Source organism: Oryctolagus cuniculus, chromosome 6 (genome assembly GCF_051225735.1).
Source record: "Oryctolagus cuniculus isolate XC-2025 breed Fujian yellow rabbit chromosome 6, ASM5122573v1, whole genome shotgun sequence".
NCBI lineage: Eukaryota > Metazoa > Chordata > Mammalia > Lagomorpha > Leporidae > Oryctolagus > Oryctolagus cuniculus.
The window spans coordinates 13,220,250-13,715,139 of record NC_142872.1 but is presented as its reverse complement, the minus strand read 5'-3'; the positions used below and the strand labels follow the sequence as shown (position 1 = coordinate 13,715,139).

The 494,890-nt window shown below is 46.4% G+C and overlaps 3 protein-coding genes and 4 long non-coding RNA genes across 27 annotated transcripts; 3 read left to right on the top strand and 4 right to left on the bottom strand.

The window, feature by feature from the left end:
- Window positions 1–28,867: 28,867 nt before the first annotated feature.
- LOC149126022 (uncharacterized) lies at window positions 28,868–34,593 on the top strand. 3 transcript variants are annotated; one of them, XR_016235226.1, is made up of 4 exons: window positions 28,868–28,990; window positions 30,540–30,658; window positions 31,341–31,580; window positions 34,234–34,593. It is a non-coding gene; the product is annotated as an uncharacterized LOC149126022 (long non-coding RNA). The 3 variants fall into 3 exon arrangements; XR_016235228.1 differs by having other exon boundaries at window positions 28,879–28,977; XR_016235227.1 differs by lacking the exon at window positions 34,234–34,593 and having other exon boundaries at window positions 31,341–34,198.
- A 43,328-nt stretch (window positions 34,594–77,921) lies between these two features.
- Window positions 77,922–215,900, bottom strand: LOC127490640 (uncharacterized). 10 transcript variants are annotated; one of them, XR_016235222.1, is made up of 4 exons: window positions 214,215–214,482; window positions 193,718–193,948; window positions 173,113–173,231; window positions 77,922–78,393 (listed from the first exon to the last, which is right to left on the bottom strand). XR_016235222.1 is itself a non-coding variant. In XM_089334864.1 (4 exons), exons 2-4 carry the CDS (start codon window positions 193,846–193,848, stop codon window positions 113,249–113,251), a joined length of 258 nt encoding a protein of 85 aa, XP_089190990.1. In that variant the 5' UTR covers window positions 193,849–193,948; window positions 214,215–214,482; the 3' UTR covers window positions 113,063–113,248. The 10 variants fall into 10 exon arrangements, 7 of the variants coding, with proteins under 7 accessions (XP_089190990.1, XP_089190986.1, XP_089190991.1 ...); XR_016235221.1 differs by lacking the exon at window positions 77,922–78,393 and adding an exon at window positions 109,806–110,000; XM_089334864.1 differs by lacking the exon at window positions 77,922–78,393 and adding an exon at window positions 113,063–113,256.
- LOC149126021 (uncharacterized) lies at window positions 210,689–243,232 on the top strand. Its single transcript, XR_016235225.1, has 4 exons — window positions 210,689–210,842; window positions 216,343–216,950; window positions 236,508–236,636; window positions 242,264–243,232. It is a non-coding gene; the product is annotated as an uncharacterized LOC149126021 (long non-coding RNA).
- On the bottom strand, window positions 237,170–404,963 carry SNCAIP (synuclein alpha interacting protein). Of its 9 annotated transcripts, none has more exons than XM_051844129.3 (12): window positions 404,322–404,963; window positions 310,243–310,345; window positions 298,080–298,152; window positions 277,832–278,703; window positions 275,845–276,024; window positions 268,763–268,876; window positions 260,621–260,746; window positions 257,127–257,296; window positions 250,348–250,440; window positions 248,720–249,785; window positions 247,396–247,466; window positions 237,170–237,692 (listed from the first exon to the last, which is right to left on the bottom strand). In XM_051844129.3, the coding sequence occupies exons 2-12, from the start codon at window positions 310,297–310,299 to the stop codon at window positions 237,608–237,610; spliced, it is 2,907 nt and encodes a 968-aa protein (XP_051700089.3). In that variant the 5' UTR covers window positions 310,300–310,345; window positions 404,322–404,963; the 3' UTR covers window positions 237,170–237,607. The 9 variants fall into 9 exon arrangements, with proteins under 9 accessions (XP_051700089.3, XP_051700090.3, XP_051700087.3 ...); XM_051844130.3 differs by lacking the exon at window positions 404,322–404,963 and adding an exon at window positions 404,147–404,274; XM_051844127.3 differs by lacking the exon at window positions 404,322–404,963 and adding an exon at window positions 403,782–404,098.
- On the top strand, window positions 296,830–301,077 carry LOC149126020 (uncharacterized). Its single transcript, XR_016235224.1, has 3 exons — window positions 296,830–297,377; window positions 297,836–297,938; window positions 298,120–301,077. It is a non-coding gene; the product is annotated as an uncharacterized LOC149126020 (long non-coding RNA).
- LOC127490656 (uncharacterized) lies at window positions 319,436–322,117 on the bottom strand. Its single transcript, XM_051844151.3, has one exon. It carries the CDS (start codon window positions 321,997–321,999, stop codon window positions 321,028–321,030), a length of 972 nt encoding a protein of 323 aa, XP_051700111.3. The 5' UTR covers window positions 322,000–322,117; the 3' UTR covers window positions 319,436–321,027.
- Window positions 404,964–476,764: 71,801 nt separating the features above from the next.
- On the bottom strand, window positions 476,765–490,480 carry LOC149126019 (uncharacterized). Of its 2 annotated transcripts, none has more exons than XR_016235212.1 (3): window positions 489,414–490,477; window positions 480,736–480,888; window positions 476,765–480,124 (listed from the first exon to the last, which is right to left on the bottom strand). It is a non-coding gene; the product is annotated as an uncharacterized LOC149126019 (long non-coding RNA). The 2 variants fall into 2 exon arrangements; XR_016235213.1 differs by lacking the exons at window positions 476,765–480,124; window positions 480,736–480,888 and adding exons at window positions 485,494–485,527; window positions 487,376–487,459 and having other exon boundaries at window positions 489,414–490,480.
- Window positions 490,481–494,890: the final 4,410 nt, after the last annotated feature.

Here is a 494,890-nt window from a genome sequence, read left to right as displayed (position 1 = left end):
TGCAACAGCTAGAGATGTGCCGTGTCGAAGCCAGAAGCTTCCTCTGGGTCTTCCAAATGGGTGCAGAGGCCCCAGCGCTTGTGCCATCTTTCACCACTTTCTCAGGTGCATCAGCGGAGAGCTGCATTGGAAGCACAGCGGCCAGGACTTGAACCAGTGCCCTTGTGGGATGCTGGCACTGCAGGCAGCAGCTTAATTTGCTGTACCACAAAACCAGTCCCAACTTTACATATAATACACACATACACACACATACACATGCACACACGCAAATATTTACTTATTTTGAAAGAGCTACTAGGGGAAGGGGAAGAGAGAGAGAGAGAGAGAGAGAGAGAGAGAGAGAGAGAGATGTCTTCCATATGCTGGTTCACTCCCCGGATGACTACATGGCCAGTCAGTGCTGGGCCAGGCTGAAGCCAGGAGCTAGGAGCTTCATTGGGTCTTCCATGTGGGTGGCAGGAGTCCAAACACTTGGGCCATTTTCCGCTGATTTTCATAGGCCACTAGCAGGGAGCTGAATTGGAAGTGGAGTGGAGCAGCCAAGTCATGAACTGGCATCCATAAGGGATGCTGGTGGCCAGGTGGCTGTGCTACCTGCAATGCTGCAACACAAGCCCCAATTTTATATTTTAAAGGAGTAAGTTGTAAACACTTCAATTTGTATTTTAAATGAGTGAATTTTATGGCATGTGAGTCGTATCTATAAGGACGTTAAACAAAAGAATTGCTTGTGTATTTGAGAAAGTTTGTGAGTCAATTATAATATGGTGAAATAAGATATAGTGCCCTTATAAATTCAGGTTAAAAATACGGGGCTGGTGTTGTGGCACAGCAGATTAAGTCCCTGCTGCAATGCTAGTAGCTCATATCAGAGCATCAGTTCAGGTTTGGGTCCTAGGTGCTCTGCTTCCAATCCAGCTTCCTGCTTATGCACCTGGGAGGTAGGATATGGTTTCCAAGCTTGGCCTCTGCCACCCATGTGGGAGACCCAGATTGAGTTCTGGGCTCTTGGCTTTGCCCTGGCCCCATCCTGGCTGTTGTGGCATTTGGTGAGTGAATTACTAGATGGAAAAAGTCTCTCTTGTTTTCAAATAAATAAACAAATAGATAAATAAATAAAAATTTTCAAAAAATTAACTTTTAAAATATTCCTTAAAAGTATTAAAATTTGCTAAATCAAAAATAGGTATGGGGCACATGTTTGGCACAATGATGAAGACACCACTTAGGACACCTGTGTTTATGAGATAATATTTGTAAATTATAATCAAAAGCTTAAGCCAAAAAGTAGGGTTTAAAAATTCAATGTTACTAAACTGAATAATAATAAAAAATAAAAATAAATCCTGCATATGTAGAATTGTTCTGTGGAATAAGCAGATCAATTTATGCCACACATTTTGTCATTGCAATATATAGGAGCAGTACTAGAATCTCTGTACTATGGATTAACAACAATGCTAGCCAAACTGGTGTTGAAAATCTAGTAGTTCTGAAACTAGACTCAGTACTTTTAGCCAATTGTATTTTACAAACTGGAAGTCAGCAAGTCACCAACTTTACCTATTTTCTTTACTGTAAAACAGAATGAAAAGTGCCTGCTTTGTATGACTGTTGTAAGGTTGTAACTAAAGTTAGATGTATAAACAGCTGGATTATTGGCACAGAGGAGCTGAATAAACATTATCTATAATTATCAACTGGTCCACAGCAGAGAAACCCCTGGGAAATGCACTGGTGGACATTGGATGTTCTTGTTATTTTTGGCCACTTAGCCTCCATCCCCACTTCCCAAGGCTAGTTTTCCCAATGTGCAGTCCCTCATATAGAAAGTGCTTATCCTCATGAATAGGCAAATAATCCAAGGTAGAATGACTGAATGCCCAGCCCCTATCTCTGGGGAATTTGGTTCTTGGGTGACAGAGTGTGGGAAAGGAAAATATTTTCTCATCTGAGACATGGGCTGTGTTAGTCCACAGCCACGCAGTGTATGCTGAGTCTGGGGCCATGGTTGATCAGCAGTGCCAGCAGTCGGGCAGCTGAGCCAGACACACATGGAGGACTCCACATCTGGGGGCCACTGGGTCTGCAACCCCCAGGAGCCCTCTGCAGGCTTGGCCTTCCCACCACATGCAAGTTCTTCTTTGCCCAACTCTAAGCGAGAGCCACACGGAGAGGGGATTCTGAGAACGAGAGCTCCGAGATGAATCAAGTTGACAAGCACACATTCCAGCACAGTTTTTAAGAAAATAAATGGAGATGATATACATGAACACATCAGCACAGGGTCTGGCCTGTACTTAGTGTTTACTAAAAGCTCATTTATTTATCATGGCATCCGTAAATCAAGTGACCTGGGCTAATAGTATTTAGAGTTGAAGTCATTGTTTACGACCATTTGAAACATGTGAACTGCTGACACACATTTTGTTAGAGTGAATGATGTTGCCAGTCCACTGTATCCCTTCCTAAGAACGTGTCTAGAAACTGTTTATATGCCTAAGATAACTTAATTTGGTTAAACATCAAACAATAGACATGACTTGTGCATTTCTTGTATTCATATCTCTTTTTACTAGCCTTGACCCTGCATATTTAGCTTTCAAAATAAGAAGCAGAGAGATCCTTATTTTCTTATCAAACTTTTGACTTGCATTCGTTAGCTCAGGGGCTTTTTCTTCTGGCATGCTCTCTTTGGCCCCATTCCTTTCTACTTTCTGGCATTTCATCACGTATTAAACTCTGCCAGTTTATTACCTACACTCTCCTTACAAAGAGGCAGCTTCTTAGCTCTTGCAAGATCTCAGTAAATGCAATTTCATTAGCAGGGTTCTGGCAGGAAACAAAAGGCATGCTCAGCTGGGATTCTGAAGGGAATTTTCTGAAGAGGCTATCGGCAGAGCTGGAGGCAGGCTACAGAAGCCAAGCAGGCATGTTCTGCTACCCAGGGACTGGCAACGATGGAAAGCTATTACTGCCCCTCGGCCTGAAGGGACCAGGGCAGCAAATGGCCTGGTAGGGCTACAGCAAAGCCACAGGGGCTGTCCAGCAGGAGCTGTCGTTGTCAAGGGACAGAGTCTATGCCAGAACCTTCTGCTGAGGCAGGGCACGAATGAAGGAAGAAGTCACTCATCTTTTTTCTCCTGCCCACTGATCTCCTGCCAGGGCTTCTCATGGAGCAAACTCAATTAGCAGGCAGAGGGTGGGGGAGAGTGGGCGATGCAGGCACAGCAGGAGCTCCTGTGGGAATAGAGTATGCACGCATCGTGGCTGTGTACTGTGCGTGAGAAACAGGCTCTGTGGGTGACCCCTGTGATCACGTAGGAGGGATAGCGAATGAGAGGCACTTAAAACAGGTTCAGGCAAGGTGCTATTTCCAACAGACTGAGCAGGAACCTGGTGAAAAGAGTCACTGTCACCGAACCATGGCAGGATAAAGAGGCGAAGTCAAGAGACAACAGAAGCAGTGGCCAGAAGTGGCTGCTATGTTCAGTAACAGCACTGAAGCCGAACTAAGCTCTCTCTTTCCAATTAGACTAAGGTAGATTGTGTGAGGGCACAGATCATGTTTATTAGTCAATATCCCATTTGTTACAAATCTAAAAAAACTGCCATTTTTCAATGAGACTAGTCTTAACCTATGCTTCATAAAACCATTCTTAGCATGATAGCAGTCAATCAGCAGGAAGCACACACTTACTGCGCTTTCTCTTCAGAAATTAGTTCAACTCAGTAGCAGACAGAAAGGAAAAGAAAGCAAAAAGCAGCAGCAATAGGGAACAAGCCAACACATATCTGAAAGTGAAAACCTGAAAACGGGAGGGGAAAGGCCTCACTCCAATCATACCACTCGGAGAAAATCTCTGGTTAGAGTGATGTCTAACCAGGGAGTTAGAGTTTCCAAACTGCTTTATGGCCACCCTTTCATTCACAGTTACATCATGAATGCCTTGACAAATAAATATTATTCCACACAGTTATGCTCAATGGCTAGAACATTTTCTAAGTAACAACTAAGCAGCAGCATAATTATTTTTAATGATTACCTGTATGGACACATGATCATTTCCTCCTACTTGGCCTCTGATATGGGACATTTGGATTGTATCCAATTTCACCCTCTTACAGACCCTAATGAACATGTTTGCACCCAGTTTTGGGGGATTAAATTCAAGCAACTTGGTTTGTTCTTTCAGACTATCAGAAATTAATGTTATGTTGAGAAGTATTACTTTGTATCCAACCACCTTCCTGTTAGATACACCTTTATTATGCAAAAAATCAGCAAGCAGAGGGATTTGATTCTCTTGTTTATGATCAGATCCTAAGAATGTAGAGAGGTGTCAATGAAAAACACACTTTTTAGTGAAACAAACAAAATATTGTGAATGCCTTTTATCGTGAACTAAGTTTGTGGGATGATTTTGAAGACCTTTATCAATAATACAGAAATCTGAGAAAAAAAACAAAAGTGTTTTTTTTTTTCAACTATTGTGTTTAAGGTGATGGCAACTTGTTTCAGAAATGTCTCCTTACATCTAATAGGGCAATCAACAATATTGCTAAAAATTTAATTGTGACCATCAAACTCCTTATAATTCAGGAGAGAGGAAAGCTATGGTTTACTTGCGTGACAGACACTGCGACTGCCTGTCCAGCAGCCATTCCTCAGTGTTTATAAAACCCTCCTTGTACTCAGAGAGAACTAAGGACATTTGTGAAAAGTTCAAGGACAGATTTATGGAAACTGCTACACATAATACTCCCCTCCCCTACTAGGAGGGTACTTCAAAATTTCATGGAACAATGGGATTAAAATATGCATATATTTTGATACAAAACATTTTGAAATCTATGTATAGTTTTATCATAAAATGCATTTGCCATGAACTTTTTGAAGGTGCTGTGTGTGTGTGTGTGTGCACATGCACACACATGTATTTTATGCAGATCTGTGCTAGAATGTTACTTTTAAAAACACCAAAGGAAGCATAATGTTCTGGATTCATAGCTTGTCCTACTAGAGAGGTAAACCTGTATATTAATGTCCTAATAAATTTTTAGCACATATTTTATGAGAAAGATGAAATATTATATTATTTTTGATGGCTAATCAATGAGGTAGGCATTTAGTTTTACTACTTTCCGGGTTATTAGGCTGTTAAGTGAAAGCAATATAGCTAGTTAAAGGAGGTATCCATTTAATAAAAGGCATGTAGAATGCTAATTGGTCTTTAAGATATATGCCATGTTCTAGTTGCCCTGATTTCCTTAGCCTGACACTTAAAAAATTAAGTTCCAAAGTTCTCAGGCATCTCTCTCCTTTCTTTATTGATCTTCCTTTAAATCTGTCACTGACCAGCATTTAAACAGCACACATAAATCATGCACATAAAGTTATAAAGCTAAAAGTAACAGAGCAAGTACGATAAACCTGGGAGACCTTGGCCAAAGCCCTCTTTGCTTGAGAGAGCGGCTTGCCTGTGACCAGCGCTGTGCTGTGAGGCCCAGCCTAGGAGTTCACACCCCATTGCATTTGACTGAAGGCTTAGCTGTGGGAACTGAGTGTTCTATGGCTCTGAGCTTTCAACAGCCCATTCCCACGTCTCCCATCCAGGCCTCCCACATGGGGAGAAAGCTGTGCCGGGGTCTTTCAAGGTTTTCCCCTTTCATCCTACTCCTGATCGTGCCATATATGACTCTATGGAGGATTCTTGCCCTCCAGGAGGGTGCCTGGCCCTTCAGAGGCAGGTGTTATGACACTGTGACAGCGTCTGCAGATCTACCTTGGGTTCTGCCCAACCGCTTGGAGACAGGTGAGTAGAGTCTGTGGGGACGCTTTGTCTATCTGCAATGTACACACCAAGTAATTGCAAAAGGTGCCCTGGGGGATGAAACTGGAAGGCCGAGTTCTTGCCTTCAGTGGGTGTGCTGGGTCACTTCCATATCCTGTTCTGAGCTTACCCTGTGCTCTGCCAATTTGCTGTCTACTCTAGGAACATATTCCTGTGGCTCCTGGCTTCTAGTTGGAGTCAGCCAGTGGGTTATTCTGGCCAGAAGTTGGAGGGAGAAAGGAGAATGAGGTCAGGATATTTATGACCCCAGTGATCACCCTGAAAAATCACTGTTTTCTGGCTGCGAGAGAAGCTCACTGCTCCCCTCTCCCAAGCACATGATTCACAGGCTGCCAGCACCTTCCTCTTTCTATGCCTAATATGGTGATGGCACCTTTCGGCCAGCCCCTGATGCCTGGACTGCCTCTTGTGGTTTTGCTACACCCTGCCCAGATCTGAGAGACAGGCTCACTGTAAATTATCCTATCTGTGTGCTGTCTGATGTTGGAACTCTTGACTATTACTGTGACAAACAGACAACCAGAGACGTCAATTGTGTTGCAGATAAACCCACATAACAGGATTCTGTAAGAGAGAGCAATTTATGCCTCCACTGGACATGGAGGAGCTTTCTTTGGGGAGTGGGGCTCGAACTGGCACAGGGGCAAATGCAGCAGTGGTCTCTATTTATCATGTTCCTGTTTGAACACAGGTCTCTACCCACCGTGCACATTTTGCAACAAGAGTGGGAGGTGAGACAAAAATGATAAAGGTAAACTTTAGCAGCAGCCAAATATATTAAGCAAAGGCCTAACTTAATGTGAGAAGTCGGGTGATAAGCTTTCCTTTACCTATTAACTGTTACTTTCACTATTCCACATATTATCTTGAAAGATGCTGTATCTTTTTACTCTTCTGTTACTTTTGATTAACTTGTTTCATGTCCCTGAGGGCTAGGGGCTGGGAGTAAGTCATAGACCATTAGTTCTTTAGCTGTTTCTGTTTCACAGGCTGAGAATTCATCACCTACCCCTCAGATTCTCACTTGCTTCAGTTAGAAAATACGTGTGCAACTGTACTATAGACAATCTTAATTACAAACCTATTAAAAATGTTCATCCTAGGGCAGGCATGTGGCCTAGTAGTTAAGACACTGCTGTCTCATAGGGGAGTAACTGGAATGAAGTTCTCGCTCTGGTTTCCAATTCCAGCTTCCTGCTAATGCAGACCTTGGGAGGCAGGCGTGATGGCTTCGTGGGTGAGTCCCTGATGCCCATGTGGGAAACCCAGATAGCATTCCCAAGCCCAGGCTTTGGCTGGGCCAGCCCTGCTGTTGTGGGCATCTGGTGGCAACTTCCTCTCTTTTTATCTCTGTGCCTCTCAGATGAAAAAAATTATTTTAAAAAATTCTTTTAATTATAATTCATTGATGCCATGACTTGCTAAATTTTTGTTTTCCTGGGCAACAGGCCCAGAGCTTTTGAACAGACATGAAAAAAAGTTGGTGGCCTTATGATGCTCACAATGAGTGGGGCAAGCAGACAGCAGTATGGGAGAGACGTCAGGCTGGGAGCACTGTGAGTGTTGCTTTGGGCTCAGCGGTAGTGGAAGGGCTATGCCCTCCAGGTGTGTAACTCTACAAGGCTGTTACACTTTGGAGAGAAGAAGTGCAGCAGCTCCTGTTTGGTTGTTGTTTGAGAGGTCAGGGCCAGTGGGGTTTATCTGCTGGCCCCTGTTCAGCCTGAGGCCTGCCTGTAACTTCTCCAGCCTCCCATGCACTCTCCTTTTGTTCTTTGGGCTCCTGGACCAGGTGTATGTGCAGCAGTCTCTCAGCTTCAGGCTGGAGGCCATGAGACCTGATTCAGGTGCCAGGGTCCCTGTGGAATGCTACTTGTCCTTGCTTTCCTCAACCTGGCGTCCATCTGTCTTCCCCACTCCCTGATCTGTGAACTCCAAGCTCCAGGATCTGAAGCAACACTGTTCATCCTGCCATCTGCCTGGCCCTGCATAAGACAGAACAAAGCCCATGGACCTTACAGAGCTGTGGGGTCAAATCTCTCACTGCCTCCAGCCAATTTCAACAGATTTTACTTCTTTGCTAGAACTGTATGAAACAGAAGACCCTACTTGGAAAGCTGAAGGAAGACAAGGGAGCAAGCTGTGCAAACAGACCTGGAGGGAGAGCGTATCTGGCAGAGAACAGCAGAAGCCCTGGGCTACGAGCGTGCCTGGTGCCTGGTGTGGCTGAGGGCAGGGAGGTCACCAGGACGGAGTGCTCACGATGAGGGTGGCGGAGAGGAATTGGAGATGAGTTCAGCGAGGCTGGTGGGATGCCAGCCATGCACGAGTCTGCATGGGTCCTGCCGGGCACCCAGCGCACTGACACTGACACTGAGATGGGGAACGACTTGAGGACTGGGGAGCGGAGGAGCGAATGATGTGGCTGGTGTTGAATCAGGATCCCTCCACGCTGGCAGCTGTGGAGCATGGGCTGCGAGGGAGCAGGAGTGGAGGCTGCTGCAGGACTCAGGCGTGAGCCCGGGAGGGCCGGGGGCAGTAGGGCCATGAGTGAGCAGTTGGGATCTATCTGATGGTGGAATCAGCAGAATTTGCAGGTGAACGTTGGAGAATGTCAGAGAAGACTTAGGGAGGGTTCTGTGACTTTTGGCATGAGCAGTTAGATGCATGGTGAGAAGGGGGAATGCACAAGGGGAGTTTAGGGGAGAAACCTGAAGATTCAACAACCAATACAAAGTTGAAACATCTATTTTACATTTCTTTTTAAAATTTTTTTATTTTTATTTTTTTGACAGAGTGGACAGTGAGAGAGAGAGAAAGGTCTTCCTTTTCTGTTGGTTCACCCTCCAATGGCTGCTACGGCCGGCGTGCTGTGGCCGGCACACTGCGCTGATCCGAAGGCAGGAGCCAGGTGCTTCTCCTGTCTCCCATGGGGTGCAGGGCCCAAGCACTTGGGCCATCCTCCACTGCACTCCCGGGCCACAGCAGAGAGCTGGACAGGAAGAGGAGCGACCTGGACAGAATCCAGTGTCCCAGGACTAGAACCCAGTGTGCCAGCACCACAGGTGGAGGATTAGCCTATTGAGTGGCTGCACCGGCCTATTTTACATTTCAATGCATGGCCTGGAATTCCAATGGGAAGGTCCAAGCTGCAGACAGACATCTGAGAGAAGTTAGAACCAAATGTCAGGCTGGTGCCACAGCTCACTAGGCTAATCCTCCACCTGCAGCGCCGGCACTCCCGGGTTCTAGTTCCTGTCAGGGCACCAGATTCTGTCCCAGTTGCCCCTCTTCCAGGCCAGCTCTCTGCTGTGGCCCGGGAGTGCAGTGGAGGATGGCCCAAGTGCTTGGGCCCTGCACCCCATGGGAGACAGGAGAAGCACCTGGCTCCTGCCTTCGGATCAGCATGGTGTGCCGGCCACAGCACGCCGGCCGTAGCAGCCATTGGAGGGTGAACCAACAGAAAAGGAAGACCTTTCTCTCTCTCTCACTGTCCACTCTGCCTGTCAAAAAACAAAACAAAACAAAACAAATGTCAGCCGCGGGATGCTGGGGAGCTGGTGACCCTGACAACAGCTGCTCTTATAGCTTCAGGAGGACCAGAGCCTACTTGGCACACGTTCAAGAGAAAATGAGAGAAGAGGAATTGAACACAGCAAATCCAGACAACGCTCTCAAGGAGTTTTTCTGCCATCTGTATCGATTTATAACCACAAAGTACACTTGGAACACCACCAATCATTTGTATCTTACAGTTGCTTTCGTTAGAGAATCAATGACATTTTATTTAATTTTTGTTCATACGTTTATCATTTCTACTAGCCATCCAACTCCCAGAGTGAAGAATTGGTGTTTTTCCCATCTTTCTATTCTTGCCAAGTACAAAATAGATGTTTCTTGAATAATTGCCACCTTCTATTTACTGCTACTCTGAGTTTAATGTCTTGCCTTTCTCTATAAAGTCCTCGGAAATATTTAAGAGTTCAACTGTGCAAGATTCTGAGATGATAACAGCAGTCTAAAAACACACCAGATGCAACAAGTGATTTGCACAGAAGCTAATGCACTATTTGGAAGATTCATATCCCATTTGGGAGTGTCTGGGTTCAAATCCCAGATCCACATCCAATTTTGCCTAGCCACAGCCAATGCTGCTAGCATTTGGAGGAGTGAACCAGTGGACGGATGAAAGATCTTTCTCTGTCTCTGTCTCTCTTAAAGAAAATGAAAATAAATAATAAGTTAACCAAACACACACCTGGGGCAGGCAAGTAGCAGTATTGTGGCAAAGTAATTTGACCTGCCACCCGTGACACCAGCATCCCACGCGGGTGCTTGTTGGAGTCCTGGATGCTCCACTTCTGCTCCAGCTCCTTGCTAATGTGGAAGATGGCCTGAGTACTCGGGGCCCTGCACCCACGTGGGAGACCTGGATGAAGCTCCTCATTCCTGGCTTCCGCCTGGCCTAGCTCTGGCCATTGCGAACATTTGGGGAGTGAACCAGTGAGTAAAGATCTCTCTCTCTCTAATTCTGCCTTTCAAATAAATAAATCTTAAAAAAACAGTTGCCATCTGGGACTCCTGCATCCCACATTGGATTGCCTAGTTTGAGTCCCAGCTGCTCTGCTTGTGATCCAGCTTCCTGTTAACGCACCTAGGAGGTAGCACATGACGGCCCGAGTATTTGGGTCCTTGACAGCCACGTGAGAGACCCGAGTTGAGTTCTGGGCTCCTGCCTTTGGCCTGGCCTAGTTCTGACTGCTGTGGGCACTTCAAGAATGAACTAGCAGATGGAAGATCTCTCTTTGGTATTTCAAAGCGAAAATAAATAAATAAATAAATAAAATTTTAAGTGGTAGAAATAGTAGCGGTGAAAACCTCAGCAAATAGAGATTGTGTGAAAAGCTTGTACATTTCCTTTAGAAATGTTACTGATCTCAGATGGGAATAGGAAATCAGTCTTCTTAAAGTCTTTTGAAATCACTTCAACAGAAGAATAAGGGAGGAGAAGCCTGGTTGGACATGAATTCAGGAAGTGAAAGGAGATGCTTCACTGCGTAGTCCTTTTGAAAGCAAGTTAAGAATTTCTGTAGGGCCAGAGCTGTGGTGTAGCATATTAACCCACTGTCTGCAGTGCCGGCACCCCACGCAGGCACTGGTTCGAGTCCTGGCTGTTTCTCTTCCAATCCAGCTCTCTGCTATGTCCTAGGAAAGCAGTAGAAGATGGCCCAAGTCCTTGGGCCCCTGCACCCCTGTGGGAGACTTGGAAGAAGCCCCTGGCTTTGGACCAGCCCATCTCTGGCCTTGCGGCCATTTGGGGAGTGAACCAGTAGATGGAATACCTCTCTCTCTGTTTCTCCTCTCTGTAACACTGCTTTTCCAAATAAATAAATAAATCCTTTTTTAAAAATTAAAAAAAAAAATCTTGGGCTCCTGCCACCCATGTGGGAGACCAGACTGCTGCCATTTAAAAGAAAAAAAAAAAAAGAATTTCTGTAACTAAACATTTAACCTATTTTACCTTGGTGCAGTGTAAGAAGATGCTTTGTAAGTATGGATTGCATTTTTTATACAAAGATATTTATTTGAAAGGTAGAGAGAGAGAGAGAGAGATCAATTTTCCATCTGCTGGTTTACTCTCCAAATAGCTGCAACAGCTGGGGATGGGCCAGACCGAACCCAGGAGCCAGGATCTCCATGCAGGTACCCCCTGCAGGTGACATGGGCCCCAGCACCTGGGCCATCTTCCACTGCTCTCCCAAGCATATTAGCAGGGAGCTGGATTGGAAGTGGAGCAGCCAGGACTCCCACAGCACTTTGCTACTTGATGCTGGTGTTGCAGGTGGTGGCTTAACCTGCTGTGCCACAACTATGGCCCCTCTCCTGTATTTCTCATTTATTCAACCAAAGGGTTAAATTTTAAAGAAGCATAAAAATAGCTGAACTGTAAGACTGGGACTCTGTGGAACCTAGGAAAAAAAAATGGTAGTAATTATTAGAAGAGAGACAAACTGCAGCTCTGTATTAATAGGGGTGGAAAACACTAGGAAACACAGGATCTAGAATAATGGGAGCTGAAGAAGCAATATTGTATGTGTACGTGTGTCTAACAGGGAAGTTTTGCAACAACCATGAATACTGCAATGTTATATATCAGAGGTGCTATGGACTGAATTGTGTCTCCCAAAAGTGTATGTGTTGAAACCGCAGCCCCCTGTGAGACTGTGTTTGGATATATGGCCTTTAGGAGGTAGTGAAGGTTAAATAAGGTCATGGGATGGAGCCCTAATCGCACTGTGTTGGTGACTTGATAAGAAGAAAGGAAGAGGGAGGGGAGAGAAGCTCTCTGCTTCCCTCTGCCATGGAGGGAGAATGCTGACAGCAAACCAGGCAGAGGGCCCTCACCAGAAACCAAATTTTGTCAGAACCTTGAGCATGGACCCTCCAGCCTCTAGAATTTTTAGAAAATAGAGTTCTGTTGAAGCCACTCAGGCTGTAGCATTTTGTTATCGCAGCCTAAGTAGACTAAAACAGGAGATAAGTGGAAAAATGCAGTGCTCTTGTTACAAATACGTGCAGAAAGCCCAGAGCCCTTAGGATGGATGGAGTTGTGTACATTATACCAGGTACAATGCAACTGATGAAATCATCCCAAGAATTCATGGAGATGGGATTACAATTCTCCTTTCAATGAGGTTCAGAGAAATTATGTATTCAAGACCACGTGATTAGTAAGAGGAGTGAGGCTTCATTTATACTCATCCTGAGCTGACATCAAATGCTGCTTTCTTAACCGTCTATTGCATTTGTTCTTCAAAAAATGTACTTGAATTTCTGTTACGTGGCAGGTACTGACATGGATCTAGACATGATTGCTCCTTGCACCCACGGAGCTTATTTATTGGGAAGGCAGAGAGTGAGCGAGCAAGCGAGTGAGCGAGAGAAACAGACAGAGATAGAGATAGATAGAGATAGAGCTAGGAGTTTATTCCAGGTCTCCCATGTGGATGCAGGGTCCCAGGCACTGGGGCTATCTTCTGCGACTTTTCCTAAGCCATTAGCAGCGATCTATATCAGAAGTGGAGCAGCAGGGACTCGAACTGGTACCTAGTGGGATGGCAGCATCACAGGCAGCGGGCTTACCTGCTATGCCACAATGCTGGCCCCCGAGCCCGTTTTTCACACTCCCAGGTGAAGTGGGAAGAGATTAGAGAGGAGCTGATGCCTCTAGTGGCAGCCCAGAGTGAACAGAGCTGCTGGCCCCGCGTGGACACTCACAGTCTCACTCACTATGGGTAAGGCATCCGGCCCCTTTGGTAAGGAAACAAGTGTTCTTTTATGTAACTGTTCCTTACTGGGCGCCATAGTTTAATTACACTGGGCCTCACAGTTTTGTGTAACCCCAGGTGATCAGTTCAGAGGAATTTTAAATGTTACAAGTGCCTTTATTTTCACAGAGCTCCAGATTTTAGCTCATTTACTTGACATCATTGTGACATCCCTATTATAGAAGGCATGGGGAAAAATTTAGAAATTCTCCAAAGGCAGTATACACATAATGAAGTGTTTTTATATGTTCTGAACGCCGAGTCATAAAACTAGCTTTATTTTAGTTGCGGGAACTGGAGCTTGCTTTCTCTTCTCTTCCCGGAAACCCTGCGTTCAATGCAAATCGTATCTGAAGCTGTGACCACCAGGATGGGGCTTTTTTCCTGACCTTCATCTTATTTTGGAATAAAATTCAACCTGTCTGTCACAGGCAGAGAACAGCTTGAGAAAACAGTGTAGGCGATGATCTCTTCTGAGCATTTCACTCTTGAAAACAATGCTCCTGTCTTGTTCATGTACAACTGAGAGTTTTCTAACTGATAATGCTTCCGTTCAGGAATTCCTGAGCAGATCTAAGCATTTTTAACAAACTTCTAAGGCGGCTCTGAGTCTGTTCATTCAAGTCAAATACAAATAATTTTTAAATATGAGGATTAAAAATAACAAGAAATCAAAGTTTTTCTTCATTTTCTTTTGTGACCCCTGATTTAACCTCACCATCATCACTTGATATTTACACTATAGCTTTCTCCAAGTTTATCAACACATGTCCCAACCTTAAAAATATTGTTAAAATATCCTTATAAGGAATATAGATGGAAAGGAAAAGGAAAAGTAACTGCTACCTTCTTTCCCTGCCTTTGCCAGCACCCTGAAAAATTCATCTCAGACTCTAAATGGAACAAAAACTTAAATGAAGGTGAGGGAGCTTAGAGATGAAACAATTAAAAAATTTACTCCAAAGTGGGAATGAGGTGTTGCTATGGGGAGGGAAGTCCCACAGGAAATAGTGGTGATCGGACAGGAAGTGGCTGCGGGCCCTGGGAGGATGTGGCTTCCCGTCCACTCAGGGTTTTCCCTTCTTTACTCCTTTTCCTGCGCTGTCCCAGAGAAGGGCGTGCCCACCGCTGCAGGCAGCTCTCACAGGAGGGCTTATTTATTGGCAAGGCAGAGAGAGAGTGAGAGCGAGCGAGAGAAATAGACAGAGATAGAGAGAGATTGAGAGCAGGTAGTTTAGGTGGAATGGCTGTCCATGTCAGAAGCAGAGAGAGAAAGCGAGCGAGCTCACACACAGGCAAGCACAGGTACATTCGCCTCCACTGGTTTACTCTCCAAACTCAGATGTTAACTGAGGCTGGGCCAGGCCAAAGCCAGGAACCAGGAACTTAATCCAAGTCTAACGTAGGGGTGGCTGGGGACCCAACTACTCGGCCACCACCACTGCTTCCCAGGGTGTGCGTTAACAAGAAGACAGAACCGGGAGCATAGCCGGGGCCCTGAACTTGGACATGGGATGCGGCTGTTGCAAGCTGGGTCTTAACCAACGTGCCACATGCCTGCGCTTGGCATTTTCTCAGTAAGGCTGAGGGTCTTCAGTGTGTCCAGGTGTCAGCAACCTGAGCCGTCTCCCGTGAAGTTCCCCACGATCATTCCACTGCTGGTGTGAGGAGTATCGGCGTTTGTTGACTGGATTCATTTTCTCATCCGGGTTGCACATCCTTCCTTCTGTGTTCCTCTTCTGTCAAGAACAGAGTTCCCTCACCACTGAAATGTCATTTGTACAGAAAAACACGAGTGCCCTGTGCAGAAGTTGCTTCATGGTGAGTGTAGACAAGTATTTGCTATTGAAAACGGCATAGAACTTGGGGTGATGTCTGGCACAGAGGTCAAGGCACCGCTTGGCATGCCGCATTCCATGTCTGGTTTCTCTCCTGGCTACGCTGCTTCCAATCCAACTTCCTGTTGATGTACGTCATAGGATACCCTAGATGATGGCTCAAGTACCTGGTTCTGTGCCACCCCCCTGGGAGACCTGCACTGAGCTCCAGGATTCGGACTTTGGCCTGGCCCATGTGGAGGCTGAACCAGTGGATGGAAAAATCTCCATTTCTCTTTCCTTTTCAAGTAAAATGAAAAAGAAATACAATTAATAAAAAACTTGAGAGTTTGTACTCTAAAAGAATTAAAAATTTATAGTGTCATGGCCAGCAGGTTAAAGCCCCGGCCTGCAGTGCCAACATCCCATATGGCACTGCTTCCTGTGCAGCTCCTGTTCTGCTTCCGGTTCAGCTCCCGGCTAACACACCTGGGAAAGCAGTAGAAGATGGCCCAAGTCCTTGAGCCCCTGCACCCATGTGGGAGACCTGGAAGAACCTCCTGGCCCCTGGTTTTAGCCTGGCCCTGTACCGGTTATTGCTGCCATCTGGGGAGTAAACCAGTGGAGAAGACAGCTCTCTCTCTCTCTCTCTATCTCTCACCTTCAAATAGATAAATCTTTAAAAACATTATAGTGTCTTACACAACAATAAATGAACATTTAATGAACTCTTTAAATTAAAGTGACGAGGGGTGGGGTGAAGAGTTATTTATGCTGTGATGCTAAATGGCTGTGTCCTGCTTCTCAAGGAAGTAACTGGCTTCTTTGATGTCCAGTGGAGAATGAGCTGTGAGATTCAGAGACAATGTTCTTTAATGTTCTTCTTTAAAAAAGATTTATTAATTTATTTGAAAACCAAAGCCACACACACACACACACACACAGAGAGAGAGAGAGAGAGATTCCATCCACTAATTTACTCTCCAAGTGGTTGCAGTGGCTGGAGCTGGGCCAGGCTGATTCCAAGTGCCAGGAGCTTCATCTGGGTCTTCCATGTAGATACAGGGTCTCAAGTACTTGGCCAGCCATCTGCCACTGCTTTCCCAGGAGCATTAGCAGGGAAACTGATTGTAAGTGGAGCAGCCAGGTCTTGAACCCGGGCCCAAATGGGATGCTGGCACTGCAGGCGGTGGCTTTACTTGCTAAGCCACAGCACTGGCCCTGAGACGATGTTCCTGAGTCAAAGTAGCCACTGAGGGCTGGCTTAGACCAGAGGGACAGGTCTACTATGACTGCCAGCATTTTCTGTTCATCTAGTTTTAGAGTCTCCTGGGCTAAGCGTTCTATAGAGCAGCCAACATTACTGTCTCCATAGTTCGGATTATAATCACTTTAACAAGATTTTAAGTATTCACTTCTGGGCTATAAAATGGCGCAATTCCCAATACTATAAGGTCATCTAAAATCATAGCTTCAAAAATAGGCACAATAACTCCACAATCCTAGAAAGTATGCCCTAACAAGATCTGCCTATGATGATAGATTTTTTCCCCCTTTCCTGAAATATATCACTTACCATAGTTTGTATTTCCTAAATAAGTGAATCTGTAAACATGTTTTATTTCTTGAGATCAGGAATAGCTAAGTACCAATATTTTGCTTTAAATAGTTCCCAACCATTTCCTCAGGGAAAGCTTTTATGTACATTAAGATTTCATTTCACATTTTGCGAAAACACGCTGCTTGGGGAAAGGAAACCAAGTCCTCACATTTTAACCGCTCCTCAAGGAAAGGCACATCCTTAACTCATAACGAGCTGTGTGCCAGCACCACTCTCATTCACTTACCGGTGGGGGTTTTTCTCCATTCAATTAAGTTCCATTCCCCAATCATTCCTTAAACATTTTCTAGGCGTGAAGCTTCATGCTTGTAAGATATAAACTATTAGGGCTGCATACATAAAGAAGAGTGAGAAGAAAATGCTAAGTTTTCACCCACAGTGGCCAATAAGTTTCATTTTCCGAGAGAACTGGATTCATAGGGACTTGCGTGTGTGCTGTGTGGAGTAGAACTCTAAGGCCCTGTTCAGTGTCAGCAGACGTGAGTGCCACTGACAAGGTGATGTCTTCCATGATGTTGAGAATGAGAAGTACTGGTAAGACTGCAAAATTCACCCAACAGTTATGGAACAAATTTACGACAAAGGAATATTATTTCGAATTGCTAATTGAGTAGGTAGCTATGAATTTGTCCTTGGAGGAGGAGAGCTTAGATGTCAGAGAATGAAGAGCAGGGACATTCTAGGCAAGAGGAATGGGGAGATCAAGGTGAACATGTGAGCAATCGAGAAAGCCAACAGATGGTGCTGGAGCAAAGTCTGCATGGCGATGTCATAGGAGACAAGGCTGGAAAAGACACACAGTGACTGCGCGAGGAACAAAATCATTACCTCACCAGCTGTCCAAGTGGCCTGCTTTGTTACTCTTCTATTGTGTTAGACCACAGGTGATTGTACATCCGAATGACTCTACTTCTCAATTGAAAATATGCAACAGTACTCAAAATACCTTTCCATAACAAAACATTGTGTCCTAGCGGGCTCTTACTGCTGCCCAATGTAAGCTCATACTCTTCCCAGCATCTTAAACCTCCTTTGGGGAGCCTTGCTGACATATCTGTGATGGAGGGATTGTTTCTTCTGAACCACTGAAACCAGTTGGCATAGCCCAATCCCATCACCAGGTAACAGTGTCATTTTTGGACATCTAACTCAGCTGGAGTCAAGGAGACATGTGGAGATGTTGGTGGAACCTTTGAGAAAGAAAGTCACGCACATTTCCCAAGAATTGGGTGATTTACAGATGTGAGATCTGAAGTTGATGCAGCCATCTTGGTATTGGAGTGGGAGATGCATCAGGATGAAGCAAAACACAGAGATCAACAGTGAGATGACCAGTGAGCTCATGTAACGTTGCCCAAGCCCCTGTATCACACTGTGCCTGAAGCCTATCCCATGGCCTTCAGAGATATGCAGCAATACATTACTTTTATTAATCAGACAAGTTTGAGTTCGATTTTCCGTCACATGCAACAGAAGGAGTGCGCACTGACAGGACAATTATAATCTTCACAGTTTTCACGTTTTTGGAACCTAACGCAAGTCCTCTCTGTGGCTGGATGGTGTCCGTATTACCTTACGGCTGAAACTACTTTTGATGTGCAGGCTCAAGGAACCAGACCGCTACTCCACCACCTAAGGGCTTGCCCATCTCTGTTTACTGATAGCCTTCTCTAAGGGCTCTTGGAATGCTGGCTTTACCCTTGCATATTTTCTGATGAAGCCTAGTCTCGAATCCTCTTGTTTGATTTTGATGGGCTCTGTCAATTCTCTTCAATTAGTAAAATTGCGATCCCAACACAGCAATTTTTCCCTGAGTCTTAGATTACAGAGGGATATGCTCATGTTTGCTCTATATTGGAGCAGTATTTTTAAACATTCAAAAATCATGTTTATTTTTTTCTACAAATGGCACCGTGTGACACTGTATTTCACCTGTTGTCACAAAAATGTTGGACAACCTGCTCAAGAGCTGTTAATTATTCTCTTATCTTCTGTTAGCTTTTTAGGCAGCTGTCCTTCTTGAGAACAATGTGTTTGGGCTGAAACGTGTTGACTTTGAAGTCATGGTGTCAGGCTGTCTTCTTGGAGAATGACAGAGGAGTGATGACCAAAACCCCACTGACAACAAGGACAGAGCAGAGGCCACACTGGGGTTGCACAAACAGGCTCCTTGAGATCCTGGGAGAGCAGAGTCAGAGAGCGGCTGGAGGAGGAACTGGCTGGTGAAGTTCTGGCAGTGGAGGCTTCGAGTTTTCACATGAAAAGCAGTAACTGCAGGGGCCTGCGCTGTGGCATAGCTGGTAAAGCTACTGTCTGCAGCGCCAGCATCCCATAGGGGTGCCGGTTCAAGTCCTAGTTGCTCTACTTCCTATCCAGCTCTCTGCTAATGTGTCTGGGAAAGCAGCAGAAGATGGCCCAAGTCCTTGGGGCCCTGCACCAACATGGGAAACCAGAAAGCAGCTCCTGACTCCTGGCTTCGGCCTGGCTCAGCCCGGGTTGTTGAAGCCATCTGGGGAATGAATCAGCAGATGAAAGATCTCTCCCTCTCTCTGTCTCTCTCTGTAACTCTGCCTTTCAAATAAATAAATCAATCTTTGAAAAAAAAAAAAAAAAGTAATAGCAGGGCTAGGCAACTGAACTTTTTGGGTCACATGGAAATATTAATCCCCCTGAGCCTTAATGTTCTTGTACCAGTTACTTACTGCAAGGAGCAATCCGGACCAAAACATAGTGGCTTGAAACAACAGTAGTTGGCTCAGCTCACACATCAGCGATTTGGAAAGGTTTTGTATTAGGCCTCTATTGCTGCTGTAACAGATCACCACAGATTTAGTCTTAACACAAATGTACTCTTTCACAACTGTGTGTGTGGTTGGAGATCCAACACAGCTCTAACTTAGCTACAGTCAAGATACCAGGGAAGAGCGTTTGGCTTAGCAGTTAAGACATTAGATTGGGATGTCCAATTCCCAGGTTGGAGTCCCAGCTCCCTGGTCAGTACCAGCTTCCTGCTAAAGCAGATCCTGGGGGCCAGTGGTTGTGGCTTAAATGGTTGGGTCCCTGCCACCTACATGGGAGACTAAGATGGGGTTCCAAGCTCCTGGCTTTGGCCTAGCCCAGCCCTGGCCACCGCAGGCATTTGGGGAGTGAAGCAGTGAATGGAGGATCTCTCTCTGGAAATTGACTTTCAAATAAACAACTTAAATATTTTCAAAAATTTTAAATAATAATTTAAAAAATTATGCTTTGTGAATTTGGAGAAGATTATGGCTCTTGCTGTTGCACACTTGTCCACACTCCCTTATGAACACAGTGGCAGGCTTCAGGGGACCCAGGTGACGTTATGCTCCCTGGAGTCAGGACTCCAGGTAACAGTGCACGAAACTGTGCAGGCTGTGGTGCGTGTGCTCCATGCATAATTTAGATTTATTTCCTTTTTATTTATTTTCATTTTACTTGAAAGGGGAGAGAGAGAGAGAGAGAGAGAGAGAGAGAGAGAGAGAGAGAGAGAGAGAGAATATCTTTTATCTACTGGTTCACTCTCCAAATGTCTGTACCAACTAGAGCTGGCCCAGGACAAAATCTGGGGCATGCAACTCAACCTGGATCTCTCAAGTGAGTGACAGGGACCCAGCCACATACGGGAACCCATCACCTGCTGCCTCTGCAAGCTGCATCGGGAGTAGAGCAGCTGGCACTTGAACCAGGCACTCCCTTATGGGATGCGGGCGTCCCAAGTGGAGACTTAACTGCTGTGGCAAACCCTCATTCCTATTTTATTTTGAAATGTAGGGTCCAGGAGACTTTCCTATCTGCTGACAACACAGACAGTTTTGTTTTCTTTGTTAAGTCAGAAATGTGGGGAAAAGGCCGGCGCCGCGGCTCAATAGGCTAATCCTCCGCCTAGCGGCGCCGGCACACCAGGTTCTAGTCCCGGTCGGGGCGCCGGATTCTGTCCCGGTTGCCCCTCTTCCAGGCCAGCCCTCTGCTGTGGCCAGGGAGTGCAGTGGAGGATGGCCCAGGTGCTTGGGCCCTGCACCCCATGGGAGACCAGGAAAAGCACCTGGCTCCTGGCTCCTGCCATCGGATCAGCGCGGTGCGCCGGCCGCAGCGCGCCGGCCGCGGCGGCCATTGGAGGGTGAACCAACGGCAAAGGAAGACCTTTCTCTCTGTCTCTCTCTCTCTCACTGTCCACTCTGCCTGTCAAAAAAAAAAAAAAAAAAAAAAAAAAGAAATGTGGGGAAAATATGTTCCATCAAAAGTGCCTCCCTCTGTTGTTTTATTTTTTCCTGTTTATAATATGGAAATGCTATCATCTTTAAAGAAGGAAGTGAATATTTTCATCAGCCATGTCAAGACTTTTAATCATATGTAATGCTTTACTCTTTTCATTTTGCTTCTGGCTTCATGCATATCTGAATAATTTTACTTTGATGCCATTAATTTTTTATTATTTCAATAGTTTAATATTTTATTTATGTATTAATTTGAGAGACACAGAGGCAGAGAGACAGAAAGGGAACTCCCCTCCACTGATCTGCTACTCAAAGGCCTGCAATGACCAGGCCCCAAGGCCAGGGTCCAGGAACTAAACCCAGTCTCCTACATGAGTGGCTGACACTCAGGTACTGGAGCCACTCAGCCACTGGTTCCCACAGTGTGCATTAGCAGGAAGCTGGGGCTGGAAACCTGGGCTGGGGACTGAACCCAGGCAACCTGTGATACGTGAGTGTCCTGACCAGTGGAGCAGAACTGCCCCTTAGCAGCTGTTTTGCTTAAACTAAGCTTTATTGTTCCCTGATGATCAAAATCACAGATACACCTAAGAATATAAACAATAGAAAACTCTGATAGAGGAGAAAAGTCTTTATAATGTGGAAGGAGCGCCCTGCTGATGGTGTGCAAGGTGCTGTTTCAGGCTTGCTGCCCTGTTTCTATACACGCAGAGCAACATGGAACCATACTGCAGATACGCGGGGCAGCTGCCTCGCATTCCCAAATACATGGAGTCTGTCCTTCATGCAGATGCTTGTGGCTCCACCCCACTCCTTCTGAGGCTAGTATCTTCCATTTGTGACATACCAGAATATATTTTAGCAAATCATAAAATCTTAATTAGAAGGTTTGGGTGAGAGAGGGGCTATACATAGTGCAATGAACATGTGGGATAGGACCTCAGTTCCTCTCTCCTGCCCTGGTCTCTCCCATACCCTGGCTTCATGGAAAGACCCCACTGGGAAACAGGGCTTCATGACTTCCGCTTTGATCTCTTACCTGTGAAAAGAGCCCCAAATGTGCAGAGACCGGGAGCGAATGCAAGTCTGCTTTGCATGCAGCCAACACTTCCAGTGCTTTCTGGACTCCAGGCTCCTCATCTGCAAAGGAGAGACGTGGAGGAGTCAACCTCTGCTTGCTTTTGCCTGTTGCTTCTTGTGCTCCTGGAGTGGACAGTGTGCTAAGCATTGCATCAGGGGCTTCCCAGGTTGTCCCTACAACAACTGCAATAGGCAGAGAATATAATTCCCCCTTTTCACCAAGTGTCAAGGCACTGAGAGTGTAAGAACTCACAGAGCAAGAACGGAGACTGGGATTGCCAGCATGGGGCTGAGCAAGGCAGAGTTGGAGAGGCTGAGCTCTGGCAGCAACTTTGCCTAAATGCAGTCTGGTTGCCACGGCACTTGACAGTTTATTACTGCTTTGTTTGTACTCTTTCTGTTGTCTTTCTCATGCAGATAAAGAGAGATTTTTATTCTCATTTTAGATGTGATAAAACAAGAAAGGTTAACTGGCTTGTGCAAGGTCATACAGATAGGAAGTGATATTCAACAGAATTAATTTCTTGGTTAGCAGATACCAGGATTGACTTTATGACTTAATTCTGGTGAACATTTTGGAGAATTCCTTTGGTATTATGCTTCAATTGCTAGTTTCCCACTTACTGCAGATACAGAAAAGGACTCTGAAACCCCTACAGTGGGAAGCAAATGTTTTTAGAAATCAATATACAATATATAGACTCTTTCATTTTCCATTAAAATTAATTCAATTAAAATGTATTTTATAACCATATTTTAACATTTTACTCCCTCTTTTAATCATTTTATAATAGTATACATAGGAAATCAGCAATAAGGATATTCCTTTTTTTTTAAGATTTATTTATTTGAAAGGTAGAGTTACAGAGGGGCAGAGGGATTGAGAGAGAGAGAGAGAGAGAAAGAGAGAGAGAGACTTCTTTCATCTTTGGTTCACTCCCCAAGTGATTGCAATGGCCAGAGCTGGGCTGATCTGAAGTCAGGAGCCAGGAGCTTCTTCTGGGTCTCCCACGCAGGTGCAGGGGCCCAAGGACTTGGGCCATCTTCTACTGCTTTCCCAGGCCATAGCAGAGAGCTGGATGGGAAGTGGAGCAGCTGGGACTTAAACTGGCACTCATATGGGATGCTGGCACTGCAGGTGGTAGCTTTACCTATTTTGCCACATGCTGGCCATAGTAAGGATAATTTTTTTTTATTTGACAGAGTTAGACAGTGAGAGAGAGAGAGAGACAGAGAGAAAGGTCTTCTGTTGGTTCACCCCCCAAATGGCCGCCACAGCCGGAGCTATGCCGATTCGAAGCCAGGAGCCAGGCGCTTCTTTCTGGTCTCCCATGCAGGTGCAGGGGCCCAAGCACTTGAGCCATCCTTCACTACCCTCTTGGGCCACAGCAGAGAGCTGGACTGGAAGAGGAGCAACTGGGACTAGAACTGGCACCCATATGGGATGCTGGCACCGCAGATGGAGGATTAACCAAGTGAGCCATGGCGCTGGCCCCTAGGATATTTTTAAAAGGAGTAATGGATGGGCATATGTTTGCTGTAACAGTTAGGCTGCCACTTGGCAAGCCCTCATCCCATATTTGAGACCTGTACTTGAATTCTGGATCTTTCTTCCATTCCGGCTTCCTGCTCACGTGCACTCTGGGAGGCAGCTGGTGAGGTCCCTGACATCCACGTGGGACACCCGGATTGAATTCCTGGACACTGGCTGCATCTTGACCTAGTTGTGGATGTCGTTACAGGAATTTGGGACGTGAGCCAGAGGGTGGAAGTGCTCTCTCTCCTTCTGCCATTTAAATAAGTAAATAATTAATTAAAACTAAAGTGAGGAATGGACTCTGTCAAGCAGGGAAAGATCGTCAAGGGAGCAGGAAGGTGGGGATACTGACCGGCACCGTGAACATCTGGTGCTGGTTCTCTTTGTGAACCTCTGACAGTCCACAAGGGGGTCAGCTTGCCTGGTGGGTATTTATGGTAAACAGAAATCGCAGTATTGAAGCAGACTGCCTGGTTAAGTAGAACTTGATGTTTGTATTCCTCGACTTTCATAGTTGCTACTCACCTTACTTTCACTTCCTTAGCTGTGTTTCGAAAGCAGGTTTCAACACGCGTCAAGCACAGAGTGATCTTCCGTGCGCTGAGCCCATCACAGGGGGCTGTGCTCACTGGTTGCCCTCCACTGTCCCTTCTGGGCAGTCGAGCTTGGTCGTGCTTAGCAAACAGGCAGGAGACACTGAGACCAAGTCCAGCTCTGCACACGCACGATGCCCACTTGGAATGGGTTTTGTGAGCTCACTTTTTAAGTTGTGCTTTCATCCTGACCAGCTCTGGTTTCCGTCATGTATTTGGCTCAGCTGCAAGTCTGCCTCTGCAAGGCTGTCTCACTGGGTGACAGTCATTCTCTCCCTGTCCCTGTCCCTGTCTCCTGGCCCCTTAGAGACCACTCCCTCACCCCCGAGCTTCACGCTCTATCCCCCTTTGCACAGAGCACTTTTATTCATTACCAAGTACTTTTTTTTTTACCGTTGATGGACTTCTTATGTCTGAAAGAAAAAAAAAAAGATTATACTCTTTGGTCCCCCAAACACAAGGGGGAGAATTTTCTGTTTGTCCAAGTAATTTCTTTTAAAAAAATTTATTTGAAAGACAGAATTACAGAGAGAAGAGAAAGAGAGAGAGCACCGTCCCCTGGTTCACTCCCCAAATGGCTGCAATGGCCAGGGCCGGGTTGGTCAGCATCCAGGACCCAGGAGCTTACTCTGGGTCTCCCACCTGAGTGCAGGGGCCCAAGCACTTGTGCCATCCTCTACTGCTTTCCCAGGTCATGAGCAGAGAACTGAATCAGAAGTGGAGCAACCAGGACTCAAATTGGTGCCCATATGGGATACTCGCATCACAGGAGGTAGCTTAACCGGTTACGCCACAGAACAAGCCCCCACATAATTCCTGATTTTAGGGCCACGCAGGATGCCTTTGTTCATACAGCCGCCTCAGTCTGGGAGCCAAGGAGAGAATGCTAAGCCTCTGAATGCTGTACCAGAGAAGTCTTTTGTTGTACACGATGCCAACCAGGAAATCCCAGGATTCTCGTGTCAAGGTGCTAACAGTCTCCCAAAGGGTCCTGAACTCAGAGAAGGCTCTGGTGTGAGTGCGACAGGAGGCACAGTGATCTGTCTCTAAACGTAGCAAGGGCTGCTGCTGTGGCAGTGCCGGCATCCCATATGGGCGCAGGTTTGAGTCCCAGCTGCTCCTCTTCCAGTCCAGCTCTCTGCTATGGCCTGGGAAAACAGTAGAAGATGGCCCAAGTCCTTGGGCCCCTGCACCTATGTGGGAAACCTGGAAGAAGCTCCTGGCTCCTGGCTTCAGATAGGCGCAGCTCCGGCCATTGCAGCCAGCTGAGGAGTGAACCAGTGGATGGAAGGTCCCCCACCCCCTCTGCCTTATCCTTTCTCTCTGTGTAACTCTGGTTTTCAAATAAATAAAGAAATCTTTCGATAAAAAAATAAACCTAGCAGTGGGTCCTTCTCTCCAGGGTCACTACATTTCCTAGTCTCATCGGTTACACTCTTGTTTAAGTCTTAGTTAAGGCAGAGGTTTGGATTATAATTTGGGGCTTCTATTTTTGTTACTATTTTTTTAAATTTGAGAGAGAGACAGACAGACAGAGACAGAGAGAGAGACAGAGATAGTAACAGACAAAGAAAGAGGGATCCTATGTGCTGACGCACTTTCCAAATGCCCATATCAGCCAGGCCAAAGCTGGGAGATGGAAACTCAATCCAGATTTCCCACTTCAGTGGCAGGGATCAAACTACATGAGTTATTCCCACTGCCCCCAGGCGTGCAGAACTGGGAACTGGAGCTGATAAAATACCCAGGTACCCAGAGTGGGATGTGAGTGTCCTCCCCAATGTCTTAACTGGCAGGACAAATGCCCACCCCAGGGGAATATAATTTTATTTTTTAAGATTTATTTTATTTATTTTTTATTTGGAAGGCATAGTGACAGAGAGATGGGGGGGGGGAAGAGGGAGGGAAAAGTATACGAGAGAACATCTTCCATTTGCTGCTTTACTCCCTAGGTGGCTGCAACAGCTGAGGCTGGGCCAGGCTGAAGCCAGGAGCCTGAACCACATCCAGGACTCCCACAAGGATGACAGGGACCCAAGTAGTTGGACCATGACCCACTGCATTCCCAGGTCCATTAGCAGGGAGTTGGATCAGATGCAGAGTAGTGGGACTTGGAAGTCCTTCTGATACAAGATATGGGCTCTGCGAGTGGAGGTTTAACCTGCTGTGCTGTGATGTCTACCTCATAGAGTCCATTTTTTTTTTTGACAGGCAGAGTTAGACAGTGGGAGTGAGAGTGAGAGAGAGAGAGAGAGAGAGAGAGAGAGGTCTTCCTTCCGTTGGTTCACCCCCCAATGGCCTCTGCAGCTGGCGCACCGCATTGATCCAAAGCCAGGAGCCAGGTGCTTCTCCTGGTCTCCCATGGGGTACAGGGCCCAAGCACTTGGGCCATCCTCCACTGCACTCCTGGGTCACAGCAGAGAACTGGCCTGGAAGAGGGGCAACCAGGACAGAATCCAGCGCCCCAACCAGGACTAGAACCCGGTGTGCCAGCGCCTCAGGTGGAGGAGTAGGCTAGTGAGCCCGGCACTGGTCATTGACTCCATTTTTAAAGGAAAGTGGGGAAAACAGATTTTGGAGGACAATTAACTGTCTGCCACAGTCCGTTCCTTTAACCAGTGAAATATCTATGTACTTGCTTTCTCTCGCCAATGAAGCATATTAATTTCTCTTCCTATCAAAGGTGAGGCAACTGCCAGGTCCCGTCTAACTCCCACTGTCGTGAGCAGAGTGTGGGATTCCGCGGGGGTGCATACCTCCAACGTCTGGATATGGTTCCTCGTGGCCCAGCCCCTTAGGAACTGAAGGCTGAGTGCCTTCTCTCCCCAGCAGCACAACCACCAGAGCTGAAACCCCTATTTACAGCAGCAGGCTGTCGGCTGTCCTGATGGGCAGGAAGTGCGGGCACCTCTTCCCTGGGGATGGCTTCTGTCCCTCCCCAGGCCTGCATGACAATGTCTCGTTCTGTGTTCTGGAAGCATCTCAGTCCACTGCCCACTGTGGTCTCATCAGGGTGGACGCTGGGTTTTATTAAGCTTTCTTGGAGACTGCATAGCTTTTCTGCTGGTGTAGGTTTGGGGGTGTGTGTATGTGCGGGGAATGTGGTTTATTTACTCCTCCACATCACCGACATTTCTTTTTCTATCCTGGTTTTCTCTGCCATACTAGATTCCATCAGGAGCTTCCTCGTTCTGGTTCCCAGCTGGGTTCAGCCCCTGGAGTGCTCCAGAGGAAAGTTAGAGGAAGGCACACACAGAGAGCCTGCAAGATTTATTCCAGGAGCTCTTGCCCAAGGCTGCCGTGTCCCTCAGTGACGGTCACATCTCGTTTTATGCTGGGCAACGCCAATCACCAGAACTGGAGCTGCAGGCGTCACAGGCTCGGCCAGATGTCGATGCAGGGCGAGCGTGAGTGCAGGACACAGAGTCCTGACCTGGGTGCGAGGGTGCAGGTCAGGGGAAGAGAAGTGGGCTGCAGATCCAAGCGTGGAATAACGATGATTCCGTGCCAGAGAAGATGGGGTGGTCTGAAGGAAAGGGTTTAGGGGCTCAGGAGCAAGGAGCCACTGATCATGTTCAAGTTCAAAATAATCACCTGGGACCTGGAGCTACGGTGACTAGTGAAGACAAGTGGATTGCTCGTCAAGATGATTTTGGGGGCCGGCGCCGCAGCTCAATAGGCTAATCCTCCGCCTTGCAGTACCAGCACACTGGGTTCTAGTCCCAGAGGGGGTGCCGGATTCTGTCCCGGTTGCCCCTCTTCCAGGCCAGCTCTCTGCTGTGGCCAGGGAGTGCAGTGGAGGATGGCCCAAGTGCTTGGGCCCTGCACCCCATGGGAGACCAGGATAAGTACCTGGCTCATGCCATCGGATCAGCGCGGTGCGCCGGCCACAGTGTGCCGGCCGCGGCGGCCATTGGAGGGTGAACCAACGGCAAAGGAAGACCTTTCTCTCTGTCTCTCTCTCTCACTGTCCACTCTGCCTGCCAAAAAAATTAAAAAAAAATTAAAAAAAAGATGATTTTGGTACGTGTGCAGTGAAGGGAGCCTCTGGCTAAACTGGAGATTTGCCATGGGCAGGAAACAGCGGAATCCTCTGACAACCAAGAAAACTTTCAGCCTCCAGGAGAAGCCCAAAACCTCCCATAACCCAGGCTCATTGCATGACATTCACAAAAGGGAAAAATCAGTCATCTCAGAGCAAAACGGACCTTGACTGCATTTTTGGAAAGAGAGTAGGGAGACTCTTGAGCTCCCCTGCTGGTGCGCCTGGGAGGGCAGCGGAGGATGGCCCAAGTCCTTGGACTCCCGTGCCCACGTGTGGGACCCGGAGGAGGTTCCTGGCTCCTGGCTCCTGGCTTCTGCCTGGCCAGCCCGCTGTTGCAGCCATTAGGCAAGTGGATGGAGGATCTCATTCTTTCTCTCTCTCTCTCTCTCTGGAGCTCTGCCTTTCAAATAAATTAAAAGTAAATAAATTTTAAAACAATAGAAATGAAAGAGTTGTTAGAAAATTCTTACAAAAATCGTATCTCTGGTCAGGCAGCTTTGAAGTCTCCTGTTCACAGTGACTATCACAGGTGACAACCCCGCAGTGTGCCTAGGTAAGGGGGTGCCTCCCTCTCCCTCCCAGGCTCCTACTTCTCCCCACAATTCGCAAACAATTCCCTTATTAAATTCTCAAACTGTTCCACCCACAATCTGAGTCTCTGCTGGCGGGACCCCGCCTTGCAAAGGGGCAGAAATCAGACAACAGCCTCATTGTGTCTCTGGGAATAAAAGATCCCTCCCCTCCCCTGCCCTACCCGGCAGTTTTGTGGTTTCTTTGCTTCTGTTGGTTTTAGGTGGAAAGTCCCCACCCTGATACAGTTTCTGGAACTGGGAAACTGGACCTGCTGGTGACCACTTTGGTGCACTGTATCGTTGCACTGTATCCTTTTCTGGCAGCTTCTACAGGGTCATTTGAAGCACGGATGGTGTGGGCTGGTGCAGCCAGAGTCTGATGTCTGGACGGAGTTGGTGCCCCTGTGTTGACCTGGGACGTCCTTATGAGAGGCACTAAGGCAGGCTTGGGGGCCGCCTTGTCTCGTCTTCCCTTGAGAGCTGCCTCCTGTCGCTGCTCCAGTGTTTGGCAAGGAAGAACTGGCTCTTTAACTCTCCCAGCACCCAAATCACTGCACCCGCACTCGGTGGAGATCCCCAGAGAGAGAGGTCCGCCTTTAACAAAAATGCATTCTCATCTCAGGGAAAAAGATCTCTCCTCCATCTCTTTTGTAAAATGTGGCTTCCAGTGGCAAAAGTTTCCATCCAGTTCCCCTGAAGTTACAGGCTCTGATAGTTCATGGTCGATTTCCCAGTATACAGTAGGTAACAGTTGAACCAAATTTTTGCTAGGCCACAACAAAAATTACCAGTTTTCCACCCTGGATTTCCTCAGTGTTTGTTTCCTGACCTATCATTATATGAATTTCATATTGATCTTTTGTTACAAAACTCGCTCTTTAGATACTAGGTTTACATTGTTAGACATAGGATTGAGATCAGGCTGCTTACTAATAATTTTCAATATTCATAAGCTTGCGGGTATTCAGAGGAGAATTCTGAATACTGGCTCTCATAGACCAGACGGCACGCTAAGTTTTTAAGGATTTTATTCCGTGAGAGAAATGCACAGGAGAGTGAGGGCTCTATTTAGGGGAGGAGGAGTCTAGAAGCTAAGTCAGATCCACGCCAGGCAGAGAGCAGGCTAGGAGTAAGCCATGTGGAGCAAGCATATGGTTAGAGAAGCCACAGGTAGCTTAACATGGCAGCAAAGGGAAGGCAGAGAAGGCCACAGGGAGGGCCCACTGTGTTCCAGGCCTTTTATTCACTCCCAAACAGGGAGTGGTTGCATTGTCTGATTGGCAGGTGGGTGTACAGGTTGGGTCAGGTAGGGGCATGAGCTCACACGGGGGCGTGGTCTTCCAGCTCACACACCTAATCAATTTTATCCTACTTGCCTGCCTACATCAGGACTAACTGTTCTAACAAAACCCCCCAAACAGCAGTGTTTAAAGGACCACACGGCCTGGGGTGGGCGTGGGCGCAGCAGTTAAGACGCTGCTAGGATGCCCGTGGCCCACATCACAGTGCATGCGTTTTGAGTGCTGGCTTTGCTTCTGAGCCCAGCTTCCTGCTAATGCGTACCCAGGAGGCAGCAGGGATGGCTGCAGCATTTGGTTACCCGACACTCACACTCAGTGGGAGATCTGGATTGAGTTCTGGGCTTCCGGTTCAGCCTGTCCCTGCCCCAGCTGCTGTGAGCATTTGGGGAGTGAACCGGAGGACAGAAGATCTCTCTCTCTCTCTGCCTTTCAAAGACATAAAAAAAAAATTCCCCAGAGGTCAGTTTCTCATGCTTCAACCTCCGTATAAGCTGACTTCGTGGTGTCAGACTTGGTCTTTTCTATTTTGTCGCCTTTAACCTGCGTCTTCTTTAGCATGTGACCTCTGTGTTTTGCCCAAGATGGCGTCTCTAGCCTTGCCAGACTATCTGTGTCTCAGCCAAGAGAAATACGAAAAAGGGGAGGCAGTGAACACGACCTGTGTCCTCAAGGATGTAAGTGGGGAGCTACAAATGTCACTTCTACTCAGAACCGGGACACATGGTCACACCCCGTGTTAAAGGTGCTTGGAGAGCCTGGCTTGGCTTGGGACTGTTAGGTGCCCGGCTGAAAGTTAAGCTTCCACTAGTTAAGAAAGAGGAGCTGGATGCTGGAAAGAGCTGGCGCTCTCTGCCATGTCCAGCTGAGCTGCAGTCTTGTGTGATGTCTGTAGCCGTCTGCTAGGGACTTACGTGGAGGCTTCAGTTTTCTGCAGTGCATCTGAAAGATTTTATTCCCTACAAAGTCTCCGTCTCGCTAGCCCTTTCGAACTTTCTGAATGTTGAAACCGATCCCTTAAAAAGAGGACTTTTGTTGTTCCCTACCAAGAAACACATAATTCAATATTTTGTTGAAATGGTAGATGGAGGCCTTGGGTCTCTGAGGGAACTTTAATGCTTGATGTATGTGGAACTATAATGACAAGGAGGCCAGAAGCTGGCTGGGAAAACCACAATCCAGTTTGTCTCAGCCAAAGTTTAAAAATGGTCCTGTAACATTTTAGAATCTTTTCTCAAATAACCGACTTTCTGGGGAGTCCCTCCAGGTATTGGTATCAGAGAGGGACTCAGTGCATGGGAAGCCAGGACTGAGTCTAGAGCTAGAGGTTCCTGTTTAACTCCCTCCCTCCCTGTGCAGATAGAAAATGGTTATTTGGAGAAGCCGCTGACTGCAGGGCTGGAGCGAGGCCAGCACCAGTCGGAGCTGAATTGGAAACATCTCGTGCTGGGGAGTGAGAAAGGGTTCAGCGTGCAGTCAAGACAAACGGACGCCGGAGACGCCGGAGCCGCTGGAGCGAGTTCTCACAGGCCAAATCAAGGATGATCGAGAAACAAGTGCAAGTAATCGACTATCTCCATAAGATGAAACATTCGTGGGGTGAGTGGCGCAGCAGCCTGCATCCCCTACAGAGTGCATGGTGTGAGTCCTGGTTCCCTGGCTTGCAGCCCTGTTCCTGTGCGCCCTGAGAGTGTGGTGATGGCTCAACCTGTCCTGTTCTGGCCTCCCACATGGGGGACCTGGCGAGCGTTCCCTGCTCCTGGCTTTGGCCTGGACCAGCCCTGGCTGTTGTAGGATCTGGGGAGTAAAGCAGCAGATGAAAGATCTCTCCATGTCTCTCTGCCTTTCATATTAGAAAATCAATAAAAACTTTTAAAGGGTAAATTTTTAAAACATCCACGCATTCATGTTGATATGAATGAATAATCAGATATCAGATGGGGATAATATACAGTTCTTCCTTTAATGAATTATGAACAAAATATCAAACTGCCATTTGACAAACACCTTAGTAATAGCTATTAAAGGCAAGAATCTTTAATGGATATTTTAAACTAGTGGGTGAAAGCTTGATAAGAAACAGTATTTGTAGTGGCTCATAGTGTCTTCCTGTGAAATGCTTGAGTTACGGTGGGAAACGTGGTGCACCTGTCCTTATCCAAGAGATCGATGTTATTGTCAGAAAGGAGAATATTGACTTCATGATCCTTCAGAAAAGTGGCATTGAAAAGGGCTCCATGGAAATTCTGTGATATTCCTGCCAAAAATGTAGCACCTGAACTAAATCTTGCGGAAAATATCAGACAAAACAAAAGTACGAAACCTGTTCCAAATTACTAGGCTATATCCTACAAAAAATGTCATGATCAGGAAAAAAGAGGAGCTACAGAACCATCCAGGTTGGAGTAGACAGCAGGTGTGAAGACTAAGTAAAACATGAGGTCCTGGACCAGAAGAAGTGTTGGTGGGACAACTGGTGAAATGTCAAGTGGCACTGTTGATTAGGTAATAGTATAAAATCAATGTTAAATTCCCTGGCTTTGATAATTTTACTATAGTTACATAAGATAGGGACATTTGGGGAAGCTGAGTGGAGGGTACTGTGAAGTTCTTGTACCATTTGGAAACTTTGTTCCTAAGTATTAAGTTATTTTGAAATAAAAATTTTCAGAGAGGAGAAGATGGGGATACAGCTTGGGAGGTGAGCATAGCATCGTGCAGGATCCTTCCTGTAGGTGCTGACTTGGTTTGGAAAGCATTCTGGTTGTGCTGATTTGTACCTTATTAACAAAGCTTCTATACCAACTTCTTTGTTTTAGTTAAAATTCAGAAATTGTATTTGAAAGAGAGTTAGAGATCTGCTATCCCTTGGTTCACTCCCCAAATGCCCACAACAAACAGGGCTGGGTCAAGTTGAAGCCAGGAGCCTGGAACTCAATCCAGGTCTCCTATGTGGGTGGCAGGGACCCAAGTACTTGAGCCATCACCTGCCACCTCCCAGGGCGATGCTCAGCTGGAAGGTGGAATTGGGAGTGGAGCCGGGGCTCAGACCTAAGCATTCTAATCTGGGATGCAGGTATTCCACACAACATCTTGGCCACTAAGCCAAACACTCCCCCATCTCTGGGCCTCTGCTGTAGTTCAGTAACCAGGATTGTGTGCAGTGTCCCCTATGTGGCAATAGTGGTGTGAGATACTCTTTGTATCCAACACCTCACCTGATAAAGCAGGCAATTTATTTACCATTTGGCTGCAGCACTGTACTGGGTCTATTTTTAAAGGGCTGTCGGTGGTAAATGTTAATATCCAGCTTCACAGGTTAACTAAAATATTTCCTCTGTGAAAGGAATGGGCAAGTTGTCAGAATCAAAATGGAGTTGCCCTTGTCAGCCGTCACAAGCATAAAGCTGAGAGGCTATAAACAAAGGATCCTTATGCGTAATTGCCTGGCAGGAACAATCACAAAGGACTCTGGGAGCAACCATAACCTTACACAGAAAACATTTCCACAAGGACATCGGCCCAGCAACTGGTCAACCTCAGACTCGCACCCTGGCTGCTAGTCAATGTGGCCTGTGATCAACTGATTAACATTTCAAATACCTGTTGTAACCCTCCTCCTTTCTCCTTAAAAACATTTCTTTGCCTCCACTTCCCTGACTACATGAGGTTTCCTCCGGCATGTGTGTTCCCATTGCAGCACTCTGCTCTTCCCACATCAGCGTCCGGCTTCCTTGGAAAGCCCCTCTCTCTGTTGTTTTGTTACTCAGGTTGATGTTTTTACCTTCAGCACACTCAGAGGTGGCTCCCAGTTAAATCAACGTGGACTTTCTTCAGTCCAGTGTACACTCAGTGAGCCTACTAGACTGTTCCATTTGAGATGTCACATTTCAGGGTTGGTGTTGTCAGGGTAGTGTGTTAAGCTGCCTCCTGCAATGCCAGCATCCCATAGTTCAAGTCTGGTGGCTCCACTTCTGATCCAAATTCCTGCTAATGCACCTGGGAAAGCAGCAGAAGGTGACCCAAGTGTTTGGGCCCCTGCCACCCCTGCAGGAGACCCGGATGGAGTTCATGGCTCCTGGCTTCAGTGTGGTCCGACCTGGGCCATTATAGCCATTTAGGGAGTGAACCAGTAGATGGAAGTTCCCTCTCTCTCTCTCTCTCTCTCTCTGTTTCTCCCTCTTTGTCACATTTTAAAATAAATAAATTTTTTAAAATATGTGATATTTCCTAATGTGTGTCTTTTCTGCAGTCCTATGAGAAGTTCAAAAATGAACCAGTGTGATGGGGCTGACACTGTGGTGTAGCGGGTAAAGCCGCCGCCTGCAGTGCTGGCATCCCGTATCGGAGCTGGTTCGAGTCCCGGCTGCTCCACTTCTGATCCAGCTCTCTGCTATGGCCTAGGAAAGCAGTAGAAGATGATCCAAGTCCTTCGGCCCCTGCACCTGTGTGGGAGACCTGGCGGGAGCTACTGGCTCCTGGCTTTGGATCAGATCAGCTCCGGCCATTGAGGCCATTTGGGGAGTGAACCAGTGGATGGAAGACCTCTCTGTCTGCTTCTGTGTAACTCTGCCTTCCAAATATATAAATAAATCTTTTAAAAAAAGAACCAGTTAGACTTCCATTTTGTCATTTATTACCTTTCTTTACTATTCCTTGGTTGTAATAATTATTTCTGCCATCAACAAGCATTTTCCTTGGAGGTTTTCAAAACCTGTGAGTGCACGCTATCCTCAAGACACGTTGATAGAGATGGAACGAGGGCCTCATGTTGACCTTTCACCACTTGAGCCCATATTTCTGACTTCAAAACACTGTGGATTAAATTGTTCTTAGACTGGCGTTGTGTTCTGGGTAAAGCTGATGCCTGTGACATTGGCATCCCAAATGGGAGCTGGTTCAAGTCTTGGCTGCTCCACTTCCAATCCAGCTCCCTGCTAATGTGCCAAGGAAAGCAGCCAAGGATGGCCCAAGTGTTTGGGTCCCTGCGTCCACGTGGGGGATCTGGAAGAAGCTCCTGGCTCCTGGCTTCGATCTGGCCAAGCCCTCGCCTTTTCTGTCATCCGAAGAGTCGATCTCTCTCACATGAGCACCAGTTCAAGTCCCGGATGCTCCACTTCTGCTCCAGCTTCCTGTAATGTGTCTAGGAAGGCAGCAGAAGATGGTCAGAGTGCTTGGGTCCCTGCACCCATGTGTGAGACCCAGATGGAGTCCCTGGCACCTGACTTTGGCCTTGCCCAGCGCCAACTATTGTGGCCATTTGGGGAGTGAACCAGTGGCTGGAAGATACTTCCTTCTCTCTCACTTTCAAATAATTAACTAAATAAATCCTTTTTTTTTTTTTTAAAGTCAGTGTGGAATAAAACAGCCGAGATAAGCTGTGAAGTCAAGTTCCTCAATCTAGAACACCTGTGCTGTCTGCTGTAGGAATGTTTTTCCTTCAAATGAAATTAAATGAGAGTCAGAAATGATTCGATCTGGAGTTCAGATTCTCCATTTCACGGTGGGAGCTGCTGTAGTTTGCATATTTGTCAACGTTCTCCAGGTGTTCATGGACTACGGGGGCCTTAGTGTCTCACAATTGGCCCACAGTGTGCAGGCTTCAGGGGCAAATGGAACAATTTGAATGTTACACTGCTTAGTATTTTCACAGGAGTCCTTTATATTTAAGTAACTATAATATTCTTACAGGTGTCCGTGGATGGCCAGGACTAGGCTGGTGAGCTTGTCAAGTGTGGCATTCACCGCAATTTGCTCGCTATTTTCTGTGTTAGATCCGCCTTTTTGTTGTTATTATTATATAGTGTTAGATGCTCAATTTGCAAAAGTGAGTCTAAGGATCTAGTGACAGGCACAGCCACACAAAGCCTCTGTCTCTGTGTCTCTCATGGTCCCGCACAAATGAACTGGAAACTCTGAGGATTTCACCTAGGCAAAGAGGGAATCAGTTTAAAAATGTAAATATTTGGACAGAGCTTTAATGCGACTGCCAGTCTGTTTGCCTCTGATTTCTGGTGTGTGGGCTGTGGAACGTTGGTGCATGACATGAAACCATTAAGGCTTTTGTGGAATTTTCAACAAAATAGTAATCTAGTTGGTAAGCCAATAGAATTTTTTAAGAATCATGATAAAATGATGCTTTCCAGGACAAAATGGCTAGAGTGTAAGAACAGGAAAGATATAAAAGGGCTTTACTCAAAGCCTCAACCCTTACAGAAAAGTGGGGATACATTTCACTCGTGTTAATAAAGGGCAGGGGAGTGTTGTGTTGCGGTACAGCAGCTTAAGCTGCCACTTGTGATGCTGGCCTCCCCTATCAGGGAGGGACTTTGAGTCTCTGCTTCTCTCCTTCTAGTCTGGCTCGCTGCTGGTGTGCCTGGGAAAGCAGTGGGAGACAGCCCAAGTGCTTGGGCCCCTTCCACTCACGTGGGAGATCTGGAAGGAGTCCCAGGCTCAAGGTTCCAGTCTGACCCAGCCATGTCCATTGTGGCCATCTGTGGGAGCGAACCAATGGATGGAAGATCTCTCTCTGTCTCTTTCCATCCCTCTGCCTTTCAAGTAAAGAGAACAAATATTTTCTTAAAAAACAAGAAAGGACAGAGGCAGCTGGGAGAGGAAAGGTGGTTGTGATCAGGAGGCAGAAGGGACTGGCCAAATTTCTGTGTTGGTGACAAGGTGGGCTGGTGTGTCAGCCCCAGCGTGCACCAGGCAACAACAGCAGGTAGCAGATCCTTCACAGCTTGGAGGAATCCCTCCGAGTACAGGCTGGGCACGTCCATGAAGAGAGAGGTGACTGATACCTGCTTGTTGTGTTTATGCTCCAATATCCAACTTCAGAGAAAATTTTTGCACTCCCAGGCCAGTGCCTGTCGTGTTAGCACAGAGAATGGTAAGGGTGCATCGGTCTATTTCTGATCAAACTCCACGTTGGGCAGGAAAGGTGAGCAGAAATCACCCTTGTCACAGAAATAGCAGGTGGGTGATTTCATACTGAGGAAAACTGTCAAAGCTTGCGGACATAACAAAATCGTGGCCTCTGAGATTATAGCTTCAGAAATGCACACAGAAATGGACAGCAAGTAAAAAACCAGATTGCTTTTCTGGAAAGCTGCTCATGCACATTTTAAAGAGGAGGGATCATACGCGACATTTTATTTTGATGCAGGTGAAGTAAAAACCATGCCTATGGTTTCACGTGGGCTGCTTAAAGGTGCTCAATCCCAGCTGCATTTCAGAACATTGCCCGGCTTGAACTGATTACTTCAGGCCTGAAACACCATCTGTTTCTTCTTTTTTTAAAAAATATTTTATTTATTTATTTGAGAGGTAGAGTTACAGACAGTGAGAGGGAAAGACACAGAGAGAAGTCTTCCGTCTGCTGGTTCACTCCCCAAATGGCCACAACAGCCGGAGCTGAGTCAATACAAAGCCAGGAGCCAAGAGCTTCTTCTGGGTCTCCCATGTGGGTGCAGGGCCCACACACTTGGGCCATCTTCTACTGCTTTCCCAGGCCATAGCAGAGAGCTGGACTGGAAGAGGAGCAGCTGGGACTAGAACCGGTGCCCAAATGGGATGCTGGCACCGCAGACATAGGATTAACTTACTGCACCATGGCGCTGGTCCCATACCATCAGCTTAATACTGAAGATGACATCAAGATTTCCTCAGATTAAGTCAAACTGCAAATGTCTTGATTGCTAAGAAGGGAACTCTTTGCTAGGGACTGATGATTTTCTTCACTCATCAGAGACAGACAGGCGATGTGTTAGCAGGAAGATGGAAAAGCCACACCTGATGGCTGTGGCTGATAAGGAAAGACAGGGTTACTGGGGGTCAACTGTGGGAGCCGCTGGTGACTGCCTGCCCGACAGCTCCTCTTTCCTGTCCCTTCCTGTGGGAGCATCATTCTGTTCAGAGCCAACCCAAGGGGTGAATAGCAAGGGTTCTAGGTGCAGGAATGCTTTCACGGCTGTGCACTGCACAACCCTGGGACTCAGGCGATAGCAATTCTACTCCCCTCTGCTTGCAGATAAGGACAACTGTGTGGCCTTGTTCCAGCAATGAGACGGTTTGTGGGCCTTTGGGAAGCCTAAGGAGGAACAGCCAACAAGTGGGACGTCAGAAGGACGCTGCAGTCTGCAATCCTGCTGACATCAGTGAGTCCCTGAACCAAGCCCAGAACAACCTACGCGAGGACCTCCCACCTAAAGAGAAAAATCTATCTCTGTGTAGGCTAATGCTGTCAAACATTCAGTACTTGTAGCCAAAAGCCCCTCTAACAGATGTAAATGCATCAGTTCTTGAGGAGAGAAATATATATCCGAGTATCTAAAGATAGCAGCTATTGACTCAATAATTTGATATTAGAAGTTGTGGTGTACACACACACACACACACGCATACACACAGTATGGAACACTAGTCATCTGTAAAAAAAATGAAATCCTGAATTTTTAAGCAAAATGGATGCAACTGGAAACCATTATAATTAGTGAAATAAGCCAGTCCCCAAAATACCATATTTCCCCCTTATAAGTGGTAACTAATAGAGTACAAAAAAATGTAATCTATATGAGTGAAGCTGACATTTTGAGATTCAACAATTGTTTGTAGCCCCTGTCTCCCTGTTGAGGACCAGAGGTTTTTTTTTTTTTTTTTTTTTTTTCCTTTTACCATTTGTTGAATTTTGTACTTAGTGTAGGGTTAATCTCATGAGCATAAAATAAACTGAAGGAGATCTTTCTTATGAGTATAAAATAAACTGAAAAAATAAGGGAGGAAGAAGGAAGAAGGGTAGGAGCCGGGCAGGAGGGAGGGTGGGGTGGAAAGCACCACTCTGCTCCTAAACCTGTATACAGGACATCTGTTCACCTTCAAAAATAAAAAATAAAAAAAACCAAAAGAAGAAGAAACACATGTGATACTTCTTTGATTTCTGCGTAAACCCCTTCTAATATAAAATGCATACGGTAAAGGAAGGAGCTCATCAGACTCTTTAATCACTTGACAACTGTTACTTTTGCATTTTATGTCTAGGAAAGCTAACATTATTTTTTTCTTTGGGACAGCTGTCTCTTATGCTATAAGCCATAATGAAGATTGTGATTTGAATATTGGTGAAGTGAACAAAATGTAATTTCTAACATCAAAAAAATTTTATATTTTTATTCCCAGATTTTTCTGTACAGATCACAGTGCCTAAAATTAGGTTCATGTCACCTGCTGTCTGGAGAGCTAAAACTTAGTATGTCTGGAGTTGCTAGGTTTTAGTGGAGAAAGGAAGCCAATACAGAGCGATCTTTCCTATAGGGTAGGAATAATTGGAGTCATCTTCCTCACTTATTAAAATGTAATGCAAGACCTTTGCATCACTCTACCAAAAGTCTTTAACAAAGCACACCTATGTCTCTTAGCCAGTCACTCCCTCCTGGTAACTCCCAAGTGCAGAACACGGGCAGGGAGTGTGCAGCCTTGCTGAGGGAGTCCAGAGAATTTCTGAGAAGGTGGGGGGGGGGGTCAAGACACCAACATTTTCCACCTGACTCTCCAGTTAGGGACACCGATGGATAGACTGAGCTGGTTTTGAACAAAGGCCCAGTTGTTATGAAAGGTAGCAAAGCCACTAGAATAAAATGACCAGGTGTTTAAAGTGGACAGAACCAACAGGAGGGTCCAGAACCAAGCTGACGGGCAAGTAGGGGGGATGGTCAGGACCCTAGAGCCGGTCCTTTCCAGCACTTCGCTGGAGCTGACTCAGCCCGGGGTGGTAGCTGTGTAACTGAATCACAGCTTCTGTAACTTTGCAAACACTGCCCAGGTTAATGTGGAGCTATTTTGCTACAGCCAAACAAAGCGTGGACTTTCTTCTCAAGAACAATCATGGCAAAGCAGGATCCACCGGGGTAGAGGGTAACCGTAGGGGCAACGCCGTATACAAGCGGACAATCCTTATGCAAGATTTTTGGCTACCAAGAAGGATTCTCCTACAATGGACAAACGCATCTGCTGTAGGCCAGGGCTTTCCCACAGGCCTAGGAAGGTCAGGCAGGTAGCACAAATGAACCGCTGGGTGTAATCACTGACTGACTGAGCCGTCATCTCTTAGGGTTGTTCTGAGCACATGGAATACCTCGGTGAGAAAACCCAACCCAACCCATCCTAAGGGAAAAAAGCAATCCATGTCCTGGTGGAGCTCACATTCTAGGAAGGAGCTAGAACAGAGTGGTGTCCTGTGCCCAAGAGGATTCCCAGCCTTGCAGAAAGTCAGCAACCACTGCCAGCCCAGGCCATCACTGTGGTCAGGCAGGTGGCCCAAGTGTCGCCAGAGCTGCTGATTTTTAGAGAGAAGTTGAAGTCCACACATTTGCATTCGGTTTCTGATTTTCAAATATAGGCATGCATTCTCATTCAAAATCTTCTGAGGTCTACATCTACGTAAGATGTTGCTGGAGGAAGCCAGGAGAAACTTAGTGAAAAGTATATGGAAATTCACTGAGCTTTTATCACAACTTCTGATGTTAAATTTGAAAAAGGCTGGCATAGTAGCAAAGTGGGTTAAGCTACTGTTGGCAGCAGCGGCATCACACACTGGAGGGCCACGTTGAGCTCTGGCTGCTCTGCTTCCTATCCAGCTTCCTGCTAATGGGATGGGAAAGCAGTGGAGCCTGGCCCACGTGCTTAGCTCCCCGCCACCCACATGGGAGCCCCTGGCGGAGTTCCTGGTTCTTAGCTTCAGCTTGGCCCAGACCTGTATACAGCGGCCACTTGGGGAGTGAACCAGTGGATGGAAGATCTCTCTCTCGTTTCTTCTCCCTCTCTCTCTGTTGCTCTGCTTTCAAATAAACACGTCTTTTAAAAAAATATCGTTGGACAAAAATAATTGGTCTAGGTGTGGCTCATATGTTGTCAATTATAATTATTCCTCTGTGAAGTAATTTCATGGTGTGGGAAATTTTAAAGAGCTGTAATCCCCACTCAACTCTGTCTCATCTTCTATCTGTCCATTCAAAATAACTTTCTGAAAAATCAGTTACATGTTGTTCTAGGTTCTGGGGCTATATCAGTGATTAAATATAAATCTTTGTGTGAATGTAAATTTTTTTTAAAATTTTTTGACAGGCAGAGTGGACAGTGAGAGAGAGAGAGAGAGACAGAGAGAAAGGTCTTCCTTTGCCGTTGGTTCACCCTCCAATGGCCGCCGCGGCCGGCGCACCGCGCTGATCCAAAGCCAGGAGCCAGGTGCTTCTCCTGGTCTCCCATGGGGTGCAGGGCCCAAGCACTTGGGCCATCCTCCACTGCACTCCCTGGCCACAGCAGAGAGCTGGCCTGGAAGAGGGGCAATCGGGACTAGAACCCGGTGTGCCAGCGCCGCAAGGCGGAGGATAAGCCTAGTGAGCCACGGCACCGGCTTGAATGTAAATATTTTTAAACATTTAATTCTTCTTGCTAAATTTTATTCCAAAAATACTGCACCAGTTTCTGTGTCTACCAGAATGAGAAAGGCCATTTCTCTTACCCTGTGACAATACTATACATTATCATTTAAATAATTCCAGACTTTTTGACTTGAGTAACACAAATAGAACCATTATTTTGTTTTGCATCTATTTGGATACACTGAATCCTAAGAAAACATTGATACTTGGAATTTTTCATAAGGACTCTGCTGGTGACCCCCTTTCAGATTGTTCAAATGGTTTTCTTGTTATTCAGACCCAAAGTTTTTGGTCCAGGCCCATCTGCTATATGGATATGAGACTGTGGGCACTTGGATGAACTTCTCTGTTTTTTTCTTCAACTATAAAATGATGATCACTAAACTTTCTTCTGAGATCTTGAAATTTAATGTAAGATTTTTGATTGAAAGGTTCTAAAACATAGCATCAGGATGGATTGATGCCTTGAGTTAATGCACATTAAGTTACTATTTTAGGCTAAATAGCACAGAATTGCTGCAAATTCCTAGAATTAACACTTAAGAAAGTTCACAGGGCCTGCATAAACTGGAATTTGAATTTGGCTTCAGAGTTACAAAAAATAACTTGATTGTCCATATTCTGTATAGCCTCTATCTTTTTAAAGTATTTTTTTTACATAGTGGGAATGTCAAATTATATCTCATTATCATAACATTTATGGATGCCAATTAAATATAATGTAATTTTCAGCCTTTTTCATTTTTACCTGAACATACTCCCTCTAGTGGTTCAAACTATTTAAAATATTTATTGAATATTCCAAACCAACTTAGTTGCTAACTGCCGTGTGTTTATTTTGAAGACTGATTTATTTGGGGCCAGTGCTGCGGCTCAGTGGGTTCAGCTGCCTTCTGCAGTGCCCGCATCCCACATGGGTGCTGGTTGAATCCACTTCTGGTCCAGCTCCCTGCTAATGTGCTTGGGAAAGCAGCAGAGGATGGTCCAAGTGCTTGGGCCCCTGCACCCACGTGGGAGACCCAGATGGAGCTCCTGGTTCCTGGCTTCAGCCTGGCCCAGCCCTGGCTGTTGTGGCTATTTGTGGAGTGAACTAACAGATGGAAGATCTCTCTCTCTCTGTCTCTCCTTCTCTGTCACTCTTCCAGATAAATAAATATATATATATTTTTAATTAGACAGGCAGAGTTAGAGAGAGACAGAGAGAAAGGTCTTCCTTCCACTGGTTCACTCCCCAAATGGCTGCCACAACCGGTGCTGCACCAATCCAAAGCCAGGAGCCAGGTGCTTCCTCCTGGTCTCCTATGCGGGTGCAGGGCCCAAGCACTTGGGCCATCCTCCACTGCCTTCCCAGGCCACAGCAGAGATCTGGACTGGAAGAGGAGCAACCGAACTAGAACCTGGTGCCCATATGGGATGCTGGTGCTGCAGGCGGAGGATTAACCAAGTGAACCATGGCACCAGCCCCGTAAATATTTAACAAAAAAGAAAACAGCCAAGTCTGGGCCAGGCTGAAGCCAGGAGCCTGGCAGGAACCCAGTGGGCCATGATCCACTGCCTCCTAGGCACATTAGCAGGAAGCTAATCCTAAGAGAAGAGCAGCCAGAACTCACGAAGCAGCACTCTGATACGGGATGTGGGAGCCCCAAGTGGTGGCTCAACTGTTGCACCAAAATGCCCAGCGCTAGGTTTGTTCTCTTAGCCTTCCTTGTCCATCCAGAACTATTAATGCCTTTAATACATTACAGAAGGTGAGAGTAAAAAAAAAAAAAAAATGGAGAGACGATTTTTATGTCATTTCAATTAGACACAAAAGGAAACAAAGTAACGGGTGAACTCAATTCCACAGGACTTTCTGGAGGGCATCTGGACAGCACCAGGTCCTCGGGAGCTGACCGTCTCCATGGAGCTGTGTCACTGCCCCCTTTCCCTCCTGGGAGAGGTATCCACTGGCCTGGTAGGACTTCGTGATGGCACTGTGGTCACGGCTGTGGCTTCCATCCTCACTAGCATCCTCAGATGTTGGTGATCCCACCGGGTGTCCAGTCCCACGTCTATGCTGCCCTCCGTAGCTGAGTCCTTTGAACACACCCCGAGACCTCTCTCAGTGCCTCCTTATCCGTCTGGGGAGCGGGGAGAGAGAGCAGGGGGAACCTCCCACTACTTTACTGTGCTACTCGGGGACTCACAGGAAGCTTGCTGGGGGCTGTCAGTCAACCATGGTTTCATTTCCACTCTCCTGCTGTCTGTGGCTTCCACCAGGATGGGTGTGGGGGGTGGGGAACATGTTCCTCAGCTTCACAATGTCTTCCCCTAACCAACTCTGAGCACACAGTGCAGCCAAGGGCTAGGCAGTCACCCAGGCTTTCTGCCAAACTTGACTAAAGAACTTGGAACTGGAGCATCTGTCCCTGGTTCCTCCCAGTACTACAGCCCTGTCTCCCTGACACTGGTAGTCTCAAGTCTCATGGGCTGGATAGGAAAGTATCCTAGAACTACAGATCAGTTCATTTCTCCCTTGTTCCAAGACAGGGCTGTCTCAGTTGGAGGGAAGCTGGCTCTGACAAAGGGGCACAAATTTGAAGGAGAATGAGGGGAAAACGGGAAATGGTTTTCATTTGGAGAGGAGGAGCCCATCATCATCTTTAAGAAACTAATTTCAGGCCAGTGCCGCGGCTCACTAGGCTAATCTTCCGCCTGCGGCACCGGCACCCCGGGTTCTAGTCCTGGTTAGGGCGCCGGATTCTGTCCCGGTTGCTCCTCTTCCAGTCCAGGAAGGCAGTGGAGGATGGCCCAAGTGCTTGGGCCTTGCACCAGCATGGGAAACCAGGAAGAAGCACCTGGCTCCTGGCGGCCATTTGCGGGGTGAACCAACGGAAGGAAGACCTTTCTCTCTGTCTCTCTCTCTCACTAACTCTGCCTGTCAAAAAAAAAAAAAAAAAAAAAAAAAAAAAAAAAAAAAAAAGAAAAGAAAGAAAGAAACTAATTTCAAATCGCTGATAGTCTGGGGATGGAAGACTCGGGCCAGGTGGGCCATGGGTGTCAGCAGTGGGAAGGGACGTGGAACACTTTCCACACATCGAGCTGTTCCCTGTACACCACGCCGTTCCAAGAGCTTAGATGAATGAACCCAAGTAGTCCTCAAACTCCGTGTTCCCCTTACACAAACTGAGGAGACAGAGAGGGTGAGCCATTTGTCCAAGGACACACAGCGAGTCAGGGAAGAGGCAGCCTGGCTCCTCATTCTTATGCGGCGGCTGAAAGGTCAGAAAGCCCAGCACAGGAGGAGGGCGAGCACAGAGACCTGCTGACGTACATCCAGTGACAACACGTGGGGGAAAGGGAGGAGGGGCGACAGGAAAAGCAGGCAGGAGGCAAGACCCCGCAGGCAGGCCTGGGCAAGACCCAAAAGTGTCTCTGGACAGCTGGAAGGACAGACAGGTCTGCGCTCTGGGCAGGGGCTGGGATGGTGGGGTAGCTGGTCTCAGGGCGTCCTGCTCAGAGCGGCTGGGACTGAGAGGGGAGGCTGGGAGTGGCAGGGCTGAGAGAGCAGCTTCCGTGAGAAACGCAGGCAGGAGTGCCGAGCAGGGAAGATGCCGGCCCCCACCTTGGAGCGTCTGGCTTTGTCTGGCTTTGTCTGGCTTTGTCTGGCTTTGTCTGGCTCTGAGTCCCGACTCCAGCTTCCAGCTAAGGGAGCCCCTGGGAAGCACCCGCTCAACTACACGGGTCCCTGCCACCCGCGTAAGAGATGTGGATGGAGTTCTTGGTTCCTGGCTTTGGCCTGGCCCAGCCTGGGGATTGCGGGCATTTAGGGGAGTGAGCCATTGGATGGGAGATCTCTGCCCATGTACTTCTGCCCCATTATATATTATACATAATACATATATGCTATTATTATTACTTTTAAAGGAGTCCAAGGGCCAGTGCTGTAGCTCAGCAGGTTAAAGCCCCATCTCGCAGTACTGGTATCCCATATAGGCACCAGTTCAAGTCCCAGCTGCTCCAGTTCCAAGACAGCTTCCTGTTAATGCACCTGGGAAAGCAGCAGAAGATGGCCCAAGTGTGTGGGCCCCTGCACCCACGTGGGAGACCTGGAAGAAGCCCCTGGCTCCTGGCTTCGGATTGGCACAGCTCTGGCTGTTGTGGCCATCTGGGGAGTGAACCAGCAGATGGAAGACCTCTCTTTCTCTCTCCATCTCTCTCTGCCTCTCCTCTCTCTGTGTAACTCTGACTTTCAAATAAATAAATAAATCTTGGAAGAAACTTCTGGCTCCTGGCTTCAACCTGACCCAACCCAGGCCATTGTGGCTATCTAAGATATGAACCAGTGAATAGAAGATCTCTGTGTCTCTCCCACTTTAACTCTGCCTTTCAAATAAATAAATAAATCTTAAAAAACAAAAACAGAGTCTAATAGAAAGAAACACTGCTGAGTCCAGTTGAACTTATTATTATTATCATCCCCTTGGTATCTACCAGCCACTCCATATATTCACATTACTTTTGCATGGCACAGATTATTAGCCTAATTCGACAGAGGAAGAAAGCGACATGCAGAGAGCATGAGTAATTTGCTCTTTGTTTGCTCAACTCCTAAGTGGCAGAACTTAGACTCACATTCGGGTGTTAGGAAATGTAGGGGGTTTCCAGCAGGGCAGAGGTAGCCATGACCAGGGCACCGAGGGATTACGCTTGAAGCTGTGAGCAGGATGGGGACAAGGCCTGTCTGTCCCCCGAGCCCGGCTGAGTCTGTTACCCAAGGGTGGCCCCCAGGAGCACACCTGGGGCTTTGTCATGAGTCTTGGCAGCTTGGGAGTAACAGAACTAGATGGTGAGAGGTCCCGGGGCAGTGTCTGGTGCCGAGCTACCGGGCAGGAAGGGAGGCCTCTAGGAGGAGGGTCGTGGTCCCACCAGGGCTGCCTGCAGTCCGTAACGCGTTCTAGCACCTTGGGGCTGCAAACGTTTGGTCTACCTTGCTACATTTTATAGGAGCATCTTGGCCCTTTAGGGTCCTTCCTCGGAATCCCCCTCTCTTTCTCTGAGGCCCCAAAGGGCGGGGGGAGAGCCCAGGGTTAGCAGCCTTGAACATTCTTGGAGTCAAGTCTGCATCTTTAGAATCGACTGGGAATATTGTTTTCGAAAGACTCTGCTGTTGGCATCTGTGTTCTTCTCGCAGTCAGACAGATGAATAAATCTGCACCCTTTATTTTACCTTTCTAAACAAATAAAGATACGATATCTGTTCAAAACCATTTAGCAAGCAAAAAGGAAAAGCCAGTCTGAAAAAATTAGTCAGCAAGACAGGAGAAACTGCAAGTTCAGAGCAGGCAGGGCCGAGTGTATCGGCCAACAGAAATAAGACGCAGAGAAGACAAAACTCATCTCCCCGAGTTGTGGAGAAGCGAGTTTCCGAGCCCGGAACGGCTGCAGGCCAAATGCGGTCTAATTGTGTCTTATTTAACTTGGCCTCTTCAATGGGGAGTCCTTGGCCCGCTTTGCAAATATCACACTTTCGGCGAACCGACCTTACTCGAAGGTTTTCCCTTACGAAAATGCGAAGTATTTTTGGTCCTCCAGTGATAACTCAGCTAATGAAGTTTTCAACTCTGCGTGTAGCCTGTGTGCTAATGGAAACCATACTGATGGTGCGGGGAGCCCATCCCTTCTTCCCATGTGGGAACTCAGAGTTCCCACAGCTGGGTCTCTGGAGGGGCCCGGGCCCCCTGAAAAACAGCTCAGGAAACAGACTTGTTGCAAAGACTCACAAGCTAAGTTTTAAATACATATACTACACAAAAAAGAGGCCAGGTCACCCTGTAAGGAAAGTCTGTTATGAAGAAAGGAACTTGGAAATACTGTCAATTCTAACCTGTCTTCCACTAAAGTGACATGTGAGTTGCACAAAGAGGTGCACTAAAGACAAATCTAACACAGACATAGTTAGCAAGCGACTGTCTTAGTGTTTATAGGGAAATACACAATAATTTTGGAGGGAGATTCAACTTATTAGTGTTATTATTTTAATTTTTCATTTGTTTATTTTAAAGGCAGAGATAGTAAAAAGGACAGAAACAGCAGAGAGAGAGAGAGAGAGAGAGAGATAGAGAGAGCAAGAGAAATCTTCCATCTCCTGACTCACTCTCCAAATGCCAGGCTGAAGCCCAGAGCCTGGAACTGAAGTACACGGGAGGCAGGGACCCAAGGACTTGAAGCATCAGTACTGCCTTGTTGGGTGTGCATTACGAGGAAGGAACTGGGAACCAGGCACTGTGATATGGGATGAGGGCGTCCCAAGTGGCCCGTTAACAACATGCCAAATGCTCACCTCGAATTTTCTTTATTTCTTTTAAGTGGGTGTCCATGAACTGCTTGAGGTCTTGGCTCAGACTGGCCGAGGTTCTGCCACAAACGGAGTCACGACCTCACAATGCACATCCTTCCTTTGGGTCTGCTGCCCACTTCTGACCCTGAGTGTCTGATTGACAGGTTTCCCAGGTTCCCTTCCAGCCCCGGCTACGGCTATAACTCTACTGGGTTTGAGTCTTTGCAAATAATCCCAAGTTGAGTTAAAGCTGGAAGAGAAGGTGGTTTCTTGATGTTTTTAGTTTTCTTTTCTTGCTTTAAGGAGACTTAAAGAACGAAACCAGGGTACCACGTCCTGGGAAAGCTGGAGTCTGACCCAGCTCCTGCCGTACTGTCCATCAGTGCCGGGGGAAGCGAGAAGCAGAATGTGGGCAGGAGAGACAGAGAGGACTGGGAGCTTTGGTCCTGAGTGTTTGTAAGGATCCCTAACTCTCAGGGAGCGGTTCTCCACCATCTGCCTGCGGGGGCTGGTGCCAGATCTTCCCGCAGGGACACGGCGAGCACGCAGGTGACCTTCGTTGCTGAATGATCCATTCATTGTTAGAAGTGTTTTACCTGGGACAACAATGAGTGTGTACGCCTGGACTTCAACCCCCTGACCTGGGACGAGGCCCCCCAGAAAGTGTGCTAAGTGGCAAGGGATGCCTGGCTCGAGTTTATATTTATCTAAGCAGATAATTGAGTGAACTAAAAGGCCTTTTATTATCCTGGTGTGGATTACGTACTTTGCAGGGTATCCACAGTCGTTATTAAAACCATGTGTAGCCCTGTCCCGCCTTCGAGCACCTTCTCTGAAAGTCAACCCATCCGTGCTCAGGAATGCAAAGCAGACTCATTTTAGGGTCAGTGTAAACAAACACAATTAAGGAGGCAAATTTGCCTCATAAATTATCTAACGCCGGCTGCATTAGACTAGAAATGACTTTTGGCTGCTCCCATCCTGGGCATCGTTGCTAAGCTCAGAGCTGACTTTCCTGGAAGAACGTGTTTGAGCCTCTGCAGGCATGATTCTGCCTCTGCCTCAGCCGCAGGTAATCCAGGTAATTCACGGGGCTTACTGATTCAGAAGTTGAATGCAGCAGCCCAGACCAGGGAGAGAGGGTCTCCTGCAGATACCATTAGAGGTAAAACTCAGATCTCCAGAAGTGGCGCTGACGCCAGCAGAAACTCTCCCAGAAGCAAGAAAAAGGGACTTGCAGCTGCAATCTATTTTAAATTTTCATTTTATTTGAAGGTCAGAAAGACACAGAGAGAGAGATCTTCTGTCTATTGGTTCATTTCCCCAAATGCCCACAACATTCAGGACAGGGCCAGGCTGAAGCCAGGAGCCCAGAACTCAGTTTGGGTCTCCCATACGGGTAGCAGGGACCCTGGTTCTGTCTCCCAGTTTGTGCATTACAGGAAGCTGGGGTTGGGAGCAGAGCCAGGACTGGAAGTCAGGCACTCTGGTAAGAGATGCAGGGATCCCAAGTAGAGGCTTTACTGCTCCGCCAATTGCCTGCCCTGTGGTTTGCCTCCTTCAGTTAATCAATAGCATGTCCACCCCTTAGTGCATATAGTTAATTTAACCACACTAAACTGCTGCATAGTACTTTCTGGCATAGTCATTACAAAACCTATTTTCTGGTCTAATTTTGATAGATGCTCATTTTGGGGCAGTGACAAAGAATTCTGCAGTGAGTTGTCATGTGCCTTCTTCCCGCTATTTGAAAGCTTGGGCACCAGCCAATTCTAAGTCTCTTTAATTGTCACTTTTTACACTAAGCTTTTATCAAAGCACTTCCCCAAACAAACACCAAATAAGCATTTCTTCCTCAAGACAATTTTTGAGATCAGTTGCTAAAATAACATAAAAATGTCCCAATTCATTTTGTTTTCATTGTCAGTGTCTGGCTCTCAGAAGAGGGACTAGCTGGTATCTGATAAACAGTTTTGTTAAAGGAAAAGTGACACATTGAGGGGAGAAAGAGCATTGGACTGGGAAAGAGATGAGCCAGGCTTTTGTGCTTTCATTTTGTGATCCCAGATTTGGGAAAAACTGTCTCTAGGGAGTTTTTATGTTTCTTTATTATAAAAAAATTGTGATTAAATTCCTGTTTTTTAAAAGAGAAAAGCGTATTCATATTGGACCCGAGACAGTCTGTTGCTCCCTTTATTCTAGTAGACTCCTGCATGTCGGCTTCTCTAGGAAGGTAGGTTTTTACAACACCTTCCTTCTCAAATACTCCTAATTGCTCCACATCGAGAGAACCCAGGACACTCTGAGTTTCAAGTAACTAAGAGTTCTTTTACGATTATTCTAAATGCTCCCCAGAGGTAGACTGGCAGGGGAGAATACATTTAGAATTATAAATCAGGAGGCAAAAGGGGACACGCACGCCTACTCAAATGACTTGCTTTCTCCAAGGCTCATTCCTACCCTTTTTGAGAGCACAGAGTTCCAAACACGGAAGCCACACCTTTCCCAAATTCTTTCACTGAAAGAAAAGGCTTCAGAAATCTATGAAAACAACAAGTAAGGGATGTGCAAAACTCCAAATTCTCAGATCACTGTGTGTCTGCATAATTCACTTTTATGATTTAAAGTATTTGAAGCTTGAGCATGTTAAATATTTTTACTTGCTGGAGCTCAGCTCGGCTTACTAAAATTACTATTTTCTTAACATCCGTATGGCTGTGATTAAATCACTAGAATTTTATTTAAAACTATCTGACTGGAGCTCCCCTAAAGGTTTTATGGCTGCATTTTTCCTTCGATTCGTGTATTCCTATTACTTCTCAATGACAACAGCCTCGGGCTTAGGAATTCTTATGTACGCAGCCTCTGTCCTGTCCAGAACGATCGAGCAAGTGTTTATGCAGCAGAGAGACCAACAAAACCCAGCACTGAGAGACCTCAGCCACCACCGCTGGGAGCTGGGAGGAGGAAGCAACTACAGGCAGTGTGGATGCACAGCGCTGACACCAGAACCACAGGAAGAGCTGAGCACACCCTGATGCTGCGTCTACCCTTCAGGTACGGCGGAAGAACGTCCCTGAGATGGACAAGCCAGAACCACGCCTAACCCTGACCTTAACCCGCACTCAGCCTAGACCTGAGACCCAAACCCATGCTTTCCTGCTCATATTTAATGTAATTTTCTATCCACTCTTTTTGTAGCCTTTCTTTGTTTTCCAGGACTGTCTTGCCCACGCAAATGGTTTGACTGCCATTACAATAACTTTCCCAGGAGACAAGGTTAATATTCAGAAGTCAATTGCTTTCCCATATGCCAGCAATGAACAAATGAAATTTGAGACTAAAAACATAATCCTTTAATCTAGTGTAACACATTAGTGTCCTCAAAAACTTTGGTATAAATCTAACAAAATACACTGAAATCTATATAAGGAATATGGCAAAACTCCAATGAAACAAATCAAAGGAGAACCAAATACATGGAGAGAGATTCCATGTTCATGGATAGAAAGACGCAATATTATCAGGATGTCATTCTTTCCAACTTGATCTGCAAATATAATTCAATCCCAACCAAGATCCCAGAAAGTTATTTTGTGGATATCAACAAATTGATGTTTATATGGAGAAAGTTTATATGGAGAAACAAAATACATAAAGTTATCACAGTATTGAAGGAGAACACAGTCAGTGGACGGACACCATCTGATGTCTGGACTGAACTATAAGGTCATGGCAATCGTGACAGTGAGGGGCGGGTGAGAGAACAGAGAGATCAATGGAACAGAACAGAGGGCCTATAAATAGAACCACATCAACTGACCTTTGACAGAGGCACAAAGGCAGTACAGTGCGGGAAAGGTAGTCTTTTCAACAAATGATGCAAAACTGGGAATCCACGTGCAAAAAACAAACAAACAAACAAACAAACAAAAACAACAACCTGGGCACAGACCTCCTCATCCCCTCTCAGAGCACAGTGAAGGACCCACCACTGCTTCAATGGGAAGCATGAACAATAGTGCATTAAGAGTCTGTGAGGGACCATAGTGGGTAAAGCCGCCACCTGCAGTACCAGCATCTCATGTGGGCGCCAGTTCAAATCCTGGCTGCTCTACTTCTGATCCAGCTCTCTGCTCTGGCCTGGGAAAGCAGTAGAAGATGGCTCAAGTCTTTGGGCCCCTGCACCCGTGTGGCAACACGGGGAGGAATCTCCTGGCTTTGGATATACACAGCTCCGGCCATTGTGGCCAATTGAGGAGTGAACCAGCGGATGGAAGACCTCTCTCTCTCTAACCCTGCCTCTGCCTCTCTGTAACTCTGCTTTTCAAATAAATAAATAAATCTTTTTTTTTTTTTTTTCAGGCAGAGTGGACAGTGAAAGAGAGAGACAGAGAGAAAGGTCTTCCTTTGCCATTGGTTCACCCTCCAATGGCCGCCGCGGCTGGCACGCTGCAGCTGGCGCACCGCATTGATCCGAAGGCAGGAGCCAGGTGCTTCTCCTGGTCTCCCATGGGGTGCAGGGCCCAAGGACTTGGGCCATCCTCCACTGCCTTGCCGGGCCATAGCAGAGAGCTGGCCTGGAAGAGGGGCAACTGGGACAGAATCCAGCGCACCGACTGGGACTAGAACCCGGTGTGCCGGTGCCGCTAGGCGGAGGATTAGCCTAGTGAGCCACGGCGCTGGCCAATAAATCTTTAAAAAAAGAGTATGTGACTTTGTCACCTCAAAATCCTTATCTTGCAGCTCCCACCTTTCCCTATCCTAACCAAGACTTCACAATGAAATACCCATTTTATAACAAATTCTTAGTAACATATTCCATCCTTGCCCCTTCCCTCTGAAACACTGCCAAAACTTTGTGGAATCCATTTCTCCCTTGATGCGTTAAGTAATAAACTCAAGCTTTGTTTTATTGTAAATAAAACAAAGGAGTAACACGGTAACTATGTGCATACTCATTTATATAGTACTACCCTTGCTGAGCTATTAGACATCAGTTTGGACTTTCAAGGCTCTTTGAAAATGTTCATTTAATAAACATCTCATGATCACTATAAAATGATGATAGAATTTAGGTGGCAAACAGAAGAATTCAGGAGCTTATATGTGTCAACATCATGATTTTATTGCAAAGGGAAAGTAATACAATGATGCTTTTTTCTTCTCATGTGAACAGTGGCTGGAATTTATTGAGGGCTTACTATGTGTCAGGACCAAGGATAAGCAAGGTAGGTTACGCTACTGTCACAGGAGACTGAGCAGTAATTGGTTGCTTCAGGAATGTGGAAATGTATTTGTCCCTCACTAAGATCTTGGGTTAGATGCTCCAGCATCCACAGACTCAGGCTCCAGGTGGTCTCTGGGGACAGCTGAGGCTGCTCTGCTCGCTTTGTCTCCCTCCCTCCCTCCCTCCCTCCCTCCTTCCCTCTTTCCCTCCCTCCCTTCTTTCCTCTCTCCCTCCTTCCCTCCCTCCTTCCCTCTCTTCTTCCCTCCCTCTTTCCTTCCTCCCCATGTCCCTTTTAAATTTTTCTCTTTTTTAAAAGATTTTTTCCTTATTTATTTGAAAATCAGATTTATATATATAGCGAGAGGAGATACCCCCCCATACACACACCCACACACTCACACACCCACACCCACACACACACACACAGATCTTCCACCTGCTGGTTCACTCTCCGGATGGCTGCAATGGCCAGCCAGAAGCCAGGAGCCAGGAGCTTCTTCCCAGTCTCCACAGGAGCGCAGGGGCCCAAGTACTTGGACCATCTGCTGCTGCTTTCCCAGGTGCATTAGCAGTCCCTCTTAATCTTACAATGTCAACCTGAGATCAGCCCAGGATAGGTGTTTGGATTTGCCTCTGTGCTTCCAGTGTGTCAGGTGTTCAGTGGGCAGGAACCCAAGGGTGCTAGCGTAGTGGGGGTGCAGACAACTCCTGTTCTCCCCTTCTTCCCTGCAGTCCGTGAGATGTTGACTCCTATCTATGCAGCCATCTCCACATCTTCATTTTCGGAGGGCACTGGCTTGCCTTCAGCTCACTACTGCTTACTTGCAGGTAACGCACCTGTCCCTGCTCCCTGGAACTTTGTGAATAGCTGTTCGATGACCTCGCGACAAACACAGGAGAATAAACCCACCTTCCGAAAGGGTGTCTGTCAGATGAAGTTCCAGCGCCCTCAAGTTTCTAGGTGGAAAGGAAGGGGCATTTGAACCTGTAACCATCACTTCATTCCTTTTGTTTGTTTGTTTGTTTCTCACTTGACTGGGACACTGCTCTTCCAAGACATGTGAGGATGCAGAGGTGAGAGCAGGTGCAGCCTCGACTCATGGGGTAGAATCTATTGCTCTGTGCTCCCAAGACAGTGGTCCTGGCACACGTCCGACAAGGGAAAAAGTGCTGAGAGGAAGGGTGCGAGGCTTGGTTTCGCAGGCTGTGGTCTGTGATGCGGTTTGGGCATGGTTTCTAGAGGGCGAAGTGGACATCCTTTGGGGCAGTCTGTCTGCGCCTTGCCCAACACTGTGCGTTTCTTTCTGGCTATCAGAACCCACTGTTCAGGCTGGCCGGAGTGCGTGCTCTTTATCTCAAGACGTGGTCCTAGACCGGATACACACACTCAGCTACTTGTGTGAAAACACATCCATTCTCCTGGTGAATAGGGCTTTTCCTTGTGCTCGTCTTGGTTATAAGGAAAATGTCTAACAGTACAGGGAACATCTAGGTTCTCTCTACATGCATAAAAAGTGTATTCCTTATTTTGCACTTTGGAAAACCCATATCCATGGTTCTCTGCATAACTTTTGGATATTGGAATAAAAAAGAATGAGAAAAAATGTGCTTACCCATAGTCTAAGGATCACCACGGCCAAGAGTCAGAGTTGCCATTGGACTTGTACACTGTACCCTGCACAACTCTTCGGTGTGTCCTTGACATAGACTTGGCCATGACTGGTGCTCCTGAGAGTTAGGCAACATGACAACACCGCAAACACTTCCGGTGCCCTTACTGCATCTCATCTACTTTGTTGTTGTTGTTTTTGCTAAAACTGGATTTTATTTTTATTTTAAAGTTTTTATTTAATTTTCATAGGTACAACTTGAGGAATATAGTGTTTTTCCCTGCATATCTGCCCTCCCACCTCCAGTCCTGTCCCACTTCCTACTCCCTCTCATCCCATTCTTCTGTAAGATTCATTTTTAATTAACTTTATATACATAAGACCAACTCCATACCAAGTAAAGATTTCAACAGTTTGCACACATACACACACACATGCACACACACAAAGCTGTTTGAGAACCAGTTTTGCAGTTAATTCTCATAGTACAACTCATTAAGGACAGAGGTCCTACATGGGGAGTAAGTGCATAGTGACTCCTGTTGTTGATTTAACAGTTAACACTCTTATTTATGACCTCAGTGATCACCTGAGGCTCTTGCCATGAGCTGCCAAGGCTATAGAAGCCTTTTGTGACTGCAAACTCCGTCAGTATTTAGACAAGGCCATGGCAAAGTGGAAGTTCTCTCCTCCCTTCAGAGAAAAGTACACCCTTCTTTTCATCTACTGTCCTAAGAATAGTCTGGTCAGTTCATCTTTGCCATAATCATATAAAGTCCATCCTGATGTCCTCATTTGACAAAGAAGGAAATTGAGGTGCCAGGCATTTCAGGTTAAAGAAGTGGCAGAACTGAGATTTGAGACCAAATGTGGCCTCAGAGCTCAGGCTCATATCACCATACCATACTGTAAGATACTGTACAACACAATCCCATACCGCACCACGCCACGCCACACCACGCCACATGGCGCTATACGGTACAATGCCATACCACTCCTTACCAGGCCACACCGTACCATACCATACTGTCCCTGAGTCAGACAGGACAGTTCCCAGGGAAACAGTCTGCATTACTCCTCCATCATCCCAGAAGGGCTTTTTGAGTGTTCTGGGCTTCGTGCTAAGGGCTCCTCCCCCCCTCCTTTCCAGCAGCTCCTCCCCCTCCTCCCCCTCCCCCTCCTCCCCCTCCCCCTCCTCCCCCCTCCCCCTCCCCCTTCCTCCCCTTCCTCCTCCCCCCCCTCCTCCTCCCCCAGCTCCCTCTGCTCATGAATTTTCATCTTGTGCCTGGCTGGGGACTCAGAATGATCCCAACCTCCCCTTGTTAGGGAGAAAAGTGCTAATTCAATAATCTCACTGAAGGTATAAAGACAATGTTCCATGAACTATGTAAACACTTCACTTCTGAAGATAGACTCAACTTGGATTTTATGCAATGAATCGAGTGACCTAACCTTACTCTTTTTACGGTCAAAGGAATCAAGTATGAGCCAAATGAGCTCACAGAGGAGGCAGTGTAGGGAAAGGACGGAAACATTTAAAGAGGCAAAAATCCATCTGTAATCACCATGTTCCTTGTGCGCTACAGGCCTGGGCCAAAGAACTTCTCAGTGAACACATTTTCCCTCTTAGGCTGATCTATAATGACAACCACCCATGGACACTCATTTTTTTTTTTTTTTCAAGGGTAGACGGCGGCTTGAAGGAGGCAGACGCAACCCTGTGCTGTATTTCATGGAAGTACATTTGCTATGAAAATAATCGTTATTGCTGTCGCTACTCAATGGTCAATGCCTTTCAGTATGAATACAGGGAGTTACATAAATTATGTTTATACCACGTCCTTTAAACCTGTCAGGAGGTGGAGGTGCCAGGGTGGGGAAGCCCCGGTTGAATTATCCCCATATTTGGCAGATGCTGTTGGGGGTAAAAGCTGGAATGGTGGGGCACACCAGGGGGCAAAGGTAAACACTATTTAGCTCAGCTGGTTAATAAAGAGCAAGGTTTGCTCGCCGGTGCCCCAGTTGGCCATGCCTCCTAAGGATTGTGGTTTTCAGAATTATTCCAAGTTAGGCACTGCTACAAGTAAAATATGCTCCTGGCTGTGAAATAATGGGAGGGATAATAAATATATAAAACTTGGAATCTCCTGATGAAAAATGAAAGAGATTTTGTAAACCCAACCGGCCAACTCAGCTGAACCCCCTGTGTGCACTCCAGGATGAATGCCCGGCTTTGCCTGTGAGACCCTCACACTCAATTTCCTGTTCTGCTGCCCTGTTCTGGTGGCAGTGGGTGGGTTCATCTGGGGTTGGTAAACCTGTGGCTGTCAGGCGCTGGTGGCAGACATGGAAGGGGCGCTGGGGCATGGGTATGTACTGGGAACAGAGGTCACGTGCTTCTTTCTCCAGAACTGGGTGCTGATACTAGAGGGAAGCGAGTGGAAGGAGCACTGACCGTTGATGCATCGACCCAGAGGAGTCTGCTGATCCTAGGAGGTAGCTGAACGGGTCTTAAATGACCATGCAAAACCAAGGCTGAGGGAGCGTTGCCCAGGTCACATGACAGCCAAGCGGTGGCACCCAGAGGTAAAGCTGGATCCTACTGCCGCAGCCTCCTGTGTTACTGTGCCCTTAACCTGCTGCTCCGTGCACATGAACACATGCACTCTGGGCCCTAGCACACTCTGTGGGGTACGAACACACCGCGGATCCTGTCTAAATTAATTTATTTCATGAGGTCATTTCTCCACACTCCATTTCACACTGCCTGTGGAGACATAAACCCAGTCTTGAGTGAAAGAACTAAAAGGACTTTGGTTCTTCATTTGGCCCTAAATGTCATGCAGAAAATGTTTTCTTAACTCCATGTGAGCCCTGGAAGGCTTGTTTGCTTGACTTTCAAACCCTGCCAGCCCCAAGACACATCAAACTGAAAGGTTTTACAGAGCAGCCTGGGTCCCCATGGAAAATGGAAACCCGGGAGGATGCTACCCTAGAAGATATTTGAGGGGGTGCGCAAGGCTCGGCAAAATCCTTCCTCTGCTGCCCGTGGTTCCGAAGCCGGCTTTCATTTGTCCACATCAGCTTCTGTAAATTACCGTAAGGGGTGCCGCTACCTCGTCTGAAATTTCTGGAGCTAAAGAATGTGTCTTAATTAATCACAAAGGAAGAAAAATAGCAGAATGTAGCAAGAGGAAAATTACACGTTTGTCTCATCCTAGATAACGTTTCAAGCTCTTTGACCCTGCGGAGTCCACAGAAACCTGCGCGTGACACCAAGAAGTAAAATAAATTGCCAGGCCGTCACACCTTGCCCAGACCAGCCCTCCTTTCACGTTCAATAAATGATGTGTGATTAGAGGCAGGCCACGGACATCCGAGGGAGAGTGTGGGGGAGACGCTTCTCTCTCCCTTCTCCACACTGGGGCTCGGGCCGGGTGCCGCGGCCGTCTGGTCTGCCTGTCATCCTGTGTCATGTGGGGCGCTCTGATGGCTTCTGGCTGTGCCATCAGAGGTCCTTGTCAGAGACCAGCCTCTGTCATGAGTGTCGTCCCAGGGCTGCGGGAGCCCGGAGCCCCTGTGCAGTGTGCTCCCTGGTCCGCAAAGGGACACCCTCTTTCCACCATGCAAAACGTCGCCATGTTCTCCAAGAAAGACCTCAAAGACACCACCGAAAAGCTGACGTGGGACACCTGGAGGGGACAGGGGTCCATTACTTCTCATCTAAACCTGACAACAGCCTTCCCAAGCCTCTGTGTATGGAGAATTGTCTTTAGAGCCTGTAAAAGCTGAGACTCACATCCCATCCTCACCGCACCCCCCCCCCCAATGCAAATCTGGCCACGACTTATTAGGCTGGAGATGGCAGAGAATTAGTAATTTTTTAAAATTTCTTTTTTATTTATGTGAAAGATAAAGCTATAGAGATATACACGGGGTTATCTTCCATCAGTTGGTTCGCTTCTCAAATGCCTGCGACAGCTGGGGCTGGACCAGGCTAAAGCCAGGAGCCCAGAACTCAATCCAGGTCTACCACATGGGTAGCAGGGACCATGTGAGCCATGTGACCATCAGCTGCCGCCTCCTAGGGTACACATTCGCAGGAAGCTGAAACTGGATGTGGAGCCAGGACCAGAACCAGGCACCATGACATGGGATGCAGGTGTCCCAAGTGGTGTCTTAGCTGCTGTTCCAAACACCTGCCCCAAGAATGTGTATTTTTATAAATTCCCGTGTTTTCCTGATGCTGCCAGTAGGAGGCCACATGTTGAGCAACACTGTTCTAGAATTCAAATTTCAGATTAACTAGTCGCTTCATGTGGATCTCAGGGAATGGGGAGCAGGTAGATTGTGATCCAGGATAGCAGAATGAGAGGGGTTTCTGAGCGTGGCTAAGTTGCACAGAGGACAAACGCCAGTGTGCGTTCTCCAAAGGGGAGCTCTGGAGGCTCCATGGGAGATGTGTGAGGGATGACAGAGGGGCAGACGGAAGAGGACAACATGGAAAACATCCTCTCTTCATAAGACCAACCCTGGGACTCAGAGTTGCTGTCCGCAGCCTTCCTGAGCTCCCCCTTATGAACAAAGCTGTTCAGAATCTCAGGGACCAAGTCCTTTGTCCATGAAGATAAATCGTAAGCTGTGCAAACCAATCAGGGAGCACTGAACCCAATGACGCATTGTTCTAGAATGACTAGGACATTCCACATGCCCTGAAGCTTGAATCTACTGAAATGAATGATGGAAGAAATCAGTAGGGGAAGGAGCGGGGAGTGAGTGAGGGAGAGAGAGAGAGGCTGGTAAGGGGGGGTGGTGGCGGTGAGACACCGTGGACCATTCTTCCGATTAATGGAGGAATCTCAGCTATGGATGTGCACACTGGGGGTCCTTGGTAAACTTGGACTGACCACGCTGCCCAGACTGACACGAAGTTCAGAGCTGCTCTTTGTGGCTTCAGAGATGGAAAAATGGAGACCAACTGCCAAGTCTTTGAAGTGCATGCCTGTGGGACTGGGCCTCCGAGCTGCTCAAACCTGAAAATAATTAAGTATTTCACCGCTGCAATGAGTCAGCTGGGGTCAGAGCCTCTTCAGATCGGGCCTTGACTATTTGTAATGCATAAATTTAAAAAATAGTTGAGAGGTGTGGCTCGCGGCCTCATGCAGTTCCTGGCAACCCAAGCCTTCCGTGGCAGCACTCATGCCCTGGAGCCTTGCTTCCCAGGCAGCTGAATCCTATTTACATCTTCCTAATTTCTCCCTGCTCCTTCCTGGTCAAAAACTGCCCCCAGTGGGGCCAGTAATTGAAGCCACTGCCTGAAATGCCAGCATTTTACTGAGTGTGGTTTGAGTCCCAGCTTCTCCACTTCTGATCCAGCTCCCTGCTAATGTGCCTGAGAAAGCAACAGAAGATGGCCCACTTGCTTGGGCCCTGCCACCCATATGGAAGACCCAGATGGAGTTTCAGGCTCTTGGCTTTGGCCTGGCCCAGGCTTGGTCATTGCAGGCATCGGGGAGTAAACCAGCAAATGGAAGATCCCCTTCCCTCTCTCCCTCTCCCTCTGTAATTCTGCCTTTCAAATAAAAATACATCTTTTTTTAAAAAATTGCCTCCTAGCTCCTACCAGCAGCTGAAATATGAAGTGACTGTGGCCAGGTGATGTGCTAAACACCCTAGCCCACTGATTAACTAGTCCTTGGCCCACCTTCAGGGTAAGCTGCTTGTGAGCTGAGGTCCTGTGTCGGCTGCACTCTTGGGGAGGTATTTTCATGGAGAAACAAATGTCTTTGAGAACTATCCCTCACTATCCCTGGTGCCCAGGCCTGTGCTGAACACACAACAGGTACAAAAATAAACTGGTGTACTATATGAATGTGCATCAGCTAGTGTGGGCCCTGGTCACGTCTTGCGGGCCAGCCCCACAGGATAAAACCCATTTTAACATGACCCTTAATTCTTCAACTCAAAAGAATGGAAAATGTGGGGATTTCAGGCTCTATGGGAGAGCCCTGGGTATCTGCTTAGTACCATGCACTGCTGGCGCAAGCCCTGTTACATCACTGAAAAGGTGTTCTGGCCAAAAGGACTAACGGGGTCTCATGAGAGTGGTTGAGAGAGCCTGTTGGTCTAAATTCCTTCCCCTCCCTCTTACCCTGCTCAGGCCTTCCTAGGGGAAATGTGTCTGGAAATGGTTCCTTAGCAGTGGGTTACAGGGTAGAGAGGAAGGTGGCATCAAGCTAAGGCTCCAAAGTACTAAGGTCAAACGAGGTGGACTGCTGGTACTAGAACCCGTATGTCTGCCATGAGTCCTTACCCATGTGTTGCAACTTAAAGACCTGTGTTATCTTTTTCCCTTTCCTATCTTTCCTGTTCCCAAAAAGACCAAAGGAGGATGGTGCTAGCGACCTCCAGAATTCGTGGACATAATCAAGTTTTTGAGAAAAGAGAATCTGAGTTCTCAAAGACATTTGTTTCTCCACGAGAATACCTCCCCAAGAGTGCGGCCGACACAGTGACGTACAAGGTGCGCCCCTGGGACAGGCAGCTTTGGTAGCACCTGTGAACTTGTCAGAAATGCATCTTCTCCTGTAGCAACCCGGACTCCCCATGGGAGGAGACCTGTGCTCCCCTGGGAGGGTCCAGGGGAGAATCTGTTTCCTGGCCGCTCCAGAGGCCGAGGGCAGCCCCTGTTTTTCAACCTGAGGCTCTGTAAGTCCCATCTCTCGGGGGTCACATGAATCAGAAACTTGTCAGGGTGGGGGTGGAGGGCAGCAAGCTTTGTTTCAGCCAACCCCCACCACCCCAGCTGCAGTTTGAGTGCCAGTGTCTAGAACCTCAGTGCTCAGTATGCAATCTGAAGTCTCCCAGCACCAACACCGCCCGAGAGCTTGTTAGACCTGCAGAACCACGGCCACGCCCCCAGCTTACTGAATTAGAATCAACATTTTAACAAGATCCCATGGGATCGTTATGAAATCAAAGTCTGAAAAACACTCGATCTAGCATCTTCGTAGACTGTCATGTCCTGGTAATAAGTTATATGAGAAAATGGAGGTTATTAAGATATTGGATCTTGCTTTTATACTTCATCTTTAGGAGTCTAGGGTTTGCTTTTCTTAACATTGTAAGAACAGGAGTCATCTAAATTTCTTTCATGACAGTTTTTCTTACAGTGTGCTCTGTGGATGACACCTCCGGAGTTTTAGCTTTCATTTTCCTCAATTATACCTCAGTTCTACAAAATACAAGACGTGCCCTGGAATCTGAATTTTAATCAACATCTTAGACTTTAGCCTACATACTTCAGTCTAAAGATGGAGCACTTTAATCTTGGAAATGTTTTTTATTTTAAACCTTCAGATTTGCCTGTGAACACTAACTTTTTTTTTTTTTTTTTACAGGCAGAGTGGACAGTGAGAGAGAGAGAGAGAGAAAGGTCTTCCTTTGCCGTTGGTTCACCCCCCAATAGCCGCCGCGGCCGGCACGCTGCGGCCGGCGCACCGCGCTGATCCGATGGCAGGAGCCAGGTGCTTCCTCCTGGTCTCCCATGGGGTGCAGGGCCCAAGCACCTGGGCCATCCTCCACTGCACTCCCAGGCCACAGCAGAGAGCTGGCCTGGAAGAGGGGCAACCGGGACAGAATCCGGCGCCCCGACCTGGACTAGAACCCGGTGTCCTGGCGCCGCAAGGTGGAGGATTAGCCTAGTGAGCCGCGGCGCCGGCCACTAACATTTGTTAATGTTCTAATGAAAAGCTGGATATGAACACCCAGGCTATTAGAAGAAAAACACTGAATAAATTTTATTATAAGCACAAAGTGTCTTTAAGTTTCATAACTGGAGGGAGTTACCTGGAACTGTAATACTTCTGACATCAGATCTAAAGTCAGAAAAACAACTAAAATCAAAAAAGTGACCTGGCTACCCATAAAGGCCTTGGAGAAAGGGTCCCTCGTTTATGTTGGATAAGATTCTCTTTTATTCAGGTTATTATTTTCCCATTATTTTTCCATTAAGAATATAAAATATCATGAAAAGTTAATTGTGGGACTCAGGAGAACGCCACTCTTCATTTTGTTGAGGTTGTGTGTGAGCTTCCAAGAAAGCCACACTGCTTAACAAATGGCTAATTGACAGTCACCCATCTGTTGATGCGATTTTGGCTGTTTTCAGATAGAGCCAATGATCATTAAGTTTTGTTTCCCCTCAAGGGGGAAAGCTGTGACATACTGATTACCTGACAGGGTTTGAAAGATTTCTGACTTGTTATTTATGCACACTAAACAAATCTCTGCTGCGTTAGCGGGCCTGTCCCACATACAGTTTCTATTTAAATCCATAAAATGTCATTATTTGTATTTTGGCAAATAGGTATTATAACGTTTAATGGTAGTGGCTTACAAATTATAGCTCATACTTTGAAATATTGCAGAAATCAGTAACTGGTAAATAACTTTGCCCCTCTAAGCTTAAGCTCCTCCCCGCCTCCCTCCATGCCCCTATATTGTATGCTATCTTACACTTCAATGCCTGTGGTCTCCCTGGCATATAAGCTGTAATACCAGCATGTTGGCAGCAGGAGAGGAAAGAGACAAGCGTGAAGCTCCAATCTTGTCGCTGCTGGGAGGCTTGACTAGACACAGCCTGAGGGACTGGCTTGCACAGGGCCCATGGCCGGCGGCAGTCACACCCTGATGCAGAGTGGAGCAGCTTTTCTCTTTGCACAGCATCTCTCGCTTGCTGTAGGGTGCCTGAGGGCCCTGTGGCTTGGTTCTTGTTTTTCCCTCTACCCTCACGTACTTAACTGAGGACCATGCCTTCTCCTTGTGAGAATGATCTCTTCTGAATGCTGTGATCCATACACACAAATCAGTAGTTCTTTGAACAACCTCTATCATGTGTTCCGTAATGGCTGTGCTAATGTACATTCTTACCAACAGTATACAAAGTTCTCCTTTCTCTACACCCTCATTGGCATTATCTTTTTTCTTTTTTGATAACAGGAATTCTAACAGGTATGTGGTGATAGCTCATTGTGGTTTAAATTCTCATTTTCTTAATAATTGGTGATGTTGAACATTTTTTTTCATATACTTTTGGCCATTTGTGTGTGTTCTTTTGCTACATTATCTATTTAGGTCTTTGGCCCATTTTAAAATTCAGTTATTTGATTTTTTGCTATTGGGTTGTAGGAGTTCTTCACATATTTTTTATATGAACTCCTTAACATATATAGGTCTACAAATATTGTCGCCCATTCTATATGTTGTATCTTTGTTGACTGTTTTCTCTGCTGTGCAAAAGCCTTTTAGTTTGATGTAATAGCTTTTGTTTATTTTTGCTGTTGTTGCCTGTACTTTTGGGATCATATTCAAAAGTCATTCCCCAGAGCGATGTCCACAAGATTCCCCTGTTTGTGTTTTTCAGGAGTTCCACAGTTCTACAGTTAAGCTTTGAAACCATTTTGAGTTGGATTTTGTCTATGGTGTGAGGAAAGGATCCAATTTATAGCTTCTGTATGTGGATTTCCAGCTGTTCCACAGCATTCATTGAAGAGACTATTTTCACTGTTGTGTGTTCTTGGCATCTGTGGAAGATCAATTGACTCTAAATGTGTGGATTTATATCCAGGCTTTCTTATGTCCCACAGGTTCATGTATTTGTCATTGTGCCAGTGCCTTGTTGTTTTGATTATGTTTTATATTACATTTTGAAATCAGGGAATGTAATGCTTCCAGCTTTGTTCTTTTAGTGCGAGATTTTATATTTTTAGCCCAAGAGTGCTTTTGTTATTTTGTAATTCCATATAACTTTCAGGATTTCATCTATTTCTGCAAAAAATGCAAAAAATCATTGGAATTTTGATGCGTATTGCACTGAATTTTGTAGATTGCTTTGCGTGGTATTGACATTTTAACAATATTCTCTCTTCCAACCCACAAACATAGGACATTTTCCATTTCTTTGTGCCTACTTCAATTTCTTCTATCAAAATTTTCTAGTTTTCAGTGTGTGGATCTTTTACTTCCTTGGTTAACTTAATTTCTATGTAATATTTTGACACTACTATAAATGGGATTCTTTCATTTTTCAAAAAATTCATTGCATATAGGAAGCTACTGGTTTTTGTATGTTGAAATTCTACTGAATTTGTTAGTTCTGATAATTGTTAGTGCAGCCTTCAGGGTTTTCTCTGCATAAGACCGTATCGCATGGAAGTAGAGACAGGTCAACTTCTTTTCGCATTTGGATGCCTTCTATTTCTTTTTATTACCTAATTTCTCTGACTGTGCAGAACAGAAGTGGCAAGTGGGGGCCACCTGGGCTTGTTCTGGATTGAGCAAGTTGAATAAATCCTTTTTAACAAGCTTTGTTAAATTAACACATTAGTTGTATATGTTATGGGTTACAGTGTGATATTTTGATTTATGTATACTACAAGGAATGATCAAATCTTGGTAATTTCGTATATCTATCACCTCAAACGTTCATTGTTTCTTTGTGGTGAGAACATTTAAAATCCTCTATGATAGCTATTCTGAGATTATACAATGAATTATCTGTTAATTAACTGTTGTCATCCTACTCTGCTTTACAAGACCAGAACTTACTCCTCTTTACTATAATTTTGTACCTGTTAACTGACTTCTCCCCATCCCTCCCCTCCCTCTGGTAACAATTCTCTCTACTTCTATGAGATCAAATTTTTTAGCTTCCACACTTGAATGAGAAATGCAGTATTTTGGTGCCTGATTTATTTTTCATGACTTAGGTTCATCCATGTTGTTGAAAATGACAAAATCTCATTGTTTTCTTCAGATCAATACTGTTCCATTGTGAACCTACATCATACTTTTTGGCCCACTGAATTGAGTCTTGAACCTGACAACTGAAGTCACCAGGGTGAGAAGCGAGCAAGGTGGTGAACCAGAGCCAAGGCTTTGGTGGTTAAGGGACAATGACAATGAACTTGATGAGAATGGCAAAGACGCAAGTAGAACATGGAAGACCCAGACATTACCAACTTGAGGATTTAAGAAGATTAAAAAACATCTTTTTTTGAGAGGAAGAAAGACACGGAGAGACAAAGAGAGGAGAGAGTGAGACGTGTGGATTTTAGGAACCCAATTACTTGGGTCATTACAATTGCCTCCTACTTTCTGTATTGGTGGGAAGCTGGAATCAGGGGCCAGGGCTGGGGATTGAACCCAGGCACTTGGATGTGGGACACAGACACCTTAACCTCCAGGCCAAATATCTACACCTTCTTCTTCTTTTTTGAAGTGTGAGATTTGAGGAGCACTAGTCTGAGATAAAAATATTCTCATTTGAAATCCAGGCTTGTTTTAGGGCCAACGGTAAGGCAGTACTGGGAAGAGACTCAGGATTTGGGACCATTTGCTGGGTGTGGAGGAAATTCACAGAGGGAGAGCAGGGCAGGAACTTTGGTCTGTCTTTTCTTTCTAGCAAATAAAGAAATAGCAGCGTGTGGGGCTGGGGCTGTGGCGTAGCGGGTTAAGCCAATGTCTGCAGTACTGGCATCCCTTATGGGCATGGGTTCATGTCCCTGCTGCTCCACTTTTGATCCAGCTCCCTGCTAACACACCTGGGAAAGCAGTGGAAGAAGGCCCAAGTGCTTGGGCCTCTGAACCCATGCTGGAGACCCTAAAGAAGCTCCTGGCTCCTGGCTCCCACTTGGTCCAGCCCTGGCTGTCGCAGCCATCTGGGAGGTGAACAAGCAGATGGAAGATCTCACTGTCTCTCCCTCTCTCTTTGTAACTCTGACTTTCAAATAAATAAATCTTTAAAAAAAATAGCAGCTTATACAGCTTAAATGACATTCTCAAGTCTACTGAACACAGAGGTGAAGCCAGGACAAGAATCGAGATCTTCTGAGTGCCAGCCCCCTTCTCTTCCCACTCCCTCAGGAGGCATCTGAGCAAAGCCAAGGTTCCTACGTCTGTGTGTCTTCCAGTCTCTCCAAGGTACGTGTTATTTCATTTGTTCTGGTTAAAGTTTCTGATGACAGAGTTTGTTTTCTTAACTGTAAATCTCTTTTATAAATGTTTTGAGTGACCCTAAATGATTCTCTGAATTCTGGCCACATTTATTTCAACTGAGCAAACTGGAAGCCAAGAACTGTAATACTGAGGCATGCCTTGGATCCGAAAGGGAAAAGAGCAACAAGAGGGTATTTCCATGGAAGGGGCCTTAGACCCTCCTTGTTCCAGGAGCCCAGGCAGACGTGTGCTTATGCTTTTGATGAAGCTCACTTCCTGCCCACTTCAGATGGAAAGAAAACCAAATTAAAGAGAAAACATGGATAGCATAAATATTTCCTTGAATAATTTATATCTTATTTTTCCTATTTTCAAGGACTAGATTTAAAATCTTTCTTTTTATTAGCATTCATTTTATTTTACTAAAATGTATTTGGGATAGATAGATCAATGTAAATTCGACAAGAGACTTTTATTTACATGCCTAAATAACTGGATATTAATTAAGCTAGGATATTTTAGAATGTGTATATCCCTGACTCAAATCCTAGGGCACATGTTTAGTGTGTGTGTGTGCATGTGTGCATGCATGTGTTTGTGTGTGTATGTGTCTGGTGCTTTTGTGCATGTGTGCACATGTGTGTGTACATGTCCCACAGTGAAAACCATCTGTGAAAATGTCTTCTGCCTACTGAACTACCCAATGGGTCAACGGCCTCTACAGAAAATACACCACTGTGTTAGGATTGTTATAAGCTTCTGACATTCATCAAGCAATTCAGCACATCACACTTTGCGGCAGAATGCTCTGGAAATAATTCAAACAGAATTCTCCAACAGGATTGGGAATAAGAATGAGATCTGACATAAAGGAAGTACTCAGTTGGAAGGAATTCTGAAAAGTCCTTTTTCCAGCTTGCTGGGCAAACTGGTAGTCTAACCTTCTGGAAAAAGAATTAGGTACTAATTAGAGGGTCAGTTCTGTACTTGGAACTAGAAAAATTAGAATCCATGCTGTGTCCAGACTTCACACAACAGAACCAAGTTTTTAATTTAAAAAACCCACTACAGACATTAAAATATTGATTTAGAAGCAATAAATATTTTAATAAGATAATTTATAGAAGTATAGTTACTCTCCTATTTTTTAAAGGCTGAATCAAGTGGATAACTAAGAAAACATTAAGTTTGTAATCAGCAAGGTGATGAGACATGCAATAAGAAGAACAAAAGCAGGGAACATATACTGTGGCTCAGTGAGGTGGAGTGCTAGTTCATCTCCTAGCTATTCCATTTTTTTAAAAAAAGATTTATTTATTCATTTGAAAGGCATAGTTAGAGAGAGAGAGAGAGAGAAAGGACACACACACACACACACACACACACACGTTCCATCTGCTGGTTCACTCCCCAGAAAGCCACGAGGGATGGCTGGAGCTGTGCCCATATGAAGCCAGGAGCCAGAGGCTTCTTCTGGCTCTCCCATGTGGGTACAGGTGACCAAGCACTTGGGCCATCCTTTGCTGCTTCCCAGGCACATTAGCAGGGAGCTGGATAGGAAGTGGAATGGCCGGGACTACAGCCAGTGCCCAAATGCTGTGCTGGTGCTGCAGGCACTGGCTGACCCCACTATGCCAGAGCTCCGGCTATTCCACTTCTGATCTGGCTTCCTGCCAATGTGCCTGGGAGGCAGCAGACAAAAGCCCTCCTGCCACCCATATAGGAGACCTCAGTGGAGTCCTGGCTCCTGGCTTCAACTTGGCCCAGTCTCAACTGTTGTAGGTATTCGGGGAGTGAGCCAGCAGATGGAAGATCTTTCTGTCTGTCCTCTCCATGTGTCACTGTGCCTCTCAAATAAATAAACTTAAAAAAAGAGACAAAAATAGGATGAAAAAAGATGTAAGAGGAAAATATGCAGAAGTTAGTGTGATGTGAGTGACACCCGAGTATATTTCTAGAACTTGATTTTGACTGACTTTAGGATTTCTACAACATTCCATTTTAGCTGCTGAGAACTATAAAAAATGTTGTGTATATTACATGTTTACCACATAATGTCTGTTTTCAATTTCTTTATGAAGATTTCTATATGAATACCATTATATCACAAAAACCTAGAGTGTCTGTTAAATGACCTCATTAAACATGGTTATAGGAATGTGTTTATTATTCATTTATTTATTTTTAACCTATACCTATAGATGCAAAAATATTAGATAAATTATTTTTTATTTTAGTGACTTCTTTTGTTCTTTTATTAACACTCTTGGATTTTAAGGGATTTTTTTACTATTTTTTCTAATAAATATTTGGGCTTTTTCCTTTAAAAACAGCAATGTGCTATTCTATTTTTATGTTGGCTATAATTTAACCAGTTGCTCACCCCTATGGCTCTAGTTTCGTAACAAAATTTAGCAGAAGCCATAATTGATGAGATTTACTCTGCTAAGCACCCTTCAGAAAACAAGATACGTAACTTCTGTATTAGCTTATTTTTCATTGCCATAATAAAATACTGGAGGCTGAGTAATATATAAAGAAAAGAGGCTTATAAGGCTTACAGTTTTGGAGGTTGAAAATCCCAACGGCATGGGGCTGGCTTTGGTGAGGGCCGCATTATCAATGGTAAGAGAGCACATGGCCAGAGAGGAAGCCAGAAAGTGGGAGGGGTGAACCTTGCTCTTTTGAAACAACTCGCTCTCACAGGAACTGCCTCATCCCTTCCAAGGACGGGGCCCCAGTGACCTAACCATCTCCCGCTATGCTCTATCTCTTAAAGGTTCAACTTCCAGGTGGGGACCACACCTCTAACTCAGGGACCCTCGGGTAGCAAATCACAGCAAAGCTGCAACAATTCCCTTCACTAATTCACATCTTTGTTTCACAATTCTTACTGGCAGCAAATTCTTCTTCATTCCTTAACTATATCCCAAATGGAACCAACCCTTGTCCATAAATCATCTTCTCCGATTCTATTGGTGTCTTTTCTTTTGTGGATGCTGTCCAAGGTAGTCTTTTAATGAAGTATGAATATAAATAGCACAGATGCATGTAAATGCTTCACCTGCACTTCTTCAGTGTGCCTTTTGTCCTTGGTGTCTGGGGTCAAAGCAACTGTTTCCAATCCCTACCTAGTCTCTTACCAGGTAGGTGACTGATTTTTCTTACTGTCATTTTTCTCATGTGAAAAATGGCAGCAATAGTTATTACTCTTTTAGAAGATTTATTTATTTGAAAGGCAGAGTTAGAGACAGAGGGACAGACAGAGAGACAGATCTTTCTTTTTTTTTTTTTTTTTTTAACAGGCAGAGTGGACAGTGAGAGAGAGAGACAGAGAGAAAGGTCTTCCTTTGCCGTTGGTTCACCCTCCAATGGCCACCGCGGCCGGCACGCTGCGGCCGGCGCACCGCGCTGATCCGATGGCAGGAGCCAGGAGCCAGGTGCTTTTCCTGGTCTCCCATGGGGTGCAGGGCCCAAGCACCTGGGCCATCCTCCACTGCACTCCCTGGCCACAGCAGAGGGCTGGCCTGGAAGAGGGGCAACCGGGACAGAATCCGGCGCCCCAACCGGGACTAGAACCCGGTGTGCCGGCGCCGCAAGGCGGAGGATTAGCCTAGTGAGCCACGGCGCCGGCTAGATCTTTCATCTACTGGTTCACTCCCCAAGTGGCTGCAACAGAGGCAGATCTGGGCCAGGCTGAAGCCAGGAGTTGGGAACTCCATCCTAGTCTTCCATATGGGTGGCAGGGTCCTAAGCACTTGGGCATCTTCCCCTGCCTTCCTAGGAGCATTAGCAGGAAGCTGGATCACAAGAGGAGCAGCTGGAACTTAAGCCAATGCCCCAACATGGAATGATGGTGTTACAAGTGGCGGCTTCACACTGTATCACAATGTTGGCGCTGTAACCAATACTCTTTCATTTTTTATGGTAAGGATTCTGTAACACAAAGCTTAACATACAACTTGGTACTGTGTATGTGCTCAAAATTAATCAGATGTCAATTCTAGTGCAGGTATTGAAATACTTGGTTTATAAAATTGAACATTCATTTTAACTTGAGGCTAAAATATCTGAGTGAAGAATGAGGAAGTTCTTATTTAATATGTTTTCATGTAGATGAGTGGAATGAAGGAGAATTTAACTTGTTAGCTTATTTTAAAATATAGCTTTTGCAAATAATTAGGACTTACAGCATAAAACAATACCCTCAACAAAAACTACACTCCATGTATAAGCTATATATTCCAGAAATTTCCCAGGAGTGATAAATAAAGGTATCTAATATTCTTGTGCTTATTCAACTACTCTGTGATGCTACACAGAAGTTAAGTTCTCACTCCTGGGTAATAACACTTTCATTTATACAGCATTTTACAAAGCCCTTTTACATATCTTAGCACATTTCATCTTTATAAAAATCTTGCAAGACATGTAGAGCATATATTATTAGCTTTGTTTTGCAGGTGAAGAAAATCGAACGCACACAAGATGAGTAACTTGCCTCTGGCCGTGGTGTGTGTGTGTTGGAGGGTAGGACTCACTTTCTCTCACTAGTTCTGTGGTCATTCTTTCCCCTATAGCCTGGATCCCCAGCCTTAGGAAGGACAAGGTTCAGATGGAGTACAGGAGTTAGGAGATGGGACAGTGTTTGTCCTTACTCTGGCCATCTTCATGGTCCCGTGCCTGGAAGATGTCCAGAGACAGGCAACTGCTGTGCGTTGCTGCCTACTCTCTCTAGTCTCCTGCCCTTCTGGACTCCACCCTGGGCAGAAATTCTCACAATGGCACTGTGGGGCTGAAATGAGAGACCTTAGAAGTAGAGGAGGGCCAGCCCCGCGGCTCACTAGGCTAGTCCTCCGACTGTGGCACCGGCACTCCGGGTTCTAGTCCCGGTCGGTCGTCGGTTCTATCCCGGTTGCTCTTCTTCCAGTCCAGCTCTCTGCTGTGGCCCAGGAAGGCAGTGGAGGATGGCCCAAGTGCTTGGGCCCTGCACCCGCATTGGAGTCCGGGAGGAGGCACCTGGCTCCTGGCTTCAGATCGGCACAGTACACTGGCTGTAGTGGCCATTTGGGGGGTGAACCAGTGGAAAAGGAAGACCTTTCTCTCTTTCTCTCTGTCTCTCTCTCTCACTGTCTAACTCTGCCTGTCAAAAAAAAAAAAAAAAAAGAAAAAAGAAAAAAGAAGTAGAGGAGAGCAGCTAGATGGTTTCACCATGGGGAAGGAGCAGGGGCAGAGTTTGGAGCAGGGCACATGAGCAAGGGGAGAGCGTGTCCGCCCTGCCTTTCCCAGCTATGTCCCCTGTGCCTGCCAGTTGTCCTTTCCTATGGCAGACAGAAAGACTTGTCTGCTCCCTTCTTGGAGATCGGATGGTTTTTAGGATCAGCGAGAGTGAATAAAATGTTTTTGTAAGATCTTTATCCAACTTAGCAATAAAAGGACAAAAAAAACCCTAATTAAATAATGGGCAAAGATGTGAATAGATGTTTCTGTTAAGAAGATACTGACATGGACAGTAAGTGTGTGAAAAGGATTGTCAGTATCATTAGTCATTAGGGAAATGCAAATGAAAACCATAGCAGTGGGACGCCACTTCACACTCACCAGGATGGCCAACAGAGAGCAGACAGACATTAAAAACTGTTGATGAGGACATGGAGGAACTGGAACCTTCATGCTTTGCTGCTGGGTTGTAAACAACTCGACAGCTTTGGGAATCAGTTCTGAGAGTCCCCGCAGATTTAAACGCTGAACGTCATGTGATACAACCATTCTCTTAGGTATATATCCAGGAGCACAGGGCCACACAAAAACCAAATTACACTCACGTTCATAGCAGCATGATTCATAACAGCAGAATGTAAACAACCCAAATGTCCACCCACTGATGAAAGGATAGACACAGAGTGTGTGTTCTATCCAAACCACAGACCATTCTTGAGGCCTGAAGAGTGCTGGAGTATGCTGCAACAAGGGTGAACCATGAACGCATTATCCATAAAGACACAAACGGTCACCTGTTATGTGATTCCACTTGCACGGAATGTCCAGACAAACCCAGAGAGCCCAAAGTAGACTGGTGGTTGCCAGAAGCTGCGGAGAAAGGGAATGGGAGTGACTGCTAATGGATTGGGGGTGTCTTCTTTTTGAGGAGGTGAAAATGTCCTGGCACTAGAAAGTGGTGATGCTGTAAACTATGGGGAAATACTAAAAACACCGAATTGCACAAAAATGATTTATTTATTTGAAAGGAGGAGTTAGGACTGGGGGAGAGAGAGATAGAGAGATCTTCCATTTGTTGGTTCACTCCTTAAGTGAATGCAATAGCCAGGGCTGGGCCAAGCCAAAGCCACAAGGCAGGTACTTCATTCACGTCTCCCTTGTGGGTGCAGGAGTTCAAGCACTTGGGCCATCCTCTGCCACCTTCCCAGGCACATTAACAGGGAGCTGGATTGGAAGTGGAGCAACCAGGGCTCGAATTGGTGCCCATATGGGATTCTGGAACTGCACGTGGTGTCTTTACTTGTTATACCACAGCGCCATCCCTGAACTGCACACTTCAATTATATTTCAATAAAAATCCCTACCCAAGTTGATGAAAATAGCTAATGTTGGTTAAGGGATAGTGCCAGAAACTGTGCTATAGCCAGTGCTGTGGCTCACTAGGCTAATCCTCCGCCTGCGGTGCTGGCACCCCGGTTCTAGTCCTGGTTGGGGCGCTGGTTCTGTCCCGGTGGCTCCTCTTCCAGTCCAGCTCTCTGCTGTGGCCCGGGAAGGCAGTGGAGGATGGCCCAAGTGCTTGGGCACCTGCACTCGCATGGGAGACCAGGAGGAAGCACCTGGCTCCTGGCTTTGGATCAGCACTGCACTGGCCGCAGTGGCTATTTGTGGGGTGAACCAATGGCAGGAAGACCTATCTGTCTCTCTCTCTCACTAACTCTGCCTGTCCAAAAAAACAAAAAACAAAAAACAACAACAAAAAAAAACCAAAAAAACAAAAAACAAACTGTGCTATGAGTTTTAGGGCTCATCTTACTTACTCTCACAATAATCACAGGTTTATGTGTTGTTTATCCCCACTGTACAAAGGAGGAAACGAAGGTTTATGGGGTCTAAATAACGTGCCCCAAGTCACATGGGCTTCAAGCCAGACTTTGATTTCTCCCCACTCTGCAACAGCGCTTCCACGAGCAGCATAGCTAGATGTTGCATCGTGTCCTGTTCTCTCTGTATTGCAGTCACTGGGTTCAACTTTGGTGTTTTGGGACCTTTTAATATTTTGGTTTTTTTTCAGGATTCTATAATGGGATGCCTGAGTGACCAGGATTGGACGTAGATCTGTAAGCCAGTCCCAAAAAGACAAATATTATATGTTTTCCCTGAACGGTGGTAACTAATAGATGTAAACTGTATAGATGTAAGCTATAGAGAACCACAGATGCAAACTAACTAAAAATATGTACTGTATATAAGTGAAATGGACATTTTGAGATTCAATAATTGTTTACCTTTCTTTTTTCTACTGTTGAGAAACTGGGATATTTTTTCTTCTTACTATTTGTTGAATTCTTTGTATAGTGGAGGGTTAAGCTTAATATTATAAAATAAACTGAAAGTAGGCCATTGTAAGAATTAAAAGAAAGAACAAGAAAGGAAGGAGGAGGAGGGGTGGAGTTGCAGGTGGGAAGGAGGAAGGACGGGAAGAATCACTGTGCTCCTAAGTCTGTATCTGTGAAATACACGGAATCTGTTCACCTTATATAAATAAAAAATATTTAAAAAACCAAGTAGGTCTGAGTAGTAGTCCAGCCCTACATCCCACCCCAATAAAGGATTCTGATGGTCTGTTCGGTGCCGTGTTGGCTCACGTGTCCTGTTGCAGTCGACCTCTTGCTACCCAAACTCAAGGAAAGGCCTCCTGCCAGACGCTCTCGCTGATGGGCACGCCTCTTTTTCACGGCACCTGTCACATCCGGGGATTTGATCCCTGTCTTCCTCCCTAGGCTATCAGCTTCCTGGTGTCAGGGGCACTGCTGTAGTGTCAGGAAACAGCGCTGAGCATGGCAGGCACTCAGGAAAGACCAGTCGAATGACTCAGCACGCGCACAGTCAGAAGATGCCTACAGTCCTCACACCTCTCCTCTGCCCCTTATGAGAAGGCTCCCTTTTCAGAAATGTGTCTCCTATTCCTTTGGCTCCTGAATCCAGGGCTGAGACAGCGTGGGCGAGCTCCAGGCCACCGCTGGCTTGCAAGACGGAAAGTGACGCACTAGAGGAAGGTGTTGGCTTTGGTTCCAACCTCAGAGGCTCCTCTCCACGTTGGCCGTGTGTTGTGCTTCCCTGCCTGCCTGGGGATTTTAGTAGCCACCTCATGTCTTGTCCCCCCCCCGCCCCCCCGCCAGGCCCGATGACTGCTCACAGTGACAGTTCTCATGAATTCCCCATGATCCTAAGATATTTCACACCTGCTAAATCTAACACCATCCCTGAAGGAGTGAACATGTACTTCGTGGTATTTCTAGGCCAGAAATAAGCTGAAAACATCTCTAAATGTTGTTGCTTCCTCTAGCTTGTGCAGCAAATAAGTGACAGAACAGAACCAGAAGCTATTCAATCCTAAATCTCTTAAGGTCTGTTTTACACATGTGCGTTTTTCCCTTACTGTGGCCAGCCACGTGCCTAGCACAAGTCAGGATCTCAGCACATATTTTTGGAATGAGAACCGAAATTAATTTTTCAGGGTACTCACTCTTTATTCTTGATCTGCTAATTGTTGGACACGTCACTGTCTATGCCTAACTAAGCTTCCCCAGCTTTATGAAGTATTGGATGTGGAGTGGAGGGATCAAATTCCAAGGAAACCTAGCCAAAGTCATAAAAATATCCCTACTTTCTCATCTTTCAAGTCGTTGATGTCAGCACCACCCCTTTTTCATCCAGTCATGGTTGAAATACACCTTTGTGATTCTTCAGTCTCATTGTGACAGCAATTTCTGACTTTCCCTACCTCTGGGCTCTCCCAATTGTAATGGTGTCTGGATTAATTTGTCTGATTCTGATATGTTTTCCAAAATTTTTTTAATAATTCTTTTCTTTTTTTTAAATAAAATATTTATTTATTTATTTGAAAGGTGGAGTTGGGGTCAGCACCATGGCGTAGTAGGTTAATCCTCCACCTGTGGGCCAGCATCCCATATGTGTGCCGGTTCTAATACTGGCTGCTTCATTTCCTGTCCAACTCTCTGCTATGGCCTGGGAAAGCAGTAGAAGATGGCCCAGGTCCTTGGACTCCTGCACCCATGTGGGAGACCCGGAAGAAGCTCCTGGCTCCTGGCTCTGGTTCAGCACAGCTCTGGCCGTTGTGGCCATTGGGGAGTCAACCAACAGAAGGAAGACCCTATTCTTTCTTTCTTTCTTTCTTTCTTTGTTTCTTTCTTTTTTTGACAGTGAGAGAGACAGAGAGAAAGGTCTTCCTTTGCCGTTGGTTCACCCTCCAATGGCCGCCGCGGCCGGCGTGCTGCAGCCAGCGCACCACGCTGATCCAATGGCAGGAGCCAGGTGCTTCCTCCTGGTCTCCCATGGGGTGCAGGGCCCAAGGACTTGGGCCATCCTCCACTGCACTCCCTGGCCACAGCAGAGAGCTGGCCTGGAAGAGGGGCAACCGAGACAGAATCTGGCGCCCCGACCGGGACTAGAACCCAGTGTACTGGCGCCGCAAGGCAGAGGATTAGCCTAGTGAGCTGTGGCGCTGGCCAGGAAGACCCTTTTCTCTGTCTCTCCCTCTCACTGTCTGTAACTCTGGCTGTCAAATAAATAAATAAAAAATCTTAAACTAAAAAAAAGAAGAAAGGCAGAGTTACAGAGATAGTGGGAGAGACACAGAGAGACATCTTCCATCTTCTGGTTCACTCTCCAAATGGCCACAACAGCCAGGGTTGGGCCAGGCCAAAGCCAGGAGCCAGGAGGTTCTTCCGTGTCTCCCACGTTGGTGTAGAGGCCCAGACACTCGGGTCATCGTCCTCAGCTTTTCTAGGCACGTTAGCAGGGCGCTGGGTCAGAAGTGGAGCGGCTGGGAAAGGAACCGGTGCTCATGTGGGGTGCTGGTGTTGCAGTGGCGGCATTTCCTGCTACGCCACAATGCCGGCCCCTCAACAACTTCTGTCTACTTTGTCACATATGAATCCAACGGAATCCAAAATCTTTCAGAAATGATCCCAATGTATTTTTCTATCTTAATCTCTCCCTTCCAAGAGCCCAATTCTCTGGATAGTTCCTGCTACCCATGACTTATTCCACATGCTCTCATTTCTACAGCTTGGCCTAAACATCTCAAGGGAAAACTGTTTGGTTATTGTATCTTGACTTCCACCCTCCAGATGAAATCTCGCCATTTTTGTGTCCTTTAGAGACCTCTGTGTGCCTCCTCTGTGGTGTGTCTGCCTGTGTGATAACCCCTGGGGTCTGTGTCATTGTCCTTAGGAGACCGTGAGGTCAGGCCCAGGAGTGATGCAACTTTGCGTCCTGTAGCACTAAGCCAGTGCCTCAGTGCTATGTACTGAGCAATTGTGAAATTCCACTTTCCTTTGTTATTGCCATTTCTTCTATTTATATACCAATTTTTTTCTTCTATTCAATATCTTTTTAAGTTAATAAACTCAACTCACATATCTAAAAGTCACAGCTCAGTTCATTCATATGAGCAAGGGGACTTCCAAAAATTCAGGGGAAAATTGCATTAAAAGACTACAGGCATTTGGCCCGGGGGCTCAGGGGCTCCCTGAAATGCCCACATCCCGCATCAGAGGGCCTGGGTTTTCATCCTGGCCCCTCAGCTTCCACTCTTGCTTCTTTTCAGTGTACGCCCTGGGAGTCAGTATTGATGGCTCCAGTAGTTGGATCCCTGCTACCTATGGGAGAGAATTTCACTGATTTCCCAGGTTTTGGTTTTGTCCTGGCCCAGCCTGGCTGTTCTGGGCATTTGGGAAGTGAACTAAGCGATGAAAGATCTCTGTCTGTCTCTCTCTGGTTCTTTCAAATAAATAAAAATAACAAATTTTAAAAAGTTTAAAAAATATAATGTAGTTGTGTAGTTAAAAATATAACGTAGTTGTGTAGTTAGATACCAGGTAAGATGCCTGGATCTCATCTGGGTTTGACACTGAGCTGTGGCTCCTGACTTTGGCAGTCGGCTTTGCAGACCCTGGGAGGCAAGCAACTGGCTTCCAGCTTCCCATGTGGGAAACCTGCACTGAATTCTAGGCACCCAGCTTTGGTGCTGGCTGGAGTCATTGTGGGTATTTCAGGAGTAAGCCACAGAATAGGCGCTCTCTTTGTTTCTCAAAAAAAAAAAAAATTTTTTAAATAGATAATGTTCATTTTCTATGACTTTTTTTGAAACCTCATCACATCCTCCATGCATATTAAATTTTTTACTAGCTTCATGCAATTGAATAACATTTATGATGAGAAAGAAAGTATCAACTGTACAGAAGGCATGGCATGTGGTAACAAAAACTTGAGATAATTCTTCCTAGTTAGAATTCTTACTAGGAAAAGGTGAGAAAAATTCAACATACATTTTAGGGCATGTGTTATAAGCACCCGGGGAGTGAACCAGTGGATGGGAGTTATCTCTTTCTTTCTGCCTTTCAAATACATAAATGAATAAATAAAAAAATATAAAAAAGTAAGAGCACAGGGAACGAATCAAAGACAAGTGTCCATTCCCCGTGGAATCCAAGATTCCGGCTCCCAGAAATACTGGCGGTTGTTTCTTGGCTGCCTCGGCAGCGGCAGTGATGGGCATTAGCGGGATTATCGTCTCCTGGGAATGAAAAATGAAGTTTGAAAGAATGTTCATTACCACCAGGGTATGTGTTGACCAAACTGATTTTTCACCTGCCAACGCATGTACACTGGCTTCTGTCTCATGGAGAGACCTCTGGAACCAAACGTGATCGATCAAATTAGCCCGACTGCAATCCCCTCACCGCCCAGTTCTGTTGGGATTGGAGCTTGTTAACCTTCGCACCCTGTTTATTTAACCCGTGTGGGTGACATCATGAAAACCACCCCCATTTCATCAAAGCATTGGGAACAAACAGTTTGGTTTCCAACCACTTTGAGATACGATCTCCCCCCCCCCTTTTCTTTCCTATATTAAAAAATAAAAGTAAAATTCCCCTTCTCAGCCATTTCGTTTTCATTCCAGCTGGCCCTGCCCCAGTGAAGTGGAATCATTTCATGCTGTTTAGAATCAGGCAAACTAAAAATATTGAACAATTCGCTACAGTCCTGCAAAACAAGCTCTGAGGACAGAAACTGTTCTTTTGATTTTACTCTGACCCTTCCTCAGCCAAGTTCACCCCCCTGCCGGGTAAGGACTTCCTGCACCATGGCCTGGCAGGTACCACCCCACAAGGTCCTTACGCAAGAATTAGCCACAAGACTAGGAAATTATTTTCTACTGTGATCAGTACAACCGGTGCAAGTGTACAGCATTCTAAACCCCTGAGGCACACCAAGCTCCTTGGATCCTATGGTTTTCCTGCTGTCCCTGCTCCAACATCATTCCACAGCCCCAGATTTCTTCTTAGAATGAGTATGAGCACTGAGCCTAATTTCTGAGAATTAGGAGGAGACAAATCACAGAGGAGCCATTGCTTTTTCCAGTGGCACCGACACGAGCCAACACTTCAACAAACAAATGAAACACAAAAAAGCCATGGAATAAACGAGTCTGTGGTTCCTCGTAACCTGTAGCTGTTTTTAGCCTGTGTGCTTCCCTGACCTCCTGGATGACAATGCAGATTGTGAGAATGTATTCAGCTCATCAGCTTCACATGTAGTACTGAGCCTTGTTCTGGGTGCTAGGAGGGTTGAACATGCGTAGTCATGGTCATCGCGCTTGAGAACTGGATCATGTCGTGCAGCATTGCCAAAGCTGTATGTTCTGAAACACTGGTTCCAAGACATGTTCTGTGAAAAAACAACTCCACGTTCCAAGAAGTCTGACTTTCCTCTTGGAAAGCCACGATGTATTAAAGGCCCTGAGAAATTCTGAAGTGAAAAAAACGTGTTAAAGTTTTTAAACCTAGAGCTTACCAAGTTTATTTGATCATGATCCCCCCCCCCCAACCTTTTTTTCATGTAATGCCTACATATGTCTCATGGAATAAATTTTGGGGGATTCTGACTTAGTGAGCTTGTTTGCAGGGATTATTTAGTTCCATTGTGTCACCCAAATAAATTTCTACAGTAAGTCTTTAGAAATACTTGATTAGATAGTCTCCTCTCTGCACTATTATTTTTGGGGGAAGAAGTAACAGTTATAAATATAGATTCCTGGGCTGTATCCAGAGTTTCAGATTCCATAGAGTTGAGGTTTAGCCTGAGATCTGCAAAAAATTTCCCAGGTGATTCTCAGACATAGCTAGCTTGGCTTTGTATGTAGAAAAACACACAAGACCAAAAATGAGTATAAGGCATTCATAATTAAGAGTCTCTACTTGGTAACAGACTAAATTCTACTTTGAAAACACATGTCCATTGTAACCCATCAAGAATGTGATTGAGCCTGCAAGAACCCAAAGAACTGGGCCTGCAAGTAGGGCCATAAAGTTATTGTCGTATAGAGTAACAAGAACAGTATCCTTTGATTTCTGAAATTTAGCACAAACCCCTGATTTTGAGCCACATAGGCTGAGCAGAGAGAAAATGGAGAATTGGTAACCAACTGATTTACTTGAAGTCAAGAGAAAAATAAGCCTGAACTATTTCAGGAACTCAGGGAGTTTTCTGGTCTGGTCTTTAAGGTCATTGCAATGATATCAACTCATGGCCATACAAATTCTCCTGAGAATTCCAAGAGGTGGCTTTAAAACTTGGAAGGTTGGTCTAGAAGTCTGATGTGATCATGACCTCAAACACTGGGAGATTAGACAGCAGAAGATTATTCTTTTCTACATCAGCATTGTAAACACCACATGAGAGCCATAAAAATTCCTATTAGATCATCACAATTTTATGGTTTCCCATGACATAAAGGTTCTGTATAGAAATACGTGATAAAATCATCGCTATATTTTAGAACAGAAATACCTGAGTTTAATACTAGTTCAGTTTTCATCTTATAAAAATGTGATTTATAAATAGCTTCTGTTTTCTGGATATTTTTCATATATTTTTGATTATCAGGGTTAATCAGTTCATAGCTTACCCCGGGGACAATCTAAAGAAAGATCTTATAGGGAGCCAAATCAGCTCAAAAAAGTGGCACTAATTTCACTTCGTGATGATGAACAGTCATGAGCAGTACAAAAATTATGTATCAACTTTTTTTGTTTAGAAACAGTGTTTTTGGATCACGGTGTAGCTCCACCTCTCCTTCCTCCTTCCTGCCTCTCCTCCTGCTCCTCTTCCTTTGCTATGGGAATCTATGAAGCCAGTGGAAGACATGCAGGACTCAGCAGGCTGTACTTACATGTTCGCGGCTCCCTGACTGGACCTTAACGATGAAGTTACATTACAGAAAGAGCATTTAGGATTGCTTTCTCTGATGGCCAAATAATTCAGTACATTCATACAACGGAGCGCCTTGTACCCATTAAAAGTGTTTCTATAACTCTACATTCATTTGCATCAGATATGCATTAAATAAAAGGAAAATATGCTCAGGAAACACTGTTAGGTAAAAATCAGGTTGCCAAACAGTTCGATTCCATATGTTTAGATTCCATGTATTTACTTATAAAAATAATAAATTTATTTATTGGAGAAGCAGAGAGAGAAAAAGAGAGTTAGGGGGCTCCCCATCTGCTGGTTCACTCCCCAAATCTCTGCAGTAGCCATGGCTGGGCCAGCCTGAAGCTACGAGCCTGGAACTCAGTGCAGGCCTCCCAGGTGGGTGGCACAGACTCAATTATAGGAGCCCTACCTGATGCCCCCCAAAGTGCACATTAGCAGAAAACTGAAGTCCAGCGCAGGGCTGGACATCAAACATGCACACTCCAATAGCCATGCATCTTAACTGTATGCCATGGGCCCACCCCTAGATTCCAAACACAACAGGTCAAGTTTACTAACAGGAGACCATAACCATATGCCAGGCACGGTTTTAGGTACTTCACGCGTGTTAGCCTGCTGAATTCTCATTATCGGTCATCAAGGATCCTCTGTGGTCATGCTCTCCCCACTTCCTTGAGAAACTTAGACACAAAGATGCTGTTCAGTTGTTCAAGGCCACTAGCAACTGGCAGATCTGGGATTCGAACCCAGGCACCCTGGATCTGGAGCCTGTACTCCCAGCCATGCCGCTATAGGGGAAGTATTGAAACACCAGTGCTGTTTGAGGGTAGTATAGTAAGAGTTACTTTCACTTGTTTATGGGTTGTCACAATTTCTTCTTCAATCAGCATGTATTCCTTCCAAATTAGAAAAGCCAAATTTTCAGTGACAACGCTGAACTCTTCTCCCACCTAATGGACACAGTAATGAAGGCAACGGAGCCTCAGAGTTCAACACACTATTTAGGATTCAGTATGGCCAGCTCAGCTACACTGACAGGCTCCCATATTATCTTAGCATTATTGATAAGGGCATAGAAGTTGCGGTATAATGAGTTCTCTGGTCAAAGATGAGTCAGTGGCAAAGAACTGGTAACACTTACCTAATGACTTGTAGAGCCTATACACCACTATGGTTCATTTTTTGGTATTTACTGTGCCGAAATGCCCCAGGGAGAGAGTCTACCAGAAGCATATATATATGCTCTGCTCCTCTCCCGCTCCTCAAAGCACTGTCTGGGCTCTTGCCTGCCTGGTGAGCGCCTGGTGAGCTCCTAGTGATCTGACAGCTTCTCTGTAGGTGGGGAAGGCTGGGTCTCCAAGGGTGTTGTGGGCACAAACCTGGAAGTCACTAATCAACTTCAGAACTTTTTTTTAAAAAATAAAACATTCCCAAATTCACATAAAACATTCCCCAATTTTCATGATTGCCCAGTAAGGTAGTAAAGCACCCACCTGAGCTGTCTGCTGGCTGGGCTGTTAGACATTGCCATCTGCAAACCCAGAAACACCTCCCTCTGCGTCTGACAGTTCAGCTTGATGTTGTGCTCATCGATTAGCTCCAGAAGAAACTCAGGGAAGTGGACTTTGTTTCGTTCTTTTAGGTAATCAGCAGCTTGGACCCTTCACTGATGTCGCATGACCATGTCTAGAACTGGAAGGTTCTGGGATCCTTGTGTATTGGGAGCAGTGTTGTGTAAGTCCTGCCACTGTTGCCCGCAGAGCTTTGCTCCAAGTGTCAGGAAACGAAAAGCAACCTCAATATCCAGCACTATTCTACACCCACATGGATTTCTTGTGTTTCTCAGATCATGGGAAAGGTAGAATTGATCATTTAGAAACTGAGTAATCCCAATAGAGAGAATGAATGTGGGCAAGAAGAGATACATTGGAGAGTCAGTCTTAGATAGTTTGACCTGTTGGCCGTGTTTGCTATTCCAAAACTGGAGAAGAGAGGTAATGTTGAGATATTTTCTTAATTAGACATAATACATGCACTGCCAAAAGATAAACTATACAGAGTTGTAGAAGAAAAAAAATACAAAATCTCACTGTGCAGAGATACCTAATGTTTTTATTTTCACATAACAATGGGTTTTAGTTACATACATTATTGTAGGAAAAGGAGCAAAGACGGAGAAGGGGCTAAAACTGTTATAACATTTGGTTTTTTAATAATATAGCTTAGAACTTTCCCATTAATGAATACAATTCTACACTGTCAGTTTTTTAAAAGCTTCTTAATGTATTTGAAAGGCAGAATGACAGAGAGGGAGAGGGAGAAGGAGAGAGAGAAAGAGAGTGAGCAAGAGAGTGCTAGTTTTTATCTGCTGGTTCACTCCCCAAATGGCCACAGGGGCAGGACTGGGCCAAGCCAAAGCCAGGAGCCAGGACTCCATCCTTGTCTCTCACATGGGTGGAGGGCACACAAGTACTGGGCCATGACCTGCTGCCTCCAGGCCCCATTAGCAGGAAACTGTATCACAAGTGTGGAATAGTAAGGACTTGAACCAAAGACTCAAACCAGGCACTGTGATGTAGGAAGTAGGCATCCCAACAGGTGGTTTAACCCACAACCTGTGCCTACAGTATCACTATCAAATAATTGCTTGTTGCATTGTATGGGAGTACCATTAGAAATAGGTTGATTAATCGTGTCTGAGGATTTAGGTTATTTTGATTTTTCTGGGACCTTCCATACAATGCTACCCTTCCCCCCAATATATGCCTATGTTTATATTTATCTAAAATGCATATGGGAGCGATGTCATGGATCAAAGTGGAAGGTGTGGATGCATACCATGAACATGGATGCAAAGCATGATCCCAGCAGCTTAGAGCTGGGGAAAGTGCAGGCTTTGGAGAGTGAGATCAGAATGCAGCAGCTTGTGCCACTGGTGATAAAGCTGGAGGGAGAGTTTGGCATGAGTCTAAGAATGAAGGTGAAGTAAAAACTTACCATAACATACGGAAATTGAAATAATTTGTTACCACTTGTCCAGCTTTGCAAAAGATGCATAAGGATGTGCTACACACAGAAATGCAGAATAGAGTCATCATTATGAAAGAATATGTAAGGCAGAAAATCTTCATTAAAAGCACAAAGGAAACCCAAAGTAAACAATAGGAATATTTATGGAAAAATGGCAGGGCCAAGTTATTACGTATCAATAGTCACCTTGAATATAAATGGCCTCAACTCTCCAGTTAAAAGACACAGACTGGCTGAATGGACTAAAAACAAGACCCCTGTATTTGCTGCCTGCAAGAAATACATCTCACCAACAGGAGTACATGTGACTGAAAGTGAAAGGATGAAAAAGGATATTCCATGCTAATCAAAAGCAAAAAAGACCTGGTGTAGCCATCCTAGTATTAGATAAAATAGACTTTAACACAAAAACTGTTAAAAGAGACAAAGAAGGACACTATGTAATGATTAAAGGATCAATTCAATAGGAAGATGTGACTATAATAAATGTATACACACCCAATGCCAGGTCACCTCATTATTTAAAACAAATGTTAATGAACCTAAAGAGAGACACAGACTCCAATACATAGTAATGGGGGATTTCAACACCCTACTTTCATTGATGGACAGATCAAAAAGACAGAAAATCGGCCGGCGCCGTGGCTCAATAGGCTAATCCTCTGCCTAGTGACGCCGGCAACCCGGATTCTAGTCCCAGTCGGGGCACCAGATTCTGTCCCGGTTGCCCTTCTTCCAGGCCAGCTCTCTGCTGTGGCCAGAGAGTGCAGTGGAGGATGGCCCAGGTGCTTGGGCCCTGCACCCCATGGGAGACCAGGAGAAGCACCTGGCTCCTGCCTTCGGATCAGTGCGGTGTGCCACTGCGGTGGCCATTGGAGAGTGAACCAATGGCAAAAGGAAGACTTTTCTCTCTGTCTCTCTCTTTCCCACTGTCTACTCTGCCTGTCAAAAAAAAAAAAAAAAGACAGAAAATCAACAAAGAAACAACAGAGGTAATCTAAGTTATGAACCAAATGGAGCTACCTGACATCTACAGAGTCTTTCATCCAACAGTTGCAGAATATACATCCTTTTCATCAGGGCATGGAACTTTCTCTAGGATAGACTATATGTTAGGCCATAAATCAAGTCTCAGCAAATTCAAAAAAATTGAAATCATACCACTCATTTTTTTTTTTTTTTTGGACAGGCAGAGTGGACAGTGAGAGAGAGAGACAGAGAGAAAGGTCTTCCTTTGCCGTTGGTTCACCCTCCAATGGCCGCCGCGGCCAGTGCGCAGCGGCCGGTGCACCGCGCTGATCCGATGGCAGGAGCCAGGAGCCAGGTGCTTTTCCTGGTCTCCCATGGGGTGCAGGGCCCAAGCACCTGGGCCATCCTCCACTGCACTCCCTGGCCACAGCAGAGAGCTGGCCTGGAAGAGGGGCAACCGGGACAGAATCCTGCGCCCCGACTGGGACTAGAACCCGGTGTGCCAGCGCTGCTAGGCAGAGGATTAGCCTAGTGAGCCGCGGTGCCGGCCATACCACTCATTTTCTTAAACCACAATGGCATGAAGCTATAAATTAACAACTCAAGAATCTGGAAGACATATGTGAACACATGGAGACTGAACAATATGCTCCTAAATGAACAATGGTTCATAAAAGAAATCAAAAGAGAAAAAAAATTCTGGAAACAAATGAAGGTGATAATACAACATACCAAAACTTAAGGGATACAGCAAAAGCAATCTTAAGAGTGAAGTTTATAGCAATTGGTGCCTACATCAGGAAATTGGAGAGACATCAAATAAATGATCTCTCAATGCATCTCAAGGATCTAGAAAAACAACAACAAACCAAACCCCAAATTATTAGGTAGAAATAATTAGAGAAGAAATAAACAAAATTGAAATAAAAAATACAAAAGATCAGTAAAATGAAGGGCTTGTTGTTTGAAAAAATAAACAAAATTGATACAACATTGGCCCAATTAACAAAAAAAGAGGTAGAGATAAAAGGAAATATAACAAAGATAGCACAGAAATAAATAGAATCATAAGGAATTACTACAAAGAGTTATATATCAACAAATCAGAAAATCTAGAAGAAATGGATAGACTCCTGGACACATTAAATCTACTAACATTGAGTCAAGAAGACATAGAACACCTAAACAGATCAATAACCAAGAAGGAGATTGAATCAGTAATAAAAACCCTCCAACAAAGCAAAGTCCAGGATCATACAGCTTCACTGCTCTATTAGACATTTAAAGAAGAACTAAATCCAATTGTCATGCTATTCAAAACAATTGAAAGAGAGTGAATCCTCCCAGACTCCTATGAAGCATGCATTACCCTAATTCCTAAACCAGAAAAAGAAACAACAGAAAGAAAGCTAAAGACCAATATTCCTGATGAACATAGATGCAAAAATCCTCAACAAAATACTAGCTAATTGAATCCAACAACACATCAGAAAGATCATTCACATGAACCAAGTGGGATTTATGCCTGGAATGTAGGGATGGTTCAACATTTGCAAATCAATCAATGTGATACATCGCATTAACAAACTGCTGAACAAAAACCATATCATTATCTCAATTGATGCAGAGAAAGCTTTTGATAAAACACAACATCCTTTCATGATGAAAACCTTAACCCAATTTGGTTTAGAAGGAAAATTCCTCAAGATAATCAAGGCAATTTATAACAAACCCACAGCCAACATCTTATTGAATGAGGATAAGTTGGAAGCATTTCCACTAAGATCTGGAACCAGACAAGGATGTTCACTCTCACTGCTGCTATTCAATATAGTCCTGGAAGTTTTAGCCAGAGCCATTAGTCAATAAAAAGAAATTAAAGGGATACAAATTGGAAAGAAGGAAGTCAGACTATTCCTATTTGCAGATGACATGATAAATGTAGGGGAACCCAGAGATTCCACTAAGAGACTACTGGAACTCATAAAAGAGTTTGGTAAAGTGGCAGGATATTAAATTAACACACAAAAATCAATAGCTTTTGTATACACAGACAATGTCATGGCTGGGAAAGAACATCAAAGATCAATCCCACTCATAGTTGCTACACAAAAATTTAAATACATTGTAATAAATTTAACCAAGAGGTCAAATACCTCTACAATAATATTTACAAAATATTCAAGAAAGAAATAGAAGACATCAAAAAAATGGAAAAAACTTCCATGTTCACAGATTAGAAGAATCAATATAATCAAAATGTCCATATTATCAGAAGTAATTTACAGATTCAGTGGGATCCCAATCAAAATACCAATGACATTGTTCTCAGATCTAGAAAAAATTATGACAAAATTCATACAGAAATACAAGAGACTATGAGGACCTAAAACAATGTTACACAACAACAACAACAAAGCCAGAAACATCCCAATACCAGATTTCAAGACATACTACAAAGTAGTTGTAATCAAAACAGCCTGGTACTGGTGTGACAAAAAACAAACAAACAACAACAAAAAACGACCAAAGGAACAGAACAGAATCTCCAGAAAGCAATCCATTAATCTACAACCAACTTATCTTTGACAAAGGAGCTAAAATCAATTCCTGGAACAAGGATAGTTTCTTCAACAAACAGTGCTGTGAAAACTGCATCTCTACATGCAGAAGTATGAAGCAAGACCCCCTACCTTACACCTTACACAAAAATCCACTCAAAATGGATCAAGAACCTAAACATAAGACCCGATACCATACAACTACTAGAGAATATTGGGGAAATTCTGCAAGGTTTTCATAGGTAAATGCTTCTTGAAAAGATCCCTGAAGCACAGGCAATCAAAGCCAAAACTGGCCAAGGGGGTTACATTAAGCTGAGAAGCTTCTCCATTGGAAAAACAAAAAACCAACAACACACACACTCAGCAAAGTGAAGAGTGACTGACAGAAGGGAAGGAAATATTTGCAAACTATGACACTGATAAAGGATTAATAGGGCCGGCGCCGCAGCTCACTAGGCTAATCCTCTGCCTAGCCGCGCCGGCACACCGGGTTCTAGTCCCTGTCGGGGCGCCGGATTCTGTCCCAGTTGCCCCTCTTCCAGGCCAGCTCTCTGCTGTGGCCAGGGAGTGCAGTGGAGGATGGCCCAAGTGCTTGGGCCCTGCACCCCATGGGAGACCAGGAAAAGCACCTGGCTCCTGGCTCCTGCCATCGGATCAGTGCAGTGCGCTGGCCGCAGCGCACTGGCCGCAGCGGCCATTGGAGGGTGAACCAACGGCAAAGGAAGACCTTTCTCTCTGTCTCTCTCTCTCACTGTCCACTCTGCCTGTCAAAAAATAAAAATAAAAAAAAAAAGGATTAATATCCAGAATCTATAAAGAGCTCAAGAAACTCAACAACAACAGAACAAACAATCCAGTTAAGAAGTGGACAAAGGACTTGAACAGGCATTTTTCAAAAGAGGAAATTCAAATGGCTAACAGATACACATAAAAATGCTCAGGATCACTAGCCTTTAGAGAAATGCAAATCAAAATGACAGTGAGGTTTCATCTCACCCCAGTTAGAATTGCTCTCATATAGAAATCAAGAAACAACAAATGCTGGTGAGGATGTGGGGAAAAGGGTATCCTACCCACTGTTGGTGGGATTGTAATCTGCTGTAGCCATTGCTGAATACATTGTGCAGAAACCTCATAAAGGTGAAAATAGATATATCATACGACCCAGAAATTCCACTCCTGGGAATTTAGCCAGACAAAATGAAATCAGCCGATGAAAGAGTCATCTGTCTCCTCATGTTCACAGCAGCTCAGTTTATAATAGCTAAGGTAAGGAATCAACCCAGATGTCCACCAGCTGATGCCTGGATAAAGCAATCACAGTATATGTATACTGTGGAATACTATTAAGTGGTAAAAAAATCAATCCTGTCTTCTGCAACCAAATGGGTGTAACTGGAAACCATTATACTTAGGGAAATAAGTCATCCCCCAAAATCAGATGCCATATGTTTTCCTTCATCTGTGGTACCTAGCCGAGTAATTAACATGTAAAGTATTGAAGTGAAATGGACATTTAGAGATTTGTTTACAGCCCTTGTCTCTATTATTGGGGAACGGTGTTTTTTTTTTTTTTTCATACTATTTATTGAACTCTTTACTTAGTGTAGGGTTAATCTTGTGAGTATAAAGTAAACTGAAAACGTGTCTTTGTAAAAATTAAGAGAGGGGATAGAAGAGGAAGGAAGGAGATGGGTGGGAGTGTGGGTGGGAGGGAGGATAGGTGGGAGTTATCACTATGTTCCTACATCTGTATATACGAAATACATGAAATTTGTTTACCCTAGATAAAATTGTAAAAAATTCATACGTAGACTTCTTTTGCTCACTAATTTATTTCCTGGAGTTGGAACTGTTTCATCCAAAGGGTAGGCATATTTTATTTTGACACAGTGTCGCTGAATAATTGCCTTACCAGAAAGGTTTAGTCAACTTATGCCCTGACTCACTCCACGTGAGTGCTTGAATTGAGACAAATCACGAAGGCTAGTCTGGCTAGTTCCTAAACACTGGGTATAAATTCACTTTCCTCTTTTAAGAAAGTTTTCTGTCACTTACAAGTAAGTGTGGGTATTCTGTCCGCGTTTGGTGGACGTTTTGACTCTTTTTTGTGCATCTTACCTTCTGGTGACCTTTGCCTCCATTTCTGCTGAGAGACTCATCTTTTTCTTCTATAATTCAGATGATTCTCTATTCATATTAGCTTTTAATTTGTCATGTGTGTCTCAGAATTTGTTGTTATTTTACATCTTCACTTACATTTTTCTTTCTAAGAATTTAAGCCTCTAATTTTTATTTTCTAAATTAAAAGTTATCATTGTATTTATAGAATGTTCTCTTTTTTTATTTTTATTTTTTTATCTTTTACAGGCAGAGTGGACAGTGAGAGAGAGAGAGACAGAGAGAAAGGTCTTCCTTTGCCGTTGGTTCACCCTCCAATGGCCACCGTGGCCAGTGCACTGTGGCCTGTGCATTGCGTTGATCCGAAGCCAGGAACCAGGTGCTTCTCCTGGTCTCCCATGCAGGTGCAGGGCCCAAAGACTTGGGCCATCCTCCACTGCACTCCCGGGCCATAGCAGAGAGCAGGACAGAAAGAGGAGTGAGTGGGACAGAATCCGGTGCCCTGACCGGGACTAGAATCCCGTGTGCTGGCGCCACAAGGCAGAGGATTAGCCTATTGAGGCATGGCGCCAGCCTAGAATGTTCTCTATGAACTATATTGAATTTGTTAAAAACTCAAACCTGGGGCTGGTGTCGTGGCACAGTGGGTAAAGCTGCTGCCCAAGTTGTTGGCGTCCCATAGTGGTGCAGATTTGTATCCTGGCTGCTCCACTTAGGATCCAGCTCCCTGCTAGTGGTCTGGGAAAAGCAACAGAAGATGGCCAAAGTGTTTGGGGCCCTGATACTCCTGTGGAGACTCAGGTAAAACTCCTGGCTCCTGGCTTTGGTCTGGCCCACCCCCTGCCCATTGCAGCCATCTGGAGAGTGAATCAGCAGATGGAAGGTCTCTCTCCTTAACTCTGCCTTTCAAATAAATAAATAAATCTTCTTTAAAACCCTAAAAATAAACGTAAAAAAAAAAAAGACATTTGTCTGTAGAATTACAGGCCCCATGTTTTCTCTGTATTTTCTCTTCATAGCAAATAAATTCTGTTGATTTAATATAAAAAATTCATTTATCTTAGAGGTAGAAAAATATGGAAAGAGAAAGAAAGAGATCTCCCGTCTAGTAGCTCATTCCCTAACTGCCCATGTTGGCTAGGGCTGGTCTGGCGCTAAAGATTGGGGCCAGAAACCCAATCCAGATCTCCCATGTGTGTGAGTAGGAACCCCGTTACTTGAGCTGTCACCACTGTGTTCGAGGGTCTGCATTAGTGGGAAGGTGGAATCAGGAGCCCACGTGGGAATTAAACTCAGATGGTATTATGGAATGTAGATGTTTTCATCACTAGTCTAAATACCCACTCCCTAAATCTCTGATTTTTAAAAAATTTAAGAGAGAAGTTTTCCCGGGAAGCCCCAGTATGCTGTTATTTTCCTTTGTGAATTCAATTTATAGAGAACAAATCTAAGACTATCAATGAAATATAGAAGTACTGATAAGGGATGAATAATAAATATACGCAGTATTTTGCAACTGAAAGCAGACGAGATAAGTTATTAAAGTTTCAAACAGAATTTTTCCAAGTAATGTGAATGCTATTAGACATGCACTTTTATATTTTTCTAATTTGTTTATCATTTAATGTATTTGTATTTCACTAAGTCTATCTTTACAACCTAGGTGTTTGTGAAGGGAACGCGATGGTGGAAACACACGGACTTGTAATAACTTGGCAGTTGCGTATGTTTGCACCTACTCACACACTTACATATGTTGTGAGTCTATGTTGTCTGAGAGTGAATGAACGAAGAGATTAGCCTAATGTGGTGAAGAGAAATGGAAGTTTGTTACAATTAGTGCTAGGAGAACTCATTAGCACTTTTTGGAAAAGCTGCCATGAATCTGACCTTTTGATTTTGGGAACAGAAAGGGAGCAGGCGGGACAGTAATTCAGCTATGGGTGAGTATGAGGGGTTTTGGTGAATGCCTGCCAAACACAGTTTTACACGCATCAACTTGAGAAGCCAATAGTGAGCCTGCCACATAGCCCGGTTCCATTCGTTCAGCCAAGTTTCCTCTGAAGAAGCCAGGAAGTGAGCTGTCATCCATAATTCAAGTTGGTTAAAAGTCACCGCTGGCTTTTAATGAAAATGTAATACTCGGGGCTCTGTCCTCCCTACTTGGTTCTGGAGGTGTAGAGGTTGAGCTGTACAGAAGTATTTGAGGACACACTGGGAGCTTTTGAAAAAAATTAAAGCAAGGATTCACTTAGACACACTGAGTGTTGTTCAAGTTCTTTCCTGACCTTGCCTTAGGAGCAACCGGCATTGCTTCACACAGCTGATGGCTGACACAGCGGCTCCCTAGGAAGCGGGTTCTACTCATTCAATCAAACGCCAGACTGGGAGATAGGGTAATAGTAGGCTTAATATATGAATTATTGCAGAAGGACATGTTATATAGACCCTTTAAAAGAAAAAGTATTTTCACACTCACATTTCTGATCCTGTTGGGGGCCATTCTTTTATTACCATATGGACTTCCAGAGACTCCGAGCTCATTTCGATTGCTGGTGCAAGGGTACAATATATTTTTGTAATTTGACATTTGTTTATTATTATTGTCACTGAATCTTCACATTTGAAATTTATTTTTAGTTAACGAATACTGTTGTACATGAGAGGGTCTCCCAGACGCCAGTAAGACACACCAAGACCCCAGTGTCAATTAACAGTTGAGTAATGGCTTCTGTACTTTATTTATCTTTTCTTTGGAGGGCAAATTTTATGAATTTTGGGGCAAATTCTTTAAGTAGTTTAAGATGTAATCCTTTTGAGGGTGCATGTAAGATTTTAGCAACTGGGAAAATGTAAGATATAAATAATTTCTTGTATGGCTTTAATAGAGCTAGAATAATATCATCTTTTTACTTTATCATAAATTGATGCTTTAAGGTTTTAAAAACAAAGTGGGAGTGGGTTCTATTGGACAATAGCACCTAAACACAAGGAACTCGAAGAAGACAATGACTATGCATCAGTAACTGCTTTCTGAGTGTGACATTCTAAGACATTAGGTTTTCAACAGAACCAAGTAGAACGATACACCATTAGAGCTATACCCTTGTTTTCCCCCAACTTATTTATTGACACATAGTAAACTGTACATATTTATGGGGGATGGGGTGACGTTTCAATAGATGAACATAATGCATAATGATCAGATTGGGGTAACTGGCATATCTGTCCCCACAGACTTATATTATTCCTGTGTGTGGGAAATACTCAAAATTCACTCTACCACTGTTTTGCAACAGTCAATTTCTACTTGGTTTTTGTGCTTAAATCAGACTATGAGGTTTTTTCTTTTGAAATATGTATTTATTTATTTATTTATTTGAAATGCAGAAGAACAGAGAGAAAGGGAGAGACAGACAGAAAACTTCCATCTCCAAACGGCTGCCATGGCTGGGCCAGGCTGAAGCCAGCAGCTAGGAGTTCTAACCGGGTCTCCCACATCGGGGGTAGGAGCCCAAGCACTTGGACCGTCTTCTCCTGCCCCCCGGGGGCATCAGCAGGAAGCTGCATCAGAAGTAGAGCAATGAGAACTTGAACAAGAACTCTGACATGGGATGCCAGCATAGCAAGTGGCGTCTTAGCCTGCTGCAGCACAATGCTGGCCCCATGGTGAGGTTTTTATACTTAATGAAATTACATGTGATGTTTCTAGCACATTGCCTAGTCAGCAATGCATTTCAGTGGTTGCTGTGTGACTCACGATGCTGCTCACCGATTACTGCAGTCTCATTCCAGGACATTTGCATCACTCAGAAAGAAACCCCCTGCACACGGAGCTATCACTTCCTCCTCTGAGAACCACTAATGCCTTTCTGTCCCTATGGACTTGCTAACTCCGAATAGTTCTCATAAACAAAATCGCATACTACACTATGTGTTCTTCCATGCCAGGCTCCTTTCACTGAGCGTAATGTCTGTAAGTCTCATGCATTTTTTGTCATGGGTCAGTATTTCCCTCCTTTGGATGGCTGAATAATCCAACGTGTGGAGGCACCATATTTTGTTTGTCCACTCAGCAGTCGGTGGCACTGGGCTGGTTACGCTGTGGGTTACCATGAATCATGCCTCTGGGAGCACCCATGTATGATGCTGTTGGAATTCCTACCTTCCAGGCGACCTGGTAATGGCACTGCCAGGTCCTCAGTAACTCCATGCAGAACTTCTGAGCAATCACCCAGCTGTTCTCAGGGCACCTACACCATTTTACCTTCCCATTAGCAGTGTCTGAGGGTTCCAGTTTTTCTATATCCTCACTTAACACCTGCTATTCTCTACTTAACAGTTATAGCCCTCCTGGTGGGTGTACACTGATGTTTGTATATTATAATGTATATGTGAAAACGTAATTAAAAATGAAATTCACAGTATCATTTATCTTCCACTGATGGCAGTGATGAGATTTTTTTAAATCCACCTGTATTTAAGGAGAAAAAAAAAGCAGATCGCTTGAAGACAACCAGTAGATAAATGGTAAGAGGCTGAGATGTGGATACTAGATTTCTTTGAGCCTCAGATTTGTCACCTGTCATAAAAGAAGACAAATGCCTGCAACAGCTGGGGCTGGGCCTTTCCAATGCTGGGAGGCTGGAACTCAATCCAGGTAACCCATGTGAGTGGCAGGCACCCAACCACTTGAGCCATCACCTGTTGCCTCTTCAGGATCGACATCAGCGGGAAGCTGGAGCAGGAACTGAACCCAGGTACTTTGTTAGAGGACACAGGTAACTTATCTGCTAGGCTAAGTGTCTGCCCTATTTCTTTTTTTTTCTTCCTTTTTAAATTATAATTTATTTTTAAAAGATTTATTTATTTTATTCGAAAGGCAGAGTTAGAGAGGCAGAGGCAGAGAGAGGGAGAGAGAGAGAGAGAGAGCAAGAGAGAGAGAGGTGTCTTCCAACCACTGGTTCACTCCCCAAATGGCCACAGTGGCTGGAGTTGGGCCAATCTGAAGCCAGGAGCCAGGAGCTTCTTCTAGGTCTCCCACATGGGTGCAGGGACCCAAGGACTTAGGCCACCTTCTACTGCTTTCCCAGGCGCATTAGCAGGGAGCTGGACCGAAAGTGGAGCAGCCAGGACTCGAACTGGCTCCCATATGGGATGCTGGCACAGCAGGCGGCAGCTTTACCGCTATGCTACAGCATCGGCCTCCCCTATTACTTTTTAAAAATAAATTTAAAGTGAAAGGGGCTGGACTTCAATTCTCCTTCCCTTTGACCATAATAGAGAGGTGAGCACGCTATGAAAAAAATGATATTTCATGGAGTCTTCATGATAGCATAGGTAACAGCAGCCACTGGACCTTTCGAGAAGTGAAACGTTATAAACAACCCCCTTATCAAATCCATTCTCTCATGCTTGGGTGTTAGCGTTTAAACTTTCATAAATTAAACAGTCAAATAAAAGCAATTGTTTTACACTAAATCAAACATAAAGAACTTCCTTGAGTAAAGCAAGAAATTTAACGAAGAAAAATATTTCATTGCAGTGAAAAAAAAAAACACTTTAATTTTCATTTACAGAATTATGGGCAGTGTAGTGTTCTCTGCTCAGCAGTGCCACTGTTTTATGCGTCCTTACAGTTAATAACTTATTCTAGGTATTAAATCTGTCACATTCCTTTTACTTGGGCTTGCGATGACGAATTTACGGCAGGAGACCCAGCACTGACCCAGCAATTTGAAAACATAACACAGATATGAATCCAATTATTCTCCATCTAAATGCTGACACTTACGCCCTGCATCGATAGGTGACACATGAACCAGTCATATTTAATATCTGACTCATCAAAGCCAATCCAGCAACAAAAGCAAAGGGATTATTTCATACCCACTTTAGAACAGAGTTCATGAACGAAAGAGAAAGAGAGTGTGTCAGCCTGCTTGCTGTAATTTAGATACTGACATAAAACATATTTTTAAAAGGTGGTTAAAGAACAGAATATGCGCTGCCCCCTGCTATGTGGGTCTTTTTCCCTCTTTGCAATGACATATGCACCGAACAAGAAAGAATTGCTTGTGTAAGTTCTCAAAAACCAAACAAATCGCTTCTGCAGCAGGAATCTCTCCGTGGCCTGCTGCTCAGGTCTACGGGTTCCTGCCAAATCCTCCCATCAGTTCTGTTTTCATTCTTCATAAAATCAGCAACTGGAGCTGTTTAAAATGTTTTCCCTAGAAAAATGTAGTTGGATCAAAGGGAGGCCTTGCGAAGGCAGGGGATGGGTTAGGAAAAGAAAATTGACTGCAAGTTCACAGATCGTAGTCTAAATAAAAAGTATAGTTCCTGTATGTACAATGGAGCAGTTTATCTGTCTGCAATGGAGACGAAGGGAGATATACTCTAGAACCAGGTGAAAAGTGGAAAATAAAAAGATTGTGCATCCTTCAACCATTGAGGGAAGACGCCTTCTTCTTGCCCTCAGTACTGAGGGAAGCACAAGGAATCGGAAGATGAAGAAGAGGAGAGACGAAAGCTCCCTCGCTCATCAGGAGACGGGAGCAGGTGCACATGCTCCAGACCCTGCTCCCTACTTCAGCACAAACCGAAGCCTCAGTCAGGCCCTGAAGCCAGGAAGTCATGACACCCACTTCCTTAGATTTGGTCCACACGGGGTTCTCTATGGGTTACGTGCTTACGAAGGAACAGACTCTCTAACAATCCCCAAGCAAAAACATTCTTAGCCACCTTTGTAGACTGTCTGATTTTGGCTTATAATTGGTATTGTTTGCTATGCGAGACCAGTTTTCATTCTATCACGGTCACAAAAGGGCGCAGCATAACACAATTCAGTACCTCGAAGTCAAAACAAAGGAGAGAGCGTCACTATCCACTCTCACTATGATAACAAGGAAAATCCTCTCCTGCCAAGCACATACACTCTATGTCTGTGTGTGTGTGCAAGATCCATGGAAAATATGGCCAGGGAAAATGTGAACCAAACTCTTAGCAGTGGTTCCATTTTAGGAGAGCAGTGGGATTGAGGGTAGTGGAAGGAGACTTTCAGGTGTTGCTTTCTGTGTCTTCTTGCCAACATGCTATGACAAACACTCGAACTGCTTCTCAGATTTAACCATGGTCAGCATTTTGCAGCCCTTGCTTTAGCCACTCCCTCTTTTTTAAACAAGTAGACCATTGCAGATACCATGCACAATGATCTAAAACTGACCTAGGAACTAACCTGGAGCTACTTAGGCACCTGTCTGTCAGAGATCAAGGACGCCCTTTCACCTTGCTGGAGGGGCTGCACCAGAGCTCTGCTTCCTTTGACGCTGGCAGAGGGAAGGCAAATCCCCCACAAGCCCCCAGATCCTCAGGGAAGTCGGGGGCAGCTTATTTCTCCAGGCATCTCTGGAGACAGCTGATGGCCCCAAGCCTGACTCTCTGGTACTGGGCTATCGGACCGTGAGCTCCTTCCTTGATTTTATTCAGCAGGAGTTCATTGTTCCCAATTTGGTGCCTTGGGAAGCCTCTGCCAATGAGATTCACTCTGCCCCTGCCTGTAGCCAGCGGCTTGGACTTCATCACCCATCCTCAATGGTTGTAGGTTAGTGGGGGAATCCCTAGGGTCCTGTCCTCACCTCAGTGCTAGACAAGGATCATACTTGCAAGACTCATGGTTTGAAAGGCACCAAGGCCATTATACTTGCTAGTAAGCCTACTCAGTTCTCCCCACTAACTTTTGCTTTGGCTCCAAACTTGCACCTAATTCATTTAAATTCTCACCTCGGAAAGCAACGGGTCTTGTATTCAGTGGTGTCTGACCCCAGGGATTAGTGGTTCTGCAGCTGAAGGGTCTCCCAAAGCCTCTAGATTGTTCTTACATGGTAAGTGGAACCCTCCACACCCTGTTAATGCCCTTGTGTTCTGTCCAGCTGCCCAATGATGAAGGGACACAATCAACGATTTTTTAGTAGTGATCTCAAAATGGTTTCACATTCACATGGTTCCATAAACACTCTTGGAATTGTATAAAAATATAATCCTTGTAATCACAGAGGAATTCCCTCCCGGTATAGTTCCTCCTGATGCAGAACGCTAAGAAAAAATTTTCTACTGAATCTCTGTAACTAGAAATTTGCTTCCAAGAATATCCCTATTTAATCTGGCTGCTGGATAGCTTAACAAAATAAACTAGACAGTTAGTGACAAATAGGACATGAAAAGAATTGCATTTTTATACAGGGGGATCGTGGGCATTCATCTTTCAACTCTGATGCCCTTTTTCCAACATTAGTTCTTTATGTAATTTCAAACCATTAATAGGCAGTCCGCTCTTTATCTTTCCAAGGACTTTCATCACCTTTTATTAACACTATAATCAAACATTTTATTTGATTAGAGCTGCCAGCTTCAAGGATTTATGAAGAGTGGTTATAGAAAATGAAGAAGACAAATGGAGATGTCTTTCCTTAGCATTCATTCATTATTTATTGAGCACCCACATCCTACAGGAATAGTACTTGAAGCTACCACGGTAGGGAGGAAGGTGGTGCCTATGTCCTTAGAGCTTGTGGGTCATTGTGTGTGTTGAAGGGGAGCTGATGAGACATTGAGCAAATGAGCACACAAATAAGCGAACAATTTTAACCATGTTAACTGTAGTGAGGAAGAGACACGCGACCCTGAGAAAGTGACAGCTGAGTGGGCAGCTAGGAGTTTAGCCAATGAAGCAAAAAGAGCAGTGAACACTGGGCCCAGAAGTATCTGGAGCCAAGAGGGCCACCATGTGTGAGTGGGGACTTGGTCAAGACCAGCCCTCGGGAAGGAGTCTTGCAATAGGAAATCTTACAGATGTTTGAGCACTTTGATGTCTGCGCACTCGCACTGAGAAAGCATGGAGTTCAGCCTGTAGGAGGCAGAAGTGGATGTAGGCAGAAGAATTAGGAGGCTCCTGAAGTCCTGGCTTCCAGGCCTATTGTCCTGTAATAATCAACTTGGCTTAAAACCAATCCATGCCCCCCAGATCAGGTTTGTAGGCTCTTTGAGCTGTTCAAGTATTTCAAAGTGTGCAAACTCACAGGCACAAGTCTCACTGAAGTGAAATGTTTAAGAGAAGTTTCGCTGGCTCTGCCCATTGGGTCCTGCACATCGTTTGCATCCTCTTCTTGGTCTATAAAGAGCCCATCTCTGCTGGCTGTGTTTGCCTTCAGTGTTTCTGAGTGTGGTTGTCCTTTGTAGACATCTCCTGTGTCCGGTTTTACCTTCACCTTTCATCTGTCAAAGGGAATCCTTCACTACCCGGTCCACTTGTCAGCCATTCTAAAGGACTGGGGGAGTTTTATCTTCGGTGAACGCGTGGATTAAGTGTGTAAGACATTCCTCGGACTCAAGGACACAACTTGTATGTACTGACTGTCGGATTCAGTATTATTTTATCCATCACTAAGAAGAAATGCGGTTAAACTATTTTGCTACTTTCCAGTCACCTAGAACGCGTGGGTCCTGCACATACAGACATGGGTCTGCTCCTGGGTCTCTGTAGCACCTTTGCGTTTCCTGTTCCGCTGGACTTGGTTTTGTATTCACATCATTTGAGTCACACGACACTGCCACGACCAGCTTTTCCCACTGCACATAGGTTCTGTGATCTACTCTCAGGAGGTTGTAAATTGTTTTACATACATTACTTGCCATGTGGTAGTTCTTTTTTTTTTTTTTTTTTTAAGATTTATTTATTTAGATGAAAGGGGGCAAGAGAGAGATAGATCTTCCCTTCTCTGGTTCAATCCTCAAATGCCCATAGCATTTCAAGGCTGGGCCAGGCCAAAATCAGGAGTTGGAAACTCCATCCAGGTCTCCCGTGTAGGTAGCAGGGGTCCAAGCGCTTGGGCCATCATAAGCTACCTTCCAGGGCACACATAAGCAGGAAGCTATATCTGGCAGAGTAGCCAGAACTAGAACCAGGCACTCTGATAGGGGGTGTGAGGGTCCCATGTGGCGGCTTAACCCTCTGTGCCAAGAGTGCTCCCCGTGACAGTCCTTTTGTGCTAATCTTAGGAATAAAATGCGGCACAACTTCATGAAATTGTGACCATTCTTTCCTAGGTTCTGTATTCTCAAAAAGATAAGATTCACGGTTATTACTCCAATGGCAATTATTTGGTGCACTAACAGCAAATGTACACTTCACTGCTGATTGCTTGCTGAGCCACAGCTACAATCTTTTGTTTCACTTTGGATCTCGGTGCAGTCTTTCTGAAGACCAAGTTGAGATGCGAAGTCTCTACTGCATGTGTAACTCACTTGAAGTGCGGATTGCGTGAGCAGCAATGACGTTTGTGCGACACCATGCCTGCCACCTGGCCTCCGAGGCTTTTCAGACCCCACTGACTTCTGAAAAACACACTTTGGGCTGGAGATCTGGCACGGTGGTAAGATACCACTTGGGACACCTGTATCCCCTATCAGAGTGCCCGGGTTTGAGTCCTAGTTCTGTTGTGGATTCCAACTTCCTGGTAATATGCATCCCGGGGGCCAGACGGCAGGTGATAGCTCAGGTGGTTGGGTCCCTGCTACCCATGTGGGAGACCTGGATTGAATTCCTGGCTCCTAGGTTTGATCTGGCCTAGCTCCAGCTTTTGTGGCCATTTGGGGAGTGAATCAGCCAACAGGAGATTGCTGTCTGTCTCTGTCTCTTATCCTGCCTCTGCCATCAAAATAAATCCAATAAATAAATACAAACAACGCACTGTTGTTAGAGCAGTTTGAGGCTCAGTAACATGAATTAGGTAGAGTTCCCCCCACCCCTAGGTAGCATCATCACAAATTGCCCACTCTGCACAGGGAAGGGCGTATGTTACAAATGATGAACCCAGAGTGACACAGCATTCCCATTCGCTCCTGGTGCTGTCTGTTCTGTGGTGTGGACACATGTGTAATGCGTATCTATCATTACAGCATCGCACAGAAAAGTTTGACTGCCCTAAAACACCTCTGTGCTCTGCCTTTTCATCCTTCCCTGCCACCTGTCCCTGGAAAGCACTCGTCCCTGTGCGGTCCTCACAGTTTTGCCTTCCTTAGAACATTCTATCATTGGAATTATAAACAGGCATTTAATCTTGAAGATTCATTTATTTGTTTGAATGATAGAGTTACACAGAGACAGAGGGAGAGACAGAGAGATTTTCCATCTGCTGGTGCACTCCCCGGAAGGCCGAAATTGCTAGGGCTGTTCCAGGCCAAGGCTGGAAACTCAGATCTCCACCTGGGTCTCCCACATGGAAAACAGAGGCCCAACCAGTTAAGTCACATTTTGCTGCTTTCCCAGGTACACTAGCAGGCAGCTGGATTGGAAGTGGAGCAGCCAGAACTTGAACCGGTACTCATACGGCATGCTGGCATTGCACGCAGCGCTTAACCCACTGTGCCACAATGCCAGCTTCATTCATTCTTTTAGTCACATGAATTTTAAGTTTCTTCCATGTATTATCATGGCTTGATATCTCTTACTTTTTAATGCTGAATAATATTCTATAGCCAGGGTATATCACAATTCGTTTACCTTCAGACAGACACCTTGGGTGTTTCCAAGTTTTGGGAATTATGACTAAAGTTGCAGTAAATACCCATGTGCAGGTTTTTGTGTGGATATAACTTTCATTTCCTTTGGGTAAATATGAATGAGTACAACTGACGGCCCACATAGTAGCAGGATGTTTAGTTTTATGAGAAACTACCAGACTCTTCCAAAGTAGTCACACAGCTTTCCATCCCACCAGCAATGAATCAGAGTTCCTTTTGTTCCAAATCCTTGCCAGCAGCATCTGGTGCTGTCAGGGCTTTAGATTTAGGCCGTTCAAGTTGGTTTATAGCTGTGCATTGTTATTGCTATTATTTAAATTTTTTAACTTACTTATTTTTATTTATTTGAAAGTCAGAGAAGGAGAAAGAGAGCTTATCATGGAAACTAGATGACATAAGTTGAGTATGGTGGCAATTTGACCTCCCAAATCAGATATAATAGGAATAAATAAATGTAATAGGAATAAATATAAAATTGTATTCTTAGGCTCACACAGAAATTAAAACCAACTTCAAGAACATAAGCTGGAGCAGAACTGATTTAACATGCATTTTAACGGGGCCAGCGCTGTGGCGTAGCGGGTGAAGCTGCTGCCTGCAGTGCCAGTTCGAGTCCCGGCTACTCCACTCCTGATCTATCTCTTTGCTATGGCCTGGGAGAGCAGTGGAGGATGGACCAAGTTCTTGGACCCCTGCTCCCATGTGGGAGACCTGGAAGACGCTCCTGGCTACTGATCAGTAAGCTCTGGGTGTTGCAGCCAATTGGGGAGTGAACTAGCGAATAGAAGACTTCTCTCTCTCTCTCTCTCTCTCCCTCTGACACTCCCTTTACCTCTCCCTCTCTCTATGTGTAACTGACTTGCAAATAAATAAAAAAAATTTTAAAAAACATGCATTTTAATAAATAAATGTTATTAAAAACTGGCTATAAATTCAACAATGCAAGGCCCCTGTCGAAAAAAGTATAAAAGTCACATCTCATGTGGTTATCAAAAGTCACAAAAATACCACATTCTCATCAAGTCAAAGCTGTCTTGAAAATCTAAAATTTCACATAAATTTAGTATTCAGAGATGAGCTGAACCAAACAAGGTACGTATTAACACTTCGAGTCACACTTGGCACTCACTCTAAGCAGTGCTGAATTCATGACCCACGAAGGCCCCGATTAGCATTTCTCATTTCATGCTCATTTCATGTTTATTCTGGGGCATGTGTTTGCCAAGTGAGCTGTGTATGTTATAATCTGTTTTTGCTGAAATGTCCAGGAGAATTAGAGCGAGGTACGTGCCCTCAGGACGCAGCTCCCCCGTGATGTTAGACTGACTCCCGTAAGAGTAATCTACACAAGGCAGGTGGGGATCCTACACTCTTCTCTGCCAGTCATTCTGCGTCTGGAACATGCTGTCCAATCCTGTGTGACACTGTCATCCAGAGCTGATGACAAATGTAGAGAGGGCAATGTCATTTACAAGGAATCGTCCTGGTGACATAGAAGGATGCTCAGCTTGGAAAAGGCAGCTTGGAAGCTGTCTTCAAATATTTGAAAGATTGTCATGTTGGAGAAGGACTGGATTTGAGACAGGTGCCCCTGAAGTCAACACACTGCTCCATGGTCCTCTAGGACGCGGCTTAGTGGAAAGATAATTTCACTTTCTTCTGGGGACTGGAAATGGAACCAAAGATTGCAGGTGCTCTTTGGCAGTGACATCACCCGACTGGCTCCTGTTACACTTTGAGCAGTGGAAGGTCCAGTTCTTTCCCCAAGATGTGTTTTCAGGACAGATCTGTCCCATGCTGTGCATGGAAAGTTAAATTTTGCACCTTACGGAAGAGCTTATATTTATTCTTATTAAGTGCAGTTTCTTAGCTTTGCCCTTCAGGTTTACTGAGGGGTTTTCTTGTTGCTATTGTTGTTAATATTGGTCATCCATATTTGCTCTCCTGTCTACCTTTTGATGATCAACAAGCAAGATGTAATTATTCTGTAGATTTCACCAAAGATGTAACCAACAAACGTTGGACACCATGGGACTAAGCACAGGTAGTGAAGGCCTATTCGAGAGGCTCCCTTAGATTTTATGCTGTTCATAAATTAAAGTGATTCTCCAGTTTTTCTATTAGAATATTACAAAATGAAGACCCTTGAATTCTTTGGCTTTTTATTAAAAACAATTGAATTAAATTAGTCCTCTTTCTTATAAAATTTTTCTTAGTATGACCATGAAATGAGGAATTATTTCCTCAATGTTTCCAAATTATTTAAATATCCTTAAATTGTTGTTGCTAGATAGTAGTATCAGATTAACTTTATGGATCTCAGTTTCTGGAATATATTCTGGTCTTTTGAGAATTGCTGCATCTTCCTGTTTCCCACTCACTGGCTTCTCCCCATTTCCAATGATTCTTTAAGAATCTCCAACAGACTCTGCATTTCTGTACCTACATGGCTTTCAGTCGTTGCACACACTGTTTCGTCTGAGTTTGGGCGTCTAAACTTAATCACACAACTTAATTATTAGAGTAATCAAAACTGGAGGTTAATTTGCACAGGCAGGGTACAGAGGGAAATTGAATAAAGCCTAAAGTACTCTGAAATCCTCTAAATCATGCTTACAAAATGTGATTTTGGGCACAAAATTCTCCATGTACACAACATGAATAGATTTGTGGTGTACATAGTCAGATCCAGTGTTCACTGAGAAATTTCTGGAGAGGGCATGTAGCTTGGTGGCCAAGATGGCTGTGCTGCACGTTGGAGCACATGTTGGAGGGATTCCATCTCTGGCTCTGGTTCCGGACTCCAGCTCCTGCAATGCAGACCCTGGGAGGCAGCGGTGGTGCCTCATGTACTAGGATTCCTGCCACCATGTGGGAGATCAGGATTGAGTTCCAGCCTCTGACATCTACTCTGATCCTGGCTCGGGCCTGATGTTGTGGGTACCTGGGAGTGAACCAGATGATAGGAGCTCTCATGTTTTCTCTCTCTTTCCCTGCTGCTCCACTTCTGATTCAGCTCTTCTGTGGCCTGGGATAGCAGTAGAAGATGGCCCAAGTCCTTGTGCTCCTGTACTCGCATGGGAAACCTGGAAGAATGTCCTGGCTCCTGGCTTTGGATCAGCGCAGCTCTGGCCATGTGGCCAACTGGGGAGTGAACCAGTGGATGGGAGACCTCTCTCTCTCTTTCTCTCTCTCTCTGTGTAACTCCGACTTTCAAATAAATATTTTTTAAAATGTTACTGGAAAATGGAATTAAAACAGAAGTTTATTTTTGGTGAGAAATCTTTGAAACTCATGCATATAAGTGTTCTCCAAAAAGTTCATGGAAATATGTATTATGAAAAATTATATGTAGATTTCAAATTTTTTGCACCAAAATATAATGTTTTTGAAGACCAGTACATACTTTTCAAAATCATATTTATTTTAAAGGCAGACAGAGAGAAAGAGAGATCTTCCACCTGCTGGTTTTCTTTCCAAATGCCTGCGACAGCTGGGGCTGAACTAGGAACCAAGAGCTAAGTCAGTGGAACCTAGTACTTGAGGGACCCACTTACTTGACCATCACCTGTTGCTCCCACGGTGTATACTGGCAGGAAGTTGGAATCAGAAGCAGAGATAGGAATTGCACAAGGCAATCCCATATGGGCTGTGAACATCTCAAGTGACACCTTAACAGCTCTGCCAAATGCCTGCCCCTAAATAGATATTTTAATTCCGTTGTTTCTCATTAGTTTTTGATATTCCATCATATTTTTCATGCAAAAATTAATTTGTGTTAGTAAAATGGTATGAGTTTTGTGTCAATCGAAACTACAGGTTATTGTTAGAATTCTTGATCTGGAATTGGAATTTGAGAAGAGAGAGCCCTCAATTTTCACGACCCTTGAGTTGCCTGGAGTTAGGAAGCATGGGCATGTGGAGTCCTGAGACTGGACGAAGTACAAGCTTTTTGAATGTGAATCCAGCACATCGGCTGTTCCCCCCTTGGGCCTGGGAACAGTGGACCTGGGACGAGGTGAGGCGAGGGAAGCATTAGGGCTCTCATCTGAGTGCACTCAGTCGGAGGCTGACTAAGTACATCCAAAGGTGTCTGCATGATGCTGAGGGTGTCTGTCCAGTACGTGCTACTCTGCAGGCATCCCATCGCTTGCCTCCCTCAGTCCCAACCTGGGGAGTAAGATCTCTCCAGCAGTTAAATGTCCGTGTGTGGTGAAGGCTCATCGTGTAACAGAGCTCTGAATACCAAAACACAGCACGATTTGGAAAGTGTAATGAATTATTTTACACCATCCTGCACTTATGGCATGCTTCCTCTGACTTGTGGAGATCAATATATATAGAGAGAGGGGCCGGCGCTGTGGTGCAGTAGGTTAACACCCTGGCCTGAAGCGCTGGCATCTCATATGGGCGCCAGTTCAAATCCTGGCTGCTCCACTTCTGATCTAGCTCTCTGCTATGGCCTGGGAAAGCAGCAGAAGATGGCCCAAGTCCTTGGGCCCCTGCACCTGCGTGGGAGACCTGGAAGAAGCTCTTGGCTCCTGGATTCTGGCTTCGCATCAGCGCAGCTCCGGCCATTGTGGCCAATTGGGGAGTGAACCAACGGATGGAAGACCTCTCTCTCTCTTTCCCTCTCCCCCCCCCTTTCTCTCTCCCTTTCTCTCTCCCTCTCTCTCTCTCTGCCTCTCCTCTCTCTGTGTAACTCTTTCAAATAAATAATAAAATCTTTAAAATATATATATAGTACAAAAATCATGTGCATGTCATATCATGGGATATTTAGTTATAAATATTACTTCACTGACTCACACCATGTAAGCCGACAATACAGTCTTCTTTCCCCAAGTTATGATCACTGTCATGGATCCCTCACTCTGTGTATCAACAGCTGTGTGTTCAAGAAAAAGTAGTAGGCCGGCGCCGCGGCTCACTAGGCTAATCCTCCGCCTAGCGGCGCCGGCACACCGGGTTCTAGTCCCGGTCGGGGCGCCGGATTCTGTCCCGGTTGCCCCTCTTCCAGGCCAGCCCTCTGCTGTGGCCAGGGAGTGCAGTGGAGGATGGCCCAGGTGCTTGGGCCCTGCACCCCATGGGAGACCAGGAGAAGCACCTGGCTCCTGGCTCCTGCCATCGGATCAGCGCGGTGCGCCGGCCGCAGCGCGCCGGCCGCGGCGGCCATTGGAGGGTGAACCAACGGCAAAGGAAGACCTTTCTCTCTGTCTCTCTCTCTCACTGTCCACTCTGCCTGTCAAAAAAAAAAAAAAAAAAAAAAAAGAAAAAGTAGTAAATGTGTATATGTACGAAATGTCGACATTTGCCATGACTGTGACAAAATGTTTAAGACATTATAAAATAAAAAAATAAACTTACAAATATTAAAAAAAATTCTTCTTTACCATGTAGAAAAGGGTCTCTGGTTAAATAAACTGTAAATTATTTTTTAAAAAAGATTCAGTAATACTCTTCTTGGAGAGCTGATGCTGACCAAGGGGTGGAGAGAGGACTTTAGGACATGGTGGCAGAATCATTCTCCCACAGAGCTGCCTTTGCACGCTTTTCTCCAATGGCCACGTGTCGTGAGTGGAGAGAAGCTGATCGCCAAGCCACACTTCTGCAGGTAGAAATCTGTTTCATTCGCTTTCTAAGTCCTTACTCGTATAGCAGAAACCAGGTGGTGCATCAGAAATCATTTCTAAAGTGAATGAAAATGTCTTCCTCAACATCACACAATGTTTTGATGTACACCGGCCAAGGATCTCTCTGATGTCTTCCTCATGGTCTAGAAGGGAAAAACTCAGCTTCCCATTGCTTAATCATAAAGCCTTCCGAGCAGCTTTCGAAGGTGAAAATGGTTTCTTGCAAATGGCAAACTGTGCAGCCACCAACCGCACCCGCCGCTGCCGGCCAGAGCTGTCCTGGCGCTGGTGACTTGGGTCCCTAAAAGTTCTTTCATCAGCACAGTTGCAGTGACCACGCCGGAGCACAAGAATGCAGGCCCAGGTTTCCAGCTACTTTCCACGATCCCCCTCCCTTTCCCAGTCTTCTTTCTTGGCAGCCCTGCTTAGCCTTGAACCACAGATGGTCAACTTGCCTGCCGAGCAGCAAAGACCCTGGCCGCACCGTTCACTTTCTGTAGGTTTTAGGCTCAGGCCAATGAGAATAACTGATGGTGCTCTCCAAGATTAAATAATAACTCAGGAATTGCACAAGTTATAAAACAACCTACTGGTTGAGTATTACTTTACTAATTTCCTTTTCGAAGTCCACAAAGATTTTTCTCCTTCCGACAAAGCTACAAACAATTAACTAGGAATCTCTCTATTTCTGCAACCCAAGGCAAATCACAAATATTGTAACTACAGCTGAGCACACTGCCTCAATGTCAAAGGTTCAGGACGAGGCGGAGAGCTGTGTGCTGATGGCGGCACTAATTCAGATTTCCTGGTGCGCCTGCCATCTCCGCTCTGCAGACAGATTTCTTGCGCGTCCCCTGCGGGAGCGTCCCAGGGACATGCGGCTGTATTCCCGCACGGCAGACAGGAGGCAGATGCGGGGAGGAAGGCGCTGCCACCTGGCACCGACTGCGGAGCGGCTCACGCCGGAGCCCAGACGGCAGCTGGGCCAGCGGTAGGTTTCACACAAGCGGTCTGCAAAGCAAGCCCAAGGCTTCCAAGGTTTTCCTAGCCTTTTAATGAAGAGAGAGCGCCTCTTCTTTGAAAATCAGAGTATCGTTTGCCTATTTTATGGATCTGAAGGTGGATGGGCACCAGGTTTTTAGAACTGGCTATTGATTTGGCTGTTTTCCAATACACTGCGGTTCATAATTAGCTATGTCTGAAAAAGCAACCCCAACCCAAGCCGAAGCCGAGGAAACAACCAGGCTACCCTGCACCTCACCGCTGAAGGAGAGAAAGTTACACACTCCCCCTCCGAGTCAGTTCTTTAAAATCACGCAGTCTCGGCAGCCGGTCTAGGAATCATCTTGTGTGTGATGCTAGCAAATTAGAAGATAGTGAGAATCTAACAGCGTCTGGTGGCTCCTTAAGCTGTAGAATCCTAGATGGGGGAGGCATGCTGAGAAAAGCCCAGAGTTCCTTTCGGCCTCCACCTAAGTAACTGTGTAAGGTGAGCGTAGATCCCAGGCTCTGAGAGCAGCTGGGAGTATCCACCTCTTATCCTAAGACGGCTCCTGCCACGGTTCTGCGGAAGATGAAGTTCACTCGCTTATGAGAGCCTTCTTTAAGCAAAATCTTTCAGCTTACAAGGAAAATCTCAAGCGACCTTGAGGTGCAAAAGCTTGAACTTCATTTAGCTTCAAGGTAAATACACGTCAGGCGTTACCCGAGTGGACGAGCCCATGTCTCCAGGCAGGACGGGGCAGCAGGCTAATCTCACTGGAGAATGCAGACAGGGTCGCATGTGCATGACAGCCCTACAGGGGTCAGGAAGACAACCTGGCTCCTTCACTAAACAAAAAGTCTAAAGCCAATTGGGGAAATGCAGAATAGCTGATCAAATATGAAAAGATAACTGGGCTGTTATTTCTTTTCTACACCATCTCTACAAAACAGAGTTTCAAAAATGCAAAATCAGGGAAACAGATGGTCCTGAAGGGGCGTTTGGGCTGCACTGAATGCACTTGCTATTCATATGGTCCTGATCCTTTTTTTGAATCTGGCCAACTGGTATTGGTCATCTGTACGCTAGAGTGCTAAAACACGGTACTCCCTGAGGAACACTGAGAAATGATGCCATTTGTATCGGCTAAATATCCATGTGTTTTATCTTTTCTAGGGTATTACCCAGTCGCTCTGCCCTGAAGAGGCGATTCTTGGTGTTAGACTTTCGTCTGTGAATTGAGTTTGAAGGAGATGCTTGAACTTGATCACTGCAGGTGGGCGATGCGTTCACGGACTACAGCAGGGGCCACTGCCAAAGGAACCATCCCCAGGCACAGGTTGTAGGAGCCCAGCACCAGGCTGTGTGTCTCACAGGAGAGACACAAGTCTTCCCAAGGCATAGTCAGATGCTGTCCTAATCAACTAAAACACCGTATTGAAAGTCTTCAGCTGGCAGGGACTCATAGTTCAAAAGTGGTGGAAGTGCTCCCAGAGCTGGTAGCTACAGAATACAGGAAACTTCAGTCAGGATGGGGTCAGCCCCAGGGCTCCGCGGTATAAAGAAAGAAAGAGTCTCTTCGCCACCATTTATCTGGCTCTGCGGGTGGCTCAGTGGAACTTACAGGGCTATTTTTTTTCTTTTTTTTTCAACTTTTATTTAATAAATATAAATTTCCAAAGCACAACTTTTGGATTATAGTGGCTTTTCCCCCCCTTAACCTCCACCCACAACCATCCCATCTCCCACTCCCTCTGCCATCCCATTCTTTATCAAGATTCATTTTCAATTATCTTTTTTTAAAATTAATTTTATTTATTTATTTATTTTACAGAGTGGACAGTGAGAGAGAGAGAGAGAGAGACAGAAAGGTCTTCCTTTGCCATTGATTCATCCTCCAATGGCCGCCACAGCTGGCGTGCTGCAGCCGGTGCACTGCGCTGATCCGACAGCAGGAGCCAGGTGCTTCTCTTGGTCTCCCATGGGGTGCAGGGCCCTAGCACCTGGGCCATAGCAGAGAGCTGGCCTGGAAGAGGGGCAACCGGGACAGAATACAGCGCCCCGACTGGGACTAGAACCTGGTGTGCTGGCACCGCAAGGCGAAGGATTAGTCTATTGAGCCGCGGCACCGGCCGTCAATTATCTTTATATACAGAATATCAACTTAGTATATACTAAGTAAAGATTTCAACAGACTGCACCCACACAGACACACAAAGTATAAAGTACTGTTTGAGTAGTAGTTTTACTGTTAATTCACATAGTACAGCCCATGAAGGACAGAGATCCTACATGGGGAGTAAGTGCACAGTGACTCCTGTTGTTGATTTAACAATTGGCACTCTTATTTATGACGTCAGTAATCATCCAAGGCTCTTGTCATGAGCTGCCAAGGCTATGGAAGCAGTTTGGAGATTTCTCAGAAACCTGAATATAGGTTCACATGACCCAGCCATCCCACTCCTTGGAATTTGCCCAAAGGAAATTAAATTGGCAAACAAAAGAGCTGTCTGCACCTCAGTGTTTATTGCAGCTCAATCCACAATAGCTAAGACATGGAATCAACCTAAATGCCCATCAACAGAAGACTGGATAAAGAAATTATGGGATATGTACTCTACAGAATACCATACAGCAGTAAAAAATGAAATCTGGTCATTTGCAGCAAAATGGAGGAATCAGGGCTATATTTTCAATTCCTTGTTCCTGCATCCTGACCCTTTGCTTCGTCTTAGGGGGATCCTTCACACAAAACTCTTTTAATCTCATGCTCCTGCTTGTGAAACAGGTATTCAATAAAAGAGATGTAAATATTCCCACTCTTTCTTATTTTTCACCTAGAAGAATGAAGACCCCTCAGGACTTGTACTATGGCTGTGAACGCTGTTACTGTGTGTGCGATTTTAGCACTTCAGAGCAGGATGGCCAGAACCAACTGGCCAGGTTCAAAAACGAGATCAGAGTCAGACAGGTGCTAAGGGGAGATAAAACACTTGTGTCCTCTGCAAATGCCCTCAGTAGTAAATCCTTGCATTGCCAGAAGCTGGCCAACACTGAGACTCTCCAGCAATCCGATACCAGTCAGGTCTGCGGCAGCACAGGGAGCCAAGCTGCACTGCATCTGAGCGGATGGTTCCAATCAAAGCCCGGAGACCAGAAGGAGGACCAGGTTGCCCTGAGGAGGCTGGACCCCTCCTCCCTCAGGAAACTGCTCCAAGGATTAATTGAGATTATCCACCTGACTCCCTTTTTAAACTACAAATCCTTATCTAAAATGTAGATACTGTAATCGTCTGAGGCTGGAACATGTTCAAAAGCTTGATGGAGAAAGTGAGGGGAAGACCTGTCCTTAAACTTGGAGACCATCATAATACTGATTTAACAAAATTGACTTTCGTGGATCAGTGGCAAAACTTCTATGGAGGATTGGGGTACTGAGCAAGGCCCAGGGTGAATGAAGCATGCATTCTACAGTCTGCTTTGTCGTGGGTCTCACTTGACTACTAAGTCTTTGATTCATTTCAAGGAGACAGGAAGAGCTCACCACTGGTATATTTTAGCACAGGGCTACAGATACAGTAGGGGCACAGGTGTATTGTTAACCAATGAGTGTATGTCGGTGGCCCTGCCTGTTCTACTCTTTAGGTAGGGAGCCGTCACAAAGAGTCCAAGCAATTAGGGCTAGACAAAATAATTTCCCTCAAATGCAGGCTTCTTCCCCATGTGAGGCTGCCATTTCTTTGCTTGGTTGAGATAAAGAACATTAAGAGGGCTTTTGATGTGTTCGCTCTGTCCACTCATTACTCAGTCAATAGTTCTTGAGCTATAGCTACACCCAGAGTCTAAGCTGTGTTCAAGAAATATAGTGAAGAACAAGGCATTTCCCCCACCTTCTGTTGCACAGAGGAAGTGAACCTCACACAGTTCCAGACCTGATCATGGCTGATAGCTGAAGCCAGACAGCATGGGCACACTTGACAGGGTGGTCAATGACAGCTGTCAGGTATGATGGAGAGTTTAACTTCAGATATGCATGTTGCAAAGAGAAGATATTAGTAAGTGACACACATGTTCGTATGCACATATACATTCTACGTGAGAAAGAGAGGGACAGAAGCAGAGAGCAAGAAGTCAGCCACGCCAGATTCCTTTCTCTGCTTTTCAGTCCACGAGTGGACGCTACAGAGCGCTGGAGTATGATGGGCTACATCTCCCACTGGGAGGACCTGCAGTTCTAATGAGCACCCTGGTCTCCTCTACACTGGCATATGAAGTCCAGGAAGTGCATGTATTTCATTGTCTATGCCACTCTGCGTCACTCTATTTCATGGACTTTGTATGCTGCCAGCAATGTTGAACCTGTAGTGAGCTAGCTTGTAGATGTGTATGTGTGTGTGTGTGTGTTTAGGGAAGGAGTAGATACATCAGGGTTATGTTTTAAATCACAGGTAGCAGATCACTGAGTCTTCCAATCAACTTACTGGGTTAGAACCCAGACATTTAGTAACGAAAATGAAGAACACTGGGGTACAGGTGCACATCGTCAATATATTTTTGATGAAATTTTTGTTGGGATTTATGGGGAGGACCAAACACGTCCACAGCTGAGACAGGGCCCAGCAGCAAAAGGCAGATTAACTAGAGAAAAACGGGCTAGCTCGTGATTGCGTGCAGGTCTGTTACCCAGGAGGGTCAGCAGGGAGAGGCTACTCAGGCACTGGCCGTGACCTCGCGCAGCAGCAGCCTCTTCAGCAGAGAACACTACGTGTTTCAGGAAGTGACAAGACAAAGGAAAAGGACTTAGAGTCTCTACTGGGGCCGGGAAAGGAGAACCAATGGTGCATAAGGCTTAGTGAGTGATGTTCGTCCACAGAAATTCTGGTATCATCCCACGGCTGATGAGGCTGTAAAGCTGTCTTTGGTGATCAACTTCGGTTCTCCTGGTGGAGGGTGGGTGGCAAGATACTTTTTGTCTTTGTAAAACCATGGCCTCTTAGGTAAACCCATAAACCCAGGGAGAGGAGAGCTTTGTCGCCTTTTTTTTTCTTTTTGATAATTAAAAAAATTATTTGGAAATGCAGAGAGACAAATAGACACACATGTCACGGGGCGGGGGAGATACGGGGCATCTCTGGTTCACTTTCCAAATGCCTGCACATAGCCAGGCTGGATTAAGTCGAAGCCAGGAGCCTGGAACTCCATCTGGGTTCTCCACATGGTGTCAGGGACCCAAGTGCTTGAGCTATCATCTGCTGCCTCTCAGGGTACAAATTATCAGGAAGCTGGAATTGGAACAGAGGCAAATTTTAACCCAGACACTCCCTTTCGGGCTGGAGGCATCCTAGACCATTTGTTAGCCATTCTGCTAAATGCTTATCCACTCTGCTGCTGCTTACATGACTCCAGCTGAACAATCCCTCATCCTCCGACACTTTGGTCAACACTGCACATTTTTAAGATTTTTGTTGCTGTTGTTACCAGAACTGCAATCCATGATTTTACCCTAGCAGACACGATGGAACGGAGTAAAGCAATGAGGATAACACAGCCCACCACCTCCACTGTCAACAATTCTTGCTCTTACAGATCGGCCCCTTGAGCCCAGGCACACGTAGCATATTCTGTTAGTAATGGAAAACTCTGCAGACATCAAGACACCTGAGTCTCTCCCTTTATTATGCTTGCTTGCTTGTGCTATGCCATGTAAACACCTGCAACCTGCTTTAGAAAAGATTTGATCAACGTAAGCCAAACTTCTTACTTCCTGCTCCTCCCAAGCACCCTGACACTGCACTGAATTATTATATAACTCAAGAGGGTTGAGTGTCACCCAGGGGACTCAGACACGCGGTCCCTGGAAAATCACAGGAATACGAGACCTACTAGAACACTCTGTGAGCCTTGCTGTAGGAGTTTCCCTTCGGAGTCACAAATGCAAGTCAGGTACTGGGCCGGCTTGGTCCGGCCTGTGTCTGCCTTCCTCCAGGCTTGTCTGTCTTAGACTTTATAATCCCAGCATGCTAAAATAAGTGTTGGACGAAGGCATGCTTCCTAAACCCTAAGAAGAAGAAAACAATATTTTCATCGAATAATGTAAAGTAAAATTACAACCTAAAGGACTCTATGTAATTAAGAGATTAATCAACTCTATCATCACTGGAATATCCTCACTGGATGCCTCAACCCAAGAGTGAGTGCACACTGCTGCCAAATGACTTATCCTTCGGCCCCGCATTTAGAAAAGAGTAGAGCTTTTCATGTTGTGAAAATGATATGGCGAAAAGAAATGACCTATCCAAGAAATGAAGCTTTAACTGTAATTGTGTGTAGGGGTGCCCAGGTGTGTGTGTGTGTGTGTGTGTGTGTGTGTGCATGGGAAAGGGTGAGAAGAAGAATCCAACAATCCGCAGAAAGCAGAGACAAGCAAGGAGACGGACAACATCTCATTACACCCAGCTGTGAGGGCAGCTATTTGTTACTGAATCCTTGGAATGAGAGCAGAGCTCTTGTTTATTTACATTTGTTCCCGGTTTGAAAGACAGCCCAAGAGGTAAAATAAAATGAGAATGCCTCAGATGCCTTCTAAATTTCCCCTTAAATTGAATTTCTTGTTTTATCAGGGAACAATACTTGCACTGATGTTAGGCAGACAGCTAAAAGGTCAACAAGTTCCCTTGGTTGCCTTTTGTCAAGGGTTTTTGACTTGTCTGTGAATAAAGATCCCCCAGGAGGAAGGCAGGCCTGAATTTCCTGTCATGCAGCAGACAGCAGTGCATTTGAAAATGTTACAAAAAGCATCAGGGACTTGAGCGCACCTCCGAGCCCCCGCAGACGCCAATCGCCGCCCGTGTAAACACGCACACACACATGTTTGGGATTTGTCCTGTCAGCTTTGGGTTGTGAAACAAATGGTTCCCGGCAGCCCACCTTGAATACACAATGAACCGGACGGGTTTCTTTTCTTTTTTTTCTTTTTTTTGCGGTGGTTGGTGGTGTGCGGTTGTTGCCGCCTCACGCCTCATCAGCCCGGAGGTCTCGCCCTCCTGCTGTCAGGACGCGCTCCGTGAGGCGCGCTGAGGGTGAGGGCCGCGGCCTGGCAAGGCGCCCTAGGCCTGCCCGCGCGTCCGCGGCCTCAGCCTCTGCCGTTTCCTTGTGCTCATTTACCGCTGTCTGAGCTCCCTGTGTGTATGTAACTAGGGTTGAGTCGTAACTGCTATCACCTGGACGAAAACGAATGGGTCTTTCTGGAAGTTGGTCATTTTATTGAAACGAGTGAATTGTGTTTCTCCAGAAGAACCCCAGCAATTATAATTAGTGTGTGTGTGTGTGTGTGAGAGAGAGAAGTTTAACTATTTCTCTCATTTTTTCTTGACAGTCTGTTTTTAGAGAAGGTGAGAGGCCTCTCGTCACGCCTGTTGTCTGCGCGAAGCCCATTTAGGCACAGTTGGAAAAAGGCTGGCAAAGATTACAGAACAGTGAATTTCCTTGTAGGCTGTCAGGAAAGCACAGGCGCACTTCCGGCACTGTTCCCAGTATGATCACCAGTGGAGTAAACACATTTTAATTCCTTTTTTCAAACGTCGTTGATTAAAGCATATATATATATATATACACACACACACACACATGCATATATATATACACACACACATATATATATACACATATATACATACATTCATTTGACAAGTATTTTTCCAAATGGGACAGATACTACAGAGAATAACAGCAACAACAAAACTGGCCACTGGCATACTTCAGGTGTGAACCACGTGCTGGGCACGTGATATAGGGTCTCAATTCTCAAAAAACACCCTATACAAAGAATTTTTGATGAGGAAATTGAGGCTTCCACTAATTATATATTCCATAGCCACATGGTAATAATGCAGTGGAGCTATGATTTAAACCTACGGCTTTCTAAATCAAAATCCTGCATGAATCCATCAATATTCATGTTACAAAGAAAGACTGAACAATTGCCAGTTCATGCTTAACACGGCCCACATTGAGCGGCCAACAATAGAGTGTTGTGCTCTATGTTACCGAGTGGGAAGAGTCAACCTCACAGACCAGCCCCCAGTCATCCTCTCTTCAAGTTAATAGGCTTTTTTTTAAATCCTAATTCCAGAAAAGTCTGTGGGTCCTTTGAGTGAGAATCAACAAGTGAATTGCAGAGCTCCTCTTAAATAAGAGTAAGCGCACAGAAGTGGCCAAGGAGGCAAAAAATTCACCAGGGATGAGATTGTCTTACTGCATCATGAAATGTAGAACAAACCTATGTTAAATAAAATTATTGGCAGGATTCTGTTATGGACTGAACTCCTGCACTTCACCCCAACAAACCAAAACAAAATGGAGTCACTGATGTTAAATGCCGAGTAATCAAACGGAAACTTTAAGAAGCAGAAAAATCCACAAACAGGACAGTTTTTATCAAAGCAAAGCAACAAACAATCCAGAAGTTCAAGGCAACCGATAGGAGAGGTCTCAGTGAACCCAAGCCCATGTGATAAGGTATCTCCTTATGAGAAAAGTACATGACTTTCACCCAGCATGCTTGATCAGGCTGTTTTCCTCATTCTCCTGCCAGCTGCCTTAAGAAGACCAATGCCCTGCCTTGCCCCAGTGGAGCTCCCTCTATATTTGTCCACAGGATGCTGCCTAATTCATGAATCAGTGATGAAGCCAATTCGAAAATTGAATTGATCAAACTTTTATTTTTTTAATAGCTCCAACAATTAACTAGTCTTGTATTGACCTAAGGTTAGACTCACCAGTGGAACAAGCCCAGAAATAGCTCTAAGAATAAACACAACTTTGGTGTATGGAAAATGTGACACTTCAGATTACCAAAGGAATACTCAGTTTGTGCCCAAACAGCTGTATCATTAACCAGAAAAATAATTAAGTTAAATCTTTACCTCACATCATATACCAAAATTGGTTGTAGATGGATTCAAGAAGTTTCTTTCAACTTCTTTCAATAATATCTCCTGCCTTCTGTGTATAAGGCTTTTCACTTTTTCACTATATCCATTTCCAGTTATTTGGGAGTTTTGTTAATATCATATGTGGTATCAGTAAATTTTTAAACTTTCTAACTGCTTTTCTTCATCCACAAAAATATAATTGCATTTAATATATTAATTTTCCATCTTGACCTTGAAAATGTACCTATTGATTCTGATATTTTAGATTATTTTATTCTAACATCTGTAAATTTTATTCTTTATGTATATAATTTATGCTATCACATTAAGGAAGTTCCATTTTATTTCTAGATTTTTAATAATTTTTGTCATAAATAGGAGATTTTTGGGTCTACCAACAAGCTTACTTTTTTACTTTATTATGTTAATTAGTTACCCAGATTTATTTTCAAATTTTAAACCAAGATTTCATTCTTGAAATAAAACTCAGCTTGGTTATGCCATATTGTATTAAACTTTTTCTATCACTGGATTCAGTTTGCTAATAATGATGATTTTTCTATGTTATTACTGAAGTGGGCCCACAGTTTTCCTTTCTGTAATGTTTTTCTCAAGTTTTATAAAATGCAAATGAGTTAAAAATTGTTCCCTTAATTCTCTGGAACGTTCATGCAAGACTGATAAGCATTCTTTACTCTTTGCTACAATTCACCAGTGAAGTTTTCTAGAACCAAGATTTTATGGGGAGGTTTTAAATTACATATTTAATTTTTAAGATAGCTGTGTTATAATACTACTCATCTATCCTGTTTTTCCGTATGTCAGTTTGTCACAGGAAAAATAACTTTGTAAGATGTACTTTTCTTTGTCCATATCATTAAACTTGACATTTACTGCTGTCCTATTAAATCATATAAACAATATTAATAGTACCCATTTATATTTTTCTTAAAGCTTTTACTTTTGAATACTTTTAGACTGACAGAAAAGTTGAAAAGGTAGTATAGAAAGTTCCCATCACACCCCCATCCCATTCTCCTCCCTGGTCACAACTTAGGTTGTTATGGCAGATTTGTGCATTAATATTAACTAAATTCCATACTCCACTTGGTTTTCATTAGTTTACCCCTAAAGCCATTTAAAAATTGGGGTGTGATGGACATCAAACAGGTGCTCATAATGGATGTGTAGATCTTGTTGAGTTTGAAAATAAGAGCACACTTTTGAGACCACAGCCATCCTCAATACCGAAAACACAGCCAGCCATCATCTCTGAAAGTACCCACCCTTTTGTGGTGACAACGGAGTGCTGCCCTCCCTCGGAACTGTTCAGCACAGGACACGGTCCTGTTAACTCATACTGCATTTCTTCTGGTCTGGGCGCTTGTCCTGGAGGAGCGGATTACTGAGTTGTCAGGTCTCCACTCCCTATTCTTCCCTTGTTTTTAACGACCTTGACAGTTCTGTGGTGTATTGGTCAGGCATCTTGCAGCAAGCGCCTTGGTTTGGGTTTTCTGCTGTGTTTCTCCTGGTTAGATGAGGGCTGGGTTTGGGAGGAAGAGGGAGAGGCCAACTGTCACTCCTGTCACTCACTCCCAGGGGCTTGCTGTCCGTGGAGAATATTTTAAATACCTGCAGGATCGATAGAGGAAGAAGAATACAGATCCCCATCATTGCCAACCTGTCAATCTTCAAGTTTTATCTTGATAATTTTGACAGGGATTTTTCAATTTCATTTATTTGTCTTTTCAAGGAAGGGTTTTGGCTTTGCTGAACTTTTCTATTATGCATTTGTTTTATGTTCTATTTCTTTAACTTGTCTTTATTATTTCCTTCCTTTTATTGTCTTTGGATTTAACTTCCTGCTCTTCTAACTTCTTGAGAGGAATCCTTAGCAAACTGATTTCGGGTTTTTCTTCTTTCCTCTCGTTTTTAATATTCTAAACTTAAGACTACAAATCTCTCAGCAATGTTTTAGCTGCAGCTACAAGTTTTGACATGTAGTATTTTATAAGCATTCATTAAAAAATATTGTCCAATTTCTCCTGTGATTTCATTGTTGACTCACTGATAATTCAGAAGTTTTTCTTATTATTGAAAAATATGAAGATTCCATTGTTGTGTGTGTGATAGATTTCTAGCTTCATTCTGCTGTATTCAGAGGACATGTTCCGTAAGATTTAAATACTCTGAAGTTCAGTGGAGTGCTGCTTTATGACCCAGCATTCAGTCAATATCAGTTAATGTTCCATGTACACTGAATGCAAACCAGAGGGGTCTGGAGAGCAGCTCTCCACCTCGTGTGGACTGTGCACCACGCCTGCTGCCTTCGCGGTTGTTTAAACCCAACCTCCCCCTGGAGCCTGCGTGCCACAGGTCTACCAGGTGCTTTCCCAGGCTGATGCCCTCCGTGGAGTCAGTTAAAATCATGTTCCCTAAGGTTGGTGTTGTGGCACGATGGGTTAAAAGACGCTGTCTGCGATGCCAGCATCCCATATGGGCACCGGTGGTTCGAGTCCCAGCTGCTCCACTTCCGATCCAGCTCCCAGCTAATGCATCTGGGAAAAGCCATGGAGGTTGGCTCAAGTGCTTGGGCCCCTGCCACCCATGTGAGAGACCTAGATGAAGGATGAAGCTCCTGGCTCCTGGCTTTTTTTTTTTTTTTTTTTTAACAGGCAGAGTGGACAGTGAAAGAGAGAGACAGAGAGAAAGGTCTTCCTTTGCCGTTGGTTCACCCTCCAATGGCCACCATGGCTGGTGCGCTGCGGCCGGCGCACCACGCTGATCTGAAGCCAGGAGCCAGGTGCTTCTCCTGGTCTCCCATGGGGTGCAGGGCCCAAGCACTTGGGCCATCCTCCACTGCACTCCCTGGCCACAGCAGAGAGCTGGCCTGGAAGAGGGGTAACCGGGACAGAATCCGGCGCCCCGACCGGGACTAGAACCTGGTGTGCCGGCGCCGCTAGGCGGAGGATTAGCCTAGTGAGCCGCAGCACCGGCCGGCTCCTGTCTTTGACCTGGCCTGGTCCTGGCTGTTATAGCCATCTGGGGAGTGAACCAGCAGATGAAAGATCTCTCTGTCTCTCCTCTCTGTATCTCAGGCTTACTTAAATAAATATTTTTTAAATCATATTCCTGTTTGATTTCTATTACACAATGACTTCTCTTTCATTCACCCTCAGCTATTTATGGAAACTGTGTTCTGTCCGCCGCTATGTAAGACTTCTATGTTTTTCGGTGGGAAAGCTTCTTGCTACATAGCCATGAACTCCACCCTCCCACCCCGCTAAAACGTTTTATGTTGTAGGCAAATATTGATTTAAGCTGAATTCTGAAGGCTTGTGGTCAGGCTGAAAGAAGTTTCACTATGTTTATAAGTGAAACATGTGCTACCTCCTCTGAAATGCCCGGTGCCAGCGAAAGGAGCCTGAATGTCGACACTTTCCTAAACTGACAGCTACAAGCTTGAAATGAAACTCCGTCCCCTTTCCATTCACAGATGCTCTTCCGGGTAGACCAGACAAGCAGACTTCCCTAAAGGAAATGAAGGTCCGTAACCAAAAAAGCGAAGAAGAAGGCAGATGCCCAAACATGTCCATTCATCAAGACATAGAAATGCTCTTTTTAAAAGGTTGTCTCAAAAGCTAAAAAAAAAAGAAAGGGAGAAGAAAGAAGAGTGGGAGGGAGACAGGCGATGAGAGGGAGAGAGGGAGAACTGGAATAGCATTATGTTCTTAGAATTGTACCTACAGGGGCCAGTGCTGTGGCGTAGCGGGTAAAGCTGCTGCCTGCAGTGCCAGCATCCCCTGTAGGTGCCAGTTTGAGTCCTGGCTGCTCCACCTCCGATCCAGCTCTCTGTTATGGCCTGGGAAAGTAGGTCCTTGGGCCCCTGCACCCACGTGGGAGACCTGGAAGAAGCTCCTAGTTCCTTGCTTCAGATCTGTGCAGCTCCGTCCATTGCAGCCATCTGGGGAGTGAATCAGCAGATGGAACACCTTTCTCTCTCTCTGCCTCTCTGTAATTCTGCCCTTCAAATAAATAAATAAATCTTAAAAAAAAAAAAAAAGATTTGTACCTACAGACCATATTGAATCTGTTAAAAACTAATTAAACACTTAAAAAAGAAAAAAAATTTAAATTTACTTAAAAGTCAGAGCTACAGAGAGAGGGAAACATACACACACACACACACACACAGAGAGAGAGAGACAGAGAGACAGAGAGAGAGAGGGAGGGAAGGAGAGAATCTTCCATCTGCTGGTTCACTCCCCCGATGGCCACAACAGCCAGGCTAAAACCAGGAACTTCTTCTGGGTCTCCCACATGGTACAGGGACCCAGGCACTTGGAGCATCTTCCACTGTTTTCCCAGGCACAGTAGCAGGGAGCTGGATTGGAAGTGGAGGAGCCAGGTCCTGAATCTGCGCCCATAGGGGTGCTGCTATTGCTGGCGGCAGCTCTACCACCTCTGTCACAGCGCTGGCCCCAGGGATGCTCTCTCGATGCACAGGGCTGGTGCTGTCCTCTTGGGAGGCTCCTTGAGGACGGAGCTGAGAGCCGTTCTGGCTGGAATTCCTCCCCTCTCCCAGCAACCCTAAGGCACTTAGACCATAATAGCATGTTTGCTTGGAGGCCATAACTGAAAGAGCCAGGTGCAGCAGGTGCTGCCTTCCACAGTACTGTAGAGCGAGGACAGCACAGAGACTTGGGGAAACTTTTGAGACCACAGAGCGCTGTCTGTGGAGGGAGCCATTCTGTGAAGTGGAAGTTGGGGGTGGTCCGCCCCCCACTTTAGTCTGGTGAGAGGGGCTGGAGGAAGCCCCTCGAGAGCTTGTTTGTGCCCCTGGCAGTGGGAAGGACACAGCGAGGTGCTGCCGGACACTGCACGAGGAATCTCAGGGCAAAACCTGTGACTGGTGCTGTACCCCCTCACCCAGGCCTGAGATTTCCACGCACAGATGTGGGCCGGGGGTGGCGGGAGAGCCAGGCTGAAGCCCTTTTGCACCTTGTTATAGAATTCCACCTGGGAGCAGAGAAGGGTGGGCACCAGGGGCTAGGCAGGGGTCAAGGGTTGGGGGCGGGGCCCGGGGCCAGGGAGAAGTTGGGTAGTGGTAGGAAATCTGATAGAGAAGTGTTTCTGAGCCCGACCACGCAGCATGGTGACTGCGATAGTTAGCAGCACACTCGTGGACGAAAACTGTGGATAACAGATTGTGAATGTCCTCACCACACACCAAAATGAAAAGGTGTGAGTGAGGCGACAGACCGCGAATTCGCTTGACCGAGCCGTTCCATCCTACACAATTACAGCAAAGCATCGTGTAGTGCACCAGAGATGCACACAATTTTTGATCGCCAACTACAGAAATAAAATAAGCAAAAAACGGTTCTGCCTGGAAAAGCAACACAATCCTAGTGGTGTGTGTGTGTGTGTGTGTGTGTGCACGCGCACATGTGGAGGGCAATGCTGTCAGATCACAGGTACAGAAAGAGCAGGGGCCGGCGCGTTGCCTCCCCTACAGCACGTGTCTGGCTCCTAGAGGGGATGCCCGAAGGAAACACAGGTCGTCTTCAGAGGGTGCCGGGCAGAGATAGATGCAAAGCTCGCATCCCCTGTGACTGCTGGTTCAAGTCCTGGCTGCTCCACTTCTGGCCCAGCTCCCTGCTAGTGTGCCGGGCAAGCAGCAGAAGCTGGCCCAAGAGTGTGTGCCCTCGCCATGACCCGGATGGAGTTCCTGACTCCTGGCTTTGTCGTGGCCATTTGAGGAGTGAACCGGTAGATGAAAGGCCTCTGTCTCCCTCTTTCTCTGTAAATCTGCCTCTCAAAGAAATAAATGTGTCTTGTTTTCTTTTAAAGAAGAGGACCATGTCTTTAACAAGTACACTAAAGGAAGTTTCTGCAGCTGCAGGTCACCCGGGAGATGCGGTTTTTCTCGCAGGTGGCAATGCCCACCCAGGTGCCTGCTCACGCTGCATCTTGTGCTCAGCATCTCATGTCAGGAGATGAGATCATGAAGGAGGATCATAAACGTGTTCCATTCCAGAATCAGAGGTTAGAATCCTGCTCTGTGGCTCTCGATCATTTTTTGGCTCTGAGCTATTCAGCCCTTTGGCCTCCATCCCTTATTTGCCCAGACCCATGGAGCCTTCAATTCATCAAATACGTATTGGACTTCTACCATCTACCAGACCCTGAGGTTCAACAATTGAGTATCACACAGTTTCTGAATCCCAGGAGCTCACACTTTCAGAGGTGCAGATGTGTGCACAATGCCTCGTGAAGGGAGCTGAGGGGGCAGCTAAAAGCCTGAGCATGTCGGAAAGTTCAAGGAAAACCGCTCACGCTGTGTCTTTAACGATGAGTTAAAGTGTGAGAGGTGAAAGGCCTTTCAGGTAGGCAGGGCTCTGTCCACAGTCGCAGGGCGCGGCACCATCATGGCATCAGAGAATCTGGTCTGGCAGGAGCACTGGGTACCAGACTGGAGGCAGCAGGAGATGAAGCTGAAGACAGTGCAGAAATGGATCATGGAGTGCCTGGAGCCGGAGCTGGATGTCTCTTTGCGGATGTTCAGGAGCCATGATCGCAGAGCTCCGATGAGGTGCACTATTTTTATCAGATATCTGTTCTAGGAGATGTTTCGGAGGCTTTGTAAAAGATGGCTTGGGAGGTGTCCACTCCTCATGTTTGCCTTACCCAAGGTAGGTAGGTGGAAGCCAGATGAGACATTCTGGAGGTTTGTATTGTAAGTCCTCCCCTGCACCTAAAATCAGTGCCGTGTCTATCAGCCCAGCAAGTGCTGAGAGGCTGCAGGGACAGAGCTCAGTGCTGGCTCTGAACTTGACCCCGCTTGTTACCTTAACTTCTGAGAATTACCTGGAAGCAATTAACTCCCCATGCACAGTGTGCTAGATGATCGTCCAAGGACACTGCAGGGTTATTGAACAGAAGTCTAGACACACAAAGAGTGTTACAGTTTTTGGAATGTTGATGCCCAGAATTTGAGACTTCCCAGGAAACTGCACATGCACGGATACACACTCATACAATTTGGCTTCTGCTTTCAGGAGTTCACAGACACACTTGGGGCCATCTTAATCAACCGGAGACTATGGATCTAGGTAGAGAGCACCATGTTTTACAACCAGTGAGCGAACTGGAGGCTGAAATCTGTGGTGGTGATGAAGCCTGTAAGAGCCAGATTTCTCAGCTTCTCTACAAACGATCAGTTCACCAGGAGGGTCCTTGTATTCCAGATCTGCGCCAGGGTTTTGTCTGGGAGAATTTTGTCAGCTGGCATCACTCCTATCTAGAAGCTGGCTGCTACTTCCTGCATAGCTGTCGTTCTGTGACTGTGGGTGCACAGCAGCAGGGGTGAAAGGCCATGAACTCGGGGTGCAGGGGAATGTGTGAAGGCTGGGCTTGTGTCACGCTGGGCAGCTACGGTGGCCACAGCACTTACAACAGCTCACTCTTGAGTAGCTGCTAAGGGCTGCTTTATCTGTCTTCCTCCAGTGCCAGCTTTGTAGGCCACCTGTGTATAAGAAAAGTCAATGTAGTTCGCACACAATCTATTTTCTCATTTCATTATCACCAAGCTTTTACACTTGATCTTAGCCAAAGGGCCGAGAAGTGGTATCACCAAGCTTTTTAGAGTATCCAGTGCATAATGCCATGCTCATCAAAGAGCATGATTGAGCAAAAAACTAGAAAAGAAAATAGGTCTGGTGCCTGCCTGTTATCTGAGAACCACAAGCAGCTGGAAACTCCAAGTGTCTTGCTGAGTTACTTGGTAAAAGAAATTTAATTTGTGAGTATTTTTGACATGCTGTTGGTTTTAGCAAGTATTTCTGGCACCCTGTTTCGATGCTTGGAGATACAACTCAACAGACCTTCACAATGCTTCAAAGTTCACTTCCCCACAGACCAGCTCTAAGTGGCTGTCCAGAAATCCAGAGCCAATGGCTCCCCTGAAGCAACACAAAGCCCGGGCACATGCTGTAGGAAGCAGCTAACATCAATATGGTACACATTTCTTGTTGTCTATATTTTCCTTCAGTATATAAGTACCTATCTATTAAGTCTTCAAACATCTATACAAGGAGAAACTTATAAAAAGAATACTGCCATTTTTTTTAATTTAAAAAATTTTTTTTTTATTTTTTGACAGGCAGAGTGGACAGTGACAGAGAGAGACAGAGAGAAAGGTCTTCCTTTGCCCTTGGTTCACCCTCCAATGGCTGCCACGGCCTGCGCGCTGCGGCCGGCGCACCACGCTGATCCGATGGCAGGAGCCAGGTGCTTCTCCTGGTCTCCCATGGGGTGCAGGGCCCAAGCACTTGGGCCATCCTCCACTGCACTTCCTGGCCACAGCAGAGAGCTGGCCTGGAAGAGGGGCAACTGGGACAGAATCCGGCACCCCGACCGGGACTAGAACCCGGTATGCCAGCGCCGCAAGGCGGAGGATTAGTCTAGTGAGCCGCGATACCGGCCCCTAAATCTCTCTTAAGATTCTACCCAGGCATATGCCTCTGGCTGTCTTGGGACAAGGATTCTTAGTGTGGCACACACACTGTTCAAATAGACTTAAGTAGCATAACAGTCGGGAAGGTAGACCCAGAGTTGAATAAGGTGAGGTTTACACTGTGTCCTTTTCACACTTTCTCTAGGTTTCCATTTTTACAATGCATTTAAGGTAATTTTGTAATGGCAGTGTCATCAGTTGTGCACAGGGCTCCATCATTTTAAAAGGAACTGGAATGGGAGAGAAGGAAGCTATTGAAGGCAGACGACAGGGACTGAGCCTTGAGTCTTCATCTTGGAATCTACGTGACCTTGGGCATCTTGAAATCTCCAAGCCTTCATTTCTTTGTTAATAAAATAGGAAAAACTGTACCTAAGTCACAGACTCACTCCGAGTATTCAAGACAGTCAGATACATACAGTCAGGTGCTGAGTAGCAATGTCCTGACCAATGAGGGGCTGCGGATGTGACTGGGGTCTCACCAGATTGTCCTGGAGCTGCAGCCATCGTAAAGCAATGACACGATGTGTGACATGTTTGTTGTGCTGCCGATGTAAACAGACCGGCACTGCTAGTCATGTACAAGTGCAGGACACACAGGAGCAGGTGTTCAGCCTGGTGGTTAAGACACCCACAACCCACACTGGGGTACCCAGGTTCGATTCCTGGCTCCGCCCTCTTGACTCTACCTTTCTGCTTATGCAGCACCTGGGAGGCGGTGATGGTGGCTTGAGTACTTCCATTCCTGCCCCTCATGCGTGGGATCTGAATTGCATTCCAGGTCCCAGCTTAGGCCCAGGCCAGTCTTAGCTGCTGCAGGCATTTGGAGAGTGAATCAATGGATGGGAATTCTTGCTCTTTTTGTCTCCAAAAAATATTTAAAAAAAAATTGTTTAAATTCATTTAAAAGGTGAGGTGACATGCACAGAGAGGAAGAGACAGAGAAGAGAGATTCTTCAACTGCTGGTTCACTCCTGCAAAATGTTATAATGCCCAGAGCTGGGCCAGGAGAAAGCCAGGATATTGGAACGCCGTCCTGGCCTCCCACGTAATTGGGCCATCTTCTGCTGCTTTCCCAGGAGAATTAGCAGGAGGCAGAACAGAAGTAGGGCATTTGGGATTGAAACAGGTGCTCAGACATGGAATGCCAGCTTCGCAGGTGTGAGGTTAACTCACTACACCACAATGCTGACCCCAAAATAAATTTTATGGCAGCACATATAATTTTGGAAAATACACAGTACATGCTAATGATAATAGATGGCCATAGATGGTTTATGTATTTGCTATACTTTGGAAGGATAGTTCTACTTACAAAAAAAAGCTGACTATAAAACAATATTAAATCCTAATAGAGTGCTACACCAGCATCGTGGCACCCTGGGAGCAGCCTCACGGGTCTTCTGCTCACCGTGTTTCAGGCCAAGTTGAGGTCCAGGTGTGTGGGAGTGTCACGTACGTAACTGTGACATCCTCGCGATGGTGCAGTCACCTCACGAGGCGTTTCTTAGAGTGTGTGCCCTCCGTGGAGTGACGCAAGGCTGTGCACACTGTGCCGGCATCCACCGAGACACCTTGGGTCACTGCTGTCATCTCCATGCCCGCCCTGGGCTGCTGTGGCCAGTGCTGCCCCTTCCTCCTCTCACTGCGCTCTGTGTTTTCCCCTGAAGTTCGAAGGAAAAGGATCATATCATCTCTTTGTCCAGAAAAAAAAAATCTATTTTGTAAGGCATAATTGTGTTAGTGCTCACAAAATCCGCACTGCTAAATGCCACGGAATAAATGTCAGAGCCGGGAGTTCTGATTGGCTGTCTCCCACGCCTTGGTTTGAAGGCTCCAACTGCAGCGTGGTCTTCTCCCTCTCTGTGATGGGTCGCAGAAGCGAGGCTATCCCACTGCGGCTGGAGAGGGGAGGGCAGCGCCGTGACTGCCCTGCACCTTCTCATGGGGAGTGGGGGTGGGGGTGGGGTGGAGACTCCCCCTCCCAGGATCCTGCAGCAACCAGGCAAACAAAGAAGGAAAGAGTTCAGACTGGGTCCGGGTAGAAGGGATTAGCCTTCGCCCTGGTGGTCTACCACCTGGGGGCTGCAGTTGAGGAAGAGAAGGTTCCAGAGTCTAGGCCAGGGACCCTAGCAGCCCCTGGAAAGGGCATGAAGGAGCCAGACTTGGGAGGCGCCTCCTCTTCCCTCTCCATGAAGCAGATCTGAAGCCAGGGAGGAAAACCTCATTCAAGGAACCCAGAAGAAGTGAGTTCCCCTCATTTCCAGGTAGGGCTGTCAGGAGCAAGACGTTTGCTGCAATGCTTTGCTGCCAAGTTTGCACACGTGCCGTTCCAAAGAGGTGGGACGAAGACACACATGCAAGGGCCAGGGAGAGTGATGCTTGCACTGGCGCTCACCCAAACTCAGATCAGTGGCTTCCTCATTCTTCACGGAGCAGCAAGAGCAAGATTTTAAAAACGCAACACACGCTGCTGCCCTGCCCCACAGAAAGCCCTCCAATGGCTTCTTACTGCATTTGGCTACAGCTCAGGACCCAGAACCCTGGACTGTGCAGGCCAGAGAGCAACACCTTCACCTCTGCATCCAGCCTCGCTTCCCTTCTCGCCACGGCTGTGTTTCTGGTCCCTAGAAGCATCGGCTACTTCCTGCCCCTGAGCCCTGGCACTTGATCGTTCCTGAGGTTGTGTCTTGCCTCGGACTTGAGTTTAAACATTGATTAACCGGACAGAAGCAAGGATCCCAGTGTACCCTGCCTTCCCTTACTCTGTGTCCTGTCGTTTCCGTCCTGCGACTCGTCACCGTCTGTGCCTATCTTGTTTATTTAGTTACATATCTCCCCACCCAACTCCACACTTACATAAGTTCCAGGAAAGCAAGGACTTTATTATCTTTGTCATCCTTGTCTCTTGGAATCTGAAGAAGCTTGGCACACAAACTCAATTAAATATTGGTTGCCCAGAACAATGAACATGTGCACTATAAGGTTCCAGAAAATACTGGTCTTTTAAAATAAGTCCAGGGCACAGGAAAAGCAGAGGAGCAGAAGGTTATACAATGGCAAACACCAAAAACCGGCTTCATTTTGTGTTTTTCTTAATTACGGACCCTGCGTGTCAGACCACGGTGAGTGGAAGCTTTGGGTATAGATATTGCTACAGTTGCTGCTTTGCACAGATCGCATGCTCTGAAAACAACCATGTCTGGAAACAGGGATAAGAGCAGACATGGAGGCTGCACTGACTGCCTGCCCTGTGCCGATCTAATGGCTCAGAGTAGACTGAATTCCGTATCTTCTCAATAAACCCAGAAGGTAAGGAACACGATTTCCACCAGCTTGCAGATGGGGGCACCCAAAGATGACCCTGTTTCCCGGGTCACACGGGTCAGCAGCAGCAGAGCCTGGTCGCATGGTCCGTGCTCCTTCCCCTGAGCTCTTCTACTCGTGGGACTTTCCTACGACTTATGCTCAAAGAACACAGAGAAACGGCCCATGCAACCCTGCAGACACACGGTGTCTTCGTTCTAGCTCACTTCTGCAGGTCTGATCGGCCATTTCTTTATTCTGCTGCCCTGAGAGTCCATTCTCAAGGCTGAGGATCACCTTGAGATGTGTTCTTTGATGGCAACAATTAGCACACTGTGGTGTCACATCTGAGCCTCCGTGGTTCCAAGTCGCTGGCGATGACTCACACGTGAAGACAGCAGCTCACGTTGGCTCGGGTTAGTGCCTTACGGTTAAATAGTTCAACAGTGTGTTCTTCCTGGAGCTGCTGGCTGCACCTCCATCCTCCTCCCTTATTGATCCGACTATGGAGCTGGGTTGAGGGAAATCATTGAGAAGCCGAGCGAGTGCTAGCATCAGGAAATGCTTCCTATCCTGGGAGAACACAAACTCCCGACATCAGGAGACAGGGAGCCAGATCTTGCTCAAAATGCTCAGCTCAAGCAGAAAAAAGCTGACAGAGAAACCCGAGTCGTCCCTTTTCTTTTCACCCTTGCGAATGGCTTAATGGACACACTGATTCTTCTTTTAAATTCTCACTCCCCCATATGCCTGCAACAAACAGGCTGGACCAGGCTGACGTGGGGAGCTGGGAACCCGTCCAGGTCTCTCCTGTGAGTACCAGGAACCCAGCAGGTGAGCTACTGCTACCTCTCAGGGTGTGCATTAGCAGGAAGCGAAAATGAGGAGTCGAGTCAGGTATCAAACTCAGACACTCTGATACGGGCGAGGCGGTCTTAAAACGTCTGCCCCTAGAGACTTATAGAGCTATCCAGACAGTAGTTCTTCCTGTTAGGTGAGCTTCAACTTTGAACTTTGTCTACTATAAGCAGCAGGCACTCTGATCACCAACCTGTAACTCTCCTTGCTGGAAACCCTGCTTTTGGCATAAGCAGGCACAGAATCAGACTCTGCCACAGCTGGCTGTGTGACTTGAGATTAGTGACTTAAATGGTCTGCACCTTGGACTTTTCAGCTGTGGGGCGCTGGAGCTATGGTAGATGCACGCTCAGAGCACGGCGGCCAGCCCAGAGGAGGTGGCAGGAGCAGCTAGCTCTTCCTACCCACGTGCCCCGCCACAGGGAAGCGCACCTGGGGGCCCTCGCTCCAATCAGGAACACAGCATTTCACATCTGGCCTCAAGAATTTTACCAAAGCCCCGATTTTGTAGAAAAGTCTAAAAACGCCCATTTCCCCACGGGTTACAAAATAAAGAAGGTTTTCCCCCTTTGTTATCTTTCCAGTTAGTTATTTCAGCGATCACAGCATTAAAACCCTTTCACAGAAAAGGTCACTCTTTCTCCGATCAAAACACGTCTCTGCTGTTGTGCTCGCAGAGGCGCACCCGGGAACAACAATCAATAGCAGGAGCTGGCAAAGACCCCCGTTGCCTCGCGGCACAGCTCCGGGGGCAGCCGGCTCGGTGCTGGGTGTCACCGCCCACAGTTCTGCTCCTAATAGAGTTTTCTAATCACTGCGTGAAAATAACTTCGGTAGCGTTAAGGGCGCTCCATCAGTGGCTGTCAGATCCTTTTCAAAACTTTGACCTTAACCTTTTCTTTCCATTTGGGCATTTCTGGATTATGCAATGAAAACAATTTCAGATGTTTCAGGCTCAAAAGGTAAAATACTTTCCACGATGATATCAGCTGCTAAATAATTGTTTCCAATGTGCTTTCCTGTATTTTGTGCTTTGTATGTTTTTAAAAGACTCATTCGTGTGAAAGGCAAAGGAGAGAGACAAAGAGAGAGAGAGAGAGAGAGAGACTTCTATGCACTGATGTTCTCTCCAAATGGCCACAGGCATGAGCCAGCAGCTAGGAACTCCATCTGGGTCTTCCACGTGGGTGGCAGGAACTCAAGGACTTGAACTTTCAGCCAATGCTTCACTGGCACATTAGCAGGAAGCTGGACCGGAAGAGGAACAGCTGGGACTCAAATGAGTACTCAGATGTGGGGTTGCCAGCTTGGCATGTGGCAGCCTCACCTGCTGTGCCACAGCACCAGCCTTTGCTTACTTCTTAATGCTTCTATATTTTCAACTACAAATAGGAGGAGTGGAGGCACACTCATGGACACACTCGCTCTCAACTTGGGATTCTGAATTCTCCAGGGTTCTAAACTCTGAACACAGAGACATAAAGACAGGGTAGGCAACTGTGTAAAAGTAGAAGAACATAGCAAAGAGTTTCCAAACTAGCACCAAGGTGGACACTGAGCAGTGCGCAGACTGCAGGGTCGCCATTCTGAATGCTTCCTCAGCCCACGAGTCTGTGCCGAAGCTCTGTGGCAGCCCCTGGGAAGATGCAGCCTATGCGCTCAAGATTCCAAATGGGGACATGAGCCATACCACTTGACGCTTTAAGAAGGACAATTTTAAAAAGATCCCAGAAGCTCTGTCAAGCAAATGTGATCCGCAGAAGCTCATTCGTGAGCTGCGATAGACGTGGCAAAGGCCTAGGAATGACTGGTAATTTTAAAGCAAGGCTTGCAGGTGAAGTCCGCAGCACCGCTGGATGCTGTATCCACATAGCATCTGCTCCGGCCGCCGCTCAGGAACTGCCTGTCAGGATGAGGCCCGTGCGTCGATACTGCTTTGCTCCGAAGCTCCCTTTTTGTTCTAGGTAAGCGCTGTTTTGGAATTGAATCTTATTTTTTATCATGTGATATTTCACACACATGTAAACCACGAGGCAGAGTAGCAAAATAAACACTAGCACATCTACTGTACTGTTCAGTCCAACAGCAGGGAAATGACCAGTACAGTTGTTCCTATTTAGATGTCACTCAGATGTACATCAATTCCTGTAGGCCAATGATGAATTGTAGTCTGGCATGATCTAGAGCTGTATGGGAACAGTATCGTTATATGAGGGGAGTCTTCAAAAGTGCTCACAGAGAATACATAGGATGAAAAAAATATGCATAGATTTCAAAAATTTTTTTGTATCAGAATAAACTTGTCTTGAATTCATACGTCTGTATGAGGGCATTTTCAACACATACTAGAAAAATCTAAAGATAATGTGCATTTGTGAACTTTTTGAAGATCACGTGTGTGTGCACATTTTCTCCATGATTTCCTCACGTCTCAATATGATTTTGAATTGTTATTTTAGGTCGACTTGATTCATTCATTTTCACTGCTCTGTAACAATCCACTGTGTAGAAACACGATTTACTTGTTCATTCTCCTATCGGGCACTTGGAGCATTTTCAGCTGTTGCTGTTACAAGCAGAGCTGTGAGGATGATTCTAGCATAGTTGCCTGGTGCGTACCAGCAACAGTAGTTCTGTAGGGTGTGTGGCTCGGTTCTGAGTCACGTACATGTGAATGATATGGAAATCACACCTGTGTTTTGTAGAAAGTTCTAGAAAGATCCCCTGGTCAGCCAGAGACCCCCTTCACCCCCTGGAATGTGGTTACCTGTCTGGCACTTGGGAGCAGCCTTACCTCCCCACTGTGCTCATACCCAGTGTCTTTTTTTCCCCCAAGGGTTTGGAGTTTTAATTAATTTCCATACTGATAAAAATAATCCCATGAATTCTGTAAACTATCACATAAATGCTATAGTATAAAAAATTTAAACAACTGTTAACAGCTTTAAACAATTCATCACAAGGAAATGATTATGTATTACTAACACTACTTTCTGCCTTACGAAAATTCCACTCAAATAACTCTGTCATCTAAAGACACAAAACAAACACACCGTTGGGGACTTCCATAAATTAATCCACAGGAATCATCTGCATTGAATGGTCTCCTGCCAACTAGTTACAAAACATGGTGACACTAGGCACTGTTAACATTTAACATGAGAGGGAAAAACAGCAGGTGATAAAGACTTAAGCTCCCTGGTTCTGCACCTCTGACACATCTTGGACTTCGAGCCCTGAAACACTCAAACAGTAACAGGGGGAGCTTCCGGCACCTTCCGTACAAACACTGTCATGCTCCTTAATCATGCAAGATGGACCTCAGAAGATGGGAGCAAGATCAAGTCCAGTGTCTTAACAAAGAAATACAATTTCTGTATCATGCTGCTCCTTGCAATGAATGAGTAGGGGGAAGAAGCCTTTTAGAGCAAGGATACATTGCTGGCCATTTATAACCCACGCTGAGGACAAAGAAGGCCAGGCCTCTGGATGAATGACTGGACCCTGGAGTGCACCCTGCCACCTTATCCCACTGCAGGTGGGCCAGAGAAACCAGACACAATTCTTGGAGAAACAGTTGGGTGCTTAGTAGAGTGGCGGGAGGAGTGCAATTTTCCTAAGACGAGGTGTTTAAAGAGGGGCATCTTAAAGTCACCTGTCTGGACCATAATTGTCTCCCACATACGTCTTCTGCTTAAATCAACATACCCAGAAGCAGATCACCCATGCATCCAGGTGTCTAAGTCTTCCTATAAAATCCTTGCCCCTCCAGTGTGTCTGTGCAGCTGATACCTCTCAGTGCACAAGTCCAGATGTCTGTGTTTAGTGCAGGCCAAACCTATTAGGACAGAGTTGATTGAAATTGAATTCATTTATGCCCATGTGAAACATGGCAAGGAGCAGCCCATCATAAATTTCTCTGTTCTCCACTGAGTGAAAATAGGTTTTTATAATTGAATTTCTCTGATGTTTCTCACATTTGCATCCTGGGTAAATGGAAAGATTTATGATAGGTAGGGCATGAATTGCTCATCTGTAAAAAATACTTTCATAACAGAGGTTTTCACAACGACTAGGAAGGCTAGGCAGATGGGCCCACCAACCTTCCTTTATGGGGAACTGAATGAAGAAAAGATAGAGCATTCGTTTTATGGAGAACGATGATGTTGGTGGAAATTCAAAGTCTATAGGACTGCAGTGAGGGTTTGTACTCCAAAGGCTGAAATGGTGGAGAACTGGATTCCTGTGAGTGTACATTCTAGATGGCTGGAATCCACAGTGTCACATCCACTCTGCCCACCCACCAGGAGGCTCTGTTGGGACTCAAGGAGGGATATTCCAGTTGTCACTCTGACATCATGACATTTTAGTTGAGTATTGCTACCTCTCTCACATTGCGTTTCATAAAGCTTATGCATGGTAGAAATAAATAAATACTTAAGGAAAGGAAAAAAAAGTGAATGTAGCCAATTGCCCTCGCCTTATCCTGCCACTGCCATGATCTATGATGGATAGCTAATTGAAAAGATAGCCTGTCGGTTTTTATTTTCAGTCTTTCCTATGGATACACAAATCAAATTTACATGTACCTGATAATAATGAAGAGTGGGGCAGGTGTTTGGCCCAGAGGTTAAGTTGCCAACTGGGACACCTGCATCTCATAGGAGTGCTTGCTTTGAGTCTAGCTATTTGGCTTCCAATCCAGCTTCCTGCTAACATACACTCTGGAAGCAGCAGGTGGTGGAGGATCAAGGCTTTAGGTCCTTGCCAACCAAATGGAAATCCAGATTGAGAGGGAGGTTCCTCCCCTCAGTCTGGCCCCACCCTGTCTGCTGTGCATTTGGGGAATAAACCAGCAGGTGGAAGATCTCTTCCCCTTTGTCTCTGTCTCTCTACCTTTTAAACACAGTGAAAATAAAAAATGTAAAAGATAATGAAAACAGAAATAATAATCATAGGCATTTATTTAGTGCCTCTGAATGTTCCAGGTGCTGGATTAGATATTTCCTATTCAGTCTTTGTAGCAGGCTACAAGGTGTGTATCACTACTTCCATTTTATAGACCAGTAAACTGAGACAGAGAGAAGAATGATCTACACAACCGAAAATCCTAATCTAGTGACTGTGCTGCACTATTCTCACCATGTGAAAACATTAAAAAATTCTTTACAATGTTTGTGATTAACTTCTCAAAGTAACTTAAAAATTATATGCTTCTGATCCAAAACAAAGACTCATCCATTTTGTTTATTACTCACAGATTCTGAAGTTTAAGCAGTCACCCTGAAACAGACATTGAAAATAAATATTAAGGGGCCGGCCCTGTGGTGTAGCAGGTAATGTCACTGCCTGCAGTGCTGGCAGTGGGCACCAGTTCGAGTCCCGGCTGCTCCACTTCCAATATAGCTTTCTGCTATGGCCTGGGAAAGCAGTGGAAGAAGGCCCAAGTTCTTGAGCCTCTGTACCCATATGGAAGACCAGGAGGAAGCTCCTGGCTCCTGGCTTCAGATCAGCGTAGCCTGGTCATTGTGGCCATCTGGAGAGCGAACCGGCAGATGGAAGACCTCTCTCTCTCTCTCTCTCTTTCTCTCTCTCTCTCTCTTTCTCTCTCTCTCTCTCTCCCCCTATGCTTCTCTGTAACTCTGCCTTTCAAATAAATAAATAAATCTTTAAAAAATATTAAGCCACATGTATTGCTATAAATAAAAAATAGTTTAAAAATACACAAAAAATGGAATTTGAAGATGTTAATTTCAGAACAATTTTTTAAATGCATGCATATAGGGGGTCTTCAAAAATATGAAAAATATGGGCAGAAACTTGAAATTTTTTTGAAACAGTTTTCAATTCCATTTTTCCATGAACCATTTGATGCGCCCTTAGAGAAACTTTAAACACGTGAAGGAAACTCTTAGACCATGGCCATGTGCTGGTGAGAGCCATACTGTGTGCAGAAGACATCCCTGCAGTGCACTTAGATGACCGAGTCTACATATTAGCTAGAAGGGGCTCACATTGTCTGGCTGACCACTCGCCGCACGGCATGGAGCCGAGGACTTTGCGTGCTGCAGGTTGGGCAAACCTGGGAGCGTCGTCTCACGTGGGGACACACTGCCCATTCATCTACTGTGTGGAGTTTACCCTGTTGAGAAGCACATTACAAACACAACTTCCAACATCTCTTTCATCACCTGCCTATAAGATTCATGTATTTCCCCTTATTTAAATGTACTTAATCTCTTCTTGCCTTAGACTAACCCTTGTACTCCTTTTTATACATGTTTCCTTATTTATTTTCATTCTATTTGAAAGGCTGAAAGGCAGAGAAAGAGACAGAGGTAGACTGTTTATATACTGATTCACTCCCCAGATGCTCACAGCAGCTGGAGATGAGCCATGCCAAAGCCAGGAGCCCAGAACTCAATCTAAGTTTCCCACGTGGGTGGCAGGGACCTAAGTACTTGAGCCACTGTCTACTGTCTCCCAGGGTGTGCATTAGCAGGAAGCGGGATAGGAAGTATTACTGGGACCTGAACTAGGCACTCTGATATGGGATGTGGGCATCCCAAGGAGTTGTCCAATAACTGAGCCAAAAGCCCACCCCTATACTTTCTCAGCTCTGGTTCAGGTGTGTGTCTCGTCCAGACTCGGCTAATTTCTAATGGAATTAAGCGGCTAGAGGTCCTGTCACCGTTCAGCTTGTCCGAGGCAGCATTCTCACAACATCCTTGCCTAATGCTACGGTTGTTTATGAGGCTTCGCAGACACCAGCCCTGATCTTTGCCCCACGGGGCTGCACCCCCGGGAGGACACAGATTTACTCTCCCAGCCTGCTGGTTCTACCTTCGTATCTGGGCCCAATAAATGGCAAAGCAGAGGACAGATTCAGGGTAATTCTAGACCACCACAAAATTTAGCTTGCTATCTTGAAAATAGTCAAACTATTTGGGGATTTTACAGTAAACAAAATCCAGACAGCAGACCAGAGGGGCCACTACAAGTTACAAAATTGCCTGGGTAAGATAAGGCAACTCATAAATGATTCAGCGAAGCTGGTGGGATAGATCCTGTGACTCACACACGCGAACCCGAGGAGGAGTCTGCGCTGTTCTTTGCTCCTGATAACGTGCGAGAGGAACACACGTCACATTAAGACCCTGACTTGGCATTAGAGAGCTATAAAATGTTCAATTAAACATGGCAACGGCGGGACAAATGGGACCCAGGATACAGTTCTTTGTTTGCCTCTAAGAAGTTTAATGTGTCTTATTTATTGAGGGTAAAGAACATAAGCAGAGTCAAGTGACAGCCTCCAAGCCATCTGAAAATATTTGTGTGAGTGTCACGGCGGATAACGAATGGGGCTGCGCAGGCTCTCTGCCTTTTCAAAAGATGAACAGAGTTGCCCTGGGTGGATTGCACCTTATGGAATTAGCGCCGGCTTAAGGAAAACTGCGCCAGCATCTGTCTTCTTTCAAGCCCACTGTCAAGAGGAAAACAGACTGGGGGAGGGGGCGGGGGGGGGAGGGGAGGAGGAGAGGGAAGCAAGGAGGGCCAGCTTGCATGTTTTAAACCCTCAAGATAAGCTGTCGCTTAGAACCTTGACGGCTCCAGAACTTGACACATGGGCTTGCTCCCTGGGGCACTCGGCTGGCTGCTCTGCGGGCCGATCCCGGCCACTGAGCTGTGACGCCCGCACTTGCCTGACCCTACATAATGGGCAGCTATTTACTGCAAACAAGGTAGATGAAGGAACATAGGCTTAAATGATGCTCTAGTGTAGGCAGGAATCCACTGGGATCCCTGGCAAACCAGTCAATCTTCCGGCTTCTTTTTTTTCCTTTCTTTTCTTTTAACTCCCCTCTGCCCCCACCTCCCCGAATCCCCCTGCCGCCCCTCCGCCCCCACTTCTACCAGGTCGGGACTATTTATTTCTTTCCCTCCGGACCAAGCCACAGATGCCCGCCTCAGAGCACCGCCCCACTCAAGATCAATAGGGTGGGTTCAAGAAGCAATTGCACGGCAATAAATAAAATAAGAAAAGTAAGTTTGGATTCTACCACTTCCCAGCCGACTGTTTCCTGGGCTTGTTTTTATCCATTACTAAGGAAGGAAAAAAAAAAAAAAAGAAGATAGAAAAAGGCACAGCCCCAGGAGGCGGCCTGGGGAGGCTGTCAGGTGGCTTCAGTGAGAAGCCCAATCAGACCTGATTGGTGAGGAGTGTCAGAATGCGGACACACCAGGCTCGCTTACTAAGGGAGGCCCGGGCTCCACCAACGGCAGGTCCCAGGCTGGCGCCTGTTTTATTTTCCCTTCATCTAGGAACACACATTTGCTTGTTGTGCGAGCTGTCCAAAGGGGAAGCCCCTGGGGGCGGCAGGGTGGGAACACACAAGAGACCCCTGGGGTTTGCCTCTGGCCACTGGGCATGGACCCAAGGCACCAAGCGTCTTTCTTCTGAGACCTCTCGTTTTTCTAGGTGGAGGAGGGGTGCTGTCGTTGCCTTCTTTCTGGCCAGGGAAGGTGAGACAGGCAGGTGCAGGAAAGGTGGTGTGTGGGGCTCCCTTTCAAGGTCAAAACAAGAGGCTCCGTTCCTTGGAGGGTCTACCCAGAAGGGAAGCCAAGTTCCTCCTGGAAACCAACGCTGGCCTTTCCTTGGGAGAGGAGCCTTGGTTAGCTGGAGAGAGATGTGCGTCAGGTCATCCCACCACGCAAGTACATACACCCAGTGATTCGTCGCCTGCCTCTGCCAACTCTGCTTCTTTATTCTTTGAGACACTCCATCAAACCTTCCTGCCGCTCAGTAATTACCTGCGTTAAGTGGGACAAGATGTTTGAAATTCACAGGCGACCTCTACCAAGGCTACGAATTCTGGGCATGGCTTCTCACTCATCTTTTCCCGGAACCATGACTTGGGGGAGTCTCCCACTCCTTGTCCTACAACTGTCAGCGCAGTTAGAGGCAGGGGGATCAAGCAGATTTTTCTTTTTCCCTTTCTTCTTTTTTTTTTTTCTTTAAAAAATTCCTCTGTGTCTGATTTTTCTTGCAAACTTCAGTGGCGCCGTTGGGAGGGTGACCACGGTTTTGCACGTGGGGAGCACAAGAGCCAACTCTGTTTCGTTTTTTGGGCTGCCAAGAGTGATCTCATACTCTGGGCTACATTCATATTTTCAAATAAATTATTTCCAAGACTCTGATTCTCCTGTCTACCCTGAGAAGCCCCACTCTCGGCCGTGAGAGAGAGCTGTCAGCTCCGTTGGCAGAGTCCATTTTCACAGCCCTAGTTGCTCCCTCAAGAAATGGGATGAAGAAGACAGGGTTTGGGTGCCATGGTGGGAAAGGAAAATGGATTTTCCACTAAAACTCAACTTGTTATGCAGCTGTGCTTTAAACTAGATGGTAATGCTGTGAAGAACGGGATGTGTGTCGCACAGAAAGAGAGTTTTAGGGCATCTTCTTCCCTCTGACCAAAAAAAAAAAAAAAAAAAAGAGTTCTCAATTCTGCCATTAATGAGAACAAAGTGAGGCACGCTCCTACCAACAGCTGGCAGGTGAGCAGACACACAAGTGCGGTTGGCCTCTGCCTTCACACTGTTCTTGATGTGTGTATTTCTTTTTCTTTTTTTTTGTTTAGTTTTTATTTATTTATTTATTTATTTGAGAGAAAGGTCTTCCTTCCTTTAGTTCACCCCCCCAAGTGGCTGCTATGGCCAGCGTGCTGCACTGATCCGAAGCCAGGAGCCAGGCGCTTCCTCCTGATCTCCCATGGGGTGCGGGGCCCAAGCACTTGGGCCATCCTCCACTGCACTCCCGGGCCACAGCAGAGAGCTGGCCTGGAAGAGGGCAAACGGGACAGAATCCGACACCCTGACCGGGACTAGAACCCGGGGTGTTGGCGCTGCAGGCAGAAGATTAGCCTAGTGAGCTGCGGCGCTCACCATCGATGTGTGTATTTCATGGACTGGACACACTGGGGTGTGAATGGACTGAGTTAGAAGGTGGAATGTGGGGCCTGCAGGGCTGTCCCGATGCACCTTGGTGAACCACAGGCACCATCGAGCTCCTCCAGCTCCCCTCCCCTCCCCATCTGGGAGATTTATTTTGTTAATTTTTAAAACACTTTAAGGAATCTGATTGAGAGACAGAGATAGGGACAGAGAGAGAGAGAGAGTGCTACTACCCACAGATTTACTTCCCAAATACCTGCAATGGCCAGGGACCAGGTCAAAGCCAGGAACCAGCAACTCCATCCGGGTCTCTCTCCCATGTGGGTGGCAGGGTTGGCTGCCCCAACCAGGGATCTGCATTAGCAGGAAGCTGGGGTCCAGAGCTGGAACTGGGAATCAAACCCAGGCACTCTAATGTGGGCCGTGGGTGTCTAAACAGCATCTGCACTGCTAGGTGAGACGCCTGTGCCTACCTTACGTCCTTTGATATTGCGAGGGCTGCATTCGCACTTACTTGATGTGCTCTTGGTTCGATACAAAGCGAGTGGGGCTGACACATGAAGCAGACAATTCTTTGGTTCTTGGTAGCTGAGGCTGGTGCTGTCCCTGGCAGGGTACTTAGCAGCAGCGCTGGCCTCTATTTGTTAGGTCCTGGTCACACACCTCCCACCAAACTCCTCCTACCCTTGCTAGATGTCCTAATCAAAAACCTCTCCAGACACTGCCAGAGACTGAGAACCACCCAGAGCGAGAGCCACCGTGGTAAAGCACCACACGAACCCCCTCCAGGGTTCCCGCCCCACAGCAGACCGGCATTCGGGGTGACTTTTTCAAAGAAGCCCTGAGCCCCTCTGACATCCAGGAAGGTGCTTGCCCGGATCTCCCTGCACACAGAACCTGCTGGGAGGAGGCTCCAGCTGGCCTGCCCGCAGTCCTGCTGAGGCCACGCCTTCCCTGGCTGCTCTGGACATGGCAGGGGCCAAGAGCTTGCCCACCACTGCCCTGAACGGCGATGCCCTACGGTGTCACTGAAGCTTTGTGGGAGTTTCGGTAGCACCCAATGCCCTCCCCTCCCCTCCCCTTCCCTCCCCTCTCCTTTCTTCTACCCTCCTCTCCTCTCCTCTCCCAGGTGTCACATCCGCATCACAGTCTGAGAATTTCACAGCCTCAACTGCACCCTCGCTGACTCTGTTCCCCAGACATTTCCCCTAATAAATCTTTCGCATTGCTAATTTTGTCTTGGGTCTGCGTCCAAGATTACTCAATACACTGCAGCTGCCATTGCACATGTGCCGTTCTCTCCTTTTGCTCCCATGTCTCTAGTGGTAATACATGGTTCAATAAAAACAAAGAGACGAAGCTGGGCAGGGGGTGAGAGTTAAGGGCAGCTAATAGTCCCTGGCTCCATGTTCAAGGCCTTTGCTTAGCTTCAGGCAGTAAGGGAGCACTCCCCAGACTCACAGGTGCCACGTTCTTTGCCGTCATCAAGGAAGGAGGGGAACGACCCCATGGGAGCATTTGCAAGGCTCTCCTTGGGTTACTTTCAGAGTCTACTTCCATCAAGTTTTACATTAAGAAGCAACCTTAGCTTTCAAAGAGGATTCTCCAAGCTAAGTGCTTTTTTTCTTTTTCCCTTTGAAAGACCCAGGCAGGCTGACACGTATGGCAACAAGTGTTAGTTTCCTGTGCCAGCAATGGGAGGACAGTGGGGCGAAGGAGTTGATGCTGTGGTCAAGAGGTGTTTGAGACGATAGTCTAGGCGCTTGAAGGTAAAAGCTGGGTTTCGGCAGGCTGCAGGTCTCCGGGAATGGTGGAGTGGGTGTTGTGGGAGCAACTGATGAGGTATCTGGGAGGAAAGGACATGGCACCATAAAGGAAGGTGTGTGTGTTTGATTCCACAGGTGCACAAGTTCTGGATGCTGACAGCTTCCAGGCTGTGGAAGAAAACGGTCGAGTGGACTGAACCGTTGGATGGGAGATGATGGGCGCAGGAGCTATGTGGCCAGGAGTAGGGTGGTCTGTTGTCCTGCACACATTATCCAGAGTGATGATTAGCAAATCTGGACACCCGAACTGGCTGTGAATAATGCAAGGAATTCAAGAGTCAGTGCAAAGCAGCAGTGAAAGGAGCTTGGGGTGGTTTAGCGACACTGCTGGGTCAGAAACACTGAGGCTTCCCCAGGAGGAGGGAAGAATCCTGAGCAGCAAGAAGGATGCTTTCCCAGCTCCTGCACCTGTGGTACAGGTGCAAGGAATACACGGATTTGCTTTGGAGCCGTGACCCTGGGAGGCAGTCGAGTTCCTGCTCAGGCTGGCCGGGAACAGGACATGTAAAGAAGCGACTGAAGAGACAGGAGCTCTTTGTTAACCACATAACAGAGGTTCCCAAGTCTTAGGAAGACTGAAGTGGTGCACATAAGGAAGACCAAAGGAAGGGAGCTCACAGGAGCCATGGGAGGAGGGCACAGAACAGTGAGCGAGCGGAGGAAGCTGTGTTTGGTGGTAACAGGAAGGTGAGGCACGGTGTCTGTCTGGGGAAATAGATATGGACGCTTCTACTGGATGCCTAGACACTGGATGCAATCTGGGGGCACTGCCTTACTGTAGGATATTGGTCCTTTTTATATTTTTAGTTTTTTTGCTCAGGAGAGCTCCTACGTCCTTGGAAAAAGCTTATTTTGTCTGCAGCAATGGTATGGGCTCCAGATCCTTGGAGTCAGGTTCCTCTGGGGGCTGGAGGCTTGGGTCCCAGGCTGGCCTCTCCAGGAGCTCAGGGTAGGACAAGCTAAACCTCGTGATCTCCTCCTGCGGTGAGACTGCTGGTGTCATCCTGGGGAGTGATGTGCTGCCCTGGCCACCAGGTGACGTGAGACAGTTCCTGGAAGGACTAGCCCCTTCTACAACAGGACATGTTCACTTCCAACTGGTGAGCTCTCCCTGGTTGGGAGGAGATTCTTTAACAAAGACTTCTATTTGATTGTGCATCAGTCACATCCTTATTGAGAATTTAAACAGCATTGAACAAAGGGACAAATAAAACAAAGTTCTTGCCAGAACATACACAGGAATGGAGGACTTACGGACCAAAACTGCAGTGAGACAGGAGAGGAAACAGGAGGATCGGAAGGTCAAGTTTGCATCAAGTAAAGAATGGATCACCGATAGACACTGGGAAGCTCCCAGGCCAGAAATATTTTTCTTCGTTAAAAGCTAGGATAACCTCCAAGACTTTGCTTCCAGCCGGCGAGGCAATCCATTAAATGGATGATTGTTGGCATGTTTAGGGGCCTGAGGCAGGTGTATCTACAGAATATGAGAGATGCCACACTTCCTAATTCTTTTTCTGAGAGTGGGACATCAGCACAGGTTTTTATAGGAGTAGTGAGAACCTGTCGTAACTAACTAGATGAAGACCTCTTAGCAGAAAATGAACTTTAGGTAGCCAGGGATAAAGTTCTTAGGGTGAGGAATCTGGTCCATTGGTTACAGCCTGGGTTGGATGCACGCAGCCCATGTCAGAGTGACTGGGTTTGAGTCTTTGCTGATCCCAGCTTTCAGGCAGTGCACACCCTGGGAGGGAGCAGGTGATGGGTCAAGTAGTTGGGTCCCTGTCACCCATGTGGAAGACCTGGATTGAATTTCTAGCTCCTGCGTTCTACCTGACCCAGCTGCGGCTACTGGGGGCATTTGTGGGGAGTGAATCAGTGAATAGGAGCTCTCTTTCAAATTTAAAAGCAAATTATATATTTTAGGGGGGGATGCATCTGTACTACAAACATGTACAGATTTTAAAAAGACTAACCATGAGTTTTGGAGGGAACATTCACGCCTCGATAGCACAGATCCTAATGGCGAAACTAGGCTAGAGGATATGTGAGTGGGCGTAAGTCATAACCCTGTAAATGCAGAAAGAGGGGAGAGACCACATGGTGTGGGGAGTGGCCAGTGACAAGACAGGCTTCTCTGGAATGACTGACCTCAGGGAATTCTCAGCTTTCACGGGAACAGTGTGAGTCGTGTGTGTGAACGACTGGACTTTGATTAATCATATACAAACCACGTGCTTGTTGTCAAAAGAGTACTCCAGAGGTGATCTCCTTTGACAGGGTTTCCTGAGAATTTAGTATCCTGAATGCTTATCAAAAGTGCAATTCTGTTCTCTCTAGGGGCATATTTGCCAGGGGTGTGCAGGAGCATAGGCCCCGTGCCACCTGCTCTCTCCCCGGGGTGGCCATGGCTCGTGGTGTCAGCAACATCTCCACCAAGAGGATTCCATTTGTGTTCATTCTTTTTAGACTGTGTTGTTAAGTCATCGACAACATCCAGGCCTTTACCTTGATTTTCTGTAGGATTTCAGAGATAGCAGAGGGCGAAAGCTGGTGCTAACCCACTTCTCGGCAAGGTGCTGGGCCTGCCTGGGGCTCTGTCCTGCTTCTCCATCACCGCTGCTGTCTGGGCCAACATGCCAGCGCTCAGGGATGCCTCGGCTTGCTCCTCTGCCAGTGGTCTCTCTGGCAGTGTCTAGGTAGCAAGGATTCCACAAAAAGCCCAATGTTTATAGTTTTTCAAAAGCAAGGAGTGTCTGATTCTCTAATGGCACCAAGAACACCTTTCAAGACGACTCTGTCATTTTGGTTGAATCCCATCACTGACAGACTTCTTCATTGTCTAATCTGAGCCTCCCCCAAATGACATTAAGGCAGAGGGCCAACATTTTCCCATAGTAAAGATCCATCTTGCTTCTAACTTGAGAGAGAGCTGATAGAGTGGCAACCTGGAATTCTCCGAGCCACAAATGGCCTACTTTCACCCTTTGTTCTTGGTTCTGCAACTTGCTATACCAAGTGTTTTCTGGAATCTGGGGGAAAGGCACTTCCAGACTTTGGTTGGTAGTTTGATAACCTATTACCACAGCTCTCAAAAACAGAACTAATGAAAGGTTAATGAGGAGGCGAGTTTGGCGGAGAAGCATAACAAGTCTCTTTGGGGTCTGCGTTTTAAAGCCATTTGCCCCTGTCTTCCTCACCACAGGGCAGCACCTACCACACTCCCAAGTCACTCTCTGGGTTTAAGCCTCTCTGCTAGGCTGCACTGGTCCTGCCTGCCATGGGGGGACTGAGACACTCTCTCTTCCTTCCCTGGTCTCCTTATGCTTCATGTGTAATTCATTATTTTCTTCGGATCTCTAGCTGAGTCATTACTTCCTTAGGGAGGTGTACTTTGAACCCTCAGTTAGGATAAATCTCCCCAATTATGAGCTCTCAGAGAGCTGTTTAACTCTCAAAAGACCACTTCCTGCACTGTCAATTTTAAGCTTACTTGGGTTTATCATCTGATTAATGTCTTTATCTCTCTGTCTTTTTAAAGATTTATTTATTTTATGGAAGACAGTATGGACATACCTCAGAAAGCTGAAAATACATCTACCACATGACCCATCCATCCCATTCCTGGGAATGCACCCAAGAGAAATGAAATCAGCATATGAAAGAGTTATCTGCACCCCCATGTTTACTGCAGCCCAATTCACAATAGCTAAGACAGGGAACCAACCCAGACATCCATTAACTGATGACTGGATGAAGAAATCATGGTGCACGTACACTGTGGAATATTACTCAGTTGTAAAAATAAAGAATGAAATCCTGTGTTTTGCCGTAAAAGGAATACAACTAGAAACCGTTATACTCAGTGAAATAAGCCAGTCCCGAAAATACAAATATCACATGTTTTCCCTGATCTGTAGTAACTAAGAGAACACCAATCATGTAATGTACTGGAGGGAAACTGACATTTTGAGCTCCAGCGACTGTTTACAGCCTTGTCTCTACTGTTGAGGAACGGTGCTTTTTTCTTCTTACTATTTGTTGAACTCCTATACTTACTGTAGGGCTAATCTTATGAGTATAAAGTAAACGGAAAGTAGACCACTGTAAAAATTAGGAGAGGGAGGAGGGGGAAGGGTGAGAGCTTAGGCAGGATGCAGGGTGGGGAGGGAAATACACTATGTTCCTGTATCTGTATACATGAAATGTGAAATTTGTATATCTTAAATAATTGTTTTAAGTCATCATCTGCTTTCTCAGGCACATGAGCAGGGAGCTGAATCAGAAGCACAATGGCCAAGGCTCCACTATGGGATGCAGGAGTCCCAAGTGCCAGCTTAGCCCACTGCACCACAATGCCCATCCTGTGAAAGTCTCTTTTTTAAAAAATGTTTATGTAGTTGTGTTTCTTAATCTTTACTTTTATTGAACCTGGATTTTAAGTAATGATTAAAGAGCCTTCCCCTATTCAAGGTTTAAAAAAATTTTATTTTGAAAATCAGAGTTACAGAGATAGAGGGAGAGAGAGAAAAGAGAAGAGAAGAGAGAGAGAGAGAGAGAGAGGGAGGGAGGGAGGGAGGGAGGGAGGAATCTTTGATGTGCTGGTTCATTCTCCAGGTGGCTGCAAAGGCCAGCACTGGGCCAGGCCAAAGTCAGGAGCTTTTTCCAGGTCTCCCAGGTGGGTATCAGGGGCCCAAGCACTTGGGACATATTCCAGCGCTTCCCAGGAGCATTAGCAGGGAGCTGGATTTGAAGTGGAGGAGGAAGCTGAAGATGCTACGCCACAACGCCAACCCCTTCATGTGTCTCTCTTAGACTGTATGATCCTTAAGGTCAGAGGTGTGATCTCTAGGGCCTGGCATGGAGCAGGTGTTAATAAACATGTATTGAATGAATTAATTCCTAGATTTTCTGTAAGAAAGGGCATGCGGTACCCACTGTGACTAGATCTTCTCCACACTTACCACGGCTGCCTAATGATGCCTGAAAAATGGTGCATATCTGGATTTATGGAAAACTGGGTTTCATTTTTTCGCTCATGTTGTATTGTGAGAATTTTTGTGATGAAATTTATCAAATGTTTTCTTGAACTATTTATGGGACCAAAGAGAAGTCTGGCCATCCACCTTGATTTAGCTACTGAATTTTCCTTGGAGGATCTGGACAATGCAATGTTTCCTTTAAGCCTTGTCCCAGCCCTGCCTCCAAACTTTGTAACATTGATGGATGCAATTTAAAAGTTCAACGCCAAGCATCAGAAATCATAAACAGGGGCGTGCATTTAAACTAGCAGTTAAGATGCCTGCGTCTCACATCAGAGTTACCTGGGTTGGGGGATGCCTGACTCTGGCTCCTGACTCCAGTTTCCTGCTAATATGGACCCTGGGAGAAGGCAGCGGTGGCCCAAGTTGTTAGGGCCCTGCCTCCAGGTGGGAGAGCTGGGATTAGTTCCTGGTTCTCAGCTCTGCCCCCCAAATCCCAGCCATCAAGGGCATCTGAGGAATGAGCCATTAGCTGGGAGTGCCCGTTCTCTGCCTCTTGAATAAAACAAACAAACAAACAAACAAACAAAAAAAGAGGAAAAAAGGTAGACGGCCATTATGCTAGAGAGAGAGAGAGAGAGAGAGAGAGAGAGAAATGAATTCAAATGTTTGAATTAAAGTACTTTTTTTTAGTGCGATTGTCAACACATGTGCACCTATAGAGGAAGCTAGATTCAGACAGCTCAAGGAGATTTTGCACCAGAGATGATCCAAGCAGACCGCAGCTGACTGCGTGGCTATGGCTAACTCAAACCTATAACCACAGAAGGGGCTGCACATCGTGCGCCCTCGCCTTTTCAGTACCCAAGGTCTTCCTCGAGTAGAGCCACCGTGAGCAGTCGGCTGAGCCCTGGCACGGCCGCGCGGAGCCATGTGGCTACTCTAACGCATCCCTGCCACTGTCACCGGGTCTGAGGAACGAGTATCCTGCAGCTGGAGCTCCCTGACCTGAGCCATCTGGCTGTTCCAGCCCTGGGCACTCTGGCACCAGTAGGCTTCCCTCAGTCTCCTCTGCTGGCGCTGTGGCACTCAGGACTCGGGGAAAACCCTTACAGTCGTTTGCTGCGCTGAGCAGGTGAGTACAGAGCGGGGGCAGAACCTCCTCCGAGCTGTAGGAAACGCAAAGTCAAAATTAAGTTCAAACGCACGCCATCTCCAGCATGGCCTTGGCCTGTTCCCACAGTGGATCCCTGGTCTTCCTCTCTCAGCTAAGCTGCTTCCTTACTTCTCCTTTTGTTCTATGTGGCTGCTGCGTGCTCCTTGCACAAACAAGTGCTTATGCTAATAGCAAGATGCAACCCAACCTTAAAAAGGCTGCAGTGATCAGTATCCATCATCTCTCCGAGCGCCTTGTCACTACATCAATTAATACAATTGAGCAAAAAATGTCATGGGCCCTGCGGAAAAACCTTTTCACAGCCTTTCAGGGGAAGTTTACTTCCAGCTTTTTTCCCTTGCATTAGCTCCTGTCATCTACAAAGCAACAGAACCCAGTGGTGTCAATTATATTTGATTGACTGAGTAAAGTACACACACAAATAAGCGAAAACAATGGACACAAAAATCTATATATGACTCCCCTTGTCAGAGAGCGCGCCTGTCTTCCCCATTTTCATGCGGCGGGGTGTCCTGCTGCTCCTGGCTTAAATGTTTCCTTCAGCCCCCAAACTATCACCAATTAAGTTAGCAGGGTCTTCAAAGGTGTCAAACGACTCCCTAGGCAATCGGCTCTAACTGCTGTTCAATAAATGAGGTCTAATTTATCAGTTTAACTTCACTTCTAAAAACCTAATGCTTCACAGAGCCGAGCTCCATTTACCTACGGCGCGAGGCACCCCCGCAGACAGCACAGGGGGCGAAAGTTATGGTGCATTTGGTTGGGTGCATTCTTCTCCCTGTTGGCAATTTCAGCGTGCACCTTCCACCTGTGACCTTATCTGCGCCCACCTTGCACACACGTGTAATCCCCATGTGCCAACAGCAAGCTGAGCCCGGAATATCTTCCGCGCTGTCCATTAGGGTTGTGGGCTGGGAGATGAGGAACCCTTTCTTCCTGACCTTGTTGTATACATGTGTATGTCGCAATGGGGAAAGTCACATTTCAAAAAGCACTGGGAGCTGGATTTTGGCAGCATGAATGAATGTGATGTGATTTGTGACACAGAAATGAATGCAGAGGGTTTTTTTTGTTCCTAAATAAACAGGTGCAGATTCCTCACAAGGACTCCATTAAGCAGAAAGTCTTAGGATAAATGGACCCGAAGTGTCAATGAATCGGCATGGAAACCATTCAGATTCATAGAGGAGACAAAATAGCACATGGAAAGCTCGGACACACAAACCGCAACAGATTCGCTCGTTGCTGGAATATCTGAATATGAAGTGAAAACGATGGCCAAGGTAAAACGTACTTCTCGAAAGGTTTCACCAGAATTAGATTTCATGGGACAAAACAAGATAACAACAAACAAAGCTGAAGTAAACAAACACACACCAAAAAAAAAACCTTGAAAAAAGTGGTTTACTCGCAGGCCCAGGCTTTAGGGAGGCTGTGGCTAGGGGGCCAGGGGTGCACGGGCAGCGCTGTGTTGTAAGCAGGGTGCCTGTTCATGCCTTGGTACAAGGCTTTTCTTACAAATGGGAGGAGATGACATTTGCAAATACTCCTGAATCTGCCTATCTCAGCCAGGAGACAGCTACAATGTGGATAAAAGGGATATTTCTAAGGAAATTTCTATTATTCCGGAGTCTCAACCTTTTCCCATGACCCAGAATTATTTTTTAGAGACACTCACACATGAAAAGTGCCAGGATCAATATTTTACTATTCATTTGCTTTCTTTGTTGCCTCTGCGATTTCCATCTGAGGAATCCCTCTGCGTGGAGGATAATTAGGATTTGGTTACGGAAACAAAGCAGAAGGAACGTCTTCCGCTGCCGACAAGCACAACAGAGTTTACAACGGGAGAATAATCATAGAAGACGGGCTTGGGCTGGTTTTTCGCTGCTTCTGTTGCTTTGCTGATAACAGAAACCGGGAGCATCCAGCTCACAAAGTTCTCCCATGATATGAACCCAATTCCCATCTCCCACAAGAGCTAGAAATGTTCTCATCTACAGTATAAATAGGAAAAGACAAGGAAACACTCATCTCTCTCTCTTCCTCTCCCTCCCTCATCAGAGAGAGAGAGAGGATTTGAAAGGAGAGGAGCTGCATTTCCCTCTGCATTTGGCCAGGAGAGCAGGAGGGACATGAGAAAAGAGAATACAAGGGGGAAGGAAGAGGGGACCCGACGCTCAGACCAGGCAGGTGGGAGATGGCCGGCGGAGGACCGTGGCTGTCCTACATGAAGTTTTCTCAAGCGGTGCTCACGTTCCCATCTCAGCCCCTCACCGGCCATTCAGTCCTCTGGATGCTTCACACTGTAGCTTCCTACCACCACCTACTGCCCCCAGCCCCTCTGGCTCTCTTTTTAAAGGATTTACTTATTTATATGAAAGGCAGAGTTGGGGTGGGGGATCGGGGGGAGGATGTCTTCCACCTGCTGCTCACTTCCCTTAAGACGGCAACACTGCGACTTGGCCAGGCTGGGGCCAGGAGCTTCTTCTTGGCCTCCCACATGGGTGGCAGGGGCACAGGTACTTGGGCCATCTTCTGCTGCTTTCCCCAGGCCATTAGCTGGACCAGAAGAGCAGCTGGGACTTAAGCCAGTGCCCATATGGGACACTGGCACTGCAGATGGTGTCCACCAGCTATGCCTCAATGCCGGCCCCACCCCTCATCCTCCTTCCATCAATATGGACTGTGGGGCTTGGCTATTTTCCATTTATTTTACCCATGGTGTTCCCGAGTCTCCAAACAGCTTGCTCATCTACTGCTATCTTATTTATTCTTCTATGCAAGAGCACAGACTACGTCATCCAGCAGAAATCTAGTGTTTGCTGCTTGTTAGCTGTGAAATATGAAGTCACTTTCTTATTGGAAGATGGGGATGGATAATAAATTTCCCATGGCATCATTCTGACAATCAAATGAGTTGATTTATGTAATGGGTTTAATCCAGCAGCTGATGCATTTCCCTGTTCAGAAACTACCGATGGCTCCCGTCCACGCACAGAGAGGAAGCACAGAAACGTCAGTGTGGAGGATCTAGCCCCTGCCTGCCTCTCCAGGCCTTTCTGCCTTTCTCTGCAAAAGGAAACCATCAGCAGAGGTGACTCCTACAGGTCGGCCAAGGTGACACGCTCTTTCATGACTCCATTCTTTTTTAAAAAATTATTTTTTCATTTTTACTTGAAAGGCAGAGGTGATGGCGGTGAGGGCAAGGAGAGATAAGAGACAGAGAGGTGGAGAGGGAACTCTGATCCACTGCTTCACTCCCCAGATGCCTACAACACACAGGGCCGGGCCAGGCCAGGGCCAGGAACTCCATCTAGAAGATCTCCCACATGGATGGCAGGGACTCAACTACTTAGCTGCCACCTGCAGCCTCCCAGGGTGCACATCGGCAGGAAACTGGTTTGGAAGCAGAGAACTCATGACTCAAGCCAGGTATTCGATCTGGGATGTGGGTATCCCAAGTGGCAACTTCACTGCTGAGCCAAACGCCAGCCCCCACGCCTCCATACTTACACATTCATGCTCCCTTCACCTGAAAAACCTTTGGAGTATTGTGGCTATGACACTGCAGCCTCCCCATAAGAGAACAGATCTTCCCCCTTGTAGCCCACAAATCCTCAGGAGAATGCTATCATGTACCTTTCACTGACTTGTCTAATTCCTACAGGCTACCTTTGAATTGTGAGTATCCAGTATTTAGCAAATAGGATTTTAGGAGATGTTGAGTGAGAATGAGCTGGAGCACCAAGAACTCAGTAAGTTCTAGACTAATACCATCTTGCTGATAGGTAGATAACCCTTTTTATTAAACTTAGAGTTAATGATATAATCACAGAGAGAGAATCTGATAACTTTTAACATGTCAAATTTCAATTTCTTAAATTTTACCCTCTACCGGGATTTCAAGGACTTGTGTTCTACTCTTCCATAAATTATATGCTATTATTCATTTAAATTCTTCTAGGAATCTGCTTGTTCATCAAACATGGTACACATTTGGAATTTTGGTTTAGTGTCAATATTCCTAAGTTTCAGTACTATAATGCTATGTATCTCCTCTCTATGGAGAGACGACTGGCTAGCATTGCACTCTGACCAGCAAAGCACAATGACAAAGCTGTTAGCAATTTTCACGCCTTTCTTGAATGATTTGAGATCATGTCTTCAATTTCACAATACAGAGAGAAGCTAACAGAATTTTCAACAAACGGCTGTCCTCAGAAATCTGTAAATTTAATAGCACGTTCCTGGTGCAATATGAGTAGAACTCAATTGTAAATGATTCCTTTGGAGACAGTTTGGAGGTGATCTGTGCTGCCATTAGGGTTTTTGGCAGGCAGGCATCCAGTACCAATAGGTCTTTAAGGTCCACTCTTCCAATTCTGTCCCTGGCAGAAGAGTTGGGCAGAACCTCACCCAGGAGGGATTCAACAACCTGATGGCTTTTCGGGCACAGACTCTGTCCGCATAGGGTGGGTCTGAAAAATCAACTTGGAGGTTGCCAAAGATGGTGAGATAGAGCAGAGCCCACCCCCTCCACCCTAACGTGCACACAAACACTGCAGGGTTCTTGTCAAAATGCAAAGCTGGATCCAGTAGAGTGTGCGGCCCAGGATTCTAGCAAACTACCACTACTCACTGAGGAGTGAGAAGATGGAATGCTTGCTACTTAGCCCAAACTGCTTTCGTTCACAATGCAGACTGAGTACTGGAAGGTGGGGTTCTAGCCTTGCTTGGGGGTCCTGGGGTCTTTCTGTGGGAGTCAATGGAAGAGGGAGCTTGCAGCAGGTTGTTTGTGCATTTTACTGGCAAGGCATTGACAGGTGGAGATTCTCATAAGTACAGATTCTCCTAGACAAGAATCAGAATTGGTGGGAGTGGATATTCTATTTATATAGCTCCACTCAGAACTCAGAGGATCAGCCAGGCTGCATGAGCTAAGCCCCTTCTGAGTGGAGACAGCTGGAGCAGACGTCTTGGTCATTGGTTTTCGTGCTTGAAAGAAGGATGATGGTGAGGGAGGGAGGGAGGGTGGGAGGACCTGGGTGTGTTCATGCTTATTCTGTAGTGTTAAGTTATGCATTCTACTTTTAATGTCTGCAATGGACATTAGCGGGTTTTAAGACACAGGATGTCAGTTGTGGCTTCCTTTAGCCCTAGGGGTGTGTGTGTGTGTGTGTGTGTGTGTGTGCATGCGTGCATGTGCCATAATCTCATGTCCAATTTTTGGTCCTAGCAAAAGGCACTGGAAGCTTCTGACTTACAGCTTAAGTGAACATTCCAGAAACTTACACCCTGACTCACCCAAACTCTTCAAAGAAGAAACAACTGCTTCCAAGGAGCCCAGGACAGAAGCGTGATGTGTGTTGTTTGTTTCTTTCTTGCTTCTTGCTCCCATTTAGTTCTCACACTGATTTCCTGGGATGTAACTGAGGCCTAATTGAATAAAAATAATCCCTTTCCTCCGTGGGTGGAGATTGGATGAATTGAGGATAAGTTGGGATCTAAGGGGGTATTTTCTTAGGACTTCTTACGAAGCTATGACTCAATTTTTCACATTAAAAGACATCCCCTAGATGGAATCAGCAGCGACAGGATAAGACAAAGAAAAATGACACCAGCATTCTGGAAGAAAAGTAAACCCAATTCCAAATGTAGCCCATCAGCTGAAGCCATTCATCTTCTCTGCACTGCCATGTCATCTTCTTTTATTTCAATAGAAAGCCCAACAGGCAGGGGTAGGCCTTCTGAGTGGTCTCGGTGGCACCGTGAGTCCACTGCTGTTCAGAGATTCTAAATACCGAGACACTCAATAGAACCAGAGGAAGAAGAAAGTCCAGGGGCTGGCGCTGTGGCACAGTGGGTTAACACCCTAGCCTGAACTGCCAGCATCCCATATGGGTGCCGGTTCAAGGCCAGGCCACTCCACTTCTGATCCAGCATTCTGATACGGCCTGGGAAAGTAGTGGAAAATGGCCCAAATCCTTGGGCCCCTGCACCTGTGTGGGAGACCTGGAAGAAACTCCTGGCTCCTGGCTTCAGATCAGTGCAGCTCCAGCCATCGCAGCCAACTAGGGAGTGAACCAGTGGATTGAAGACCTCTACCTCTACCTCTACCTCTACCTCTACCTCTACCTCTACCTCTACCTCTACCTCTACCTCCACCTCCACCTCCACCTCCACCTCCACCTCCACCTCCACCTCCACCTCCACCTCCACCTCCACCTCCACCTCCACCTCCACCTCCACCTCCACCTCCACTTACACCTCTACCTCTCCTTCTCTCTCTGTGTAACTCTGACATTCGAATAAATAAATTATTAAAAAAGAAGAAGAAGAAGAAGAAGGTCAAAGGGAGAAATGGAACTAGGAAACACGCCACCACCTGGCTACAGGAACCAGGAGAGATGGGAGTCAGGCCAACAAAAACAGGCAGACCAAAGCCCCTTCACTTTGAATGACTAGAAAATCAAGGTGTGCTCTTTTAAGCCAAAAATGTGGCAGGTTTGGGATATTGCATTTATTGTTACAGTTGGAATTCAGGTACAAAGTATTTAAAATGCATTGGATATGTAAAATCTCCAATCATCCATCAAATGAATATTTGGAAGCTACCTTTTCTCCTCTCTAAAACACTAACTCTATGGGTAGTATTAAGGACTCAACTAGGCACACATAGGGCTCAGCAAAGGGCTGGGGTCAGCAGCAGGTGCTTCATAATTGCCGGCCATTAACAAAGCTATTTAGAAAGACTGCTTCAATGCCCAACACAGCTAGCAAAATATTAATTTGTGAATGTTTTCAGTATGCTAACATTACTACTATATAAACATTTACTCTCCAATTTTTAGGAGCTATGGATCTGTTATAAATTTATCAATTATTCATTCTTTGTTCAGCTCATATATTCTGAGCTTATGTGATTTCATGTAGTTTTGAGTAAAAAGCATTGTGTCCATCTCACGCAAAGCCCTAAGACGAATGATGGAATGGAACAAAGGAAAGCAGAAAGATGGGTCTAAGGGTGCAGCACCACTGAGAAGGGCGTCTTACTCAACTCTCTCTTCGGGGAGATACAGTATTGGCAGCAAGCAAACGTACAGGCTGAAGAATCAGCATGTGGAACACCCAGAAGCAGAATGCATGATGCATGCCGGGAAGCCAAGTTATTGTGCACAGCAAACGGAAGGTGGCCCATAGGGGCAGGGGCAGCGTCAAAAGGAATCAGGCATGGGGTACCCTGAAACAGTAGGACTCCTGATGCCAGCTGAAGTGCTCCGCCTTGTTGAATGACAGAGATGACGTGGTCAGATTTGCACGTAGCAAGACCATCCTGGTGGAGGATGGTGGCCATGTCAACCCCTGGTCCAGGAACAAACCACTGTCTACCTGTGCGTCGACATCCATTTGGCTAGTGGCTCCATATGCTGCAACCGGAAGAATGGTTTGCAAGTTGACTCCCCAGCACTCGCCATGAAGACATCCGGACAACATGTCTGCATCCAGCTGTAGCTGCTTGGGTGAAAGCTCTGGGCAAGGTTTTTCTGACAGCATTCTTTCCCTCAGGCACAGCTGGCAAAACCAGTTATCAAGAGTGAGTCAGAGCTGGTGCTGCGGCTCACTAGGCTAATCCTCTGCTTTGTGGTGCCGACACACCGGGTTCTAGTCCCGGTCAGGGCGCCGGATTCTGTCCCGGTTGCCCCTCTTTCAGGCCAGCTCTCTGCTGTGGCCAGGGAGTGCAGTGGAGGATGGCCCAAGTGCTTGGGCCCTGCACCCCATGGGAGACTGGGAGAAGCACCTGGCTCCTGCCATCGGATCAGCGCAGTGCGCGGCCGCAGCAGCCATTGGAGGGTGAACCAACGGCAAAGGAAGACCTTTCTCTCTGTCTCTCTCACTGTCCACTCTGCCTGTCAAAAAATAAATAAATAAATAAATAATATTAAAAAAAAAAGAGTGAGTCAGGCGAAGTTTGGGTTGTTTAGGATTTAGAAATTTGGCCACAAGCAGGCATTCTGTGTGCTGAGTGAGATACCTTCCTCCCATATTAGAGTTCCTTGCTGTGCACCATGCACACCTGGGGAGGCAGTGCTGATGGCCCAAGTAGTTGGGTTCCAGTCTCCCACATGGAAGACCTGGGTTGATTCCTGGCTTGTAGCTTTGGCCTCAGTCCAGCTACGGCTGTTGCCAGCATGGAGGAGTGAACCACAGGAAACGGGAATGCTATGTTACTGCCTATAGAAAAAAATTTTAAAAATCTGGTGAGCTCACTGAATTAATTACATCAGGAAGCATTCTGCCATCCACCCACGGGAACATGGGATTCCTGACAGTGTCAGCATTTCCTGCCCCCCCAAGGCTGTTAGCGGTCAGTTTCCCAACCAAGAAGTATTTACTGAGAGGCAACGAAAGTGCAGAGTGCCCAAGGAACCTCTTCTTCACCTCAGTATTAAACCGAGTCACATACACTTGCCAAGTTGGGGCAGATTTTTAATATCAAAACTGGCAATTTTATATGGTTCAACCTAATAATGTTCTGCCCGTATGAGGTTGCCTCAAATTTTTTGAACATCTGGAGGCAAGCTGACACAGAGAGCCAGCTGCAGACTGGGACGCTGGGCTGGTTTCTGTCCGGGCTGGGTCTGCTTACCACCAAGAAACACAGCCCAGCCCACACAGAAGCTGCCTTCAATGCCATGGTCCCTGGCAGAAATCGCGGCGATGCTGATTTGCTCCCTGTGGTCAACCATTTCGCTCCTTGCTGGGACACAGCAAAGGGCCTGATGCTGCTCCTGCTTGCCTTCCGTGGAACCTCCACAGGCAACCACTCTCTGCCCCTTCCCCAGGACCACCTACTTTCTGCCCGTGATCTGTGTTCCCATTGTGAACCACAGTTTTGGGGTCACCTGTCGTTGCCCAACCTCACAGCCCCTCACATCTCCGCCCTGCTCTCCATCAACCCTTGCCCCAGCCACTTCCAAACTCTCCCAGGGCTGCTGGGAATTCCCTGGGGAATCAGCCACCTTCAGGTAAGTGGGAAAGTTGGTCCGAGTCAGCGTGTATAGCAAGCTCACCATGGCCACAGGCCCTGAGCTGCGTTTCCCAGCCCAATTTTATCAGAAATTATTCTGATGATCTAAGATTTTTGGGTCTGGTTCCCCAAGTAGGGGAAGGGACTGTCACAAACACAGCCAACCCCCTCGCAGGCAGCCCTGCTGCCTCCGGACAGGTTCTCTCTGTCCTAATCCCCTGGCGTGCTCCTCTCTCGTTCTGCGTCAAGTCCATGGTATATCATTATATCCCTTGGAGATAAATACCCTTGAACATATCCCTGTCTCCTGCATTAAACCTGTAATTGTATCAAAATGATAAATCTGTAATTTTCAGCTAAGGAGGGATTAAATCTAGAAATCCAGTTTCTCATTTTGGGAGACAACCAGAGGCACGAATGCTAGGGTGTCAAGTACCTTTGTCTGCCAGAGTCTCGAACTGTTAGCTAATACTCTCCGCCTTCACACATCCAGTTAATGACGGGCGGTTTCACAATTTCCTGTGGTATCGCCTTTCAGTTAAACGCTGAGCCCTGCGGCCAAGCCTCTCTTTCTTCTCTCCCAATGGCTTCTCGGCTTTCATGGTAGTTTGTGGCTAGAACAGGGATCACTTTCCAGAGCGATGAGAAAAGTGGGAACACCACTGAAGCTGGTTCTGGGGCCGGGGCCTTCCATGTCTACGGTGCCTCTGACTCTGTGGCTGGCGATTTTGCTCGTGCAAACCACTGCCAAGGTGTGTAAGGCTCTTCAAATGGAAAGTCCCAGGAAACCTACGGCCTCCAAGGTACTGAATGGCTTAGAGGGAATGGGTCTGTCATATTCCAGCTGAAGCCTTTTCTCAATGCTAACACAATACCAGTGCACCTCCAACTGTCCCCTTTCCCCCCACTGGTCAAGCATTACCCACACAGGGTTGGTCACAGGAGAACAACTCTGCTTCTTGCTCATGCCTTGTCAGCCTTGAAATAACTGGGGACACTTGGGGTGCAGTGGGGGAAGAGAAAGCTGTCAGGGGAAGGTGCCCCTTCTCCCTTCTTGCTTCTACACGATGGCCAGTGTTGGCACACAATTTAGGTAACTAAAATCTTCCCTGTGCATACGTATATGTTTATCAGAATTTGTGTTTTGCCTTTCTTCCCAGCTAAAACCTTTTCCAAACTTGTTTGAGTTGGGTGTGGCCATGACCTTGGCTTCCAGCTCAGAAGATCTGGGGACACGCTCTGTGCTTTTAGGGTCATGGCTTTTGTAAGAAGGACCTGTGGTTTCTCCTTTGAGGCTCACTTGCTGGGAGTGAGGGTGAGGCCACTGGGGAAGGCAGGGCACAGAAGTGAGTTCCTGAGACGCTGTGTCCAGCAGAACTCTGAGCAGCCAGGAGAACATGCTAGGATTCCTTCATGAGCAGGAAATAAACTCTTATCACGCTTGCTCATTTCTGCCCTATCTCATTCAGTACGTGCACAGATTTATTTCTTCTAAAGGTTTTTTTTTCTTTCTTTCTTTTTTCTTTTACTAGATCTCTTGCCGTTTACTCAAGAATATTTTGTCTAGTTGAATAAAGCAATGGTGCATCTATGCAGGACAACATGTTACGACTCTGGTTCTTTGATTTGGAGCTGCCATTCAAAGTACTCGGGCCAGACTGCACTTTTGCTTTTGCACTTATTTTAAAAGCTCAGGTATCACTCTCAGCCTTAACATTCCTCGTGTCTAATTTGTGTAGGTGTTTCAGTAGCTGAAGCTAACGCAATCCTAAAAGGAAAGATACTAATGTGACTCAGATACTTGTTATTGGTTCCAGATATGGCCTCTTCTCCAAGGCTGGATTGTCTATACAGTCCGAATTCTTGTCAACTGACTAATTAGCGCCTTTGGCTTGTGTTTGATATGGTGAATTCTGAGCAGTTGGGGAAATAAGAAATAGGAGAGCAGAAAAAAGCCAAATCAAATCCCCTTTACTCAGCTGCCGCGGGTTTGCAAACTTCATGGTAGCCTCAGACTTTTGCTTACAACCTGGGCTATGCGCATGTACACGTTACTGACAACCACTAAATTTGCAAAGCCCTGTATAGAACACATGACTTTGTTAAATCTTGACAAAAGCCTTGGGAAATAGTAGGGAGGGTATTTTGATACTGGAATTACATTTGAAGAAACCAAGATACAAACAAAGTAAAGAATCTGTTTAAGAAGCAGGGCCTACCAATACAGATGGCCAGAGTCCTGTGTCTTTTGCGTTATGCAATATGATGATTCTCTGTCCCCAGGTGTTTTGGCACCGTCTTCTCTGAAATAGGGGGTGTGTATGAACTGCACCCCAAAACCCCTTCAGTTTATAAGTTTTCTGACTACACTCTGCTGTCAGCTTTCATATTAAAAACTTCCTAGGCATCCAGTACATTGAAGGCCTAGGGTTTTTTTTTTTTTTCAGTCTTCCGCTAATTCTGTCTTCACAATAAAGAAAATGATTCCAGTTTTGTTTCCTGAGTTCCTTTCTTCTCATTTCTTCACTCCATGCCCTTAAACTCCATGCCCTTAAATACATTATGTTGGAAACTGTGATGTTCTCCCCTGGGAGGAAGCCAGGAATGGAGTTAATCTCAGCCCATTACCTTACTAATGCTCATCTTCACCTCGGGATGTTTTCCAAAGTGCGAGAAGTCATTAGCCCTCCTAGGACCTAGCACTTTCCTGAGTCTCACTTTGTTTAGAATTAGCACAACTGCAGAATCCATTACTTTAATCAGGATAGACTAGAGGGAAAGAAGCTCTGTTAATAATTACGTTGGGACAACTGGCATGAACCGGGACTCTCCCAGTACAACAGGCACACACGGTGACTGAGCTGATAGGCACCTCTTGCGGGGACATGGGGTGTGCTCTGATCTTACATTCTAACACCGATGCTGCCCCTTGTTATCTTCTGCTTTAAAATCCGATCGTTGGTTTCCATGTCTCTTACCCCAGTAACACAGTTTTTTATGTGTTTTAAAGCTATCTTTCTCCCTCAGCACACTCTTTGTTCCATAAAGCAGGTGGTAACTCCTAGCACAGTATCTTAACACAAAGCAGGCATTCAGTTGACGCTTGTTAGATAAAGGGATAAAGAAACAGATCAGCCGATAAATACATATAAACCATCCGATTACTCAAGAGCATCCTGAAGAAATTTTTTGCAAAGCAAAGACATTGCTCGGGACTGTGTTACTCTGGTGGATTTCAGACCTCAACACAACATGTGGTATTTCTGGTCTCTGGACTAAATCCCACAATGTTCCTCCCCAAATGGCATAGCTGTAGATTTCGTGCTGAGAAATGTTATAACGGTGTGACAAGACGTACTAATCGTGAGCGCAAGATGTGTCACCAAATGGTTTTTCTCTTCATGGGGGGAGAAGCTCTGGCTTTGTGCGGAGTCCCCCCTGGATCATGGGTCTGGGTGCAGTGTGAAATGCAGGCTCTGTTCAGCACTGACAGACGGTCTACCAAATTGCTAACCTGACCAGGGATTCCCATCAGGTGAGACGAATTAGTTGTGTGCCAGAATCTGTAAAGAAGATCAGGCCGAGCACGCCAGGATGCTCAGTTCTGCTGGTCAGCACAGTCTCTCCCCCTGGAGAATGGAATTACTGCTAAGAGGCTGGCTGACCACAGACAGGCGCCTGTGGTCCTACTGCGGCTGGAATCCAGCTTTGGGAGTACGGTGTGCTCAGGCCCTGCAGGGATGCAAATAAAGTCAGGTACCGAGAGAGCCACCTGCCTGCAGCCCTCCAGTTTGCTCTTTGCAAAGTGTTCTCTCCTGGACACTGCTGGGGAAGCACTGAGGTTTATAATCCTAATAAGTAAACTAAAATTATTTGCAATAATACAAGAAACCAGGACAATATTTTTAAACACTGAAGTGAGAAAACCTGGTGTAAGAGCGATAAGGGGAGAAAACCAGTTGGCGTTTGCATGGAAAACACAGGTCTGTGGGGTCCTGTCTGCTGGACAGAGGTGGGTTATAAATTTGAGCCTGAGCCTTCCAGGAGGCAAGATGGAGAGAGCAACTGATCAATTTTTCCTCTCCAGTTCCCATTTATCATCTCCTCATGCCTGACATGTTACCAAATAACGGGGTAATTAAGTTATATCCTGGTTTCAGAGATTGTATTGTATTGGAAGACAACCTAATTTTTCCAGGCACAGATCTGCGTATGATCTCCCAGAGATGCCACTTGTACATACGGATGAGCTAATCTCTTCTTCAAATCACAAAGTGTTTGTTTCTTAGGCTAACTTGTGAATTCTGTGAGATGGCCCTGTGTGGAAACTGTACAGCCCTGTGTACCAACTCACAAACTCTCTCTCATCATTCCAAAGACATGGTGTACTCTTAGGTTATTTGTGGCCAACGAGGCTTTCTAATAAGTCAATCACAGATCACTTGAAAAACCAGAATCCTTTTTCACTTTCTATCACTTGTATTATCTTCTACGATAATTCAACAAATACCCTAATTCACTTTCCTTCGTTTTGGGAGGGGACCTGCTTCTAGAGTGAACTTCCTTCCATGACTAGCTAATTCCTTCTTAAAACTCAATGGGACCAAAGAAAAATGCCATTGTGTTACGGAGTAGCAGCTCTCACCTACAACTCCCCCTCAGTTCTCCGTTACCCACCAGGTGGGACAGAGTCACTGCTGTGTCACCCACCGGGCACGTGGCAGGCTCCTTGGTGTGTCGGGGCGCCACCGTCAGGCTGACGACTGAGATTTCTAATAATGACATCCTTCACTGGGTGGAACATGCACATGCTTATTCTACTGAGATTTAGAACTATGTTTACAAATAATTACCAAAAATTTACATTTGTCCATATCTTAAGATACTAAATTTTATAGCTGCATATTACATACAACTATGCATGGAATTTAAAGATATTCTGCATCAAGATAAGTTTATCTTTTCACTGCATTTTCTATGTACTTTTTGAAGCACCCCAAAACAGAGGAGAAAAAAAAAAGCCCAGGAGCAAGTAAAAGAACGCCCTATGGCAAAAACATTTAAAAGCATAATTATGTCAGCCCAAGGATGGATGAGAGTCTCCATAATGTTCAGGGAATGCATTCAATTAAGCATCCGATAATTCCTTCCCTCATTAGAGATCATCAGTGTCTAGAAAGTAGATGGATAGACATTTCTAAAATGTTGGCTAGAATTACATGGAGGAAATTCTACTGGCATTAGAGAAGTCATGAAGAAATTGTTTCGTAAACCATTCAGTGAGTTTACAGACACCTCTCCCTTTTCCTTCACTTTAAGATGTTATTTATGAGAATTTTAAAAATTGTTTCAATTTATCCATTTCATGGAAAAGCAGACACACACACACAGACAGAGAGAAGGGTTGGGGGAGAGGTACACAGATACAGAGATTGACAGAGAGGGATCCCGTCTGCTGACACTCCCCAAACACCCATGGTGGTTAGGCTGGGTCACAAAGCAGCCAGGAGCCAGGTACTCAACTGGGTCTCCCACTTGGAGTGGCAGGAACCCAACCACTGGAGCCACCACAGGTTGTCTCCCGGCTACACATTAGCGGGAACCTGGAACTCAACCCCAGGCGCTCTGACGTGGGATGTAGTCACCTCTCATTGTGTTGTAACGGATCTAGAAGAAGGTTTTGGCTCTACACCACATTCTTACTAGGTACAAAATGTAAAAAATCTCATTTATTAAAAAGACACAACCAACTCACGTGCCCTAAAAAGGTTTTTACAAGTTCAATGCCCTGATTTAGCGAGCCATGACTTAAAAGTTTGTAAGGTCTGGAGCTTGAGATGCAAACCTGTGAAAGGTAAGTTCTGACCTATTCTCTTTTAGACAACTGGGCCAAGTACAAAGGTGCTTGTGTGTATTTGTATGTGTACCTGTCTGTATTCCTTGGACTAGAGTTCCTGGTTACCATCAGATTATCATCAACTTGAGACACTGTATTATTGGCCAACTTAGAAATCTGTATATAGCCCAGGGTTATAAGGTGTAATAAGAATGAAACAAATATCATTGAAATTCAGAGGTTTAGCTTCCAAGTAATTAAAGGAGATGTTTATTGCATAAAGAAGCAAGTACAACACAAACTTGGAAAATAAAACTTAACAGAGGGGCCGGCACTGTTGTGTAGGGGGTAAAGCTGCCGCCTGCAGTGCCAGCAACCCATATGGGTGCCGGTTCGAGACCCGGCTGCTCCACTTCTGATCCAGCTCCCTGCTACAGCTTAGGAAAGCAGAAGATGGCCCAAGAACTTGGGCCCCTGCACCCATGTGGGAGACCCGGAAGAAGTTCCTGGATCCTGATTTTGGATTGGCACAGCTCTGGCCACTGTGGCCAATTGGGGAGTGAACCAGTGGAATGAAGACCTCTCTCTCCCTTTCTCTCTCTCTCTGTTTAACTCTGACTTTCAGAGTAAATAATCTTTAAAAAAACTTAACAGAAGTCCTTGGTAACAATTCTATTACACCAAAATAATAAACAATAATAAATGAAAATAAATTAATGAAGATTAGTTGTATAACTTTTAAGATTCAGAGTTACAAATTATGGGATCAGTTACCTCATATGGGCTACATACCAGGGTTTCTGGAAGCTTGTCAAGTTTCAGTTGAGGACAACATTTAGTGTTACTCTTGTTTGGACTGAGAAAGGCATGCACTCTTATAGCATCTGGGTAGACACTAGGAAATCAAGAGTCAGTTGCTAGAAAATTACTGCTTCAGTGTCTCATTTGAAAATTAAACATCTAAAAGTAGACAAAGAATCTTCAAAAATTTTATCAAAAATGCTTAGCATGAAAAATCTGTGCATGGATTTCAAATGTTTTTTGTACCAGAATAAATGTATCTTTTAATACCATTTTTTCAGATGCCTTGTATATTGATCTGTAATAAAAGTAACAGAGGCTAATCCTCCACCTTCGGTGCCGGCACACCGGGTTCTAGTCCAAGTTGGGGCGCTGGATTTTGTCCTGGTTGCCCCTCTTCCAGTCCAGCTCTCTGCTGTGGCCCAGGAGAGCAGTGGAGGATGGTCAAGTGCTTGGGCCCCTGCACCCACATGGGAGACCAGGAGGAAGCACCTGGCTCCTGGCTTCAGGTCGGCACAGCGCGCTGACTGTGACAGCCATTTGGGGGGTGAACCAACGGAAGGAAGAAAGACTTTTCTCTCTAACTCTGCCTGTCCAAAAAAAAAAAAAAAAAAAAAAAAAGCAACAGAGGCTAGGACTAATGCTTCCAGAACCATTGTTCTAAATGAAGAGCCACTGTGCTCTATTGCTCTGCACCTGCACTTTCTGGCTTTGCTGATGAAATACCTGGCTTTGGTGCGGTGGAGATTCAGGTACAATGGCTTAAGCTGCTCCTTGGGATGCCCACATCACCTACCAGAGTGCTGGGATTGAAGCCTACCTGTGCTTCCATCCAGCATCCTGTTAACGCACACCCTGGGAGGCAGGAGAGGATGGTCCAAGTACCTGGGTTCCTGTCACCCATGTGGGAGACTAGATAGAGTTCTGGGCTCCTGGCTTCAGGCTGGCTGAACCCCAGCTGTTGTACACATTTATGGAATTAACCAGTGGATGGAAGATCTTCCTCTGCCTTTCAAATAAATAAACTTTAAAAAATAGAAAGCTTAGTAATAGCATTAACTATGTCTCTGATCAACACTCACTCCCCCACAACCTGTGTTAATCTTGCATACAAGTGGGATTAATCAGACAGAAGCAAGGTGTGACTTGAGCCTTAAATTTGTAAATTTTCCTCAGATTGCCGTAGTAGCTGCATCCCATAGGTCTTGGGATACAGTAGTAATTATTACCAAATGTCACAGTCTCCTTTTTTTATTGTAGAAACAACATGAGGTCTACTCTCTTGACAAACTTCTAAGTGTGCATACAACATTAGTCACTGCAAAGGCAACACTGTGGCCTGGATGTTTGGAACAGATTCACCTTGCGTAACTGACTGGACTTGTTGAATCCCATCTCCCATTTCCCCTCACCCCTGTCCCTGGAAACCATCATTCTATCTTCTGCTTCTGAGTTTGACTATACTATCAGTTTCATGTAAGTGGAATCATGCAGTATGTAGACTTCTGTGAGTGACTTATTTCATCTAGCATCATGGTCTCAGGTTCATTCATGCTGTCTCACGTGGCATGTTTTCTCGCTATGACTGAATAATCTTCCACTGTACATATATACCACATTCTTTTTCTACTCATCTGTTGACATTTAGGTGGCCTCTGTATCTTGGCTATTATGAATGACATTGCAATGAACAGGAACATGCACACATGTACCTTTCCAAGACCCTGATTTCCATTGTTTTGAATAACTATCCAGAAGTAGGATTGCTACATCATATGGTAATTATGTTTTTAATTTTCTGAGGAATCTCCATACTCCATTCCATAGTAACTACAATTTTGCATTCCCACCAACAATGTACAACTTCTCCACACTCTTGCAAACATTTACTATTGTTTGGATAATGGCTAACCTAATGGGTATGAGAGATTTTATTGTGGTTCAACTTGCATTTCACTGATTGATTATCTTCAATTGTTTCCTATCATCTCCTGAATTTGAGGGTAGGCCAAAAAGTTTGTGAAAAACGGAATTACACAAATCTGACTCAAAAAAATGAAATGCATATGCAGTTTTTCATAATCCACGTTTTCCATGACTTTTTTGAAGACCCATCACAAAATTCAGAACTCCTTTTAACGTGGGAATTTGAGGCTGTTTGTGAGTGAAACCTCGCCTTGTTTTCAGAGGTACCATTCTCTAAGGCTTCACTCGGTGGTTAGAATATGTGTGCATGATGTCTCTGCCTCATTTTATAGAGAACACTCCTTCTCCCAATGGATGAGAGCACAAAACGTCCATCGGAGTTGCTTTAACGAGGTGAGCACTCCACATACGATCCCCACCAGCCCACCCTCCTGCTCATGAAGCTCCTCTGAGCTCGGCCGGCGCACCGTGCTCCCTTTCAGTCCCGGGAGCCTCTCAACACTGGCGTCCCCCGTGCCCTTACTCCTACTGTTGCTTGTAGGAGTCAAAGAGCTGCTGGCACTGGCTGGGATGGCACCATCCTTTGATACCCACCTTAGCTGCAGCCTCGTTGGAAACAGGCAAGTGTCCCTGCCTGCAGCTGCTACTACTACCTAGGCCAAGGACATCTTCAGTTACGCCTCATCACAGACTGCTATAGGGAGTGAGGTTTATTTTTACCTCTTATTTTCTATTCTGGATTGTAATTTATCATAGGCTAAGGTATTTTAAAATTTCAACCCTATTTAGCTCTTCCCCTTACACAGGGTTTCAAGATGAGTGTACCCAAAAAATATTTTGTGTAGCAGGTTTGTGTATGTTTTTTTTTTTTTTTTTTTTTTTGACAGGCAGAGTGGACAGAGAGAGACAGAGAAAGGTCTTCCTTTGCCATTGGTTCACCCTCCAATGGCTGCCGCGGCCTGTGCACCGCACTGATCCGAAGCCAGGAGCCAGGTGCTTCTCCTGGTCTCCCATGTGGGATGCAGGGCCCAAGCACTTGGGCCATCCTCCACTGCACTCCCGGGCCATTGTGTATGTTTCTTATACACATAGCTATGAAATGGCTCAAACCTTGAACAAAGTTTTGGTGATAATGCTGTTTTTTTTTTTTTTTTTTTTTTTTTTTTTTTTTTAAGATTGTATTTATTTGAGAGGTAGAGTTACAGGCAGTGAAAGAGAAAGGTCTTCTATCCACTGGTTCACTCCCCAAATGGCTGCAACGGCTGCAGCTGAGCCAATCTGAACCCAGGAGCCAGGAGCTTCCTCTGGGTCTCCCAAGCAGATACAGGGGCCCAAGCACTTGGGCCATCTTCCTCTGCTTTCTCAGGCCATAGCAGAGAGCTGGATCGGAAGTGGAGCAGTCGGGACTCGAACTGGTGCCTATATGGGATGCCGGCACCACAGGCAGAGGATTAATCTGCGCCAGAGCACCAGCCCCAATAATGCTGCTTAATTTTATATTACTATCATTGGAAATATACATGTGTGTATAAGGAGTCTTCAGAAACTTCATGGAAATGCATACTATGAAAAAACTACACCTGGATGTCAAAAATTCTTCACACCCAAATAAATACATGTTTTAATTCCATTTTCTGGGATCTTGTTGAAGTGTGTGTGTGTGTGTGTGTGTGCAGTGGGCAGTAGGTCTCCACAACCTTCCTTAGCTGTTGGTGCCACTTCTGTTCTGGTTCGTCAGCAATGGAAGGTTCTATGTCCACAGGGCGTGGGTGGGGTCCTCATTTTCACCCGTGTTGATGTTCCAGGAAGAACTCAGTAATTTATGGCATTCTGACTCTCCCTGGTCACAGAGCTCTGTTCAGAGGAGCAGCTAAAGGCTTATTAACTACCACGTGAAAAATCACTTTAGGCGGTGTGTTTGATTACATTGCTACCTTAGGAATTAAGTTTTTTTAAAAAATACAATCAATGTTGAGTTGCTTTTAATGCACACCCCATAGTTATTTTAGTATAGTGTAATAAAAATAACTTGTCTTGCCACCAAAAAATATTGTTTTTGAGGAACCCGTGATACTCGTCTTTGATTTTCTCATTTTCCCCCAATATATAAATGAAAAGAAGTTCAAAGTGGCTGCCTGAATCCCCAAAGTCTCTGAGAAAAGAATGAAATCTTCTTTTCCCAGACCACAGTGCAGTGAAATAAATTAGTATAATGATTTATGTTTACTGTTTTAGTCAATTCTGATAGAGATTATAGAGACAAAATGACAAACTGCCTTAGTGGTAAACTTAAATCATGTCAGCCAATCTTTAGTTTTCCTTACCCTAATTGCTCCTCCTGTTCATTTATCTTCCAGGCAATCTTGGGAAGAAATACTAGTTCAATCAGTGCATGTGCAAACCGCCCGAGATAAAAAAGTTTAGTCTAATTTGTCTCACTAAATTGTAATGCCTCCAGTAAACAAATCTTGGTTTGAAAAGAGACTAAAGAAATCTGAATAATTACAGGTACAAAATGCTCCCTTTCTGCAATTCTAAAGATAGCCTTGATATGCAGGTTTCCCCTCTCTGCCCTCCCACATCTCTGCTTCTTTTCCTTATTATATGTGAAGTTTCACGATTAGACGCCAGAATTGCATGCAATATTTTTATGCACACATAAAAGTGAAAAATACGGATGTTTCAAAAGGAAAAGACCCAGCATACCCCAGGGAAGGGTAGGGTGAGACGTGGCTTTTATGGGAATAAGAAGAAACGGTAGCTTAACATGGAGGTAAAACCTCTGGTCACAGGCATAAGCTCGTAGGCAATGAGAACACGGTTTAGTGCAGTCTTTGTTTCAACAGCAAAGCCGAATAATGGGTCCACTATTTTCCAAAATTGTGCAGGGTCCTGGCTCTGAGGGGGCTAGGGCATCCTAGGAAATTAGCTTTAATACGTTTCTTTGTGTTTTTACAGAATCCCATTTTCTTGTTAGAAAACACTGAATCAGGCTGATGATGATTAAAGGGGTCTTTTCTGCTGAACACAGACGCAGCCTGCTTCTCGGTGGGCCTCGCTGAGAGGACTCCGCAGCTGAGCTGTGAAGCTGTGCCCACAACAGGCTGGGTGGCCCTGCCCGCAACAGGGGGGCAAAATGAGTAGATGCAGCCACCTCCAGGCTTTGCGAAGGAGAAACTCTCTCAAGCCCTTGGTGGCCTGTGCCCCCTGCCCACTGGAAGGGTGCCTGGCTGTGTTTCCAAGGAGTTTTGGGTACTGCCTCCTGCTAGGCCAAGGTTGGCAGCAGCACTCACCCGACAAGATGGGCTTTCATGCTTTCGCAGACGGGCAGAGCTGAGGGCTGCTGTGAGGACCTCTAAAACAACAGGCTTGGAAACTCAAGAGACACCGTGATCTCGAAGGGAGAGGGCGCTGTCCTAGGCTCACATGGGAAGCAAGGTAAAGGGTGGGGAGTATGACTTGGGTCCTAACAAATCTGGACTCCGACGCTTCTTTGAGATGGGATAAAAATGTCACGAACCAGAGAAACACATTAAACAGAGGAAAACATTGAAAGGATAAAGCAAACTTTTCTTGGTCAGAAGACACACTTTCTAGGCCAGCAAGATTGGACTTCTGCAACTAACACCCTGGGTCTTTGGTTTGCTCTTTTAGACTTAGCAGAGTGACTAATTAATCACCATGCACAAATCACTATGCGAAGAATGTTGGAGAAGACAACAAAGCCCGTGGCAGGCCCTGTAGGAGAGGACAGTCACTTGAGGGGATGCAGGTCACTGGCCTCCTGCAAAGAGGAATGAGACAAGGGGACAGCCACGAAGGGGCTATTTACAGCGAAGCAAATACTTGGGAGGAACAACTTATCTGGAGGTAACATTTACCTTCATTACTGCATCTCAACTGTGCGAAGTTAAAATGTAACAGACTGTATGTCCATGGGTAACATACCCAGGCTGTGATGATGCAATTCAAGGGCCACAGTCATTGAGTTACACAAGTGTTTGCCTTTCTCTATGTTTCTAACTCAAAGGGATAACAAATGTGCAAACTATGCAGACAAGAAACCGACCCATTATTTTCTTATACTTTACAATGTAAGTGGCCAATTTAACACCCAGGCCACGGTTTTATCATAGTCCTCCTTTGTGGGAATTTGTTGCAGGTATTTGTCCAGCTCATTCAATGTTAGTGTGTGTCAAGCAGAGAATCTAACATTGATCAAACACCATCAAGTGTCAGGCACATCAAGAGCTGGTGTACAAGCGGGATTCAAAATGTTCACAGAGAAATGCAATTAAAAGACAATGTACATTTTTTTTTATCAACTTGCTGAAGCTGCTCTTGGTTTATCTCATGGACCCCATCACAACAGTTCCTGAAAGAACTGTTACTGCCTCCATTTTACAGATGAAAAAAATTGGATTGTAGAGAGATTATGGGCCCAAGATCACATCACTAAGATGTGGTAAGGCCAGAATTTAACTAGATATGAACACCCCAGTGTCCATGCTGTCCCTGCCCCACAGCTAAAGCAAGATACTACAGAAAACAGAGAAGAAAATGGTTGATTTTAACCAAGAGGAAGCAAACTCCTTCAGCAGCAAGGCAGCATGGAGTCAGGGGACAGAAGCAAGGAAGGAGGCAGGAGGGTAAGCATGGCCTGAGGGGGCACAGACCAACCACTGACAGCTCTTCCGTCTTCCGTCGTTCTCCACATGGCCCCTGTGCCGAGAACTATTTGCTGCCCGAGAATGACAACAAGACCAAGTGGATTTAGGGGCCAGGTATCCGGCCTAGCCCTTAGGCGGCTGGTTGGGATGCCTGCACTCCAAATTGAATTGCCTGAGTTAAAGTCTCAGCTCTGTTCGCAATTCCAGCTTTGAACTAATGTACACCGTGGGAGGCACCAGGGGATAGCTAACAACTGGGTCCCTACCACCCCATGGGAGATCTAGATTTGGTTCCAGATTCCTGGTTTTTGGCTTCAGCTCAGCCCCACTCTAGCCCTTGTGGGCACCAGAGGAGTGAACCAATGGATGGGAGCTCTGTCTGTCTCCTCTACCTCCGTCTTCTGTCTCTCAACAATATAAACAAATCATACCTTAATAAAGTACCATGAGGGCTGGTGGTGTAGTGCAGTGGGTCCAATCCACTGCCCGGGGTTCTGCCATCCCACTAGCCGAAGGCCAGTTTGAGTTCCGGCTGCTCCACTTCTGATCCAGCTCCCAGCTAACGTGTCTGGGAAAGCTGCGGATGATGGCCCGAGTCCTTGGGCTCCTGCCACCCATGAGGAAGGCGTCGTTGGAGTTCCAGGCTCCCAGCTTTGGCCTGGCCCAGCCCTGGCTCTTGGGGCCATTTGGGGAGTGAGCCAGCACATGCATGATCTGTTTCTCTTTCTCTTCCTCCCTTTCTGTCACCTGCTCTCTTTTTTATTTAATGATTTATTTATTTATTTGAAAGTCAGAGTTAGAGTTAGAGTTGGGGGGGGGGGGTTGTCTTCCATCTTATGGGTCACTCCCCAATTGGCTGCAATGGCCGGAGCTTTGCCGATCTGAAGCCAGGAGCCAGGAGCTTCCTCCCATTCTCCCCTGTGAGTGCAGGGACCCAAAGACTCGGGCCATCTTCTACTACTTTCCCAGGCCACAGCAGAGAGCTGGATTGGAAGTGGAGCTGCCGAGTCTTGAACCAGTGCCCACATGGGATGCCGGTGCTTCAGGCCAGGGCATTAACTCGCTGTGCCACAGCGCCAGCAAACCCTGCCTTTCAAATAAAATAAATCTTTTTGAAAAGTTAATTTGGACCCTTTCCATCTGCAAGCTGGGCAGGAGAAGGGGCGTACTGGGATAGGCTTGAGTTAGAACCCCATTTGCACACCAGCAGGGGGCTTGGGCAGTCAGACCTCAGGCAGAGGTAGGGCTGGCTTGCAGGGAGAAGAGAAGTGGAGCCTGCCATTTCCACATGCAGGTGTCTCACTGATGCCCATGCAGGATGACCATTTTATCCTGTCTGCTATTTCGGTAACAAAGTGTTTCTATTCAAGGAAAACAACTTCAATATTTAATAGGGAATGCTATCTTTTATTAAAAACCCTATCAACTACACCACAATGAACAGAGCAACAACCAAACCAAACATTTCAACAAGAAAAAGATCTTACAGCAAGGCACAGTGGGCTTAGACAGCAGCCACTAAGTGTTTTGTGAACTCCATTAAGATAAGATTTTTTTTAGTAATTAAAAAGTTGAAGAGTAGAGAATCTTTACTTCTGTGTGAGTGAGGACACAGCTCATGCTAAATCCCTGAATTCTTGTCATTTTCCCATTATAGTCATTTGTCATGATCATCTAACTGCTGTTCAGGCCAACAGGAGGTAACACACTGAAGAGAACAAGCGAACAGGAGCTTCTGAACACATCACGACTTTGACCACGAACCCGCAGGAAGAGATTCCCATCTGAGGCTTGGTCAACTCTGCCACCGGCAAGAGGTGACAAGCCTCAGTGAGACCAGGAAAACGGAAAAAGCCACATCTTTCTGAGTCCTTTTCATGATTGCTCTCTGAATCCATTTCATTCAGAATTGACTGGCAGCAGTTTTCTGAACTATTGAAAAATGTTTTTTGGGAAAAAAATGCATTGTTGAAAACCTAAAGGATTGTTTAGTTATGTTTCTCTACCCAGGATCTCATAGGCCGCACGTAGGAGCGCTAAAATAGCATAACCCTAGCACAGGAAGGGGCCTGGGGATTGGTCAGCAGGAAAGTGTAGACATGGGATTGAACACTGTGTAGACATGGGGTTGAACTGACATGGCTGGACACACCAGAGTCAAATTTCAAAGCCTCAGATGAGTCCCAGCGTGAGCAGGCTTGAAAGAAGCCAGGGAATGTTCGCAGTTACTCTGTTTCTGCTGCAGGGGTAGTTACCTAAGGTTGTCTTTGCACACCCAGACAGACAGAGTGGAGAATATTTCAATAATCACATGTGCACCTGTGCTGCCAAGAGCGTGTTGTGCAAAGGTATCCCACACGCCTGTCCCTAGCTTCTGCCCCACGGACAGGTGATCCCCTCACCCCTACAGAGCCACGAAGTCTTCCCTCTGCCACCAGCAGAGGAGGTAGCGCAGCCTGGCACCGGGAATTGGGCAGCCTCACTGGACAGCCAATGTTTTCAGTGAGCATTGGAAGGAAGTTACCTTCTCTGCACAGCCCCCGGCAGAGCTCGGACCATGTTTCAACGAGGCACTCAACAGAATGAAGAGTGAGCAGTAGAAGGTAGGGAGACCAAACACTGGAAGACCCAGACAGAACCAGAGCAGCCCAGAACCATCCACTCAGCCAAGGAAACGCTCAGCCCTGGAGGTCTTCAGCAGGTGGGGAAGTGAAGCTGGCCGTGCACTTCTGCGTGTGCTGGAGCAAGGGGTCCACACCCGAGACCAATGACCGCTGCACTATCTCAACTGGCCTCAGGGGGACCAGGAAACTTCCGAAACTGAAAAACTGGGGATGCTGTGTGAATGAATGTTATTTTTTTTTTCTGGGGAAAATGTTCTCAAATACGTCCAGAGGCCCCCCCCCCCAGAAGCTGACCACTGTTTTAATATGTACTGTATATATAGGTAACTATGGTGCGCTCCTACAGGATAGGTTAGTCATACAAGCTGAGTTCAAACTTTCTAAGCCATTCTCAGCACGTGTTTTATCACCCTAAGTTTCATGAAGTCTTGAGTTCAGAGATTGTCCCACGTTGTCCCCCATTGCTTTATGGAATTGGGCAAACGTGCCTTCTGGTGGGGATGCCAATTGTGTTGTTCCGAGTGTGGACGCAGCCCGTTAAGCAGTTCCTTTAACCGAACCAACTAAGTGAGCTTGGTCTTATCCAGACACACAGTGGATTAGAGTCCGAGTAGGCAGACTCAGATGTCAGTGGGGCCAGGCAGCCCTCGGAAGCAAGTGGAGAGCTCAGTGCATCAATGATAAAGGTCAACAAACACTCACCTTTCTCTCTGGAGACCATGCAGATGGACGGCACAGGCCAGGAGCAGTCGACCGCTGCCACCACAGACTCCATGTCCAGTGTCGCCAGATACTGCAGATTTCCAAGAAGATCCAGAGGTCTGAATTGAGACAAAAACTTCTATTAAATCAAGAATATTCAGAAAAAGGACTGTAAAACCTATGGATTCTTATCTACTGGATGTGTGACCCAGCCAATTATCTTACTTACAATAACGTGGAATACATGTTTTAAAAGGTCTAAAAGTTAAGATGTATAAAACTGTCAAATGATTTTAACTTCCAATAACATCTAAGAGTAGGTAGGTAGGCACTGGGATACTCATTCGTCTTTGAAGAGAGAGTTGGTCCTGTGACCCCTGTCACGTGGAACATCACTAGGGAGAAGCCCCACAAGGGCATTCCTGCAGGTGTTTCAGGGAGATGTGAACTTGACCCACATTGTTTGCTGGGAACTTAAGAGGGTATTTTAGGAAGTCTGGGGAAAATGGAACAAAGGGGGTGGTAAAGCTGCCACCTGGGGCACTGGTATCCCATGCTGGCGTCCCATAGGGGCGCTGTTTTGAGTCCCTGCTACCCTACTTTGATCCAGCTCCCTGCTAATGCACCTGGGAAAGCAGTAGAAGATGACCCAAGTGTTTGGGCCCCTGCATCCACGTAGGAGACCTGGAAGAAGCTCCTGGCTCCTGGCTTGGGATGGGCCCAGCTCTGGCCATTGCAGCCATTTGGGGAGTGAACCGCAGATGGAAGACTGATCTCTCTGTCCCAGCCCTCCCCCCCCCCCCAATAACTCAGCTTTCAAATAAATAAACACACCTTAAAAGAAAAGAAAATTGAATTAAAGGGTAAGTTAATTTGGATGCAAAAAACCAATCAAAATCTATGAGTTATTTTTCTATCATATACATTTTTCATGAACTTCTTGAAGATGTCTCAGATGCTTGGATTCCAAATCTTTTTGTATCCAAATAAACTTTAATTGCATTTTCCATGAACCTTTTGAAGTACCCCATATAACCTATGGTGTTGCTGAATCTCAAGAGTAGGAGACATTTTTTGGAGGACATTTTGCTAGTTAAGACTAGAGACGGGAGGCAGCAAAGGAGAGACAGAAGCAGAGATGGAATGTATGAAGCCCCGGACTTTCCAGAGAGGAGCAGTGTGTGAGCTGGTGGGGAGGAGAGTAGGAAGTGTGCATTTTGGCAACAGAGACACCGTTGTAGGCACAACTGCTGAGTTTCTAGCTTGTCCTGCGACACACACCGGGCCTGGAAACTCACACAAACCACGCCTGAATCGGACACGCATGGCAGTTACTCATTCTCCCAAGACCAGTGGCAGATGAGCAAGACAGAGCACAGCCCCAGGGGGTCATGGGAGGTTTGCATTCACTTCTTACAGGAACTCAACACTATAATCCTTTTTTTTTTTTTTTTTTTTTTTAGTTTTTACTTGAAGAGTCAACTTTTGCTTAGTCTGTACCAAAAAAAAAGTGTATCTCTGTCAAAATAAAAGTGGCATTCATCACGCTATATATTCATTAGGCCCTGCCTCCTAAGGTGGACGATGCCACCATGGAGTCCTTCGCAACAGCTACCTCCAACAAAATGACACTCTTTTGATTGCCACGGACCATGGTGAAATATTGAAAGCCATTGAAAAGCTCAGCATCATCAATTTTATCAGCCTCACGAGCAAACCTAAGCCAATACAACGAGACAGTTGCTTAGTTTACTCCATATGAAAGCTACGAGTTGAATGTCAAGCTCCCATGTTGGCTTCAAGTTCTCACACATTTCTTTCTGCCTTATCAGGCAGCATCCACAAAGCTCATCTAATTCTCTCCCCATGAGTAGTCTGCCTAATATTTTACCCTCTTGGTAGAACAAAAAGATGTTTTGCTTTGAGTCCATTTGACAGGGCAGCAGTTCGGAATGCTTCTCTCTTGTCAAACTAAAATTGAGAGAACGCTTCTTTTTCCTGAGTTGCCTTGTATTTGCTTTTTATCCCTCTTTTTCTGAATTTTGATAGATTACTAAAATTTTCAAAATGTTTTCCACTGCTTTTGTCTGCCAATTTGAAACCTCTAAAATGCATCCGTGTTCTTTTGGAGGTTACTACTTCTCAGTTTCTATGTAAATGTTTTAACAATAATATTCCTAGCCTCTTATGAAACATGTCGTGGAACTTACAGGGCTTAAATAACATCAAACACCTCCAAACATCATGTTGACTTCTTCTAGAGTTCAGTTTTGCTCTTTTTTATATACACTAGAATTGTCTTGACTCTTTAAAAAAGATTTATTTATTTTGAAAGTCAAAGCTACAGAGAGAGGGGAAAAGAGAGAGAGAGAGAGAATTTTCTATCCACTGGTTCACTCTCCGGATGGGCCATCTTCTGCTGTTTTTCTAAGGCATATTCGCAGGAAACTGGATCAGAAGTGGAGCAGCTGGGACATGAACCTTTGCCCAGATGGAATGCTGGTGTCACGGGCAGTGGCTTTATACTTGCTATGCCACAACACTGGTCCTTTGATTCATTTTTACAATGAACAGTTAATCATTTTCTCTATCAGTTCTTTTCTTTTTTATCACATTGAATTACAACAGTACTTCATTTTGATAGTCATAAGATTTGACATTTCAAAAAAATTTTTTAAAAAGATACTCAAGCCAAGGGACTGTGTCAACCTAACAAAATATTATGACTTCAATTTAACTTTTTATTACAAATTTTTCAACATTTGACATGATCTCACCTAATTATGATTCTCTAGCTATGTCTCAAAAGCTTTAATCTAGAAGTAGTCTAAGTCCAGAAAACATAATCAAAAGGTAAGTATTGTGGGGAGCAACTCAGACTAGACTAAGTTACTGGAATTAAGACTTATTCTATGCATCTGCTCTCCCACAATATGGCGCTGGGAGAGGAGTAAACAGCTTCTACGCAGCTGCCTCCAGTTCGACCAATAAACTGCAGGAGCTGCTCCTGATTGGAGGAGAGCAGCGTGCTCGGCATGTGGGTAGCAGAGTCGGGATTGGTGGAAGAGGACTATAAAGGAGGAGAGAGACAACATGCACCGGGAACATCTGAAGGAACACCTGAGGAACATCTGAGCAGCCCCTGAGAGAGCCGGCCGGTGGTGTGCCGCTCCCCCGCGGAAGTGGGGAAAGTGGCAGGGGGAGCCGCCCTTCCACGGAGGTGGAAGGATCAGCAGCCAACCTGGGAACGACCAGCAGCAAACCCGGGAAGGGCCGAGCAGACAAAAGAACAACGCAGGGTTTAATGTCGTTCCTCCGTGAAGAGGGGGAGCGACAAAGTATGAAACTGGAACTTTTTAAAAAAGATTTATTTATTTATTTGAAAGTACACAGAGAGAAGGAGAGGCAGAAAGAGAGAGAGAGGTCTTCCATCCACTGGTTCACTCCCCAATTGGCCACAATGACAGGAGCTGCGCCGATCCAAAGCCAGGACCCAGGAGCTTCCTCTGGGTTTCCCACAGGGGTGCAGGGGCCCAAGGACTTGGACCAGCTATCCCAGGCCACATCAGAGAGCTGGATGGGGAAGTGCAGCAGCCGGGACTAGAACAAGCGCCCACATGGGATGCCGGCACTGCAGGCCAGGGCTTTAACCCGCTGCACCACAGCATGGCCCCTGAAACTGGAATTTTTTGAGTATTTTCCATCCACTGGTTCAGTCCTCAAAAGCCTGCAATAGCCAAACCTGAGACCAGGCCAATACTGGAAGCCAGGACTCCATCCAGGTGGCTGGCAGGGGCCCAAGCACTTGAGCCCTCATCTATCGCCTTCCCAGGCACATCAGCAGGAAGCAGCATCAGAAGCAGAGGAGTTGGTACTCAGCCTGCAGTCTGTATGGGTTGTGCAGGTGTACCAGGCGGTAGATTAACTCACCACACCACAATGCCTACCCCAGAAACTAGGATTTTACAGTTAATGCACTATAGTTCCCAAGGGCACCTAATGACTTTTTGTGAATTCCTAGAAGCTTATAACCACAGAATCTTTGAAGAACAATCAGGCATCCACAAATGTCTTCCAACTCTCTGGGGAAAAAAAGATTACTCTTCAGTGATGTTACATAAAAATATAATGTACATTAGACATAGCACTGCAGCCTAGGCAGTGGTAACATCCTCTAAAAGGCAAAACAGGAGTTTCTTTTCTTAAACTCTTCCAAAGATAGTAATTTGCCCCTTAATTAAGAGCCAAATTTTTAAACCACTACTAATTAAGCCAACGTGGTTATGGAGAAAGAGTGCGGATTCGGATGCATCGACTCACACAACGTAATAGCCATTATTGCACTGAACGCACACCTTCTGGGAGAGAAGAACACAAACTCTGAACTTAAATAAGATTCAGAGTTGTTCTAAAAATGGTGTAAGTCAATATTTAATCAATCAGAACAAGTCTGTTTTTGTATAAAAATTTAAACACACAAAATGAACACCTTGAGACACTTTCGGAATATATAAAGCAAAGAATTTCCAAATAAACGCGGTCTTGGCTTGTGAGTAAAGCCCTCCGCTGTTGTGGGCGGCAGGGTAGCAGCGCAGTATAGACAAAGCATGATAGGGCCATAGATCACAGTAATAACATTTGCAATAAACAATAACAGAACAAAGCAGACACCTATAAGAATCCCACGAGGAATTTACGTTATCCATAATTTTTCTTTACATTTGAGAAACTATGGCAGGAAGGGCCATTACATTCAATGCACCAATTAATTTCTGCAACTTTTAATGACATCTTTCTGAGTAAAAACCTCACATAATGCCCCGAGCACAAGATTGATAACAGCTAATGTTTGATTTGTACTGGATTCCTGATTTTTTTTAGTATTTTTAAGGAGTCCCTCTGCAGCCAATCAAGCAATCAACATGAAATACTCAGATTCTCTCTTGAAAAGTACAAGACAACAAAAAAGACAACGTGGCTGCCTTCCCTGGCCAACAGACGACTGGAGGTGTTATTTAAGTAGTTTTCTGGTTGATGGATTACAGAGCTTTTTATTCCAAGAGAAAACGAAAGTCAAAGAAAACCATTTAATTCTTGTTCTGTTTAGGATACCAAGTATAACCCTACACTTGAACATGGGTTTGTGATACACCGTTTTCTTTTATTGGCTTTCCTGGACTTTAGCTAAGAAGTGTTTCTCCATCTCCTGGAAAACATCTCAAATTTATCTCAATGAAAGGTTTTCAACGACCAAGTAGGACCACACAAGAACTCACATATGTTTTTGGTGGCCGTGATCACGGGAGATAAATCCTTGATTAACATGGAGTTTGGGTGGGGTGTCTCTTTAACTATAAAACTTCCAGTGAAAATTTGGCAGAGCACTTTAAAAAATAAATCTGTGTCCTAAAATACTAAGGATATGAAGGTTCTTCAAAAAGTTCACGGAAAATGTGCTGTATGTTTTAATTCCACTTCTCCACCGACTTTTAACAATAGGCTCACATTTAGTTGTGTGCTGGAAAGTGTAAGGTTGCTATGCCCAGTGCATTTGCTATTTAGCAGGATCTCCTACGTGGAAAACAGCAGCCCGGAGAAATGCTATGCAGCACCTGCACAGGTGACATCCTGCAAAGCAAAAACGGCCCTGTGGAGGCGAAATACTGCCAGAACCATCTATCAGAGACAATCGCGAAGACAATATGGCATGTAGGGGGCGCAAAGCATTCACTCACTCCATAAATATTTATTATCTGTTACAGTCCAGGGATTGTGCTAAATCCTCGTCCTTGTGGAATTATAAATAGACAGGGACAAGCTTAGAAAGGCTAAGAAGTGGTTTGCCCAAGGCACAAACTAGTGTGCAGAGTTGGGGTGATCCAATTCACTCCAAAACCCTTGTTTGTAAACAATGTTTAGTCCATATGAAAATAACACAAATCAAAGGACACTGGGTTTTATGCCTTTATGCACATTACTAAAAATTCTGGTTTTGTTTTAGATATTTCTGAACTACTTTCTAAAGTGCTATGTACTTTTCTTTATTTGAGAGGCAGAGGTAGAGTGACAGCAACAGTCAGAGTGAGAGAGCAAGAGAGAGAGCGAGAGAGAGCGAGAGAGAGAGAGAGAGAGATCTTCCAACCCCTGGTTTGCTTGCCAAATATCCACAACAGCTGGGGCTGGGTAAACCCAAAGCCAGGAACCCAGAACTCCATATGGCTGCCTTTAAAAAAAAAAAAAAATTTTTTTTGACAGGCAGAGTGGACAGTGAGAGAGAGAGACAGAGAGAAAGGTCTTCCTTTGCCGTTGGTTCACCCTCCAATGGCCGCCGCGGCCGGCGCGCTGCAGCCAGCGCACCGCGCTGATCTGATGGCAGGAGCCAGGTGCTTCTCCTGGTCTCCCATGGGCTGCAGGGCCCAAGCACCTGGGCCATCCTCCACTGCACTCCCTGGCCACAGCAGAGAGCTGGCCTGGAAGAGGGGCAACCGGGACAGAATCCGGCGCCCCGACCGGGACTAGAACCCGGTGTGCCAGCACCGCAAGGCAGAGGATTAGCCTAGTGAGCCGCGGCGCCGGCCCCATATGGCTGCCTTTAGGTGGATGGACCTAAGCACGTAAGTCATCACTTGCCGCCTCCCAGGTTCTATCAGGAGAGAGGTGGACTTGATCCCAGACACTCCAATAGGAGGTACCTGTGGCCCAAGTAATGTTTTAACAGCTCCACTACAATATCTGCCTGTTTCTGTTCAACCATAGAGTCTAATCCTATCAGAAGATCGTAGTTGCTGCCCAAAGCGACTCTGTTTAACTCACAGCAGTCACACATTCAGTTAAAGAATCAAGGCTTTATACATGAGAAATGAATGCACCCCTCGACGTTTCTACCACCACAGCCTTCTTAGAAGTATCCAGTACTCCTGATATATTAACCAGGAATTCATATCACCAATTACTCAAACTTCACCGGCTCTGTTGACAAAGCTTTGCATGATAGAGAGCTAGGTTAGAGATGATAAAACGTAGATTTTTGCATGATTGTCACTGTTGCCACAAAATTCCTGTGGTTTCCTGATCATAGGCTATGATCGGATCTGTGTTTTAGATAATCTTTAGGTTCTATTTCAATCCACAGAAAGCTGCATGAAATGGAGCACTGCTTTGGGAGGACTCATTTATTTTCCTATACTCCTTTTACTTACAAGATTGCTACCTAACTCTTGTTTTCCTTGTTATTCTTGTAGGTAACTACAGAGCATCATTGCATATTAAAGAAGACCAGAGACTCGAAGTCCTCAGGGATAATAAACCCTCATCTCCTCATTGTACAAACCCAGAAACTGAAGCTTTGAAAGGCATACTCATTTAAGGCCACTGCGTGTGTGGCAGGGGGCCAGCACTGTGGCACAGCAGGTTAACATCCATACTAGAGCACTGGTTCAAATCCCAGCTGCTCCGTTTCCTATCCAGCTTCCTGCTACTGTGCCTGGGAAGGTAGTGGATAATGGCCCAAGTGTTGGGGCCTGCATGGAGTCCCTAGCTCCTGGCTTCAGCATGGACCAGCCTTGGCTGCTGCAGCCATTTGGGGAGTGAACCAGCCGGTGGAAGATTGATCTCTCTCTCTCTTTATTTCTCTGACACTCTGCCTTTCAAACAATTCCTTTAAAAAAAAAAGATAGTGTATGGTGACTAGGATGTGCCCCCAGTGGCCAGACCTGGTTGAAGTGTTTCCTCGTCACTGTCTATAACATTCAAAGGAGAGGAGAAACAGGACCTTGTACTGCCTTAAAAACTCCTGTGAACTCTGTTAGAGACTGGGGTATTCCGCATTTTTCCCTTAAGGAGTGCAAACTAAACCTTACATGAAAAGATTAAGCCCAAACTTCCATTATTAAGCCCCAAGTGTTATTCTGGACAGCGTGGGTCATCGTCACTGCCCTCAGAGCCAAGGCTGACAGACTTATTGTCAGCCATCTTTCTTCTGTAAAACCAAATGTACCCATTACATGTGACAGCTAATTTCCTCATTCAACTAAATCAAGTGTTAGCAATGGGCAGAGGACTGTTGAGAAGACCGAAAGAGAAACAACACTGGTAAAATGAGAAATAAGAAAGGAGAGAAATAGACGAAGGGTTAACTACAGTGTGCTAAGGAGCCATGCTATGTTCATAAGAAAATAAAAATCATGGGGAAGATGGAGAACTTACATCACTCGTGTGCTACTGCCAGGAATTTTAAATGGACAAGTCACCATGGAGATGGTAGGGTGATTCTTCAGAAATCACACATTCAATCACAACAAGGCCTAGCAATTTCACTCTGAGTACAAAACATATTTCAACAATTAAAATAAAACAAAATGAAATAATCTAAACATATATTCTACTGCACAAGGGAAAAATGTTTTTGACTCCAGAGAATGCAGAATTCTGAAATCCTTGATATGTTTTTCTGAGCCACAAAGACTGCACTGTTTACTAGATACTTATTACACTTGTGTTTCACAATAACTGGGAAATGCAGGCAGCCCGGGTGCTTGTTGGGAGTATGGATACAAGCCACGTGGTATACAGCAGAATATTTAATCATAGAGAGGAAGGAAGTGCTGACAAATGCTATAGTGTAACTAACCTTGACGAAACTGCGCTAAGTGCAATATACTACAGGACTCCTCGTACATGGGCTACTTAATCAAATTCAAGCCACAAAGTGGAACGGTGGCTGTTAGGGACGTTGGGGAAGAAAACAGGAGTGACCCTCACTGGAGGTGCTCCGAGCTTCAGCTGTGGAAGCCGGGAACTTTGTGGGGATGGGCGGTGGTGATGGCTGCACAGCAGTGTGAGAGCACTGAGCGCCCCAAGAACCGTACGCTTACACACAGTTCAGACGGTAAATTCTGTTAGGTGGATTTAATCCCAATTAAACTGAGCATTAGGTGAAATCTGTAAAATGCAAAAAATTAATTAAGCCTCATATTTCAATATCCATTAAAATAAACTGGCTCTGAAGTACTACTATTTTCAATTTTTTTTGTTTGTTTCCAAAACAAGTTGTTATTTTTCGGACAGGTGATTTGGGGCCACTTTCTTTCGCCAGTGGCAGTATTTAGTAGCAGGTACACCAGTTTGCTTTTTCTAGCTTAGAAAAAAAATCAAATGAGGGGGCTGGCACTGTGGCACAATGGGTTAAGCTGCCTCCTGCGACGTCAGCATCCTATAGACAGCCGATTTGAGTCCCGGCTGCTCCACTTCCAACGCAGCTCTCGGCTAGTGCACCTGATAGATCAGAAGATGGCCCAAGCACTTGAGTCCCTGCCACCCATGTGGGATCCAAGATCAAACTCCAGGCTCCTGGCTTCAGCCTGGACCAGTGTTGGCTGTTGCAGCCATTTGGGGAGTGAACAAATAGATAGATGATCAATATCCTCTCTCCCTCTCTCCTTCTCTCTGTAACTCTTTTAAATGGATAAATGTTTAAAGAAGGCATCAAAGATTCCAAAATTATGCATTCAATAAAAAAATGTTTTTGCCTTGTGTAGAATGTTTGCTTTATTTTTCTTTGTAAAGGAATGACCTATTCTTTATATTTGCAATATTCTTTCGGATCGATCTAAAGGCAGCAGGAATGAAATATTTATTCTTTCTATTCCTTTACAGTTAGTTTTCCTTTAATTACAGCAAACTCTTATTATCAACACACTCTGTGTTATCAGGCAGCACTGGCTATTGGATATTCAGCCTGGATGCTAAGTTTCTTTTAGTCTTCAGAGCTTCTACCTTGCAAGGGTATTCTCATTTCTCCCATCTCCTTTTACAGATTGGTTAATGGCCAAGCTGCACGGGATCATTATTTATTAAATGATAGAATATCTTCTCATGAGCACAGATGATATGAGCAATTAATTTATTTAAAGTAGTGCTCATTTTTATTGGCAAAATATACAGTGGGCTGAGATAAATGTTTGCTTAGTCACCACTGTGAGAATATTGTAGAATTATCATTCAGCGATTTTAAGAGGCTGCTACCATTTGTTAGGTCATAAGCTACACTGTGTGATACAGAAAGCCAAAGATACAATCCTTGCTCCAAAAGATTCCCCTCCCAATAGACTTCTCTATATGGACAGATCCTGGTTGACTTGTTTTATAGAATGTGGAGACCGTAATATGCCAAGAGCAGATGATCCCCAAATTTTGCCTGAAAACGTGCTCTTTTTATCAATCTCATCTTTTACGGTATGAGAACCAAAGCCAACCCCAGCCCCCAACACACACATAGCTTGTTGTCTATGTTAACATGACTTCACTGTTCTATTATGCTTTTGAAGACAACTTAACTCTTGTGAGAGTTTCTTTCAGTTTAATAACTTGTTAGTTTATGGTAGAAATTTCTCAAAAGATCAGTTACCTCTTCAAGAGAAAGCATCAAAACGCTTGCTGTTTCTCCCAATCCTGAACTATTATATCGTGACCCTTAACCAATCTTACTCTAGTCTGTGATTTCAAAGACCCACCGTAAACCCAGATTTCAAAATTGCAGTAAATCAGACCCCGCCCTTCCATCAACTCTGTAACATTTTTAAGAGCTCAAAGGTAAAGCAAACAAACCCAAAGCACCAAATGTCCATCAACTGAAGAATGGATCAACAAACTGTGATGTTTCCATATAATAAAATACTATTCAGCCATAAAAAATGAAGTACTAATATACACCACAACATGGGTGAATCTAAAACATGATTCTCAGTGAAAGAATCCAGACACAGAAGATCATATAGGCCGGTGCCGTGGCTCACTAGGCTAATCCTCTGCCTTGCGGCGCTGGCACTAGGGGTTCTAGTCCCGGTCGGGGTACCGGATTCTGTCCCGGTTGCCCCTCTTCCAGGCCAGCTCTCTGCTATGGCCAGGGAGTGCAGTGGAGGATGGCCCGAGTATTTGGGCCCTGCACCCCATGGGAGACCAGGAGAAGTACCTGGCTCCTGCCATCGGATCAGCGCCGTGCGCCGGCTGCAGCGCGCCGGCCGCAGCGGCCATTGGAGGGTGAACCAACGGCAAAAGGAAGACCTTTCTCTCTGTCTCTCTCTCTGTCCACTCCACCTGTCAAAAAAAAAAAAAAAAAAAAAGAAGAAGAAGAAGAAGAAAAGAAAAAAAAAAAGCAGATCATATACTGCCTGGTTCTATTTACATGAAATTTCCAGGGTAGATAAATCCCTGTAGAGATATAGAAATAACCTTAGTGGCCGTCAGGGGTTTGTGATGGTGGTGGTATGGAAATGGGGAAGCTTAATGGTTGTGGGATTTCCTTTGGAGATGAAGAAAAATGCTTTGGAACTAGCCAGAGTGACGGCTGTTCAACATTATGAATGTACTCAAAGCTACTGATTGGCATGCTTTTAAAGAGCTGGCTTCTTGTTACATGAACTTCACCTTAAAAAAATTTTAAACTCTGCTGTTGATGCTCTTTCTGACCTTAATAAGTAACAAATCCAGTTTTGTCTAATTGATTGTTCTAGGGGTTTCTGGGTAGCCAGCATTCAACAGCTGTAATTTAAGCTAGAGACCAGAGTCCTGGTTTGGGCTTTGAAGACAGTACGCAATACCTGAGAGAGTGGCTCTTGATGACTCGGCGAAGTTAGAGTTCATTTCCCGTTTTCTCCCCCTACCAGCAAGGGGTCCCTCTCTGCGAGCCTGTAGTGCCCACGGTTGCTCTGTCTTCTCACACTGCAGTGCCCTTTAGCTGCCGTTGGTTCCGACGTACTCTTTTCTTGGAAATCCTCACCTGCTTGGCCAGCTCTACATTCCTGTCTCACAGCCGGCCTTTTCACTACAATGCATCGGAGCTAAAATACAACTGCAGTACTTCTTCATACCCAGCTTTTGGTTTTGTTTTGCTTATTTTGTAGCTTAAAAAAAAAAAAAGTTCTGTGTGAGAGGGCCGGAGACTCAGGTAGGACACTAGAAGCAGCAGCCCTCCTGTAAGGCCTCTGTCCGCATTTGCAGGTGGTCCGGAGCAGGGCTGCTCTCCCCCACCCCGGCCATTTCCCTAAGCACGGGTAGGCAAGGGGCGAGGGTGACAAGAAGTGACTCCTCATTTCTTCCCTCTTTGCCCAGGCTTTTGTTTCTACTCAGTTGTCTTTTCCTGACTCTTATTTCAATTTTTTCCTGATGGCTTCTCCATTTGATCAAAGCTTCAGGGCCAGAAACAAGTTGGTTATCAGAACAAATGTAGTGTGAAGATGCCTCTTGTACTGCCGTTCTCTCCCTCATCCCTCCCCCCAGGGCAGAGGGACTCCAATCTGATCCTGTTCTAACTCATGGGCAACTGGTGTAGTGCATGTCTGCTTTGTTCAAAGACAACTGTTTCATCCTCAACCCAATGCAGTAGATTTATCTTCAACAATTACAGAGCTTTGATCACCGTAGACCAGGCGCTGTCGTGTGGTGTGTAGCTGTCCTTTCCCAGTGCACTTCGCTTATCAGGATACATGTCTGTTGATTTGTGGGAAGCTGGCTGTTTTTCGTTCCTGACAAACTCCAGTGATTAAAATGTAGTGGCTTGCTCTTGCTCCCCTGATAAAGGTGACAGCTGCAGAGTTTCCACTGGTGGATATGGTCCATGCAGATTGCTTTTTAATGAAAGCAATATATTATCTTACCTAGAGTCCCCACAGCCTTACCTTGTTAATGTATTTCAGCTTGGCACCACATTTATCTATAAATTAGTTGCATTAAACACACTCCTTACTATTTATCCAGCCTTTAAAGAGTTTTTCTAGGGAGAGGATTTTGCCTTCTTTCCTCACTTTAATTATTATTAGGCTCAATGACAACTTCACTGATATTTTTACGTGCAGGTTTGTATAAAACATCCCTAGCTGGAAGGAGGTTACTAAAGCTACCTCTCTTCTCAGTAACTTGGCAACCCTTCACCAGAGTCAGCCCTTAAAATAAGATCCAAAAGGTGGAAGTGATGAGAGCATTCACCTTTTGGTGTAACCCCCTGGAAGCTTGCAGGAATTCTGAAGACAAAGCCCACCAAACAAGCATGGTTAAATATGTACAACACAAAATGTCAATTTAAAACTTAGAGCATAAAGGCTTACCACTCTGTAGTACAGGAAACTTCCCACGATATGCAGAAAAATAAAAAGAAACCTGGGTCACAGTTCAAAACCCAAACAGGCCAATAACATGCGACTTCCTGCGATCTTCCCACCCCTCGGAGGGGATGGGGCATCACTGGGTCTTGCAAGAGTGGCCAGGAGCTCCTGGAAGCCCCTGACAGCCATCGCCTGCTTGAGGAAGACTCCGCAGTAAGGCACTAAATCTCATGCCAAGGCCTTATAACGACCCATGAACCCAAACTGGAAACAAACAACTATTTTGTCCAATGTGTCCTCTATGACCTAAACCCAATATTAAACTTTTCACAGAACTATAAATCAAATCCATTAAAAACAAAAACCCAGTGAACCGGTCTGAACTAAATCCAAACCTACATATTTTCTAAAACAACTGAACCATAACAAAACTAAAACATCAAAATATTCTCCAACCTGAATCGATATTTCATTTGGTTCAAGTCTCTGAACCATATTTTCTGTTTTGAGACAGGATTACAGTTAAGTGTGAACCATCACTACACAGGAAACAGAAGGAAAACTCGTGCCGTGTTTAGAACTGAGACAACTAAGAAAAGCAGGCAGTAAGCCATGTGAAGATGTAAATTTTATAAATCACTTAAGTAAACAAAGAAATGCCATAAAATATTGTCCACAAAAGGCAAACGCACCAATTCCATTTAAACTTTCAGAAGGGATGGGTTCCGCCAGAGAGCAAACAGACAAGAGTGTATTTACGAAGCACTGAGACCAGATGCTTGAGAATTATATCCAGCCTTATTAGAATTTCACCTGAATGCTTTTTTTTTTCTTTTGCTGATTACAAATGGTCAAGAGTAAGTACTGAAGAAAAAATATTTTGGGGTCACTTTTGATCTGGATGAATAAGAAACTACAATTGCAGAGTGCGTGTGTGTGTGTAGATATATATGTATATAGTTTGGATTTTTTTAAAAAAAGATTTTACTTATTTGACAGGCAGAGTTACAGAGAGAGGCAGAGACAGAGAGAGAGAGGTCTTCCATCTGCTGGTTCACTCCCCAGATGGCCACAACAGCCGGAGCTGAGCTGATCCGAAGCCAGGACCCAGGAGATTCCTCTAGGTCTCCCACGTGGGTGCAGGGGCCCAAGGACTTGGGCCATCTTCCACTGCTTTCCCAGGCCACAGCAGAGAGCTGGATCGGAAGAGGAGCAGCTGGGACCAGAACTGGTGCCCATATGGGATGCCGGCGCCCCAGGCCAGGGCATTAACCCGCTGAGCCACAGCACCAGCCTCTATAGTTTGGATTTTTAAATTATCCAAGGCAGATGAAAAATATTGATGAGGTAGTCAGAGTTGTGGGGCAGCAGCTGAGCCACTGCGTACAACGCTGGCCTTTCACGTGTGTGCAGAATGAACTCCTCGCTGTTCCACGTCAGACATAGCTCCCTGCTAACATGCCTAGGAAAGCAGCAGCAGGTGGCCTAACCACTTAGACCTCGCCATGCACGTGGGATCCCAAGATGGAACTCCAGGCCTCTAGCTTCAGCCTGGCCCAGCATTGGCCGTTGTGGCCATTTAGCGAATGCATCAGCTGATGGAAGATTTCTCTCTGCCTCTCAAATCAATCAATCAATCAATCAACCTTTTAAAAATGTTGGTTTTTAAAGCGAATTTACATTTAGAGGAATTATTTTCTAACATCCAAAATTTTGTAAATGATCATTTGATTGAATGGAAACATGTATATTCCCCTGAAAACAACTGAAATTTATTCATACATTTAACTATGCTGTCGTATATACACACATGCATGTATTTGTACACATACATCTTATACATTGGCTTAAAAAAGTCTATCTTCTGCCAGTGGCACAGCATTATTAAAGTATCAAGGACATGTGGTCTTCCTACTGGCAGTTTCTTTGAACAATTCAGGTAAATAAGGACTCCTGAAAGAATACAAACGTATTTAATCTACCTCTCAGAGCTGTGATGGGACATTAGGAGCTTGGCAGTCCTCAAAAATGTGTAAAACAGTAAAATTATTCACCATTTATGGACTTTTAAAGAAATAACCATGCATGTGAGAAGAGTTATCCCTAAGGGTTATCCTCTATCATGGTAGACCAGGGATTCTCCCATCAGCACCAAGTCCAATGTTTCACTGCCAGCGCACATGGAGAGAAAGGCAGAGACAGAGAGAGAGAGGTCTTCCATCTGCTGGTTCACTCTCCAGATGGCCACAACAGCCGGAGCTGAGCTTGTATTTCCCAGCCTCCCTGTGGTGGGAGGTGGCCATCTGATTAGGTTCTATTAACTGGCCTATGAGCATAAGTGATAGGCGATATATCCACTTCCAGCCTTACTATGATCTTGGAAACCATATGTTAAAGATGGTTACACCATAATATGGAAGGATCTTGCATCCCCAAGTCACTATTAGAAAGTCACCTGTAGGATCCGGTGCTGTGGCATGGCAGGTAAAGCTGCCGCCTGCATCCTATGTGGGCACTGGTTCAAGTACCGGCTGTTCCACTTCTGATCCAGTTCTCTGCTCATGGCCTGGGAAAGCAGTGGAAGATGGCCCAAATGCTTGGGCTCCTGCACCCATGTGGGCAACCCTGAAGAAGCTCCAGGCTTCTGGCTTTGGATCCACCCAGCTCTGGCTGTTGCAGCCATTTCGGGAATGAACCAGTGGATGGAAAACCTCCATGTCTGTCTCCGTCTCAGTCTCTCTGCCTCTCTGTAACTGTGCTTTTCAAATAAATAAATAAATCTTAAAAAAAAAAAAAAAAAAAAGAAGTCACCTGGTGAGCAGAAGCAGTATTTTGGGCTGTGCCTAAGAAATAAAGGGCCAGTACTGTGGCACAGCTGGTTAAAGCCCTGGCCTATAGCGCTGGCTCCCCATATTGGTGCCGGTTTGAGTTCCAGCTGTCCACTTACAATACAGCTCTCTGCAATGGCCTGGGGAAGCAGCAGAGGATGGCTCTACACCCATGTGGGGGACCTGGAACAAGCTCCTGGCTCCTGGCTTCAGATTTGCTTAGTTCTGGCCATTGTAGCCACTTGGGGAGTGAACCAGTGGATGGAAGAACTCTCTTTGTTTCTGCCTCTCTGTAACTCTTCCAAACAAATAAAATAAATCTTTTAATAAAATTAAATAAAGGTTCTTTCGTGTTAACTTGTTGAGATTTTAAGACTTTTTCCTTTATAGTATTCAATGTTTTTTATTATATCAACAATTGCAAACAACATAAATACCTAACAAAGTTATCATGATTATTCACTGATAATTTTAATTTTCTTCCTTGTACTATTTTGAATAGTCTTAATTTTATACAACATACACATAGTAACACTGTAATACACAAAATTTTGATTTATAAAAATCAATGACACATATGGTTGGATGGTATACAGTGTTAATGGCATTCAGAAATTAAGAAGTATTATATAAAGAGAAAATATTTTATGCTCATAAAATGTGGTTGGGCAGAAGAAAAAATTTGTTTCCATTTCCCTTAGAGTTGAATTTAACTATATGTAATGGAAAACAGGTGATTTTATGCGGAAAGAATGTTATACATCAACTCTCACACATTCTTAAGAGTCTGTGTATGTATGTGTTGTCGTATCTAATAAGAGCCAAATACAGACTTGGCCAAGTAAATGACCATGTGTGACTGGATTCTTAACGCTCTTGACAATCATCGTGAATGACTAATTGCCCTGGAAAACAAAAAAATTAGCTTTATTAGTAGACTTAATAGGACAGAAAAGCATATCTGATTTTCTTTCTGTTCTTTTGTTTTTAAGATTTATATATTTATTAGAAAGAGTTACAGAGAGAGAGGGAGAGAGAGCGAGAGCTTCCATCCGCTGGTTCGCTCCCCAAATGACTGCAATAGCCAGGTCTTGGCTTGATGCCAGGAGCTTCATCCAGGTCTCCTACATGGGTGGCAGGAGCCCAAGAACTTGGACCATTTTCTGCTTTTCCCAGGCCATTAGCAGGGATCTGGATCAGAGCAGAACAGGTGGAATACAAACTAGCAGCCGTATGGGATGCTGGCATCTCAGGAGGCAGCTTAACCTGCTGTACCATGATGCTGGTTTTGACTGAATTTTAAAGTACATTGAATATACTTAATGAAGAGGTTATTCTTCGATACATTTACATGTTTCCAGAGCTATGGCCTGAGCTGTGTGCTTACTGAGGGTTGTTGGGTCTGATGTTTGTTTTCTACTCTGTGTACAGGCTACTAAGTTAGTTGACTTTTATTTCATGGATGCTAACAAAAGACATGAGACTCCTGGATCAGAGACAAAAGACTTATTACTCATGGCATAGCAATCCCACGTTTCCAAGACTCACAAGAGGAGTGTCACTGGCCCAGATGGATGCTACAAATGCACTGGTTTGTATTACAGCAGAGAAACGTTAGACTTAAGGAGTGTACATCTTTAATAGCAAGCAGTAAGTGAGCCTACTCTGGGAAGATATTATGTTGCCTCCTAAAGTTGTCACATAAATGACTGTGGAGAAATGGCCTTAATACTACAGCATGTAGGAAGTTGCAATCTTGGCACAAGCTGCTTCAAAAATTGCCCTTAGGTGCAGTATGGACAAGACAACTATGAAAAACATAAACACGTGTGATAAAAAGCACATGGATCTTACACATGATACATTCTAGGCCTGGCCTGTGAAGTAATATCAATGAAATTGGTACATGCACACCCAAAATAAATAAATGACATTAAATCAAAAGACTGACAAACGAATGCACATTTATGTCAAGGTGAAAATATTTAAGGAAGGCCTGTGTTTCTGACCCAGTGCTTTACCTACTTTTTCTTAAGTTTTTTTTGTTTATTTTTTTATTATTATAAATTTAGTTTTATTTATTTATGTCTTGGTTCTTGCTTATTTGAAAGTCTATAACCTTAGTTTTTTTTTAACTTTTATTTAATGAATATAAATTTTCAAAGTACAGAATATGGATTACAATGGCTTCCCCCCCATAACGTCCCTCCAACCTGCAACCCTCCCCTTATCCACTCCCTCTCCCCTTCCATTCACATCAAGATTCATTTTCAATTCTCTTTATATACAGAAGATCAGTTGAGCATACATTAAGTAAAGATTTCAACAGTTTGCTCCCACACAGAAACATAAAGTGAAAAATACTGTTTGAGTACTAGTTATAGCATTAAATCTCAATGTACAGCACACTAAGGAAAAAGATCCTACATGAGGAGTAAGTGCACAGTGACTCCTGTTGTTGACTTAACAAACTGACACTCTTGTTTATGGCCTCAGTAATCACCCTAGGCTCTTGTCATGAGCTGCCAAGGCTATGGAAGCCCCCTGAGTTCACCGACTCTGATCATATTTAGACAAGGCCATGGTCAAAGTGGAAGTTCTCTCCTCCCTTCAGAGAAAGGTACCTCCTTCTTTGATGACCCATTCTTTCCACTGGGATCTCACTCATGGAGATCTTTCATTTAGGTGTTTTTTTTTCCCCCTGAGTGTCTTGGCTTTCCATGCCTGAAATACTCTCATGGGCATTTCAGCCGGATCCGCATGCCTTAAGGGCTGATTCTGAGGCCAGAGTGCTGTTAGGACATTTGCCATTCTTTGGGTCTGCTGTGTATCTCGCTTCCCATGTTGGATCATTCTCTCCCTTTTTGATTCTATCAGCTAGTATTTGCAGACACTATTCTTGTTTATGTGATCCCTTTGGTTCTTAGTCCTATCATTACGATCAATTGTGAACAGAAATTGATCACTGGGACTAGTGAGATGGCATTGGTACATGACACCTCGATGGGATTGAATTCGAATCCCCTGGTATGTTTCTAACTCTACCATTTGAGGTAAGTCAGCTTGAGCATGTCCCGAATTGCACATCTCTTCCCTCTCTTATTCCCACTCTTATATTTAACAACGATCACTTTTCAGTTAAGTTTCAGCACTTAAGAAGAATTGTGTATTGACTACAGTATTCAACCAAAAGTATTAAGTAGAACAAACAAACAAAAATACTAAGAGGGATAACATATTAAGCTGCTCATCAACAGTTAGGGTGAGGGCTGATCAAGTCACCGTTTCTCATAGTGTTCATTTCACTTTAACAGGTTTCCTTTTTGATGCTCAGTTAGTTGTCACCTATCAAGGAGAACAAGTGGTATTTGTCCCTTTGGGATTGGCTTATTTCACTCAGCATAATGTTTTCCAAATTCCTAACAGGGATCACTTTTCAGTTAAAATTTAAACACCTAAGAATAATTGTGTGTTAATTAAAGAGTTCAACCAATGGTACTAGAACAAAAAAAATACTAAAATGGATAAAGTATTACATTGTACATCAACCGTCAGGACAAGAGCTGATCAAGTCACTGTTTCTCATAGTGTCCATTTCACTTCAACAAGTTTCCCCTTTGGTGCTCAGTTACTTGTCGCCAATCAGGGAGAACATATGATATTTGTCCCTTTGGGACTGGCTTAATTCACTCAGCATGATGTTTTCCAAATTCCTCCATCTTGTTGCAAATGACTGGGTTTCGTTGTGTTTGACTGCTGTATAGTATTCTATAGAGTACATGTCCCATAATTTCTTTATCCAGTCTACTGTTGATGGGCATTTGGGTTGGTTCCAGGTCTTAGCTATTGTGAATTGAGCTGCAATAAACATTAATGTGCAGACTGCTTTTTTGTTTGCCAATTTAATTTCCTTTGGGTAAATTCCAAGGAATGGGATGGCTGGGTTGAATGGTAGGGTTATATTCCGGTTTCAAGATCACTAGAAATCAGAGAAATGCAAATCAAAACCACAATGAGGTTCCACCTCACCCCAGTTAGAATGGCTCACATTCAGAAATCTACCAACAATAGATGCTGGAGAGGATGTGGGGAAAAAGGGACACTAACCCACTGTTGGTGGGAATGCAAACTGGTTAAGCCACTATGGAAGTCAGTCTGGAGATTCCTCAGAAACCTGAATATAACCCTACCATTCAACCCAGCCATCCCACTCCTTGGAATTTACCCAAAGGAAATTAAATTGGCAAACAAAAAAGCAGTCTGCACATTAATGTTTGTTTATTTGAGAGGTGGAGCTACAGACAGTGAGAGGCAGAGAGAGAGGTCTTCCTCCCCTTGGTTCACTCCCCAGATGGCCACAACAGCCGGAGCTGCACCGATCCGAAGCCAGGAGCCAAGTATTTCTTCCCAGTCTCCCACGCAGGTGCAGGGGCCCAAGGACTTGCGCCATCTTCTACTGCTTCCCCCGGCCACAGCAGAGAGCTGGATGGTCAGAAGGGCAGCTGGGATGCCGGCACTGCAGGCCAAAGATTAACTTACTGGGCCATGGAGATGGCCCCCCTACTTTTCAACTATTGTAGTTTCTACTATTTTACTCTTCTTCCATTTCAAGAAATTCTTATGTTACATGTTGATGTGAGTGTCCTGATAGACTCACGCACAGCACAGATCTGAACTCACCTGTGTTTCCTGCAGAGTGTGATGACCCCATGGTGCCGAAAGCCTTGCTTTGACTGGTTTGTAAAGGACTTCCTTTCACAGAGCGTGTCTCTTCTCTCCCAGGAGAAGCACCTTCTCAGGTCGTTGGACATGACAGCAAACCGAGCTACCTGAACAGCTGGTTTCTGGGCTGTCAGTCACTCATGTGAAGGCCTTTGCTGGCAACAGGACAGTTTCCAGAGCCAAAGTCCACTACAAATGAAGAATAGAGGAAGGGTCTTAGTAGCTACAGAATGTATCATACCGCAATGACTTGAGAGATGTTTTTCCAGAATTTTCCATGAATCAGCGCTGCCTGTGACTGCTGCTGCCTTTTCCTTGGACAGCGGGCGCTGAGGTTCACACCTGTGCTTCAGTCCAGCTGGAAGCCTGGATCCACAGAAGGGAGGACGCATGGCCTCATCGGAGGAGTTCCAACCACAGCCATCAGCATCGCTGTGCTTAAGAGCGGCTCAGCTGTGGCAAGCAGTGCCTTTATTTTATAAGCCTGGAGGTTCTTGCAACAGGCCCATAAACACAGGGGCACATCCACACTCATCAAGTTCAAAGATTTAAAAACTTATCTCATGACCACCGGAAATGACTTGGCAATAGCTCGGTCTAGATTCTTACGGAAACCAAATTCTGTTGAAAATGCCACATTGTAATCCACGACTGACAAATTGCTGCACTGACTAGGATTAATATATTAAGAAGTATAAGGAAATAAGGACTGTGGGAAAAAATTAGTAGCGAATTTTCCAACAATTAGAGCTCTCTGGAACATATGTAAGCGAACCCCTGAAAAACACAAAAGCTTCATTTATCCTGTGCCTGTAACTATTAACTCCGGCTTTGCAAACTCTCAGCCAGCCACGGCTCTCCTTCCTGGGCTCTGTCCCTGGTGCATCCCCAGTAATTTGATTGACAAAAATGACCTCTGGAGGCAAAAGCAGGGAACAGTTCCAGATTTAGACTACCAGGGAAAAGAAAGAGATTATCAAAGATCTAAATAATGCAACCAATAGGAAAGCATCCTAGTAAATCATACTAACCCAGCTAAATTGGATAGCACTGTCCATATACAATTACACCAGTTGGCTCCCATGACAGCCTTTAAATGTGACATGTTATTTGACATGTTTGCAATTAGGGTTTAGAAAAAAATCAATTTTCTTCTATTCCACTTAAAATAAAAAATGTACTGTTTTTCAATGAAATGTACCTTTTTTAAAATTCAAGACAGACCAAAAACTAATAGCAGACCAAACGTATCACAGCCGCATTATGAAGATAGACACTTAAAGTCCAATTTTATTAGACTTTATGAAAGGGCAGAAACTAGGAGTAATTACCAGCAGGTTGTATTTACTTTTGCATCATTATCCTTATTCACTTTGCCTCGAGACTTTGAAGGGGCTGGGAGGTAGGCAGTGACCTGGTGGCTCAGTGAGCTCCTGACCTGCTCTGTGGGGACTACACATGCTCCTGTCTCATACGGCGGGCAGGCGCCCCCCTTGACCACTCTGAGCCCCCGCAGAGGACCAGGCAAAGGCGCCTCCTTCCCTTCACCACCCACTTCCCTGCAGTGCTGGGTCCAAACAGCTCTCAACAGTCCCTGTACACTGACGACCGGTAAATACTCAAAGACGAGATTCTCAACAATGCGGCCATCTGATCATCCTTCTTTCTGTCTCTTGGTTCCTTACGGCTTCTCATAGCCTCTGAAAAATGTGTAATGAACAGTTGACTTTTTTTTCTTTGAGGCAAACATTTTGACTTCTCCCATACTTCTTGGCATCTTGACATATAAGAGGGAAATACTGGTAATCATAACCAAGGGCAATAATAAGAGCACTGTGTGGTTTGTGCACTGGGCACTGTTCTAAGTGAGTGATTTATATGAATCATCTCAGCTGAATTTCATTGACCCTATAGCCACCATTACAGATTAAGGGGTCCCAACAATTCCTAGGTAAATGATCGTAATCTGTTAGCTACTTTAACACAAATAAGAGGTTTATGATCGCGTTGTGATGAGTGGAAACGTTGCCAGGCCCAGACATCCACGTCCGAAACTCCCCAAACTGTGAATATATTATCTTGGTGGCCAAGGGACTATGTGAAGATGACTAAGACTCTTGAGGTTGAAAGAGTGCCCTGGGGTATCTGGAGGGGCCCGGTGTAAGAGCAGGGGTCCAGGAGAGAAACCTGAAGATGTTCAGTTGCTATCCATGAAGACAGAAGAAGGGCTCCCAAGCGAGAAGTCATGGGGCCTCTAGAAGCTCCAACAAGCAATGGACAGATTCTCTCCCAGAGCACTTACAAGGAGCACCACCCTGCTGACACCTTGACTTCAGCCCAGTGGAGCCCACTATGGCGTTCTGACCTCCAACACTGAAGTCATAAATGTGTTGCCTTAAGCGACTGGGATTGTAGGGATTTGTCACAGCAGCAATAGGAAGCCAACACAATCACAAGTCGCAGTGTAAAGTGTTAAGTGTTACAAGATGGTGTGAGCAAGTGCAGGCCTCAGAGAAGAGGCTCAGGGCAGTCTCAATCCACTGTGAAGTTAGAGGGAACCCAAGCATGAAAACCTGTCCTCGCTCTGACTCCAACTGCAGGTTCCGGGGACGACGAAAACCACCCTTCAATGGGACAGTTCTCTAGAACTCACACAGCTCCCTGGAAGCTTTAAGACCCATGGTTTGGTGTGTTATAGGACAAGAATGTAGGGTAAAAACAGCAGAAGGAAGAGGCACACGCAGCACACGTATCAGCATACATATCAGGCTCAAAGACGCCCCGTCCTCTCCCTGTTGAGTCACGGACAGTCTCTCCTTCCTAGCACTGGAGTGTGGCATGGTGGATGGCCAACCAGGGAACTGAACCCTTGCAGAGTACTCATCGGGGCTGGTCATACAGTGAGTTGACTGACTGCAAGCACGGTTCATCTCAGTTTTCAACTGCTGCCATGCGAGTCAAAGCCTCCATCCTACACTGTGTTGTAGGTCCCCACTCTGAACACTGTGTGATGTGATCACCTTATACCCTAAACCATAATGTTAGACAACCCTGCATGATCCTTGGCCCCAATAACAGGCACAACACTCTGAGGCCCCAGAGGTTGTCACCCAGAAACTAAAGTCCGATCTCTCAGCTAAGACTCAACTCTTCACTACTAACAACGCAGAGCTCAGTTGCACGGTGAGTGGAATTTGTCCAACTGCAGTAATGGAAGAGAAAGGCATTGAAGACATGGAAAACGACATCAACGGAAGCAGAACACGTTCAAAGAAAATGCCAGTTGTCCGATGACTCTGAATATGGGATCCTGGGTGTTGGAAGATGGGAGTGGCTACAGACAACTGATCTTAAAGGGTGTGATGCTACGTAAAGGAGTTGTGTGGAGAGTAATGCCCACTTGGAAGATCTGTAATCTAAGTCTTTATGCCCCATACTTTATCCTTCAGGAATTTATGGTCCATTGGAATTTTTCTAACTTTTATTTATTTGAGGAGAGAGATAAAAACTCATATCTGCTAGTTCCTGAAATATAGCAGGCTGAGCCAAGAACTCTATCCACATCTCCCAAGCGGGCAGGAACCCCACTACGTGAGCTTCCATGGCTACCTCTCAAGGTCTACACTGGGAGGAAACTGGGGTCAGGAAGCAATGGTGGGACTCGAACCCAGGTTCCGTGATGTAGGCAGTGAGTATCCTGCATGCATTTTTCAAGCTGGGTCACGCATATTGATAAGGAAGAAGGAAATCCTGTTTTTCTGTTACAATTGACAACAGAGCTAAACAATCTGCTCAGAGGAGACCAATCCCCAGGGTGCTAGACAGACACTCCACAGTGGGGCTGGCAGGGCTGCTTCTGGCTTCCTCCCAACATCTGTAAAATGCAGTGTGAATAGCTGAAACGCTCAAGGTGGGATAGAGCAGACCTCGAAGCATATTTCTAGGAAATTGCCCAACCAGCACATGGCTAGGCTTACAGGGAGCTTCCCTTAAACTCAGTCATTTAACCTCAATTTTATCCCCAAGAGAGTTCCCCTTCTACAAAGCTGTGATGGTCAACGGAGATAATGAGAATCTCATCATTATCTTCCATTCAGCTCAGAAATGCCCACGGGGCTTCCCGCACGAAAGAATACCCCTGTCAATTTATTTTAACAACCAGGTGGTGTCTAAATAAAAACTTGGAATTTTTCAATGGAGAAAATTGTACCATGTGCTTGCCAGAGAGGGAGGGTTGCAGGATTTCAGCGCCTACAATCTCAGCATAAACACTCGGATTTGCTTTTTGTGTGACCTCATGTCCAGCACCTATGTATGGGATTTTATATTTGTTGCTAAGGACCAGCACATATGGAGACAGCTGTAATCAAGGGTACCCGTACGAATTTCCATTCACATGACACAAAATGTCTTTGTCTTCCATGAGGTTCCTGAGCCCACCTAGTAGCCCTCTGTTGAAGATGGAAACAAAGAAATAGGAGACCTGGAGCCCATTTTTCTCAACAATCTATGATCTACTTAATGACATGACTCAGTGGCCACAGAGATGGCCGTGGAAGAAAACTGCTGAATTTTGCAGAGGAACAACACAGAAATGCCAGTTGGGTGTGGATTTCAGGAACAACGGCTGCTTTTAAGAATTCTATAAGAACGTCCCAAATGTCGCACACGGTACACTTATATTTTTTTAAAAGCCTTCCTTTTACCTGAAAATCATATTCCACTGGGTGCCCTGTATTTTATCTGGCAACCTGACGCAAGCTCTATCAGAACAGGAGCCCTCTTGGGGTCCAAAGCAGAAACGTATCAGGAGAATCTCAAGGAAGCAGAGGCTGAGACAGAGCCGGGGTGGGGGTCGGGGACAGGGATGGGTGGGGACACCAGCAGACTGTCACGCTGACCTGATGGTCCCTGCCAGCCCAGCCAGGAGCTCTGAACGAGGACTGAGGGCCATCAGATCATGCTGTGTCTCCCAACTTCCACCCACGGTAGCTCCTTCTCAGCCAAGTGCCAGTGCCAAAAACGCTATCACTAAAATGTCATCGCTGCTCAACAGCAGAGAATTGGTAAATTCCCCTTTTAACACTGAGATAAGACAGGAGCTGTCAGTATTATTTTATTAAGAAAAGGCTTAAAACCCAGCTTCCAAGCCAGTCTAGAGAGTATGAACACATTTTATTAACATTGTTTGAATTCATGTTGACACATTCACGTTACGTGCAAATGAGACAAATGTGTGTGTGTGATCAGGCACAAATATACATGGGGTGAGAAGTCGATGGGCCTGTCCATCAAACATGAACAGAGTTTACTGTGGGGTAGTAGGATTACAGAGGATGTTTATTCTGTTCATAGTTTGCAAAATGTTACAGAATCCATATTATTTTTGCATTGGAAGGCAGGCGCTCTTAGGATTTTTAATAAGCCGCCGGTATCCTTCTAGGTCTTTCCTTCCCTTTCGCATCAGAAGTAACTCAGCTGCTGCCTATTGTACTTAAAGCCTTGCTGGAATTGGCCATAGAAAAAGATAACGCGGCTCCCTTCTTTCTCCTGGAGACAGGGACCTGAACAGTTTCCAGGGACGCTCCTCTGTGGAACCCTATAGACCCCATCTCGCCAGCAGGCGAACCTGGTAAACGCTGGTGGCCACACAAAGACCACCGCGCTTCCTTCTCTCCTCTCAAGGTGAGAGAAGGAAGCAACGGCAGCTGTGTCTAACTCTCAGTGCCTTCTTCAACGCTTCGCTTCTGTCAAGACAGACTGTGGATCAAAGAGACTGGCTGTGGCATTGAAAAGCTAAGTTTTCTTTTCCAGGGATGTGGATGGCTGGTTCCTCAAGTATGAAAATGGTGACATTTTCCTTGAAGACGGGCTCATGTTTTGGCATATGAAATACTGCCATCAGAACTTTCTAGAAAGATTTAAGTATTCTGGGAGAAAAAAAAAAAAAGACTTTTTTGGTTTGAATTTTCAAACAACTTCCTTGCTACCAGGAATCCCGAGAATTTCATTTTAGGAAGAAGACATAAAATTAGACAAAGCTGGAAAAAAAGAAGTGATGGCAATTAGAGCATGCATCGCTCATTATGGTGGAGAAATTGGAGAGAGGACCCTGAGGTTCTTTTTGACATGAAAGATTTTGCTGCTTTCCTATTTTGCTGGCAGAGGGAGGTCCGTTTTCCGAGGGACTCAAAGTTCTCCACCTGCCTACCTCTGATCCTCTCTTGAAAGCTGACAATCACATTATGGCTTCTGAAACCGTAACACCTACTTTGGGTCTAACAGTTTGGACGTTTGGGGCAGCAGATAAGACCCTTCCTGGGATGCCTGCATCCCACACTGCAGCGGCCAAGTTCAAGTCCTCGCTCCACTCCCGAGTGCGGCTTCCTCCTCACGTGCAGGCTGGGATGCAGCGGGTGATGCCTCCAGAACTCAGGTCTCTACCACTCATATGGGAAACCCGGACCGAGTTCCCAGCTCCAGGCTTTGGTCTGGTTAAGCCCCGGCGGTTACAGGCATCATCTGGGGACTGAACCAGCAGATGAGCGATCTTTCTCTTTCTGCCTTTCAAAGAATTCTTTCAAAGAAGTTTAGAAATCTAGTCAGTTCAGTAACATACAGAACAGCTACAGGAGAACAGACAGGGAGGTGCTAGGACTGAGGAATCTGCCCAGCCTGGAGTGTCACTCCTTTCTGCACAGCGATGGGCATCAGAATATAGCAAAACCATAGCCAATCAGCAAGACAAAGTGAGCAGAAAGGAAGCGCCAGGTCAGCCTGGGGGCGGGGCTCCATGGAGATGAGGGAGGAGGAGGGGGAGAGAGGGGGAGGATGCCCCGCACAGGGCCCCGTGCAGGTCCCAGGGTCCACAGGAGGGGCTGAGGGAGCAGAGGTGGAGAAGCAGCCCATGCGGGCACTCGCTTGCTCACTCGCGGGGAATCTGAGTGTGGGGAGCCACCGCAAGGTTACCATGCTCGGTGTGTTTTAGGAAATGACTGACAGTAGCTCCGGGAATGGTTTGGGGGTGCGGCTGGAGGCAAGGGGGAAGCTGGAAGCAAGGAGCGAGACAGGGACCCCTTCTGATGGCCTGAACTGAGGCCGCCGGGACAACAGGAGAGGAGGGGTTCCAGCCAGATCTACAGGGTAACAAGCCAGGTGGATTTGGATGGGGGTTTTGTCTATGAGTAATGGGTAGGGAAGTGTGTTAGGTGGCCGGCTCTGTCAACAGAGGAACCCTGACGTCAGCCCTGATGACAAGCTGCAGGACCCAACAACAAAGGTGTTCATTATCCGCCGAGGTCAGGAATAAGGAGGAGGCAGACGGAGGGGCAGGAAGACAGTGGGCCTTTGAACACAGCTGAGTGTCAGGTGTGTGGCAGCTGGTGTTCTCTTGGGCTGGTTCCAACCCTGCACACCCCACACACTGTCCTGACAATGCGGCTGGCACATCCACTGCTGAGTGCCAGGTCTCTGTTCCTTCTCCTGGAACCTGGGAGATCGGCTGACCAAACATAATGGAACTGCTGCTATGCCATTTCCAGTGCCAGATGATAAGAATTCCAACACTGGGGCCACTGCTGTGGGTCTGTAGTAGGTTAAGCCTCTGCCTGCAGTGCCAGCATCCCATATGGGAGGCGGTTCATGTCCCAGCTGCTCCTCTTCCAATCCAGCTCTCCGCCATGGCCTAGGAAAACAGCGGAAGATGGCCCAAGTGCTTGGGCCCCTGCATCCATGTTGGAGATGTGGAAGAAGCTCCTGGCTCCTGGCTGCTTGCTGGCTTTGGATTGTTCCAGCTCTGGCCATTGCGGCCATCTGGGGAGTGAACCAGCAGATGGAAGACCTCTCTCTCTCTCTCTCTGTCTCTCTCCCCCTCCCTCTCTCTGTAACTCCACCTCTCAAAGAAAAAAAATCCCATCACTTCTCCCTTGTTCTCTTGGTGTGCCGACTCTCAGAATACAGCTCCCATACGAGGATATTCTAAACGTTCATGGATAAATGGAATTGAATGATTTTACTTTGGTCCAAAGAATTTTGAAATCCATGCATAGTTTTTTCAATTATGATATGCACTTTGCACAAACTTTTTGAAGATTCCTTAGATGCATGGATTTTCAAATTGCTGGCACCAAAATACATGTATCTTCATTGCATTTCCCATGATGTTAAGTTCCCTCACTCTGAGGGGAAGTCCACACTGGCACATGTGGCTAGGACAGCAGCAGAGGCCCTGTGCCAATCTTCCAGCCCAGAGGCCAGCTGAGGTCCCAGCCAGTGGGAGCACTCACCACCACACACAGCCATCATGGGATACCTACATCATTGCAGGTCTCAGGCCCGTCTCCTCTCACGTCTTCAACAATCCCGACCTGTGCAATCTGCGAACTTACGTGCGGTTGCCGCACACCAGCAAGCTTCAGGAGCGTTTGCTATGCAACGGTACGTGGAACAGGGTGCATACGTGACAGTCACATGAACATGTGTGACACAGATGCTCACGGTGGAGACTGGGGAGGGATAGGTTGAGGTAAGAGTCAAACACAGCCAGTGACTCAGGCAGTAGAGAAAGGCACTATCCCAACAAATGCCTTTTTTTTTTTTTTTAAAGAGATTTGTTTGAAAGACAAAGTTACAGAAAGACAGACAGACAGACAGAGAGAGACAGACAGACAGAGACAGAGACATCTTCCATTCATTAGTTCACTCTGGAAATGGCAGTAATGACCAGGGCTGGGCCAGGCCAAAGCCAGGAGCTTCTTCATGGTCTCCCACATGGGTGCAGGGGCCCAAGGACTTGGGCCATCCTGTGCTGCTTTCCCAGGTGCATTAGCAGGGAGCTAGATCAGAAGTGGAGCGGCCGGGACTTGAACTAGCGCCCATATGGGATGCCGACACTGCAGGCTGTGGCTTTATCTGCTACCCCACAGCGCCGCCCTGCAGTAAATACGTCCTCAGCAGGAAGACACGGAGGGTATGCGGGGCATCCAGGAGCATTCTTCCATTTCAGGAGCATTGCAAAGAAAAAAAATATGCAGAAAAAGCTAAGAAAAACACCGGTCATTTTTCAGACAGGAAACCAGAAACAACTTGAAATATGTCAAGCAGAGATTTAGGTGCTTATAAAATTACCGGGAAGCTTAGCCTCACACTCCAGGCTTTCAGGTTCATTGCCATGGCTGTGATGCTGAGCCAGAAAGCTGTGGCCACCACCCCAAGACGGGTCTCGGCAGAAAGTGGTCTCCCACCTCCCAGCACCCCCACACCCCACACTGAGAACACGGTGAGGGGACGGGGGGTCTGCCACAAAAGCCCCTCTCTGCACAGACCCTGTCTCTGCCCCCATCAATCAGTCACTCAAGTATTCGTGGGGCAGAAACTTCCAGAATGACATCCAGGGAGACACTTATTCAACAAGCCCTGCACTTCACGTTGCTTTTTAAGAGCTCTTTGGATAAAAGGTAGCTTATCCTATTCTTTCCAGGGAGTTAGTTTCAACATGGTTTGGAAGGGTCAGTGAAAAGTAGACCCCACCAAGGAGACACTGCCCAGAGCTTGGTTCAGGGCAGCCCAATCCAAATTCCAACTCTCAAAGACAATTCCACGCCTCCCCACTCAGCTCTGGCAGCTGCTGAATGCCCGTCTGCCTCCTCCTGCCCCCTCCACGCCAAGTTCCAGTCCCAAGGACTGAACGGTTCCAACACACCGTGTTCCACCTCCGACACAGCACAGCGGAGCCCAAGGATCCCCACCCGGCTCACGCCCAGGCCACACCTCTTGGAGCTGGGTCACCCCAAGTAAACTCCCAGCCTTTCTGACTTGGGCCATCTTGTGCTGCTTTCCCAGGTGCGTTAGCAGGGAGCTAGATCAGAAGTGGAGCAGCCGGGACTTGAACCGGCGCCCATATGGGTGACTCACATAATAGGAAAATGAGATTAACCACGCTGGGGGATCCTTATGAGGATGGAGAGGGTTAGTAAGTGGTGAACAGGTGCCGGATGCTGTGCTAACTCACTGAGTCCCCGGAAGAATCCTATGATAGAGGATCCACGACCTCTCACATGCAGACAAGAAAACTCAGGCTGAAAAAGAATAAGTACCTTGCCCTAAGACACGCAGATCCTGAGCGTGCTGCAGAGGCTGGATTTGAACCCCTGCTGACAGGAGTGACCAGCACATGGTCTGGTACCCAGGATGTCAGTGGATAATGTTCTTCTTAGCTCAGCTTCCCCTGCATTTGAGAGGCCCGAATCGGGTTCAGAGACACACTCGCCGAAGGGCAAAGCTCAGGTCGAAACTTAAGTCTCCTGACCCCAAGTTCAGGGTTTTCATCTTCACCCAGAACTCTGCCCTGCGTCGAATCTGTTTCCAGTAAGACCAATCTGGGGGCCGGTGCTGTGGTGCAGCGGGTTAAGCCGCTGCCTGCAATGCCGGCATCCCATATAGGTTCCGGCTCGAGTCCCCGGCTGCTGCATATCCGATCCAGCTCTCTGCTAAGGTGCATGGGAAAGCAGTGGAAAATGGCCCAGGTCCTCGGACCCCTGCATCCATGTGGGAGACCTGGAAGAAGCTCCTGGCTCCTGGCTCCTGGCTTCAGCCTGGCACAGTCCCAGCTATTGAGACCATTTGGGAAGTGAACCAATGGAAGGAAGAACTCTCTCCCTTTCTGTAATGCTTTCAGATAAATAAATAAATAAAAGAAAACAAGAAAGAAAAATTAACCTGAAGCTCAGCCAGGCTGGCACAGAACACACACATGTGCATGGCAACAGCGCCCTCTGCTGGCTGTAGAGAGCAGCGCGCAGGCACATCTGCAGCAAACTCATTACTGAGGGATTATCATTAACTTTCAATCTCAGCCCCTTTGATCCCATTCCACCCTCACTCCCTTTCAAATGGGCTCCTCTATGTTTCTTGGTCGTTTATTTATCTTAGCTAGAAAGGCATTTCAGGGGCTGGACATAGTCTTAGAGGGTTTCTCTGCTGCTTTTCCCCTTGTTCCCACGGCACTGCTGAATCCGTGGAAGGAGTGCAACCACACAGGGACACTGTGGTGGGCGAAGCCCCCGCCGGCTCTGTGCCTCCAAGTCCCAGAGGAAACCTAGTCTGAGCACTGAAGCTGACAACTGCCCCAGCCCCGAGCCCTGCTCTGTGCTCGCATGGGCACCAAGGGCGCCAGCAAAGGGCAAGGCACACAGCCGCCGAGATGGAGATGGAATGAGTGTCCCGAGCCCACGCTGAAATCCGAGTGCTCAAAGCACAATCATAGAAAGGAGTTTCAGGATTCTTTGCATTCACTGAGTGGAAAATTAATTGCAAAGTTTCAAAAAGAATTCACCACCTCTGTTTTTATTTTCTCCTTCTCCACCCGCCCCAAAGAATGGCGACTGGAAGGCCAATAGACAAATCTCCAGAGATCTCTGTTTAAAACGTACCCATGGGGGCAGGTGCTGTGAAACTGCAGATTAAGCCACATCCCATATGGCAGGGACCGGCTTCTGTCTCAGCTCCTTTGCTCCCACTCCAGCTGCCCACTAACGTGGCACCTTGGGAGGCAGCAGATGATGGCTGGTTCAAGTCCCTGGGTCCCTAACACCCATGGAGGAGAGCTGGGTAGAGTCTCTGGCTCCTGGCTTTGGACAGGCCCAGCCCTAACTGCTGCAGGCATTTGGGTAGGAAATCGGTCTCTGATTTTTAAAGCAGAGTGACACAGACAATCTCCAAATCAAACAGGGATGACACAAAATTTTAGGAATACAAGGATACTTCAAAAACTATGTACGAATTAGCATTAAAAGGTTAAGTATACTTTTACGCAAAATTTTTTTGAAATCTGTGTATAAGGGAGTTCTTCAAAAAGTTTGCAAGAAAAGCATATTGTTAAAAAAGTCATAATTACAGAGACAGGGGAAAGAGAGACACAGAGATCTTCCATTCATTGGTTCAATCCCCAAATGGCTGCAAGGGCCAGGATTGGGCCATGCCAAACCCAGGAGCCAGGATGGGCACAGGGGCCCAAGCGCTTGGGCCATCCTCCTCCGCTTTCCCATACACATTAGCAGGGAACTGGATTGCAAGTGGAGTAGCTGGGACACAAAACAGCTCTGATGTGGGATGCTGGTGCTGCGGATGGCAGCTTAACCTTCTATGACACAGCACGGGTGGCACCCCCTTCTCCCAGCCCCCATAAGCTTTCTGAAGTATGCTCACGTACACTGTAAGACAGAAACGCACCATCTCTGGACATCTAACTCCCGAGGCCAGATCTTCAGTGACCACTGTATGCCCAGGTACTACAGTCTAGAGCAAACAAGCCTTCCTAAATGGGAGCACACTGAAAGCGAGCTCTCGGCTCTCACAGAGGCAGCACACGCCACAGGCAGGCATGGTGCCTGCACCCTGGAATTCATCAGTGTGGAGTCGTGAGAACAAACAGCACCGTCTCTGAAGCCCTGAGTTCCGGCTGTGGACGCGGCACGGGCAGGCCTGCGGGCCAGGAGATGCTTGCCAAGCATTCCACTCCTAGCACCAACCGCCGGCCTCGCCTGGTAGGAAAGCCAGTCCTCTTGGGGACTGCAGGAGGATCTCAGGGGAGCAAACTGGAAATAACCAGCTTGCTTCCAGCATCAGGAGACACACCAGGAAGCAGGCTGGTTATTTCCAGTTTGCTCCACCACATAACAGGATCTCTCCTGGAAGCTCCTGGGAGGGTTCTAGAAGATTCTATGGAAACCACTGGCACATAGAAGCATACACATTGCTCATTTATTCAACATCAATTATTGCATATCTACTACATGCCAGGCCTGGATCCACATGCCAGGGATTCAGCTGGGAATGAATCCAACTCCTGGCTCTCAGAAGCCCGCAGTCCAGTTGAGGGACGCTACATCTGGAGCTGTGTACTAGGAAGACAAGTAACGCAGCCTAAGGATGCGGTGTGCGGATGGACGGCGACAGTGGCGCTGTTTTGGACAATAGGGAAAGCATCTCTGAGAATGGCGTCCAGGAAGAGACCTTCAGCTGTGCAGGACCAGCGCTCCTAGTGCACGCTTGGGTTTGGAGCAGCAGCAGGAGGTGGCTACCGGGGCTGGGGGAAGCAGAAAGGCAGGGAAGCCAGGAAGGGGGCTGGGGGGCCACGGCAAGGAGCAGGCTATGAGCGATAAAGACGTGCAGGCCAAGGACACGTGTGAGGCTCCGAGCACCTGCTCCTTCCCTGCCTCATTCTCATTCCTGTCCTCTGTAGCAGGAGCCAAAGGTGCAAGTCCACATCCGGCACCAGCACGCACAGCTGGCTCACCCACTGCCCTCTCGGATTCCTCCAGGGCTTAAGGGTCACGAGCACAGGGACTTGGAAACCAGTGGAGAGAAGGTATCTGCCTTCCGACTCCACCCAGTGTGGTGGAATGAGAAGGCCATGCCAAGATGGCTGCTGGCAAGCCAGTGTCAGTTACTCAGGAATGGCTTCAGAACCCACCTGGCAACGGAGCCTGCTTGGCAACAGGCTGTGATTGGATGTCTTCGGAAACTGCCTGGCAACAGGCTGTGATTGGTTAGGGCATAGACCACCCCTTGACCGGATTGGCTGCCTTAGCTATATAAGCTGCTGTACCAACTGAAATAAATGAGTCTGCAGGCTGCTCGACTTTGGCCCGCTTTCACCCGGCTCCCGGGGTCTGTGTGGTGACTCTGTGCCTCTTGCCCTCACCATGCTCCTCCTCTCAGAACGAATCCACAGCAACAACCCAGCACCCCTCCACTCTGCCTGCTCCCTTCACTACTATTAATTACTATTATGAATTATTATTGTTCCCGTGCAACAGGCTGACTCCATGTACTGCCCAAGATTTCTATTTCTCCATGGAACCCCTCTCCCTACCCCCAAACAGCCTTCCTGAAGAGGTACTCAGATTGTCGGCTTATCTGACAAATGGGAGGGCTGCATTTACCTTCTCCAGGGACACAACATCCAGGACGTGGAGGTCAATGTCTCATGGTCAAGCTCAGGAAGCGTCACCAAGCACGAGGTCCAGAGGACAGCGGAAGCCCGTCAGTTCCAGCACGCGTCTGATGACACGCAGCAGAACAGTGCACATGGAACCAGATTCCAGTCAGAGGCAGCATCTGATCTCGGGGGACCCAAAGCTGAGCCTGGATTCCTGCCCCACAGAACCTGCTGCGTAATGTTGATCATTCGGCATCTCTCAACGCTGGGGCACCTGGTGTTTGGTGTTGGAGTAGGAACACATTATCCATAGGTGACTTTTTTTCTTTCTTCCCTTGATGTCTTGATACAGAGCAATACTCGAGGACTCTAAGGCTTGCTAAGAGCACCAGGTTCACATGACAAGATTCTATTACAAGAAACCTAAGCTCAAAGGCAGAAGGTCTCTCAGTGCAGAAGTGAAGTAGTAAGTATGCAGACTGAGATCTGAACTGAAACCCTCAGTGGACGCTGTACATTCTCCCACTCAGATCCACAGCTCTGAAATATCCTAGCAACTCGATCCAAGACTGCACTCCATCCTGCACCTGCTGCATGTACACCGCACGCCAGCCGTTAACCAGGCAGGCCCCACCCCCCGTAGCTTGTAGCTTGCAGTCAGCTTACAGGTGTCAGCCACAATCAGCTGATTCCACAGTGTGGGTGCCACTGTGCCCCCTCACCAGCATGCCTGATGCCGAGGGAAGCTACTTCAATCGGGGTGACTCTTGACCTGTGCTGGCTTCAGCTTTGTTCTTAGAAAATTCAGGTAACCTGGATCAGAAATCCTAAGTTCAGACTAGAGCAGAATGGGGAAGACCTGGCTAGGGGCCTCATAACACCGTAACACCATGGCCTGTAACACCATCTAGTCTGGCCCTGCCAAGGCAACACAGGTGGGCTTTGAAACTCAGTTGAACCAAACCAGATCACGTTCTCAGTTGATACTTCCATATGGCCCGCGAATGATGCCATGATTATCCCAGTGGTCCTTGGCAGAACACATGTTCCTTATCCCTGCCCTAGAGTAAGGATCTGAAGCGCGGCTTGAGCTGAGTGATTCTACCGCTGACCTGAAAGATTGTTCCAGGACAGGGCAGTTACACATGCTGTGTTAAGACGCCAGAGCTAAGTCACGGTAGAGGGCCACAGAGCGTGGTTTATATCAATGGACTGAGGCAGAAGGAGAAATATCCCTTGGAAGAGGGACACGGCAGGAAGCAAACAGCTCTGCCCACAGAGCAAGGACAGCCTCCCACCAACAGATAAATAAGGCCCAGAGTAAGAAGCACAGACGGACTCGCAGGCCCTTTCCATGAAAGGAGAACTCGGTTTTTCCACATTAGACCTCAGAGTCCAGTGTGCAGGCAACATTGCTAAGGCTGATCCGAACAGGCAGGAATTGGATGTTAAAGCAGAACGCCCGGCCAGGGTGCCTTTGACACTTGCTGACAAAGGCCCAGCGTGTGTTGGGGAAAGCAGGACTCGGGATACACACTTGTAGACCGCTGGTTTCAGCCCCTGTGACAGATGAGCACACACTGTGCACAGCCCCTGCTGTGAAGAGGCAGACACACTGTGCGCAGCCTCTGCTGTGACAGATACACACCTACTGTGTGCAGTCCCTGGCTATGAAGATACACACACACTGTGCGCAGCTCCTGGTTGTGACAGATGCAGACACACTGTGTGCAGCCCCTGCTGTGAAGATACAGACACACTGTGCGCAGCCTCTGCTGTGACAGATACACACCTACTGTGTGCAGTCGCTGGCTATGAAGATACACACACACTGTGCGCAGCTCCTGGCTGTGACAGATGCAGACACACTGTGTGCAGCCCCTGACTGAAGCTGCACACACACTGTGTGCAGTCCCTGGCTATGAAGATACACACACACACTGTGCGCAGTCCCTGGCTGGGACAGATGCAGACACACTGTGCACAGCTCCTGGCTGTGACAGATGCAGACACACTGTGTGCAGCCCCTGACTGAAGCTGCACACACACTGTGCACAGTCCCTGGCTGTGACAGATACACACACACTGTGCGCAGCCCCTGGCTGGGACAGATGCAGACACACTGTGCACAGCCCCTGGCTGGGACAGATACACACCCACTGTGTGTAGCTCCTGGCTAGGACAGATGCACACACACCCTGTGCGCAGCCGCAGCACTGAGGATTCGCTGCTGAGGACTCCCTTGCTTTCCCAGAGCACTGGCAGCTCTTGTCTGTGTCTTCTCTCTGAACTCTAAGCACCCTGAGAGCATTCGAATTGGGTTTTTTAACCCCTTAGCTAGCCCAGCTCCTGGCACATGAGGGATGGTCAAAAACTGCTCACTGAGGGGCCTTGTGGCCCAGTGCATAAAGCCCCCTCTTGTGATACCAGCATCCCACATCGAAGCACTGGTTTGACTCCTGGCTGCTCCTCTTCTGATCCAGCTCGCTGGTCACCCATCTGGGCCGGCAGTGGAAGACAGCGAAAGTGCTTGGCCACTGCTACCCACACAGGGGACCAGGATGGAGCCCGTGGCTTCAACTTTGCCCAGCTCTGGCTGTTGGTGTCATTTGGACACAGAACCAGTAGTTGGAAAAAAAATCAGCCAATCAGTCATGCTGCCTTTCAAATAAATATTCTCCCCAAATGGTATTTGAACAAGTAAGTGATAGACTGAGGGTACGTGAGTGAAGCCGTCACCCCAATCCTTCATCGCTGGATTCTCCCAAGAGCAGCCAGTCACGGTGTGAACCGGAGGGTCTCCCTCCCTGGGTGGGAACCCTGCCCACCGAATCCTGTGACTCCATCGCAGGACTCCCCCTGCCCCCACCCGTGCCACCCTGTGTCTCTCTAATATTCTCCCGATGCTTAATTTGCAGACTATTCCAAAGCACGCCAAGGACTAGAATTAGGACGGGAACAAGTGAATCAGCACATCTGCTGGCAAACAGCAGGACAGGCTCGGCCAAGCTGACGGGAGCTGTGCGGGACACCGCTCGGGGGCACGACGCACAGCTTCCACCAGCCCCCGAGGCCACAGGGTCCGCTCCCCACGCCACCGCCACCGTGGGGAGGGCAGCGAGGACGCAGCCACCACGGCTCCAGGTCAGAAACCCCCCAGCTCCCCCCAGCCGGCAACCGCGGCCACCGCCCTTGCTGTGGCTTTGCACTCAGGGCTCTGGGCAGGGGTTGGGGACTCCGCCCTTGGCATTCCTGAGCTCCGGACCTGCGTCTTGCCAGATTCCAGGGGCGTGGTAGGGCAGAGAGAGAAGCTGACCTCAGCCCTCCCTCTTTGGCCTGCACACCTAGGGACAGGGGAGAGAGAGACAGACAGACAGAGGAGCTGAGGGGCGGGGAAGGAACATGGTGGCAGAACTTAAACCAAAGCCAGGGCGCCCGCGCAGCTGTCCTGGGCTCTGGGCGGTGTGGCTCCGCCGCTGAGCCAGAGCCCCGATGACTCAAGCTCTGTCTCCCTCTGGTGACAACTCTCGCCTCCGTCTCTGGCCTCCGCTGTGGCGGTTGCCGTGTTTCCCCGAAGCCGAGGCCTCCAGTGCTAAGCACACTTGCACTGTCTTTGGGGGCCCTGCTGGGACTCGGGCAGCGCATGCGCGCAAATCGGCCCCTGGGCCAGTTACGGTGAAGCTGGCTGGCTTTGGGCAAATTCTGTGTTTTTCTGAGCTTCAGTCTCCTCCTCTCTGAAAGGGGAGGAGGAGCGGCTCCTCCTCTTCCTCCTCCTCCCCTTCCGTCCCCATCCTTCCCCGGCTGCTCTTGCGAGGACAGAATATGACCAGTCCTCGGGCAGGGCTCATGCACAGGACACCTTGTGTCTGTGCCAGATACGGCGAACTCCAGCGCAAGGCAAGCCTGTTCTTCCAAGAGCACAGTAGGACAGCATCAAGCGAGAGCGCTCACTGACTGCGGTTTCTAAAGCCAGGAGTTGGCAGGAAAGGAGTCCACCTCTCTGTTCAAAGTGGCTTTCAGAATCGGCTGCATATTGGAATTGCCCGGGGAGCTTCCAAAACCATGCAAGCCCAGGCTGCACCCTTCAAAGTGCTGACCTCATTGGTGCAGCCTTGACCTGGCATTGAGGGTTATCAAAGCTCCGGAGCTGATGTCAGGTGCAGCCAAGGTGGGAACCACAGCCCTAGAGTACGTCCCCCCCACCCCACCCCTCCGCCTCTTCATGCAAAACCTGCTAAAGCATGCAAGCTGAAAAACCCCTTAGGAACAGAGTCTGCGTGAACTCAGAGCCAGTTTGCCGGTTTCCAAGGACCAGGAACACGGCGGGAAAGGACCGGCACATCCCACCAAGTACTGCTGTCAATCACAATGTTCTTCAGGTCCTTTCTCCTGGCCCTGTGCTCTGTGAAGCCCCGTATTTCCGCAGAAAGCCTCTGCCATCGCCCCGACCTCCGAGAGCCGGGCCCGCCCACACACCTGTGCACACAGGATCCCAAGTCAGCAGTCACCCGGGGGAAGTGTCCCAAGCAGAGTCTGTGTGTGGAGGGGTGGGTCTGCCGGGGGACCTGCCACCAGCAAGGTCTGTCCGGGACCACGTGCTGTTCCGGGGTTACTTCCAGGCCGGTGTAGGTGTCAGCCAGCCCGGGGGATGAGCTCCTGGGGCGAGAGGGGGTGGAAGGTGTGTCCTTTCCCCGAAGGGGTGTCCAGTTCCACAGGACAAGGGCCAGGAGGACAATGCTGTGCCGCCACTTGTCTGCTTTTCCCTCTAGAGTAGGATTACCTGGGTTGAGCGCCAGCTACGCCGCTTACTGCGTGATCTGAACTGTCACCTGTCAAGACCTCCCTGTTTCCACTGTCAGAGGGGTCCCCTCCCTGGGCTGTGACAAGCTCCCAGGGTCATCAGTGCAATTCAGCATCATCGACTGAGAACCATTCTCGGCGTTAATACTAAGCGTTGTTCAGAAAATTCTGGAAACCTGCATGGATTTCAAAAATGATTGTGCACACAAATACACCCCTTCTTTAATTCCATTTCCCGACAAAGTTTCCCAACATACCCTCATGTTATGATTTCTGATCCAGCCATCAAGAAACATGGTTTGGTCTTCAAGAAATGGAGATTTTATTAAAACCAAAGCGACTGCAAAGAAAGGAGTCGCCCAGAGGAACTTGGCCTGGAATTCTTACTCTGGGGCGGGGCAGACTCTGCGTCACACTGGTGGGCGAGCTGTTGGAGGGGAAGGGGCTGGGGTCAAGGGGGAGAAGAAGGCCAATGTCAGGCCTCAGCTGGTATCCTCTAGGGTGACATGGGTGCCACAGGCGAATACACGGGCAGCTGCAGCCTCCGGCCTTGGGACACCCTCACACCGCAGGCTACATGAGAATGCCAGGCCCTGCATTGCAGGGACAGGAACCTGCCTTTAGCATTTCTTACTGCAGAGGGGACTAAACACGCCGCTCCCCACGTTAGCTCTTGTAGTCCCTGCTTACACTGAGATGGGCCTGCGGCTGGCCCCTCAAGCTGGACGCCTATCAAACCTGGGCGCTCATCCCATCATCTCTGGGGGTGGTGCTCAAAGGGGCATGCTCACGTTCCCAGCACCAACTCCCAGGGCCTGGGGGTGGGGGCCTTGGGACTGTGAGAGAAGATGAAGCCACAGGGAGAGACCCAGGCTCTCGCCCTTGGTGGAGACAAACCCTCGGGCTGTGGCTGGTCTCACGCTCTGCTGGGATGGGCCAAGGTCTCTGCTGATTCCCGGGCTCACACAGGTGAAATTCACACACACACACATCCATCCCAGAAGGTAACGAGTGGCCTGGAAGGCGTTTCACCTGCTCCCAGCATAGTGACGGCTGTCTTAGCAGAAGAAACTAAACACGACATCCCTCCCAACACAGTCGGAGTGGCAGGCTCGCCGTCCCCGTAAGCCACGCTGTGCCCATGGAAGCTCACAGCCCATCAAATCCCCAAGCAGCTCCCAGTCCACACGGGGTCCACAAAGGGTAGAACTCGCAGTGCAACACGATGCGAGAACATCAACTACCCTGGCGTCTCTACTGATGAGAAGGTTTTGTACAGGGCTTCAAAATTCTAAAAAATTAATTAAAATTTTCCTCTCAGCATCCCACGAATTTCACATCTGCCACAGATTTCCCTACTAATTGGAAAAGCTGCTGGTGGAGGGCTTGTTACGAGGTGTTTGCACAGTGCAAATTAGGGTGTAATTAGAAGGCAGGGTGCATGCTAATGGGGATCCAGGCTGAGAAACCAGTGTTCACAGCAACAGACAGCGCTTCCTTCCGCTGCAGAGGGGGCTCATTTCTCTCCCAGTCTTGTCCGAGGTAACTAGCGGCAACTCCCCTTGTAGTTCGACGGGCGCCATTTGCAACCGCACAACCAGAGAAAAGACTCACTCTTGAAGGCCTCGCCGTCTCATAACTCAGCGGAGGCCACGCCATCCCTGCCAACGCGCACTCTCACGCGACATCCGGCGAGACGGCCTACCCCACACTTACTTTTACAGGGCTGCTAGATCTGCAGCTCCAAGGAGCTCTGCTCTCCAGGAAACTTCCAGGCCCAAGGGCAGGCAGTCCCGGCCCTCGTGAAGCGCAAAGCCAACCTCAGTGTCCTGGTGTAAGGCCCAGCTGTAGTTCTCACCGTGATTGCCCAGCCAATGGACTCTAGGATCCTACTTAGGCCGGGAAGACAGCCGGCTGATTCAATTTAGCACACACGAGACGAGGCGCCGCACAGCTAATGCACATTAACTCATCACAGGAGGAACGAGTGAAACGTAAGGCATCTCACCTGCCTCCGGCGAGAAGCGTCTTCCCAAAGAAATAAAGCCTAGGCTCAAAGCCACTGCAACACAGGGTGGGAGGAGGTGTCCCCCCGAGGTTCCCTGGAAAGGTTTCCGAAGCCAGGGCCCCTGCCCCAGCCTCAGACGGTAGCGACATCGGTGAGAACCTGGAGCTCTTGAAGAAAAGTAGGCACTCACCTGCGCATGCTCATAGCCTGTCCCAGCCGACACCATCCTGTTGCAGAATGCAGGTCCACCAGCAGCCAGACCCTCCCATGCCCCCTGCCGCCTCTGTAGACACACTGTACTTCTCAAGACCCTGACAGCCTCCCCTCTGCTCTGGGAACTCAGGATCAGGTCCAGCAGACCCACGCTGCTCAGCAGCTTCTCTCTCTGCCGTCACCGCCGCCTGCTTTGCTGTGGCAAGCTCCATGGCACGCACCTGGCCGCGCCTCAGGCTAGGGGCTGCCAATCAAAGCGCTCAAAAGCCGGGGCAGCAGCGGGAGTGAGGGCGCAGACTCCAGCAGGCTGGAGGGCACACGCTCCTTCGGAGAGAGCAGCCACCCCTTGGCTCCTGCCACGTGGGCACGTGGCCCCGCCATCACCTGGTTTCAGAGGAGAAACCGGGGTACTGGGTCGGCAACAGGAAACTGCCAATTCCGGAAATGCTAACTAGTTCAAAACTCTGCAAACTTGCAAGTTGATGCAACACACAGAAATCTCCCACTGCTAACATTTCACTGAATCTGCCTTAGGCTGGTGATTCCAGCCTACAGCGAAACAAACCAAACACGGGAGAATCAGCCATGGGAGATTCGGGGTGTAAGCTGGTACAGACTGGGGGGGAAAAAAGACCCTGACAGCTCTGCTGTTTTGGGCCCAATACATGATCTCCGCTGCCTTCTTTATCATTCATTTTTGGCCGAACACTGGAGATTTCTGCAAATGATGAAATTTTAAAAATTATAAAAACATGTTGTCAACACAAAGCTGTACTAAATCTGACCCTAAAAAGTGGTCCCTGGGTCTTGATGCATGCTATTGTTGGATGTAATATGTTAGGAGAGGGGTAAGTAAATCCCTCAAGCAAGAGAAGTTTTAGGTCTGTACTTTGGCGTAGGGAGCTAAGCTTCCCCTTGGGGTGCCAGCATCCCCTACAGTCACTGTTATGTGTCCTTGCTGCTCCACTTCCAATCCAGCTCTCTGCTATGGCCTGGGAAAGCAGCAGAAGATGGCCCAAGTCCTTGGGCCCCTGCACCCGCGTGGCAGACCTGGAAGAAGCTCCTGGCTCCTGGCTTTAGATCGGCTCAGCTCTGGCTGTTGTGGCCATTTAGGGAGTGAACCAGTGGATGGAAGACCTCTCTTTGTCTCTCTCTCTCTCTCTCTGTAACTTTGCCTCTCAAATAGATAAATAAAATCTTTTAAAAAATGAAATTAATGTATATTACTTATTATTATGTTATATATTAAAAGTCACTGTAATTAGTGTAATATTTAGTGAGTTTTGATAAATACACCCAGTTGTATAGCCTCTGGTGGCCTGTTTTGGATCGACTCTGGAAGCAAACTACTAACAGTCTCAAGCCCAGGTATGCGCATTGCTCCCATTTATTTGTGCACCCATTCAGCCCTTTGAGCTCCTGTTCATGTCCCAGGCATGCAAGTGTACTTCAAAAAGTATGTGGGGAAGGAACTAAAATGTAAGTTGACTTTGCTGCAAAAATTTTTGATATCCATGCATATGAAGGTTCTTCAAAAGCTCCATGGAAAAGGAGAGCATTATGCAAGGACTTCAATTCTTTTTGCATCAAAATAAACTAGTCTTTTTTTTTTTTTTTTGACAGGTAGAATGGACAGCGCACGCGCACGAGAGAGAGAGAGAGAAAGGTCTTCCTTTTCCGTTGGTTCACCTCCCAATGGCCGCTGTGGCCAGCGCACCGTGCTTGATCCGATGGCAGGAGCCAGGTGCTTCTCCTGGTCTCCCATGGGGTACAGGGCCCAAGGACTTGGGCCATCCTCCACTGCACTCCCTGGCCACAGCAGAGAGCTGGCCTGGAAGAGGGGCAACCAGGAAAGAATCCGGCGCCCCAACGGGGACTAGAACCTGGGGTGCCGGCGCCGCAAGGCGGAGGATTAGCCTAGTGAGCTGCAGCACTGGCCAAAATAAACTAGTCTTTTAATTCCATTTTTCCAGGAGCTTCTGAAGTTCGCTCATACATTGGAGCAGCCCTTGCCTTCGAGTCTTCTCAAAACCAAGACCCCTAAGAGTGAGAAGGCAGCTGGGTAAAGCACTGGGCAGGATTTTTTGTGCACATAGCGTGGCCAGCGTTGTTCATGTCACTGATGCGGTCTGGCCCACCCAGAGGTACCAAGCCTCTTGCCACGCACAAGGGTGCAGCTGTGGACGAGAGCACTCCAGGCAAACACACAGCCCTGCCAGGGAAGCAAACAGGTGAGCAGGTGGACAGAGGTGTGGCTCTGCTGGGGAGGACAGAGGCATGTGGGGCCCCCCTGGGGAGACCCCCCCTCCCAGAGGTCCATATGTGGAAGCCAGGGCAGGTCTTAGGGTCCAAGCAGAGGGGAGGTCCCTGAGAATGGTCTGAGGCTGTCTCTGCCTCCACTCCGTGACTGCTCCAGCAAAGCCCCGCGCTGGGGGTGATCTTGGAAAAACTTCCCAGGTTGATTGATGACTGGTTAATGCTGGGGAGAATGTGTGAGCGAGCGCTTACACACAACTGCAGCCAAGACAGCCTCCGTGTTTCATGCTGCTATCCAGCCCAGAAAAATGGCAGTCTGGCCGACAGGGAGTCTGCGCTCCCAGGGCCATGTGGCGGCAGCGCCAGCAAAGCCATTTGTTAGTAGGGGGAGGACAGGGAACAGGCCTGGGTGTCTGGTACCAACCGCCCCACCCAGCCCGCTGGCCCAGCTCCACGTGCTGACAGCGCGGCTGGGCTGACAGAGCAGACTTGGCGGGCCCTTCCCAGCCAACGGGCCACAGGGTGCTGAGATAAGGGCCGCACGGGCTGCCCCGGTTCCCGATCAATCTCCAGGCTGGCAGACAGCGGCCAGAGGCAGCCAGAGAGCAGAGCTCCCTGGCTGAGAAGGCTGGCTTTTGTCCAGCTCCACCGGCCTGCCTTCTGCATCCGAGACCACGCTGGGCAGCGCCCTTGGGCTGACGAAACAGACAGCCTGTTTGAATGACGGGAGGGTTTTGGCTTACATGTATTTCCACTCCCTGCCCACCCCTTTGATGTGGGACAGGCAGGTAGTTTGGGTCTGCTGAGCTGGAAGTCACAGGCCCCCAGATGTAATTCTAGCCTCCTGCTTGTCAATCAAAACGCCTCCTTCCCAGGATGCATCTGCTTCCGTCGGGGCCTAAGAGGTGGTTGCCAATATGGATACTGAGGGCCACATGGCATTGTAGAGGGGTCATAGAGTTCCACCCCCAACCTCAGAAAAGGGGCTGACATCAGAAGAGCTTGCTCGCTCGCTCTCTCTCACTGCAGACCACAGCTCGAGGTGCCATGTGGGTGCCCTTTCTCTGTCTGCCTCGCCCCATCGCTCCCCCTTTAGGGCAATCTTCTGGCTCACTGCCTTCTCACGATGGGCATGTCTCCAAGTGGGACCACCCTTGCTCATGCGTGTGTGTGTGTGTGTTCACTTTCTCACCTTTTGAATAAAAGTTGTCATCACTTTGCACACCTCACACGTGTGTGCCCTTAGAACGCTTGTCTTCGAGTCAGGCTCCCACGGTCTACACTGCAGATCAGAGGAACCCTCCGCCTAAGCAAGCCGGCGGCCCTGGGTGGTCTGGTGTCTCCCGCCGCACCTTCACAGCCTCAGCTGTCTCCCGGTCCGTCTGGAAGCTGGATGCTCAGCAAGGCACAAAGTCCACCTGGGACTCAGCCAGACCCGGCGTCTCAGCCGACGTGAGCCTGTGCTGGGGGGCTGTCCCGTGAAGCCCTAACCTCTGCCCACAAATGCCAGGAGCACTGCTCTCTCCCACCCCCCAACAGCTGTAGCCTCCAGCAGTGTTGCCAGACCCTAGTAGGTGTCCTTGAATGAGAAACGCTGGGCTCTGCCATTTATTAAACTCCGGAGCCTCTCTAAGCCCCGACTTCTTAGTCACAAAATATCTTCCATGGTTGTTACAAAAGCTAGAAAAATGTACAGTTGGCTAACCCACGGCGCGCGGTATGCCTTCCAAGCATACCTTATCATTACCGTTTGAATCCTCTGGATTTTCCTAGGTTTTGCTTTTTCTGTAATTTCAGATCTCGGGTGACCAACCGGCTCAAGAAAGGTTGTGGAGCCGATGGAAATTCCCTTGGCTCCGTAGCAGGCTGGGTTGGGTTGCATCACCTCAAAGTATAGCTTGGGGTCTCTGTCTGGGAAAGCCGCTGTTTTCCACATTCCTGCCGGATGGGATCAGCCGCCCTGGGAGCGAGCGTGGAGCCACGGGCCACGTTCCTGCGGCTCTGGGGTTTGCACGTCTCCTTCGTTCCCCATGAACGGCAGGTCGCTGATGGCTGCTGAGGCCAAGATTCCCCAGCCTTGGAGATTCGATAGAGTAGATCCAAACCCGTGAGCAGTGGAGTTCTGCACACAGGGAACCGTTTCTGGGAATAAGCTGTAATTTTGAAAGGAAAAAAAAAATAAGTGGGCTGTTGATCAGGGTTTAAGGAAATATCTTTCCCCACCAGTGCCACCCCCACTGCACGTAGGCACCCTCCTCCTTCTCGTTGTGAAAACAGGCACGATTTTGTACAATGACCTAGAAAAAATGACTTAGAAAATGACCAAGAGATTACTGTTCCACTTTGGCCTGCTTTATAAGAGAAGGGGAAGCAAGACAGAGAGAAGAGAGCTTTGGTTTTTATCAAAAGCAGGAGGCAACACACATCATTGCCTTCCTCTGTCTCTTTTATCTCTACAAAATCCCTCCGATGGTTGGTAATAACTGAACAAGAATGGCAAAATTAATTCTTCAGGAGTGAACCGCCTTAAACCTAAGTATAATTTTAGTTGTACAGAAATTTTAGTCTGACTCTGTGTTAGGTACCGAGGATCTAAAGAGGACAAAGCTGACCCCTATACCCAACGAACAGAGAATCCAGCGGGGAGAGAGGGAAGAATGGAGTTGTGAAGATTAAGTTAGAGGGCTGGGGCGTTGGTATCGTGGTGCAGCAGATCAAGAGACTGCTCGCGACTCTAGCCCTGGATATCAGAGCGCTAGTTGGAGTCCAGGCCACTCTGTTTCTATTTTTTTTTTTTTACAGGCAGAGTGGACAGTGAGAGAGAGAGAGAGAGAGAGAAAGGTCTTCCTTGGCCGTTGGTTCACCCTCCAATGGCCGCCGTGGCCCGCGCGCTGCGGCTGGCGCACCACGCTGATCCGAAGGCAGGAGCCAGGTACTTCTCCTGGTCTCCCATGGGGTGCAGGGCCCAAGCACTTGGGCCATCCTCCACTGCACTCCCTGGCCACAGCAGAGAGCTGGCCTGGAAGAGGAGCAACTGGGACAGAATCCGGCACCCCGACCAGGACTAGAACCTGGTGTGCCGGCACCGCAAGGCAGAGGATTAGCCTAGCGAGACACGGCGCCGGCAGGCCACTCTGTTGCTAATCCAGCTGCCAGCTAATGTTCCTGGGAGGAACAGAAGATGGCTCAAGTGGGAGAGGCCACCCTCGTGGGAGACCGGGATGGAGTTGCCGGTTCCTGGCTCTGGCCTGGCCCAGACCTGGCTATTGTGGTCATTCAGGGAGTGAACCAGTGGGAGTGAGATCTATTGGGCTGTTCCCTCTCCAGCTCCTCCCAACCCCACCCCATCTCTTCCTCTGTCACCTTGCCTTTCCAAAAAAGAAAGAAATTTTTAAAAAATGGGAAATTTGGCTGAAAAGTGATTAGAGGAGTGCATGCAGAGGAAGCAGTCAATACATTTTAGGAGAAGGAAAGAGAAACAAGAGAAGAAGGAAGGAAGGAGGGAGGGAAGGGAGATCCTACAGGGTAGTACACATTCAATGATCAATTCTTTATGCATTAGAGAAGGTTCCAGGGCACTGGTGCATGAGAGAACTCCTTGAAGTCAGCATGGAGAGACGTGGGAAATGCCAAGTGGTTGAGTCAAAGCAGAGGCCTCAGTTCAGTCGATAACGTAAGCACTTGTACAAGAGACGCTAATCAGACAACATTCTACGAAACATGAATTCTTTGGAATTGCCACATTCTCTCCTGGGCATCGCAGCTGTCCACATCATATCAGAAAATAGAAGCCAGTGCCTCTTTGTGTGTTACACGATGCGTTTTGAGCCCACGTGAGTGTGGCATCTGTTTCTCCTTCATGTCTGGTGGAGACCAAGCGAACACCCAGGGAAGGGCACAGAAGTCCTCCCAAGGAGGCAGAGCGAGTCAGAGACGCCTATATGCACCTGCTGTAAGCCGGAGGCCATGACGTCCTCACGGCTGAAGCTCTGAGTTCTTTAGCTCACTTCCTGCTGGTAAGTAGGAAATCCTCACCTTGTTCCCGAGTGCACCTGTTTCGGACGTGTCAGATTTGTATCTGAGTCCCTATTGGTTCTATTGGCCATGCACATCTGTCCCTCACTCGACCTTATGGTCAGCACTGCTGGTTCTTGCTCAGGGACAGACTTAGGATCAGTGGGGATCAACTCTTACTCTCCATTTAGGGCAAGGGATTCCTGTTTTGCCTCATTTGACAAAGTGAGACGAGCACAGGCCTGGACCCAGGCACATGACTTCCTGTGTGAGGACAATAACACAGTATCCCTGCAAACTGCTAAATTCTCTGTGCATCTGTGTAACATTTGTTTAGTAGGAGTGAGGAGATACTGAAGTTTTGTGGGGCAGTAAAAGTGGTATTCCTCTCTTCTAATGTTCAAAATGAAGACATTGATTCATGTAAAGCATGAATTATTCTTTCTTTTTACATTCTTGTAATTGTTTTGGAATTTCTTTTTTCTGGATTGATTTCTTGGGCAATGTCTTAATTTATCTAAACTTTAAATCATACAAATAATCAGTCTCAGTAAATACCCTCCTGTGATGCATCTCACATTTTTATTCAGCTCCTAGTTTTGGTTTCACTGGCGGGTTTTGGGATTTGTGCGGGCACAGAGCCCCTGGGGATGAGTGGTTTTTGTAACTCCACTTCAGTGGGCTGCTCTGCACACAGCACTACTGTTTCCAGGAGTATTTCAGCAGCGTGACCTGTGATCCGGACAGAGCCTGGGTTCGCAGACACCGCCTTCCTGATGACAGACAGGCGCTGGCTGTGCAGGTCCCAGGACCACACGTCCTAGGGCTCTTTTCTGACCACCCCATGAAAACTCACTACGTGGGACTGCACTTCTTTTACCGACCTGTAAAAGTAACACTGACAACAGATGCACCAGAAAGACATACTAGGAACAAGATGAAGTAATTCTACTCGGATCCCATCACGTGTTCTGTGGTTTTAACCACGTCAGTGAAATCTCTCAGTGTGTAGCTTTCCTCTCAAAATGTGATGCCTCCTGGGGAATGCTCATCCTTCTCCCAGTCTGCTCCTACTCTGTGGTCTACATCACATGCAATAGCAGGACTATCTGATAGCCTAAGGACAGACTTCTATCCAAAGCATCAGGGTGATTCTAAGTTCTCTTTAAAACCCTCTGTGGAGTGTGGTGGGAGTGGGACAGATTATACCTCTGGCCTTGGAAAATCTCTTGGTTGTTGCTCTGTGCCCTTCCAGTCCCACATCTCTAGACAATTCGCCGATACTGATGAATACTAGTGTGTTTCTTGTTCTCTAAGTACGCCAAGCTCATTCCCACCTCAGGAATTCTGCATTTGCTCTTTCTTCTGTCTGGAATCCTGTTTGCAGATTTCTACCTGGCTGTTCTCTGGCTTACTGGGATGCCAGCTCAAGTCATACCTTCTTAGAGAGCGCTGTTCTGAGCCCTCCATCTACATAACTCACCAGCCTCCCTCACTGGAGATCCCCTTGCTTAACTGTTTAATTTCTTCCCACTGTCAGGTGTCACAGTATGTATGTATTCATTTTTGTTGATTCTTTTCTTCAGTAGAATATAAGCTCATGGGAGGCAGGATGTTTATCTGTTTTATATACTACTGTATCTCTAGGATCACAGCCCTGGAGGAATGACTACTTAAATCCCAAGTAATGGCTTCAAGAATTCACAACGGCACATTCAGAGAGAGAGAGAGAGAGTAAACAAGGGTGATAGCGGGATTTGAGGGCGACTCGGGCTCTTCTTGATTCTGGCTCATAGTGGGGATGCACTAAAACGTAGTTCTGCATAAATGCTTAAGAGTTGACTACCCTTATTTGATCAGTACACAGGGTATCCAAATATTAACAAGCCCCAAATGGCAAAAATGTGCAGTAGCCCGTGAGGCAGAAAAGATCAAGCTTGCATTTGCCTCCCAGATCACCCCCGGTGACTGCACTCTGGCTACTGAACAAGCTCCCGCTGCTGATCCGCATAGAGATCCACCCCAGTTCTTCCTCACGGAGCCACAGTTCCAATCATCCCGTGAGTGCTTCTCAGCTCTGTGCAAACTGATTGGTTCAAGTTCTGGGAAACGAGGCCCAGAGAAAACTGGAGGTTTGGGAAGGTCACCAATGCCGTCCCTGGTCTTCCAGGGCCTGGAATCCAGAGATACAGGCTTGGGGTCCCCCATGCATGTGCACACAGATCATTGCCTTGTAAAGGTCCTGTAGGCTGGGGCCAGTGAGTGAGGCCTCTGCCTGGGGAACTCCCAGGGAGCGGGATCCTTGTACGGATGGTCGTGGGTTTGGAGGCACCATCTCTGACATCTCCTAATGAGACCAAAGTAGCAGATAGTGGTTTTCAGACAAAGGGATTCCCTAACCGCTGTAATGTTTACGGTCTGTGGCACAGACGACAGAAAACGTACTCTGTGATTTAGCAAAATTGTTAAATACTAAGAGTTTCTCAGAGTGGCCTTGACACGACACACAGAGCAGGGATCCTCCTCCTCACTTTGCCTCGAAAGAGTTTTACCCTTAGCCCGGGATCCCCTCCCCAAGACAAGCAATGGCACTGAGTAGGACAGATGCCTGCATATCTGGAACCTTCCTTGGAGAGTCTTGGCATCACTGAGGCGGGGGGAGCACACCAGGAAAAGGCTGGAATTTATCATTTGTCTCAGTATAAATAAGTGTGATGTCATTTATACCCTGATCTGCTTGTATTAAAAAAAAAGGCTGTTACCAGAGGGAAGGCCAAGGAAGCCATGGGGTTCTTGTCTTCATGCAAGAAAGAATTCAGGCGTGAGATAGAGAGCAGAGTGATAAGGCTTTATTGGGGACAGGGCATCCCTCAGGATGGAAGAGACAGAGAGAGAGCCCAGTCGCAGGGGCTGGGGAGAGCGAGGTTACATGGTTGAGTGGAGAGAATACACCTGGGCAGACCAGGCAGGCGGCTCAGCTGGAGGCAGAGGGCTGAGCGCTCAGTCTGTTTGGACTCCCTAGGTTTTTAAGGGAGTCTGCTTACCCACCTCCCCCATCCTCCAGGACAAAGGATGGAGAGTCCTGGAGGAAGGGTTTGTTGGGTGAAAATTAGCAAATTCTTCTCCAGATTTGCTGGAGCTGGGCAGAGTAGGGGGGCTTCCCTTAGGGCCTGTGAGAAGGTTTTAGTGCCCCATGTGATCAGGTAACCCCTTTGGTCCTGAGGAGAGAGAATTCTCCTGGGAGCTTTTGTTGGGGGAGGGGCTGGGACCCCCTGGGAGGTCATCAGGGTCTGGGCAGGACTTGGAAGTGCAAGATGCTGGGTTTCTGGAGCTTCCGCAGTGGGTGCTGGTCTTCAGGCCTCTCTCACACACATAGGCACCATTTCTGACTTCCTACCCAACAAGGCCATTCCTGAGAAAGTGGGTCAGTGTCCCTTGGCTGCCTGGACACAAGGGAGAACTGGATTTCAGCCAAGGGCATTGTAGCAGCGGCTCCCAATCTGGTGCAGGTGCGTGTAAGCCTATTTTTGGACTATCTCATTGATCTATACATCATTACACCAATAATCAATAAACCGTCTTGATTTCTGCAGTGTTTTTCTTTTCTGCAGTGTCTTGCCCAATGCTCCACTTGAGGAAGTTCATTTTTTAAAAACTCACATTCAGTCCTATTATATATAGAGCTATTCAGATTTTCTGCTTCTTGTGTCAATTTTGGTAATTTATAACTTTCAAGGAATTTGTCTATTTCTTCTCAGTTGTCAAATCATTGTCATAGAACTCTGCATTATGCTACCACTATCTTTTAGAGTGGCCATAGAATCTATGGTGATAAGTACTATTACCTTCTTCAGTGATTAATGTCATTTTTTTCATAGATCTATTCAAATAACTCACTTTTTATTGATTTCTGCTTTAATTTTCATTGGTTTCAGATCTTATTTTTATTATGTCCTTCCTTATATTTACTTTGGATTTAATTTGCTATGCTTTTATATAGCTTCTTAATCATAGTGAAAACATAATATATCAAAACTTGAGGGATGCAGTTGAAACTTAAGATTTTAATGTTTTCACTATCATTCACTTCCAACTATTTTCTAATTTTCTTTGTCATTTCTACTTGACCCAAAAATATACACTTTATTTGTATTAGTAACCTGCTTTATTTAATACCAGGAACATCTTTCCACTAAATTATTTTCTACAGCAACATTTTGAATGAGTACATAGTTTTGCAGATTATATATCCATAGCCTACAAAATGTATTTAAGCCAAGCCCCTACTGTTGGTTAATTTTTCAGTTACAAGTATTTGCAATAAACATCCTCATATATTAATCTTTGTGGAATCAGGAATTTTTTTTTTAATTGTTGGGTAAGAGTACCCTCTTTCAAGTCGTTTTACATTTCATACTGAATTCCTCTTGGTCCAGCTGGTTAGTTAATTCCTTTGGTAAAATCGCCACTTGGTTGATTTCCTCTAAGCCATCCTGTTTGTTGGCAGATGGCTTTTGCAGAAAATTCCCTCGACTGAATGTTCGTATGGAATGAAGTTAAGAAACTCCTTGAAGGTTAATTGTTGGATTTTCACCCCAGAGGTGATGTGGGCTTTTAGCTGCACCAATTCATGACTATTTGGTCTTCACAGTGAGGAGAGATAGCAAACTGTCAACACCTCAAATTTGGGAAGCATCAGATACAGTATTTGGATCTTCGGGCTTTCTTAGAAGGTGAAGGATTTGGAGACACGGGCTCAGTATTCCTACACGATAAGAATTAGGGGGAACAGAAGAATTACTTTGTCAAGATAGGGCATGCCCTTCCGAATCTGCCATTGATTCCACTAGGCCAGTGCTGCTTGGTTAGGACACAGATTCTTCCAGGGATCTGAATTCACCTCCCTGGACTTTGTAGGACTGAGCCCACCGGCAGACTAACACTAGGCATGGATAGGTAGCACCTGATTTACACCCGTATGAGCCACGTGGCAAAGTCTACATGCAGGCATGGAAACTTCCCAGTGTTCCTCATTGGCTCCTTTTCCTTCCTTCTCCAGGAAATTCTAGACCCTCCTTTGGTCAGATGTATACTTCCCAAAGGAAGCTTGACTCTTTCAAGGTGCCGAACAGAGACCCAGGGAGGTTACAGCTCTCTTATTCCTCACACACAGTTCGATAATATTTTGGGATCTAATAGTTGCCAGATGCTTGTCATCTGTTCTCCTACCCTCCCCAGCCATAGAGAATTCTCTAGGTACCAGAGCCATCCCTGATTCTCGTTCATCCTCTCAGTAGGGGTTGGTTTGTGCCAGGGTAGCGTTCAGGAAGGAGAGGGTGAGGAAGAGAGAGAAGAGAATGATGTGAGGAGCAGAGTTACGGGGACCCGCGGATTGTCATGCTCTGGACTGGCCCCACGTGGGGAGAAGGGTAGAGGACGAGAGTGGTTTTCATCAATCGTGCTGTGGTCTTGTGAATGTGGATGCCCGTGGGAGTTCTCAAGAACCCTAAGGACAGGGTTGGAATGACTCTGAAAGGTACTGGCAGCTGCAGGAAGCTGTTTCCTGACTGCCATCCTGCTCCAAGGCCAACCTGCGTCTGCCTCTGTGCACAGAGATGATGCGGGATGGTGAGCAGGATTTCCTTGTTCAGAGCCTTCTGATGGGTGGCCCTGGTATCCACGTGGTGTTCACGACTGGGTAAGTACAGGACGCCTGTTGAAACAGACTTGTGATTGCCTCGAAGCCTTCTGGCCTCGGGTTTGATGTGCACCATCTTTAAAAAACAAACAAACCAAAAAATCCAAGACCTAGACAACTGAGCAGATACTCCCATTCTCTTTTCTGCTTCCACCTCTCATTCTATGGTTTTTCTGAGATGGTGATTCCCCACTACAGGCCATACGTCTTCTGGCTCTAGGATTTAATTTCTTCAACAAATCCCAGGTCAACTGGAGTGCTAGAGTTTATTACTTTTCAAAAACCAAACCCCTGCCAAGTGAAAGGAGAGAAGGGCACGTTTAGATGAAAGTGCTTGATGTTCAAATTCTGCAGTTTGTTGACATTTTATTGCTCAACGCAATTTCTCCGACCCTTCAGGGCATTTTGCTTAATGGTTTCCCAAGAACAGTATGAAGAAGCTTCAAAGCGAGCCCAGGTTTCAGCAACAATGCTCATATTCCAGTTTATATGAGTCACATGTCCAAAACCTTGTATAAACCTCAAGTTTTTTCCCATAAACACTTATGCCCAGAAAGTATGGTGAACTACGTTAACAAGCCACATTAGACATCACACACCAGTGTGGAAATAAACCAGGTAACTCCCCTGTGGACTGAGGGCAGAGGAGGGGAACCAAAAGTAGACTTTAGATGGGTTATGCCAGATTCATCCAACGATATCTGTCATTACTGATCTACCGATCTCACGGTGTTGGTTGTAGGATACGAATCTGTTAAGAACTGGCTGTATGATGTTGTAACATTGAATTATTACAAGTACACCGACAGGATGATGTGTAACCCCATGAAGTGATTATTTATTCCTTTGGTCAAGGGGTATCTGAGCTACTACTTAGCTTTAATTTTCACTTTATTGAACCACATATGAGGTCCGTACATACCAATAAAACATGGCTTTATGAGGGGCTGTATTTTAGTTCTTTCATGGTTAAAAAATGAAGTGCCAATTCTGACACTTGAAGAGCTATTTGATCCTTCTCTTATTATTCTTTGCTTCTAGAATTGGCTCTGCCCCCTCTTTCTGCATTTGTCTTGGGTTGGGTGTTTGTCACAGTCAAGTGAGTCAGTCGAAATATGAGAGGTTTCCCCAAGTATGTGGAAAAGCGGAATTGAACCATTAGTTTATTTTGGTGTGAAAAGCTTTTGAAATTCATGCACTTTTTAAGTTCAGAACATACATTTTCCATACACTTTGTGCAGAGCCCTGGTCGGGAGCATGTGTGGGAAGGCAGGAAGGCAGAAACGATGAGGCTTGGAGGAAGAATGTTCTGGTGTGAATGGCTGCAGCTAACCAGAAAGGCACTGAGCAGGGGGAGGCTCCTCCTCCAGGGGTCTCACTGGCAGAGTCCACGCCTTCTGTGACCGGGGACCTCGTGCAGGTGCGACTTCCAGAAAGTGCTAGAGGTGACTGATCTCTCAGGTCTCTGTCCAACACTCATTTTTCTTTCCTATGTCTTTATTACTGAAAAGCAAATGGTAGGGCTCTCTTGACCTTACAAGAAAATAAGAAGAAATAATAGCAAGCAGAGTTGGTAGAGTCTCTTCATCGCTGACGGTTGCTAAAAGCGTAATCTTCCCGAAACTAGCGTCAGCCAAACCTGCAAAGTGTAAGGGACTGGAGGGGTCTGGGCCAGTGTTTTGGAAAATGTTAATCGTTGAAACTCCATCTGACAGCCATCCTGCAATACTCATTGCACAAGAGAGGAAATTTTCAGCCCTGGTTTTTAATTTGCTTGTCTTGTGGGCTTCGGGACGGACCTCAATGTTATTTTCACGTAGTTCTCTCCAGGCAAAGAGATTTCCTTCATTCGGTAGCCAATCAGGAAACCTGGCTGCTGAACATTTTCTATAGCAGAGGCCATGGGCGCCTTAGTTTGTGGTGTGCTGGGAACACAAAGAGAGCACGGGAGAGGAAGATCAGCCTTTGAGCGTGTCTAGAAGGCCAAAGGATATTCCAATGGAGTAAATCTACAGGAGTCCACTGGACAGAGATAAATCCCAGCGGAACGGTCCTAACTTCAGAGCCGTGTGTCCTCCTGGCTGTCCACACTGAAGTGTGCGAAGCAGCATCAGGGAGGCATTTGCTTGGGCTGCTGCTGCGCGCTCACGGAACCCTCCTTCCCTTCCATCACTCTGACGCTGGGTGACAGGGACGCATCGCCATCCGGCGAGGGCTGGGAGTGACACGCGGCAGGGTTCTTGCCACAGGTGCATGGGCAGATCCAGAAGAGCATGGCACGTGCAGCGAGGGTGCCAGCAGGCCAGGCGCACGGGCTGCCGCAGGTTGTGCCCTTCTAGAAGCAGCTCTGGGAGACAGCAGTGACAGTAAACTGTGCACACGGGCGGCAAAGGCAACCACACTGAGGGATGACAACAGGACTGGCCACCTCCCCATCTCACCCAGTAATTACTCCCGGTATGTTCTATTTACTGCCAGTAACAAGCTTATTATAAGTGGAAGTATGCTGAGTTTTAATCAGAGACAAATGGAAGGGGAATAAATACCACAAGCAACGGGACAACTGGAGTGATTTGCTTGCGTGTTCTTGAGCTAAATGACTGCCGATAAGGAGGATATGGGGAGAAGAGTCAGGGGAGAGAGGGGAAGAAGTATCAGGTATTTCACCTGGGACAGCAACATTTTTAAAAATTGTTTATTTATTTGAATGGAAGTTCCTTGAACTCAGACAAAATATTTTACCTGTGTAACAGGCTGAGTTTTGCTCAATGTAAGTCAGTGCATCCCACGTCAGCAGAGCTTAAGGTCTCTCCTATAGCAGAAAATGGCTCTGAGTGGGTTATTTTCAGCTACCCCTGGAGGGACACACTGTGCTGACAGCTGACACACGCTCAGGGTCTAGGACTCGGGCCCTGGGACCGGGTTAGAGAGAGAATTCACTTTTGAGTCTCTGCCCACCTGCCTGTGGGCTGGGAAATATTGCTTAATTTAGGAAATTGTGCACTGGACACTTGGAAGATTTTCTGAGTTTGACAAGCTACTGGTTAGGCCATTTGGCTGGTGAGCGGGGTCATGTTTGTGATCAACGTGTTCTTTTTTATTTTTTAATTAATTTATTTGAGAGTTACAAAGTGCTTCCCATCTACTTGTTCACTCCCCAAATGCCTACGTCTGGGCCAGGGCCAGTCAGGGGCTGGGAACTCAGTTCAGTCTCTCACATGGGCAGCAGGAAGCCGGTCACACGAGTCATCCCAGGATGACTCAGATCCAGGATCTGCATTAGCAGGAAGCTAGGGGGGACTCAAACCCAGGTACACCCAGGGGTGTGTCACCTCATTTTGTTTAAAAGATTTATTTATTTGAAAGGCAGAGTTACAGAATGAGGAAGGGAAAGACAGACAGATCACCCAACCACTCATTCACTCCCCAAATGGCCGCAACAGCGTGGGTCAGGCTGAAGCCAGGAGCCAAACTGGAAGTAGAGCAACTGGGTTTCAAACCAGTGCCCATATGGGATGGTGGAGCTGCAGTCGGCAGCTTAACCCATTACACCATAATGTCAGTCCTGGGGTATGGTCGTCTTAACCAGCATCTTAACCATTAAGCCACCCACCCACGCCTGTGATCATCATTTTCACAATAATCACACACGTGGGCACTGAGTACCACCCCCTGTGTCTGAGGATGTCCGACTCTGACACACGCAACCCTTACAGTGCATCTGCCTGGTCTCAGCCAAATCACAGGCGATTTCTTCCTTGCAACAACACTACCTGAGCCCTGACCACAACACCATTAGTGTCTTGCACCTGATGCGTGTCTGTGCGTGAACGTGATTTCTCCCATCCTCCAGTGACCGTGATCCACGTGAAGGCCGCGACTGTGCTGTGCTTTGATCGGCACTGCTGTGCACACTGAGTTGCTGTGGGTTTCCACGTCAGTTAGCCAACGTGTGGGGGTGGGCCTGGGTGGCCCCGGGAGAGGTAGGAAAGGTGATGAGACACTGACGCCCTCCAAGAAGGGCTGGGACGGACTCACAATAGAAAACACAAACATGTTCCAGCAGCCGAGAAAGGTAAAAAGGGGACAACTGAGGCAGGAGCTAGTGACACAGACTCAGGCATCCTAGAGAAAACTGGGCTAAGGATTGCTACTGCGACGGAACGGAATCCTGACTCACAACCTCTGGCAGGAAGGCAAAAACGGAAAACCCAAGTTATAGGAGGTTCTTAATAGCAAATAAAGAGAAGCAGGCCAGTTTCTGTGTTGAGGTAGATTTTTTTCCCCCAGCACTTACTCTAAGAGGAATTTGTTTTATGGCTCCTTATAGACCCACTGGCTTTTTAAAAACATGATGGTTTCAATAAGAGTTTCATAAAACAAAATACAGAAACTTTTTTCTCTGTGGCTATTTCTTATATTGATTTTTGATAAATGCCACAGTGTGGTGATATTTCTATGGAGACTTAGGATATGGTTCAACCATCGGCAAGGCAAAGGTTGATGGATCACATCTGGACCCAGAGTCTACTGAAAGACCCGGCAAATGGTGCATTTCTGTGATCTGACCGCAGGCTACTAGATCAAGTATCAATTCAACATCATTAGCAAACAAACGAACTTGTATTCAAATAGAATGCAACTTTGGCCGCATCTCTGAAATTTCACTAACAGTTCTGCCCTGGCACACACTGCCCCTTCATGCAGGGAGCACACTTGGAATTCCACCTACATATAATGACCTAACACTGAGCCCAGCACGTCCCAAAAATTAGGAGAAATCACTCTGGCGGATGGGAAACGTCCTAGCGGACAAGTCTCTGGTTTGCATGGCAATTCGAGCACCAACTACAATTAAGTTTCTTGTGTCCCCCAGGACTTCTTCAAGACCTGAACAGGCTAAAATGCTGGCACAGGTTGGGTCCCCCGGGAAGGGGCCTTTCACTTGAGATCAGTGTGTAGGACGTTCATTATGTACTCAACGGACAGGCAGCATAGGCAGCAAGCAGGGTTAGGCAGGTGAAGAAGTTGGGCCAAACCTGGGGGGAATTCTGGGGTTGGGGTGGTTTCTTTGACGTTGCATGGAGTTAGGCAGGGGCTGAGCCCTCCCTGACCAGCTGTGGGGTACACGCCGCTCAGGAATGGGTGTGCATATAAGGCAAAGTGGCTCTCTCCAGCCCACAGCCCTACTGAGAAGGCGAATGACTGGGCCTGCAGTGCTGCCAGCAGCGGGGGAATAGGCCCCTTTGCCTCTGAAGGTGATGCCTACAGCACATTACAGGATGTTGTATGCACTGTGCACCAAGTGGCTGGCAACACCCACTTCCATCCTGCAGCTCAGCGAAGTACCCCCTAGACCTGGACGCAAACTTGGAATGCTGTGTTGCTCCAATGGCCTGGGCCTGCACCCTATTCTGTCGACCGAGCACGTCCGTGTGGCTTCCCTGCCCCTACTAGATGCCACATATCAGAGACTGGGGAGAGCTGGTTTTATCCTGCAAGTGACATGGGGTACATACAACTCAGAGCCTGTGCAGCAGCTGGGGAAGTCAGGTTCCTTGCCCCTGCCCTCTGACTGTGTTCTGACACATGACTCTGGTCCTCAGGGCTACAGAGGAAGAAGGCGAAGTTCAAGGACAAAAGCTGAGTGCCAGCGAAGCTGCTTCCTCCATGGAGCTTCCTCCAGCCCCTCTCTGTGAATCCTACCTCCCTGTCATTGGCCAGACCAACTCGGATTTTCTACCACAAAAAATAGGGCTGAACTTATTTTTCCATGCTTCCTAGTTGGCTGAACAACCGTGAGGACAATTTCCTTAGAGAAAATAATATTTACGAAACACAAAGCCCAGCTCTTCCCAAGTGATGCCTGCACTTGGGAAGAGCTTGGCTTTGTGTTTCATAAATATTATTTATGAATATTATTTATGAATCCCAAGTGATGCCCTCCAATGGCTGCCGCGGCCGGCACGCTGCGGCTGGCGCACTGCGCTGATCCAAAGGCAGGAGCCAGGTACTTATCCTGGTCTCCCATGGGGTGCAGGGCCCAAGCACTTGGGCCTTCCTCCACTGCACTCCCTGGCCACAGCAGAGAGCTGGCCTGGAAGAGGGGCAACCGGGACAGAATCCGGCGCCCCGACCAGGACTAGAACCTGGTGTGCCGGCGCCGCAAGGTGGAGGATTAGCCTAGTGAGCTGCGGCACCGGCCAGGAAGACCTATTTTACTCAGACTTGCCACGTCCCATCACAAGCACTTACACACTCATTTCCTCTCATTTGTTGCTGTCACCTAGGACAGAGCAGTGCACACAGCAGGAACTCAAGGTGTGCCCATGCTGTGTGAAGAAGGGAACACATCTGACCCACAACTCAGTACCTTACAGCTCAAGTCTCTCCAAGGCCTTCCATAGAGAGCAGCTACAGTTGTGGTTGGGGACTGGCACTGGGCGATGGTCCAATCTCTCTCTTCTGTCTTGGTTAAGCCACTGCCAGAGGGAGAACCTGCAGGTGATTTGACTTCCATAAACATATTTTAGGAAAAGGAGAGAAATATTTCAGAGTAGTTCAAGACCTAGCCCCATTTCTATGAACATGAATATCCAATGATCTCATTTTGCATGGAAAAATTACTACTCCATCTTCCCCAAACCCCTCTAGAAATGCAACCTCACTTTCTGTAATTAAAGATTTAAAAATTCCCCACATACAAAATTATAGCATTGAATATGACTCTCAAATGACACACGCATCACACACTGTCTGAAACTTCAGTGGCCTCTTCTCTACACCCTACTCCAGGGTGAGGAGCACACTAAACACAGGGTCCTTTCCTGTCTTCCTGTCAATCTCATCCCAACAGCTTGCAGCACCGCCAGATTACAACTGGAGGCCACAGGGGAAGACCCTGCAGTTCTAACAAGCTCCCCACTGATGCCAACTTAACAGTTTGGCCACCCTGTGGGTTAGCAAAGTGCTGGTTTTAAAACTTGTTACACACTGGGAATTCACATACAAAGAGCCAAGGCAGTATCAACCTAAGTACCCAATGGCAGAGGAATTGGTACAGAAATGTAATATAGCTACACAACGGAACATTAGCCATAGAGAAGACCCAGATCCTGTCATTCGCAGCAACATGGATGGACGTGGAGGACACAATGCTGAGTGGAATAAGCCAGGCAGAGAGACGGACACTGCATGTTCTCACTCACATGTGGAAGCTAAAAAAGCTGACCTCATGAAAGAAAGAGTGGAATGTTGGTAGAGCTCTCTGTCTTTGTCAGCCCCCGAGACGGCTGATACCAACTTCTGGGTCTTTCTAATTCAAGTACGGGCCTAGCACAGGGCCCGGTTCTTGGCCTGGCCTCAGTCACAGGTGGCTGAACCCACCAGCAAACAGAAAGATGCTTGGTGAGAAGAGAGAGGCAACTTACTTTTTCCATCTTATGACCGGGTCTGGCTCATTCTGCTGAGTGTCTTCCAAAGAGGATCCTCCATCCAGGGCTCAGGGATCTTGCAAACAGGAAAACAGGAAGCAAGATGACAACAAAGAGGGCCAGGAGAGAGCAAGGGGAAGGAGGAAAGCAGAGACAGAGGAGGATGAGGGAGGAATGGAGAGAATGGGGAACAGATGAGAAGAAAGCCGAGGTGGAGGTAAGGGTGCTGAAAACAACTGTCGGTAGGTGTTAGGCAGCCACCATCTATGAGACATGTTCCAAAGAGTCTGCTGAAATGCACAAACTTACCCTCTCGTTAGCAGACTGGAATCAGGTGCTTGCTTGAGAAGTTATATAAAACACTGCCATAAAGAATAAAGGGAAATATGCTAGAGATAACAGGGGCTACCCATGCAGATCTGTCAACAGCTGAGAGCCATGAGCAGTGCACAGTGGGAAACCCATTTTTACGGGGGAAGGGTACCAGTACTGTTGCAATGAACTCCTTATTCTGATCTCACTTCATCCACTTAACTCAGCATTAAGCAAAGAGGTGGGCACTGAAGAACGGACATGGAACCCATTTTGTATCAAGAACTCTTCGGGAATCAAATGTTTATTGTACAGCCATTTCCTCTAACCTACGCCATCACGTTGGTTAAGATTATTCACTGGGAGAGAGCAAAAAGTCTCCAAGCCTTCCTGGATTTGCTCAGAGCATCTTACTCCACTTCCAACCCTGTGATGTACACTCAGAATCATTTTTATTAGGGCTGAAGCCTTGATATAAATGTTTTAGGAGAATAAATAATGGGAATTCAATCCATTCAAAGTGGTGACGGGTTGGTATCTTGTTATCTTTTCTAAAAAACATTCTTAATTGGATGAGCTGATCTTTGGCAACAGCAGTCTCTTTAGAGATATCAAAGAAGCCAGTCTTTCAGAGACGCTGACAGATGCTGTGACTTTTTTTTTTTTTTACAGTGGAGCTGCATTCCCTGTGTGCAGTCAGACGGAGCTCACTCATTTTACTAGCCCATGGGGAGGGAGTGGGGACAGGGGCCACAAAATTCCACTTACTAGAAGGAAGCTTACTCCCTCGTTCTTAAAACATGTAAATGTGCCTCACTTTCTACAGGAATACTAGGGTCAGTGTTTTCATTGGCCAAATGCTGCACAAAGTCAAGTTTGTGGAACGCATCATTTGTACTAATTTCAAGGAGCCTCACTGATGCACTTCCGAAGGAACCTGGACAGTACAGATGGGTTCACGTGTGGTTTAAGGGCTGCTGTCTACAGGGTCCTAGCAACATCATTAAACAGAGAATGCACTGTCTCCCATCCTGCCCAGGCTCAATCTGCTACATTTGCCATTTTTGTCTTTGCTCTTAATACTGCAGAACTGAAGGTTCGAGTGAATAATGGAGTGAATGGAGTGGCCAGTTTTCCAGACCAAGGCAGCGTCTTTTCTTTCAAACCCTTGAGGTTTCCTGTGCTGTGCTTACCTGGGAACTCTGGCTTACCAGGTCTCTGCACACTGCTCAGTCCCTTCACCCTTCTGAGCAAGCTCCTCTCTGGGTCGGGACTCACAGGCTGGCTCACTGTGGACTCCAGGGTCAACTCCTCCGCACAAGCAGCAAACACAGGACTCTGTACACACACACTCACACACACACTCACACACACACTCACACACATGCACTCACACACACATATACTCACACACACACTCACACACATTCACACTCACTCACACACTCACTCATACTTGCCATAAATTCTCCATCAGATCTCGAGCACTAGGACAGAGCAGTGAATTGTGAGGGCGCACCCACAGCGGGCAGGGGAGGTTAAGGGGCCAAACTCAGAGACAGGGCACCTCCCTTGAGGAAGAGACAGCATGAGGAACGCTGACGCAGAGCACCAGGGTCTGACAACAGCAACAGACAGGACCCCAAAGCGGACTGAGCACACTCAGATGGCTGCTCTCCAAGTTGGAAGGAACCTACCTCCTGGAAGCGTACGCAAGCCAATCTTGCCCTCCTGCCAACGTCCCAAGGAGGCAACGTCCCACGTTCAAGACCAAAGAGGCGTCCAGAAGTGGAGGCAACACCAGCGCTCATGCTTCCTGTGTGCTAGTGCAGCGACCGTGCACCATGGATAGAGAGCAGTGTGGGAGCCACAGGGTAGACAGCCCAGGGGACAACCAGCAGATCTCCATCAGAGCCTGATGCCGCCACTCACAAGCAATGTTACCTTGCACACAGGGCTTAAGCTTTCTGAGGTTCAATTCTCTAATCCATGAAACAAGTCATATTATCACCACATACTAGTGTCTCATACATAAAAGGTACTTGAATATTAAATCCTACCATATTGCATTGCAGCTCACCAAGCCCAAGCTTGTCGGATGACCCACATATGCAAGATCATCTCCAAATTCAGTAACTTGACCCACATTAAGCTGCAGTAACGCCGCCAGCAACTGTGGCAGCACATGGTGCCCCCTCCTACTGGTAAGACTGCATTCTACTTTCAAACTAAAACTTGAAAGGTCTCTTACAGGCCATGCCAACACTTTGAACATAAAACTCCTGTTGTTTCAACAGAAATATATTTTTTCATGATAGGAAAAAAATAAAAACCTCTGGAACTGGGTGCTTGACTTGGATTGAAAAAGCTGCGTCAACAATAAGGCCCTTATGAACCTGGGCTCCACACTGTCTCCTACTGGGATTAGACAGGCTTCATAATGTGTCAGCAGCAGCAAACAGGGACGCATGCGGGGCTCAGTCCTTCGTTGTCATTAGCATTTTCCCATGTCAATGCTGAGACTTGAGAAGGCAGAAGGAGCTGACTTACTTTATATACTTGTCTGGTTCTTTAGTACTTCATGAAATATAGAATGTTTTATTTGACCCCTTTGGGAAAACACTGAACTGGGAAGTTTGTTCCTGAAATCAAATATCAGCAATCAAAACACTTTCAAAGTCCCTTAGACATCAGACATCACAGATTTGTTAGAAAGTAGATGCCCCAAGCTTATAGGTGGCTGTTAACATTGTTTTATTTCCTTTATACAAAAAGTAGAAATGACAGAGAAAACACGGTTGACAGAAAACAGTACCACTGACCTGGCCTCGCTGAGGAACTGAGCGTTAGGGGGAAGGGAAGTTCAGCCAAACGTCAGCAGACACGCATGCAACTCAAACACAAAGTGGCATGGCTTGGTCAGTGTCCTGCGTGTTGGCTGGCTCCATCCAATGTTAAAAAACAGTTGCCCAATCGTGCTTTTAAACAGCATCTCTTTAAAAACAAGTTTATATACATTTATCACCCAAAATGTATCTTCTACAGTCTAGTACTATAAATTTAAGGCATCCTGATATTGTGTTCTTCTGCTGGTGAGGTGGCGTCTTGTGGTTCTAGGTCCGGTAATTTCCAATGGTGTCCCACGGGCATCGGTGAGAGGGTTGGAAAAAGGGATTTACAAGAAGAGTTCTTCTGGCTCTGGCTCAGCAATGTGCTTTATGCTGTAGGATTTCTTCATTTTTCTACTGATGTCATTAGGCCTAAGGAGAAGCAAAACCACAGGCCAGAATTAGATAAAACCAGGGTCAAGTTACAAGACACCACCACTGAACATCTCACCAAAAATGGAAATTATCCACATGCAAACCACACTGAGGAACACTTCATTCCAACAGGCAAATTACTCTGTTTTCACATAAACCACTCTTTAAACAATAAAGGCGACGGTCATACAATACTCCTAACACACAATGACTGAACACTTTCTTTGGCTCCGGCAGGGCTTTCTCAGTCATAATGACTGGAACCTGGGCATCTCTACAGTCAAATGCATTTATCAGAGGCAAACAAGGACGTATAGAACTTCTGGTTGAGTAGCAACAAGAGCGTTTTATTTATTTTTACATGGATTTACTGGTAAACACTTTTTATTCTCCAGTAAGCTTGAGTTTTAAAAGGTAAGAGCACTTGTCCTTTGGGTGGGCAGTTACTGAGGAGTGGCATGGTGGGAGATCAGCAGTGGGGACATCTTTGGGAAAAAGAAGTCGTGAGCAATAGTGCTACTTTGCCCTCCACCCCGATACCTTAAGTCTGTGGTGAAGGAGGGCACTCAGGGGCCACAGGACAACTGTGCTTTCCCCGGGAAGGTGCGTTCATGTTCATCTTAGCCCCATTCTGGGTATAAAATCTTCCAAAGAGGAGGCATCTCCTGAGAGCGGGCAGGGCTGCCTATTACTACACCCCTTCCTGCCGTTCTGCAAGGCAAAAATCTGTCTCTGGCAACACCATGAAGCCTCGTAGGGTGGCAGGAGAAGCAAAGGCAAGGTTTCTAGGGCATCGCAGTTGTACTTGCTCCCCCAGACCAGGGGCCTGTTCTCTCAGTGTTCTAGATCATACTGGATCATCATCATCATCTGGAAGTTATAATTCTTAATTCTATTTATCCCTCTGAATAAAACTTCACAGAGCTGTCTACATGCGAGAAAGGGAAAGGGAAGAAGGTGAAAGAAAACCCTTGCTGGCCAAAATATGTTCTAGAGACTTCCAATTACACACATTTATCTTGGTGCATGCAACCCAACACTAAAATGAAAGTCCATAAACTTTAAGAAGCATCCACCCTACATGAATGAGGCAAACAGACGAGGAGACGATAGTGGACAAGGCGCCAACAGTATTATTTATTCAGCAACGGGAAGGCAGATGGGCAGTTGGAACTGGTTTAGCAGAGCAGAAAAAATAGAAACCTAGTCTTCCCGTCAGCAAACTTGTATGAAGGCACAGGAAAGAGGAACAACACGCACTTCTGAAGACCACGGTAATTACGGAAAAGAACCAAAAAGCTCTCTACATACGAATACACAAAGGCGCCCAACATGTTACGTGAAAAAACAAAAACAAAAACAAAAACAAGTATATCAGTTTTATTATAAACAGGGAGCAAAAAATACAATTTGTATTTAATTGTAAACCGTTAAATGATATGTGCATGTCTAACAGCACACAGAAAGGAACCATGAGGAAAATCGTAACCTGCTATTGGAAATAAATTCTATTCCTACAGAAAAAATTTAAAAGCAAGAGTGGCAGGTAAATTTCAGTACATAGCCTACACTGTAGAACGAGAAAGAGCAAACGTGGGGGTAGCAGGGGAAGTAGAGAGAAAATCTCAGGATCAGTGTAGCCAACAGCAGAGGTAAGAGGATTTCCAGGAGGGAAGCACGTGGAACCGGACAAGGGAAGATTTTCAAAGGAATTCTGCACCTTCCAGAATTCAAGCACACAGGACTACAGATTTTAAATGCCTACTGGGTGTCCACAGCCCAGGAATGAACACAGACCCACAGGCAAAGTGGCACAGATCCACAGGTAAAGTGACACGAAATCAAACTACTGAGGAAGATAAAATTATACACGCTTCCAAGGGGTCAGCAATCCGAGAGGAATGGGTTTCTTACAGACAACCAGGAAGCAAAGGGAATGGAGCAACGTGGCCCCGATGCCGAGAGGGAGAAATTCCCTCCTAGAACGCCCATCCACACACTCACCCATCCCATCCACACACTCCTAATGCAGTAAACTGAAGGTATTTTCAGATATTCAAGTTCTTGAAAAACTTAGCACCTACTGACCTTGGTGAGCAGATGTGTTTACCAATGCAGAAGAAACCAAAAGAAGGGAAAATCAAGTGCAGAAACTAAGTCTCAAAGGGAGAGAAATAAAAGGAGTTCTCAGGGCACTGTCAATGGCAGATTCCAGGATGCCAGTGGTGTCCCGTGCCGGCCAACAGCCACGCAGCCTGGGCCAGGACACAGAGACCCTCCATACACAGGGAGAAATGAAGAGGCACTGGTGCTATCTGAACGCATCAAAAGGTGGCTTATATCTTCAACAGACAAGAACAAACATTTAGAAATGAATGGTGAACCAAGACATCAAATTATTGCCAGGGGAAACACAAACTTACATGAGAAAGGAAATTTAATATGGGACCACATGGATTCCCTGTGATTAATATTTTTTTTTAATTTTTTGTTAATTATTAAATTTTTTTTTGACAGGCAGAGTGGACAGTGAAAGAGAGAGACAGAGAGAAAGGTCTTCCTTTGCCGTTGGTTCACCCTCCAATGGCTGCTGCGGTTGGCGCACTGCGGCCAGCGCACCGCGCTGATCCAATGGCAGGAGCCAGGTGCTTCTCCTGGTCTCCCATGGGGTACAGGGCCCAAGCACTTGGGCCATCCTCCACTGCACTCCCTGGCCACAGCAGAGAGCTGGCCTGGAAGAGGGGCAACCGGGACAGAATCCGGCGCCCCGACCGGGACTAGAACCCGGTGTGCCGGCGCCGCAAGGCAGAGGATTAGCCTAGTGAGCCGCGGCGCCGGCCCCTGTGATTAATATTTAGAAAGCTATGATAGAAACAAGCCCTGATTTAACCCCCAAAAGTGATCCAACCACCAACTATACTATCAGGGGAAGGGGGTTGGCGGCAGTGACTGCAAGTATGTGCAGACACCCAGTGCTGGAAGCTGACTACAGCTTGATAAATTTGGTTCACTGTTAAAAATACATCTTTTTAAGCCAGACTGAGTTCAAATCTTCGCTCCCTAGTTTATCACCATCATTACTGTGCAATCTGGGGCAGGATTTACATTCATCTATGCTGTTTGCAATATGCCAAATTTGGATAATAAAAGTATGCTGCATAGTTACTATCAAGATTAAAATAATAAACATGTTGAGATGCTGGAGTGTTCTCTGGGATACTATAAATTCTATCACTATTTTTTATCTTCGATAGTAGGAGCCAATAAACAACGAGTAAATCTGAAACTGGATGTTGGGGGGAGCATGGTGTTCAGAGATGGAGAATACTAGAAAAATCACCCGAGAGAAAAACCCAGCGATTGGCTCAGGGGAATGGGGTGGGTCGGGCCCAGAGACAGCAGTTTCTGCTTTAAGGCTAGTGTTACTATTACATGAAGCTACACCACTTTGATAAAATTGAAAACAAAAACAACAAACAGGCTTAGGTCACAGCCTGAAGATAATACAGTTTAGATTTCTACGGGCATTTCTGCTTTACAGTAGGGGTGCTGAGGCCAAGAGCACCAGGAAGAACTCTGTTTCTGCAGAACACAACTCCGCATGATCAGCGGGTCGGTCTACACCAAGGCAAACGTTCACTCGAGGCACTGATCTGAAGAACACCCAGACAGTTTAACCTTCCGGAACTTACCACCTACCCAGTCCTGAATTACTACTATTCAAAGGAACAACGGTATCTGGGATTCAGATAATTTGCTGCTCCTTGATTTCATTTTTGGATAATCACATTTGGAATGACCAAAATTGGAAGGAGAAAAGATTTGAACTTAATAACGCTTTTCCAAGTAATCTAACTTGCTGACTCATGGTGGCACACATCGCCGTATCTCCCCAGTTCACGGTGACCAAGCAGCAATTCACAGGGTCGCCATGAAGCGGCCCAGAGCTGCAGTCCACTCCCGCTGATGGCCAAACTAGGGAGACCCTGTTGTGGCTGTCATTTCCTGCAAGTCCACTGATAGCACAGCCACATATCCCACCTACTAAAAAGAAAAGCACTGGGATTCTGGTAGTTAGCGTGAAAGCCTGCGCTCAAAGTACCGAAACTGAAACTCATCCGTCACAGTGGACCTGTGACGGAAAGAGCTGACACAGCTTTGCTTTTTCCTCTCTCTTCTTCCTCCTCTACCTTAGCCTCTCTCCAGGTATTTGTTTGAACCCTGCCAAGTGCCAGGTGCCACGCTAGATACTGAAGCGTACAAACCAGGGCACAATGGTGCTGTCGAGGGTCACAATGCTCCCAGAACTCTCGAGTGTTCTTGGAGTTTACCGTGTTTTAACTGGAGCCTTTTAATTCTCTCTCAGGATCTCCTTGACAGAAGAGATCAGGCCTTATGCAGGCACAGCACAGCGCTGGGCTTAGAGCTGTTGAAACGGATGCTCAGGCTGTGCAGGCAGTTATACAAGTCTTCAAAAAGTTCCTGGAAGATGTCTATGATGAAAAAGCTCCATATAGATTGCAAGTATTTTGCACCAAAATCAACCTCGTTTAACTTCACTTTTCCAGGCACTTACTGAAGTCCCCTCGTGGAGACTTGGAGGAAGAAAACTGCGAAACAACTGTGGACGGAGCAGTGTTGCTTGGAGAAGGCACTGTCTGGGTAAAGCCTCCCGCTGGTTCAAGTTCTGCTCTCTTCATGTACAACGATGCCCCCAGTGGTAGCAGACCTGCAGTGCAAGCCTGGGACCAACAGACTACATGCCTCTCTGCGGTTGCAGGGTTCACACTCAGACCTCGAGGGAGTGAGAAGAGGAGGGCAGAAGCGCAGAAGCGTGTTGCCCTGTCCTGTGCTCTCTGACCACACGTGGGCTCGGCTCATCGTGCTGGAGGAGGATTCCAGACTCCAAGGTCTCTGGGGGCTCACAAGCTCCATCTGTTCATGTCCTGACCTGAGAGCAGGGATTTAAGAGGCCACATGGGGTTTTCCTTCCCAAGGCTTTGTCTCACTGTCTTCCTGGCGTGGACCTGCTCCTCCTTCCCCGGAGTGTGTGAGGAGCCTCTGAGAGGAAACCCCACTTGGGAGCCATCCTTTCCTTAGTCCCGTGGACTCTCTGTCAGAGCTGGCTAACTTGTGCTTAGCTACGGACAGATCTGAGCCCTGCAACTTGGACATTGTTCTCAATACACAAGATTCTATCTCGCTAGCAGGCAATCCCCTGTAGTTCCACCAACAATGGCCAATGGCGACCCAAAACTATGGCTCGGTTTGAAGAGGAAACTCAATCTCTTGTAGAGAAATGGTTCAAGACGCCAAGTCACAGGCACAAACTTTAGTATGAAGTAAGGGTTTCCTCTGTGAAATTCATTAGCAGCCCAGGTCAGGCAGAGGTGGCGGCCGGGTGCAGCTTGACCCAAGGGTCTTTTGGAGCAGGGGCAACTGGCCCAGGTTCTGTATCTGGCTGTTGCCTTGCAGCTCCCATCGGCTGGCCCTGGACTTCTTTGTCAACGTATCAGAAATGAAAACGCAGAAAGCAATACCTCGTGTCAGTGCTTAGAACTTGGCCCTGTGGTCTCTGGGTAAAAACTCTCAAGTCTGTAATGCTGAGCACCAACCGAGTCACTAAATGCCCTCTCTGCACCTTCAGCACACGGGTCTGAGCTGTCACACGGGTGGGCTTCAGGCTGCCCCGGGGGACTCAGCCCTCCCCTGAGCAGTCCACACAGCCTGGCTGCACACCTGTGGCTGTGCTCACCCCACAGGACTCAGGCAGAGTTCTAAACACAATGCAGAAACACTCAGGAAGAAGCGGTTGTCTGACGGTCTCCAGGGCAATGGGGCCAGGACACTTGTGTGCAGCAGGATCAGGGGCTGCTTTGTGTGCGGACTGCTGACTGGTGGTGGAGGAGGGGTGCTTGGTGAAGACATGCTGGATGGGAGTAGGTTGCAGCCTCGACTTCGCCTCTGCTTGCCCAGTGTCTCCTACTTCATGGCTCCTATTTCTGTTTACGATGATGAGCTGATGGGGAGGACGGACGTGGGTTTGTAGGTGCGGGAAGTGTGGAAGGACACCCTCCCCTCTGACCCTCCACTGGGCACAGCAGATATCACATCACTGTGGTCTAAAGAGAACAGTCCCTTTCAAGTGGCTGTTGGACACAACTATCTAATGCTAGCTCTTGGCTCCAGATAGATAATTCCTGGTGTGGTTAATTCCTTGGCAGTAAAAGCCACACTAATGGTGTTTATTGCTTAATGTTTGTTATAAGGAGCCTCCTCTAATGCTGGTTCTGGGATAAGGGCTGCCCAATGCTAATCCTTCAGGCAACAGTGCCAGTGTGGCCAGGGTCAAGGGTACTGGTGAAGCCCTCCGCCTGTCAGTACCAGAATCAATGCACAGACAGATCCCAGACACCCTTAAACTCTGGGAAATGGGTGTTCTGCTGGCATTTTACGATTAGTAATTGCAAGCATTCCCTTGGAGTTGTAATGATTTGAAACCAATGGGTTCTTGGTAAGAAAATATAAAGATAACTCTGCCTGTTCCACACCACGTCATCTTCTGCAGCTGCCACCCACTAGGAAAGCTGTTCAAAGAAACAGGGTAGAATCTAATCTTAAAGAGCACTGCAAGAAAATTCAGATTTCTTGCTATCAAGCTGTGAGCAATTTAGAAAAAATAAGCAGCCAACAGGCCCCCCTCACACAGAGCTGATCTTCTTTAAAACATCATACTCATTGTCCCTTTTCTTTCTTTATCAGGGAAAACACAAGTTTCTCCGGACCTAAAATGCGACTACAGGGGATCTCTGAACTGGGGGGGGGGGGAGGGGAGTCCATTGTGCTGGGCAACTCCAACACACAGCGACTGCCATCAGTTTCCTGGCCATCTTCACAGAGGCATTTGGCCTTCAAGGAACTTCGCGGCCCAAGACTTGTCCCACCGCTGAGAGATGAAAACTTGGCTCCTTTCTTTCTCATGGTAGGGTTCATGGGCAGAACGCAGTAGGTATCAGAGTCAACCGGGTGCTTCTCATGCCCACACCCCCTTCAGCCGTAATTTCTGGGAGGCATCGTCACGTTGCCCAGAGAGAAGCACCCTGCTTCATCCCTGGAGTGAAGCAGGCCAGGTCCCCTGGCCTTTGTGCGGCTATGAGGCCACCAGAGAACCCTGTGCTCTCCGCCATGCAGGAAGCAGGGTTCCCACTTTCTACGCAAACTCAGGCCAAACCAAAACCGTGATAGAGAACAGGCTGACTCACAAAGCAGTAGGGGGCAGGGGGCGGGGGTTTAGCTAAACACACTGAGTATTTTTAACTTTGGGGGTTTCTAAGTGCTTGCTGCTGACCTCTGTGACTACATGAAGCTGTTGAATCTGAGCGCTTGGAAAGTGGGTCTTTGGATGGCTACTCTTGAGTTGAGTGGGCAAGAGTTAGCACACGTCGTGTCTGAGCAGCCCCGCCACCTTGTTCTGTGCTTGGGTTTTTATTTTTATTTTTTTTAACTTTTTTTTTTTTTTTTGACAGGCAGAATGGACAGTGAGAGAGAGAGACAGAGAGAAAGGTCTTCCTTTGCCGTTGGTTCACCCTCCAATGGCCGCCGTGGCTGGCGCGCTGCGGCTGGCGCACTGCGCTGATCCGATGGCAGGAGCCAGGTGCTTCTCCTGGTCTCCCAAGCACTTGGGCCATCCTCCACTGCACTCCCGGGCCACAGCAGAGAGCTGGCCTGGAAGAGGGGCAACCAGGACAGAATCCTGCACCCCGACCGGGATGCAAGCACCAGCGCCGCAAGGCGGAGGATTAGCCTAGTGAGCTGCGGCACCGGCTGCTTGGGTTTTTATAATCCTATTGCTCAGTGTTGCTTCCTGGCTTGTAAGCATACGATGAACCATTTCTGGTGGGAGAATCTGCTGGGATACTCACTGTCTGGTTCCCAGTGGCTGCGGGGGCCTTGCAGAAATGAGAGGTTTCCTCCTTCCCACCCGGGGCCTTTGCCACATCTTGGGTCTTTGCGCTTCTCTGCCCCAGGGGGTTGCTGGTGATGGCTGCTTATGAACAAGAGCAAAATCTGCCTGGCGCCACAACACGCATCCATCTTAGGATGGGGCAGAAAAAAGCGTGGGGTTGGGGAACCCTGGTTGGGTAAGACAACAGTGGGCTCATTCCAATGTCTGCAGGGGAATGGGTATTTTTCTCCTATGTCCTTCCCATTCCAAGCCTTGGGCTGTCAGCACTGGCCAAGCTCTCCTGACCCAGTGAGGCTAGCATCCGTGCAGGCAACATGTGAGCCTGACCCACACCGACCATTAGGTACCAGGGAACGCTGGAGTTCCAAGGCTCTGCCTTCAGCTACTGAATTAATGAGATCCCTAGGGACACCCCCTCAAAAAGACTGAGACTTGATTTCCCTCCAACTTCAATAGAGACCTAGCACAGATGAATCTGACAGAAAGGCAGCACAGAGGGAGATGATTTTCTTATGCTTTGGTATTCTGAACCTGGAATTCGCTCGCTTGCGCTGGTGGGTCTGAAAGAGTGCTACATGGCATGTCAGGATTCTTTTAAGTTAATTTAGATGATCCAAAAATGTCAGTCTTGGGGGCTAGTGCTATGTTATAGTGGATTAAGCTGCCGCCTGCAACACCACTATCTCATCTGGGGGCTACTTCAAGTCTCGGCTGCTCCACTTCCAACCCAGCCCCCTGCTAATGAGCCTTGGAAAACAGCAGAAGCTGGCTCAAGCGCTTAGGACCCAGAACCCACGTGGGAGACCCTGATGAAGCTCCTGGCTTCCGTCTGGCATCTGGATCAGCTGTAGTTGTTGCGGCCATTTTGGGAGTGAATCAACAGCTGTGAGATCTCTGTCTCTCCCCTTCTCTAACTCAGCCTTTCAAATAAACAAAATAAATCTTTGAAAAATCAGTCTTGCTTTCAGATGGGCCTGGGGGTTTCAGAGCTAAAATCAGAGACTGTGGCTGTGTGAACTCCCTAGAGCTGCTCCTTCCTCCTCCTCCCTTTCCTGCCTGCTGGGAAGTTGTGCACCTGCACAGCAGGGCTGCAAGTGCTGCCACAGGACTTTGCCCAAGGAGGTGCCTGTTGATCATGGAGGACCTGACCTCTCGCCCTCAGGGGCTCAGTCCACGCACTGCAAACCTCCTCTCTGACCAGTCTGTGACTGGTGAGCGCTTTCCAGGCCGGCTCACGGGCTGAAACTGTGGCTCTTAACAGCAAGCTCGGGCAATTTCAGAATGTCAAGGCCCCGCTTCCCCTGAGATCAGCAGAACGGTGACGGAAGGCACTTCCAGGCTATAATCAGCACTGAAACACAACTCCAGCTCGGTTTCAAAGTTCTGATTCCGATCAGAGAGTGACTCACTCCACGCAGGGCAGGAAATTGAATTTCAATACTTACTTGGTACTTGACTCCACTAAAACACAAAGTCTGAGAGCCAAAGGCAATCAGGAGACACGGCAAGCTTGAGAACTGAGCCGATTCCGCCGACAGAGAGCTAGCTAGCTCTTTCTCTAAGACCTGGCCACCAGCCTGCGCCTGCTGCTACTGGGGCAACCGGCACCGTTTTCCTTCTCCTGGGTGTCCTCCCCAGCCGAAAGGTGCTCCAGGTCCATCATGGACCAGCTCATGCAACTCACAGCAAAAGCACAGTGACAGCACTGCACACGGCACCTCCCGCACCACATACCGTGCACAGCCAGGCAGGTGCTCTTCGGTCAGCGTGTTAGAGGACAGACTGACGCAGCTGCCGAACAGCCCCTAGAGAGGTGCAATTAAAGATCATCTGAGAACATGCAACAGACGGCACATGCGCAGGCCCAACAGAAATGGAACATGCACGAGACAGACGAGAGCGCAGCCACTTAGCACACACTGCAGGGAGCGTACAGCACAGCGGAGATGATTCTTCTACCACTGCCGGGCGACAGAACCCACTGAGTCACTTGGAAAGTTTTATTCGAGTGATTTAGGGTGGATCTATTTAACCTCAAAGGTATGGTGTCTTGGGGCACAAGTGTGCTTTTTCTAGCTGAAAAAAAAATACATGCTATAGTCTTTTACAGCAAGGGCAAATTGATAATTTCGCTATCCAATTAATTCGAGAGACACTAACTAAAACTTGATTTGGATATGGTGGAAAACGACTGGACAGTTCTTAGCTCTCTCTGTAACAATACTTTCACGTGACAGCAAATTCTAAATTATGAAGATTGTGACACTGCCCTGGTGGTTCATCTGAATTGCTGGGTGGATGGCCTGAGTCATCTGCTCCCTAGGACTGCTACACTGTTCCTCCATGTGGCAAGCACAGGGCATGCAGGAAACACTGCTTAAAAAGATGCTCACAGGATGTAAGTCTTGGCCTCTACAGCGTGGTCTCCCAATAAAAGCAATTGCAAAATGTAGCTCATGGCACACTCTGCCTTCCCCCACGTCCTGGCATGCACTCCTCACTCCTGTGGCCTCTAACAAACACTTAGGGGTCTGAGCTGTAAAATGCCAATGTTGAGGTCCCTGTGGTGTGTTCCAAAGTTGATTACTTAAAGGTCTTTAACAAGGGAGTTTCTATTTATGCGCTTTTTTGTTGCCCTTGAGAATAAACCATGTAGTCCCACGAAGAGAACAAACTCCTCCTGGGGGCAGAATCTGTGCCAAGGAAAGACCTGACTCTGCACGTGAGTGGTTTCACCTTGAAGAAGTGCCTCCCAGTCTAGGAGCCCCGACCCCCAGGGATCAAGCTACTTATGGGAAATTTAGGGCCAGAGATAAATCATCTGTGATTCAGTTACCTCTGCTCTCTTCCAGAGTTTTCCAAAGGAAGAGCAAAGGGTGTGCACGCCAACGTGCCATGTCTTGAAAGAGACCTATGAATTTGATGTTCCATACACCCTTGGGGAGTTTGGGGGTGGGGGATGTTCCTTCATGGTGGCACCCCCCCCCAATCTGCAGTGTTGGGGATGACACAATCAGCATCAAAGGGGGAAGGGAGGGGATTCCCCTCCGACACTCACTGCCTTGTTCTTTCCTTTGCCGGCAGAGCTCACAGGGCTTCCCTTGGCATCTGTCGTCTTCCTTCCGAGCGAGGTTAAGGGCAAGGTTGAGGTCTTCAGCTGGCTGGCCACCTGGTAGTTATTACTGTTGTTCTGGTTGCCACTTAGTGTCTCCATGATGGACCGGAAGGTCCCAAAAGGCCTTTTCAGCTGATCCCCGGACTCGCTCCCCGGGGAGGTCCGAGGGAGGGTCCTGCCCCTGTCTTTGTCTCTCTCCCCACTTGGGTCAGGGCTTGTTTGCTCCATCTGCACCACGGGCTCCTCAAAAGTCACTCTGAGTTTCAAGTTCTGAGATGTCCGGCGCTTGGAAGATGGAGACTTGAGGGCGCTCTTGGGACTGGTGGCCACTTTCTGGGCTGCAGGGCTGTCGGGGCTGGGCTGAGTGGGGTCTCCAGGGGCCTGGCTTGGAGGAGCGCTCCCGGGGCCTGGGTACTGGGATTCCAGGTCCGCTTCGCAGCTCTCTGAGGTGGGAGAAGGGCTGTGGCCATCCAGGGATCTGGAGGCCTTGATACCAAAAGGAAACCTGCGTCCCGAGGCCAAGCTGTGTTTCTTTATCATCAGGTGCAAGCTCTCGGTGCCCTCCGCGCCTTCCACGCTCTCCACGATGGGCTGTGGCCTGGGCCTGTCGGACTTCCTCACTGGGGTGCTTTTGGGGTCCTCAGGGTTGGTGGGGTCTGTGTCGGACTCACTCAGAGACCTCTGCATCAGCTGTCTCAGCCTGGCCAACTTCAGCTCCCTCTTCTCCGCCGGGATCTTCTTTGGATTTCTAGAAGTCTGAGCATCCTGGAATTCCAAGGACAGCTTCTCTTGGGTGCAGACATTTTCTGAGATTTCTTTCCCCAGTAACTGACGCAGGATTTTATCAGAATCTTCGTCTTTGGCTTTGGCCCTGGCGCGGCTGGCCGCGGACAGGCTGCCGAGCACCTGAATCCCTTCTTGGATCCCCGGCTTGGTCCTGGCCGCGGACTCCTCATCTGTGTCTGGGGCCTTCCACTGTGCTGTTTTGGAAGCCGGTGAGGATGGCGAGCTGTGAAGAAGAGGAAGGAAGTAAGAGACGGTTTCCTGCTGCGACTGCAACGACCCCACCACAAGGCACTCCCAAGGCCTTCACTGCTACTCCTCATTTGAAACCAGTAAGGATGGAATTAACAATAATCACTTACTGTCTCTGTAAAAGTAGTGTGCAGATACCCCAGCGCGACAACCATCACCACAGCACAGCGTGCCTCACACCACGTGCAGGGACCATGGTGACCACTAAACATGTCTGTGGGTTTACTGCTTACACGTCAACTTTGCGTAAGCTTCCTCGGTCCCATTTTCAACAACTTTATCAGCCTATCCTTTCTTATTTTCACTTTATAGATGAAGCGATGAGAGGTCCCTTTTAAGAGTCATGGAACAGCCAACAGTAGGCTCAGAGGTCAGCCCGGGTCTCTGCACTCCCAGTCCACTGCCTTTTTCACTGTGGCAACTCATTTCTATTCCTCTTTATGGAATAAAATGTTCTCTGTTGTCTCAGAGGACAGTAAAGGAAGTCCAGAAGACGGCTCTAAGATTTTTCTAAACCACAGCGTGCCGGGCATTACCTGGGCGAGGAGGGGAGTGACTTGCCCTCTGTCTTCTGGGCTTCCAGAAGCTGCTGGAGCTGGGTCTGGAGGGTGACGCGCTCCACCGTCTGTCTGTGGAAACAACCAAGGTGGTAAGCCTCTGCCGGCCGCCTCTGCCCCAGTGAGCAGGTGAGCAGGTCTACAGCCTGCCAGGATAATCCGCAGCAAGCTGCAGTCAATTCAACGGCCTTGAAAGTGTGCTTGGTCATCATCCTTACAGTTTAGAAATCTTCCTATGCTTTGTGGCATAGCAGTAACCATATGGGTGCCGGTTCGAGTCCTTGCTGCTCCACTTCTTTTTTATTTTTTATTTTTTTTTAACTTTTATTTAATGAATATAAATTTCCAAAGTACAGCTTATGGATTACAATGGCTTCCTCCCCATAACGTCCCTCCCACCCGCAACCCTCCCTTTTCCCACTCCCTCTCCCCTTCCATTCACATCATGATTCATTTTCGATTCTCTTTATATACAGAAGATCAGTTTTGCTGCTCCACTTCTGATCCAGCTTCCTGCTAATGACCTGAGAAAGCAGTGAAAGATGGCTCAAGGGTGTGGGCCCCTGTCACTCACATGAGAGACCCTGATGAAGCTCCTGGCTCCTGGCGTCAGCCTGGCCCACTGCTGGTCATTGCAGCCATCTGGGGAGTAAACCAGCGGATGGAAGAACTCTCTCTTTTTCAAACAAATACATAAATCTTAAATCAAAAGTACTCAAACGTGTACTTATTGTTGAGGTTAGTGAAAAACTCCAAGTAATCTAAAATGCTCATTAATAAGACTGAGTAAATAAATTACTGCTATAATGAGAGCTATTAAAATGATACTATATTTGCTCTCTGTTTCAATATATATACATATGATTTCAAAAGAAACACTAGAAGAAAATATTAAGTTGTTTAAATTTTTACTATAATTATATTAATTTACTTATCATAAAAGAAACTCAACTAAACAATGAAACAAGCAAACTATTTCCATTCTGGGTAAAAACAATGATAATTTTTTTCTATGGAGGCAATATTCTGTTTCCTCGGTATATAACAGCACGTGCATCAGAATGTCTTTTTTATTTTTTTAAAGATTTATTTTTATTTATTTTAAAGACAGAGTTACAGAGAGAGGCAGAGAAAGAGAGAGATCTTCCATCTGCTGGTTCACTCCCCAGATGGCCACAATAGCTAGAGCTGTGGTGATCCGAAGCCAGGAGCTTCTTCCAGGTCTCCCACGCGGGTGCAGGGGCCCAAGGACTTGGGTCATCTTCTACTGCTTTCCCAGGCCTTAGCAGAGAGCTGGATCGGAAGAGGAGCAGCCAGAACTCGAACCGCCACCCATATGGGATGCCGGCACTTCAGACCAGGGCTTTAACCCACTGCGCCACAGCACCAGCCCCTAGAATATCTTTTAAATTTAAAAGTCATAAGTTGTAGAAAGTAAAATCAATTTAGAAGACACTCATTATAGGATAAGTATCCTTAATGGTAAAATCCTCAGAACATTTTGGATTTTTCAGATTTGGGATAATCATCCAGTAAAGTTTGTCCAGGTACTACTGATATTCAATAAACTATTGGAAAATGTGTATCCAAAATAAAAGACAAAGGATTTCACAATCTTTTTTTGCACCAAAATAAACTTGTAATTCCATTCTTCCATGAACTTTAACATTTTTTAAAAAGATTTATTTATTTGAGGGGCCGGCGCCGTGGCTCACTTGGCTAGTCCTCCGCCTGTGGTGCCGGAATCCCATATGGGCTCCGGGTTCTAGTCCCGGTTGCTCCTCTTCCAGGCCAGCTCTCTGCTGTGGCCCGGGAGGGCAGTGGAGGATGGCCCAGGTGCTTGGGCCCTGCACCGCATGGGAGACCAGGAGGAAGCACCTGGCTCCTGGCTCCAAATCGGCGCAGCACGCCAGCTGTAGCGGCCATTTGGGGGGTGAACCAAAGGAAAAAGGAAGACCTTTCTCTCTGTCTCTTTCTCTCTGAAACTCTACCTGTCAAATAAAAAAAAACTTAAAAAAAAAAAGATTTATTTATTTGAAAGGCAGAATTACAGAGAGGGAGAGCGAGCGAGAGGTTGGTCTTCCATCTTCTGGTTCACTCCCCAAATGGCCACAACAGCCACAGCTTGGCTGGTCAGAAGCCAGGAGTCAGGAGTTTCTTCTGGGTCTCCTGCATGGGTGCAGGAGCCCACACACCTGGGCCATCCTCTGCTGAGCTGAATTGGAAGTGGCACAGCTGGAACGCAGCTGGTGCCAATATGGGACGCCAGCATTGCAGGCGGCAGCTCCATGCTCCGCTCCACAAGGCCAGCCCTCAGGAGCTTTCTGAAATGCCCTGCATTCCAAAATCCAAAACCTGAAAAACCTGAAACGCTTTTGGTCCCACAGGCTACTCAGCTACCACTGCTGATGTTGAAATAAGTCAATCAAACTTACTTTGTTTTTACTGAGCTCTGTACTACAAGTGCGGTGTCCCCAGAGATGTCCCTGCACACTCGGGCCTCAGGAAGGTGGGACAAGCTCACCTTACCCGGCCATGGCGAGTCAGGGTGGCTCATCGGAGGTTACTCTGCAATCTGGTCACCTCCGTCTTTACCAGTGGAGGAGGAGGAAGGACAGCAGGAAGAGGGATCAGAGGTGAGAAGGACTCAACCTGCATTCGCTGCACAGAAGATGGAAGAAGGGGACCACAGCCACAGGCCACAGCGGTCTCTCAGGGCTCGACCCCCGCGCTGCAGTTGCAGGAACCGATTCTGCCGACAGAAGAACCTCCAGAAAGGAGCGCAGCCTGCCTGTGAACAGCTTCACTTTAGTCGGGAGAGGCCCCTCCTGGCCTCCCCACCTACAGAACCATGACACACTTTCGCTGTCTTTAGCCACTGATTTTGTGATAAGTAACTAAGTAAAATATTTTTTAAAATGTTTATTATTTATTTGAAAGGCAGAGTTACTGAGAGGCAGAGGCGGAGAGAGAGAGAGAGAGAGCGGGCTTCCATCCACTGGGTCACTCCCCAAATGGCCGAGCTGGGCCGACCTGAAGCCAGGATCCTGGAGCTTCTTCTGAGTCTCCCACCTGGGTGCAGGGGCCCAGGGACTCTGGCCATCCTCCACTACTCTCCCAGGCACACTAACAGGGAGCTGGATTGGAAGTGGAGCAGCTGGGACTCAAATTGGTGCCCATATGGGATGGCCGCACTGCAGGCAGCAGCTTTACTCACTACGTCACAGTGCCAGCCCCAGCACTAGAAAACTAAAGAAAATGAGCATCAAAAGGGGTAGCAGGTCTCATAAGCTGGGACACAGAACTAAATACATGATCAGGGTTGTTAAAATGATGCTGGATCTCAGGTACTGGCTGGGGGAATTCTAACGTTCTCCTGGTTGTGTTCACTGGTGTTGCTACTCAACGACCACTGCCTGCCTGAGTCTCACTCTGCAGATCAGACTCGGCTGACACCCTCCCTAGTCCCAAGCACTCTCTTTGTTTTTCTTGGAAGCAGTCATGTTTAGTCCTAACCTTTCATCCCTAAGAACGACGCCTATGATCTCATTTTATCTCACTGACCCTGCCAGACTCACCTATGAAAACTTAACTGTCTAAAGCAAGCAAGCTTTTCCTTAGAGGCTAGAGAGTAAATATTTTAGGCTTCGAGCCATATGGGTTCCATCTGCCTTTATAGCACGATACCAGCCCTACACAACACATAAATGACTGCGTGGCTGTGTTTCAATAAAGCTTTATTTACAAAAACAGGGGGCAAACTGGATTCGGGCCACAGTCTATAGACCTCAGGCCCTGGTTTAATGAGATAATAACAACTGAAAAGATACCGGGCATCTACTTTGCCACATTGCTTGTTGGTGCTGCATGCTGAGTTCTTGAGGAAAAAAAAATACTTAGCAAAGGTAAAACAAAGAAAGATTATAGTCCAGCTTAAAAGGGTTTATTAGGAATCTTAAATTACGACATTGTCAAAATAAGAATGTGGGAACACTGGGGTGACTGAGTCACCTTTCTAGGTCCAAAGAACCCTCAGAAAACACTAACCAGCCTTGTCCAGAGAGGAAAGGCAGGAGCAGGGGTCTACTGTGTTAGTGCTCCAGGGCTGCCACGACAAAGTACCACAAGGCCAGCGTCATCTCATCACAGCTCCGGAGGCCAAGACGTCCAAGGTTAAGGCGCTGGCCAGGTGGTTCCTACTGAGGGCTGTTGGAGAGGCACGGGACAGGCTCCGGCAGCTGTCTGCCAACCCGTGGTGCTCCAGGGCCACAGACACATCACCACACCTGCGGCCAGTGTGTGTTCATCATGCTCCCCCTGCACATGTGTCTGTCTTGGTGTCGCCATTTTCTCCTTTTGTAAGGACACCAGGCTCTGTGGAACAGGCCCCACCTTGTGGCCCCATTTCTAAACGAGGCCACATTCGGAGGTGCTGGTGGTTAGGACGCCAATGCACATGTTGTGGGGAGCGGGGAGGAGAGCAGAACTCAGCCTCCGACATCCACGCTTGCTGATGAGGCCGATGCTTGCCCTCGCTAAATGGTAACTATGTCTCCTAACTGTAAAGAGGTGGCAGAGGCTGGAAAAGGTACCCAAGAAGGTCTGCACCCAGAGTCTGGGACTGGAAGGGCCAGTGTTTGCCTCCCCTCCTCCTGGACGTGTTAGTGTTATTAGTGCCGGGACCTGTACAGAAGTGCACTGTGGTACTCAGCAGTGGATTCCCCCACGGATTTCCAGTTTCGCTAGCCTCACTGAGGCACAAGTTAATAGAAGAGGAAAGTTGACAACGTAACTTCCCGTATTATACTGTGTCACTGGCCTAACTGCAATGCTTTATAGCATTCCAGTCTGGAGGCAACAGAAACACTGTTATCCATCCGCGACTGTGCGTATTTTATCCCAGGATCATCACCAGAGAGTGGCCAAGACCCCATGCTTGAACAGTTAGCCAATGAAACAGCTGCTGTAGCCTGAAGCTTTGCAGATTCTATGTTGCCAAGATGGGGGAAAAGTTTTCTGATTTTTTCTCTGAGTATGAATGCTTAGAAATATATAGTATCGGATCATTGTAAAGTTCCCCTTCACCGCTAGGTCAATACACTATAGAGCCAGTGGACTCCTGGAGAGCATTTTTGTTAAGGTATCAGGCAATGTTTATTCACATTTAAATATAGATACCTTTTGTTCCAGTAACTTATTTCCTGGCAACTTACTTTTGGAAATACCTACCCACATCCAATGACATATGCACAAGTACGTTCACTGTGGAAGGAGACCGAGTTACTGATTGTTTGCATTTTCCCTTTAATTCCACTGAGACCTTCAAGCTCACCTGGCTCACCTGTCCTGGGGAAGCTCACCTGTCCTGGGAATTTCCTGGGGAAGTTCTGTTACTTGCAGAGGATACTTGGAGACAAACCTTTACTTAAAAATTTTCTAACCTTATTTTCTAGCAAAAGTCTAAACTCATTAAAGAGCTCATTCTAGGTACTGGCAGGGGAAGGAGTTGAGGGACAGAGATATGTACCTTTAAGTCAAGAGCAATACGGGAGGCTTCCCCAAGTTGAGAGAGGGACAGAGAGTCAAAGCCTTGTCATACGTGGTATGACTTATACATACAATCAATTAAGACCTTACACCCGCTCTAGGCCTTTTTCTTAATACATAGTATTCAGCAATACACATGTGTACACACATGTGTGTGTCCATGCATATACACACATATATACAAACATATCCAGGGTACTTCAAAAGCTTCATGCGAAATGGAATTAAAATGTTTATTTTGGTGCAAAAATTTTTGAAGTACATGCGGTTTCTTAACAACATGTGTTTTCCCATAAACTTTTTGAAAACCATTTGTGTGCATATTTCTGTAACTTAAAAGACTAGATAGTTTCTCTCTGAAATTTAATGTTTAAAGTTTTCCCTGCCATCTGTCAACACCATCTTGCCTACTGACTTGGACTTTCAGGGAACTGTCTCCAGCATGGTGACTGTGCTTTGGTCACTGTGACATCTCGTGGTCCCTCCTTGGTTCTTCAACTTGCTGGAGACCTACCTGATGGGTCCTCATCTGCTCCCCACCCCTTTAAAGCAGATCAGAGCAATCCCCAGAATGCTTCCCTCACACTGAGATGTTCAGGGTACACCTGTTTAACCATCTTCCCAAGGAAAGAGCCAGCTTCAACGAGTCACAGTGTTTTAAGTGACTTCCTGCTGACCGAACTCCGCGTCTTTCTGTCCTGAAGACTCACGAATCCGCTATTTAACTTTGACAGTAAACGTGCGAGGGACGGCTCCCAAGTGATTCACCTGTAGCTTCCCAAGCACACATCTCTCTTTTTGAGAAGCCTGAGACCCTCCTTGTCTCTCCTGCGCTCTTGCTGGTTTCCTGGGATATTAAGGACAGACGGCACCTGAATGTGCTGTCAGCATCCTGGTGCGTACCTGCGCCAGAGATGGGGACAGACCTAGGGATGTGCTGTCATCTGTGACAGTGTGAACTTCAGTCTAGGGAGCTCGCTCTGCCCACGCCACGGCTGGCTAAACACCATTTTGCCCCTGCAGAGACGCCATCTCTGCAAGGACACTGCCCGTGTGGACTTGAGATGGAGGAAGAAAAGAAGCTGAGGCGAATGCCGGAATTCCCTTAGTAACAGGAGCCAAGTGCGCTCACCCTTGCATGTGGCTGAACCCCTGGCTTAGCAAGCCAAGGACGAGCCAGACAGTCGCCCGGGAACCCACAGGCCACTTACTCCTTGAGCTGCTTGGTCAGCTTCACCACTTGTGAGGCCAGTGACATGCAGGTCTCGACCACCACCAGGTACCGGGAGCACAGGGTGTGGCCATGCCGCTCGGCGCTCTGGGATGGCTTCTCCCCCGCATGGTTCTGCATGGTGACGTTTGCTCCGTATTCCACCAGGGTCTGTCAGCAAAGGCAGAGACGCGTCAGTCATTGCATCCGGACTCCCTGTCAACCCTGATGTCTAATGACTGTAACAGAATGCGGAACACAACTTCTCCTGTTGTTCCAGCACCTGTTACCTGAGGCAGGGTGCTGGGCACCAGCAGTGGAACCTAGGTCCTTCTCTTCGGGGCTGTGAAACGGAGCAGTACCCATCCCACAGTAGGAAGCCCCACCTATAGTGGACAGAGGGGAGGACCAGGTCGGGGAGGTGGGTGTAGCATCCGCAGTGGCCTGTCGTTGGTGAGATGAGCAGGTGCAGTGTTTGTGGGAGGGGCTTTGTCTCTCTCCACGGCTGGGCTCCAAAACGACCATCCATGAAGTTGCGCACGCCAGGAGGGAGGGGACAGTGGAGTGGTGTGCACCTGTCCCCATCTGCGTGGCTCTGGGAACCTGTTCTAGAGCGACACCTGCTGAGGTGCTGCTGAGCCCACCTGGTCCAGGATAAAAAGAACTGCGGAGAAGCAGCAGAGCAGAGAGCAGGCAGGCAGGGAGGTGCCCACGCTGCCCCCACCTGCCATGGCTGCGGTGTGTCCCTGGGCTGAGCAGACGCTGTAGAAGGGGGCCCGGTGTCAACTTGTCACCTCCTCTACAAAAGGACAGGGTCCTCCCACGAAACCGCCCCGATGATGTGGGTGTCAGGTAACTATTTTTTCCCACAAACAAAACCGTAGCATTAAATTGTTAGACTCGGATTTCCCTCTTGGCTTAGGGTCCCTTGCCATGAAAGGTCAGTCTGCCACGCTGCCTCCCGGGGCGGTCACAGGGCTCTCCAGAGATGGGCACTGCGGCACCCCCTGGCTCAGGTTTCTCCCCACTGTTTCCTTGACTCAGTCCCCTCCTCACCTCCTGGGCCCCTCCCTCCCTCTCAGCCTCTTTTTGTCTCTTCTTACTCTCACACCGGCACACGGACCCTCTTCCAGGATTACCCAAGCTTCCACACCCCTGGAACTGTGCCAAGAGCATCCTGTGTGTGGAGGGATGACCGTGCTGAAAGGGCGGAGCCCCTCTGCTCACACGTTACAGAGAAAAGAAACTCAAATCTTAAACAGAATTAGGGATAGCCGGCTCCTCTGGCTTTCGGCCATTAAGCAGCTGATGAACAGCCGAGACAGACACTGCAGTACCTTCTGAAGTGGGAAAGTACAGTTATCAGCGTTTACTCAGCTACCTTCCCTCCACAAAAAGACAACGCTATGCCTTTCATCGTTCTGCAGATCCTAGGAAGAACCTGAATTTCTGCCCCTTCTAACTCTCCAATTTCTTTATCACTGTTTTGAACGTGGTGCCTTAAATTAGCAGATGCATGTTTTGCCAGTAATGATGAGAAACCTTTCAGATACTTGGATCCTTCCTATCAAGCCAGCACTCCAAAGGGCGATTTCGTGGGAGTTTTCTGTGGCAACCCCTGTGCCGGCTTCAGCTCATCCCTGGTCTTGTCCATCTACAGCTTCACCCTGCATACTCGGACTCCCGTCATTTCCCCCCTGCCTTCCTGGGCGACCGGGTCTCACTGCTTTGTATTTTCTGTTCTGGAGACAGTCTACCTGCACGCAGTGGGCCTCCATGAACACCTACTAACATAGGAGCACACAGCAAAGGAAACAACGCATCTGTAAGCCAGAGTGCACCTTCCCCAGAGGTGGGAAATGTATTATATGTCATGGGCAAGTATTTTTAATTTGTCCTTTTAATTAACACCAAGTAATGAAGTTATGGGGCAATGCGTGTAACATCTGTTTAACAGTATGAACTTGAAGCAAATGTATTTTCTTCAAAACAGATGTCAACCCTGTATGGTCAATGTTCCCTCTCGCCATCCACACAAGTTGGGCTGTTTTGAATGGCGAGGATGGTCTGGCTCTGTCGGTCACGATTTATGTCAGTAAGTAGAATGCCAGGCCAAATCCACACAACTATGACTCTGACTGCAACGCATAGCCTTTCCTCTCCCCACAGTTCCCTCCCCCTCCTCTCTTTCCTCTGCATGAACTCCGTCACTGAGGGCTGTCAACATCTGCAAGACCAAGAGAGGTCTATCTGGTTTCGGCACTCACACCACCAGGCTTCTGGGAAGCCCTGGGGACCCCTGCCATGGGCTGTCTGAAGGGGGCACGGGGCTGGCCCAGCGTCAGGCAGCTCTGCACTCAGCTAGGGGATGAGATGCTGTCTCCCTCCCCTGCAGGGACCTTGTGCCCTTGCAGTGCCCCCTCAGGGGCTTGAGGAGGGGTAGCAGCCTCTGTCCCTTCTGCACAGGTGGGACGTCACCCTGTGTGGGAGGCTGGACGATGAGGCCACTTGCTGCCACTGGGTGGAAGAGTCAATCATGGCCCTGCCTCACCTGTCCAAGGCACAAGAGGATCAGGATCCAAGGCATCTCCCCCAGTTCTGGGGTTCTGAATGCATTTATGGGGCTCACGCCTACTCTAGAGAAAGAGGGAAGCCACAGCACTCCCTTGCCAGTCGACAGCTCCCCACTATGAAGGAGTCTTCTAACCCAGTCCTGAAAAATCTGTCCTGCTCTTTTCTTTTTTCATTAATTTTTTTTGGCACCTTATTTTTCAACCTGAGAGGTGGAGAGGCACAGAGAGAATCAGACAGATACTGAGCAAGAGAGAGAAAGCTTCCGTCCACTGGCTCACTTTCCAAGTGTCTGCAATGCCTGGCCTGGCCCGGCCCAGGCTGATGCTGGGAATTCAAGCTGGGTCTCCCCCTTGGATGTTGAGGACCCAAGTACTAGAGCCATGAGTGCTGCCCACCCTGGTGAGCAGCAGCAGGAAGCTGGGTGAGAAGTCAGCTGGGACCCCATCATGGGAGGTGGGCGTCCCACATCCAAGCTGAACCACTGTGCAGACACCAACCCATTTCTCATATGCCTGGGAAGGAGAGGCTGCTGCCACGGGCAGGGACGAGGGTCACTGGAGAGTTGCTGGACGAGGGTCACTGGAGAGATAGGGGCTATCACTGTGGCCGTGGTTTCCTTGCCATCTTGAGAACAGGAGGTCCTTAATGTGTGCGGCCCTCAGTGTCAGAGCGTTAGAGCTGCGTTGACAGGGCATGGCAAGTCCTTTCAACAGCCCTGGGCATGCAAGCAGCAACTCTTAGGGGTATTTATGGCAGTATTTGTGTGGATTGCTGGAAATACAAAGAGGTCAACACAGATCCTCACTGTCTGCTGTCATACAAAAGGTGACCGATTCCAGACATTCTCCTAGTGAACAAAACCTCCATTTTTGGTTTTAGTGTCTGATACGCTCCTTTCTGCAAAGCAGCAGGGCTGTGTACCTGTATGCAGCCCAGGAAGCCGTGCTGCGAGGCCACGTGAACAGCACTGTTGCCGTCCTGGTCCACTTCGTCCAGTGAGATGCCCTGCTCTTGCATAAACTGGAGGAGCCAGAGCAGAATCTTTTCCTACAAACAGAGAGACAGCTGAATTAACAGAGTATCTCTCAGGGAAGTCAGACCTTACGTAGACACAGAGGGAAACAACGCTGCAGCTTGTGGAGCTGGGCTAAAACCATGCTTCCCAGACGGAGAGAAACGTCCCCTTCGGAAGGAATTGAAGACGCGGGGCTCTCTAACGGAAACCACCGAGGGACCCCGTGGGATGTTCAGAGCAGTTACCTTGGAAACACCCATGTTTTACTTAGCGATCCTACAGATGGGAAAGCAGATTCGCACCAAGTTTGAATATCTCTTCCTCAAAGCCACGCAGCTAGACCGAGCCCAAGTGGGAACCAGAACCCAGGTATTTGAATTCAAAGGCTCCCAAGGCCACGTTTCAGCTACCATGTTACACAGCATGTAGGCTTCAAGAGTTTTTGTGGGGAGCAACTCGGACTAGACTAAGTTACTGGAATTAAGACTTATTCTATGCATCTGCTCTCCCACAATATGGCGCTGAGAAAGGACCAAACAACTTCTACGCAGCTGTCTCTCACCAACTTGACTGATGAGCTGCAGGAGCTGATCCTGCTCCTGATTGGAGGAGAGCAGCGTACTTGGCGTGTGGGTAGCAGAGTTGGGATTGGTGGAAGAGGACTATAAAAGGAGGAGAGAGACAACATGCACCAGGGAACATCTGAAGGAACACCTGTGCAGCCCCCAAGAGAGCCGGCCGGCGGTGTGCTGCTCCCCCGCGGAAGTGAGGAAAGTGGCAGGGGGAGCCACCCCTCCACGGAGGTGGAGGGGTCGGCAGCCAACCCGGGAAGGACCAGCAGCAAACCCAGGAAGGGCCGAGCAGACGAAAGAACAACGCAGGGTCCTGTGTCGTTCCTCCGCGAATGGGGGAGCGACAAGTTTTATCACACAACCTTGGGCTACTGGGATGACTAGCTTCTAGTTTCAAGGATAATTCTGAAAACATGCCCTCCTGAACCCTTACATCCCGCAGTCAACAAGCTTACAACAAGAGGCAGCATCTCAGCTTGTCAGGACAACCACACTGCAATGAAACCAGGACCCTCGTGATTGTTCCGACCAACTGTTGGTGGGGCTTTAGAGGTGACGTTTTCTGTTCTTCCATGTTAAAGCGAGGGCACCAAAAGCTCTGAACATAAACCGTTTGAGAGCAAAGTCATACAGCAGTATGTTTGTCATAATCTGTTTTTATTCCATCCACTGAGTGTTTTGTGGCATTTTCCTGTTATGCTTGGCCTTTGCAGAAAGCAGGGGGATGGGATTTCACTGTTTTAAAATAGAAGAATTAAATAAAAGTTAAAAAAAAATATGAGAGTGGTAAAAACAACAGCATGAAGTTTAGTGGGTGGAATGTGACATTTAAAAAGATGATCATGTGTTTGAAATAGCCTTGAACTTCTTTCTTCTTAGCCTTTTAAAGGATTTCTTTCCCAGTTATTTGCTCGGACTGGTCATGAACTTTTATACTTTTCTGGATTAAATTTGCCTTCATCTTCTGAACATGCCAACTACTCTGCCAAAGGAATGTTGGATGAAAACAGCCAGCTCCTTTCAAGTTTCCCCCTGATGCCGGGACACAGGACACTGTTTATGAAGGCATCCGAGACATCATGGGCGGACTGCACATTTGCACCACGCTTTTCTTCCAGATGAGTAAGACCCTTAAAGAGCAAGGAGAGAAAAAATGTAATCCATGTCTACAGTCTACCAAGAATGCACCCGGGAAACAGGGCGGGTGTTGGCTGCACAAGCAGACAGGCTGGCGGAAGGTGAACTCCTCAAAGGGCACTAGAGGAACAGGCGGGGCAGGGCCTGGAGCTGAGTTCAGAGCTGGCTGAGCAAACACAGACACGCTTCTCAGAAAGTTGGAGCTGGTGTCTGGGGCCACAGCAGGTGGATTTTTCACAGTGCATGAAGTAAAACCGTTTCCTTTATTTTTCCTAATTAGGCAGAGGAAAAATAACTGGATTACTTTATGGGAACAGATGGTTGCATGATGTGATCTGAACTCCTTAAAAATCTGGATGAGTGGAGGTGTCCGAGGACACAAGACAAAACCAACTGGTTTGGAGCCAATGGCTCAGATCGGCCGTGCCTGCACGGGGCCAGGGTGCTGAGCCTCTGTGGAGAACAATGGCACCATCTGCACGGCAGATTCTCTTCCGTGGGTCGTTTCCACGCTTGCGGTGACTTGGTTTGCTCTATGATCTTAAGTCATGAACTCCTAAAGCTGCAGAGCTGGAGAGGTTTCAGGAAGTCATCCAATGCAAACAGCCCCTTACTTTATAAATCAGAAAACTGAGCAGACAACTGCGTATTCTAGCCCGATACTCTAGAAACTTCTTTTGCTAGTAAGCAGAGCTCAGGGGAGTTCACAAGACTCAGAAGTATTTTACCTGTACCTTCTTGCCATGCAAATTTTCCTATCTTTCAGAAGCAACTAAATATTACAGTAGATATGTCTCTCTCTCCTGTACAAAACAAAAATGGCTTTTACTAAAACTCAGCCTTTGGACCTTTGGTGGTAGGGGGGTGGTAGGCAATGGGACCCAGCATTTCTTAAGAGCAGGAATGTTCTTGTTGTGAAAATCCAAGGAAAGCCTTGGGCCCTGGTCTTTGCAGGGGCTGAGCAACCTGGGAGAACAAGACATGTGAGGCCCGTGTGAGCCAGGAGTTGCCGGAGCTCAAGGGCTCGCCAGGACCTCAAGTTCACTTCTGTGCCCTGCGAAGGACAATTTACTTGAACAAAGAGATTTGTAGTTGGCCTGTCCCCTGAGATACTTTATGAAAACCCAAATCTTTCCTATCCTACTGACCAGAGAAGTCCTACCCACAGGGATTGGCTGGCTATGCACCTAGTCTTGATTAGAAGACCAACATCTAGGATTCCTGAGACAGCCATAGATGTCCAGAATCCACGGAGAACATGCCTGTGCCATGGAGTCGCACAGCTTAACAGTGGCTTGGCTGACAAATACCTTGCGAGGAGGACAGAATGGCTGTTTCCTGCAACTAAAGAGTCTTCATTAATGACTGGAGATACTTGCAATGGTGGCCCCTTCCTTCTTAGCCCTTTAGAGTCCTCCTTCCCTCCCTCCCTCCCTCCCTCCCTCCCTCCCTCCCTCCCTCCCTCCCTCTCTTTCTCACACACACACACATGTGTCTACAGAGACGCATTGTTAAGGAGGACTGTAACTTCAGACACTCATTTCCCTGTAAACACTGCTTTCAGCAACATCCAGTACAGCCCATGGAGTAGAAGGCCTTCTCCGCTTCACAGAACGCGTCTCCAACTCACATTCCATCATCTACCCATTCAGCTTTCATCTACCGACTGCAAAGTTCCTTAATGTACTACTTTTCTTTTCTGGGGATTTTTTTGATCTTTTGCAACCTGTTTTAAGGTTACATTTTATGTGTTCCTAAAACCAACAATAGTTGTTTAAAGGAACAATTAACACACATAATTTATGAGCTTTGCTGGACAAAGTCTAATGAAAAAGTTAATTAAAAAAGCATGTCACAGTTTTATTTCTGGTATCGTTACGATCACTGTAGTTTAAGGTACAATCGTAAGTTCTGAAGGAGTCAGCATTGTTTATGAACACAGATCACCAAATGTAATATACCATCAATTGTAAGATTGATTCCCGTTTCTGATATGTTAAAATGCTAAAAAAGCCGGCACCGCGGCTCACTAGGCTAATCCTCCGCCTTGCGGCGCCGGCACACCGGGTTCTAGTCCTGGTCGGGGCACCGGATTCTGTCCCGGTTGCCCCTCTTCCAGGCCAGCTCTCTGCTGTGGCCAGGGAGTGCAATGGAGGATGGCCCAGGTGCTTGGGCCCTGTACCCCATGGGAGACCAGGATAAGCACCTGGCTCCTGCCTTTGGATCAGCGCAGTGCGCCGGCCGCGGTGGCCATTGGAGGGTGAACCAATGGCAAAAGGAAGACCTTTCTCTCTGTCTCTCTCACTGTCCACTCTGCCTGTCAAAAAAAATATAAATAAATAAATTTTAAAAAATAAAAATGCTAAAAAAAAGGATGGGCAACAATTTCATAATGGCATTTATTGAAAGATAAACGTTGAATCCATAGATGGTAAAATATGGGGGGAAAGTACACTAAGAATTAAGTAGGTTAAGGCCTACATAATTCTTTGGAAAACTTTTTCTTATGGTGAAAAAAAGTAAATAATAATGGTAGCAACAAAAGCAAACAATGCAAGGGACTCAACAGTCACAGCAGCCAGCACTTACCCAGTGCCGACCACCAATGCTGTTTCCTCACTCAGTCTGAGGAAGCCTCTGTGGCTTCCATTTTCCAGATGAGGAAACTGAGCAAGGGAAAATTCCATTTCTTTCCTTTTTAAAAAAAATATTTATTCATTTGAGAGGCAGAGCTACAGAGAGAGGGGAGAGACAGAGAGAAAGGTCTTCCATCTGCTGGTTCACTCCCCAAATGGCCGCAACAGCCGGAGCTGGGCCTATCCCAAGTCAGGACCCAGGAGCTTCCTCTGGATCTCCATGTGGGTTCAGGGGCCCAAGCACTTGGGCCATCTTCCACTGCTTTCTTTCCCAGGCCAGAAGCAAAGAGCTGGATCGGAAGAGGAGCAGCCAGGACAGGAACCAGTGCCCATACGGGATGCTAGTGCCGCAGGTAGAGGCTTAGCCTACTATGCCACAGCACTGGCCATTTTCTTCTTTGTTAAAATGGATGTATCCAAGGCCACCGAGCTGGTATAAATGGTAGAGCCAGGACTAAAACCCAGACAGCCTGAGTTGGGAACCAACACTCTTCATGACTCTTGTTTGGTGTCTTCCGAGCATGGATCCCGCAACTGCTCATCCCCCTGGAGCCCTGACTCACTGAAGGACACACTGCCCGTGTGCCCCTGGGGAAAGGAACTCACAGCCAACCGCCTGTCCTTCTGCGGGTTGCTGAGCTCACGTTGGTTATGCTTTTCCAAGAGCAGCACTCACAGAGCAGAGGGTGCTCATGCGATTCAAACATCTTTCTGTTTTGCTTTCATCCATGATCACAGCACTATCACACTGCTTATTTAGTTCTGCCCCTTCAGAGGGAAACAAAAAATCAGGGCATCTTTCTTCCTCTGAGAGTAAACCGTGGAAAAAAAGCAACAGCACGGCCCATGGAAGCACGCCAGCTGCTGCTCATGACCTTTTGCCAACCACTACGCCTCTTCCTTCGAAGGTGCTTTAAAGAATCTGCATCAAGGCGGAACGCACACAGTGCAGCCAAAGGTGCTTTTGGCAAATGCTCAGCACTACAACACGAGTCATTTCTGCACACGACGTCCTTGACCAAAAGTCACGTGAACACATCGGAAATGAAGGGGATCACAGGCCTGATGCTGAAAGTCACACGGAGCCCACTGGGTCCGCGCTGGGACTGATGCCCCGAGCTGCTCAGGGTGGGAAGCTTCGCTGGGAGAGCCAGGCTGACAGCATCCGAACCTTCATTCTGGAATAAAGCAGCCCCGGAGACACAGGTAGCAGCCTGGAATGGAGAGGACTCTGCCGTGACATTCCTCCACTGGGACAGTAAAACAGGCTTTGCCAAGACACCCCTGCTTGGTCCAGAGTCTCCCCGAGGCGCTCACCTTCCTGCTCCGTGTGGCTGGTTCTGCAGGGTACAATCAGGCAATGAAATAATTGCACCCTCTGAGACGCTGCGTGTCAAGATGGGGAAAATCAATTCCCATCACGCAAAGATCTGTCACTGCAGGAGGTCACTAAAAACTGCTAGCGACCCTGCGGTACCGCGGTCTTTAAAGGCAATTTTTACAGGAAAAAGGACACAAATTGGGAGTGCCGTGGAGCCCATTCTGAAAGAATCTATAGGCAGGGCAAAGGGCAGCTAAAATACACCCAGGGAGGTGTTTTCCTCCGTGCTCCTCTTCTCAGAGCTGTTGACTGAGGAAACAAACCAGAATCTGCTCAAGTGCCCGCCTGGTGCAGAAAAACAGGCATGTGCTGAATCCATTAGGAACCCCTTCAATAACAGTCTTCCTTCTGAAAATATTAGCCTTGTCGCGGCTCCAAGTCCAGCCTCTCAGCAGGTGATCTGCTGCAGGAGCGTCCGTGCAGAAGGTGCCGGGCAGGCTCCGCTGCTCCGAGGGGCTTCCCCGTCCTGCCCCAGGGTGGTGGGCTGCTCTCCTGGGGCCAGGAGGACCCCTCCCTCCAGGCTGTATTTGCAATCGTTACCAACACACCTCAGCCTGAAATACCATCTGCAGGGCTGATACCAGCATGAAGCAAATGCCTGATACGGTCTTCCAACAGGTCAGCAATTTCCGTATCTTCCTCCACTCCAGCCAAGGGAGCTGCACTATGCCCCTGCCAGTGCCCCCTAAAAAAGTGATTTCTTTTGTTCTCTCTCACAGCTCCAGAGTTATGAGAAACCCACTGTGAGAGCCGAATAAGGAGACAGGCGCAGACACGTGGCGTTCGTTTGCGGAGAGAAAGCAAGCGTGAGCCCGACTGTCTACTGCCCTGTCGTCCTGGGGCAGCTCTACCCAAAGTGCTGGCAGCCTTTCCGCTGAGGCTGGAATTCCTCAAGAAGCTGCACACAAGCACAAGGAATCGGGGACACGGAATGATTATTCGGATGACTTGAGAGGAAAATTCCATTTTTGTACCAGAAAGGAATTACGAAGATTAGCCCTGATCAAATTCTTCTGGCCTTTGGAAATGCTGTTCTCCACTTCTCTGACGGTTTAAGCAAAATAAAGTCATCCTTGGTGAAGTTCTGTGCTCACTACTGCTGAATGCGTTTAGAACATTGTTGATGGAGACTTGCAGTATGACCCACAAAGAAAACAGAGACCTTCTAATGATTCCCACTGAACAGCGTTGCACATTTCAAATGCTCTCCTTGCTGTTTTCTGTGCAAATTATCTACACAGGGAAGCATGGGAGGGCCGCAGAACAGAACCTGGCCTTGAAGTCGGACCATCTGAGTTGCAATCAAGTCTCCTGCTCCTGCTACACTTCCTTCTGTTTCTTCCTCTACAGACGAGGACGAAAACAAGATCTCATAGAGGGTCAATGAACGACTCTACGAGCTGCCATGAGTCGCATGGAAGCCACACTGCACATTGTTTTTTGGCCTTGGGGTTGTCAAACTCGAGAAGGGGCCATCGCTTGTTGACCATACCACAATTTACTGCCACTGGGAACATTTACGAAGCCAAAGTGGATATGGTTATATGCATGAGAAGCAGTTTTCTTTGCCACAAATATGATTAAATCTATTTTAATACAGTGCTGACTTGATTATTTTTTGAGACCGAGACCGGCACTCCATGTTCCAGTTTTATTTTAAGGATAACTTACACGCATCCCCGATGTTTCCTCACCCCATCCACCACGCTGTGATCTGTGCATACCAATGACGAACACTCGGGGGTCCTGAAGGAGAAGCTGTGACCCGAGTCAGCTAGTTTGCAAGGTAGCTCATCTTAGAGTCAGATGTCTTTGATTAATGTCTTACACAGATGTTCTTTTTAACTTTGGCTTAAATGAAATACATTACTTTCCCTCTTGATAAACATGAATTGTGTTTACTGTGGAGAACTTAAAAGTACTGAAAAGTATAAAACAAAGAAAAGCCACTAGTAATTCCACCTTGAGTGAAGATTACCATAAACGTGTTCTGCCATAGTTTTCTCTGCTCTTATGTTCTATTTCTCTAGAAAATCCAAAGTTATTCTATGTTCGAGGAACAGTTTGAATTTCATATCACGTAACTGACAGTTCTCATAAGATTTTATCATACGCATCCAGCTTCATTATTTACTCATTATCCCATCTTGGGATATTTAGTTTGTTCAAAACGTTTCGTCATGACAAAAAAAAAGCCACAAAAAAATCACTGATTATGAATTCTTAGACCTACTTTTAAGAATTTCTTATGGATTCTGGCGGACCAATAATCAAAAGAGGAGTGTTACAGGGAAGCAACGACAGGGGGCTCCGCCCGCGTACCTGGCCATAGCAGCCCGCGTAATGGATGAGGCTGGGGAAGTCCCTGGAACAACTCAGCTCTGCGATGGCTTCCGTCTCACTCACCATCCAGCGCACACACTCCAGCTGGCCGTTCTAGATGCACAGAAAGAAAGGGAGAGAGAAGTCAAGGTAATTCAAGTTTGAAAAACACCTCAGAGATGGCAACTTCACCAAGGGAAGACATCACATATTATAACCATGATTTCTGGTCCTATCTCTAAATCAACTGCAAAATTTTTACTTAAACACAAGTTCCTAATTTCTCTTTTCTTTTTTTTTACATCAGAACCTCCTCAGCAGGTTTTCATAATTTTAATGTTAAAGTAACTTTATTGAGGCATAATTTGCACCCTATAAATATACTCCTTTTAAGTGTATAATCTGATGAATTTTGACAAATACATGTATTCTAGTAGCTACAATTTCTATTTATTTATTTATTTATTTATTTTTGACAGGCAGAGTGGACAGTGAGAGACAGAGACAGAGAGAAAGGTCTTCCTTTGCCGTTGGTTCACCCTCCAATGGCCACCGTGGCCGGCGCGCTGTAGCCGGCGCACCGCACTGATCCTATGGCAGGAGCCAGGTGCTTCTCCTGGTCTCCCATGGGGTGCAGGGCCCAAGCACTTGGGCCATCCTCCACTGCACTCCCAGGCCACAGCAGAGAGCTGGCCTGGAAGAGGGGCAACCAGGACAGAATCCGGTGCCCCGACCGGAACTAGAACCTGGTGTGCCGGCGCCGCAAGGCGGAGGATTAGCCTAGTGAGCCGCGGCGCCGGCCGCTACAATTTCAATTTAGACACAGGCCATTTCCATCAGCCCAGAAGATCCTGTAGTGTTCACTGGCGGTCATTCCCTCAGACACTGCTCGGGACACCTGCATCCCACAACAGAGTGCCTGGATCTGAGTCCTGGCTCTACTTCCAATTCCAGCTTCCTGCTGATGTACAGGGTACTTGGGCCCCTGCCACCCACATGAGAGATCCACGGGTTCTGGGCTCCTAACATTGGCATGGCACAGCCCTGGCAGCTGTGGGCATTTGGAGAATGAGCCAGCAGATGGAAGATCTCTTCCTCTGTCTTTTGAAAAATAAGTATGAATTTTAAAAAAACTAAACTTCTCCTCCATCTGTAAACCATTACTAAGTATGTACTCTCTGGCACGGTGAGCGTTTCAAAAAGTGATGAAGACAGGTGAGCAGACACAGCAGAGTCCACACACGCTGTGGGGGGCTTCCCTCCCACTCACTGACTAGTGCGTACGTATAACCTAAGGATTAACACCCAGACACAGCCTCTGAAGCAGAACGAAATCTTTATCGCTTAAAAGATGCGGATGATGCCTCTTCCTCTCTGATAATTTCTCATGTGTGAAACAGCAGGGGGAGACAGTGAAACCTCATGACGCTATGTGAAGGTTCAATGAGATAAAGCACGTACACTTAGTACACACGCAACAGAGCCTCCTTCTACTGATCCGGGCACACGGAGCTTCTCCCAGCACCTCCCGCAGACAATGGAGACACGGAGGTGCCGACCTGCTGTGCTCAGCGTGGGCTTCCAGTACGGGAGAAAACAGCTAGCGTGGGCTTGCAGCCAGCGAAGGTTTCCTTACGGGTAGCACTGTGCTAGCACAATGGGATCTGTTCTCTATTTTTAGAATCCTAACACTTAACCATGTTCTCAAGGGAAAAAGTCTATTCTAAAAGCAAGACAGAGGGGGCAATCTGCCCACTCTTTCTCTTCTCCTATGTGGACAATGGGATTTCTTTTCTTTTCAAGACTTAATCATTTACTTGAAAGGCAGTTAGAGAGAGAGAGAGGGGGGGGGGGGGAGACAGAGATACACGATCTTCCATCCACTGGTTCACTCTCCAGATAGTTGCAATGGCCAGAGCTGAGCCAGGCTGACGCCAGGAGCCAGGAGCTTCACCCAGGTCTCCCACATGGGTGGCAGGGGCCCAAACACTTAGGCCATCTTCTGCTACTTTTCCCAGGCCATTAACAGGGAGCTGGATTGGAAGTGAAGCAGCTGGAACACAAACCAGAGCCCAGATGTGATGCTACCACTGTAGGCATTAGCTTAACCCAGTGTGCTACAACACCAGCCCTGACAATGGGATTTCAAGTGGGAACTCACCACTGTTCCCATACAAATGTTCTGCTGGCGCTATTTGCTGAAACAGCTTCCAGTGCCCCAGTCCCCTTTCGACACTCCCCTTCTGTGCCATGGGGGAGGTTGGTCTGCACGGGCTGGCTCCTGGCTGCTTGGCTCCTGGCTTGGTTTGGCTGGTGGATAGCAGTGCCAAGAGCTCAGAAAACAAGAGTGAGGTTGAGGTCCTTCTGCTCCTGGCTCCCTGCATGGGGCTGCCATGGGAGATCAGTCCTTCCATCAGTCAAGGTCAAAAACCAGTCAGTCCTTTTTTTAAAAAAAGTTTATTTATTTGAAAAGCAGAAGGGGAGAGGAGAGGGGGGAGGGGAGAGAGAGAGAGAGAACCTCCACCTCCTGGTTTACCCCACAAATGCTCACATCTCCTGCTGCCTCACAGGGTGGTCACTAGCAGGAAGCTGGATTGGAAGCAAAGCAACCTCAAGCACTCTGATACGGGATGTGGCGTCCTAAGTGGCGGCTTAACCCGCTGCACCACGAAGCCTGCTCCCAGCCAAGCCCTCTCTATCTCAGGCTCCTACAGCTGCTCTTTCCCTGGCCTCCTGAGGCTCAGGGGGTGGGAATGGTGTCCTGGCTGTGACTGACCCCAGGGTGTCACATTTTCCTTAGTGGACTCTCTCCACTCTACCCACTCTTTTATGCCTAATGCCTTCAGTACAGACTCTGCAACCTTCACAGTTCAAGCAGGCCAAGCATTTCCTAACAGAATTAAAAAAACAAACAAGCAAAAACAAAATCGCTATACCATGTCCTCCATTTCTTCCAAATAAGGAAAGGAAGGGGGACCATACTGATCGTCTGTGAGGCGAGATGGTTTATATATTTGATTATTTACACAGAACTCATTTCTGATTATAGTCACTTCAGCCTTCTCCTTTTCTGTCAGTCTTTAAAGGTTCATCTTTTTTACATCTTTTCAGAGAACCAAATTTGGTTTTGTTGTTTTCTTTATTTTTCTATTCTCTATCAGATTTATTTCGATTCAAATTTTACTATTTCCCTCATTCCTCAGGTGCACAGTTAGGTGATCTGAGAGCTTTCTTCTTCCTCCTCTTTGCCTTCCTCCTTTTTAACACAGGCATTTACAGCTGGAAGTAGTCCACTAAGCACTGCTTTGGTTGTCACCTATGATTCATCTCCAAATGTTCTCTAATTTCCCTTGTGATTTCTTCTTTGACAGATAATTTTGGAGTGTGTTAATCTTGCATATTTGTGACTATCCCAAATTTCCTCCTGTTACTAACTTTTGATTGCTTTCTTTTTTTTTTTCTTTTTTTTTTTTTTTTACAGGCAGAGTGGACAGTGAGAGAGAGAGAGAGAGAGAGAGAAAAGTCTTCCTTTGCCGTTGGTTCACCCTCCAATGGCCACCGTGGCCGGTGCGCTGCAGCCGGCGCACTGCACTAATCCGAAGGCAGGAGCCAGGTACTTACCCTGGTCTCCCATGCGGGTGCAGGACCCAAGCACTTGTGCCATCCTCCACTGCACTCCCGGGCCACAGCAGAGAGCTGGCCTGGAAGAGGGGCAACCAGGACAGAATCTGGCACCCCGACCGGGACTAGAACCCGGTGTGCCGGCGCTGCAAGGCGGAGGAGGATTAGCCTGTTGAGCCGCGGCGCCGGCCTTGATTGCTTTCTATTACAGATGAAGGACCTAACTGTATTTCAATCCTTTTAAATTTGAGACTTGGTTTTATAGCATGTGCACTTGACAAAGTTGTGTAGTGTGCTGTCTTTGGGCAGAGTGTTCTGCGAGATGTATTAGGCTGAGTTAGTCAGGGAGGCAACAGTTAAAACAAACAACATGCTGTGACAAAGGGAGGAGGAAACTGGATCACCAGCAGGAGCTTGAAATCAGCATCACCTGCTCCAAATACGCACACCAGGAAAACCAACCCAGTTACTGCCTTTTAGCAGGAGATCTTTGCCTGCCAAATCTCTAGCCGGGGTCACTGAATGCGTGTTACAGAAGAATGTCAGTGAGGGTCTGTGTCTGCAGTCATGTCATCACCAGCAGCGGCCTGGGCCTTTGGGCTTCATTAGGAGGACCGAATGAGAAACGAAACGAGAATTAAGGCTATTTCAATCCAAGTCTGTTTGGCTCCCCACATAATTTCTCCTGCTGATCCCGTTTTAGGAAACACACTACCCTCACCCTGCAGAAACGTCTCCTTCCAATTACTTTGCTTAATCGTTTCCAAAGGGCACTCAATAAAGCCCTGAACTCCCACAGCACCTAATCCTGGGTTCCCAGAAAGCACACGATGCAATCTGCAGGAGTCGGGGAGAGGTTCCTAAGCCCTGGTTGGACTTCAGAACACCCTTTCCCGGGGAATGAGTTCATCTGAGAGCCTCTCTCTGACTCTGCTTCCCATCAGCCAGGCCTAGGGTGCAAGCAGCTCCTGCCCTTCTGGACCAAGTGCGCGTCTGCAGTGGCAGCAGGGCTGTCGGCACAGTGTTTTATGAGGTGAAACAGCACCAGTAGGCTCCTGGTGTTCAAAACCAGGTCCTCCAACAGAACAATGACGACTCCTTAGGACTCACTCAGGTTCATCAACGTCCATCACACATGCTGAACGGACTGACGCAGGAAACACATCAGGACAGAGGGTGGTACTTGTTGTAACATAATGGTATTTACTGCTTTTGCAAATTCTACATTAAATAAAGGAATAGAAGAACATGTCCATTTCCCCATTCATTGCTCGGAAGCAAAACATAAAAATCTGAGACCCCAAATCTGTAAGAGCGTTTGAGTCTTATGGGTTTGATATATGTTCTTTCATTCAGATACAAAAATTAATTTCTATGTCAGCTTGCATACTGACTGTGTAGTGGTGATCCTGTGTTGACTGGGGGAGCTTCGGGATGAATTAAGGCTTAGTATGCACAGATACTGCAGAAGCTGCCGATTCCGAGGGCTGGCTATGTGACCGCTGTTTCTTTTGTACCTTCCTACGCAGAGATGATTAATCTATCAAAACAAGCACTAGGGCACACACATTTTTAAAAAGTTTTTATCCAACTAGATAGTTAGGAGATAAACAATTCATCACTGGTCATGAAAAGCAAGAACTGTATTTTATAAACACTAAGGCATCCAGGTCAATGTCAGTGTTCACTGATGTCAGAAAAATCCCATTCATCACTGTTGCAAGGCCACTGATGGCCACACCCAACCCTGTCCTACCACAGGACTGACGTCCTGAGTCTGCATTACTGATAACTGTCTTAGCCACCAGGCTACAAGCTCCTGTAGAAAAGGGTCTATGTTGGCCGGCGCCCCGGCTCACTAGGCTAATCCTCTGCCTTGCGGCGCCGGCACACCGGCTTCTAGTCCCAGTCGGGGCACCGGATTCTGTCCCGGTTGTCCCTCTTCCAGGCCAGCTCTCTGCTGTGGCCAGGGAGTGCAGTGGAGGATGGCCCAAGTCCTTGGGCCCTGCACCCCATGGGAGACCAGGAGAAGCACCTGGCTCCTGGCTCCTGCCATCGGATCAGCGCGGTGCGCCGGCCACAGTGCATCAGCCGTGGCGGCCATTGGAGGGTGAACCAACGGCAAAGGAAGACCTTTCTCTCTGTGTCTCTCTCTCTCTCACTGTCCACTCTGCCTGTCAAAAAAAAAAAAAATAAAAAAGGGGCGGGGAGGGGACTATGTCCTACTCACATCCGCATGCTGTCCCCTACACAGTAGCTGGTGCTGGACACACAGTTGAGCTCAGTCACACTGAATTTTGACCTCACATTTGATTCCTGGTTCTTCAGGATGGCTGCCTGCACTGTAGCTCTAAACTTGATGTAAGATTCACAAGCAGAGGAAAACAACGTCCACCAACATCATCACTTTCCTGTTTTATAAAATGATTAGCTTCTGCACCATTGTGGAAGCTCTACCTTGCCACTGAGCCAAGATTTAAAAAAGGAAACTTTTTAAACATATAGAACTTTACTGACTGGTGAACAAATTAAAGATATAAAATTCAGCCGCGCATATAAGATATATTAGGGTTCAGATAGCAACTGATTGCTTTTCAGATGTAACATGTTTTCTCACAAATTCACAAGCAGAGTTCTTTAACCAGCAAGTTTCCCCAGTTTCAACATAATCCCATCTATAAAAATTATGATCACACAGCTTGTAGAAGGCACACCTTTTATGTCAAGCAAAACAGCAATGTAGAAGCACCAGATGTATTCTATTTCCCTGAACGTCACTTCTGGCTTTTTAATAAAGATGACTGAATTCTGCATTTATTTGCCAAAGATCTTAAAAGTAATCTTGGTTTAACAGCTAACCTCCCCGTGATGTGCTAGATGTTAGAGGCACTCCCTCCAGGACCATGAGCCGCACTGCCACGTCCGTGTGCGTGCAGGTTTTAGGTTTTAACCAGAGGTTAGCACTGATGTGTGCAGTTGTTGACAGCAAACCGTGTTCCCCGAGAGCTAAACTCAAAAGCGACACTCAAACTTCGCACAAGTGACACTGAGGACGTTACAGCTTGGGATGGGATCTGTCAAAAGCCCACTTTATCAGCTCAAAAGCTGCAGTGCCTATAACCCTTCCAGTGCGCCTTTCCCTCGCTCAGTCTTCTCATATCAGGGAAAAGACCAAACAGAACCAGGTGTGGGTGAGAATCCAAATCATAGCCATGCTGAGGACGAGAACCCCCCTGACCACTCTCCCGCTTCTTTCTTAGCCGATTTAGATCTGACCTCGTTGGACAGTAAACTGGAGTACAGTCTCCAAACCTCAAAGCACCAGTGATGCGGGAGACCCACGCTCACTTGCTGTATGTGTGATACAGCGCCCCCCCCCCTTCCTACCCTGAAGCTCCCGAGGACCCCTGGGAAGCAGCAGGGCAGCTCTCGGCGGCAGAGTGCCCAGTCCCCATGCTCACCTTGATGGCCAGGCCCGCGGGGGTCAGCTTGCCCGCGTTGCGCTCATTGAGGCCGTCTTCCCCCATGAGGGAGGTGAGGTGCTGCAGGCACTCGGCGTGGCCCTGCGAGGCGGCGATGTGCAGCAGGTTGTTCCCGTTCTCGTCGTGAATCTTGTCCAGGTTGTCTGCGGCGAGGTGTGGCTGGCGAAGAGCGAGATGAGAAAACTGAGGACCAGATGCCGCGGGCACCGGGCAGAAGACATGGGCCGTGCGGGCGGCACGGGTACCTGGCAAGTCAGAGTTGCCTGCTGTTTGCTGGTAGGACACGTTTTAGGTCATGAGTTCCCGTGAGACTGCTCCTCACGTCAGACCCGGCACCAGGGCAGGGCCGGTGAGCTGGCTGGCTTTGCAACCAAGTGCAATGACATTAATTGGCAGGCTTCTTGTCTGTCTCCTCTACGTCTGGACAAAGTCCTTGAGGGCTGGGGCTGGGTTTCTTTCTTTTTTTTTTTTTTTTTTCAACAGGCAGAGTGGACAGTGAGAGAGAGACAGAGAGAAAGGTCTTCCTTTGCCATTGGTTCACCCTCCAATGGCCACCGCAGCCGGTGTGCTACGGCCAGCACAGTGTGCTGATCCGAAGGCAGGAGCCAGGTGCTTCTCCTGGTCTCCCATGGGGTGCAGGGCCCAAGCACTTGGGCCATCCTCCACTGCACTCCCTGGCCACAGCAGAGAGCTGGCCTGGAAGAAGGGCAACCGGGACAGAATCTGGCGCCCCGACTGGGACTAGAACCCGGTGTGCCGGCGCCGCAAGGTGGAGGATTAGCCTATTGAGCTGCGGTGCTGGCCTAGGGGCTGGGTTTCATTCCCCACTGCAGGTGTTAAGCTGGCCAGGAACTGCAGAGCTGGCTGGACTGCAGACTACAAAACGCCTGCTTCTACTTGCGCTGTGGTGGGCACCTGGGACACAGCCCCTCCCCGCAACTCTGAGGCAACTGGAGGCTCCCTGGCCTTTGGTTTTCTCACCTCTAGTGAAGTCAGGTCCCATGGGTGTGACAGGTGGACAGCAATGGGGTGTGAATGGAGGGGTTAACACTCAGGAAACAGGGAAACAGGGCAAGGACCAAAGAGAGTGAGAGGGGAGGGGCTGGGACAATGGAAAAAGACTTTTTCAGGAGAAAGAAAAATGATTTGGTAAAGTTGTTCAGTCATATTGCCCTATTACAAGACCACTTGTTTTTACAGACCAAGCACGCTGTACTTAATCTCTGTACGGCTTACACTCAGCAGAATCCCACTGCCAAGGTGCCATGATTCTCCTGAATGAGACTCTGATTAGCATCCCAGTGTGTGCCCGGGCTCGCTGCTGTTTGATCCAAGTCTGGAAGCAGCTAAGGGACGATGTAGGTACATCAATGCTGTCTCAGTTTGGGAGCCTAAGCGGAAAAGATTTTTTCGGACACCAACGTCTAGAATCCTTGGGGGAGCCTCTCTAGAAGAGGAGACCTGGAACTGAGTGACAAATCCCTGGGGGTCAGCAGGCAGGCCAGCTGTGGGGTGAGCCTCTATCTGCAGACACTCCTCAAACACCCCGGTCCACCTCTTCTGCACAGTGGCCAGGATCAAACAGAAGAGGCTCTGTTCACGTATCTGGCAGGTCCACCACCAGCGAGGAACTGACATCCCCCAAACAGTGAGAGCATTCAGGACCACCTGAGAAACAAGATCGTGCTGGCTCTGGGTTGTTTTTGTCTTAGATTAAGAGCCTTTACTCCAGCAGAATTCATGCAAAGTTGAGATGAAACAACACTCCTCTGTAACTAATTGCTTTCCCCTATTAACCTCCAGACTTCTTATTTAAAAATGCAATGGGACACATCTCTCACCCAAAGCAAGCCACAGATTAAGCAAGAAGCCAAACAGCTGCACCATCAGTCCGTTCCTAACAAGCGGAGCTGATAAAGACAGTCTTGAGATCAGGAAGGCGCTTGCCACGCGAGCGGCTACTCACCAGGAGCGAGATCTGCCCTTCTCTGACAATGTTCAGGATGCTCTTGACTTTCTTCTGGTGCTCAGTCTTCTCCTCGGGGCCCTGGCAAGTGGGCCAGCTCACGCCGTTGACCTGCTCCTCCAGCGTGGCTTCTGCGGCCGAGCACGGCAGGCGGAAGGCCCGGAGCTGGCAGTCGGGCAGTGCCTTCTCGGCCTTTCCGCCATGTGGTTCTGCGAAGGCCTTGTTTGGGAAGTCTCTGCTCTGGGTCTCAGGCTCATACGCAGAGACACAAGAAACCAGAGCGGGCGCGCTCTCAGATTCTTCCGGGCCCAGCTTGTGCTGATCGCGGATGGCAGTGGATGCTTTTCTCAGGTGAGGGCTTTTCACGGGAGACAGGACACAGAAGGGCGTTGTGGTGGGTGGTGGGTTCTCGGCACCTCCTGCACAGCAGGCTTTGCCGGTGGCGAGGCCGTTGATGGTCGTGCATAAACCCAAAATCCTTTTGTCTGAAGCCACCTTGCTGAAAGAGGCAAGCTGTTGGTTGGACTTGATGTAAGGCACATCCAGGATCTCATCCATGTCGAGGTCATAGTGCTCCAGCTCGCCCAGCGCCGGGCTGGGCTCCGAGCCCTTCCCAGGCAGGCCCCCGACTCCCTCTTCGGGGCCCAGCTCCTCAGGCTGGGGGCCTGCATCAGAATCACCCCCTTTCTGGAGGTCCCCCTTCTGGTTCTTTTGATCATCGCTTTCATTGCTGTCCAGGGTCTCCGGCTGGTGTTTCAGTGGGGAAACCCGTTTCACCGGGCGGAACTTGCTATATACATCGGCGATCCCGGTGGGCTTCTGTGTGTTGGTAATAAGAGTTGAGACGCCACAATTCCAGCCAGAGCCAGAAACTGTTCATGGAAAGGTTAAAAGGGGACACCATTAAACTGGAATGCCAAACACACCTTGACCGTGCATGCAGAACCTCTACTCAAGGGAGGTTCAAGTTCAGCCCCTGTGTAGGGGCCTGGCTTTGAGAGCACATACTTCCAACAATTCATTCATCCTTTCTCCTGCTAAAGGCAGGAGAAAGTTCTGACATTGGTGACTCAAAGTAGGAGTGGGCACGTGTGGCACGGCAGCTTCAGCCGCTGCTCGGGATGCCTGCACCCCATATTGGATGCCTGGTTCCGTCCCCAGCCTCTCTGCTTCTGATCCAGGGTCCTGCTGGGAGGCCTGAGGGACAGTAGATAATGGTTCAAGTATGGGAGTCCCTGTGGCTCACACAGGTGACCTGGATGGAGTTCTTGGATAGCATCTTTGGTCCAGCCTTGGCAGTTGCGGGCATTTGGGGAGCAAACAGCAGATGGAAGATTTCTCTATCGTTCTACTTTTCAAACAAATTAATCTTTAAAATTTAATTAGTAGTGCGGCTGGTGCTGTGGTACAGCGGATTAACGCCCTAGCCTGAAGTGCCAGCATCCCATATGGGCGCTGGTTCAAGACCTGGCTGCTCCACTTCTGATCCAGCTCTCTGCTATGGCCTGGGAAAGCAGTAGAAGATGGCCCAAGTCCTTGGGCCCCTGCACCCGCATGGGAGACCGGGAGGAGACTCCTGGCTCCTGGCTTTGGATCAGCACAGCTCCGGCCACTGCGGCCAACTGGGGAGTGAACCATTGAATGGAAGACCTCCCCCCACCCCCGCCTCTCTGCCTCTCCTCTTTCTGTGAAACCCTGACTTTCAAATAAAATAAATAAATCTCTCTTTTTTTTTTTTTTTTTGACAGGCAGAGTGGACAGTGAGAGAGACAGAAAGGTCTTCCTTTACCGTTGGTTCACCCTCCAATGGTTGCTGCAGCTGGCGCGCTGCGGCTGGTGCACCGCGCTGATCCGAAGCCGGGAGCCAGGTACTTTTCCTGGTCTCCCATGTGGGTGCAGGGCTCAAGGACCCCGGGCCATCCTCCACTGCATTCCCGGGCCACAGCAGAGAGCTGGCCTGGAAGAGGGGCAACCGGGACAGAATCCGGCGCCCCGACCGGGACTAGAACCCGCTGTGCCGGCGCCACAGGCAGAGGGATTAGCCTATTGAGCTGCAGCGCCGGCAAAATAAATAAATCTTAAAAATTTTAATTAGTAGTAGTAATAACGGTAAAAGCAGACATACATTTAGGATCTATATTCCGGGCAGGATTTCATCATGTGCTACCACTTTGGAAAATAGGAGTAGAGGTAGGATTCTCTGTATTAATCCACACTGATTTAGGGAGAAAAGAGAGGTGTGCACACTCATCCACACAGCCATCCTTGTCTAGGCACCCTGGTCAGCCACCACACAGGGGTTTTTGTTTCGTTTCGTTTTGGCGCATGGCTCAGCAACACAATGCACTAAAGGCATCCTCTTTAAGATTTAATGCTGCCCTGCACTGTTGGGAAAGCCGGAAACACCAGGAGAACACACTGGGGAAGGGAGGATGGGACAGGCAGCATTGTGTGCTGCTGCTTTCTCTGCAAAGTTTAGATAAAGATCAAGTGTTGTTTGCTTGAGATGGAGAGGGAAGTGAGACAGTCAGACACACGTGGAAGAGAAAGAATCACCACTCTCCCAGTTGGTGTCACAGGAGAGGGCCCCCGGCCCCTGGGCCACTCCTCTGACCCAGGACCCTACTTTATGGGCTTCTACTCCCTGCTACTTCCTTTGCTTCATTCCCCACCACCGGGCTGGATTTCAGAGCATGGCCTCCAGTGGGCCCTCTGGTCCCTCTCCCCTCTCTGGTGCAGCAGCAGGTGGGACATGTTCACCAACACACGTGTACTTGTGTGTTCTTTGCTATGGGGGCTCACAGAAAGAAGAGAAGAACACACCAAGGGTATGTATGTACTCAGGTCTACAACTTCTGCACAGGCCCAGGCCACGAGTGACTCTTGGGTTGAAAGTGCACCTTATTAAAGTCCCCTAAATTTAGGCGGCTGGTCACTCTCCTTCCTGCTAGGATGTGTGCTTGGGATTCAGAGAAGTTCTGGAATCAAGCTGGGGTCGTCGGCTGTGGACCTGAATGCTATGTAACTCTCAATGAGTTCTTTCTCCCAGAGGGACTAACTTTGGCCTGGGGTTCCAGAGGGTCTGCACTATGGGGGCCACCACCAAGGCCTTTCAGAGTTTAGAAAGGGACTACTGTGACCTGTGCAGTGAGGGCTCATTCCCTGCAGTAAGCAACGTGTACGGGAATGCTTCGGAAGGTAGCAGGCATGTGGATGGTGGCAGGTCACACTCCTCTTCCCTCCTGTCGACTCTGATTCACACAGTGCCTGGCACAGAGCAATCAACAAATGCTAGAATGCGAGTTTCAATCTCACTTAGCATGGCACTTTCAATCTTTTTTTTTTTTTAAAGATTTATTTATTTATTTGAAAGTCAGAGTTACACAGAGAGAGGACAGGCAGAGAGAGAGAGAGAGAGAGGTCTTCCATCCGCTGGTTCACTCCCCAGATGGCCGCAACGGCTGGAGCTGTGCCGATCCAAAGCCAGGAGCCAAGGGCTTCTTCCAGGACTCCTATGAAGGTGCAGGGGCCCAAGGACTTGGGGCATTTTCTACTGCTTTCCCAGGCTACAGCAGAGATCTGGATCAGAAGTGGAGCAGCCGGGTCTCAAACCAGTGCCCATATGGGATGCCGGCGTTTCAGGCCAGGGCGTTAACCTGGTGTGACACAGCACCGGCCCCGCACTTTCAATCTTTGAAAAATCACAAAGAACATCCTTCTGGGGGATCCTCATCCTAATTTCACAGGGGATGGAAGTCCTGCTAGCAAACTCAGAGGAGTGAGAACCGCTAGTAAGAGCAAACATTTCTGAGGTTTTTCATAAAGTCTAAACATGCAAAGGCAAAAACAACTAATTCCTGTTGTCCCCTTAGAGATTCAGAAGTGTCCTAACTTTTCTATGTCCTTTTCTCTAAGATGTGAAACTATGAAAAATTAACGTCTGCCAGTAAGTTCTGCCAAGCTTTTTTCCCTGCCTTTTAAGAACACATGATTACTTACTTAAAACAGCAGAGAGATAGTGGACATAGAGTTTATAAGGCACAAATATGCTTCAACTGTATTCATCAGCTTTCTGCAAAACTTTATAGTGAGGAAAACATTTTATATTCACGGATGTTTGAAGAACGTATTTATTAGGTCTGGTATTTGCTAATATCTTGCCAATTACCTTGATTTCTTTGGAACTTCTAGAAAATGTGCATCTCGGAATGTAATAAAAAATTTAAGGCCACATAACTTAGTGGGTCAATACAATGAGAGCATTGTACCCATGTATTTATGTATTGTATCAGGTCATGGGTTCAAAGGGCTACCCTTTCATGTTGGCTTTATTTACATGTGAAATTTTTTCCAAGTGATACAGGGAAATGGATACCATATGTTTCCCAGCTGTTCTGTTCTGACAGGAGCCATTAAGAACGTTCTATGGAGATGAATTCTGTCTGAGTCTTAGCAAAACACTTCTCTGCACAGAAGGGCCTAGAGACTGAAGAGGGAGCATCAACTTTTAGGCTTGCTGCCCTTCCCTTACTCAAACCCATGACTTTTTTTTTTCAGGCTAAGGGTGAAATCTGGGCTTTCTAGTCTGTGTCTTAACTGCCAAGACAAAAATCCCAGTCATGAAAAATGGGTTATTTAATGGGCGTTCGTGGGACTGCTCCAACTTATTGCTCTATCATATACTTGGATGAGAAGAAGGGCAATTTTATGCCAAACACAAAAGACATCATTTGATTAGTTTGTTTCTCTTAAGCTGGACACAAAGATATATTTTTATATATATATATATATATTTTTTTTTTTTTGACAGGCAGAGTTAGTGAGAGAGAGAGAGAGACAAAGGTCTTCCTTTTTCCATTGGTTCACCCCCCAAATGGCCGCTACAGCCGGCACGCTGCGCCAATCCAAAGCCAGGAGCCAGGTGCTTCCTCCTGGTCTCCCATGGGGGTGCAGGGGCCCAAGCACTTGGGCCATCCTCCACTGCCCTCCTGGGCCACAGCAGAGAGTTGGACTGGAAGAGGAGCAACCAGGAAAGCAACGGCGCCCCAACCAGGACTAGAACCCGGTGTGCTGGCGCCGCAGGCAGAGGATTAGCCTAGTGAGCCATGGCGCTGGCCAACAAAAAGATATTTTAAGCACAACATCAAAAAAGAGACAGACTCACCCAATTTTCACTTCCAATTCTGTACATCTATTCAAAATTTCACCCACAATACTGCTCACCCCAATGCCATAATCACTTTCTTATCACATGTGGAAACAAGTTCAGACTAAGTACAGTTGCTAAGACAACTTTAAGGGGTTGGTGCCATGGTGCAGTAGGTCAATCCTCCGTCTGTAGCACTGGCATCCCATATGGGCACCAGTTCTAGTCTTCCAATTCAGCTCTCTGCTAATGGCCTGGGGAAGCAGTAGAAAATGCCCAAGCCCTTGGGCCTCTGCACCCGCATGGGAGACCTGGAAGAAGCTCCTGGCTTCAGATCAGCACAGCTCCGGCCGTTGCAGCTATCTGGGGAGTGAACCAATGGAAGGAAGACCTTTCTCTCTGTCTCTCCCTCTCACTGTCTGTAACTCTACCTCTCAAATAAATAAAAATAAACAAAAATCTTTAAAGAAAAAAGACAACTTTAAGGTTAATTTATTTTCTGGAAACTGCAAATAAATTCCTCACATGTAAATCAAAATCTAAATAATTGAAAAGTTTCATCTCTTTTAGACTTTCACAATCTCCATGAAAATGGAGGTTTTTATGTCATTTATCTTCCCCTCAAAGTAGCCAGAAAATTGCTTTATAGAAGTAGATTCTTAATGGCTTTTTGGTTGAATAGCTTTATTTTTAACATGATACAAAAATAAACATGGTTAATGTGCCTTAAACCTGCCTACCTGATTGTGTCACGAAATTGTCTAAAATGGTCAGCAGCTAAATGGGCATGACTTTGATGCTGATTAATGGGCCAGAAGGGTCTCTCCACATCAGGTGGGCACTCAGAATGTCTCTGAGCTTCAGTAAACTATTTCCAATGGCCTGCTGACCAAGCGCATCCAGGCACTGATTTATTCAACAACCACTTACTGTAGGCCTGGGATGGGCAAGGACTTGAGACAGGCATCCTGTTGCAGTCCAGAGGCTTTCTCTCTCTCTCCACCTTTGCCTGGTCCTCCTGTCTCCCCCTCCTCAGCCAACACACACACACACACACACATACGCACACACATTCACATCCTTGTCCCTCCCTCCCTCCCCCCTCTCCACTCCTCTTCTCTAGACACCGTCCAGTGCTCCTGGCCTCGATCATGCATGGCCATTTACACGCCCTCCCAAGCAATTTATCTCCAAGGCATCACTAACTGCTCTCTTTCCCTGACCTCTGTCCCATACCTCTCAAGTACTAAGCCGTCCTGCATCTTTATCAACTATGTCCTCTTAAACCCTGGGCCTCACTGCACTGACTGAGCCACACTGGACCCTCTCCCACAGCCTTGCAGGAGTCTCCCTGCTTCTCCTGAGTTCTCTCTCCCTGAACTTTTCGCAAGTGACACTCGTTTTCTATGTACCACAAAGCTTCTTTTAAAAACAAACATGTTTGAAAGATGTTTCAGAAAAATACGGCTAACTAACAATACAAGGATACTTCAAAAAGTTCATGGAAAATGGGATGAAAAGCTATTTTGGTGAGAAAAGTCTTAAGATCCGTGTAAAGCTTTTTCACACTACACATTTTCCATGAACTTTTTTGGAGACTCCTTGTGTAAGTGGTCCACAAGTAAAGCAAAAATACCATAGGTAGATCTTGGGCAGAACATGTGCTGTAGAAACGGTATCTAAATCGCTCAGCTTTAGGAAGCCCTGGCTTTTAGAATAAGAGTTAAGTTACTTAGCATGGTGTGCAGCAGTCTTATTCATCTTCTCATGTCGGTATTTGTCATTCCAGAATCGCTCATTTCCCCTTGCACTGGCACTGCTAAGTTAACCGTAGACCCCATATTCTTCCTTCTGCTGCTCCCGCCCTTGGCTGGCTCTCCTGTCCCTGCAATGCCCCTGCAGGCATCCTGCATAGAGGAATGCACTGGGATGTCACTTCCTGGTACACCTTTGATGTCCCAGAGAGCAGCTGCTCCTGGCTTGTCAGTACCCGGGCAACAGCTGCACCTGGCTACAGCTGGGCGACCTGCAAGTTCTGTGCTAACAATTCTCTCATGCATCTGCCTCACCTTCTCTTCTAGGAGTTCCTCAAGCGCAAACGTTGTCCAAACCCTACTTGTGTTGACAGCCAGCCCTCTAACCAGCAGCTCAAAGACATGGGGGCTCGGTGGCTGCACCTTTCAGTGAGCAAATGAATCGAGTGGAAGGGAGGGGACATGGGAGAAAGGAAGGGGTCCACCAGACCAGAGACGCAGAGTACAGTGAGTAAACGCAAGCCGTGCCACGATGAGTCATTCCTGCCTCACTTTGGGCACTGAGTATTTCATAAAGACGGCCTTAGTAAGGTCATGAAGACAGCCTCCATACCGAAGCACGCCCATCGATTTCCTACAGCAAGTTCTAAGCCTCAGTTTCCCAATCTGTACAGCGAAGGGGTTACAAAATCCAAAGGCCTAGACCTGACCCACCCCTCAACTTCTCTGGCTGAATGGAATCTCTACAAAGAGCAGGGCTCTCTCTCCAAGTGACTCACTATGAGACACTGTAATTCCTCACAACTTATCATGAGGCCACGCTGAATGCTGACTTGAGCAATTCCAGCTCTGGGGCCTGATAAATTAGTATTTTCTTGGGGGAGATAATGGACAGTTTGCTGTTGCCATGGAGGACACAGTTTTTAAGGCTAAACATCAGTGCTGGCTCCTAAAATGCCTACTTATTTTACTTCTAAATATGGAGTTAATGTTTTCTTATTAGAAAACTAACTTGAGCTCTCAAGAGCAGAAATGTCTGAACAGCCAGACAGTGCTTCCCTGGTGTTGTCAAAGCTAGGGGAACTCCATTTTCCATGAGGAACATGCAGTCAGCTTCAGCTACAATCATCTGAGGTCTATGTAACCGGGCACTGCCGTCTTACGACAGCAGCAAGGAGGGAACGGGGTCCACGTGAGGACCCCTCTGTGCTCCCCTTAGAGATCAGACTGCACCTGCCCTGCATCAAGACAGGGCGAGGTGAGCTCTGCACTTGCAGGGCTGTGTCAGGGCACTGTGTTGGGACCAGCAAAGGGACGTGAGAGGAATCCATGTTTCTGGAGTGCTCCCACAGGCTGGCTTGCTCACCCCTCTTATCAGTGCCACAGACCCTGTACGGAGGGAACTGTGAGGCCAACAGGGAACTACAGAGGTCTTTATTCATATAAAAATGACAGCCAATAGTCCATTCACATTAAGGATGTCAAAACACTGTGGACAAGATTCATCGATTTGCATTAGAAACCTCTCTAAGTGGCTACTGATGCCAAGCAGCCCATTTTGAACACGTCAAATCATTCTGACATAACACTGTTATTATAAGTAATAATACACAATAATATGATAGTACAATGTTTTATTACCCCCAGCACTGCCTGCAGTTGTCAAGACCCGCCCATCTGACCCAGCACCCTATGTGCACCCATTCCTTTGTTCTATGGTGAGATCCTCAAGCCCTATTACCCTGCATAGAGAAGATACTTCTACACCAAAGAGGAGTATTCTATCACGAAATCAGACTCAATATTTTGACAGCTTTAAACCTTCGGGCTTCAGAAGTACAGTTTCCATGGGGTAGAAACTGGTGAGCCTGAGGGAAGTACACGGTTTCAGAATTACTCTGTCATTTCCAAAGTATGCTGACCTTCAATCTGACACCGGCAAAACCTCGCACGCGGATTAAACTTCGTGTTCATTCCAGGCCCGTTCACTGGGCACCCTTTCCTTCTTTCTCGCTCTGTGTGGAGCTGCACTGAGAGACACAGCCAGGGCCAGTGCAGGGGCTCAGCGGCAGAGCCATGCAGCAGCAGGGCCCCCTTGCTCTGGTGCTGCAGGCACGACTTTCCAGTTCTCCTGCAGGTGGCGCTGTTTTACAGTGTAGACTCCTGGCAAGGACAAAGAACCGGGAGCCGGGCTCTGCGGTGAGAGAAAGCTGGAGGCTCAAGGAACAAGGCGTGGGAAGCTGGATGATCCCCACTTCTGCTCCCCGGCTCCCTCCAATTCACGGCCCCTGACGTGCCTGTTTATTCTGTTTCTAAATATGGAGTGTGGGTCCATGTTAGAAAGGACAAAGAGGAAAGGGGGGTGTCTTTAGGGTACAAGAATGCTCAGTACTTCTGTCTTTTTTGCTAATGGTTAAATGAATTTTCTTTTGTATAAGAAGCAGAGTGGGGATACTGTGAAACCTGGTCTGCTCTTGAGGGCTGCACTGGAAGCTCTCGAGGGAGCGGAGCTGGAAGCAAAGGCGCTGGCCTGCGGCCGTGGCTTCCTCTTGGCAGCTGTGTCTGCCCCTGCAGGCTCCTGCCCTGGCTGAGCTCTGTCCTGGCTGGAGAGAAGACGGGCAGGTGCAGCGGAACAAAGCTACGCAGGGGAGCAGCACACAGGGCCGCTTTCCAGGGCCAGGGCGGACAGAGCTGCTGCGCCTCTGCTTTCAAGTGCAGGTGGGCACACTCCTCACTGGCCTCATCAGGAACACGGACAGAGACCAAATGCATTTCCAGAAGTCTGCAAAGTGTACGCGCTCTCTCTTTAAATGCTAGCCATTCTTGGTTTCTCTTCAACTTCTCTTCTTTCAGCACTTTGGTATTTATTGATTTTTGTTTTAGAGACGGGGGGGGTGCAGTTTAAGAGAAAGAGAGAGAGAAAGAATGGACCCGTCCGCTAAACAGCTGGGTGGGCAAGGTGCGAGCCAGGAGTCAGGAACTCAATTCAGGCCTCCAGGTGGCTGGCAGGGACCCAACCACTTAAGCTGTCACCTGCTGCCTCCCAAGGTTTGTATTAAGCAGGAAGCTGGAATTGGATGTGGAGCTGAGACTTGAACCTAGACACTCTGGTGTGGGCATCCCAAGCAGTACCTTAACTGCTGTACCCAATACACACCCAAAAGTGGTATCTCCTAACTGGCGTTCTCCTAAAATTCCTTCCACCTGACACTTTAAAATTGCTAATATGAGGGGTTTTTAAACAGCTCATGGAAAAGGTGTACTATGAAAAGACTTAGATGGTTTTTAAAATCTTTTGGACCAAAACAAGCTTATCTCTTATTTATCTGACAGGGAGAGAGAGACAGAGAGAGATATCTCCCACATGCTATGTTACTCCCCAAGTGTCTAGGGCTGGGCCAGGCCAAAGCAGGGAGCCAGCAACTCAATCCAGGTCTTCTAAGTCAACAGGAGGGGAACAGCCACTTGAGCGACCACTGCTGCCTGGCAGTCTGAATGTTGTGAGGAAGCTGGAATTGGGAGCAGAGCTGCAGCTGGGACCCAGGCACTCTGATATGGGATGTGGGCGTCTCAGGCTACGTCTTCACCCCAAGGTCAAAAGCGTGCCCCTAAATATATATCTTAGTTCCATCTTCAGTGAACTTTTTGAAGTCCCTCGTATATTTAAGTTTGTATTTCCAAACACAAGGCATGCATATGATTTTATTAAGAGATTTTCCCAATAACTCTGCAGGGCAGATGGGAAGTTCTCAAACGTTCTCACTTGAAAATAAACGAGGACTCAGGGAATCTTAAGTGTCACGTGGCCAGTGACACAGCACGCCGACTGCTCACAGAGAACTCAAGTTCCCAGACCCCAGCTCTCCACCTGGAACGCCAGAGGACCACTTCATCAAACCTAAATGATTCCGTGTCCATGCAACTCACATTTTCCCTATTTGGGTCATGCACAGGCGACAGAATCCCAGAAACAGTGACACAAACTCTTCAGGCTAATTGTAGGTTCACTTGAGTCTACATCCCCCACTGTGCTCTCTGCCTACCTTTTAGTAGTCATTTAGCATGAAGCTTCTGTTTGCAAGAAAATGGTTTTTGCTAATAACCTTTCTTAAAAACAATTCAGTAATAGAATGCCCCTATTCTGCCTAGCTTCTGTAGCACTGCGTTAGAGTCTCCTCAGCACTGAAGATCTGCTGTTCCAGCCAACAATTCCTTCAACGGGTTACACGCCATTCTCTTCCACACGCAAGCAAAAGATGCAGGAATAAAATAAGGCACACAGGCATGTGTCACAGACATCGTTAACCTGGAGAATGCTAAGTACTCTTAGAGGGTTCATTCATGCAGCAAACGCATGCTGGATGTCTTTCGATGCACAGGGCTCATGGGGTGCAGAGGTAAATGAAGCAGGCATAACCCCACCCAATCATGGAAGTGCAGGTAAACAAAAATACAAAGATGCACTGAGCTCCAAAGGAGACAAGTGCGGTGCTAGGAGAGGAGAGTGAGAAGCTGCCTCGAGGAGATGAGGTTTCAGCTAAGGCTGGGGGGATGAGAAGCCAGGTGGGTGAGGGTTGACGGGGGATATGTGAGAAGGGAAGCTGGTGGAGACAGGAGAAGGAAGCCCAAAGCAGGAGAGAATCTGCCAGGTTCCTGGGCTCTCAGCACCACGGCAGGGAGCACCAGGTGAGGGGGATCCCAGAAGGAGCAGGGGGAGGTTGTCAGGGTCCAGCCCAGGTCGGGAGCTTTCTGGTCACAACAAATCAGGCATCACGGGGAACTGAGAGTCCTCAGGTGGGCTGCTTCTAGGAGAGCATGAACCCCACGCATCAAGGCTCCACCAAGGACCTAATGCCGGGGCGCCCCTGCCTGGGGAGGGAGTGGGGGAATGGGTTTCAACCTGTGAATGCTGTCAAGTGAGCAGCACGAGGCTCTGCTATGGGCACAGAAGACTCGCTGACCTGGGGTTTGGAGGGACTGACATGAGCAGGAAGAGGGGGAATGCCTGGTTTAGCGACTGAGCGGAGGTCGCGGTAAGTGGAGTGCTGTTTACTGGGGTGTGCAGGTGTGGGGGGAGAAGCCAGCAGAAACATACAGGGGAGGGAGGGGGTTCCCAACATCCCTCTTCAGAATTCCAGGAGGCATCTCACGGATGAGTGGACATAATGGGCCATTCAAGAAGAGCTGGAGTGTGGCGAGATGAGCAGCTGCCTGAACAGGGCTAAGATTTCAACCAACAGATACAGAGAGACCGGCAGGAGGGAGGCGGGGTCCTGCTGAATGGTTAGTGCCGCTGGACTGTTCAAAGGTCATGGTGAGGAGGAGGAAGGCTTGCATAGGAGACTAAAGAGACAGCAGAGTGTCAGGAGAAAAATGAGGAGACAGCTGGGCTCACCAAGCCAGGAAAAGGAGTCGGTTTCCAGAAAGGGGCAGCCGTGGTCTCATGGGATGCTGAGGGCCAAGGAAGAATGGGTTTGACTACAGGGCAGTTGTGGTCTTCCCCAGAGGCAGAAGTCGTCCTGGACATGCGCAGGGGAGCAGGAGGAGCAGGACTGGTGGCGGGCTCCCCGTAACTCTCTGATGCACACTGGCTCTAAACGGGGCGGGGAGGAGCAGGGAGAGAGTGGGGCACTCGGAAGGGGCTTATTTGTCTTTTAAGATGGGAGGGAGGCCGGCGCCGCGGCTCACTAGGCTAATCCTCTGCCTAGCGGCGCTGGCACACCAGGTTCTAGTCCTGGTTGGGGCACCGGATTCTGTCCCGGTTGCCCCTCTTCCAGGCCAGCTCTCTGCTGTGGCCCGGGAGTGCAGTGGAGGATGGCCCAAGTGCTTGGGCCCTGCACCCCATGGGAGACCAGGATAAGCACCTGGCTCCTGCCTTCGGATCAGCGCGGTGTGCCGGCCGGGGCGGCCATTGGAGGGTGAACCAACGGCAAAAGGAAGACCTTTCTCTCTGTCTCTCTCTCTCACTGTCCACTCTGTCAAAAAAATAAATAAATAAATAAAAAGATGGGAGGGAGAGAGTGTTCATAGGACGAGGGTAACGGCCCCAGCTAGAAGACAGACTGGTGGTACAGATGAACCAAGAATAATGGAAGGACCACGGTGTCAAACCAACAAAGAGAAGCAAAACCCAGCCGCCTCTGTGTGCAATTACGAAACGAGGAAACTTGCCCCATCGAGGGAAACCACCGCCTGTTTTGAGCAGGAAGTGGCTGATCGGCCCTGCATTCCTGAAGAGACACCTGTGCTCCTCAGGGACAGTGGCCTTGCTCGGTGTCCCTCAAGCCTGAGCTGCACAGAGGACCACCCGCAGGGGGGGCTCAGCAACACGCAGGGTCTGACTGGGGCCTGCGGCGAGGCCTGTACATGCCCATCTCTCCCAAGCTCCCCGGTGATGCCGCTGAGCCAGTGCTGGCCCTGGACCACGCCGTGGAGAAGCAAGGGCCTGGGCGAGCAGCTGCGCCGGGAGGGCCTGGACTCTTGCACGCACTCGCACTTCTGCCCGGTGCTGGGAAGACAGCAGGAGGAAGCCTAGGGCAGGAGGAGGTGACTGGGCCACACAAGGCGATGGACTCTTGGCCCCGTGTTCCGCGCCTCCCCGCCCTGCCTCAGTGACGTCCCTCTCTGTCTTCACTTTGCCTTCCTTGCTGTAGCTTTCTCTGTACTCATGTCCACCAACAAGAGGATCTGGGGGAGATATCCATGTGCCTTAGCATCCAATAAAAATAAACTAAAACACAGGACAGGAGACGGTGATGCCCTCCCTGAGGGTTTTCCCCCGCAAACCCTGTCTCATGGCAGACTTTCTCAATTCCACTGCTGCTAACCTTTAGGAAACCAGGGTCCACGGCACTCACGTCTGTGGAGGAAGAGGAGGACTGCTCCAGGACAGAGGCGGGGTGCTCCCATGTCCTTTCCTGACTCTGGACGCAATCCAAGCTGGATTCCAGCCGTCCTATCACCCCTGCCCTCATCTCTGCTCCCACAAACTGACCCCCTCTAGCTCAGAAACATGAACCACGCGCCAGCGGCATCGAGACAAAGACGTCTCACGCTCTGGGCAGCGGGCCGGCTCTGCTTTCAGGGGTGGGCCCCGTGGTCCATGCACCATGGTGGCCACACACACTCTGTGGCAAGAGAGAGCGGCAGGCCACACAGCTGTCCTCACGCAGCATCACGCCTCGGGGGACAATGGTGAGATACACTGCCTCTGTTTCTAGTGGTAGGGCTAACTGCTTTTAACTTTCCAATTGTTAAGATGGCTTAGATCACCTTTATGATTTTGTCAAAGACAGACAAAAAATGACTTTTATTTGAGGAATGCTACCATCCATGAGTTTTACCATTTGTAAATGTTTACTGCAGTTAAACTGAGATTTTTGTCATAAATGTTATTCTGTTGAACTGTTCATTTTTCTCTTCTTTGCTTTTTCCCCCCTTTAATTGAGAGTCAAAGAGAGGAGGCAGAGCTCCTAGCCACTGGTGCACTCCCCGAATGCTTGCAATAGTTGGGGCTGAGCTGAAACCTGGGGCTTGGAACTCAGTCCCGGTCTCCTGTGTGAGGGACAGGAAGCCAACTACTAGAGCTATGATCTGCAGACTCCCAGGGCCAGCGTTAGCAGGAGTCAGGAGTCAGGAGCCGGGTATTGCACCCGGGGGCTTCAGTGTGGGATGTGAGTGTCTTAACCCCAGGCTACAACGTCTGTCCTGAGGCGTTTGTTTTCTTGATTGGGATCGCAGAGGATGGGTTTCCGTGTCCCTTGGAGCCCAGTGTATCCGACATCATGTGGAGTGGGTTAGTCTGCAGGCCTTTCCATTTAGACTGCCATTTTCATGCTGTTAGCATTAATCCTCAGTACAAATTGAAAACAGGAGGTTTATAATATTTACCATCATCAGCAATGATGTCAGGCATATCTAGAGGACAAATTCAATGCCTATTTATTATTTCAGGTGACGACTGAAATCCATGAAAATCTTAGAACGCCGTATGTTTTATTTTCATGGGTTAAGATTTGTTACGAAATTTGCATGCATAGGGTCTAGAGGTAGAGCAAATTTGCAATTTTTAAACATACACTCCAAATCACTTTTACCAGCTACTGTGTCTTAAAAACATCATTTCCTTTACTCATTGTTACGTAAGTATCATTTTCTATTACTCTGGTATTAAACTCTTCCAGAATCTGTTGGCAAATACATCACAGGGCCATTTATTACAGTGACAGAACTGAATTTCCTATCCTCAGCACATCTCAGCTCCCAGATGCAAAGCTGCATTAATATTTATTTGTCTCCTTTCGTGAGAAAATTAGACAATGAGCTTAGCAGACACACATTTTGAGAGATTCACAAGACATGTAAAGAACCATGAATTGAAATAAATGTGTATCTCAATGTCTAATTAATTAAAAAAACTGTAAGTCAATGAAATTGAATATGTTTTGATTTGAATACCATATGTCACCATCATGTATTTTTATCTGCATTTGGAGAAAAACACAGAGCAAGGTTAACGGTCATGTGTTGAGCTGTCCTTTTTCCCTACACGGGTAGCAGGGAATGCCTGCAAACCTTTAACTTGTAAGTGCAAGTTTTTCACGCCTCACTTCCTTTGCTGCTAATCCTCGCCCCGCACGACTGCCGCGTGTGGCTCCCGGGATCAACTCAGGAGTGGACTCAAGTTTACAGAGCAGGCTGCTGGCTCCAGGACTCTGAGGGGACTGCTGGGAGCCTCCCTTTCCTCATCCAGGGTCCTTCCCCGGGGGGTGAATCCGAGGACGAGTGAGCTGCTCGCAGAGGACCGGACACACGCCTGGCCCACTGGCCCCGAGCAGCGGCTCTGCAGCCTTGGTGCCGCGCAGCTCCGTTCACTGCGGGCCTCCCACGGGTACCTCTCACCCCCTCCCACCTCACAACCCGTAGATCCCATTCTCTCACGTTTGCTTCTGTTCAGAACCCCTTTTCTCACAAAAATTTGACTCTAAGTCACAGTGTGGTGTAGCTGATGGACAGCAGTTTAAGCTGTTATTCCTTTTGGAGGAAAACAGTGACTAGGGAATCAGCTCTTTGGCCGGGGACAGGGCCTGTGCATGGGCACTGGGGAAGTGGAAAAAGACGCATGGAGAATGTTCCTGGGCCTCTGAGGACAGCACCGTGCCTTCTGCTCCTGCCGGAGCCCACCGTGGAAGTGGCCAGGGAGCAGGGCTGCACGAGGGGCATCCTGGGCTCTCTGGGTAGCAGGAGTGGCTTCTCCTGCCCCTCCAGGAGAGGTGGAAAGCAGGCACAGAAAGGCAGGAAGGGCTTGGGGTGCCCCCTGGGGCTGTTCATGGTGCTGGCAGCTTCCAGCCAGAGCAGACGTGGCTCAGCCTTGGGTCCTGGTCGGGGGCGCTCCACTCGAGGTGGGCGCTGGTGAGCGGCACCACGACCACCACAGCCAGCCCGATAAGCAGGGCCGACACGGGCAGCTGGGACGGAAATGCTAACTCAGAAGGCCGCCCCAGGGGTGGATACTGCCCCCAAAATAGAGGGCGGCCTCACGTCCGGCAGGACTGCCCTTCTAGGGTTCCAAAGGAAGAACAGGATCCATGAGTGGACATTCCTGGGACACAGATTTGGGCCAAAGGAAAAAATGAGCCTCCCTGGATGGGCTGCGTCATGAGACTGTGTCCTCCCCAACACGGGGGTGGTGAGGTTCAGGCTGATGGCCTCTCAGTTGGGTAAGAAACATCCTCACAGAATGGGTCGCCTTTAGACCACATGGATTTCTGCCTCACGGAGAATGTTCTATTTGTAAATAACAAACTGTTTTCTTCTGCAAATAAATTTATATAGTAACAGCAAAAAAATTTTTAAAAGTATGGGAACAGCCATACTCTCATTACCCACATTCATTGGTCGTGAATGTTTTCCACAAGGCCTTATCACTTGCACTCTGCACCTGCTATTTCTCTCAGGCCAGATGACTTTTCAGGCCCCTCCTCTACCTGAGAGTTAGGACTCTGCAGGGTGAGGCTTCCGGCCGGGTGCTGGTTGAGTATCTGTCATCTGAAAGCCTGAAACCCCAAGTGCCTCAGCTTGGTGCGTAAGAAGTTTCAGATTTGGGAACATTCGGGATTTCCAGTTAGAGATGCTCAACCGGCAAAGTCTATGCACAAACAGTCCAAACCTCGGAAACCTGGAACACTCTGGCGTCCCAAGCATTTTGGATAAGGGATAATCAACCTGCACCAGGATTTCAGGAAGACCAGACAGCTGGGGACGGAGCCACTCCCTGGAGGGTGTGGAGGCTGACGCGACCGTCTCCCCAGCCTCACCTCCTACGCTCTGGTTTTGCTTGCCTTGATGTGGCTGCACTGACTTGCTTTTCTCCCTCATGCTTGCTACACTCATTCCTGGCTCAGGGACTCTGCTATTTCCTCTGCCTTTGGTCAACTTCGCCAGGTTTCACGTGGCTGAGTCCTTCTAACCTTCCCCAAGCCCTGAGTCTCTCTCCTTGCCCACCTCCCTTGGCTTACCGGATCACACTGGCCGCCGCCACCCCTGATCGCTCCCTGCGACTGTGCACTGCTGAGTCTGCCTGCCTCTGGACTGCCACCCCCATTAACATACAACAGGGTCCCAGAGAACGGGGGCCCTGTCTCACGTGTCTCTACCTCGTACTCAGGGCCCGGGTCAGAGAAACACTAAGTATTTGCTGACTTAACAAATGAAGAGAACAGATGAGAACATCTGGTCAAAGACTTGGGGACACAAGCATGGACGCTGACACTGGCCAACCTGAGAGCAATGTCCCCTACAGAGCTCAACGGGAGTGCCTGCTGCGTGACGGGAGACCCAGGAGGCGGCTCCCAGGAAGGTGCCCATGCCAAACGGGTCGTGGACTCTGCTCAGAGGTCCCAGTGCCTCCTGCTCCCATCTGCAAAAGCACGGGAATTTTTCAGCACGCCTGAAGCCAACTCCCGTGACAGCATCAGGGAGCTATTTCTCCATCTGGACGCCCACGGAACTGAAGGAGAACGCCTCCCTTCTCCCAAACCTGCACCATGCCCAGGTTTCTTTCCTAAGAAGCCACTCTACAACCCTGCCACCCACGGGGGTGCTTCCTAGCCCTCTTTTCTCCAGCATCACTCTCAATCCACAGAATGCAGTTCTCTGACTCCCTGTGGCCCGCGCACGTGGTGCCGCCCGGAGTCGGTCTTTCCCGTGGGGTCGGACGGTCACCGGGCTCTGCTCTGGGTCAAGTCTGAAAGCTTCTGGACTTGAAACTCAGTCACAAACAACAGAATCTAACCCCACTTCCTGCAGAAGTGCACAGAAGTCGGAAGACCTGAGTATGATGGAATGAACTGATTCACTGAACTTGATAAGTAAGAGTTGCTATTTTATAGAGAAGAGAAATTGACTATTTAAAGAGAGAAAGTGCTGACTTTCAAAGTTTTAAAAAGATACTATCCTAACATTAATTTATTGCCACTAGGTACGGCCATCTGAGAAGCAGCAGAAGTCACAGAGGGGACAGAATCCAGAGACAGGTATCCTGGGGTCTGAACCTCTGCTCTGTGATTTAATTCCTGTCTGACTCAGGCAACGTATTTCCAGGGCTTATAGGCGTGACAAGCACATTAAGCTCCACTGAAATAGGTGCTACTGACTTTTTCTGTCTTGCCCAGACCTTCAAACAAAGAAAAATAAAATCGTATTTCTGAAAAGCACCATCAAATGCACCATCTAACTTTGATCCTCATGCTAGCCTGGTGACAGTGGAACAAGGTTCATCTTGAATTTTCACGGTCATTGGTCACAGCTCAAGGCCGTGTAGCTGCTAAGTGGCTGGACTCTAACTTGCATGCAGGTCCATGGATCCTGAGGCTGTGCCTAGACCCCAGGCTGCTGCTGTGTCCCTGACACACTCCCCGGTTCCAATGCCATTTAGGGAGATACAGCCCTACAAGATAGATAGCTACAACCCTCTTTCAGCCCTACCAGAAACAGGACTAGTTTTGAAATGAAAAGCAGGGGAAAAAAAAAAAAAAATGAAGGCAAATGAAATCTTTTTTTTTTTTTTTTTTTTTTTGCAGGCAGAGTGGACAGTGAGAGAGAGAGAGAACAAGGTCTTCCTTTGCCGTTGGTTCACCCTCCAATGGCCGCCGTGGCTGGTGCGCTGCAGCTGGCGCACCGCGCGGACCCGAAGGCAGGAGCCAGGTGCTTTTCCTGGTCTCCCATGGGGTGCAGGGCCCGGGCGACCGGGACAGAATCCGGCACCCCGACTGGGACTAGAACCCGGTGTGCCGGCGCCGCTAGGTGGAGGATTAGCCTAGTGAGCCGCAGTGCCGGCCTGGGATGTTTCTAACCCATGCATGAAAGCAGTACTTTCCCTCTTTCAAAACAAAAACAAAAACAAAACAAAAAAAACACAGAGCGAAGCACCCCTTTCTCCTCTGAGCAAGCTGTCTCCAGAAAACAAACATCCCAGGGCAAAGGAACTGAGCTCCAGAGTTCTCTGCACTGGCCAGGCGGGGAGGACTGCACAGGTGGGGCCGACGCATTTCACCTAACGGGAGTTCAAGTTAAGCCTCTTCACCTGCAGGTCTCAGGATTCTGGTTCCTATCAGAGAAGGCCCCGCTCCAACAGGCAAGGCTAAAGGTCAGAGTGATGACCGGGGGGATCGGTATCATTTCCATCAATATCCTTTTTTTTTTTTTTTCAATTCTGCCTGTCACAGAGAGAAAGGCAGAGATTTACTTTGATTTAGAGAGGAGTTAAAAGAAACCCGACTGTATTTTTTCTTTTGGGTTGGGAGGAGGGGGGTGCATGGAGGAGAGGCCGGCCAGCTGGTTTCCATCTATGCGCCATAATTCTCTGTTTAGTTTACACTATTAAACTCCAAAGCTTGGCTTTCATCTTCACTGCTACAGTCGGCCTTATTGCGGATTTGACCGTGCCCATCCCTGATAGGGTTTCAGGCCCTGGTGAAGCCCCACCCGCTGCGCTGGTCCTTGCTGTATGGGCCACCACGCAGCCAGAATTTTTTTTCCCACTGACGCCTGCATCATCACGCTTTCTCACCCATGGCTTCTGCCCCCACTGCTGCATATGTGTAGTCTGGAGATGCCGCGATGATCTCCCGTGTTTATTGTACACAGCGAGTCCTCGTTAAGGCCTCACTGTCCACTCGTCCCCTCTCGAGTGACCTGTCAGTTGAAGGTGAGGTGTGAGCCGAGAGGGCCAGAGGGGAACAGAGGCTGGGCAGCAGGAGCAGCGGGCGGGGGCAGGCCGCTCCCCTGTTCAGGAGCCCTGTGCGGAGAGTGGGGCGGAGGAGGGGGAGAGCTGAGGCATGGGACTTACCTGATCTGTCTTCGTTTTGTGAATCGCATCTTCGGCACAGTTCTGGGATGGTCTTGAGCGACGTGACTGAATACTGGATGGGAAGCCAGAGGAGAAAAGGTGTAAAACGGCAGTTCACAATGACAGCACTCATTCAAATCGGCCGGAGAAACAAAGCACGAGAGAGGATACGAGGGCGCGTCATATTCAGCAACTCTGCTGGATCTGCCCTGGATGCGCTGCGAGGAGACCTGGCGGCCCCCCCAGCTCCACCCACAGGTGCCCCAGCAGATGCAGAGTGAGAAGAGCGCTGGGCAGCCCTTCCTTGACCGTTACGGTGGGTTGAGGCCGGCAGATCCTCCTTGCTCCAGCACTTCTGCCACCGTGGAAGGCGAGGCAACGCCTGACCTTGGGAGTTTCCAGCAGACAGCCCTCAGGTTTGCACTCTGAATCCCAGGGGTCAGCTCATGTGTGAAAAGTGACAGAGGAGCACAGGGACACCCAGCTCCGGCAACACCCACGGCCGCCTGCAGACAGATGTAGAGTGGACTATGCAGAAGACCCTCCGCTAGCCACCTGTCCCCAGTTTTATGTAATCCTCATGGGAAAACCAGGGTTACATCATAAAAGGCGAGAAAAGTGCGATGCTGTGTTTGCAAGCTCATCTGTCTGACATAGAGATGAGCTCAAAAGACTTCACCTTCGAGGCTCAGCCAAGTACCAATCTGAGCCGCCCATCAGGATAACAAATTATGACCTAAGGGAGAATGAATTCGGGGGAGCTAAAGCAAATGCAAAATCAATAGCTATGATTCATGGGGACTGTGTTGGATGCCAATCAATCTTTCTATAGAGAAGTATATTTTAAACAAAATAAATACGATGAACTCTTTCATCAAAGGCTGAGCCAGAAACTGTCTCCAACCACACGTCTACTTTAATCCCTGAAATGCTACTTCCTAGATATATCTCTTGCTCTATAACTCTAGGAATGATGCTCTTATGTAATGAGCGTGTATCATGCATCAGTTCCCTACTGCAAAATTTTGAGGAATTGAGAAGGAAAAAATCAGCTAATCTAATGGGAAACCTGGTCATGAACAACTTACTAGGTTCGTTCTATACTGCAGGTGAGGGATGCGTAATCAGAACTCAGCTTTCAGTAAGAAGCTACTTTGGGGAGCCTGTTGTTGACGGATGAAGCAATACTACATCGCGGCCCAAGTGCTTTCCACACGCTCACAGGAAGCAAAGCCCAGGGAGGGGCTGTTGTAGCTACTGTCAGTGTGCCAAGTGCATGTCACACACAAATTAAATCTCCAGTACCTCCAAGTGAAAAATGAAATCTCAGATGACTAATTAGAGACACAGGGCTTACCTGTCTGATGCAATCCCACCCTGTTTATGTGGGCCATCTCCTGAGGCTGCAGGTGCTTTAGCGAGAAGTAAGCCTCAAGGCACTTCTCTTTCTACAGTATGTTCTTTGGGTGACAGGTCACACAGGGACAGAAGGCATCTTTCTTGGTATTAATCAGGTAGCTTATGTGTCTGGCCAAGTATCAGCTCTCCAAGGAATCAGTAGCTTCTTGGGACCAGCTGGTACAGGTTAAATAATTATACTGAATATAATTCAATTAAAAGCGGGCCTTGCGTTTTGGTTGCCAAGCGCCTATGAAATACCCTTCAGCAAGTCTCACCCTCTCTCCTTTTTTTTTCCCAACCAAAGCAAAATTTCAAAATGTGGAAATTTAAGGCATTGTGTTTTTATAATTATGTTTATGACTATTATTACTTTTAAAGATTTATTCATTTATTTTAAAGGTGGAGTTACAGAGGCAGAGAAAGAGAGAAGAGTCTTCCATCCTCTGGTTCATTCCCCAAATGGGTACAATGGCCAGAGCTGTGCTGATCCAAAGCCAGGAGCCAGGAGCTTCTTCCAGGTCTCCCACATAGGTTCAGGGGACCAAGCACTTGGGCCATCTTCTACTGCTTTCTCAGACCATAGCAGGGAGCTAGATCAGAAGAGAGGCAGCTGGGCCTGGAACCGGCACCCATGTGGGATGCCAGCACTGTAGGCAGCAGCTCTACCCACTAGGCCACAGCACCAGTCCTGGCACTGTGTATTAATGTAATAGAGAAGTTCAGTGAAGTTTGATCTCAGCCATAAATGGTATTCATCATTACAGTGAGAGAAGTGGCTGTCTGCATTCCCAGGCATGCATCTTTACTCCCACCCCAAAGTCACACACATCAGAATCTCACATTTATTAGCCATGGCTTCAATCTTCCCTTTTGATTTCCAAGGCCTATTGTGTGCAGCAAGTTTTACTTTGATGAGGTTCAAGTCTGCGCAGCACAGGCTGCCTGGCCAGTGTGGGAGCTGAGGCACAGGGAGAGACTAGCCTAGGTAAGCATCACTCACTGCTCCACCTGAAATCACGCATAGTAGCTCTGCCTCTCTACCCAGCACTGCAGCAAGTCCTACCCTTTAATTCTTCAGGAATAATAATGTTGAAAAATGGCCATGTGCTGCTCCTGGGAACAAAAATAAAAAGTACAGCAATCTCAGAAGAGGATGATGTGTTGGCCAGCAACTGAAAAACAGCAGTAACTGGGCTGGTGCTGTGGTGCAGTGCATTAAGTCAAAGCCTACAGCACCGGCATCCCATATGGGCAGCAGTTCAACTCCCAGCTGCTCCACCTCCAATCCAGTTCCCTGCTAATGGGCATGGGAAAAGCCATGGAAGATAGCCCAAGTGCTTGGGCTCCTGTCACCTATGTGAGAGACCTGGATGAAGCTCTTGGCTGCAGGCTTCAGGCTGGCCCCGTCTTGGCTGATGCAGCCATTTGGAAGATGAACCAGCAGATGGAAGACCTCCCTCTCTGTGTATGTGTGTGTTTCCTTCCTCCCTCTCTCTGTCTTTCTCTGTCTGTCTCTGCTTCTCTCTCTGTGTAACTCCGTCTTTCAAGTAAATAAATCTTTGAAAAAAGTGGGAGTAACTTTAGGGGTGTACAGAATGCTAGATGGAGAAGTGACTCCAATCTACACGGTGAACAAATCCATCAGGACGCTGAGGGAGTCAGGCTGTGCGTTTGCTGCACAGCAAACATGGCTGTTTAGGGGAACAGCATGTTTAAAGGGGCGCTGCAAAGACGGTTAAGCTGAGATGCGAAGAACCGCACAGGAAACACAGTTCACACAGCCGACGTGAAAAAATGCTTTCCTGTTTGCAAATGCGGGAAGGAGGAAGTGGCCCAAGACCTCTCCCCTTGAAGACTGCACTGTCCACCAGCTGGAAGCTGGACGCGAGGCTTCCCCAGCCGGCACCCCAGCTCGTAGGACAGATGGCCTTTTATGAGGGGCTGTCACGTCGCCAACCCGCCTCACTCAGGACAATGGCCAGCTCCCAAGGCAGTAACTACGGTCACCGGTCACCGTCAGAAACTCCAACGCACCCTCCTGCCTCTTGACCCCTGGCCCAAGCTTTTGCAGCTGGTTCCCTTGATTCCTGTTATCCCTGGGCGAGGAGAGCGCAGACGGGGCTTGCACGTAGGTGACAAGCACTGTGTTTCCTACCAAGCTCGCCTTACTTTTACACCTTTTCTAGAATCCTTCCAGAGGTTATGCTCTGTACAAACAACCTGATGTTCCCGATGTCTCCTCTACCTCTCCTCCGTGTCTGAAGAAAAGTCTCTGCCAAAGGGGCTGCTCCTGCTTCTTCAGGTCTCTGTGCACCTGAAGTCCAGTTCGCCTTCTGTTCCTTCAGTCCGGGGCCCCTGGCCCACAACACCTTCTTCAAGCTGTGCAAATGCCACAGCCGCACAAGGCCAGCTCGCGTCCTCCTTCCCTTTTCGGCCCTTGGTAAATCCCTGCCCTGCTTTGTGCACTGCTGCTTCCTTTCTGTAAGTGTTGGCTTCCACAGGCTCTTGAGGGAAAAGATGCTATCTCCTACTTGTACTTGTGCCTTGCACACAGGGCCTGGTTAAGTGTTTGAAAGTAATACCAAGAAATGCATACATTTTACTAATCCCCAGGCATAATGTTATACATGTTCAAAGAAGCTCCTTCAAGTTGAGCTGCTAAGTGGGGATTTCCCCCAAGCCTTCATGCTGGAGACAGATTAACATCGTCCTAAATGCAAAGGTGACCACGGTGTGCCTCTGCTTCAAATCATTCAGCGGCCCCACAAAGACTTCGCAGCTTAGCGTGGCCCTCAAAGCCTCATCCTTCACCACTGTCCACTTCTTCTTGGACTGTGGAACTATCACAGTTCTTATGGTTCTCCTACCTACAGTGCTGCCTGTCTCCACTGTAACGCACATGATTCCATCTTCCTGGAATGTCACTCTGTCCATCTCACTAGGCAAACCTCTTTGAATTGATGGAGCTTTGCATGGCAGTAATTTCCACAGGATCTTCTCCTACTGTCCCAGTGAAGCAGCACCTGCTTCCAAAGTGTGGTCTGTGGACCAGTGGGTCAACCGTTGCCCAGGCACTCCGCAGGAATTCACACACACAGGATCCATGCATCCACCTATCAGATCAGAAGCCTAGTGATGTCTGCCACAGCCATGCAGGTGGCTCTGCCGCTCCGTGGGGTCTAAGACCCACCACTCCACATTATTTCTCTAGCCTAGGCAGGTGTCCATCACAAGTGCGTCACCCACATGTTGACATAACTGTTTTGTCTGTTTCCTCAGGATGTGGGTAACTTTTCCTTTCTGCAAGATTGGAAGCACTTATTAAACAGAATCAAATGAATTCCCTCTAGGAAGCCCACCATGTTAGTGGCAGTAATAATACTGACAGCAATTAATATTTGGCATTAACTTTCTTAGAAAAGTCCACTATTACAAGTTTAGCAATGTAATCATAGGATATTCTTTAAAAATAATCTTAATACATTGATGGCACAAATGCCAGCTGATATCCTAGCCTTTTGTATAAAGGAAAAAGGACGTGGAGCCAGGAGACCTGGATTCAAGTCACAGCGCTGACATTTCACTCTGTGGTTCTATACGACAGATCCTTCCACGCCTGGGGGCTCAGCTTGCTTATCTGTAGCACACAGACAAGGACGTAACACAACGCAAATGAACTCATGTGCAACGTGCACAGTGCTGTGAAGGGCGTGTGCCTCCTCTCTAACCTGCTCTCCAGGTGTGACCACAGCCCTCCCCTCCGCATTTCATTCCTGTAACATTAAGCTCAGCAGGTCAAGATGTGAGGACAGTGCAGAAGCAGAGCAGAGGGACTGAGCTGGAGAGAAAAGGAAGGCTCGGAGGGAAGCTCAGCCCAGCCCAGCCCAGCAGTTACTCAACCTTTCTCTGCCCTTCTTCACCTGAGAGAGTTTGTGGCCAAGAGCTGACATTGTCAACTTAGCGTCAGCCACCACACGGAGCTGATGTCACGCAAGAGAACCCCACACATGCCTGCCCATTCCACCCACGGGATTCCTGAGGACGGTGTGTGACTGCTACACTGACCACCCTAGATCTCGTGCAAGACTGAAAAGCTTTGGTCTTTATTCCTGAAAATCGGAGCCAGCCGGGCGAAGCAGCAGACATTACTCAAATGGTAATGAGCCACAGAAAATCAAAGAACCAGCGGCCCAATCACTTTTTCAAGCTAGAGACGCAGTCAGTCATCCAAACAGCGATGGTGAAACTCAAAAAGTTCTCACAGAGCCTTCCAAAATTCAGGCAGGCATCTTAATAGGCACACAACAAAAACACTGACAGTAATCTGTACGAGCAAAGACACGCCGCTGAAGCGAGGTTTGCAGAATATGGTATTTTTCTGGAATTTTGTCCTGCTCTCCCACGGCTGACCCCACAGCTGTCTCAGTGCCACGCCCTGTACAGCACATGGTACCCCACTGCCCCTGCTCAGAGCAAGTGGTACTAAGAGTCCACTCCTGGCCACAGCCTCTGCTGTGCTCGGGTGTCCTCTTCCTGTGGTATCATCTCTCCTCCTCCTCAGTCATTCTCTAAACACTGGCTGTCCCCCACGGTCAGGTACAAATAGACAAGGACCTGGCCACCCCAGGACACTTGGTCTCCCGGATTAAACAGGGCCTCCTTGTTCTCACGTTCAATGGCCATCTGATTTCAAAAAGCACTTCTGCTTCCTGACCACTGGGTCTGCCTCCTCCCCATGCCGTGGCCCAGCAGGGTCCTCCCCAACACCCCACAGTATGTTACAGTCCCTGGGGCGGCTGTACTGGAACCCCCCAGGGGGCAGTTTCCAACCGGCATCTTTACAAAATGAGCCGTCACTGTCAATCACTCCCTTTTTCTTGGGTGCAAGAAAAGGCAACAAGTGCAACAACACAAACTCCCACCAACAACAGAAAGAATAAACAATGTATTCCATCTTCACAAAATGAAACAATACTCACCAATAAAAGAATGAATTACTGATCGGAGCAACAATGTGGATGAGTGTTAAAAACGCTACACTGGGAGCAGGTGTCTAGCCATCCCCAGGATGCCCACGTGCTACATCTGAGTGCCTGGGCTGGATTCCCGCTCTGGCTCCTCACTGCAGCTTCCTACGAAAGCAGACCCTAGGATGCAGCTCAAGCAGTTGGGTTCCCGTCACCCACAATGGAAATACACCTGGAATTCTTTCTCCAGGCTCCTGGTACCTTAAATACCTCAAGCCTGCTCTGTTTCCCACCTAAAATGAGGGCAAAGCTGTGTTCTCCCATCCCCACCCACTGCCTGGGTCCACTTGATAGGCTCACCATCTCCTTTTTCAAAATCTCCCACTGGGGCCAGCACTGTGGTATAGTAGGTTTAACCTCCACCTGTGGCACCAGCATCCCATATGGGTGCCAGTTCACGTCTCAGCTGCTCCACTTCCAATCCAGATCTATGCTAATGGCCTGCGAGGGCAGTGGATGATGACCCAAGTGCTTGGGCCCCTGCATCCATGTGGGAGACCTGGAAGAAGTTCCTGGCTCCTGGCTTTGGGTTGGTCCAGCTCTGGCAGTTGCGGCCATTTGGGGAGTGAACCAGTGGATGGAAGACCTCTCTCACTGTCTCTCCCTCTCTGTCTGTAACTCTACCTCTCAAATAAATAGACACACCTTTAAAAAAAAAAAAAGATCAACCACTGCTGTGAACGGGCCTTTGTCCAGGAAGTGCCTGCAGACTGGACTGAATAGAGGCGGTGCCCACAAAGGCGAGGGGGAGCAGGGACTGTGGTGAAAGTGACGGCTGGCTGAGGGCTGGAAAGGGTGAGAGGTCACTCGAACTGATGGGCGTTTGCCGGGAGCATTTATTTTTCTCCCAGACAGTGGGTCAAGCATCTTAGGAAAGTGAACCCACATAATGCGGTGCTATCGCTCTAGGCCGCTGGCGGACAGTGAAGCAGGACATTTAGTTATGGTGATCTCATGGGACCTGCACAGAAAGTGGCTGCACATCTGCCAACAGATGTCAGCTTTCAGTAGAGCTGCAGAGTGGGACAGAAAGGAACAGAGATTCCCAGACAGAGCAGAAGGGCACTGCTGACTTCTGTGCGTGTGTGTGCATGTCCCTGTGCATATCACGGCATGCACATACACACATATGTTGATGCATGTGTGTGTTTCCATAATTAAGATACACAAATGCTCAGGTTTTCTCCATACAGTCCATGGCAATAAGTACAGATGATTGCTATCGCTGTACAGATGAGAAAGCTGATGCATGAGGAAACCTCAAAAAGGTCAAGGATAATTGAATCAAGACATTTTGGTGCCAAAAGAATTAAAATCCACACATCGTTAGTAATATGTATTTCTCCTGAATTTTTAAAGACCTCCTCTTATGTATGGATCTTAAAATGTTTCTGCACCAAAAAATCATCTTTTAATACCATTCCCACCAACTTTTTGAAGAACCCTCATAGAATAAAATCAATATCTGCTTCAGTTCTCTTCAGCTGGTTCTACATTTTTATAATACATATCAACCCCTCTAATTTACAAAAAGTGGTTACTGCATGTCAGCACCAGCTGGGGATGGGGGGTGCTGGCTGGTCCAGGGACACTTCTACTCAATTATGTGGCAAGGGTAACACGGTCACCCCTACAGTCTTGGGTCCTGCCCTGCCAATCATCCACCTATGACCTCGTGTGCCAGTCATAATGCTCTCTACACCTCAGCTCTCTCATCTGCCAAATGGGCAGACAACTGAGGCTGCCTGGCAGGGCTGGGCGAGCCGTGGCCGACAGTGGATGAGAGCACAGCTCCTCCGCACACTCACGCGTCAGCTCCAGCTGTGTTCAGGTCTGCATAGCACACGGCTTCTGAGAACAGCAAACTGGCCTCTATTAATAAAATAAAGGCACCAGGGCTCCTAAAAACTCCAGAGGGCCTTTGCTTTCAGACAGTGGGGCTTGGCTCCAACAGGAGAGGAGAGGAACCCGTGAACCCTCCGCAGGGACAGTGAGGGCCCACTCTGAGGCTGTGTGCGTGTGTGTACGCACACATCACCATCTCTGCCTCCAAGATCTGCAGCGAGTGCACAGTGCACTGAACTCTCACGTGGCACGCGTACAAGAATGCATGGTTTAAGCCCTGCATTTCGCTAAGGATGCACATTAGTTTTGAGTCTGGGAAACTTCAAACTACTTCGATTGCCTTCTGTGTTTTGTCTCGTTAGGTAGAGGCGAAAAAGTTCCAGTTCTTTCTCTGGGCCAACATACAGCGTGTGTTTTAATCAAAACAAGAAGCAGGCTGTGAACAGAGGGGAAAACCGGGGAGCAAAAAGCCCGGGTGACAGAACAGCACTGCTGAGGCCGAGCAGGAGGGGGCTCTGACATGGGCACCCGGCCTGCAAGCAGCTTCTGCGAATGCGGGTGCTCTTCCCACCCCACCTGCTGATGAACCAGGGATGAGGCTTACAGGCTGCCAGGGGAAGAGCTTCACAGAATCCCAAAAAATGCAAGCACCGTCTTGGGAAACTACGTTTCTTTATACGTCAGTGAAGGATCACAAGGAAAACGTCTTCATTTTGCAGCTTTAGCATTTAGTATAATCTCCACTCACTCCTCAAAGAAGCCGTTAACATTCATTGTTCCTAAACAGCCAGAGTATCGTCAGTTCAGAATGTAAGAGGTGATCTCTGATTCTTTCTCCATGAAAATATTAAATGAGAACAACACAGTTCTGGCATGTTTAAGGTACTAAACCCAGAGCAAACAGAGCTCTGATAAAATAATCTACTGTGCTGTAGATGAGTAAAAATAAACTTAAAAGGTAGAGTCTTTAGTCTCCAGTGAATCAGGGCTTCTCATTCTCAAAACTGCTGACATGTGAGGTCAGGTAATTCCTTTCATAGGAGACTGTCCAGTGCACTGTGTGACACCGACAAGCATCCCCCATCTCCACCCATGAGATGCCAGTAGCACTTGCCCAAGTATGACAATTAAAACTGTCACCTGCTACTGGCCGTAGTTCCTGGAGAAGACAGAGAGGGGCTACCGTCCCTGACATGCACCACTGCAACAAACCAGATCTCCCTTAGAGAGGCAGCAGTGTACGGTAGCTAAAGATGGATACTCTTTTTTTTTTTTTTAAGTTTATTTTTATTCATCTGAAAGGCAGAGCAAAAGAGAGAGAGAGACAGAGACCTACACAGATCTTCCACCCATTGGTTCACTCTTCAACTGCTTGCAACAGCTGGGGCTGGACTACACTGAATCCAGGAACCAGGGGCAGGAACTCTGGGTATGCCATGTGGGTGATGGGGACTCAAGTACTTGGGCCATCATCTGCTGCCTCCCAGGGTATGCATTAGCAGGAAAGTAGATCAGAAGTAGGGGCAGGACTTAAACCAGGGCACTCTGATATGGAATGCAGGGGTCCCAAGCAGTGGCTGACCCTACTGCACCATAACGCCCTCCCCTAAAAGTGATTACTCCTGCACACAGAGTGTTCCTGATCCATTGGCTGACTCTGGACACTATCTAAGGTCTTCATTCCTCAGACTCCTCATCTGTAAAGTGAAGACGATAATGGCGCCCTCTCCATGGGACTATTGTGAGCATTAAAGAAGGTAACACCTATCCCAGTAACTGTCGGCCATTATTATATGTGTTATCAGTCCCATACAATTTCAAAACCCGACTTAAACTTAAACGCAGGCTAAAGATACAAAGAGTAGAAGCATATTTAAGGGGGAAGTTTGGGTACAGTTACAGTTACAGATGGATATCTTTATTTATATTTCAAAGTGGTCAAGTTATAGAGCTTCAACTATTGCATAATCCTGTAGGCTACTTTGCTAAACAGCCTCAGTTATTGCTTCGCATATTTTATTATCTTTCAAGTGGAGATTCCTAATTCATCAAAATTATGGGCTTCTGCCAGATGATTCTTCTGTAAATACAACTGCTCTGCTGTGTCTGAAAAAAGAAAGCTTGACACCATGCCTGGTCTTTTCCCTCGAGGTCTTTCTTCACCATTGGTCATATAAATATTATTGTATTATTCGTTGAAATAATAACAGAAGCTACCATTTTTAAGAGCAACTTGCTGTGTGCCAAGCTAAGTGTTTCATGTGGCTGATTTCACTCAGGCCTCAAAACAATGATGTGGGTATCTGGGAGAGGTGAAGTTCACGTTCCCAAACACTTGCCAGGTAAAGGCCAGAGCAAAACAGGGGCCCAAGTTGGCTGCCTTCAAGGTCTTTGCTCTTGAAACACGACTTCATTATAAAAGTCAGAGAGCAACCACACAACTTCCAATCTTAACACAAATTTTCCTTTCCATATCACCTTCCTTCCTACCTACGTCCTCCACGCTATCACTTTCCTTGCTTTTCCCCAGTCAGGTCAAAACACCCTGTGAAAAATGCCCATAAAAACCACACTCTGGCTCTGGGCACACTAAAGTCAAGCTCACTGAATGAGAGAGCAAGAGACAGACACTGCAGGATGGAAGATCTCCTCACACTGGTTCTAAGAAGAACTGAAAAAATTGTCTGGAAACTGAAATAGGAAAAGGTGGTGCTGAAACCTCATCCAAAAGAGCATGTGACGTTTTCGGGTGTGATGATCATCCTATTTTAATTCGAGTAGGAGCAGAGGAATGAAGCTGCCTCCAGAGGCTGTTTCCACTGGTGACCCCAACCTCCGGGCCGCGAGACACAAATGAGAGAGAGGGTACGGACGGTGAGCTTGGAGGTCCTGGTGAGCTCAGGCACAGGCATCCACCTCGTGCTGTGGGGGCTCTCAAGGCTGCCGTATGGCAGAAGTGGCCACGTGGCCCAGCGGGGGTCACAGGAGGCTCTGAGGGAGGGGCTGGCAGACAACCACTGAGAGCAGCCCTGCGCTAGCCTGGAGGCAGCAGCATGTTCTGGGCGTCCTGAACTCACACTCACCAGCCCACAGTTTTACAGGATTTCACCTGGTCAACACCAGATCCTTCCTCAGCTATCCTGACAGTGTCCAGTCTGTGCTCTGCTACCCACGCTGACGAGGAGGGCCTTACTAACAACTGCCAACAGGGCTGTCCTTCTGTCTGTCCTCATGAATTTCAGAATGCAGCCTTTGGAACAGCCAGCCATCTAAGAGGACTGGAAATTATCATTCTAATAATTATACCCATAATTAACCTTATCAAAGTACCTACCACATAAAGGCACATTATAAATGGACTCAATAATTTTGACAATACTTGAACAGATTAAGAATGGCAGGCAAGGTAAGGTCAAGTGCTTTGCCTTCCCAAACTCATCCACTTAAGGAAGACTCACTTCTTGGTCTAGGAGACCCCCAAAATCACAGGATTTCTGCTGTCAATTTGTTTTATTTTAAAATGTATTTATCTGAAATGCAGAGAGCACCAGACAGATAAAGAGAGCGCTATTTTTTCCACTGGTTCACTCCCCAAATGTCCCAGGGCTGAGCTGGGTGCTGGGAACTGGGAACTCAATATAGGCCTCCCACATGGGTGGCCACCACTGCCACCCCCTGAGGTCTGCATTAGCCAGAAGCTGGAGTCAGGAGCCAGCACTGGGCATCCAACCCAGGCATTCTGATCTCAACCAGTATCTTAACCACGATGCCAAACGCCTGCCATGCTGTCAGCTTCTTACATGGCTGGAAGTGTTGAAGACACACAGACTGCCGTAGTGAAAGTAGCCATGAAGTTGAAGACAGAATAGTTTGCAAGCAGTACTACTTACAGATATGTCATCGCTGAAGTCTATTTCATCCAAATCAAGGTATTCAGGGGCTTCCATTATTCTTCTTTGCACATTTTGAGTACGGTCAAATACTTACAAACTCCTGGACAAAACAAAAGCAGAAAAGGCAAGAAGGTCAGCTGTCTCATAACCCACGGTAACATTTATGTCTAAACAGACCAAGGGGGAGGGGCACCAGGTGCAGGTGCTGCCTTGCAGCCCACTTCCCCTCGTCACTGCCCCTACCTGCTTGCTCTCCAGTGAGCACCACAGCCCCTACTTGATCTGTTCACCCTTGTCCCTGCCAGACAGTAGCTTGGTCAGAATTTCCCCCCGCGGTGACTGCGGGGACTCATCCCAGTCCATACCCAGCCTTCGCGCCACCCTGGGAAAAAGCAGGGGCTTCGGAGATGGGCAGCCAGCCCGGCCACCCCAGAAAAACCCTATTCACATACTTCCTGCAGGAACACTGTTGGAGGCTGTGCATGGCGCAATGAGTACTGGGACTCCACAGTCATAACACAAGCACAAAACAGACACCAACGAACCCAGAATAAAGAACATTTTAGAATTCGCACTGTAACCTCCATCCCACCCTCCAAGCAAAGAACGAAAAAGGATCTAAGTCTAGATCTAAGCCACGGAGTTATCCGAGTGTCCTCTGCTTCAGACAGCTTTGCCTGACTGTGCCCCAGAATGTCCTGTGCATTCTTCCAGGTAAGACCCACTGCCTCCCACCACGTTTTCCTGTCACTGATCATCACCCCCACTGCCAGGGACACCCACAGATGTCAAGAACAGAAACACAACTCCTGGCAGCACCCCAATGTGCACATATCTTCCACTGAGCCAACGCTCAGACGTCGATAGACCATTCCATCTCCCGCCACTTGTCTTTTCTGTAAGAGTTGTCTTAAATACCCAGACATGAGTATCAGAAATAATTCACTTCGCCCTCTCTTCTGGTTCTATAACCACAGTGTGCTTGCAGAACTCTAAGGAGCTTATTAATGAAAAGTCAAAGTTCATCCAGGCTGAGAAAAATGGGCTTCCCAATAAAAGATCAGGAGTATGGAAGATCCTGTCTTTTACAAGGAAATTCTTATTCTAAGATATCACTTTTGTATATTATAGAAAACAAATAATGAAAAAGTCCTCATACCTGAGACCCATCTGACTTAATCCTCCATGTTTCTTCTCTTTCCCTTTCCACATGCATACACCATGTTTACAGTTTTAACTACAGAGGGTACAGAAGCCACCCAGGAAGGATTAGGATGTTACTCCATGCTTAAGTGAGACGACCCAGTTGGAATAAGCAGAAGTGCTGAGGGACAGACATTTGGCCCAGTGGTTAAGACGTCACCTGGGACACCTGCATCCCACACTGGAGTGCTGGATAAAAATCTCGGTTCTGCTTACAGTTCCAGCTTCCTGCTGATGCGCACCCTGGAGGCAACAGGTGATGGCTCAAGGACGTGGGTCTTGGCCACCCCCAAGGGAGATGTGGATTGAATTCCTGGCTCCTGGCTCCTGGCTTCAGCCTGGCCGAGTCCTGCCTATTGGAGGTGTTTAGGTTGTGAACCGGAATATGGGAAATCTTTCTATGACTGTCCCTGTCTTTCAAGTAAAATGAAACAGAATAAATTAGAAAGTTCTTCTAAAATCACAGTAAAGTTTAAAAAGAAAAAAAAATCAATGTGACTTGTAAAAAATATTTAAAACTGGGATTTACACCAATTACAGAAATCTAAAAATGAGTTCAAGCAAATTTTTGTGTACAAGAATTGATTTATTTTCCTCAAATCCTCAGAGTGTTTCAGAGGAAAACACAGGCACTCATACTTGCAAGTTATTTTCAAGAACTTTCTTGTCCTTTCTGGTGAATTCTGGGACAACCCAACCCTCTGGCTTCCAGGTTGTCTGCGATCAGACTTTTCCAGCCCAACTTCTTTCCCCCATCTGTCCCCCACTGTGGGCTGCTCATCTCCAGACCCCGTCCCCACGGCCTTGATGCCCGACACACAGGACGCTGGGTGTCCGGCTGGGGTGCAGCACTTGAACACGGAAATACAAAGAAACCAAGCAGAAAGCATGCATAAGCTGCTGTCCCAGTTGGTCTCTAAATAAGTGGAAATACAAAACGAAGCATGAGGTTATTTCAGTGAGCTTGTGGGAAAGTGGAATTATGAGACAAGGCACATTTTCTGTGAGCTTTCTGAAGACTCCTCCTAGCAAATGCAGATGGACACAGCTCAACTGAGCAAATGAACAGAAGATCACTGAACCTGGCTGAGCTGCCGCGGCGACAGAGCGCTCAGCATCCAACGGGCACCCCAGGGAACACGGCTCACAGATGACACACGTGACGGTGAAGCGGGCAGGCCTTGCATGTGCACTCAGACGAGAGGTGGGGCTCTCTCCAGGCCAGGTCAGGGGGGCCAGGACCGTCGCAGCCACTGCTGGGAGGCCCAGGCACAGCTCCTGTCTGTCCTAGTGGGCTGGATAACCCCACCCAGAAGCAGGGCATCCGCGGCTTCCCTTCCCTCCTTCGGAGGCCTCCAGACTCAGCCCTGGTTTGCAGCCTAGACCCAGTTCCTCTGTCTGACTTCAGTGCTCCCCTCCCAAGGAGCACTTGCACAGAGTTCATTTCTTGCTGGTGCCTGCAAACCCCCCAGGATCCACTAACCCCAGCGTCCTTCCCAGGAAAGCGTACAATGGCCAATGCCCCTCTCTCCTTCCTTACCTGCCTTGCCCTGGAGCTCCGGGCATCCCTGAGCATGCACCCAGGAAGGGACAAGCCCGACCAGGGCAGCTGCCACGAGGAACAATCAGAAAGATGGAGCCCGAGCTTTTCTCACCGGCTCTTCTGCCCCTCCCGCCACGCCACCCAGGGAACCTAGGAGCCGCTGCAGAACAAGGCTGCCCGGCAGCTCCAGGGGGCACCCACAGGAGGCCCACGAGGCCAGTCTGGCCCTAGCTCTGGGCTGAAAACATCAAGTCGGTTGCCATCCTGTAGGCTTTGGAGGATTTCATATAAAAATATGGATTTCCGGTTTCATTTACAAAATATCCAAAGCTCTGGCAACACACGCCCTCCTCTCCCACCCACGGCAACACCAGCTGGAGCTGAACAGCTGGGCCTCCCACCTGGCTCATGGCTGGGCCCAGGCTGCTGCACCCATCTCGGGACAAGAAAGCATCTGAGAGTCTGACCCTCGAGAGGAATTCAGTGCTGAGCTCTAAGGACCAGGGCCACTACCCCCATCTCTACTGGTGCCTCTTGCCAAAACACTGACTTCATCTGTATTCTCAGATTGAATTCGTATTCAAGGAGCGTTTCACATCTACACGAGCAACAAAACAAAACTCCCTGCACATGAACTACCCACGCGGCACTGCTTTGTGCTCCTCTTCCTAAGAGAGAAAGAAAACCTTTGCCAACGCAGTAAAATGTTACGAGGCAGGGCTTATGTTTCCTCCGCTTTACAACTGGAGGAAGGAAGGGCCCTTGCCTTGTCGTGACTAGTGTGGATTTACGTGGTGCCACTCCACGGCTATGACCAGAGGGGACAGGAGGAAGCCGTGCCAAGCGCAAGCTCGGGAACCGCCCACACCCATCATCAATCTGGCCGGGGCAGTGGCAGGGAGGCCAGTGGGCTCACCTCCTGGGGCCGGCAGGAGTGGGCAGCGCCCAAGGGGAAGACAGGCTTCAGGCTCCCCAGTAAGGACGACCCAGCCCAACGTTCTGCATGACAGAGTTTTCCTGCTGTGCACCGCAGCTGGCTTCTGCTCCCGGTCAGGTGTGTGTGCTGCACCCTCACACCGGCAGCCCTGACCCTGGACGCTGCAGTCACTTGGCCTGGTTCCCGGGTGTCATGGGGACTTTGTTTTGTAGAGGAGTCCCTCTCCCCCTAAATCCTTCTCCCCAGGTCTGTTCTCCTTGAGGACTGACTGCTGGCTGATCGGACCCTTCCTACTGCAAGCCACCTGAATTTCTCTTCACTGGTGTTTAACTGGTTACTCACTGAGGCAGGTGTGCTGTGTGTACATAAACAATTTTTCAAAAGGGGGCAGAGTGAAGATGCAGACTGGTCTGGGGGAGGGAGAGTAGACAGAGGTCAAGGGACTATTTCTCAATGCTGCAGCTCGCTCAGTGTGCATAGGAACACTGACAGAAGGGCGATGAGTAAAGTATCAGGACGTGGGGACAAAGAGCCAGGGCTGGGGCCTGTGTGCTGGGCAGATGTCATGGTTGACTCCTTGGTCCCCGTGGATGTGCCCCAGGCGCAGGGAGAAGCCTGACCCCAGCTGCTTGGGCAGCTGAGGAGTGACACAGAGAGCATCCACATACGGGAGCCCGGCAGCACTCTGCCGCTCACAGTCTCCCAGTGCCTACAAAAGAGCAGGTGTAGAGATCCAGCCCCTCAGGGTCCATCACCACCAAGACACCTTCTCCCGGGAGACCTCGGTCTCGGCCCAGCTGCCTCCTTCAAGGGATTAGAAAGACAGCCGAGTCAGAGCAGAGCTGGGGAACAAAGACAGCGCACCCAAGTGAAAAGGTGGCCTCTCCCCCCACTTCCAGACGATGATCTCCTGTTTGATGCTATTGCTTTTTGGCTATGACTTGAACACTGATGTCAGAAAATCATCCCAAACGGAGACTTCCAAAAAAAATCTGTTGCGTAACAGCAGCATTGCTGGCAAGAGCGTGGAGTGGCCCACAACAGGTCGAGAAACGACACTCATCTTAATGTACGCTTTCTGGTGTGCTTGGCTCATAAAAGGCTCCCTGATTTGTGACTCCAGTCACATATCACATAAATTGCTCCACTGAAATTCTTGTTAAAATGTATTGCCTCACTCGGTTTTACAGGGAGTCAGCAAGGGCTTATTCTGAAGGCTCACGTTACACAGACTTCTCCTCGGCTGCCAGAGTCACCGCTGCTACGGTTACCATTTACCACAGGCCCGATAATTAAAAATAAGCCGGTCTTGTCAAAGTAGATGAGCGGCGTGCACTCCGTGATGAGGTCAGGGCAATCCGGCCACACCACCATATCTTCACTCTGTACCCACCAACACTCAGCACAACAGCCACTCCCTGAACACACGTGTGTGCGCGCACACAAGCCTGCCAGATTTTGCATCGGGATAAATTTCCCATCTCAAAGCCTTGCCTATAGACCTTGACCTTGCTTCCTCCAATGCAACAGCTCAAAAAAAAGAAAAAAAATTCACCAACTCTGTCTGCACTGGAAGGCCTGGGTGGAAATGCTGTCCCCAGCTGGCTCAGTAGCTTGCCTGGCAAGGAAGCAACTCATACCAAATGCCGGATTCAGTTTCTTTCCCTCTTTGATTCAACGGTGGCCAGAGCATGGCAGTTGCTAAATGCCGTCTTGTGGCAGAAAAACGATACAGGCAAGGCGTTTCAGGAGGCTGAAGGAGAGCCAGCCAGCATCTGTGAGAGAGAAAGCAGGGAAGCATAGGGACTATGGATTTTTGCCACTTCTCTCTTTATGGAATATTCTGGGTGTCTGAGCTGGGCACTCTGCACACCAGGATGGGGCACACAACGCGAGAGGAGACAAGCCAGACCACAGTCGCTGCGACAGAAGGAGCTGCCTGCCAAACGAAATGCACACACAGGGCCCCAGATGCTTAATCTGGACCTTGGAGACAGGGAAGTCTGCCTGGGAGAGGCGGGAGCTGAGGCTGGGAGCTGAAGCAGGAGACTGGAGGGTCAGGGGAAGCGCCCCAGCAGCGGGTACAGCACGCACGAAGGCTTGCTGGCGAGAGTTCTGCACTGGGACTTCCAGGAAGATGGTAACAGTGATACAGCACCAAACGCAGTACTTCTGCTTCCTGAAGGTTGAGGGCCAGGGTATGGGGAGACACAAAAGGGTACTTCCAAAGCCGAAGAGTAAATAGAGCACAACTTCTTGGAATATCCGCGTGTCTGGCATGCTTGGTAACATACAAGGGAGTGTTTGGTATCACACGGCAGGCTTGGACGCTTGGACGTGGTAACCTGGGGCAGCTCCAGCTCCCAGAGAGGAGGACACACTGCTGAGCTCCCTGCCTGTGCTGAGGGGGCCCCCACAGGAAAACCTCCAGCAATCTCTGCGCAGGCTGGGGGCTGGGGGCTCCCAATGAGACTTGATGGCTCCCTTTGCCTCACAAAGACCCTGGGACATGAACTTCCTGGATTCTCCTGTGTGGGGGTTGGGGTTGGGGGGAATGGGGAGCAGTGCTGTGGTGTGGTGGGTTAAGCCCCTGCCTGGGATGCTTGCATCCTGTGTGAGCACTGTTCTACTTCAGATCCACCTCCTGGTCAGGCACCTGGGAAGGCAGCGGATGCCGGCCCAAGTCCTTGGGCTCCTGCTACACACCTGGCCATCTGGGGAGTGAACCTGCAGATGGAAGATCTATCTATTTCTTCCCCAACTCCCTCTATAACTCTGCCTTTCAAATAGACAAATAAATCTTTTAAAAAAATCTCAGAGATCAGGAAACTAAGGCTCAGAGAGGTTCTGTAACTGTCTCATCTACACACAGCCAAGCTTCTAATTGAAGTCTAGCTCTTTCTTTCTTACTTGTCAAAACCGCAGTGTTAAGCAACACTGCATCTGTGTCATACATGTCACGTTTCCTACTCATCTTCAATACTTTCTATAAGACTGTCCATTATAATTCTGTGAAGGGAGAGGGGGGTATGCAGCTTGATTTACGACTTGCACTCATACCCTTCCTACTTGACAGATGGAAAACATTCAGAAATATTCTGGCTAATGTTAGGTCCTACTCAGAGAGAAAGCCAGCTAACAAATCGCTTCCTGCTAAATGGGCCAGAGCCCTCCCAGTTCACCCACACTGCTCCAAGTCCTGGGAGTGACACTGAACCACTGATCTCAGAATGCCATCGATATCCTTATCCCTGAGTTGTACTGTGATGAGTGTCCACGAACCATTACTCCAAATTCTTCTTTCAACAGAGTCTACACAGAAGCGGGGTGAGGGGGTAGGTATGGGGCACAGTGGCTTAAGTTGGTGCTTGAGACATGCACATCCCATGTCGCAGGGTCTGACTTGAGTCCTGGCTACTCCACTTCCTATCCAGCTTCCTGCTAATAATGCTCTTGGAAGGCAGGAGCTGATGGCTCAAGATCCTGAGTTCCTGCTGCCCCGCGGGAGACCTGGGTGGAGTTTCTATGCTCCTGGCTTTGGCCTGACCCAGCCCCAGCTGCTGTAGGCATTTGGAGAGTGAATCAGCAGATGGAAGATTTCTCCTTCTCTTTCTCTCTCTCTCTCTGCCTTTCAAATACAATGAAAGTAAAAAAAAATTTAAAAACAGAGGTGGCAGGCAAGATCATCACCATTAAAATATACAGACGTTTGTATACTTTACATACCTTACCCACAGGTACTCCTGAACTAGTCTATAAAATGCCACTTTCCACAGGTGGTCGATTCAACACTTTAATTCATCTTCAAAGGAAAGTGGATTAAGACTACGCTTCCTTATGCCTTACCTTACAAGGCTGTAAGTTAGCACTGCACCAGGGAACTTGATATGAGAGGCCAGGATCATTCCCGTCTTTGGCAGTTCTGAGGCATAATTTATATTTTAAATTCTTCTAAAAGATTTGGGGGTAATTTCAATTTCGGAAATCCGAATGCTGAGAATCAACTATCTTGCACTAGGACCTCAGAGTCTGGAAGGATCTCAATTTTTTTAGCCTAAAGAAGATGTACCCATTTTTTTTTATAGCTTTGAATCTCTCTGTGTATATGTGGAATTTAGAATGCATTTAACATTCAAAATTCTTTCTGGAAGAAGAAAAGAACCCACCCTCACAAGAGCTGTGCATGAGAAGCCAAAGAAGGAACCATAGGGAAGACACAAACACACAAGGAAAACACAAGCAGACTCACAAGAAACACACATACAAGGAAGACACACGCTGCGCTTAGTTCTGGGTCCCACCTTTGAACAGGGCCTCAGGGTGAGTGGAAGGTAGTGAGACAGAGTGCCAAAGCGAAGACAGCCAGCGGCAGGGAAAAGGAGGCAGCACAGCTAAGCAAACACCGAACTAGGAAAAGAGAGTTTCTCTCCAAGATGAGGACTTTAAAAGACACAGCAGGTGGAAGAGGATTTGACTCCAAGGGCAGGACTCGGAGGGACTTTCTGGGAAGTGGGTTTCAGTAAAGACTTTCTAATCATGACACCGGAATGGGCTTTACTGGGTTGCCAAGTGAGATCACAACCATCCCAGCAAGAAATGGTCCCCAGGGAACTTAGGAGGGGCCCCGACAGAGGAAAGTCAGAATCCTGCACTGGGAGGGGACAGAGGACCTAACTTAGGGACCCTGTGTGGGCTGAGGCGAGACCTTGGGGAACACCCCTGAAACCAGCGCAGGGCCTCTGACAGCCCAGTCCCACCTGGGTCCCCCTGTGGGGCGCTACCGGGCCATTTTTGCTGAACCTGCTTTATTCTCTTTCACCTCCTCCCCTGCTCCCGCCAACAACGCGGATGAAATATGGCAGCTAAGGGAGAGAAGAGCGAACAAGGGAGTCAGACTGGAAATAAGTTTAAAGAGAGAACAGGACTCTTGTTCATTCAGCAAGCATATGATTTATTCTCTGCTGCAGATTAAAATCTATCAATTCCACAAGGACAAAACTATGACCTAATGAGGTCCAAACAAATAAAACAAAGTATCGGGGAAGAAAAAGGAAACATTTCTAGTCCTGGGAAGTTCAGCATGAGCTTAAGCCAACTGTGTCTCTCACTGGCTTCTGGAAAGGAGCTGTGGAATAATCTGGGAACTGGACTTGCACTCTGTCATGTACAGGAAACTACCCAAACCTAACCCACGTTCCAGACCGAGGGAGCACCTGGAGCGGCGATGGCGTATGCTTGACTTTGCAAAGACTGCTTAACTTCTGTGATGGATCTGTTTAGCAGCTAGTGTTGAGGACGTGTGGAACACAGATGAGAATCCCGACTGCCATTTTAGAGAGGAGCAGACATGACAGCAGGACGCCTGGGGAGTGCTGAAGACCACGTCCTGAGCCAGAGATCTGGGTGTCATGGCAGGCGTGTGTGAGGATTAAGCTTTGGAGCAACCCTAGACTAGGGTTTCCAAACTTTAGCATGCATGGGAATTATGCAGAAGGCTTACTAAGTAGATTGCTGGGTTCAACTCCCAGAGTTTTTGACCAAACAGCCTGGCATGGGTCCCAAGAATTTGTATTTCTAACAAGGTTTCAAGGTGACACTGATTGTGCTGGTCTCAGAAACCATGTTACAGAACCACTACCTAAGATCAGTGGCTGTTCCCAGCTCTGACTACATCTGCACCTAATTAAAACATGGTGGCCTCTTCCCCACATCCTCCATCTCCCCAGATGTTAGCTTCATTACACAGGATCCATGCCTAGTGCCCTTCTGATTAAACTACCTCCGTGGACTCGGCCAAGCATTTCCCATGAAGACCACCCAGAAATCTCAGAAGGCTGCAAGTCTATCTCTGTGTACTTTCTGGATTCCCTGCGCTGTCCATGGGACAGACAATGGCCCATGCAAGCCTACAGAACTGGGGCCTTGGTTACTTTACAATTTTCTTTCTCTGTAGACCCTAACGGCAACACAAATGTCTTAAGTCCCCTCCACTAATGAGGTCCAGATTTATAATGCTGAGTGCAGCCTTTTTAGAGCAGAAATCACAACTGGTGGGCATCCATTCACCAGAACTACAGTAAAATAAATCCTGGCTCTGTTAAAACAGAAGGAAAATGGGGGGAAAGTCTCTAATAAGAATAAGCTGGAAATTCAATGCTTACACAAATATATGCATCAACATTTACAATAATTACTCATTGCATCTGAAGCACTCCAAATGGCTGTATTGGCTAACAATGAAACATCAAAACTTGGCCATGTATTTTTAATTAGAATTATAATCTGGATATTTTTATTGAATCCAAACCCAGAAATCAATTATGAGGATTTTATAAATTCTTCTGATATGTAAATGTACCAAGTTAACGACCAAAAATGAGTGTACTTTTTAAAAATACTATGGTTTGAAATATAGTTAGAGGAACAAACAAGGATAGAGGCTAAATGTCTGTAGCAACCAATATTTGCACAACTATACACACATGCACAGTATGACTTAGCAAGTACTAACTCACTGATCCAGTGCTTCTCCCTAATCCCAACTTACTAAAGACGCTGAAGGTAAAGGGGACACAAATAATACGCTTCCAGTTTAGAGGAGGAGATACTATCATGCAAGGTGCAAAACGGGACACTGCACATCCACCCAACACGCTTCCAACAAGGGTGGGAGCATCTCAAGAGAAACGTGAGGGACGACGGTTCCGTGAGTACCTTCAGGGATTCAGCTAGGAAACGTTATCCTCAGACCCGCTCGTTTTTGAGCCTTGCACAGAGTAAATACCTAATATCTTGTTTATGCTCAGTTCATTTCCAGGCTGCGATCACTGCTGAGCCGCTTGCGACTGGCTACACTAACAAATCTTGGCATCGTCCTAAATCACACAGGTCACGATGGCTATTTTTCTTCCACTTCCAAGAACTTAGTGTTCATATATCTTTTCCGTGCACGGTTTCCCTCTGCAGTCTGTTTTTGGAGAGGAGTCAATTTTCTAGAGGCCCTTTCAGAAACGGTCTGTTGATGAGGGTCACAAAAACCTAGCTGCACCCTCCCAAGACGAGGCCCGTTTGCCAGTGATTAACAAGCAGCTCTCCGCCATCAAGCATATGGAGAAAGAACAACATTTGCAGGCGGTGGGGTGGGCTTTACCTCTTTGGCACCGCAGAAGGACACCAACTTCATTTTGTAATTAACCAGCATAAGCAGGAAGGGACTGAGAGCAGAGAAGCCTGAAGAGAGAGCCGAGAGAACAGCTGGAATCAAGACACACGCGGCCAAGTCTTTCAAGAAACAGACTAAGATAAAGTGCGAAATCCAAAGTGGAGTGATCAGCAACATTAATAAAATACTAAACTTGGCTCCTCTAAGGATTTCAACTTCTGAATCATCATCTCCGATCCAGATGTCACCATATGTCATCTTCTTTCTCTTGGAAAGGAGGAAAGACATCCAGAAACAGACGAAGACTAAGAAGGCTAAAGGCAGAACATCAATCAGAACTAAAAATATTTTCCCATAGTAAAGCTCTACCTGCTCATTTCCAAAGTCTATCAGGCAATCCACGTACATCCTGTTGGTGGACAAGGGGTCTGTACCATTTCCTGCGCTCGGGTTCTCTGCCTTTCTGGTGTAAACTGCCAGTGGGGTGTACACAGCCACACCAGCCACCCAAAGTGCAGACACCAGCCTCACGGAACGCTGCTGCTGCTCCAGGCTTGCAGCCTCTCTCAAGGGGTGGACGATTTGGTAAAGCTTCCGGTGGTACAGCAGCGCCAAGTGTAACATGAACCAGATGGCCAGAGAGGTTGTCAGGGCCGCTGTGAAGTGCAGAACCTTGCAGCCAGCTGAATCCGGCACAATCCCAGAAGAGTAAACAATCTTTATGACATTCACCACCAAGTTTTTAATAAGGTGGACGGATGCAAGACTGAAAATGAGAAGAAAGGATGTCTGTACACGTCCAGTGATGCACTTCCTGGTGGTGTAAAACAAACACGTGTTTCCCACACAGCTCACCAGGACCAGAACAGCACAGGCGATGAGTTCGAGCACGTCTGCAGAGGGCTTCATGGTCAACGCCAGACCAAACACCCCGTCCTCTTTAGCTTAAGTCATACAGCCTTTGGTGAACTTCTAGGAGGTCTTAAGTGAAAAGACCTGGATTTAAAAAAAAAAAAAAAAAAAAAAAAAAAAAACCACCGTGTTGACAACACCATCAAGTGGTGTGGACGATGGCTGAGATGGTCTAGAACAGAATCCTGCTGGCTCCAGCGTGTGCTGCTGGAAACAGAGCTTTCCCTAGAGGATTCTGTGTGCTTAACTTAACCATGACGATGAAGCTCTGGGTATCAGCTTTTAATTAAAGGTTCTCAGAAAGGTGTTTACAGTACAGTGATACAATTTCCTAGATACAGCACAATACGGCTTTCAAGAGGAAGAGGATGAGGTTAAATTTTTGCCAGCAAAGGAAAGGTGACCAGAGAAATCGTCCCATTCCACTCATGGGGAAAAATTAAAGTAGCAGGTTCCTGAATAACAGCAAAGATCCCAAAACGATGAGACTGAGCTGGGACACTGCTTCCTGTTCAGATGATCTCAAGGGCTTGTGAGGAATGCAAAGGAAGATGATAGAAAACACCCTCGAAAGAAGCAGGGGAGGGAACAGACGGGAGCAGGAAAGTGGGGGAGCGAAGAAGGGGAAAGAAAGGAAGAGACCCCTTCACAAGCATGGGCACTGTATCCACACCAAGCCTCGAAAGCACCGGTTACAGGAAAACTCGGCAACAAGGAGGTGGCTGGGGAGACGCTCCCACCCACGCACAAGGGGCTAGGAGAGGCCTTTGCACTCAGTATGAGCAGAGCACAGAGAACAGGCACGGAAACAGACTGTCAAGTAGTCTGGCGTGTACTCACTCTGGATGAATCCTGTTGAATCCTGTTTGCCTAGCGTATTCTAATGATCCACCGTGGAGACAAACTGCAGTAACGCATGGGCTAAGGGTGCGGGCACAGGCTGAGAAACAGGCCGTTAGGGGATGTCGTCTTGGTGCAGACCCCACAGAGCTACACTAATTCAGAAGCCTGCCACCTTGCGAGCTAATGCAATCTTACGAGTCCACAGTAGAGGTTCCCTAGAACATGGTTCCCTAGGACGATGTTGTCTGGCTCACGTTGTGCTTTCCTCTACAGCATTGTCTCCTAAGTCTTGTTGTCATCCCCTCACCCTGCCTCCGTCCCATTCTGCTGAAGTACAACTGGGAATGGCCTGCCCCAGTGGTGGGATGCAGCCAGCTTATATGGACTTGGGCAACTGGCACAACTCATGCCAGCTCTGTGCTCGATGACTTCACACTGACAGCTTGCAATTGGCCATACTGGGAGTATTTATGCCACAGAAACTGGCAAAAGCCACAAATCAGGACTTCTTTGTGTTTTACGAGTAGAACGTTGATCTGGGCAAAAAATACAAGGAAGAATAATAGGAAAATAGGTGATATTTAATCTACATAAAGATAATGTCAGTATTTGTTATCCATCAAGCTGTGAAGTCAAGTAATGGGAAATTCCTAGGGCCACACATGTAAGAGGCCCAGGACGGTTAAGCAGGCAGGAAAGTGGGCCGTGCAACCCCGCTGTGGAGGAGGCGGGGGCTGGGGACAGACACGTCCCATTAACCCCCTTTTCTCTCATGGGCTTCCCAGAGTTAGCCATCTCAGAGTCTCCACACAACATGTTCTTCTTTCCTTAGAAGCATCTACCATCTCAGCGTCAGTTACAATCAGTCACTGAGGCACCACTGTGTTTCTGATAATAACGAGGATGACAATAAACAGTAATATCACAGTGACAATGCACTGACCATTTATTTAACAGCAGCTTGCACCAGGCCCTGGGTTGGCATTTTGCTGCATCAATTTAATCTGATTTAATCCTTAACGTCACTCTTACAGATGAGGGAATGGCAGACTAGAGAGTAAAGCCAATTACCCAGAGCTACTGCCTGCTGAGGACAGGAATCCAAGCCAGGCCTCAGGAGCTCTGCACCACTGCTGTGCCACACACTGTCAGACCCAACGATTTACGATCGGTACACCCAAGACCCAGGGCTTTCTTGAATTTATCAGATGCAAGTCATGTGGATTTCTGAATGGCCCTTAGTCTCTTCTGTCTTTCAATGAGAACAATTCATGTTATAATAATCTCCAAGCGTTCTGTATGTGGGTTCAAGAAGCACAATTGGAAATGGAAAAAGGCCGTTTCCAGCCTTGGCAGGATTACACAGAGGCATGGTGACTGCTGGACTCAGTCTGCCAACAGTGAATGACAACCACAAATGGCAGGCACCACACAGCCCACCTTCACTGGGGACTTCACTCTGGGCTACTGGATTAAGAAAACAGCTCTGTGATGCTATGTCTCAAACTGTCCAGAGTAATTTACAGTACATAATACTGGCTTTTCAGACATAGAACTTGAGGGCTAATTATGAAAAATATTTTGTAAAACACAAAAAAAGCTTATATAAACATTTTTCTCTTAATAAAAAAGGATTTATTTATTTCAAAGGCAGAGTTACAGAGAGAGAGGGAGGGACAGAGAGAGATCTTCCATCCCCTGGTTCATCCCTCAAGTGGCCAGGAGCTTCATCCAGGTCTCCCATGTGGGTGCAGGGGCCCAGGCACTTGGGCCATCTTCCACTGCTTTCCCAGGCCATAGCAGGGAGATGGATGGGAAGTAGAGCAGCTGGGATGCTGGCATTGGTGGATTAACCCACTGTGCCCCAACGCCAGCATCAGCATTTGTTTTTTAAAGAGCTGGCAAACACGTATTATGTCCTTTTTTGTTAGGATGAGTGAAGTTTGTGCCATTTGTTTCCTTCAGTATTGTTTCTATAGTAGAGAAACAGCAAACATTAAATATAAAGGGAATAAGCTTTCTTTAAAATTAGATAGAGGGGAATAGATTTAATTTTTGTGAATATTTACTTAGCTGTTTACCAACAACCCACTGGATGCCCGGCATGGCCAGGCTGTCAGGACGGGACACAGCCATGGGAGACATTGTTCTCTGACATAAACAGGTACACAGTCTCATCATAAGGACATGTAAGTGCACAGTGTATTTGTATACATATTATGCCTATACACATATAACAGACAACATTTATAGTTTATTTATTTGAAAGGCAGTTATAGAGAGGCAGAGAGAGAGAGAGAGCGGTCTTCCATCTGTGATTCACTCCCCAAATAGCTGCAATGGCCAGAGATGAGCTGATCCAAAGCTACGAGCAAGGAGCTTCTTCCAGGTCTCCCACATGGGTGCAGGGGCCCAAGCACTTGGGCCCTCTTCCATTGCTTCCCCAGGCCATAGCATAGAGCTGTATAGGAAGTAGAGCAGCTGGGTCTTGAACTGGCACCCATATGGGATGTTGGCACTGAAGGTAGCAGTTTTACCCACTATGGCACAGCACCAGCCCCTACATTTATAATTTAATAAAAATACATAATAATAATACAAATGAATAATCCAGTGCAGTAAACCACATGATTGTTGAGTATAACGTTCAGAGAAGAGCAGGATCTGTGTGGGCAACACTGTTTTCAATCTGCAGCTCACAGTCAAAGAAATCCGAGCTTGGAAAAGTGAATCACTCGCCCTACTTGCACTAAACGCCAGGCCCCTGCGGCACACGGCTTTTCTGGAAAGGGAAGGGGAAGAGGAAGCAGCGCAGACGGGGCTGGAGGAAGAGGTGCTGGGGAACCTGCAGGCTTAGTCCCGGGTTCCTGAGCTGCCTGGATGAACTCCTTACAGCAGAAAGCCCACCTGTTAGGGGCAGGCCCAGGAAGCCATACGGCATCCTGGCCAGGCAAGGTAAGTGTGATGTGGACATTTCAGGGGGAGGGGAGGACGAACGAACGGGCCTGTGCAAGCCAAACACCAGCCCTGCCAATCCAAGCTCGCTGAGGTCATCTGAGAAGCGAGGAGCCAGAGGTCCTCTACAGCTTCCATTTACTTTGGCATAAGATGTGACAGGAGAGGGAACTGAGGGGGAATTTACATGGCACAGGCCAATTTCCAAATCCACACTGCTCGGCGTTATTTAGCATCTATCTGAATTCACAATCACGAGTGAAGGGGCTCGGATGCAACTGCTTTCCCTGTAGCTGAAAGTAAGCTGGGCTCGCACCCATGCCCACGTGCATTTCTGAGCGTGCCCCAGGCTCCCCTCGACTGCAGACTGCCGGTCAGAGCAGGCGGGAAGCGCACTGCCTTCACCTGGGCATCACGCTCTCAGAGTAGCAGGAGGACAAACCAGCTACACGGGCTGAGGGAAGGGCATTTACTGCTTTAAACTGAGGATATGACAGAAATAAATGTCTCCTAGGAAGAGATGCCTGAAGCTTGATTCTAAGTCTGCATCTCTACAGGGCACTGACTCAGCTGAGTGGGGGTCAGGAGGAGCCCGCGTTCCTGAGTGCAGAGCTGGTGTGGTGGAACAGGGTCACTCGCTGACTCACAGACGCATGGAATGATCTGTTCCCTGCCACGGGAGCCCGGTATCTGCCTTTCCACATGGAAAAAAATGGAAGGAATTACCCAATCTCCTATGCTGGAGTCAGAGGCTGCCTCAAGTTATTTTTAATTCTCTCTGATGCAGTGATTTTGTGACCAGCCAGGGTAAAGACTCAAACCCTCGAACCCCAAATGAGAAGGGAGTGGAAGGGAACGACAGGCTGGCTGGGGCCAGAGCAATTAAACGCCAACTGCCTTCCAGATACAATAATGTTGCTAATTACACTGCTGTGCCAAGAGCTGGGAGACGCAGACAAGAGCTCCAGGCCGCTCTGGAGAGAAAGGAGCAGAGGTTTACTAAGCCTGACTCTGAGCTGGAGCCTCCATGTGTGGAAATCCTTAGAGTGACCCCCTCTCTCTGGGGCACCTCAAGAGTTAAGAAGGCCGAGTCCCTGGTCCAGTTCCAGCTGGTTCAGGACCTAGCAAGGAGCCCCACCAGCTTTGAGGGACTCCACAAGGCAGTGCGTGTCACGCAGTGTGACTTCTGGACACACAGGATTCAAAAGCTGCAAGACTCCTGGTCCCAGGGGAAGCTGAGAGAACCTGAGAATGGGGCCACGATGGGAAAGTCTGGGAGGATGAGGATCCCAGGGACACCTCTCCTGTGGTGTGTGGGAAGGAAAAGCCCCAGAGAGGAAGCTGTAGGCAGAACCTAGGGAAGCCTCTGGTCAGACTGCAGGAGGCCAAGAGAGGGGCACCCACCAGGAGAACACCGACTCCACAGTGCCCAACGGACCTACTGACCATCTCCAACACCGTGGGTGCCTGGGAAGAGGCCCCCTCATGGTTGGCAGCAAAAGGCCTGGGGAACCACGAAGCAAAGTGCAGGGGACAGTGCCTATGCACCTGACAGTCTAGGCCAATCTACCAGACCAACAAAATCTGTGCACCACACCCCAAGAATCCAAAGCCAGCGGATGCGGTAAGACAAGCACAGCATGTGACAGGTTTGGCATCTCCTGTCTGTTCCGTGTCTCGTAATCAGAAATTGCCTGGAGACAATGGGGAAGATACAGTTGTGTGTATGTGGGTGTGTGTGTGTGTGTGTGTGTATCTGTCTGCATATGCATCTGCTGACATACACAGAGTGACAAGTCACAAAGTGCAAATGAAACTAAACCCAGTTTGAAGGCTGCATAGCGTCATATGATGATGGCCTTGGGCTGCTGCTTACCTCCTAAAAGCATGCACACAGGAATAGAGGTGTTTCGTGCATGTAACCAGGAGGCGCTACTGGGCTTTTACCAAAGACTGGAATTCCAAGCACTGTCTCTGGAGCATAAGCTCAGCTCCTTGGCAGGCAGTTATAGAAAATTTGCCCAAACTTCTCCAGGCCTGACTTCAGCCCTGAGCCCCTTGGTCTCTACTCCAATTCTAAAGACTAAATTCATGCCTGACCACGTACATCCTCTCATTTTTTTTTTTTTTTTTTGGACAGGCAGAGTGGACAGTGAGAGAGAGAGACAGAGAGAAAGGTCTTCCTTTGCCGTTGGTTCACCCTCCAATGGCCGTCGCGGCTGGCGCGCTGCGGCCGGTGCACCGCGCTGATCCGATGGCAGGAGCCAGGAGCCAGGTGCTTTTCCTGGTCTCCCATGGGGTGCAGGGCCCAAGCACCTGGGCCATCCTCCACTGCACTCCCTGGCCACAGCAGAGGGCTGGCCTGGAAGAGGGGCAACCGGGACAGAATCCGGCGCCCCGACCGGGACTAGAACCCGGTGTGCCAGCGCCGCTAGGCGGAGGATTAGCCTAGTGAGCCGCGGCGCCGGCTCTAACGTACATCCTCAAGTCTCACCAACCCCACAAATGAGACCGCACTCCACTTTGGATTCCACCCATCTTTGCCCTGCTCTCATGCGTACTCCCACAAGAGGCATCCATCATCACCACTGCTATGTTCTGGTCTCCTTTACACTAACCCAGCACAACTTGGCTCCTACTGCCTTTCCCTCTGATAACGACCCAGAATAAGACTGTCTCCTTCACTCTATCCAACTCCGCTTGGATCTGTCTGGTATTCTTGCTTTTTTTTTCCCCTTTTAGGGTTCTTTTTATTCACCCTATGGTCAAAAGCCTTGGTTATCTTCTCACTCAACCACTGACCCCTCTGTGTGCAGATGCCATTGGCTCCCGCATATGGGCACCTGCTGCCCCCTGGGCTCCCCAACACAGGCTGGACCTTGCTTGGCAACACCACCATTTGCTGCTCAGCAGAAGTTAGAGACCTGGGTGCTAGCCCCAGCCACTCCCTCTCTTACATGTGCACATCCCACCATGCTGCCCAGTTGTTATCCTGTCCTTACTGCCGCTTCTCATTATTTCCTGCTTCAAAGAATCTAAGAACAAGACTAAAGGTAAGGACGTCAGATTTTCTTTGCTCAAAATCATTCTCAGCCTACACAGCTCTCAAAGTACCCTAACATGCAAAGATGGTCTGGTCGTTACCCACTGAAAACTTTGATACTTTTCTACTGCCTACAGGCAGGCGGCCACCTGCCCCATAAGCCACCCAGGCCTCTTGTGTTGGGTGCCCGCCTATCTGCTCCTACCAGTCTCTGACTCAGACTGGAAACTCTGACCTCACTGTGTCAGCTCCTGTGTCAACGCCACTCTGTTCTGGTGTTGGCTGATGCACCTCTGCAGACTTCCTCCACCCCCTCCTCTCCGGAGCACACCCGGCCCTCCAACCCCTCACCTCCAGCTTTCCATTTGCTCATTTATGCCCAGAACTATCTTCCCAGGAAACTCCTCTGTCAGCTGTCTGGCTGCCAGGTGGGCCTGGCCATTGAGAGGCTCAAGCAAAGACTGAAGGTCACGGACAAGGGACTTTCTCTCTCCCTCCTCTCCCTTCTGCACTGCTCTTCCCTTCCCACACCCCTGCACACACACACCTCCTGCGCCACAGGCAGGGTCTTCCAGGTGTCACCAGCTTCCAGGAGGCAGCTGCACCATCACTCCACCCTTGCCAGACGGTCCTGACGCACGGGGAACAACGGACGTGTTTGAAACAAAGATCCTTTCCTTTTTGACCACATCTTTGGTAGGGGGCTCAAAGCCTTGCTCAGCTTCGCACTGGGCACATTCAGGGTGGTCTGGCCATGGGCGTTTCATGGAACTTCTCAAACACAACATCTCCCAAGGTGAAGCCACCCGGAGCCCATGTTGCTCTATTATTTAATTCATTCGCAGGTGTTTGCTATCTTTCGCATGGGGCCACTGCCAAGGCCACTGCCTGTGTTCACGCTCAGTTCAGCCTTAGGTGGACCCTCTGCTTTGTTCCATCAACTCCAGCTGACTTCCCGGCTCACTTCTCCTCGTTATCCAGTGAATCGTAGACATTCTGTGGTTCCCTCCTCCCCCAGTTAAGCTGATCCTGCACTTGGTAACCAGCACAGATCGCTTTGAGTTCTCTGACTTCAAACATTCCATTTCCACTGATAAGACTTAATTTCTCCTGTTCCAATCCGCTACAGCTCTCTTCTAGTCAATACTGCAGTTCCTTCGAATAAGCTCTGAGCCTAACGGGAAAAACGTGGCACTTTCCCATTATTCTTTCCATTTGCTCTATTCCTCTGGTCAGAAAACTCTGTTTCCTAAAACTGCAGCATACTCCGGCAGTGAGCCATCCTGACACTCTCTCCAGCTCTGTGTACCTCAGGGTGCAGCTACGACGATGTCCATCTAGCATTCTTGCCAGATTGCTTCTCCTTCCCCCAAGGTTCACAGCGGTAGAGACAGCCCCCTCACCTATAGAACAGATACTGTGTGCCATACTTCGATGGTGCTGTGATGATTACATGAGATAATATATGCAAAATCCTTAGAAAAGCTACTGGAACAAAGCAAGTACTCCATGGCTGTTCATGATTCTTGTTTTTATTATTATTCTCATTACAGATCAACTACACTAGTCCCTTTGACTAGATAAGCAAAACTACTTAGTGCACCCAGGGCGGACATCAAGACTCTGTAGCTGGAACTCAGAACTTTCTTAAATATTATCTTCCCTTTCTGTTGTCCCCAAACTGCATCCAACCCCCAGGAGTAGAAAATTAGAAGTGTCATTCTTTCACAGCCATTACTGGCCGGTTCCACAGATGGTTAACAGTTGATTGTGGGGATACATGACAGATTGCTGCCCTTTGCTGTCTCCAGTCTGTCATTAGGAACTGACAATGTGGAAGCAGGGATCAGGATGCCGATGGAAAAGTTATTCCGGGAGGCCCAGGGGACAGGATGAACAAACACACTGAAAAAGATCCTGCCGGGGACCTTTAGGACATGACGTAGCCCTCACCAGGGGCCGACAATAATTCCACACAGGGAGCCGTGCTTATCCAACTTCCCACAGTTTCAAGGTTGCACAGGGTCATAAAAGTCACCATAACATGAAAATATTCATGAATTGGCTCTTTAAAATAAAAAAAAAAAAGCCTTCTAATTTCCCTGCTGACAACAGCATCTTTCTGTATCCATTAAATCATCTTTGGAACCTCACTGGTGTGGGAGGTTTCAAATCCTTCTTCCACGCAGGGCAGACGCAATGTAAGTGGGTTGGAAGTGGAATTGCAAAGTCTGCAAAAGCTGCAGGATCCGTGAAGTCCGAGAAAGTGATAGGGAGCAGCTGAAAGCCACACCTGGCCACCAGAAAAGGTGGAGCGATGATTTGCTTTCAGAAAGACAGCAACCGAGATGGGGGTGTGCCAGACACATCCCAAAATAAAGATATCATGTTCAAAAGATAAACAACGGACTCTGGGTAAGGTGATGAAGCCCAAGGGCACTTTTTTTTTTTTTTTTTTCAAAATATGACTCTCATTACACAACTCTAAAACCAAACACAAAACCAAGCAGGCCAAGTAATGCCAATGTATGATTCTGTAGAAAGAATTAATTGCCAGCTCATGACAAAGATCTAACCTGAACTGCATTAAAGACAGACATTACTGGACTTATGTTCACTACACCTGTTGAATTTTTCAAGACAAGTTTTACTTTTTTTAAAAAATCACTTACTATGAAAATATGGCTCCAGCTTTCAGTGCCTTTACTCCACAGATGGCCTGTTTTCTCCCTTTCCTGATTATGCACAAAGAATGAAGAGTTCTGGCACACGTAATCATACTTTTCTTCACAAAGAATACTTGTGGGAATTTCATTAATACAAAATAAAACGTAAACGTTAAGTGAATGAAGCCCGAAATGCCAGAGCTGTGCTCTTCTCCAAGGGGAGCTCCAACTAACCAACTTCTTGATGCTAGAGACACCAGTGCGTCTCGAGCAACTCTTCTGTGTCAGGTGGTTTCCACGCCTCATTCTGAAACTTCAAACTCTGCAAAGGCAGTACTGTTACGTCACATGACAGGAAAACACAGAGAAAGGTTAGCGTCTATTGCATTCATTCACAGGGCAAGTAACAGGCGGAGAAAGGGTTGCAATCCAGGTTGGGTAACAGCCCAATAAGGGTGCAGAACATGTGGTGCTGGACGCTGGACTTGATGGAAATCTATCGTTTTCAGCTCAGTTGTTAATAAGCCCTGGTCATGCCCAGGATCCTCAAGAAAGAAACTGAAATGTAGACTCGGGGACAGGCTGTGCAGCTGCCAGGAGGCAGAAGACACCCTCCCCAGCATGGACCCATGGTTCCAGGCCTCCTGTCCAGCTGGGGCTGCTGCAGACATCGGAAGCACTTCCAAGCATCTGTAGGTACGTGCTTGTGATGGGACAGTCTTCCAGTCATATTGCAACGCATTTTGGTCTCAACGGGCCAAAAGCAATTGTGACACCAGAATGCTAACAGGATACAAAAAAGAAGGGTGGGAAAGTGGTTTCAGGAGCTCTCACTTCTGCGTGAAACAGCCCCACCCACCAGTGCAGGTCAGCAACCAACAGACAGAGAGGTTCCTGCAGTCCCGCGGGCTCTCTGGACTGCAGCACACTTGCCACATAGGAGTCCTCGCAGTGTGAGATCCCTTGAGAGGCTAGAAGTACAACAGTCTGCAGCCAGAACTGCTGCTCAACGCCTCAGATTTGTGGGACGCTTCTCACCCAGCTCTGAAAGACGAGATACCCTTTACTGTTACCAAGAAAAATAAGATCAACGTGATTTTCCCCTGATAGCCATTCTATTCCTCTCACAATGTCATTATAAATAAAAGTGTTCTCTAACTCATTAAGTTCTCTGGATCTGCCAACTACATTTTTTTATTCAGGGTCTAAAAATCTCATGTTGTTTTTATTCAGGGCAATAACCCTTTGGACACAGAACCTACGAAACATTTTACATGTTTTGACATTATTTTAGTAGTGACACTCTACTAATAAATTTCTAGAATCTAGACTTCTGAACATGATTCAGTAACTTATTTTGGGCTTAAATGATTTGTCTATCTTCAAAATGACAAATTACTGTTTTTGAAAGCATTCTCTATTGAAAATAATTTTTATAGCTACTTTATGTAATGATGTCTTATCTCGACAACCATATATTAAGGCTTACTCTGGGCTTGTGTTGTGGCACAGCGTGTTAAGCTGCCGCCTATGATGCTAGAATCCCATAGGGCTGCCGGTTCATGTCCCAGTGTTCCACTTCTGATCCAGCTCCCTGCTAAGGGGAGACGGCCCAAGTGCATGTGCCCCTGCCACCCATGTGGGAGAACCAGAAGAAGCTCCTGACTCCTGGCTTTGCCTGGCCCAGGCCCGCACTTGGGATTCACTTGGGGAGTGAACCAGCAGATGGAAGATCTCTCGCTCTGTCTTTCCTTCTCCTCCTGTAACTCTGCCTTACAAATAAATGAATAAATTTTTTTAAAGAAGAACTATTCCCTGAAAACCTTATATGCAATGTATTTAAAAGTATCAGATCCTTTTTAAAACACTAAGTTGTAGAAAGCAAGAAAAAGCCAAGAATCAAAGGTATGTGACACAAATTCTCAGGCCTGGGTTGCTGACTTCCTCTCTCACATCTATGCAGAAGTTCCTCTGAGTTCACAAGGTCACGGGAGCTGTGTATAAGGGCAAACCAGAGGCAAGGTGCTGCTTTCAACCCGCACTCTCAGCACTCGGCTCTGGGCCCAGGGCTGCGCAGATCTCGTGGGCGCCACATGGCACAGTCTGAACATAAGGGAAAAACGGGCTCCTATTTAGTGCAGAGAAAGGAGCAAAACAGCTTATCCTGCTAAACTGAGCCCAGAGGAAAATGCCCCTTCCTGCTTGAAGTCAGGCAAAGACTTCACCTGAAGGAGGGAGTCCCCAAAGTAGGGCTTGTGCCAAGGAGACGAGGTGAAGAACAGCCAATTCAGGGACATTAGGGGAGACCGCGTTACAGTGACGAAATATCCCCCAAGTCGCCCTTCCACACTAAGAAACAACTACTTGAGTTCTTTAATCAGAAACCGAAGTCAGCTTAGAGTATGGAAGGACATAAGACAAATATGAAAGCAAGGAGGGTGTTTCCTCCTGAGAAGCAGGGGACTCCCGCTCATTCGTTCACACTGAGTATCAGTGTTGGAGACACTGAGCCTTCAGCAATGAGCTAGGCAAACAGGCCTTCTGCCCTCAGGGGTTCACAGCCTAAGGCAGCACCGTCTAATGGAACCCTCTGACTGATGAGATGTTGCACATCTACAGTAGCACACCTGGCACTGGGCACTGGAAATGGAGCTGGTGCAACCAAGGACCTGGTTTTCCATCCTGTTTCATTTTAATTGATTACATTTAGATTTAACTAGCCCCATGTGCGAAGTGGTTACCGTGTTGGACAGCACACGTCTCATGGATTAATGTGATGACAAACAAGTAAGTATATACAATCTACTCAGGCTTGGAGAAGTGAAACAAAGAGGGAAAAAGCAGAATTGGGTAAAGTTGGGTTCTTTTAAATGTGGCGAGTGGAGAGAGGCCTCTTTGGAAGGGGTTATTCTGGAAACCAACACGCAGGACCAGACTCTAGCAGCTCCCATCCGCTCCAGGCCCATGTTTCAGATGAATACAACATCCAGACTACAGCAGGAGGACGTGGTTGGAGACAAGAGCATGGTGGGAGGAGCACCTGCAACGGAGGCAGCTGCACCACAAGATGCGCACGCACGATGGGGCACAGAATTTGAACAACACTATATTCTCAAGTCGGCCTCAGCCCCTAAAATGTATCATCCCAGGTGTGTAAGTGATCATTCTATTCGTAAAGAAGAAAACAAAGGCTTCTGTAAATTCTGTAAGTTGACAAAGAGACCAGGCCATGCAAAAAACATGGGAACAGAGACCCTAGGTAGAGGGTACTGCAAGGGTTAAAAAGTGGGAGTGAGCTTAACACAAGGGCTCACCACAAAGGCCAGAGTACCGAAGAGGGAGCATCAGGAGACAGGCAGAGACATAGGCAGAAATGTCAATCTGTCACCTCTTTACAGAAGCTTTTAAGACTAGAATGATGGGGGCCGGCGCTGTGGCGCAGTGGGTTCACACCCTGGTCTAAAGCACAGGCAATCCAATATGGGCATCACTTTGCATCCCAGCTGCTCCACTTCCAATCCAGCTCTCTGCTATGGCCTGGGAAAGTAGTAGAATTTGGCTCAAGTCCTTGGGCCCCTACACCCACGTGGGAGACCCGGAAGAGGCTCCTGGCTTCAGATTGGTGCAGCTCCAGCCTTTGCGGCCAACTAGGGAGTGAACTATTGGAGGGAAGACCTCTCTCTCTGTCTCTCCTTCTCTCTCTGTGAAACTCTGTCTTTCAAATAAATAAATAAATCTTTAAAAAAAAAAAGACTAGAATGACCATTAAGTACTTGGGATAAATAAATCTTTGGGGTCTGGAGCTGACTTAAGACTATAAAGCGTTAGCGCTGGCATTGTAGCACAGCACGTTACGTTGCTGCTTCTAAGGCCAGCATCCAATATTAGAGTGCTGATTAGAGTCCTGGCCATGCCACTTGTGATCCAGCTTCCTGCTAAGATGCCCAGGAAGGCAGCAGAAGACAGCCCACATACTTGGGCCCCTGCTACCCCAGTGGCAGATCAGGAAAGAGCTCCTGGCTTCTGGGTTTCACCTGGCTGAGATTGGGCTGTTGTGGCCATTTGGACAGCAAAACAGCAGCTGGAAGATCTCATTCTCTTTCTGTCTCTCCCTTTCCCTATATCACTCTCCTTTCAAATAAATAAATATTTTTAACAGGAGAAATATAGATGGCTGTGAAATTCTGGGTTGCATCGTATGTGCCCAGCTAGTGCAGGACATCCATCTTGTGCAGGTACTTCTTCCCATTGTGGCCTTTTCTTCCAACTCTGTCTTCCTAATCTGATGAACATGTGTCCAGCTGGAAGGCCAGCACGGGCCTGCGAGGACAGGAAGCCCTGGGTCTGGTCCCACGTGTTAGGCTCCAGAATAACCCCTTCTAAAGAGGCTTTTCTTGGTAGATCATGTTTAAAGGTAAGATATGAGCAGGGGCTATGCCCATGGGGAGAAGCTGAGAGTTCACTCTGATGTGCAGGGGAGCCGCTGAAAGGTTTCAAGTGGACGAGTGTGAAGCTGACTGACGCTGAATGAGATTAGAGAGTGGCGAGGCGGAGGCAAGCCTGGAGGAGTGGCAACAGCAGCTGGTTAGTAAGGTACTGCAGGCATCCAGGTATGGCGCTCCTGCTGCTATCTGGAGCAATGATCTGTGGTCAGACTCAGAATCCATACTGAGGGTACAGCCAACCGGCCTAGGTGATGGGCGACACGTGGGGGGCATGTGTGAATACGTGAGAGAGAAAAGAGAGGGTTAGAGGATGAGTCCAAGGTGAGTTGTGGAGCTTATTCTAACAACAAGACCACCATACACAGGGGAGGGAATGACCTTGAACCAAGAGAAAGATACTCCAATTCCCAGGAGCAGCTAAACCAGAAAAGCCCTTATGGATATGATCAGAAGCTTGTGCGATGTGTGTGTGTGTGTGTGTGTGTGCGTATGTACAAATTTTTAAGTAAAATCTGCCCTATTATTTCAGTCTGATCAAAAAGAATGTCTCTAACTTCAGGGATACAAACTGTGTAATGATCCTTTTAAGAAGAGGTTTCCTTTTGTAGCATTACCTGTTGCTAAGCTACACTTCGGCACAGTATTGAACACAACCTGCATATATTTAAACAGGCTTACGTGACACCTTGACAAAGTTATTCTAAACCATAATCAGAATTTCTCCATAGGAGAGTGGAGTAGAGACCGCTCAATTCCCTTTCTCCAGGGGAGTGCTGGTTGCTGGAACGGGCCACTGGTGCACTATACACAGAAAAGCCCTTCAGCAGCTTTACAGACACAAGGTGTCGCGCACGTACCCATGAATCTTAGTTCAACAGCACAGGGACAGGAGGAGGGCATGGGTCAGGAAATCCTGCTCACTATTCCCTTTGAGTCTAGGCTTCACAGTGAACATGAGGATGACCTGTTCCCTCTGTTGACTTGGTTCCCACTTACTTCCCGGTGCTGGGATCTTACTGGGTGGTTGTTTCTCAGTGTTTAAAGAAATGTACTTTTTCCTACAACATGGCCCTAGCTCATCGGATACTGAAAGGCCAAGTGAATGCTAGGTAAAACGCTGGCAATGTTGGGTTCATAGAGGTGGGTCTTATGGTCACTTTAAAAGGCTTTCAAGGTCGTTTTGAGTAGACATAATTTTGCCTCCTATACTGAGTTTATATCCTAATTGTCTTATAACCTGGGGATTCACTGAGTACCATATTAGCAGAAGGGCAGCTTCAACTTTACACAGAAGGAACTCCATAAGGATCTTACTATGACTGGGTTTCAGCCTGAAAGAACTTCAAAACTGAGTTCTTGTAGATTGTTCTGGGGGGAGTCATCCTATAACATGAGGGATCCTAATATAAAGGAGACACAATATGCACTTTCTAAGGGGTGGGGCCTGTTAAAGGCATGTCCTCTGACAAGCATTCAATTGAAGCTGAATTCGTCTTGTGTTTGTTTATGTAACTGTGGACCAGAAACAGAACCATCCTCACGTGCCATCTGCTGACCCCTCTGGACACATCCATGGTAGGAGGCTAGACTCTGGAACAAAGCGCACATGTATCCTCTCACACAGGGACTTCTTGCTACTTAACATTATGTGATCTCAAAACCTAAACATTCTTTTGGAACATAAAACCAGAATTTATATCCTGCCATTTGCAGATTTGGGATGATGCCTAGAGAAACAAACATGTTTTCTTTAATTAGTCCTAAAGGAAAAGAAATAATAACTGAAATTAATATTGTTGGTTTAAAAATGCAACAGAAAACATGGTTCATATTCTCCGAAGCAGATCTGAATTCATTCCATGCTTTAATCTGAATAAAAAGTATGAAAACAAATAAAAAGCCAGTTGATCTGCTTTAAAAGGATTGTTTCATTTACTGTTTTTGATTAGTTTGTGTTTTTGCTCATGTTTGAACTCCTGCTAGGCTGATGGTCGAAAATATCGCATAACCTGAGTCACATAATATTAGCATGATTACTTCACTGCCACGCTGCTCCAAGACAATCAGCTCAGTCAGAGCAACTTTCCTCTCAATTGCCCTCACTGCAAAGTTGCGTAAACATCCCAGGCCACTTAATTCTTTCCATGGGCTTTAAGCCTCATTGACATGCAGATGAGAGCCTGATCAAATGACCAGCCTGGGACCCAAAGGCTGTGAAGGGGTCCATCAGCACAGAGGTGCTGGGGACATCAGCCTGCCAGCCAGAGGAGTGCTGGACCCTCTCTGTCCTCACTGCAGCCCCTCTGGAAGCCCACGCTTCTCGTGGAGAATACTGAACTGCCCTCAGGTTCCCCACACACTCTTCCTTAGACACGGCAAAACATGCAACAAGTAGAGGTAGGGAGCGAAGTCCAGTCTGTGCCCTAACAAGAGGAGACAACTGGCTTTCTAAAAGAGGAAAACCAACCTGCACCAGGCAAGTACAAACCCAGACACCTATGAGGGCCAGGTGGGTCTTGTTTGCAAATGAGTCAGCTTGGAAGACCTGAATTCTACACTTAAGTGAGGTCAGGGTCAGGTCCAACCATACTCGGCACCCTTTACCAAGTCTGGGACACAGGACAGGCGTGGCCTGAGTACACGTGTGTTAACTAAGCTAACAAACGCTTGCAGCAAGAGGTTGTGTAAGTCTGTGCACATCACATTCTCTGGAGGAGCTCGCTTTTCTCAGTTCTGAAATGAGGTGGGGTGGTTAGAGCCGCAGTTTTCACGCTGGCTTACCCACTCCATCCCCAGCCTGGCCCTCCCTACCACTTGTGTTTTCACTACACAGCTGCCTTTTGTCCCTAATTATCTCATAAATGTTGTTACTTTAAGCCTTTGTTGAAAAGTGTACAAATCAGAATCATATAGCCTAATGAATGTGCACAAATTGAGGCCATCTCCTTCTGCTCAGTTTCCCTGTCGCCTACCCAGCTGTGGGAGACCGGGCTCCTGCATTCCAGCGTAATAGATGGCTTTGCTTTGTCACCTTTCTGTAACTGGGATCACACACTATGTATATATACTCTTGGGTCCTTCTTTTGCTCAAAATAATGGCCGGAAGGCTTAGCCGTGTTGCTGTGTGTAACCATTGATTCTTTCCAGCCTAAAATGCTACTGAAACTAAGTGCTAACTCAATACATGAGAAAAAAATGCGTTTGAAAGCATTCAATGCAACAAGCTTGGTCACAGTTGTAAACAGAACTGCAAGCAGGAGAGCTGGGCAATGCTGCCTTGGTGCAGCACTCAAGGATTCCCATGCAGAGGGGCTCCCGTCACCTGGGGACGAGTGGCTGTAAGCTGTGATGATGCCACAGCTCTTCCAGCTGAAGCTCCCAAAAGGCCACGGGTCTAAAGAACAGCTCGGTCAGGATCATGGCATAGCAACTACGGATAACTACAGATTCACATGGAACAACGAGATGGCTTCAAGTAGCTTGTAGCCCACTTGTATGAAGATGACACAATTATGTGAATTAATGGACTAACATCAGAAACCTAATGTCTTCTTCTGATGCTTTGTCATTTGTCCATGTTCAAGGTTGTTTGTTTCCTGAGATATAACTCTGAGGATTAAAAAGCATGACCCTTTTTACAAGATGCATAGCAGGCAAGAAATTTCTGAAAGTTTAAAGAAGTTTAAAGAAACGCAAACAAACAATAACAAGTAAAGATCCTTTTCTATAGTGGGGAACTATTTTCCCATCTCTATATAAAACCATGACAAAAGAGAGAGAGACAGAGAGAGAGGTCTTCCTTTGCCATTGGTTCACCCTCCAATGGCCGCTGCGGCCGGCACACTGTAGCCGGCGCACTGCGCTGATCCGATGGCAGGAGCCAGGTACTTATCCTGGTCTCCCATGGGGTGCAGGGCGCAAGTACTTTGGCCATCCTCCACTGCACTCCCTGGCCACAGCAGAGAGCTGGTCTGGAAGAGGGGCAAACGGGACAGAATCCAGCGCCCTGACCGGGACTAGAACCCGGTGTGCCGGCGCCGCATGGCGGAGGATTAGCCTAGTGAGCCGCAGCGCCAGCCCTCTATGGAAGATTTCTGATACAACAGAATCATGCAAATAAAAAAGTCACCGGAATCCCCTATGCACAGTTCATCTTCAGCAAGAGAGGCAGAAGACTAAGCAATCAGCGAAGATCATTCAGCCAAAGAAATGAACTGTCACTACAGGTGAGAGCCATACGGAAACTCCAATAATACTAGTGAAGCTGTTACATCCACGGACATTTTTTAAAAGAAGCCTTAATAAAAACATACAGCTTTGACAGTCATAGGAAACTGTAAAGACCTTTGAGATTTGCATGCAAGTAGTGGTGTAATCTTTGAAGACCACGTAGAACTCACAATGAAATAAGCTCCTTTTTTCTGGAAGGATCTGCCCGAAATCTGGTAAGTGACTTTCCTTGAAAGTATCACACTACCAATTTCCTTCATCCGTGGAAAGTCTCGCTCACAAGCACTGAGCACCGAAATCTTGAAAACTGCACTATGCTGATCCCAAGTAAGCCTTGCAGCTTTCATGAGAACCACTGACACATCATCAGTCGCGCCTGCCTCCTAGAGGCTGTCACTGGGTCAGAGGAAAGAGGTCATCACGGCTTCCAGCCACTCCCTCTGCAAGGCCATCATCTGGTCTTCTGGGTTGCAGCCCACATTCTGTACACAAACTCATTTGGTTTGGGTTAGAGTTGACCAAATCTGCTAAGCAGCCAGCTTCCCCCGATGAGGTCAGCACAAACATCCAAGTCACAGCTGGGGCCAAACACAGACCAAAGATGCTACAAGCTGCTGACGAGAACCCTCTGCGGAGGCTTGTCTGGGTCCTAACGACATCAAGCACAAACCAAAAAGCTGCTCACTGGCCAGGCTCAGCCCGCAAACACCACAGAGCAGCGTGGATTTCAGCAGCTCACATTCTTAACTCTTCTTCTGCATTCAAACATGCATATCTACTAACAGGGAGAAAAAAAGGACATAAAACGAGAAGATCCACAGAATTTAAACAGGGTAGAAAACCCTGAGAAAAGGCACCTCTTATATGCAGGAGAAAATAAACTAAATACGCAGGGACAACAGAAAAGTGTTGGAGGCACAGTAGTGACTGACAGTGTACCATGAAGTCTGGCAGATGGGAAGTGATGTGCTAGACACATTATTTAAAGTTTCCTACAATGGCCCTTAGGATGAAAGCAAGTCTCTAGCAGTTCACACTGTCGGGAAGAATAAACAGTGAATGTCTTCGCTCTTTATGGACTTGGTGTCCTGGCTTCCATTATGTCTCCTTCTAAAGGATTCGTTAGTATCACGCCCGTCTGTTCTCACTCCGTCACAAACACGCTGGTCTCTGCTCACACCTTCTCTTCACACTACGCTCCCACCTGAGGCTCACCTGCTTGTCAGGTTTTGCTGGGAAGAAAGCTGAGGGAGGCTTGGAGACCTGGCTTGCGATCCCACCATTTCACCCTGTGATTTCCAGGCCTTGTCTTGCACACAAGCCCCCCAAAAAACAAACATCATTGTTGCCCCCAAACGCATACAAGTGAAATGGTCAGTAGTGGGCTGAGAGAGTCTGAACCCCGAGACAGCAAAGTGACTGGCGAGACTTCGCTGGTCCGCAACACTGTTTTTATGTACAGCGCTCTCCTCCTTATAAGGACTTCGTGAGGCATTATGTGTACAAAAAATACACAAACAGAAGCAACTTGGTATGTACTGAGATAAAATAATAAAAACCACGTCATTCCAATTTTTAAAAAATGTCCATTAGCCAAAATGAATTCTAGAAAACAAGAAGAAGAAATGATCTTCTGTATGGGGGTGGAGATTTAAAAGTCACCTCTGATGTCCCTCTCCTTTGAACAGAAGATCAGAAAGCATATTTCTGTATTTATACGTCTTTCTAGCCAGGATGGACCTCCAAATTCAGAGAGTACCACACTTAACTTGGTGCAAATATAGAAAGGTGACAAGAAAGCGTCTTTCTTGGAATAAACCTCCGTAACCTTCAGTACAGGTAAATCAAACTCTGAGATCTTCCTCACCATCCTGCCATCTGCCATCATCCCCTAGCTTGGTAAGAACGCAGTGTCATTCGTCAGGGTGGGCATTCTAATCCCCACGTGGGGAGGAAGCCAGTGCAACTGCCCTCTCCAAAGAGCACCTGACTGATGGGGGTAGCACAGGGCAGTGAGGTCCAGAAGCGGCCTTCACACCACCTGGGATGTTGCCGTGTAGGGCACCAGGGGCAGGAAGAGCCCCATCAAAAGCGTGATGGCCTGATGAAGCACCCAGGTTTAGGAATGAAGGGCACGTGTCTGGTGCGTGTGAGTGGTCCTCAGCGCTCAGACACACAGAGCACAGTGACAGGCAAGGGGGCTTCTGAAACTAGTGGAAAATTCATATTTGAAAGCAGTAAGCATGAATTTCAGTTTCTTTTGCATTAAACACCTTTTAATTCAATTTTCATTGAACTTTTTGAGCTACCCTTGCATTCTCTAATGATTGCAACAGGAAAAAAAATGCCTCGTTTGAAATAAAAAAAAAAATCAGTAATTTTGCTTAGAAGTCTTTTCTTTCTAATATGCTGTTGCTATTTTTTAGAAGTTGATTTCTATAAGTGGAACCCTTAAAAGGTTTCAGCATAATAGTGTGGACAGGAAACAAATTACATTCATCCCTTTAGTTAGAAAAATAATCATTGGAAGTTTTAAGGCTGGCTGGTACGTTTACAGTGGCACCCATCAGCATCTCAGGGGAAGACTGGAACAAGTGTATTCTGGGAGATCCAAGATGGCTGAGTAGTGAGATACTGCACTGATCTCAGACACATGAAGATACCAGAAAAAACAGAGAAGGGCCACCTTTCCAGAGGACTAATTGAAATTTTCAGTGGAGAACAGAGAGAACAGAACGGAGACTCCCTGGAACAGTGAGGAGAGGTCAGACACGCTGCCACTGGCCACTGCTGCATCGCATCTAAACAGCTGGCTCTGGGCTGGGAAGCCTCATCTTCCCAGGACAAGGTGAGAGTCTGCTCTGGCCACCACCACTGGCAGCCCTGACTGGGGAAGAATTCCATTATCCTCACTGGCGTTGAGTCTGGCCTGCGGAGCTAGCAAGGGTCCATGCAACAACTTTGCGCCAAGAAGGGAGGCTATGTTGGCTCCCTCCCCCACCTCCAAAGCACCAGTCTTGATTTGCCGTGGTGGAGTCACAGCTGATACCTGTTCTGTCCCGGGGAACAGCGGGCAGTTCTCATATCGCTGGAGGCCACCAGGGTGGAAGCCAGGGCAGCTTACAGCTGGGACAGTGGACCCCCTGCACTCTGTGACTTGGGAGTTCCGGGCATAAGCCAAGGAGCTGCCAAGGGATCTCACAGCAGGGTCGGGGGGACAGACTGCAGAGTGGGTAGGGGTTCCATGTGGTGCATGTGCCTGGGGGGGATGAGGGAAGGGGTGTGCTGGAACCGTGAGCTCACTGTACGCTGTGAATCAGCCGGCTCACCCTGGCACAGAGAAGGGCTGGGACTGTGAACACACCAGCCAACTCCAACATCCTCTCCCTGCACTGACTGGCCAGAGGCTCTCACCATGCCCAGCTTGCATGTCACTCTGGGCTCTGCCCCACCTACAAACTGTGGCCACACTCTGGGCACCCTGGCCCCACCCAGCACACATTCCTGGTACCCAAGTATAAGGTTCAGCCACTCCACCCAGATGGAGAAACACATTCCCAAGAATTAAGGCTTCAAAACAAATAAACAAAAGACTTATCTTCCAGAGGAGACAGTAACAACAGTAACAAGAGGTTCCCCAGAGGAGCAAAAATCAATATAGAAAAACAAGAAAAGTGAACAAGAAAGGCAATATGACGTCAAAAGGAACACAATTAATACGTTAATACTGAACTGTGAAGAAAGATTGATTAAATGCCTGAAAATGAAATCAAAAGCATGACTATCATTCAAAAACACAGAGAAAAAATTCAATGTAATGTGGGGGGCAGTGTTTTGGCATAGTGCACAAAGCATCCCATATGGGCTCTGACTTGGGTCACAGCTGCTCCACTCTTTCCATCCAGCTCTATGCTGACGTGCTTGGGCAAAGTAGCAGAGGATGGCCCAAGTATTTGGGCCCCTGCACCCAGGCTCCCGGCTTTGGCCTGGCTGAGCTCCAGCCACTGGGGCCATTTAGGGAGTGAATTAGAGGATGGAAGATTCTCTCTTCTCTTTCTCTTTCGCTTTCTCTATCTAAACTTTGTTTTCAAATAAATAACTAATTCTTTTTTAAAAAAAAAATCTTAAAAAATGAATAATAATGTCAGTACCTACCATGGATAAGAGATTCTGCAATTACATGAGAGATATTTTTTAAAAAAAGAAACATTAGAAATTAAATATTTAATAAGTCAAATTAAAAAACAGTAGAAAGAATTACCTGAATTAGTGAGAAAAAAGAATCTGTGATCTAGAAGACAAGTCTTTTGAAATATCTCAGACAAAAAGAAGATGAAAAAGAAGAAGAAGAACAAATCAGTAAGACCAAAAACAGTATTCTGGATCTAAGGGATGCCATCAAATGACCAAATACTTGCCCCTTATGAGTCCTTGAAGATGTGGGAAAAGAGAATAGTGTAGAAAACTATCCGTCAAATAATTGTAGATTTCCCCAATACATACAGAGATATGGATATCCAAAAACAGGAAGCACACAGAACCTCAAGTAGGAATGCTCTGAAAAGATCTTCACCACAAAACATTATAGTCAAACTTTCAAATGTAAAACCTAAAGAAAATAATAAACTGTACTTTGGAAATTTATATTTACTAAATAAAAGTTAAAAAAAACTGCAAGAAAAATCTCAAATTAAAGGATCTCCCATTAGACTGACATATTTCTTAATAGAAACCTACAGGCCAGGAGAGAATGGAAAGATACAGTGCAAATTCTCAACAAAAAAAGCTCCCAAGACCAGAATATTTTATCCAGAGAAGCCCGTATTTACATATGAAAACAATGACCTTACAAGACAAGTAAAAACTGAAAGAATTCATCACCAACTGGCCAGCTTATAAATGATACTTAATGGCCGGCACTGCGGCTCAATAGGCTAATCCTCCGCCTGTGGCGCCAGCACCCCGGGTTCCAGTCCCAGTTGGGGCACCGGAATCTGTCCCAGTTGCCCCTCTTCCAGTCCAGCTCTCTTCTGTGGCCCAGGAGGGCAGTGGAAGATGGCCCAGGTGCTTGGGCCCTGCACCCGCATGGGAGACCAGGAGAAGCACCTGGCTCCTGGCCTCAAATCAGCGCGGTATGCCGGCCGCAGCGGCCATTGGAGGGTGAACCAATGGCAAAGGAAGACCTTTCTCTCTGTCTCTCTCTCTGTGTCCACTCTGCCTGTCAAAAAAAAAAAAAAAAAAAAAAAAAAGATACTTAAGGATGTACAATACACAAAAATAGAGAAAGACATTCAGTATCATGAAAGAATGTGAAAGCAGAAAACCTGGTAAAAGAACCAAAGAGATTCAAAACAAAAAACAGGAAAATTTATGGAAAAATAGCAAGAGCAATTCATTATATATCAATAATAACCATGAATGTAAATGGACTAAATTCTCCAATTAAAAGATACAGACTGGCTGAATGAATAAAATAACAAGACCCATGGCTGCCTACACACACTTCACCAGTACACAAAAACTACACAAAAAACTGAAAGTCAAAAGACCAAAAAAAAAAAAATTCCATGCAAACGGAAATCAGAAACAACCAAGTATTGCTACTGTCATGTCAGAGAAGATAGAATTTAACACAGAAACTGCTAAAAGATACAAAGAAGATCTCTATGCAATGATTCAGAGATCAATAAGAAAATGTGATTACAATAAATGTCTAAAAGACCAGTGCTAGGGCACCCAGTTTTGTAAAAGAAATGTTAATGGATACAAAGGGAGACACAGGCTCAAACACAGTAACAATGGAGGATTTCAACACCCTACTTTCATCAATGGACAGATAAACCAGATAAAAAAAATCAAGAAAGAAACAGAGCTAATCTACACTACAGATCAAGTGAACCTAAGAGATATCTACAGAACATAGTATCCCAAAGCTAGAGAATGTATATTCTTTTCATCAGTGCGAGGAACATTCTCTAGGATAGACCATACAAAGGCCATAAAACAAGTCTCAACAAATTCAAATAAAATTTAAATCATATCATCCATCTTTTCTGACCACAATGGAATGAAGCTGGAAATTAACAACAAAAGAACCTTTGGAAAATATACAAACACATGGTAATTGAAAAACATGCTCCTCAATGAACAGGGTCATTGAAGAAACAAAGGAAAATTATAAACTTCCTTGAAATGAATGAAAATGAAAACATAACACATAAAAATGTATGGGATAAAGGAAAACCAGTGTTAAGAGGAAAGTTGATAGCAATGAATATCTACATAAATAAATGATCTGAGAATACATCTCAGGAAGCTAGAAAAACAAGAACAAACCAAAACCGAAATTAGCAGAAAGAAAGAAATAATACAAATCAAAGAAGCAAAGATTTAAAAATTATACAAAAGATCAGTGAAATGTCAAGCTGGATTTTTAAAAAACTAAACAAAATTGATAAATAATTAGCCCAACTAACCAAAACAAAAGGAGATGACCCCATAGGTCAGAAAAAAAAAAAAGGAGATGTTACAACTGCTACCACAGCAATACAAATTATTAGGAATTATTACAAATGGTATTATGTCAACAAATCGGAAAATTTAGAATAGACAGATTTTTAGATATGTATAATTTACCAAAATTGAGGCACAAAGACACAGAAAGCTCAAACAAACCAATAACCAGGAATGAGACTGAATCATTAATAAAGAACTTCCCAACAAATAAAAGCCCAGGGCTAGATGGCTTCAATGTTGAATTTTACCAAATTTTCAAGGAAGAACCAATTGCAATTCTTAAAAAAACTATTCAAAACATTCACAACAGAGAGAACTCTTCCAAACTCACTCAATGAGGTCATCATTACCTTTATTCCCAAACCAGAGAAAGATACAACAACAACAAAAAAGAGAACTATAGACCAATCTCCCTGACTAACACAGACACAAAAATCCTCAACAAAATACTAGCAAATTGAATCTAACAACACATCAAAAAGATCATCTATCCAGGCCAAGTGAAATTTATTCCAGAGATGCAGACATAGTTCAACATATGCAAATCAATAAATGTGATACATCACATCAAAAAAATGAAGAATAAAAACCATATGACTACCTTAGTAGATGTACAGAAAGCATCTGAAAAAATACAACATTGTTTCTTGAGAAAAAAAAAAAACCTTAAAGAAACTGAGTTTAGAAGAAACATACCCTAACACAACAAAGGCAATATATGAAAAGCCACAGCTAGCCCTTCCACTAAGATCCAGAACCAGACAAAGATATCTACCCTCACTGATATTATTCAGCACAGTTCTAGATGTTTTACCCAAAGCCTTGAGGCAAGAGAAAGAAAGCAGGGGCTGGCATTGTGGTGCAGCTGGTAAAGCCTCCACCTGCGACACTGGCAGCCCTTATGGGTAATCAGTTCACATCGTGGCTCCTCCACTTCCAATCCAGCTCCCTGCTAATGGTCTGGGAAACACAGCACAGGATGGCCCAAGTGTCTGCGCCCCTGCTACCCACGTGCGAGACCTGATGAAGCTGCTGGCTCCTGGCTTGCTTGGTTCACTCCTGGCTGTTATAGCCATCTGGGGGGGTGAACCAATGGATGGAATCTCTCTCTCTCTCTCTCTCTCTCTTGTCCTCACTTTCAAATAAATAAATCTTTAAAAAATGAAAAAGAAATCAAAGGGATACAAAGTGGAAAACAGGAAGCCAAATTATCTCTCTGTTCAGATGATGTGATCCTTTACTCATTAGAGAATTCAGCAAACTTGCAGGATATAAAATCAACACCTAAAAATCAGTAGCATTCTATCAGTAGCCAATGCTGTGGATGAGAAAGAACTTATAAGATCAGTCCCATTCACAATAGCTGCAACCCCCTAAATACTTTTTGATGAACATATACAAAGATAAGAAAGACCTCTGCAGTGAAAATTATAAAACATTAGCGAGAGAGCTGGCACTGTGGTGTAGTAGGTTAAGCCTCCACCTGGGGCTCCTGCATCTCCTATGGGTGTTGATGTGAATCCTGGCTGCTCCATTTCCCATCCAGCTCCCTGCTAATGGTCTGGAAAACAGTGGAAGGTGGTCCAAGTGGTTGGGCCCTTGCATCCATGTCGGTGACTGTGGAAGAAGCTCCTGGCTTCTGGCTTTGGATCAGCCTAGCTCCAGCCATTGTGGCCATTGGGGAGTGAACCAGCAGATGGAAGACCTCTCTCTCTGTCTGTCTCTCTCTCTGTAACTCTGCTTCTCAATTAAATAAATAAATCTTTTAAAGAATTAGCAAAAGAAGACACCAAAAAAGGAAAAAATCTTTCATGTTCACAGATTCAAAGAATTAAAATCATCAAAATGTCCACAGCAATTCACAGATAACCTAATCAAAATATCAAGGGCATTCAAAAACAATCCTAAAATTCATATGGAAATACAGAAGACCTTGAATATCAAAGCAAACTTAAACAATAAAAACAAAGCTGAAGGCGTCACAATTTCAGATTTCAAGACATACTACAAGGCTTTTATAATCAGAACAGCCTGATACTGTCACAAAAATAGACATGCAGACCAAAGAAACAGCATAGAAATCCCAGAAATTAACCCATTGACAAATGAGCTAAAATCATTCCTTGGAGAAAGGACAGTCTCTTCAACAGTGTTGGAAAAAACTGGATTTCCACATGTAAAATTCCACAAAACCCCTACCACACACCCTCTAAAAAATCAACTCATAGTGGGCCAAAGAGCTAAACCGAAGACCTGAAGCCATCAAATTACTGCAGAACAAGGGAAACACTGTAAGACATTGACCTAGACAAAGCCTTCTTGGATAGGACTGCAGAAGCACAGGCAAGAAAACATATAGAAATGAGATTACATCAAGCTGAGAAGCTCCTGAACCACAAAGCAAACAATCAGCAAAGTGAAGAGGTAGCTGACAGAATGGGAGACAGTATTCCCAACTATGCACTTAATAAAAGATTAATATCCAGACTACAGAAGGGGCTCAAGAAGCTCTACATCAACAAGCAATCCAGGTAAGAAAGGAATGAAGGGTATGAACAAGCATTTTTCAAAGGATGAAATACAAATGGCCAACAGACGTGAAAAGATGCTCAGGATCACTTGTCATCAGGGAAATACAAATAAAAACTGTAATGAGGTATCATTTCACCCCAGTAAGAATGGCTATTATCCAAAAACCAAAAAATAAGGAATGTTGGTAACGTGGAGAAACAGGTACCCTAATTCACTGCTGGTAGGAACACAAACTGGTATAGCCATTATGGAAAAAAGTATGGAGATTCCTCAGAAAACTAAAAACAGATCTACCATACAACCCAGAAACCCTACTCCTGGGAATATATCCAAAGGAAATGAAATCAGCATATGGAGGCTTACCTGTGTACTCCTGTATTTATAGCAGTTCAACCCACAATACAAAGATATGGAATCAACCTAGATGTCTATCAACTATGACTGGATAAGTAAAATGTGTACACACACACACACACACAAATATTACTCAGCCATAAAAAAGAAATCCTGATAGCTACAACAAAATGGATGCAACTAGAGATTATTTTAAGTGAAATAAGTAAACCCTAAAAGACAAATATCACGTGTTCACTCTTATTTGTGGTAGTTAACATATAAAGTATAAAAATTGTTAGCGCTGGTATTGTGGCATAGTAGGTAAAGCTGATGGCCTGCATTGCTGGCATCCCATATAGGTACCAATTCAAGACCCAGATGCTCCGCTTCTGATCCAGCTTCCTGCCAATGGCCTGAGAAAAGCAGAGGAAGATGGCCCAAGTGTTTGGACCACTGCTACCCGCATGAGAGACCCAGATGAAGCTCCTGGTTCCAGGCTTTGGCCTAGCTCAGTGTGGATTGCTACAGCCATCTAGGGAATAAACTAGAGGACAGAAGATCTCTCTCTCTCTCTCTCTCCTTCCCTCTTCCCTCCCTCCATCTCCCCCGCTCTCATAACTCTTTCAAAAAATAAACAAATCTTAAAAGATTTATGTGGATATCATTTTATTTGGTATATAGTTATAAATATTGCTTCATTGAATCATACCATTTAAATAACAATATCCTCTACTTTCCCATGCTAACACATAAACAAACAGAAAGGAGAAAACAGCAAGGACTCCCAGGGTACTGGCAGTATTGTGTTCTTCATTTGGGTGTTGGTTGTGAGTGTGATTGGATGACAGACAATTCATTAATCTATACACTTATGTGCAATTCTTTGTACATACAGCTGCATTTCAATGAAGTATTTTTAAAACCGTTTACTTCAAGATCTATCTTCCTAGAGATTCTGAATTAATTGTTCTGAGGGGTGGGGTCTGGACATCAACATTTTTAAATACTTAGGTAATTTTCATCCATGGTTAGAGTTGAGAATCAACAGGGAAAATATTCTGAAAAAAGACCAATAAATAGTATGGCTTTATTTATTTATTCATTTTGAGACTCAGAGAGAGAGACTGTGTGTACAGTGATAGAGAAAGCACATGCTGGGACCCTCCCCCAAATCAGGGCTGAGCCAGGCCAAAGCTAGGAGCCAGGAACTCAGTCTGGGTCTCCCATTTGGGCCATCACCATTGCCTCCAGGGTCTGTATTAGGTCTGCATTAGAAGGCTGGAATCAGGAGTTGGAGCTAGGTATCAAATCCAGGCTCCCCAGCGTGGGATGTGGGTGTCTGAACTGTGAAGCCAAATGCCTGCCCCTGGGGTTTACACAGAGGGATGAACTGAGGCACATTCTACTCATGACCAGTGGCGACAGAAAACTCAGAATGATGGCTTTACTCCAGACATCTTCATCTCTAGGAAGCAAGTGGTAACAGAAATAGTGAAAAAGATCACATTGAGGTGCTACCTTAAGTTAATTAAAAACTGTATCACAGCCAGCTCCGAATGCCTTTAGGGCTGATTCTGAGGCCAGAGTGCTATTTAGGACATCTGCCATTCTATGAGTCTGCTGAGTATCTCACTTCCCATGTTGGATCACTCTCCCCTTTATTTACTCCATCGGTTAGCGTTAGCAGGTACTAGACTTGTCTATGTGCTCCCTTTGACTCCCAGTCCCTCCACCATGACCAACTGTAAACTGAAACTGATCACCTGGAACAGTGAGATGGCATTGGTACATGCCACCTCGACGGGATTGAATTGGAATCCCCTGGTATGCTTCCAACTCCACCACTTGGGGCAAGTCAGCCTGAGCATGTCCCAAATTATACATCTCTTCCCTCTCCCATTCCCACCACCATGTTCAACAGGGATCACATTTCAGTTAATTTTTAACACTTAAGAATAACTGTGCATCAATTACAGATCTAAACCAGTCCTAATAGCACTCTGGCCTCAGAATCAGCCCTAAAGGCATTTGGAGCTGGCTGAAAAGCTCATGAGAGTATTTCAGGCATGGAAAGCCAAGACACTCTGGCAAAAGATCTCTGCGAGTGAGATCCCAGTGGAAAGAACAGGTCATCAAAGAAGGAGGTACCTTTCTCTGAAGGGAGGAGAGAACCTCCACTTTGACTATGACCTTGTCTAAACAAGATAAGAGTCGGAGAACTCAGAGGGCTTCCATAGCCTTGGAAACTCATGACTGGAGCATAGGGAGATTACTGATGCCATAGACAGGAGTGTCAATTGGTAAAGTCAACAACAGGAGTCACTGTGCACTTACTCCTCATGTAGGATCTCTGTCCTTAATGTGCTGTACATTGAGATTTAATGCTATAACGAGTACTCAAACAATATATTTCACTTTGTGTTTCTATGGGGGTGCAAACTGTTAAAATCCTTACTTAATGCATACTAAACTGATCCTCTGTAAAAAAAAAAAAAAAAGAAAAAAGAAATTATCAATTCCCAACTTGACTCTCACTGGGATTAAACATGACAATAGGTCTGCTCTGATTTCATCATCATTTAAAAAAAATCATCTATTATTTTTCACTTTATGTTTCTGTGTGGGAACAAACTGTTGAAATCCTTACTTAAGGTATACTAAGCTGATCTTCTGTATATTAAGATAATCGAAAATGAATCTTGATGTGAATGGAAGGGGAGAGGGAGTGGGAAAGGGGAGGGTTGTGGGTGGGAGGGACGGTATGGGGGGGAAGCCATTGTAATCCATAAGTCGTACTTTGGAAATTTATATGCATTAAATAAAAGTTAAAAAAAAAACTGTATCACAAAAAATAAAGTTTACATTTAACTGCAGTCAAGACTGGAGTCGACTGACTTAGGGGGGGCCGGCGCTGTGGTGATAAAGCTGCTGCCTGCAGTACCGGCATCCCACATGGGCACTGGTTCGAGACCTGGCTGTTCCTCCTCCAATCCAGCTCTCTGCTATGGCCTGGGAAAGCAGTAGAGGATGGCCCAGGTGCTTGGGCCCCTACACCCACATGGGAAGACCCAGAAGAAGCTCCTGGCTCCTGGCTTCGGATCGGCATAGCTCTGGTCATTGTGGCCAACTGGGGAGTGAATCAACGGATGGAAGACCTCTTTCCCTCTCTGCCTCTCCTTCTCTTTCTGTGTAACTGACTTTAAAATAAGTAAATAAATCTTTAAAAAAAGAAAAGACATGAGTGTATTTTTGGTACAATGTTATAGAATAATTCAACCTAAACTAGAGCAATTATTGAAAAAATACTCATAATGTCACTGATTTTCCCCGGGATCTTCTATTATCCTTTGAGTCTTAATAATTCTCATAGGAAGCATCTACTTATACCCTCTTACATTTTTGTTTTCTCATTGTCAGTTACACAAAGGTCTAAATCAGCTGGCTCCTCATAATTTGTATGTGATTCAGGAAACTTTTCAATAATAATTTCATTGAATTAAACAATTCTTGCAATCATTTTGCTTTATTATAGGGATTGTACATGCACTCTATTTTTAACATTCTATTTTTTCCCATTAAATAATTATAAGCATCTTATAATGAGTTCCAATGAGAAACACTGACTTGATAGGGTTGCTGGACTTCGTTCCTTCCGTGAACACGTTCCTCTGATGACGATGTGGTCTAACTCAACCAAGGGGACCCAGGTGATAAGCAGGGTGCCTGTTACCACATTACTTACTCAGGACATGAAATTAACAAGCAATAGAAACTGCCTAGCCCATAACATTCCAGAAAGTGAAAGCCAGCCTACAAATCTTTTTTCCCCTTAGTGAGCAAAGATATCATAAGAAAACACTTGGGAATTAAAACCTGCTGACTTGTATCTCTACTGTTAAAGTATTTTGAATGAAAGATAAATGTCATAAGTGTCCTGAAATCTGAAATGATGAGGGGGCATTCCAGTAATTTCAGGAAGATTTAAATAAAATCAATATCTGCAGTATTTTCTACACATTGGAAACTACTACTGACTTAAGAAGTAAAAATGAAATATCAATACCATGGTTTGTTCTTATCATGTTGGTAATGGTGAATGTTCAGCAGCTGGAGGGAAAAACGAGAAGTAGAAATGGAAAAATGGAGGCTGGCACTGTGGTACAGTAGTCTAAGCCTCTGCCTGTAGTGCCGACACCTCATACGGGTACTGGTTCAAGTTCCAGCTGCTCCTCTTCTGATCCAGCTCTCTGCTATGGCCTGGGAAAGCAGTGGAAGATGGCTCAAGTGCTTGGGCCCTGCACCCGCATGGGAGATCTGGAAGAAGCTCCCAACTCCTGGCTTCAGATGGGCTCAGCTCTAGCCACTGGGATTGTCTGGGGAGTGAAACAGCAGATGGAAGACCTTTCTCTCTCTCTCTCTCTCCCTCTCCCTGTAACTCTACCTCTCAGATAAATAAATTTTTTTTTAAAAAAAGGGAAACACGCTAATTTCCATTTTTTTTTAAAAGAAAATGTCATCTGAGGAAATGATCAGGATCAATCTTTCCCAAATTGAACTTTGCTCCCTTTTGAAGAACTCTATGGTTATAGTTTAGGTGAAAAAATAATACAAAACACTTCTTTCCACCGCATTCTATGAAACACTGTTTAAATAAGGTGATCATCAGCCCAAGGTACTGTGTCGAATGCATTATGTAAGGTAAAAATGTAAAGAAGTTCCAGAATACTGGAAGAGATCCAAGATGGCTGAACAGGGTGCAGCCACACCACCTTGAGCTGCTCTGCGATATGAAAAGAACAAAGCACCACGTTTCCAGGGGTCTGACTGAAAGAAACTTTCAGCGAAGTGAAAAAAATAAATAAAATAATGAAGACTCCAAGGGACAAGAGGACAGAAGACAGAGACACCTCTGCAGCCAGCTGCCAGCTGCGAGCCACCATCTCACCACATCATGGTAGGAAGAAACCACTGGGAATTCCAGTCACCCACTGATTTTTACTTCAGCCTCGGGGAGCTGACTAGAACCCTGGGACTAGAGATGTTGGGGTTCTAAGCCACAGCACCAGTTGGACTCACCTAGCAGGACCTGAAGAAGGGTCCATCTGTACCACACAGTCCTAGAGTCACAGAGATTGGCTCCAGTAGCCTCGGCATCACTCAGACCTGCCACAGCACAAGGGGGAAGCCTCCATTGTCCCCCTGAGCACCAAGAACAAGCGCTGGCTATCACATTCACCAGGGAGACTGACACTGAACTCTCTGTGAACCAAAGATACACACCCGAGGAAACCCTTATTCATCTCAAAGCCACACTTCTCTCCCTACAAACTGCAGCAGACTAGTCTACTCTGTCACCTACAGACACAGCTGACACTAAGAAAAAAGAAATCACCCAGAGACCACATTCCTGGGCTCACCTAGAACTAAAGCCAAAGCAACAAGCCAAGTGATACCCTGTGTTCCAGCCAGCCCATTAACCCTTCCAATAAAACCTACTCCACAAAGAAGGGATGGGTCCATGAGAAGGGCAGATGTCAACACAAGGACACCGGAGACATGAAGAAGCAAGGTAGCATGATGCCTCCAAAGAACAAAATACTCCTCTCGAATGAGATCCTGAACTGAAGGGAATCTGTGAAATGACAGATACAGAATTCAAAATAACAGCTGTAAGGAAATTCAAAGAGATCCAAGAGTATACAGACAGATTAAGGAAATGAGGAAATCAATGAGTGGCATGAATGAAAATATTACTAAGATGACAGCACTCAATAAGAAGAGCCAAATGGAAATGAAATCTTCAATCAGTGAAATAAGAAATACAACTGAGAGCTCTAACAGCAGAATAGACCAAGCAGAGGAAAGAATTTCTGAACTCGAGGACAAGAATTTTGAAATAACCCAGTCAGACAAATATAAAGACAAAAAAATGAAAAAGAATGAATAAAGTCTACACAAAATATGGAATACCATTGTATGACCAAATATCCATATTATAGGCATTCCTGAAGGAGAAGACAAGGAAAAAGGATTTGAGAACCTGCTACTTGAAATAGTAGTTGAAAAAGTCCCAGGTCTTGAAAGAGACATGAATATCCAGATACAAGCAGCTCAAAGAAACCCAAACACACTCAACCAAAAAAGGTGTTTTCCAAGGCGCAGTGTCATCAAATTGTCAAAATTTAAAGATATGGAGAGAATCCTAAAGACAGTAAGAGAAAAATGTCAAGTTGCATATAAAGGAAAACCAATTAGATTAACATCAGACTTCTCAGCGGAAACCCTACAGGCCAGAAGAGAAGGAGATGATATATATTCCAGGACTTAAAAGAAAAAAATTTCAACCAAGAATATTATATCCAGTGAAGCCATTCTTTAAAAGTAAAGGAGAAATAAACTATTTTCCAGGTAAGTAAAAGCTGATAGAATTCACTGCCACCAGATCAGTCTTCCAAGAAATTCTGAAGGGTGTTCTACATTATAAGTAAACATCATGAAAACACATGACACCACCAAATTCACCAACAGAGCAGGTAGAATCATTATCCAGTCAGCAAAATGACAGGCCAGAGTCCTTATCTATCAATAGTAACCTTGCATGTAGATGGATTAAATTCAAGAATCAAAGGTGTAGGTTGGCTCAATGGATAAAAACCCATGACCCCACTATATGCTGCCTATAAGAAACTCACTTCACAAACAAAGATACACACAGACTGAAAGTGAATGGTTGGAAAAATATAGACCAGGCAAATGGAAACCAAAAGCAAGCAAGTGTAGTTATCCTGATACCAGATAAAAGAGACTTTAAATCAAAAACTGTAAAAAGAGATAAAGAAGAAATTATATTTTGATAAAAGGTTCAATTCATCAAGAAGACATAACAATTATAAATATATATGCACCCAACACAAGATCACCCAGATATACACATAAAATACTATTACGCCTAAAGAGAGAGACAGACTCCAAAACAACAGTAGTGGGTGACTTTAACACCCCAATCTCACCAATGGACAGATCATCCAAACACGCATAAAAGATACACAGAAGTTGAAACACACTACTGAGCTAATGGACCTAACAGACATTTACAGTATATTTCACCCAATAGCTATAGAATATCTATTTTTCTCATCAGCATATGGAACATTTTCTAGGATAGGCCACATATTGGGCCACAAGTCAAGTCTCAGCAATTTTTTTTTAACAGGCAGAGTGGACAGTGAGAGAGAGAGAGAGACAGAGAGAAATGTCTTCCTTTGCTGTTGGTTCACCCTCCAATGGCCGCCGTGGCTAGTGCGCTGCAGCCGGCGCACTGCGCTGATCCAAAGGCAGGAGCCAGGTGCTTCTCCTGGTCTCCCATGGGGTGCAGGGCCCAAGCACTTGGGCCATCCTCCACTGCCTTCCCAGGCCACAGTAGAGAGCTGGACTGGAAGAGGGGCAACCAGGACAGGATCCGGTGCCCCGACCGGGACTAGAACCCGGTGTGCTGGCGCTGCTAGGTGGAGGATTAGCCTATTGAGCTGTGGCGCCGGCCAAGTCTCAGCAAATTTAAAAAGATTGAAATCATATCATGTATCTTCTAAGACCATAAAGAAATAAAAGTAGCAATCAACAACCAGAATAATAGAACACTCATAAATACTTGGAAATTAAACAGCATGCTATTGACTAACCAGGGGGTCATTGAAGAAACGGAAAAGATAATAATAAACTTTTTTGAAATAAATTAAAATGAAAATACAACATATGAATACTTGTGGTAGATAGCAGAAGCAGTATTAAGAGGGAAGTTTATAGTATTAAGTGCTTACAAAGAGATATGCCTCAAATTAAAGATCTAATGATGCATCCTGAAGATTTATAAACACAAAAAGAACTAACCAAACTCCAAATCAACAGACGGTGACAAATAATAAGGATCAGAGCAGAAATAAATAAAATGGAAACTAAATAAAATAAAGGATCAATAAAAAAGTGGGTTTTTGAGAAGATAAACAAAAAAGATAAAATGCTAGCCAGAATAAGAAAATAAGAGAAAAACTCAAATAAATAAAATTAGAGATGGAAAAAGAGACATTACAACTGGCATCATTGCAATACAAAGGATCATAACAAACCATCCTGAAGAACTATATGCTAATGAACTGGAAAACCTCAAAGAAATGGCCAAATCCTTGGATTCATACAGCCTACCAAAATTAAATCAAGAAGATATAAACAACCTAAACAGATCCATAATAAGTAATGAGATTGGGAGCAAAATGTGGAAATCTTTACTTAACATATGCTATATTGATCTTCTGTATATAAAGATAATTGAAAATTAATCGTGATGTGAAGGGGAAGGGGAGAGGGAGTGGGAGAGGGGAGCGTTGTGCGAAGTTACGGGGGGGAGGAAGCTATTGTAATCCATAAGCTGTACTTTGGAAATTTATGCTCATTAAATAAAAAAAAATAAGTAATGAGATTGAAGCAGTAATTGAAAGTCTTTGATCAAGTAAAAGTCTGAGACCTGATGGCTTTACTACTGAATTCTACAAAACACTGAAAGAGGAAGTAGTTCCAATACTCTTCAAACTATTCCAAAATACTGAACAGGATGGAACTCTGCCAAACTCTGACTATGAAGCAAGCACTACTTTGACAGCAAAATCAAACAAAGACATACACGAAAAGATAACTACATACCTATACCCTTAGTGAATATAGAAGCAAAGATTCTCAACAAAATACTAACAAATCAAATCCAAAACAACATAAAAATATCATACATCACGATCAAGTGGATTTATCCCAGAAATGCAAGGGTGGTTCAACACTTCTAATCAATAAACATTAAAATTACATCAATAGAAAGAACAAAAACCATCTGGTCATCTCAGTAGATGCAAAGAAAACATTTGGTAAGATTTAACACGCTTCATGTTTAAAAAAAAAAACCCTCCACAAATTAGGTATGAAAGGAACATTTCTCAAAATTTTAAAGGCTATGCTTCACAAACCAACAGACAGTATCATACTGAATGGGGAAAAACTGAAAGAATTCCCCAGATCTGGAACAAGACAGAGATGTCCACTTTCACCACTCTTATTCAGCAGAGTACTAGAAGTTTTAGCCAGAGCAGTTCAGCAGGATAAAGAAATAAAGACATCAAAATTGTAAAAGAGGAAGTCCAATTATACATGTTTGCAAATGACATGGTGTTGTCCACAGAAAAATCTAAACATTCCACCAAAAAGCTGTTAGAATTGATAAACCAATTCAGTAAAGTAGCAGTTTACAAAATAAATTTAAAAACAGCTTTTTTGTATGCTAATGATGAACTCAAAGAAAGAGAAATCAAGAAAAAAATCCCATTCACAATAGCCACACAAAAAATTCAAATATTTAAAAATAAATTTAACCAAAGAAGTAAAGCATCTCTACAATGAAAATTGTCAAATATAGATGAAAGAAATCATCAGGACACAAAAATATGGAAAGATATTCCTTGCTCTTGGGCTAGAAGAATGGATATCATCAAAATGTCTATACTACCGGAGAGCAATCTACAGATCCAACACAATCCCTATCAAAATATCAATGATACTATTTTCAAAATTAGAAAAAGCAATCCAGAAATTCATGCGGAATCATAAAAGATCCATAATAGCCAAAGATACCCTGAACAAGAAAAATCAAGCTGGAGACATCACAATATCTGACTTTAATGCATACTACAAAGCCATAGTAATTAAAACAGCATGGTACTAGCATAAAAAAAAAGATACACAGATCAATGGAACAGAATAGAAAGCCCAGAAATTAATCCACGTGCATACAGACAATGATTTTTGACAAAAGTGATCAGACCATACAGTGGAGTAAGGATAATATCTTCCATAAATGATGTTGGCAAAATTGGATTGTATATTTGTAGAAGAATGAAATTACATCCATACTCTCACCATATACAAAAATCAACTCAATGGATCAAAGACCTAAACTTAAGACCCGAGACTATGAAATTGTTGGAAGAAAACACGGGAAAACCCTCCAAGACACTGGTGTAGAACATGACTTCTTGGAAAAGACCGTAAAACACAGGCAACAAAAGCAAACTAAACAAATGGGACTATATCAAACTCAGAAGCTTTGGCACAGCAAAGGAAACAATAGAACAAAGAGACATCCAACAGAATGGGAAAAATATTTGCAAAACACCTATCTGACAAAGGGTTAACATCCCAAATATATCAACATCTTAAAAAACTCAACAACAGCGGCTGTGGCTTAGTAGACTAAGCCTCTGCCTGTGCTGCCAGCATCCCACACAGGCTCTGATTTGTGTCTGGCTGTTCCTCTTCTGGTCCAGCTCTCTGCTTATGTCCTGGGAAAGCAGCACAAGATGGCTCAGGCACTTGGGCTCCTGTACCCACGTGGGAGACCCGGAAGAAGCTGTGGCTCGTGACTTTGGATGAGCCCAGCCCTGGCTGTTATGGCCATTTGGAGAGTTAACTAGAGAATGGAAGACAACATTCTCCCCTCATTTCTCTTTGTAACTCTACTTCTCAAATAAATAAATAAAATCTTTTAAAAAATAAAAAAAGCTCAACAACAACCAAAAGGACTTCAATAAACAGTTCTGAAAAGAAGAAATATAAAATGGTCAACAAATATATGAAAAAATGCTTCTTAACATCACTACCCAACAGGGAAACACAAATCAAAACCACAATGAGATATCATCTAACCCCTGTCAGAATGGCTAGCATCCAAAACACAAAGAGTAACACAAGCTGGAAGCATGTGAACAAATGGGAACATATATATACTGCTGATAGGAATATAAATTAATGCAGCCCCTGTGGAAAACAGGGTGAACATTTCCCAAAAACCTAAGAATAGACTGACCATATGATCCAGCAATCCCATTACTGGGTATATACTCAAAAGACTTGAACATAATATATCAAAGAGATACCTGTACTACCATGTTTATAGCTGTACTGTTCATAACAGCAAAAATCTGGAATCAACCAAGGTGTCCATCATCAGATGGATAAAGAAAATGTGGTATACATATGCAATGGAATATTATTCAGCTATAAAAAAGAATGAAATTCTACCATTTTCAGCAAACTGTACACAACTGGAGAATATCATGTTGAGTGAAATAAGCCGGACCCAGAAAGACAAATATCACATGTTCTCCTTTATATGCGGGAGCTAAAATATTAAAAACAAAAAGACATACTGTCTGTGGGTATCAGTATTGCTGCAAAAACAGTTTTGTAAAACATGGGTTTATACCTTTGTCAAACCAGTGGTAAAGAATGCTATACTAGGAGACCAGTTCTGTGGCATAGTGGACTAAGCTCCAACCTGTGGTCCGGCATCCCATATGGTTTGTGTCCCAGCTACTTCTGTTCCCATCCAGCTCTCTGTTTGTGGCCTGGGAAAGCAGTAGAAAATGGCCCACGAGCATGGGTCCCTGAACTCATGTGGGAGATCTGGAAGAAGCTCCAGGATCCTGGCTTCAGATTGGCCCAGCTCTGGCCACTGCAGCCATTTGGGAGTGAACCAGAGGACCAGGAAGACCTTTCTCTCTGTTTCTCCTTTTCTCTGTCTATCACTCTACCTCTCAAATAAATAAATAAAATTTAAAAAAAGAATGTTACACTACTATAGGTTTAATGATCTGTGATTACTTTGGAATTCATTGTACATGGGTGAAATGGTCATTTTTCCATTCAATTATTATTTACAGCAATTGCCTATGTTCCCAATAGTGTCTTTGCTTTTTACTTGTTAAACTTAGGCATTGAAGTATTAGGCTGTTTTACTGTGATGTAAATTCAAAATGTTATCTCAAAAACTAAAAAAGAAAGAAAGGGAGAAGGAAAAAGAGTGGGAGGAAGAGCTGGAGAGAGAGAGGAAGAGAATATTATTATGTTCTTAGAACTGTATCTGCAAATCACATTGAATCTGTTAAAAAGTAATTAAAATTAAAATTAAAAAAAGCAATTCCCAGAAATTGAAAACTTAATTAGAAGGGAAACAAAGGAAAATCAAAGTGTGTTTTCAAATTGAGGAAATTTACATATATGTGGAAGCACTAATGGCTTCGGATTATGCAGAGACATTCTTGAGTGGCTATGCGTATAATTTTAGCATGTTCTACACATGTGCACACACATACACACACAAGCACAAGTACAGATATGCACATACTGTTGTTATCTCTGCAGCCTGGCCTCTAGTACAGATGCCTGTCAAGAGGAAGAAAAAATCACTCCATAAAGCACTCCCACCACCGGTCAGAGAGAGCAGAGCTGGTAAACAGATGTTCCCTGTGTAAAGACGCTACGACGGCCACTTTACTCCAGCAAGCTTTGAAAAGCATTTCTCACACAGGCCCTCCAGAAAGCTGCAACATATTACGGATGACAAAGAACTCATAGTCTATCTTTTCAAAGCACTTGTGAGTAAAATCAAGAAAGATAAATGCATTGCTTTCTTGAAGGTTCTACGAAGTACCTTTTATTCCCCCATCCAGCTGCATTAAAACACTGGGTTATCTCTAATCTAATGATAAAAATTAGCTCATTCACATCTGGAAATCATTCCTGGAAAACTTGCCTCAAACTCTGTTTTAATTATTTTATAATACAATTAATGTGACTGAAAAAAGAAAAAGCCCAAACAATCCACTGACAACTGCTTTCATTAATTCATAATTATACGCCTATCATTAGTCTCTTACAACCTTACAGTTCAAAATCTCAGTAGTCAAAATTATGTCTATGCGGGAAGGCAGCAGAGGATGGCCCAAGTCCTTGGGCCCTGCACCCACATGGGAGACCAGAAGGAAGCATCTTGCTCTTGGCTTTGGATCAGTGGAGTACGCTGGCCGTAGCGGCCATTTGGGGGTGAACCAACGGAAGGAAGACCTTTCTCTCTCTCTCTCTCACTGTCTAACTCTGCCTCTCAAAAAGAAAATTACAGGGATGATGCTACTAATAGGTTTTGAAATTGACTTTTCAGCTTTACACTAGTATGGACTGGACATGTCAAAAAAATGGGCAAATAATTTGCACCCTATCTTCATTTGCCCAAATTCCAGGGAGTCATTAGCAGTGAATATAAGAGTCCTATTATGCAAATGACTGGAAGGAAAGTGTGTATTAAATGTCTACTGGTTCAGCGGTCAACATAATCCCTGATTTCACAGCTCTGTAACTCTCTTGGTCTATGGATTTATTCTTCACAACAGGCAGGATCTAATCAAATTTATTGGACAAATCGCCTTCTACTTGAATGGAAAGAGAAAGTTCTATTGCAATTTTGGAAAAACCATCAGTTATTTGAGACAAACTCTATTCCCTTAACTCTAACTCTGGAAGACTACTTTTAACCTCATTCAGTGATGTTAATGTAGTTAGAAAATATTAAGCCATGCACAGAAAATCATGTAATAAATGAAATACTTTTTTGAATTAAAAAAAAAAAAACACCGAATTCTTAAGGCCAGTGAAGATGCTACTAGCTAAAGCCTGCCAGGGAAGCCCTTCTGCTGGGTATCCAAGAGTCACGGGAGCATAACTGTTATGAACCTCCAACACTCCCAGGAAGACCTGTAGCAACTCAAGGAAGACAGCCAGGAGAGGGCATGCGCCTGTGTAGTGCGGGTCAAGGTCATGTTCATCTCCATACCCTCCACCTTACCTACCAGGATGCCCTGCACTTACCATAACCTTCACCTCCCAAAGGACTAGAAAACACCCTGCTGTCCGCTGCAGGCAACAGCAGCCCTCCACTGTTTCCCTCTTGCTTTGTTCCTTGTCTCTTCCATTTAGCCCATCACTGTTAGAAAACAGACAAAAAAACCCTGGCTCCGGGTGTTAAGCAATGTTAGACTCTAGGAGGGTTGTGATACAGTCATATCACACTGAGTGGAAGATGGAAAAGCACCAGCAAAGATCACGGCACCTGGGTTTCAAGCAGGGGCCTAACACTAACACACAAAGGGACTTGAAGCTCAACTCCTGTGAAGCCACGGGCAGTCCAGACTTGGGACAGGACACTCACTTTGGTTCTTCCTGTTCTGTAATCAATCTCTAAGATGTATAACAGATAAAGTCTAGGAATCTCAAGGACTTCATGTATTCTCCAGGAAGCAGGCAGGAGGAAACAAAGAAAAAAGCCAACAAACTCACCACTCGTACTAATTATTTTGACTCTCTATGTAAAAGCAGTACGTGTTAGGTTCTTTCAATGAACTAAATAGGTAATATAATTTAAAAAGTAAGAGGGCATTCTAATCAGCCAACTATGATTTGATATTAACATATTTTGAAAGACAAATTGCCACAATTCTGTTGGTATCAGTGAATGCTGGTGTCTGGCCATAGCCATGTGGTCACTCTTTTCATGGACTCATTAAAGTTCTATTGTGTTCCGGTCACAGCCACACAAAGCTATGCTCTTACCTTGCCATAACATCTATAACGTTTCAAGCCTCTAACACACTCAGAGGAATGCATACCTTTACCATTTGCAGAACTGACAACATTTTAGGCTAACCATGTCTGGGCCCTATAATGAAACCAAGGATCTATGTTCCATTTTTATGATGAAATGTAGATTTCCAGAACCGACGCGGTGGCGCAGCGGGTTAACGTCCCGGCCTGAAGCGCCGGCATCCCATATGGGCACTGGTTTGAGACCCCACTGCTCCACTTCTGATCCAGTTCTCTGCTATGGCCTGGGAAAGCAGTGGAAGATGGCTCAAGTCCTTGGGCCCCTGCACCCACCTGGGAGACCCAGAAGAAGCTCCTGGCTTCGGATCGGCACAACTCTGGCCGTTGCGGTCAGTTGGGGAGTGAACCATCGGATGGAAGACCTTTCTCTCTCTCTCTCTCTCTGCATCTCCTCTCTCTGTGTAACTCTGACTTGAAAATAAATAAATAAATCTTTTTTAAAAAGTGAAAAAAAAGTAATGTAGATTTCCTATGAAAGGCAAACACTTAAACTTGAAACAGTTAGTATATGGTATTTATAAACTAATAACTGGTTAAATTTGGCCTGCTGAAAAAGAAGCATAAAAGGAGAAAAGCTTTAAAAATACACAATATAAACACAATGGCTACAAGGCTGCTGCCTTGAAACCAACACTCCACTTTGCTAGTGCTGCATCTTAAAGCAGCATTCAAAAGGAACACAGGAACACGGTGTTTATCCTGCTCTTCCAGGAATGACACCTCGTGAACACCTTCTGCTTGGTGATATCTTTCCAGCGACTGACTTAGAGAAACTGGCATTTTCCTATTATTTTCTCACTTCATGAATCATTTGGGCCTTCTCTGCTCAGTTCCTTACAACTCACAGCTTTCCCTTCTCTGAAGCCATTGTTTGCTTGACATGAAAAGTGGACTCCAGTAAAACTAATCACCTGCAATGAGGGGAAAACCTAAATCTCAATTATGGAATAATTAACTATTGAAACCATTAGTAGAATTATCATAGCTGAAGCTGTGCTGCTTCAGTAAAAATTCTTTCAACAATTTATTTTCGCCTTCACTTGTGATCTCTAATATCCTCACTCTTTATCTTTCTATAGCAAGTGTCTCTAAATAATTGACTCATTTAGCCAACCATTACTTAGGGACTATAAATTATGTGTCAGGCACTGAGTCACAATCTGGGGTTACAGCACTAAATAGAAGCAAACTACCCTGCTCTCAGGACGCTCACGTTTTAGCGGGGAAGGAAGATAATAAACAGATGATCTTGGGTGGAGACAAGGGCTAAGGGGCTGGGAAGACAACGACAGGAGGGCGGGGTGAGGGGGACAGTCACATGGCCCTGTGCCAGAAGGCCTGGAAGCGGATCCTTGGCCAGAAGTGTCTGAAAAGGAAAGAAAAAGCCATCCTGGTTCTGTATCTTGACCACATTCTCTCCAGCAGCCTGGCCGCCAACAGAGCTCCTGTCCTGAAGCCCGCCCACCTGTGGTTTCTGCTCAAGCATCACAGAGCAGTGGTTGTCAGCCTGGGGGACTCAGAGCCGGGAGACACCGGGCGAGGTCTGGAGACATTTTCAAGGTCACCTCTGGGAGGAGGTAGCTACTTGCACTTAAGGAACAGGGAGCAGTGATACTGCTGCATACTCTACAATGAGTGGGGACAGCCCCCACCCCACAATGGCAAAGGATGTGGCAGGACACTGCCACAGAGATTAAGCCAGGACTGGCCTTTACCAAACCCTCAACGCCCACCTGAAAGAAAGCATACACAGCAGGGCGCCATCCTTTCTGCATAGCGCTGATGGTTTTGTTATGAAACAGTTTCCCATCAAAGCAAAGTTTTAATTCCTAATAGTTCATCATTTCAGTTTAAAAACACTGCTTACATAGAAAAGCCATGCTGCTGTTGTTTCAAGCACTCTATCATTAAGACCTGCACTCACTTCAACAGTACTCAATTTAAAGTATTGAAATGCAGTGTTGAGAGAGAGAGAGAGAGAGAGAGAGAGAGAGAGAATTTCCTACTCACTGGTTTACTCCCCAAATGGCCACAGCAACCAGCGATGGTCCAGGCCAAAGCCAGAAGTCAGAAGCTTCATCCAGGTCTCCCACTGGGATGCAGGGGCCCAGGCACTTGGGCCATCTGCTTTTCTCAGGCACATTAGCAGAGAGCTGGATTAGAAGTGGAGCAGCCATGACTCGAACCAGCACCCATATGGGATGCCAGCACTACAGGCGGCAGCTTTACCTGCTATGTCACACAGTCAGTGCCCAAATTACAGAATTTTATAAATGACTCTTTATAAATTTTATAAATGCCCAAATGACTAAATTTTATAAATGAGTAACAAATGATGCATCCCTGCTTGAATGGAAGATTCCAGAGAGTACCAACTGATAGGAAAAAAAGTGAGGTAAATGAGGAATATGAGAGGGGCCAGTGCTGTGGTGTAACAGGTGTTGTTACAGCCATGTGGGGAGTGAAACAGCAAGATCTCTCTCTCTCCCTGTCTCTATTCTCTCTCTCTCTAACTCTTCAACTAAATAAAAAAAGTCTTTAAAAAGGGGGAGGGGGTTATATGAGAAAAGTATGTGATGAGCAAGAATTTAGCTCCATAGGTAAAATATTTAGCTACCCACAACCAACGGGTAAGCAGAAAAGTTAGTGGATAGAACGTGAGAGATAACCAAATTAAGTCTCAACATTAAAATGTTCAGTTTTTTTTATTACGTCACTGGAAAATCTGGCTGGCACAAGGACTTCTATAATTTCAACTCATGAACATATTTGCTTAAACTATTTTTAAGACACCATCTGCCCCGGCATCTCTCACCACCCAAGTGTAATCACATGTTTAAGAGGAGAGGGAGGAAAAGGCATTCAGTTATGTTTCTGAAGGCAAATACGGAGGGGACTCGTATATCAACTGTAGATATTCCTTTACCAGCCATCTCTAAGATACAAACCGTAAATCTTAAACATGTCACTGGAAAAGCGCAATGCCTGTGTATCACACTGTCACCATGAAAACAAACGACAGATACGGAAGCCATCACTGGGAACGGACTACCCACTCTGGTGTGAAAAGCAGGCAGCTGTTGGGGACTGAGGGCTGTGTAGGACACGGGCTCTGAAGCCACCCTCCCATGAAGGACGTCCAAGGGCAAGTTTCTCATGCTCTCTGTAAACCCAGCTTCCTCCTCTGTTAACTGGTGACAGTGGTCATCAAATTGGGGGCTGTCAGGAGGGTTAAGCAAGACAAGGTCTGGAAATTCTTGCAGTTCAACGGGCACTTCACAAGGACTCAATCATGATTGACAGCTGTTAGCCACTGTGATAGCTGCGGGTGGAATGACATGATCCTATGTTTCCTTCTGTATAAAAATCTGTGTCCAGGGATGAGAAGCACACTCAAGAGGTAACAGATCTTTGCTTGCAGGAGGCCCCAGGGCGACCAGGTGACTCCCCCTGAGACAAACATGGCAGGTGCTCAAATCCTCTATCCCCTAAAATCTCTAGCCTTTGATCTAAGTACTGGAGCTGTCTTGTTAGACAGCAATGGACATGCCACTGAAGAGAGAAGGGGAGGAAAGAAGAAACCAAAAACCTGTAACTGTGCATGGATTAATACTGGCATCTGGCAACTGATGGTCTGATCCCCGTGAGAATGTGCAGCTGATGCACACACAGCTGAAATCCAAAGCTTCCCACAGCACGTAGCACCATCCACCTGAGCGTCAGCACCGCTCTCCGAGGCGGAAGTGGCTTGAAGACAAAAGAAGCTGCTGTATTTAAATTGCCTTTAAGTGTATTTCACACCCCCTTTAGCTTGTGATTCTATAACATAACTGAGGAAATTTACAAAAGACAGGATTCTGGAAGCAGCTGAATTCATGACTGGGTATTGAAGGGCTGGCTACTTGCACCACACCCCAAGTAGCTCCTCCAGGTCCAGAGATGAACCTCACATCGCTGGAGCCTGCCTTTTCCCACAGACTCCAAGAGATGAAGAATATTTCTGTTCTTCAAAGGCAGCCCTGGGAAGGCCACAGTTTAAACTGTGGGAGAAAGTCATACAGTTTCAAAGAAAAGTGCAAACTAAGCTAGAGGTTCATTACCCTTGTCTGAATTTAGGCAGAGTTCTTTTAAGACCTGTAATCGGATTAATTTCCAAGGAATTAAACCTAGGTCTTTAAACGGATTTGCCTTTTTATTACACTGAGACAGCTGATAGGCTTAGCAAACTAGGAAATAAGTTATTCCTTTTGGTAAACATAACACTGTAAAAAAAAAAAAAAAAAAAAAGAAAGAAAGAAAGAAAAATGGTCATCGAGGTGCCACGGGCTAACTCACTTCTCGGGATGCGTCTACCCTGTATCAGAGTGCCAGTTTGAGTTCTGGTTGCTCTGAGTTCCCATCCAGCTCCCTACTAATGTGCCTGGGAGGCAGCCGATGATGGCTGAAGTGCTTGGGCCCCAGCCACACACACGGGAGTCCAGCATAGAATTCCTGGCTCCTGGTTTTGGCATGACCCAGCCCCATCTGTTGCAGGCAGGTGGAAAGTGAACCAATGGATAGAAGATATCTCTTTCTCTCTATATCTCTGTCTCTGTCACCCTGCGTTTTAAATATGGTGAATTTTTTAAAAAATGGCAATGCACTGAATAACACTGATTTTTATATTGCAGCATATGCACTTAAATTTTATGCATTAGCTAGAAAATACCAAAATAAACAGGCAGATTCCTTTCACTGACCAGTATTTTACCCTGACAACCAAAGTTTCAAAATTCCCTCCCAGGCCAGGGAATCGAGACTGCTCAACCTGTGAGCTCTGTGTACTTCTCTTTCAACACATTTAAAATGTACCCTGTCAGTTTTAGGAGAGACAAGGTGCTGATTATCCTCACTGGCCAGCCAACATACAAAGAAGAAATTTTTGGCACTAGAGATTCTAGTCTTAAATATATCCATCCTCACAGCAAAGCTGACTATTGAGGCTGAAAAAAAAAAAGAAAAGAAGAAAAAACCAGGAGGGCTGGTGTGCCAGAAATGCATTAAAAAACATTTTTCTTTCCTTTCTGTCCATGATCACTTGATTCGATTTATGAATGCCTAATCCCTGCTTAAGCTTCAATTCTGAGGCACTAAAGCTAATTTATGAAAGCTCTCATGTAAGTAGCCCAAAACCGGCTTAATAAACAGGTATTACTCACCATCAACAAGTGCCTAATAAATTTGTCTAGACACAGCTGATGAGGCAGCAAAATTTACTTCAAAATTTCCACGGAATGACTGTGGGGCCATATGCATATTTGAATGATTAAATACAAGCACCCATATACTTTCACCAAAGGGGCCACTGAAATGACTGCTTATGTGTGCAGGATAAAGCAATAGTAAATACTGAGTATACCACACAATGCTGACACAGCTACGTACCTGAAGGTCTGACTGACTTTCTAAGTTACTGTCTGCCACTGTGAACACTGGGAAAGGCGTTGCTTCAAGGTGTCAACAGCTCTCAACTAGTCATTTTTTACCTGGAGATTCTTGGACAAAATAGTGTTACTGGAGCCTTGCTGGTGAGGGAAAGAGAAGCTTGTGTTGGAAGAAACTGTCACTCCTCTACTTTCGCCAATTTCCACTGCACAGCAGGGTAGAGTGCTACTTACAGTTGGCTCCTGGGTATTTAGTTCATTGTATCTTGTCCTCCCGGCAGCTACCACATGTTTGAGAAGTGGGAAATGCAAAGGAATCCCCATGTTCTCCCCTGAACAACCAAACTGAAACTCGACCCATGGAAAAAATACCTCAGGTGCAACAGGGAAAAGAATCCCCCTCAGTTTCCAGTCCTAAGTAGGTTTCCTACCGCGTCTTTTTCTCAACTGCATGTAAGGGCAATTTATGAGCTCCTGATGACTATAACATATTGTGCTCTTAAAAGGAAAAAGGTAATAATACTTGGCTTCTTGTCAGCATTCCATTTTTTATAGATTATTATATTGTCTTCAAGCTGAGCTGAGTCTGAAATTAATATAATTAACCCCCTCCTCCGCCCCAGCTCAGCTACACACGTCTATTTTCCATTCTCATTCATCTTTTCTCCCTGTCCCTGAAGGCAGACTGGAAGGGAGAGAAACCTGTGTTCAGCGGTCTGACTTTCATTGCAAGCTCCCAGAATTCTGCTACAGAAGCCAGTATCAGCTAAACGTGAAAACAACTTGAGAAATCACAAGAGGCCCTTCACAATCAACCAACCTGAGTTCCATAAATAGCACGTCCGTTTTCTGTTAAAAACGCTATACAAACATATCAAGGATATCAGACAGACAAATGATCAGATAGCGATCTGCCCACAAAGGTCTGAATCAAGACAGGAAATCTCATACTGAGATAGAAATGGGAAAGAGGAAATTTGGTATCCAGTTTGGACCAATCAATAATACAAGACAGAAAGCCAAATGAAACAGGACTCTAACTGCTCCCTCCTTTTTTCCACCTAAAAAGTGCGCATACACAGCTTACACTAGAAAAGTAGCCCATTCAGTGTCCCAAAAGCCAGGGAATTTCACCAAAACATCCAGGTTTTTGTCTGATGTTAACAATCAGAAGATGTGGGAAAAGTCACCCTACATTCCCAAATGACCGCAAACCCAACCGCCTGGAGGCCTACACCTCTGAATCTGCCAATCTCCATCACTCCCCACTGCCAATACTGAAGTCCTCCTGGAACCCAAGTCCCTTCCCGGCCGCTGTACACACACAACTTCCTGGCCGCAGAGGTATGAACCCTACTAAGGGAGTCTTCAAAAGTTTGGGGTTAAATGGAATTAAAAGGCAAAGTTAATTTTGTTGCAAAAACATCCTGAAATCCATGCATAGCTTACTCGTGCTACCCATTTTCCATGAACTTTTTCTGGAACCCTTCTACAACTTTGGGAACCTTGCACTAGAGGCAGAGGTGAGTGTCAATCCTACTATCAACTCAACTGTTTAGACGATGAGAAGTTTTAGGAAATGAGATCTCCCTGGGAGTGGAAGCTCAGCCCTTATGACTTCCTCCACAACAATGAAGCCCCAAAGTATTTATTAAATTACTGTCCATTATCCATGAATTCTTTTTTTTTTTTTCTGACAGGCAGAGTTAGACAGTGAGAGAGAGACAGAGAGAAAGGTCTTCCTTTTTCCATTGTTCGCCCCCCTCAAGTGGCCACTACAGCCGGTGTGTTGCAGCTGGCGCGCTGCGCTGATCCGAAGGCAGGAGCCAGGTGCTTCTCCTGGTCTCCCATGGGGTGCAGGGCCCAAGCACTTGGGCCATCCTCCACTGCACTCCCTGGCCACAGTAGAGAGCTGGACTGGAAGAGGGGCAACCGGGACAGAATCCGGCGCCCCAACCGGGACTAGAACCTGGGGTGCCGACACCACAGGTGGAGGATTAGCCTAGTGAGCCGCGGCGCCGGCCCATTATCCATGAATTCTAAGATAATTATGCCACTACTTCTTCTGATTTCACATATCAGAAAAAGGAAACTCGAGGCATTCTTCATTTGGTTCTCATGCACAAGCCTTTATAAACTGTCAGGCTGGGTCCAGTGCTGTGATACAGTAGATAAAGTTGCCTCCTGGGGCCGGCACTGTGGTGCAGCAGGTTAAAGCCCTGGCCTGGAGCGCTGGCATCCCATATGGGTGCCAGTTCTAGTCCCAGCTGCTCTTCTTCTGATCCAGATCTGCTATGGATTGGGAAGGCAGTAGAAGATGGCCCAAGTCTTTGGGCCCCTGCACCCATGTGGGAAACCCAGAAGAAACTCCTGGCTCCTGGCTTCAGATCAGTGCAGCTCCAGCCATAGCGGCCATCTGGGAGTGAACCAGCGTATGGAAGACCTCTCTCTCTGTCTCTACCTCTCTGTAACTCTTTCAAGTAAATAATATAAATCTTAAAAAAAAAAAAAAAAAAAAGCTGCCTCCTGTGATGCTGGCATCCCATATGAGCACTGGTTTCAGTCTCAGCTGCTCCACTTCCAGTCCAGCTCCCTGCAAATGCACCTGGGAAAGCAGGGGAGGATGACCCAAGTGCTTGGGTCCCTGCACCTCCTGGCTTCTGGCTTTAGATTGGCCCAGCTGCAGCCACTATGGCCGTCTGCAGAGTGAACCAGTGGATGGAAGATTTCTTTCTCTCTCTGTCCCTGTCTCTCTCTCTCTCTCTCTCTCTCTCTCTCTGAAACTCTACCTTTCAAACAAATAAATAAATCTTTGGAAAATAAACTGTCAGGCTCAAAATAACTTTAAATATATATGTGTGTGTGTGTGTGTGTAGATAGAAAATGGTATTGTCATAGTTTTATGACCACATTAATACTCAGAACAATAAAAAGAAACTCCTAATCTTGACTACCATATCAGCACTGATAATCCAGTTTAGACACTTTAGAGTAACACTAATGAACTACGAATGTGTATTGCTGAGGTGATTCAGTCATTAATGAACACACACAAATCCAAGTCTGAACTTCCCAGTGTGTTCAAATCCCTGTGTCAGCATACACCTATATCCCCCTTTCTGCAGGTCAAAAGGTGAATATATTGTCATCTGTTGTTGATACTGAAGTCCCAAATACTTTATAACGCAGAGCTACGTGATATGTATCAGACACTGCATCAATCATGCAGAAGAATCTGTTCCATCCAGCTGTTCTTGAAATCCCCCATTAAATTAAGATTTGGCTGAAACTAAAGACAAATGAATAAAGCAATAATTGTTTCAGAAAAAGACATTAACATGTCAGATCGAGATTATCTGTCATTTATGTCACTGCATTAAAGATATGTAACTGAAAATATTACAGCAACTCTCTTTATTCCTTTATTTATTATAGAAATAAAATACAGGAGAATCTGACAACTGTCTTAAAATCCCCTTGAAGTATCCATCATAAACCATTCCCCAATAAAATAAACAAAAGAACAAGAAAATCTTGTCTGTTTTGTTTGTGCTGTCAGAACCAAACCACAGGACACAGAGGCCACAGGACAGTGGATGAACGGTCTTACTTATAACAGTATCCAACATGACCATCATTCAGCCACACTGTCCCAGGAAAGACACAGGACTCAGGCACTGTCCTCAAAGCAGAAGCCCTTAGGATGTCATTCCAATTAAAATGAGCTTTAAAATCACAGGAAAACTCATGCACTTAAAGTGCATAGCCTGGGGCTGGCGCTGTGGCACAGCAGATGAGGCTACTGCCTGCAGTGCCGGCATCCCATATGGGCGCCAGTTCGGGACCTGGCTGCTCCATTTCCAATCCAGCTCTCTGCTAATGGCCTGGGAAGGCAGTAGAAGATGCCCCAAGTCCTTGGGCCCCTGTACCCTTGTGAAAGACCCGGGGGAAGCTCCTGGCTCCTGGCTTCGGATCGGTGCAGCTCCAGCCGTTGCGGCCAACTGGGGAGTGAACCAACGGATGGAAGACCTTTCTCTCTCTGCCTCTCCTTCTCTCTCTGTGTAACTCTGACTTTCAAGTAAAATAAATACATCTTAAAAAAAAATAAAGTGCATAGCCTTATATATTTCCTAATGGGCACTCAAAATGATTTCTTTCTATTCCTTTCAGAATTTCATCACAAATAAAACGATTTTAAAACAGGAGCCTTGAAAGACCGACTGGTTTGTGTGCGTGCAATTGAGTCTACACATGTTTTTCTGTTTCCCATGTCAATCCCACTGATGGGGAAATTGAGCATGAGAGTTGGAATCAGCAGACTCAGGCTTCCCTGTGACCCTCACCAGTGACACTGTGCAACCTGAATTTCCTTCAGCTTCTGATGCATCTACTAAGTGGAGATACAAGTACATGGGCAGAAGGGCCCTGATTTCATGAGATGCTGGGCCACTGCTATCAGCACTGTGGTCTTGATAGAGCAGGGATAAAATTCCTCCTTTTCAGGGACAGAGGCTGTAGTCAGGGTCAAGAGACCAACTACTAAACCTGACTACTAAAGCAGAAAACCTCTGGTTCAGGTTCCAGTCTGCAATGGACAATTCTAGGACCAAGAAATAAGGCTTTTCACTGTAGCAAACATGGCTTAAGAGTCATGACCGTACCATTAACTAGCTCTATATGACCTTGGACAAGTCATTGACCCTCACTGATTCTGCTTACTCAATGAAGAGTTGGAATAGCAGCACCTTCCTTGTAAGAAAACAGTGAACACTAAATAATAAAATATGTTAAGTTCTTAATAGAGTGCTAAAGACTAAAAGTGCCTTATTTTATTACACACACACACATACACAGGTAACTAAACATGTTACTCCCTCCCCTTTACTACGTAAAAAGGCTTATCTTCAAATAAAATTTCTCCTAGATTGATTTCCTTTGTAAAAGAATGCTTCTGTGATAAAACTATATGTAACTTAAATGTCAATAATAAAACATAGATAATACTTTCCGTTGTTCCATTTCTCTCTTAAAATTGGCAGATATTCCAGCAGGTGGGCACAGAGGGCACCAGTGCATGTCTCCAACACCCCCTTTCAAGACTAAAGGACTCACTGCCCCAGCTGATGGAGCAGAGGATTTCTCAGGAATTGCCCCTGGCTGGAGAACGCCACCTTCCTGGCCCGGGAGACACAACAGCTGGGTGGCAAAGAGTCACACAGGCCAGGCCCCTTGCTCTAACTTACTGAGGGACCCTCCTACCATCAGAGCTCTCTGTTAGTGAGCTGAGACCTTGGAGGATGTGACAATGGAATCCAACTTCTCCTTCCACCCACTGGGGCTACCTCCCCTGGGGGCTGGGCCTAAGAGGACCTCCTAACAAAGTTCCCGTACATGACCTTTGTACTGGAGAACCTGGAGTCCAACAATGAGAGTGCAGAGAAACTGTCCACCAAAACTGGGTATATGACAAAGCTCATGGCAGCCAGGTTCCTGGTACAGTCACCACTAAGATACCTTCTATTTTCCATAAGAGCTGGTGCACACCTGCTTGTTCTACAATGAAAGGGGTACTTTTGATTTAAAAAGATGACAGGAAAGCTTGGTTTAGCCCATTTTATCACTGAATCAAATGGCTAATTAAACTGAGTGGATACTTTGACACTGTAGAGACAAAAACTTAGAAATGTCTCCGGAAGAAAACTGTCCTTTTTTTGGGTCTTGGATTTTGTTCATCTCAAACTTCTCCATCAAACTGCTTTGCAGGGCCAGCATTGTGACGCAGTGGGTAAAGTCTCTGCCTGTAAGGCTGGCATCTATAAGGGTGCTGGTTCAAGTCCTAGCTGCTCCTTCCGATCCAACTCCCTGCTTAATGTGCTTGGGAAAGCAGCAGAAGATGGCCCAAGTGCTTGGGCCCCTGCCACCCACGTGGGAGACCTGGAAGAAGCTCCTGGTTCCTAGCTTCGGCCTGGCCCAGTCTTGGCCATTGCAGCCATTTGGGGTGTGAATCAGCAGATGGAAGATCTCTGTCTCTTCCCAAACTTTGACTTTCAAATAAATGAATGAATCTTTAAACAACAACAACAAAAAAAAACAAAATCCATAGTCACTAAATCCCCATATATGTAGTCAACATCACTTCTGCCCAGGGACCTAGATTGGAGGAAAAATCCACAAGCTACTGCATGCACACCTGTAATTCATCTCTGTGGTGGTGAGGAGGCAGATGTGCTAACAGGCAGTTAGGTCTGTCCAGGTCAGCCTGAGGAAAAGGGGACATCTCTTTAAGAGAGTGCAAAATGCTTGCTTTCTCCCCCAAAGCTATCTGTAGCAAGATGAGAGTGCTGAATCCCACTGCACGCTTCTCCCCAAGGTGTAAGTGCCAAATCCCTCTCTTGATTTTCCGGTTTTATCACAAGAATGGCTAGAAGTAGTGGTTCTATCCTTCAGAGTCTTGGTTTATCAGGAGAATATAAAGAAGCTCCCAGTCACATCTTTCTGATGGCTTTTTGCTTTATCATGAGCAGGCTAGACAGGAGAGACAGGATTACGTATCCAGCCTTTTGATGGGTTTTGTCCCAATCTTCTGACCGCTGTTCTGCTTTTTCCCCTCAAAACCGTGCTCAAGACTCCACTTCCATCGGTTTCTCGGTTCTGCCACTCTTGGAGCCGCCCTCCGAGCCGCTGCAGCAGCATGTTTCTGACTTAGATAAATCTTTCTTTGCTCACCGCTTGTCCACGTGGAAATTCTTCTTTCATGTGAGACTAAGAACCAAGGTCACCTTTCTTTGTGGTCATCTTGCCCATAATAGTGGTGACAATAAATATTTTATAATCTATTTAATGTAGACTACTGCAAAATTGCAAAAATAAGTATATTTTATAATATTTTTCAGTGGCAGAACTTTTAAAATAAACAATTTTTTTCTCCTATGAATCTATAGTTTTCAATGTAAGCTTCACCATTGAATCTTTTCTGTAATCCACAGTAGGCAACCCCACCCTGAATCTCCCCAACTGACTTCCACTGATATGAATGTGGGCTCCTCTCATACATCACCTGTCTCTATGAGCCTCTAGTATGGATGATGCAGGTGTTGACCTTGAACGGCCACCTGTCAATTCATTCTTTCATATTAGCAGCAGCTGAACTCTTGAAAATGCTGCTACTTTGTTCTCACTCTTGTTTGAAAGAGGCAGGACAGTGTCATCAAGAGCATGGACTTGTATCTGAAGCTCCCACCATTCAAGAATTCTTGCTGGGCCTCTTGTCAGCTGTGTGACTTCAACAAGTCACTTTATCTATTTGCTTAAATTTTTGACTAACACACAATACTTGGGTGATATTTCAACATGTATACAGGATACAATGACCAAATCAGACAATTAGCATTTCCATTTCTTTATCGTTTCTGATTAGAGCATCCAGGCAGCTCTTTTCCAGTTCCTCACTCAGCATCTAACACATTGGTGTGGAAAGTACGTGCCCCACTGAGCTGTGGAACACCAGAGCCCGCTACAGCATTCTAACTGTGCATGGGCACTCGTTGTCTAGCTGCCCTCTCCCCCTCCCCCAACACTTCCCAGCCTCTAGTAATCACTCTTCCAAGCTCAGATAGACTATTTTTAAACTTCCACACGAGAGAGAGAACATGTGGTATTTGTCTTCCTGCGTCTGGCTTACTTAACATAAGGATCCATCAATTTTGCTGCAAACATCAGGATTTCATCCTCTTTACGGCTCCATCACATTCCATTGTATACATACACAGCACATTTTCTTTATCCATTCATTCCATCGATGGATACCTAGGTCCATACCCTGGCTCTTGTGAATAGTGCAGGTGCCTCTTTGATAGGCTGATTTCATTTACTTTGGACAGATATGCAGAATTGTGATAGCCTGGTCACATGTGTCTACAGTTTTCTGAGGCACCTCCGCCCTGTGCTCTCCATGATGCTGTACTAATGTGCACTCTCACCAATTGTGTATAGGGGTTCTGTTTTTTTCCATGGTCTTACTAGCATTTATTTTTAATATTTTTTGATAATGACATTTCTAATTGGAACAAGATAAAATTGCACTGTGGTTTTGATGTGCATTTCCTTGATGACTAATGATATTAACCATTTCCTCATGTATCTGTCACCATCTGTGCGTCTTCATTTGTGAAATATTCAAGTCCACTGCCCACTTCCTAACTGGAGTGTTCATTTTGTGGTTATTGAGTTCCTTCATATTCTTTCTCCCATTCTGTTGGATGTCTCTTCACTCTACTGACTGTTTCCTTTGCTGTACAGAAGCTTCTTGGTTTGATATAGTCCTATTTGTTTAGGTGTGCTTCTGTTGCCTGTGCGTTCGGGGTCTTATCAAAAAAAACTGTCACCTATACCAAAGGACTGTCACTTCAATAACTGGTACTGGGGATTAAAAAAAAAAAAAAAACTGGGCTGATGCCGTGGCTCAATAGGCTAATCCTCCACCTGCGGCACCAGCACCCCAGGTTCTAGTCCAGGTCGGGGCACCGGATTCTGTCCCGGTTGCCCCTCTTCCAGGCCAGCTCTCTGCTGTGGCCTGGGAGTGCAGTGGAGGATGGCTATTGGAGGGTGAACCAACAGTAAAGGAAGACCTTTCTCTCTCTCTCTCTCACTGTCCACTCTGCCTGTACAAAAAACAACAACAACAACAACAAAAAAACTGGATATCCACATGTAGAAGACTGAACCTGGGGGGCCACTGCCATGGCATAATAAGTTAAGCCTCTGCCTGTGGCACCAGCATCTCATATGGATGCTGGTTCAAGTCCTAGCTGCTCCACTTCCAATCAAGTTCCCTGCTAATGGCCTGGGAAAGCAGTGGAAGATGTTCCAAGTGCTTGGGCCCCTGTACCCATGAGGGAGACCCAGAAGAAGCTCCTGGCTCCTGGTCTGCCCAGTTCCAGCAACTGAGGCCATTTTGGGGGTGAGCCAGAGGATGGAAGACCTTCCTCTCTGTCTCTCAAATAAATAATCTTAAAAAAAAAAAGGCTAAACTTGGACAACCCATCCCTCAACATCTCATCCTTGATGAAAATCAACCTAAAATGTGTCAAAGAGCTAAATTATAAGACCTAAACTATGAAAGTACTAGAAGAAAACACAGGGGAAACACTTTAAGATATTAGTATGCCAGTATAAAATTTTCTTCATTTATTTTTCATTTGTATGGTGGAGATCTTTATCATACTAAGCACCAGGCTATTATTATGAAGATGAAATAAATTAACATATGTAAAGCATGTAGAAAAGAGTCTATGTGAGGCATGCACTTGCTATTTAAGTTTTTGCTTCCTTAAGTTTGCCATTTTGTCTGTTTCCTCTGAGGTCATCTTTTTTTTTTTTTTTTTTTTTTTAAGATTTATCCATTTATTTATTTGAAAGGCAGAGTCACAAAGAGGCAGAGGAAGAGGCAGAGGCAGAGAGAGAGAGAGAAAGGTCCTCCATCCACTGGCCTACTCCTCAAATACCACAAAGGCCGGAACTGCGCCAATCTGGAGCCAGGAGCCAGGGGCCATTTCCGTGTCTCCCACGCAGGTGCAGGAGACCAAGCACCTGGGCATCCTCCGCTGCTTTCCCAGGCCACAACAGACAGCCAGATTGCAAGTGGCGCAGCGAGAACTTGAACCAGTGCCCACATGGGATGCCGACCCTGCAGACGGTGGCTCCACCTGCCACATCACAGCACCAGCCCCAAGGTCCTCTTAGAATCTCTTTGGGGTACCACACCTGCTCTGCCAGCCCCTCAAGTTGCTGCTGACTCTTCCCTCCTCACCTCTTCACAAAGCTCCATCTCTTTCTTGTGAACTGTCTTCCCCATCTCCACCACAGTGTGCGCTCTATTTAACCAAGGCTCCCAACACCTGATCGCCATGTGTCCCCACACATTTCAGCTCACCGAGGCCTATGCAGTCAGCACGTGAAATGTAATTTACTGGCTCAGTCTGGCAGAGACACCATCAACATCGAAGTACTCAAGGAAAATGGCAGAACAATATAAAATGCAGTTCGTAATCACATATGAACTTGAATTTTAGAGTCCACTGCTTTTCTGTAAATGATGTATGGGTCTTGCCAACAAAGTGCCTTTATTTCTACTTCAACTAATATCATCAGCAACAGCACAAGCTCTGGTTTAAAGAGTTCCTAATATTCTTCAGGACTGGGTGAGATGCCCAGGGAATTTCAAAAAGTTCATGCAAAAATGGAATTAAGAGAGAAGCTAATTTACGATGTAAAACTTTTGAAATCATACATGAGGGTCTTCAGAAGGCTCTTTGAAAATGCATATTATTAAAAAACTGTGTGAATTTCAAATTATTTTTCTGTACCAAAATACATCTATCCTTTAATTCCATTTTCCATGAACTTTTTGAAGTCACTGTAACTCGCTTTTAAAACAGCTACTGTGTCTTGGCTCTGCAAGTGAGGCAGTAGTAAAACCTAGTGGGAGTCAATAAACTGAACAGATAGGAGAGGGAAAATACCTAACCAACAAATAGGTTCCGGAATAAAGTGACATTTTTATAGTCACATTTTTTAACCATAACAGCACTTCAATGGTCTACATTATAGTATTTCAATTTAGTCATTTATCTGAAAATGAGTTTTATCTTGGCTCATAAATAAACAGTGACATCCCGGCAATTTGAAAAGCTCAGCTTCACCTTTCGCTGCAAAGCTCCTCTTACAATTACAGAAACACAGGCCTTTTGAGCCATGTTGCTTCGTTTCTGATTTATGGCTTCTATCTTCTTGCTAACCTCTTTCTGCAAACCACACAAAGTTTGTACAAGCTCAGCTATTTCTTTCTTATTTCTGATCTTAATGGGTTATTTTCTCCCTAGTGGCCATGTCTCTCCAAAGAGGTTAGAGAGAAAGCATTCTCCCTTTCAGTTCACTACATTCTGTACAGTGCCTTTGTGTGTTCTCGGCCTGGGACAAGTAATGCACTTCCCTTGAAGGCTGGCCACGTCTTCCAGAAAGCCCTGGTTCTCCGTCCCTGCTCCTGGGTAACTGTTGGCTGCTCTTCCTCCTCTCCCTCTTCACCTCCAGCAGGTGCCTTCAGACACCTGAGAGGGGAAAGTGCGCATCAGGCTGCTTTCTCCGCCAGTGCTACTGCGCCTGCCTAGTGGGGGTGGCCCTTGGATGTTCACAGTCACCCCAACGTCCCCCATAATCTAGCTGCAGCTCTAGCTCCTGTCACATGTACCACGGCACACTGGAGACGTCTTCTATGGAAGTGAACTTCACTGCAGGGAAATCTGTCCTGTTCAAGGTCCAACGGGATGAGGTAAGTGCAGACTTGCGAGTCCTCCTCACCTGGAGCCAAGCATTACGCACTTGGCAGGTGTGCCTCCAGCCTGCCTTCTGGGTTACTGCCAACGACGTGTTTCACTGCAGATGGATTTTCTTCTCTGTGCTTCATTATTCCTGCTAGTTTGGAAGGTGGAGAGAACTGTATTTTATTCCACCACTTCATAAAGATTTTTGTAAAAATACGAAATGATGCTGACGTTGGAATAGTAAGTGAAAAATGCCAGAATCAAAATAATAAATCCAAGATTGCATAATTATAATGAACAAATCCATGAAGTAGAAAACACTTCCAATGTGAAATCATCATCTCAGCATAAGAGAACTTTTGATTTTTCTACTGATAATTCTTTACATTTCCCAAGTTTCACTGTTTATTTCTGGTCAATGAGTATTATCTTAGAATCAGCAAACGCAGTGTTCACAAAAACACATCTCCACGGTAGCATCATCTGGTTAGGACTCTCCATGAGCACAGGCCTACAGGAGGGCACTGCCGAACATTTCTGCAGGGCGCGGTTCAGTGGTTAAGTCACTGCTTTGGATGTCCCCACTCTCTACTGGACTGTCAGGTTCAAGTTCAAGCTATTCTGCTTCCAATCCAGCTTCCTGTTAATGTACTCTGGGAGACAGCTAATGATGTCTTAAGTTCTCGAGCCCCTGCCACCCATGTGAGAGACCCAGATGGAGTTCTTGGCTCCTGGCTCCAGCCTGGTCCAAGTCTGGCTATTGAGAACTTTTGGGGAGTGTCCCAGTATGTGGAAGACTGTGCTCCACCTTTTTCTCTGTCTTTTAAACAAAAGCAAAGAATAACAAGTAAAATTCTTTTCAAATAAAAAGTTTGCACAAATACAGAACTAAAAGACAAATTTATTTTGGTGTAATTTTTAAATCCTTTCATTGTTTTTTCATAATACATACTACACGGGTGAGGGTCGGAGGGGAGACAGAGAGAGATCTTCCATTACTGGTTCACTCCCCAGATGGCCACAAGCACCAGAGCTGGGCTGATCTGAATCCAGGAGCTTCCTGCAGGTCTCCCACATGGATTCAGGGGCCCAAGCACTGGGGCCTTCCTTCACTGCTTTTCCAGGAGCAATAGCAGGGAGCTGGGTGAGAAGTGGAGCAGCTGGGACTCGAATGGGCACCCATATGGGATGCCAGCGTTACAGGTGGCAGCTTTACCCACTACGTCATAGCACCAGCCCCTATATTAAGTACTTTTAAAAAAAATTTATTTATTTATTTGAAATTCAGAGCTACACATAAAGAGAAGAAGAGGCAGAGAGGGAGAGAGAGAGAGAGGTCTTCCATCCGCTGGTTCATCCCCCAATTGGCCACAACGGCTGGAGCTGCACTGATCCAAAGCCAGGAGCCAGGAGCTTCTTCCAGGTCTCCCACATGGGTGCAGGGGCCCAAGGACTTGGGCCATTTTCTACTACTTTCTCAGGCCATAGCAGAGAGCTGGATGGGAAGTGGAGCAGCTGGGACTCAAACCGGTGCCCATATGGGCTGCCAGCAGTTCAGGCAGCAGCTTTATTCGCTACACCACAGCGCCAGCCCCATATGTACTTTTAATAACTCTTTGAATATCCCTCTCCCAGCATATATGAATTTCCAAATTTTTTCAACAAAATAAATGACATTTTAATTCCTTTTTCCACACATTTTTTGACATGCTCTCATCTGTAAAAATATTCTCATTCTTCATTCACACAGAATTCCTGCTGTGGGCCAGGCAGAGTTCTGGGTTTGATGAATTCAGCAATAAACCAAGGACAATCTTGCACTCCTCAGCTAACATTCTGGTGGAGGAACTTGACAATAAACAACAAACACCAGGTATGTTACGTTGGAACAAGTGCTACGTTGGAACAAGAGGTAGAGGCAGAGAGAGTGACAGGAAGTAACAGGAAGTGACAACAATGTGTCCAAACTGAAGAGATCACAAAGGTCCAGGAAGACAAGCAGCCACGGAGGCAGACGGAAGGGCCTCGCCCGGCGCTTGTCATCCATTCACTGTTTATTGTCTGTGAGGTAGAGCTACGGTCCGCATATTTAGGTCCCTCCCTACTGGCCACCAAATCCATACGCTGAAGCCCAACCACTAATGAGCTGGAGTTTTACCAAGGTAGGGTCCTCTGGGAGGTCACCAGGTCACAAAGGATTACTGCTTTCCTAACAGAGGCCAGATTCGTGCCCTGACCCTCCCACGACAAGGACATGGTGAGAAGCAGCCATCCGGGAATTCAGAAGGGAGGCCCTCAGCACACATCAAATCTGCTCGTGCCTTGACTTTGGACTGCAAGCCTCCAGAACTATGAGACCCAAGTCTCTGTTGCTTACAAGCCACCCGGTTCACAGCATTTCATGACAGCAGCCTGAACAAAGACAAGATCCACTCCCAACTCCAGCTTCCTGCTAATGCGCACCCTGGGAGACATCAGGTGGTGACGATGACTCAAGTGGTTGGGTGCTCGCCATCCAGTCATTAAATAAATGATTTTTTTAAAAAAAATTTACAGGCAATCCTCCTTCAGCATATCACTTTTACCTTGAAATACGCAGAGGCCAATTTATAACTCCTCAATATACCTGAAATGGTGTAGTTTAAGGATTCTTCTTGTTAAGATATTTTACTAACTGCCTAAAATAATGAATGGAAAAGGGGCTGCTGAATCAATGGGCTTGAGATTTCCCACCAAATGGGACTAATGTAGAGACTGTATTGCAACATACTGTGTGCATTACACATTCACCACTAACATGTGCTCATCTCATAAGTTTTTCCATGAATTGTGTAGGGAAACCAAATGCACTTAGGCTGCACTTTAATGAGTGTAAGGTTCCTCGGGGGTTAGGTCAATGTCAGTACACACAACTGTGGTTTTTAATATAAAACAAGGCAAATATAACTCATCTCTACAAAACATGAGAGCCCGTAGAAAAAGCAAGCTGAAGCACAAATGCAGTAACTGCTCACTTCCTTATTACTGCCAAGGAATGAAGCCGTGTGTCCACATGGAGGCTGGCCCACACTTCATCGAGCGCTTGCTACAGCCCATTGCGCTACAGTAGCGTGTGCTTTTCTTTTTAATCCTTGAAAACACCTTACAAAGAATGTACGTCCACTTTAGAGGTTAAGCGATTTGCTCCAAGTCCTACAGCTAGCAAATGCTGAGCAAGGATTCAAACCAGCACCCCGATTCCAAGGTCTACACTTCATGAAAAAATAAAAAAGCACATTTGAGAGACAAAGGTGGAGAAACAAAGGAAGAGAGCTGGTCAGGCTGAAGCCAGCAGTAGGAACTCGATCTAGGTCGCCCACATGGGTGGCAGGGACCCAACCACCTGGGCCATCACCTACTGTCTCCCAAAGCATGCATTATCAGAACCAGACTGATATGGGGTGACCTGGGCATCTGAACCACTCCCTGGAGGTTCACACTTTTACCTACCTTTAACCACTGCTCTCACTAACGACCCCTGAACTTACGATTACTTTACCTGAAGCTGCATTTTTGAGCAAAAGAATGATCGAACGTATATAATATTCTTTCATATGTACCTGAATAATTTTGAACCTAATGTAATGATCTAAATGTACCTTTTAAATTCTAAATACAGTCATGTGCTACACTGGGATGTTTCATGCCATGACAGCCCACATGTATGACAGCAATCCTGTAAGATGATGTAGCAGGGCACACATAGGGCACACATGTGGCACAGCGGTCAGGACACCACATGGACCAGCTGCATCCCATATCATAGGGTGTGGGCTTGAGTCCTGGCTCTGCTCCGGATTCCAACCTCCTGCTAACTAACGCACACCTGAGAGGCAGTGGTGATGGCTCAAGCACTTGGTGTTAGGGAAAAAGGACACCCCCGCCCCTTTTCTTTAGCTCAGAATAAAATGTACAGTCAGCTAAATTGTTTTTTTTTTTTTCCCTTTGTGAGGCCTCTTTTACAGAAACGTCACACCTGCTTCTCCTTAGAACACAGCACCCTGCTTTATTTCCTGTCTGGCTGATGAAGGCAACCGCGAGGTCTGTCAGACGCCACTACTGCTGGTTCTGCTGGGGCAGCCGCAGGCCCAGAATATTTGAACACTCTCTCCAAGCCCCCCAGTGCTACTGCTTCCTCAAACGGCCCTTCACAGCCCTTCCTCTGCCAATCCATTTCTGTAAAACCAATCCCGGTTGCCCCGTGTACCTTTGCCTACTGAACACCCGTCACCCGGGTCCCTGCCACCCACAGGGAAAACCTGAACTCTTGGCTTCAGCCTGGCTCAGAACCAGCCACTGTGAACACACGGGGAGTGAAGTGGCAGGGGGAAGCTCTCTTTCTCTGCCTTTCAAGTAGAAATAAATACAAATTTTTAAAAGTATGCTGCCTAATGACATCCCAGCCACCTCAGTTTGCATGAATACACCCTGTGATGTTCACACAATGACGTGACCACCTCCTGAAGCATTTCTTGGGGTATTCTCCTCTCATCTAGCGACACATGACAGTGTATTTTTAAAAGCCATGCAATTTTGCTTTCTCATGACATATCTGCTTTTCTTCTGCCAGGCTGTTGCCACATATGGCTGTTTCTTATACGTTCTTAGATGGCTGTTCCTCTCATTCAATAAGCCTGTTGCATCAAAGCTTTTCAATTTGTAAGTTATGTTTGACAAGTCCCTCAATGAGTTCTAAGGAACACTTGCTGGGCCATCCAGCCATCCACCTATCAACTTTAGGAACCACCTTAATAAATTCTGCTTGATTTCTATAACCTCTGCCCCAGCACAGAGCTCTTTGAAGTTCTCACTTGTGTTGCTAAAATACTGTCCTGACAGGACCCCTTAAAACAAACCTCTTGCTAATCTTCGTATTTGCACATTACCTTTCCAAAGACAGCCTGATTTTGTGTTTCCCTTTTAAAGGCAAAGCCTATGTAAATAAATGAGCACCGTGCGGATCTATAGTAAGTGCTCAGTAAACACCATGGCTCTGGTTGTAGCTGCGAAGCTCCGCGTGGGGAATGCAGAAGTGAAAGAAAGGTGGCATGCTGTCTGGCACTGAAAGGCCTGCAGTCTGGCTGACCAAATAAGCCATCACCACGCCTAACCTGCATGCAGGCAGAGGCCAGGAGAAAGGGGCTGATGCGGGGGAAGGCTGAGAACAGGGGCAGGAGCAAGAACAGGAAGATGCCTCAGAGACCAGCACACTCTGGAAACCCCAGGAAGCTTCCAGCCATCCACCACGGCTGGAGAAGGGCCAGGGTCTGGCCTGGGCTTCACGAGACTGGACAGGTAGGCAGCGAACCATGAGTCCTCTTACTGAGGACTTTGGAATGAGGACTTTATAAACCTTCCCAGCAAAGTCATGGATGCAATCATGCAAACTTTAGAGAGATCAACAGAGTAGCCGGGCCAGAACTGCTCAGAAAGCAGTGGAACTGGGTTAAGAGAGTCCTACAGTGATGATCAAAAGGGAAAATGGTGACAACCTGCATAAATACACTAGAAATGGGGACAGAAAGGGAATTATAAGGATGAGAGTAACTTAATAAACAAGGCCTAATGAGGGTCTGGATGTGGGAGATATGGCTGGATTCGACAGAAGGGAGTGCTACTGATAATTTCCTTCGAAGCTGGGGCCATTTAAGAAGCTAGTAAACTGAGACAGAGCCATGATTTTAAAAGCAAGCTGACAAATTCACACTGGAGGTACAGACTCTGTGAGAGCTGACTGAACAAAGATTTCCAGCCCCGTGCTCGAGGTAACAATCTGGAAGTCACCCACACAGATGACAGTGTGAGTACAAGGACACAGGATTATTTATAAGCATCATTCATTGAAAAAGATATATAAGATCCCCTTTTCCATAGTGGGAAATGGATCAAGGTTTGGCTCCAACCATCCGTTTACCATTATCTCCTGTCACTCCACGCCATATATCTTACTGCGAAATCACATCGAAATACTTACAATTTCCCAAGTTCTGTCAGACCCCAGTGCTCTCCCCTAAATCTTCTTCCTGGGAAATTCATGTGGCTTTTAACTCTAAATCAAACATCACTGTGATCTGGGAAGCCTTTGGCAATCGGATCGCTTTCCTGCCCAGTAGTCCAGGTAGAGTTCGCTGCTCCCTCCCCTCCTTCCCACTATACTGCTTTTTCTATGCCTCCACCATCAATATTCATTTTTCTCATTCTTCATTGCATAGAAAGTTCTTAGCAGGAAAATTCTGCAACCACACAGGAAAAGGTACCAAAGCAGCGTGCAGAATGACTGCAATGAAGTAGCGCGTCCTACTACAGCTGCGACCACCACCACTTTCTCTGAAGACCCCTGGGCCACTTCTTTTTGGCAAACAGCTGCACAAGGTTCTTGGATATAATGTGTATTTTAGTTTGACCCACCAAGGGCCTTATTTTATGCCTACATGGCTGGTCCTCATGTTGACACAGCTGATGTAGTGAAAATAGTGCAATCATTTACAATAGTAACTACTATAAATACACATGTGTCTCTCAATGAAAATACAACTGCATTTCACTCGAGGCAAAATCGAAGGCTAGAACAAAGCCAGAGAAGTTTCATGAGGATTGAGTGGGGAGCATCACAGCACTGTGATACAATATCTCCTCTGGAGAGGAGAACCCAAGGACAGTACACAAAGAGTTGGCAAGTCTGTATTTTCTCAGTGTCCAACATAGCAAAGCACAGTTTTAACAGACAGAAGACAAGGGCTCTGCCTGGACTTGAACTTAAAGACTCAATTTATGCTGTGTATATGTGCTGAAATTGTGCACTATATCCCATAAAAGCATACAGATATTATACGCTAACCAAAAATATTTTTTAAATTTTTAAAAAAGAAAATGCTAACAATAAAGAGATTCATTCTTTTAAATTATTTTTAATTCCATTTTCCCAGAAAATTTTTTTAAAGATTTATTTATTCATTTGAAAGTCAGAGAGAGAGAGAGAGAAAGAAAACTGCCATCTGCTGGTTCGTGCTTTCGATGGCTGCAACAGCCAGGGCTGAGCCAGGCCAAAGCCAGGAGTCAGAAGCTTCTTCTAGGTCTCACACATGGGAGGCAGAGGCCCAGACACATGGGCCTTCTTCTGCTGCCTTTTCCAGGCCATTAGAAGGGGGCTGGATTAGGAGTAGAGCAGCTGGGACATGAACTGGCACCCATATGGGATGCCTAGGTTGCAGGCAACAGCTTTAGCCACAATGCAAGACCCAAGACCCAAACTTTTAAATAACAATAATTCATTCTGAAGAATCGGCTCCTCTGGCCACAGGGTATTTGTTTTTGCTGACTTAGCTCCTTGCACAGAAAGGTCAGTCTATAAATTCTTATCTGTACTGACATTAAAAGACCTTGCAAACGGCTACTCCTCCCTGCGTTCTACTTCACTACGAAACAGACATTTCTGACACTCCCTTTGTTTCCAGCTTGTTGGAGAAGACTTGGACAATTTTGACAAGACACTGAGAGATACATCCATGTGACTGAAATCTCAGTAAAAACGACAAATGTATTACCAGATGGAAAGAAGTCATAGTATGTTTTGTTTTTGAAACTGACCACTACTTCCTCAGGGAAACTGCTGTTTTCATTCTTGAGAAACAGTTGAATGAATATACTGTATATTATAGAAGAGATTACTCTAAATATCATAGAGTGGCCTATTTGATACAGTTCAACAATGAGAAATCAAAGACAGAAGTCATAAAAGTGTGTATGAGCAGATAATCTGCTATGCAAGCATTAGAATGCTAGTCTTACGCAGTGTTAATTCCAGTTCTATAGAGACGGATATGTTCTCAAAAGACTTCAAAAAATTCAGTGCTAAGCATCATCTGTCTTGGAACTACCGAGAGGAATGTGGCATGGGAAAATGCTTAGCTCCAGTCCTCACAGCAATCAAGCTGGAGATACAGAGTTATCCATGATTCAACCCAATATCATGCAATGGTCACAAATAGGGTCTATTACTTTAGGCAAACACAAATAGTTTAAAGCTTTCTTTTCCAGATATGGTGTGACCATGCACTCTGTGCAAACAATCAAGTCAGGAAATCCTAACTTTACTTCTTAGGTCTACCACTGCAGCACTGTGGGACCTTAGTCCTTCACAATCCTGTTTCACTTTTCCCTTTTTTTTTTTTTTTTTTTTTTTTTTTTTTTTTGACAGGCAGAGTTAGACAGTGAGAGAGATAGACAGTGAGAGAGATAGAGAGAAAGGTCTTCCTTCCGTTGGTTCACCCACCAAATGGCCGCTACAGCCAGCGCACTGCACCAATCCAAAGCCAGGAGCCAGGTGCTTCCTCCTGGTCTCCCATGCAGGTGCAGGACCCAAGCACTTGGGCCATCCTCCACTGTACTTCCGGACCACAGCAGAGAGCTGGACTGGAAGAGGAGCAACCAGCACAGAACCTGCGCCCCGACCAGGACTAGAACCCGGGGTGCCAGCGCCGCAGGCGGAGGATTAGCCTAGTGAGCCACAGCGCCAGCCTCACTTTTCCCATTTTAAACATTTGCAAGATAGTGGATTTCTTCTCACCTTTAAAAAAATCTTAAACAATGTAACAACAACAGTGTAAACCCAATACTTGGTAAAAAGAAAAAATAAAGAAGAAATTAATGATGAGAATACTACTTAAATCATGTCAATCTTACAAGGACCTCTGCACAGGTAACCACACTGTCAGTTACAACAAGCAACAGTGGCATCCTCAAAAAATACAACTTGACGGTGGTTTAATAAAAAGGCATTTGCAAAAGACATGGCAGTGTTTTGGGAAACTATAAGAGATGGTGCAGTACCTTTAGCTGTAAGACTAGGTGGGGAACAGTTATCAGTTTGGGGGAGGGCACAGCTACCAGAACCCAGAGAGCAGGGTTAAGGAGACGGCTGCCTGCCAGCAATGGGGCCTTCAGTAGCAGGAGGTGACCTAGGTGAAGGGAGAGCCCAGGGAACAGTCCACTCATGCACTATGTCCAGCTGAGGATCCCACAGGCAAAGACTCAGCCAGAAGTCAGAGAACAGAAAAGCCTGCTGAGTCACTCCAGAGGCTAGTCTTCACCTATAGAACAGGCAGAAAAAGGTGGCACGGATCTGACAGCTACTGTCCCCGTTTACTCTCCAGCACCCAAACACTGCCCTGGAATAAATGAGGCAACAGATACGTCCTTGTGAATGAAAAAAACAAAGAAACCACATCAAAATAGCAAGAGGCTCAATAAGCCATCCCAAATCACACACACCATCAGAGCTGAGCCGAGCCTTGCTTTGAGGTTAAGGCCATGTTCAAAACCAGTATGTCCTCCTGCCTCCTGTTCGCCCAGTGTTTATCCCCTGCCATTTAGACACGGTCAATGTTTCAGGATTAATGCTCTTAGGAAGTTTGTAATCTGCATGCCCGTTTTCGTTATCTTACTTTTTCATCTCACTGTTTTCAAAACTCCTGCAAAGGATGGCCTTAAACTTCTTCCAATCCCATCACCTACTCCCACTTGTGGCTGAGCCATGAGACCTGTACCATCTGCCGTACTGCCCACTTGTCTGACAGTACCCTGCCTCAGAGGGACGTGCTGAGCGTAAGCAACACAGGTAATCTGGTATCTCTGACAGCAGTGGAGTAAGCACCCAGCCTTCTATGATGAACTCATCTACCTGCATTATATGTTGAGAGATTCATACTGATCACACAGTACATGCCAGACACTCTGCTTGACACTTGCACAGGTTGAGAAGTAACAACTGGATTTCTACAAGAATGAGTTGCTAATTGTCCAGAGAGTGGGGTGGGTAGAAGTGTGTTAACTACCAAGAGAGACTGGGGCACACCTGCTGGAGTGCAGCCTTGATGCTGGCCCCCAGGAGTACCTTCTCTTCATTCTAGCCAGGTTGTTCTTAGCTCGGACACAGGCTATAATCCTGTAACAAGTACATGTCATCCTAGCACTGACTTCATTCCTTGAGACAATCAACCACGCTGCTATTTTCCCCTCTCTTCGGAAGGGCCCCTGCTTGGACATGCCAGCCCTTGTATGCAAGGGCTTGCCTCAAATAGATCAAACAGGGATCTGTCCCTGTGGGTTTTTTCTTAGTTCTGCATATGAGTTGGGGAAGGACGCTTTCATGCCTAATCCTGACTGAAATAGCACACAGCAATCTTTCATCTTTACAGGGACAAGGCAAGTGAGCTGGCACAGCTACTCCCCTGCAGGCTGTGCAAGTGTCAGCTTTGCATTTTTTAAAGAACTATTGTACACTGCATCATGCAGTGAGGTTTGCCAAAGAGGGGAGAAAGAAAAGAACAGCAGAGTTGGTTTCCCACATGCAAGTTCTGGTGATTTTGGAAAACCATCAACCAGGATCAAATTCTGTCCTAATTTGCCAGTTCCCCACTGACAACACGAAACCCTCAATCAGCCTCACAATCAGTAGATTCGAAAGCAATCGATTTTTGTGATAATTCTAACTAATCAAAATTCATTTTACTGAAATCCCAAATACTCACCTCACGGTGCTTATTTCATACGTCACTCTGGGTAAGATCACTCTGAAATACCCCCTGAATGTGTCCCTGGGTGCACACACCTGTGGTTCCCTGCCAGCAAGTGCTCCAAGCACACGGGACTTCTGCTGTGTGAAATGCACTTACACACGTCATGGAAAAGAGAGGCAACAGCGAGCTGGTCTCTGGGTGCAGCTCACACCCCTCTTCCCACCAAATCAGCCTGTAGAGCTGGAAGAGCCCTGCTGTATTTCCTAGCAACAGGAGTAAACACTGCACTCTATCCAGCGCCCAAGATTTGTAACCATGTTAATCTGTGAATACTCCACTTAATTAAAGATTATACTTTTAAATTGTGTTTTTAGTGCACAACAGCACTGCTAAATTATGAGTATCAGCGGCTGAGTGTGCTTACGTCTGCAGAACGTGTGGAATGAAAATGAAACATATATATCCATCTAGATATGACTGCCGTGCTCACAGGCGCTATTCTCCAAGTTCACGGGCCTCGGAGTTCATTGGAATTCTATGGTTAAAACATAGCTTGGAGACCTCATTTATGAAAATTCCTTTAAACCTTTCACCACTTTGACAAATCCAGTCCAAGTTCACTGAGCCAATTCAAAAGTAGCTCTCAGCCTTTTTATAGGTTTTCAATTACACCAACACAGCACTCCAGAGCCGACGTAGTTGAAGAAGTAAATTCTGGATGCAGGGGCCCGAAAGTTCTTTTTCAAGGGACCCAAATGAAAGCAGCCCTCTAAAAGCTGGAGCCAACAGATGCAAGGCTTTGTGTGTCCTGACCTGTCTCCCTCTTACGAAATACAAGATCACCAGATCACTTAAACGTGGCTTCTGTTACTACGTGATGTACGTTATGATCTTTCCAACTTTTAATAATTTACTCTACAAAAATATTGGCAGTACACCTCACCCTCAAACTATTCCAATAGCCTTTTTTTTTTTTGAGGAACGTTCAAAACATTTTCTAACTTCATTCATGCTCCTAATACATAATGAGGGACAGCCGGACACAGGTTTTGTACACGCTCAGAAACAAACCCAGAAGCAGGCTGTGAGCCATGCAGGTTGATGCCGGTCATCAGTGTGAAAAGCTGAGCTTAGATCTGATTCTGCTCTCAACTTCAGTGCCCTCGGTAAGGGGATCTGAGAGCAGGATACTCTTTTCTGAGGCAGAAATCCATTTTAAAAAGTTTCTGTGACTTAGTAGATCAAATATGAATATCTCTTTCCATTTACAAACTTTGAATTTATTTGAGTATGTGGTTACCGCAGTCCAGGACTACGGATCATTTAGACTTGGCTCTACAAATCATTTTTTTAAATTATTTATTTGAAAAGCAGAGTTAGAGAGACAGAGAGAAAGACAGACATCTTCCATCCTCTGGTTCACTCCCCAGATGGCCGTAACAGCTAGGACTGGAACAGGCCGAAGCCAAAAGCAAGAAGCTTCTTCTGAGTCTCCCACGTAGATAAAAGCACTTGGGCCATCTTCTACTGATTTCCAGGGAGCTGGATCAGATGAGCAGCAGGGGCTCGAACTGGCTGGCGCCCACATGGGCCGCTGGCATCAGAGGTGGCAGCTTTACCTGCTATGCTCAATGCTGGCCCCCTACAAATTATCTTAAGTGATACTTATCATTGGGGATAAGCAAGCAAACCTAACAGTTGCTGAGAAGTGCTTGCAAGCTTTAAATCCTGGATCTGCAGAGTCGAACCTCCTATGCAAGCTATAAATCTCCCATCCTCTCAGGGGGTGACAGTGACGCCAGAGCCACTGGGAGCACGGCACAGTCACGGTAGTGGCTCTGTCACTCCCCGGCACTATGAGTCTGCCCTTGCACGGTTAATGGTCTGTATGTCAGCTAGCCTTTTGGTAATCTCACAGCAGGCTTGCTGGCTAGAAAAGTCTTTGTTGCTGTGTTTATTCTGTCCTGTCCTGAAACCTATTATAATTTTATATATCCTGTTAATGAAACCTATTATAATTTAATCTCTAAGACTGCAAATTCCTCTAGTATTCGATATTTGAAGAGGTGAAGTCAAAAGCTACACAGGATGTGCATGGGCTCACATGACTGTGCAATCTGGCTCCAGGTTGGTTCTGTAGCCCTGGTGGAGCTAGGAGATGGAAATGAGGGCTCGGAGACATCCTTTACATGTTATGTCCTTCAGAGCCTGGGCCACACATAACCCTTCCTCATTTATCTGCGCATGGTCACCAGGGCTGAGTGCTACTTCTGGGTCTACAAACACTGAGTGCCATCGCTGGGAGAGGGAAGATGACAGAGACACAATTCCCACCTCACAAGCCCAGGCTGGAGTACACAGGTGGCCGTGGGTGCATCCTGTATGGGCAGCAGCAAAGGTTAGAGCTGAGTGCTCACGGAGATACGAGGGTGGTGGCCAAGTCTGCCTGGGGACCCCTCAGGGTCTGCACCTGCTGTTGGCTAGGGGACCAGCAGCCACTGCGGCTACTGGGCACTGACAATGTGGCGGGTCTGAGGGTAGGTGGAAAATGCCAAACATGAAGACACAGTATGAAAAAGAGAAAAGAACGTAAGATATCTGGCTAATGATCTTTTTTTTTCATTGATTACATATGGAAAAACTAATATTCTGGACATATTCTACTAAAGAGAATTTATTAAAACTGAACCTACTTTTCTTAAGGCACCTACTAGCAAATGCAAGATCGTCCACATGGCTTGGATTCATGGGTTCTATCACATTTCTATCTGCCAGGGCTGGTCTAAGCCACGAGCAGACAATGCTGGTGATGGGGGGGGGGCGTCGTGGGGGGACCCGGGGGAGGCTGCCTGTGGACTAAGGAAGAGGAGCCCGCACACAGGGAAGCCATTGGGACTACAAGGAGGATGCACTGGCTGGCAGGCGCTCGTTTCCTGAGGGCAGCTTGGCTCCGGGTTCATTTCCAGCAAAGCAAGCCCAGGTCATAAAGGCCAGGATAACAACATCTGGAATAAACCAGAAGCAGCTTGCGGTTGGCAGTGAGGAACATTCTACCGGGGATGACCAGTGCGTTACCCCTGTCCTCACTTCGCCTGTGGTTAGGGCACTTGGTCACTCATGCCTTCTCGGCTGCAGTGGGGAGACTGAGAGGAGCTGTTGGGTATGGGGTTGCCCCTGACTGTGTCAAGTGAGTCTGCAGAAACCCAAAGCCCTGGGCACATCCTGGAGAGGTAGAGACCAGGCTTCAGGATGAGAGTTTTAAAGCTGCAAAACACAAAGAAACTCTAGTCGAATACTTCCTTTCTCGTAAAACTTCTAACACGTTATTTAAATTATTTATTAGCTCTCCTCCTGGCAAGATAGAAGCTAAATGTTAAGTAGCACGAGCTTAGGATCCCATCTGTCTGCTCCGTGCTGTGACCGCAGGGCAGAGCAGGCAGAGAGGCCTCAGTCAAGGTCTGTGGCAGGGTCACCAGGAGACTCTGCAGCCACTTTATTGTTGGGAATGAGACAGGAATGCACCTGCAGATGCCCGGACCTGCAGTGCCGCCCCTCTCGCGGTATTCTCCGCTGTGTGTGAGAAGGCTGTGAGGGTGAACCAGAGCTGAGAACCTCACAGTCCCCCTGCTCCTGCCCTGGACACAGGCCAGAGGCGCTTGCAGCAGAAGCAGGCACTTAACCTACATTCAATGGGGATGTTGGCGGCTGTGGGAAGTCTGGACTCACACAGGCCCCAGGCTGCCCTGGCACAGGTCTTCTGTCCCACAGGGAGGATGAGAGAACAGGAAGGCAGCCTGAAGCAGCCGGGACCAGATCTGGGTTCTGCATTTAATTCCATTCCCACCATTTGCCAGCTGGGAGACTGAGTAAGTTCCTGCTCTTGGCGTCGTCCTCCATCCTTCACATAGGGCTCAGAATGCATGACTCCGAGGGCTGGTGGGCTCTCCTGTGCTTCTCTCACTAAGGTATGGCCAAAGGCAAACACTCGATAAATATTTACATGTAGACACTCACAATGGTGAGAATCTTTCCTCTGGATGGCAGCTTTTGACCAGGGTTTTTAACCTGGAGCACATAGAGTCCCAGCAAATCCAAAGACAAGACACAATGGGTCCCTGACACCTCTGAAATGAAATACAACGTGGTATGTGTGCACAGAGGCTTCATCAGAACCACACAAGGTGCTCAGACTGAGCACGGGTTACCAACCACGGGGCGTCTGGGGCTTCCAAAGCGTGCAGCTCCTTTTAGGTGTTCCTGAAATGCGTTCATGAGTGACTCTCAAAACCAGCATTTTCCACACCTGCTTCAGAAGCCTGCACCCTGTACACAGCAAGACAACCTTCCGAAAAAGCTCTAGGGGCCAACAGCAGCACATCCGAGGACGGCAAACAGATGTCTGAGGCAGAGACTCATTCTAACTCCAACTTTGTACCAGAGCTCTTACCTCCTCAGTGTACCTCTTCCCATAGTCTCTCTGACTTAACTGATGGCCTACGGAGGCAGCTAGGATGCTTTAGGATTCTTTTTTTTTTTTGACAGGCAGAGTGGATAGTGAGAGAGAGAGAGACAGAGAGAAAGGTCTTCCTTTGCCGTTGGTTCACCCTCCAATGGCCGCCGCGGCCGGCGCGCTGCTGCCGGCGCACTGCGCTGATCTGATGGCAGGAGCCAGGAGCCAGGTGCTTTTCCTGGTCTCCCATGGGGTGCAGGGCCCAAGCACTTGGGCCATCCTCCACTGCACTCCCTGGCCACAGCAGAGAGCTGGCCTGGAAGAGGGGCAACCGGGACAGAATCCGGCGCCCGACCGGGACTAGAACCTGGTGTGCCGCGCCGCTAGGCGGAGGATTAGCCTAGTGAGCCGCGGCGCCGGCCGGTAGGATTCTTTAAAGTATTTATTTTATTTAAGACAAAGAGATGGGCCACTGCTGTGGTACAGCAGGTTATGTCCTGCTCCGGCAACCCATGCTGGAGCACCAGTTCAAGTCTTGGTTGCTCTGCGTCTAACCCAGCTCCCTGTTAGTGGATCTAGGAAAGCAGTCAAAGATGGCCCAAATACTTGGGTGCCTGCCATCCACATGGGAGACCTGGATGGAGTTCCAGGTGCCCTGGCTTCAGCTTGACACAGCCCAGTCTGTTGGGACCATTTCAGGAGTAAACCGGTGGATGGAAGCTCTGTGTGTGTGTATGTGTGTGTGTATGTGTGTGTATGTATATGTGTGTCTCCCTGTCAATCTTTCAAATAAGTATTTTTTAAAGAAATATGAAAAAGACACAGAGAGAGAGAGAGAGAGAGAGAAACAGAGACAGAGAGAGAGACAAAGAAAGAGTTCTTTCATGCATTATTTCACTTCCCAAGTGCTTGCAATAGCCAGGACTGGACCCAGCTGGAGTCAGGAACTCAATCCAGGTCTTCCATTTGGATGGACAGGGACCCCAGTGCCTGAGTCATCTCTGTTGCCTCCCAGGATGCGCACTAGTAGAAGCTGGAATTGAAAGCAAAGCTGCAGTGAATCATACACAACAGTCCAGGGTGCGCATTAGCAGAAGCTAGAATTCGAAGCAGAGCTAGACTCCAACCCAGGTATTCCAGTAAGATAAATGGTGTCCGGAGCAGCAGCTTCACCACTGGTGCCAAATGTCTTCCAAAGCAGAAGTCACTTCATCTTTTAAGAACAAGACCAGGGCTGGCGCTGTGGCATAGCGGGTAAAGCCACCGCCTGCAGTGCCGGCATCCCATATGGGCGCCGGTTCAAGTAGATGACGACCTAATTGTTTGAGCTCCTGCACCCACAGGAGGTCCTGGCTCCTGGCTTCTGACTTTGGCTTGTTCAGTGCTGGCCGTTGCATCCATCTGGGGAGTGAACCAGCAGATAAAATCTCTGCGTTTGAGTGTGTGTGTGTGTGTGTGTGTAAGTGTAATTCTGCCTTCTCAAAAACAAAGAAAACAATTCTAAGGTTTCCAGTAGGCCCTCAGCAGAGAGAATCTGACAGACACTATTAAATAGGCTCTGGGATGGCAGGAAGGAAAACGACTTCTCACCTGGTCTCTGAATCACAGATTTCAGCTTAGAGATTTACTTTGGGCCACTGATATTTTCCAGCCTTTTTTTAAGGTCCTGTCTAGTGACCAAGTAAAAACAAGTGCGCACACATATGGGAACACTACTGAAGAGGTGTCAGCTTTCCCACGTGTTCTAAGAGAGCCTGTGTCCATGTCCAAAATTCTGAGACACAAACGTGTGCACCAAGTGAAAGGAAACAGGGTAAATTTAAAACCACCAGAAAATCTAAACACGAACAATTCAGTGTGCATTTTTCATTCATTCATTTAAAAATTATGGCGCCTGTACAGGCTGGGAGGCACCAGGATAAGCACGGGGATCCACCAAATGCTGCAGTGAGAAAACAGCCATGCAAAAGCACAATGCAGGATACGTTCAAGGCCAGAGCAGCTAGAAGCCACGTGCCTTCGCCTGCCCACGCCCTGCCCTGCCTGAAGAGGGCAGGACCCCTGGAATTCACACTGGAGCTGGGCTTCCCCGGGGCTGACCAGGTTCTGCCTGGTTCTCAGCTGGGCGTTCCGGGAGTCACCGTGCAGCGAGAAGATCCCTGCAGCGGTGAGGCTCCATGGCAAGCAGAGCCTGCAAGTGGCCTCCTCACAGGTGACCTGCGACCAGGGAAACGCAGAGAGGGAAACGCAGGAGGCCTTGGTGACTGAAGCGGTGGCGAGGACAGACGTCGATCTTCTCCCGGGCCTCTGGCTCAGGGTGGAGTGAGAGATGATGCGTCCTCCCGGGGAACACAGACGGAGCAGCAGACAGCCGCCGCTTCTGCTTGCACAGCACACACTCCCTCTGCACCAGACTGTCTTTCTAAAGCCGCCCCTCTCTGCCTTGGGAGGTCTTTGCCGACTGCCCTTCCCAGCATCTCCTCCACCCCCAGTGCCACTCGGCACACAATTACCCTCCCCTTCCCAAAGGCTCCAGGACCGAGCATAGACTCAGAGCTGAGCCAAGTGGCAGGGTCCAATCTCCGGCCACAGGACCTGGTCCAGCCACGCATGTGTGACCACAGGTGACTGCAATCAATTAATCCTGAATGCTTCACTCTTCCTGCAGGGGTTAAGCCTGAAGCTGAGGATGACAATTCTGTCACCACAAAGAAGGCTGGCAATCAGAACTGGATTCTTTACTGGGGTCTGTACATGACCCCTCCTTAGCTAAGCAGTATGAGCTGGGCTCTGTCACTCAGAACCATGAGCCTGACAAACACAAGAGGAAAGACAATTATGTTTCAAATATGAAAAACAAAAAAGTGTATTTTCATGAGTGGCAGATTAAAAAAAAAAAAAAAGCCCTGTGTGACTGTGATGAGAGTGCCTTAAAGCATTTAAATCTACAAAAGGCACTTAGGGACTTTATAGCAAACTCTGCCCTGAATAATGAAAAGCCAGACCAGACTGTTTTAGAAAACGTTACTGCACCAGATAATGGGACATTCATTCATTCAATTAACATTTATGGAGTATCTTCAGGGTTCTTAGCCTCACGCAGTAAAAACTATAAAAGTGTATGCTGGGCTTGAGCTGGCCCATCCGCTTGCATACAGAGCAGCTGTGCGAGTTGTTTAGACCAACCACTGTGTGACGTCAGTGAGGCCAGGTGCTCCTGTCTGGCCCAACAGCTGCACTTGGGAGGCGAGGGCACCACCTGAATTTCTGTCTGGCCATCTATAAAATGAGATGGGTAAAGCAGCAACTCGAATGAGCCTTAGGCGAAGGAGAGAAAGACAATGTGTTTAGAATTCCTCTCCCCTCTAATAAAAAGTCCGCTAACATTTATGGAGGAGCCTGGATGACACACTGGGCCAGCCAGACCTTTTTTTCTTCATTGACTTTCCCCAAGAAACCCCAGCACTAGGACGAATCTGAATGCACCGATACACCTGTGTCTCTGTGCGAACATGCCTAACTGGGCACTTCTGGCTCTGGGCTTTTCTCCACAAGGCCTGAAGGTCTACGGTGAGCTGCTGGCTCTGGTGTCCAGCACCACTCCTGCTGACATCGCTGCCCACTGTGTGCCGTCTGATGGGGCTGTCCCCGATGCTCCTGGCACAGGCATGGGCATGCCACTCAGCTGGGCCAAAGTGCCTTCTTGCCTGAGACGCTGGGTCCGAGGGCAGACCACTGGGTATGCCGTGGGACAAACAACATCAGTTCTGCTGCCCTGACCCTCAGAGCAGCTGTTCCCACGTTGCGAGTGGTCCTGCTGGCTTCCCTCTGACACGTCCAGGAATCCTCAACGTCACCTTCTGCTGACAGCAACTGACCTATACACCACAGGGCACTGCACCTGAAACACCACACGCCGGCTAGCACTCATAACATGCACTTGCCGTTCACAGAGTGCTTTCCCATCTGATTTCTCTCTTTTAATCAACCTTTCTGGTACTGAATTTTTCCCTGCCCTCAAAATAAATCACCTATTGATTTCTCTATTTCTCACAACAACACAATCAGTCTTTCAGCCACTTAAACTTTTTAAAATTTCAGAGCGATTTTGGGTCTGGGCTTTCACGAACCCCCCCCACCCCCCCCCCCCCCCGGTTATCAGTCACCTAATCCTAAACATGCGATCTCCTACATCGACCCCTTTATTTCCATTCCCTGCCTCCACCTGGGCTGGAGGCTGCCTCGCCTCCCAACCACACTCCAAGCTCCAAGGACTCTGCCTGCCATCACCAAGCCCTGCCAGCACCACCGTCCAAAGAACGCGCCCCTCCTCTTCCACCCATGGTCTGCAGAACAGATTGCAGGACAAAGACCCACCGGCAACTCCTTAACAGGAGTCCTGAGCTGCCCCCTCCTCTTCACTAGAAACAAGCGTCCTCACAGACGTAAGAGGCTGCTCTCCACTGAGGCTGAATCTTCCTACAGCCCTGGAATCTCAGGTGATCTCGAGACCTGACATGGTCAACGGGAGAACAGCTGATGGCCGGCAGCAGAGGCTTAAAAGAGGGGCCGGTTCTCTCCATTCTTTCTGTGCTCTCGGAACGCTGCTGCCTGCCACAGAAAGCAGCCCTGGCTGGTCTAGTGCAGCGTGGGAGGGACAGGGCCTGCTCACCGGCTAACACTGCCAGCACCCTGAGAGCTGCCAGACATGAGTAAGGCTATCCACAGCCATCCCACCAGCTGAGTGACGCCTGGGGGCACCCAGGAACCCAGGCCCAGCCGCTGCCCAACACAATGGGGAGCTACAGGGATTGCCTTCGGCAGCCACACCTTGGGGTGATCTGCTCTGCATCAGGGACAAGAGATAAAACATGCAAGCTGACTTGGTCCCTTTCTCCTCCAAATCCTTTTCAATTCCTATTTAGCATACTGGGTACTTAATCACAAGCCGTCCTGTCTCCTTCCTGTTTTGTGTCATGATTGATTTTTCATGTGTTCCCCACTCCGCAAGTTCCTTGTGAAGACACTGCATATGCTCGTCTTTATACTCCACATATGCGCACAGTGAATGACGATTCAGGACTCCATCAGCACTTTCCCAGGGCCCAGCTGCCAATCCTATCAATTAACAATCACCACTGCAGCATACATTTTGATCGTTAATTTTAAAAGCTTTAAAAAGCCACTAGGATGTAAGTCATAAATTGAAACTGAGTAGTCTCACCTATAAAAAAGGGTAACTCAGGCATAGTACGCATTCTCCAGCAGCTAATTTGTGGATTCATTTGCGGGGGAAAAAACCTGCAAATGAATCTGCAAAACAATGAGCGGAGCACGAGGAAACAAGCATGTGAGGGTGAAAGTGTCACAGAAGCAACTATGTGAGTTTCACCAGGATATTAGTCTCTTCCAGGACATGCATTTTTCCTATGAGGTTTCCAACTGTAAGCTGACAGATTGCCAAAAACCAAGGCTTCTATTGTAAGTGTCACCATTGCTCTTGTTGCTCTTCAATTAGGTTTTGCATTTAAAAGAGACATTCCCTTGTGTTTCTTATAATGACGCACCTGTTCCTTGGGAGAATGCCTCCTTTGACAAGAAATGCCTTAAATCTGGCAAGAAAAATGGCTCCAGGCTTTCTGTGATAATATCAAAGATCATTTGTTTGTATTAAATGTTTGTGTGGGTTTCCCTCCTCTTAAGAGCAGTAAAATACTGCTACAACCCCTTCCAAAACAATACACACAGATTCTTGGCCTCTCTTCTACATTTCCATGTACACCTGCACTACAGTAAGGGCCTGCAACTAGCAAAGCTGGGATAGAGCAGAGAAATTCATTTGCTCTGGTCACTTCCTTTTAACACCAACAAACAGTAAATGTCAAATTACTAAAACATTCCCAATTTACTATATTACAGCCTCTCCCTCCCCCACAAAATACCTACTATGGAAAAAAGAAAAGTTATATTCAAAACAACATCCCTTCTTCTTAAATCCTTTCAGTATTTTATTTCTGTGATGTCCAAAGATCCTTAATATCTTCAGATCTTTTCTGGTTCCATACCCAGAAGTCACACATCTTCGGTCACTGATTACTACGCCCTCCAGAGGCGTAAAACTTGAAACACATTCAAGGTGTTTCCCTACCCCCTAACCAAGCTGTAAGTACATTAACATTGAGATGCATCAGAAACAGCCTAGAGGCAGGTGTTAAGCCACTGTCCCTGACACCAGCATCCCATACCAGAGCACAGGTTCAACTCCCAGCTGTCCCACTTCCCAACCAACATGCTGGTGACACTCCTGGGAAGGCCGTGGAAGACGGCGCTTGGGCCCCTGCCACATATGTGGGAAACCAGGATGGAGTTCTTGGCTCCTGGCTTCAGCCTGGCCCAGCCCTGGCTTTTGTGACCATTTGGGGAGTGAACCAGTAGATGGAAGCTCTCTCTCCATAATTCTCCCTTTCAAATAAAAAAATCATAAAAGACAAGGCAGCCCACCCTCAAAGAATGCATACATTAGCACACTTGGGTCCTGTACCTTCTTCTCTTTGCCTTGACTGGCCCAGCTCCGGCTGCTGGGGCCATTTCGGGAGTGACCCAGCAGATGGAAGACATCTCTGTCTCTCCCCCTCTCTTTCTGTGAGTCTGCCTTTCAAATGAATAAACAAATTAATAAAATAAAATGAAATTTTCAAGATGTACAAACGCAATACAAATGGGAACTGGGGTCAGCGCTCCATGCTCCATGATAAGATATAGGGGTTTTTTGTTTTTGTTTTTGTTTTTGTTTTTTTGTTTGTTTGTTTGTTGTTTTTTTGTTTGTTTGTTTGTTTGTTTTTTTTTTTTTGCACCTTTCAGAGGATTGAGGCATGAAAGCAGTGTCTGCAAAGTGTGTGGATTGACACCTGGGAGACCTGACACGGCCTGCACACACATGCAGCCCTCCTCAACCTCCCCAGGCAGCCCTGATGTGTCTGCTAACTGCGCCCTGGCCGCGCTCCACGGCACGTGGTGTGTGGCGACACTGCCCCGCAGCGGGGCTCTTTGATGGGCACTTGTCAGTCATCGCCCAGAGGAGCGCCCGGCCTCGAGCCGGCCAAACGCGGCCCCGCGCTTCCAGGCTCCCCTAATGAACTTTCCCAAGGAAAGCGACGTTCCCACAGGAAAAAACAACGCGCTTCCCCCCTCCCGGCGGCCCATTGGAAACCAGCAACAATGCCGCTGCCTTTTTGTTTCCTAAAGACTTTTCTTCTTCCCCGCGAGCAGCAGCGTGTTCCTCAAAGAATGCTAGTATTTCCTGTGGAAACTGTATGGCTGCCAGCAGCGGCTCGCGATTCTCCCTTTTCTTTTCGTCAAAACGAAATACACAAAACGTGGCAGCTGACAATAGCCCCCCCACACCCCCGAGCCGGTGCCCCCCACTCACCACCACCTGCACGGGAAAGTCATCGCCCCCGGAGCCAAGGCCCAGCGACACGGTCCCCGCCCGCGCCGCCACGCGCGCCCGGGGCGCAGGACCGCGCCGGCGGGGGCGCCGGGGGGCCGCGGGGTGCGGGCGGGGGGCTGCGCGCCCGGCGCCCCTCGCCGCGGACCCTGGCGCCGGGCACTGCTGCTGTCCCGAGCCCCGCGCTCGGCGGCCGGGCGCCGCCGCTCCGCCCCTGGCCGCAGCCCGCACACGAGCCGAGGCGGCCGCGAGAAGAATAACCCGCGAGGCGCGCGCCGAGGCGCCGCACAATCCCGCGGCCGCCGGGCCGCCGCCGCCGCCGCCGCCGTTACTATAGCGATCTCCCCGCCCAGGGCCCGCGCCACTCGCGGCACAAAGGGGGCCCGCGGCTGGGGCAGCAAAGGGGCGACACCGCCCGGGGTCGCCTGGTGCAAACTTGGAAAAGGCTCGACCGATCGATCGCGCGGCTGGTTCGGGGACCCGGACTCACCGCGGGGTGCCGGGGTGGCGGGGTGGGGGGAGATCGCGTGGAGAGACGGACGGACGGACGGACAGACGGACGGACGGACGGACAGCGGCGGGAGCTGGAACAGCGCGACCAGGCGGGCGGACGGGCGGGCGGCGGAGGCGCTGCCGCGGCCCCGCTACGTCACAATGCGGCCGAGCCGCGGGCGCCGCTCCCCGGGCCCCCCACGGGCGCGCGCGGGCGGGGGGCAGCCCCGGGGCCGGCGCGGACACACGGCTGGGGGCCGGAGGCGCGGCCGCCGCGGGCCAGGCTGCGGGAGCCGCCCCGCGCGCCCGAGTGACAGAGAGCCCTCCCCGCCCTCCCGCGCGCCGCCCCCGCGCCGTCCTCACCGCGGCCCGGCGCCGGCCCGCCAACCTGCTCGCTCTCCGCTACCTTTCGCTCCACCGCCTCCTTTTCCCTGGCCAGGGCCCGCCTCTCCTCCCCGCCTACTTTGTGGCCCCCGCTTCCCACTTTCTCCTCCCCGCCCGCCGGCCTCGCCCCCCTGGAAACGCCGGCGCCCCTCACCGCGCGGGCCGCGCGTCCACGGCTGCCGCCTCCCGCACGCACGCCCGGGGCCGGGGTGAGGGCTGGGGGAGAAATTCGGGCAGGGTCCCGGCGACAGCGACGTCTTCCGCCCGGCGCGGAGCTGCCAGCCAGCCGCGACCCCTCCGGGGGGCTTCGCTCGGAAGGCTCCGTGCGCGGTGCCGGGGGTGGAGGAGGAGGAGGAGGTTTGCTCTGAAGTCGCGGCTTTCACCCCAGCCCTTCGGGGTGCCGACGTCCACGCGCGGCTACATTAACTTGACTTTTGCATCGGTGGGCCGAGGCGGGGGGCGGCGGCGTGGCTCCCGGCTTCCGAGATGCAGGCTCGCGACGACCGCCGCGCGGTTGCTGCCTTGGCAAAGCTCTCCATGGTTTTTAAGACATCTCCTTCCCCCGGGCGAGACGCCGCCAAGTTGGCTCGGCAGCGCCCGTGAGGACCACCCTCGGGTCCCCCGGGCGCGGCCACTGCTGGCCGGCAGGGCGCTGCCCCCCCCCGCCCCGGGCTACGGGGAGGAGGCCGGTCCTGGGCGGTGTGGGGCCGTCCTGGCTCCCAGGCCCGCCCCGGGGGACGAGATCCCGGGCACCCCAGCTCCGTCCGGGCGGTGGCAGTGGGCTCTGTGTCCTGCGTGGGCCTGACGGGGACAATCCGCGATGGGAGGGAAGACGCTGGCTCTTGAGACTGGGTCGAGTCTCCCCAGGAAGGGGCAGGTCCCTGCCCTGAAATGACCAGGGCGTTGAGGTGGTGGAAGAAGGTTCACTTGCTGTGAATTCCACTTCCCACTGAAAATCTCAAATTCTCTCTCGGCTTCTGCCATGAACAGCCGAAGAGTGTGTCCTGCGCTGTTGTCACGTGTTTACTGTAATTTCTCATGTATGACACTTCACATAGGTGGAAAGTGGTTTCACAATTTTAAAAACACACGTTATCCCGCAGTAGAAAATATAAAATCAGATGACATCATAGGGTGCTAAAAATACTTGAAAATATTGGGTTTAATTCACTCACATCTGGTTAAAATAAAAATGCTTTTTTTTTCCTAGTGTAAACTCTGAGAAAAGCACATCGTGCTTCTATCCAGTAGATGGAAATGGTGTCGCTGTTGACATGACCAATGAGAACTGTATTTTCAGTCCCTTCGTCTTGAATGTTTTGACACCTTGTTCTTTTATTAAATCAGATTGCACTTTATTGATAGAATCATTGACTAAGGAATTCTAACTATGTATCTCTTCCAACTGTCCTAAAAATCCACTGGTTCTAACAATGAGCCAGGTGTTAACTCAGTATCAAGGATTCAACCAGAAAAGACTTGGTTGTGTTGTCTGAACCAAAAAAAAATGGGTTGTCCTGGAAAAAAATTGTTATTATTTTTTTTTTTGCATAGCCAAAGCAGTTTTGCATGCCGTCGTGTTACAAAGTCATCTTTAAGATGTTTCAGATAGTTTTCCCTGTTTTTTGGAGTTCTTTTGTTATGTTTTTCTGTTTCCAGCATGTTTTTGATTACATATTCAAAACCATTGTTTCCATGAGATGATTTTTACACTGTGATTTCAATCGGTGCCTGTATACACTTTCCCACGTAGGCTGAGAGTTTGCTTTGGTTTGGACTGCGTGTTGGTTTGCTTCTCCTGTGCAAACCGTTGCCAGATCCAAACCACCCGTGGATAATACACCCAAGCGTGGCTGAGTTGCAACAGAGCTGCTAGATGTTAGATTGGGTGACAGAATGCCAGCTTCCTTTAATCTATGTTGACTTTTTTAAATCAAGTAATAAACTGCTTTTTTCCACATCCGTCTTTTTTTGGTTTAACGTTTATTTATTTATTGAAGAGGTAGAGTTACAGAGCGAGGGAGAGACAGACAGAAAGGTCTTCATCCACTGGTTCACTCCCCAGATGGCCGCAGTGGTCGGAGCTGGACCTATCTGAAGCCAGGAGCAGGGTCCAAGCACTTGGGCCATCCTCCACTGTTTTCGGAGACCATTAGCAGAGAGCGGGCTCGGACCTGGAGCAGCCAGGACTCGAACAGATGCCCGTATGCAGTGCCGGTGCGGCAGGCGGACACTGAACCCACTACGCTACACTCTGGCCCCTTGCCTGATCCTTGAGTCATCCTTACTGACCATGGGGCTGTGATAGTCCTCTGGTCAACAGCTGTCTCCACGGGCGGGTTAGTGCCAGTGGAGTGTCTTTGCAGCCATAGCTGCGGGCTGTTTCCCGCCTTTACACGCACTCCACCCATGCCTGCCACAGAAGAGGGTTTGCTCTCGAGAGCACTCAGCACACTTGCGGGCCTTGTCCGCCTCTTACTCTCTACTGCTCCATTGTCACTTCCCGTCACAGTGGCAGGGAGTTCACATTCTGCATATTTGGATCCTCAACACTGAGCACATTTTTATAGTCAGAGTTAGCTACTGAAAATAATTAGTAGAGAAGCACATTTCACTGCCTATCATCTGCCAAAGAGCTGCCATGTAATTGTTCAATGAATTATTACAATTAAACATCTGCCTCCTCTGCTTTTGCCCAGTTTCCATGATGTATCTCTATTATGCTGCAAAAAAAAAAAAAAAAAAAAAAAAAAAGGAGAAGACTACCATAGCACTGCCAGTAATCAAATGGAAAAATATCTTCTATCTTTAAGTATAGATTTTACTTAAACATCCAATTCCGCAGTAAAGCCTCAGCATTCTCACTGAGTCTGGGTGACTGAAGAGAGGTCTCTCTGAGGCCCTTTCTGATTTCTGATTGGGAGCTATACTTCAGTGGGATCAGGCCACTTTTTTTTTTTATTCCGGAGCCAAGTTTGTTGTATTTTCCTGGCTGCCACCACATCAAAGTAACCATAAGTTGTTTCTATCAAGAGTCAGACCATATAGCGTATTAAAGTGGGATTTTATCAGGCTAGGTTGGGTTCTGCTGCGGTAATAGTGACACAACAGCCAGCCCATACTCCAACAGGTTAATACAAACTATTCCTTGCTCTGGCCATCCCAAAGTGGCAGGTCCACTGCACATGTGCCTCATGTCTTTCTCACTTGAAGACTCCAGGCTAATGGAGCAGCCACTGACAGCAATATTGCTGGTCACTCTGGTGAGGGAAAGAAATCGGTGGAGGGTCCCACGCCAGGAATTAAATGCTGCAGCTCCAGAATTTACGCAGCTCACGTCTGCTCACGACTCACTGACCAGGGCTAATCGTGCAGCTCCACTTAGTCACAGGAGGGCAGGGAGAGGCAGCTCCCCAGTAGGAGTACACCCAGCGCATCTGGACCACAGCGATAGGAGGAAGGCTGGACGTACCCACTTCCCTAAAGACGTCACGAAACATGACAACATTCTCTGGCTGTTGTACGTAGAAGCCACAGAACTGAAATACAGAAATCGATGTTGAACTCAAGTATAAATCCTGCAGTAGTTCTGATGTCTGAAATCAGTGCAGGTATAAGCATAGAGAAATGTGACTTTGACAAAGAGTGGCCAGGAACCTAGGTTCTGAACACTTGAGTTTCATAAAGAAAGGGATGATTCTAGAAAGACATGGTGTTACCAGGTTCCCACCAGGTTTTAAGACATCATCACAGGTTACCCCCTTCTTCCCAGGTGTCCTGTCCCTTGTCTTCCATTCCTTCTCTAAACCATCTTTGTTGATGTCAGTGTCTTCCGGGCACTGAAGAAATTGGCATTCTTCACCTGGCTGGTGTTCTACGAGCATTTCTTACCTTTAACATGATTATTTTCATCCCCTCAGTATTTCTTCTTTTCTTTCTTTTTGGATCAAGTTTTAACATTGTGCTTTATCTTAGCACCTTTAGTATAGTTACAACTGGGAAGGGAGATGAAATGCAAATCCAGCAGCTTAACTGCTTTTAACACAACAGCTGTTTAATGCGAGATTTCGTGTAGAAGAAAGTATATGGATTGCTAATCTGATTCCCTGGGATTATCCTAGGATTCCAGTTAATCCTGTTATTCTGCTTTACCCATTCTTGCAGACTATTAGAAAGTTTGTTGGTATTTTTTAATGGAAACAATTAGACTGTGCAAAATTATAATCAGATGAAATGAGTGCCCCGCCATGTGTTAGGAGGCAGCCTGGGGCAAAAATACGTGGTGAATGTAAGAGGCCATGGGGTGTTGTGTAAATCAGCTGATTTGGGGCCTCTGGTCTTTTCCCTGGGCTCATCTTCCACTGGGGACCTTGGGGAGTCTGTAAGCTGCCCAGCTCTATTCAGAAAGATCAGATGCAGTTTCTGTGACTGGATTTACCTGGAATCCACAGCTAGATTTCTGCAGGTTAGCACCGAGGGAGACTTGAGTTCCCTCTTCATCTTGGCCTTGAGAGACTCCTTACCCATTTTCACCAGGCCTAACCTATAAGCCTTTAAAATGCTATTTCTGCAGCTGATTGGACTCTCTCTGGCCATGCCATCCACACTGTCTTTAACAGGCCATTTTTTTTTTTTTAACTTTGCCTGGAAAGCCTTTTCCCTCCCAGGATGGCTTCTGTCTTTAGGTCAATTTGACTGCCTCCCCCTGGGTCACATCAGGTCTCCCTGTGTGTCCACTAGCACCTCCAGTCCCAGTCAGGTTCCTGTGCACAATGATGAGATCCACCTGAGCCCTGGGGCCTGAGAAAGCCCTCCTCTGCCTTCCCATGTTCTGGGGAAGGGCTCACACAAAGAGCTACCCTTGGCTGTGTGACTTAGATAAAACTCTCTGCCCCTAAGACACACAGACGGCGGCCTTGGTGACCTGTGGTGAGGCCCCAGAGACTTTTCCTCTCTGCCTGACATGCTGACAAGAGCAGGCACAGACTCTGCAGCTTTGCCGCCTTTGTCTCAGGAATGGTTAATGAGATTAAAGCGGTTTGTCCCCGAAACTTGCTAGACACAGAGATAAACATTTCCTGCTCGGCTCACTGACCTAGACTCCGCCAGAGTGTGAAACAATCCCCACTGTAAATTGCCCACCTGTAACTTGTCCAGTCCCCCCATAAAAGTGTAAGGCGAAATGGCCTGCAGAAGCACTCTGAAACTCAGACCTGCGCGGCTCTTCCTGTTGCATGAACCGGAATAAAATAAATCTTACTTGTCTGGTTTTTGTCTTTGACGCCACCCGTTCCCTCCTTGGATTCCACTGACTCTTTTCCTCATCCTCATCGGCTACTTTAGTTACTGATATGATGGACCTGTAATTTAGCCACAGAATGGTTATTTAACTTAGCAGACTTTTACAGCTGAAATTTTTGTGAGTGCATACAAGTCCACTCTTCGTTACTTGAACTAAAATATCCGAGAGGAGCTTCTTTGGGAAAGAAAAGGTTGAATTTCAGCTTACGGTTTGGAGATTTGCTGTTCAAGATCTGCTGTCTATGGTGGCTCGCCCTGGAAAGCAAAAGCAGCAGCAGGGAGGGGGAGCTGGAGATGGGAGTCACAAACTCAAAATAATCAAACCTCTAGCAAGAACCACCCTCCGAGGGCTGCCCCATGACCTCCTAGGAGCCCCGCCTCTCAGATGCCATAATTAAGTCGAGTCTCCACCCTTAACCCATCAACCATTAACATTAAGACATAAATTTAAATATCCGCACGATTTTTGGGGAGACAAGTCCTGCTGTACCCAAAACAGAGAAATGTTTAATACTCTGCAACAACAAACAAGTAGTAGTTAAAACACTTCAAATGACACAAGCTTATATTCAACTTTCTCTTAGATTTCTTTCTATTGGTGAAATAAATAGCCATCCACATCAGAGTATCCATCATAAGGATAAATATAAATGCTTGCTGAATGTGCTCTATATTTGCTTTGACAACGTGACAGGTGCACACGCTATCTTAGTCACTAAATAGTTACATTGGCGAGTATGGACTACACATGAAAATATAAATTTTCCAAAGCTTCCAAACTGGTAGTTTGCCTGCTAGGTTACACTACTTTCCAATTTAGGTCATTAGGAAAGGTATTTTCTAAGGTGAGGGCCTAGGATGGGTGCTTTCAAAAACTGGTGTATCTCACATGTTAAAAGGATACTTCAAGGAGAGCGAAGGAGAAGGAAAGAGGGCAGAGCCTCCAGGAGGCCACTTGCGTCTTTCTACATGCACCAAGACTCCCTGATCAGAGGCCTATGTGCATAAAACCAAACTTCATCTAAGACAGTCTGACCCTGACTGGGGATTTCCATGTACAAGAAAAGAAGTCAGAAAATACACTTAAGACTCGAGAACGCAGGGCTGGGAAGTGTTATGAAATTCGTATTCTGTAAACACAAAGTCTTTCTCAGCAGTGGCACACTTAGACACTAGAGATTTCACACGTGTGCATAGACAGATTTAAATCTCTATCTGAAGGTGTTGGCATTTGGTTAGACTGTTTTGAAAAGGAATGCAGGTCAGCTGAGTGGGGGCTAAAGGATTTGAAGAGGAAGGCAGGTTGACTTTCCCAGTACCATGCCACACTCACATGGACCCACTGGGTTTCAGACTGCGAATCTTAGGAAAATGTACTCCATCGATGAATTATCAATTATAACCACACTGTATATTTAACTGCATCTGGTTCCATAGGCAGCCATGACGTTTCCTTTCTTTGTTTTGATTACCATTGTATGGCAGCTTAGCTTCTAATCTGCTCTTTGAATGTGGCTCGCTCTGAGATATGTCTTAGTTGGAGCCAGAGGTTCTGTTGTCTTTACAAGTAATTCACCACTTTTTCTTGCTGATTCTACCTTGAGACCAATGGGATGCATTTGGAAACGATTAGGTTTACAGATAATGCATATGACCATGAAATGGGAAAGAGGGACTTAGATCCTATTAAAGCCATAGCTGCATTTAGTCACTGGCTTTATCTGAAAGCAGCTTTTGATGGGTTAATACAACAGAAACTTTCTCCCCTTGGATAAGCCACGCAGTGACATTAGAATCAGTTCCCTCTGAGCAGCAGCAGAAAGCTGTCAGCAAATGCAATGCTTAAGTAATTATGATCCCCTCTGTTCCAAAACAGAATAAATCCTATTTCCAAACAGATTTTGGGAGGAAACACTAGTTCTGAAAATGAAGTAAGGCTCTAAGTCTTCTTTGATATAACTATCTTGTGAGTGTTACTCTCTTACCCAAATTTATAGCTTCCAGTATCCAATTCCTGGGCCAGGGGACATATGTTCCTCTTTAGAAGAAAGCAAGGAGAGAAACTCAAAATGCACATTGAATTGGATGAGAAAAGCTGATGACAGATTAAAAAAAAAAGTTCTTTGTTAATCATGGGAAGTTTTTAAAAGGTTTGTGGGAATAGAGAAAAATATAATTGTTGATGGAATAAATAAGTGCCTTCAAAGTCAGAGCCCCAGGTAGCTGTATGGTGTGGAGGTTAAACACATTGACCTAAGGTTCAGAAATCCTGGGTTCAAGTCCGAGCTCTCCTTCCCATTATCTTCAGTTATTCAGTGTAACTGGGCCTTAGCGTGCTCAGCTCCAAAAGGCAGTGTTAATAGTCACCACTTAAAAAAACTGTTTTGAGAATTCGAAAGATTATTATGAGAATTGAATAGGCTAATATTTTTAAACAATGGAAAACTGAACCTGTTAAGAGAATGTGTAAGTCATTGTTACATAAATAAACTCTTTAAAGCCTGGGAGAACTGAGTGAATGCACTGGAAATGTGGCATCTGGAGCTGCGGGCAGGCCCGCTGGCTGCAAATCTTTTCTCTGCCTACAGGATGGCCTACCATAGAACCAGAATTCTGTGCCCCATAAATGACAATAATAGTACATCTTGATTATTATGAGGTATGTATATAGTTGTCCACAACCCTACTTTTATCGTAATTGCTTAAATTACGTGAAACGTTATTTGGAAAACCTTCTGGCTCATAGTTGAGTGTTACCATTGGTTCCCTGACAATGTAAGACTTTTTAAAATTTAGATCCTTCTCATTTGATGCTTAACTTTGGTTTGTAAATAGCATTTAACATTCTGCTCAGACCTCCAAGGGTGATTTGACTGGCAATTCTGGGACATCAGAGAAAGAGTTTTCAAAAAGAAGATATATATCTTCAGTGAGAAGCATATCAGCTATATTTTAAGTCTGAGGAAGAATTTAGTAAAATTTTGGTATGTTGGCCATTAATGTGATAGACATGGGAAAATACAAATCTTGAAAAAATACGAAGTATTTTGTGATGCATTTATTCAGAGAATACTTTGGAGCACCTGCTGTGCGCTGGGCACTATGCTGACCATTTCAGAGTGTACCCAGATGAAAAGAACAGACATAACAGACTCATGCCCTTATGGACAGTTCCTACACAAGCACATTTCAGTGTTGCTAGGAGCTGTGAAGGCAACATACAGATAGTTGTGGCAGGAAAAAAGAGGGAGACTTGTCTCACCTTGGGCAATCAGGGAAGACTGACTGTTGAAGGTTGAGAAGAAGCCAACAGTGTGAAGAGGCACTTTCCAGGAGCAGGAAGCTGCCTGCTCTGCTGAGTGTCCATCCACAAGCACTCAGAGGTGCACACGTTTGAGTAGTACTTGAACAGCTAAGTCATTTAGGGAGGGTCATATGCAATCTGCCTCTTGGCCTGGCATACACATATACACATACGAAGACAAAAACGCTCGTCAACACCACTGTTCACCATAAATGCAGGAAATAGGAGTGGAAATGCTGACCCAGTAAAGTACCTGCAAAGAATCTGCCCCGCATTTCCCCTCTAAGCAGAGGTCCCAAGGCATCCTTCCTTCCTGGTGTGAGGATCAAGTAGTGCTGGTAGAAATGTGTGGCCGAGGCAGAAGAGAGACTGATTCTCCCTGAACCTTGATGAATGAGAACTAGAACACAAAGTAAAAATTTAAGAGCAAGTCCGGTAGCAGAAAAGCATGGAGGTGATGAAAACGTCTATGAGAATTATAATTACATATTTAAAATTGTTTTAGGTAATGTGGAGTTTAACTTAAGAAATATGACCTGGAAATTCACCATGATTTCATCAACCCTGACTTCACACGTTTTCTCAAATCTTGTCATGACCTTGGAAATAGTACTTGGTAGGTATACTGAGGAAAAAGGACTAGGAGTCTTAATATAGCTTTGAGAAAACAAGGATTAAAAAAGGAAAAAACAATTCTATGTTCATAGCAGCTTGAATCACTAAAAAAATGTAGTATTACATAAAACACCATGAGAATGTACAACAAATAGTTTAAAAGTTTTTTCATGTTATGTGAAAGGCAAACAGAGGGGTGGGGGAGAGGTGGGGGTGGGGGAGAGATCTTCTACCCCTGGTTCACTCTCCAAATGCCTGCAACAGCCAAGTATGGGCCATGTCAAAGCTAGGAGCCAGAACTCAATCTGGGTTTCCCATGTAGGTAGCAGGGACCTGAGCAATTGGGCCATCACCTGCTGCTTCCCACAGTGTACATTAGCAGGAAGCTGGAACCAGCTACAGAGCCAAGACTCAGCCAAGGCACTCTGATACGGGACACAGGCATCCCAAGTAGCGTTCCAACCATTGTGCCCAACTCCCACCCCACAAATACTTTAAGTATGGCCTACAAGGTTCTTCCAGGGCTGTGCTGTTAAGTATAGGAGTTACCAGCCATGACAATTACTGAGCACTTGAAAGTAGCTAGTCCAAATTGAGGCATGTTGCATCTGTATTTTATATATATATCAGATTTTAACCTCTCAGTACAGAAAAAGAATGTAGATATTGCATTAATAATTTTATGTTTGAATATACTGAATAGTCAAAAATAATTTCATGTGTGATTTTTACTTTTAACAGAGCTACTAGAAACCTTAAAGCCATATATCTCATTCACATTGTATTTCTGTTGAACAGTTCTGTTCTTTGTGAAAAATCATCCCCATAACACCTGCTCCCTAAACATTCATCCCAAAACGTTCTGTCAAAATGAATGGCAATGTTGTCCGGGAGGGTGGGGAGCAGGGAGGGGGAACAGGTGGCCAATCAGCTACCACTTACAAGGAAGGCAGTAGATGGATGTCATGGTTACACAGTATTGGAAAAAAATCAATGTTTGGTGGAAAACTCATCAATAAATGTCAGAATAAGATTACTGATGTGCTCTGTAGCTGTTCCCGGAGGAAGGAAACTGGGAGCATTGAAAACAAAACACTATTTTGTCCTTGTACTGAGTGAGAGAGGGGTAGCAGCATGTATTATCCTTCATTTCTATTACACCCTCCCAAACAGAAAGAGAATGTCCAATACGCCAAACCTATGCCCAGCCTCTTTCCTTCTCTCCTTCCCAAACAAGGAAACCATCAGGAAATAGCATCCAGTGTGCAGTCCAAGAACTTCACGACAGTAGCCCCAGTCCAAGTAGTCTCTGCAACAGATGTGGATGCTACTTACCAGGAGCTGAAGACAGAGAAACTATCATATCTTCATACTCGGCAGAAGGAAAAACTGTTCCCTGGACGAGATCCATACAGCGTGCAGCAGCCTTAGCGGACAAAGGTGCCAGGCGTCAAGAGTGTGCAGATGCCGCACTCACCATTTCATTCAGCCTCTGGCTTCCGCCATTTTGAGATGGCCACAGAAAAGTGTGTCTTGGAGTCTTTTCCCCTTGGCTTTCACACTTGGCAGAGGAGTGCAATGTCCTCAGCTCTTCCTCGGGTAGTCATGAAGCTGTTTGTCATCACTAGCATCCGGAACACCTGCTTTTTAAAGGGCTGCTGGCTCAGGAAAAAGAACATAAGTTATTTTTATGTAATAACTCGCCAGCTCAAGACTTTGGACAATTGTTTCTGCAACAGTCTATTTTTGTACCTTGTGGTCCAATAAGGTATTTTAGAAATCAGAAATTTCCATTTTACCAGAATTTCCTTTGGAGATAAATCATTGAGAGGCAACAGATAGGACAGCTGGGTAAAGCAGGCAAAGAGAGGACATACAAGGGAAGAAAAACACAAGCAACTCTGTCTTCTAATCCAGTGGGAAAGTTTTAAAGGAAATTATAGAAAGCTAATCAGGGAAACTTGAAAACTTAAGAAAACTAAGAAAGTGGTTGTGGCTCTGTTACTTCTTCATTTGGAGTGTGGCACATTTAAACTTCCATGTTTAGCATTACAGGGTACTTTAAAATGTTCATGGAAAGTGGAATTAAAGGACTTGTTTATTTTTGTACAAAAGATATTTGAATCCCATGCAAAGTCTTTTCATAAGAGACAGAGGGTGGCATAAGTTTAGGGCAGCTGTGGTGACCATCATTGTTAGTCTAAGACAGGAACCTGGTTGAGAATGATGCCATATGGAGGCAAGTAGCATTGAAAGGCAGGAAAAGAAAGACAATCTTGATGAGAAAATGTAAGGTCCTACATATCTTATTCATATGCTCACAGCATTTCAATGCAGCTACCTTTTTAGCATAAGCGAATTCGAGCTGGATTCTGCCTCTTTTAATCAAAAGATTCATGATTGGGCCAGTGTTGTGGTGCAGAAGTGCAGCCTCTGTTTTGGAAGCTGGCATTCATATATGGGAATGGCAGTGTAAGTCCCTGCTGCTCCACTTAGGAAACAGCTTCCTGCTAACATGCCTGGGAGAACAGTGAAAAATGGCTCAAGTAGTTGGGCTGCTCATGGGGATACTGGGATGGAGCTGCTGCCTCCGGGCTCTAGGCCTGGCCCAGAACTGGCTGTTGCAACCCTTGTGGAGTGAATCAAGAGATGAAAGATCTCTGTGTCTCCCTTTCTCTCTCTGTCACTTTACTTTAAAAAAATTCATGAGTAACACACGATGTTTGAGTGAAAACAAAAAGCGCATAATAAAAGCAAAAAAAAAAAGGAAGGGAAAAAGAAATAGAAATTATATTTAGATCTTCTCTCTGAGTATATGCACAGAAACTACATACATTCACACACATGTGCATGCTACAGAGAAAATACCAAGTTTAACTGATCCTCTACAACTGAACAACAATTAAGCAACTGCAGTCAAACTGACCATTCCCGGAAATGCATGTATTCTGCCCATTAAAACGCAAAGTATGCAGCTACTCCTCTCGGTTCTTCCCATATTTCTTTTTCTATTTCATTTTTTAAGTGAAAAGTTAATTAGATGTTTTAAAAATTACTGAACAAATGTGTACTCACTTTTTAAAAGTGTAAGTCACAATGAAGTCTATTCTGTAAGAAAATCAAAATGTTGCCTCTTCTTAAACCCATCCCTTAGTAATTCTTGTATGTATTCTTCTATTATGTATATACAATATATATACTCTTGTATATATTCCTCCTTACATAGAATATATACACACTCACAGAAATGGTATCAAAGTATGATTTTACTCCTAGTTCTTTTCTAAAAAGACAATTTTAGGCATTTTAGGACATCCTTTCATGCAAAAACCTACAGATCAATCTCATTTTTATTTATTCGGTGACTAATATTTCAATGCCTTGACAGATGTCTAGTATGTCTTTAGTTTCGTGTGTTCTGAGTTTCTGCTTTTAGGCCCCATGATATAATAAATCATATTCAGTATATTCTTACATTCTTCCCTTTTTAAAATATGATTACTAGTATTATTATTTCTTCAGTTTCCTAGCTGGAGATCATGAACTAATGATCAGGACAAGACCATCACAAGCCTTCACCTTGCCCTCACCCTTGCATGCCAGGGGTCTGCCAACAGAGGCAGAAGCCTTCACCTTGCCCTCACCCTTGCGTGCCAGGGGTCTGCCGACAGAGGCAGCAGCCAGTGTGGCAGGGTCTGAAGTGTTAATGACACGAAGCATCAATGTGAATTATGTGGCCCAGCACCACCGTTCATGTGCACACTGGCCTTCCCGAGTGTTCACGTAGTGCATTCAACTCATGCTTCTGGCTTCGGGCCTTGGCAGAAGACTGACTTTTCACCTGTGCCTCTGCCACTTTCATTGTCAGCTGCTGTCAGTGGCCACAGGATACTGTTAGTACAACAGCGCGTCACCTTCAGGCAGATGTCTGTTGTCCATTTGTCTAGATCAAGAGGCTTACAAGCACCTCTAATTCTGAATTCTTGGGGGCATTTGAGTCCTGGCAGGACCGACAATAAAATAGCTACTCTTTAATCAGCCCAGTGGACAGGATTCATTTATTTTACCTTCTTTGAATTCCTTTCCAAGGCAATACCTACAGTTTTCAGACAGTTTAGTCCCCCCTTTTCAGCTTTTATATTGTTTTTTAACCCTACAGACTGCACCAGCCCTTCCTGGGGTATAGATTACTGAAGCCTGACCCAATTGTCTTTTTTTTTTTTTTTTTGACAGGCAGAGTGGACAGTGAGAGAGAGAGAGACAGAGAGAAAGGTCTTCCTTTTTCTGTTGGTTCACCCTCCAATGGCCACCGCGGCTGATCCGATGGCAGGAGCCAGGTGCTTCTCCTGGTCTCCCATGGGGTGCAGGGCCCAAGCACTTGGGCCATCCTCCACTGCACTCCCTGGCCACAGCAGAGAGCTGGCCTGGAAGAGGGGCAACTGGGACAGAATCCAGCGCCCCGACCGGGACTAGAACCCGGTGTGCCGGCGCCGCAAGGCGGAGGATTAGCCTAGCGAGCCGCGGTACCGGCCCAATTGTCTCTTAAGTGTCCCCCGCCTTCTTCAGGCAAGGAAACGGGAGCAAAAACCCCCTTCCATGGTGGCTTATCCCCTGGCTTTCTTGGAGCTACACTGGCATTTCTGTGTCTGGAAGTAGTGACACAGAGAGTGTCCATGTGCAGAACTGGTACCCTCTCCTAGCTTGTCCGGATCACCTGACCAGCACAGGGTGTGCAGGTGACTTGCCCGTGACCGCAGAGAGCCAGCAGGGCCCACTTGCATTTCTGTTTTATTGTTTTATTCAGTTCTCTTGAAAACAAGAAAATAACATGAAGCAATTTTGTCATGAAATCTCCAATTGCGGCAGATGCTTGGCCAAAAAACACTGCTCAACGCAAACAGCAGTCCCTACCCTTTTTTTTGTGTTGACCAGCGAGATAAACTGAGGGCGTATTCCTGTTCAACAGGAGAGAGCCTGAAGCCCCTGCCAGCCAGGCTTCCATGAGCTCTTCCACTTATTTTGTCTGGCAGTCACTGTGAGTCACAAGTGACTGCCAGTAAGGCAATGTCCCTTCTTGACTCAAGGCCAGGATTTGGACTGCCACTTTGCATGCACAGTAGGCACAGTTTATGTTGGGCATCACCCAGCTCACTTCACTTCTCTGTTGCCCTGTGTTCCTCTGCACAGGCCCCAACTTCCTTCTCCTCCAGAAACGCATTATTCTCACCCTGGGCTGGGCTTCCCCTGACCCCACATTATTGTCTTTGTTCTTAGATTTGGGTTGTGTCCCACATCTCAGACTTCTTTGTCTCCGCCCAACACTTAGCACCAAAATCTACTCGTTTCCCATTCTCTCTGGATCCTAAATAAGGATATGGGGCCAAGCTGATAAGCTTAGGGTAGTTAATGCCACCAGTGGGCACACCTCTTGGGTAGTCACATACAGTTACATGTCCCTCCTGCGTCCGGTTAGAATTTCTCTATGCAAAAGAATGAATGCTATGGGGAAATGCTCAAGAACTGACTTTGGGAGGTATTTGGTGACAGAGCTGCTTTTTGAAACCCCTCAAAACACATTAGAGTAACTCTCTGTTACGCTGACATGCGCCTGGCCTTCTGCCACCTTGACAGGAAATTTCATGGGATTTCCTAACAGAGCTGTGCTACAGCTCGGTAGCCATTAGGTCTCCTCCCCGCAGCAGGAGAGAGCACTCTGCCAGGGAACATTCTCCAACCGGAGGAAGCAGCCTCTTGACGCTCAAGAGAGGTCGTGAAAGATCTCCTTGTTTGAAAGGGGTGGATTTTGAGATCGTTTTACTGACACTTAGATCTCACTTCCTCCCCGGTAAGCTGCCCTCATCTTTTACAGCGCACGTGGGAAACAAGGTTGCTAACTGCTTCAGTGGCACCTTGTTTAAATGCCTGCTCCAGAAGAGATCCAGGCTGGGTCAACGTGGGATGAAGAGGACAGCACTGTTCCAGCTGATTCAGTAATCGCTTTGATCTCTTGTCTTTGCAATTCACTCCCATCTCTGACACCTTCAAATTCTCTGTTTCATAGCATGATTTCTTTTCTTTAAACAGTAAGGAGTCTATGTAGTATTTCAATCGTATATTCCACGCTTTAGTATGGGATGCAGTTTTTGGTTAAGATAACAGGGAAAACAGTTTTCCTAAATTTTAATCTAAAGTCAAATCAAGAACACTATCTATTTCTCCATATTTCTTTTTAAAAATATTTACTTATTTATCTGGCAGAGAGAGAGAGAGATGTTGCATTCATATGTTCACCCCCAAAATGACTGCACTGCCTAGCGCTGGTCCACACCAAAGTCAGTCGCCAGGAACTCCATCCCGTGTGGGCAGCAGGAGCCTAAGCGCTTGGATCATGTTCTGCTGCCTTCCCAGGCACAGGAGCAGGTAGCTAGATCATAAGTGGTCTCGCTGAATCTCAAACCAGTGACCTGACGTGGGGTGTCAGCATTGCAAGCGGTGGCCTAACACAATGCACCACGCCTCTGATATCCATATTTCTAAAATAAAAGCAAGAATCCATCTAACAGACTGTAGTTAGTAACATCATCTAAAAACTTCCCTAAATGCAACTGCTAGTTAGTTCTCTTTCCAAGTCCTCTACTTCCACTTGAGTCCCTCTGTAGAGTAGTCTGGAAGAGCACACCACGATCCTGTTACCAGGAGTAGGTTTTCCTGGCTACTTAGCTACTGTAGAGATGGCTGTATAAACACAGGGCTTTTTAATTTTTCCATGGGTGGAAATCTTCATTCCATTTATTCAGTTTTAGCACAACATAAAGAAAATTTATAGGTACAACAGGAGTTAATTTTCTATTTGATGAAGTAGTTATTTGAAGGCTTGAAGAATGATTAAAGGCTTTAGTTTTGATTGTATTAGTTCTCATAAATCAGTTAAGAAGAAAAATTTATTGACTTTCATTCACTTAATCAAATATGTATATAACAATCATGTTTAAGAGAGTGGAATTACACAGTAGGGAAAAACTTCATGTCTCAAGAAATATAATAAAAATGAGATTGCAGTTATAAATCCCTAATCAGAGGATCTTAATGTTGGTGACAGTACATTAGGAACAAGCTAATTGGCAATGTAAGGAGATTTGCAAATCAATAAACAATTGGCTGCCATTGGCTAGATAAGAGAAACTTGTTGCTATGTGCGGGTCTGAAAGCTATACTTTCTCCTTGCTCTCAGTCTGGGAAAGACTGAATATATAATACGAAGCAGCAAACAGGGGTGAGTCCAGGGACTTCAGGTTTCCAGCTTGGGGCTTTGCCATAGTGCTAAATCAGCCCACAGTCTCCTACATCCCATCCTTCCCTCCTCTTCCCTCAAACCATCTGTAAAAGCAATAAAACACCTGTCATCTCAGCATTTTGAGGCAAAGGTTTAGGAAAGAGTCAGAATTCCTTTGGGGAATTAAAAAAAAAATACCCTAATGGTCTGGGCCTGTGGGGCCATAAAAGCTGGGCCCCTCCCCTCCTAAAAGCATCTCCCACCCTGTGATGTAATCACTATTAGCCACATGCACAAGCTTTTCATCATCTTCTATCATTGTATCAGCCTTGAGCCAGCAGTACTTTGCAAGTGAATGAAAAATACTTTATTTTTTTTGTAACTCTGAGTTACTCTGCTCCAGGGACACCACTAACCCCTACAAGAGCATCAGAAAGCATCATCCAGGTAGACTGTGAGTGGTGCCCCAGCGCTGTGCCATGATGTGGCCCTCAGTGCTGTGCAGAAGGACCTGGGGTATAAAGGCAGTTGAGCTGCATAGGCACAGGAATTCAGAGAAAGAAGCTGCAAAAAATTATTCTGGGGAATCCATGGAAATGTAGGGAAAGGCGTTGGCACCGGGCTACTGCTCCTGTTTATTTGGGCATTTAAAACAAGGAGTGGCTCCAAGAAGGCTGGCAACTGGGGACCACATACACCTCCAGAGACACACAGCCTTCTTCACTTCCTGGGAGCTACTTCTGGTCCCACCCAAACGTGAAGAGACTCACCCTACCTGAGCAGAGGAAGGGAAGTCCCAGGCCGCCCAGGTAGGCCCCAGCAAGTCTGGTCCTTCATTTCTTCCACCCTGTCAATAATCACAGTGTGCAAAACTACAGGGTTGGTCCTGCTCTCTAAAGGCACAAGACATGATCTGATCAATTATGTGTGCAATGGATTTCCGTTAAATATTTCTACTCTTAGAAAAGGGTCGAAGAATTAGAAAAATCAGTTTAATATGGATAGCTTCATATGGATAATTGGTTTTCCTTTCTAGCATAAATTCCCCTCTTTGTAAACATTTTTATTTTTCGTGTTCTATGAAAAGCACAGGGGGAGGGAAGGAGAAAGAGAGAGAGAGCTGTCAGCTGCCATCTGATGGTTCACTCCAGAAACACCTGCAACAGTCAGGGCTGGGAGGTACCTAAGCCAAGAGCCCCAGACTTGATCTGAGTCTCCCACGTAGGTGGAGGGACACAAGAAGTGGAGCCGTGCACCACCTGCTGATTCCCCGGATGCCTCAGCAGGAAGCTGGGTTGTAAACAGAGGAGCTAGGACTTAAACCCGCGTACTCTGATATGGGATAAGCAGAGTCTCAACTGTTGCACCAAATTCCCTGCCTCTCTTACTAGCATAACCCTTCAAAACATTTTAGTTCTTTGTTTCTCATTTATAAAGCTGCCTACTCCCTGGAAATATTAGATAATCAGAAAGAAAAATCATGGAACAACTAAGGAGATGAACTTGGTATCAAATAGAGAGTAAGAAGTTGAACCCCTTTGGCCCTGCAGGCAACCCCTCTCTGTTTCAATGAAAGCAAACAAGTCTCTTTTATTTTAAACTAAAAGACTGGAATTAAGAGACTCTAAGCTAATGTGTATCTGATTTAAAATATTTTGCATGAAAAAGAGCCAAGTTAGAGAAGTCTGGTTCGGCTGTAGGAATCACAGGACCCTGATGGAGCAGAGTTGGGGGTGGGGGGAGGCAGGGAGGCTGCATGGCGAGGCAAACCAGAGCAGCTGGGGCTCCAGGGCCCTCTCCAGCCCAGACACTGCAAAGCAAGGGCCAGAAGGGCCAGCGTGATGTGTGTGAGGCTGCACTGAGCTTAGCTTCCAAGAGCCTTTCTCCTCAATTCATCTTGCACCTATAAATACGAATGCCCCCTTCCTCCAGCTCCTAACCCCAAAACATACAAAGGGAGCCTAAGATTCCAGGAGGAAAGGAATGGTGGACATTCCTTGTTTTCATGTACTTGACAGAGTAGGTGCAAGGATGTGCATAAATCAACATCAGGAAGCAGAGATCCATAAACTGTGAAGAGACAACTCTGCCATAATACTGGGCAAGAAACTAAGCAGTTCAACAATAAATGCCTTTGAGACAGGCAAGGCACCTGGTGAAGGGGTTTGACCCGTCGAAAGATCTGCAGAAACGTATCAGGAGCATGTCTCCAATAGCACCAGCCTACAGATGAAAGACCAGGTGCATTGTAAGTGCAAGGAAAGCTTGTAGGGTGGGGAAAACAGGAAGATGTTTTAGCTATTATCCACTGACCCCAACTGTTCACGGGCTGTTCATTACAGCACACGCGTGCCAGCTGTTTGTCAGCCTTTGGTATGTGCTGTTCAGGGTTCAAGCGGAAGTCAGTGGGCAAACAGCATTTGGGATTGGCTACTCCAGTCCAAACAAGGACATTTCGGTCCCGTGTTGTTGCAGAGCAGTCGTGACCTGGCAGTGTCATGGGACAGCAAGTTGTCTTTGGGTTCCTTCAATGCTCTGCCTGGCCTGGCGCCAGCAACACCAGGAGGATTCTTGGCACCCATTTTTATTGACTGCATCGTATCTACGTGCGCATGGTCAGCAGGCTCACAGAACAACCTGCGGACTTTGCCATTTGTGCGGAATACAACACACAGAGGGATACTCTGTGCTCATTCATGGCAGGGATGGTAACGGATCATGGTCAAGCTCCAGCTCCCTTGCTGCTCACGACCAAACTCAGTGCACTGCACCGTCCCATACAACAGAAAGAATGGCCACTGAGAGACCATTCCAGCTGGGGTTGTGACGATGATAAGGCCAGACCCACATGGGCCTCATTCCGCTTTCAGAGTGACTGTGGTCCCGTGTGCTCTTCTCCCAGGAGCGGGGAAGGACTGAGTCACACTGCAGTTTACGGATGTCTGCTGCATGAGGTGGGGAAGGAGACAAAGACCTAAAAGCTGCTATTGGCACCTGGGCCGTGTGTGAACCCACTCAGGGACTGTGATTCGCTGCAAATCCTGGAGACCCACATTCTTCTAGCGCTGCCAAACAGGCCTAGTCCTGACATTACCCCAGCGATAGACCGCCTGGGTCATGAGTGTACCTGACCAAAACACATTTTGCAAAGCCAAATATTTCCACCAGTACAAAATAAATACACTTGCCAACAACTACAAATCCACAATTCCAATCTGTTAACACTTGCGAGAGATAAAGCTACTTCCAGGACAATCAATTTCCTCGGGTGTTTTAGTCTCCTACGTTAGCTTCTCTATAGTTTTTAACCAGCTTTCAATTCCTATTTGGACGTCAAGACCATTGTAGATGTTAGGAAACCACCTAGGGGTGAGGATAAGAGTTATCATAAGAGCATTTCTCAGGCGTGTGGGTGGGCAGTGTTTGTCCAACATGAGCAGTTTGTAATTTGGAGCCAAAACACTTTAACATTTATCACTCGAGTGCTTAAAAACAACTGTAACTACAGCTATGCACGTGTTTCTCCATTAAGTATTATCCCAGGAAGAAAATTCTGATCTCATGCTGTAATGCCTACCCAAAGCAAGTTGTTTTTTTTTTTTTTTTTTTTTTCCCCAGGTGCGTGAACTAGACCTTCACAGGAAGACGCAAACTCGTACTGGGTATTTCTGCTTGGTTACCAGGGTTTGACTTGAGCATCTCAGCTTTTGAACTATCATTTCCTTTGGGGACTGTTCAGCACAGGACCAGCTACTCGAGAAAATGTGCAGTCTTTTTTTTTTTTTTAATTCTGAGTCAGAAAGGGTTTAGACATTTTGTTTACATGGGTAACATGAAATCTACTCTTCACAGTCAAGGACAAGCTCCCTGGGACCATGTAGTAATTAAACATCCCAGGGAAGCTATGGGATCCTGGACAGCGTGTCTCCCAGGAAGTTCAGTCCTGCAATTTTGTGATTAGAAGGGTGCTTTGTGATCATCAAGCAGAGTGGCCTGTGTGTGAGAGAGAAAGCCTCCTATCTGCCCTGCTGCCTGAAATACAGCTCATCAGGCTAAATTGAAAACACTCTTTGTTGATCTGAATGTGTTTTTGAAATGTGCTGATGGAAACAGGTTTGTTATATAAATTCATAAGGTCTCTAAGGAACTGAACAGCACTTGGGAGCAGGAGTGGATACCACGGTCCTTGGTGTTTGCATTCCAAGCCTTTACATATATTTTGCTTTTATTACATCACCCAATACACAGACTGGAAGTGGGGTATGAGAAAAGCTAACAATTTTAGTGTTTAAACATTTTCAAGAGCAAATCGTGAAGTTTCAAAATTCTTCTGAAGAAACTGATGAGTCGATTCGGTTTGGGACTTTGTCAACACTCACAGTTTAACTAACAATGAACAACTGCAGGATGCAGTGAAGTTCATGTAGCTACTTTTTACCTGCATGAAAACCTAGAAGTGGAAATGCTTCCCGAGTTTTAATGAGATCAGTTTTCCAACAGTTCACGTATGAGATGCTGACTTTATTTACTCCTTTTGCCCTCTCCCCTCCATCTCACACACACACACACACACACACACACACACACACAGACACCGGTCCAGATTTTGGGTTACCGGGAGAGAGAGTATACATGTGTGATCAGACCCTAGACCTGATGTTCAGACCTGGCTAGTTGTCTGCTTAGCAAATTCTATGGGTGAACATCAAAAAGGATGCCACAGATTAGCTAATAGGCAAATGGAAAAGTGCAAGCACCTATCTGAAGCTCTTCAGAGGGTGAATGATAGATAAATGCATGCAGTTAAATTATTCAGCTTCAAGTGCACAGACCTGGAAAAGATGGGCTCCAGCTTTTTTCTGCATTAGACGGCTGCTTCAGTATTACCGTCCTTTAGCCCTAAGCCCAGCCTTGTGGGTTATTTCCTATTTGATTGCTATCCTTGGTGCCAACTTTCTCGTTGTGTCTCCACTGTCCACAAAAATAATAAAAAACATATTTATTGAGGAATATTTGGGTTCTTATAAAAAGCTCATTTTATAAAAAGAGGACATAGGTCCTAGTAAGACATTTACTGAATGGCTGGAGAAACTTGCTACAAAAGTAGCTAGTGACCTGTCACTGGCCATCCAAGGCAGCATGACTGACCAAATGTGAGAGAGGGGATAAAGTACGTCTTGGTCAGTCCGCATGGCCTCAGATTTCCTGAGCACCATCCCAGGCTGTCTAAGGCCAGACTCATTCAGATGCCACCGGACACCGGGCTCTCCATGAACTCCTCCCACTCCACTGGATCTGAAAGCCCCTCTTCCTCTGAATGCTGGCTACCCGTTGCTTCTGCGCGCTGTATCTTCGAGCATTGTGAGACTCTGTATTTTATATTACTGCTGTTTCAGGATGTGGGATACTAGGAAGCCTACTTGAGGGCCAGTATTTACTTACCTTTCAGCTCTGCATCAGTGCCTCACATACTTTCATGCACATATGACATCCTCACTAAATGTTAATGGAATAAATAAATGCAAAGCTACGTGAATCAGGGGATACCGGAATATGCAATTGGCACATAACCTGTGGTGTCCAAGTTCATTGTGCATAGACTAAAGAAACTCCTGTGACCTTAGCACCCTATCCTGGGCTTCTGGTTTTACCTGGTGCTTTTATAAATAATTTCCATATACAGAAATGATGAGGTTCTCATTTTACTGCACAGAGTTAATTTAACTAACAAATGACCCAGCAGAGCAGACATTGAGCCTAGCAGTTTACATGCCTGTGTCACACATCAGAGTACCTGGCTCTGGCTCCTGATTCCATGTTCCTGCTGATACAGACCCCGGGAAGCAACAGTCATGGCTGCCAACCCATGTTGGAGACCTGGGCTGGGTTCAGCCCCAGTCCCAGCCATGCAGTCCTTTGAGGAATGAACCAATGGATGGGAGTTCTTATTCTCTGCCACCCTCGCCATCTCTCAGATAAATAAACACAATGAGAAAAAAATCGGAATGATGCACATAAACTGTCTTAATGTTAATAGATATACCATCATCAAGAATACAACTTGGTAATAAGCCTGAATACAGATGACAGAAAAAAGGCTACTTAAACTCATAATTTGGATGATATTAAAAGAGAAACATCTCTTCATTAACATTTTATACACTGAGACTGTATTCATATCAAAGGTTTTTTTTGGCTTCTAATACACCATGTAACTCTCGTAATTCAGAAGGCAATTTCAGATTCTGTTCGTCTTGTACTATCCCACACAACACTTCATGTTTACAATAGAGATTACTAGTATTTCGTAAAACAGAATAGTAATTATCTATTGGTTCTCCATAGAATTATATGTAATTTGACTCCTTTCTCTTCTTTTCATATTGATAAAATTTTATCTAACTAGAAGACAGGAAAACACTAGAACTGACATTTTTAAAAAAGATTTATTTATTTATTTGAGAGGCAGAGTTACAGAGAAAAGGAGAGACAGAAAGGTCTTCCATCCACTGGTTCACTCCCCCAGATGGCCAGAACTGAGCCAATCCAAAGCCAGGAGCCATGAGTCACCTCTAGGTCTCCCATGTGGGTGCAGGGGCTCAAGCACTTGAGCCATCTTCTACTGCTTTCCCAGACCATCAGCAGAGAGCTTCATTGGAAGAGCAACAGCTGGGAGATGAACTGGTGCCCATTTGGGATGCCCACACCACAGTTGGAGGCTTAGCCTACTATGCCACAGCATCAGCCCCAGAACTCATGATTTTCTAAACTTTTGAGATAATTCATTCAGATGCAGTTTTAAGAAATAACATGGAGAGATTCAATGCACTCTTTATTTCTTACAGTTGTAACATCTTCAAAATTAATCACAATATCACAGCCAGGATGCCGCCACTGATGGAGGCAAGATACAGAACAGCTGTATCATTCCTTCTGCTGACCTCTTAAAGCCACACCCACTTATCCCCTTCCCTGCACACTGGTAACCTATTCTCCATTTCTATAACTTCACCATTTTAAGAATGTCATATAAATCAAATGGTATATCATGTAAATGTTTAGGATTGGCTTTTTAAAGATCTTAGCACAACCCCCAGCAATTCATTCACGTTGGCCTGAGTATCTTTTTACCGCTGGGTAGGATTCTATGACATGGATGTGCCAGTTGGTTTAGCCATTCCCTGTTGAAGGACACGTGATTGATTCCAGTGTGGGGCTATTGTGAATAAAACATCTGTTAACAAGGTTTTGTGGGGTTGCCCAAGCTTGATATTAATTAGCGTGTCACATGATAGCCACATATTTATTTTTGTAAGATGTGACAATATTTTCTGCAGTGGTGGTACCATTTTTCATTCCCACCAGTGGTATATAAGTGATTCAGTTTTCCCTGCCAAAATTTGGTGGCGTTGCTATCTTTTTTTATTTTTTTAAAAGATTTTCTTTATTTATTTGAGAGGCAGAGTTACAGACAGTGAGAGGGAGAGAGAGGGAGAAAGGTCTTCTGTCCACTGGTTCACTCCCCAAATGACTACAACAGCCGGAGCTGCACCAATCTGAAGCCAGGAGCCAGGAGTTTCTTCTGGGTCTCCCACGTGGGTGCAGGGGCTCAAGAACTTGGGCCATCTTCTACTGCTATCCCAGGCTATAGCAGAGAGCTGGACTGGAAAGGAGCAGCTGGGACTAGAACCAGCGCCCATATGGGAGGCCGGCAATGCAGGCAGAGGATTAATCCATTGCGTCAAAGCACTGGCCCCGGTGTTGCTATCTTTAAATTTTGTCATCTAAATAGGTATGCAGTAGTATCTTAGTATAATTTGCATTTCAGTAATGGATGATGCCTTTTCTTGTGCTTATTTATCAACTATATTATCCTTTTTAGTGAAATATCTGCCCATGTCTTTTTCTATTTGGATTGATTATTTCTTACTATTTTGGGTTGTTTGTAGGTTTGTAGTATCCTAAATATATTCTAGATACTGGTTATTTCCTCCTGGTCTATAATTTGTTTTTTCATTCTCTTAAAAAGGTGTCTCACTGAGCAAAATTTAAAAATTTGGATGAGGTCTAATTTCTTAGTTTTGCCTTTTTTAGGGACTGCAATTTTGGTTTCAGGTCTAAGAGCTTTTGCTTGGCTCTAGGTCCCAAAGTTTTTTCTTATATTTTTCCCAAAAGTTTTAGAGTTTTATGCTTTACATTTAAGTCAGTGACATACTTTTTTTTTAAACTTTTATTTAATAAATATAAATTTCCAAAGTACAGCTTATGGATTACAGTGGCTTCCCTCCCCCCATAACTTCCTTCCCACGCGCTACTCTCCCATCTCCCGCTCCCTCTCCCATCCCATTCACATCAAGATTCATTTTCAATTATCTTTATATACAGAAGATCAATTCAGTATATATTAAGTAAAGATTTCAACAGTTTGCACTCACACAGAAACACAAAGTGTAAAGCACTGTTTGAGTGCTAGTTATAGCATTAATCCACATTGTACAACACATTAAGGACAGAGATCCTACATGAGGAGTAAGTGCACAGTGACTCCTGTTGTTGCTTTAACAATTGAAACAATTGATACTCTTGTTTATGGCATCAGTAATCACCCTAGGCTCTTGTCATGAGTTGTCAAGGCTATAGAAGCCTTTTGAGTTTGCCAACTCCAATCTTATTTAGGCAATGTCATAGTCAAAGTGGAAGTTCTCTCCTCCCTTCTGAGAAAGGTACCTCCTTCTTTGATGGCCCATTCTTTCCACTGGGATCTCACTCACAGAGATCTTTCATTTAGTTCTTTTTCCTTTCTTTTTTTTTTTTTTTTTTTTTTTTGGCAGTGTCTTGGCTTTCCATGCCTGAAATACTCTCATGGGCTTTTTAGCCAGATCCAAATGCCTTAAGGGCTGATTCTGAGGCCAGAGTGCTGTTTAGGACACCTGCCATTCTATGAGTCTGCTGTGTATCTGCTTCCCATGTTGGACCGTTCTCTCCTTTTTAACTCTATTAGTTAGTATTAGCAGACACTAGTCTTGTTTATGTGATCCCTTCGACTCCCAATCCTATCACTGTGATCAATTATGAACTGAAACTGATCACTTGGACTAGTGAGATGGCTTTGCTCCATGCCACCTTGATGGAATTGGATTGGAATGCCCTGGCACATTTATATCATTTGGGGCAAGTCTGATTGAGCATGTGCCAAACTGTACATCTCCTCCCTCTCTTATTCCCACTTCTATATTTAACAGGGATCACTTGTCAGTTAAATGTAAACATATTTTAAGTTGATTTTTGTAAAAGGAATGAGATTTAGGTTGAGAGTCATGTTCCCATGATGTTCCTGTGCCATATGCTGAAAGAGCTCCCCTTCCTCCACTGAAATACTTCTGCACACACATCTAGTACCAATCAGGAATTTTTTAAAAAAAATTATTTATTTGAAAGTCAGAGGCAGAGAGGCAGAGAGGCAGAGAGACAGAGAGAGAGAGAGAGAGAGAGGTCTTCCATTTGCTTCCATTCGCTCCCCAGATGGTTGCATTGGCTGGAGCTGGGTCAGGCTGAAGCCAGGAGCTTCTTCCGGGTTTCCCACCTGGGTGCCAGGGCCTAAGGACCTGGGCCATCTTCCTCTGCTTTCCCAGGCGCATTAGCAGGGAGCTGGATGATCTATTTATTTATTTGAAAGTCAGAAGTACAGAGAAAGAGGACAGAGACATTAATAGAAAATATTTCAAGTGAGTCTCTTTCTGAACTCTTTATACTCTTCCATTGGTCTTGTGTCTATCTTTTTTTTTTTTTTTTATTATTTTTTTGACAGGCAGAGTGGACAGTGAGAGAGAGAGACAGGGAGAAAGGTCTTCCTTTGCCGTTGGTTCACCCTCCAATGGCCGCCACGGCCAGCGCGCTGCGGCCGGCGCACTGCACTGATCCGATGGCAGGAGCCAGGTGCTTCCTCCTGGTCTCCCATGGGGTGCAGGACCCAAGCACTTGGGCCATCCTCCACTGCACTCACAGGCCACAGCAGAGAGCTGGCTTGGAAGAGGGGCAACCAGGACAGAATCCGGCGCCCCGACCGGGACTAGAACCTGGTGTGCCGGCACCGCAGGCGGAGGATTAGCCTAGTGAGCTGCGGCGCTGGCCTTGTGTCTGTCTTTACAGCAATATCATACTATCTTGATTACTCTGTATCTACTCACTAGGCTCAATTATCCAGTAGAGCGATTCATTCTACCATATTACCATACTACATTTTTAAGATGGCTGAAGTTATTCCAGGACCTATAAATATTAGAGTAAGCTTGCTTTGTTTGTGCTTACAGTGAACCTTACTGGGATTCTGACAGGATGATGTTAAACCTATAGATTAATTTTAGGAGAATTTCCATCTCTTACTGTGCTGAGACTTTCAATTCAAGAGAGCAACATGTCTATTTACTTAGGTATCTGATTTTTTCAATCAGCATTTTGTAACATTCAGCAAAGAGTGCTCTACATGTTTTTGTCACCTTTATACTTTTAATATATTTTATTTTCTTTGGAAAGTATGTTCATGGAACTGTGGTTTTAATTTCGGTTTCTGCATGTTATTTCTTTGTATATAGAAAAATGCTGAATTTTTGTATATTGATATAGTATCCTGCAACCTTGCTAAACCTTCTTATTCGTTAGTATCTTTTGTGGATTCCTTAGGATTTTTCCATACAATCATGTCATCTGCAAACAGGGAGAGTTTCATTCGTTCCATTCTAATACATGTTGCTTTCTCCTCCTCCTTCTGTCTAATTCAGGTTGCTCGAATTTCAAACACTGTGTTGAGTGACAAGTGGACATCCTTGTCTTGATTCTTTTACTACACGTATGATATTAGCTATAGATGTTTTATAGATGCATTTTTAAAATCAAGTTGAAGAAGTTCCCCCTGGTGTTTCTAGCTTGCTGAGAATTTTTACAGTAATTTGCCAAAGTATTTTTCTGCATCAGGTCACATAATTGTACAATTTTTCTTCTTCAGTCAGGGATATGGTGGATTATACTGACTGATCTTTAAAAATCTTTGAACCAGCCTTGCATTATTTGGAATAAATATAACTTGACCAGGTTATTCAGTTATTTACATCATTCAATTTGTTCATATTTTGTTGTGGATTTTTGCATTTCATTACGAGAGACACAAACCTGTAGTTTTCATTTTCATTATTGTCTTTGTGTGGTTTTGGTATTAGGAAAGCATTATCTACATAAAATGAGACAAGGAAGCCTTTACTATTCTGTTGTTTTGAAAAAGATGGTATAACTCTCATTATATTCTGGTAGAATTTATAGAATATATTATATTCTGGTAGAATTCTGAGCCTAGAGACTTCTTTTTCAGGGGGTTTTAATCAGTAATTTGCCTATTCCATCTTGGCTGAGTTTTGGTAGCTTGTGAATTTTCAAGCCCATTTCTTCTGAGTGGTAGCATGTGTGAACATAGAGAGAGCACTCTCATCCTTCGGCTGTCTGCAGGCTTTGTAGTGACAGCCCCTGTTTTACTCCTGATCCCAGGGAGTTGTGCCTCCTCTCTTCTTACCAGTCCTGCTGCAGATTATCAATTTTATTGATTTTCTCCAAAGAACTAGCTTTTTGCTCCATTGATTTTCTCTGCTGTTTTCCTACTCTCGATTTCACTGATTAATGCTCTTAGCTTTCTCTTTCTTTGCTTTTGCACAAAGGAATTAAAATATTTTTTTCTATCTTTACATTTTGATTTTAAAAGCTGATGATTTCTGGCTTGACATGATATGCAATCCATAAGTATGATTTTGTGTTAAATATTCAATAATCCTTTTCTTACACAGGTTTATTTGTTTATTTGAAAGGCAGAATTACAGAGAGGCAGAGGCAGAGAAACACATACAGAGAGAAAGAGTGAGAGAGAGAGGTTTTCCAGCCACTGGTTCACTCCCAAAAGGCCATAATGGCTGGAGCTGAGCTGAGCTGACCTGAAGCCAGGAGCCAGGAGCTTCTTCCCAGTCTCCCACATGGGTGTAGGGGCCCAAGGACTTGGGCCATCTTCCACTGCTTTCCCAGGACACAGCAGAGAGCTGGATCGGAAGTAGAGCAGCCAGGACTCGAACTAGTGCCCATATGGGATGCTGGCACTGCAGGCGGCAGCTTTTACCCACTATGCCACAGTGCTGGCCCCTTAAATAATCCTTCCATATACAATAATGTTTAACATTTAGTTGTATGTGGTGACAAAAAGTTTCAAAAGAAAACAAAAATCAGGGGCTGGTGTTGTAGTGAATCAGGGTAAGCTGCCGCCGGAGACAAGGGGATCCCATATGGGCACCGGTGCAAGATGCAGCTGCTGCACTTCTGATCCAGCTCCTCGCTATCACCTGGGAAACCAGCGGAGGCTGGCCCAAGTGCTTGGGCCCCTGCACCCATGTGGAAGACCTGGAAGAAGCTCCTGGTTCCTGGCTTCAGCCTAGCACAGCCCCAAACTGTGGTGGCCATTTGGGCAATGAACCAGTGGATGGAAGATGGATCTCCGCCTCTCTCCCTCTCTGTCTGTAACTCTGTCTTTCAAAATAACAAAATAAATCTTTTTTAAAAAAGAAAACAAAAATCAGTTATTGGCACATAGTAAGTTCAAGTCCTACTTAGGTTTCCCTCTGAAGTGATTCTGGGTAAATACCAGTGTTCATTCTTAATCTAAAAAGTCACATTGGAGAAACATTTGCAATGCATCTCTAAGTCACTGTGGTCAGATATGTTGAGAGCTAAGGAAGTTCTGTAAGGGGTCTCCCTTCCAAGGAGAGACAGAGACACTGTAGAGGAGAAAATAAACCGGAGAGAAATGAATTACCCTCACAGGAAAGAAGGGATCTTTTTTAGCTGAAATGTAGCTGGAAAATTTAGGTAGAGGTCTTGTACGAGGAAGGGGGAGAGGCAGAAATGTCTGAGTCAGAGAACGATCGCTCCCTAAAGAAAAGCAGGCTGCCAAAAGAGCAAGGGTTTGCAACCGAGCTGTGCTGAGGATAAACGTAGACAGAAAAGAAGACCTTTCTGTAAAGAACAGATGCACGTTTCTCAGGAAGGAGAGGTCACGACGAGAAGTAAAAACACTGGTTAATTCATCTCTAGGAGCGTGTTAGTTCAGTCTACAGGCCCCTCCTTATTTATTTATTTATTTATTTGACAGGCAGAGTTACAGACAGTGAGAGAGAGTGACAGAGACAAAGGTCTTCCTTCCTTCACCCCCTCAAATGGCTGCAACAGCCGGAGCTATGCCCATCTGAAACTAAGAGCCAGGTGCCTCTTTCTGGTCTCCCACATGGGTGCAGGCGCCCAAGCACTTGGGCCATCCTCCACTGCCCTCCTGGGCCACAGCAGAGAGCTGGACTGCAAGAGGAGCAACCAGGACCGGAACCCGGCGCCCATATGGGATGCCGGCGCCGCAGGAGGAGGATTAACCAAGTGCGCCAGGGTGCCGGCCCCGGGGTCATTCCCTCTTAAAGCTTGTGACTGAGGGGGTCAGTGCTTGGGCACAGTGGGTTAAAGCCCCAGCCTGCAGCACTGGCATCACATATGGGCGCCAGTTCAAGTCCCGGCGGCTTCTCTTCCGATCCAGCTCTTTGCTATGGCCTGGGAAAGCAGTAGAAGATGGCCCAAGTCCTTGGGCCCCTGCACCCATGTGGGAAACCCAGAAGAAGCTCCTGGCTCCTGGCTTCAGAACAGCACAGCTCTGGCCATTGCAGTCATTTAGGGGAAAAAAAAAAAAAAAGCTTGTGACCTAGCCAGGCGATTCCTGCCTTTTTTTTTTTTTTTTTTTTTTTAAGATTTATTTATTTATTTGAAAGGCAGAGTTACAGAGAGGCAGAGGCAGAGAGAGAGGTCTTTCATTCCGCTTCACTCCCCAGAGGGTCTCAATGGCCAGAGCAGGGCCAATCCAAAGCCAGGAGCCAGGAGTTTCTTGCAGGTCTCCCACATAGGTGCAGGGGACCAAGAACTTGGGCCATCTTCTACTGCTTTCCCAGGCCATTGCAGAGAGCTGGATCAGAAGTGGAGCAGCTGGGACTCAAACAGGCACCCATATGGGACGCCGGTACCGTAGGTAGCAGCCTTACCCACTACACCACTGTGTTGGCCCCGCAATTTTTTATTTGATCACTGTATACAAGTATTACACTTAAAATAGATGCTCAGGCCAGCGCTGTGGCTCACTAGGTTAATCCTCCACCTGCGGCGCCGGCACCCCGGGTTCTAGTCCCGGTTGGGGTGCCAGATTCTGTCCCATTTATACCTCTTCCAGTCCAGCTTTCTGCTGTGGCCTGGGAGGGCCATGGAGGATGGCCCAGGTGCTTGGGCCCTGCATCCGCATGGGAGACCAGGAGGAGGCACCTGACTCCTGGCTTCGGATGGGTGCAGCGCACCGTCCGTAGCAGCCATTTGCTGCTCTCTCTCACTCTCTCTCTCTCTCTAACTCTGCCTGTCGAAAAAAAAAATAGATGCTCATATATTCCTTCACATTTTGATTGCTTAAAAGAGATAATCTTTTAAAATGCCAGCTGATGAATGTGTATGAACCCCTGAAATTTAGCCAGCGTGTGTGTGCCTTACAGTGAGTCCCACTGAACCACAGGGAGCTGCGTTTTCTGCACGCTGAGAACTGATGAGGAGTGAGGTGCTCGCTGTTGTCTGCTGTAGAATGAGAGCAACACATAGACACTCCTGCTGCATTTTTTAAACTTGGCTCCGGACACTGTTTCTTCCAAGGTTCAGAGGATGCTCTCTTCCTATTTTGATTTCTCGTCTCCTTTTGGCTTGCTAACTGTAAACCTTCCTCCATGTTTTGTCTTCAGGTTGTTCTTCTAGTCTTAAAGTCTGCTACATCTCAGTCTGGAATGTGTGTTTCTCCCCCAAAACCCCATTCAAAATCTGTCAGATTTCCACGTGAACTTTCCAAACCAGTCGCCACCTCTGCAAAGTCGTCGTTAAACACTCTTTCCCTCCAGTCGTCTCCTTGTGCCTATGCATTCAACGGTGATCAAAAATGTATGAAACAAAAATAGCATTAAAAGGTAAGCTTATCTTGGTGCAAATTTTGAAGTCCACGCAGTTCTGTCATTTTCCATGAACTTTTTGAAGACCCCTCAAATGCACTGATTTAAAAAAAAAATTTTGCACCAAGATAAACACGTATTTTAATCCCATTTCCATGAACTTTTCTGGTGGGTCTTCATGCTGCTTGGGCTGATGCTTCTCACACAGCACTGCGGTTTATTTCATGCTTGCATTCCTACCTAGACTTGAGGGCAAGGGATGGGTCTCAGGGCTCTGGCTTCCAAGTCTCTGGCACAGAGAACCTGCTTGACAATAACTGCTGCTGAATGAGTAGATTTTTATGTGCAAGCAATGGCTGAACAACTTTTCATTAAAATAGTTGGATGTATCTAAAAGAACACACAGCATGGTCAGAGTACACTTCCTCTAAGGTAATAAATAAGCAGTTAAAAAGGCTTTTAAAACTAATCTGAGTGCTTCCATGACACAGACTCAGGGCTAGTCAGTGAAGCTTCCCTTTATGAAAAAATAAAACTCTAAGCAAGAAAATGGTATCTTTTGCCCTTAAAAACAAACAAACAAACAAAAAGACCATCTCTCAAGAGAGTAACACTAGCCCCAACCTGGGAGAAAATGTTTGCAAAAGATACTTCTGATAAAGGACTATTATCCAAAACATACAAAGAACTCTCAAAACTTAACAATATGATATGGAACAACAAGACTAAAATATAAATACAGGCTAAAGACTTGAACAGACACCTCACATGGGAGATACACAGACACCCAATAAGCATGTGAAAAGATACCTATATCCTAGGTCATTAGAGAATTGCAAATTACAACAGCAATGATATATCACTTTGTTTCTATTAGAATGGCTAAAATCCAAAGATTGACGTCAAATGCTGGTGAGGATATGGAGCAGTAAGTAGTCTCATGCATTGCTGATGGGAATGCAAAATGGAATAGCCATTTCAGAAAATCGGCAGTTTCTGACAAACCTAAACATACTGCACCATGTGATCCAACAACCCTACTCCTTAGTTGTTACTCAAAAGACACAAAAACCTAAGTCCTTACAAAAACCTGCACAGGATGCTTATGGCAACTTTTATTCATGATTTCAAACACTTGAGAGCAACCAGATGTCCTTCACAGGTGAACAGGTGAACTGCGGTAATTCAAAGAAGGGAATTTAGGCAGCGCTGACACCAAATGCCTGACACGCCACGGGAAGACAGGGAGGCTTCAGACATTTTACCAAGTGAAAGGAAGGAGTCTGAAAGAGCTATGCACTCTGTGATTCCTGCTCCGTGACAAACAGGAAAATGCAAAACTATGGAGATACTGAAAAATATCAATGGTCGTCAGATTATGGTGAAAGAAGGCATGAGGAGCAGAACAGGGGGTTTTTAGGACAATAAAACTACCATGATACTATAACGGTGCAAATATATGTCATCGAACATTAGTCAAAACCAAGAGAATGTTCAACACCAAGAGTGAGCCCTGGTGTCAGTTGTGGACTGTGGGTGATAGCGGTGTGTCAACACAGCCTCCTAATTTTAACCAGTGTGCCTCTCTGGTGTGCCCAGTGGATGGTGGAGGAGTTTGTGGACATGGGGGCGAGGGGCAGCAGGTCTATGGGAAATATTTTCACCTTCTGCTCAATGTTGCTGTCAACTCAAAACTGCTCTAAAAAAGTCTATTAAAAAAAATGACTATCTCGGGCCGGTGCCGTGGCTCACTTGGCTAACCCACTGCCTGCGGCGCTGGCATCCCATATGAGCACCAGGTTCAAGTCCCGGTTGCTCCTCTTCCAGTCCAGCTCTCTGCTGTGGACCAGCAGGGCAGTGGAGGATGGCCCAAGTCCTTGGGCCCTGCACCCGCATGGGAGACCAGGAAGAAGCACCTGGTTCTTGGCTTCAGATTGGCACAGCTCCGGCCGTGGCAGCCATTTGGAGAGTGAACCAATGGAAGGAAGACCTTTCTCTCTGTCTCTGTCTCTCTCTCACTGTCTATAACTCTACCTGTCAAATAAAAAATTAAAAAAAAAATGACTATCTCTCCTACAGGTTTTGAGTGTAAATGCCTGAAACAAAAAGACAATACTAGTACATGGCACAGTATGCCTGTGAACCTGGGAACTTGCAAATGAAGAGGCCCAGGTCCACGAGCAGACCTGCTGTGTGTGTCTCAGTTCTCTGGGTTGTTGCACCGCATCAGAGTTTGAGAGGCCCTGGTGTGGAAGACAGAGAATAGAGTGGGAACAAGGAGAAGCAGTTCTTCTCTGACCTCACCCACTCTCAATCTGTTGAGCAATGGGCAATGCACTTGAACTATAGGTCTCCAGTCTTCAAAATAAGAAGCTTGGACCAGGCCGGAGGTTCTCACAGTGTGCTTCCTAGACCAGCAACATCACACCACCTAGGATAAGCCAGAGATGCAAATTCTACTCACCCAGAAACCCTGGGGATGAGTCTATGAACATGGTTTTCGTAAGCCCTATGGGTGTTAAATTTGAGAACCCCTGGATGACCTCAACAGTCCTTTTCAACATGAACATTCTACAGTCATTTAGAACAATTTCAATGTCAAACGATTTTAGATGACTAACAGCATCCTTTTCATCCTCAGATCGTACCCTTGTCCATTTTAAAATGTTTTTTAGACCTAGCCATCAGGGAAATGCAAATCAAAACCACAATGTTTCACCTCACCCCCGATAGAATGGCTTTCATACAGAAATCAGTAAACAACAGATGTTGGCGAGGATGTGGGGGAAAGGGTACCCTGGTCCAGTGTTGGTGGGAATGTAAACTGGTGCAGCCACTGTGGAAGTATGGAGACACCTCAGAAAGCTGAATATAGACCTACCACATGACCCGGCCATCCCCCTCCTGGGAGTTTACCCAAAGGAAATGAAATCAGCATATAAAGGGGTGATCTTTTGTTTGAGCATGTTCATGTCACCTCAATTTACAACAGCAAAGATATGGAATCAACACAGATGTCCAGCAACCGAAGACTGGATAAAGAAATTACGGTATACACATACACACACGCACTATGGAATACTATTCAGTGGTAAAAACATGAAATCCTGTCATTTGCAACAAAATAGATGCAACTGGAAACCAGTATACTTAGTGAAATAAGCCAGTACCAAAAAGACAAATACCATGTGTTTTCCCTGATCTGTGGTAACCAACAGAGCACCTAAAATGTAATCTACAAGAGTGAAATTGACAATTTATGTTGTAATGATTTTGAACAGCCCTTGTCTTGACTATTGAGTAACAATCATTTTGTTTGTTTGTACACTTTTCTTCACACTATTTGTGGATACCTCTACTTAACGTAGGGTTTATGAGTATAAAGTTAACTGAAAATAGAGCTTTGTATAAAATAAGAATGGAGATGGGAGAGGGAGGAGGAAGAAGGGGGGGGAGTATGGGTGGGAAGGGAGGTAGAGTGGGAAGAATCACTATGCTCCTAAATTTGTATATATGAAATGTATAATGTTTGTATTCCTTAAATAAAATAAAAAATGTCTGTTATATTTTTAAAAACATTTCTATTTCTATAAATGTATAAGCTCCTGCTGGATTTTCCAAGTAACACAAGCAGATTCCAGGGACGCTGACACAAGGGGACATCTGCTTTGAATACATCCTTTAGACAAAGACACTCTGAGTTTGCTGCTCATTAAGGGGTAAGGATTTTAATCTGACATAATAGCTTTCTTTTATCCTTTTGTAATTAGCAAACCACACAAGTTTAGTGCTAGGATGGCTGGCTAAGGTCATTTTCATTATCATAGTTCCTACTGAATGCTAAGGATGTTTCTTTCATCCAATAAGAAAATCCAAGGGGAAAAAGCAGACAAGGCAAAATTTAATTTGGAATAATCATAGATGGGGATGCTATGACTACATACTAAATTGTGAATCAGAAAATATCTGATAGAGGAGTCAGCAAGGCAATGTGAAAGCAACAACTTCTTGCCTGGCTTCAGCAGGATGAGAGAATGTGAACAAGAGAGATCTCTACTTTTATCACAAGAGAATTCACAGTGTACGAATCAAACAACTGTGAAGGAGAGCAACAGTGGGTACCTAATCCCGTAGCCCAGGTTTTTTTTTTTTTTTTTTTTTTTTTACAGACAGAGTGGACAGTGAGAGACAGAGAGAAAGGTCTTCCTTTCTTCCTTTGCCGTTGGTTCACCCTCCAATGGCCGCCGCACTGCAGCCGGTGCACCGCGCTGATCCGATGGCAGGAGCCAGGTGCTTATCCTGGTCTCCCATGGGGTGCAGGGCCCAAGGACCTGGGCCATCCTCCACTGCACTCCCTGGCCACAGCAGAGAGCTGGCCTGAAAGAGGGGCAACTGGGACAGAATCCGGTGCCCCGACTGGGACTAGAACCTGGTGTACGGGCGCCGCAAGGCTGAGGATTAGCCTAGTGAGCCACCCAGGTTTCTTTATGAGACAGGGGTTGACATTATTATGGGAAGAATATCTATATTCCAAGGCTCTAAATGCTTAGGGTCATGTTTGCCTTCCCTCCATGAATAAAAGTGCCCAGGGTCCCAGGGCTTTTTCTCCGGAGTCTGTCTGTGATCTGGTCCCAAATACTGCAGTACACAATAGTGGGAGGTGATGTATTTGCATACTTTAAAGTATGGTTTACCTTAGCCATTTTGTTTCTTGCTGCCTATCAGCTGCTGGCTCTGACATCAGAATGTTACACAGGAACCACGTGTGTGTGTGTGTGTGCCTCTCCTAAAGATTTCCATTGTCTTAGTATCTTGAGTTTCATACATAGTTATTCCACCAACATTGCTGGCCAGAGTGTGAAAGAACAGTGATCAAACTTTTAATGATAGCAAATTGCCTTTTTTAAAAAAAAATATTTATTTACTTGAAAGTCAGAGTTACACAGAGAGATAAGGAGAGGCAGAGAGAGAGAGAGAGATCATCCATCTGCTGTTCACTCCCCAGATGGCCACAACCATTGGAGCTGCGCAGATCTGAAGCCAGGAGCCAGGAGCTTCCTCCAGGTCTCCCACGTGGGTGCAGGGGCCCAAGGACTTGGGCTGTCTTGCACTGCTTTCCTGGGCCACAGCACATTGCTGGATCAGAAGTGGAGCAGCTGGGACTCAAACTGGCACCCACATGGGATGCTGGCATTGCAGGGGTGGCTTTACTCGCTAGGCCATAGCACCGGTCCTGTAAATTGCCTTTTTATCTCTTCTTTTGCAGAAAACAATTTACTGTCTTTACGCATAAAGAAACATCACCTTAAGAACAGGAGGCTCGGAAAAGCAAGGATCCTTGGATATCCGGGCTAAAGGTGTTGCTGGTGGCAAGAAACGAGTGGGATTTTGAGTTGCCATGAAGTAGCTCTTCTACTCCCCAAAGAGAATGAAGTGTTTGGGTCACAAAACGTCAGCTTTGGGCCAAGCTGTGCCAACACCGAGGACCATGAAGATGTACGCTAGGCAGAGAACACACCCTGTGCGGCGTCCACATCAGCCAAATCGACCCTAAAGAACCCTCAGAGATCACCCCAAGTGGAAGAGGGAGAGAGTGAGGAGAAACAGCGAGAAAGGCGGGTCTGACAAAAAAGGGTCCAGGGAAGGCAGTGGAGGAGGAGGAGGCAAGAGGAAGACAAGAGGAAGAAAACAAAACGGGAGGTGAGCAGAGATGGGAAAAGCCAGGAGGGAGTGAGGGGAAGCAGTGAGGGGCTGAGGAGGAGCCCCGCGGGGCTGTCCCAGGCCGAGGCGGCAGGTGCTCCTCTCCGCAGCATCCTGTCCTCGTGGCCGTGGTCCTGCATCTTTGTCCAGTGGGGCGACGGGCGAGGCACTCAGCGGCAGCGGCTTCTCCAGGCAGCTCCCCTGCAGGCACCTACATCCCGGGCGTGCATGGGCTTAGCAGAGAGCCTGGGCTCCCTCCTGACCTGCATTGTGTAGTGGACTTCGCAGGCTGGAATCTCCGTGCTGTGGGCACAGGAAACCAGGACGAGAAGCGGGAGGATTCCCCAACAGGGCTGTCACATCCCAATTAGCCGGGAGGAATGCCTCAGCCATTGTGTCATTGTTTTCCCCATCGCTCTTCCCGTAATGGATTTTGGTCACTGCTAAAGCTTTCTCCCTTGTTGAAGCATCACAGGAGTCCCTGATGTGACACAAGAGGTACCTGTCATGTCCTACTCGCACGTTTTTTTAAAATGAAAATCATTTTTAAAGATTAAATGCAAAACACCTTTTTCAATTTTAAAACACTGAACTGATAGAGATGGTATATATTCAGGGTGCACAAGGTGATTTGAAATACATACACATTTTATAATGATTGCCACAATCAGCTTTATGCTTTCTATATGATATATGGATTTTTTTAAATCTCTTTCTAAAATCTCTTTCTAAAATCTCTTTCTAGGCTTAGTGAGAAATTTATTGAAAAAGTCTAAATATTTTCTTAGTTTTGCCTATGGGTAATAAAATTAAATTTCCTTCTGAGCAACAACTTAACCATAAAGTTTGTATCACACATTTTCTATTTTTTGTTCTATTGGAGCTACATACAAATTTTCTCAAAATCATGGGGGTTCACAATTCATGTATTTTGTGACATCGTCAAATTGTTTGCCAGATGTTTATACCTGTTTACTCCAAGAGAATGTCTATTGCCTCATGTTCTAAAGATGAAATATTCCATAAATAAAAATAGTCCTTGTTTTGGACACTGTGGTTCAGCAGGTTAAGCCTCTGCTGGGGACGCCCGCTTCCCAGATCAGAATGTCTGGGCTCTCGTCCTCCCTCTTTCTTGCTAATGAGAACCCTTGGGGAGAGCAGAGGAAGGCTCAATAACTTGGGCCCCTGGCTACCCATGTGGGAGACCCTGCTGGAGCCCCTGACCCCTGGCTGCAGCCTGGTGAAGCCCCCGCTATTGTAGACATTTGGGGGAATGCACCAGTAATGGATAGAAGAGCTCTCTTTCTCTGTCTCTCTCCTTTTCTCTGTGTAGCTCTGCCTTCCAAATAAGTAAAATCAATGAAGATTTGAAAATTCTTTATGTTTTTTTTTACTGTGGTTCAAATCTAAGCACAACTGATATTTTTAAAATAATTTCACTATCCCATAATAGTTTTATTTGTTTTCAGAGTATTCTCCTGAAATACTAGAAAATGTGTGACTCTCAATAAAATGTCAGTCAAATCCTCAAACGTCTTTGTTTGATTTTTGATAGAAGATAGTCCTACTTAGGCAATCTGGAATGTGTTCACGGCAAGTGTGAATCATCGCTATGTAATCGTTGAGAACATGCTGAAAGGAGAAGAGAGAGTACCTGAAAACAATCTCGCAGCATCTGTCTCACACCTGGAAAAGTAAATTTTATAGTTTGGGCCTGTGGCCATTTCAGAAATCTAATGTGCATGATCCTTGGGTTTTATATTTTCTTATTTCAGCCTATTTTCATGATCAAAATTCATGTGCATGTTTTCAGTCCTGTGCACAACCAAGGATCTGAAGTCAAAAGCTGAGAGAAGAAGAATTAAACGACACTGCGGCTGAGTTAGTGTCTGTGAATGTGCAAATCTTTGTTCTCATAATGCTCAGAACTTGTAATGTTCACCCTTGTTAGCCTGTGCGGTCTTTCACCTAAAATCAAGAGCACACCTACACCCACGATTCCTGAAGCACACTTACCCCGAAGGGGAACACACAGGGTGTGAGGCCAGGCCCGAACCAGGAAGTGGGAATGCAATCCAGGTCACCCATCTGGGTGGCACGCAGTACCTGACTTACCACCACTGTGCCCCAGGGGCTGTGTTAGGAGGAAGTTGGAGTCAGAAGCTGGAACCAGCTGTCCTGGCGCTGAGACATGGGATGTGGGAGCCACAACCACGCGGCTAACTGGCCACCTCTGCGTGTTTTCTGAGTAGTGCAGAAGTGTCACTGAACGTCAGAACAGCTTGGCCTTCCTCTTTCTTTCTGTGTTGTTAGGGTTCCTGAATGTGATGCTGCTTCATGCCCCGTAACGTCAGTTAAGGTGGGTACCCAGGGACTCACTGTTGGCTTCTGTTTTGAATTTGCATTTTTCTTTTACTTTGCCAGTTCTTACATGTTGTGCTTGTACCAATTTTTTTTTTTTTTGACAGGCACAGTGGACAGTGAGAGAGAGAGACAGAGAGAAAGGTCTTCCTTTGCCGTTGGTTCACCCTTCAATGGCCGCCGCAGCCAACTCGCTGCGGCCGGCGCACAGCACTGATCTGAAGGCAGGAGGCAGGTGCTTATCCTGTCTCCCATGGGGTGCAGGCCCCAAGCACTTAGGCCATTCTCCACTGCACTCCCGGGCCACAGCAGAGAGCTGGCCTGGAAGAGGGGCAACCAGGACAGAATCCGGCACCCCAACCGGGACTAGAACCCGGTGTGCCAGCGCCGCGAGGCGGAGGATTAGCCTAGTGAGCCGCGGCGCCGGCTCCATACCAATTTTTTTTTTTTGAGAAATGTCTACAAAATAGTGATTTTTCCCCCGAAGTCACAGATACCTGTATCTATGATTTTCACGTTATCCCTGTTGATGGAGCCCCTCCTCTCTGTGTTTCAGAATCCCCCCGCTAACACTGATCCTGTCCATGCAGTTCCCTCATGTACAATTCCTCATGGGAGCTCATAAACATACCCACACATACATGTGGTCCACACATAGAACTAGATTTTTGCAACTGACTTCAGATACTTTCTTTTTGTCTGGTCATTTCTTCCTTAATATTCTTGGCCCTCTGATTCTGCTAGGAGTGCCTGATAATTGAACTCAAGCCAGGCGATGTGCAAAATAGCCAAGGATGGAGCTGAACACCCCCCCGCAACGCCCACCTCTCCTGCCCTCCTCTCTCAGTCACCCTCACCCTGCCCCCACCTCTCCTGCCTCCTCTCTGTCACCCTCACCCTGCCCCCACCTCTCCTGCCTCCTCTCATAGTCACCCTCACCCCGCCCCCACCTCTGCTGCCTCCTCTCTGTCACCCTCACCCCGCCCCCACCTCTCCTGACTCCTCTCTCAGTCACCATCACCCCACCCCCACTTCTCCTGCCTCCTCTCTCAGTCACCCTCACCCCACCCCCACCTCTCTTGCCTCCTCTCTCAGTCACCCTCACCCCACCCCCACCTCTCCTGCCTCCTCTCTCTCAGTCACCCTCACCCCCCGACCTCTCCTGTCCTCCTCTCTCTCAGTCACCCTCACCCCCCCACCTCTCCTGTCCTCCTCTCTCTCAGTCACCCTCACCCCCCCACCTCTCCTGCCTCCTCTCTCAACCCCACCTCTCCTGCCTCCTCTCTCAGTCACCCTAACCCCCCCCCCGCCTCCTCTCTCAGTCACCCTCACCACGCCCCCACCTCTCCTGCCTCCTCTCTCAGTCACCCTCACCCCACCCCCCACCTCTCCTGCCTCCTCTCTCAGTCACCCTCACCCGCCCCCAACTCTCCTGCCTCCTCTCTCAGTCACCCTCACCCTGCCCCACCTCTCCTGCCTCCTCTCTCAGTCACCCTCACCCCACCCCCACCTCTCCTGCCTCCTCTCTCAGTCACCCTCACCCCCCACCTCTCCCGCCTCCTCTCTCAGTCACCCTCACCCCACCCCCACCTCTCCTGCCTCCTCTCTCAGTCACCATCACCCCGCCCCCAACTCTCCTGCCCCCTGTCACCCTCACCCTGCCCCCACCTCTCCTGCCTCCTCTGTCAGTCACCCTCACCCCCACCTCTCCTGCCTCCTCTCTCAGTCACCCTCACCCCGCCCCCACCTCTCCTGCCTCCTCTCTCAGTCACCCTCAGCCCACCCCCTCCTCTCCTGCCTCCTCTCTGTCACCCTCACCCCGCCCCCACCTCTCCTGCCTCCTCTCTCAGTCACCCTCACCCCCCCACCTCTCCTGCCTCCTCTCTCAGTCGCCCTCACCCCCCCACCTCTCCTGTCCTCCTCTCTCTCAGTCACCCTCACCCCCCCACCTCTCCTGCCTCCTCTCTCAGTCGCCCTCACCCCCCCACCTCTCCTGTCCTCCTCTCTCTCAGTCACCCTCACCACGCCCCCACCTCTCCTGCCTCCTCTCTCAGTCACCCTCACCCCACCCCCACCTCTCCTGCCTCCTCTCTTGGTCACCCTCACCCCACCCCTACCTCTCCTGCCCTCCTCTCTCAGTCACCTTCACCCCACCCCCACCTCTCCTGCCTCCTCTCTTGGTCACCCTCACCCCACCCCTACCTCTCCTGCCTCCTCTCTCAGTCACCCTCACCCCACCCACACCTCTCCTGCCTCCTCTCTCAGTCACCCCGCCCCCACCTCTCCTGCCTCCTCTCTCAGTCACCCTCACCCCGCCCCCACTTCTCCTGCCTCCTCTCTCGGTCACCCTCACCCCACCCCTACCTCTCCTGCCTCCTCTCTCAGTCACCCTCACCCCACCCCTACCTCTCCTGCCTCCTCTCTCAGTCACCCCGCCCCCACCTCTCCTGCCTCCTCTCTCAGTCAGAGCCCTCGTGCTGGGACTGCACTTTCTGCACATACAACACTTCGGGAAGCAGCTCATGTTGTCATTGTTACTTTTTCATTTACAAGCTACTGTCATGGAATATATTTAGAGAACATATAGTATATTTAGAGAAAATACATTTAGAGAAGACTTCATGCCCTTGCAATGAGAGGTCAATGTTTTGAAATGATGTAATAATATATTTTAGGGACCGGTGTTGTGGCGCAGTGGGATAAAGCCCTGGCCTGAAGCACCGGCATCCCACATGGGCATCAGTTCGAGTCCCGGATGCTCATCTTCTGATCCAGCTCTCTGCTGTGGCCTAGGAAAGCAGTGGAAGATGGCCTGAGTCATTGGGCTCCTGCACCCACATGGGAGACCCGGAGGAAGCTCCTGGCTCCTGGCTTCGGATCAGCGCAGCTCTGGCCATTGCAGCCATTTGGGGAGTGAACCAGCAGATGGAAGATCTCTCTCTCTCTCTCTCTCTCTCTCTGTAACTCTGTCTTTCAAATAAATAAAATAAATCTAAAAAAAATACTTTAACATAATACATTACTTTACTATCATTGCATTATCGATATTAATTCTGAGAGGCCATAGTTTTTTGCTACCTAAAACTTTGCAGGTAAATGAAAAGTACTTTATGTAAATACTGTCTGTTTACATTTTATTATTGCATTTTACCACTTGGACATGTTAGAAAAGTTTGTTGCTATTTGAATTCACTCCATTTTCTTAGCTGTAGGACCAGAGTCTAATTAATCCTATTATTAATAGTCTTCTAAGTTTCAGATTTTCTCCTCCATATCCTAGAGGTTTCACCACTTTATGAAAATAAGAAAAGATGTCAAGAGAATATGATAGAGAGCCCACAAATAAATCCAAACATATCCAAATAGTCAACTAAGTTACATCAAAGGCACTGAGATTCATTAGGGAAAGGATAGTCCCTTTAATACATAGTGTTGGGGAAACTGAATATACAATTGGAAAAACAATAAGATTACACCTTTATTTTACACCAAACACAAAGATCAACTCAAAATGGATGAAAATGTAAAACCTGGAACTATAAAAATCCTAGGAAAAAATACAGAAGAAAAGTTTCTTGACACATCCTTGGTGAAGAGTTTTCAGATATGACACAAAAGTACACACAGCACCAAAAACTCAACACATGGGGAAGCTTTGCCCAGCCCTGAAAAAATCAATAGGAAGAAAAGGCAGCCTACAGACTGGGAGAAAATATTTACAATTCATGCATCTGATAAAAAAGTTAATATGCAAAATATATAAGGAACTCAAGCAACTCGAAAGCACAAATCAAAACAGTAAGAGTTACAGCAACAACAAAACACAATTAGAAGATGGGCAAAGCACCTGAATAGACATTTCTCCAAAGAAGACATAAAGATGGATAACTGGCTTACGCAAAGTTCTACAATATTACAAATCATCAGTAAATGAAATTTGAGACCATAATAAGATACTTTTCCAACACTTGTTAGGATGGGTTTTATAAAAAGTTGGCAAGGATGTGGCGAAAAAAGAATGCTTGTACACTATTGGTGGGAATATAAGTTGGCATAGCCATTATGGAAAGCAGTATGGATGTTCCTTTAAAAAATGAAAACCAGAACTATCATACAGCCAGTGATCTCTCTTGTGGATATACACCCAGAGGAAAGAAAACTGTCACTCACCTGTTGAGATATCTACATTTCCAGGTTCCCTGAAGCATTATTCACAATAGTCAAGAAATGGAAATAATCCAAATGTCCACCAATGGTTGACTGCATGATGGATGGGCATATAATGACATTATATATACTGCAAAAGGAACTATTATTCACCCTTAAAAATGACCCTGCCACTGGAGACAGCACGAATGAAGTAGAAGGACATGATGCTAAGAGAAATACGCCAAGCAGAGGAACACAAATACTGCATGGTCTCACTTGTGTGTGGAATTTTAAAAAAATTCCAGTACACAGCAACAGAGTGGAATGGTGGTGACCACAGACAGGGGTGGAGGGCTGGGTAATCGGAAGATGAGGAGTGTTCATGTTTTGAAAACTTCTTTATTCCTACAGTCCATCAAAATTCATGCTTTGTATCCTAGGATCTTGTCCTTTGACAGATGGCAGATCAGTGGTGAGTTAGACATAAAACTGGCCCCAGTCAGTGTGAAAGTGAGGGAACACATTCACTTTTTCAAGTAATGTCAAGTTTCCCTTAGCTCTGGGCCTCTTTCTTCTCCTTTAGGGCTTACTTCCTGTGTCACCTCCTGCCAAGGACATTACCAGATCTTTACCAGATCTTTATTGCTGTTGAGTATTAGAATTTATAGAACAGCACCTAAATCATAACTGTACAGCGTGATAGGTATCTACACAGTGACACAACCCTGTTACCTGCAGGCAAATCCTGAAATGGAACACAGTTGAGGTTCTGGAACCCCATATCAGGCACGTTAAGCCACTGCTCCTCTTCTACCTCAAAGGTAATCATAACCTTGACATCTTGCACTGTAGACTAGTGTGCACATTGTTGAACTTTATGAAATTTCTTGTGTCTTTTCATGTCATGCAATGTTTATGAGATTGACCCATTTTGTTGCATGTGTAGTTTATTCTATACACTTAATTGGGTAAATATCACTTAATTGGGTAAATAAAACACAATATGCTTATTGACTTTACTATTGATGGGCAATTTGGTTGTTTCCAATTCAGTAATATTTCAAGCAATAATGTTATGAACATTTTTGTCTACGTGTTTTATTACATGTATGTATGTATTTCTGTAGGCTATATGTATAGCAGTGGAGTTCTAGCTCACATAATGATAATTTTCAGGTTTAATAATGCTGCAGAGTTTTCCAAACTACTTGTATCAATTTACATTCATACTACTAAAGTATGAGAGTTTCACATCCCTGCCCCAACTTGACATTGAAAATTATTTTTTAAATTATAGCTTGTGAATGTGTTATTATATTTCATGGTGGTTTTAGTTGTATGTTCCCAATAACTAATACAGTCTAGCATGTGTTTATGTTTCTTGTCCATTTGGATACTTTTTTTTTTTTTTTACAAAATTCCTGCTCATATTTCTTCTTCTTCATTTTTTTTTCTTTTTTTCCACAGGCAGAGTTAGACAGTGAGAGAGAGAGACAGAGAGAAAGGTCTTCTTTCTGTTGGGTCACCCCCCAAATGGCTGTTATAGCTGGTGCACTGCGCCAATCTGAAGCTGGGAACCAGGTGCTTCCTCCTGGTCTCCCATGCGGGTGAAGGGCCCAAGCACTTGGGCCATCCTCCACTGCATTCCTGGGCCACAACAGAGAGCTGGACTGGAAGAGGAGCAACCAGGACAGAATCCGGCACCCCAACTGAGACTAGAACCCAGGGTGCTGGTGCTGCAGGTGGAGGATTAGCCTAGTGAGCCGTGGTGCCAGCCACTCATATTTCTTGCCCATTTTTCTACTGTGTAATCTTTTTTCCCCTCATATTGATTTCTAGGGGTTCTTTATATATTTTGGCTCATCTTTTTGCTATGGTAATGATATCTTAAGATAAACAGAACTTCATATATTCCAACTTTTAAATGTTTCTCTCTATAACTATTGTAAAAGTCTCTATTAAACTCTCAAATTCAGAAAGGTATATTTCCACGTTCCCTTCTAGAAGCACTTGTGTTTTGCCTTTCATGCTTAAATCTACAATCTACATCTGGGTATGAAGTGAGATGAAAATCAAATTTTATTTTTTCTTTACTTCTGGGCAAGATCACTTTTGTCTTAAAACCAAAGGTCCATTTGGCCAGGCCAAGCAAGGCTGGGATTTCTGGCCTGACATCTGGTCATGGAAATCCTGGCTATTTCTTCTCCTGGTCCCAATAACTTCTGTAATATTGATGCTTCTCTTTGCACCGAGTGTTTTTAGCGCCCTTGTTCATTTTGTCTCTAACAGACTAAAAGCTGTCGAACTCCAAATGGTCGTCAGACAAGGCTTCCAGCCCATTCCATTGGACGACCTGAGCAGCCCTCTGGACCAAGCAGCACAGTCTTTCCAAGGCCACTGTTTCACACCATAAGACAGATAGCAAGAGGAAATACCCAAATCCCCCTCGACGCCCATATGCCAGCTTTGAAGAAGTTACAGAAAACGGAACTCCATCCATAATCCCAAAGAAGAATTTTGGGTATTACCTCTTGAGGGGGGAATGTTAGGTAGGAAGTCAGTTATGAGCTTATGTGTGTGTGACATAAAGGCCTAAAGAGAAGACATTTATGTCCAGCATATGCTGCATCTCATGGTCATCCTGATGGTGTTTCAGGGGTAGCTGGGTATTCACATCCTGCCCTGCCCTGCCCCCTTCCACCTGATAACCTGCCAGGTGGGGGTCCCCACCCCTTCTGCCTGACAAATCTTCCACAGTATCCCAGGTGCAGCCCAGTCCCTGCATCTCAAACACCCTGCTCCCTTCCTCCTGTCTGATAACATTTGCATCCATAAAGTCCTTTGTTTCAGACCTTCAAGAGAAAACTCAGGGAGAAGCTTCTTAACATTTGCAAAACTCAGGGAGAAGTTTATTAACATTTGCATCCAAAAAGCCCTTTGTTCCAAGAGGAACAGGTGGGGAAGCAAGACCCATCTCCTTAAAAACACCTGGCCTAAACCGGACTGCGCGCTCAGCCCTCTGCCTCTCTGCCTTCTGCCTCTCTGCCTCTCTGCTGAGTAGCCTGCCTGGTCTGGCCAGGTATAATCTCTCTACTCAACCATGTAACCTCGCCCCCCCCCCCCAGTCTCTCAGGCTCTGTCTGGAGATGCCCATCCATCCTTACGGATGTCCCTTCCCTAATAAACCTTGCTATTTTACCTCCCACTTAAAAAAAAAAAAAAAGGTCCATTTGGGTGTGGGTCTGTTTCTGAATTTTCTACAGTGTCTCCTTGATTTGTTTCTCTTTTTTTCAGATACCACTATATTGTTTTAACAACTGTCCATTTATATGTTTTAATATCCTTTAGTGAAAATCTTCCAACCTGGTTGTTCTGCAATACTGTCTTGGCTATTCTTGGCTGTTGACTTTTCCATATACATTTTAGACAAAGCTCTTTCATTTACACACACATCCCCTACTGAATATTTTATTGAGAATTTAAAACCTGACAAGAGTATTATGATAGCAAAACACAAATACCAATGCCTTTCCTGTACATTTATTTAAAAAAATCTGAAATAAAATTGAGAAACCACCAAGCCCAGCAGACTTTTATATAAAAATGTGGTCCTTAAAAAAATGCTTCTTGACTGACATACTTGGCGAGCTCCCTAATGTCTCTGTGCCATTACTCTGTAATCCTGATTCATTATTGTTTTGTGAGGTTCAAATGAAATAATGTATAGAAAGCACTTTGTAAGAGGGACACAGAGGGCCCCAGTTGGGTAATGATTAGATGCTTCAAGCATAGCACCACTTCACTAAGTCTCCTACTAGAACTCAAGATTTATACAAAGGTACTTCAACAAGATTGTGCAAAAAATAGAATTAAAAGCCAAGTTTATTTTGGTAGAAAAAAATTTGAGATCCATGCATAGGTTTGCCATAATATGCATTTTCCACGAGTTTTTTTTTTTTTTTTTGAAGACCCTTCATATGCATGGATCTCACTTTTTTTGCAGCAAAATAAAGGTATCTTTTAATTAGAATTTCCATAAACATTTTATGGTACCACTGTATGGCTATTTCCCTTGCTAATTTGTGAGTAATAGCCGTCTGTGACCCAGGATTCACATTCATGAGCCCCATGAGTTACAAACACGGAGATGCCAGATCGCTTCAAGAACACACAATGAGTTTTTAGTCCCTTGAGATTCCATTTTGAATTCCGGCACAATGAGGCTTGTAATCCCTAAACTGCAGCTCAGACCCACAGTCAGTCTTGTCCATTTCTCTTGTCCTTTGTCCTCAAAATAAAGACAGTTCCCTGGAGAGTTGTGAGGGCTTGTTGGCTGGATTACTGCCTGCATCTCAAACAAATGTTCCTCTGAGGTCTCCGAAGGTAAGATGGGCAAAGACGCATAAGGAAGAGGAAAGCGGAAGTCACCCGCAGTCAAATTCTTCCTGTTATTTCACGTGCATACCATAGAAATTTGCATAAACAAAGAATCATTTCCTTTTCTTTTTAAAGATTTATTTATTTATTTATTTATTTGAAAGAGTTTATGGGGGCAGTGGAGGGGGCAGACACAAAGAGAGACTGATCTTCGATTTGTTGATTCAGTCCCCAAATGGCCACAATGGCGGGAGATAGGCTAGTCCAAATTCAGGAGCCAGGAGCTTCTTCCGGGTCTCCCACATGGCTGCAGGCACCCAAGCACTTGGACCATCTTCTGCTGCTTCTCCAGGTCATTAGCAGGGAGCTGGATCAGAAGTGGGGCAGGGGCCAGTGCTGTGGCAAAGTAGGCTAAGCCTCCTCCTGCGGCACCAGCATCCCATATGGGTGCCAGTTCGTGTCTGGCTACTCCTCTTCTGATCCAGCTCTCTGCTATGGCCTGGGAAGGCAGGGGACCTTCCCTGGGAAGGCAGGGAAGTGCTTGGGTCCCTGCACCTACATGGGAGACCGGGAGGAAGCACCTGGCTCCTGGTTTTGGGTCAGCTCAGTTCCAGTCCTTGTGGCCCTACGGGGAGTGAACAAATGGGTAGAAAACCTCTCTGTCTCTCCCTTTCTCTCTCTCTCTCTGTAACTGTACCTGTCAAATAAATAAATCAATCTTAAAAAAAAAAAATAAAGAAGAAGCAGTGCAGCCAGGACTTAAATCAATGCCAAATGAGATGGTGGCGTCCCAGGTGGCTGCTTTACCTGCTATATCTCAATGCCAGCCCCACAAGAGTCACGTCTGTATAATGCTAAGAGCCTCCTTCCTTACTTTCCCTTGTGTTCCAGGAGGTATGATATGATATCCCCAGGGTAGTTGGGGAATATTTAAAAATATGAAGCACTTCCTACACCACGCATCAGTCTAGGCATAACATGCACGGAGTTCATTATTAATACTTCACAAAGGCCGGCGCCGCGGCTCACTAGGCTAATCCTCTGCCTTGCGGCGCCGGCACCCCGGGTTCTAGTCCCGGTCGGGGCGCCGGATTCTGTCCCGGTTGCCCCTCTTCCAGGCCAGCTCTCTGCTGTGGCCCGGCAGGGCAGTGGAGGATGGCCAAGTGCTTGGGCCCTGCACCTGCATGGGAGACCAGGAGGAAGCACCTGGCTCCTGGCTTCAGATTGGCGCAGTGTACCGGCTGTAGCGACCATGTGGGGGGTGAACCAACGGAAGGAAGACCTTTCTCTCTGTCTCTCTCACTCTAACTCTGCCTGTCAAAAAAAAATATTTCACATTGGCAATGAAAGAGATACCCAGTGCTAGCAAAGCAAATGTTTTATTTTTTATCAAATTATTTGGTGACATTTCACTATTTTCCAGTGTAACTATTTTCAGCTTGGCTTCAATTGTTATAACTGTAAAACTTAATTTTCAGCTCTTCCATTTTTAAGCAAATAATTTGTGGGCTTCCCTTTGCACTTGGCAGGGTCCTGCAAATTGAGGTGGGTCTTTTCTCTGAAATCCAGGACCAGGCCTCTTTTGCCTACCCATACAAAAATGCCACACATAAAACCTGCCCTTCTCCCAGTGTTTCATTAACAAATGCATCTTGTTGCATGAACTTAAGGGTGAACGCATCAGGAATTTCAGAGCTGAGCAGCTCATTGGTACCTTTGGATTATGCTTTTGGTTACTGCGAAGCTTAGGCACCATTCAGTTCCGCTTTGAGAACGGTCAGTCCTCGCTCAGACACTCTGCCAAGAAGCACACCGCTTCCTTCTTCGCCACTTCCTCCCTCGACGTCCCAGGCGCACCCTCAGAGCCCGTCTCCTGGGGCTATCAGGTTAAACCGAGCAGGAAAACTGGTAGAAAGGTTACTGCGATCGGATCCAAACTTTGCATTGGTTTAAATTCAAGAGTTTAGTTGCTAAGTTTAGTCCCAGGGTAGGATATTCAAAAAGTAGACTGTGTCTCTGTTTAAATCATCTACCTTAATGATGATGTAAAGTAAAAGAAATTAGTTTTAAAATGGCCTGGAGTCAGAAAAAGTTTTTTTTTTTTTTTTTTTTTTAGCTTTTTGGCTTTTACTTATACCAACTCAGACTGGGTGTGGATGAACACAGCCACATCAAGTTGCCAATTTAGGAAAAAAAGACCAACGCAGTCTGGGGTTTACTACAAAATGTAAAAAATATGACAGAGACCTCCCACTGAGTTGCTCCAAATCAACTTAAACAACTTTTGCTTAACCATTGTGCCCCTTCACTTCGCCAGTTCTTTTCCTGCCTCCTCCCTATTCCTTCCCTTCCATTCCTCATCCAGAAAAAGTTTAAAAATACTCCGAGAAGACGACTAAATTTATTCGGCGGATTGCTTTCGGGCTGCAGCCTCCATTCCTCATTCAGGGTCCACATAGGATCACCCTCCTGGCACATGGCACAGCACTTCACTCGGGAACCGACCTCCTTATTTAGTTAAACTCTTCCATACACAGCGTTCCACATAGGCTACTTTCTTTTCTGAAGTAACTGAAAATACCCTCTGCACAGCTGCAACACTCAGGCTCTCTGCACTTGGGGGTTTTAAGTGGTCTTGCTGCTTCCAGCACTGCACCTTGTATTGAGATGCACTTTGGAAGCCAATAAATAAGCCCAACAGTTGCCTCCGTGTTTATCAACTTGGACTCTCTCAGTCTTGTCTTCATCATGCATTTTGCCACTTAAGGCAAAGGCAAGGGCTTGCCGTTTGCTTGTATTTATCTCTTGCCTGCCAAAGAAGTCTCTGCTCTCTCATCCCCAGCCCCCGCAAGCCAGGATGGGAAGAGAAGTTCCCCTGACTCTTATGTGATGACTTTATTTGGTTCTTTCATTTTTCTGAAGCTTGCTTCTCATCTACAAAATTAAAAATAGCAGTGAAAGTCGTATTTGTTTTTATAATTATACCCTCATTTAATTAAATTGGATTTTGCTGGCAGGACTTAAAGGCCTGCCCTCCCGCTCATTATCACCACCCCTGACGATTCCCCAGCCTGTCACTTCTGTGGCAACTGATTGCGGTTTCTGCTTTGTTGTTGTTGTTGTTTTAAATATATGTCCCTTGCTGTTCTTTGGACCGTGGCCACTGTTAACATGGAGGTTCCCCCATACTCCCACGTTTATGCTTACCAGATGCTCAAGAAGAAAGATCATTCAAAACACATTTGAAGACTTTTTCTTTTTTCCCCCCCAAAAGCTTAAGCTTGGCATCCAAAAATCAATGAGCCTAAAACATACATTTCTATGTTTAAAAAACAGTCACACACACAAGCACCTCCTTTTTTTTTTCTACAGACAACGCAACAGACACTTTTATGACTCCAGTAGCGTCCCCATAACCTGATGTGAAATTGGTGTTTCCCAAGTGTCCGAGGCCAACAGCAGAAAATGTGAGAGGAATTGCCAAGCCATGGGAAGGCACTGTGGGAGCCTCTGCTCCCATTATAAATACAGCGGGGCTAACGGCTAAACCCACACAGTAGGAATTTGGCTGCCTGCACCAAGGGTCAACCCAATTCCAATATGGACTGAAATAAAAAGCCTATGTCTCGGCAAATGAAAGGCACATTGCGGCGATACTTTCTTCATCAACGTACTGGTTTTGTTCTTCAAATGTCTCTGTTAATGGATCAGTCTGTCCTCTTGGCAAGTCCCGGGGACTTTCACAGAGGCACCAGACAAGCGAGGATGTGGGAAACACCTAGCGCGTGGTCCTCAGAAGAAGGGGGAGGCAAGACTTACAGTTGTAGCGGCTGCGCACAGCCTGACAATCTCATTAGGTGAGCCCACCAAAGATAGGGAAGGGCCCAACAGGAAGAGGTTAGTCGTTGTGGGTGCTAAAAGCAGCCTGAAAATCCAGCCGAGTTCCCCAAAGATAAGGAAATCCGAGTGAGCACTTGGCATACGAAGAAGGGCCCCAGGGAGGTAAGAGCGTGGCTCACCCAGCAGGCACACCACGTTCACAGTCACAAGCAGAAACGCAAGGAGAGGGAGATGCCTGCAGCTGAGTACAAATGGCAGCGTGGCTACCACTCTGGGTTTGTTTACTGTCTTCTAGAGTCTCCATGAGCAGCTGGCGCTGCTTGGGTGCACACAAAGATAGGCAACCAAATCACCGAGGTGTGGAGAAGATGTGTGCAGCTTACGCATGCACGCTCCGTCTGTGTTTCTCTCTCTCTCTCTCTCTCTCTCGAACAAAGCAGATTCTCATTCTTGATCCCCGTTCCCAGATTCCATTCATCTCAACCAAGCCAAGAGGGACTGGCAGAGGGTCTGGAATTGGAGGAGGTTTGTAAAGCTTAAAAGCATGAAAATCATTTTAAAAAACATAATAAAACAAAAAATACACACAAAGTGAATTCACATGCAACCTGAGAAACTGGCCTTTGATAGGTTGATTGGCTTTGGCCTTCAGACTGTATCCATGCTGAGAGTTAGGATGAGGCTGTATCTCTGTCCAAGGTTAGCAAGCTCCCCAGTGAGAAGGAAGAGCCACCATTTTGCTCACGTGGGAAACTAAGCTTTAGAATGCTTGTTTTCCCAGAGAAATTATTTTTTTAAATTTTATTTTATTTAACAGATAGAGTTATACAGTGAAAGAGAAAGAGAGAGAGAGAGACAGAGAGAAAGGTCTTCCTTCCATTGGTTCACCCCCCAAATGGCCACTACAGCCAGAGCTACCCTGATCCAAAGCCAGGAGCCAGGTGCTTCCTCCTGGTCTCCCATGAAGGTGCAGGGCACAAGCACTTGGGCCATCCTCCACTGCCCTCCCTGGCCACAGCAGAGAGCTGGACTGGAAGAGGGGCAACTGGGATTAGAACCTGGCACCCATATGGGATGCTGGCACTGCAGGCACAGGATTAACCAAGTGAGCCATGGTGCCAGCCCCTCCCAGAGAAATTCTTAGCACCTTGCCCCTTCTGCCCCATAAGTCATACTGGTTGACAGGAATAAAGTAAAAACTCATGGCTCTTGAATCTGCCCTTACCAAAGCACCTTTTCAGAATCTCAAACAATAAAGGATTTCCACACAACCCTAGTGCAATTCAAAGTTGAATGGAGGGGCTGGCGCTGTGGTGTAGTGGGTAAAGCTGCCACCTGCAGTGCCGGCATCACTGGTTTGTGTCTCGTCTGCTCCACTTCCAATCCAGCTCTCTGCTGTGGCCTGGGACAGCAGAGAAAGATGGCCCAAGTCCTTAGGTTCCTGCACCCTTGTGGGAGACACAGAAGAAGCTCCTGGCTCTTGGCTTCTGATCAACTCAGCTCTGGCCATTGCGGCCATTTGGGGAGTGAATTAGCAGATGGAAGACCTCTCTCTCTCCCTCTCTCCCTCTCTCCCTCTGCCTTTCAAATAAATAAATAAATCCTTTTTTTTAATTTGAGTAATCTTTGGTTCCAGAACAAGAAAAATACCATTTGAGATAGCAAGAGGAGCTGGCACTATGTTATAGCAGGTAAAGTTGCTGCCTACAGTGCCAACATCCCAGCTGCTCCACTTCCAATCCAGCTATCTGTTATGGCCTGGGAAAGCAGTAGAAGATGGCTCAAGTCCTTGGGCTCCTCCACCCATGTGGGAGACCTGGAAGAAGGTCCTGGCTCCTGGCTTCAGATCAGAGCAGCTCTGGCCATTGCAGCCATCTAAGGAGTGAACCATCGGATGGAACACCTCTCTCTCTCTCTCTCTCTCTCTCTGCCTCTGCCTCTCTGTAACTCTGCCTTTCAAATAAATAAATCTTAAAAAAGAAAAACAGCCAGAAAGCATTTTTTCCCTTATGGAATAATGTAAAAACAGATTGGGGGTTTTATACAAGATGGCTTGGGAGAGAATTGAGATTTACCTTCTTTTAAGATGAAGTAACCCAGACTTGAAGTCTGTTGATTTTAGTTAGCCCTAAATAAAAGAAACTGTAGCATATATAAATATACAAATAAACCTGGAATCACTGAACCTACATATTAATATGCTTCTAATTTCATTAAAAAATAATCAGAATACATCTGGTCTAATTCCTTACTGATAAGTGGGAAAATGTGATCCACATCCTTGCTTTTCAAAGTGTGCTCTGTGGATTTGCAGTCCTTATTTCACCTCACCTGGGAGTTTGTGAGAGATGACAAATGTTGGGTTCCCACACAGACATCCTGTACCAGAATCTGCAGTTTAACAGGTGTTTGCCTAGGCACCAAGGGCAATGCCAAGTAGGTTTTGGAAAATTACCCTTCCATCCTGCAACCACATATAAACTTGCCATTGAGGAAAAGTTATGTTTGCTATGCAAATATAACTTCAAGATGAGTCTCCTAAAAGTCTTTACCACTTTCTTTGAAATACTTCCGAGGGTAAATGCCTTCGCTTTTTTTCCCCCATGGATTCTTTTGCCTGTGATTTTGGACAGTGTGAGACCAGATACAGAAGATAACAGAAAGAAATAATACTTAGAAGCTTCTAGGAAAAAATATGTAAGTGAAAGAGAAGACAAAAACACATAATAGAAAAAAAAAACAGTATGAAACAAGGAAACAAATATCCATCATCCATCTATCTATGTATCTATGTATCTATCTATGTATCTATCTATCTATCTATCTATGTATCTATCTATCTATCTCCTATTTTTTTATTTACTTGAGAGGGAGACAGACAAAGAGAATCCATGTGTGCTCTCATTTGCTGCTTCACACCCCAAAAAGACTGCAACTGCCAGGGCTGGGATCTCAATCCAGGACCCCCATTTGGGTAGCAGGAACCCAATTACTTGGGCAATCACCCCTGTTCCCCAGGGTCTGTGTTGGCAGGAACCTGGAATCAATACCATATCCGGGACTCAAACTCTGGTACTCTGATGTAGGACATGTGCATCTCAACTGTTTGGTTAAATGCCCAATCCTATATATGGTAAAAACCAGTAAGTTGTCAAATACTACATAAAAGTAGGAAGAAAAACTCTATGTATAGAAACACCATTAGGAAGGGATGAGCTTATTCAGGTCTTTTAATGGTATGCCATTCACTCCCTCCCCCTAGCTCTCAGGTCACATGCTATGGAGACCCTCCCTTCAGGACGGAGCATACCACACAGCACCTAGGACAAAAACAATTAGTATCTTTTTTTTTTTGACAGGCAGAGTGGACAGTGAGAGAGAGACAGAGAGAAAGGTCTTCCTTTTTTCTGTTGGTTCACCCCCCAGCACCGCGCTGATCCAAAGCCAGGAGCCAGGTGCTTATCCTAGTCTCCCATGCGGGTGCAGGGCCCAAGCACTTGGGTCATCCTCCACTGCACTTTGGGGCCACAGCAGAGAGCTGGCTTGGAAGAGGAGCAACTGGGACAGAATGCGGCGCCCCAACCAGGACTAGAATCCGGGGTGCCGACACCGCAGGCGGAGGATTAGCCTAGTGAGCCGCGGCGCCGGCCAACAATCAGTATCTTAACATCTTAGGATATAGAGTTGATTCTGGGTGGACACAGATCCCAGGTCAAGTCAGACAGGCCTAATAACCCTGGAGCTTTCAGGTGAACAGTCAGGGAAAGTTGTCTTTTGCATGTTAGAGTGGAAGGAGGAGAGGCAGCCAGCTTGCCCCCAGGAGGGATGGTCCTGTTCCGAAGACAGAGCCACCGCAGCAGGCAGCCCAGAGACTTGGTCACAGGGAACTCGGCGACACCGTACGAAGCCCTGGAAAAACATCCCCGAAAGCAAATACTGAGCCCATAGGTTCCTCTTTCGATGAAGCGAATGTGGTTTTGTCATGCACAAGGGCAACATTACTGATATATTTTCAGGTAGGGCCTAGCCAAATATCTACCCCTACCCTAACGTTGTTTCTCTTTGAGAGCCGGAAGTCCTGCAGTCATGCTGTCTGGTCAGATCCAGCCAGATCCAACAGGGCTGCCTGAGGGGCTCCAGGAGACCCCAACTTCACTACGATCTAATTTCCGTGCTGAATGACACACCCGCTTATGACAGGACTGGTGATGATGTCATGACCAGGGCCAGAGAGTCCATAAGATAAATAATAAACAAAAAGAGACATGCACGCAAATTCTGAGACATCATTGCCTACTCTAAGAAAAAATGAATATTCATCCAACTCATTAGCATATCCAATTACCTATTTCTTTTTTTTTTAAGATTTATTTTATTTATTTGAAAGGCATAGTCACAGAGAGAGAGAAGCAAAGACACACACAGAGAAAGATCTTCATCCTCTGGTTCACTCCCCTGATGGCTGCAACAACCAGGGAAGGGCCAGACTAAAGCCAGGAGCCAGGAGCTTCTTCAGGGTTTCCCATGTGGGCGCAGGGTTCCAAGGACTTGGGCCATCTTCTGCTGCTTTCCCAGGCCATTAGCAGAGAACTAGATTGGAAGTGGAGCAGCCAGGACTCAAACCGGCTTCTATATGGGATGCCCGCATCACAGGCATCAGCTTTACTCACTATGCTACAATCCCACCACCTACACACACCCCGCCACCTTCTAAGTTGTGTCTAAGACTCCTCAACCCTCACTGAATTTTAAGTGGATTTGAGAGCCACACTCCTGCTACTCTTTCTTTGGCCCCAGATGAACTCTTGTTCTATTGAGGCTCAGCTTCAGTTTGTTGGTTTTGTGACAGCCCACAGAGACAGATGCTGTGTTGGGCTCTCTTACAGCATCAGGAGGGACTGGCACTGTGCTGACAACAATATGACTGTAAAAGTTTGTATATTCTGATGTGTACATACATATAGACAGAGCTTATTGTGCATAATCATTCTTTACCTACTGTTTTTTAAAAGCTAATTTTTAGGGGCCAGTAGTGTAGTGTAGTAAGTTAAGCCACCACCTGCAAGGTTGACATCCTTTATGGAAGCCAGTTTATGTGCTGGCTACTCCACTGCTGATCCAGCTCCCCACTAGTGTACCTGGGAAAGCCGTGGAAGATGGCGTAAGTGCCTGGGCCTCGCCTCCTGTGTGGGTGACATGGAGGAAGCTCCTGGCTCCTGGCTTTGGGCCTGGTCCAACCTTGGCCATTGTGGCCATCTGGGGAGTGAACCAGTGGATGGAAGACCTTTCTCTCTAACTGTGACCTTTCTTAAAATTTTTTTAAAATTTATATAAAGGGAATCTATTTCATGTATTTCATATACACAGTTTTAAGAGCATAATACTTCCCTTCCTCACACTTTCTGTTCTCCTTCTTACGTTTCTTCTAATTTTTACAATGACATATTTTTAATTTACTATATAATCACCAGCTTAACCTTCCACAAAATAAGAATTCAGCAAAAAGTAGATTTTCAAATAAACAAAAAATAATTTTTTAAAAAGGATAATTTTAGACCAGATTCAGACTCACAGAAAAAGTAGGAGTACAAATTTCCCATAAATCCTCTACGCTGTCTCAAGCAGAGCCTCCCTCATCATCAGTGTCTCACACTAAACTGATCTATTCGTTAGAATTTGTGGATCCACATGGCTACATCACTATTACTCAAAGTCCTCAGCCTATGTTAAGTTTTACTCTTGGGGTTGTGCATTCTGTGGGTTTGGCGCAATGCATGATGAAAGTATCCACATATGGTGTACAGAACAGTTTCACAGCCCTAAAAAATCCCCTGTACCCTCCCTTATCCTCCCTCTCTACTCCCCCCCGCCCCCAGGCCCTGCCAACCACTTATCTCCCCACTGTCTCCACGGTTCTGTGTTTTCCAGAATAGCACACAGTTGGAATCATACAGTACATAGACTTCTCAGTTTTGATTTTTTCTCCTAGTAAGATACACTTATGTTTCCTCTATGCTCTTGCACAGCTTGATCGGTCATTTCTTTTTAGTATTACATAATATTCCATTGTCCAGATGTATGACAATTTTTCCATATCTTCTCACCCACTGAAGAACATCTTAATTGACTTCAAGTTTTGACAACTATGAATAAAACTGCTATAAACATCTGTGTGCAGGGTTTTGTTTGGACATAAATTTTCAATGCCTTTGGGTAAATACCAAGGAGTACAATAGCTGACGTATATGGCAAAGATGTGTTTAGTTTTGTAAAAGACTGCCCAACTCTTCCAAGGGGGCTCTACCACCTTGCATTTCTACTAGGAATGAGTCAGTTCTTACTGCTCAATCCTCTTCAGCACTTGGCCTCGTCAGTGTTTTGGATTCTCCATAATTACTCAGTTAGGGTTGAAACGATGTCTCCTTGCTGTTTCAATTTGCATTTCCCCAAAGTGAAGCCTCTTTTCAAGTGTTCATTGGCTATCAGTGAATCTTCTTGATGAGATACCTGTTAAGGTCTTTGGCATATTTTAAAACTGGGGTGTTGAGTCTTAGGAGTTCTCCGTATACTTTGGATAAAAGCCCTTTGTTAGGTACATCCTGTGGAAATATTTCACAGTCTATAGTTGGTCTTTTAATTCTCTTCATGCTGTATTTAAAATAGCAGAAATTTTAAATTTAATGAAGTCCAGCTTATCAATTCTTTCTTTCATGTGTCATACCTTCAGGGTATATAAAAACCCATCACCAAATTCAAGGGCATCTAGATCTCTTATTTTGTCTTCTAGGAGTGTTATAGTTTTGCATTTTGCATTTAGCTGTGTGACCCATTTTTGAGCTGTTTTTTCTGAAGGCTGTAAGATCTGGGTCTCCATTACTTTCATGCATGTGGATAAGCGGCTGTTCCAGTACCATTAGTTGCAAAGACTATTTTTGCCCCATTATGTTGCGTTTGCTCCTCTGTTCAAGATTAGTTGGCCATGTTTGTGTGGGGGTACTTACTAGTTTTAATCTGCTTTTCTCAAGCAAAGAAAATGTCAAGGACCTATTTCTGGGTAATTACATGCTCATCTGTATTGTTATTTTATTAGATAAAAGATGTTCTATAATTTGTATTATACTTGAGTCAGCTTCATACCCAGGGACATTTAGAGATATTAATATAATATAACTGGTTTATTATATCTGATAATATAATATATCTGGCTAAATTTCTAGAAGTGGAGTTGCTAGGCCACAGTGCATTTAAGATTTTTATGCATATTTCCACAGCACCCCCAGAAATCTGCACAGACTTACATTTCCACCAGGAAGTCTTAGATGTGAAAATGATAGGTCATGTCTTTTCTGCGTCTCTATTACAGTGACTATCTTCCCCACATGTTTAAAATCCCCTTTTATTTCTCCCTTTTTGAAATAGCTACAATTTTCTTCACTCATTTTTCTGCTGGAGTGGTTGACTTCGTCTTGTTGGTTTGGTAGAACTCTTTATATATCAAGGACATTAATGAAATTTTTCACATATACTCCAGCTTGTCCTTTGTTGGATTTACTTTAAAAGCCACCTTCACGATTAGAAACTTCACTTACTATCCAGTGAAAATTATCAAATTGTGTTATGGATCCCGAGTTTCCCAGGCTGCTTAGAAAGCCTTTCATGCTTTGGGACTTCAAAGTCATTCCCCCTTATTTTCTTCTAGTATTTTACAAATGCTTTTTTTTTCTTTTCCTTTTCTTTTTTGTCTGCATATTTAATTCTTTGATACATCTGGAAGTTATTTTCCCCACAAAAGTCTAGCCAGTAATCTCAATGTTATTTGCTGGAAATTAGTTTCATCTCACCAATCTGACATGCCATCTTTATCCTACGCTTAACTACCACATATTCTGGGGTCTATTTCTGGCTACTTTATTCTATTTCATTTCAAACTGGTTCTATACCATTTGTGGCAGTTCTGTTTCAGATACTGCAATTTATATGCTCAAATGCATAAGACAAGTAAGCTTAGTTCTTTTTAAAACATTCTTCCAAGTTTTCTTGGATTTTTCATTAATCTGTTTTAGTATACTTCAAAATTTCCTAAAGAAATCTTAATTTTGAAAAATATGTAGATATTATATATTTTGAGAAAACAAACAGTTGGATAGTCTTAATGAAATTTTTATAGCCAAGAATATGACATCCATTTTCATATGTTAAATATGTTTAAGATCTTTCAGGTTTAAAGATTTTAAAAATTGGGAATAGATACCTTTTATCATCTACTGTGATTTGAATGATTAAAACATTCCTAATGGATTTCCCAATATTGGATTCGATATATTCTAAGAGGTAATTCCACTTGGTTATATTGCATTATTATTTTTCTAGACTAAGAAGTTATTTTTGCTAATATAAAATTTAGAATTTTTTAAGGGGTTGGGAAAGAGAATTTGTAGGATGTTATTATTCATATGCTGGTGTCATAAAAGAATCAGAAGAGAATTCTTTATTTTGTTTTGCTCTGGAACAAATTTAAGTCATCTTGGAATAATCTGTTTCTTGGAAGAATGAAAAATATTATCAAAGACACATTCTGGATCTGAAGCTTTTTAACAATTTTGACAACATTCATAATTTCTTCTATAATTGGTAGTCTATTTACTTCTTGGGGGAAAAAAAGCCCAAATTTTAAGTCATTAATGTGGTTAGTAAACTACAGAGCATTTTCCTCATTATCTGTAGTCATTCCCCCTTTTCACTGTTGACTTCATGCCTCTGTGTTTTCTCTCTTATATTTAGTGCTGGTAACTGATTTGTCGGTTTAATCATGTTTGACTATCCCCCTCCCCACAACAGAACCATGTCTTGAATTCATTTATAATTTCATTCATTTTTATCTGTTTGGAGTTTTGCTTTTTTTAAAAAAAAAATTCCTTCCTTCTGTTTTTCTAAAGGTTATTTCCATTATCATTTTTCTAGCTTAACAAGTAGTATCTGATTTACTTATTTCCATTTGCTTCTCATAATGTAATATAAGGTTTGGAATTTTTCTCTCATTTTTCAGATATTCTGTAATTGTAATTTTGATTATTTAACCTAATAACTGTTTAATAAAAATATTTTTAGTCTGTTTTTTAATTTTCTTGTTTATTTTGAGCACCAAAGCATTTTGGTTATGGAATGTTGTCTATGGTATTTTTACTTCTGGGAATTTAATCTTCTTTGTTTAAAAAATATAATAGATAATTGTGAAAGTCGATGGGTCCTTGAGAAAACACATTTCTTTGTTTCTAGGGTTTTATATTTAACATACACATACCTACCACCACAAACATTCCCATTCAAAACCCCTGCATTCCTGGATGTATTTTGTTTCACTGATACATAAAACTTTGAAAGTGAGGTATCTGCTTTCACTAATACTGTGTTCTTATAAATATATCCTGGACCTTCTGTAATTTATGTTTTATTCACGATATTTTTACTACTAAGGAAGTAAACTGTCACTTTTTGTAGATTTTGTTCTCCTCTGTTATGTGACTTAAAATTTTCAGCTTGAATTCAACTTTGTCTGCGCGTAATGTAAACTTGCTTGCTACCAGTTACTAATATTTATTTAGTAGGGCAGAATGCCATCGAGCTTTATCATCAAGGCAATATGTTAGATTTTTTCATAGCACGCTTCCCTTCTGCTTTCTTGTGTTGTGTTTCCTTTCTCTTCCATCTTCTCTGACATGTTAAAAAAATACAGTCTAAGCTCAAATAGCAATTTGTTATGGCTTAATGTTTAAATCTACAGTCCTTTTTAAAAAATAAATTTCATCATGTATATTTAAGATACAAAGCATGATTTGTGGAATATATCACAAAAAATAGTAAATCAAACTAACATACACATCATCTCACATAGTTACCCTTTTGTTTTGTTTTTGTGGTAAGAACAGCTAAAATGTACTCACTTGGCACGAATCCCACATGTAATACAACTCATTATCTATGCCACGTGTTGTACCCTGGATCCTTGGACTTGTGCTTCCTGTGTATCTGCTATTTTGCATTCTCTTCCCACTTCCATCGTAGCCATTGTTTTGTTCTTCTATGTTTGTACATTTCAGGTTTTTTTGAAAAGATTCTTGCATATAAGTGAGGTAATGCAACAGTTTCCTTCCTACGTCTGGCTTATTTCACTTAGCATGTCTTTCAGACTCATCCATGTTGTGGCAAATGTCAAGATCACATTCCTTGTTAGGACTGAATAATTGCACATTATTTAAAACAAACAAACAAAAAAGATTATTTGTTTATTTGAAAGGCAGAGTTACGGAGAGGGAGAGATCTACCATCCACTGGTTGACTCCCAAATGGCTTCAACAGCCAGGGCTGGGCCAGGCTGAAGTCAGGAGCCAGGAGCTTCATCTAGGACTCCCATGTGGGTGCAGGGGCCCAAAGACTTGCTCATCTTCTGCTGCTTTCCCAAGTGCATTAGCAGGGAGCTGGGTTTCAAGTAGAGCAGCCAGGAGTCGAACTGGTGCCCACATGACATGCTGGTGCTGCAGGTGGCTTTACCCACTGTGCCATAGCACTGGCCCCATTTTAACAGTCCGTTGTACAGAGACCCGTTTCCTCATCCTTCAGCCATGGATGGACACACAGGTTGTTTCCAGATCTTGGCTACTGTGAACAGTGCTGCAATGAACATGCAAGTGCAGGCACCCCTGCCAGGTGGTGTTGCCATTTCGATACTGTTGTCCTAAAGGCTGTACCAATCCACATTTCCACAGTCGACAAGATTTCCCTTTCCTATACCCTTGCCAACACTTGCTATCTTCTGATTGTCTGAAAAGAACCATTCCAGAGGGTGTGAGGTGGTATCTCACGGGAGTCTGAATTTGTGCCTCCCTGATGACTGCTGATGGTAAGCACTTTTTGTCTAACTATTCGCCATCTTTTCTTTCTTTTTTGCTGAAATGCCTACTCAAGTCTTTTGCTCATTTTTTAAATCAGATTTTATCAGCATTCAGTTGTAGGAGTTCACTATAAATTTTGGGTTTGAGGCCGGCGCCGCGGCTCACTAGGCTAATCCTCCGCCTTGCGGCGCTGGCACACCGGGTTCTAGTCCCGGTCGGGGCGCTGGATTCTGTCCCAGTTGCCCCTCTTCCAGGCCAGCTCTCTGCTGTGGCCCGGGAGTGCAGTGGAGCATGGCCCAGGTGCTTGGGCCCTGCACCCCATGGGAGACCAGGAGAAGCACCTGGCTCCTGGCTCCTGCCATCGGATCAGCGCGGTGCGCCGGCCGCAGCGCGCCGGCCGCGGCAGCCATTGGAGGGTGAACCAACGGCAAAGGAAGACCTTTCTCCCTGTCTCTCTCTCTCACTGTCCACTCTGCCTGTCAAAAAAAAAAAAAAAAAAATGGGTTTGAACACCTTCCCGGATGCATGGTGGACATATTTTTCCCAAGTCCATGAGCTGCCACTTGATCTTGCTGAATATTTTCAAGATGCTGCCAACCCGGCGTTCTCTTCTCTACAGGATTTCTGTCGCTTTTTTCTGTCCTCCAGGGTTCTCTCTTCTAGTAATTTCCACCAAAATGCGGTTGTGTGCTTGTTATGTTGAGGTTCCTGCTGGGGAGTGTGGTGTGAGGAGCAGTCGGCCATCTTGCTGGTGGCTGCCACGGTTGCTAACGTATCACACTTTATTCCTCGTCAGTTTGAGAAAGTTGGAGAGCAATGTTGATTTTGGCAGTCATCATCTTAGTTTCTAATGTGCACTCTCCCTTGTTGCAAACTCAGAAAGACTGATGCACAAATAGCTTTGTGATATTGTGACGTGAATCTACCCCTAAATTGGTAATCTAATGAATTCTCCGCTACGCTGCTAAAAATGCAACCAAGGAATGGACAATCCACAATTGTAACACAACACACATTTGGAAACTGAAATTACTTTATCTCTTTATCTTGAACGACAAGAGAGAGACTATTTCACAACTAACAGTCATTAAAATCAAAGACCCACTCTTGCTTTGCTCCACCTCAAACCTTTCAGGGACCCCAGCCATTGTTTTTTGGTCTTCAACCCTTTCCCATTAAAATGGAAAAAAGGGGTGGCCAGCCCCACTCCTCTGCGGCTCACAGGAAAAGAAACCCACTGGAGACTGATGTTCCACTCTGCTTGGACAGTGTAGACCTCCCTCCCTCACAGTGCTGACGCCATTGCATAGCTTAATTCCCTTCTTATTTTTTGAATTATAATATTCCTATGGCACTGTATTAAAAATTAGCCCATGGCAAGGGAATAGAGGAGGAGAGTGGGACCAAGTGTGCTGTCCCACCCACTGGAATTGTGGCCAACTGGCAGAGAAGAGCAAACCTGCAGGGGGTGCTGTGGCCCCCAACCCCACCGAGTCCCCGGCACCTGAATGAATTCTGACAAGCACACCATTTTCTCTGCAGGTCTGCCTCCTTGGTTGTGTGTGTGTATGAACTCTCCCCCCATATCTCTCTCTCTCTCTCTCTCTCATACACACACACACACACACACACACACACACTGATGGAAATGAGCTGTTTCAGTCCCTCCTCTAACACGGGGTCATCAATCCTGCTCTCTTCTTCCGCTGCATTTGGAGCACTGAGGCTTTCCAGTGTCCCTGGCTTTTCTTGGCTGGAGCATAGGGACCAGAAGAACCTAATGGTGCCAAGGCACTTCGGGGGAGTGGGTGGGGGGTGGGGAGGGGTGGAAGACAGAAGCTTCTACGGCCGCAGCCTGAGTTACAAACAAAGCACTGGTTCTTCTCGCTGCTTTGGAAACTGAAAGGGTTGTTTTTCTTTACTTTTTTTTTAATATGACTGTTGACGTTTATTAACAATATATAAAGTCTAAGAACTGTTTTGGATCTGATGTATAATGTGTAATCCCCAATGAAGAATATATCAAAAGAGTCCGCTCCTTTCCAAAACTGTACTAATCAGAGGTTCGTATATGAAGGCTTTTGGCTTGGCTAGGAAGCTGGTCCCTTCACCCCATCTTTTTTTTTCCTTTTACCAAAGCCATATGCTTTAGGAGTCATTTGTTTCCTCTATCAGTCAGGGTTCTTACAAGAAGCAGCCAGCACACGTGAAGGGTTGGAGGACGGTTTTAAAAAGAGACCATTGACAAAGGTGTGGGCTGGCTACAGTGAAGCCACCAGAGGCAGCGCAGTATTGGGGGTAAATACCAGTAGGGAACCATTCTCTCCCCAGCCCTCAGGGGAGAAATTGCTGCTGGAATGGGGGGAAAAAGAACTGGTGAAGAAGATGCCTCCTAACAGCTGGGGTCTTTGGTAGCCAGTGGCCTGTCCCCAGGAAGCAGCAAAGGGCACACCATGCCTGTGAATGCCTAGACCTCCCTCTGCCCCTTCTCTGAAGTTCTGGCTGGTGCGCCTGTTGGCCAACCCTACCAAACCTCAGTGGCGAGGTGTGGGGAGCAACTCGGACTAGACTAAGTTACTGGAATTAAGACTTATTCTATGCATCTGCTCTCCCACAATATGGCGCTGGGAGAGGAGCAAACAGCTTCTACACAGCTGCCTCCAGTTCAACCAATAAACAGCAGGACCTGCTCCTGATTGGAGGAGAGCAGCGTACTCGGCGTGTGGGTAGCAGAGTTGGGATTGGCGGAAGAGGACTATAAAGGAGGAGAGAGACAACATGCACCAGGAACATCTAAGGGAACATCTAGCTGAAGGAACACCTGAGCAGCCCCCGAGAGAGCCGGCCGGCGGTGTGCTGCTCCCCTGCGCAAGTGGGGAAAGTGGCAGGGGGAACCGCCCTTCCACGGAGGTGGAAGGGACGGTAGCCAACCCGGGAAGAACCAGCAGCAAACCCGGGGAGGGCCGAGCAGACGAAAGAACAGCGCAGGGTCCTGTGTCGTTCCTCCACGAAGATGGGGAGCGACAGCGAGGGAGCCCGAGGATGCTGTCAGGGCACTGAGGTGCACTGCATGCTGGGAAGAGCAGATGGAGCCGTTGGAAGAGTTCTAACACATTCCTACTAAATCAACTCAAATGTATTCGAGAATTGCTCACTTCCAGAATTCTATCTTATCCGTGAGTTGAAACCCGAGAAGCTGTTTCCTAAGAAGTAAAGGCTGAAGGAGTTTACTCTGATACAGAATCACTTGAAGGCTTGGTCCATGAGAGGTGTATCTAATATTGGCTTTATCACATTCAAATTGTGTTGCTTTGAATGAGTTACTTCTGATTCTTCAATGGTATCTATCAGTCTGCTGCTCATAATCGCTTCTGTTTTACTTTTGTAACAGGATTATAGTTAGTATAAAGTATCCAGTATAAGAATATATGAAGCTAAACTTGATTTTAATTCATTTTGGAAAAATGTACTTGAATTCTTGATATTTCCAACATTCTGTAAGCCAAACTTTTTTCCTTGAAAATAAGATACTATGGTCAATGCTGTTCGGCCATTTAACAGTTTACAAAGTTGTGCCTTAAGCGAGAGCTCAGAGTGAATACAGATTTTCCCCAGAGAATTTTGAATTTCCTCCATCCCGTCAAGCACATCTTACAAATAATGTCATAGATAGAAAGACTGCTTTGCTCATCCATTACGTGCAGGTCCCTCCAGGGACACGATCTGGCTTGCCAAGTGCACTGCTGATCTGGCTTCAGCGAGCGAAGCGAAGGGATGACGCAACAAGCAAAGCATTGAGGACCGTGAGGTATTGGCGTCCCAGCTCGCTCCCTCCGGAGCTCTGAGCTGGTTCCAGAGGTTACGGCTAAGCCATGGGCCATGGGAAGCATAAACCTGTGCACTTTGGGACAGATGCTCTGGGGCAAGTTCAGCAATAAGAGAGGAGGCTACACTGGGAGACTTAAACAAAGCTCTCTCAGAAAATCAAGCAGACAAAAATATGAATGATCATGTACAAGATTCAGAAAACATGTGTATGAATAGATATGCATTTACAAAAACAACAACTTCCCAAACACAGAAGGCTCATTCATGATAGTGTTTCACATTTTCAGCTACTAACAAAGTCTCAATAAATTCCCAAATCAGAAACATAATGTTACACCCGGAAACCAAAAAGCAATAAAATGAAATTCAATCAAAGTCATAAAGGATAGACAAAAAGAGAGAAACCAAGACACAATAATCAACTCACTTGAAACTTTCAAAACACATAAAACTATAATGATAATAAAATCTAAAATCTAGATTTGTAAGTATTTAATAAACTAAAATGAACAATATAAGCTAGAGAATGGGTGAAAAAGCACACTTAAGGAATTTAGGAGATGACAACAGAAACTAATTAAGTAGAAAGTAAAAACACAATATGTAAGTCAAATATTTCCTCTTTGAAAATGTTAATAAAAAAATTTTTGACAGTAAAAAACATCATAAACCACAATTATACATATAGAAAATTTTGAGATATTAAAAGAACATTTTTGCACAAAACAATGTAAAACTCAAAATACTTGATTTTCTTAGAAAAACATAAATTAATGAGATTACATCAAAAAACATAAACAAAATATACCACTATTACTGACCAATTGGAAAATACCACCAGAATCCAAGTCCAGACTGTTCATGAATAGATTGTGCAAATCAGATGAGAACATTAAGAAAACACAATAGAACTCTTATAATAATAGATGAAAAAAGATAAATATAAGCATTTTCGTTGGAAAACTTCATTGAAAAATAATCTACATCATGATAAAGGGTTTCACATAGTACTGCAAAATATTGGAAAAGTAACAAACAGCTCAATGCAAGAGTTCAGGGCAACCAAACAATGAGTTTGTGTGTATACACTGAATCTATTTACTGATGAGATCCCTAGATACAGTTTACATCAAAAGAAGCCACTTCAGATCTGCGATGCCATGATGGACTGTGCAGAGTGCTATGGAAACGACTAGCCAGTCACTACATGATGTTCGATTCCTACTCCACACAATATTCTTTTAGATTCTGTTTTATCGTGGTAAGAACAGTTCCTATGGGGGCTGGCGCTGTGGCATAGCAGGTAAAAACTGCCACCTTCAGTGCTAGCATCCCACATAGGCACCGATTCAAGTCCTGGTTGCTCTACTTCTGATCTAACTCCCTATTAATGTGCCTGGGAAAGAAGCAGAAGATGGCCCAAGTCCTTTGACCCTGCACGCATGTGGGAGACCCAAAAGAAGCTCCAGGCTCCTGGCTTTGGATTGGCTCATCTCCTGATGTAACAGCCATTTAAGGAATGAACCAGTGGATGCAAGACCTCGCTCTCTCTCTCTCTCTCTCTCTGCCTCTGTCTTTTGAACAAACAAATAAATCTTTTTGAAAATAAAAAAAGAACAGTTAATTGAGATCTACCTGTCGCTCCCCCTCTTCGCGGGGGAACGACACAGGACCCTGCGCTGTTCTTTTGTCTGCTTGGCCCTCCCCGGGTTTGCTGCTGGTTCTTCCCGGGTTGGCTACCGTCCCTTCCACCTCCGTGGAAGGGCGGTTCCCCCTGCCACTTTCCCCACTTCCGCGGGGGAGCGGCACACCGCCGGCCGGCTCTCTCGGGGGCTGCTCAGGTGTTCCTTCAGCTAGATGTTCCCCTTAGATGTTCCCGGTGCATGTTGTCTCTCTCCTCCTTTATAGTCCTCTTCCACCAATCCCAACTCTGCTACCCACACGCCGAGTACGCTGCTCTCCTCCAATCAGGAGCAGGTCCTGCTGCTTATTGGTTGAACTGGAGGCAGCTGTGTAGAAGCTGTTTGCTCCTCTCCCAGCGCCATATTGTGGGAGAGCAGATGCATAGAATAAGTCTTAATTCCAGTAACTTAGTCTAGTCCGAGTTGCTCCCAGTTGCTCCCCACAAGTTTAAGTCATTTGATCTATGTGTCATTATGCTAGTAGTACAGTTCTAACTACTGTAGTTTTCTTTATTTTTTATTTTTTTGACAGGCAGAGTTAGACAGTGAGAGAGAGAGAAAAAAGTCTTCCTTCCTTTGGTTCACCCCTCAAATGGCTGCTACAGCCGGCATTGCACCAATCCGAAACCAGGAGCCAGGTGCTTCTCCTGGTCTCCCATGTGGGTGCAGGGACCAAGCACTTGGGCCATCCTCCACTGCATTCCCGGGCCACAGCAGAGAGCTGGCCTGGAAGAGGGGCAACCAGGACAGAATCTGGCGCCCCAACCAGGACTAGAACCCAGGGTACCGGCGCTACAGGTGGAGGATTAGCCTAATGAGCCACGGCGCTGGCCATGATTACTGTAGTTTTAAATACATGGAAATCAGGAATTGTGATGTCTCCAGTTTTGTTGTTCTTTTGTGGTTCCAAATGAATGACACAATCGTTCTTTTTTAACTCTGTAAAAAATGATGCTGGGATTTTGTCGGGAATAGCAATGAATTTGTAGACCACTTTGGGCAGTACAGACATTTTAATGACATTAAGTTTTCTAATCCATACACATGCAGTGTCTTCTATTTGTATCTTCTTTTGTCGATATTTATCACAACAAAATTTTTGAAAAAATAAATTTTGAATAAATAAACCAAATATAAAACAAAATCAATAGAATGTTGGAAGTGCTAAAAGAGACAAAATAGATTATATGCATATTGACTAGATATATAGTGCCCACCCTTATTCATGACAGATATGTTCTAAGACCCCCTGGCTGATGCCTGAAACCAGATAGTATTCAGCCCTAGACATACTATGCTTTCCCCATACATAGTACCTAGGATAAATTTTAATTTATGAATTAGGCACAGCAATAGATTGAACTAGTAATAGAATAAAGCAATTGTAACAATGTAATATATAAAAATTGTCAGCGTCACCACTCTTGTGCTAGGGAGCCCCTAACAGGTACAGTAAGGGTCATGGGAACACAAGCACTGTAAGAATGTGACCATCAGTCTGACGCCTGACACGGCTACTAAGTAACTACCAGGCAGGTAGCATGGACAGTGTGGATACGCTGGACAAAGTGATGATTCACACAACAGGACCAAGCGAAATTTCATCACGTTACTCAGAATGACAAAGAATGTAATACTTAAGAACTGCTTATTTCTGGAATCTTCCATGGAATATTTCTAGACCACAATTAACTGTAAGTAACAGAAACCTCTGCAAGTCAAACTGCAAATAAGGGAGAACTATTGTATATATTTTCTGAGTTTCTATCTATCTTTGAGGTGATCATGACTTTATTGGACAAAACACCAAATTCAGAAAACCTGGCAAAAACAGTAAGATGATGTTTATATGTAAAAATTAAAAACTTCTTCGAGTTTTGGTACTGGCATGGCACATGAGTTAACTAAAAACTGTAAGTAAAATATAAAAAAGAACTATCTGAGACTCCTAAAATGTAAACAAAGGTAGCCAGATTGTGCACGAGAGTCAAAACGTGGAGAAGTGACTGCAGGCGAGTGCACTCCTCATGCCTTACTCATTTCTTTCACTACTTTGCCTCAGTGGTGAGCCCTGGTCTTCCATGCTACAGCAGCAGCAGCAGCACTGTAACAGGCCAACACTCCAAAATATGTCCCCTATTTCTTTGAGGAAGGAGGAAAATGAGTTTCCAGCAACTACAGCCAGGGAATTCCAGGGTGGACAGTCGGAGAGGAGCCAAAGCACAAGACTATGATGATGGGACGATGCTGGTGAAACGTGTTTCAGAACAAGGACTTGCAGGACACATAAAGCAGTCTTATCACGGTGATAAAGACTGCTGACCCAATCAGAATAAGGACCACGTGCAGTTCATTAGCCAAAGAAGCTACAGAAATGGCCCAAAAGGGCATGAAAGGAACCCAAAAGGGCTCAGTATCCGTTGTCTTCAGGGAAATGCATATCAAGCCCACAATAAGATACAATTCTATAGTCATCAGAGTGGCTAAAATTCACAAAACATGGGCCAGTGCTGTGATATTGTAGGTTAAGCTACCGCCTGCAGCACCAGCATCCTATATGGGCACTGCTTGGAATCCCAGCTGCTCCACTTCTGATCCAGCTCTCTGCAATGGCCTGGGAAAGCAGTAGAAGATGGCCCAAGTGCTTGGGCTCCTGCATCCATTTGGGAGACTGGGAAGAAGCACCTGGCTTCAGATCAGCTCAGCTCTAGCTGTTGGGATTATTTGGGGAGTGAACAGAGGATGGAAGATCTCCCTCTCTTTCTCCTTCTCTCTGTATCTCTGCCTCTCAAGTAAATAAATAAATCTTAAAAAAAAATTTCACAAAATTGAGCATACTAAGTGTTGGTGAAGATGTGAAACCCTTAAAATACTATTGGCAAGTATGTAAAATCGTGCAATTGCAGATGAAACTATTATGAAGCAATAAGCCCTCTATCTGTTCTCATTTACAGTGAAACCTCAAAAGAGTCCACATTTGCTTTCCAAATTCTCAGTTTCATTTCCTCTCAAGTCAAACTATTTTATCCTTTTATTTCAATTAGCCTTCCTTTGCCCAAGTGCCCAGTGCCTTCCACAATGGGAAATAAACAATTAAATGTCTTCACTGTCATCAACATCTCAGCGTGTGACGTACAGTTGTGTGTAGTATAATGATGGTTTGGCCAATGACAAACCACATTACAATGATGGTTACATAAGATGACAATGGTTTGTGGCAGTTAATACAGACAGTACAAAAAGTTTAACATATTCAAGTGAAACTGACATGTTTGGGTCTGATTATTGTGTATAGCCTTTGCCCTACTGAACAGTCGTCTCTCTAGTTTTCACTTGGTGAACTGTTTATTTAGTGGTGCATTAAGCCTTTGACTATAAATTTAAAATATGGTATCACAAAAATTTTAAAAAGAAAAGAAGGAAGGAAGGAGGGAGTGAAGGAAGAAGAGAGTATCGCCGGTGCTGCGGCTCACTAGGCTAATCCTCCACCTGTGGTGCCGGAACCCCAGGTTCTAGTCCCGGTTGGGGCACTGGATTCTGTCCCAGTTGCTCCTCTTCCAGTCCAGCTCTCTGCTGTGGCCCGGGAGTGCAGTGGAGGATGGCCCAGGTCCTTGGGCCTTGCACCCGCCTAGGAGACCAGGAGGAAGCACCTGGCTCCTGGCTTCAGAATGGCGCAATGCAAGCCATAGCGGCCATTTTGGGGGGTGAACCAATGGAAGGAAGACCTTTCTCTCTGTCTCTCTCACTGTCTAACTCTGCCTGTCAAAAAAAAAAAAAAAAGGAAGAAGAGAGTATCATTATATTATAATCTTAGAAGTTTGTCTATGAACCACATTAAATCTGCTCTCTTTATATTAACAAAAATGCAATTTTTTTTTTGACAGGCAGAGTGAACAGTGTGAGAGAGACAGAGAGAAAGGTCTTCCTTTGCCGTTGGTTCACCCTCCAATGGCTGCTGCAGCTGGCGCACCGCGCTTATCTGAAGCCAGGAACCAGGTGCTTCTCCTGGTCTCTCATACGGGTGCAGGGCCCAAGCACTTGGGCCATCCTCCACTGCACTCCCTGGCCACAGCAGAGAGCTGGCCTGGAAGAGGGGCAACCGGGACAGAATCCGGCGCCCCAAACTGGGACTAGAACCTGGGGTGCCGGCGCTGCAGGCAAAGGATTAGCCTATTGAGCTGCAGCGCCGGCCCAAAAATGCAAATTTTAGAAACAAAAAAATATGGCACCAGCGCTGTCAATGTCCTGTCACTGGTGACATCAGAGCCGTTGACATCACGGCACTCACCTGCTTGAACCTTGACTAAGGAAACCTAGAGTGCTTCCAATCACAGAAGTGTAGAGAGTGCACACAGTCCATGTTTGATAATGATAATGCATGGCTGCAGTATTGGTTTACACATTTATTGTACTATGCTTTTTATTACTAGAGTGTACTCTAACTGGAAAAAGTCTCCTATAGACAGCATGCTATGCTATGCCAGCAGCAGCCTCCTGCAGGAGCTGATCACCTATCCTGATCGCGTGATTTTCTCTTGGGGGCGTGATGTGTTTTGGTTGTCACGGCCCTGGAAGCCACACAGTATATGATATCTGTATTCCGTGCAGCATATATGTGTGTGTCTCCCCTGTATCCTAGGTGAGTGGCAGGCTGTATCATGGTATGTGCAAGTAACCCAGGAGATTCAAACAGAGACCTAATGTACGTATCTCAGAAGGAGCTAAACGATACAGGACTGTTTTTCTATATCTGAAAAACAGAGTGAGAATGCACACGAGAGAGAGAGAGAGAGAGAGAGAGAGAGAGAGACTCTTCTGTCTGCTTGTTCACGCTCCATATACCTGGAACAGCCAGGTCTGGATCAGGCTGAAGCTAGGAACCCAGAACCCTCTCTGGGTCTCCCATTGACAAAGGCCCAAGTATGAGCGTTGCTCCTCTCTGGTTTTCCGCACAAGGCTTTCTAATGCCATACTCCCTACTTACTATCTTCTACTCTGTGTCCTTGCACCCTCCCCTCTAGGGGTCCCCAGGGCTCAAACTGGGCCTCTTCTTTCCATTCCCACCTAGTTCCTGAGTGATTTCACCCACCTCTCGGCTCCCCAATTTCTAACAACTCAGAATCTCCTCTGTATTCCAGATTCATATACTCAATGTTGGCTATGTAATAGGTATTCAAGTTTTCCCTATCTCTCCTCCTTGTCCTCAATCCAGTAAATGGACTTCTGTTCACACAGCTGCTTGGGCCAACATCGTAGGATTTCCCTTAACTCTTCTCTTCTCTAAACTTTCACCTCCAACTCATTGGCAAATCCAGCCAACTCTCTATCTACAGGATTGTACTTTCTTTTCACTTTTACTATGATCAACTCAAACAAAGGTAAGCCAGCATCTCTATCTCCACCTCAAATAGCCTCTGGGTCTGTCATCATTTTCATTTTTTTTTTTTTTATTCTTTACTCAACAAAAGGAGGAAAGATTCCCCTAGGGTGAGAATATGATCATGTCCTAAACTACTCAATAAGTTTTATGGTTTTTTTTTTTTTTAATTCATGGGAAAGTCAGAGTTACAAAGAGGCAGAGGCAGAGAGAGAGAGAGAGAGAGAGAGAGAGAGATCTTTCATCTGCTGATTCACTCCCCAATTGGCCGCAACTGCCAGAGCTGGGCCCATCTGATTCCTCGCGGTCTCCCACTGGGTACAGGGGCCCAAGGATTTGGGCCATCTTCCATTGCTTTCCTAGGCCATAACAAAGATCTAGATTGGAAGTGGAGCAGCTGGGACATGAACTGGCACCCATATGGGATGGCAGCACTGCAGGCAGCAGTTTTACCCACTAGGCCACAGCGCTGGCCCCACTACTAGTTTTAAATTTCTTCCTATCTAGTTGCAAGAAAATTCAAAGCTCCTACCAAGTCTGTAGGGTCCTGCCTAATCAGGTTCCTGGTCACCTCTCATACCTTATTTTGTCCATCATAAGACAACGCGAGCTTCCTGTAGTCCCTCACTCAGGCTACACATGTTACTGGCCTTGGAGCCTTTTTATCTAACTATTATATTTATTTGAGAGAGAAAAACAAGAGAGAGTGGTCCCATCCAATGGTTCACGCCCCAAGGGCCCACATCAGCCAGGGCTGGGTGAGGCTGAAGCCAATTACTCCTTCCAAGTTTCTAACATGGACGGCAGGCACCGCACTACTTGAGCCCTTACCTACTGCTTCCAAGGCTATGTGCTAATATGAAGACAGAACAGGAGCCGGAGCCTGGACTTGAACCCTGGCACTCCAATAGGAGATGTGGTTGTTACAAGTTGTTTCTCAGCTGTTGGCCAAATGCCTGCCCCTCCTCCATCCCTGCTACTGTGCCCTCTGTCTCATTTTGTCCTCACTCAGGTGGGGGAACGGCCTCCATTCTCTGCTTTAAATTCTATGAGCCAACATTTCTTCAAGACATTTCTGTAATTTCTTTGCCTGAACTAAATTTTCACTTCCCATTACTCTTATTCTCTTGCCCTGTTCTGTTTTTCCTCCTCAGAGAAAAATATTTATTTTATTTCCCTAGTCCATCCCCGGAACCAAAGCTCTACAAGTCAGATTTTGTTTCTCATCTTCTGCTACACTCCCAGTGTCTAGACAGTGTCTGGAACATGCTAGGTACCCAATAAATACTCTTGGTTTCAGGCCAGCATTATTTATTTTCTAAAGAGAATTACATTGTACACTCTCATACTCAAATATTTCATATTCCTCCCTGTAGGGGGATTATACACACGCGCCCATGGGACTCAGGCACAGCTGTGTGACCTCCTCTGGGCTGAGGTGTCCAGAGCATGTGAACAGTGTTTTCTCTCGTCTTTGTTCATCAGCCACAAGCCCGAGCAACGTTCCAGACAGAAGCTGCTCTGTCCACCTGGGCCCCAGAGGAAACGCTATGGAGCAAATGTACCAGAATGTACGTGCTAAATACACTGTGCAGGATTCAGCCATGGAGATCTTGGGCCTATTGGTTTCCAAAGTACAACCTGGTTGAGCCTGACTGGTAACCATGGGCAGAGGGCGAGCCAGGGAGTACCTAACCCATGTTGCCAAGTTTGACTGCGTTGGCTCTTCCCTGACAATCTAGTGCTTTCAAAAAATAAAAATGAAGCACATTTTCTCTGATAACACTTTTTAAAAATGTTTAAGCTATTTATTTTGTCATAATCAGAGACCATTCTTTTCTCATGTTTTAATTAAAAAAACATGGGATGGGTAGTGTTGTGATGTAACAGGTTAAGCCACCTCTTACAAGGCTGGCATCCCCTATCAGACTGCTAGTTCCTGTCCTGGAAGCTCTGCTCTCAGTCCAGTTTCTTGATGATGTCCCTGGGAAGGCAGTAGATGATGACCCAAGTACTCGGGCCCCTCCCAACCCATGTGGGAGACCCAGATAGAGTTCCAACCTCCTGGCTTCAGCCTGGCCCACATTTGGGTATTGTGGCTGTCCATGTAACGAGTCAGCAGATGGAAGGCCTCTCTGTCTCTGTCTTTCCCTCTCTCGCTGTTGTTCCATCTTGCAAGTTAATCAGTCTTCATACATTACAGGAAGCGGTTACTCAAGTATGCTATGGATTTAAAAAATATTTACTAAACATAAGGTATCTCAAAATCAAATGAGAGACATAAATGACACTGATTCCAAAGTGGTTTCCCAGAATGGCTGAACCTGAATGCCTGGGATTGTTATCTTCTAATCCATATTATTCTTAAATCTCTCCCACTGACTCTGAGGTAGCTGGTCTAAAACCATTGCTCAAGGTAAAAACCTCTCTCCTTAAGACTCCACAGACACAGAGTGACACACAGGCCAGCAAGAGCCCCTGCCCTAACCCACATTAAACATACCCACAGGGTTCTTCAATAATCACAACACTTGAAACTGTCAGTGGGAATTTCTGCCCACCTAGGACCATTTTCTGAAGACGACAGTATTTATTTCAGCTGTCCATAAATGGAAATGGCTCACTCTCTGCAAAATTCTGAAGGTGGTATTGCTTAGACCCACCCAGTAGAAACAGAATGAAGAGTGTCACCATAATGCAGCCTGATCATTCTCTGTTTAGGTAAAGTGGGTCTGCCTTGGACCCAATAGGAGGATTACCTGCATTAATACAAAATAAGGCAGTGGCTTACCTGGTTTGACAAGAGTTAATTGAGATACAGTAGTTCCACTTACCCAGAATCCTACAGGGAAGAGCCAATGTGGAATGTGAAGACCCTGAACACCACGTGGATATTTCCAGACACAGGTGATAGAATCAATAGGAACGTGTTTCTTACACAGAAAAGGCCTTTTAACCCATCACAGCTTGCCCAGGGCTCCCCTCTCCTAGAGATGGAGAAGTCAAATTAAACAACCACAGCAGTTTGGTCCTTACAGTTGACCTTGATGGCATGGGCCAAGGCCTTATAAAGTTAAAATGTTGAAAGAGGGGAGGTTAGAGAGTTAGTGAAAACACATTCGTCTAACAATGCTTTGAAAGGAAACCGGAAACCTTATACCAATTTGTCATGTGTCTGGCAACCACATGGAACAATCCCTGTCCCAAATGAGCAGTGGGGTGAGGGTCACCAAGCCAGAAGCAATAGCTGGGAGCAATGTGGTTTGCTGGGTAGCAAAGATCAATTCTGTGTGCCTTGGCAGAAAGCTCAACCCCATCCAAATACATACGCAGTATTCAGGGTGAATCAGATAAGCATCTAGCCCTGCTGACAGATGGGGAGAACTGGTCTACCACATCTTGGCTCCTATGCTGTCAATGTTAGTAATGCAAACACAACTGAAACTTGTTTTTCCCATGGAGTAACTAATTACTAGATAAGTTAGTTCAAGTCCTAGTTCTACTACAAAGAAAAATAAATTCCTTCTTGGAACCACCTTAAAAGAAGAATTTGAATTGGATTAGGGTCCTTTCATCCAGAGGAGTAAAATAATACCTTTTTAAAAAGACTATCTCTCTGTCAGATCTTTCCCTCTCCCATCCTTTCTTCATTCCTACTTAAAAATAGCCCTTATGACTCAGATTTTATGACTATGCCTTGCCAATATGCGGCAAAAGTTCAGGTTTTAGTCACTTATCTGCATACTTTGGAATAATTTAGAAAACTAGGACCATAAAAACCTATCACTTCACATGCAGGGAGGGAAGGGAGAGATGCGATCAACTGGCTCGATCAACCCCCAATTCCCTTCAGTCCCATGGACCCAGTCAACCTGTCTGCTCTGTAATTTTTCTGCTCACGTCAAACCTGTGAGTTGAATGAGGCTGAAAGCTGTCTAGAAAATTTCACAAGCTTCTGCCTTTCTCACTTGTTTAGAATGTGCGTGACTAACCCTCGTTTCCTATGTCACGCTTTCCAGGTTAGCTGCTGATCACTGCAGGCTCTAGACACCTACACGGAGGATCACACAGTGCTGGGAAGGATCAGAACACCCTCTGAGAACGGAAGTCTTCCCAGCCCTTGCAGACTCAAGGCTGCCTCTCTCCCCGACTCCCTGGGACAGCCAATTCCTCCACCACAGCCACAGATTTCCACATCTCACCAAGTGCCCACTGAGCAATGCTGCTATTTTTGTTCTCTAGAGAGATCTTCACCGAACCTTCCAAATATCTACTTGACTCAGGGGAAATATTACTGTATTCTAGCAAAATTGTGAAGAACATGTATTTTAGTATTTCTTGTTTATCTGTTAGTTCCAAACATTGCTCCGCCAGTAATGGGGGGAAAGGGAGAAGTTTTTTTAGTATAGTTCTTTGCTAATCTACGCTGCTTCTGCTATATGAGAATGAAAAAAAAAAAAAAAAGCCTTATTATAGCCTCTATGGCAAGCTTCATAGAAGGTCATTGTACTTCCTTGCTTCACAGTATTCAAGTCTCTAAATAAGTTTTATGTGATTATTTTTACTATTTTTCTTCCTCCTAGCCTACAAGTTCCAGAAAGGAAGGAGCTACCCTTGCTTTTGTTTACGTCTGTGAAAAAAATTTTTTTTAATGTCTAAATTGACTTGAATGGGCCAATCCATACTGTGAGAGCAGAGACACTTCTTAAGTTCTTGCTAAACACCGATTGTCCTCACCATTTAAAGGGGCTTAATTCTTAGCACATGGATCAAAGATCTGAGAACATTCAGAAAGTGGTCTGAGGGTTGAATGCCTTTCAGCCAACTTTCAAGAAGGTTCTAGAAATAAGGGCAAGGGGGGCTTGCTGATTGAATGCAGCTGTTTCCCCACACACATCAAGATGAGGCTTTGAGAATTTGAGGGAGCAGGAGGCACGCTGAGCAGTTTGGCAAGGCTCCACAGTGGTCCACACTTTCAGAACACTTGTTGGGGCTTTTGAACATGAGCTGGTCTCCTGGGATGATGTTAGATTTGGAACCAGGCATCAAGGAGTGGGAAAGGTCTGAGATTTTGACTTACATACAAACAAGCCAGATCGCCACTGTATTGTGGCTGCTGGCAGAAGACGCTCAACTCCAGACCAGGGCAGAAGAACAGCTTCCTACACAGAGTGAGAGGAGGAATGACATTTCTTTGCTGCTCCCTGACCCCAGGACCTCTACGCTGCCTTGGCAAGAGTGGTGACCCAGCTGCACTCACTGTGGGCCACTTACAGCACAGGAACCCAGGCTCAAGCTCTCCAGAGCTGCTTTCCTAGAGCTGGGCCCATGCCTGTCCTTGACTCTAGGGGGAGACACGTTTCTGTGGGGAGCAACTCGGACTAGACTAAGTTACTGGAATTAAGACTTATTCTATGTATCTGCTCTCCCACAATATGGCGCTGAGAAGGGAGTAAACAACTTCTACGCAGCTGCCTCTCGCCAACTTGAGTGATGACCTGCAGGAGCTGATACTGCTCCTGATTGGAGGAGAGCAGCGTACTCGGCGTGTGGGTAGCAGAGTTGGGATTGGTGGGAGAGGACTATAAAGGAGGAGAGAGACACCATGCACCAGGAACATCTAAAGGGAACATCTGGATAACATCTGAGCAGCCCCCAAGAGAGCTGGCCGGCGGTGTGCTGCTCCCCTGCGGAAGTGGGGAAAGTGGCAGGGGGCCCGCCCCTCCACGGAGGTGGAGGGACGGTAGCCAACCCGGGAAGAACCAGCAGCAAACCCGGGAAGAGCTGAGCAGACAAAAGAACAACGCAGGGTCCTGTGTCGTTCCTCTGTGAAGAGGGGGAGCGACATAATGGTGCCGTGACTCGGATAGGAAACCTAGGAGGGAAGAAGTGGGAAAATACTGGAGAGAGAGACTAGCAAAGAGCCTAGGGAAAAGCCGGACGGAAAAAGTGCCGGGAGAAATCTAGTGTTAAAAGTGAAAGTGAAAGCAAGAAGAAACAGACTGGGATACGGACTGTGGGGAGAAGCCAGGAGAAATGAGAGAGAAATATTGTTGGAAGAAAAGTTAGGAAACATACCGGGTAGAGAAAAGTATGTTAGGGAAAGTGAAGCCACGGAGGCAGGCCGAAGTGGAGACGTAAGCTAGATTGGGATTCGTCAAGTCAGCCCGGGGAGCAAAAGGCGAAAAACTAAAACCAGAAGCGGAGACGTAAGCTAGGTTGGGATCCATCAGATTAGCCCGGGGAGCAAAAGGCAAAAAACTAAAACCAGAAGTAGAGACGTAAGCTAGGTTGGAATTCATCAGGATAGCCCAGGGAACTTAGACTGAAAACCGAGAAGCGGAAACGTGAGCTAGGCCATGATTCGTGGAAGCCGCCAAGCACAGAGGGAGCGCGCAGGGCACAAGCGGAGAGAGCGCACAGGGCGCGAGTAGATAGGAGAGCGTGGGGCTGGCGTGGAGGCCCTGGTGCAGGCGCGAAGGGCGCGGAGACTGCGGCGCGTGCGCAAAGCCGGGAAGCCGCCGTGGGGTGAGGCGCTGAGAAGCCACCTCAGGGCGGGCGCCGGGAAGCCTCGGGGACAAGAGAAACAGAAGTTTAGAAGTAAAATGAGAGAAATAGGAATGCTGGCAGATAGAAGTAAAATAGGAGAGATAGGAATGCCCGGAGATAGAGAAATAGAGAAAAATAAGGCCTCCCCACAACACGGCAATGAGAGGGCTTGGATTTGGTCTGCCTGATTAGGCGATAAGCACCTGTAGGCAGAATATCTGCCGCAGGTCACCGAAGATAGGCACGAATCAACATCAATAAATCTCCCCACAAGACAGCAATGAGAGGGCTTGGATTTGGTCTGCCTGATTAGTAAGGCGATGAGCACTTGCAGGCAGCTTGAGCAGAGCGCGCACTGCAGGGCACTGAACACAGGCACGCATCAGCGCCTAAAAACCTCCTCACAACATGGCAAAGAGAGGACCCGGACTCGGTTTGCCTGCTTGGTAGGGCTTGTAAGCACCTGTGGGCAACTCTAGCAAGCAGAGCAGAGTGTGTGCCGCGGGGCACCGAAGACAGGCGCGTTTCAACGCCAAAAAATAAAAAGAAAGGGGGAACTGTGGGGAGCAACTTGGACTAGACTAAGTTACTGGAATTAAGACTTATTCTATGCATCTGCTCTCCCACAATATGGCGCTGAGAAGGGAGTAAACAACTTCTACGCAGCTGCCTCTCGCCAACTTGAATGATGATCTGCAGGAGCTGATCCTGCTCCTGATTGGAGGAGAGCAGTGTACTTGGCGTGTGGGTAGCAGAGTTGGGATTGGTGGGAGAGGACTATAAAGGAGGAGAGAGACAACATGCACCAGGAACATCTAAGGGGAACATCCGAATAACATCTGAGCAGCCCCCGAGAGAGCCGGCCGGCGGTGTGCCGCTCCCACGCGGAAGTGGGGAAAGTGGCAGGGGGGCCCGCTCCTCCCCGGAGGTGGAGGGATGGTAGCCAATCCGGGAAGAACCAGCAGCAAACCCGGGAAGAGCTGAGCAGACAAAAGAACAACGCAGGGTCCTGTGTCGTTCCTCTGTGAAGAGGGGGAGCGACACGTTTCCTCTGTGGCTGTGCACCATATAAACATCCTTAAAAATACAATCAGAAGAAAGGACATCAGAACATCTTCTGCAAAATGTGTAGACACAGATGACATCCAGGTATATTCTCCCTACATCTTGTCTCTGCAAAGCAGTTCAGGGCCTTTATTAAGTTAACCAGTACACAGAGCTGTACACAGCCATGCTCACAAAAATACTCTTCTCTGTCCCACATGGCTTGCACAAGATCAGGAGGGTGGAATAAAGCCAGGGTCCAGCGAAGAAGGCGCGGGCAGGGTGAACACACCTGTGTTTGCTTTGTTTCATTGGAGTTAATGACAAAGGCAGAACACAGGCATGAGAAACACTTCAAATATGCCATCCACTGTCACTTAGGGCAAGCTAAACCACTTCTCTTTATTTTCATTTACCCTTATCTGGAGCTTATGAAAGCCAAAAATCACCCTTGCAGTGACTACTTAAGCTCTATTCCATAGGCAGCCACTTGGTCACCCTGGAAGCCCAGGGAAGACATGGGGGCAAGAGTTCAAAAGTGCCAGGGGTTGCAAGGGCAAAGGAAAAAGAAAAGCCATTTGTCACTTGTCATGCAAGGACCCAGCAGGGCCCCACAGAAAAATCCTGTGAATCTGGCTCACTCCTGGTCTTGCTCATGCATTTCTGTTAAAAATGAACCGTAGTTTCGAGGTTCAGAGTAGGAGAGAGCTTTGGTTGTACAGGACAATTATGTCTTTTTTTTTTTTTTTTTAAACCATTGCCTACCTCTCTGCTTTCAGCTGAAAACTCTTCCATGCAACAGGCCCCTGGGGCACCCAGATAGTAAGTGTAAAGGCTTTCCCAAGGAATAATAAAAAGCTCTCGAGGATTTATAAATTGTTTCATCTGCCAGAAACTATTTATGCAGACTTGGCACATCGAGTGAATTATTCTTATTAAGCAAAAATTGAGAAGATTGCTTAAGTCTCACCAGAAGGTACCTGCAGTCTGTCAGCCGCTAAGACACTCCATACGCTATAAACTTAAGGGAAAAGAGACTGCCTGTCGGCGTGGATGTCAGCAGTGAGACAGATGACTCCAGAGAGTGTATCCCAGCTCGGCTGCTCCGGCTGCTGGTGCTGGCTGAGTTTTCTATTCTCGCTCCCTGGGGAGCTTCGGGAGGGCTTTAGCCAGGATTCCATCCCAAGGACAAGTGCCCTATTCGTTTCCCCACAGGTATCCCTACCTGCGGAATTTCCACCATCACATAGGCAAATCTGTGCCAGGTCTTTTATGGAGCATCAGGCATCACGTGGAAGGCTCTGCAGGAATTCTTTCACTAATTTCTAGCAATAATCCCATGAAGTGCTGCTATTAACCTCACTGTGTACACATGGAGACTGAGGAGTGGAGAGATTAGGGAAGCTAGCTGAAGTGCCATTCACAGTGATGGATACCGGCATCTAACCTGGGCAGGCTGACTTTAGGACAGATTCTTCCAGCCACATCTTAACGCCACCCTGCGCCTCTGCTCCGAGTGGCCACGGGGCCACTGGAGGTGGCTGTGACTCCTAGGGCTTGCAAGGGAGCTTCTCTGAACAGCCTTTCCCCTGGTGGCCACTCAAGGCAGCCTTCGCTCTCCAGATTTAGCCAATGGACAAATTCCAGTCCTATTTTCCCTGGGTGCCTTCTGTCTTTCCCTTCATCTTACAGAATTCAGAAAAACTTGAAATTCCACTTTACGGATTTGCCAAATACTCCATCCGAATCGCAGTGAAGTAACACCTTGACAGCGGGGACTCCATTTTAGAGCACCCGAGACCCCATCTTGAGAAAGCACCCCCCACCATGAGATTCCGGTCTGAAACTATAATCTAAAACTAAGACAGTAACAGTATTCACACAGTAATAGTACGCTGCATCCCATTGGCAGAGCATAGAAACTCCCTAGCTTGATCGCTCAAGCTTAAAACAGACAGGCTGCACCTGGATTAATGCTAAGATTATAATTTGTCTATTGTCAAGATAGTTGTTATTAGTTTCCCATAGGCCTTAGGTCAGCTTGACCCTAGTAACTGTGTATTCTCTTGCCCATCCTAGCAACCATGAATTCCCCCTCCCCTCCTTGGGGTTTTTGCCTGTATAAACCCTGTAGCTTTGAGCTTGCGGATCCAGAGTTCTTTAGGGCATGCGCCTGCTCTCCACGGGAGGCAATAAAGGACGGTCAGATTTTTATCAAAGTGAGGTGCTCCTCTGTTCACTCTCGCTCAGGTGCAACTCAGCGCTCGGCACAAGGTAGAGGCTTCAGAAAGCTTTGTTGACTGAGCTAAGAAAGCAGAGAATTCCCCTCATCCTGGGCTCATTAGCATCAAAACCATTCATTACACATGTCCTGTCTTAGGTTGTCCCCTCTTTGTTCTTCCCTTTGAGTAAATAAATTCCCCCACTTACACTTCACAACACATGAGTTCAGGCTCACCAGTGTAACATGCCAAACTCATGTGAACTAATGACCTCGCTATAAAAAACATACTGGAAGACTCACCTGTCCCCCACTGTTTTTATTTAAGTGTCTAGGCAACACTTCTAGAACCTGCTTCAGCCCAAGTAATCGTTTTCCAAGACTCCACTGATGACATTTGTTAGATTTACTTGTCGTTTTTGTCAAGTGAGATTACTGTGATAACAGCATGTAAGACACAATGTCCCGGTACTGCCAGAGGCACAAGAACAATTTTTTTTTTTTTTTTTGACAGGCAGAGTTAGACAGTGAGAGAGAGAGAGACAGAGAGAGACAGAGAGAAAGGTCTTCCTTTTCCGTTGATTCATCCCCCAAATGGCCGCCACGGTTGGCGCGCTGCACCAATCCGAAGCCAGGAGCCAGGTGCTTCCCCCTGGTCTCCCATGCGGATGCAGGGCCCCAAGGTCCTGGGCCATCCTCCACTGCCCTCCTGGGCCACAGCAGAGAACTGGACTGGAAGAGGAGCAAGCGAGATAGAATCCAGCACCCCAACCGGGACTAGAACCCGGGGTGCTGGTGCCGCAGGTGGAGGATTAGCCTAGTGAGCCGCGGTGCCAGCCAAGAACAATCTTGAAAGCAATCAACAAGAAATCAAAGACAAAGTGGGAAAAAAGAAACCATCTCATTAGTGTAAAGAGAGGGCCCTAAATGCTATGTAAGTTGTGTCTGGAAGAGTTGCCACACCAGTCAATAATACTCACTGATCGATATTTCCTATAGTTCTCCCGTCTCTTAGCTACACTTGGCTATCTGCCCTGGCTCCTGTTTCTCTCCCTCCTTCCTGGGAAAACACTTGTATTAGCTGGTTTCTAATCTGTGGTCAGTGCTACCACGGAGCGCCAAGACGGGACTACTAAGAAAGCGGCAGCTGTGGTCCGCTCTCCCTATAAGGATGAGGTCTTTCTTTCAGTTGCTTACTCCTTCACAGTGCCGGTTCTATGTCCCAAAAGATAACAAAATGAAGAGATTTTCTTCAAGCAACCCATAATTCACCCGAAAGCCTGGCCACTCCCCAAACCCATTTCTAGGCAAGTGATCCTACTTGAAACCGATCCAAGGAATGACTTTAACGCCGCTTTGTTCATTAGCCTGGTAGCTGAGAGCCCTCAGTGGAGGTTGACGTAGTAGACACACTGCCAACAAGCACTAAGTCTTCAAAGCTATTTCTGCTTCTCCAAGTGGAAGCGCTTTGCCTCTACCCCCCCACCCACCCCGTGTCCCAGCCCAGCCTGTCTCCACTGCCATTTCCATGTTCAGAAGTTGCCAGTGACTCTAAAGCTCCTACTGCAGCATGCGGAAGTTCATCCCGGCAGTTGGGACCCTCCATCAGCCTGTCCCCTCCTCTTGCTCTGTGGTGGCCCAGACTAGCAGGTGGAGATTTGCACGCGGGAACTTTGCGCCCGCTTCGGGAATCCTTACCTGTGGGGAAGTGATGGAAGTGGAAAGCAGCACATTAGGTTGTGACACGGTCACAGCATTGCCTCTGACGATCCCCCGGGGAGCCCCGGAGCTGGGACGGCCCCCCGGCACATGGCTCCACCGGGCAGGAGGGCCCCACTTCCCGGCTTTGCACCAATCCATCACTGGCTATGGTTGCAGCTGGGGCGGGAGTTAGGCTTTGGGCCAGGTGGCTTTCTTCAGCTGAAGGCAATTTCTGAAGAGGTCTCAGGTGAGGACTGCCCACCCAACAGTCCCAGCAGCCGGGGAAATGAGTGCTTTGGTCTCGAGTGGGCTCTGGGAGGCATCCACCATCCAAGTTTTCCCCTCCAATACGTGATTCAGTCTGATCCTGTGTTAGTCTCCTATTGAGAACCCTGGGTCATTCCTACAGCTGTTTTACCAGCATTTCTGTCTAACCCACAAACCTGGTAGGCGACCACCCTTGTCTATATCCCACTTGTAGTAGCCCTATCCGAATGCCTTCAGTCTTCAGCATAAGTTAGCATTTAAACAGATCATCTAACTGAAACAACAGTATCTTGATGTGTGTCTGCTGGGGGGAGGGTGGCAGTGGGCATGGGAAGAGAGAGACAGGTGCATTTGCCTCCTCATTTCACATTATAAACTCCTCGAAATCAAATACCATACCTTTAATTTCTTGCATACTCTACAGCGTATGAGGGCTGCTGTCCACATTGCAAACGTGCAGTCCCTTCACAAACAATATGGACTGAAGTGCCTACTTTGGCCAAGCACTATTATTAGTACTGGGGTTTTAATGGTTAATAAGATAAATAGGGGGCCGGCGCTGTAACACAGCGGGTTAAAGCCCTGGCCTGAAGCACCAGCATCCCATATGGATGCCGGTTCGAGTCCCGGCTGCTCCACTTCTGATCTCTGCTATGGCCTGGGATAGCAGTGGAAGATGGCCCAAGTCCTTGGGTCCCTGCACCTGGAAGAAGCTCCTGGCTCCTGGCTTTGGATCAGCGCAGTTCCAGCCATTGTGGCCAATTGGGGAGTGAACCATCTGATGGAAGACCTCTCTCTCTGTCTCTGCCTCTCCTCTCTCTGTGTAACTATGACTCTCAAGTAAAAAAAAATATTCAAAAAAATAAAATAAAAATAATATAAATAAAACCCCTTCTGTGAAACTAGATTACAGTTATTAAAAACTAGAGGTTTGTCTGCTACTATCCCAGCATCTCATTCGTCATTATCTAGAAATAAAAATAAAGAGAAACTCTGTCAAATTTGATGTCTCCATACGGAGTGAAGCTACGTGGAGATCTCTTGACTTCACACCACAAGCTTATGTGTCACCCTCGTCACATCCGGGGGGGGGGGGGTGTTGGGTGACTGTCCTCCATCTTGGAGCTATACTACAGGAGTCCCACGGCCTTCAGGTTCTTGTCACCAGGGAAGGCTAGAGCTCAGAGGCGCGCTTGTCCTTAACTCCCACAATCCTTTTGTTCCAGGTCCTTGGCTGTAATCCGGTACACGGCCTAAACCTAACTGCAAGGGAGCCTGGGAGCTGTAAAAGGACAAATTAATAAGTGGGGAGTGCCAGTGGTCTCTGCCATCTTTGCCAATATTCGTTGTGGCAATACGGCTCTGCGTGCTTTGTGTTTATCACTCACAGCCCCATGAGGTAACCACTGTCTTCAAGTCCATTGTACAGATTTTAAAAACTGAGGCACAGAAAGAAGGAGACCTTTACTCAAGGGTGCGGTGGGATTTTAACTCAAACTCTAAACTCCAAACTCTGTTCTGTTTCCACCAACTATACTTTAAAAATAAAACAAAACCCCTATCAGAAATGTCAGTCTCTTTTTGGGACCGATCTTGGAGAAAGTCCTTTAGAGTAACCTCTTACTTTGGTGTGACCTACTATAAAGCTTACCCTTTCCAAACCCTCCTTGTGAGTAGCATTTCAGGTCTCTCCATGGCTGCCTGAAAACACTTGGGATTTCTGAATTTCACATTTTAGAGCAGTTATTAATAGTTCAGGATTCGGGTGAGCTCCCTTTGAATTAATAAGCCTTACCAAACCAGTCTGCCAAGAGCCTTACCATTATACTGAAGGCAACTGAAGATTCTATTGTTCTTCCCCCACTGAAAAACATCCTTACCGGGGTTAACACACCAGGCATCTTCAGTGACCCGGGAAAGCAACGTCCTACTCAAGAACTCAAATTTTACGTAAAGTCTTTCACTCCATCCTAACTCCTCCTGTCCTTATGTCCGTGAGCACAAGCGGACCACCGTTAATTGAAATTAGATTTGTCTTAATGATGGGTTGAGAACTGGGTGACTTAGAATGCCAGGACTGGAGGGGAAGAGAAGAGCCTCTACTGCCCCCTGCTGGGGGCCACGTATTCCTCAGCCTCCCCAGCCTTCCAAGCCCTGCTCTCAAGTCTGCCTTCTGGCTTCTTTTGCAGGCTGATTACCCTCCGACACTTGTCAATCTTTTGGTTTCAGTTTGGATGCAGAAATGCTGATAAAAAGAAAAAGTTTAGCCTTCACTTCAGCTACTCTTTAAACCCATGCTAATTCATAAACAAGGAACATAACCAACAACTTTTCCACATCACGCAGTGGCTTCCAAGTGTTTTTCATTAAACCTAAGTGAAAACACTTCCCAGCATGCAATTTTAAGGGAACACTGTGTTATTAATCATATGTCTTGATTAGCCTTGAACAGTGGAATAAGTGAACTGAATAAAAAAATTATTTTCTTCTTTCTGAAAATCCTTATAAGACTGGAATTGCTGAAGATTTTGGTTTCATTTTAAAAAAGTGGAATATGTGGTGTGCTTTTCCAACTGCATTTTGATTTGCAATGATGCTTGGCATTTAATTTCATGTGGATTTATATTTCAACTATGTGATTCAAGAGGAGCTATTGATATGGATATCTTCAGGGTCTAAGGCAATGCTTTCCAAATTGAATCTGGAACACTTAAGGGAAAAATTTGGTTTTAAAAAAATGTATTTACTTACTTATTTATCTGAAAGGCAGAGATAGAAAGAGAGAGAGAGAGAGAGAGAGAGAGAGAGAGAGAACTCTCTCATCTGCTGTTTCACTCTCCAAACGCCCACAACAGTAAGGGCTGGGGCAGGCCAAAGCCAGGAGTGTAGAGTTCCATGTGGGTCTCCCATGAAGTGGCAGGGATATGAGTGCTCGGCCATCATCTGCGGACTCCCAGGGTGCATATCAGGAGGCTGGAATTGGAAGTGGAGAAGGAACCTGAACCCCATCACTCTGACATGGGGATGCAGGCCCAACAAGTGGTGTGTTAACTGCCATGCCAAATGCCTGCCACCAAGCATTTCCACTTAAAAACACTAATTTAAGAAATGTACTGAAGCTCCAAAGGGTCAGAAGTTTTCTCAACGTGAATGTAAATTTTTTTCTGTCCTCAAGTTCTCAGTTCCTTCTGTCTACACTGTCCTTTGGAGTTACCTGAAAAACCTATATGGCTGTGGAAAGGGAGGTGCCAAGGTTGCCATCTAAGAGTAGAAAATGTTTGGAAGACCTAGTTTTTGGTAAAACAAACAAATTAGAAAGAATGTTATGATATTAAACACAAATGGTATACCATGTGCCCAAGTGGAAATGGAGTCCATAGGGTAAAAATGTTGACTCGGGGCCAGTGCTGTGGCACAGTGGGTTAATCTACTGCCTGCAGTGCCAGCATCCCATATGGCACCGGTTCAAGTCCCAGCTGCTCTACTTCCAATCAAGCTCTCTGCCATGGCCTGGGAAAGCAGTAGAAGATGGACCAAGTCCTTGAACCCCTGCACTCTCGTGGGAGACCCGGAAGAAACTCTTGGCTCCTGGCCTCAGATCATCCCAGCTCCGGCCATTGCAGCCAATGGGGGAGTGAATCAGCGGATGGAAGACGTCTCTTTCTCTCTCTCTCTCCCTCTCTCTCTGCCTCTCCTTCTCTCTTTGTGTAACTCTGAATTTCAAATAAACAAATACATTTTTTAAAAAAATGCTGGCACCTCCTGAAAGAATCATCAATTTAATCAACACTGATCAATATCCTAATCAATATCCTAATGGAATTGTTTGCTATTGGACAAGCTTGATTCCAACATTTGATCTGAAGGTATGAGAGCGAGCCAAGGATATTTTGGCAAAAGAGTATTAAAATACACGCTCAAGAAATAATCATGTCAGCAGGGTGGTAATGTTACAGACATAGGGAAATAGATCGACAGAACAGAACGGAGCATCCAAAAATGGAGCTGCTTCAATATATGACAAACTCATTGGGTTAAAGCTCAGATCCCGCTGGCGCCGTGGCTCACTAGGCTAATCCTCCGCCTGCGGTGCCGGCACCCCGGGTTCTAGTCCCAGTTGGGGCGCCGGATTCTGTCCTGGTTGCTCCTCTTCCTGTCCAGCTCTCTGCTGTGACCCAGGAGTGCAGTGGAGGATGGCCCAGGTGCTTGGGCCCTGCACCTGCATGGGAGACCAGGAGAAGCACCTGGCTCCTGCCTTTGGATTAGCGCAGTGCGCCGGCCACAGCAGCCACTGGGGGGTGAACCAACGGAAAAGGAAGACCTTTTTCTCTGTCTCTGTCTCTCTCACTGTCTAACTCTGCCTGTCAAAAAAACAAAAACAAAAACAAAATCAAAAAACAAACAAACAAACAAAACAAAACAAAAAAACACCTCAGATCCCTGCTATGTACCGTTGGACAATGAAATTTCAGTGAATTAAAGACTAAATGTTAAAACTAAAGATTGTTAGAAGAAATTGAAGAGATTGTACCATCTTAGGAATGGCTTTAAAAAGGCTGTGTAAATAGACATCATACTCAGAAAGCAAAGTTCAACTTTAGTGCAATGAAATGTTTAGCTGGCAATAGGAGTGTGGTTTCTAATATAATCCTCTCTTTTGTACACAGCACGCCTACGGTGGGTTTTACAGGAGACTCCCTTAGACCCTACCCCACACTTGGCACTGTGGTTTAGAGGAAATGAGTAGGCTCTAGGTGTCTTCGAACCTAATGGGAAAGGAGCCCCCTGTGTGACAGGCTGGGCCTCCGGGTTCCTGACCACAGAACCATAAGTGCTCCCCCCAAACATGACCCTTAACTAGCATCCCTCCTCCCAGAACCTCCAACTTGTCCTGGACAGACATTAGCAACTGTAAGACCTGTAAGACCATTAGCAACTACACCCAGTTATTTTCTTTCTAAAGTTTATTTGAGAGGCAGAGACTGACAGTTCTCCATCTGTTTCCTTCTCTCCTCCAATGCCCACAATAGCTGCAACTGGACCAGGCCAAAGCCAGGAGCCAGGAGTTGTCCAGGTCTCCCACAAGGAAGGCAGGGACTCAAGTGCTTGATCCATCACCGCTGCCTCCCAGGGTCTGCATGAGCAGGTTGCTGGGAGCCAGGAGTGCAGCTGGGACTTGGACCTCAATGCTCTGGGGCCTTGGAACT

Excerpts from the sequence above, each read along its gene's own strand:
- LOC127490640 (XM_089334859.1), bottom strand. The coding sequence starts at position 214,732 with ATGGTGTCGGCTGGGACAGGCTATGAGCATGCGCAG. Across the intron at positions 173,232-214,696 it reads CAGGCTATGAGCATGCGCAG|ACCTCTGGATCTTCTTGGAA; the intron begins GTGAGTGCCTAC and ends GTCTCAATTCAG. Across the intron at positions 141,615-173,112 it reads CATGGTCTCCAGAGAGAAAG|CCAGTTCGGGTGTCCAGATT; the intron begins GTGAGTGTTTGT and ends CATTATTCACAG.
- SNCAIP (XM_051844129.3), bottom strand. The coding sequence starts at position 310,299 with ATGGAAGCCCCTGAATACCTTGATTTGGATGAAATAGACTTCAGCGAT. Across the intron at positions 268,877-275,844 it reads CCGCGGGCCTGGCCATCAAG|AACGGCCAGCTGGAGTGTGT; the intron begins GTGAGCATGGGG and ends CTGTGCATCTAG. Across the intron at positions 260,747-268,762 it reads ACGCGGGCTGCTATGGCCAG|GAAAAGATTCTGCTCTGGCT; the intron begins GTACGCGGGCGG and ends CTCTGTTTGTAG.
- LOC127490656 (XM_051844151.3), bottom strand. The coding sequence starts at position 321,999 with ATGAAGCCCTCTGCAGACGTGCTCGAACTCATCGCCTGTGCTGTTCTG.